At 40.9% G+C, this 576,716-nt stretch overlaps 4 protein-coding genes across 9 annotated transcripts; 2 read left to right on the top strand and 2 right to left on the bottom strand.

Moving 5' to 3' along the window:
• The first annotated feature begins 188,557 nt into the window (after positions 1-188,557).
• On the top strand, positions 188,558-223,041 carry LOC134351151 (NADPH oxidase 3-like). Its single transcript, XM_063057266.1, has 13 exons — positions 188,558-188,620; positions 191,298-191,393; positions 191,485-191,595; positions 194,281-194,365; positions 195,412-195,557; positions 199,437-199,618; positions 206,309-206,438; positions 212,754-212,846; positions 213,443-213,696; positions 215,133-215,295; positions 215,763-215,909; positions 217,156-217,280; positions 222,915-223,041. The coding sequence occupies exons 1-13, from the start codon at positions 188,558-188,560 to the stop codon at positions 223,039-223,041; spliced, it is 1,722 nt and encodes a 573-aa protein (XP_062913336.1).
• Positions 223,042-235,490: 12,449 nt separating this feature from the next.
• tfb1m (transcription factor B1, mitochondrial) lies at positions 235,491-291,719 on the top strand. 2 transcript variants are annotated; one of them, XM_063056014.1, is made up of 9 exons: positions 235,491-235,587; positions 243,414-243,564; positions 249,306-249,457; positions 249,976-250,084; positions 268,473-268,624; positions 269,478-269,597; positions 286,181-286,308; positions 289,963-290,242; positions 291,582-291,719. In XM_063056014.1, exons 2-8 carry the CDS (start codon positions 243,432-243,434, stop codon positions 290,198-290,200), a joined length of 1,032 nt encoding a protein of 343 aa, XP_062912084.1. In that variant the 5' UTR covers positions 235,491-235,587; positions 243,414-243,431; the 3' UTR covers positions 290,201-290,242; positions 291,582-291,719. The 2 variants fall into 2 exon arrangements, with proteins under 2 accessions (XP_062912084.1, XP_062912085.1); XM_063056015.1 differs by lacking the exon at positions 291,582-291,719 and adding an exon at positions 237,714-237,857 and having other exon boundaries at positions 235,519-235,587; positions 289,963-291,368.
• Positions 290,600-567,547, bottom strand: LOC134350589 (rho guanine nucleotide exchange factor TIAM2-like). Of its 5 annotated transcripts, XM_063056011.1 has the most exons (27): positions 567,375-567,547; positions 499,190-499,245; positions 458,816-458,874; positions 404,044-405,264; positions 403,355-403,790; positions 400,579-400,751; positions 398,975-399,199; positions 379,021-379,206; positions 378,425-378,571; positions 368,919-369,077; positions 360,130-360,234; positions 358,305-358,383; positions 350,375-350,467; positions 349,132-349,380; positions 345,866-345,966; positions 319,909-320,088; positions 310,307-310,375; positions 307,571-307,696; positions 304,908-305,016; positions 299,974-300,153; positions 298,394-298,512; positions 296,216-296,324; positions 295,111-295,169; positions 294,906-295,011; positions 293,183-293,270; positions 292,376-292,533; positions 290,600-292,001 (listed from the first exon to the last, which is right to left on the bottom strand). In XM_063056011.1, the coding sequence occupies exons 4-27, from the start codon at positions 405,256-405,258 to the stop codon at positions 291,394-291,396; spliced, it is 5,079 nt and encodes a 1,692-aa protein (XP_062912081.1). In that variant the 5' UTR covers positions 405,259-405,264; positions 458,816-458,874; positions 499,190-499,245; positions 567,375-567,547; the 3' UTR covers positions 290,600-291,393. The 5 variants fall into 5 exon arrangements, with proteins under 5 accessions (XP_062912081.1, XP_062912080.1, XP_062912082.1 ...); XM_063056010.1 differs by lacking the exon at positions 458,816-458,874; XM_063056012.1 differs by lacking the exons at positions 458,816-458,874; positions 499,190-499,245.
• LOC134351150 (histone H2A, sperm-like) lies at positions 426,162-432,512 on the bottom strand. The gene is made up of 2 exons (XM_063057265.1): positions 432,383-432,512; positions 426,162-426,400 (listed from the first exon to the last, which is right to left on the bottom strand). The coding sequence occupies exons 1-2, from the start codon at positions 432,510-432,512 to the stop codon at positions 426,162-426,164; spliced, it is 369 nt and encodes a 122-aa protein (XP_062913335.1).
• Positions 567,548-576,716: the final 9,169 nt, after the last annotated feature.

Below are 576,716 nucleotides of genomic sequence, written 5' to 3'. Positions count from 1 at the left end.
GCCAGGGCAATAAAATATTGATATAGCTCTCAAATGGTCATCCATTCTTTGGGGAGAGTTTTATCTTTAAAACCAATGGAAATAAATGTATGTGCAGAGGTGGCTACAACCAGTGGCTGACATTCAGAAACGCGTATAGTGCCAGCAATCAAAGACAGACTTCTGCCCCACAGGTCTTCCAAGGCGGAAGGACTCTGACCCACAGAAATAGTTTTTGCAGGATCAATTGATTGTGAGCTACCACCTGCAGAAAACGTCAATCAGTTTCTAAAAGGTTGTTGGTGAAATCTGTGAAGCTCATGAAAAGCACTCAGAGAATTGAGCCTATGCGCATGGTGTCAGTTTACTTCACTGTTACAAGGGATTTTATTTGGTCTTGTACCTTGTGCAAAAAGACAAGAACTTCGAACTCACAAATCATACACCAGATGCAACTAATTTACTGAATACCATAGTTCTGCAGAATGAATCATTGCTGATTGCTATCAGGACAGGGGCTCTTAAAGGGGAGCTGACCCCTCAGTCGCACCATTGCCTGAGTGATTGAATCTGTGGTTCAGCACTGAGTGATGCCTGCATAGGGATGGGAGCAGACTCCCAGGTTCACAGATGCTGACCTGGTCATTTTGGTCGACGAGGTCTATACCCATTGTCGGAGGATGTATGCAAGCAGCCATAAAAGTGAGACCCTTTCATTTTGAGAACAAATAAAGGAATTTACAGTGAGGACTGAAGCATCATGCACCTGGCTGCAGAGCGAAAAGTTTCATTGTCTCACTCTTCTGGTCAAAGTTTATGGAATTGGCCACAAATCCCATTTTATAATACAGGAATTATCACACACTATGCCCTTCCCATTGCTCAGCACTCTTACATCTCTCAGGTCTTAGATAAACATACTGCTGTTCAAATATGCCATCAATTTCACTCGCACAAACAGAACATGCTTATTAGTACTTTGGCTTCTCTTTTGCAGGCGAAGACTGCTCAGGGACAGACAGCTTCAGCTGTCCAGTGTGGAACCCCTGGAATCTGAAACACTTTTATCATTTAAAAAGTGTTCCGGCAAACAATGACCCTACAACCAGACAATAGTGCCCAGAGGAGGAGCAGAAACCATAGACTTTTATATCTTACTATCTGCAACCCAAAGCAAGTAACCCTGTTAGCAAAAATATTTCTACTCTATCTGCTTTCCATTATACGTACTTTGCCTCCATTTTCCAATTGCACCCAGTTCTTGACTTGCATTCATCATCCTCTAGCTAAACCTACCATTTCCCCTCTCCCTACTGCATCCAGTGGGTTAGAAAGGTTGAAGGCATTTCGCCAGTGTACTCCTACTCCTAATAACTTTTCACTGACTATGTAAACCAAAGGCAGAATCTCCCTTACAGAGAAACAAGGGACACTGCAGATGCTGGAGTCCGGAGTGAAAAACTAAACAACTGGAGGAATTTGGTGGGTCGATCAGCATCTGTGGAGAGCATGGAATTGTCAATGTTTTGGGTTGAAGCTCTGCATCAGGACTGAGAGTAGAGAGGGAAGATAAGCAGTGTAATGAGGAGGGGGAAGGGTGAGACAGGACCTAGTAAGTGATGGATGGACCAAGGAAGGGTGAAGGACAATGGGCAGAAGGAGTCAGGTAGGGGGAGGAGAGGTGGTGGGGAGCTGAGAGACGAAGGCTAGTGGATGATTGGTGGAAGCAGACAAGGAAACAGAAGGAGATAGAAATATGGGCGGGGGGTGGTGGAGACAGAGGCTGAAGGGTGATAAGCTTCCCATTTCTGTTCCTTTTCCCATTCTCTCCTACAGTCTCACACTACTCGTTTCATTTTCCTCTGTCTCTATCCAGCTATTACCCACATAACTCACCCATTGGATCCACTCTCTCATCTAGTTCAGTCTGCCCTTCAGCTGTTCCTTCATGGCTCCCATTGTCACCTCTCTTACTTATCAGACTCCAGCACTGTGTGCCCTCAGTTATCACCCTGTCTCCACCTTCACCCTTTTCCGCCCACCTTCTGACTCCATCTGCATATACCTATCACCCATCTGCCTCTGTTTTCAAGCTCCCCTCCTCCAACTGCTTCCATCTGACCATCATCCTTCACCACTCCTCAGTCCACCCACCAGAGAAATCCACCCCTTTCCTTTCCCCACTTTGTACTGGATACTTTCCCTTTTCACTCCCAGTCCTGATGCAAGGTCTTGACCTGAAGCATTGACAACTTTTCATGCCACCACCCCCCAACCCCAACCAAGATGCTGCTCAACTTGCTGAGTTCCTCGAGTGGTTTGTATCTTTCTCCTTTCTTACAGGGAGGTGGCAGACCTAGCTATTATTACTGGGAGTAAACTAAAACTTGATTGGGTCTTTTTTTACCTTCAGACCCATTAGGCAGAAGAAGATTTGGTCCGGTGGAATGGAAGGCCAACAGGAACAGAACAGTCACATCGATTCCAATCAACAAACACTGAACTGTGAAGTGCCGATGGTTTGAATCTGTGCCTAATGCTACAGTTACTGGCATGTTTTTCTCATGGCTTATTTCCAATTTCCCACAGTAAAACATGAACCAATATTATAGTCACTTACTGTAAAAGAAACCATCTTGTTCCCCCAGGGAATCATATAAATAACAAACATGGTAAAGATTTTATTCCAATCAAATGATTCATCAGTATTATGGAATGAATGTCAGCACTGGCCTTCAATGGGTGTCAATTATTGAATATATTTAAATATATGGACCAAAGAATGCTCCCAGATATATTAGGAGACCTAACATATGTTTAATTCTTTTAAGCTTTGCTCTGTTTTTCTTTCATAATTCATCATGAATTAATTGTACATATATTTCCCAAGATTCAAGAATATTAAAAAAGCAATATTTATTTTAGGCATACATACAAAAATAAATATGATTCAACATTATTATTGAGTAATATTTATACACTAGTTTTAAAAGTAACTCTCCCTATGGACATTATTTTGTATTCTGTGTGTTTCCTCACTCACAGTTTTTCTTCAGTATTTTTGTATAATTCATTCCAGTAAGTCACTTCCTAATATTGCCAAGCTACTTACAATTTGCCCTGTCCACTCTTGATGGATTTGTTCTAACATTTATGAGAATCTAGATTTCTGAAGAGTGTAATATATCCAGCAAGAGTGGATCTGTTGAACAGCTTCTATCATTTATCAGTTGCCATCCCTCCGGGCTCTGTCCTTGGCCTACTTTCTTTTGTACCGTACATAAATGATTTCCCTAACGTTTGATCCAGAGCTAGTGCCTTTAGACTTACAGATGACGCTGTGTGATTTTTCATCTCTATGTTACGCTGGGCACCTTCTCAAATGGAATGTCATATTTCTCAGTGAAAGCTTTCTTCTATTTGCCTTATCGAAAGAAATAACAATGCCCACAATAAATGATTTAAGTTGCCTGCCCGAGTCTTTGAAAATTTATATAAATCCTTTCACAAAATTTTCAGACTTTATATCATATAGTGAAATTCTGTAAAATCATTTTGCTCTAGATATTTTTGACTTGTGTTCCAGACTATTTTTGTAGGAATGTCCTTACTTCCAATGACCTTGGAAATATTTATACTTGGCACTATACAAGTGTAAAACGCTGTGGTGCCCGATATAATAAACACACAGTCCATTTCAGATTAGTTCAGCAATTGGTTCGATTTTGCATTTCCATGGTGCATTTGCCCATTGGTTAAGTTGCAAAGAAGCTGTAATAATTTTGAAATCCTTGTATTACTTCATGCTAATGGCAATGATTTATTTTTATCAAATTAAATATATCATTTTTATCAGCTTCTGAGACCTTGTAGCTTGCTCAAAGAGTTAAACTGCTGTCTCTTGGCTGCATGCTCTAAACTTCACCTTGCAATTATAATTTTCAAATGCTTTCATAAGCCTAGACCTGATTAATAAATTAATTACCTTATTAATAACTCACTCATAGTTCATCTGTTCATATTACAAAATTAGATCCAGTTCCAGCCTTAATTGCCTTCTTTCTAAAGTGTATAATAATAATTATAGAAAAATTAACCTTTACGTCTTTTACTGCTGGTCCCTGGGACTCGCTGCCCACTGGCATCAAGCCACTTCCATCTTTATCAATATTTAATGTTCCATGCTGGTCACTGTTCAAATCCATATGCAATGATGATTGTGCTTTTGGCGCTTTTCCCATGCCGTTCCGTCTGCTTTATCAGCCCGCTCCATTTGTACCTGGCCTGTAGTATTTTACTGGCTTCGAATTGTGCTTTGTTTATGTGCCAGTCATGTTCACTCTAATGTTGCCAACAAAGGCTTGGTGTAATTTATTTGTTTTCTGCTAAATGGAGCTATCCTTTGGAAACTTTCACATAAATCAACAGGATATTGTTGCCAAGGGAGAAGTGTTGACAGTGGAGCACACGAATACGTGTCAGACAACTTTATGATTGTCGGAACATGGCCCCCTATTGTGGGCTGCACTCAACTCAGATACCTCCAGATGATTATTTATGCCAGTTGCCAGCTGAGCTGCTAAATTTCCTCACTCACTATGAACTACATCAATATGAATTGTACTTTACATAGAGCTTATAGACAATGAAATCGCTTGGCATGAGAGGGGGCTGTAAATCATTGGCAGATTATACTTTGAATTGTTTGGGAAGCAGCCACCCAGTGGCAAAGTACCATTCCCTGAATTCCTGTGTGGATTCTGTCCTTCCAGAGACACAATGAGCATAGTCTTTAACACAAAACTCCAAAGTAAAATATTGGGAGCAGCACTAGCCATTATTCAGGAGCTTTTTCAACCTTATTAAAGCCCTTGACTCCATTATCTGGGAGGGACTGAAATTCTCCATTTCTCAATGGAATGCAAGCCATAATTCTATTGAATAGATCCACAAAAAGCCAGCCTCTCTAAAGAGCAATATCGACAAAGGCTATGCCATTGCTGTGATACTTTTTTCAGTGTTCCCTGCTGCATTGCTGCACCTCTACTTTACTCTGCATCTTATTGGGAGAGAAGTTAATCCTGAAAACAAGTGGAAGACCGTTCAGCCTCTGTGACTACACTCCAGAACCAAGGTCATCCCAACCCCAAAAGTGAAGTTGTAACATGCATAAAACATTTATGTTTGATGATGGTTAAAGGCCGTGTCCCAAGCCATCATCAACTCGTTCACTGAAATATCCGAGAGGATGGCCTTACAGCTGACATTGGTAGGTAAAGGTTCTCTAGTAACCTAACCCAACTGTACAACACTGACTTCCCGAGTCCATAGTCCATAGCTCCCAAGGTCTCAAGGTCCACAGTGAGAACTTGGAAAATGTGGGCTATTTCTCACATCTTGGTGGCTATCTCTAGTTAAGGCAGACATTCTTAATGAAATTCACAATAATCTTCTATGTGCTAGCACAGCCTTTGATTGATTGATTGTTTAATGATCAATATCTCAATCATAGTGAAAACTCAGCAGTTAGATCTGTCCGCTTACATGCTTCAAGACCCAGATTCCCCATAGCAGGCATCTTAATGTGCATTCTAATGAAGTAACACATAAAATGATGGAGGAACTCAGTAATTCAGGTGGCATGTATGGAGGGAAATTGGCAGTCAATATTTCAGGTTGAAATCCTTTATCTAGACTAGTCTATGGAACCAATGAACCCCCCCCCCCCCCCCCGCAGTCTGATACTAGGATGTGGCTACATTATGAGTATTTAAACACTAAGGGAACTGCATGTCAAGACTCCACTGGTCCCCAGTGTTGTGAAATTGCTGCTTCTTCTATCCCTTGTAGGTAAGTTTCTAGGGAAAAACAGCTTCAGAATATGTTAATCAGTCAGTGGTCTGGACAAAATGTCCTTGGGGTCCTCTGGGAAAAAGAAATATTGAAGCCTCTTGGATATTCCCCTGAGCAAACTGCCAAAGTAATTTGATAGAATACCTCATTGTCAGAACTTTCCAACAAGAAACAAGACTTTGTTGGCTGGAAGTGAGATGTTCTCTCTCCATCATATCCTTCACACACAGCAGAAGTCTCAAGGAAAACGCATACTGCTGCTGCAATGGGATGAGACCGTAATCCATCTCCTGAAGGGATGAGTATTTGCCAAGGTCATGAATAGGATACAGTGGTCTTTGTTTAGGTTTATTAACATCAAAGGCACCTCTCCAATGTGTACCAATCCATTTTACCTCCCACACCGACAACCTCCCTAAAGCTCTTTCCGTTGCAAAGCACGTAAAGGAAAGGCCTTTCAATGCACAATGGGCATTAGCTTCATTTATAACTTCAAATACCTTTGCCTTTGCAAGCTATGGATATGCAGTGGGGACAGACGAAGAAATATTCCCTATCCATGCTCACATCACCTCATTTACAAATATTTGCAGAGGGTGAAGAATTTTCAGGCAAGTGAAATTGATTGGCACTTATTCATAGTTATCTCATCACTAATAGGTTGCTTATGATGTTAATTACAAAGCTTAACTTTCTGGAGAAGTAATATTGTGCAATTACCAGAAATATTGCAGCATTATGAAACACAGAGAGGTAGGGACAAAATATTGCTTCCACATGATTGTAATGGCACAGGTCTGGAACTTTGGACCCCAGGATTTCCCAAACTTCTGAGAGCTTATGAATAAAGTTAACTTGAAAGCACAGCGCCATGTAACGGGGATTTAAGATTTGCCAGGAAAGTCAGGCAAGAGATACTGAAATTGCTGTCTTGAGTGCCTCGATGTACAACACTTGTGCCTTTATCTGACCTCAGGTTGTGCAGCGTCTGGAGTGTTCTGGCTGGGAGGTGCATATTTTAACATGGGTGGAGGAAGCCTGGCTAGCTGACTGCTCGCCAGCAATGATGGCACTATTGGACTGTGATAGTGAGATCAGGAATGCCGGGCAGAGCTCGTGGGGTCATTGTCACTACCTAGGAAGGTGTTGGGCACTGTGTTAATTCTAATAATCTTTTGACGACACGTTACGGGACTGCTGTGAAAATCCAGAACCTCCTTTGTAGATAGAAATCAGAGTTTTAATGACAGCAGTTTGAACTTTCACCGCAGTATTCAGGCCTCGTACTATAATAGAGGACACAATATTAGCCAGGCATTGATGCACTGTACTTGATCCACAAGTGTACGGAGTTAGCCACTACTTCCTCACAGGTGTGCTCTCAGATTTACACTTTCCTCTGTGCTACCATGATAACTGACTGCTCTACTCTTCTTGACCATGATTCCTGGATGGTCTGAGCACAAAACCACTTGTGCAAAATCAATAGCTTTCCATTGCAGTGACCATATCCAAGTCCTGGTCTGCTGTTTGGAGAGGAACTGAGGTAGAACTGAGTCTTGGTCCAAAGTTGGACCAAAGAGTTTAATTCCAAAGGAGAAATGAACTGACTGCCTTTGGCATCAAGGGAGCATTTGCCTGACTGTGACATCAAGGAATCCTGGTAAAACTCATCAATGGACATCATTGGGAAAATATCATATCGTAGTTATGTAGCACAGCCGCAGGCCTCTCAGAGCAGCCTAACCAAGGCCAAAACTTCAATTAGTTTCATCTACCTGCGTTTAGCCTGTATCCCTCTAAAGCTTCCTCTTCTATGTGCCTGTCTAAATGTCTAACAATCATTGGAGAAATACTTGAATAAAGGAAGATGTTGAGGTTGTTGAGATTGATCATCTCAGCCCGAGTGCATCATAGGAGTTCCTCAGGTCCAAGACTCAGTTATCTTCTGTTGTTTCAGCTGGTTAGAAGTGGGCATGTTTGCTGATGACTGAAGCAGGTTATTCCTGCATACTGCACAATTTAGGCAATATTTGGGTATAGCCTGAGAAGTTGCAAATAACATTCAGGCCACAAACATGTCACATGGTGACTACTTCCAAAAAAAGAGACCAGCTCTTGACATTTGATGGCATTACAGTGAATTCCACAGCATTGCCATCCTTGTCATTGTTGATGAGAAACTCAAGCAGACCACCCACATACAAAGCAACGCACACAAAATACTGGAGGAACTCAGCAAGTCAGCATCTATGGAGGGTTCTTCCGTATCTGTGCTGAGTTCCTCCAGCATTTTGTGTGTGTTTCTCAACATTTCCAGCAGCTACAGTATCTTTTGTGCTTATGCTCAGCCACATACCTAGTGCGGCTCCGAGAGAAGGTCAGAGTCTGTGTATCATGTGATAACTGACTCACTTACTGACATTCTGAAACTTTTCCACTATTTACAAGACACGAATCAGGCGTGTGATAGTGTGCTTTCCATTAGTCTGGATGAATTTAGCTCCAACTACAGTCAGGAACTCAACACTGATAAGGACAAACCAGCTCATTTGATTGGTTTTTCATCCAACACCGTAATTATCCATTTCTTTCAGTGGCTGCAATGTGTATAAACTACAAACTCCACTCCAGATACCTGTCCAATCCATCCCAATTTCATTTCCCAAATTGCAAACAGTTCCACCAAGGACAAGGGCAACAGACGCAAGGGAACACCATCATCTTGGGTTTCCCTTCCAAGTCACATGCTGTCTTGACTTGGTAATTCATTGTCACTGGGTGTTCTCCTTACCCAACAGCACCGTGGCAGTAGCTTCACCGGAAGGACTTCAGTTCGTTTAGATGGTTTAATGGAAATTAGATGCAGGTAAAAATTGTTGGCTTTACCAGATCCTAAAAATTTGTAACTTTTGTATACGTCGTTTATGCTATAACTTTGGGGGAAAAAGACTGGTCTTTTTCATTTCTAGGTTTTTGCTTTCTGTTTAAAAACACTGAAAACTTTGCATGAGTGTCATGGGGTGGGGTGGAGAGAAAAGGGTCACCATCACATTGCCTGAAATTATAAGTTCATATAACTTGCTTAATAAAACAAAAAATGTAGCTTAAACTAGTCAGTTTCATCTTACATGTATTTCAAGTCCATGCCTGCTAATAGCTAAATTCCACATAAATCAAATTTCTTTCAAGGATTCCTAACAAGATGAAGAGACCCTGATGAAGGGTCTGGGACCAAAACGTTGACTGTACTCTCTTCCTTAGATGCTGCCTGGCCTGCTGAATTACTCCGGCACTGTGTGCGTGTTGCTTGGATTTCCAGCATCTGCAGATTTTCTCTTGTTTGGGAAAAGAGGCATAAGTTTCAGCTACAGTTTAAAGTTTCGGCATTCTTGACATATCTGTGGCAGCTTTGGGCCATTTAGGATCAAAATAGAATGCTTCTAACAATGAGTCACAGAACTGAGAATCCAAGATTTCTGACATGAAAACATGAAAGGGTAAAATGGCTTTAAAGTCAAGGTTTTGATGTTGTAAAGAATTATGACCTAGAAATTCAGGAAAGAAGTGCTGATTTTCCAGCACAAATCTGAAAATTGTTTATTTTGATGGTGGAATGTACAGAATGTGCAGAATGTGCAGGAAACTTCATCCAAGTAGGCTGCTCTAACATATTACACTGTGGGTCTCCCTTTCACCCCATACCCTCCTTCCCAACTGTGCTAGCTCAAACCACTTGACGGAACTCCAGGCTACACCATCCAATCACACCCTGCTTCTTCAGCTTGTACCTTCAAATTCGCTACATCCCCTGCTTTGTCTCCCACAACAATGAGTTCTGAACTTTTGGTTGGCATACAGGGCAATGGCCCTTTTACATACATTCAATGACACTGAAGACCTTCTAAATCTATGCATAGCTACTGTTCCAATTCTACTAAAGCAGTGACCATATCACAGCTATGTTAACATGATAAAGTGCAAGAACTATTACAACAAATATTTTAATTATGACCTACTGTGTTTCAATTCTGTGCATCTGTCAAAACCCAATTTCAGAATTACTTCACATTCCTTTTTGCTGATATCAAGCTCCTATCCAGGTTCCTTAAATTATTTTTATGCCTTGTTCCACCTGAGGGACCATTACACCCTCATTATGGAGACCTTCAAGACTCTGGTTGTTCACTGTAAGAGGTAATAGCAAAAAACAGCAGACACCATATGTCTGAAATACAAGCAAAAAATGCTGAAATGAAACACCAGGCCAGGCAGCACCTTGTAGACAGTAAAGGAGCTCACATTTTGGATTCACGAGTTTTCATCAATTTTCCCTGTGCAGATACTGCTTGACCTGCTGACTATTTCTACCATGTACTGTTTTTAATCGGTGAACTGAAGATTTATATTAAAAAATAATGAATAAGAACTAAGTTAACTTATTTTAATTTTATACCTTAATAACAATTATTAGTTATTAGCATCATGTAACTGTACTAGGTTGATCCATATTTTTCACTTTATGTGAAGCACACATTTTTTTGTCAGATGCATGAACTGACAATGATCAAGTAATTGTTCAACAATGAACTGCCGATGGTCATTTTTGGATTGAGAACTTGTTCAAAACTTCAGTTGCATCTTTTCCTCAAGACCTCTACAGAACTTGAGCCTGGTGACTAATGGTTAAGTACTTAGCTTGTGTGGCTAAGTACAGCTCCAACCTATATGAAAGTTTGCTGATGACACCAGTGTTGTAGGCTGCATCAAAGGTGGTGATGGGTTAGCATACAGGAGCAAGACTGAAAATTTGGCTGAGTGGTGTAATAACAACAACCTTTCACTTAATGTCAATAAGACCAAGGAACTGATAATAGATTTCAGAAGAGGGAAACTGGAGGTCCATGAGACAGTAATCATCATCAGAGGATCAGAGGTGCAGAGAGGGTCAGTGACTTTAAATTCCTGGGTGCTACTATCTCAGAGGACCTGTCTTGCACCCATCATATAAATATAATTACGAAAAAAGCACAACAGTGCCTCTACTTCCTCAGGAGTCTGCAGAGATTTGGCATGTCATCAAAAACCTTGGAAAACTTCTAAAGATGTGTGGTGGAAAGTGTGCTGACTGGCTGCATTATGGCCTGGTATGGGATACCAATGCCATTGAGTGGAAAATCCTACAAAAGGTAGTGGATTCAGCCCAGTACATCATGGGTAAAATCTTCCCAACCATTGAGCACATCTACATGAAACATTGCTGTTTTTAAAGCAGCATCCATCATCAAAGATTCTCACCACCAGGTTCAAGAACAGTTACTGCCTCAACCATCAGGCTCTTGAACAAAAGGGGATAACTACGCTCATTTAAGGACTCTTCTACCTTGTTATGACATGCTCATTATTTATTGATATTTATTTATTATCTGCATTTGCTCAGCTTGTTTACAGTTTTACAGTTCCTGATACTTACAGTTTACAAATCATGTTTACAGTTATTGTTCTATAGATTAGCCAAGTACGCCTGCAGAAAAAGAATCTCAGGGTTGTATGTGGTGACATGCATGTACTCTGATAACAAATTTTACTTTGAACTTTGATGGTCGAGGACAGAGCTGTGGGTGGGGAGTAAGTGTTCAGAGTCCCACACTGAAAGACACCAGTAGACTAGTGATTGATTTTCACGGAGGGAACCACTGGAGCTATGTAAAAAGTGATCAGGGCTCAGGTGGAAGGAGGGGTTGGGTATTGGAGTCATATGATGAAAGGACAGTTGAGGTGGAAGCATTGGAGACTTGTGATGAAACGTTTGAGTAGGGGATGGAGACAAAGGATAAGCCAACATTACTGCACCTTGGGCAGCCCTGTGGCACAATAGTTGATGCTAGCGCTGCATTCCCCCAGTGCCCTAGGTTCAAACTTGACCTTTGATGCTGTCTTTGTGGAGTTTGTGCATTCTAAGAACCTTTGGGTTTTTCGCCTGGTGCTTGCATTTCCTTGCACAAGCTAATGATGTGCAAGATGGTAGGTTGTTGATTGGCCAAAAGGGAGAGAGGTGAGAAAGAATGGTTACAGGAAAATAACTGGGAGAACGAGACTGATGAAAATGCTCTCAGAATTGTCAGCAACTCAGAGGGCCAAACAACCTCCTTCACTGTTATAAAAAATATGAAAATATAATTATAAAAATGGATGCCCTTCTTACAACAGAAATATATCCACTATACAAGAGTAAATCACTTCAAAAATGTCCAGCTATATTTCTGCAGTGATATGAAACAATACTGGAAATCGTCATCACTTGTGAAAAATCAATTTTCAATCACCTATCACAGAAAAAAGTCGTGTTCCATGATCAAATTTATATCCAATGTCTCTTTTCCTTCCTGACCACTTGTTATGGCAGTTACATTGAGTGATTAGAAACATCCCAGAGGAGCTCCATTAATTTTCATGGACTAGACTGGGAATTGATTTGAAGCTGAGTGATTCCAGGAAATCATTTCACCAGTTTTGTTATCCGCCTCACTGATGAGAATTCACCCACATTATATGAAGATCATCTTCAGATCACTATAATCACATCATACCCTAGTACTGTCATAATTTACAAAAGTATTTAATTAAGCTATGTATGATAAAAACTTTATTAAGAAAACTACAATATTATACAAATGATATTCTAACCAAACGCTTCTTGATTTGCAGTGTCTAGTTGATTTCAATTCAAAAAGTTGACTTCAGGCACACATACAGGTGGAATTTCGGTTTGTTTTATATAACTAAACTCTGCATTGATCTGCAACATTTTCATTATATGAGATAGCATGTATCAAAACATATTTAAAAATAATGTATAACTTGAATTTTAATGCCACCTACTCTTGATACCACTGTGTTGTAATCTGTCAAGATACTGATGCCATCACATGTAATCATAGTAACTTTTAAAATTGATTTATGAATAGAGTAAGTGAAAGCATAAATATTTCCTGGCCTCTTTACTCCACTGCAAATGATCATCTAAGTTCTTCTATCTCAAGAACTTACAACTTACATATTAAATGTCAATCAAAGAATTGGTTATCAGTTATACGTGCAATTTTAGATCTGATGATAAAAGTCTTTGGCCAAAGAAGTAGGCTGTAAAGAACATCTCATGTTTGAAAATAAAAGAAGGGAAAGTTGGCCGCAGCAGAGAATTTAAGAACTTAAGGGCTTTTGCATCTGATGATATAGTTGTGAGAAGTTCTTGGCTTTAATGACATTGAAATTGAGAATGACCGGTCAGCCTGCTTGCTGCTTCTTGTCTTTCTCTGAGTTTATTTGGCTGAGTTTCCTGGGCTCCCTCCAGCCTTAGTCTTGAGCTTGTTTATTTCCCTGTCCCTCTCCAGTCTCTCTGCATGCCATCTTTGTTTACTGTGTCTATGAGACCCATCATTTGATCTAACTCTCACTAACCTGCTAACAATATTTTCAGACTTCCATGACAGCCAACAATGTTAATTGCTCACGACCGCCGATAGCCACCTCACTCCTCAATAATTCAACCCTTGACCCACCTGTGCCTGAACTGCTGATCACAATCCTCCCTTATCCGTCCAAAGTCTCTGAACATATCGCAGTTTCAGAAATCGCTGTCATCAGACTTTGGTCTTTGCTACAGTACTGAAATGGTTACAATTAAAACCACTAATTTTATCCTTTGTGATGGCTTCAAAGCATAACATTTGCAATCTCGGACACAGCTTATCTTCCGTTGATTTCACAAACTCAACATAGAGAAAATGCCAGTAATGTTAACAACAACATCAAACTAATAGAGCACTGCAAATAACTGTAAAGGTCCAATAAAATTTATAACTGTTGTCAACCAATATGGAAACAGTTCAGCATTTTATCAACTTTACTTTGTGGTGCTCGAGATCGTGTTTCTGGTTTGGACTTATTTATTACTCAATATCACGTTAGAGTCCTAGAGACACATGACATGGAAACAGGCCTTTCAGCCCAACTCATCCATGCTGACCAGGATGTTGACATAAGCTAATCCCATTTAACTGCATTTGGCCCATATCCCTCTAAACCTTTCCTGTTCATGTACCTGTCTAAATGTCTATTAAATGTTGTTATTGTGCATGTCCTCTGAAAGCTCTTTCCATATACACACTGCCCTCTGTGTGAAAAACTTGTCCCTCTGAACCCTTCCAATTCTTTCTCCTCTCAATTATGACCTATACCCTCTGCTTTAAACTCACCTATCCTGGGAAAAAGACTACCTATGTCCCGTGTAATTTTATAAACTTCTAAAATGTTACCCTTCAAATTCTGTCACTCCAGGAAAAAACAGTCCCAGTGTATCCAACCTCTTCTTTTAACACATGACCTGCCATCCAGGCAGCACCATTGTAAGACTTTACTGCACTCTTTTACTGATTTTATCACATTCTTCTATACTGGGACAATTAGAACTGCACAGAATACTCAGAGTGCATAATTATTTCATCAATATTCACAAATAAATCAATCTTGTGGTTGAAGAATTCAGTGAAGGGTAGGTGAAAATCCAGTGCAGGTCTCCATAAATAAAAAGGAGGTACTCAATGCAACGCACACCAAAATGCTGGAGGAACTCAGCAGGCCAGGCAGCATCTATGGAAAAGAGTGAACAGTTGATGCTTTGAGTTGAGACACTTCATCAGGACTGGCCTGAAATGTTGACTGTTTACTCTTTTCCATGGATGCTGGCTGACCTGCTGAGTTCCTCCAGCATTTTGCATGTGTTGCTTTGGATTTCCAGTATCAGCAGATTTTCTCATGTTTGGAAGTACAGTACTCAATGCCTGGGCAGGCTTAAACCCCCAGGGCTAGATGAGATTTTTTCTCTATCTGCCACATGGAAGGTACCAGGTGATTGGAGGGCAGCAAACAAGGTCTTCCTTTTCAAGAAAGCAGGAGAAAGCCTGGTAACTAGAATCCTGTGAGCCTAACATCAGTAGTAGGGAAGATACTGGAAACAATTCTAGGGTAGAGGATTAATCATTATTTGTAAGGGTAGGGACTTTAACAAGCCCAGTTCCTGTATGATCAATTTGATTGAGTTCTTTGAAGAGGCAATAAAGTGTGTCCATGAGGATACGAAAGTCGATGTAATTTGCAAGATTCTTGAAAGTGGCATGACAGGCTAACGGTATAGCTAGAAAGGCAACTGGGATACTGCCCTTAAGCAATACACACAAAATGCTTTAGGAACTCAACAAGTCAGGCAGGATCTAAGGACGGAAATAAACAGTTGTTTCAGGCCAAGACCCTTCAGGAAGACTGGAAATTTAGGAGGGACAATACAGAATAAGAAGGTGGAGGGAGGGGAAGGTGTACAAGTTGGCAGGTGATAGGTGATGGGGTGGGGGTGATAAAGTAAGAAACTGGGAGGTGATAGGTGGAAAAGATCAGGGACTGAAGAAGGAGGAATCTAATAGGAGAGGACGGTGGACCATGGGAGAAATGGATGGAGGAGGGGCACCAGAGGGAGGTAATGGGCAGGTGAAAAGAAGAGAAGGGGTGAGAGGGAAAAAAGAATGGGGAATGAAAAAGAGAGAATGGAGAGGGGGAGAAATTACCAGAAGTGAGAAAAATTAATGTTCATGCCATCAAACTGGAGGCTGCACAGAGAGAATATAAAGCGTGTTGGTTCTCCTGTGTGACCTCATCATCACAGTACGTGAGGTCATGGGCCAACCTGTTGAAATGCGAATGGGACATCAAATTGAAATGGGTGAACACTGGGAAATCTTGCCTTTAATGGTGGTAAGAGCAAAGGTGCTTGACGAAGCAGTCCCCTAATCTACAATGGGTCTCAGCAACGTCAAGGAGGCCACCCTGGGAGCACAGGATACAGTAGGTGACCCCAACAGACCAGCTGGTGAAGTGTGTCACCTCACCTGGGAACTGTTTGGGGCCCTGAATGGTGGTGAGGGAGATGGTGTAGGGGCAGGTGTAGCACGTCCCACTTGCAGACATTAGTACCAGGAGGGAGATCAGTGGAGAGATACAAGCTGACGGAGGAGTCACACCATCTCTGTGCTGCATTCCTAGCTCTCATGCAGATAGCCTTGTGGTCAGCGTAATTGAGATTGACAACGCAGAGTGACAATCAATTAAATTAAGGTAAAAAGTGGATGTAACCAGCCACAAAAATGCAGCTATTGTTAATTCCGGAGCTCTGTCCATTTAATGCACCACTTAATTATCTGCCCAGGTTTTCAAGTGACAGTGGAAGTGGATTCATTGTTACATAGTTTAAATCATACAATATGACATGACTTAGACGTACAATTTTCCAGACATTGTACAGCAATTGCCTGAAGTCATTAACATTTCTTATTGATTTTTGATCTCTTCTCAAAGACATACTCAGTTGCTTCCGAGGCTTTGTGGCAAATGCTCTGGTGTATTCACCTGTTTAGAGTGTCAACAATATTTGCACAAAGCATTGTGCAATGATATTCCTCCTTATGGGCTTTGAAAGAACTAAAGGATATGCACAAGGATACCCAGCAGGTCAAGCTGCACTAGAGGCATTCAGTGCGGTTGCCTAGCAACAAACCCACATATACAACCACAAGCACATGGATTTGTCAGTGGAGCTCTGCTTGCAGATAATCCAAATCATTGGCAATGAGTTTTGTCTGGGGCTGGGGCTCAACGATGATAGCACTGCAAGGACACCTGTAGGTAATGTATACTATAGCACTGATGCTGCCTGCAGCAATATGATCACTTCTGCAGGAGTGCCTGCAGCTACAGGTTGAGTTCATCTCTTTCTTATTCTTTCACAAACTCCATCTCATCAGGCATCAGGTACGGACTGGAGGACCACGTCGCATGATACACACCTGATTTCCAACCTCCAAGTATGTTCTGCCAGAAACGTCCTTGTCTAATCTTTCGGAAATATTGTGCCTTTGTTAAATCTACTTTAAACATTTTTTTTTTGTCAGCTCTAATTAGGCTTGACAGCTGTTCCACATTTCAGAAGTTAAACTCACATTGTCAATCCAAAATAGTCAATACAGCAATGGCCAGGTAATTAAGTTATTACAGCACCATCCAACTGACGTCTAATCAAAGGCTCCATTGGAAAAGTTGTCCCCGCTTGCCAAATGGTGAATAATTTTGTGTCATGTCTTCAGGTCTTAGAATAGTTAACTGTACACTACCAAGCATATAAAGGTATTGAACTCAAGAATTTTTATTATTTTATTTTTGATAGGAATAGGGGCAGGTCTTTTGGTCAAATTGCTTCCAGTCAAGGTGTCAGTGAGGCACCATTTTCGTCAAAAGTTAATGTTTTTTTTTTAAGTTTGTAGGGATAGCTTTGGGGACAGAGAGGGTAGTTAGGGGTCAGATTAGTGTTTAGGGGCACAAATGTGGATTAGTTAGAGGTCAGCAATGTTGATGGGTGATGAAGAACATCTGTGGATGTTGGGCTTTCCCAGGATCAAATATCCATGTGAGTAGGAGGCTTGAGAAGGCACGAGGGTCAGTCTGTCATAGAGACTGGAGTTCTGGGTCTTGTCATTCGCTAGTCTGGGGGTCGAGACCAAAGACCCCCTAAAGTTGATTGGAAGTTCAGAAGTTGAAGCCCAATGGCCGAAACCTAGAGAATGGAGCCCTGTCCTGGAGTTGGATGACCTTCTGTGGGTGGAAGGGAAACAAGGTGCTTGCTTTTCTGTTTGTGTTGTTCTGCCCACTCGCACAAACAACGAATTTCCCTGTATATTCCGATGCTACACTGGCAACACTTCTGAGCTGTCCCAGCACATCTTTAGGTGTTTTTGTTACTCACACAAACAAAGAATTTCCTTGTATATTTCAACGTACATGTGAGAAATTAATGAATCCGATTCCAAGATTATCCAAAATGTCTTCCACCATTTATGCAAAAAGTACTTCTTGATCATAGTCATGAGTCATCAAGCTTTATTCATGATATTTACCCTTGCTCTTCACTCCTCACCAGAATAAATTGTTTCCAGCTTTATTATTATTTCCATTATTAGCTCTGTTTACCATTTTAAATACCTTGATAAGACAACTGTCAATCTTCAGACTCAAAGGACTACAAAGCAAGTGTATGCAACTTACTTTCATTAATTACTCTAATTGGCCTAGCAACTTCATTCCTTGCTGTCGTATGATCATAGACATAGGAGCAGAATTAGGTCATTCTGCGCATCGAGTTTGCGCTGCCATTCAGTCATGGCTGATTTATTCTTCCTCTCAAACCTGCTTTCCTGCCTTCTTCCACAGATTACCTCCATGTTCACTCCAATATATAATCTTAGTCCATTGGCTGGCTCTTAAAAAGTGCAGGCAAGGGTTCGAGTATCGTTGAGGATTCACATCAGATGGTGAGTTGGGTTTGAAATGAATGAATTTTAGTATTGGTAGTTTCTTTAGTATTGTTTGGAAGACCAGAATGTGAGAATCAAGTGCCTCTTCAGCCTCTAACAGAAGTAATTGTTGAAGACAGGCAGAGAAGATTAGATGCTGCCTTTGCTCCTCCAGCCAGCTTTCAGATTAATTCTCCACATATGCCCAAACTAGCAAGGGTGCCCAGCATATATTTTTGAATGATTTGACTCCTCCAGATACTAACAAACAAACCTCAAAATTTATGCCAGTTGAGCATTTCCTTGTACAGTAATTTGAAAAAAGGTTAATAGGTTCAGATCTTATTTCTTCATGTAGCCAGATGTATTTTATCACCACACCTCAAACCCAAGGAAGGAATTGGCATTAATATTGCTAGTTAAAATAAGTTTGGAGATACTGTATAAGAAAAGTCATTTCTATATATCTTAGAAAATACTAATACAAGACATTAATCAGTCACTGTTTTCTTTTCTTTTTGATCAAGAAATAAACTTTAAAACACTTAAGGAAGCTATAAAAATATCAGTATGGAAAATATTTCATCAGCTGACCTGTAAGTGTATTTTTCAGCTCATTAATGTGTGTGTATTTGGTTTTTCAGACATGTAATGATTCCGCAGATGAAGAAGAAAAGTGTCTTTTTTTAATAGAACAGTTAAAACATCAGGCTTGTGATATGCTGTACAAGCAAAACACTAAATGGGAACTTTTTAAAAAAAAAGTGAGGTGAGAATTCCTCATTTGCAGCAATATCTTAAACAAATTTATTAATATTTGCTTTTTAGCAAAATCAGATAGATCCAGAGCAAAGTGTGCACCCATAATAATTAAACTGGGCATTGAATAGTTCAATTTATTTTGTAGCCAGATTATTTTTGTCTTTTTTTTGGGAATATGTTTATTGTAACATCTGTGTAGCACCAGTCTTATCACGTGTGGCTGGTCGCCTTTTTGAAAAAATCAAATTACATTAGGTGCTAATAGGCCATCAGAAGAATCCAGGTATCGAAAGGAGGCAGTGTATAGAAACCACACACTCCTGGAGATAAGTCTTGTTTATGAGAAAAAACAATATAAACAAAATATTTACATGAGCAAGAACAATTCAAAATTCAAACATTCTGTTTAGGTTCCAGATCTTAGATATCAAACCACAACAAATTCCTTTTTAAATAGAATCAGTGATATTCATTAGAATAACCTTTCTTACTCCAATTTCTCTAAATAATTAGATCTAGTGTTATCCCCTATTCAAAAGTTTACAGACTAAACTTACCTTTTTTCTTATCCCTAGTTAGTTAGAACAGTGGTCCCCAACCACCGGGCCGCAGAGTGTCTGCTACCAGGCTGTGAGGAAACGATATGAGTCAGCTGCACCTTTCCTCATTCCCTGTCACGCACCATTGAACTTGAACATAGGGTTGCCAACTGTCCCGTATTTGCCGGGACATCCCGTATATTGGGCTAAATTGGTTTGTCCCGTATTTCCCCCGCGAAGGTAGAGCGTTCCTATGAAACCTTTCATGCTGAAATAGCGTGAAGCGAAGAAGCAATTACTGTACCATTAATTTATATGACAAAAATTTTTGAGCATTCCCAGACCCAAAAAGTAACCTAACAAATCATATCAAATAACACATAAAATTGAAAATAACTAACACTAACATATAGTAAAAGCAGGAATGATATGATAAATACACAGCCCATATAAAGTAGAAATAATGTATGTACTGTATAGTTGGGAAGATGCAGGCAAAACGGATTTGTGGGGGAAAGAAATATCGGCACGTACGCGCATGCGCATGTGATGCATGCGCACACAGGTGCCCGTGCAAGGCTTCATGGTCATGGTAGTCTTTCCTGGGGTAAAGTGTCTCGAGATTTGACTGCTACTTTTGTCCCTTATTTGGGAGTGAGAAAGTTGGCAACCCTAACTGTAAAAGACATGTTGAGGTGAGTTTAACCCTACTTGAACACACGGCCCCCCCCCCCCCCGGGTTGGCCGGTCCGCATGAATATTGTCAATATTAAACCTGTCCGCAGTGCCAAAAAGGTTGGGGACCCCGAGTTAGAAAATCAAATATAATTCCTATTCTCAAGTATTATAGTTAACTTCAGTTTCAGTTCCAGGCAGTATATCTACAGGTTTAAATTCAAATTCAAAAATTATATATCCTGAGAAACGCTCCTCTGGAAGAAGTTGAGTCATTTGTTTATCTGGGAAGCATTGTCAACAAGAAAGGAGGTACAGATGAGGATGTAAAGTCCAGGATCCAAAAAGACAGAGGAGCTTTCATTATACTACGTCCACTTTGGACGGGAAAAGAACTAAAGTTAAGAACCAAATTGAGAATCTTCAACTCAAATGTCAAATCTGTCCTCCTATAATGGCTCTGAAACTTGGAGACTGGCATCAGAAGTAATCAGAAAAATCCAGACCTTCATCAACAAATGCTTGCGTCAGATTTTGGGGCTAACATAGACAGATTATGTGAACAATACAGAATTATGACAAAGGACCAACCAGACACCAATTGAGGCAGAGATCAAGAGAAGGAAGTGGTGCTGGATAGGACACATGCTGAGGAAGCCCCCAAATAGTATCACCAGACAAGCTCTCACATGAAATCGAGGTAGGCCCAAGTCCACATGGAGAAGGGAAGTGTTAACCGATGCCAGAGAGTGGGAATGACATGGCCACAGCTGGAGAGACATGCACAAGACAGGCTGAACTGGAAAGAGGTTGTTGATGGCCTATGCTCACTTGTGAGTTGAAAGGCTAAAGAAGAATTGAACTCTTCTCACAGCAATTCTCCAACATCACAACTCTTTAACAAAGTAAATCTCATTCAGTAACTTATCGAAGTCTTTGCAAAAATAATCACTTCTTGCAGAAAATCAAATTCAGATTCTTCAAATGAAAATAAATGTATACATCCAACCATATTAAGTCCTCTGTGTCATTACACGTTTCGTTCCCGCGCTGGTTCCTCATCTCGGATGGCTCGCCATCTGTTTCTTGGATTCGTTGGAATGAAATAGTTCAGGGCTCCCCAACCTTTTTTGCAATGCAGACCGGTTTAATATTGACAATATTCTTCCAGACAGGCCGACCGGGGGGGGGGGGGGTAGGGTTGCCAACGGACAAGAGTAGCAGTCAGATATGCTGTGTTTACCCAGAGAAAGACTACAATGACCATGAAGCCTTGTGCGGGCATCAGTGCTCATGTGTGTACATGCCGATTTTTTCTCCTGCAAGTTGCTTTTGGTGATTCTGTTCGAGGGCGGGGTGTTAATCACGACCGGATTATAGGTGATAAGTGGCTAATACACTTAATTTCATTTCTAAAAGGGTTTATCTAACAAATTTAATATTAAACATACAGTGTATATTTTCCTCGCATGAATACAGTGATAAGTCAATTATCAGGGGAGGACAGGGGAGCTTGAAGTAAGTATTGAACGAACTTCCAGTAGAAGTGGCAGAAGCAGGTTCGATATTATCACTTAAAGAAAAATTGGATAGGTATATGGACAGGAAAGGAATGGAGGGTTATGGGCTGAGTGCAGGTCGGTGGGACTAGGTGAGAGTAGCGTTCGGCACGGACTAGAAGGGTTGAGATGGCCTGTTTCCGTGCTCTGATTGTTATATGGTTATATAAGTAAGTCAATAGCATCATAACATTTTAAGTAACATTTGGATATTAAACACACAGCGTATATTTTCCCCGTATGAACATATAAAATCATTGCAACCCACCAATATCGCTGAATCAGTGGGACCACTGGGCTTGTTTCCCTGCAACGAGACGGTCCTATTGAGGGTGATTGGAGACAGCGATACTCGAAGGAGGTTCCTTATGTCCAGTCTATTCCGCAATTGAGTTTTCGTTGCATTCATTGCAGAAAACTCCGCTTCGCAGAAAAATGTTGGAAATGGAAGCAACGTTTTCAGTGCTTTCGTGGCTATCTCAGGATAGTTAGCCTTGACTTTGATCCAGAGTGCTGGGAGAGATGTTATGCCAAACATACTTTTCAGCCCACTGTCATTTGCAAGCTCGGGGAGTTGATCTCCTTCCCCCGCTGACATGGATGACACGCGGGTAATGACCTCCCGTGCGTATTGGCTCAACAGTGTGTGACAGGGACTGAGGAAAGGTGCAGCTGACTCATATCACCAAATCATATCGTTTCCTCGCGGCCCGGTAGCACATGTTTTGCGGCCCGGTGGTTGGGGACCGCTGAAATAGTTGACCATCCACAGAAAGTCAATTCACAAACTCGTACAAAACTTGACCAAATGCCTTGGTAGGATTTTGCAGAACTAATTCCTGACTACACAGTAGGGATTTTGGACACTGGTCTCTGCCAATATTGTCTCCTTATAGCTACTGCATGTTATAGCAGTAGCTTCAATAAATCTTTTATCGCTATTGTCTCTGCTCCAGGGGTTTCAGCCTGAGGGTTTCAAGTTAGTAGGGTAAAGGTATTCACTACTAATTCCACTCTTAACAGTCATGTCTTCAGCTTCTAATCATTGCTGCGTTTCTCTCCTTATCTGTACTGTGTCCAACCCACCCCTCCCTTGCATAGAGCTTTTTTTCCCAAATTCATTTTTTTTAAAATCGGTAAACCTTGTTTTCATCTCTCTGCAGGTAGAACTTTCTAACATTACAATTCTGGGTTTAAGTAACCTGGGTTACATTATCTTATTCCAAGATCAGCTATTTGAGAGTGATCTCCTCACTCATTCTGTGGGCTGTCTAATGACGAGTAACCTGACTTCAATGGTGCTAATATTACTTTATGTGCTGTATGTGATATATGCACAGTGTTTTACACCTTGATCAATGAGGAATGTTATTTTGTTTAGCTGTATATATGTGTACGGTTGAATGACAATAAACCTGAACCTGATTGAGGGATCAGCAGTTGAAAGGATGAGCAGCTTCAAGTTCCTGGGTGTCAAAATCAGTAAATTTTCTTCATTGGAGCCTGAGGTGATTCAGTATGTCCAAAGACTCCAGCATATTTTGACAATGCCTGATGGAGAGCCTTCTGACTGGTTGCATCATCGCCTGGTATGAAGCCTCAAATGCACAGGGGCACGAGAGACTGCAGACGGCTATGGGCTCAGCCAGCTCCACAAAGACACAACCACTCCAAACCATCCAGCCCATCCTCAAGGGGTGCTGTCTCAAGAAGGTGGAATCCATCATGAAGGATACTCATCAGCCATGGCATGGCCTCTTTTCATTACAAACACCAAGAAGGACATAGAGGAGCATGAAGACCAGAGCCCACTCAATGATTCAGAAACAGCTTCTTTCCCTCTGTAGCAGATTTTTGGAATGGCCCTTGAATACATGAACACGTCATTATTCCTTTTTTTTTGCATCACTTATGTTTTGTAATGTATAGATTTTATGGCTTGCATTGTACTACTACCTCAAAACAACAAATTTCATGTCATATTTCAGTGGTGATAAATCTGATTCTGATATTCAGAGCTTTAACACTTTCAACTGCTGATGTTAGCTGCTTCATCAATGCTCTCCCTTCAATCATAACATTAGAAGTCAGGACTGATGATTACTCAATGTTCAGCACCATTTAGGACCAGTTAGATAATTAGGCAGTCACGTGGAAATACAGCAAGACCTGGATGCAAAAGGTCTGGGCAACTAAAACTTGCACATGCACACATGCACACACGGCCACATGCCATGCAATGACAATATCCAACAAGAGAAAATCCAGCTACACCCCCTGACATTCAATGGCATTACCACCTCTGTATCTCCCACTATCAATATCCTAGAGACTACCATTGACCAGAAGCTGAACTCAATGCCGTATACACAGTGTGGCTACAAGAACAGGTCAAAGCTAGGAACCTTGTTGCAGGTAATTCATCTAACTCCACCAAAACCTGTCTACCATCAACAAGGCTGAAATCAAGGTGCGATGATTTAGATTTAGACTTGCCTGGTTGAGTGCTGCTTTAACAACACTCAAAAAACTTGATACCATAGAGGACGTAACAGCCGTCTGACAGACACCTCCTTCACAAATGATCACTGAGTTCACCACCAATGTATTAGAAATTTGTACAATCTACAGTATGCACTGATCAACGCACTGAGACACTTTGGACAGCACTTTCCAAACCCACAACCTCTGCCAGCTAGAAGGACAAGGGCAGCAAAAGCATGAGAATACCACCTCCTGGAAGTTCTCACACCACTCTGACTTGGAAAATATATCATCATTCCTTCATCGTTGCTGAGTCAAAATCCTTGAACTCTCTCCCCAACACCTCAAAGACTGCAGCAATCAAGCAGTTCCCTACCACCTTCACAAGAGAAATGAGGGCCAGGCAATTAAATGCTCTCATCTCTTCAAATCAAAATACTGCTTCAGATTTGAGGACATTGGGATCCAAATATTTCTAGAATTACAGTGAATATCCAGAACAGACCCCACAAGATCACAAGTTCAAGACTGCCTTCCCAATGCCACTCTCTCAGCTCTGACAAAGAAAATGGCTGTGGTTGTATCAATGGGAGCTGTGAGTGCAAGACACATTGGTTGTCTACTCACCGTAGAACCTATCCAACTTTCACTTGGTTTATTTCCACATGAGGCTGTTGATCTGAACTGTCAGGTTATCGTGCAGGTGGCAAAGGTAAAAATTATTTGCTGTGAAGTTAAATATTTGTCAAAAAAGTCTTAAAGAACATGTTTGAGATTGCTTAAAAGCTAGGTGAACAAATTATAGCTGATGTGGAAAAGCAGTAACTCAAATAGAGCAAGGGAACAAGCAATCCTTCCCCGGAAGATTGAAAGGGTACAAATTATACCTCAATGTCTATGTATTTTATTTTCAGAACTTTTTGTGTTTCTATATGAAAAACATAGTTATGCCATGGCTATTAGAATTTCAACAATGTTGCATTTAACAGGAAAATTCCTTCTGTTCTGTTCCAATACTGTCCTTCATTCTGTACCTCAGAAGGGTTATACCAGTGTGAATTCTTCCATTCTGTATAATAGCCATATTACTGTTTCTCTGGAAAGATTGCCAATTTAATGCTAATTAGTACCAAATTAAGGCTAGGCTCAGGGGTATGCTTATGCCCATTAGAAACTAGATTAAAGTGACCCAAATTAATTTTGTTCAAGATTGTAACAACCACCAGACAGAAGAAATTTTCATTCCATCGTTAAGAAACTTGAACCCAAATTTGAACTGGGAGTGAGAAAAAAACTAGATTTAAATTCCTCAAATGTCCTTTTATCTCCTGGCACAAGTAAAATCCAAGCAGATCATGAAAGTGTAAAAGTAACAGAGGTAAATAAACAGAAAACCACATTGTCATACAGAAATAGAAAATTAAGGGAAACATTTTAAAAGCTGGTCAAAAGAGTTCAGGAGAAATATATTCTGATGAAAATCTAAAAGAAATCCAGCAGTACTATTGGTGAACAAAGAAACAGAAAAAAAAATATACAGTAAATATCAGACAGACAAACACAACTGCAAAGGGATGAGGGAAGAGGTTGAAAACTTATGTGAAAGTATGAAATGAAATTAAAGAACAGCATTAGCAAAAGTAAAGTATTTCACAGTCACATAGCTAACAAAAGGACAATCAGGATAGATTTCCTAAATGTAGAAACATAATAGTAATGATGGGGACAAAAATAGTCTGTATATGACATTAGAAAGGAAACAAAAATTCAGGACATTTAACATAGGAAGATAAAAATAACTGGTAAACTAGTTCAAAAAGATGAAAAGTCCCTGCTGTGGAAGGATTATATTTGTGTTGACAAAGAGAAGTTTGGAAAGAGACAGAAGGCAGACCACTGTTTCAAATTCATTAGATAGTAACATAATATTTTATTGTTGACAATATAAGAAATAAGAAGCATAAAGCAAGCTAAAATACGAAACAAAGAAGGGGTATAAGAGTAGTTACTTAGATCGGTGACAGGCAAGAAGAGGTGCACACAGCGATTGATGTTGGGGCATTGTTACACATCATTGACATAAATAACTTGGATATAAGAGTTACAACTAAAATGATATGATGTGCAAATTTAGAAATTAAAACCATCAGGAAACACAAAAAGCTCAAAGATTCTTTCTTCTAGAAATGTCTGGACTGAAGGATGCCATTATGAAGGTCTTCTAAATTATAAATAAGGTTGGCCTACAGAAATACTTTATCATGTGAGAGAAAGTAAGATTAGAAGACAAAAATATCAGCTGATCATAAACACATTTGGAAAAGAATTCAGGAGAAATGCCTTTATTCAAACAATATTTAGAACCTGCAACTTCTTCCTGCAACAAAAACTTAACCGGATGGCAGCCTTTGGCAGCTTTAAGCTGTACTCACTGGAATTTAGAAGAATGTGTAGGGATCTTATTGAAACCTACCAATTGTTGAAAGGACTAGATAAAGTGGATGTGAAAAGGACGTTCCCTCTGATGGGGTTATCCAGAACTAGAGGGCACAGCCTCGAAATTGAGGTGCGACCTTTTAGAACAGAAGCAAGGAGGATTTTATTTAGCCAAAGAGCGGTGAACCTGCAGAATGCTCTGCCTCAGAATGTGGTAGAGGCCAAGTTCATGGGTATACTTAAAGCAGAAGTTGACAGATTCCTGATTGGTCGGAGCATCAAGGGATATGGTGAGAGGGCAGGTGTATGGGATTGAATGGGATCCAGGATCAGCCATAATGAAATAGTGGAGTGGACTTGATGGCCTGATTCTGCTCCTATGTCTTATGATGTCACGGTCTTATGGTTGTCCTAGTTCAAAGTAAATATATTATTAAAGTACATATATGTCACCATATACTACCCTGAGACTCATTTTCTTGCGGGCGTTGACAGTAAGTACAAAGAAACACAAGAATCAATGAAAAAGTGCACACAGTGGACAAACAACCAATGTGCAAAAGACTATAAATTGTACAAATACAAAAGGAAGAAAAAAACAAAATAATAATAACAACAAAGTGAGCTATATCTTAACACACCTTCTATATATGGATGTTTGAAATTATATGCTCCTTCATCAGTTAAGCTAAAGCAATTAATTCAAATAGTAGAACTATTTTGCAAAAGATATAAATATGAATTTTGGACTGGATGAATGCAGAAAGGTGCAATAGAGCTAATAGAATATAAAACAGATCAGCAGGATACAATAAAATCGATGGATGAATATGAGACATGTAAGTGTCTGGGATATCAACAAGCAAATAAAATAGATCCTATTGAGATAAGAGAAAATCCTTTGACAGAATTTACCTGAAGGCTTAAGAAAATCTGCCAAACAGAGCTCAACAGTAAAATATAACAAAGGCAATAAACATCTTTGCTGTACCTATATTTACGTTTTCTTTTGACATAATATCTTGGTCTGAAACTGATCTGGAAAAATTACAAAAAAAATAAGAAATGAAATGACAAATTTCAGAAAACATTATGTATATTCAAATGCACTTAGGTTAACACTACCTAGGACAGAAGGGGGAAGACGAATAACAGACATTAAAAATCTACACAACAGTCAGATAAAACTTCTGAAGATATATTTTCATCAACAAAAACAAACATCAGCACTCCACACGAGCATATGAAATTCTGATAAGAAGTACACACCACTAAACTTAAGTGAGAGCACAACCCAGAAAAATGAAGACCTGATTACTATTGAAGAAAAGGTTGACCAATAGAAGAGCATGACCCTCCATGGAAGTCATCCCCATGACCTGAGCACTAGATGTCAACAAGGAAGCATTGAATGCCTGGCTCAGATCTGGAGATTTTCCCCCTGAAACAGAAAGGTTCCTTGTGGCGATACAGCACCAGGTGGTTAACACATAAATATCAAAAATATGTAATGAAAAACCATCAAATTCATGATGATAAATGTAGAAAATGCAGAGAAAAATAGAAACAATCCAATATTACAGGATCCTGTAACAGTTTAACACAATCTGATTACTTACGCAGGCACAATCAAGTGGCAAACATCATTCAGCAAAATCTTACTTTAAAATACACTCATAAATGAAATTACTCCTTACTATAAATACAAGCCTGAGTCAGAATACCACAAATTATACTATGACCAATCAGCTATTACAGATAGGACAAGCCATAAAAACCATCCAGATATAATGATACAGGATAAACAAGCAAGAACAACTTATTTTATAGACATAGCCATTCCAAATACACATAACTTACAAAAATAAATATGTGAAAAACACCAGAAATATGCTGAATTAAAAGGGGAAATTGAAAGACTTTGGAACATGGACAAGGTACACATTGTCCTGATAGTAATATCTACAACTGATATCATCCCAAAGGCATTGTACTATAGCATTAAATAATTAGGGCTACAGGTAATATCTCTGTAAATCTTCAGAAAACCACAATACTAAACACCACTAGAATAGTCTGAAAGTTCCTAACAATTGACAAATGAGTGTCAAATGAGTGTGCTTGGCTATGCCTGTACCTCAGGTTTTACCAGCTTGAACTGAGAAAAAATAAATAAAAATAATCATAGTATTAATAATAATAATAAACAGTTAAATTAAAGAATCATAAATAATAAATACTGAGAGAATGAATTGTAGAGTACTTGAATGCAAGTCCAAAGTCCATAGATTGTGAAATCAGTTCAGTGTTGGAGTGAGTGAAGTTATCCATGCTGGTTCAGGAGCCTGATGGTTGAGGGGTAATAACTGTTTCTGAACCTGGTGGTGTTACACCTAAGACTCTTGTAGCTCCTTCCTGATGTCAGCAGTGAGAAGGGAGCATTGCCTGGATGGTAGGGGTCCTTGATGATCGTGCTGCTTTCCTGCGACAGCACGCCTTGTAGAGGTGCCCAATGGTAGGGAGGGCTTTGTCTGTGAAGGACTGGGATGTATCCACTACTTTTTGTAGGATTCTCCATTCAAAGGCGTTGATGTTTCCATGCCAGGCCATGATGCAACCAGCCAGTGTACTCTCCACTGTGCCTCTGCAGATGTTTGTCACAGTTTTAGACGTCATGCCGCATCTTCGCAAACTTCTATGAAGGTAAAGACATTGCTGTGCCTTCATTGTAATGGCACTTGCATGCTGGACTTAGGACAGATCCTTTGAAATGATAATGCTGATGAATTTCAAGTTACAGACAGACCCTCTCCACTTCTGATCTCTGGTTTCCTCTTCTGTAGGCAATAATCAACTCTGTGGTTTTGCTGATGTTGAGTGAAAGGTTGTTGTGGCACTGTTCAGCCAGATTTTCCATCTCCCTATTATATGTTGACTTAAATATGGAGCCATACTTAGCCTCACATTCATAAGTATGAAGCAAGTAGAGCAGGGGATTAAGCACACAGCCTCGAGGTGCATCTGTGCTGATGATAATTGGGGGTTGGTAGATGTTGTTGCCAATCCAAACTGGGAAACAATCTAATAAAAATTGACAGAATGCCACAGAATGAAATTTAGACAGTTTGAAACATTCTCTTAAACATGGAAAAGAAAATCGAGGGGTCGAGCTATAGAAACAGCAAGGTTTAGGGAGGGAAATTTAAAGTTTGTGACCTACTCTTCAAAGGTGCATCGATTAAATTCGGGCATGCACTGGAGCACTGAAATGGATCATCACTGAATTGGAGGAGACAGACAAATTGGGAGGCTAAGAGATATAAAGAGACAACACTATGGAGTATTCTTGAAGCTTGTTGAGAATTTTATAATTAGTATTTTCAGACCAGAAGCTAATGAAGGTCAGTGTGCGAACAGATTCAGTGAGAATTGGGATACAAGCAGCACAGGTTTGAATGTGCTCAGAAGAGTTGTAATAGAAGGTCAGTCAGATACTTGAAATGCAAAGTGACAAATTTGGGACAGTGGAGGGATCACAAGTAGCAGAGATATGGTAAAACTAAGTTGCATCAATATACAAAAGAAACTTTTGCCCTGTGAATTCTGCCCCTACATGACTGGGACAGGCATTCTGAATACTGAGAATGGAAGAATCATGGAAATCCAAAACTCGTAGTTAAAAAAAAACAAAATTACTTTTTTAAAAGAAATAATTCACCACTGACTAATTAAAATAATACTATTTGGTAAGATGAAGTACAGTTTTAAAATAAACAGGCAGTTAAAAATGCAAATAAAAACACAGATTCAAGTTCATTTGCAACACAAAAGTTGATAACATTTCAATAATTGAAAGATGAATTAAATCTTCTCGTAAAGTATATATAAATGAATGCCATAAACATGATTAAAAATCTTGTACCCAAGGTGCATGAATAACATGATACATTTGGAACACAGTCTTAAAATACCACTTTTGAAGTTCATTTCGGGTGTTCCAATTCCACAGGAAAAAAAATGCTTACAGTTCAGATTTGTCTGTTAAATTACCCATTAAATTATCCCAACTGATTTAACTGAACAAATGAAGGTATCATTTATTCAGCAGGAAAGCAAAACTGAACAGTTTGTCATCTCAGCTTGGTTTTCAAAACCACTATTCACTACTGAGAAAATAATGCAGAATAACTCAATTGCTCCAACAATTCTTTACAAGCTTTCACTTTCCATTCAAAAGAATGCATGTGGAAGTAATGGAACTTTTTCCAAAGTTCAAAGTGCCAAGCAAATTTATTATCAAAGTACATACATGTCACTATACACAACCTTGAGAAACATTTTCTTGCAGGCATTCACAGTAAATACCAAGAAACACAGTAGAATCAATGAAAAACTGCATACAACAAATGGACAAACAATGTACAGGAAACAACACACTGCAAATACAAAAACAAAATTATAATAATTAATAAGTACGCAATAAACATCGTGAAGATAAGATCGAGTGCCCATGAGTTGTGGGAACAGTTCAGTGTTGAGGTAAGTGAAGTTGAGTAACGTTATCCCCTCTGGTTCTGGAACCTGATGGTTGAGAAGTAATAATTATTCCTGAACCTGGTGATGTGGGTCGTGAGGATTCTGTACTTCAGCAGCAGCCACAAGAAAGCGTTTCTGGATAGTGGGGACCTTTGATGATGGATGCTGCTTTCTTGCAACAGCACTCCTTGTAGATGTGCTCAGTGATGGGAAGGGCTATATCCGTGATAGACTGTGCTGTATGCAGTACTTTTCGTAGGATTTTCCATTCAAAGGCATTGGAGTTTCCATTCCAGGCCATGATGCAACTAGTCAATATACTCCCCACCACACACCTATAGAACTTTGTTAAAGTTTTAGATGACACGCTGAATCTTTGCAAACTCGTACGGAAGTAGAGGCTCTGCTGTGCTTTCTTTGCAATGGCAGTTCCTTGCTGGGTCCAGGACAGATCCTCTGAAAAGATAATGCCAAGGAATTTAAAGTTCTGACCCTCTCCACCTCTGATCTCCTGATGAGGACCGGCTCATGGACCTCCAGTTTCCTCCTCCTGAAGTCAACAATCAGCTCCTTGGTTTTGCAGACGCTGAGTGAGAGATTGTTGTTGTGGCACTATTCAGCCACATTTTCAATCTCCTTCCTATATGCTAATTCATCACCACCTTCGATATGGCCAACAACAGTTCACATCATCAGCAAACCTAAATATGGCATTGGAGCTGTGCTTAGCCTCATAGTCATAAGTGTAAAGTGAGTGGAGCAGGGGGCTAAGCACTTGTGGTGCACCTGTGCTGATGGCGATCGTGGAGATACTTTGACAGATATCAACAATACTTAATAATCTGATTTACAACAAAGGCACATATGAGGGTTTCAGCAATAGACAAGGGCAACATAATGAAATGTTATAGAGGTAGGAAAAAAATCGCATGATGCTTTAGCTAGTCAGTCTGAGGTCATCTAGGTCAATGTGACGATAAAATTGCAAATGGTCTGATTCAAGCACACACAATTATTAGTGGGAAGAATGGAGCTAACAGGAAGAAATCATAGTTTAGAGGGGAGACTGAAATGAATCAAATGGATTTTCCCGGCACTGGCCAGTGAATCGTGTTGAAATACCCAGCATTCAGCCATTCCAATGGCAGACAACCATTGATTAATGTGTACCCACTCTAAGTCCAATCCTTACTGACTGATAGCTGCTGCTGTATCTAGCAGGATTCTCCATTGCTCAACTTGATATCAAATGCAGGAGTGAACTCCAGTCTGAATGAGATTTTGTTGGCATAATATAGGGGAATTGACACTCTGATCCCATACCCAGGGACCTTGAACATTTTCAACAGGAATTATAACCTTGGGAGCGGAAAAGAAAAGGTAAGAAAAGCAACTTTTAAAAGGTATTTTATTTTAATGTTTTTAATTGTTTCAAATGTTTTAATAGTATAATTAACTATATTCTCTTCTGTTTCATTTTCCTTCAGTTTAATTAACTCAATTTTGTTTAATGTCAAACACATTTAAAATGGAATTAAAGCATTACCATAGTTTTGCCTTAAGTTCAAACTGTAGGTTTCTCCAAATAAGACAAAGTGAGGTGTTTTATATTTAATGGAACCCCAACACATTTTATTGTACTCCCAAAACCTACGCAACAAAAAGCATGCTAAAAACCTCTTACAAGATACACGTCAGATCAGCCTCTTAAACCAAAACCTCATCTCAATGTCGGTGGCTATGAATTATATACATTTTTTCCAGTTACGTTACCCTACACAGGCACCCCCCAGGATTCACTAAAACTGGCATTGTGAGTCTGTGTGCAGCTTGGATGAGCCACCGGGCTCGGGTCCTGTGTTCCATGGGTGGTGGAACCGCAGGTGCCTCTGGCTCATCCAGAGGTGCATTGACATGCTCATCCTCATGTTGTGACGCCAGGGACATGGCTGCGGAATACTCCAAATCTTGGTGGGCTGGTTTAAGCCAATCTACCGAAATACATTCAGTTTTACAACTCTTATCTATGATAAAGGCCTTTTCTTTCCGTTCTAAAATGTGGAACGGGCCATCGTAAGAGGGCCTGAGGGGATGTTGGTTTGCAGCATGGCAGACGAAAACAACCGAGATGGAATGTAGATCAACAGGTACCTTGGAGTGCTATATGCCATGAACTGAATTTACTGAAGAGGGTGGAACGTTGTTGAGAGGCCGACCAGACGGTTCTGGTGTCAGGAGTGAAATCACCTGACACTCGTAACAGCTGCCGGTATACCAACTCAGCCACGATGACTGCCCGTCTTCCTTTAGAGCAGTTCTCAGCCCGATCGGGACCCATGGCAGTCGGTCATGCTATTGGTCAGGGAAGCCCTCAGGGTGGCCTTTAAAGTGCGGTGAAACCACTCGCATTGGCCATTGGACTGTGGTATGATGTATGCTAACACCAAGGTTCTGGGCCATCGCAGCCCAGAGGTCTGAAATGCATTGGGGACCGCGGTCAGAGGAACTATTAGATGGGGTTCCAAACCGAGCAACCCAGGTGCTGACGAACCCCTGAGCCATGTCTGTGACGGTCGTTGATGCTAAAGGGACGACCTCTGGACACCTGGTGGTATGGTCCACAGTGGTGAGAAGATGCATGAAACTGCATGAGGGGGAAAAGGCCATTAAGGACCACACTGACATGGTCAAACCATTGCTCAGGGACATCAACAGGTGCCAGTGGGGTGCCTGAACATGGCAGTTAATTTTTGCCTGCTGGCACTCCACACAAGCTGCAGACCAATCACACACGTCCTTTCTGAGGTTGTGCCACACAAACTTTAGTTCAACCCATTTCTGTGAGGCCTTCCTGCTTGGATGTCAGAATCGATAACAGTCCATCTCCAGTTTGCAGGCATGATGGGGCGAGGGGAACTGTGAGACATCGCACAGGAGAGAAACCCCAGCTTCTTTGAACTTACTGTCAGCTAACTGCAGGCTCACGATTGCTGTTCAGTAAGCCTGGATCTCTGGGTCAGTAATTTGGTCGGCTGCCACGCTGCATAATCAACCCCTATGTTTATGGCCTCAACGGCTGGCTGTGAGAGGCAATTGGCCATGGCACTATTTTTCCCCTTGATATGTTATACATCCGTTGAGAACTCGGATATGCAGGTCAGGTGGTGTTGCTGCCATGCAGACCAAAGGTCTGACATTTTGGCCATCATGTGCACAAGGGGTTTGTGGTCAATGAACACTGTGAAATGGCGACCCTCAAGAAGAAAAGGAAAATGGTGGCCACCAGGTAGAGACCAAGAAGCGCATGATCAAACACGTTGTAATTCCTTCCGGGGGGGACAGGGCTCCTGAATGAAAAAGGAAAGCAGCTGCCACATGCCTCTAACTAGCTGTCTGTGTCCAGCATCCACAGCATAGTCTGAGGCATCTGTTGTGATGGCCATGGGTACTTTGGGGAATAGGTGCACCAGTGGAGTTACATTTCATCAAATGCCCTGGTCACATCTGCTGACCAGTCAAGCACTTGATTAGGGGTATTAACTTTAGGTTCACCATATAGGGGGAGTAAAAGTTCAGCACTTCGTGGAATGAAGCGGTGATAGAAATTCACCATGCCTAAAAACTCCTGTAGTTTTCTTTGTAGAACAGGGCAGTAGGAAATCCATAGTAGCGGCTACCTTTGAAGGGAGGAGTTTTGCATCTTCTGTGGAGATACGATGGCCGATAAAGTCAATGATTGACAACCCAAACTAGTATTTAGCAGGGTTAATAATCAACCCGTGTTGGCTTAAGTGCTCAAAAAGTGTGCAGAGATGAGATACGTGTTTGGATTTGGACACAAAGGTGACAAGTATGTCATCCAGGTAAACAAAAAGAAAATCTAAGTCTCTAATACAGAATCCATCAGCCATTGGAAAGTCTGTGCTGCATTTTTCAGTCCAAACGGCTTGCACAAAAATTCAAAGGGGCCAAACAGGGTTATCATAACTGTTTTGGGAATGTCCTCTGAGCACACAGGCACCTGATGCTAGTCCCTAACTAGACCTGCTTTGAAAAAAGTTAACTTTCTGGTTGAACGTGCTAAAAAGTCTTGGATGTGTGGGACCAGGTAACGAACAGGGGTGGTGGCCTTGTTAAGGCATCAGTAATCACCACATTTCTATAGCTTCTCCTATAAGCACGTAATCACTTTGGTTTCTGGTGTTACCCCTGGGTTCTTCCATGTCCATAGTTTTCTCGGGTGTTGCTTGAAGACGGTACTACCAATTATATAATCTTTTTCTGTGATCCATGTAGCTAGCGTTCACCTTTCTCATTTCTCTCACCTATGCCATAATGCCCAATATTATCCTCGTCCCTGGTCTTGCCTACTTTGGCGTTGAAGTCGCCTTGAATAATGGTATTTTCTGAGCTTTTACATTGTCTTAGTGCTGTTTCTAATTTGTCATAAAATTGATCGATGCTTTCTTCGCTGCCGTCTGCTGTTGGGGCATTAACTTGAACGATGTTAATGTCAAAAGGTTTTGCATGTAGTTTCACAAATAACGTTCCATCTGATATTGTTCAATGGCCTTTTATTGATTTTGCATGTTCTTCATCAAACATAATTCCAACACCTTTTTCATGTATTTCTCCTCCTGAGTAAATGATGGTATATCCCTCTGAGCTTGTTTTACCAGCTCCCTTCCACCTCATCTCGCACATTCCCAAGATGTTAATTTTTAGTCTTTCCATTTCCTGTTTGATGTTGTCTAGTTTACCAGGTTGGTTAAGGGTTCTTACATTCCAGGTTGTTGGTCTGATCTTCTTTACTTTTAATCTACCGACAGTCGCTGGATAACGGTCGGGGTTCACCTGTGGCGCATGAGATCCTCTATCGGATGAGGGTCCTTCGGTGAAGGCTCCATTCACATCTTTGAGCTGAGACCATAGTTGATTTGAGTTCATGATTGTACAAGGGAGGAATACTGAAGTGGTTTCCCCTTGCTTTCTTCAGTTGCAGTGTCCATACTGGAAGGGTAACCCTGGCCATCGATCAGCAGATTCATCTGCCCAGCGTTTTTAGTTTTACAACTATAAATTCCAGTTGTAGAATCTGCTTGTAAAACCATCCACCACCTGCAAACCATGGCTTTGCATGACCCTGATTGGGAGGCTAAACAGGTACTACACCTTGCCCAAGGGTAACCTGTAGGCTATCGGATGGAAGGAGCGCCTTACACCTCCTTTTGCTGAGCAATTGCACAGAACCGACACCTCCGGGTGCAGATTGCTACAGTGATCACGTATCAATAATCACCGTACCTGAGACTCAGAAAGCTCAAAAGACCAAGAGTAGAGCCAAAGCTGAATTTGGGACTTTTGAGAAAAAACAGTGACGTCAAAAATGAATTCCAAATAACAGTGAAGAACAAATTCGAGGCTCTACAAAACATCACTATTATAGAACAGCAATGGGAAAACCTCAGAGACAGCATAACACAAGCAGCACAAGAGGTGATTCCCAAACAACAGAAAAGAGCTGAAAGGAAATGGATGACAGAAGAAATTCTGAATCTTGAAATGTAAGGAAAAAGAAAAAGCCTTTGTATCCTTGCATGCACAGTTAACAACCAAGTGCAAGGAAGCAAAAGAAAAGTGGCTTAAGGACAAATGTGAGTTAATAGAACAATTGCAGAAGACCAACAACAGCAAAAGTATGCAATACGAGATCAAAGAGGTCACAAATCAGAAGAAAAGCAGGGCAACAACAGGATGTATAAAACCAAAAGATAGCTCTACAATTATGGAAAAAGAAAAGATAATGCAAAGATGGTCAGAATACATCAAAGACCTATACGATGACAAAGACCGAGAGGAAAACTTTGATACTGGCAACATCAACGAGAGCCCAGCAATACTGAAAAAAGGAGTGGAACATGCTATGAAGAAAATGCGAAAGGGGAAATCATCAGGACCAGATAACATGCCGGTTGAACTGTATGGAATGCGAGAAGATTTTGGTATAGAGAAATTAACAATCTTATTGCATAGAATATACAACAGTGGCAAAGTACCAGAAGATCTTTTAAAGACAGTATTCATTGCACTGTCAAAGAAACCAGGTGCAACAGAGTGTGGACAGCACAGAACAATTAGATTAATGAGCCACCTCACAAAAATTCTACTTAGAATCATCATGCTCAGAATAAGAAACAAAATTAAACCAGAGATCAGTGAAGAACAGTGCGGCTTTGTGGAAGGCAAGGAAACATCAAACGTCACTTATATTCTCAGGAATATTATCAAAAGGTCAATAGAAGTACAAGAAGACCTATACTTCTGTTTCATTGACTACACAAAAGCCTTTGACACAGTGAAACACCAAGTCATCATGAAAATGCTTAAAGATAATAATATCAACAGAAAAGAATCTAATAATCTCCACTGGCAACAAAATGCAGCCATACGGATAGACAACGAGATTGGTGATTATCCACCAATAAAGCGAGGAGTCAGACAGGGTTGTGTTCTATCACCAGACCTGTTCTCCCTGTACAGTGAAAACATCATGAAAACCATACAAGACCTACCTGAAATAAGTATAGGAGGATAAAATATCAACAACCTCCGCAATGCGGATGATACAGTACTGATAGCAAACAGTGAAGTAAATTTACAGAAACTAGTATCTACCATCAACACAAAGAGCGAAAGTCTTGGCCTAACCTTAAACAAAAAGAAAACTGAAGTAATGGTAATATCAAAGAAACCTGATATCCCAAACTGTAGGATCGTATTGGGAAATGAAATCCTGAAACAAGTTCACAACTTCAGGTACCTTGGATCATGGGTAACATCTGACGGCAAATGCGAAACAGACATAAAAACAAGAATAGCCATGGCAAGAACAGCATGTACAGAAATGAGAAACATCCTAACGAACAAGAAAATAGCAATTGACATCTGCCTTAGAACTCTCAGCTGCTACATTCTTCCTACATTGATGTATGGCTGCGAGTCATGAACCACCACAAATGCAATGGAAAAAAGAATCAATGCAGCAGAGGTGTGGTTAAAAACATAAAACATAGAATAGTACAGCACATTACAGGCCTTTCGGCCCACAATGTTGTGCCGACCCTCAAACCCTGCCTCCCATATAACCCCCCACCTTAAATTCCTCCATATACCTGTCTAGTAGCCCTGTATCTGCCTCCACCACTGGTTCCTCAGAAGAATGCTATACATATCATATATGGACAGGATAACCAACGAAGAAGTTCTACAGAGACGAAAACAAAATGTACATTACTTAAAAAAAATCAGAAAACAGCAATCAAAATTCTTTGGATGCATCATGCGAAGAGAGACATTAGAACATTTAGTTACAACTGGAAGGCTGGAAGGAAAAAGAAGCAGAGGCAGACAGAGAATGAAAATGATAGAGGGAATAACATCATGGTTAGAAACAGGGGAGGCAACAACTACAATTCGGAGGGTCAGGGACAGTGATGGACAGAGAGAGACGTGATCGTCCACGTCGAATGGCAAGGCACCGAATGAATGAATGAATCACCACGTGGGCGGCAATTACCATTGCACTTAGGGACCATATGGAGGGGTGAAACCCAAGGGGCTATTCGATTGGCGTATAATTCCAAGTCTTTCTAATTTGGCAAACTCAGCCTTTTGCAGTTGCCAGCTTTTCTGGGTCCAGTCTATGCGTGTAGGCATGAACTGGCAGGCCAGTTGAGGGAATGTGGTGCTCGACCCCCTGTCTTGTGACTGTCGTAGAGAATGTGGGCTTGGTGAGGTCTGGGAATTCGCCCAGCAGTCGAGTAAACTCAAATGCAATGATGCATGCGCACAACAGAGTCGTTGTGGGGAACCTACTGGGGGAGTAGGGTAATGACCCAAAGTCCTTAAGATCCACAAGCCAGCAGTTCTTAAGATCGACTAACAGTCCTAGGGCACACAGAAAATCTGCACGAGCAGAGGTCTAGCCAGGATGAAGTCCCATGTGTAAAGCTGCCCACTGTGTAGGTTCTCACAAATAAAACAAAGTGAGCTGATTCATACTTAACGAAACCCGTAACACATTTATTGAACTCCAGAACCTGAACGCAAAAGCACACTAAAAACCTTTTTTGTAAAATACATCATCATGTCAGACCAGCCTCTTAAAGCAAAACCCCAAGTCAATGTCAGTGGTTGTGAATTATGTACAGTTCTCCCAATTATGTTAACCTACACAGCCACCCCCAGAATTCACTAAAATCAGCGTTATGAGCCTGTCTGGAGATTGGACGAACACCCCAGCTCAGGTCCTGTGATCCATGGGTGGAGGAACCACAGGCGCCTCTGGCTCATGCAGAGGTATGTTGATACGCTCATGGTCATGTTGTGATGCCAGGGACATCTCAGCAGAATACTCCAAATCTTGGTGGGCTGGTTTAAGGGAATCTACCGAAATACATTCAGGTAAACGCCTTTTCTCCCCATTCCAAAACACGGAACAGGCCAGTATAAGGGGGCCTTAGGGGATGTTAGCGTGCGTCATGGCGGGCAAAATCAAACAAGGAGGTCCTCGGGAACCCAGGAGTGCTGTATGCCATGATGGGAAGCAGGAATAGGTGAAAAGGAATTGAATTTACTGAGGGCTGTTGAGAGGCCGACCAAATGGTCGTAGCATCAGGAATGAAATCATCTGGCACTCGTAGCGGCTGCCCATATACCAATTCAGCCACGGATAACTGCAGGTCCTCTTTTGCAGCAGTTCTGAGCCCCCACAGGACCCATAGCAGCCCATCATCATGCCAATGCTCATTGGTCAGGGAAACTCTCAGAGCAGCTTTAGAGTGTGTTGAAACTGTTCAGATAGGCCATTGGACTGCAGGTGATACACCATGGTATAATGTACGCTAACGCTGAGGTTCTGGGCCATTACAGCACTGAGGTCTGAAATGAATTGGGGACCGTGGTCAGAGGAAGTATCAGATGGGGTGCCAAACTGATATCAGGTGCTGATGAATGCCCGAGCCACATCTGTGTCCGTTGTTGATGCTAGAGGGATGACCTCTGGCCACCTGGTTGTATAGTCCACCATGGTAAAAAAGTGTGTGAAACTGTAGGGGGCTGGGGGGTGGGGATGAGGACCAATGATGTCCTGCATGCAGACTATCAGCCATTTTATCAAGCTCCCTATAATCCATCAAGGTTGCATTAGCAAGGACTATGTGAAATGAATCAGGCATTTGCTGCATGAAGAGTTCTTTAAAAATAAAACAAGGATTGTAATTTCCCAAGGGAGACAGCATGTGGGTCCATTAGCTCTGAAGGCAAACCTTCGCTGAGACTAGGTAAGGAGAGGAACTATTTGGCGCGCACAGACTCCAATAGTCTGATAGTCTGTAAAAGATGAGTTTTCAGCGATCGGTATTTCTCGTGTTCAGACAGATTCACCACTCTCGCAGCCATGGAATTGCTGAGCAACACTACCATATAGAAATATTTGGAATTGTCGGCCGAGATTTCTTGCAGAGTGAACTGGGCCTCCACGTATATGAACCAAGCGACAGCATTTTGCTCCCAAATCTCTGGCAGTTTCAAAACGACTGCATTGTCTGGCATATTCAATAACTCTGGAATCATCTTACAGCAGCAGGGTCACCAAAGTAAGTTTCTGCAGATAAAATGAAGCAAGGTGTTTTATGTATAACGAAACTCGTAACACATCTTATTGGACTCCCAACACCTACACAACAAAAGCGCGAGAATAACCTTTTACACAATAATGTCATTACGCCAGACCAGCCTCAAGCAAAACCCCAACTCAATGTTGGTAGTTGTGAATTATGTACATTTCTCCCAACTACGTTACCCTACAAAGCCATCATTTCCTAGGGACAGGGCTACAATACATTGCCTTTCAAGACACTGTCGAACTTGCTGCCTTCAGCAACCTGACCAGGTGAGCGTAGGCAGACTGAAGTTGCAGGAGGTGAGTCGGGACAATGGACTGGATCTAAACAGAACTGGTTCAATGTTCATGCTTGGTTTTCCCTTTAATCTTTGGAGAAAATTGCTGCTCTACTGGTAAGGAATCTGGGACAAGGGAAAGGTTTCTCTGAACCAAAATTCTGCACACTCAGAAAATGAGTTTGATTTGTTATTCTGAACAAAATCAATTGGAAGATAAAGTAAATGAATAGATGAAGTAAATAAAGTGGATAATGAAATTGATTGCTGTGATTCTTTGGAGAGAAGGAGTAGCTTTGTTTAAACAAATTTATGTTTTAATTGAAAAATAACATTCTGGGATAGCAACACACACAAAATGCTGGAGGAACTCAGCAGGCCAGCCAACATCTATGGAAAAAAGTACAGTCGATGTTTTGGGCCGAAACCACTTGCTAATACAGAGTGTTGTTGGCTTTCTTTAAGATGCTATGATCGCTCTGAGCCCTATCTTGCTACCCACCAACGACCCAGATGTCCTGCTGCTCCCAATTCAGATTTCCAGCAATTCACAATGCAAACATTTCGAGTGAAGAAAAGAATCTGCCACAGGGCTCACAATGCAAATTTTCATTCTTTATGAATTCTGGACCACACAGATTCCAAATTCAACAAAAAGTAATGGGATTATAACTTGGTGGCAAGATATAGGAAATCAATCAATGAAGTGAGACATCCCAAGTGGCTGCACTGTGAGAAGATGAAATTTCAGTTAATTGTTTTCTGAGTGGGAAGAAAGGAAAATTGGGTACATTGAAACAGCTACCTGTTTATTTCAAGAAGGAGAAAATCAGCCAAAGAGATGAAGTATGGAATGTATACTACAGACCTGTATTCCTTCTTACATTGAAAGAACATCGATCAATGTCTTATTACCTGTTGCTGGAAACGGATGTTGGCAAAAATCTCATTGATACAGGGACAGGGAGCTGTATAATTTTGTTTTTTGCCATCTTGGAAATGATCTTGAAGGGAATATAAACAGTTTCAGTTCTGGCACTTGGTAAAAGATTCATGTCAAATGCAGTTTACTGCAGTGAGCTGACCATTAACTGCAAAGATAAAAAGCCTATACTGAAAAAAAACATTAATTGTTGGCTTCTAATGCTATGAGAAAACATGTAATATGTTTTTCATTGGTTTGGATTTTATCTGTTTGATAAAAGGTCTTTAAGTGGTACGTTGGTGATCCAAATCTTCAAAAATTACTATCTTCCAAGACAGGAGACTGTATTTCTATCTGTTGGTTGGTAACTATTCCAGTATATACTCTGTTACATTCCAGTGTTTCACTTCATTCGGCACTGGTGTCAGGACTCATTGTCAGTGACTAGTCCTTATTGCTGAGTATCCAAGGTAGTTCAACTGAAAATAGCACACAAGGATTGTTGACTGATGCGCTGATCTGCAGGATGTGCTGTTCAAGGTACACGTCAGCTGACAACGAGGAAGTGAATTTTTTTGTTATTGGCGTTGCCCTGCATCAAGGGGGAGATTGCAGTACTTGCGAAATCAGGTTCTATCTCTGATGTCTGCTATTATTATTATTCTCTTCTAATCCACATTATTTTATTTAACTTCACTGTCTCTACAATGTTAATCTAGACAGAAGTTATTTAACATTGGAAGAATACTTCAAGTAAAGTAAATATTTTCTTCTAGGCTGTGTGTGTGTGCTTATAAGAAAATTCTAAATGTGTTTACGCTGCACAGCAATATTTTTAGGGAAGATTGTGCTAGTTCTTACCATAATCAATCAAAAGACAAAATTAATCTGGTGTTTAGCTTACATCTAAATAATTGTCCAAGAATCTCAGTTAGACTTATTGGATCACTGGTGACTTTGGTTGACAAAAACTTCACTCAGTTCTGCCGTTTCTGCCAGTGGGAACCTCCCTAGCAACGAGGCCCTGAAAGAACTTCCATATTGAGTGAAAGCAGCTGAACAACCCTAGCTACAAAAGAGAATTCTGTTTGGCCACCAACCAAGTTCCACTATCTGACTGAGCCAGAACTGCCCACTACGACTTTCAAAGGACTTTAGAATATTTCAGCAAAACTTAAAAACCTTCAGAAAAATTCCAGGGCTTCTAAAAACAAATGCAGTAAATGTAAAAAAATTAAATACTTTAAACACTAAAAGACATAAACATCTGAATGGATGCTCAAATACTGTACTTTAATGCACATTTAAGAACTGTAAAGAAATCTAAATTACACATTAAGGACATTGGACATTTTTCAGGAAGATTTATAGTGGCTTTTTTTGAAACCAAAAGCCCATCTCTGGTCTGCTTAAAGTTAGAAACACTTGCCTGAGGCTTCTGCAGCTTTCCTTTCAACTTAAAGCAAGTTGAAGAGGAAATGTCCACTTCCTGCGACTGGGCACAGAATTCCTGGGCGAGTCCATAATTCCCCAAAGTTACTGTTCCAACATTGAACTCTAAAGACTCGCAGACAGCGATTTACAGATATTCACATTCACATGCAAAAATGCATAATTACTATCAATCACATAAAGTTGTTGAGTGCTGTGAGCATTGTCAACCATTACCTGCAAAACCTGAACATTCAATTATTTGTTGTCCTGATGGGAACTGGATGAACTGGATGAGTTGCTGTACGTGCTTCAATCATTTTCTAATTTTGTTTCTTGCAAATGCAGTTGTTGGTTTTCTGGAAAATGGTTGAGTCCGCATTGTTCTAGATCCCTGATGTGTGTAAATTTTTCATTGGGTCTTTGTTTGGATAAAAAGTTTATCCACCCCTTTTAAAGTCAATGGGAATATTCTGACTGAGGCCAGGATTTTCTAGACATACAACCGATTGCCGGCTGGTGGCGTAGTGGCATCAGCGCTGGACTTCGGGACGAGAGGTCCCAAGTTCGACCCTGTCTGGCTCCCTTGCGCCTGGGTTGAGTGTCGAGCTAACAACTCGACCTCGTAAAAAAAAACCTGGAGATGGATGGGTTCCGCCAGGTTTCAGATGCCCAAGACACACCGTACGATCGGTGCAAAAGCTTGTCATGATGGCACCCTGACGACTCCATCAGGAGTTAAGGGCGTGCACACACACACACACACACACACACACACACACACACACACACACACTCACACAAACTACTGATATGCAAATGCAGATTGAAAAATAATTCAAAATTTTTCTGAATTGCTTTAGAAGGCTAAACAGGAAAACTGATATGACTGTTAATTTAAAATTTGATGCATCTGTGCAACTTAGAATGCCAAGTGTTTCTATTTAAATATACTCAGGAAGAACTCAACATCCAAAAACCTCTATATCAGGGGTTTCCAACCCCTTTTATGCCATGGACTGTTACTAATGACTGAGGGGTCTGTGGACCCCAGGTTAGAATCTCTGCTCTAAATGAATAACTTAAGGCAGAGAATGGCTGCTCTAGATGGTTGAAATGGGAGGTGTTTGACAGAACAATTGTGCAGGAGGCAAGAAATTCGCAAAGGTGTTTCATCCTTAACAGAACATTTGCACTGACAGATCACGCTTTATCATTTCTGCAATCCCACCCAATGCATTGTTGTAAAGATTTGATCCGTATAAATGATATGTGAGCCACGATTTTCACTGTACTTCGGTATATGTGACAATAATAAACCAATTTAATTTACCCCTATCTCTTTCTAACATTCATCTGATCACTCCGAAGTCTTAGTGAAGAACAATATCCCCTCTCTCCTTCATCACCATCTTCCTGTGTTAGCACAGTCGATGAGATATATCACTGAAACTTTTACTTTAACCTACTGATTGTCCAGATACTTATTTATATTATTTCACAAACTGCATTCACTTCTCACATTTGTCTGCACATAACTGTAAAATCAAAAGCAACTGAATTCCCCCTGCTGAGAAACATTTCCATTTAGTTCCTACATGTGACTTGAATACCTATTTGCTTGTTTCATTAATTCTCTGCCTCATAATAGTTTTGCATTCCTCCACTGTTCTAATATAAATTTGATGAAAAGAGCATCTGCATTTCAGGTAGACTAAAATGTTCTAGACTCAGCAATGACTTCAACAAGTTGGTACATTGATTCTGCCATTCTTATTTATTTTCCCTCTAGACTTCTGATTCTTTCCTTAACCAATAGCCCACTGGTTTGCCATGCATCACCATCTCTCCCTTCTTTAACTCTTTCATGGACCTTTTGTATTTACACCTTGAAAAAAACTACTAAAAGAGAATGGATATTAGATCACCATCAGATCCCAGAGTTTTTGAAAAACATTCAAACATTAACAGCAAAGTGAATTCAGCACAAATACAAAGAATTGTTAAGCTCACGAATATCAATGAAAAGTAAACTAAAACAAGTTTGAAGGATTACTCAGCGGATTTCATATCCTCCGCTAGTGCTTTCTGCTTCTCCAAAACAATTTTTTTCAAAATGTGCCTTCATCTTTGGATATTGTTCAAGTGTTTCATTAAAGTCTGTCTTTGAAATTGTATAGAATTTACATGGTGTTATAGCTGTTACTGTGGCTTCCCTCTTCTCATGAGTTAGGATGCTCATTTCTGTAAAAGTAGAGATGTAAACAAAGAACAAAGAGGTTGGAATTGAAATCAAACAAAAAATTAAAATGACTGATCAGATGTCCAGATGAGGTGCCGTGCCTGGAGCTGACATGCTGGGCAAGTCTGGAGTAACATAGAAGGCTGAAGACAGAGACCAAAGTGAAATGGAGAATTAAAATATCAGACAACTGGAGCTTCGGGGTCACCCTTGCAGACTGAACAGAGGCGGCAAGCAAGGTATCACCCAATCTGTGTTTAGTTTATCCAATGCAATGGAGACAATATTGCAAGCATTGAATGCAATTCTATAAGTTGGAAGAAGAGTAATCGCATTGCTACTTCACCATGAAGAACTGTATGGGACCCTGGATGGTGGACATGGAAGAGGTAAGTGGACAAGAGTTGCATCTCTTGCAGTTGCACAGAAAATTTTGAGAAAAGGGGAGGTATCTGGTGGTTGAACCCAGAACCCTGTTGAAGGTGGCAAAAGAATGGGTCATCAAATGTGGAGGTTAACAGAGGAGAAGGTGAGGACAAAGGGAACCTTATCCTTATTATGTTTGGAAGGAGAGTAGTGAATTCAGAATTGAGGGAGATAGAAAAGTCATGGTTGGGAGTTTTCTCAGCATTAGAGGAAAGGGAAGAAATGATGAAGGTAAAAGGAAAACATTGATTTGGAAAATCTCATCAGGAGATATAATAGAACAGGAGAAATTGGGAGAATTGAATTAATCTTTCCAGGAAGCAAGGTAGGAAGAGGTTTTGTTTAGATAACTGAGGGAACCAGTGTCTTTATTATGGAAATTGATTACCAACTTATTCCAAGGCTGAGTTTGGAGATTGGCAAAATCATCAAACCTGCTTACAATGTCATTGTTGTTGTAGCTCAACAAAAGGCCCATCTCTCTCCCCAAATCAGAAAGTAGCAGAGAAGAGGCCTCAGCTTCATTCCCCTAACTAAAAGAATTTTGAGCTGAACATGAAGCTGATATCTTCTTACCTGTTTTAGCTTTCGTGTCAATTTTTTTGGCCAAGAGTCCCCACCCTAGACTATAGATGCTTTCACTCAGCTCCAGAATTCCCAATTTAAGTGGATTCCTCTCAATAAACATTAACCCTCTTAATATTATCTGTTACTGACTGCCAACATAACATTGCTCTCTGAGTTTTTTTCCACAATCTTACTCATCCATGATGCTCAGAACTTTAAATCATTTTGTTCACTAGGGACCAAATCTGATATCTTCATGAAACATTCTGGCAAAGGTGGTGCTGTTGTGATTTCTCAAAGTGATCTCCACCTTGCAGAAACTCTCAGATACTTCTTCATTTCTCAGACCTGACCATGATCTTTCCATTGAATATCAGATCATTTTCTCCCAAACAGTCACTGACCTTACTTCCTCAGGAAACCTCTTCATAGCTTTTAGCCTCATAGCCCACAATCCTGCACACCCCATTTCTCCTTCCTAGAATTCACAATCAGGAAGGCATGCTGTTGTCCCAGAAAAAATATTTCTTCCTACCTTGACTGTCCTTTTTCATTTTTCTTCCAGTCCCTTTCCACTTACATTCATGACACCTCTGAGGTTCCCCATCAGTTAAGTTTCCAGTTTCCTGATCCCAACAGGAATCACTATGGATGTCCTATCACTTTGCACCTTCACCCATTACCAGGATAATCTGAGGCTCCTTTACTTAATTCTTGAACAGGAACCCAACTAATCTCATAGAAATAGAACCTAGAGCAGGATTAGCCCATTCAGTCTCTACAGCTTGCTCTGCCATTCTATATGTTCTTGCATTGAACAACTCTACTCACTGTTCCTAGATCAATAGTGCATCTACAGGAACTTTCATGGGGCCAAGCCTTGCCTGACTTTTCACTGGGCAAGAAAAAAAATTGTTGCTTCAATTTTAATAGACAATGAAGACTGGTTCCTGTATTCATTCAAAACTTAAACATTTTCTCTATCTTTGCTGTTAATTTCTATTTTGCTTTCAAATCCACTGGTCCACTGATCCTTCCTTTCCTTATCTTGACAACTTTATTTGGATCTTAAGATTAGCAACTAATTTCATTAAAAGCCAACTGACTCATGATTATTTTGATCATTTCTCCATTCAGCTTGCTTTCTGTATGGACTCCATATCAATCTCCCAGTTTGTTCATCTTCATTATTTTCACTGAGATGAGATTTTCCATCTCAGTACCCTTAAGATGTCCTGATGTAGAGTCACAGCCCAAAAAGTCAACCATTCTATTCCCTCCATAGATGCTGCTTGGCCCAATGAACTTTTCCAACAGTTTGTTTTTGGTCCATGTTACATCTGCAGTTACATCAACAGACTTCTAACACCATAAGTCGGCGAGTTATTTTGTAATGTCTCCCTTCTCACTGTGAAACAGGGACACCTCTTTTTCCTTTATTAGGGAGAGGGAGAGAGCCTGTGGTATGCCAAATTACCGGGTGAACGAGTAGTCTTTGGGGTACTGCAAGTCTATGTATTTTTGATGCTTTGCAGCACGCTTGAGTACTTGATGGGGTGTGCCTTTGCTTTTTTACTGATGGGGAGGGGAGTTCATTGCTTTGTTGCTGCTTATGCATGGGAGGGGGAGCTGGGAGGTGGTTTGGGGTTCTAACATTTAACTGTCATTCATTCTTTGGGGCACTTTGTTGTTTTTATGGATGTTTGCAAAGAAAAAGAATTTCAGAACATATATTTCTCTGACATTAAATGTACCTATTATGGGTCCTTTCAGATGTTTTCCTTTTGCTGTTGTCATCACTTGACTGATAGCATGGATGACAGCACTCTCAACTGTTTTACCATGTCTTTGTTTTCACCAACTCTCCTCCCAGATGGAATAAGGAAAAGCTTCCACTTGCCCTCATCTTCCGTATCACCAGCTTCCACATTCCTTCTTGACAAAACAACAACTCACTTGCGCTCTTCCACTTTGAAGTATTACATACAGTACTCATAATATTATTTCTTCTGCACTGGAGAGACCAGGTACAGATTTGATGACCCTGAACTTCTCACCACCCTGAACTTCCCCATCACACTCCTATTCTGATCTTTCTGTCTTCACCCAATGCCCAGTGTAAGCACATCGTCTTCCATCTGGGGCAATTGACAGCCTTTAGGATTCAATATTCAAATTAACAATTATAACAGAAAATACTTGAAACACTCACCACATCAGAAATAGAGTAAATAGTTTAGATTTTACTTTCTACTAGTCTGACACACTAAGTGTTTCCAGTGTTTTCTGCTTTTACAGCATTAACAGTTTTTTAAAAAATTAATTGAATTTAACAGTTTTACATAACCATACTTTTTCTTTCTCAAGAGAGGCATCTGTACATCAGTGGAGATACCTTTTTCTTTCAGTCTTTCTATTTACATCATCCCTGCCTGCCTCTGCAACTCAGTATTTCTCCAGCTCAGCACTGTTCAGCTGCTGCTTGAGTTCAGCATTTTCAGCATTTTTGGTTTTTGCTCAGAAATTCAACCTCATACAGTAATAGAAACATAGAAACATAGAAAATAGGTGCAGGAGTAGGCCATTCGGCCCTTCGAGCCTGCACCGCCATTTATTATGATCATGGCTGATCATCCAACTCAGAACCCCGCCCCAGCCTTCCCTCCATACCCCCTGACCCCTCTAGCCACAAGGGCCATATCTAACTCCCTCTTAAACATAGCCAATGAACTGGCCTCAACAGTTCCCTGTGGCAGAGAATTCCACAGATTCACCACTCTCTGTGTGAAGAAGTTTTTCCTAATCTCGGTCCTAAAAGGCTTCCCCTCTATCCTCAAACTGTGACCCCTCGTTCTGGACTTCCCCAACATCGGGAACAATCTTCCTGCATCTAGCCTGTCCAATCCCTTTAGGATCTTATACGTTTCAATCAGATCCCCCCTCAATCTTCTAAATTCCAGCGAGTACAAGCCCAGTTCATCCAGTCTTTCTTCATATGAAAGTCCTGCCATCCCAGGAATCAATCTGGTGAACCTTCTTTGTACTCCCTCTATGGCAAAGATGTCTTTCCTCAGATTAGGGGACCAAAACTGCACATAATACTCCAGGTGTGGTCTCACCAAGGCCTTGTACAACTGCAGTAGTACCTCCCTGCTCCTGTACTCGAATCCTCTCGCTATAAATGCCAGCATACCATTCGCCTTTTTCACCGCCTGCTGTACCTGCATGCCCACTTTCAATGACTGGTGTATAATGACACCCAGGTCTCGTTGCACCTCCCCTTTTCCTACTCGGCCACCATTCAGATAATAATCTGTTTTCCTATTTTTGCCACCAAAGTGGATAACTTCACATTTATCCACATTAAATTGCATCTGCCATGAGTTTGCCCACTCACCCAACCTATCCAAGTCACCCTGCATCCTCTTAGCATCCTTCTCACTGCTAACACTGCCGCCCAGCTTCGTGTCATCCGCAAACTTGGAGATGCTGCATTTAATTCCCTCATCCAAGTCATTAATATATATTGTAAACAACTGGGGTCCCAGCACTGAGCCTTGCGGTACCCCACTAGTCACCGCCTGCCATTCTGAAAAGGTCCCGTTTATTCCCACTCTTTGCTTCCTGTCTGCTAACCAATTCTCCACCCACACCAATACCTCACCCCCAATACCGTGTGCTTTAAGTTTGCACACTAATCTCCTGTGTGGGACCTTGTCAAAAGCCTTTTGAAAATCCAAATATACCACATCCACTGGTTCTCCCCTATCCACTCTACTAGTTACATCCTCAAAAAATTCTATGAGATTCGTCAGACATGATTTTCCTTTCACAAATCCATGCTGACTTTGTCCGATCATTTCTCCGCTTTCCAAATGTGCTGTTATCACATCCTTGATAACTGACTCCAGCAGTTTCCCCACCACCGACGTTAGGCTAACCGGTCTATAATTCCCCGGTTTCTCTCTCCCTCCTTTTTTAAAAATTGGGGTTACATTAGCCACCCTCCAATCCTCAGGAACTAGTCCAGAATCTAACGAGTTTTGAAAAATTATCACTAATGCATCCACTATTTCTTGGGCTACTTCCTTAAGCACTCTAGGATGCAGACCATCTGGCCCTGGGGATTTATCTGCCTTCAATCCCTTCAATTTACCTAACACCACTTCCCTACTAACATGTATTTCACTCAGTTCCTCCATCTCACTGGACCCTCTGTCCCTTACTATTTCTGGAAGATTATTTATGTCCTCCTTAGTGAAGACAGAACCAAAGTAATTATTCAATTGGTCTGCCATGTCCTTGCTCCTCATAATCAATTCACCTGTTTCTGTCTGCAGGGGACCTACATTTGTCTTTACCAGTCTTTTCCTTTTTACATATCTATAAAAGCTTTTACAGCCCGTTTTTATGTTCTCTGCCAGTTTTCTCTCATAATCTTTTTTCCCCTTCCTAATTAAGCCCTTTGTCCTCCTCTGCTGAACTCTGAATTTCTCCCAGTCCTCAGGTGAGCCACTTTCTCTGGCTAATTTGTATGCTACTTCTTTGGAATTGATACTATCCCTAATTTCTCTTGTCAGCCACGGGTGCACTACCCGTGCAAAACGCATTTTATGGGATACACAACTAGTTGTCTTCTGTCTTTAAAGTTTATTTCTTTAACCTTGTGTTTTTCACTAGAAATAACATTTAAGCAATATTATGATGATTATGAAGACATGTAGTCCTCTTTTATTGTCATTTAGTAATGCATGAATTAAAAAATGTTACATTATTTCCTCCGGTGTGATATCACAAAACACAGGACAAACCAAGACTGAACAAACTGACTAAACCACACAATTATAACACATATTTACAAACAGTGTAACAATACCATAACTTGATGAAGAAGTCTGTGAGCACAGTAAAGTTCAAAGTTTCTCGAATGTCCCACATCTCACGCAGACAGGAGAAGGAAGAAAAACTCTCCCTGCCATGCCAACCACAATCCGACTCTGAGTCATCTGAAAACTTCGAGCTCTGATCAGCTCTCCGACATCGAGTACTGAGCGCCATCTCTGTCCGAGCGATTCGACCTCTTTCTCGGTCGCCAAAAGCAGGCAAGGCCGGGGATTTTGAGGCCTACCCTCCAAAAGATTCCCGACTGCACAGTAACGACAGCAGCGAACAAGCGTTTCAGAAATTTCTCCAGATGTTCCTCTGTGCTTTCATGTCCATTCTCCATCAAATAAGAATTGTCCATGGCCCCTATTTAACAGATACGATATCATTTTTCACTGGAGGGCTGCGCACGCTCAGCGCACCGCCATCTTCTCCTCCCGCCTTTGCCTCTCATTCTTAACTTCATTGCCAATCTTCAACAATCAGTTTCTCTGTTTTACATGTGATTAGATAGATACTTTATTGATCCTAAAGGAAATTACAGTGTCACAGTAGTATTACAAGTGCACAGAAATATAAATATACAAATATTAAAAAAGAAATAAGAAAAAATAAAAAATAAGTTACCTCAAACAGTCTAACGGGGGGGGGGGTCATCACTTTCTCAGCTATAGGTTGACTCATTATAGAGTCTAATGGTCGAGGGTAAGAATGACATCATATAGTGTTCTTTGGAGCTGCGCAATTGTCTTCATCTATAACTAAAAGTGCTCCTCTATTCAGCCAAGGTGGCATGCAGAGGACAAGAAACATAGTCGAGAATTGCCAGGATTTTCCGTAAGGTCCTTTGTTCTACCACAGTATCCAGTATGTCCAGTTTGATTCCTATAACAGAGCCAGCTTTTCTAATCAGTTTATTGAGCTTGTTGACATCACCCATGTTGATGCCATTGCCCAGCACACCACCGCATAGAAGATTGGACTGGCGTCAACAGACTGGTAGAACATGTGAAGGAGAGGCCTGCATCCTCCAAAGGAGCTCAGTCTCTGTTACATATTATTTGTTAACATGACAGATATTGTGCTGATGTATTTTCATGAGTTCAAAACATGTTTCCTTTATTTTCTCTCAATTTTTTTAATTGTGAAAAAAACTTCTGGGACTCTTCAGAATGCTTGTGGTAAAACATAATAGGGGAAATTTTCCACCTCCCACTCCCCAGTACACATGATCGCCTGGATGCTTTAACTTGAAGTGGGTGAACAGTTTTGTTGGTTCTTTTCTGGGCACTTGGCTGGTGTGCCACTGCGTCCCAATAATGTACCTCTCAGGAGACTGGAATAACTGTTCAAGAAAGGATTGAGACAATGTCAAAGCTTTTGTTCATTCAGCCCTGCACTATCACTGGGGTCCTTTATTAAGGAGGGTATTAATAGCAGTACACTGAGAAAACTACATGGCTATCAAACAGAATCAATGTGGTTTTACGAAAGGAAAATCATGTTTTTAAAAAAAGATCAAAAGTACATATACACATACAAAGTTCATATATCTCACTATATACAACCCTGAGATGCATTTTTAAAGTTCAAAGTACAAACCCAGATAAGTATGACGTGGTTCATTAACCCAGATGAGTGTGAAGTGGTTCATTTTGGTAGGTCAAATATGATGGTCGAATATAGTACTAATGGTAAGACTCTTGGCAGTGTGGAGGATCAGAGAGATCTTGGGGCCTGAGTCCAAAAGGATGCTCAAAGCAGCTGCGCAGGTTGACTCTGTGGTTAAAAAGGTGCACGATGTTTTGGCCTTCATCAATCGTGGAATTGAATTTTGGAGCCAAGAGGTAATGTTGCAGCTATATAGGACCCTGGTCAGACCCCAGTTGGAGTACTGTGCTCAGTTCTGGTCGCCTCACTACAAGAAGGATGTGGAAACCATAGAAAGGGTGCAGAGGAGGTTTACAAGGACGTTGCCTGGATTGGGGAGCATACCTTATGAAAACAGGTTGAGTGAACCCAGCCTTTTCTTCTTGGAGCGACAGAGGATGAGAGGTGACCTGATAGAGGTGTATAAGATGATGAGAGGCATTGATTGTGTGGATAGTCTGAGGCGTTTTCCCAGGGCTGAAATGGCTGCCACAAGAGGGCACAGATTTAAGGTGCTTGGGAGCAGGTACAGAGGAGATGTCTGGGTAAGTTTTTTTATGCAGAGAGTGGTGAGTGCGTGGAATGGGCTGCCGGCAACGGTGGTGGAGGCAGATATGATAGGTCTATTAAGAGACTTTTGGATAGGTACATGGAGCTTAGAAAAATAGAGGGCTATAGGTAAGCATAGTAATTTCTATGGTAGGGACATATTCAGCACAACTTTGTGCACTGAAAGGCCTGTATTGTGCTGTAGGTTTTCTATGTTTCTATATACATTTATTATCAAAGTAATCTTCTGCAGCACTCCACCTGTACTTTTTCCTTAATTACACTAAATACTGTAAATATTTTCAGAATTAAATTTATCTAATAAAGAAATTAATTTGCAGTTAAATCATCTGAGTCAACCTAAAGAAATATAATGTGTTATCTGAACACAAATTGTTTCAATCTTTATTTTCTGAACTTTAAACCCAGGCAGCAGCCTTGTGCAGGTAATACAAGTTGAATTTTATAAAAGAGGTTCTTATCTGGAAGTGACTATGCTGTCTAATATTTTCTAGCAGACATGTCAAATGAGTTTTATGAATATGATCATTGTTAACTAATAGCACTATTGTTTATGTTCAATAACCTGCTAGCAAGTTTGAGACTTTTGTGTTTGTAGAAAATACTGTTGCATCACCAATGTGCAAAACGTATTTTTTAGGTCTGCAACTTGGATTTGCAAGGTTTCTTATTTTGCTAATGTGTGACCACTATCAAATCAAATTTCACATCCAAAATGTTTAAGTAGGACATCTTTCTTTCTAATTTAGCATGAAGCATTTGGAGGCACACTTGATTAGTTGTTGTTCATGTTGGGTCTAGGTTGAGAAATTAGTCTATTAGTAACAATTATAGCAGTGCCCAGAAGACCACAATCTGTACGGATTAGAAATAACATCTCCACTTCACTGACAATCAGCACTGGCACACCTCAGGGATGTGTGCTTAGCCCACTGCTCTACTCTCTCTGCACACATGACTGTGTGGCAAGGCACAGCTCAAATCTATAAATTTGCTGACAATACAACTATTGTTGACAGAATTTCAGATGGTGATGAGAGGGCGTTCAGGAGCGAGATGTATCAGCTAGTTGAGCAGTGTCGCAGCAACAACCTTACACTCCATGTCAGTAAGACCAAAGAAATGGTTGTGGACTTCAGAAATGGTGAGACAAGGGAACACACATCAGTCCTCATAGACGGATCAGAAGTGAAAAGAGTGAACAAGTTCAAATTCCTGGGTGTCAAGATCTCTGAGGATCTAACCTGGACCCAACATATCTTTGCAGCTACAAAGAAAGCATGACAGTGGCTATATTTCATTTGGAATTTGAGGGGATTTGGTATGTCACCAAAAACATGTGTAAATTTCTACATACGTACCGTGGAGAACATGCTTAACTAGCTGCATCACCATTTGGTTTAGGGTGGGGTTACTGCACAGGATCAAAATAAGCTGCAGAGAGTTGTAAACTTAGTCAGCTCCATCATGGGCACTGGCCTCCATAGTACCCAGGACATCTTCATGGAGCAGTGCCTCAAAGAAGTGGTGTCCATCACTAAGGACCCCCATCACCCAGGGAATGCCTTGCTCTTATTGTTACCATTAGGAAGGAGGTACAGAAGCCTGTAGCACACACTCAGTGATTCAGGAACAACTTCCTCCCCCTGCCATCCGATTTCTGAAGGGGAATGGACATTGAACCCATGAACACTGCCTCACTACATTTTTATTTCTATTTTTGCACTACTTATTTAATTATATATATAGCTAAATATATATGTGTACTTACAGTAAGTATATACAATTGTCATGTGTGATGCCAAGCAGAGCTACTGGTCAGATGATGCTAATGAGAGAGATAACAGAAGACAATGGAGAAACATTCAAAATGCTAATAAGAGAGAAGAGAGAGATTAACGAGAAAAAAAAACACAATTCAGATATTGACAGACCATTTGCTTTGAACTTGAACTGTTTGAAGTTTGATGGACAGGTGATACCCCAGCAGGGGGATAAAAGGAGCAGGTTTGCTAAGGCACGTGATCCTGGAAATAGCAGTGTGCCCCCACAAGTTGGTGGGAGTTTTTTTGAGGTCCGGTTCGCAGGAACCGATCAGAAGGCTCACAGGGTGTAAAGGTACGATTGGTGGGAACCTGGGGTGTGTGTCCGCCCTTGCCTGGGTGCCAGGTTCACCGCGGAAGGACGATCGTATCCAGAACGGAGGAGTCACAGTCGGTGACCACAGCGGGATTAGAAGACATCAAAAGGTCTGCCCGAAACCAACTGCGAAGACATCAAAAGGTCTGCCTGAAACCGACTGTATCTCTCTCTCTCTCTCTCTCTCTCTCTCTCCCCCCCCCCCCCCACCGCCATGGTCCAACGACAGCGACTACTTCGAACTGCACTAAACCGAACTGAACTCTGCTTCACTTAAGACTGATCATTTTACCCCTAGACAGCGATAGAGTTTGGTTGATTCCTATTATCCTAGTTCTGTGTATATGTGTGTATTATCATTGCTAACCTGTTACATTTATATCCTTACGATTAGTATACTGTATTACTTATTTCTTTAATAAAACTTTATTAGTTCCTAGTAATCACAGACTCCAACGAGTGTTCCATTTCTGCTGGTTTGACAACCCAGTTACGGGGTACGTAACACAATATATACACATATATATGTACTTACTGTAATTCATAGTTTTTTCTGTTATCATGTATTGCATAGTACTGCTGCCGTAAAGACTACAATTTTCATGATATATTGCAATGATATCAAATCTGATTCAGATTCTGATAGGAAAAAGGCTTCTTCTCTCTATGCCCATACTTACAAATTAGAATTGGAAATCCCTGATCACAATTTCTGTAGGTCCTGCACAACAGTAAAAACAGAATACGAACCACAATTTGACAATCATAATCAAAAAGAATGAACTATCAGATAGTTTATTTTTTACAAACCTATGCAACTGGATTTAAGATTAGAAGCTTAGTCTTCCACTCTGGGAAAATGGATTCAAATACAGCCCAGGTTCTAGAGTGGAATCCTTCAGTGTGTGTCAGCCTTTACAAATCTATGGGAGATGTAACATTTTAAATTAATTTGTAGTAGATTTGGCCCAAGTATAAAGATACTTCAATTTAACTGTTTGTTTGACAATCATACAAGTTGTGACAGCATATAAATTAATCACAATATAACTTTGGAATTAAATTTTTAATTAATATTTTTGAGTTATTATTATACACTGGCTTATTCCAGTCTACTTGTATGTTGGTTCTTGGCATTTTGCTGAACTGTGCTCATAAATAAACTTGGATTGAATCACTTATGTGACAATCAAAAATAAGAACTATCAATAAACTGCAGTAAGGAGTTATTAATATGGGTAAATGTTACTGAGCACTTGTTTAGTGAACAGTTTCTGCAGACGAACCCCTGAAGACAGAAATGCCAGGTATTCTGATCAGGCACTGTAATCTTTGTGGGAAATATTCAGGGAGTGAGAGGTACAGATTATATTGGACTAATTGATATTCCTGCCTGAAGTGTTTGATGTGGCAGGCGTGTGAAGAGATTGTCAAAAAGAACTGCAGGGGCCAGCAAGATATTACAAAAAAGATGTCAGATCTGAAGAATCTGCTAAGGTAAGCTAATAACACCACACTGCATTATAAGCATTGCTACAAATAGATATGCAAGATTAACATTTTAATACTTTTATTTGGGAAGACTGGAAGAAGACAGGGTTGACCATTTGCAAAGCTATCAGAGAAGAACTAGGACATGGGATGATTTATTTGGAAGAGAACACTTCCCATTAGAATACCTGCTATTGTTACAATTAGAAAGTGTACGTGACAACCCAAGTGCAGACCAACAATTTTTAAATCAAAACCATATAAAATACGGTATACATTTTCAATTTGTAATATCTTGTATGTGTCTCAAACTGCAGTTGCAGCATCATGTCCTGATTACTTTCAGTATTTCTGTAATATCGTTTGAAATAGAACAATTCAAGGCTCCATGATGAAACCATTTCATAAACAACAGACCCAGAGTGTATTGATGGAATAATGTTTATGAAACTGGACACTTTCCATATAGTTTTCATGCCATGTAATTTCTATTTGGAGTTAATGGAATGTTTTTTGTTTTGTGTTGTGGGAACTCTGGGAGACCTCCAGTCTGCATGAAATGCATCGAGCTGCAGCTCCTTAGAGACTGTGTTAAGGAACTGGAGCTGCGGCTCGATGACCTTCAGCTCATACAGGTTAATGAGGAGGTGATAGATAGGAGTTACAGGGAGGTAGTCACCCCGAGGTTGCAGGAGGCAGGTACCTGGGTGACTGTCAGGATGGAGAAAGGGAACAGACTGCCAGTGCAGAGTATCCCTGTAGCTGTTCCCCTCAAGAATAGGTAGACTGCTTTGGATACTTTTGGGGGGCGTTCAGAAGGCAAGGGGAGAGAAGAAGAATGTAGTAGTGAAAGGCGATTCCATAGTCAGAGGAGCAGACAGAAGATTCTGTGGACATGAAAGAAAAACATGGATAGATAAAATTTGCCTCCCAGGTGCCAGGGTCAGCAATGTCTCAGGTAGTGTCCACAGCAATCTGAAGGTGGAGAGTAAGCAGCCAGAAGTCGTGGTACATCTTGGTACCAAAAACATAGGTAGGAAAAGGGAGGAGTTCTTTAAGAGAATATCGGGAGTTAGGTAGAAAGCTGAAAAGCAGGACCTCCAGAGCAGTAGTCTCTGAATTGCTGCCTGTACCATAGGCAAGTGGAGGTAAGAATAGTATGATTTGACAGATGAATGTGTGGCTGAGGAACTGGTGCAGGTCTCTGGATAAGTAGGATCTCTTCTGGGGAAGGTAAGGCCTGTTCAAAATGGATGGGTTACACCTGAACCTGAGGGGGACCAATATCCTTGCAGATAGATTTGCTAGAGCTTTTGGGGAGGATTTAAACTAATTTGGCAGGGGATGGGAACCAGGGTGATCAGGTTGAAGTTGGAGCAGTTGATATACAAGTTGACGCAGTGTGTAATGAGACCGTGAGGAAGGACAGACAGATGAAAGGGCAAAATTGCAGTCAGTAGGGTGAGCTGAAGCAGTCAGTAGGATGAGTTGACCACATGGGGGCCAAATTGAAAAAGTTGACGAATACAGAACTGAAGGTGTTATATTTGGATGCACACAGTATAGGGAATAAGGCACAGTAGATGATCCTTTTGCACAGATTGGCAGGTGCAGCATTGTGGGCATCACTGAGTGGTGGCTGAAAGAAGATCATAGTTGGGAGCTTAACATCCAAGGATACACTTTGTAACAAAGGGAGAGGCAGGTAGATGGAGGGGATGGGGTGGCTCTGTTGATAAAAAATGAAATCAAACCCTTAGAAAGAGATGACAGTTCACCATCATTGGAAGATGTAGAACACTTGTGGGTAGAGTTAAGACACTGCAAGGGTAAAAAGGGGCATGATGGGAGTTATATAAAGGCCTCCAACTAGTAGCCAGGATGTGGAATACAAATTACAATGGGAAATAGAAAAGGCATGTTAAAAGGGCAACATTATGATTGTCATGGGGGATTTCAATATGCAGGATGATTGGGAAAATCAGGTTGGTGCAGGATCTCAACAGAGGGAATTTGTAGAATGCCTACGAGATAGCTTTATGGAGCACCTCGTGGTTGAGCCCATTAGGAAAAAGACAATTCTAGATTGGGTGTTGTATAATAAATCAGATTTGATTATGGAGCTTAAGGTAAAAGAACCCTTGGGAGAGAGTCATCATAATATGATAGAATTCACTCTGCTCTCGTGGGGGGGGGGGGAGTTGGGAAGATAAAGTGAGATGTATCAATATTGCAATGGAGTAAAGGGAATTACAGAAGCATGAATGAGGAGGTGGCCAAAGTCAATTGGAAGGGGACACTAGCAGGGACGATGGCAAAAAAGCAATGGTTGCAATTTCCAGGGGCAATTTGGAAGGTGCAGGATAGATATATCACAAAGATGAAGAATTATTATAAAGGGAGTATGAGGCAACCCTGTGTGACAAGGGAAGTCAAAGCCAGTAAAAAAGGAAAAGAGAGGGCATATAATATAGCAAAAATTAGTGAAGAGTTAGAGAATTGGGAAGCTTTTAAAAACCAACAGAAGGCAGCTAAAAAGCCATCAGGAGAGAAAAGATGCAATATGAAGATAAGCCAGCCAATAATATAAAAGAGGATGCCAAAAGTTTTTTCAGATATATGCAGTAAAGAGTAAAAGAGAGGCAAGAGTGGATATTGGACCACTGGAAAATTAAGCTGGAGAGGTCGTAATGGGGTCAAAGAAATGGCAGACAAACTGAATCTGAATTTTGCACTATTCTTTACTGTAGAAGATACTAGCTGTATGACAGAAATTCAAGCATGTCAGGGGGCTTAAGTAAGTGTAGTAGCTATTACTAGGGAGAAGGAGCTTGGGAAGTTGAAAGGTCTGAAGGTAGATAAGTCACCTGGACCAGATGGACTACACCATCGGGTTCTGAAAGAGGTGGCTGAAGAGATTCTGAAGGCATTAGTAATAATCTTTCAAGAATCCCTAGAATCTGAAATGGTTCTGCAGGACTGGAAAACTGCAAAAGTCACTTGACTCTTTAAGAAGAGGGCAGAAGGAAGGAAATCATAGGCTAGCTCACCTGACACGTGTTTGGGAAGATGTTGGAGTCTATTATTACGGATGAAGTTTCAGGGTACTTGGAAGCACATGGCAAATCAGATCAAAGTCAGCATGGTTTCCTTAAGAGGATATCTTGCCTGACAAATCTGTTGGAGTTCTTTGAGAAAATCACAGGAAGGATAGACAGAGGAGAGTCAGTGAATGTTGCTTAATTGCATTTTCAGAAGACCTTTGATAAGGTGCCACACAAGGCTGCATAACAAAATAAGAGCCCATGGTATTACAGGAAAGATACCAACATGGATAGAAGATGGGCTGACTGGTAGGAGGCAAAGAGTGGGAATAAAGGGGGCCCGTTCTGGTTGGCTGCCAGAGATTAGTGGTGTTCCACAGGGGTCGGTGTTGACTACTTTTTTCATTTTATACTTCAATGATTTGTATGACAGAATTGATAGCTTTGTGGCCAAGTTTGCAGATGATATGGAGACAGGTGGAGAGGTAGGTAGTGTCGAGGAAGCAGAGAGTGCGCAGAAGGACTTAGATAGATTCGGAGAATGAACAAAGAAGTACCAGATGGCATAAAATGTATGCAAGTGTATGGTCATGCACTTTGACAGAAGTAATACAAGAGTAGTATCTTTTCGGAATGGGTAGAAAATTCAAAGCTCAGAGTTACAAAGGAACTTGTGTGTCCTCGTGCAGAATTTCCTAAAGGTTAACTTGATAGTAAGGAAGGCAAATGCAATGCATTCTTTTCAAGAAAACTAGAATAAAAGAGCAAGAATGTAATGCTGAGGCTTTATAAGGCATTGGTAAGACTGCATTATTTGGGCCTGTTATTTCAGAAAAGATATGCTGTCATTGGAAATGGTCCAGAGACGGTTCACAAGAATGATTCTGAGAATAAAAGGGTTAACAAATGAGGAGCGTTTGATGGCTCTGGGCTTGCACTCACTGGAGTTTAGAAGAATGAGCGGTATCTCATTGAAACCTATTGAATATTGAAAAGCTTCAATAGGGTGGATGTAGGGAGAATATTTCCTAAAGTGAGTGAGTCTAGGAACAGAGGGCACAGCCTCAGAATAGAGGGATGTCCATTTAGAAAAGAGATGAAGAGGAATTTCTTTAGCCAGAGAGTAGTGACAGCATGGAATTCATTGCTACAGATGGCTGTGGAAGTCACATCATTGAGTATGCATATTTAAAGCAGAGGTTGTTTGGCTCTTGATTACTGAGGGCATCAAAGGTTATGAGAGAAGGCAGGAGAATGGGATTGAGGGAGATAATAAATTAACTATGATGGAATGGTGGAGTAAACTTGATGAGACTGATTGTCGAATGTCCTAATTCTGCTCCCATGTCTTATGGTTTTATCACAGAAAGCATCATGAATAAAAACATAGCTTAATCCTGATCAAATGTCAGCTGTACCTCAGTCAGTAGCATTCTTGCCTGAATATGTTATTGCGTTCCAGTCCCATTCTAGACGTTTGAATAAAAATATGGTTAGCGCTCAAATGTAACAAACAGAGGCAATGTGTATTGAGGAGAGGCTGTTTATTTGGCAACCTTGTAGTCAACAGGATGAGTTGCAACATAAAAGGCAGACAAAATGAAAATTGGTGAATACAGGACTGAAGGTGGTTTCTTTGAATGTGTGCAGTATACGGAATAAGGTAGATGAACTTGCAGCACAGTTGCAGATTGGCAGGTATGATGTTGTAGGCATCACTGGATCATGGCTGATAGAACATTATAACTGGGAGCTTAATGTCCAAGGATACACATTGTATTGAAAGGACAGGCAAGATTGTCAGGTTTGCGGACAATATGAAGATAGGTGAAGAGGCATGTAGTTTTGGGGAATTAGAGCGGCTACAGATGACTTAGACAAATTAAGAGAGTGGGGAAAGAATTGGCAGATGGAATAGAGTGTCCGGAAGTGTATGGTCATGCACTTTGGTAGAAGAAATGAAAGAGTCAACTATTTTCTAAATGGAGAGAAAATACAAAAAACTGAGGCACAAAGGGCCTTGGAGATTCTTGTGCAGGATTTCCTAAAGGTTAATTTGCAGGTTCAATCTGTGGTGAGGAAGGCAGGCAAGTGCATGTAAGCATTCATTTCAGGAGGATTAGAATATGAAAGCAAGGATGTAATGTTGAGACTTTATAAAGCACTGGTGGTGAGGCCTCACTTGGAGTACTGTGAGCAGATTGGGGCTCCTGAGAAAGGATGTGCTGAAACTGGAGAGGGTTCAAAGGAGGTTCATGAAAATGTTTCGAGGATTGAATGGCTTGTCATACGAAGAGTGTTTGATGGCTCTGGGTCTGTATTCACCAGAATTCAGAAGAATGAGGGGTGACCTCATTGAAACCTATCGAATGGTGAAAGGCCTTGATAGACTGAATATGGAGCGAACTTTTCCTATGGTGGGAGAATCAGACCAGAGGACACAGCCTCAGAAGAGAAGGGCGTCCTTTTAGAACAAAGATGAGAAGGAGTTTCTTTAGCCAGAGCGTGACGAATCTGTGGAATTCTTTGCCACAGGCAGCTGTGGAGGCCAAGTCTTTATGTATATTTAAGGCAGAGGTTGGGGCTGAGAGGAAAATTGGATCATCCGTGATGAAATGGTAGAGCAGACTTGATGAGCCAAATGGCCTAATTCTGCTCCTATATTTTATGGTCAAATGGTAATACTGAGGAGATGTTATGCTATTGTAGGTATAATTTTTCAGATGAGATATTAAAAAAGGCTCTTGTAAGTGAATGGAATAGGTCCTTGGCTCAGTTCTAAACACACACACCTATGTCAGAATGCTGTTCATTGACTATAGCTCAACATTTAATACCATCATTCCCATATTGCAGAACCTGGGCCTCTGAACCTCCCTCTGCAACTGGATCCTCGATTTCCAAACCGGAAGCCCATAATCAGTGTAGATTGATGATAACATATCCTCCTTGCTGACGATCCACACTGGTGCACCTCAGGGGTGTGTGCTTAGCCCACTGCTCTACTCTCTACATACACATGACTGTGTGGCTAGGCATAGCTCAAATATATATATAGATATCTATAGATTTGCTGACGATACAACCATTGCTGTTAGAATCTCAGGTGGTGACGAGAGGGCGAACAGGAGTGAGATATGCCAACTAGTGGAATGGTGCCGCAGCAACAACCTGGCACTCAACGTCAGTAAGACAAAAGAGCTGATTGTGGACTTCAGGAAGGGTAAGACAAAGGTACATGTACCAATCCTCATAGAGGGATCGAAACTGGAGAGCGTGAGCAGTTTTAAGTTCCTGGATGTCAAGATCTCTGAGGACCTAGCCTGGTCCCAACATATCGATGCATTATAACAGGGGTCCCCAACAGACCGGTTTAATATTGACAATCTTCTTGCGGACCGGCCGACCAGGCGGTGGGGGGGTGGGGGAGGGGGGTGTTCAAGTAGGGTTAAACTCACCTCAACATGTCTTTTACAGTTAGGGTTGCCAACTTTCTCACTCCCAAATAAGGGACAAAAGTAGCAGTCAAATCCCGGGACACTTTACCCCAGGAAAGACTACCATGACCATGAAGCCTTGAGTGGGCACCTGTGTGGTAAACCATATATATAGGTTGTAACTGGGTTACCTGTCTTGACATGCCTGGACACGTCCCTCTGCTGACTGCTCCTGTGGCTCCTCCCACAGACCCCTGAATAAAGGTGATTGTGTCACTGCTCCTCCCACAGTCCAGGACAGACATACAGCATGGACATGGATCCATTTTACTGTTAATAAAAGCCTCTCAGTATTTACTCTACTTCCAGTCTTTTGGAGTATTTGATAGTGCATCAACCCGTGGGTGCATGTGATATGTGCATGCACGTACGTGCCAATTTTTTTCCCCCATAAATCGGTTATGCCTTCATCTTCCTGACTATACTATACATTCATTATCTTTACATTATATAGGCTGAGTATTTATCATATCATTCCTGCTTTTACTATATGTTAGTGTTATTTATTTTTGTATTTTTGTGTTATTTGGTATGATTTGTTAGGTTATTTTTTGGGTCTGGGAACGCTCAAAAATTTTTCCCGTATAAATTAATGGTAATTGCTTCTTCGCTTCACGCCATTTCGGTATGAACGGTTTCATAGGGACGCTCTACCTTAGCGGGGGAAATACGGGACAAACCAATTTAGCCCAGTATACGGGATGTCCCTGCAAATACGGGATAGTTGGCAACCCTATGTTCAAGTTCAACAGTGCGTGACAGGGAATGAGGAAAGGTGCAGCTGATTCATATCGTTTCCTCACAGCCCGGTGGCAGTCCGCGGCCCGGTGGTTGGAGACCGCTGCATTATAAGAAGGCAAGACAGTGGCTATACTCTATTAGGAGTTTGAAGAGATTTGGCTCGTCAACAAATACACTCAAAAGCTTCTATAGATGTACCATGGAGAGCATTCCGACAGGCTGCATCGCTGTCTCATATTGTGGGGGGAGGGGGTGGGAGCTGCTGCACAGGACTGAAAGAAGCTGCAGAGGGTCATAAATCTAGTCAGCTCCATCTTAGGTACTAGCCTACAAAGTACCCAGGACATCTTCAGGGTGCAGTGTCTAAGAAAAGCAGCGTCCATTATTAAGGATTCACAGCACCCAGGGCATGCCCTTTTCTCACTGTTACCATCAGGTAGGAGGTACAGAAGCCTGAAGGCACACACTCAGTGATTCAGGAACAGCTTCTTCCCCTCTGCCATCCGATTCCTAAATGAACATTGAACCCTTGGACACTACCTCACTTTTTAAATATACAGTACAGTATTTCTGTTCTTTGCATGTTTTAATCTATTCAATACATGTATACTGTAATTGATTTACTTACTTAATATTTTTTAACTTTATTTATTTTTTCTCTTCTATATTATGTATTGCATTGAACTGCTGCTGGTAAGTTAACTAATTTTACATCACATGCCAGTGATAATAAACCTGATTCTGGTAAAGAAGAGTAGAGAAGATATCCCTTTTTTTGCCAAAAAGCATCCCTCTTTCAGTTAATCTGATCATTATAAAATTTCTGTTTTTGGGAGCTGGTAGTGTTCAAATTAGCTACAGTGTTCCCGGCATGAAAACAGTATTGCACTTTAAAATAATCCCATAAATGACAAAGTAGAGGTTTTACTACATTCTTTCATTCATTACAAGGATTTCCCAGTGTGCTTTCCATACAATTATCTATGCTTAATGGTTTTTTTTCTGTTGTAGTGCGAGGAAAAGAAAGACAGTCTTCATGTAGAAACAGTACTCAAATGCAAGCCTACAGCTACAATTTCGAGTAATGGAGTCATAGACTAATACAGCATGGAAGTGGGCCCTTCAGGCCAACTGGTCCATGCTGACCAAAATTCCCATCTAGGCTAACTTATATACCTCTGTTTGACCCATATCCCCCAAAACATTTCCTATCCAAGTATCATTTAAATATTGTTAATGTACCAGCTTCTACCATTTCCTCGTGCAGCTCATTCCATACACTGGCCATATTCTAGGTGAACATTCTGTTTTTGGTTCCCAATAAATCTCTTCCCTCTCAACATAAACCCAATTCTTGATTCCCCAGCCTTGGAGAAAAGACTGTCTGCTCTGATCTTATATATGCTCCTCATGATTTTATACATCTCTATAAGCTGGTGCACCAGGTGCTGCTATTACAGCTCAGGGTGTTGGAGTTCAGAAGTTCAAAATCTGACAGCCTCTGTAAGGAGTCTCAACATCCTCCCCAAAGAACACATGGGTTTTCTCCAGGTCCTTTGGTTTCCTCCCATAGTCCAAAAATGTACAGGTTAACAGGTTAATTGGTCATTGTAAATGGTCCCATGATTAGACCAGGATATTATACTTGTATTTTGTCTTATTCTAGGATTGGCAGAAAGATACTTCAACCTGTTTATTCCTGAATGAAAAAATTGCATTTACATCACATTTTCACAACCTTAAGCCATCCCAAATTGCTTTACAACCAAAACAAATACAGAAGTAATGTTACAAAATAAGGCAGCCAATCCTCAGATGATAAGTTGGCACTCATCCATGTTGAACATCATCTGAAAGGTGCACTGAGAAAAACAAGCACACTGGAAGTGGACTTCAATATCAGTTGCCAAGAGCACAGAGACTACCCACAAATATAAAACTGAGAATGCCAATGATAACATAAGATTGAAAAATAAATTAGAACATAAAAATAATTCATAAAATAGTTATGCTTTTGTTAACTAGTATGGCATAAGTTAGAAGACTATTAAGGATCATATAAGACTAATAATTATCAAATTATGGTCAAGATATTTTAAAAATATAACTATTTTAAAAGTTACATACTAATCCAATTGAGTTCACCTGTTGAATGGAGCTTTCAACTGCCAGTTCTTTGCCTCCCTCACATCCAGGAAGGAACAGAATATTGCCAGTCTCCAGACCGTGGTACCTGCCGCCTCAGCTCAGACACCAACTTGATCAGATGATTCCAGACCCCAGATCCTGCCACCTACAACTCCAGTTCCAACAGCCCTGGATGCCTCGAGATCACAGATATCTCCATCTCCAACAACTCTGAACAGCTCCAGAGTGGATCCCACTGTTGCCAACTCCAGCTCTAATGACCCTTGTTGCTTTCAAACCGCAAATTATGTTTCTTCTAGCTGTGGTTCTAGCCCTCACCGGCCATCCCCAGACTTTTCCCACTGCCTCTGAGTCCCTGGGCTCCCCTGCCCCCACCACTATTCCCCAACCCTCAGTCTGTCAGGCTCTCCCGTCACCTCTTGGGTCCTTGGAGACTCCATCTTCCTCTCACTCTACTTTTTCTGAACAGAACAACCCTTCCCTCTCCTCTGCTGCCTCCAACTCTCTTCCCCCCTCTGATCCCAGTTTCATTCCTTGCCATGTCTTCACCATTTCCTCTGACCTTCCCCCTTCTCCCTCTTTGAGGTGGAATGTTTTGTCTTCAGCAAGAGCTTTATGTTTGTCCCCCTTTGCCCGCACCTCATTGAGTTCTGCGCCCACCTCAAAGCTGAACTGTTCTGTTGCCTCCGTCTCTGAGCCCACTTCTGTGGCAAGAATCCTCCACCCTCAACCAATGACCCTTTCTTCCATCTCCAACCCTCCTTCTCTCTTGCACACCCCACTCTGGTTTTTGGTCTGCTCTGAATCTTTTCATCTCTAAATTCCAACAAGACATCAACCAGCTGAACTTCAGCACTTCTCTCTCCTCTTCCAACCTTACCCCTTCTGAGTGCACTGCCCTCCACTCCACTCCCTCCACACTAATCCTAACCACCAAGTCTGCAGACAAAGGGGGTGCTATTATGGTGCATTGGACTGACCTCTACCTTGCCAAAGCCAAGTGGCAACTCTCAGACACCTCCTCTTACTTACCCTTTCAAAACAACCCTACTCAGGTCCATCAGAAAATTGTCTCCTACACATTTACCAACCTCATCCACTCTGGAGATCTCTCATCCACAGCCACCAACCTCATAGTTCCCTTACCCCACACTACTAGTTTCTACCTCCTACCAAGATCCACAAACCTAACTACCTGGGTAGGGCCATTGTTTCTCCCTGCTCCTGCCCCACTGAAATTGTGTCCTCATATGTAGGCTCCATTTTATCCCCCTTGGTTCAGTTCCTCCCCACCTAGTAAATGCATGACATGATCTTGATCTCCTAAACAACCCAGATGGTGCTGATGTTCTGCGCACTACATACAATACTCCTAAATATACCTCTTTTGAATTACGATCATTGCATCTGCAGCATGTAATTTCCCTTTAAGCAATGTACTTTCAAATCAGCTAAATGATCTACAGATTTCACCATCTTCTGAAAGACTCAGCAGACCAAGCTGGTAAGGCACCTTTAAGCACACAAAGGTTCATCACCATGGCTGGAAGTGAGACAGAAGGGATCCAAGACAGGCTGAAATGCAGAGGGATGTGGCTCCTTCTACCCAACATCTTGTTAGCAAATGTGCAGTCGCAGGAGAACAAAATTGAAGACCTGGGGGCAAGATCGCTGTTTCGGAAGGAAATGAGACTTTGTTGAGTTTGAAGGAGATGTGGTTTTCTCCCAGCATGCCATATACAGTAATCAGACCCAAAGGCTTCTCGATTCACAGAAGGGACCAAACTGCTGATTCGGAAAAGGCAAAATGTGGAAGTGTGTGTTTCATGATAAACTCTCTGTGGTGATCCAATGTGGCGATTTTGTCGAACTCATATTCCCCCGACCTGATCACCTAATGGTCAAATGCCATCCATTCTATTTACCTAGGGAATTCTCCTCCATAATCCTGACCGCAGTTTACATACCATCAGCGGCTGATTATAATCAAACGTTTGAGATACTGCATGATGCCGTCTCCAAAGGTGAAACAGTCCATCCTGACACATTTCAAATCATAGCTGGGGACTTCAACCAGGCTTGTTTGAAAAAACCCTACCCAATTACCATCAGCATATAACCTATAGCACCAGAGGTTCTCCCAATACACTAAACCACAGTTATACTAAGATAAGGAATACCTACTGTTCCATGCCCAGACTGTATTTCAGTAAATCTGATCACTTGAGTGTCCTTCCCCTACCTGCACACAGACAGAGGCTAAAGAGCAAAGGTCCAGAAATTAGGACAACAAAGAAGTGGTTGTGGAAAGCAAAGGAACAGCTATGGGATTGCTTTGAGTTGATGGACTGGACCATGTTCAAGGACCCTTCTGAGTATCTGAATGAAAACACTATGGTTGTCACAGACTTCATTACAACAGATGTAGATGAATATGTCCCCACAAAATCATTCAGTCTTCTCCAACCTGAAGCCCTGGATGAGCCATGAAATCCACAGTCTGCTGGAGGCAGATCAAAGGCATTCAAGTCTGACAACCAAGATAGTTATAAGAGTTCCAGGTACAATCTCTGGACAGCCATCTCACAGGTAAGGTTGAAATTTTGTCCTAAACCTGAATCAACAAAGGATGCTCGACAATTGTGGCAGGGCTTAAATATGCTCACTTCTTATAAAATTAAATTAAATGACATAGGTGACAGCAGGACTTCACTTCCAGATGAGCTCAATGCCTTTTAAGCTCACTCTGACCATTAAAATATGGAGGAACCATCATTAACTCCCAGAGCCACTGATAATCCTGTTATTTCAGTCTCTGAGGCTGACTTTCAGGAGTGTGAATCCATGAAAAGCATCCAACCCAGATGGAGTACCTGGCCATGCACTAAAGACCTGTGCTGATCAACTGGCTGGAGTGGTCACTTCAACCTTTAACCTCTCGCTTCAGCAGACTGAGGTACCCATCTGCTTCAATTATACTGGTGCCCAAGAAGAGGGCAGTGAGCTGTCTCAATGACTATCATCCGGTAGCACATCCACTGTGATGAAGTGTTTTGAGAAGTTGGTGATGCAATATGCCAACTCCAGCCTGAGAAGCAACTTGGATCCGCTCCAATTTGTTTACCAGAGCAACAGATCCACAGCAGATGCCCTCTCATTGGCTCTTCACTCTACCCTGGAACATCTGGACAGCAAAAGTGCATACATCAGGACGTTCTTTATTGACTATAGCACGGCATTCAATACCGTCATCCCCTCAAAACTAATCAATCAACTACAAGACCATGACCTCAATACCTCCTTGTGCAATTGGAGCCTCGATTTCCTCACTTAGAGATTTCGGTCAGTTCAGATTAGCAAGAACATCTCCTCCACAATCTCCAACAGCACAGGTGCACCATAAAATCTGTGTTTTGCCCCCTCATTTTAAATCTATGACTCTGAGGCAAGGCACAGCTTCAGTACTATATTCAAGTTTGCTGATGACACCACTGTCATAGGCCGACTCAAAGGTGGTTCATGAATCAGCAGATTTAGGCCATTCAGCCCATTGAGTCTGCCCCACCATTCCAACATGGCTGATCCCGGATCCCACTCAACCCCATACACCTTCCTTCTCGCCATATCCTTTGATGCCCTGACCGATCAGGAAACGATCAACTTCCACCTTAAATATACCCACAGACTTGGCCTCCACCGCATCCTCTGACAGACTATTCCAAATATTTACTACTCTCTGGCTAAAAAAAATTCCTCCTTACCTCTGTTCCCAAGGGCTGCCTGTTAATTTTGAGGCTGTGCCCTCTGGCTCCGGATACCCCCACCAGAGATAACATTCTCTCCACATCCACCCTATGTAGTCCTTTCAACATTGGGTAGGTTTCAATGAGATTCCTCTGCATTCTTCTAAAGTCTAGTGAGTACAAGCACAAAGCTGCCAAACACTCCTCGTATGTTAACCCCTTCATTCCCGGAATCATCCTTCTGAACATCCTCTGGCCTCTCTCCAAAAACAACACACCCTTTTTGAGATATTGGGACTAAAACTGTTGACAATACTCCAAGTGCGGCCTGACTAGTGTCTTAGAAATCCTCAGCATTATCTCCTTGTTTTTATATTCTATTCCCCTTGAAATAAATGCTAACATTGCATTTGCCTTCTTTACCGCAGACTCAACCTGTAAATTAACCTTCTGGGTGTCTTGCACGAGGACTCCTAAGTCCCTCTGCACCTCTGATGTTTGAACCTTCTCACCATTTAGATAATATTCCGCACCATTGTTCCCTTTACCAAAATGCATTATCATACATGTCCCAACACTACATTCCATCTGACACTTTTTTGCCATAGTTCCAATCAGTCAAAGTTCTGCTGCAATCACGTTGCCTCCTCAACACTATCTATCCCTCCATCTGTCTTCGTATCATCCACAAACTTTGTCACAATTCCAATTCCATTATCCAATTCATTGACAAACAATGTGAAAAGTAGTGGTCCCAATACTGACCCTTGAGGAACACCACTAGTCACCGGCAGTCAACTGGAAAAGAACCCTTTTATTCCCGGTCACTGCCTCCTGCCTGTCAGCCATTCCTCTATCCATGCCAGTATCTTTCCTGTAACACCATAGAATTTTACCTTGTTAAGCAGTCTCATGTTTGGCACCTTATCAAATGCCTTCTGAAAATCCAAGTAAATGACATCCACTGCCACTCCTTTGTCCACCATCCTCAAAGATTTGTCAGGCAAGATTTCCCTTTACAGAAACCATGCTGACTTTGACTTATTTTATCATTACTCTCCAAGCATCTCGAAACCTCATCCTTAATAATAGACTCCAACACTTTCCCAATCACTGAGGTTAGGCTAACTAGCCAATCATTTCCTTTCTTTTGCCTTCCTCCCTTCTGAAAGAGTGGAGTGACTTTTGCAATCTTGCAGTCCTTGGGACCATGCCAGAATCAAGTGATTCTTAAAAGATCATGACCAATGCATCCATTATCTCTTCAGCAACCTCTTGCAGGACCCTGGGATGTAGTCCATCTGGGACAGGGGGACTATCCACCTTAAGACCATTGAGCTTGTCTTGCACTTTTTCCTTTGTGATAGCAATGGCACTCACTCCTGCTCCCTGACAGTCATGGACCTCTGCCATACCGATAGTGTCTTCCATAGTGAAGATAGATGCAAAGTACCCATTAAGTTCATCTGCCATTTCTTTGTCCCCCATTACTACCTCACCAGGATCATTTTTCAGTGGTCCAATATCAACTCTCACCTCCCTCTGACTCTTTATATAACTGAAAATATATTTGGTATCCTGCTTTATATTACTGGTTGGTCTGCCCCCATAGTTCATCTTTTTCTTTCTTATAGCTTTTTAGTTGCCTCTTGTTGGATTTTTAAAAGCTTCCCATTCATCCAACTTCCCATTCACTTTTGCTACCTCATATGCCCTTCCCTTGGTTTTTAAACAGTCCTGAACTTCCTTTGTCAGCCATCGTTGCCTGCCTCTGTCATTTGAGAACTTCTTCCTCTGTAGGACATATCTACCCTGCAGCTTGTGAACTATTCCAGAAACTTCAGCAATCTCTGCTCTTCCATCATCCCCACCTGTATCCGTCCCCAGTCTGCCTGGACAAGCTCCTCTCTCATGCCTTTGTAATTTCCATTATTCCATTGTGATACTGACACATGTGACTTATGTTTCTCCCTATCAAAATGCAGTGTAAATTCAGTCATAGTATGATCATTACCTCCTAAGGTTCCTTTACATTAAGCTCCCAAAGATCTGGGTGATTACACAACACCCAGTCTGAGATAGCCTTCCCCTGCGTAGGCTCAAGCACAAGTTGCTCTAAAAAGCCATCTCGGCGGTATTCAACAAATTCTCTCTCTTGTGATCCAACACCAATCTAATTTTCCCAATCTCCTTGCATATTGAAGTCCCCTGTTACAATTGCGTCATTACTCTTATTACATGCCTTTTCCAGCTACCTTTGCCATCTCAACCCTACTATTTGGAGGCCTATATATGATTCCCATAATAGTTTTTTTTTACCCTTGCAGATTCAACATTCTCCAACCTTATGTTACCTCTTTATAGGGATGCAATTCCATCTCTTACCAACAGAGCCACACCACCCACTATGCCTTCCTGCCTGTCCTTTCAGTACAAAGTATATCCTTTGATCTTCAGCTCCCAACTATGGTCTTATTTCGGCCATGACTCTAATGCCCACAACCTCACACCGACCAATCTCTAATTGTGCCATGAGTTCATTCACTTTATTCCGAATGCTATGCTCATTTATATACAGTACCTTCAGTCTTGCATTCTTCGCCCTTTTGAATTTTGTCTCTGTGGTACAACTTAACTCTTTGCTTTGTCTGCATTTGTGCCCAATCATTGTCTTATCCCTCCTTACATTCATGTTACACCCATCACCTATTTGTAAACCTGTTGGCTGATCATCATCTCTTTCATATTGGTTCCCCTTCCCCTGCCATATCAGTTTAAACCACTCCCAACAGCTCTATTAAATCTGTCTGCAAGAATATTGGTCCCCCTCAGATTCAAGTGCAACCCATCCCTTTTGTACAGGTTCCACCTGCCCCAGAAGAGGTCCCAATTTTGCAGAAATCTGAATCCCTGCCCTCTGCTCCTTCTCTTCAGCCAAGCATTTATCCAGCACCTTATTCTATTCCTATCTTAACTGTTGCGTGGCAGAGGCAGCAATCCCAGTATTAATACCTTTGAGGTCCTGCTTCTCAGCTTCCTTCCTAACTTCCTGTATTCTTTTTTTCAGGACTTCCTCTCTTTTTCTTCCTCTGTCGTTGATACCAATATGTACTAAGACCTCTGGCTACTCACCCTCCCTTTTCAGGATATTGTGGACATATCCAGAAACATCTCAGACCTTGGCACCTGGGAAGCAAGCTACCATCCATGTTTCCTTTTTGTGTCCACAGAATCACCTATCTGTCCCCCTGACTATAGTGTCCCCTATTACTGCTACCATCCTCTTCAGTTCCCTACCCTTCTGAGCCACAGGGCCAGACTCAGTGCCGAGGCATAGCCACTGTTGCTTCTCCCAGGTAGGTCATCTCCCCCAACAGTACTCAAAATGGAGTACTTATTGTTGAGGGGGATGGCCATAGGGGGTGCTTTCCACTATCTGCCGTTCTCCCTTCTCTCTCCTGACAGTCACTCATTTACCTGTCTCCTGTAGCCTTGGGGTGACTACCTCCCTGTAACTCCTGTCTATCTCTGCTTCACTTTCCCTAACAAGCCGAAGGTCATCGAGCTGCAGCTCCAGTTCCCTAACACGATTTCTAAGGAGCTGCAGCTCAATGCCCCTGGTGCAGATGCGGCCACTGGGGAGGCTGGGAGTCTACTGGAAATCCCACATCTGACACCCAGACCAGAACACTGGCCCTGCAGACATACCCCCTATTCTCTCCAGAGTTGAATAAGAAATAAGGAATGAACTTACTGATCTGCTGTTCTAGCCGAACTCCTGTTGAGCCACAGCTTTACCACTCTGACTCTGACAATGAACACTCCAACGATGGCCGCTCTGCTTGGCAGCACCTCTCTTTTATATAGATTCGGTTTTTAAAAGCTCTGAGTCGGACCTGCGCAGGAACATTCCTGTTGCAACTGCGCAGTACTCCAACAAAGACCCCTGTTGAAAAGCTTGCTGCTTTTTCAAGCTCTTTGTCAGACCTGCACAGAAACACTCCTACTCCAGTCAATTTCCTTCCTTTTCATTGGCTACATGAAACAGCCCATATTCCAATCTTTCTCTCGTTATGCTCCCCAACTCTTTCTGCTCTATGTTGATGACTGCATTGGTGCTGCTTCATACATTCATGCTGGGCTCGTCAATTTCTTCAACTTTGCCTCCAACTTCCACCTTGCCCTTACATTCACTGGGTCCATTTCTGGCACCTCTCTCTCCTTTATCGATCCCTCATTGGAGACAAACTGTCTACTGATTCTTCCCACCCTGTCATCTGTAAAAATCCCATTCCATTTTCTCAGACAACAGCACAAAATGCTGGAGGGACTTGGCAGGTCAGGCAGCATGCATGGAAATGCATAAACAGTCGATGTTTCGGGCCGAGACCCTTCATTATGACTGAATCGGAAGGGGAAAGACACCAGAATAAAAAGATGGAGGGAGTGGAAGGAGGCTAGCTAGAAGGTGATAGGTGAAGCCAAGTGGGTAGGAATGGTAAAAGGCTGGAGAAGAAGGAATCTGATGATCTGATGGGAGAGGAGAGTGTGCCATAGAAGCAAGGGGAAGGAAGAGGAGATCCTGGAGGAAGTGATAAGCAGGTGAAAAGAGGTAAAGGGCCAGAGTGGAGAATAGAAGTGGGGGGGGGGGGTGGAGGGAATAACTTACCAGAAGGAGAACTTGATATTCATACCATCAGGCTGGAGGCTAACCAGGTGGAATATAAGTTGTTTTTCCTCCATCCTGAGGGTGGCTTCACCATGGCACCAGAGGAGGCCATGGCTGACATGTCGGAATGGGAACAGGAATCAGAATTAAAATGCTGGGCCAACAGTAAGTTCCACTTTTGGCGGATGAACTCTGTGTGCTCGATGAAGTGATCCCCCAATTTACGATGGACCTCACCAGTGTAGAGGAGGACACCATTGGGAGCACCGGATATAATAAATGACCCCAGCAGATTTGCAGGTGATATGTTGCCTCACTTGGAATGACTTTTTGGGGCCCTAAATGTAGGAAATAGATGAGATGTGGGTAAGGCAGCATGAATGGTGGAGGAAGGGAAGCCCCGTTCTTTGAAGAAGGAGGACACCTCTGATGTCCTGGAAAAGAAAGCCTTATCCTAGGAACAGATGCAGCGGAGGCAAAGGAATTGAGAAAAGAGAATACATTTTTACAGGAGATGTGGTGGGAAGAGGTATAGTCAAGAAAACTGTGGGAATCAGTGAGGTCATAAAAGATGTTGGTTGACAGTTTGTCTCCAAAGATGGAGACAGAGAGATCGAGAAAGGGGAGGGAGGTGTCAGAAATGGACCAAGTGGAAGTTGATAAAATTGACGAGGTCATCATGGGTGCATGAAGCAGCACCAATATAGAAGTCAATGTAGCAGGGGAAGAATTGGGGAGTATTACTGGGGAAGGCTTTGAACATGGACTGTTCTACACAACTAACAAAGAGGCAAGTGTAGCTGGGCTATGTGGGTGCCCATGGCTACTCCTCTTTTAAGTCTGGAGAAAGTGGGAGGAGCCGAAGGAAAAATTGTCGAGGTGAGGGCCAGTTCTGCCAGATGGAGGGAGGGGGTGTAGTGGTGGAGGGGAATTGGTTGGTTCTTTTGTTAAGAAAAAAATGAGAGCTTTGAGGCCTTCTTGCTGGGGGGAATAGAAGTGTTCCCAGGATTAGATTTGCCTTTCTAGGACATCAGAGATGTCCTCCGTCTTCAAAGAATGGGTATTCCCTTTCTCCACGACTGACACTGCCCTCACCTGCACCTCCTCCATTTTCCGAACATCCAGGTTCACCCAATCTTCCTGCCACCCTAACAGGGATAGATTTCCTCTTGTCCTCACCTACACCCCATGATCCTCCACATCCAACTGAGGAGATGTTATGCTCTTGCAGGTTTCATCTTTCAAATGAGATATTAAATAAAGGCTCTTGTGAGTGAATGGAATAGATCATTCTCTGCAACATCCACCATCTTCAATGGGACCGTACAATAAAGCACATCTTTACCTCCTGCTCACTCTGTGCCTTCTGCAGGGATCACTCCCTTGTCCATTCATTCCTCCCCGTTAACCCTGGTACTTACCACTGCAAGCAACGGAAGTGCTACACCCGACCACTCACTCAGCTCAGTAAAGGGCCCCAGACAGTCCTTCCAGGTGAGGCAACACTTCACATTCAAATTGGTGAAAAGGTGAAAAGTTTAAGGGGAATATGAGGGGAAACCTCTTCCCTCAGAGGGTCGTGAGAGTGTGAAATGAGCTGCCAGTGCAAGTGGTGGATGCGAGCTCAATTTCAATGTATAAGAAAAGTTTGGATAAGTGTGTGGAGGGCTATGGTGCTGATACAGGTTAATGGAAGTAGGCAATTTAAATAGCTTGGCATGGACTAGATAGACCGAAAGGCTGGTTTCTGAACTGTACTTTCCTATGATACTATGCTGGGGTCGGAAGCTATATCCAGGTGTGACCTCCTCTAGATTGCTGAGACATGATGTGGATTGGAGAACCACTTTGTCAAGCACCTAAGCTCCATTCAAAAACAGTGGAATTCCATGGTGGCCAACCCTTTCAATTCCTATCCCCATTCCCATTTCAACATGTTGGTCTATAGACTCCTCGTCTGCCATAATGAGGCCCTCTCAGGCTGGAGAAGCAACATCTCATATTCCATCTGGGTAGCGTCCAACCTGGTGGCATGAACATTGATTTCTCCAATTTCTGGTATTTTTCCCTCCCCCTACCCCCCTCTTAATTTCCCCACCGTGACTTCTTACCTCTTCTCCTCATCTGCCTATCACTTTCCCCTGATGCTCCTCCTCCTTCCTTTTCTCCCAAGTCCACTCTTCTCTCCGATCAGATTCCTTCTTCTCCAGCCTTTGCCTTTTCCACATCAACTCTCAGCTTCTTACTTCTTCCCCTCCCCCACCCACCTGGCTTCACCTTTCACCTTCTAGTTATCCTCCTCCTCCTCCCACCCCCCATTTTTAAAAATTCTGTCATCTTCCCTCTTCCTCTCCACTCTTGATGAAGGATCTTGACCCGAAACATCAACTGTTTATTCATTTCCATAGATGCTGCCTGACCTGCTGAGCTCTGCTAGGATCTTGTGTGTGTTGTTCTGGTAATTATCCAAAGATAATCAAAGCATTAGAAAGTACTCTATGGGCTTATTGTCTGTGTTTTCAATACCAATATAGAAACAGATTTAGGTTCTCAAACAGATCCACCAATAAGATCAAGGCAGACCTGTGCCTTCATCCACATTCTTTAGCCAAAATCAATCAATACCAGATTTTTAAAATTATAAACGGAGCCTAATAGAGATATCCACACATCTCATCTTCTGTATGAAGAACTATTTACCATCTAATAGGGAAATAGTTTGGATGAAATTTGTTTATAGTTGTACTGTCTGAAAAACTACAAATTACAAGTTTTCAGTAAAATCCCAAGTAACATACAATCCATAGATCAGGTGCAAATCAAAAACCTAAGCTGAAAATTATCAGAGAAATTGTAATGGCAATGATAACTTAAATTTGCTCCAATTCAGACAGCTATCTTGTCCATTCCACAAAGCTGGATATGGTTAAAAAGATTAAGTCAAGATTTTACCATAAAACCATAAGATATAGGAGCAGAATTAGGCTAAAGAAATTCCTTCTCATCTCTATTCTAAAAGGACATGCCTCCATTCTGAGGTTGTGACCTCTGAGCTTAGACTCCCCCAACATAGGAAGCATCCTCTCCACATCCACTCTATCAAAGCCTTCCAACATTTGATAGGTCTCAATGAGGTCACACTTCATTGTTCTGTATTCAGTGAGTAGAGGCCCACAGCTAGCAAATGCTCTTCATACGGCATTCCAATCCCAGAATCATTTTTGTAAACTTCCTGTGAATGCTGTCCAGTTTCAGCACACCCTTTCTAATGGGCCCAAAACTGTTCTCAATACACCAAAGTGAGTGCTTTATAAAGCCTCAAAATTACATCCTTGCTTTTATATTCTAGTCCTCTTGAAATGAATGTGAACATCGCATTTACCTTCCTCACCACCGACTCAACCTGCAAATTAACCTCTAGGGAATCTTGCATGAGGACTCCCAAGTTCCTTTGCATGTCAGATTTTTGAATTTTCTTTCCATTTAGAAAATAGTCAACGTTTTTATTTCTTCTACCAAAGTTCACGACCATATACTTCCCGACACGGTATTCCATCTGCCACTTCTCTGCCTATTCTCCAAATCTGTCTGAGTCTTTCTGTAGCCTGTCTGCTTCTACAACACTACCTGCCTTTGCACCTATCTTTGTATCATCTGCAGTCTTGGCCACAATTCCGTCATCCAAGTCGTTAATATATAATGTAAAAATAAGCGGTCCCAACACAGAACCCTGTGGACCACCACAAGTCACTAGCAGCCAACCAGAAAAGGCTCTCTCTATTGCCACGCTTTGCCTCCTGCCAATCAGCCACTGCTTTATCCATGCTAGTATTTTTCTGTAATACCAAGGGCTCTTAAGTTGTTAAGCAGACTCAGGTGTGGCACCTTGTCAAAGGCCTTATGAAAATCACAACATCAACCAATTCTTCTTTGTCTATCCCGCTTGTTATTTCTTCAAAGAATTTCAAACAGATTTGTCAGGCAAGATTTTCCCTTGAGGAATCCATGCTGACTATGGCCTATTTTATCGTGTGCCTTCAAGTACCCCAAAACCACATCCTGAAAAATTGACTCCAATATCTTCCCGATCACTGAGATCAGACTAACTGACCTATAATTTCCATTCTTCTGCCTCCGTCCCTCCCTGAAGAATGGAGTAACATTTAAATTTTCTACTCCCCCGGAACCATGCTCGAATTAATTGATTCTTGAAAGATTATTACTAATGCCTCCACAATCCCTTCAGCCACCTCTTTCAGATTCCTGGAGTATAGACCATCAGGTCCAGGTGACTTATCTATCCAGATCAGTTTCCAGCGGTCCAATATCTACTCTCACAATCTCTCTTTTATAGATTATGTTCTGAAGAAACTTTTGGTATCCTCTTTAATATTATAGGCTAGCTTACCTTCATATTCCATCTTTTCCTTCTAAATGACTTTTTTAGTTGCTTTGTTAGTTTTTAAAAGCTTCCAAATCCTCTAACCTCCCACTAATCTATGCTCTATTATAAGATTTCTCTTTGGCTTTTATGTTGGCTTTGACTTCTCTTGTTAGCCACAATTGTGTCATCCTGTCTTTAGAATACTTCTTCCTTTTTGGGATGTACATATCCTGCACCTTCAGAATTGCTTCCAGAAATTCCAGCCATTGCTGCTCTGCCATCATCCCTGCCAGTGTTCTTTCCCAGTCAATTTAGGCCAGCTCCTCTCTCATGCCTCTGTAATTTCCTTTACTCCACTGTGATACTGATAGATCCAACTTTAGCTTCTCCTTCTCAAATTGTAGGGTGAATTCTATTATATTATGATCACTTGCTCCAAAGGGTCCCTTTACTTTATACTCTCTACTCATTTCTGGTTTATTGCACAACACCCAGTCCAGAATAGCTGATCCCCTAGTGGGCTCAACCATGAGCTGCTCTAAAAAGCTGTCTCATAGGCATTCTGGAAATTTCCCCTCTTGGGATCCAGCGCCAACCAGATTTTCCCAATCTACCTGCATATTGAAATTCCCCATGACTATTGTAACATTGCTCTTTTGGCATGCATTTTCTATCTCCCGTTGTAATTTGTAGCCCACGTTCTTACTACTGTTTGGGCATCAGTGTATAACAGTATATATCTCAGGGTCTTTTTTGTGTTGCAATAATTCAATACCTTCTGACCTTATGTCACCTCTTTCTAATGATTCGATTTCATTTTTTTTTTACCTACAGAGCCATATCAAACCCTAGCCCACTCACAAAAATGGTTGCGCCATTTACGCCTACTTTTTAAAGATTTGCCCATTCGAATGAATCCCGCTCAGTGATTAGTCACAGTCCAACTCCAAGAAATTGTCGTGAAGTTCTGCCATTTAATCTTGAGTGCAGACATGATTGAAGAGGTAGTACATTTTCAATATGTACTATCAAAGCTAAAAATCTACAAAAAAGAAAATGTTATTGTTCTTTATTTTTGTATGCATCTGAATGACCAGTCAAAGTTGAGAGAGGTGTAAGCACAACGGTAGTTAAATTTCACAGCATTGGATGTATAAATGAATTGCTCATGCACACAATACCTAGAGGTTAAGAATGCCAGGATTTCATCCCAACTCCTATATCTTTGGAAGTAAGAAAGTGTATTAATAGGATTAACATTTATTTTATTGTTCTGGCTTTCTTTTGATGAATTATTATATCTTGCTATTTTAAGCAGACATTTTGTGTCACATTTGAGCAGTCTTACAATAGACTGCTCAAATTATGGAATAGAACAATCTTTATATTTAATTAAAATACATAAAAAGGTGGAATTACTTCCTTCACATTTAAAATTCTAATTCTCTTTACCTCCTATTTTATATAACACTATGTCATATAAAAATCTGCATGTAATATGCATTAAAAGTTTCATTGCAGATCTTGAGTTCTGATGACAATGGAATTGTTTGGAGTAATTATTCTGAAGCTGACAGAAGATTCAGGAATGTGGAAAACTAGAAGTTGTTGCCTGCTTCTGACAACATGTGCAATGGGATTCAAGGAACAACATGGTAAAGTCATGGCAACCATATATAGTCACGAAGATGAAAAAGTTGTTTTTATCCTCTTGTCTTTCCCGAGCAACTGTTTTCTATTCACAAACAAACTTAGCTTTCAAGCTTGATCAGCATATCTTTGCAATTAGAAATTTCCTCCTTGAGAATGTCCTGGCTGACCTTAAAGGACTGATATATTTTTTATTAATATTAATTATCCTATTTGCACAGGCATTGCCTTCCCTTCCATGTGCTTTTTAATGTTAATCTATGCAAGGATAGATTTCTGCACATGTATCTATAGCAAAGACAATAACCTTCATTTATTCTGTGACATAGACACCAAGTAAATGAAAGGTGATCAAAGTTTTAGGTGAATCTTAAGGAAGGTCAAAAGGGTGAGATAAAAGGTGAAAATACACAATTCTTGGGAATAAAATCACAGTGGACAAAAAGATCTGACAATTCCCTACTTATATTGCGACTTTCATAATATCAGGCCTCACTCGAGGAGGCCAAATGATCTCATCCCATATTTCAGAATGTCACCAGCACTCCTACTGCCAGGGCCTCATACCTGCCTTTCAGCTGCTTCTTGGTCTGTTTGTTCTCTCTTGGCCATTCTGTAATCTGTAGCCTTCCTCTTTGCTGCTGGTGGTGCTTGTATTCCTTCCACTAATCCCAGACCAATCTGTCCTTCTAACACACATTGCAAACAATCACATCTCCAGAAAATAGAACACTGAGCTGCTGTGTAATAAGGGATGCATTGAAAAAATGCTACTTCATGACTGGTAAAACATTTCTCAAATGTAACTTGAATGATCCAGTTGCGCTGTCAGCAGTTTTGTTCTGATTTTAGCATCACAATATCTCATGGTTTTTTCTACAGTTGTTATGTACAATACAGTTGCAGTGCACAAATGTAGTGAAATTGCAAAAACTGCTAAATATGTCAGTACTTTTGACCAAACAAAACATTACCCAAAGCAACACAGACTGACTCAAGAAAATTGTTTTATGCAATTTGCAATGTGACATTAGACCAAAGTTTTAAATGAAATATCTGCTTAACATACATTGGTCAAAAGTTACATTCAGAAGTTACCAACACCTGCACTGCAACATATCATTACTGTACAGTACTTCATTAGCATTCAGATGATACGGTGGTACTCTACAGTAGGTCCAGGGATTTGAATCCCTGTTATTGGTTATTGATTATGGGTTACTGGGATTTAACATTTCTACTGGACATCTACTGAGACTCAGAATTTTAGTTGAACCCACAGAAAAATGTCAGAAAGCCTGCTGTGCTGGGTCTCCAATATGTCTGGGTTTTCTAACCTGACCAGCAACAGGTTGTAGCTCTGATTAAAAGTTCCTGACAGGTACTGTAGCGGCATATAAAGTAAACCATGTACTGTCCCGCTACCCTTCAAGCTTTGGGGAGATCAGAACAGAGGAGTGCCAGAGGGCACCTTGTAGTGTTATTTCACTATCTGTGGTCCATGGTCACTGACTCTATCTGCTGAAGAATCGCAGAAGAACACTGGGAGAAATTTTCAGCCTTTACATACTGGCTTATGGAAACTAACGTCAGTAGCATCTGTGCATTCAGTAAGTCACAGCACTTAACATAATGGCTAACATGTTGTATCACTGATGAATGGCAATAAGGTTTCCTTCAACTGAAATGCCAGACATTGATCAAATTCATGTTATCAACAACAGATCAGTTTCCATCTCTTCTGCTGCAAGCTTTTGTGCTCCAAGGCTGCACATTTATAGTAAGTGTCAGGTCAGTGCCTTCTTTGTCATTGTCTGTTCACTCAGTCACGAACACATTATCAGTTATGAGTTCTTGACTATCTGAAAGAGGTAAGGTAGAAAAGTCAGATTATCCTTATACCATCTGAAGCCTTTGAATCTGAAGAATTCATAAGATGAAAGGGAAATGGTTTCTAAAGAAGATAAAATATGAAGATACTGTCCAGTATCCAATGATCTTAGTGATCTAATCAAATTCATTGACAACTGGGACTATAGTCGTCAGCATTTTACTTTCAGGCCACTGAGTCATGGATATTGGCATTGTTTGAGGTCACTTGTCACTGTTACTATTATTGATTTTGACCATTCCACCCGCCCCGCACCCCGCGGTGTAAAGCCCACTTTGTGTGGCTAGGCACAGCTCAAACAGTATTTATAAATTTGCTGATTGTTGGCAGAATTTCAGATTGTGACAAGAAGCCATACAGGAGTGAGGTAGGTCAGCTGGTTGAGCAGTGTCACAGCAGCAACCTTGCACTCTAGTTCTGTAAGACCAAGAAATTGATTGTGGACTTCAGGAAGGGGAAGTCAGGGCAGCACACACCAGTCCTCATCGAGGGATCAGAAGTGGAAAGGATGAGCAGCTTCAAGCTCCTGGGTGTCAACGTCCCCTGAGAATCTATCCTGAGCCCAACATATTGATACAAGTACCAAGAAGGCACGACAGCAGCTATATTTTAATAGGAGTTTGAGGAGAACTGGTCCTGTATATCACCAAAGACTCTCACAAATTTCTACAGATGTACCATGGAGAGCGTTCTAATTGTCTGGTGTGGAGGGGCCACTGCACAAGATTGGAAAAAGCTGCAGCAAGTTGTAAACACAGCCAGCTCCATCATGGACACTAGCCTCCCCAACATCCAGGACATCTTCAAAAGGTGGCACCCATCATTAAGATCCCCCATCACCCAAGACATGCCCTCTTCTCATTGTTACCATCAAAGAGGAGGCACAGGAGCCTGAAGACACTCACTTAATATTTCAGGAACAGCTTCTTGCCCTCCTGCATTAGATTTCTGAATGGACAATGAACCCATGAACACTATCTCAGTATTTTTATTCCTTCTCTTTTTGAACTATTTATTCCAGGTGAGGCAACACTTCACCTGCGAATCTGCTGAGACTGTCTATTATGTACAGTGCTCACGATGCAGCCTCCTCTACACTGGTGAGACCCATTGTAAATCAGGCGACCACGTTCTCGAACACCTCCATACCATCCACCACAAGGGGGACTTCCTGGTGGCCAAACATTTTAATTCAGATGCCCACTCTTGTTTGACGTGTCAGTCCATGCCACTCTTGTGCCCAGACCAGGCAGCCCTCAGGATGGAGGAGCAACTCCTTATATTCCATCTGAGTATCCTCCAACCAGTGGGCAAGAATATCAGTTTTGCCTTCTGGTGAACTAATTCCCCACTCTGACCTTTTACTTCTCACCTGCCTATTCCCAGGTCGCCTCTTCCTTCCCTTTCTCCTTTGGGCCACTTTCCTTTCCTATCAGATTCCTTCTTCTCCAGCTCTTTACCTTTCCCATCCACCTGGTTTCACCCATCACTGTCCAGTTCACTCCTTTCCCCTCCCTCCACATATTTATTCTGGTATCTTCCCCCTTCCTTCTCAGTCCTCAAGAACAGTCTTTGCCTGACACATCAATTATCTATTCATTTCCATAGATGCTGCCTGACCTGCTGAGTTCCTCCAGTATTTTTGTATGACCATCATTCCAAATAAACAGATTCCTAAGCTCCGGAACCTGGGCCTTAGCACTCAGATCTGCAGCTGGATCTTCAACGTCCTCACAGACAGGACCCAGGCTGTCAAAATAGGGGACAAGCTCTCCTCTACAATCACTCTGAGCACCGGTGCCCCACAAGGCTGTGTACTCAGCCCCCTGCTGTACACAAATGACCTGACTTGGTCCAACCAAGCAGAGTCCACTGTCAAGAAGTCCCATCAGCGCCTTTACTTCCTGAGGAAGCTAAGGAAATTTGGCCTGTCCCCTAAAACCCTCACTAATTTTTATAGGTGCACCGTAGAAAGCATTTTTCTGGGGTGCATCACAACCTGGTATGGAAGTTATCCTGTCCAAGACCGGAAGAAGCTGCAGAAGATTGTGAACACAGCCCAGCACATCACACAAACCAATCTTCCATCCTTGGCCTCACTTTAGACCGCATGCTGTCGGAGCAGTGCTGCCAGGATAATCAAGGACACGACCCACCCAGCCAACACACTTTTCGTCCCTCTTCCCTCTGGGAGAAGGCTCAGGAGCTTGAAGACTCGTACTGCCAGATTTGGGAACAGCTTCTTTCCAATTGTGATAAGACTGCTGAACGGATCCTGACCTGGATCTGGGCCGTACCCTCCAAATATCCGGACCTGCCTCTCGGTTTTTTTGCCCTACCTTACTTTCCGTTTTCTATTTTCTATTTATGATTTATAATTTAAATTTTAATATTTACTATTGATTTATACTCCAGGGAACACGAAGAGCAGAATCAAATATCGCTGTGAAGATTGTACGCTCTAGTATCAATTGTTTGGCGACAATAAAGTATAAAGTAAAAGTGTTACTTTTGATTTTCGGCATCTGCATATTTTCTGATTTTTACTTATGTTTTTACATATACTCACTGTAATTTATAGTTTTTAATATTAGGCACTGCTGCCACAAAACAGCAGATTTCATGACAATGCCAGTAATATTAAACCTGATTTTTTTCTCCCGCCACTCAAACGTTCACTCCATCATTCACAAACCCGTAGAGTGTCTTCCCGATACTTAATGAAGGAAATTAGCCCCTCCCATTCAAGAGGTGCTAGTATGTGTTAATCTGTAAAAACGAGCTTCCACTGCAAGTCATTCATGAGCACACTGTAGATCCTCAGGATACATGCTAGGGCAATAACTAGGTTTGTTAGTGCTGCTTGAATGGATGCTGATCATGATTCTAGACTTTTCCACAGCAATGGCAGCACACTAATCTGAAACATGGAGGTGTCTGCAAAACCTACAGGGAAACACGCTTTTTAAAATCTTTCTTATGAAATATTGAGAAGTGCCAGAAATGAATGTTCTAGTGGTAAAATGTTAGGTTCAGAAATGTTGTCTTTGGTGTAGGGTCAGAAATGAACTTCAATTAGAACAACCCAGTTCAAGTGAGCTTAGTCAATGTTTGTAAAAGTAGCCTGTGACTCAGTAAATGTAAAAGTGAGAATAGTTTTACTCAATTAAATAAGAATATCACACAAATTAAATTCTGGATTGCAAAGCATATTGTAAACGTTAAGATTACAAACTACAAGGCTTTTCCTTTTCAGATCAGTAAATTCTAGAGTGGGTGGACTATTCTACTGTAAATTAGTAGTTAAAACAATGTGTATTGCTTTAAATCAAGATTAAATACAGAAACAAAGTCCTGCCAGCATGTCTGTAGTCATCTGGAATGATTAATTCTTTTCGATATAGATTGAATTAATTTGAGTATGTCTGTGGAGCTGCTGTCAGGACACACTTTTCTCTGTTCATCTGTCCTCGGGTTCCTTTCTGGTAAATTTAAAATGAAGCTGAACTGTAATGCTGCATGGCAGATAGTGGATCATTGCTTTGATAAACATCTAAAATGCTAATGAACTGAAGCTGCAGCTTGAATTCATGAACAACTGACTTAACACAAAGCTTCAAAAATGCATACCAAATAAAAAAAATCCTACACTCTACTTTGTTTTCAATATGACATTTTCCCTTAAAAACATATTTGCACATCAAACAGAAGTGGCTTGAAACTGATGAGGTTTCAGATTGCCCTACTTGGCATGCAAATCATATCAGGAGCTCTCATTAGCATAAATGCATGAGCAACTCTAAATGCTTTTAATTTCCAATCTCAGCCTGCACAGAAGTAATTTGTCAATGTCAGAGTGAAATTCTGAAGCAAAAAAAAAGGAGCAAGATTCCACAGTAAATTGGAATCATACAAATTTCGGATTTGTTAATTGACTGATGCCTCAGTTCAATCAGTTGCCTTGAAGGTGTAAATAATTCAATGTAAGGTTGGAAATAAGTGTGATGTGGATTTGGAATGGTGCATTAGCATTCACTGTTGCAGTGACTATTACTGCAACATTCTGAAACTAAATTCCAATTGGCATTATCTTACCCATTTCTAATGCTGTAGGAAATAGCTGACTTGTTTTTTTTTAAATATGTAGCAACACATTTTTTAAGTAACAAGACTATTTACCACAATTTCACACATATACTTTCATGCATTTACTACTGTTTTATATATTTATATATCTGATATCCAAAGCATTTACCTTTTTGAAATAAAACATTCAAACAATGATAAATTATACACACAGGCAATAAATGCACGATTGAAATAATTGCCAATAATTATCTGCCATAAAGACTTTTGAAATCCTCGCTGGTTATTCTCATATATTTTGCCTGGTCCTGAAGGGGTGCACCCTAGGTTGCTAAAGGAGAGTGGATGGTGATTGCAGAAGGGTTATGAATGTCTTCCAAGATAAAAAGCTCTTGCCAGATGACTGAAGAATGGTGATTATGACATTCTTCAGCAAAAATGGGTGTTTGCACACAGGTTTCATAGTTTAACATTTGTGATCAGCATAATTTTGGAAACAGAAAAGATCAATGGGCACATGGGGCTTTGAGTCAATTAAGAGTCAACATGGATTTATTAAAGGCCGATCATGACTGATTAACCTGAATAAATTTTTGACTGAGGGAACAGTGAAGTTAGCTGTTGGAAATGCAATGGATGTCTTCTGTATAGATTTTCAGAGGACATGCAAAACAGTTAGCAAAGACTAAGGTGATGGAAATAAGGAAGTCAATAGAAAAGATTGGCTCAACAACAGACAGCAGGAAGTTGGGTTAAATGCATATTTTTCACACTGCATGATGACAGGAAATGGTGTTCTTCAGCAAGCCAATGCTAGGACCACAGCTATTTTCAATATGTACTAATGATTTGGCTATGAATGTAGAGGATAGCATTTCCATATTTGAAGAAAATCACTGAACTTGGCAGTACGGTATTGAACGAGGAGGATAAGAAAAAGTGGCAGATGAAATTCAGAGAAATATGAAATGATACACTTCAGCAGAAAGAATGTGTAAAACCTAGACTATTATGCACAGTTCTAAAGCATATGCAGGAACAGAGAGATCTGGGTGTGAAAATCTTTGAGAGGTGCAAGACATGTTGAGAGTCCAGCCAAGAACGCACATAGACAAAACCCAGCTTTATAAATTGAAGCAAAAATACAAAATGTGGAGAGATTGTGTTTAGTTTTTATAAAACCTCATTTCTGACACTACCAGAGTGTTATGTCTCATTTTGGTCACCCAACTTTGGAAAGAATGTGAAGGTTTAGAGGGAAGGTGCAAAAGACATTTCGGAATCAGGACTAAGTTTGTTGTCACTGACGTAAGCCGTGAAATTTGTTGTTTTGTGGCAGCAGCAGAGTGCAGGCATAACAAATTCCTGTAAGTTAAAATAAAAATAAATAGTCAACAAGAGGACCAGCATGGTAGCGTTCATGGACTGTTCAGAAATCTGATTGCAGAAGAAGCTGTTCTTAAAACATTGAGTGTGGGTCTTCAAGCTCCTGTACCTCCTCCATGATGAAAGTACTGAGAAGAGGGCATGGCCCAGAGGGTGAGGGTCCTTAATGATGGATGTCAACTTCTTGAGGCACCAACTTTACAGGATGTCTTGATGGTCAGGGGGTTTGAGCTCATGATGGAGATGGCTGAGTCTACAACTCTTTGAAGCCTCTTATGATGCTGTGCATTGGTGCTGGACAGTGATGCAACCAGTCAGAATGCTCTTCACAGTATACCCGTAGAAATTTGCAAGAGTCTTTGATAACATACTTAATCTCCTCAAATTCATATAGCCGCAGGTGTGCCCTTGTCATGATTGCATTCATATGGTGTGCCCAGGATCGATCCTCTGAGGTGTTGATACCCAAGAACTTGAAACTGCTCACCCTTTCCATTACTAACCCATTAGTGAGGATTGGTATGTGGACTTCCTAAAGTCTACAATTAGTTCCTTGGTCTTGCTCATGTTGAGTGCAAGGTTGTTGTTGTGGCATCACTTGATCAACTGATCTACTTTGCTCCGGAACACTTCCTTGTCATCACCTGAGGTTCTGTCACCAACAGTGGTGTCATCAGCAAATTTATAGATGGCGTTTGAGCTGTTCCTAGCCACACAGTCATGAGTGTCTCTCTAGAAGAGCAGTAGACTAAGCACATATCCATGAGGTGCATCATTGTTGATTATCAGCAAAACAGAGATGTTATCAGAAACCCATACTAGTCAAGAATCCAGTTGCAGAGGGAGGTCCTGGTTTTGAAGCTTGTAGATTGTAATGAGTGGATGATGGTGCTGAACACTGAGCTGTAATCAATAAACAGCAGCCTGATATAGGTACTGCTGTTATCCAGGTAGTCCAAAACCCAGTGGCAAGCAGACATTGTGTCTGCTATAGACCTGTTGTGGCAACACGCAAATCGCAGTGTGTCCAGCTACTTGCTCAAGCATGAGTTAATTCTAGCCATCATCAACCCAATAAATAGATTTGAAGTGGAGAGAGAGTGAACAATTTCAAGTTGCTGGGTGTCAATATCTCTGAGGATCTAACCTGGACCCAACATATCGATGCAGCCACTATATTTCATTGGGAGTTTGAGGAGTTTTGGTTTGTCACCTAAAGCACTAGAAAACATCTACAGATATACTGTGGAGAGCAATCTGACTGGCTGTATCATCATCTGGTTTGCGGGGGCGGGGGGAGGGTGGTGTTGAGGGGGGGCTACTGCACAGGACTGAAGTAAGCTGCAGAGAGTTATTAAATTAGTAAGCTCCATCATGGGTACTAGCCTCCATAGTATCCAACCCACCTTCAAGGAGTGGTGCCTTAGAAAAGCAGCTTCCAGCATCGAGGACCCCCACCGCCCATTCTCATTGTTACCATCAGGAAGGAGATATAGAAGCCTGAAGGCACACACTCAGAGATTCAGGAACAGCTTTCTCCCCCCGACATACAATTTCTAAATGGACATTGAACCCTTGAACACTACTGAAGCAAGGTTTGAGACACGGTATCAAACTGGATTGAGAACTGAGCACAAAACAAACGCTAGACGAAATCACTAGTAGGGCTTACGATTGAGCACCGAACCTCAGTTCAGGTGTTCTTTAACTATTCAATTGTTGGCACCCAAAACATGATTCCCAATTATCCCGACCATCCTGATTCCTTAAGGGGACTGCGCCAGCTATCCATACTCTGGACCTGATGTGGTTGGGAGTGTCTCATAACAATTCTTCCTTTCAAAGCCTGCATAATAGGCATTGAGCTCACTGGGGAGCAAAACATCACTGCCAAATATGCTTATAGGGGAAGTGAAGGCATACAAACACTGCCAGAGCTGATGTGCATCCATTGTCTCTAACTTCACAGGGAATTGCCATTTCAATCTCACGATGGCCTTCCATAGTTTGTACTTGGACTTCTTGTAGAATTTTGGATCACTGGCCTAAAGCATCACAGATTTAGCCCTCAGCAGGCTGCAAATCTCCTGAGTAATCCACAGCTCCTGGTACAGTATAGCTAAGTTTGAACATTGGAATTGGGGTAAGCCAGTCAGTACTTTATATCTGCTCCCTCATTCACTATGATCATAACGAATCATCTACTTCTCCATGTTGTTCCTAGTTTCTTCCCATATTGATTGATCTTATTCATATTAACAAAGAAAGCTGCATCCCTCTTGGATATATTTAATGATTTTTAATAGACAATAGACAACAGGTGCAGGAGTAGGCCATTTGGCCCTTCGAGCCAGCACCGCCATTCACTGTGATCATGGCTGATCATCCACTATCAGTATCCAGCTCCTGCCTTATCCCCATAACCCTTGATTCCTCTATCTTTAAGAGCTCTATCCATCTCTTTCTTGAAAGCATCCAGAGACTTGGCCTCCACAGCCTTCTGGGGCAGAGCATTCCATATATCAACCACTCTCTGGGTGAAAAAGTTTTTCCTGATCTCCGTTCTAAATGGCCTACCCCTAATTCTTAAACTGTGGCCTCTGGTTCTGGATTCATCCATCAGCGGGAACATGCTTCCTGCCTCCAGCGTGTCCAATCCCTTAATAATCTTATATGTTTCAATAAGATCCCCTATCAGCCTTCTAAATTCCAGAGTATACAAGCCCAGTCGCTCCAATCTTTCAACATATGACAGTCCCGCCATCCTGGGAATTAACCTCGTGAACCTACGCTGCACTCCCTCAATAGCAAGAATGTCCTTCCTCAAATTTGGAGACCAAAACTGCACACAGTACTCCAGGTGTGGTCTCACCAGGGCCCTGTACAGCTGCAGAAGGACCTCTTTGCTCTTATACTCAATTTCCCCTGTTATGAAGGCCAGCATGCCTTTAGCTTTCTTCACTGCCTGCTGTACTTGCATGCTTGCTTTCAGTGACTGATGTACAAGAACACCTAGATCTCATTGTACTTCCCCTTTTCTTAACTTGACTCCATTTAGATAATAATCTGCCTTCCTGTTCTTACCACCTCACATTTATCCACATTAAACTGCATCTGCCATGCATCTGCCCACTCACCCAGCCTGTCCAAGTCACCCTGCATTCTCATAACATCCTCCTCACATTTCACACTGCCACCCAGCTTTGTGTCATCGGCAAATTTGCTAATGTTACTTTTAATTCCCTCATCTAAATCATTAATATATATTGTAAACAGCTGCAGTCCCAGCACTGAACCCTGCGGTACCCTACTGGTCATCGCCTGCCATTCTGAAAGGGACCCATTAATCGCTACTCTTTGTTTTCTGTCAGCCAGCCAATTTTCAATCCATGTCAGTACTCTGCCCCCAATACCATGTGCCCTAATTTTGCCCACTAATCTCCTATGTGGGACTTTATCAAAGGCTTTCTGAAAGTCCAGGTACATTACATCCACTGGCTCTCCCTTGTCCATTTTCATAGTTACATCCTCAAAAAATTCCAGAAGATTAGTCAAGCACGATTTCCCCTTCATAAATCCATGCTGACTCGGACTGATCCTGTTACTGCTATCCAGATGTGTCGTAATTTCATCTTTTATAATTGACTCCAGCATCTTTCCGACCACCGACGTCAGGCTAACCGGTCCATAATTCCCTGTTTTCTCTCTTCCTCCTTGAAGAGAGGGACAACATTAGCCACCCTCCAATCCACAGGAACTGATCCTGAATCTATAGAACATTGGAAAATGATTACCAATGCGTCCATGATTTCTAAAGCCACCACCTTAAGTACCCTTGGATGCAGACCATCAGGTCCCGGGGACATAGCAGCCTTCAGACCCAACAGTCTATCCAACACCATTTCCTGCCGAATATAAATTTCCTTCAGTTCATCCATTACCCTAGGTCCTTTGGTCGCTATTATATCTGGGAGATTGTTTGTGTCTTCCCTATTTTCCTCTGCTGCCTTCTGTGTTAAAGAATTCCAAAGGTTCATTACCCCATGGGTGAATAAATTTCTTTTGACTCCCATTCTAAATTGTAGTGACTTCTGCTTCTCAGCTCCTCAGTCATCATGAACATTTTTCATACATTTAACCCTGTCTAAATTTTATCAGTTTCTATGACACCTCTTTCTTCTAAATCCAGTCCTTCCTTCCTTGCACATTTGTCTTGCAATCCAAGGAGTTACCCTAGTAAACTCTCTTTATAAGATCAAGACTGCTCCTAGTGGGGTTTCATCAAGAGCCTGTGCAGCTGCAGCTGCGATGCACTCTCCATCCAGTAATCAAATTTTCATTCATTGAAGGCAAAAATACTACCTGCTTTTCTAAATGCTCATTGCAGTTGAATGCTGGTTGTCAGTGACTGGTGAACAAAGACACCCAATAGATCTTATTAACTTTCTAAATCTATCATCATTCAGATTATAATTGGCTTTCTGTTTTTGGTACTGCAACTGCCCAATCTCTGATCTTGTCTGTATCACACGCCAACCTTGCATCCACCTCAAAGTTCACATTCCAATCCTCCTCCCTGCCAACTACTTTTGCACCATCTGCAAACTTGGAAATATTACATTCAGTTTCCCCATCCAAGTCACCAGTATGTATTATGAATAGTTAATAGACAAGCAACAATTCTTCTGCAATCTAGTCATTACTGCCTGCAACCCTGAAAAAGGCCCGCTTATTCCTATCTTATGTTTCCTGTCATGAAATTTCAATCCAAGCCAGTATATATTACCCCAAATCCACATGTACTAATTTTGCACACAAATTTTTAAACGTAGGAACTTATGGAAAGCATTCTGGTGGTCCAAATACACTACACGCACAGGTTCTCCCAGGCCTGTTAGAGCAAAGGTTGAAAAGAGATTTGGAAAATATGTAACCTGGGGTTATCAGGTGCTTCAGGTCTTTCAACATTAGACACCCTCGCCCAAAGACCTCGCCGTTGTTGATCAGCCCCAGCTTATGTTTTTTTTCATGGACCAAGATAATGAAAAGTGTATCACTTTGAATGTTAGGGTGCTGGTATGAGGGCAGTGGGAAAATTATCCCTGTTGTGCTTGTTGATCCCATTACTGCAGATTCAGCGTCACTCGACCCTGCCACATTGATCTGGCCCAAGCCTTCATTAACCTGGTTCAACACTACTTGCCTTTATAAACCTGGTATGCATTGGAACACATCATCAATAATGTAACCTGGGGTCATCAGGTGTTTTGGGTCTTTTGACATCAGACACCCTTGCGCAGGTAACAGCCAGGGATATATAAAAGTTAACATATAAAGAGCATTTAATAGCTCTGAGCCTCTACTCACTGGAGCTTCAAAGAAGCGGGGGGAATCTCTTTGAAACCTACTGAATGTTGAAAGGCCTAGATAATGTGAACATGGACAGGATATTTCCGTAATGGGAGAGTCCAGGACCAGATAGTACAACCTCAAAATACAAAGATGTTCCTTAAGGACATATTTGTGGAGGAATTTCTTTAGCCAGAAGGTGGAGAATCTGTGGAGCTCAATGCCACGGACTGCTGCAGGGGCCAAGTTGTTAGGTATATTTAAAGCAGAAGTTGATGGGTTCTTGATTGTAAGGGCATTACAGGATATGGGGAGAAAACAGGAAAATGGGGTTGAGAGGGAAAATAAATCAGCCATGATTGAATGGTGGAGCAGACCTGATTGGCTGAATGGCCTAATTCTGCTCCTATGTCGTATGCTATTATTGATATTGTACAGATATTACAGAGGTAATATTAAAAATGTACTAAATTTGTATGCACACACACGTACCTAGTCATGATAATCCAGTCTCCTTTGTAGCACTTGCTGCAGTCACCAATTGTGGTACTATGTTAACTGAGAACTATTACCAGACGGCTGTAGATGACAGAGGTAATCAAGATCTCAAAACAGACCATTAACCTGCCCTCCACTAAGTTACAAGGATTGCCAGTGGCAAAACGGATACAAACCTGTTTTCCTTTCTCAGGAAGAGAACGATCATCTTCCCATCTTTGCCACATTGTTAACACCCCAGTTGCATGTCAGCAGCTGTTCAGGTCAGGATAGAACACTATGAACCTGGACCCTCTTATATCCAAGTTGCTCCAGGTTTAACTTCTAAACAAGTCAGCAAACATCCACCAGTCACGCAATAGCAATGAACACATCTTCAGAATTATGCACACTGGACTGGCATCAGAATAATTAAAACAACAGGAATTCTGCAGATGCTGGAAATTCAAGCAACACACATCAAAGTTGCTGGTGAACACAGCAGGCCAGGCAGCATCTCTAGGAAGAGGTACAGTCGACGTTTCAGGCCGAGACCCTTCGTTAGTCCTGATGAAGGGTCTTGGCCTGAAACGTTAACTGTACCACTTCCTAGAGATGCTGCCTGGCCTGCTGCGTTCATCAGCAACTTTGATGTGTGTTATCAGAATAATTAGTTACCTTTGTATCGAATATGCCATTATATCATGATCTTGTTCACAATAAATTTGGACTGGAATATCGACTTTGTGGTACCTTTACTTTTGTTTTGTGTCAAAATGTGATAGTCATTGATAAAGGAAAGGTAATGTATGAAATGTTGCTGAAGAGAGCACTGGGATTATGGATCTTTGAAATATACTCAATAGGTCTTCATGAAGAGAAGTGTTACAATAGGCTGCTTTAGTTTGCTCCTCATTTACCTTTTGTACATTTGTTTTTACCTCACCTTCCTATTTTTGCAATTCAGCTGTTCATGACATTGCTGATGAGATTATGACACCACACACTTCTGATAGTTAGCAAATAACTATCCTGAAAAGACTTCTGTTAAGTACTACCTGGTTCCTCTTGAACTAAGGTACTCTTTTGTGACACCAATACTCTGCTGCAGTTCAAGTGGGAGCATAGTTTTCATTTTCTGCACGATGCCTGTTTGTGAGTGCTGTGTGCACCAGTCATCAATCATCTCCACAACAGGTGTCCAATTGCCACTGTTCGATTTGCTTTGGTCATTCAAATGCAGTTGGTACAGCAGACTACTATAGAATGAAGACATCATGACAATAGATAGGATAACAAGCACAAGCCTGTATGATTTGTTGTTTATAGTGACAGATCAGATAGAGGGAAATCAGAGTATCTTTTGGTATTGTTACACATTATTGACATGCAAAGCTTGCAAAGTGACGTGCATGCAGCAACTAACACTGGAATGCCTTCAATCCCAGCAAAGACATAAATTCCTACCCCCTAATGGTCTCTGAAAAGGAAAAATAGGCAAATTTGACTTAAAGCAATGGTGGCCTTCCTAACATAACAACTGGCCTAGGTAACCAAGTTCTTTGCCATGGTTATCCTTATACCACATGAAGTGCCACTATTTAAATTGCCTAATTTGGAATTTTAAGTATAGTGTGCAGTCTTGGTCATCTACCTACAGGAAAGATGCCAATAAGATTGAAAGAGTGCAGAAAAAAATTTACAGGGACATTGCCAGGATGTGAGGACCTGAGTTATAGGGAAAGATTGAACAGATTCGGACTTCATTCCTTAGAAAAATGAGGGAAGATTTGCGTATATAAAATTATGACGGGTGTAGATGGATAAATGTTAGCAGGATTTTTCCACTGAGCAACACACACACGATGCCAGAAGAACTAGCAGGTTAGGCTGCATCTATGGGAATGATGTTTCAGGCTGAGACCTTCTTCAGGACTAGAGAGGAAGGAGGAAGATGCCGGAATATAAAAGGTGGTGGGGTGGGGAGGAGAAGCAGGACCAGTGATGAAGCCAGGTGGGTAGGAAAGATAAAAGGCTGGAGAAGAAAGAATCTGACAGGAGATTAGCATGCACCGTAGGAGAAAGGGACGAGGAGCACCAACAGGAGTTGATAGGCAGGTGAGAAGCGGTAAGAATCCAGAGTGGGGAATACATGGACAGGGGAGGTATTTTTTATTGGAAGGGGAAATCAATGTTCATGCCATCAGATTGAAGGCTATCCAGACAGAATATAAGGTGTTCCTCCTCCATCCTGAGGATACTCTCATCTTGGCACAAGAGGAGGCCACGGATCAACGTGTTGGAATGGGAACGGGAATCAGAATTAAACTGTTTGGCCATTGCGAAGTTCTGCTCCTGGCAGATGGAGCAGAGGTGCTCAACGAAGCAGCCCCCGCAATTTATGACGGGTCTCACCAATGTAGAGGGGACTGCATCAGGAGCACCAAACACAATAGACGAACCAAGCAGATTCATAGGAGAAGTACTGCCTCACCTGGAAGGACTGTTTGGGACCCTGAATGGAGATGAGGGAAGAGGTGATCAGGCAGGTGTAGCACCTCAGCTATTTGCAGGGATAAGTGCCAGGAGGGAGGTAGTGGGGAGGGATGAATAGACAAGGAAATCTTGGAGGAAGCGTCCCATGCGGAAAGTGGGGGGAGGGGGTTGGAGGTAAAGATATGTTTGGTGGTAGGATCCCTTGATGTGATTCAGGCTCGGGCTTTGAGAGTAGGCAGTGGGGCTTTTAAAACATCACCCGTATCAGCCCTACAGGTAGAAGTGGGAGTAATGCCTTTGGAACTAAGGATGCAATTGATGGCAAACTACTGGGCTAATTTGCAGGGGCACAACGATTCTCACCCTGCAGAAGGAGTGTTACAGCAGTGCTGGGAAAATGGGAGGTTTCAGAGGGATAACTTTAGTCGGGTAGGGAATGATATTGCTAAAGAATGTGGACTGCTTGATCTAAGGATAAGTCCTTCAGTCGTTTATCCGGTTGTAGCTCCATGGAAGCTTGTATGGCCTGACATAGACTGGCATTTGTTAGAGGTCAAAAGGAAAGGAAAATATAAAACTGATTTGATAAGTGCATTTAACTGTCATGTGATGGAAAAGTATAGTGATTATACTCAGATTTACACGGATGGTGCTAAGGAACCTAAAACAGGAGTGACAGGGTTTGGGGTGGCTATGCCAGCAAAAAAAATTGGAATCAGCAGAAGAACATCTAATAAGTTAGGGGTGTATACAGTGGAGATGCTGGCAGTGTTGGTTGCGTTGCGATGGGTGGAGAAAGCTAGACAAGTCAAAGTGTTGATATGCTCAGATTCATCCTCGGTTCTAGCAAGTTTAAGGTCTTTTCACTCAAACAGTCGGCAAGATGTACTTTATGAAGTCCTTCAGTCAGTCACAAGAATTGCAAATCAGGGAGGTCAGGTAAAATTTCTATGGGTTCCAGCACGTGAAGGGAAATGAGAGGGTGGATGAGTTGGTAAAGAGGGTGTTAAAGAAAGAAAATATAGAAATGCGCATTAGTATCAGTAAAGCAGAGGTTAAGTGTGTAATCTGGGAAAAAAATCAACCAAATGTGGCAAGAAAGATGGGACAGGGAGGGGAAAGGGAGGCATTTATATCAAATACAAAAGAGTGTTGCAGGTACCAGGATAGGTAGTGGATACAGAAGAGAGGAAACTGTGTGGACAAGGTTAAGGCTGGGGCAATGTGCATTAAACAAAACATTGAAAATGATAGGGAAACACCAGAGAGGATTGTGTGAGGAATGTCAGGAAGAGGAGTCAGTAGAACATGTAGTTCTGAGTTGCAGGAAGAATGGGATACAGAGAGGGATGATGAGAATTAATCTAAGGGAATTGGGGGTGCAGGAATTCACATTAAAGGGTTGCTGGGCATGGGTGAGAGAGCACAGGTCAGGGTATTTTTAGCTTTCTTAAGGGGTACAGAGGCTTTTTATAGGATATGATGGATAAGCAGGAATAGGGTACTAGGATGGCCAAAGATGGGAGGATAAAGTGTAGGTTGGGGTGTGTGTGTGTATGTGTGTGTGTGAGAGAGAGTGAGAGTGAGTGAGAGAGAGAGAGAGGGATTGGGTGAAGGGATTTAGAGTGTAAGTCTATTGCACACTCCGGAGCAGAAGGTGGCAGTAATGTGCCATTAAGCTGGGTGCCAACCACCATAAAACAAGACGGAGAAGAAGAAGAAGATCCCTTGAAGAAGGAGGTTGTGACAAATGTTGTATTGGATACTGAGACTCAGGGGGTGGTAGGTAAGGAAAAGAAGAACTCTATCACTGATAAGGCTGTGGGAAGATGGGGTGAGCATGGATGTTCGGGAAATGGAGAAGATGCAGGTGAGGGCAGCATCAGGGTGGAGGAAGGGAAGCACCGCTCTTTGCAGAAGGACAATGTCTCTGATGTCCTGGAAAGGAAAGCCACATCTTGGGAACAAATGCAGTGGAGATGAAGGAACTGAGAAAAGGGAATAGCATTTTTACAGCAGACAGGGTGAAAAGACGTGTAGTCGAGAGAACTGTAGGGATCAGTAAGTCAATAAAAAATGTCAGTCAACAGTTTGTCTCCAGAGATGGAGTCAGCGAGATTGAGAAAGGGGAGGGAGGTGGCATAAATGGACCAGGTGAATTTAAGGGTAGGGTGGAAGTTAGAGGGAAAGTTGATGAAATTGATGAGCTCAGCATGGGTGCATGAAGCAGCACTATTGCAGTCATCAATGTAGTGGAGGAAGAGTTAGGGAGGATTACTGGGAAAGGCTTAGAACATGGACTGTTCTACATAGCCAACAAATAAGCAGGCATATCTGGGGCCCTTGTGGGTACCCATGGCTACTCCTTGGGACTGGAGAAGGTGGAAGGAGCTGAAGGAAAAATTGTTGAGGGTGAGGACCAGTTCTGCCATATGGAGGTGAGTGGTAGTGGAGGGAAGTGGTTGGTTCTTTTACTGAGAAAGAAGCAGAGAGCTTTAAGGCCTTCTTGATGGGGGATAGAAGTGTAAAGGGACCGGACATCCACGGTAAGAATGAGGCAGTCAAGGTTAGAGGATTGAAAGTTACTGTGGAGAACAAGAGCATGAGACATGTCATGGATGTAGGTGCGAAGGGACTGAATCAAGGGGGATAGAATGGTTTAGAGGTATGAGGACACAAGTTCAGTGGGGCAGGAGCAGGCAGAGGCAATGGGCCTACCTGAATAGTCAGGAGGTAGAAGTAACCAGTGTGGGGAAACATGAGGGAGAACTTCTTCAGAAGATGTGAAGGTTTAGAATAAGCTACCAGCGCAAGTGGAGAATGCAGGTTCATTTTCAACATCTAAGAGAAATTTGGGTAGGTACATGGAAGAGAAGGATATGGAGGACTATGGTCCTAGTGCAGGTCAATAGGGTTAGGCAGAATAACAGTATGGCACAGATTTTCTGTGCTGTAGTGTTCTATCAGAGATTGAGGCTGCTGAGATGGCTGATATTGGTGGCAATGTCCTTGTTGATACACAAAGATTCCAAGGTGCACTGAGATTCATATAAATGCATTGTTCACTGAAAACTGCACAGACTGTCACCCTGCCTCCTCACTCCTCCAGCAGATTTTCCTTCTGTATGTCCTCATTGCTCATTCTCCCAGCCACAACGTAACATTTCATCCCAGGCAATTGATTGCTCAGAAAGCTGGTTAATAAAGGTGGCTGCAGCAACTGCCTCACCAGCCTTTGTAGGTTTCTGCTACTTGAATTACCTCAATAAATCATCAAAAAGTTTGATTTTGAAAGTTATTATACAAAGGTATATTTTTAAGTTGGATATTTAAAACTTAACAAATAGGTTGGTGAGTAGAGCTCTTACGGGAAAAGTCTTTACCTTCAGCCAACATTCAATCCATGTGAATAGAAAATTTGCACATTACTTAACAGAACCTCTCTTTTCAACAATTTTGAATTTTTATGGTTATCATTACTGAGAGTTTTATTCTAAGTTTAATTAACTATCTGAATATAATTTCCACTGGCTGCTGTTCTTAGATTTGAATTTGTGTCTGCAGATCCAAATTAGACCTATGGATTACTCGTCCAATGACAAATCACATAGTTACTATACTCACTTTAATGAGTTCATGTACATTCATTTTAAATAGCAGAGAAATAATAGTGCTAGACAATGGAATAAGTTTAATATTCTCTTCTAACACCACATGACATCATTCAGCAGTTAATAAATTGGTCCCAGGCTATACACCATCTCTGTAGCTCGTGCTGGCTGAGCTGAGAGCTGTCCCTTCTGCATGGAAAGGTGTAGGATGTGGTGTGACACTGCAGATATCACAACCGTCGAATGAATATCACACGACTCCTTCAAAGCAGCCCAGCAAGTGAAGTTGTTGATTTAGCATACCTGGTGTATGTCAGAGGGGAAAAGCAAGGACTGAAGTTCCATTACATCCCCTTTCCTCACCAACCACCAGCAAAACACAAAGAGTTTATGAACACTGCTGTGCATGTTCTCAACGCCTCTCAAAAAGCTGGCTCACTTCAATCTCTGCCTGAGCCTGCAGTGGCCAGAATGTTTTCAGCAAATTCCCTCATCTGTAACAAGCATTTTATGGCATATAACCACCCAGCTTTTCTAGGTTAATATATGAGGCCCCTGCCTTAGAACTATGACTCTAGGTTCTGCTGAGTACTGTGCTGGACCCTACAGAAGTGTGCCTCACCAGTTTTAGATTTTTTTTCCTTTAGGTAATACTCTAAAATATATGGCATGTTAGTACCTGAACTAATGTGAGCAACGTGAAATGGCATGTCTTCCTCAACACTTGGTCTGAGTCTTTGTATAATATCCAGCTTGGTTGTACTTCCTGGTTATTGGAACATCCTAGATGCTGTATAATGTTGTGTTGAGAGTAGGAAACAAAATAGAGAATCAAAGTTCAAAGTAAAATTTATTATCAGAGTACATATATGTCACCACATACAACTCTGAGATTCTATTTCCTGTGGATATACTCAGCAAATCTATGGAATAGTAACTATAACAGGATCCATGAAAGCAAGCAGAGTGCAGAAGGCAACAGACTGTGCAAATGCAAATATAAATAAATATCAATAAATAACCAGAACATGAAATAACAAGATAAAGAGTGCTTAAAGTGAGATCGTTGGTTGTGGGATCATCTCAATGGATGGGCAAGTGAGTGTAGTTATCCCCTTTTGTTCAAGAGCTTGGTGGTTGAGGGCTAGTAACTGTTCTTGAACCTGGTGGTGCAAGTCCTGAGGCTCTTGTACCTTCTACCTGATGGCAGAAGCAAGAAAAGAGCATGGTCTGGGTGATGTGGATCTGTAATGATGCATGCTGCTTTCCTTGGAATGTTTACTCTCTGGGAAGGATGCATGTATTGATAGGGAAGTGAAATGTGAAAATAAGGATCATGTAAGGATCACGTAATCATGTAATCCTCACAGGATTGATTCAGCCTGCTGTTACCCAAGACCATCGCCCTCATGATAACGAGAGCACATCTCTCCATTCTGCTACCTTTGGCTACATTCTATGCTCGCCTGCAAGTGATTTATGCTGTGGTGATGGTACTGGCAATCAAACATTACAGATTCAGAGCATTCCCAAAGCAATATTGTTAAATTAATTACCTCAGCTGCTTTCTGTTATGAAGTCAAAAGTGGGTACATTTCCTCATAATTGTAGAATATTCATTCGTAACTCCTCAGGTAATCAAGCTACTAGATTTTATTTGGACTGGCAAGTAACATTTAAACCAACCATGCTCCACAGTCTAAACACTTTTCCTTGATGCCCCTACGAACAACACTGTGTTCATTTACAATTAGTCTTAAATTTAAGTGGTCTATATAGGTAGGGTATTAGAAATAGGGCATTTTGCAGCATGAATCTCATTCCCTACTTTACCAGCACGGCACAAGAAATACTCATCACTTGCCTGGAAAAATGTAGCTCTGACAACATTATAAACCAAGACAAAGCTACCCGCATGTAATCTGTCCTTAATTTCAGCCTGAGTGTCATAGAAAAATGCCTAGCAGCTACTTACCAAGGCTTTTTTACTGGTACCACCCAAACCTGGCCTTTAACATCCAGACTGACAGGAAAGCCACTGCCATGAAGTCCCATTCGAAGTCCTCATTTCCTAACTTGGATATTAATTGGTGCTTATTTATCATCACTGAAACTACTCATAGAAGAACAGAGGGAGTATATTCACCAAAAGAAAATGTTTTGATTTTTGATGTCACATTCACTGACATCCTGCCTTGATATCAAGGGTAGCTGCTTTCTGAAGAGTGTTATAAAATACTTCGGTAAATATAAAGTACTGTTAGAGTGAAGGAATTACCAGCCTTTAGATTACGGGTAATTTAATTTTGCTGCTACTGCTGATGTCTACATCAAATCATGGGTATCTCATTTGGAACCGGGAAGGAAAATTAACAATTTTAATGATTAAGAAAGATTGTATCCAATACCTAAGATTAGTAGACGAGTTGAAATGCATCAAACTTAAAAAAGAAAATGTTTTTTAAAATTTAGAGATACAGCACAGTAACAATGAGCCCAGGCCATCCAATTGCACCCAAGTGACCAATTAACATATTAACCCCTCTGTCTTCTGAGAGACAACAGGAGCACCCAAAGGAAATCATTGTGGTCATGTGGAGAATGTACAAACTCTTTTCAGTAGCAGAAGTAAACCCATGCCGCTGTCTCTGCCATGCTAACCGCCATGCTGCCCTGCTTTTTTTGTGTGTAAAAGAAGAATTATAATGATGTATGTAAAGCTACATTTTAAGGACAAAATGTTGACAAAGTCTGGCTTGGCCTCATGCAGCAAAGCAAATATTTTAATGATTCTTATGCTATTCTCCTCAATTCACCTGACATACCAGTGGAAATGACTGTAAAGTATCACAGCTAGTAGAGAAGGGATGAATCACTGACACCAGTTTCTGGATTTCCAGGTTAGATAGGAATTTACAGAAATCCCAAAAGTTGCTGTGACAGTCATAGCTTCAAGTTAGTTTTGCTGATACTACAACTCGCAATGTAGGTCACTATTCTGAGTACCAAGACAGCTTTAATTATAGTTGTTGTATCACTTTTAGCCTAAATTACAACTTTTTTGAATCAATTGATATATTTTGGCAGGTTTATAATGTAATCACATAAACTTACTTTAATAATTTTTCAAGCAAAAGCTAAATGTAACTGCAAGAAATGGTTTCATTTGATATTTTAAAATGATTCCCATGAACTTCAAAAAACAAGTATTTTGAATGTTTTAAAATACAACATAATAAATTCACAAAAAAGTGAATATTGTAATGCTGAAATCTAGGTATTTACTGCAGTCATCATCTGTAGAGCCCCTTTCATAGATATATGTCGTGAAAATTAACTTTTGATATCATCATGAATATTGGCAACAGTACCAATACATTTGTCACAAGTGTTGAAATGGTCATTAATGGTATGTGGGTCCTTTCAAACCTTTTCATGATAAATTTATAAATAGAAATATGCTTTTTTTTCTCATCATCCAAGTTTCTACTGGTATTATATGTAATTATTCTGCCATCAAACTCTGACCCACATTAATGTCCTTGCAATTTTCATTTCTGGCAGAAATATACAAAAATAAATGAAGTAGCAATGCTTCTGATGTCACCATATGCACCATTTTTCTATCATTATCCCATCACTTATGTTCAATGGTAATCACACCCATTTTTAGATTGCTAGGATATGGAAAAGAGCTGAAATTAAATTTTAAAAAACACGTATTTCAGTATTGTGCAGAAAACATAAATTGCCAATGGTTCATTTGATCCAATGAAGAATTAATATTTTCTTTTCCTTCATACTGTTTCAACTATTATGTATTCCACTTTCCTTTTAAATTTGATAGAACAAGGTGAGTTTGTTCTTGCTGCACACGTATCAATTGTTAAAATTTAACATTTTTCATAAGTACCAACTGAATGGAAATCACCAACAGATAATCCGGAAAAGTAGGGACTAGCAGAGAAGAGCTAGCACCTTTCAAAGAAAGGACTGACAATGTTTAAAGAACTTGAGTTTTGTCATGAGGTAACTGTGAAAGGTTGGTGGCCATGTAGCTGATATTGTAGATTTGGACTTTCAAGAGGTATTTTCCACAATTTCGATCTGCTCGTTAAACTGAATTGTACAGAGGAAAAGGCTTTTGAAGTCAATGAGCAATGAATACTGTTGCCTGGTAGACCATGAGCCTATGTCAAATCTAGATCTTGAAATAGCCTTTTATTCAATTGACTAAAGGATGTGCTGGCACATTGAATGAAAATGTTATTGATGCCTAGCTTCTCTGAGAGGTGACTCCTGGGATATTGGAAGTGGTCAGTATTTTCCTGTAAGTCTCTTCTTGCACTTAGGAAGCTTTACTTAAGTATCTCCAGAGCAATACCATCCTTCCAGAGAGGCCAATATCCTCCATGAATATGGTACTACAGATGTGGAAAATGGTGTTTTCAATTGTTCTGGCATCATTACAACATTCAATGCTTAATTAGTTGGATAGAGATTTAGATTCATATTTCGAACACTGAGTTTGAATCCCATCATCACATCTGGGGATTTAACTGAATTCAATTAATTAAATGAAAATCCGGAACTAAAAAACAATTACCATTAATGTTAACAGGAAAATCAGTGGATTATTGTAAAATCCCAGTAGGTTTTGTAAGATATTTTGATAATTATTCTCCCTTGTGTTGTTTTCCCTTGAGTGATGAAGGATGATGGGAGACCTGACAGAGGCTTTTCGTTATGTGAGGCATAGATCGGGCAGACAGTCAGGACAAATTCCCCAGCTCAGAACTGTCAAACAGGGTGCCCATGCTATTAAGGTTAAAGGGAGGAATTTTAAAGACAACATGAGGGGCAATTTTTTTTATGCTGAGAATGGTAGGTGCCGAGAATAAGTTACCAAGGGTAGTGGAAGCAGGCAGTTTAGTGGAGGTTAAGAGGGTTTTAGATAAACACATGGATATAAAGGGAATGGACAGGAATGGATAATACACAGGGGATATTTATTATAAATTGGTAACAAGACTGGCACAACATTGTGGACTGAATAACCTGTCCAATGCTGTACTATTCTACGTTCTGAGTTAATTGGTTCACCTTACTTGGTTGAACTTACGTGTGACTTCAGATCCAAGATGATGTTTGACCCTCAACTGGCATTTGAAATGGTGGCCTTGCAAGCCACTTATTTGGCTTGTATCTGGCAAAGAATTTTTTAAAAAAACTTTGACACTATTCTCACTCTGTGATGCTCTTTAAATACCCTTAATTTTAAAATAGTACTCTGATACCTAAGCTATTAAATCAAGCATAGTGAATCCTAAGGTATCAGCAACATTCACTCTTTTCCAATTTGATTCTTTCTGCTACATTCCCGCCCTCCCCCCACCCGGAGTGCTATTCTACAAGAGTATTGCCCCATTACCCAAAGGCAACAAGTTTCTTTTCTGGAACCAACTCCAGCAGCACTTTATCTCATCACAAAAATGGCACTCATTCTTTGCTGTAAACAGCTTAAGATCTTGGGACAAATTCCAAAGCAATTTTCCTTTAAATTATAAACTAAATATTTAAATTGCAACTGTTTCAATGCAGGTCATCCCATTACTAAAATAGGGAGTTTTCTGCACAAAGCTCAAATCAGGTTAAGAGTTTTTGGAAGATAGTTAGACAAGCTGTTAAATCAGCACTTTGTAGTAGTGGTAGTAAAAGGATCTTGGTATGTACTTCAGAATAATGTGTGCAGTGGTGTTGAAATCATATCAAGAAATACAAGCAGTAAAATGCCTGCATTTCATTTCATGATATGTACATCTGAAATCTCTCTTTGTTTTATATTACAGCTGCATAAATCCTTCTAATACAGGTGGTATTCCATAGGTGGGAATTCATGACTGAGACATAAAATTCAATATATTCTGGCCCTTGATACACAAAAAAAGCATTTTATTTCAGTTCTGTCAGTTCATCCTTTGGCCACAAGATGGAAACAATGTTCTAACAATAAAAACTGATTTGCTCACTTTTTTGTTAAGAATCTGTTTTGACAATATTAAAGAATCTGTTGGTGATCCTGTATAAATACAGTTCCCCCACTCAAAAAATATAGTTGCCTGATACATATCTTTCCTTAACAATCTGAACAAGTCACTGAAAGAAATCAATCAGTCTTCATGTGAAACATTACTGTAAAAATTTGTTCATTGATTAGTATGAACATAATAACAGGACAATTAGTAAATATATTAGACAGCTAGTGTGATTTGATGAAAAGGAATTCATGTTTAAAAATCTATTTGTTTTTCTGAGAATATAATGGTAAAGAGGAACTAGCAATGTTGACATGGATTTCAGTGTTTTAGATAAGATGCCAGTAAAGAGATTGTGATATGAAAAAAAGGCAAATAGTTTTGGCATTGTATAGCATGAAACAAGAATTTGTTAAAGAAAACATAATACATGGGTTACATTCATTTTGGTAGGTTACAAAGAAAATATATCATAGAAAGAGGACTTTAACCCAACCAATCAATAGCTGCATTTGTGCTTCATTTGAACTTTCAACCATCTTTCCCTGTTTTTCTTAATTAAAGCACTTTGTTTTTATCCTTTGGTCTTGAATGTTTATTTTATGTCTTTTATTTATACTTGATGTTCCACTTAACACTTGTTTTTAAGTGGAATGCAGTTCAAATTGCAAACACAAATTTTATACTTTGCTTAAAAAAAGTACATTGTGCCATTAAATCAGTACCTCAGTAACTTTTTAAATATGTTTTTTCTTAGTGTCCTGCCACTTATTGCTCCAACCCAGAATGTATTTGGCTTGATATACGGGTCTGCTGCTGAAACAAGCAGCTATATGGTCTGGGATTAAGTTTGCAGAAGGCAACACCTGTGCCAAGATGGAGGGCAGAGACACCAGAAGTAGGAAGTCAGATGATCCATCCCATTGCAGAAGAAGTCTCAATTTGCAGAATTATGTTTTAGGAAGGAGCTTCCCCCAAATGTCAGCCTTAATCACTCTAAATCGTAGCTTCTAACTCTCTGCATGAAAAAGAATCATTGGAACTTCCCATGTTATTTATTGTAAACTTCATTATATAGAAGGCCTAGAACGTTGTACTTCTTTACAAGTGAAAGTGGTCCTTCTGCGTTCATAGCTCCAAGTTAATTTGTTATCAAAGTATGCATATGTCCTTGAGAATGACTTCACAGGTTGGGAAATCAGTTTAGCGTTGAGGTGAGTGAAAGTTATCCATGCTGGTTCAGGAGGATTATGGTTGAAGGGTAATAACTGTCCCTGAAACTGGTGGTGTGGGACCTAAGGCTCCTTTGCCTCCTTTCAAATGGCAGTAGCAAGAAAAGAGCATGGCCTGGATGGTGGGGACCTTGATGGTGGATGATGTATTCTTGTGACAACACTCCTTCTAGATTTGGTAGGGAGAGATTTTCCTGCAATGGTCTCGGGTGTATCCACTACTTTTCGTAGGCTTTTCTGTTCGTGGGCATTGGTGTTTCCATAACAGGCTATCATGCAGCCTGTCAGGATACTCTGAACTGTACATCTGTAGAAGTTTGTCAAAGTTTTAGATGTCTTACTGAATCTGCGCAAACTTCTAAGAAAGCTGAGGTAACGCTGTGCCTTCTTTGTCATGGCACTGATGACCCTGTGATCTCTGTCTCAGAAGCCAATGTGAGAACATCTCTCAAGAGGGCGAACACTCACAAGGCACCAAACCTCATAGGGCTCTGAAAACCTGTACCAACCAACTGGCATTTGGTTCAGGGATATCTTCAATCTCTCGCTGCTCCAGTCGGAGGTTTCCACCTGCTTCAAAAGGGCAATAATCATACCTGTGCCAGAAAGAGCAGGGTGAGATACCTCAACAATGATCGCCCTGTTGCACTCATACCTACTGTGATAAAATGCTTTGACAGGTTGATCATGGCTAGAATCAATTAGTGCTGCAATTTGTCTGTTGCCGCATTAGCTCTCCAGCAGATGCAAGCTCATTGGTTCCCCACTTGGCCTTGATCACCTGGACAATAGTAATACATACGTCAGGCTGCTGTTCACTGATTGAAGCTCAGTATTCAACACAGTGACACGCTCAGTTCTAATCAATAAGCTCCAAAACCTGGACACCTGTACCTCCTCTGCAACTGGATCTCTGACTTCCCCATTGAGAGACCATAGTCTGTGTAGATCAGAAATAACATCTTCTCCTTGCTGACAATCAACACTGGTGCACCTCAAGTGGTTAGCCCACTGCCCTACTCTCTCAGCTGTACGGCAAGGCACAACTCAAATGCCATCTATAAATTTACTGATGACACAACTACAGTTGGCAGTATTTCAGATGGTGATGGTGATACAAATCACCTGGTTGAGTGGTGTCACAACAACAACCCTGCACTTGATATCAGTAAGACTTTAGGATGGGGAAGCTGAGGGAACACACACCATCCTCAGCAAGGGATCAGCAGTGGAAAGGGTGAACAGTTTCAAGATCCTGTGTGTCAATGCCAATTGAACATTTCTGCTAGGCCCAACATACTGATGCAATTACAAAGAAAGCATGACAGCAGCTATATTTAATTAGGAATTTGAGGAGACTTGGTATGTCACCAAAGACACGCACAAATTTCTGCAGTTGTACCGTGGAAAGCATTCTAATTGGTTGAATCTGCACAGGATCAGGAAAAGCTTCAGAATATTGTAAACTCAGCCAGCTCCATCATGGGATGAGAATCTGCAAGTAAGGAAATCGATGATCCAGTTGCACAAGTAGCTATTGAGGCCTATGTCTTAGATCATATTGATTAGTTTTGACAGTTGAAGTGAATTGACTTTATTTCTTACATCCTTCATATACGTAAGGAGTAAAAATCTTTATGTTACATCTCCACCTAAATGTGCAATGTGCAATCATAGTAATTTATAATAATTTATGATAAATAGAACAGTCAATGTAACATAGAAATGCACTGAAATCAACGGTGAAAGAAGCTGTCCCAGAGCCTGTTGGTTCTGGCTTTTATGCTGCGATACCATTTCCCGGATGGTAGCAGCTGGAATAGACTGTGATTGGGGTGGCTTGGGTCCTCAATGATCCTTCGGGCCCTTTTTTCACACCTGTCTTTGTAAATGTCCTAAATCATGGGAAGTTCACAACTGCAGATGCGCGCTGGGCTGTCCACACCACGCACTGCAGAATCCTGCGATTAAGGGAGGTACAGTTCCCATACCAGACAGGATCATAGTACTGAATGCAGAGCTGGAGTCAATGAGTAGCATCTTGTTGTATGCACCTTTACTGTCCAGATGTCCAGGGCTGACCGAAGAGCCAATGAAATGGCATCTGCTTTTGACCTGTTGTGACAATAGACAAAGTGGAGCAGATCCATATACTTCTCAAGTAGGATTTGATAATGTTTCATGACCAACCTCTCAAAGAACTTCAGAACAGTTGATGTAAGTGCTACAAGATGATAGTAATTGAGGCTAGTTACCATGTTCTTGTTGAGCACCGGTATGATTGAAGGATCAGGGTACCACAGACTGCCGAAGCGAGAAGTTAAAGATGCCAGTAAACAATCCAGCCAGTTAATTAGCTCAGGTCTTCAGTACTTGTTTACGGTACTCATTCTGTTTTTTTCTCTATCAAAACCTTCCATGCTTTAAAAAAAAACCCACTTGGCCTTTCTCCCAGCCTTCATTTTCCAAGAACCTAGTTTGTCCATCTTTTTATAATACATATGATCTCTTTCTGATTTCAACTTTGTAAATCTTTGCTCTTTACGTGATCTCCACTCCTTCAATATATTTTTACAAAGACATCCAGAATTCTATGAGACATGCTCAATATAATTTGTTCAATACAGTTTCTCAATTTTCAATCCCAACCATCTGGAATTAAAGTTTATTCATTGTTTTGTTTTTTCAGTTATGACTTTATTAATCTGTATTACTACTTGCTGTGATTTATGCATAACTTGATGAATTTGTTCCTTTTCTACATTCAAGCACCAAGCATTTATGAATTAAGGGATAAAACCTGATAAGAGCATATGAAATAGTAGTTTGACTAGGCCTCTCCATCATTCAAAAGATGTTTGGCTTCAGCTTCATTTTCCTGCCCAATTCCTCAAACTCTTCATTTACCTGTAATCCAAAATTCTATCTCTGCCTTGAATGTAATCAGCTTCAACAGCTTTCTAAAGCATTGCAACTTCCTGGAAGATCTTTTTTCATCATCTCAGCATTGAGCAGAGTTGGAGTCCAAGCCATTTACTTCTTAGGTACGGTACCAGAGGAAGCATCCTTACAACTAAGAGGTAAGGGCCCTAGTCTCCAGCTCTACTTAGAAACTTCCATCTGTTGATCAATTGTTTAATACTTTAATGTGTGTAATATATTATTCACAATCACACAAGACATATTTTTATGCAATATTTTCTCTCTTTTCTAAAATCATATTTTTTTAACTTGCTACTAAGCTTCTGAAGATCTGTAGAACATATCGCTGCTACTATATAGCATAGTTAGCACAGTCCTGTTGGGGATTAATTAATAATTTCTGGGCATAAGTAAATCATAAATGCTGTGGAATGTGAATGTAGCGTGGATCACAAGTGATAAAATAATGCACTGATCACAGGGGCAGATCTTCCACTGCCCTGAGATTGCTGGCTCCTCAGAGCAATATTTCCTTCAGTATGGTTGAGAGAGTGGATGAGTGGCTATCCAACTCCTAAAACATCAGCAAGGCCCAGGTCATCGCTGGGCATCTACTGGCATAAGAACAGCTGTGATAGCTCTGAGGTTCATCAGCTGCAAAGCAGCTGTTAAAATTGAATATATATGAATTCATATTCAAAATAGCTCAAAATCGATTTAAAAATACAAACGATGTTAATATTTGCTTATAATTTAAAAGTTAAAATACTAAAAACACATTGCTAAATACTAAAAAGACAAAGCATTTAAACCAATTTAATAGAATTCAATACTGTAAAAGCTTTACTTATTTTTCCCCCAGTTGTTAATTTCTCCCATTTATTTCAGAAACCCTGCTGAACTTTTACCAAGCAGGTGAATTTCTCAGCCTAATAGCTGGGAATTCTGTGGAAATTCACTTAATTCCATTGGATTCCATGATTGGTGTAGCACAGGTTCTCCATGGCTGGAGCTTTGCTGGGCAAAATGCTTCATTTCAGCCTTTACTCAAGAATAGCCCTGCTATGTGCAACTAGGCCCACATAGGTCTACCTCATTGTACCAGATAAAGCTGAGTATCCACCAGTTCCAAGCAATTATATTCACTTTGTTTATAACTCATTTTCAATTGCACAGGCATCTACTATACCAGAAGATATTTTCAAAGTTTCTGACCTACCTCCCAAAAATGCTCCATCTGTCAACTTCTTTGAAAACTTATGTCCTTCCATAAGCATTGTACCTTTCTCAATAAATAGCATATAGTTTCCAACTGCACCTTTGCGGAAAAAGACCTCACCACGTTGTGAAATATGGAATTTTAGTACGCTGAGCAAGGCTATCATAAAGTTCTGATCACAATCTTTGAAAAAAGGAGCATTTTCCACCAGGCTACTGCAGTTATGATGGATTACTTCCTGGAATATACAACAAGAACAATAATTTTATTGTCTGTAAAGTCATTCATTAATGGTTTGCTTTTGATATTTATGGAGTTCTGAGAATACTGGTGTTCTTGTCTATACCTGCTTTGCCCATGAAGAAATTGAATATTATCATACAATATAAAATATAATATTATCAAATATTATCATGGTATATTGCCCATGAAGAAATGATAAATGGTATATGGTAAATCATTCAATGAAGCATCAAATATCAACAATAGTGATAATAATTGCTTTTATAGAGTCCCCCTAATATGGTAAAACATACCATTGCACATCATAGGGATTGTCAGACAATATTTCATACTGAGACACCAATAAACAACAGGACAGCCATTAACATCTATAACTTTAGTGAATAACCAAAGTGGATATCTCCTTAAAGACTAGAAAATTAAGGAGTTCAAAGGTAAGGAAATTACCTAAAGAAAGGCAAAGTAGTCAAATCAAGCAAAAAGAAGGAAAAAATAGATTAAGATGAAAGGTAGAAAAATATCAGGAAGAAAAAGAAAAGGTATTAACAATCCTACAACAAATGACTACATGTAGAAATGTGCCAGTTAAGATTGGTCAACACTGCTTTAAGAGTGACCACCTAATAAAAGGGAATTTCTCTGATAATTAAGCTCTGAATTCCTTCTACCTCTGCAATGTAATTAGTGTGCAGTAATTGGTCTCCGGCATATTTTTTTTAAACTGAAGTTAGGAGGAAAACATTATTTGTGAAAATTGAATGCTGGAGTGTTAAGTTCCTAAAATTCATAAATTGTGTCACATTATATCTTCTGTTGAACTTGCTGGTTCAGATCCGTATTAACAAGAACATATTTCATGAACTTAAGTAGAATTATCCAATAAAGAACCAAGCTCTATCAAACATATTAAATGTTTTTACAGTTCATCAATTACCTGTCTAAGTGACTCTGAAAGCTCCCCTAGGATAGCTGCTTCATCAAACCACTTCCCTTTAAATTGCTGGGCTAGCTGATTTAAGACTTTCAATCGAAGCTCTGTAGGTATATGATGGTGACACAAGAATTCCTTATACTCGTGGATCTAAAACAAATGTTAAAAGATAAATGCCATGAAAGTCTGAACAGAGAACTTGCTATTTCTAATGAAAAACATTTAATAAAAGGTGGATTTTACAATGTTACTTCTCCATCATACGAGAAAACACAACTCCTTTGGATTTAATTATTAGAATACTCCAAAAGCAAACATGTTCCCTTTCGCTAAATACTGCATTCCAAATTTATTACTACCCTTTTTTCAAATCTGCATAAGTCTTTTGTGATCTGAAAAGTAACATGAAGAATTATGGAGAAAAAAATGAATGTTGCTGCAGTTTAAAAATCATGCTTTGACTATAAAGTGAGGAATTTCAAACGAGCACTCTTAAAGCAACATTGTTACCTCGTCATTAAAACCAGTTTAAAAGTATTCTTCTATTCAAACCCCAAATGCTAAAATTGGTTACTTGAAATACACAATACAATAAAATGAATGTTCCTTACTCAACTAAAAACTCTAAATCTTGTCAGTAATAATTACCAAATTATTGGCAAGAAATATATTTTTCAAGAACAAGATTAAATTACATCAATATACATAATTTGCTCACCAGCAGGTCCAGCATCACTTACGGCATATCACCACTGAAGTTGAATACTGTTAATCATTTGGGCACAAGTGAGATTCCCAAATTAAACACAAATCACTGTTCATTTATAGCTGCATTATCATGTTGTAAGAATCCTCTATCTAATAACAGTGTGAGAGCACCATCACCATAAAAACAGTCAAACACAAAGGTCATGGAATAAATTGCTGCAGGTTATTTTTCCATGCAAACAGTCCTGGTAAATATTTTCCTGGGTGGAGTGGGGATGGGGGTGTGGGCTTGGAGCAGGTAGAAGTGTGACTTATGATGGAACCATCAGGAGATAGTGACAGAGATAGCTTTCATGATTGGGCAGTGACCTGACAAAGGGAATATAATGTGGGAAATGTGGATGGAGAAATCAGGTGCATGTCTAGATAGATAGATATAATATCATATATACATAAATTTTATATAATATATATTAAGTGGCATAGATAGAGTGGATAACCAGGTACTTTTTTCCCAGGGCTGAAATGGCTAATCCAAGGGGGCATAATTTTAAGGTGACTGGAGGGAAGTATAGGGGGGATGTCAGAGGTAGATTTTTTACATATAGAGCAGTGGATGCATGGAACATAGTGGTGGTGGTAGTGGCAGATACATTAGGGGCATTTGAGATACTTAGATTGACACATGGATGTAAAATATGGAGGGATATGCAGGGGGGAAGCATTAGATTAAACTTGGAGCAGGTTAAAAGGTCAGCACAACAATGTGGACTGAACAGCTTCTATATTTATTTATGCCAACCTTGGACAATTGTGAACTTTGGGGTCTCAGGACTGGAAGTAACTAAACTAAACTGCACGTGGGCCAAGACTCAAAAGGCATCAAAGGTTACGGGGAAAAGGCAGGAGAATGGGGTTAAGAAGGACAATAAATCAGCCATTATGGAATGGTGAGCACTTGATGGGCCAACTGGCCTGATCTTTGTACTATGTCTTATGGTCTTACAGTCTCTGTTGCCCAGTTCCACCACAGTATGTTGACCTTCTGATCGTCAAAACAACAATGAATAGATAACTTACCGCACGTAGTAATTTCAATGCTGCCACACTTTCACAAACAACAAAAAAACAATTAGTTCAACAGCTACCATTTTGGGGCAACATTAGCAATCTTTGTATCTCACCCTCATAGTTATGTTACATTGTATATTGCTTTCCACTGGAGTAATCAATTTGCCTGGAAACATGACCAATGCAGTTCTCAAGGTCCTGGAGACTAAGACAGAGAGGCATCATGAGTTCCTCAACCTAAGGATCCAAGAAGTCCTCCTGGAAGGAAACAGCAGCCAAACTGATATTGTTCGGAGATGCTGTAAAGGCATGAATACAATGCCAGAAGACATGGTCAAGGTCAGTAACAACAGTGTCAAATCTGAACTCCTAACAATGCTTATCCAGCCTTGAATATTTCTCCAGAAAAATAAATTGCCTTGACACAGTCTCAAAAAAGGTAATCTTGGCTAGAACCTAATATTCAAACACTTCCAAATCCGTACACTACTTTCCAAGCATTATAACTGCACTTCATGGCTTGTACATTGTGCAAAGTTTTCAAATATGCAGGTAGTCATATCACCAAAGAGCACATTATACAACATGAACATACTTGCCTCTCTGCTGAAGAATAATCTGTCCTACAACACCTGCCAGCGTAGCCAATGGTGGAGCAAACTTATATCCAGTTGCACACCCACTGAAGAAGAAAACCAAGGACAGAAACATGGAGATATCTGAAGATGGTAGCAAACTCAAATGTGATCCACTTTCTCACACTTCACCTCATCTCAAAATCTCTGCTGACTGTCAAGCTTCAGAAAGATAATACATTCAACCCTTATTTAAGCATCACTCCCTCATTACAGCTCTATTCTTGTGCTTTCGATAGCTAACATACAAGGCAGGTGGTAGTGGATAAACATAGAAAGTAAAGGAGCATACATGCCATCGGTTGATCTGAGCGTCATCAGTTTAAGAAACTGGCACTTCATGTTTTGTTGAAGTTAACAGAGGCAGGATCTGCACATCTGGGGGAGAAGGTGCAAACCTCACAACAGGCCATACCCATATACACAGCAGATCTCCAAGATAAAAAAGCCTCTGGCATGTTGAAACAATATAGGTTAGGAAAGTCATCTCCATCAGAGTACTATTTATGGACTGCAGTTCCATCTTCCCTACCATAATTCCAAGCAAACTCCTCTCCAAACTTTATCCTTGGACTCTCCTCTCTTTGCATCTGCATCCTTCACTCCCTAACAAGTATACTGCAATAAGTAGAGAAAGGCATCAAAAACTATGCCATGATTAAGTTCAACACTCATGCCCCACAAAACTATGTCCTCGGCCCCCTACTTTACTCCTCATACACTCATGACGGCTAGATTCTGCTCTGTCTTCAAGTTTGCAGATGATATCACCATAGTAGGCTGACCTTCAAATAACATTGAGTCAGAGAGGAAGAAGGAACTAGAAAGTCTAATGGCATGGTTTATACTTATGACTGTGAGGCTAAGCACAGCTCCAATGCTATATACTGTATATGTTTGCTAATGACACCACAGTTGTTGACTGAATCAAAGGTGGTGACGAATCAGTATATGGGAGAGAGATTAAAACTCTAGCTGAGTGCTACCACCACAACAACCTTTCACTCAATGTCAGCAAGACCAAGGAGCTGATTATTCACTTTAGGAGGAGGAAACCGGAGGTACATGAGGCAGTCCTCATTAGGGGATCAGAGGTGTAGAAGGTTAGTAACTGTAAATTCCTTGGTGTCAGAGGATCTGTCCTGGCCCCAGCATTTAAGTACAATTATGAAGAAAGCCCTCTTCTTCCTTACATGTTTGTGAAGATTTGGCATGAGATCAAAAACTGTGATAAACTTCCATAGATGTGTGGTGGAGGGTGTGTTGACTGGTTGCATCATGAACTGGGATGGAAGCACCAACGCCCTTGAATGGAAAATCGTACAAAAAGTAGTCCATCACGGGTAAAGCCCTCCTTGTCATTGAGCACATCTACACAGAGCGCTCATCAAGCACCCCTACCACTCAGGCCATGCTCGCTTCTCGCTGCTGCTATCGGGAAGAAGGAGCAGGAGCCTTAGGACCCACACCACCAGGTTCAGGAACAGTTATTACCCCTCAACCATCAAACTTTTGAATCAAAGGAGATGACTTTATTCAGCTTTACTTGCCCCATCACTGAAATGTTTCAATGGACTCACTTTCAAGGACTCTTCATCTCATGTTCTTGATATTTATTGTTTATTTACTTACTTTTCTCTTTTGTATTTGCACATCTTGTCCTTTGCACATTGGTTGCTCGTCCATCTTGTTGGATGTGGTCTCTACTTGATTCTACTGTTTTTCTTGGACTTACTAATTATGCCTGCAAGGGAAAAAATCCTCAGGGTTGTAGATGGTGACATATATGTACTTTGATAATAAATTTACTTTGAACTTTGGTGTCATGACAACAACCTTTCCCTTAATGTCAACAAAGCAAAAGAGCTGGTTATTGATTTCAGGAAGGGGGGCAGTGCGCATGCCCATGTTTAGATCAATGGTGGTCTTGAGAGCTTCAAGTTCAAGTTCATAGGAATGAACATCATCAATAGCTCGTCTTGGTCTGACCATGTGGATACAATGGGCAAGGAATTACACCTGCGCCGCTACTTCCTCAGGAGACAACAGAAATTAGGCATGTTGCCATCGGCTCTCACCAAGTTTTATCAATGCTCCACAGAAAGCATCTGCATAGAATTGTGTATACAGCTCAGCGTATCACAGCAACTAATATCTCCCTCATGAACTCTGACTATACTTCTCGCTACCTTGGTAAAGAGGCCAGCATAATTAAGGACCCCATCCATCCCAGACATTCTCCCTTCTCATTGAACAGAAGATAAAAGATCATGAAAGCACGTGCTAAAAGATACAGAAGCCTGAAAGTGTGTACCAACAGGCTCAAGAACACCTTCTATATCTTTGTTATAGGACTATTGATGGTCCCCTTATACAACAAGATGGACTCTTGACCTCTTTATGGCCTTGTACCTTATTGTCTGCCTGCACTATATTTTCTCTGTAACTGTAATACATTATTCTGCATTTTGTTATTGCTCTCCCTCTGTAGTACCTCAATGTACTGATGTGATGAAGTGATCTGTATGGATAGTATGCAAAATAAAGTTCACCTAACATGTAACAATAACTAACAACTTTAGATCAATAACTTCAGCATAAGGATAGGGTCTAACCTATCCGCGCGTGGCCACTCCAAATTGATATCATTATTTGTTAAATAGGGGCCGTGCACAATCCTGATTTGATGGAGATGAACATGAGAAGCACGGAGGAACATCTAGAGAAACTTCTGAAATGCCTGCTTTGCTGCCGCTGCTACTGTGCGAATGAGAGTCTCCAGAGGGGAAGGCCCCAAATCTTCGGCTTTGCCTATTGCCTGTTGCTGGGACTGGGGTCAAAGCGCTCGGCAGAGATGGTGCTCTGTGCTCGGTGTCGGAGGGCTGGTCGGAGGCTCGCAGTTCGGATGGACTCAGAGTCGGACTGTGGTCAGGTGCTTCCAGGATGCTGCATCGGCAAGTTTCCGGCGCTGGAAGCTCATGGCAGGAAGAGTTTCTCCCTTCAACCGTCTGCGTGAGATGATGGGACTTTCGAGAGACTTTGAGACTTTTTTTTACCGTGCCCATGGTCTGTTCTTCATCAGATTACGGTGTTGCTTTGCACTGTTGTAACAGTATGTTGTAATTATGTGGGTTTTGTCAGTTTCTTTTTAGTCTTGGTTTGTCTTGTGTTTCTGTGATATCATTCTGGAGGAACAAGCATGCATTACTAAATGACAATAAAAGAGGACTGCGTGTCCTCATAATCTAATAATCTAAAGACTGGTTTGGTCAGGCTAGGTTGCATTAACCTGCAGTTTGGAAATGGGGAAAAGATAACCCAGGTTCTATTTCTCCAAAGGTCCAATCAAGACAGTTTTTGTTGCACAGGATTCAGGGACAACCAGAAGGCAGCTCAGAATATGTGCAACAGGTAATTCTTGTGATGCCATGTGTAAATGTTGCTGATTGCTAAGGCACAAAGATACTGTTACTCAGCCACTCCATAGAACAATCACCACCCCTCTGGACCTGAGTATCAGCAAAGTTCGTCAGCTGCCAGAAGACAGATTGCTGGATTATCAAGACATCCTTACATCCATTCAAAAATGGAATCCATTGTCATATGGTGGCAGTTTGAGTACTGACAGTAGAAATCAGACCTCCCACTGCAGCATAGTTTCTTTTACTTGGAAATGGAAGCTAAGACTTCAACCTTTAGTTACTGTACATTATTGAGAAAAAGCAGTTGTTGGCATGTTATTGGCCACCAACTTCTGAATATAAACAATAAGCTCCTGGCAAAGCCATACCAAAAATTGCAGTTTGACTTTCCAGGTCAGTTTCAATTCACTTAATTCATTTAAAAAGTACTTTTAACATGTTCTTGAAACAACAACAGTACCTTTTCTTTGTAAACACGTCTACTTGAATCAGAATTGGCAACCATTGTTGTGACTTGAGCTAATAGCACAGCATACATGATAGACCCAGTTAACAAGCTGAGGTTTAGAATCCAGATCTCAGAAGATCTTAAAACCAAAAGAAGTATTTTAAGAGGACTCAGTAATTATGACAGTAACAAACGCAGGCTAATTAATAAATAATAGTAGATATAATTAAATTTGATCCAAAAATTAGGACTTTTTAAATCATTCATGACTCAATACCAGATGATTCTGTGAACAATTATACATCTGTACAGATTGTCTGTGTAGTTGGTGTTTCCTCAAGGTACGTATCCCACCAACAAAGGCAGAACTGGAGAGTAGAGCAAAACCCCTCAGTTTACAAAAGAACAACTGGAGTTTAACTGGCTAAAATCACATTCCTTACAACTATGCAGTAATGAAATGCTTCATACCACTTGTTCAGCAGGGATTATGATTTCCTTTATAGCACAGAATCAAAACTATCTGAAACTGAAAAACATAAATTCCAATATATACTAGTCCCAATTGTAAGCCAAGGTTTATTATTCCATAAAATTGTTCCAAAGTACTATGTAACTGGGATGGCTATCTGATTACCAAATTGAATCCTGGACTAATTTGATTCTGTATCTTTATTGCATGCTGCACCATTCCGAAAAAAACCTCGGGTTCTCAAAGGAAGATATGAAGTTCAAGAATCTTAACTTTGCCTTGCCTTTTATGTAATTGGCTGTGTGCTCAACCCACCCATTGGAAATTGCTTTTTTTCCATCTAAAATTCCACAAACTTTGTACATCCTTTAATAAATCAGTGTTTTCTGCTCAAAGGAGAACAACCCTGTCTTCTAGTACTATTCCTAAATTGTACAAGAATGATGGTAAGCCAATTCCTTGAACCACTGCAATCTGTGTAGTAAAAGTAGTACCATTGTGCTCCCATGAGCTCAACGATTACCAAAAAGGAAAGGCAATGTATTGCCAGGGCATGATGTAACTTGAATTGATGGTGCTCTCATCAATTCAAGTGTGGAGTGACATTTGCAACTTTCCAGTCCTCTGGCACCATTACTAATATCTCCACAATTATTACTGTTACCTCTTTCAGAGTGCTAGGGTGCAGTTCATCTGGCCCAGGTGACTTATGTACCCTTAGGTCTTTCAGCTTTTTGAGCACCTTCTCCCTTGTAATAGTAACTGCACTCAGTTCTCTTCCCTCATACATTTCAACACCTGGCATACTGCTAGTATCTTCACAATGAAGACTGATGCAAAATACTCATTTAGTTCATCTGCCATCTCCTTGGCCCCTATTATTATTTCTCCGATCTCATTTTCTAGTGGTCCTATATCCACTCTCTTTTATTTTTTACATACTTGAAAAAGCTTTTACTATCCACTTTGATATTGTTTGCTAGCTTGCTTTCATATTTCATCTTTTCCTTCCTAATGGTTCTTTTAGTTGCTCTCTGTAGGGTTTTAAAAGTTTCCCAATCCTACGTCTTTCCCACTAATTTCTGCTTTATTGTATGCCTCATCTTTTGCTTTTACATTAGCTTTGACTTCCCTTGTCTGCCATAGTTGTACTATTTTTTTCATTTGATTATTTCTTTGTTTTTGGAATACACCTATCCTACACCTTTCTAATTTTTCCTAGAAATTCACACCATTGCTGCTCTGCTGTCATCCCTGCCAGCGTCTCCTTCCATTTTACTTTGGCCAACTCCTCTCTCATAGCCCTAATTTCCTTTACTCCACTGAAATACTGCTATGTCAAACTTTCTCCCTATCAAATTTCAAGTTGAACTCAATCATATTGTGATCACTGATTCTTAAGGGTCCCTTTACCTTAAGCTCTCTATTTACCTCCAGTTCATTACATAACACTCATTCCAGTATAGCTGATCCCTTAGTAGACTCAACAACAAACTGCTCTAAAAAGCCATCTCATAGGCATTCAACTAATTCGCTCTTCTGGGATTCATTTCCAACCCGATTTTCCCAATTTACCTGCATGTTGAAATTTCCCATGACTATCATGACTTTGCCCTTTCGACATGCCTTTTCTATTTCCTGTTGTAATCTGTAGTCCACATCCCAGGTACTGTTGGGAGACCTGTATATAGCTACCATCCGGGTCCTTTTACCCTTGCAGTTTCTTAACTCAACCCACAGGGTCCTTTTACAGTTGCAGTTTCTTAACTCAACCTACAAGGATTCAACACCTTCTGATCCTATGCCACATCTTTCTACCGATTTGATGCCATTCTTTACCAGCAGAGCCATGCCACCCCTTCTGCCAACCTTCCTTTCCCTCTGATATAACATGTAACTTTGGACATTCAGTTCCCAACTATAACCATCCTTCAGCTACGATTCAGTGATGGCCACAACATCATTCCCAACAATCTGTAAAAGTGCACCTTATTTCTTATATTCTGTTCAGTAACACTTTGTGTGCTGTATATGCCACACTTTTTGATTCTGCATCCCTAATGCACTGATACTCACCCTGCCGGCTGCAATTAAGACCCATCATCTGCCTGTCCTTCCTGACAGTTTGACTGCACTCTATCTTTGATTTTTTACCATCCATCCTATCCAGAGTCCCTTCAGTCCGTTCCCTCGCTTCTGCCAAATTAGTTTCAACCGTCCCCAACAGCTCCAGCAAACCTGCTCACAAAAATATTGGTCCTCTTTAGGTTCAGGTGCAACCTGTCACTTTTGAACAGGTCATACCTCCCAACAGGAGGTATTCTTGCACAACAATTCCACACAGAAGCCTTAGTTCCCACACCACCAGGTTCATGGAACAGTTATTACCCTTTCCTGAACCTGGTGGTGTGGGAACGAAGGCTTCTGTACCTCCTTTCTAATGGCAGCAACATGAAGAAAGCATGGCCTGTATGGTGGGTGGGGGTGGGGGGACCCTTGATGATGGGTGCAGCTTTCCTGTGGCAGCACTCCTTGTAAATGTGTTCAATGGTGAGAAGGACTTTTCCTGAGGTGGACTGAGCTGTATTCACCACTTTTTATAGGCTTTCCATTCTTGGGCATTGGTGTTTCCATACCAGCTTGCGATGCAACTAGTCAGAATACTGTCCACTGTACACCTACAGAAACTTGTCTAAAGTTTTAGATGACGTGCCAAATCTGTGCAAACTTCTAAGAAACCAGAGGCGCTACTGTGCCTTCTCTTTATGGCACTAAAGTGATAATCCTCTGAAATGATAATGCCAAGGAATTTTAAATTACTGACCCTCTGCAACTCCACTAAAGCTTTAAGGCAGGCTTTTGAAACCAATGCTGCTCCTTAAGTCATTTACCTTTGACACCATTTTCCAAAAGGATTAATACATGAAGATCCAAAAACTAACATATTTACAAAACTACATAATTACATTTACGAAAAAGCTCTGTTTCATATTTGAAGAAAAAGTTGATTCGCACAAGATTATATACCAAGCACTTGCCAAACATATATAAGTGTGAAACAAAATATAAACAGCTGAAGGAACTCATCTGTGTAGGAAAGGAATTGTCGATGTTTTGAACTCTGACAGTGAAAAGGGATGATAGCCAGTAAAAGGAGAGAAGGGGAGGTTTGAGACAGGGGCCAATAGGTAATAGGTGGTCCAAGGAGAGGTGAAAAATGTTGGCCAGATGGAGCCCCATCTGGAGGGGAAGGATGTAGCTGGCATTCAGAAGTAAGGGTGATTTGTGGAACAGACAAGGGAGTAGAAAAAGGAAGGTGGCATTAGGTGGTGAGGGGAAGGGTGAAGGTGGAGACGGCTGCTGGAGGGTTAGAAGCAAGAGCACTAAGGCTACCAGAGTTGCAATCTTCGGGAGATTGCACATGACTTTGATAGTTAGTAACATTTCACTAAATGACCTCTCTCAACATTTACCAGATAAATGAATGAGTAACAATGAAAGGATTGTTTAATAGTAAGCAATGGGGGGGGGGGAAGGGGGAGAATGTGCAGGTAGTTGGTGCATTGAACTAGAAGTGGGAGGGGAATGATAATAGGTAATGTCGAAGGGGAATGGGAAAAGGAACAAAAATGGGAGAAATGGGGGTGGATCAAAGGGCAAGAAATAGGAGAAGGCAGGAGAAAAGGGTTACCTAAAATTGTAAAATTCAATGTTTAACCTTTTGGGTTGTAGAATACTGAGTCAGAATATGAGGTGTTGTTTCTTCATTCAATAAACTTGCCCTGCCTTCAGCTTTATCTAAATACTGCATATAATTAGCACTACCTGCACAGGTCATGTATTTTCAGGTGACTAGCATTACCAAAAGGCATTATATACCTGTTAAGTTCACCTGATTACTTAATATCACAATATAATGTCCATTATGCATAATATAATATAATTGCTGCCTGACCCATTGAGTTTCTTCAGCACTTGTTTGTTGTTCCAAATTACAGCAGTGCAGTCTCTTCTGTTTGTTAAGACTGCAATTTATTCCCACCAGCTCAGACGGTGCAGCAAATTGCCAACCTAGATTTAATCTTGGGTGGTGTATGAAACTATAACCTTAGTTTGAATACAAGAGTTTTGCAAGCAAACATTTTAATGGCAAAATACAGTATTTTCTGTATCCAAGAAAATGCCCATTTTTTAACAAATAATGTAAAATCCAGCACTGTAATTTGATAACTATGTGTTGGAAAACTGAAAAGTGAGTAGGGAATACACCAGGAAAGCTGTACTCCACTTGCTCAGTACTATCAACTTCTGATCGAAGGAAGGTTGCATTGAAATCCTTACAGAAATGCAATGAGCTGATAATTCTTTGAATGATTACATGAAACTGTAGCTATATAGATGATTTACTTTGTCAAACCCCTGTTGTACTCAGCTCTTCATGCAATTATTTTGGAGATGTCCAGGATTATTTATAAAAGTATTTTATGTTAGGAGCAAAAGAAAATCAATTTCTTTTTCATCATCCCTTTTCAGTTTCTCTAAAATCGTTGTTTTCAGAGCCATAGATACTGTCACTGTAAACTTTTTCAGTTAGCATAAGCTCCTTGTTTTTCTTGATTACTGACATGAAAGGATTCAAAAATACAAGCCTTTTACCTTCAGGAATCTGGAGAGCTGCATAATCAAGACACATCATGTAACTCATAGCCCTGAAAATAGTAAATGTATATTGTACTCTTATGGATTCATTCTGTGCAGGGAATTAAAAATACATTTTCAAATGTTAAATATTGTTCACTTATAGGATAGGCTATATGAGGCTTTTCATTCTAGGACGAGGGAGATGTCTTCATTTTTTAAAGAAAAACGCCATCCCCTTCTCGCAATTCCTCCGTCTCCGCCGCATCTGCTCTCAGGATGAGGCTTTTCATTCTAGGACGAGGGAGATGTCTTCATTTTTTAAAGAAAGGGGCTTCCCTTCCTCCACTATCAACTCTGCTCTTAAACGCATCTCCCCCATTTCACGTACATCTGCTCTCACTCCATCCTCCCACCACCCCACTAGGCATAGGGTTCCCCTGGTCCTCACCTACCACCCCACCAGCCTCCGGGTCCAACATATTATTCTCCGTAACTTCCGCCACCTCCAATGGGATCCCACCACTAAGCACATCTTTCCCTCCCCCCCTCTCTCTGCATTCCGCAGGGATCGCTCCCTACACAACTCCCTTGTCCATTCGTCCCCCCCATCCCTCCCCACTGATCTCCCTCCTGGCACTTATCCGTGTAAGCGGAACAAGTGCTACACATGCCCTTACACTTCCTCCCTTACCACCATTCAGGGCCCCAAACAGTCCTTCCAGGTGAGGCATCACTTCACCTGTGAGTCGACTGGGGTGATATACTGCGTCCGGTGCTCCCGATGTGGCCTTTTATATATTGGCGAGACCCGACGCAGACTGGGAGACCGCTTTGCTGAACATCTACGCTCTGTCCGCCAGAGAAAGCAGGATCTCCCAGTGGCCACACATTTTAATTCCACATCCCATTCCCATTCTGACATGTCTATCCACGGCCTCCTCTACTGTAAAGATGAAGCCACGCTCAGGTTGGAGGAACAACACCTTATATTCTGTCTGGGTAGCCTCCAACCTGATGGCATGAACATCGACTTCTCTAACTTCCGCTAGGCCCCACCTCCCCCTCGTACCCCATCTGTTACTCATTTTTATGCACACATTCTTTCTCTCACTCTCCTTTTTCTCCCTCTGTCCCTCTGAATATACCTCTTGCCCATCCTCTGGGTCACCCCCCCCCCTTGTCTTTCTTCCCGGACCTCCTGTCCCATGATCCTCTCGTATCCCCTTTTGCCTATCACCTGTCCAGCTCTCGGCTCTATCCCTCCCCCTCCTGTCTTCTCCTATCATTTTGCATCTCTCCCTCCCCCTCCAGCTTTCAAATCCCTTACTCACTCTTCCTTCAGTTAGTCCTGACGAAGGGTCTCGGCCTGAAACATCGACTGCGCCTCTTCCTATAGATGCTGCTTGGCCTGCTGCGTTCACCAGCAACTTTGATGTATGTTGTTATTATAGAATCTCGATGTCTGCATCGAGATAGATATGGAAAATGCAAGATCACTGCAGTTATTTCTTCCTTAACTTTACAACATCACAAGAACCAGAGAAAAGATAGGAAGTTACACTGCAAGGAGCTCCAAAGGCTGTCCAGAGTAACTGTCTCATGTTTCTGAAATCTAAAGGTGCTTCATTGTTTAAAAACCGTGAGACAGTTCAGTTTTGAATTATATTTTGTAGAAGTAATTTAGATTAGATTATGAAGACATGCAGTCCTCTTTTATTGTCATTTAGTAATGCATGCATTAAGAAATGATACAATATTTCCTCCGGTGTGATATCACAAAACACAGGACAGACCAATTCCAACTGCCAAATGGAAGGCTAAATATTCCCATTCTGAAATTGCTTCCAACTTTGAACTGCTAGGATTGTAGCTGATAGGTTTAGTAAACTTGAAAAAGAGAAAAGTGGTCCTGAGAAACATTAATATAAACATCTAATATTCCTTTCCTTGGAAAAATATTGATGCCTCTCATAATTTTATACAGAGTTATCAGGTCTCAGTCTCAAGAAAACAATCTAACTTGTCCAATCTCTTCTTATACCTAATACACTCAAATCCAAGTTTAACCTCATCTGCACCCTCTCCAAAGCCTCCATATCCTTCCTATAAAGCATTAAGCGATTGGACACAATACTCTAAATGTGGCCTAACCAGAAGTTTTATATAGCGGCAATATTACTTGCCACTTCTCACACTCAACACTGGACTAATGAAAGCAAGCATGCATAAGGCTGCTTTACCTCCCCATCTACTTGTGATATACCACTTTCAGATAACAATGGACTTATATCCCAAGATCTGAATGTGCATTAATACCCCTTAAGAAATGAATTAAAGTCATGTGCAGTTTTCCCACCCTTATTCCTAAATGATTTGCATACCACTGCATCCTTTGACAACCTTCCCCACTACCCACAACTTCACCAGTTTTGTGCCATCTGCAAACCTACTAACCCACTCATCTACATTTTATTTCAAGTCATTTGTATATTTCATAAACAATCAGGAATTCAGCACGGATTGTTCAGGTAAACCACTTCATTATCACCCTTTATCTTCTATGACAAATCCAATTTTGAATTTAATCTACCAAAGCTCCATGAATTCCATCTGCCCTGATCACTGGGATCCACCTACCATGAGCAACATTGTCAAATGTTTTACTAAAGTCCATGTATAACACACCTACTGCCCTACCATGGTCATCTTTATCACTTCTTCAAAAACTCAGATCAAGTTTGTAAGACATGATCTGCCATGCACAAAGCCATACTGGTTATCCAGGCTCTAATTTCATATGCCTGGCCTGTAATATTCCTTGCATTGAAATGTATACTCTTCAGTTCATCAGTCCCACCACCTCTGACAGACTTTATACTTCTGATTTTTAAAGTGATTCAGAACAAAACAAACTGATCATAATTGTACATGACTTTTATGGTTGGAATGCAAAAGATAATTAAGAATCTAGTTAAAAACTGGCAATGGCCCATCACTTGGTTTATTGCACCAACGTATAAATGTGAATAGTGCTCCAGGACTGGCACTCAGTTATTGTTACTCTTAAATAAAAATTCAGGAAATAATAAGACAGGAAGGCTAAAATAGATAATGCCTAAACTTGGATACAAAGATTGTGAAGATTCAACCCAGCACACCAAAGCTGCATTGCCTGTTATGATTATGCTTTCAGTGTTCTGTCACATTTAATTCAACATTGTTTCCTTTATCACTGTAGGGGTTACAACTTTTTGAATAATGAGCACCTGATTAAACCTGCTTGCACTGTTTATGGTCAATCTCAAAGTCCAGATGCATTATGACAGCACCTGTTAGTCTAATCTTTCTAGTAATAATTGGAAGATAGTAGAAAGCTTTTGTCACATTTCGGGGTGAGCTTCATGATTTTTAGATGTTACACTGTGAGAACGATAGGTATGAGGAGAGGTATCTTCATCTGCATGGACCTTCTACTGTTTTTCAGGAATATCTAGGTAGGAAGTTCAGATCATTCCGGAGATTAACACCTGGTGTCAAAGTTCTGTAAGCAGATCTCAACAGGCATCCAATACCACATTACATATCTATTGCCGACCAGTAAGGATAAATTTTCCTCCAACTCCTTTGCACAATAAAGGCATTGGAATGTGAAAATGAAGAATATAAAACCTACCAGATAACTAAGGATGTGAAGCTTAACTAGTTTATAAGATTAATGCACATCTTACCACAAGACCTTGGATAGTCACCCAACTCTTTCCCAGAAATTCTTGAAGCATCTCTATTAGAAACTGTAAACAGGCATTCCACTGACAGAAGAGAAGAGCAACAATAAACCAGTATGCTAAGTGCAATACTCTTGTCATGCCCATATCCCAGTCATGTATCTGCAGAAAATTTAAAGTGATTAGAAATATACTTTCATGTAAATTGTACTTTGTTATTTCCAAAGCATTTCATATTTAATCAATTATAAAAGTAGCAGCCATTCTGCACAAATGAAATCATAAAATAAAAAATTTCAATGGGTATCTCAGCCATTCAAGCCTACTCTTGCAGATTACTGCTAATCTGTGTCTCAACACTGTTTACTTGGTTTTGGTTACTGTACTCAATTTCCTTACCTTATAAACTTAAAGCAAATATGGTATTGAAAATTCCAGTCGGCAATGCAACTTTATTATTTTTATCTCTCATTTTGCCTATCTATCTATTACCCTTCTATTGTTATATTTTGTCTTTGTCTTCTATATTCCAAGCAATTGTCACACATTATAAAACCGATTTAAATGTCCATGTTGCAAGATTAGCTCCAATTTCCTGTACTTGAATTTTTCCAATTAATATCTTCAGGTATTTATCAAATACTTTCCTGACACTTGCATAAGCACCTTTCTTCATATAACCCCATTCATCACCTCAAAACAATCAGATATCACTTGGATCTCAAAATTGAATGAAAGAACTGACCATACACTTTTTTGCTTGTTTTCCGAGATTATTTAACAGATTGTTGAGGTTACTCTTCTTCAAACATAGATATTTCAATGGTAGAAAAAAGCCTCATGTTTAGTAACACTCCCTCATTACTACATCATACTTTTAGTAGTGCCCTGAAACATTGGATTAAATTATGGGCTTCAGTAACAAAGTAGCTAAGTTAATGGACTGGAGTTAGATTTGTTGGACAATGGTCTGAATCCAGCTATATCAGCTGCAGATTTTAAGTGAAATGAAATAAGCTTTTTTTTTTGTAAAACGAGTCTCTGTAATGGTGACAATAAAAGAAAATCTATTTAGTTCACTAAAAACCTCAGAAAAGTAAAGGAAATCTGCCAAGCTTATTCAGACCACTTAGTGTTACTAACTCTTAACTCCTCAGTTTTAGAGCAGTGAGAGTGAACAACTTATGCAATCTTTGCAGCAATGTCCATTTCCCAGGGATAAATAAGAACAAAAAAAAATATTACCAAGTTCTGTTGTGATATTGATTTATGAAGGTACCCAACCAGTGCAAATGAGGACTGCTGGTCTTTAAATGATTCAGCAAATAAAAATAGGGATCAAACGTTAGAAAATTATCTAAGACTCTTTCCATCCCTTTGCACTTTTGATTTCACCCGTTTATCTCCATTTGGGGTGGGGGTGCGGTGGTGGTGAGTAGATTGATTTTCTTGTCCTAACTTTCCATTACATTAGCCTCCCTATTCAATGGATCACTTTTCACAATCACCAAATATATCTTTCTGTCTCCTCCCTTTTAGCTTTATGGAGATATCATTCTCTTAACAATACCTTGGATCACTCCTCAATCAAAGTCAATACTTTCTCCTCTTCAAAAGAATTCAAGCCTGGTCATCAGCATTGATAGAAGAAAAAAGCTATTTGACCTACTTAATTAAAAAAGACTCTTACCTCTTTCCAGTACTGCATATAGCGCAGAAGGTTTGAGAAGCGCAATAAACGTAGTAAACTCATTATTCTTGTTAGCTTAATGATACAAACTAATCAAGAAGTAGCATATCCTAATTCAGGCACATCAAGACCACCTGCATACTTTTAAAACAAACACATGTTAATACTCCAATAAGAATTAATCTTAATACCCATTGAATGCCCAATGGATACAATGGTGCATAAGTTGTTGGAGCAATAGCTGCCATTAGTTAAACTTGGCCTCTCGCCTGAAGATTTTAATTTGTTTGCAAATTGGTTAAGGTGCAAGCTGATAGCTTCACAATTCTGAAACTGTAGAGATTGAAGAAATGTGAAATTAGCAGTGCACAGACTGAAAAGAGAATAAGCACACAATAATCAAGAGCAGGAGCCAGTCAATCAGCCCCTCTAGTCTCCTCCACCATTTAGTAATGGCTGATCAGATTCAACATTCAAGATTGTTTAACACAGGCTGCAGAGGAGAACAAAATAATTGTTTCTCTGGATCTGATGCAGCACAAAAATATAAATAATGAAAACAATAATAAAAACACAATAAATATGTGAGATAGCTTATATACTGTACATAGATTGATTGTATGTCCATAGTGACGCCAGGCGCTAGGTCGGGGGTGTGGAAGGGTGGGTTAGTGGGTGCAGGTGTTGATCAGCCTTAGTGCTTAGGGAAGGTAACTGTTTTTGAACCTGGTAACCCTAGCATAAATGCTATGTAACCTCCTCCCTGATGGGAGTGAGACAAGTAGTCCATGAACAGGGTGGGTGGGATCCTTTATAGTGTTTCTGGCCCTTTTCTGGCACCTTTCTGTATATAAGATGGATAGACTGGTACTAGTGATGCATTCCGCAGTTTTGATTACCCGTCGTAGAGCTTTCCTGCTCGTTGCAGTGCAGTTTCTGTACCATGCCATGAGGCAACTTGTTAGGATGCTCTCTACTGCGCATCTGAAGAATGAAGTGAGCATAGATGTGCATAGTCCAGATCTCTTCAGCCTCCTCAGAAAACAGAGGCATTGATGAGCTTTCCTGATCATGTAGAATGTGTTTAGGGACCATATGAGGTTATGTGAGATGTTCAGTCCCAGTAGTTTGAAACTGCTTTGCCACTGATGTAAAGAGGGGCGTGAATGGTGTGAGTTTGCAAGTTCTCCTGAAGTTGATTACCATCTCCTTTGTCTTGTTGACATTGAGGAAGAGGTCATTTGTGTGATACCAGGACTCAAGCTCTTCCAGTCCCTCTCTGGAGGCCATCTCCATGCTCCTGCTGGCAGCCCAAATTGTTTCATTCTTTTAGAGGCAAAATAACTGTCCAAAAATGAGTAAACTCCATCTGTCAGGTTTATAGAATAACACAATATCCCTGTGTTATTCTACTAGGGGGAGACAGTCTATCTATGCCAGCCTGTCAATCCCTTTCTGAATCATACTTCTTTCAATAAAGTCACCTTTTACCCTTCTAAATTTTGTAAGTGTGTACCCACTCTCCTTAGCCTTTTTCCGTATGTCAGCCTTTAATCCTCTGAATGAACCTCGTTAAACTTCTTTGCACTGCAATCAATGTAAATCCTTCCTAAATTACTGCGTAAACTCTATGCAGTACAACAGGTACAGTGCTATGGAAAGTTGCATTTAAAACTTCTGTACTTGCATTTTTCAGGTCCATTGCAATAAAGACCAGCATTCACTCAGCATTTCTAATTACTTAAGGTATAAACAGGCCAACCATTCTCATACACAAGAAATCCAAAATCTCTTTGTACTGCAACATCTAATAATCTGACCCATTTAAATAATAATTGAGAGAGAGGAAAATGATACAAAAATTTAAAATGTTACACTTTCTAAATTTTCAAACATCAAATCAAAAGAAGTGAGATGTCACACATTGAAAGTCTATTTTCAGTGGAAGTTTGTTTTTAAGTGGTCATCAACACCAGTGTGATCATTTTAGTTATTTGAGGCTTTTGTGGACATGTAGTTGACTCATGTTCATATTAAACTGGAAAAACAGCATGCAGTAGAACTAACAAGAAAAAATCTGTAGATACACTGTACTGGAAATCCAAGCAACAGGCACAAACTGCTGGAGGAACTCAGCAAGCCAGGCAGCTTCTACGGAAATGAGTACAGTCTACGTTTCAGGCCGAAACCCTTCATCAGGACTGATGAAGGGTCTCAGCCTGAAACGTCAACTATACTCGTTTACATAGATGCAGCCTGGCTTGCTGAGTTCCTCCAGCATTTTGTGTCTGTTGCAATAGAACTAAGTAATGTTATACCATATGGATCAAAGCTCTGCAGTCCTCTCATATGTATTTTAGAATGATGGTGGATAATTCAAAAGTTAAGGCTCTGAGAACATCCCATGCTTGATAATGGCTGATCCAAGCTTGTATATGCCATGGAAATAGCTGACACATTAACAATCATGCTCAGCTTGGGGCACATTATAAATAGTTTCACTGGCTTACCCCATCTGATCTGACTTCCTCCTGACAGCCCCACCATCACTGACAGCAACTTATTTGATTCGCTCTGTGAGACAGCAAGAAATAGTTAAGTGCTGGATATAGAAAGTCTACGGAACAGAGAGCATCTTGGATGAGGTACTGAAGATCTGCATGTCTATGCTTTTGGGCAAGCACTGGCACTAACCCACCAATGTGAAAATTGCCGAGGTATCTTATGTTCATAAAACAAAAAAAAAGGACAAATCCTAACCAATTAATTATTGCTTAAACAGCCTACTCTCAGCAAAAGCAAAGTGATGGAAAAAGTCATCAACATTGCTATCATATGGTACTCAACAATGTTTAACTTGGGTTTTGGCAAGACCACTCAGCTCCAGATCTTATCATAACTGACAGTTAATCTCTGAAACTGAATGTGATTGCCCTTGACAGCAATGCAACAATTGATCGAATATGGGATAAAGAATACTGAGCAAAACAGATGTTGATGGGCATCAAACAGGAAAACATTCCAGTGGTTGGGGTTGTTGAGGACAATCATCAGAGCCCCAGGATGTTAGGGCAACAGCAGTGTCACAGCAGCATCCTGGGTTTAATCATCTTCAGCTGCATCTTCAATGACCTTCCTCCCAAGTCAGCTAATGGTCACATAGTGCTGAGTTCCATTCACAACTCCTCATGGAATAAAGCAACCCATGGCTATATGCAGCATGATGTAGGCAACATCAGGGATTTGAGTAAATAAGTAGGAGGTGACAATTACATCTGCAATATGAGAGAATCTAATCACCAATTCTTCACGTTCAATGGTAATACCATCTCTTACTTGCTTCTTATCAATATCTTGAATCACCAGTGAATAGCAATTGAAGTGAATCAGGATGAAGAGCAGATCAGGGACTGCATATCTTATGATGAAAATCTCACCCTTGACATCTTAAGGGCTCTTCACAATCAACAAGGTACTTTGATTGAATACTCTCCATTTGCCTGGATGAATACAAGGTTTAAAGTCATTATCAAAGCATGTATGCTATGTGCAACCTTGAGATTCACCTCCCCACAGGCAGCCACAAAACAGTGAAACCCAAAAGAAGAACACCGTCAAACACCCAATGTGCAAATAAAAGAACAAGTCGTGCAAACAATAAAGAGTAAGCAAATAACATTCAGAACTAAAGTCCAAGAAAGCTGCGAAGCTAAACACTGCAGCTGTCCAGGAGCCCAATAGTTGCAGGCCACAGCCTCAGTTCAGTGCAAACAGTAAACCTCGCTGAGCAGTGAGCTGAACACCAGCCTGTTCCTCGCCTATGGCCCTGACCCCCTGACCTTTTCAACTGGCCTGGTGCTTAATTCAGCCAAACATAAGCTCGCCTCAATTCTGTTGCTTTGAACTGGCTCTGTGTCTGCTCCTGCAATGGCTAAACACTGGCCCGTTCCTCACGCTCGGGCCTGGGCTTTGCCACTTGAATTCGGCCTGTACACGCCACATCGCAACCGTCCTGCATCTACGAGACTTCACCTCACACCACAAAAACGCCAGGTCGCACAGGCGGTTCTTAAGCTCAACTCCAAAAGAGAAGCTACAGGCTATTGATTGCAGTAATTTTTTTCCAGAAAAAATGTGATTAATAGGGGAATCAGACAATACCAACAAACCTCAAGAAGCATGACACCATACAGAACAATGCAACCTGCTTAGCTGATGCCTATCAACCACCCAAATTATTCATTCCTTCCACAGCTGGAAACCAAAAAGCATGACCTCAGGGGTAGTAATCTCTAGGTTGCTGCCTGTGCCATGTGCCAGTGAGAGTATCAATAGATGATATGGCAAATCAATGTGTGACAGAAGAGTCGGTGCAGAGGGCAGGGTTTCAGGTTTGTGGATCATTGAGATCTCTTCTGGGGTCAGATTACATCTGAACTAGAGACAGACCTATGTCTTTGCAGGCAGGTGTGCTTGAGTTGTTGGGGAGAGTTTAAACAAGGTTGGCAGGGGGATGGGAACCAGAGTGTTAGGTCAGATAATGGAGCAATTGGTGAAAAGGTGGATACAATGCATGGGGACTGAGAGCAAGGATCGGCAGTGGATAAATGCAGTCAGTTGGATGGATTAAAAGGTGTTTAATTCAAAAAGCATACAGAATAAGGGTATGAACAGCGCATAGATCAGTACATGGGATTACAATGTTGTGGCCATAACCAAGATTTCACTGTCATAAGGATAGGATTGGCTGCTTAATGTTCCGGGGTTTAGATGTTTCAAAAGGGATAGGGAGTGAGGTAAAAGAGAGTCAGGGAGGTGGCATTGCTAATCAAGGACAGTATCATAGCTGCAGAAAGGGAGGATGACATGGAGGGTCATCTACTGAGTCAGTATGGGTGGATGTCAAAAAGGGGGCATTCACTCTACTGGGATTATTCTAGAGACACCCCAATAGCAACAGAGACACTGAAGAGTGAATAAGTTGGCAGATTTTAGAAAGTGCAAAAATAACAGAGTTGTTATCATGGAAGACTTCAACTTCTCTAATATTGATTAGCACCTCCTTACTGTAAAAGGTTTAGATAGGACAGAATTTGTTAGTTGTGTCCAGGAAAGATTCCCGACACATTATGTGGACAGGCCAACTAGAGGAGAGGCCATACTAGATCTAGTACTAGGTAATGAACCTGGCTAGGTGACAGATCTCTTGGTGGGCGAGCACTCAGGAATAGTGATCATAATTCTCTGACCTTGAGCACAGCCATGGATAGGAGTAGAATGGTATGGGAAAGTATTTAATTGGGGGAGCATTAATTACGATGATATTAGGCAGGAACTTGGGAGCAGATGTTCTCAGTGAAATGCAAAGCAGAAATGTAGTAATTCGAAGAAGGAAGTCTGAGAATCAGAGCGGGAGTGTGGAAGAAGCCATTTTTGAATTTTTTGATTTTTTTTCCATTGGCGTTCAGAGAGGCGGTACTGCGCAGGTGTGTGATGTCGGGCAGTGAAACGCGGAAGATTTAAAAGGAACAGAGCCTTATACAGCGGGCAGCGTTGTTTGCGGGCTGCGGAGTGAGCCGGGAGCAGAGTGAAGGCTTAAGGGCTTCGGCTCACCGGGCTTAGGCGGAAACAGGCGAGGCGAGAAAGGTTTGGTATTCATTTTTTGTTGTTATTTGAGGAGAGGGGCAGTATGAGTGTGAGGGCAGTTTGTTGTTCTCGGTGCCGGATGTGGGAGGCCCTGGAGTCTCCAAGCCTCCCGGACGTCCACATCTGCGCCAGGTGCGCCAAGATGCAGCTCCTAAGGGACAGCGTTAGGGAACTGGAGCTGCAGCTCGATGACCTTCGTCTGGTCAGGGAGAGTGAGGAGTTGATAGAGAGGAGTTACAGGCAGGTGGTCATACTGGGGCCATGGGAGGCAGACAAGTGGGTCACAGTTAGGAGGGGGAAGGGGAAGAGTCAGGTAATAGAGAGTACCCCAGTGGCTGTGCCCCTTGACAATAGGTACTCCTGTTTGAGTACTGTTGGGGGGGGGAACAGCTTACCTGGGGGAAGCGACAGCGGCCGTGCCTCCGGCACAGAGTTTGGCCCTGTAGCTGAGAAGGGTAGGGAAAGGAAGAGGAGGGCAGTTGTAATAGGGGACTTGATAGTAAGGGAGTCAGATAGGCGATTCTGTGGATGCAGTCCAGAGACCCGGATGGTAGTTTGCCTCCCTGGTGCCAGGGTCCGGGATATTTCTGATCGTGTCCAAGATATCCTGAAGTGGGAGGGTGAGGAGCCAGAGGTTGTGGTACGTATAGGTACTAATGACATAGATAGGAAAAGAGAAGAGGTCCTAAAAGGAAAATATTGGGAGTTAGGAGGGGAGTTGAGAAAAAGGACCGCAAAGGTAGTAATCTCGGGATTACTGCCTGTGCCATGCGACAGTGACAGTAGGAATGCAATGAGGTGGAGGATAAATGCGTGGCTGAGGGATTGGAGCAGGGGGCAGGGATTCAAGTTTTTGGATCATTGGGACCTCTTTTGGCGCAGGCGTGACCTGTACAAAAAGGACGGGTTACACTTGAATCCTAGGGGGACCAATATCCTGGCGGGGAGATTTGCGAGGGCTACTGAGGTGACTTTAATCCAGAATGGTTTGGGGGTGGGAATCAAATTAAAGAGACTAGGAGAGAAGAGGTTAGTTCACAACAGGGGGATGGGAACCAGTGCAGAGAGACAGAGGGGTGTAAAATGAGGGTAGAAGCAAAAAGTAGTAAGGTGAAAAGTAAAAGTGGCAGGCCGGCAAATCCAGGGCAAAAATCAAAAAGGGCCACTTTTCAACATAATTGTATAAGGGCTAAGAGAGTTGTAAAAGCAAGCCTGAAGGCTTTGTGTGTCAATGCAAGGAGCATTCGTAACAAGGTGGATGAATTGAATGTGCAGATTGTTATTAATGAACATGATATAGTTGGGATCACAGAGACATGACTCCAGGGTGACCAAGGATGGGAGCTCAACATTCAGAGATATTCAATATTCAGGAGGGACAGACATGAAAGAAAAGGAGGTGGGGTAGCATTCATAGTCATAGTCATACTTTATTGATCCCAGGGGGAAATTGGTTTTCGTTATAGTTGCACCATAAATAATAAATAGTAATAGAACCATAAATAGTTAAATAGTAATATGTAATTTATGCCAGTAAATTGTGAAATAAGTCCAGGACCAGCCTATCGGCACAGGGTGTCTGATCCTCCAGGGAGGAGTTGTAAAGTTTGATGGCCACAGGCAGGAATGACTTCCTATGACGCTCTGTGCTGCATCTTGGAGGAATGAGTCTCTGGCTGAATGTACTCCTGTGCCCATCCAGTACATTATGTAGTGGATGGGAGACATTGTCCAAGATGGCATGCAACTTAGACAGCATTCTCTTTTCAGACACCACCATGAGAGAGTCCAGTTCCATCCCCACAACATCACTGGCGTTACGAATAAGTTTGTTGATTCTGTTAGTGTCTGCTACCCTCAGCCTGCTGCCCCAGCTCACAACAGCAAACATGATAGCACTGGCCACCACAGACTCGTAGAACATCCTCAGTATCGTCCGGCAGATGTTAGAGGACCTCAGTCTCCTCTGGAAATAGAGACGGCTCTGACCCTCCTTGTAGGCAGCCTTAGTGTTCTTTGATCAGTCCAGTTTATTGTCAATTCGTATCCCCAGGTATTTGTAATCCTCCACCATGTCCACTCTGACCGCCTGGATGGAAACAGAGGTTACCGGTACCTTAGCTCTCCTCAGGTCTACCACCAGCTCCTTAGTTTGCTGGTTAGAGAGGAGATTAACACAATAGAACGGAAGGACATTAGCCGGGAGGATGTGGAATCGATATGGGTAGAGCTGCATAACACTAAGGGGCAGAAAACGCTGGTGGGAGTTGTGTACAGGCCACCTAACAGTTGTAGTGAGGTTGGGGATGGTATTAAACAGGAAATTAGAAATGTGTGCAATAAAAAGGAACAGCAGTTATAATGGGTGACTTCAATCTACATATAGATTGGGTGAACCAAATTGGCAAGGGTGCTGAGGAAGAGGATTTCTTGGAATGTATGTGGGATGGTTTTTTTGAACCAACATGTCGAGGAACCAACTAGAGAGCAGGTTATTCTAGACTGGGTATTGAGCAATGAGGAAGGGTTAATTAGCAATCTTGTCGTGAGAGGCCCCTTGGGTAAGAGTGACCATAATATGGTGGAATTCTTCATTAAGATGGAGAGTGACATAGTTAATTCAGAAACAAAAGTTCTGAACTTAAAAAGGGGTAACTTTGAAGGTATGAGACGTGAATTAGCTAAGATAGACTGGCAAATGACACTTAAAGGGTTGACGGTGGATATGCAATGGCAAGCATTTAAAGATCACATGGATGAACTACAACAATTGTTCATCCCAGTTTGGCAAAAGAATAAAACAAGGAAGGTAGTGCACCCGTGGCTGACAAGAGAAATTAGGGATAGTATCAATTCCAAAGAAGAAGCATACGAATTAGCCAGAAAAAGTGGCTCACCTGAGGACTGGGAGAAATTCAGAGTCCAGCAGAGGAGGACAAAGGGCTTAATTAGGAAGGGGAAAAAAGATTATGAGAGAAAACCGGCAGGGAACATAAAAACTGACTAAAAGCTTTTATAGATATGTGAAAAGAAAAAGATTGGTTAAGACAAATGTAGGTCCCCTACAGACAGAAACAGGTGAATTGATTATGGGGAGCAAGGACATGGCAGACCAATTGAATAATTACTTTGGTTCTGTCTTCACTAAGGAGGACATAAATAATCTTCCGGAAATAGTAGGGTACAGAGGGTCCAGTGAGATGGAGGAACTGAGGGAAATACATGTTAGTAGGGAAGTGGTGTTAGGTAAATCGAAGGGATTAAAGGCAGATAAATCCCCAGGGCCAGATGGTCTGCATCCCAGAGTGCTTAAGGAAGTAGCCCAAGAAATAGTGGATGCATTAGTGATAATTTTTCAAAACTCTTTAGATTCTGGACTAGTTCCTGAGGATTGGAGGGTGGCTAATGTAACCCCACTTTTTAAAAAAGGAGGGAGAGAGAAACCGGGGAATTATAGACCGGTTATCCTAACATCGGTGGTGGGGAAACTGCTAGAGTCAGTTATCAAAGATGTGATAACAGCACATTTGGAAAGCGGTGAAATCATCGGACAAAGTCAGCATGGATTTGTGAAAGGAAAATCATGTCTGACGAATCTCATAGAATTTTTTGAGGATGTAACTAGTAGAGTGGATAGGGGAGAACCAGTAGATCTGGTATATTTGGATTTTCAAAAGGCTTTTGATAAGGTCCCACACAGGAGATTAGTGTGCAAACTTAAAAACTTAAAGCACACGGTATTAGGGGTAAGGTATTGATGTGGATAGAGAATTGGTTGGTAGACAGGAAGCAAAGAGTGGGAATAAACTGGACCATTTCAGAATGGCAGGCAGTGACAAGTGGGGTACGGCAAGGCTCAGTGCTGGGACCCCAGTTGTTTACAATATATATTAATGACTTGGATGAGGGAATTAAATGCAGCATCTCCAAGTTTGCAGATGACACGAAGCTGGGCGGCAGTGTTAGCTGTGAGGAGGATGCTAAGAGGATGCAGGGTGACTTGGATAGGTTAGGTGAGTGGGCAAATTCATGGCAGATGCAATTTAATATGGATAAATGTGAGGTTATCCACTTTGGTGGCAAAAACAGGAAAACAGATTATTATCTGAATGGTGGCCGATTAGGAAAAGGGGAGGTGCAACGAGACCTGGGTGTCATTATTCACCAGTCATTGAAAGTGGGCATGCAGGTACAGCAGGCGGTGAAAAAGGCGAATGGTATGCTGGCATTTATAGCAAGAGGATTCGAGTACAGGAGCAGGGAGGTACTACTGCAGTTGTACAAGGCCTTGGTGAGACCACACCTGGAGTATTGTGTGCAGTTTTGGTCCCCTAATCTGAGGAAAGACATCCTTGCCATAGGGGGAGTACAAGGAAGGTTCACCAGATTGATTCCTGGGATGGCAGGACTTTCATATGATGAAAGACTGGATGAACTAGGCTTATACTCGTTGGAATTTAGAAGATTGAGGGGGGATCTTATTGAAACGTATAAAATCCTAAAGGGATTGGACAGGCTAGATGCAGGAAGATTGTTCCCGATGTTGGGGAAGTCCAGAATGAGGGGTCACAGTTTGAGGATAAAGGGGAAGCCTTTTAGGACCGAGATTAGGAAAAACTTCTTCACATAGAGAGTGGTGAATCTGTGGAATTCTCTGCACAGGAAACAGTTGAGGCCAGTTCATTGGCTATATTTAAGAGGGAGTTAGATATGGCCCATGTGGCTACGGGGATCAGGGGGTATGGAGGGAAGGCTGGTACAGGGTTCTGAGTTGGATGATCAGCCATGATCATACTGAATGGCGGTGCAGGCTCGAAGGGCTGAATGGCCTACTCCTGCACCTATTTTCTATGTTTCTATGTAGAGGCTGTTTAGGAAATATTTGCATGGGGTTCTGGATTGGACTGTCCCATTGTGATAGGGAAAGGATTGTAGGGAAAAAGGATACATGGTTGACAAGAGATGTGAACTTTTATTCAAGAGGAAGAGTAAAGCATACTTATGGTATAGGAAGCAAAAATCGCACTGGATAGGAGGATGGCAAACGTTATACCTTTGTTCAAGAAAGATAATATGGATAATCCTGTGAATTATAAACCAGTGAGTCTTACATTAGTGGTAAGCGAACTATCAGAAGAAGATTCTTAGGGTGTCACAATAGGGTGCTGGGAACGGACCCAAATGCAAGACACAGACACTGAAGTACAAGGAACAGGACTTGACTAGAGTAGGGACGTGACAGGATTCAGGCAAGGAGCAGGGACAAGAACGCAGAGTTGGGCTAGGGAAGGCGGGACCAGAACTAGGAACCATGGTCTAGGAGACAAGGCTTGGACTCTGAGCCCGAGACTGGACAAGGACCCAGAACCTGGGTCTTGCCTCGGGCTCGGACCCTGGAATCAGGCAAGGATATGACATGGCTTCAGGACAGGACGTGGCTGGGGTCTAGAAGCCTGAGCTTGGAGACAGGCTGGGGTCTTAGCTCTTGAGCCTTGAGGCTTGGGGTCTTGGGTCTTGAGCTTGGCTTGGGATCCTCAAGGCTTGGGGTCTTGGGTCTTGAGCTTGGCTTGTTATCCTCGAGGCTTGTGGTCTTGGATCTTGAGCTTGGCTTGGGATCCTCAAGGCTTGGGGTCTTGGGTCTTGAGCTTGGCTGCAGGCTGGGGTCTTGGGTCTTGAGCTTGGCTAGGGATCCTCAAGGCTTGGGTTCTTGGAGCTTGGCTGCGGGATCCTCGAGGCTTGGGTTCTTGGAGCGGCTTGGGATCCTCAAGGCTTGGGTTCTTGGAGCTTGGCTTGGGATCCTCGAGGCTTGGGGTCTTCATCTTGAAATGCGGAGGCTGATAACTCAGAGACTGGAACTGAGAGACAGACTTGGAATTGAACATCGACATAGAGCTGGGACTTATCCTTCGACAAGCCAGGACTCATCTTTAACACAACACAAACATGAGACAGGACAGAACATAAACATAGAGCCGGGACTTATCCTACGACGTCGGGACTCAACTTCATCTCCACACCAAGGTGGGACAGGTCTCTCCGTCAGGTAACGGCAGAACGGCCGGACTTACCCAACAGAGGCAAGGACAAGACGAGACAGGTTCCCCCCCGCAGGGCAACGGCAAAATGGCCTGGCTTACCCCATGGAGGCGCGGACAAGACAAGACAGATCCCTCCGCAGGGCAACGGTAAAATGGCCTGGCTTACCCCATGGAGGCGAGGACAAGACAAGACAGATCCCTCTGCAGGGCAACGGCAAAACGGCCTGGCTTACCCCCACGGAGGCAAGGACAAGACAAGACAGATCCCCTTGCAGGGCAATGGAAAAATGGCCTGGCTTACCCCACAGAGGCAAGGACAAGAAGAGACAAACACCAAAGAATGACAGACAGTTCCATCTCTGCTCTGGGGAAGCTCCGAGTCTCAGTTCAGCCAGCAACCTCAGCTGGCTACGGAAACAGCCAGATCCCTACCTAGCTTGGAGTGGCTGGCAACCACTCAGCTGGCCTGGGAAACAGCTAAATCCATACTGCGAAGACCACTCCAACAAGTGGCAACAAGGCTCCATGAAGCAATGGTCCTCCAACCAGGCCTAGAGATCACAAATGGTTTCACTAGCCTTCCATCAGCAGGTTGCTCCAAGGGGGACTGAGAAGACAAACCAGCAGCCCACACTCAATCCCAAGGCTACTTACATTGCAAGCCCAAAGATGGGAATCAGCTGCCTATGAATAACTCAAACAAGGGTCAGCTGGAAGACCCCGAGTCCTGAGTCCACAGACCGGACCGTGAACCGGAATGGAGACTTCACGGACCGGACCATGACATAGGGACAGGATTTATGAGCATCTTGAAGAAGCACAGTCTTATTAGGAACAGTCAGCATGATTTTGTGAGAGGGCAGGCTATGCCTCTTGAACCTGGTTGACTTTTTTTGAAAGTGTCAAAGCAAATTGTTAAAGGTAAAGTGGTGGATGTGGTCTACGTGGATTTTAGTAAGGCATTTGACAAGGTTCTCCATAGAAGTCTCATCCAAAAAGTCATGAGGCATGGGATCCATGGAAACTTGGCAGCACGAATTCAGAATTAGTTAGCCAAAGACGGTAGAGGATGGAATTGGATGGAGTGTATTTTGCCTGGAGGTCATTGATAAGTGATGTTCTGCAGAGGTCTGTTCTGGGACTCCTGACCTTTGTAATTCTTTTAAACTACCAAGATGAGAAAGTGGAAGGAGGTGTTAGTAAGCTTTCAGATGACATGAAGGTTGGTGATGTTATGGATAGTGTAGAGGTTGTTGTACCTTACAACGGGACATAAACAGGATGCAGAGGTGGGCTGAATCTGGAAACATCTAAATTCATACACTTTGGAAGATCAGACTTGAAAGAAAAATACAAGGTTTATGGTAGGATTCTTAGCAGTGTGGAGGAGCTCAGCGATCTTGTGCTCCAAGTACACAGATCCCTCAAAATTGGTATGCAAACTAATAGGGTTGCTAAGACGGTGTTTGGTGTGTTATCCTTTATTAGTTTGGGGGTGGGGGGGGGGAGATTGAGCTCAAGAGCCACAAGGTAATGTTTCAGCTCTATAAAACTCTAGTTAGACCACACTTGGAAAAATTGCGTTCAGTTCCGGTCACCTCAGTATAGGAAAGATGCTGAAGTTTCAGAGATGGTGCTGGATAATTTACCAGGATGCCACCTGGATTACAAAACACGTATTATGTGGAAAGGCTGAATGAACAATGGCTTTTCTCTTTGGAGCATAGGCAGATGAGAGGCGACTTGATAGAAGTGTATAAAATGTTAAGGGGCATACATCGAGTGGATGGTGAGTGCCTTTTCTCCCGGGTGGGCAATGGTTAATACCAGAGATCATCCTTTTAAGGTGAGTAGAGGGAAACTTTGGGGAGATGTTAGAGGTAGGCTTGCTTTAACACATGAGTGGTTGGTGCCTGGAACATGCTGCTATGGGTGGTGATTGAGGCTGATACATCAGGCACATTTCATAGATTTTCAAATAGGCACATGGATAAAGGAAAAATAGAGAATTGTGGGCAATGTAAATGGGAGGGATTAAATTGATCATGGAGCTGGTTCATATACTGTAGGTCAGCACAACATCTTGGGCCGAAGTGCCCATACTGTGTTACACATGCTGAAGCATGTACCATCTATAAACTGCACTGCAATTACTTACACAATTAGTCAGATAACACCTCCCGAAGCCATAATCTTGACAACCAAGAAGAACAAGGGCAGCAAGTGCTTGAGAACTTGATAGTTCCTCACCAAGTCATATACTGCTCTGACTTGGAAGTACAATAAACACTTATTAGGGATGTTCAGCTTCTGATAGAACATTTTAAAAGATCGTTATAAATAGCAGTGGTCTGCAACAAATAGTTTAGAGTATGATTAGACTGTGCAGCTGTTCAAATGAATAGAATGTTTATTTTCCAAAGAACTTCCTTGAGACCCAGTCGAAGGAATTCAAGGAAGTCAATGGCTATTGAGCCACGTTATATGAGTAATCATAAGGTAATATAACATTTCAAAAACTAACTCCTGCAAACTTAAACTGAAATAGCATTTAATCTGTAAGTATTATTCTGACAGCGATACACTGAAATTTGCTACTTCAGCGCAGAAGACTGCATTGCTGCAAAATGTTACATAATTCAAAGTATTGTAAGTGCCATTATACAGACTTGTATTATCATTATTCATGAATTTTATAAGATATATTCCTGATTTCAATTCGTTCCAGGATTGAGAATCATTCAAGCAAAATTGCTCCTATGGGTCCCATATTAAGAATAAAATCAACTTTCTGCCTATTAACTTGGATCTTATGGTAAAATATCATTTGAAGATTTTAAATGAATTGTTATTAGACAGCAGGTATCAGCATTCAAACAATAATGCCATCTTTTGTTTGGCCACATAAAAAATATACCCAAACTTGGTAAGAGCAAAATAAGTAAATTACTTTGAGTTTAAAATCAATCTTAAAGTCATATCAAACTATCCTACTCCAAACTATAGGTTAAAACAAGGTCTCACAAATATTTATAACTTACTTTTACAGTGAGAAACACATAGTCAACAGGCATCAGAGCAATGAGATCCACAGTAAACCAAGTTTTCAGATAATGGTTTCTGATTTTCTTCCGATCCAATATAACGATCTATTTATGTAAAAAAAGAGGCACTGAATTTTAAAATTGTGACTTTTTCCAATCAACTAACAAAATCAAACAAAACAATGGCAGATGTTTCACAAAATTTCACGAGGTAAATGTACCAATGCACAGACTTTACACTCAAGTTGTTAATCTCTAAACAACACTCCTTCAAAAAATAAATGTTAGCAGAAAAAATTATCTACTATAGTCTATATCAAAATAAGGTTAATCTGTAATTCATCATCTTTGGAATATTTGCATGCAGAAATAGAAAATGTTCCGTAGGTCAGATAGCAGACTTAATGTCTTAGGCCAATAACTTTTCACAAGAACTCATTTAGGTTTTGCAGTATTGACTGAGGGCCCAGCTGGAGGGCTGAAATAGATAGACCCATCAATCTTCCAAATCAACAAACATGGAAGCAATGAAAACCAATAGACAAGGTGACCTAAGAGAAATAAATATGGCCAAATTTATCAGTTTTTTGCTAGTAATCTATTTGAATTTAGCTGGTTCACTTTCAGAAACTACCTTATATATAAAGGCCATGCCAGGGAATTAACAGTGTCTGTTATGAACAAATATCCATATCAATTTTATCCATGTCAGAAAATGCACAAAATTACTCTATAAGATAACCATACCTCTCTAGTACTGTAATAAGTGGCATCAAAACACAAAGATTTAAAAGAAAAAGCAATTACCTGAAGCAATGAAAGAGGAAACTGCAAACATATGCATGTACTTTTGATATTTGAATTCAATAATATTAAGGGAGCTTGTTCATCTCTACGGGTGTCTATAACTCAGGTGCTTGTAATAGAGGACAGCCTGTATTTGGTGCTTGGGACTATTCTGGAGTTATGTGAATATAGCAGGTATTAATTCAAACAAAACAAGGCTTCAATTCTGATTGTAAATATAAGGAGTTTCAGGAAGCTTGTGTTCCGTACCCCATAACTGGGTTGCCAAACCAGCAGAAATGGGCCACTTAGTTGGAGTTTGGTTTAACAGAAACTAATAAAGTTTTATTAAAGAAATAAGTAACACAGTACTCTAATCGTAAGGATGTAAATGCAACAGGTTAGCAATGATAATACACATGTGTACACAGAACTAGGGTAACAGGAATCAACCAAGCTCTATCGCAGTCTAGGGGTAAAATGATCAGTCTTAAGTGACGCAGAATTCAGTTCAGCTTAGTACAGTTCGCAGTAATCGCTGTTGTGCCGTTGGAGAGAGAGAGAGAATGCAAATTTTGATTCAGACAGACCTTTGATGTTCTTCGCAGTTGGCTTTCGGGCGGACCTTTTTTTATGTCTTCTGTGGTCACCGACTGTGACCCCTCCCTTCCGGATACGACCGTTCTTCCACGGTGAACCCGGCACCCAGGCAAGGGCGGACACACACACCAGGTTCCCGCCGATCGTCCCTTTTCACCCTGTGCGTCTATGATCGCGACCAGACCTCCAAACTCCTACCAACTTGTGGGGGCACACCGCTCTTCCAGGGTCTCATTATCTCGTGATCTCTTGGTGTGTTTTGTGCCTTAGCGAACCTGTTCTTTTTATCCCCCTGCCGGGGTATCGCCTGTCCATCAGACTTCCAACAGTTCAGGTTCAAAGCAACCGGTCTGTCAATACTCTTAATTTTGTTTCTTTTCTGTTATCTCTCTCCTCTCTCATTCACATTTTGAACGCTTCTCCATTGTCTCCCTTATCTCTCTCATCAGTATCAATCTTCTGATAACTTGGTTTGTCGTCACACTTGCAATAGGCCTTTTTTTTGTAAATTGTAATCAGTAAATTGAAGTTTAAAAAAATAGGCTGCTCCACAGACTAAGAGATTGCATATGACAATGGGTTTGTATTAATTGGCCTGTATCAAACCAGGCAACATTGCTAAGTTATTTGTACCATTGTGATTTGAGTGCAAACTGGCAGACCAGACTGACGTTGTCATTTAGCACATCAAACATGGTCACAAGTATAGGCACTCAACAGTTTTTGTGTATTTACCATACTTATGTACTCAGAGATAGCCCTGACAACAGTAATTTTGAGTGTCTGGCTCTCTGTCATCAAAAAGTTTTAGAATATTTGTGTTGATTTGTTTCTCCCAAAGGTGTTTGGATCTTCAGAGGTATCTTATCAATCACAATGTGTTTCCACTATGTATTTCAAAGGAACCATCTGTCAAACCAAAGTATTGAAGTAAACAATGTCATTGTAACTATTGAAATTGTATTGAACCATCTACTGTTACCTTTGATCATAAGGGTATAAAATGTGATGTACCTTTGGGTTTCGGAGCCTTTACCGAGAGTGTCTCCAGATTGATACCCGTTTGTTGTACCGAATAACGATTTCTATATCACCAGCTTCTGTGTCTCTCTGGTGACTTTGATGACAGCCCTAAATTCTCTCCAGTCCCATTTACCTGCTTTTGGTAAACTCACGTAGCTGCAGTAATCATGTGCATGTCCAAATGTCTTTTAAACATTATAATTGTACCTGCCTCTGCCACCTCCTCTGGAACAAGAAATACAAATATTATGGTGACCAAATATCAAAAGTATGAATCTAAATGCAATTATCCTAGCAGTTGGGAAAATTTCAAAATCAATTATCAGACCATAAGACAGAGGAGCAAAATTAGACTGTTTGGCCCATCAAGCCTGTTCTACTCGTCCATCATGGCTGATTTATTGTCCCTCTCAACTTTTACCTTCTCTCCATAACCTTTGACAAATCAAGAACCTATCAAGCTCCACCTTAAATATACCCAATGTCTTGACCTCCACAGTCATCTGTGGCAATAAGTTCCACAGATTCTCTACCCTGTGGCTAAACAAATCCCTCCTCATCTCTATCTTAAGTGGACGCCATTCTTTTCTGAGACTGTGCCCTCTGGTCCTAGACTCCTACATTATAGGAAATATCCATTCCACATCCACTCTATCTCAGCCTTACAATATTCAATAGGTTTCAATCAGATCTCCCCTCATTCTTCTAAACTCCAGTGAGAACTGGCCCAGAGCCATCAAACGCTCCTCATTCATTAACCCTTTCATTCTGGAATCATTCTTGTGAACCTCCTCTGGGCTCTCTCCAATGCCACCATGTCCTTTCTTAAATAAAAGTGACAATCTTCCAAGTGTGATCTGACCAGCGACCAATCTGGGCACTGGAACTTTTGAGAGGAGGGGATTTCTCTCAGGTCCACTGCCCAAGTAGAAATGTTAGCAGCGGGTTGCTACAGCAAAAAAAAAGAGCATTGACCAGCAACCAATCTGGACATCAGAAGTTTTAAGAGGAGGAGATTTCACTCAGGTCCTCTGCCCAAGTAGAAAAGGGAGCAGCCAGTCATTACAGTGAGAAAGAGTGTTGGCCAGCAACAAATCCGCATTTAGGATTGATTTGCAAGAGCAAATTAAAGGAAGGAAGGGGTAACCTCAGTGACCATCGTTGCAGTGGCTGCTGTCTTGAGTCAAAAGGGCAATGTTACAATATTCATGGGGGATTTCAATATACAGGTAGATTGGGGAAAAATCAGGTTGGTGCTGTATTCCAGGAGGGGGCACTTCTAGAGACTACAAGATGGCTTTTCAGAGCAGCTTGTGGTTGAGCCCACAGGGGGATCAGCTCTTTAGGATCAAGTGTTGTGCAATGAACCAGAGTTAGATAGAGAGCTAAAGATAAAAGAACCTTTATAATATGATCAAATTCTCCCTGAAATTTGAGGAGGAGGAGCTAAAATCAAATGTACCAATATTAGAGTGGAGTAAAGGGAATTACATAGGCTTAAGAGAGGAGTTGACCAGAGTTGATTGGAAAAGAACACTGGCAGGGATGATGGAAGAACAGCAATGCCTGGAAATTCTGAAAGCAATTCGGAAGGCACAGGATATATACATCCCAAAGAGGAAGAAGTATTCCAAAGGAAAGATGACACAACCATGGTTAACAAGAGAAGTCAACGCCAACATAAAAGCCAAAGAGAGGGCATATAATAGAGCAAAAGGTAGTGCAAAGTTACAAGATTGGGAAGATTCTAAAAATCAACAGAAGGCAAGTAAAAAGGGAAGACAGCCAGTAATTTTAAAGAGGATACCAAGAGTTTCTTCAGATACATAAAGCGTAAAAGAGAAGCAAAAGTGGATATCAAGCCTCTGGAAAATGATGCTGGAGAGGTAGCAATGGTGGACAATGAAATGGCGTATGAACTGAATAAGTATTTTGCATCAGTCTTCACTGTGCAAGACACTGGCAGTATGGTGGAAGTTCCAGGTATCAGGGGTCATTAAGTGTATGAAGTTACCAGAATTAGAGAGAAGGTTCTTGGGAAACTGAAAAGTCTGAAGGTAGATAAGTCACCTGGACCAGATAGTGTACTTCTCAGGGTTCTGAAAGATATGGCTGAAGAAATTGTGGAAGCATTAGTAAGATCTTTCAAGAAGCATTAGATTCTGGAGTGGTTCCAGCACACCAAAAAATTGCAAATTTCACTCCACTCTTCAAGAAGGCAGAGAGGCCAGTTAGTCTGACCTCAATGATTGGGAAGATGGGGGATTCAATTATTAAGGATGAGGTCTCAGGGTACATGGAGGCACATGATAAAAATAGGCCATAGTCAGCATGGTTTCCTCAAGGCAACCTGACAAATCCATTGGAATTCTTTGAAGAAATAACAAGCAAGAAAGACAAAGGAGAATTAGTTGATGTTGTGCACTTGGATTTTCAGAAAGCCTTTGAGAAGGTACTGCATATAAGGCTGGCGAGCCCATAGTATTACAGGAAAGATCCTGGCATGCATAAATCAGTGGATGATTGGCAGGAAGCAAAGAGTGGGAATAAAGGGAGCCTTTTCTGGTTGGTTGTCAGTGACGAGTGATGTTCCACATGGGTCTGTGCTGGGACTAATTCTTTTTACATTATATGGCAATGATTTGGATGACGGAATTGATGGCTTTGTTGCAAAGTTTGCGAACAATATGAAGATAGGTGGAGGGAGAGCTAGTTTTCAGAAAGTAGGGAAGCTACAGGACAGACAGATTAGGAGAATGGGCTAAAAAAATGACAGATAGAATACAGTGTCAGGAAGTGTATGGTCATACACTTTGGTAGAAGAAATGAAAGGGCTGACTGTTTTCTTAATAGAGAGAAAAAACTGAGGCGCAAAGGGATGTGGGAGTCCTTATGCAGGATTCCTTAAAGGTTAATTTGCAGGTTGAGGCTGTGATGAGGAAGGCAAATGGATGTTAGCATTCATTTCAAGAGGTCTAGAATATAAAAACAAGGGTGTAATGTTGAGACTTTATAAAGCACTGGTGAGGCCTCACTTGGAGTATTGTGAATATTTTTGGGCCCCTTATCTTTGAAAGGATGTTCACAAAAATGATTCCAAGATTGAATGGCTCCAGGATTCCAGGACTGAATGATTCCAAAATTGAAAGAGCATTTGATGGCTCTGGGACTGTATTCACCAGAATTCAGAAGAACAAGGGGTGACCTCATTGAAACATATCAAATGGTAAAAGGCCTTGATAGAGTGGATGTGGACAGAGTGTTTCCTATGGTGGGAGAATCTAAGACCAGAAGACACAGGCTCCGAATAGCGGGGTGTCTTTTTAGAATGGAGATGAGGAGTAATTCCTTGAGCCAGAGAGTGTTGAATCTGTGGAATTCTTTCCCACAGGCAGCTGTAGATGCCAGCTTTATGTATATTTAAGGCAGAGGTTGATAGATTCTTGATTGGTCAGGACATAAAGGGATATGGGGAAAAGGCAGGAGATTGGGGCCAAGAGGAAAAATTCGACCAGCCATGATGAAATAGCAGAGCAAACTTGATGGGCCAAATGGTCTCATTCTGCTCCTATATCTTATGGTCTTATGGTCTTTTAACTGTTAAGCTCCCAAATTACAGTAAATTTGGATATTAATAAGAATAGAAGATTGGCTGACTGGCAGGAAGCAAATAGTAAGAATAAAGGGGGCCTTTTCTGGTTTGCTGCAGGTGACTAGAGGTGTTCTGTAGGACTGATTCTTTTCATGCTACATGTCAATGATTTGAATGATGGAATTGATGGCTTTGTGGGCAGGTTTACAGATGATATGAAGACAGGTGGAGGACCAGGTAGTGTTAGAAACATAGAAACATAGAAAACCTACAGCACAATACAGGCTCTTCGGGCTACAAAGCTGTGCCGAACATGTCCTTACCTTAGAAGTTACCTTGGGTTACCCATAGCCCTCTATTTTTCTAAGCTCCAAGTACCTATCCAGGAGTCTCTTAAAAGACCGTATCGTACCCACCTCCACCACCATCGCCGGCAGCACATTCCATGCACTCACCACTCTCTGTGTAAAAAAAACTTGCCCCTGACATCTCCTCTGCACCTACTTCCAAGCACCTTAAAACTATGCCCTCTTGTGCTTGCCATTTCAGCCCTGGGAAAAAGCCTCTGACTATCCACACAATCGATACCTCTCATCATCTTGTACACCTCTATCAGGTCACCTCTCATCCTCCGTCGCCCTAAGGAGAAAAGGCCAAGTTCACTCAACCTATTCTCATAAGGCATGCTCCCCAATCCAGGCAACATCCTTGTAAATCTCCTCTGCACCCTTTCTACGGTTTCCACATCCTTGCTGTAGTGAGGCGACCAGAACTGAGCACAGTACTCCAAGTGAGGTCTGACCAGGGTCCTATAGAGCTGCAACGTTACCTCTCGGCTCTTAAACTCAATCCCACAATTGATGAAGGCCAATGCACTGTATGCCTTCTTAAACACAGAGTCAACCTGCGCAGCTGCTTTGAGTGTCCTATGGACTCGGACCCCAAGATCCCCCCTGATACTCCACACTGCCAAGAGTCTTACCATTAATACTATATTCTTCCATCATAATTGATCTACCAAAATGAACCACCTCACACTTATCTGGGATGAACTCCATCTGCCACTTCTCAGCCCAGTTTTGCATCCTATCAATGTCCCGCTGCAGCCTCTGACAGCCCTCCACACTATCCACGACACCCCCACCCTTTGTGTCATCAGCAAATTTACGAACCCATCCCTCCACTTCCTCATCCAGGTCATTTATAAAAATTACAAAGAGCAGGGGTCTCAGAACAGATCCCTGAGGTACACCACTGGTCACCGACCTCCATGCAGAATATAACCTGTCTACAACCACTCTTTGCCTTCTGTGAGCAAGCCAATTCTGGATCCACAAAGCAATGTCCCCTTGGATCCCATGCCTCCTTACTTTCTCAATAAGCTTTGCATGGGGTAACTTATCAAATGCCTTGCTGAAATCCATATACACTGCATCTACTGCTCTACCTTCATCAATGTGTTTAGTGACATCCTCAAAAAATTCAATCAGGCTCGTAAGGCTCTCCAAATATTCATAAATCCTGCCTCTCAGGATCTTCTCCATCAACTTACTAACCACTGACGTAAGACTCACTGGTCTATAATTTCCTGGGCTATCTCTACTCACTTTCTTGAATAAGGGAACATCTGCAACCCTCCAAACCTCTGGAACCTCTACCGTCCCCATTGATAATGCAAAGATCATCGCCAGAGGCTCAGCAATCTCCTCCCTCACCTTCCACAGTAGCCTGGGGAACATGTCGTCCGGTCCCAATGACTTATCCAACTTGATGCTTTCCAAAAGCTCCAGCACATCCTCTTCCTTAATATCTACATGCTCAAGCTTTTCAGTCCACCGTAAGTCATCCCTACAATCACCAAGATCCTTTTCTGTAGTGAATACTGAAGCAAAGTATTCATTAAGTACCTCTGCTATCTCCTCTGGTTCTTATTTTACGTACGCCGTAACTGGGTCACCAAACCAGCAGAAATGGACCACTTAGTTGGAGTCTGGTTTACTAGAAGCTAATAAAGTTTTATTAAAGAAATTAGTAACACAGTACTCTAATCGTAAAGATATAAATGCAACAGATTAGCAATGATAAAAACACACATGTACACAGAACTAGGGTAATAGATATCAACCAAGCTCTATTGCAGTCTAGGGGCAAAATGATCAGTCTCAAGTGACGCAGAGTTCAGTTCAACAGGAATTCTGCAGATGCTGGAAATTCAAGCAACACACATAAAAGTTGCTGGTGAACGCAGCAGGCCACCAGCAACTTTTATCAGAGTTCAGTTCAGCTTAGTACAGTTCGCAGTAATCGCTGTTGTGCCGTTGGAGAGAGAGAGAGAGAGAGAGAGAGACAGAATGCAAATTTTTATTCAAGCAGACCTTTGATGTTCTTCACAGTTAGCTTTCGAGCGGACCCTTTTATGTCTTCTATGGTCACCGACTGTGACCCCTCCGTTCCGGGTACGACCGTTCTTCCGCAGTGAACCCGGCACCCAGGCAAGGGCGGACACACACACCAGGTTCCCACCGATCGTACCCTTTTCACTCTGTGCGTCTATGGTCGGTTCACACGACCAGACCAAACTCCCACAAACTTGTGGGGGTACAGCTCTTCCAGGGTCTCGTTATCTCGTGATCTCATGGTGTGTGTCGTGCCTTTGCGAACCTGTTCTTTTTATCCCCCTGCTGGGGTATCGCCTGTCCATCAAACTTCAAACAGTTCAGGTTCAAAGCAAACGGTCTGTCAATATCTGAATTGTGTTTTCTTTCTCGTTAGTCTCTCTCTTCTCTCTTATTAGCATTTTGAATGTTTCTCCATTGTCTCCTTTATCTCTCTCTCATTAGCATCAATCTTCTGATAACTTGGTTTGTCGTCACACTATACACACTGTTCCACTGTCATGTTTGATTGGTCCTATTCTCTCATATCTTGTCCTCTTGCTCTTCACATACTTGTAGAATGCCTTGGGGTTTTCCTTAATCCTGCTCGCCAAGGCCTTCTCATGGCCCCTTCTGTCTCTCCTAATTTCATTCTTAAACTCCTTCCTGCTAGCCTTATAATCTTCTAGATCTCTATCATTACCTAGTTTTTTGAACCTTTTGTAAGTCCTTCTTTTATTCTTGACTAGATTTACAACAGCCTTTGTACAACACGGTTCCTGTACCCTACCATCCTTTCCCTGTCTCATTGGAATGTACCTATGCAGAACACCACGCAAATATCCCCTGAACGTTTGCCACATTTCTTCCGTACGTTTCCCTGGGAACATCTGTTTCCAATTTATGCTTCCAAGTTCCTGTCTGATATTTCCCCTTACTCCAGTTAAACACTTTCCTCACGTGTCTGTTCCTATCCCTCTCCAATGCTATGGTAAGGGAGATAGAATTGTGATCACTATCTCCAAAATGTTCTCCCACTGAGAGAGCTGACACCTGACCAGGTTCATTTCCCAATACCAGATCAAGTACAGCCTTTCCTCTTGAAGGCTTACCTACATATTGTGTCAGGAAACCTTCCTGAACACACCTAACAAACTCCACCCCATCTAAACCCCTTGCTCTAGGGAGATGCCAATCGATATTTAGGAAATTAAAATCTCCCACCACAACAACCCTGTTATTATTACTCCTTTCCAGAATCTGTCTCCCTATCTGTTCCTCGATGTCCCTGTTACTATTGGGTGGTCTATAAAAAACACCCAGTAGAGTTATTGACTCCTTCCTGTTCCTAACTTCCACCCACGGAGACTCTGCAGACAATCCCTCCATAACTTCCTCCTTTTCTGCAGCAGTGACACTATCTCTGATCAACAGTGCCTCGCCCTCACCTCTTTTGCCTCCCTCCCTGTCCTTTCTGAAACATCTAAAGCCTGACACTTGAAGTAACCATTCCTGTCCCTGGGCCATCCAAGTCTTTGTAATGGCCACAACATCATAACCCCAAGTACTGGTCCACACTCTAAGCTCATCCACTTTGTTCATAATGCTCCTTGCATTAAAATACACACATCTCAAACCATTGGTCTGAGTACGTCCCTTCTCCAACACCTGCCTATCCTCCCTCTCACACTGTTTCCAAGCTTTCTCTATTTGTGAGCCAACCGCCGCTTCCTCCATCACTTCAGTTCGGTTCCCACCCCCAACAGTTCCAGTTTAAACTCTCCCCAGTAGCCTTAGCAAACCTCCCCACCAGGAGGAAGGATGGAACCAACAGAAGGACTTGGTCGGATTGGGAGACTGAGCAAAGTACTGGCAGATGTAATATAGGATAGGAAAATATACGGTCATGCACTTTCGTAGAAGGACTAAAGGCATAGACTATTTTCTAAATGGGGAGAAAATTCAAAATTCGGAAGTGCAAAGGGCCTTAGGAGTCCTCATGCAGGATTCCCTAAAGGCTAATTTGTTGGTTGAGTCTGTGGTACGGAAAGCAAATGCAATGTTAGGACTCATTTTGAGAGGACTATAATATAAAAGCAAGGATGTAATGTTGAGTCTTTATAAGACCATAAGATATAGGAGCAGAATTAGGCCACTTGGCCCAACAAGTCTGCTCCACTATTTCATCGTGGCTGATCCAATTTTGCTCTCAGCCCAAATCTCTTGGTTTCTCCCTGTAACCCTTCAAACCTTGACCAATCAAGGATCTATTTGTCTTAAATATACATAAAGACTGGCCCTTCACAGCTGCCTATGGCAAAGAATTCCACAGATTCATCACTCTCTTGCAAAAGAAATTCCTCCTCATCTCCATTCTAAAAGCAAGCCAACTCTGTTCTGAGGCTGTGTACTCTGGTCTTAGACTCTCAAACCATAGGAAACATCCTCTCTACATTCACTCTATCAAGGCCTTTCACCATTCGATAAGTTTCAATGAGATCATCCCTCATTCTTCAGAATTCTAGTGAATACAGGCCCAGAGCCTTCAAGCACTCTTCTTACGATAAGCTCTTCAATCCTGGAATCATTTTTGTAAATCTCTTTTGAATCCTCTTCAGTCTCAGCACATCCTTTCTAAAGGGCCCAAAACTGCTCACAATATTCCAAGTGAGGCCTCACCAGTGCTTTATAAAGACTCAACGTTACAACATTATAAATGACCTGGATGAGGAAGTGGAGGGATGGGTTAGTAAGTTTGCTGATGACACCAAGGTTGGGGGTGTTGTGGATAGTGTGGAGGGCTGTTGGAGGGACATTGATAGGATGCAAAACTGGGCTGAGAAGTGGCAGATGGAGTTCAACCCAGATAAGTGTGAGGTGGTTCACTTTGGTAGGTCAAATATGATGGCAGAATATAGCATTAATGGTAAGACTCCCAGCAGTGTGGAGGATCAGAGGGATCTTGGGGTCTGAGTCCATAGGACACTCAAAACAGCTGCGCAGGTTGACTCTGTGGTTAAGAAGGCATACGGTGTATTGGCCTTCATCAATCGTGAGATTATATTTAGGAGCTGAGAGGTAATGTTCCAGCTATATAGGACCCTGGTCAGACCCCACTTGGAGTACTATGCTCAGTTCTGGTCGCCTCACTACAGGAAGGATGTGGAAGCCATAGAAAGTGTGCAGAGGAGATTTACAAGGATGTTGACTAGATTGGGGAGCATGCCTTATGAGAATAGGTTGAGTGAACTTGGCCTTTTCTCCTTGGGGTGACAGAGGATGAGAGGTGACCTGACAGAGGTGTATAAGATGATGAGAGGCATTGATCGTGTGGATAGTCAGAGGCTTTTTCCCAGGTCTGAAATGGTTGCCACAAGAGGACACAGGTTTAAGGTGCTGGGGAGTAGGTACAGAGGAGATGTCAGGGGTCTAAGGTTTTTACTCAGAAAGTGGGGAAAGCTTGGAATGGGCTGCCAGCAATGGTAGTGGAGGCGGATACGACAGGGTCTTTTAAGAGACTCTTGGATAGGTACATGGAACTTAGAAAAATAGAGGGCTATAGGTAAGCCTAGTAATTTCTAAGGTAAGGACACGCTCGGCACAACTTTGTGGGCTGAAGGGCCTGTATTGTGCTGTAGATTTTCTATGTTTTCTATCCTTGCTTTTATATTCTAGTCATCTTGAAATGAATGCTAACATTTTATTTGCCTTCCTCATCACAGACTCAAACTGAAACTAACCTTTAAGTAATCATGCACAAGGACTCCCAAACATGAGGAAATCTGCAGGTGCTGGAAATTCAAGCAACACACATCAAAGTTGCTGGTGAACGCAGCAGGCCAGGCAGCATCTCTAGGAAGAGGTACAGTCGACATTTCGGGCCAAGACCCTTCATCAGGACTAACTGAAAGAAGAGCTAGTAAGAGATTTGAAAGTGGGAGGGGGAGGAGGAGATCCAAAATGATAGGAGAAGACAGGTCCCTTTGTGCCTCAGTTTTTTGTACTTTCTCTCCATTTCAGAAATTAATTTTGTTGATAGGAGATATTACAAGACTCATTCTTGAAAAAAGTCTCTAGCTGAGGTTTCTGGCTGCGAGATGCTGACAATTAATTACTTAATGGATTGCCAGCAGACTTGGAATTTATTTTTTCATAAATTCCCCTAAACCAGCATGGCGACCTGTCATATATGGTGCTCCATCTGTTGCACAAGAAATCTAATCGGAATACTTTTATCCTCAAAGTACATTTTGACCTCTTTGAAGATTGATTATCCATTAATATTCATTTTTAACATTTTATGTAAGAGAATCTCCTCATAAACTTTTCCATTTTTGATAAACGGTACATATGCCATTAATAACTGTCTTGCACAGTTGACTCATCCAGTTGTATTGAAAATACTGTTTTTTGTTGCTCTGTGCATAGTTGATACTCAATATCTCCATTCATTTCATCAATACGATGAGCTACAGAGTTATTACTCAGAGGAAATTATTTTAAAATACTGTTATCCATTTTGAGAACAGTGGTGAGCACTATTGATACAGCAGGCATTATTAATCTTTCACCAATTGTATCACACTTTGCTATCATTTTGGAAATGTTATAAGAAGCAATGAGACCACTATCAAGGTGATTTTTAGTGTGCAATGTTTTCCAAATGCTTCTTTCATCTTCTGGAACTGAGTAATACCATAAGTAGCCTTTTCAGTGTGTCTGTTAAGGAAGTGTTCCTGCAATCTTGATGGTTTCATGGCTTTGTTAGACAGTAGAGTATTACAAATAAGACACATTGGGTGATGCTGATCTTACTGGAATGGAATAAAACCAAACTCCAGGTACGTAATATTGCATTGATGCACTTTCTGTCGTGTCTGATCCTTGGCAGGATTAGAATTCAAGGCTTCACCGCCTTCAGGCTTATAGAGATCGCGCCATATGTATTTATCCATCATTAACGGGGCTAAATTAAAATTAAAAAATTAACACAAACTGGGAATGCCTATCAGATGCTGATGATGGCTGCGAGTTGACACGGATAGGATGATGGTAGCAGCATGCAAAGGAACAGCGAGGCAAAGACGAAGACAATTGCAACAGCGAAAATTATATTGACAAGAATTCAGATTGGATTCTGAATGTTGGTGTGGATAATAAAGGTACTCAGCAAGCTACCCTTGTACTATTCCAGTTAGCCCAATTAACCAATCATGTAAGGTCTCATAATCCCCAAACATGGTTTTTGACTATCCATATGAAGCTGAGGTCACTTTGAACACCTCAAGAGAAATCCTTGGGGTGGGCAGGTTCACCAATTGGCTCTATTTCACTGTTTGGTTCCGGTCAGCACTGTATCGTTGTGTGTCCTGTTTCCCATAGATCTGTACAGAAAGTTGAGAGGGTGTACTGGACCTACCAATGTTAAGTAAAGGGGAATTGTTGGGCAATTTCTAATTTATGCATCCTCAATAATATCTGTTTGGTTGGTATCGGATGAGATTGCCAAGTTTCAGAGGCATTGTGACGACGAGTGCTCACCACCTGTGTTCTAGTACCTCATCCATTTTTTTGTAAGTGCCTGACCTACTAATGGTCGGCCAGGTCTCGTGCCTCAAGTTAGGGTACCACTTACTGCTCCCCCCAAGAATCTTGAACTTCCCCTGACGACTTCTATTTCCCCTAATAGCCCCCTAGGACGCTTAACTACCCCCGTTGGCAAACACTGGTCTATTTAATCATGCACCTTCAAGTCCTAGGAAACCTCGTCCTTACTAATGGACTCCATCATTTCCCAACCGCTGAAGTCAGGCTCAATGACCTATAAGTTCATTTCTTCTGCCTTCTTAAAGAGTAGAGTAACATTTGCAAGTTTCCAGTCTTCTGGAACCATTCCAGAATCTAGTGAATCTTGAAAGATCACTAACAATGCCTCCACAATCTTTTCAGTTGCCTCTTCAACTACTGCACAGAGTCTTGTCATCTTCAGAAGTTTTCTGATGACTCTGCCATAGTTGGATGCATCAGCAAGGGAGATGAGGCTGAGTACAGGGCTATGGTAGGAAACTTTGTCACATGGTGTGAGCAGAATTATCTGCAGCTTAATGTGAAAAAGACTAAGGATCTGGTGGTAGACCTAAGGAGAGCTAAGGTACCAATGACCCCTGTTTCCATCCAGAGGGTCAGTGTGGACATGGTGGAGGATTACAAATACCTGGGGATACGAATTGACAATAAACTGGACTGGTCAAAGAACACTGAGGCTGTCTACAAGGGTCAGAGCCGTCTCCATTTTCTGAGGAGACTGAGGTCCTTTAACATCTGCCGGACGATGCTGAGGATGTTCTACGAGTCTGTGGTGGCCAGTGCTATCATGTTTGCTATTGTGTGCTGGGGCAGCAGGCTGAGGGTAGCAGACACCAACAGAATCAACAAACTCATTCGTAAGGCCAGTGATGTTGTGGGGACAGAACTGGACTCTCTGACGGTGGTGTCGGAAAAGAGGATGCTGTCCAAGTTGCATGCCATCTTGGACAATGTCTCCCATCCACTACATAGTGTACTGGTTGGACACAGGAGTACATTCAGCCAGAGAATCATTCCACCGAGATGCAACACAGAGCGTCATAGGAAGTCATTCCCGCCTGTGGCCATCAAACTTTACAACTCCTCCCTTGGAGGGTCAGATACCCTGAGCCAAAAGGCTGGTCCTGGACTTATTTCCTGCATAAATGATTTACATATTACTATTTAACTATTTATGGTTTTATTACTATTTATTATTTATGGTGCAACTGTAACGAAAACCAATTTCCCCCGGGATCAATAAAGTATGACTATGTTTATGACTATGACTTTCAGAACCCTGGGCTGCAGTCCACCTGTTTCAGATTCCCAAGCACCTTCTCTTTAATAGCAACTACACTCACTTCGGGCCCCTGACAGTCTTGAAATTTAGGCGTCTTTCATAATGAAAACTGATGCAAAATACATATCAAGTTCGTCTGCTATGTTTTTGTCCCTCCCATTACGACTTTTCAAGCACCATTTTCCAGTTGTCTGATATCTAGTGTTACCTCTCTTTGATTCTTTATATATCTGAAAAACTTTTTGTATGCTCTTTTATATTATTGGTTAACTTACCTCTGTATTTCATGTTTTCTTTTTTAGTTGCCTTCTGTTGGTTTTTAAAAGCTGCCCAATCTTCTAACTTCCTCCAAATTTTTGCTATATTATATGCCCTCTCTTTTCCTTTTATACTGTCTTTGACTTCCATTTTCACCCATGGTTGCCTCATTCTCCCTTTAGAATACATCTTTGGGATATATCCACACTATGCCTTCTGATTTGCTCCCAGACGCTCCAGCCATTGCTATTTACTATAATTCTTGCTGGTGTCTCCTTTGGCCAGCTCCTCTCTCATGCCTCTGTAATTCTTTTTACTCCACTATAATACTGATACATTTGACTTTATCTTCTCCTTATCAACAAACTGCAGGGTGAATTCCATCCTATGATGATGTAACGTTCCGTTATGTTGGCTCGTATATGTCTCGGGGAAATCCCACCCAGCACCTGCCTCAACACTCCCCACAGGGTCGGTCGCCGCCCGAATCAATCCCAAACATCAATAATCATCAGCCAGCACACCCAGTAAATTTTAACAGGTACACTTTATAGATGTTACTAATTCTATGACATTAATATAAATTTGATACAGAGAGGAAAGTAATGAAAAAAAAGGCGCCAACACTTATCAAAGTCCAAGTTCTTCATGCGCTACCGTTGGAGCTCAATCGATTCCGGACGACCACCCGAATCCTGTCGACTCATGGCTCGGGACCACCCGGAGTGACCGACCGGAGCCTTTCCGCACATCCGCCGTCCTCCCCGTCTCTCCTCCAACTCCCCATCTCTCCCCCGACTCCCCGTCTCTCCTCCATCCTCCCCGTCAAAAACCCCCACACGTCCACCGTCCTCCCTGTCTCTCCTCCGACTCCCCGCCAAAAACCCCCGCACGTCCACTTTCCTCCTCGTCTCTCCTCCGACTCCCCGCCAAAAACCCCCGCATGTCCACCGTCCTCCTCGTCTCTCCTCCAACTCCCCACCAAAAACCCCGTCCACAGTCATATGATGCAGCATTATCATCTGAAAACAAAACGATACATGACCACCCATTGGTTAATAGCACCCTGCTATCTATAATAACCCAAACAACTGTCTAGTTAGAGGCTTTCTCAGCATTCCCCAGTATAATATAACAAAAGAAGCCATTTTAAATTTAACAAAAAGGAAGACCCCGTACAATGATAACTGCATTCTTAGAGTTCCTTTACCTTAAGATCCCCAATCAAATATGATTCATTATACATTGCCCAATCCAGAATTGCCTTTCCCCTAGTGGGCTCAACCACAAGCTGTTCTAAAAAGCCATGTAGTAGGATTTCTACAAATTCCCTCCTTTGGGGACACCAACATGATTTTCCCAATCTACCTGCTTATTGAAACCCCACATGACTATCACAATATTGCCCTTTTTGCATTCCTTTTCCATCTTCCGTTGTACACCACAATCTGGCTATTGTTTAGAGGCCTGTATATAACTCCCAAACAAGGTCTTTTTACCCTTGCAGTTTCTTAACTCTACCCACAAGGATTCTACATCTTCTGGTCCTATGTCACCTCCTTCTAAGGATTTGATTTCATTTTTTACCAACAGAGTCACCCCCACCCCGTCTGCCTACCTGGCTTTCCTTTCGATACAATGTTTACCCTTGGATGTTCAGCTCCTTACTATGATCTTCTTTCAGCCATGACTCGGTTATGACCACAACATCATGCCTACCAATCTCTAACTGCGCTACAAGATCATCTATCTTATTCTGTATGCTGCATACATTCATATATAATGCCCTCAGTCCTGTATTCGTCACCCTTTTTGATCTTGTCCCCATGTTACACTTCAAATTATCCCACTGACGGCAATTTTGCGCTATTATCTGCATATCCTTCCTTACATTCTCACTATATACTACATCTACTTGTACACCAACTACCCCATCCTCAGCCCTTTTACTCCAGTTCCTATTCCTGTCAAAGTAGTTGAAACCCTCCCCAAAAGTTCTGGCAAATCTACCTGCAAGGATATTGTTCCACCTTATGTTTAGGTGTATCCTGTCCTTCTTGTGCAGGTCAGACCTTCCCCAGAAGAGATCCATATGATCCAAAAATCTGAAAACCTTTATTCCTGCACCAATTCCTTAGCCATGTATCTGTCTGTCAAATCTTGCTATTCTTACCCTCACTTACACATGGCACAAGCAGTAATCCAAAGATTACTAACCTGGAAGTCCTGCTTTTCGGCTTTCTACCTAACTCCCAATATTATCTCTTCAGGACCTCCTTTCTTTTCCTACCTCTGTCATTGGTACAAATATATACCAAGATTTCCCCCTTTAGAATACTGTGGACCTGATCTGAGACATCCCTAACCCTGGCACCTAGGAGACAACATATCATCTGGGTGTCTCTTTTATATCCACAGAATCTTCTGTCTGCTCCTCCAACTATAGAATCCCATCACCACAGCATTCCTCTTCTCCTCCCTTCCCTTCTGAGCCACAGAGCTAGACTGTCGCTGTGGCTTTCCCCTGTGGATCTTCCTCCCAACAGTATTCAAGAGGTGAGAGGAAGGGATAGAGCAAGAGCTAGCAAGTGATAGATGGATCCAGGTAAGGAGATATAACGGACAGATGGAGAAGGAAAGAAGATTAGTAGCAACAGAGGCGGGAGGTGATTGGTGAAGGCACAAAGGACATAGAATGTAACCTGAATGAGGGACTTCAATGTCTTCTATTTAGATTTGGCTTGGCAGAATCACCATCAACCAAGCTGGCTTAGCCCTGAATGACCAAACTGTCAAACTGGATGCAAGCTAAATTATGAGTGAACTAATATGAAAGTTAAACAACTTTACTTCCTTTATCCTCACCAATCTATCTGGTACAGAGAAGTCTGCTCAGGATAGCAAGAGTCAAATGCAGATTTCCTGTGGAAACAACCTCCATTTTAACACCAAGAATATTGTGCTGAGTGGATTGATTAAAAACCAATGTCAATAATGGGCAAGAATGAATGAGCACATGGCCCATTAATAGCAGCAAAAATATTCAAAAAAACTCCCTAGTGCTTTATCATTCATTTTGTTAAGTCCTACACTGATTTGACTTTCCAAATGCCTCACTTTAACTGTATTAAAATCCATTTGCCACTTCTCAGCCCACTTCCCTAGTTAATCAAAATTCCCTTGTAATCTATGATAGCCTTTTTCACAATCAACAATGCATCCTAATTTTGTGCCAACCGCACCACACCTTCAAGTTTATTGTTAAGTCATATTTGTTATTATTCCTGTGGTTTGGAGTTATTGTACAGATGGTTCATGAATGGCCATAGGCTCTCTAAAGGAACATGTATTACTGAAAATAGGAGTTTTAATTTATGTGATTTTATCTATTTCTCTACATCTCAAATTGCATCACATTTGATGAATTCATCAATTAAAGTTCCATTGGGGAAATTTTGGATTGGATTTAAATTATACTTTGCAAGTACGTTACCATTATCTAACAAGAATTGACATTTTAAAAACTATGACACAAAGATAATAATAATTAAAAGTACACAATAAAAGAAAAATATGTTAGTTTAAATATTTTATTTCATTATTTCTCTAAGCAATTTTCTATAAATATTTTAAAATAATTTTATTCATACCTCCAGCTTTTCATCTACATATCAAATGTAGAAATTTAATATCAGACCAATCATAGCTATAACGTCAGATAATATAATGTATGAGATCCAAGCAACTCCTGTACAAATAGGCTCAGTGAAGAAACTGACTCCAAGTGGAATTATGATGAAATTTACAAACATCAAAACCATCATTGTAAGCAGCCAGTTCTGTCTGCAACAACAAAGGTTAAAAAAATTTACTGTAGTGCAAAGAAAGTCTCAAGTTATGTACAGTAGATGCTTTCAAAAATGTGGAACATATTTTTCTGACTTACTTTGACCATAACTCTTTAAATTTTAAGATGGCTGTGAACAAGGATAAGGGAGAGCTGGTGGGCCTTAAACTCCAGTAAGACAGGGATGTGGCTGACCTATCACATGAAGTCAGCTCTAGCAGACTGGGCAGATGTGATCAATAGTGATTGATTGAAGTGCCCAACGACCAGGATGCTGATTCTGTAAAGCTTCATGGAGAGTGAAGGGCATGACAAGTCATATACTGCAATCAAGGAAGACCCGTAGTTTGTGATGACTACTTGTACCACTGGACCCAGACTTCCAAGATCGAGAGAGTGAAGCAGCTGAGTGCAATAGCTTTTCCACTTTAAAAACTCTCCCACAAAGTTCTCCTGTCTTGATGGACATGACGGACAACCACAGTGGGAGAATATTAAATTGGGTAGAGCAAATTACAAGAGTATTAGGTAGGAACTAGGGAGAGTTAATTGGGAACAGCTTTTTCTGGGCAAATCCATGTTTGACATATAGAAGGTGTTTAAAGACCAAATACACAGAATACAGGACAGGTATATTCCAGTAAGAAGGAAGGCAAGACAAAGATGACAAGGTGAGCATACCTTGATTACCAGTAAATCTAGCTGAGAAGAATAAGGAAGCACATGTAAGTTTTAGGAAGCTAAGACTGATAAAGAAGCTAGAAAAGAACTCAAGAAAGAATTAAGAGAGCTAGGATGGCCCATGTAAAGTCCTTGGCAAGAAGGGTTAAAGAGGATCTCAAAGCATTACATCAAGAGCAAGTAGGTGACTAGTGAGAGGATAGGACCACTCAATGATAAAGAAAGAAACTTGCTCGAAGACAGTACCTTATGCCAGTATTTACTGAAGAGAAGGACATTGAGGACAGTGAGGTCAGTGAGGAGCATGCTAATATAAGCATTTTGAAATAAACAAAGAGGTGGCTTTGATCTCTTGAAGAACATTAAGATGAATAAGTTCCTAAACTCTGGTGGGGTATACCCCAAGTTATTATGAGAGGCAAAGATGACAATACTGGGTCTTTGACCATGACCTCTATGTCTTCTCTAACTACAGGCAAGGTCACAAAGGACTAGCTAGTAGCTAATTTTCCATCGTTCAAGAAGACACATAGGGGTAATCCTCGAATCAGTAGACTAGTGAGTCTCATACCAGTGGTTGGGAAGCTATTGGAGAAGATTCTTAGGGACAGGATTTATGAGAACTTGGAAAACCACAGCCTAATTATGAACAGTTTGCATGGCTTTGTGTAGGGCAAGTTGTGTCTTACTTCCTTGATTGAATATGTCAAGGAGTTGATAAAGGTGGAGATGTAGATGAGTTCTTTATGGATTTTAGTAAGATATTTGATAAAGTCCCTTGTAGTAGGCGCATTAAGGGGATTAAGATGCATGGGATCCATGGTGAACTGGCAGTTTGGATTAAGAATTGGCTGTTGGATAATGGTTGATGGGACTTATTCCTGCTGTAATTCAGTGATTACGGGTGTTCCACAGGGTTCTGTATGAGGCCCTTTGCTGACTTGAATAAAATATGGATGAGTAGATCAGTAGGTTCGCAGATGATACAAAGAATTGATAGTGCAGAAGATATAGACCAGTTGCAGAAACAGGCAGAGAAATGGCAGATATACTTTAACCTTGCTGAATGTGAAGAGCTGCACTTCAGAAAATCGCATATAAAGGGGCCCTGAACTGTTTTGATGTGTAGAGGAATCATGGGGCCCCAAGTCCATTGTTCCCTGAAGGTGGCTACTCAGGTTGATAGAGTGTATAGCATACCTGCCTTTGTTAGTCAAGGCACTGCGTTAAGAAGTTAAGTTTCTGCTTTTTAAAACCAACGGTTAGGCCACATCTGGAGTATTACATTCAGTTCTGGATGCGCCAGTGTAGAAAGGATAAGGAAAGGGCATGGAAAAAGTTTACTGGGATGCTGCCTGGAGTTGAGGGCATGTGCTATATGGAGAGATTGAACAAAGTTAGGTTGTTTATTCTGGAGGATCCGAGTTTGAGGGGAGAGCTGATAGATGTTTATAAGAATGAAAAGCATTAACAGAGTAGATAGCCAGTAATTTTCTCCCCTATGGTTGAAATGTCTAATACTTGTTGTCCTGCATTTAAGGTGAGAGGGGATTAAGTTCAAAGGAGATATGTGGAGCAAGTTTTGTTTTTACCAAGGGAGGTTTGGGTACCTAGAAGGTTCTGTAGGGGTGGTAGTGGAGACAAATATTATAGAAGCATTCAAGAGGCTCATAAATAAGTGTATGAATATGCAAAGAACTGAATATATGGGCTGTCAGTAGGCAGAAGGACTTAGTAGAGTTAGGCATTTAATTACTACTTTAATTAGTTTGGCCCAACATCCCTGGCCGAAGGACCCATTCCTGTGTCCTACAGTTCTATGTTCTACATTTAAAAAAACATAGTCCATTTTATTGTAGTTATGAAGCACCCTTTTTGTTTACAATTCTTCTAATTTTGAAAAATGTACTTTGTATTCTTATCTAGAAAAGATTGGGGCTGATTGTCAGCAATACACTTGGATGTTAAGGATATTCTATGTGGCAAAGTTAAGTCTTCAGTAGATCACAAAATGAGTAACAGGTAAAGGAATACTCCATTCAGGCTTTCAAGCTTACTCTGTTATCTAATAAGCTGATCTGACATTCCTTGTCCAATTTCCTGCCCTTTCTTAATAACTCTTGATTTCCTTACTGATTCAAAAGACTCTCAGCTACTTGAGAGAAGGAAGTCTTCCTATCTCAGCCTTAAAAGTGCACCCCTTTATTCTGAGGAAATGCATCTTGTATGAGAGGAACATCTTCTCAGGCTTTACCTTCAAACAAAAACATTCTTATTCTGCTAAGCTCCCTTAAATAGTCGTAAATCTTTATTCGTAGGACAACTCCTCAATACCAGCTTTATCCAGGTAAAACTTCTTTGAGCCACTTCTAATGAAATAAATCTTCCTTAAATAAAATTGTTCACAGTACTTTGGTAATATACATTTTGGACAAAACCACATAAGCCACCCATCAGAAACACACCCAGCATGGTAAAATTGATGTTCTTGCTGTGGCCTCGACGCCACACTGAGAGTAACCATCACTTCAAATTTATTTCCTGTTGGAGCTATAAAGGAACCTTGAAGCATAACTTGAGGCTTTCTAGGACACCTGGTCAAAGCTGAATAAACTCTTGAGCAAAGTTTATTCTGTAAATTCTCTACAAAATTTTCCTTAAGTATGAGTGCTGCTTTCCTCTTTACCATGTAATAATGTAATGTAATGGTGATAAGTATCTTGAAGTAGGGCCCTTTGAAATGAACGAAAAATGAGTAGAGGTCACAAGCCAGGTGAGAGTAGCACCAGGTATTCCAGAGGGTCAAGAGGATGACAACTAGAAGAAAACATGCATCTTGTGGGGAGTTCCAAACATTTCCCCTCCTCTTGAATTTCCCTCCAGGACCTTAAGTAGCAAATCCAAGAGACCTTACATTCTCACACTAGTTTACTGAAGCATCCTGCTATGAACAATTCCAAGCCAGATAGCACACTCCACATCTTCTGTGATACTAAGTACAAAGAGTCCATATACAGTACATCTCTGGTAAATAAAATACATAGTCTCTGGTAAATAACATAAGGATAAGAAGTGGAAAGAATGAGCAATTTCAAGTTCCAGGGTCTCAGGATCTTGGAGGATCTAACCTGGTCCCAATATATTGAAGCAGCTATGAAGAAGGCAAAACAGCGGCTATATTTTATTAGGAGTCTGAGGAGATTTGGTTTGTCACCTGAAACACTGGAAAACTTCTATAGATCTACCATGGAGAGCATTCTAACAGACTGCATTACTGTCTGGTATGGAGGGGCTACTGCACAGGATCGAAAGAGGCTACAGAAAGTTATAAAATTAGTCAGCTCCATCTTGGGTACTAGCCTCCGTAGTATCCAAATATCTTCATGGAGCAGTGCCTCAGAAAGGTGGCGTTCATTATTAAGGACCCACATCACCCAGGACATGCCCTCTTCATACTGTTACTGTCGGGAAGGAGTTACAGAAGCCTGAAGGCACAAACTCAATGATTCAGGAACAGCTTCTTCCCCTCTGCCATCCAATTCCTAAATGGTCATTGAACCCATGAACACTACCTTACTTTTTTAAAAATCATTTCTGTTCATGCACTATTTTCAATTTAACTATTTAATATATGTATATACTTACTGCAATTGATTTACTTATTTTTTCTATATAATCATGTATTGCATTGTACTGCTGCTGCTAAGTTAACAAATTTCACGAAGTGTGTCAGTGATATTGAACCTGATTCTGATTCTAATGTGCTTGCATTAAAACTATACCTTATCCACACTAACTGCTAGCTTGCATGTTTCCAGAATACATCACCAGATGTTTAAACTGTTATTTCCAAACTAGACTAACTCATGAGCAATACATCATTTAGTTCTACCAGAATGCTTTTGAAGTGTGAATTCCTGTTAAATATTAATTCCCTTCTCACTCCTGCTGTGATCCTGCTATCTTTGTCAAAAACAAATATTGGTTTTGTCAGCAACTCCCACATCATTTCAATAAATAATATACAAAATAAGGTACTCTTATTTTGGGTCAAATTGTTCTTGCAAAGAAACAAGTCTACCAGTGCACATGTTCCGGAAAATGTATGCCTCTGATCCAATGAGAAAGGACGTAACATTGGATGTGCTTGCAGAATAAGATCAGGCAGGTGAACCATATGTCAGAGGCAAAACAGGAGCCGAGATTAAATAAGGTCTTAATTACACTGGACAACAATTTTTTCAAAAGTGTTGCTTCCTCAGAATTTTTTTTGTTTATGATAGACTGCTTGAAGTTGAACACACATATAATTTCAGACTACTTGTATCACGTAGAAATTTGGAGAAACAACAAATTAACTTTTGTTGAATATAGTGTGTTTAATTGCATAATGGTGCTGATGCTTTGTAATAGTCCAACTAAGTTAAAAATATTTTGTTAATGATTTTCATTTGTACTCAGTGTCTGAGGAGTCTCGCTTAAGTGTCATTTTCATTTTTAAAATCTTTTTATTGATATATAATCTTCTACAGCTATAAAATACAAAAGTTCAACAAATTAGTATATATATATATAATTAATAAAGCTGAAGAAAAAATAACTTGCATATGCTAATGAAAAAAAATTTTATATAAGAAAAAGAAGGGAAAAAAGAGAACCCCAACTGACTAAAAAACCCCACTAACTACAAAAGAAAAAAAACATTAGGAACCAACTCCCAGAGCAATACATCTTAAAATCATCTATGTATATAAAAGAAGAAAAAACAACAACCGCCAAATCACATTTATATAACATAAAATTGGAAGGAAACTATATAAATAAATTCAAATTAAATGATAATATTTGGCAAAAGAGCCCCACCTTCTCCCAAAATCAAATCGGGGATCAAAAGTGTCCAACAATAATTCGCCAGCATTGATGGATTCCAGTTGCCCTGGTATCTCTTCTCCATGACCGCAATGTCCTGGTGAAACCTTTCACCATGTTCATCACTAACAGCACCAAGATTTGCAGGGAAGAAGTCTAAATGGGAATGCAGAAAATGAATCTTTAGATGTTGCATTTCACGGTTTTATATGCTTGAAGTATGCTTTCAACCAGCTTCATGTAGTTTGGTGTTCTGTAGATGCCGAGAAATTTTTCAACAACTTCCTTGAATGCCTTCCATGTGATTTTCTCCAGTCCCACTAGAAATTCTTCAAATTGCCTGTCATTGATGACCTGTTTGATTTGTGGACCAACAAAAATGCTTTCTTTAATCTTGGCATCAGTTATTCAGGGAAGCATCTGTCTCAAATATCAAAATCCTTCATAGAAATTTTTGTGCCTGGTGATAGCAAATTCCATCCTTACAGTCCTGAACCCAATAATTATTACTAAAACCTGTCCTGCCATGCAGCAGCCACACCGCCTAAGCATGCCTGGACAAGATAGGAAACTTTCCAGCTTACATTGTAGGCAACATTTAATTGACTTGAATTATGAATTGAAATAATAAACGTAAGTGATTTCAAAAAATGGTGTGCGATAGAGAAATTTCATGGTGATTTTCATGATCAGTAGCCAAAAATTCATAAGATACACCTAAAGGTATTCAGGAAGCAAAATCTTTGTTGTCCAGTGTTATTAATGGAGAGGTGCAAGGGGAAACCTAAAGCAGGACCTAAAATGCAAGAGGGCTAATTTCAAAGGGGTGAGAGGTAACCAAGTCAAGAAAAGTCTAAGCAAAGATTGGAAAATAAAACCATAGCATAATAAGTAAGTTTTAAAGAGAACAATCTAGTCACGTTGCTTCAAGAGGAAAGAAGTAAGATACCATTTAATCTCCAACATTTCCAAAATGCTTCCCCAGAATAATTAGGGAAACTGATGACAGGCATTCAGAGAAGTTCAAATTGAGGAAAAGCAAGATTAGGTCTGTTGAAGGCAAATAGCATTTGATTGAATCTGCATGGATTTATTTGACACATGAGATGTTATCAGTTTGGAATCTCACTAAGAGGTTGATAAAATCTGACACTAGGGGCTGGGTTGCAAAACTCATGAAAACGGAATTAAAGGATCAATAGTAGCATGAATGGAAAATTGAAGTAAAGGCAGAAAACTTGGAAATAATGTACTAGTAACCAGTTTGCTTCCAGAGCAGAGGAATGACAGTTTGTACAGTGCTTGGATGAATGAGTAGACATGGTTGATAAAATTGAATAGCAGGATGTGCCACATTACAGATTTGATTTAAAAAAAAATACAAATTACTTAGCACAGATCGAAAGAATGTACAAGGAGATGAACTCAAGAGCGCATGGCATAAAACCCTGAAAATGGCAAGTTATGTTGAGAGATTGTTTAGTAACACAAAACAGAATATAAATGGAGGAAACCTGATAAGACATTCCTTAGGCTAGAACTGGGGCACTGTGTCTAATTTGATGTACCGCTTCCAACATGTAGTATGGAACTAATTTAGCAGAATAGTTCCAAGGATTTCACCCATAAGGTCAGATCAGAGAAGTTGGGGTTGCTGCCTTGGATCAAAGGGCGATGTGAGGGGATTTGACAGAGGTGTGTAAGATCATGACTGGTTTACATATTGTAGATAAAAACAGCTGTTATGGGAAGTTTGATGCCCAGGGAAAAGAAAATTAAAATATGAGGCAAAACGTACATGTGGGAAAAGCATGTGCAAAACTCATGTTACACAGAAAGTAATCATGAAAGAAAATCACTGTTTGAAAGGATAGTGGAACCAGTATCACTCAGTACGTTCTAGAGGGAAATAGATGGACAATGAAAGAGAATAATCTGCAGGATATGGAGAATTCAGAAAAATTGTGCTGATATGATTATTCTCTGCAAACTGTCCTCCTCTATCGCCAAAATTATGGGTTTAGGATGCATGTGTTTGAGTAGCCTAGTTAAGTAACTGTAGTAAATGGCATACAATGAAGCCACGTGTACTGATAGTGGAGTACCAATCTGGTAGGCTACTTCTTACCAGGTAATGTTCAACCTTTTGAAGGTAAGCACCATAATCTGTAAAGCAGGCTGACTTTCTTCTGGTATCAAAACCATCAGGAGCGCTTGGTTTATCCCTCTTATTCTGCTAAAAGTGGCTATACATTTTTCATGATTGCCTTCACTAAATCCCAACTATTAGACGACACTATTTGAAATTTAAAAAAAACATAAGAACATAAGAAATAGGAGCAGGAGTAGTCTATCCGGCCCATCGAGCCTGCCCCACCATTCAATAAGATCATGGCTGATCTGTCCATAAACTCAGCTCCACCTACCTGCCTTTACCCCATAACCCTTAATTCCCTTAATATGTGAAAACCTATCTAACTGTATCTTAAATATATTTAGTGAAGAAGCCTCAACTGCTTCCCCAGGCAGAGAATTCCACAGATTCAACAGATAAACAGTTTCGCCTCATCTCTGTCTTAAATCTTCTTCCCTGAATCTTGAAGCAATGTACGCTAGTTCAGGTCCAGGACTTACAAAAAGATTAAACAAAGTAGCATAACATCAAGAAGAATTGTTCAGATATGGGCATCACTAGCAAAGCCAACATTATAGTATTACCTATCAGCTCTCTGTCAGTCAGCCACTATTGGAAGATACCTTTATCATGCTATTGCTTCAGGATTTAGACTCAGTGAAGTAATGGCAATAACTATCTAAGTTTGAATGGTAGAATCAGAATCAGGTTCATTATCAGATTTACTGTTATGAAATTTGTTGTTTTGCACAGCAGTACAGTGTAATACAAAGAAATTACTGAAGTTACAATAAGAAATATACAAGAATGGCAAAACATTGAGAGTATGCCCTCAGGCTCGAGACCTCTTCCCTGACGATAGTAATGAGGGGAAGTCCTGGATAGTGAAGGTCCTTAATGATAGACGTTGCCTTCTTGGAGGCATCGCCTTTTGAAAATATCCTTGTTGGTGGGTTGGAGCTGATTGAATCTACAACCTTCTGCAGCTATTTCCGATCCTACGCATTGGAGCCTCCATATCAGGCAGTGCTACAGCCGATCAGAATGCTCTCACAGCCTAGCGAACACTGGAGGGCAGCATAACGCAAGGACTTTGACTTTGACACCTCTCTCCTGGGCGGCTGCAAACAGGTGATAATGTGTCTTGAGGCCTAGCCCTCATTACAACCGAGGCCGCACAGCTCCCTCGCCATCTGCAGCCACTATTCCGCAATAAACTAGGAAACTGGACTTGCAGCATTCCACATTACCAATGTCCAACAGGGTCTTGGAATCACAAGGAAAGCGATTAAGACAGTCACTTGCTGTTAGACTACACACTGCCTTCACGCATTAACTCTGATGCCTTTCCAGAAACACAGTCCACAACAAATCCAATTTCTCCACCAATGAACAACTCGTTGATGGGGTAGATACGAAGTACAATACTTGAAGGTCTTAATGTCCAGCAGGGTCTTGTGATGGTAAAAAATGCATGTAAAAAAAAGACAATAACATCTTTGTTTGGCCTCTTAGAAGCCGCCGTGCCTGAGCACGCCACCATTTTACCTAATGCAAGTGCTTCTGTACAATACCACCAACATTTTTTATCATTTTGCTGTTGGTTAAGGTGATCAATGAGCTAATAATGAGTCAGAATCATGTTTAATATCACCAGCATATTTCGTGAAATTTGTTAACTTTGCAGCCGCAGTACAATGCTATAGAGGAGGTAGAATTTATTTATTGTGCTTTATGCTAGCAGGACATCAGTCAGGTGCAGAGGTCTAGGACAAAGCATCATGCTTAACTGTTAGCCTATCAACTATCCTAAACATTCACTCCCTCTATTACTGGCACATAATATGTAGCTCAGTTACTCTCCCAAATCACTAACAACACCTCTCAAACACTAATCATTATCATCAAGAAGCACAAGAACAGAATGTATTTTGAACATGACTACCTGCAGGTTCCCTCCAAGTTACACACTATGCTCTTCCATCTTCACTGCCACCTTCAGTTAAATCCAGGTACTATCTATCCAACACTGCAGTAGTTCAAGAAGGCAGTTTACACCTGTCTCCTCAGGAGTAATATATGCTAATCTTGCCAGCAATACACAGATTGCAAAAATAAATAAAGAATCTTGGATGCCACTGGTGTAATAATTGTATTGCAACAGCTTGGTTAGAGCAAAGCTGCTTCAGGATATTGTCTAATCCTAATGCCCTAGCTCTGTTCAGTGCCCTCCAAAATTTCCTGATATCACTTGGTATGAATTGAATGTTAAATCTGTTTTCTGAGGATAGGGACCTCAGATCATCTATACACAACTCATGGAAGCATATGCACGTATTTTAGCTTGGTCTGTAGCATTCATGCTTTTAAAACTGCTCCTTCTATTAGTTGTCAAGTTCTCCATCATCATTTATGACTGAACATAACAGAACTGCAGGGCTATGATCCAACCCATTGGTCATTTGATCACTTAGCTCTATCTGTTGCAGGTCATTTTTGTTCCTTAGCTTGGCTACTTGGCTAACTTTCACCACCCTTAGGTACACCTGCTCTTGCCCATCTGCACTCATTATCGAGCCAGAATTGATTAGCCCAGCTTGTCTATAACACTGGAGTGAGAGAAATGCCAGGCTGGTTTAGGTGTTGGGTGACTAAGGCTCAGGGTCATGACGGAAACTCAGTTCAACATTCACAACACTGGATTTAAAACTCCCCAGGCAGATTGTGAGTAGTTGATCTTCAAGTAGCCTTATCTAGCAATGGAGAAAGCTAAAGACAAACTTGTTAGTGTGGAAATCTATAACATTCAAATGGGAAGCAACAGGGAGCTCAAGATGGCCACTGCTGATAAGAGTGCAGGTGCTGTGAACTGGTTGCATAGTGTGCACCTGGTCTTACTGATATTTTTGAGGGCACATTGAAAGATGATGTTTTTGGAAATACATGCAAATCTTTGTTTAATTTGGAAGAGCTATTTTGGTTCTTGAATGGTGGCAAAATAGGAGGTGTAGAACCATTGCAACTCCTGCAGGAAAGCAGAGAGTGGTGAGTGATGAGCAGACCAGGGAATCATGAAGAGATTGAACCCTGCAGAAGGATGGAGGGAAGGGTGGGAAAGAAAACTGCTAGTGAAATTCCTCTGCTGCTTGAGGAAATGACAAACTATGATGCTATGCTATTCTATTTAGAGGAAGAGGTTTTAAGAGCTAAAATGTGGGAAATGGAGGCTTCATCAACCACAGAAGGTGGGAAGCCACATTTCCTGAAAAAGGAGAACATTTCACATCAAGAAGCCTGAGACCAGAATATGTTAGGTGCTGTTACTTCTGTTTTGGAGAAAAGGGGAACAAATTGTCCACTTTTTTTACATGGTGAGATACAGCGTATGAACAGAGTAGGGTTCATAGCATGTCAAGAAGATATCAAACCACATTAGATGCTGAGTAGATTTACTTTAATCCTTAGAGGGGAAAAAAACCTCTGATGTTGCAGTATCAGATCAGGATTGTTTCCTTTTGACCAGAAACACATCAAAAGGAAGAGTTAATGGGGATATTCTTTAATTTAAAAAAAAAATCTGTGCTCATTCAGAACTGGAAGTGAATCAAGCTAAAGGCAATGAGCACAGAACAACAGGCAAGATTATTTGTTTTAATAAAGCACAGTGGAGTAATGTGTTCTGGAACAAACAGGTTCTAAAGTATTTTAAGACAATCAGATTGATCAAGAAACAGCCTCTGATAGGTAGATGTCTTATGATTCAAATTCCAACAGCATTGGTAAAGTTATAAAATTTCATTTGCAGTTAGATTGTGGGGATTGTTTTTCAACTGTTGCATTTCACATGGTAAAGATTATCCTGTGAAACCAAATTTAGGTTCCCGATAAGAATAAAAATACAAGATGGTATGTTGGCTTGATGGCGCAGCTTTACTTGGTGCTGATGAGAAAACTTGGTCTCTAATTTTGCAAAGTGTGCAAACTGCAGCTGAGTTAGTCTCGTCCCTTTTCCATATCCTCAAAACAACTCAGGTGCTGAACCTGGACACACTTTCCACATTTGTAGCAGCCAGAGGCACCATCAATGTTCCTGACCTCCCACATCATGCAACCATCACACTGAATCAGTTGACTTGCCATTTCTTCACCATTTCTCACCCTCTCCAACTGTGGCGTAGTCTCCTCGCCGAAGATTCTCGAGACAAACTTCCTTCGACAAGACCGCTCCCCTAGAGCAACCCTTGATTATATTGGCTGATATGACTAATTCGTTTTACTTGTCGCACCTCGGCCGACCTTGAACGTTTGTGTTGCAGGCTGGCTCGACAGGTTTTTAAATCAACCGCTCCTTCCAAACGTGCTATTAGGGTGAATAACAAACTCATCGGTGTGAGCTGTCTTCGACGCCTCGGCGCCCTGGAAAGCAGCGGGGCCAGTGCTGAGTCCCGTTTTGAGCTGGGGCGTTAGCTTTTTCCCGCAGGGTTTAGCCCGGCTTTTTCTGGCGTCGCTTTACCTGACCGTGACCTCCACACGCGCATTCTCCAACTGCTCCTCCATAGTTCACAGGCTCCAAAATCACGGCAACCTTATTTATACTATTGCAAATGGGACGTCTTTATCAGAAGGAAGTCTGAGGGAAAGATAAAGGACAATCAAGCAGTCCTAGGTAACGTCGTTATATAACGATCCAGTCCTGTATTCACCACATTCAACCGCCTAGGCGTGTGACGTCACTGCCCATGGTAACAGCGGCCAGAGATGGGGAAATATTAGGGCGTGGGTAAATTTTCAGTACCTTTCCTTCAAGTTACTATTCGATTCTTTTCCCAAAATCTATTTCTAATCTTACCGGTAGTGCGTACCGAATCATTAATTCTCTCTGCTTGAAGTTTTCTCCCCCCTAATGTGAGATTTGGTGTCTGATATTAAGGTCCTCCGCCAGTGGGAGTATGCTTTATTTGTCTTGGTCCCTCGTGGTTTTGAATATTTCCAAGCATTTAAAAAAATATTCGCTGCTTTAAGAAGAACAGTTCTACGTCTCTACTTAGTTCGCACAGCTGAAACCCCTTTTACCTGAAGCTATTGTGGATTTCTACTCATTTGTGAAAATAGCATTGGTAAGAGTAGATGATTGTCTTTTATGTTACCTCTTTAGGCTGCTTTGTTTGCTTTGTTGGGTACGTAAAATAAACCCAAACAATTAGCAAATGTTACTTTGACACATTGATCCTGAAGTCACAAGGTGTTAAAATGCATTCTTGTAATCACACTTGAAGTATTAAGTGCCACTATTATGACCCTCCTCAAATTTCCAAACACCACACACACAATCAAATCAGCTTTGGGGTAATGCAGATGGTTTGGAATCAGTATGCAGAAAGCAGTAAATGCCTTCCTGATATTTGATTAAAAATGTGCTAATATAGTTGTTGGATGCACAATAACTCTCCATCTCATTCCCATTCTGACCTATCTGTGTGTGGTTTCCTAAACTGCTATAACAAAGCTCATTATAAATTTGAAATACAACACCACATCTTCCTGAGTCCTGATGAAGGGTCCCAACCTGAAACATTGACTATTTCTCTCCATAGATTTTGCTTGACTTGCTGAGTTCCTCTTGGATTTTGTGGGTATTGCTCAAGATTTCCAGTCTCTGTGGATTTGCTTGTATCACACAGATGTCCATGCACATTATAACCTTCTGAAGTTGTGTTCCAAATTAAAAACCAGCAGAAAATCCTCACATTTAATTTTTTTTTGTCCCACCTCTCTTTCATAAACATCCTTGGTTACTCCACTTTTACAAACTACCATTCTCATATAGTATGGGAAGAATCATGCATTCAAACTCCAGACTTTCAGTATAGAAACAAGCTGACACAAGTCATTTCTAGAGTAAAGTGGGAAGAACCAATCTAGTTGCAACATTTCCTGTCATATTAGGTCTTAAATTAACAGCTCTTAATAGGAGCTTCTGCTAGTAGTGAAGCTAAATTTCTTGACTTAAACAATTTTGGCAGAATGGATGAGGGAGCTCTTTGATAGTTTGGAAACCCACCAAAACTTATTTAAGCAAACAGAGATTAAAGATTATCCTGTCAGCACTTTTCAATTCTTTTTAAGGACAGCTACATTGGCAGTACTGTTTTAATTCATGCCAGGCATTGTAAAAGCAATTCCATTTGGCTGGTATCCAAACAGCAGCTACTACTTGTGTAGTAAGACTATAGATTGCAACGATATAGACTGGAAATTAAACCATGTTTTTATGCACATATCAAACAAGCAAGTGATTTTACCTAGGTGTCAATGATCATCAACCGGGTACTTGGTCCTGACACTTAACCCGGCAAATAAAACACAACATCAGTCACACATATACTGAGTACACAAGTTGTGCTCCACACATATTCTCTCAGAGCATAAATTTATAACACAATATTTGATAGTTCTTCATGGACAAATCACAGATATGACTCCAATGTATATGCAAAATTCTAATGCACAGTTGTTCACATATTGTAGTGTAATCTCAAAACGTTATTCAGAACCCAACTAGTTATTAGTATTATAGAAAACACCACAAAGGGAATGAAATACAAATTTCAGGCAGTGTTTTTAGATGTCACTAAAATATCAGTAATAAAAATTATCAACATGAGTGCAACAAAGTTAGAAGTATTTTGAGTTGCTTGGGGTGCAGAAAAAACCAAGATGTAAAGCTATTAAGGTTATCTGATTGTTTAAAAATCCTAATGGCTTGGATTTTTATGGTTCACTGGGATATGATTTTCATGCCCTCTTTAAAACACTGGGGTCCTGGTTTCTGCACTTGGGCTAATTTCCCACGCTCACATTAAAGTCTCTAGGACTAGAAAGAAAGAGGGAGACAGCCAGCAAATAAAAAGGTGGGGAGCGAGAGCTGGTGGGATAGTTGAATTTGAGTGAGGGGGGCAAATAGGTGAGGGACGGGAGTGGGAATGATGTAAGAAGCAGAGAGGTAATATGTAGAAGTACAAAAGGCTAAAGAAAATGGAATCTGATACGAGAGGACAATGCAGTGAAGGAGGTGAGATGAGATGTGGAACCAAAGGGAGGAATGTGTGGATGATGGGCAGATCAAGAGGGGAGGGGAAAGAGAAGGGGTATTGGGGCCGATGGGGTAAGTGAAAACAAAGGGGAGGAGAGGAGAGTGGTATCAGAAGTTGGAGAAATTACTTTTCATGTCTTCAAGGTGAAATATGAGCTGCTGTTCCTCTAATTGTGTTAGACTTCATTTGGCAGTAGAGGAGGTCATGTCAGTGTGGGAATGGGAAGTGGAATTAAAATGGCTGGCCACTTGGGTCTCACTGATATAGAGGAGGTCATACCCTGAACACTATGTGATAAATGACACTTGTGGATTCACAACTGCAGTACTGCCTCACCTGGAAGGTCTTTTTGGTGCCCTGAGTGGTGGGGAGGGAGACGTGTAGCAATAAGTATAACACTGAGCATATTTGCAGGGAGAAGAATTAGTGGGGAGGAATAAGCAGACAAGGGAGTCACTAAGAGAGCAATTCCTGTGAAGGGAAGGGAAGAGAAAGTTGTCTGCTGGTGGGATTGCATTGGAGATGCCAGAGTTGTGGAGAATGATATTTTGGATATGGGGGCTGTTGGGGTGGTAGGTGAGGACAAAGAAGACTTTATTCATGCAATTTCTGGGAGGAAGGAGTGAGGGCAGAATGAGAAAAGGAGTGGGTAGGGCCCCATCAATAGTGGGGATGGAGCCCTGTTTTCTGATAAAAGAAGAGATAAAAGAAGACTACTCAGATATCCTGAAATAGAAAGACATCATGAGAATGGTTGCAGCAGAGACGGGGGATCTGAGTGAAGGAATAGCATCCTTGCAAATGACAGGGTGGGAAGAGGTGCTGTCGAGGTAACTGTGAGAAATAAATTAATTTGTAGAAAATGTTGGTAGATAATCTGTCTCCTGAGATAGAGTTCAAGAAGGGGAGAGAGGTATTGGACCTGGACCAAGTACATTTGAAGGCTGGGTGGAAGTTGGTTGTGAAGTTGATGAGATTGACAAGTTCCACATGGGTGTATGAAATGGCACCAATGCAGTCATCAATGTGGCAGATCTGAGAGCATTGCCAGAGCAGGTTTGGAACATGGATTGCTCAACGAAAAGGCAAACATAACTGAGGCCCATGCAAGTGCCCCAGTTATATCTGCACCTTTGGTCTGGAGGGAGTACAAAAAGCCAAAAGAGAAGTTGCTGGGTGTGAGTACTAGTTATGTAAGAATTGTGTCTGTTATCCAGAGAGACGCGGAGTCCTTCCTGATGAGGGATAGAACTATACAGGGACTGGGCATCCATGATGAAAAGGAGGGAGTCAGGGCCAGAGAACTGAAAGTCGCCGAAGTGGTGAAAAGCATGTGAGGTGTCGTGGATGTAGCTAGGAAAGGACTGAACCAAGGAGGACAAGGTGGAGACAAGATATGAGGATATAAGCTCAGTGGGGCAGAAGCCAGCATAAACCGTGGGCCTACCAGGGCAGTTAGGTTTTTGGATCATGGATAGGAGGTAGAAAGAGGCAGTGCGGGCCTAAGGAACAGTGAGATTGGGGACTGCATATGGGAGATTTTTAGAGGTTTTGGTGTGGGAATACATTTCCCTGCTATAAATAGAAGTTTATAACTTGTCAATAAACATAAGTAACAAATACACAGCATTTCTTATTTATAATTGAAAACACCAATGTATAAATCACTCTTCTATATTGTAATGGAATTAGTTATTGAAAAGTCAGTCCAAGCAGGACTTTGGTACTGGCGAAACAATGAAGCTATGCTGCAAATGTTTTTTAAATGTTTTGGCTGGTTCTAAAAGCAGCAGGAAAGCCCTTTACAAATATGCTTAAGGTATTCTCTGACTTTGAGGCAAAATTAGACTATTTTTAATATATTCTTGAAGAAATGCACTCAAAATGATACATGGTCAATTATTATAAATCAAATCTAATTATTGATTTATATCACTCAATTAAAAATTCTTCTTTGCAAAATTTTGCTCAGTTCTAGTTATCCAGTTACCTGAAGGATTGATAGGACTAAACTTGGAAGGTCGGGTCATTAATTCAGAGATTTAGTGGTGTGGCGAAATTCTGAGAGTTGAGTTTGTTTCTTCTAGGCTTTGGATATAAATAGATGCAATTGAAGGAATCATTAAAATGCTGAAGCTGAGAAAGGGTATAATGAAATAATCGAAATCTGGACTAAAATTGCAAAACAGCTGTTAAGTACAAAATAGACAAAAGTGTTTCTTTTTTCTACAATTGTGAAATAATTAGCTATCAGAAGTACTGACTTGAGCACTGCGGGCTTCTGCGGCATGCCATAGAGTGTTGGGCTTCTCAGTTTCTCCAGCACCTGTGCTTAATAATTGTTGTCTTAAACACTCGTGCTTTCTGTTTTATCTTGTCAAGTTAATTGTGACTTGCTCAGGTTTTCTGCTTTCTATAATTATTTATTGTGGACACAAGCTGGGGTCTGATCAGCCCCAGCTGGGTCGCCTGGAGGAGGTTGTATGATGTTGAAAGACCCGAAACACCCAATGATTCCAGAAACATCACTGAAGATGTGTCCAGAAGCATCAATAGATGTATGTACACAGCTTTCACCCTGAGTTAATCAGTGACAACCAGGAAAGACTGGGTGACAACCGCGAAAAGAGTGGTGACGACTGGAGAGTCAGTGACAGCCTGGAGAAATGGCAACCAGGGCAGAACGGGCTGGCTACCCAATCTGTGTCCTCTGAGAGGAGGACCCTCACAAAAGCTACAAAGAATCTAAGGAAAACATACCCCCAGGGGTGCCCGAGAGGGGGGGAGGATGAGCACCCCAGTTGGATGGACACAACGACATCAGACCCAGGCAATGAACAAACGACGATGAGGAAGCAGTGTGCATGTGGCAAAATCTGCAAGAATGATCATGGTTTGAAGATCCACCAAGCGAGGATGAAGTGTTCGGCGGGAGCAGGAGCAGCACAGCGCGCAGGTGTCCAACCTGATGAGACGAAGGAGGGGCCAGGCCCGGAGTTACCCCATAGTGCCTGGAACCTCCAAGTGTTGCAAACTAATCCCTCTAACATGAAGTCTAACAGGAGGTGGATCAAATGGCCTGCAGCTAACATGATTTCACTATGGAAGCAGTTTGATGAAGATGTTAACCAAATTCTAGAGGCAACGGCGAAGGGAGGGGTTGATAGGAAGCTGCGAGCCATGACAACAATTATTGTCAGTATTGCAGCTGAATGGTTCGGAGAAGAGGAGAAGGAAGGCTCCAAAACATCTTACACGAAAAACCAAAGAGCATTGAGGATCCACAAAATCAGGCAGGAGATGAAAGCGCTGAAGTCCCAATACAAGGAGGCAGGAGAGGAGTAGCGCATTGGCTTGGCCCAGCTGATGTGCATACTACGAAAGAAGATCAGGGTCCTCCGCCGGGCAGAGTGGCATTGAAGGCGGCGTCGTGAAAGGGCCCGAAAACGTGCTGCCTTTATCGCCAATCCCTTCAAGTTCACCAAGGAGTTGCTGGGGGAGAAGCGCAGTGGGAAATTGGCCTGTTCACAGTGTTACGTACCCCGTAACTGGGTTGCCAAACCAGCAGAAATGGATCACTCAGTTAGAGTCTGGACTACTAGAACTAAGAAAGTTTTATTAAAGAAACAAACAACACAGTACTCTAATCAAAAAAAGGGATAATAAATGCAACAGTTCAGCAATGATAAACACATATGTACACAGAATTAAGATAACAAGATTAATCAAGCTCTATCGTTGTCTAGGGGTAAATGACCAGTTTCAAAGTGACACAAAGTCCAGTTCAATTTAGTTCAGTTCGCAGTAATCGTTGCCATGGCGATGGACTGTGGGGGTGAGGAGGAGAGAGAGCAAAACGAATGAATATTCAACACAGCTTCCACACAGACCTTCGCAGTCAGCTTTCGGGCGAGCCCTTTGTGATGTCATCCGAGGTCACCGACCGTGACCCCTCCGTTTCCAGATACGACCGTTTCTCTGCGCTGAACCTGGCACCCAGGTAAGGATGGACACATACCAGGTTCCCGCCGATCGTGCCTTTCCACCCTGAGCGTCTAAGGCTGATCCCGCGATCAGCCATCCAAGAGCTTCCCACCGACTTGTGAGAGGCGCACCGCTTCCAGGGTCTCGTTACCTCGGGTGTCGTGTGTGTCTTGCCTTAGCGAACCTGTCCCTTTTTATCCCCCTGCTGGGGTATCGCCTGCCCATCACTTCAAACAGTTCAGGGTTCAAAGGGGGAGCCGCTCTAGACCGCTCTCTCTCCCGTCCCTTCATTACACATCTCCCAAATGCTGCTCAATTGTCTTCCTTATCTCTCTCTCTCCCGAAGACAGGTGGCAGACCAACTGCTGATCACACAGGACAGCTAACATCTATGTGTATTCTTGTCACAGCAGGAAGACATAGACCAACGTCTGAAGAAGATATATAATGATCCTGAAAGAGAGCAGGAGTTGGGAGAGTGCGACATCCTAATAGACCCACCTGAACCAGATGTGCAGTTCGACATGTCAGAGCTGCAACTAAAGGAAGTCAGAGAGGTCATCCGCAAAGCAAGGGCAAGCTCGACTCCAGGACCAAGCAACACCTCGTACAAAGTGTACAAGAATTGCCCCAAGCTCCTGCTGTGTCTGTGGAAGATCCTGAGAACCTTTTGGAGAAGGGAGAAAATCCCAGAACAGTGGAGAGTGGCTGTAAGGAGTGTGGATCCCGAAGGAGGAAAATGCCACCCAGATAGATCAGTTTCGCATCATCTCCCTGCTGTGTGTTGAGGTGAAGATCTTCTTCAGTGCAGTTTCTAACCGGCTGTGCACCTACCTAGCAAAGAATGCCTATATTGATACATCAGTCCAGAAGGATGGCATTTCAGGGATGCCGGGCTGTCTGGAGCACATCGGTGTGGTGACACAGCTCATCAGGGAGGACAGAGAGAACAAGAGCAACCTGTCAGTGTTGTGGCTCGACCTGGCAAATGCACATGGCTCCATTCCGCACAAGCTGGTGCAGCTCACACTGACCAAATATCATGTCCCCAGCAGAATCAAAGACCTTATCGCTGATTATTACAGCAACTTCAGGATGAGGGTCTCTTCAGGAGCAATTACATCAACCTGGCACAAGGTGGAGATCGGCATCATCACAGGGTGCACTATCTCAGTGACACTGTTCTCCCTAGCCATGAACATTCTCACTAAGTCTGCTGAACCAGAGTGCAGAGGGCCCAGAATGAATTCCGCTCATCGGCAACCACCTATCAGGGTATTCATGGATGACCTCACAGTCACCACAGAATCAGTCCCAGGCTGCCGGAGGATTCTGCAAGGGCTCGAAAAGCTGGTGGAGTGGGCCCGGATGCGTTTCAAACCTGCCAAATCAAGATCGATGGTGCTGAGGAAAGAGAAGGTGGAGAACAAGTTCCGGTTCAGCATCGCAGGCACAGCCGTCCCAACCATCACAGAAAAGCCAGTCAAGAGCTATGGCAAAGTTTTTGACAGCTCTTTAAGGGACACAACATCCATTCAGGCAATCTGCACCAAGTTGGATGGCTGGCTGAAATCTGTGGACAAGTCTGGCCTACCTGGGAAGTTTAAAGCCTGGGTGTATCAGCATGGCATTCTTCCCGGAATCCTGTGGCCCCTCCTTGTCTATGCAGTCCCGATCTGGACAGTTGAAACCTTAGAGAGGAGGGTTAGCAGCCACCTCAGGAGATGGCTGGGGCTGCCAAAGAGCCTGAGCAGCATCGCACTCTATGGACACCACAACAAACTGCAACTGCCCTTCAAATCCTTGGAGGAAGAATTCAAGGTAACAAAAGCCAGAGAAGTGCTACAGTATAGGGACTCAAGTGACCCTAAGGTGGCTACAGCAGGGATCCAAGTAAGTACTGGCAGGAAGTGGAGGGCAGAGGAAGCTGTTCAGGAGGCAGAGGCGAGGCTGCGTCACAGGAGGCTGGTGGGAGTGGTCACACGAGGCCGAGTTGCGCTAGGATCCTTTCCAACTCCCCAAATGGACACCAGAGGGAAGGAAAGGCACCGTCTGGTTCAGGAGGAGGTGAGAGCAGTAGTGGAGGAGATGAGAGCCTGCAAGGCAGTGGGAATGAAGCAACAGGGAACTTGGACAAGATGGGAGAATGCGGTTGAGAGGAAAGTGACCTGGGCTGATCTTTGGAAAGCCGAACCACACCGCATCCAATTTCTCATCCAGGCAGTGTACGATGTGCTTCCAAGCCCATCAAACCTGCACACATGGGGCAAGGCAGAGTCATCTGCGTGCCCACTGTGTTCCAAGTGAGGAACCCTGGAGCACATCCTCAGCGGCTGTGCAAGGGCACTTGGTGAGGGACGGTACAGGTGGAGGCATGATCGGGTCCTGAAGACCATCGCTGAAGCCGTCAGCGCAGGAGTTGAGTGGGCGAAGCGGTCCCGACCCTCCAAGCAGACCATTGCCTTTGTCAGAGCTGGGGAGCAGCCAATACCTGTCAAAAGAACATCTGCAGGCATTCTGACCTCTGCAAGGGACTGGCAGCTGTTGGTGGACCTCGAAGGGCAGCTGAAGTTCCCCAACCATATTGCAGCCACCACCCTGTGACCAGACATTGTCCTTGTGTCTGAGTCTACTAAGCAAGTGGTGCTGCTGGAGCTGACAGTCCCATGGGAAGGTAGCTTGGAAGAGGCCTTTGAAAGGAAGCTCTCCAAGTACGCATGACTGGTCAGCAACTGTCAGCAGGCTGGATGGAGAGTGAGGTATCTCCCAGTGGAGGTTGGTTGTAGGGGATTCGTAGCCCATTCTTTAGTTAGAGCCTTCAGCATTTTGGGCATCGAGGGAGAGAGGAAGAGGAGAGCCATCTGCAGTACCACCGATGCGGCAGAGAGGGCCTCAAGATGGTTGTGGCTCAAAAGAGGGGAGCCATGGAGTCATAAGTAGCTAGCCATCTGGACACAAGTTGGGGTCTGATCAGCCCCGGCTGGGTCACCTGGAGGAGGTTGTATGATGTTGAAAGACCCAAAACACCCGATGATTCCAGGAACATCACTGAAGATGTGTCCAGAAGCATCAGTAGATGTATGTACACAGTGGACTCCTGTTTAGTGCTGTTCATGGAGTCCTTGTGTTTAGAACTATTTGTCAAGTAGTGTCACATGGTTGAGCCACCAATTTTCTGTTGAAATTCCTATGTATAACCTCTCATTTCCATCTCTACATGGGAGTCTGCCATTCATCCACAACTTGGTTCAATCGTTTTCAGCGCACACCCTGACGGAAGGACTCTGCGATCAATGGACCTAACAGAGGTATAACAGTGGCTTGAACATCAGTCTGCTGGAGGCGAGGGTGCCTCCTTTACTCGGTTCGAATTCCAAGTCTACATTCTGAATGCTGCAAGTCTATGGTCAGAGCTTCTCCAGTCTTGTTCAAGATTTTTTTTCAAGGTTCTCTGGGTTGACAAGGTTTGTTAGGTGTCTCTTGGTAGGCAATGTTTCCAAGTTATAAGCACCATTCTTTCTCGTTTTTTCTTTTATGTGTGGGGAAGGAGGATCTGGAGGCCAATTTTCATATTGTGTTTTTGTTAGTTTTTTTTAATATGGGGAGAGGGGTTTTTTGGAGGCTAATGTTGTGTTTTGTGTGGAGTTAGGAGGATGGTGGGGGGTTGATGATCATATTGCTGTTCTTCTTTGTACATGGAGGTGGGTTTGCTGTTTCTGAACTGACTTCCCTGGTTTTTCCTTGGTTTCTTGACTAGCTGGAGAAGAAAAATCTCAGAGTTGTATACTGCATACATACTTTGATGATAAATGAGTCTTCAAACCTTTATTTTGAATTTTACAGTCCTGTCTCAAGAGCTTCAGATCTGACGGGTTTTATCACATTCCACCGTGATACAACACTTGGCGGCACGGGAGGTCGTTCCTGCCTGTGGCCATCGAACATGCAGCTCCTCCCGTGGAGGGTCAGACACCCTGAGCCAATTGACTGGTCCTGGACTTACTTTCCATCTGGCATAGTTTGCATTTTGTTGTTTGATTGTTGGGGGTTTTTGTATTGCTATATTTACGCTCTATTCTTGATTGGTGCGGCTGTAACAAAACCAAATTTCCCTCGGGATTAATAAAGTATATCTACCTATCTATCAGCCTCATCCTGAGTTTACCAGGGCTCCCTGGGCCGTCAGGTGCCAGTCCTGGGAGTGGGGGTGGGGGTGGGAGGTACTCACATGAGCTCAGCAGCATGCTGTTGAGCATTGGCCTTCTAGGTTTCTCCAGCACCTGCATTTACTTATTATTGTCTTAAATGGAGTCATTAAGCCCTTGTGCTTTCTGTTTAATCTTGTCAAGTTAATTATAACTGGCATGAGTTTTCAACTCCTATGATTATTTAATACAGACTCCTGTTTAGAGCTGATTGTAGGGACTTAGAATGTATGTCTAGTGCATATTCTGGAGCAGAGGGTGGCGGTAATGCACCATTAAGCTGCATGCCAACCGCCGTAAAACAAGATACAGACAGAGCTGATTGTGGAGTCCTTGTGTTTAGAACTATTTGTCAAGTAGTGTCACTTGGATGTTCTGTTGGAATTTCTATGTAGAACCTTTTATTGCCATCTGTACATGGGAGTCTGCCATTCCTCGCACCTGGGTTCATTTGTTTCCAGTACATTCGTGATGAGTACATTGGTTAAACTGAATTTTCCCTTTCAAAACAGAATTAAAAGCAAGAAATATAAATTTCTAACTCCACCATCTGGCGTACTTGAGCAGGTCAAATAATTGGTTATTCCAGAACTTAGTCACATTTCATTCCCATAAATTAAAAAGCCCAGAAGGCAAAGATGGATATGTTTCACAAAACCTCTCTGGCATATACATATGAGAATAGGTAATATACAGAATATAACTTCTGGAGAGTCCACTTGCCCCACTGATAAATTGTACATGTATCACTTTATTGTGGAAATGAGCTACCCTGAATCCCTATTGACACGAAGCTTGAGCTTAAGCTAATATAAAAATTCTTGTTGAGATGCTGTGAGCAAAATGACCTTTGCAATCTTTGTCTTTGGTAGCGTGCTTAAGCAATGGCTTAATTTCTATGTTTATGTATCCTCCAAGTATGTACGGTTTCGACAACAATTTTGAATCATTCAGAAAACACATTTTGGAAAATGTTAAATGCAAAAGAAAAATGGAAGTAACTTTGGCACTTCCAGTAGTGATAAAAATCTTTTAAAAGGCAATGTGGTCTCCACAAAATATCATACCAGGAGGGGGCACAACTCCATTTCATAACTGCAAAGCATTCATTACAAATGTATGCTAATTCAGCCATATAAATTTTTCTAGATCTTTCTAAAGTATCCACAATCCATAAATACATTTTCCATAAATATGTATTTACATTTAAATTGCTCACTATGGCCTATGTAGTCACTCTATAAATGCCAATATTGTTTCAATATATTATTTTTAATTAGTAAGAGATGTGACAGGGTAATTCAAAGAGCCAGAATAACAATAAAAAAAACTCACAGAGAAAAGAAAATCAAGAGATATGGTAAAGGTTAAGATTTTAAGAAGGATCTTAAAGGAAGGGAAACAGATGGAAAGGCAGAAAAGTTTATAATTTCCCAGCATGAAGATGGCTGAAGGCATGGCAACTAATAGTACCACACAGCAAGGGCAGAATGCTCAGGAGGGCAAAGTAAAAAAGAAAGGAATTTTTAGTCTGGAGGCTTGGGTGTAGTGCAGTTTTAAAACTAAAAGAAATCAATAAAAAAGCTAGGGCAAGGTAATGGAAGAATTCAAACATTAAGTGCAATTAACTATAAAGTATAATTTAGAAAACTAGGTCTGAATAATGCACAGATTCATCAGCAAATTATTTTGATGTAATCTAAAATAATGTCCCCTATTGTTACCTAATGTTTTGATATTAGCCCTGTCACTCCCAGTTTCCTGGCCCTCTTACTTTCATTCCTCAATACACACAGACTCTCAAACAAAAGCAACGAACAAAGTCGGGACAAAACACCTTGAGAGGATCATTTATTGATGTTTTGTGGAAGCTTGTTGAAAGTGACTGTATAAAATACTCAAAGGTAAACAAATTTAGTCTTGTCTGTTGAGTGTTGTTTCAAGCAAAAGAAGTAAGGAATAAAGTGAGTCATTCTGAATAAACTCTTCTCGGGCTTCCAGCCGAGTAATCAATACCCGTATCTGGCTGTAAGACCAAGAAGAGTTTATTCGTTATATATGCCGGGAAAGCACCTGATCCTTTTTTTGAGTCATTCTGGATTTTGTTTTAACACAAAATGAACACTGAAGTAAGACTTTATCTGATTCTATTTTAAAGCACAGAACACAGAAGTTAGAGGACAGCAACTGATGAAAGCACATCGGAGGAACATTATTGTTTTCACTTAGAATTTCCTTGTTACAAATATATCATGCACTTGTAACTGGCATTCTAAGTGAAAAAATAAAATTTTGAATTTTACCACTTCCCATCTTCATTTTAAAATGTAATCAGCTTCCTAATATTTACTGGGGACTTAGAAAACTAAATTCTGCAACCATAATTCCTAAAGGTGCAAAGTCCTTGAACTAATATTGATCACCCATGACAAAAGTTTCATTGTATATCCTACTTTTAACATTATGAATATTAAGTTTGTGGATGGTCAAAAAGGTAGGATATTTAGGGTGGCATTTAAATAAGGAAGGCATAGAAGGACATGGGCCTAGTGTAGGTAAAAGGAATTAGTGTAGATGGACAAAAAAATTGACATGGATGAGGTGGGCTGAAGGATCTGTTTCTGTACTGTACCACTCCGTGACAATGACATTGTATTAAATGACAATTGAAAAACAACTATTATCATATCGACAATCAGAGCATATTTCATAACAAATGATATCACATGACTTCCACTTGCACAGATGGAACAACTAGAAAACATACGTATTTCTCTAAATTTGACAGCAATCTGTCGTCTGCTGAATGTCCGATATCAAATTTGTTTGTAGGCCTATTTGTAAAAGTATGTCGTCAAAACTGGATTATGAACAGCTTGTGTATTCATGTATGAAGCTCAAAACATTGGCTTTTTTGACCTAAAGATGAGAATGTAACCGAACAGTAGAACTTTACTCCCTACAGCATAATTTTAGTAATGTGAATGCCAAACTGCCCTATAGAACCTATCCCACTTACCACCCTTGATATTCTTGTGGTCTTCAGCCAGAGGCTGGTGAATTTGTGGAATGTATTATCACAGGCAGCTGTGGCGACCAGGTCGTTGGGTGTATTTAAGGCAGGGCTTGACAGGTTCTTGACTGGACATGGCATCAAAGGTTATGGGGAGAAGGCCAGGGAGTGGGGCTGAGGAGGGGAAAAAAGTCATGACTGAATGGCAGTGCAGACTCGACAGGGAAAATAACCTAATTCTGTTCCCATGTCTTATGGTTGTATGGTCTTATTTCAGAATAATATTTGAAAATTTTGTTTTAGCTGTTGCATGTATAAGGCACTAAATATAGAGTCTTCAATTCCACTTCAAATAAAAGTGAATCTTTCATAAGAATAAAATGATTAAAGCATTTTCCAAATGGCAGACACTGTCTGATGTGTCCTTGCTAAATGTACCTACTCTCTGAATTTCCTGGAAATTTCATTTGCTAGGGATGAATAAAGACAGGTTGGACAGGTAAGAATGAAACTACAATTCCCAGAATGCACCTTGAATGTTGCTACAGTTTAAGCCACAACCACTAGTTTTGGGTGGTGAGCAAACAAGACACCAATTGTAAGGGAGCAAAGAGCAGATTAGTACAACAGCTCAACAGCATCAATGGCAAACTGGCTTGTGAATGAAGCTCCAAAGCTCACCATATTAGTAAGTTTCGTATTCGTATTTTTAAATTGACAAATATATCTTTAGTATAAAATTGATGCCATAAAATTCTGTGTTTTAAACAATTTATTCAGAAAGTTACATTGCACTACGTTAGTATTATTTAGCTTGACAATATAACTGCTCCCATCTGTTTGGGAAAACTATTTCAGGTAGAATATAAAGGTACAAACCGAACTATTAAGAAATGTATGTAAATTACTGAAAAATAAAAGCTATGTGTTCACATCTTTTTAAACAGTATTCTATCCAGTTGTCCTTTATTTGCTTCAACATATATGATTTGAAGCTGATTGCTAACCTTTCATAATGAGAAATATTTGATAGATTAAGCATAATTGACTAAAATCTTTACTGTAATTTTCTTACCCCTCTCAATTAGCCAGTGAAAATAATTAAGATTAGGTCACATAATATTGTATGTCATTATTTTAAATCTGTGGAGTAAAACTATTTTTCTTGCAGTTGATGTGGTTGGGAATCAATACTTGTCTATTTGGCTACACTTTCTACTTGTATGAGTATGGGGAAGCCTATATTTATACGCGTGCACTTCTTGGAGTAAGTAAAACATTGCTGAAATTTAATTATCTTTAAAAATGCTTGCATTTTATGAGTAAGCTACAGGTATCTTTCTGATCTTTCCTATTAGTCCGCACTAGCTTGGTCGAGAGCATCTGCCACGTGTCTCAACTTAAACTGCTTCCTGATACTACTGCCAATCAGCCGCAATCTCATTTCATTCCTGAGAGGATCATGCAATGTATGTGCTATTTCGTTAAGGTATCCTGGGGTTAATACTACTTGAGATGTATTTTACCCTTTACCTATCAATTGTATCTAACTATGTTATTGTTAAAATTAATTATCACTTCATCTGTAATGATATCCATTTAAATGTTCGAGTGTGAAAAATTAAATATGATCTCTTATATCTTGTAAGTGTTTTATTGGTTGCAATGGTAAGAAATTATGAAAGCTGAACTATACAGTAATTAGACTACATGGTGAAAATTGTACGAGAGTCAGTTAACAACAGAGTAAGTTAACAAACAACAAAGAACTAGCATTTAAGTAATCTTACATATTCTGAGATGGTTGAAATACTTTCCTCTGTTCTAGAAAGAGATTTTGCTTTTTCTTTGTGCGAACTCCAATCATCCTTTTACATCCCAGTGTAAAGGTAACGTGCCGTAAATAATCTGCTGAAAGAACTCAGTGGGTTGAGCAGCAACTGACTGAGAAAGGTAAGTTGAAATCCTGCATCAGGATAATTCCTTTCCACCCGCAGGTGCTCCTCAACAGGCTGAGTTCTTCTGGCAGATTGTTTGTTGCTCCACATTCCAGCATCTGTAGTCTCTTATGCCTCCATAATAAGTAAGATATGGATTACACTACATTCAAAAGAAATTCCTTAAAAATGTATCCTTCATGTACTACCACATGAAAGTGTCAGCTTGGATTATCTACTTAAATCTGGTCTGGTGCTTGAATACATTGCCTTCAACTTTGAGAAACATGAAAATGTAAAGTTGATAGTGGTCATGTCAGATATTTTCATAAATTATTCAGTCCCAGTTTATAATGAACCCTTTCCAAAATGTAAGAACAATGCGATACCAGAAGACCAAATGCCTTCTATGTAAAGATGAGTTCTGTCGCTCAAAAAATACTCAGTATTTCACAAGTGATACATCCACCTTAAATTATCTACATACATTTGGATGCAATGTATAACTCAACTTAGCAAATTATAGAGAGTACCATTTCTGTTCCTAGATACAGTAGAAAAAGTTATAAATACCTGTGGGTAGGAATTCAATAGTTTTACTCTGTCCATTGTAGTACTTACATGAACTTTTAACAAGTGGCAAGACAAATGAAATCTAAAGTGCTCTCCAAAATTGGTAGCTGTTTTTGTCGGTATGCAACATTAGAAATGGCAATATGACTTTTTCTTGTCCAAATGAACAAGGTTGCCTGACCAAAAAATTATCGCAAATTAAGCTGCGGTACCTTTTGATGAGACAACCGTGTTCATCATGTTATTCTATGTAATATAAAATGGATGCCAAATTAATTTTTCTTTGAGTGTGAGGTAGATTAGAAAATTATAGATCTCTGATCTACTTCCTAATTTAGAGCAGTTACTAGAATAGTTTGTTAAAATGAGGGTGATTGAGCTCTTGGACAAACTTGAGCTGATTAGAGAGTACCAATAAAGTCTAGATATGAATAATTAATGTTTAATAAAACTAACTGAAGTTTGCCTGTGTAATTAATGGAGTGTTGGAATATTGCCTGATCTGCTGAATATTTTCTGGTAGAACATCTTTGTATATTATTTACGTGAACTCCCTTAAGACTTTGTAAGCTAGCTAGGTGAAGCAACTTGTCGACTCAAGCAGAGAACTGATTAGAAGTGCAACAAAAGATGAAGATAATACGTCCAAATTGTCAGCATGTGTGCAGTAGAGGATTCATGCTGGGTCTCAATTCATTTTCTTCACAAATAATTTAGATGAATGAACAAGGAGCAAAATAACTGGGCTTACTAATGACACCAAGTTTGATGGTACTGAAATTACAAAGGGATATCATCAGAATAATTCTGTATGTAAAACTGTTATAGACAGACTTCAATATGAAAAAGTGGGAGACTACCCACCATAGATCTGAAAAATATTGAAGCATTTTGTTGATAGAAGGTGTGAGGAACTCAGGAGCAACACAAAAACACTTAGTTTTAAATCTAGAAATCTTTGTGCAATAAGGCCATAGACTCTCCAGGGTCACCTTCAAATGGGAACTTTTAGTAAAGGGCTTGGTAACAATTAAAGTGCAAACTTTATATGTCTGCACCTTGGGGAAGTCAACATTGCAAGCAAAAAAAAATCTGCCCCCTGTCCCTGTGCTTTTCTCTCCTTGCAAAGGGACTTGAATGACCTTTGCCACTCAAACTGAGATGGAGCGAGATCAACTGAAGTAACTTAGAATAATCCAAAAGTTCGGAAGTGTGATTGTAACTTCATTCTCCAAAGGCAAAGCATTTCCGGTGTCATATATTCCTTGTTTGTTCATAGGTGTCAGTTAGGAAAAAGACAGCAGTTTGAATGCTTCAAATAGTGAAGTTTCCAGGGAATCAGAGTTAATAAAATATGGCTATTCTGTGAATAGATAAGAACTGTCATTTTTTTCAGGCCAATGAAGTGATAATCTCACTGCAGATATAGTATTCATGTTGCACTAGTTTTGGGGGAATTTTACATTGGAAACAAAAATCCTAGTCTGAAGTTGGATAAAAATTCAAATTTTCTGAAAGTCACTAATGCACCCAAAAGAGTCCATATGATTATAATACTCCCAAGTTAAGCCAGTATTTAATTTTCCAATAATTTTGAGCAATGTATTCCAATTGGCTAATTTCTGTTTGGGCTTCTTATCCCAGTCTTGTAGAAGTAATATTCGAAGGCAGCTGGATAAAAACATTGGATTTCATCAAGTTGTTGCCTACATGATAATCCTACAGACAGGTAAGGTGTTTGACAATTACCAGAAAATTCATTTGTAGATGTACTAAGTAGGTGCTGTAATAATGAAGTACCTGAGATAAAATTATTTGCTGGTGTTGGGTTGTTTGTTATCTTGAAACTTGGTCCTATTGCCCATGTGTTTCTCCACTCCCTACATTACATTCAATTGCTGTAAAAAAAAACACACTTGTGGTGTATTACCTGTCACATTTATGAACTTTGTCAATGATTTATTGCATTAGTAATAAAATGCAGTAGCATTTATTCAATATTTATGGCATTTATAGTGAGGTAGGCATGGAGCAGGGAAGATACTGCAACAAGAATTACAGATTCTCGATCGGAGTAAGAGCGATACAGCAGGGATTTGGGTGGATGTAGATAGGTTGAGTGAGCTAGGGCATTTTCTTTGGAGTGAACAGGATGAGAGAAGACTTGATAGAGGTGTACAAGATAAAAAGAGGCATAGATCGAGTGGATTGCTGGAAGTGTTTTCCAAGAGCTAATACAAGTGGCCATAATTTTAAGTTGATTGGTGGAAAGGTGGGTGGGGGGCGGATATCAGAGGTAAGTTCTTAACACAGAATGTGGTGGGTGTGTAGAAAGCCCTGCCATGAGTGGTGGTAAAACTAGATACATTAAGGGCATTTAAAGAAGCCTTCGATAGGCACATAATGATAGAAAAATGGAAAGTTATAGGAGGGAAGCTGTAACATTCTGAGTACTTAAAGTGTGCTGTGAAGTATGTTAGGCATATGGAGCCTTATCTTTTCAAGATAACAAAGTCTATTTGCTATAGTATAAAGCAAATCAGAGTACCCTAATTCTTTCTTTAAGGGAAATCTGCAAATTGAGCAATGCTAATAAATAAGTATCCAGGTGTCTTCTCCTCAGAGGTTACTCTGAATCTGCAGCAGAATGCTTGACTTTGCAACATGAAGTCTGGAATGGTTTGTTTTTAAACCATTAGACCATTGTATATATATATTTCAGTTATTCAACTACCAAAAAAGATGTAAATGAAATATTTGTTTTCCATCGTTTAGTTATTCATATAATTGCTCATCTGTTCAATATTGAACGATACCATGAAAGCTATTCACCTGCTGCCAGAAACTTACTGACCCGGCTCTCTAGTATCGGGACGAACTCCAGTGAAAGTTACCTCAACCCCATCAGAACATATGACACGGTACGTTGACTCTAATTTCAATGGAAAGTGAAGAAACAGGATACAAATTTTTACAACTTTATCACTCATTCAATTAATTGGTGTCTTAATTTCACTTACAGTTCTTGTTTCTAGAATTCGTAAATATAGATTATTTGTTTTAAGTTTATTGTGCAACATCTGTGCAGAGTAATATTAAAACTAGTTTTACAAACATTTGTAACTAATTATCAAATTAATCATAAGGTTAGCTGATAAAAACAGTATGTGTTCTCTGCTGGATTTTGCAACAGTGCTAGATCCTTGTTTCATGAAACTAATAATGAGTTGATTTACTTTAGCAAAGTTAAAAATGTCTTTTAAAAGTTTATAGTTGTGCAACTTTCATCTATATCTACCTTTTCTAAAGTGTCAGAATTTATCCAGAAGTAAAGTTTCTATCAGTAACATGGATAGATGCTTCAAATCACTTTGTCAGTAACAGATCCCTATAAATTTAATAGAAATTGTTATCAATATGTTACAGAGTTTAACATAATCCACAATCAAAGAAGGGCTAATTATGAAAGCACTATCATAGAATAAAATGGATTGCTCTTGCATCTTTGCATTTACTGGGAATAAACTAAGTTTAAAAATGGTTTATTTAAATTATATTCAACGATGCTTTAAACTGAATTGCATTTCTATATTCTCTTGAAAAGGTGAACAAATGAAGTAGAGATCAGTTGAAAAAGTCAATCATCTACACTAAAACCAGAAACACTAGGGGAAAAGCTCTGCATCTTTGCAAAGAAAGGCAGTTAAAGTTTCAGCTCTGTGTGACCTATCAATAGAACTTAAAAAGATAGATATGCCCAGTAGGCTAGTCAATGGAAAAAGGAAAAAGAAATGGCAGTCTTGATATAAGCAGAAAGAAAGAGCAATTTATCTGAAGTTGGAGAAATCACCATCAATTCCAGCAGCTGCAGTGTGCTAGTAGAAAGGTGAGGTGGTATCCCTCAGGCTTGCATTAGGCTCATTGTAGAAGTGTAGGAGGCCATAGGATGGTGAGAATCGGAGTGTAATCTTCGAGTCACTCCTGCTGACTGAGCACAGTGTTTTGCATTTGGTTTCTCCAATGTAGAGAAGGCCACATTGTGAACGCTGAATGTATTAGGTTAGACTGGAAGAAGTGCAAGTGAATCGCTGCTTCACCTAGAAAGACTGTTATTACTAGATAGTAATAAGAGAAAAGGTGAACAAATAGGTATTACATTTCCTCTGGTTGTATGGGAAAATGCCATGCGCTGGTTAGTGGAAAAAGAAGAGTAAATTATAAGTCAGTGGAAATAGAAAAGTAAAGGGAGTGATCCCTTCAATAAGCTGTAAGGGGAGGGAAGACAAGATGTGTGATGGTGGAATCATGTTGGGACTGGTGGAAATTGCAAAGGATGATCTGTTGAATGCATGAACTGGTGGAGTAGAAGGCATTATCCAGGGAAACTCCATTCTTGCTCTGTTCAGGAAGAGAAGGGATAAGAGTAGATATACTGTACAGGTAATAGATGAAATCTGGTCAAGGGCTCTGTCCACTATGGTACAGTGGAAGTCACAGATAAGGCAGAAGACTTTACAGAGGGACCTGTGGAGCATGTCTCTCTGTTGGACCAAACGTGCTGGAGATGAAGGAACTGAGAGATTTGAATGGCGACCTTATTGGACTCATGGAGGAAGAAGAATAACCAAGGCAGCTATGGACTAGGCAAATGGGTGTGCTAGTGGAGGGGAACACCTTGGGCATCTGTTCGAGGAAGAAACAAAAGGGTCTCTGATCTCTTGGTTATGGGATGGAGGGGTTTATAGGGGTTATACGTACATGGTGAGATGAACCATTTAAGATCAACGACTTGGAAACTGTCAAAGCAGATAATGGATCTGAAGTGTTACGGATGTAATTGGGAAAGGACTGGACCATGGGGAGAAAGAATGGAGTCAAGGTAGGGAAATGTATATTCAGTGGATGGTAGGTCAGAGTGAGGGAAGGGAATAGGAAAATCAAGATAATCATTGTCCTGGTGACAGTTAGCAATGAATAGATTAATGAATGTATAAAGCCAGGGAAAAGAATGCAGGTGAACTGAAAATGGTGGAGACAGCAGAAAGGGTCCATAGTCTGGAAACTAAAATGTTTATTGTAACTCTTTGTTGGACTGACTAACTTCTTACTTCTCAGTGCCATGAAGTCTCCCAGACTTGAAATGATAACTCTTTCTCTTCCCACAGACTCTACCCAATTTATTGAGTCTTTAGACAAACAGAAGAAAATCTGCAGAATCTGGAAATCCGAGCAACACACACAGAATGGTGGAGGAACTCAGCAGGCCAGGCAGCATCTCGGGAAAAGAGTGCAGTCAGTGTTTCAAGCTAAGACCCTTTGGCAGGACTGGATGAAAAAAATGCTGAGGAGTAGATTTAAAAGGTGGGGGAAGAGGAGAGAGAAACCCAAGGTGATAGGTGAAACCTGAAGGGGGAGGGATGAAGTAAAGATCTGAGAAATTGATTGGTGAGAAAGATACAAGGTTGGAGGAGGGGAAATTTGACAGGAGAAGACAGAAGAGCCTACCAGGGATAAGGTTCCTCTTGTACCCACCTACCACCTCACCAGCCTCTGCTTCCAGCACATAGCTCTTCGCAACTTCCACCATCTCTAACGGGATCCCACCACCAAGCACATCTTTCCCTCCCCCTCACTTTCTGCTTTCCGCAGGGATTGTTTCCTACACAACTCCCTTGTCCATTTGTCCCTCCCCACTGATATCCCTCCTGGCACTTATCCTTCCAAGCAGAACAAGTGCTTCACCTGCCCCTTAACCTCCTCCGTCACTACCATTCAGGTCCCCAAACAGTCCTTCCAGATGAGGTGACACTTCACCTGTGAGTCTGCTGGGGTCGTATCCTGAATCTGGTACACCCGGTGTGGCCTCCTGTATATTGGCAAGACCCAACAGAGATTGGGGGACGGCTTTGCCCGCCAGAAAAAGCAGGATCTCCCAGTGGCCACCCATTTTAATTCCACTTTGCATTCCCATTCTGATATGTCTATCTATGGGCTCCTCTCCTGTTGTGATGAGGCCACACTTAAGATGGAGGAACAACACCTTGTATTCTGTCTGGGTAGCCTCCCACCTGATGGCATCAACATCGATTTCTCAAGCTTCCGGTAATCTCCACCACCCCTCCCCCCACCATTCACCATTCCCCATCCCCTTTTCCCTCTCTCACCTTATCTCCTTGCCTGCTCATCTGCCCATCACCTCCCTCTGGTGCTCCTCCCCCCTTTTCTTTCTTCCATGGCCTTCTGTCCTCATATCCGACTCCCCTTTCTCTAGCCCTGTATCTCTTCCACCAATCAAATTACCAGCTTTTTACTTCATCCCTCCCCCTTCAGGTTTTACCGATCATCTTGTGTTTCTCTCTTCCCCTCTCCAACCTTTTAAATCTACTCCTCATCTTTTTTTTCCTCCAGTCCTGCTGAAGGGTCTCAACCAGAAACGTTGACTGTACTCTTTCCCATAGATGCTACCTGGCCTGCTGAGTTCCTCCAGCATTTTGTGTGTGTTACTGAGTCTTTACCCCATTTCCCACTTTTTTTTTAGATTTCCAGCTATCTGTAGTTCTTTTTTATCTTTAAGGTACTGGATTAACAGATTAAATAGCAGAATAGTATTGAGGGGCGATATATGATGGGCAAATGTGTGTTTCTATTTCTTGTGTTTTTATTATAGGTTTCATCAAATAAAATTGTGTAATTTCAAATGTATCTTATTGCATAAGGTATTTAGCTTGAAAAAAGATAGAAATTGTTATTTATAATGGGTGATTTTGCCCATGTTCATTGAATCCTCTATTAATTTCTAGAACCCTACAAAAGAACTCCTACGTAGCACAGCAGGAGTGACCGGCATCATCATTACTGTGACTCTTGTTCTGATGGCAACTTCGTCTGCACAGACTATTATGAGGTCATTTTATGAGGTGTTTTGGTTTGCACATCATCTCTTCATTATCTTCTTTATTGGTCTCATCGTTCATGGTTCAGGGTAAGTGCATTTTCTACTTATTAAAATATGCCAGCATCAGACATGAATTGTCTACTTATAGTTAATGAACAATGTAGGATGCAATTATAATTGTAAATAAATCTTTATTACAGTTAAATTCATGCACAAAAATATGTTCATAGTACAATTAGATAATGCAAATTATGTATCTGTACGTAAAAGCTTATTAGTTTATTTATAGTGCTGGGAAAGTTGTTTAGATAAATGCACCTTCAAGAAAAATGTGTACTGTGACGTAATTTTACAACTACTGGGGTGAACTGGCAGCAGTTGCAAGGAGAAATGTAAAGGCAAAACCCTGCTATAAATTCAGAGTGAGAGCTGTCACTGCATCAGTCCCTTCACTCTACGTAGAGTCTGATGAAGAAGCCTGGTTGTGATGAGATTCCAAACATGAAAGGAAGTGCACCTCTGTGACATGGATGTGGCGTGGATTGCAATCCCAATTAATTTTAAAGAGGATTTCCAACCAGGAGATTAGGAAGAAATTTTAGTTATTTATTGTTGACCTAATTGTTTTAATTTTACTGGTCTTTAAATATTTTTGCATTTACAAGTTACATTTTTTAAAATATAAAGTAATTGTTTTAACATAAGCACGTTCTGAGTGTAAATTGTGCTGCATTCTAAACACATTCTGTTATTAACATAATTACATAGAAGTAATCTTGTCCATAAGAACTATAACTTGTGGAAAAACTCATCATCTATAACATTGAGTACAATTTGGTAAAACATAAATAGCCTGAATCATAACTTGAAGGTCAGAATTAAAGATTTCTATCTGATGGGTCTCTTTACACCAGTTCTTTGACATTTCTCTCTGGAGCACACTGCTGCTTGAAGGAGATCACAGATATATTCTGCTCCAGGAAAAGACAACTCATTTTCTTTTACTTTGACCAACAGTAAGAGCAGTTGGATTCACAGGGTTTGTAGACTTTATAATTATGCAGGTGTTTTGAGGGCACTTTGTCAAAATCTGAAATTGCTCTTACCATTTTACTATTCCTTCCAATTTTAAATCACCATAGTAAACTAGAAGTTTTCTAATGGACAAGTTTTGCCTTGCTAATCCTGATTTGGAAAAATCCTATAAAGCAGTATGGGAGAGACCAGTACATGAAGGGGTTTCTGTTCAGAGTGATACTTAAGTTAACAAGCCATCAAAAGTAGTATTGTTCACTCTTAAGGGAGGGAAGTCTGTGGTTTAATGTGGATGATCAAAATACTACTTAATTCTTTTCAACAAGTACTGTTTTATTTTCAAGCGGGAAAATGCCCCAACTACGTTCTTTTGGTTTTCTCAGACGATATGTTTAAATTTGGAGAAAATCAGAAGTAATCTTTATGATACTTCAGTTAAATTTGAACAGACCTGGAGATCTTTTATTCAACATTTTCATTTAATGTAATTTTTTTTTCTCTTTGCCCATATTTACATTCCCTTCTTGCTTTTTAACTGTTTTTAATGGAGGTCGGGTTTGAGGACGTGATTGTTTTAAGTTGTTTAAGTCTACTTGATACCTAGTTAGCCATTGCTTTGCTTTTTAGATTAGTTGCACGGTGGGTTTTTTTTGGGTTTTTTTGGGGGTTTTTTCTTCTCTTTATTGATATGTATGGAAAATTAGTATACTATTATATTACCTTATTATTGTATATCTAAACTGCACTGTTTGTACTAACTTTTTTTGTGTATTAATATCTCTTGTAAATTTGTATTGCAACAGTGTATTAATGTCTACATGGTTTACCTTTTGTGTACTAATTCAATAAAAAGATTTAAAAAGAAAAAGGGGGAGAAAAGTTCTGAGGAAAATATTATTATACTTTTATTGTCGCCAAACAATTGGTACTAGAACGTACAATCATCACAGTGATATTTGATTCTGCACTTCACACTCCCTGGATTACAAATATTAAATATTAAAAATAGTTAAAATCGGTACATATTAAAAATTTAAATTATAAATCATAAATAGAAAATAGAAAAACGGGAAGTAAGGTAGTGTAGAAAAAAAACCAAGAGGCAGGTCTGGATATTTGGAGGGTACGGCCCAGATCCGGGTCAGGATCCGTTCAGCAGTCTTATCACAGTTGGAAAGAAACTGTTCCCAAATCTGGCCATACGAGTCTTTAAGCTCCTGAACCTTCTCCCGGAGGGAAGAGGGACGAAAAGTGTGTTGGCTGGGTGGGTCGTATCTTTGATTATCCTGGCAGCACTGCTCAGACAGCGTGTGGTGTAAAGTGAGTCCACGGACGGAAGATTGGTTTGTGTGATGTGCTGCGCCGTGTTCACGATCTTCTGCAGCTTCTTTCGGTCTTGGACAGGACAACTTCCATACCAGGTTGTGATGCACCCTAGAAGAATGCTTTCTACGGTGCATCTATAAAAATTAGTGTGGGTTTTAGGGGACAGGCCAAATTTCTTTAGTTTTCTCAGGAAGTAAAGGTGCTGGTGGGCCTTCTTGGCAGTGGACTCTGCTTGGTTGGACCAAGTCAGGTCATTTGTCTTACTGACCCCAAGGAACTTAAAGCTTTTGACCTGTTCCACTTGCGCATCATTGATGTAAATGGGGTTGTGCGGTCCGCTACTCCTTCTGAAGTCAACAACCAATTCCTTCGTCTTGCTGACGTTGAGGGATAGGTTATTGTCTTCGCACCATGCCACCAGGTTCTGAATTTCCTCTCTGTGCTCAACGAGATACGGCCTACAATTGTTGTGTCATCAGCAAACTTGTATATTGAGTTTGATGGAAACTTGGCTACACAATCATGGGTGTACAGTGAGTGCAGCAGGGGGCTGAGTACACAGCCTTGTGGGGCACTGGTGCTCAGAGTGATTGTAGAGGAGAGCTTGTCCCCTATTTTAACAGCCTGGGTCCTGTCTGTGAGGAAGTTGAAGATCCAGCTGCAGATCTGAGTGCTAAGGCCCAGGTTCCGGAGCTTAGGAATCAGTTTATTTGGAATGATGGTATTAACAGCAGAGCTGTAGTCAAGGAAAAGGAGCCTTACGTATGCGTCTTTATTCTCCAGGTGTTCTAAGGAGGAATGTAGGGCCAGAGAGATGGCATCTGCTGTTGACCTGTTGCTCCGGTAGGCGAATTACAAAGCATCGAGGTTGACCGGTAGGCTGTGGTTGATGTGTGTCATAACCAATCTCTCGAAGCACTTCATAGCAATTGATGTCAGAGCCACAGGTCGATAGTCATTCAGGCATGCCACCTTGCTCTCCTTCGGCACTGGGATTATCATTGCCTTCTTAAAACCTGAGGGGATCTTAGACTGAAGCAAGGAGCAGTTGAAGATGTCAGCAAACACTCCAGCTAGCTTGCTTGCACAGGCCCGGAGAACCCGTCCTGGGACGCCATCTGGGCCCGTCGCCTTCCTTGGATTTATCTTCAGGAAGGTCCTTCTAACATCCTCCTCGGTGACGATGAATCTCGATGCCACCAGGTCCAGTTCATCCAGAGGGAGCGGGACTCTCCTCTTCTGTTCGAATCTTGCGTAGAATATGTTAAGTTCATCAGGAAGAGAAGCACCACAGTTATTAATATTCCCAGCCTTTTCTTTGCGCCCAGTGATCTCATTTAGACCCTGCCATAGTCTACTGGCATCCCTCTGGTTAGCCTGGGCTTCCAACTTGGCTCGATATTGCCTCTTGGCGCCCTTAATGCATTCCGGAGTTCACGCCTGGATTCCGTGTAGCGACTGGTATCCCCGGGCGTAAAAGCCGCAGCTCTAGCCTTTAAAAGGGACTTGACCTCATAATTCGTCCAAAGTTTCCGGTTAGGGAATACCTGGATCGTCTTGCTAGACATGCAATCCTCCGTGCATTTCCAAAATAAAATCCGTGACAACTGAGGCATACTCGTCGAGGTTAGCTGCTGAGTCCTTGAATACTAACCAGTCCATCGATTCAAAGCAGTCACGGAGGACCTCATCCATTTCCTTTGTCCAACACGACACTACTTTTGACACCGTGACCTCCCGCTTTAGTTTCTGTTTGTAAGCCGGGAGGAGGAGTACTGCCTGATGGTCCGATTTTCCAAAGTGAGGTCGTGGGACGGAACGGTAGGCATCCTTGACTGCTGTGTAGCAGTGGTCAAGTATATTCGGGCCTCTAGTGGGGCAGGAGACATGTTGGTATAACTTTGGCAGTGCCTTTCTGAGGTTGGCTTGGTTAAAGTCCCCAGCTGTAATGAACAAAGCCTCCGGATACCTGGTCTCAAGTTCACTGATGTTGGCATACAGTATGTTCAGAGCACACTCGACGTCCGCCTAGGGGGCAATGTAGACCGCTGTCAGTAGGACCGAGGTGAATTCCTGTGGTAGATAGTAGGGACGACACTTCACCAACAGGTGTTCCAGGTCCGGGCTGCAGGAGCTTGTCAGTGCCACCGTGTCCGAGCACCACCCAGTGTTAATCAGTAGGCAGACACCACCTCCCCTCATCTTGCCCAAAGATGCCGTGTGGTCCATCCGATGGATCGAAAATCCCTCCGGTTGGATGGCACAGTCGGAGGTGGCAGGGGAGAGCCAGGTCTCGGTGAAACAGAATACACAGCAGTTCTGCATCTCCCTGCAGTAGGTGAGTCTCCCTTTAAGATCATCCACCTTGTTCTCTGTGGCTTGCACATACGAAGGAAGAATTAAACAATTATCCCGTGATTGTTTTCATGGATGAAGACATACAAAACCTGACTCATCTATTTCTGTCAAGAATTAGGAAATGAGGAAACTAAAACAAAAAATGGTACTGGAGTAGTTGTTGAGCTCGCAAGCTAATAATCACAAGAACCTGGTTGTTTACATTCCAGAGTTTTGAAAGAGATGGCTTTAGACATTTTGTTATCTAAGTTCTACGGATTCTTGAGTTGTCCTGGATGGCTTTAATTATGATCCTCCCATGTTAGAACTAATGGAGAATTACTGACTTATTAGCCTAATATCAATGATGTAGAAAATACTGAGCGCTCTGTTAAGAAGGTAAGGATTGTGCAGAGTCAACATGGATTTTCAAAGGAAAATCATCTTTAATGAATATGCTGGAGTTTTATTTTGAGAAGCTGACTAGTAGAATAGTTGAGGAATGTGGTGTATTTGGATTTTCCAAAAACTGGTTGATCTTTGAAATTTGGAAAGACAGATTTTGGGATAATGTATTGATGTGAATTGAGAATTGCTTATTGACAGAAAGCAAAATATGTGAATAGTTTGTATTCAGGTTGGCAGGAAGTGAATGCAAAGAGGCTTTAAAGGAATATGGGCAAGCTGAGTGAATGGCAGGTAGAATATGAATGAAAAAATAAGGTACACATAATAGAAAAGCTGAGTATTTATCCAATGGTAAAAGATGAGGTGGTGCTGATGTTTAGAAGGACCTTGATGTAGTTGTACATAAATCATTGAAAAGAAACTTGTGAGTAGCTATATTGTCCTTATTTACAAGAAGATGTTAATACAGGGCTATAAATTCTTGTTGTTTTGGGCTAAGAGAGGCATACTTGACATTTGGTCTCCCTGCCTAATAAAGGCGTGCTTGCCATTGAGAATATGCGGCGAAGAATCAGTAGGTTGGTTCGATGAATGGCTGCATGAGGAGAGATTGAGTACAGATGTAATGCAATCTCCAGAGCTTATATAAGAGGAGATCTCATTAAAACCTTAATTCTTAAGGGCATTAGAAGGCAAAATACAAGGAAGATGTTTTCCCTGGCCAAGGAGCAAGGAACACACCTTCAAAATAAAGGCATCTGTTAGTCTTGCGAGACCATGGATCTGCGCCTGGAAAGTCTTCACTCTCCAGGGCGCAGGCCTGGGCAAGGTTGTATGGAAGACTAGCAGTTGCCCATGCTGCAAGTCTCCCCTCTCTACAACACCAATGTTGTCCAAGGGAAGGGCATTAGGACCCATACAGCTTGGCACCAGTGTCATCGCAGAGCAATGTGTGATTAAGTGCCTTGCTCAAGGACACAACATGTTCCCTTGGCTGGGGCTCGAACTCACGACCTTCAGGTAGCTAGTCCAATGCCTTAACCACTTGGCTACGTGCTCACCCTTCAAAATGGTTAAGATATTTAGGAGTAAAGCAATATAAAATTTCCTCTCTCAGACAGCAGTGAACCTTTGAAATTCTCTACTCCATCGGGCTGAGGAAGCTCGGTTATTGTGTGCATTGAAAACACAGATCAACAGAGTTCTGCACATCAAGAAAATAAAGGGATGAGGGGGATAGGATCAAAAGATGTTGCTGAAATATAATATCAGTCATGACTTTAATAAATAATGGAGCTGGCTCAAAAAGCTGGATTGTCTACTTCTGTTCCTACTTCTTGTGTTCTGACGTGTACATTGCTTTACCACAGCAGCCAATAGAAATTATACTGTTATGTTATTAATATGTAAGTCACTTGGTAATTTATGAATTTTCTTCACAAAAATAATTAATTTACCTACATTAAAACTAGTTAACCTAATCTTCTGCTAAATATATTTGGTATCAATAACAACAAAATGTATTAAAGAAAATCCTAAATTTATCAGTGGTTGAAGTAATTTTAAAAATGTTGGGAGTTGTGCATCAATATTTTAAAACATAGTAATTAGTTTTGAATTCTACAATGCTTATAAACAGTAAAGAATTAAATTAGTCATCCTGTGATATAGGCGTATTGTTCGAGGACAAACTTCTCAGAGTCTTCAGAACCACAATGTTACATACTGCAGGGACCACCATGAAGAATGGGGAGACATTCCAGAATGTCCTTTACCACAATTTTCTGGAAATGAACCAGTGGTAAGTTTATATTTTTTAAATCAAGGATCAGTGTGACAGATAATTGTTCTGGATTTGTTAGAAAGCTCCTTTGGTCAAAACACCATGGATCTGTATGATACTAACACGGTGCAATTATTTGCCTCAAAAGTTTTGAGAACGTATTTCACTTCGGTGGGCAGGGCAGGAAAATCAGCCATAAAGTGCTGACTTGTCCAGTGCTCCCTTAACTAATACTCGTAAACCAAGCAGGGTTCGATAACGAAACATTGGATTTTCTTGATAATCTCCACACATTATCTTATTTATTCTTGTTTTTTATATACAATTTAACAGTATTTGAACTCACAACTTCTAGATTACTAGCTAACTACTGTAATTTATTTTACTGAGGTTAGAAATACAGCAAGTGCTTCGGAATGCAAATGTATATTTACCCTCATTACAAAACATTTGGAGTTTAACTATTTAGAGCAAGGGGTTTAGATGGGGTAGAGATTGTTAGGTGTGTTCAGGAAAGTTTCCTGACACAATATGTAGATAAACCAAAAAGAGTAGAGGCTGTACTTGATCTGGTATTGGGAAATGAACCTGGTCAGGTGTCAGGTCTCTGAGTAGGAGTGCATCTTGGAGATAGTGATCACAATTCTATCTCCTTTACCATAGCATTGGAGAAGGATAGGAAGAGAAAGTTAGGAAAGCGTTTAATTGGAGTAAGGGGAAATATGAAGCTATCAGTCACGAACTTGGAAGCATTAAATTGGGAACAGATGTTCTCAGGGAAATGTATGGCAGGAATGTGGCAAATGTTCAGGAGATATTTGTGTGGCGTTCTGCATAGGTATGTTCCAATGAGACATGGAAAGGATGGTAGGATACAAGAACCGTGGTGTACAAAGGCTGTTGTAAATCTAGTCAAGAAGAAAAGAAAAGCTTACGAAACATTCAAAAAGCCAGGTAATGATAGATTATAAGGCTAGCAGGAAGGAGCTTAAGAATGAATTTAGGAGAGCCAGAACAGGCCATGAGAAGACCTTGGCGAGCAGGATAAAAAAAAAACCCAAGGCATTCTACAAGCATATGAAGAGCAAAAGGATAAGACGTGAGAGAATAGGACCAATCAAGTGTGACAGTGGAAAAGTGTGTATGGAACCGGAGGAGATGGCAGAGGTACTTAATGAATACTCTGCTTCAGTATTCACTATGCAAAAGGATCGTGACGATTGTAGGGATGATTTACAGTGGATTGAAAAGCTCTGAGTCCATAGGACACTCAAAGCTGCTGTGCAGGTTGACTGTGTGGTTAAGAAGGCATATGGTGCATTGGCCTTCATCAACCGTGGGATTGAATTTAAGAGCCGAGAGGTAATGTTACAGCTTTATAGGACCCTGGTCAGACCCCACTTGGAGTACTGTGCTCAGTTCTGGTCACCTCACTGCAGGAAGGATGTGGAAACTACAGAAAGAGTACAGAGGATATTTACAAGGATGTTGCCTGTATTGGGGAGCATGCCCTATGAGAATAGGTTGAATGAACTTGGTCTTTTCTCCTTGGAGCGACGGAGGATGAGAGGTGACCTGATAGAGGTGTATAAATAATGAGAGGCATTGATCGTGTAGATAGTCGGAGGCTTTTTCCCAGGGCTGAAGTGTCTAACACGAGAGGGCACAGGTTTAAGGTGCTTGGAAGTAAGTACAGAGGAGGTGTCAGGGGTAAGTTTTTTATGCAGAGAGTGGTGAGTGTGTGGAATGGGCTGCCAGTGACGGTGGTGGAGGCAGATACAATAGAGTCTTTTAAGAGACTCCTGGATAGGTCCACAGAGCTTAGAAAAACAGAGTGCTATGGGTAACCGTAGGTAATTTCTAAAGTAAGCACATGTTCGGCACAGCATTGTGGGCCAAAGGGCTTGTATTGTGCTGTAGGTTTTCTATGTTTCTATTGCTACCTTATACATTACCTGCAGTATTGTGCATTATTTTGTCACCTTACTTAATAAAGCATATACTGGCATTTGAATCAGTCCAGGTATATTGCAATATATCCTGGGCTGAGATGGTTGTCCCATCAGAAATGGCTAAAGAAATTAGATCCACATTTCTTGCAGTTTGAAAGAGTAATCTTTATTACTGGATGAGGGTAACTTAAAACTGATTTGTCTTGGGACTTCTTGCAAAGAGTAGCGAGTCTCTGGAATTCTCTTCCCCAGAGAGTTGTGAAGGCTGCGTCATTGGGGATACGCAAAGAAGAAATACAGTATATTATCAGCAGTCTGGCATTCCAGGGAATGGAGGGTAGTCATGTGAAAATTGATCAAGCATAAACATTACAAGAATTCTATCGTAAGCCTTTATATGAAATGACTAATCTTCAAAGAGCAGGTTGTTACTGAAGCCTATAGCTGCAAGTAAATAATCTAAAATATCTTTTCACTTATTTTTCATGGTGCTTGAAATAAATCGTCATGTTTGACCCAATTTGCATAAAAATAAATTGCTTAATATTTTAGAAATTTTGACACTTGTATGAGAATTCCAGAAACATAAATATCAATTACATTTTTGAAAGATTTGGGAATTGATCATTGTGAGAAATTAGCATAGAAGAGCAGGTAAGGCCTGGGCCAGGTCATCAATGATAGTGGATGGTAAGAAAGGATGAAGGGATTGAGTAGCCTACTTCTACTCCAGTTTTTCGACATACTATGTTAATTGCACATTTCAGACCTTTGAGTCATTTTGGCAAAGTTTATAAGAAACGGTTGTATTTTTAAAACCGGTGTCAGAATGTAAATCTTCACTGTTTTGCCAAAGGCCCACCATCATACCACTTTGCACATCGACTCAACTTTCAGTAGCATAAAGCCTTCATTTTCTGTGCAATTAATTATATTCTATTAATTAGCACCTGTTCATATTCTTATTTTTGCATTCCATGCCAGCTTTTCATTTGCTTTTTGTTCAGTCAATAAAGTGTGAAAGAAAGGCAAGAGTAGATATTGGACCACTAGAAAATGATGCTGCAGAGGTAGTAATGGAGGACAACAAAGTAGCAGACAAACTGAATAAGTATTTTGTATCAGTCTTCACAGTGGACGGAACTAGCAGTATGGTGGAAGTCCAGGTGTCAGAGGGCATGAAGTGTGTGAAGTTACCATAACTAGAGAGAAGGTTGGTTATTGGGAAACTGAAAGGTCTGGAGGTAGATAAGCCACCTGGACCAGATGGTGTACACCCAAGAGTGTTGAAAGAGGTGGTTGAAGAGATGGTAGAGGCATGAGTAATGATCTTTCAAGAATCAGGTTCAAAACTAGGTCCTGGAGTGGTTCCAGAAGACTGGAAAATTGCAAATGTCACTCCATTCTTCAAGAAGGGTGAGAGGCAGAAGAAAGGAAATTATAGACCAGTTAGTTTGGCCTCAGTGCTTGGGAAGATGTTGGAGTCGATTATTAAGGATGAGATCTCGAGGTACTTGGAGGCACATGATAAAACAGGCTGTACTCAGCATGGTTTCCTCAAGGGAAATTCCTTTTGGGAAAGTCTTCTGGAATTCTTTGAAGAAATAACAACAGGATAGACAAAGGAGAATCAGCTAATGTTGTGTACTTGGATTTTCAAATGGCCTTTGACAAGATGCCACACATGAGGCTGCTTAACAAGCTATGAACCCATGGTATTACAGGAAACGCTCCAGCATGGATAAAGCAGAGGCTGATTGGCAGAAAGTAAAGAGTGGAAATAAAGGAAGCCTTTTCCGACTAGCTGTCAGTGACTTGTGGTGTTCCACAGGAGTCTGTGTTGGGGCAGTTTCTTTTTATGTTATATGTCAATGATTTGGATGATGGAGTTGATGGTTTTAATGCAAAGTTTGCAGATGATATGAAGACAGGTGGAGGGGCAGGGAGTTTTGAGGAAGTAAAATGGCTACAGAAGGACTTAGACAGATGAGTAGAAGAGCGAAAGAAATGGCAGATAGAATATAGTGTCGGGAAGTGTATGGTTTTGTATTTTGGTTGAAGAAATGAAAGGGCTGACTATTTTCTAAATGGAGAGAAAATACAAAAAACTGAGATGCAAAGGGATCTGGGAGTCTTTGTGCAGGATTCCTAAAGGTTAATTTGCAGGTTGAGTCTGTGGTGAAGAAGGCAATTGCAATGTTAGTATTCATTTCAAGGAGAAAGGATGTTGAGACTTTATAAAGCATTGTTGAGGCCTCACTTGGAGTATTGGGAGCAGTTATTTCAGAAAGGATGTGCTGAAACTGGAGTGGGTTCAAAGGAATTTCATGAAAATGATTCCAGGATTGAACAGTTTGTCATATGAAGAGTGTTTGATGGCTCTGGGCCTATATTCACTAGAGTTCAGAAGAATGAGGGATGACCTCATTGAAATCTATCAAATGGGGAAAAGTGTTGATAGAGTGGATATGGAGAGGATGTTTCCTGTGGTGGGAGAGTCTAAGACCAGAAGACACAGCTTTGGAATAGAGGGGCGCCCTTTTAGAATGAAGTTGAAGAGGAATTTCTTTAGCAAGAGAGTGGTGAATCTGTGGAATTCTTTGTCACAAGCAGCTATGGAGGCTAAGTCTTCATGTACGAGGGGTGATTGATAAGTTCGTGGCCTAAGGTACAAGGCGTCAATTTTAGAAAACCTAGCACATTTATTTTTCAACATAGACCCCTTCTACATTTACACACTTAGTCCAGCGGTTGTGGAGCAGATGGATCTTGGACCTCCAGAAAGTGCCCACAGCAGGGGTGATTGATAAGTTCATGGCCTAAGGTAGACGGAGATGAGTTATACAGCTCTTGTTTTATTCGCATGCGGTTCAACTGTTTTAGTGATTATGCAGAAAGTTTGAAGTTAATAATTCATCAGAGGTGATTGATAAGGCCTAAGGTAGAAGGAGATGAGTTACTAACTTCAAACTTTCTGCATAATCACTCAGAGTTGAACTGCATGTGCATGTAACGAGAACTGTATAACTCATCGCCTTCTACCTCAGGCCATGAACTTATCAATCACCCCTTGTATGTATAAGGCAGAGGTTGATAGATTCTTGATTGGTCAGGGCATGAAGGGATACAGGGAGAAGGCAGGAGATTGGGGCTGAGAGGAAAATTGGATCAGATGATGTAATGGAGCAGATTCGATGGGCCAAATGGCCTAATTTGTCTCCTATATCTTATGGCCTAAATAGGGATATGTTGAGTCTGTGTAAAGTGGATTGCATGGTTGAAGAACTGGCTTTTGCAAATGAGCATTAGGGCTGTCTTAGGAGCAGAGACAGTTGAGGAAGTGCCCATTTTCTTTTTAGTCCTTTACCTTTTTTCTATTTTATCATCTTCCTTCCATAGTTAAAGTAAAAATCCATTGGGCACAAATGCACAGGAGGACTTTGAAATAGTGAGTATCTGTGTTGTGGCCTACATTACTGTCAAGGAGAGTTGATTAGCTTCATCAATGTGCAATGTCAGGATACATATTGAGATAAGGAACTTGCTTGGGATTAAATACAGTGCACTTCATGTCTGGTTCTTCAGCGCCATATTAGACATAATTGCCACATCTGACATGGCTCCACTTATTTAAATAAGTAACCTGCAGAGAGGGAAAAAAAAACAAAGATCAGTGCTTTTGTTTGCATTCACTTAGTTTATATTAACTATTATTAACATTAATTAATCTTTTAATGAATTTTATCTGTTTATGATATTTAATTTTAGAAATAATTTCATGTTCTTCAATTGTTCCTCATAGTCTGTGATCTTCTGAGACACTTTGAGACAGTGGGGAAAAACCTTCAGGACAAGAAACCCCTCAGGGCAGTCCAAGGTCAGGCTCTGTTGCCTGAGTCCGGGTTGACCCTGAGTCTGCTCCATTCCATGCAGAGGAACACCTGCAGGACATTGGGTTTCTTCAACCTCAAAAGTGTGACCATAGGATGAGTGTGGGAGTATCATTTGAGCGACATGGGATGTCTGGAATGTGATGCCCCTGATTATTCCAGTGTTATTTGAGCAACACGAGATGTCTGGAATGTGATGCCCCTGATTATTCCAGTGTTATTTGAGCACTTTTCAGCTTAAATTGCCTCTTAACAATGAGTTTCGATAATGTATCATTACTAGCCTACCATGAAGGTGATTTCTGGCCCAGCCTTTACAATGTAGTTTGTAGAGTTTGGCTTCTACATATCCTATTTAATTAAAGGTACAACACCAAATGCATTTCAGGAAGGCCCCTGGACAATCGAGGAGAGAAATGAGGCATTCTCTCTCTGATGACCATTTTAAAGCCCGTTACTGCATTTGAATAATTTTATGTACTTTTTTTCAGAGCTGGAAGTGGGTTTTGGGTCCAATCTTTCTAAATATTTGTGAAAGACTGATTCGATTTTTCAGATCCCGTCAAAAAGTAGTGATTACAAAGGTAAAGTTTAATTTGCAACATCTTCATTTTATTCTGGCATACTTATTTATAAACTTGTAAAACTTTTGTCCTCAGAAATTGTCTTAATGCACTCATTGATTCTCAATACTTATTCTTCTCTTCAGTAGGCATCCTCTTAAATTTTATTTTTAGCAGGCAGACTAAGAAATGATAGGTCCATTGCTGCTGATGGCAAGTGGCTTACTGAGTAGTTCCATGATTGATGGGTGTTACTTCTGCACTCTGCAACGGCAGAATGTTACAAGGTGTAACTGACATTGACATATTACCTTTCTTGGTCATAGCGTAATCAGTACATTAAGTTGTGAGATAGTAAACATGCATTTGTAAACCAATAAGAGATCCACTAAAATTAGTGGATCTCATTATTCAGTTCACCATCAAAGCTGAGGCCAAAAATGAAGATGTGGTAAATCAGGAAGTAAATCAAAGGTGAACCTCTACAGTGATTCTTATAAAACTGAGAATTGTTACATCTCTAAGAGCAGATGAACTCACTGACTTTGCTGTGAGAACCCATAAACTCAACATATAAACATTAAACGTAATACTGTATTCATTCCTTTACTGGATAGGTGATTGTACATCCCTCCAAAGTTCTTGAACTCCAGATGAAAAAGCAAGGCTTTAAGATGAAGCCTGGTCAATACATCTTTCTGCATTGTCCTTCGATATCTCACTTTGAATGGCATCCATTCACATTAACCTCAGCATCTGACGAGGACCACTTTAGTATCCACGTTAAAGTACTGGGAGACTGGACAAATGCTCTGTATGATGCCTGTGGAGCTAATCTAAGAGGATTTCGGGAACCGTGGAAGATGCCAAGGTTTACATTTTGAGATTTTCTGAATGTATCTTGTTGCTATCATGATATTTAACATAATTGATGAAAATTTTGGCATGTTAAGTAAATATTAAGTTCTAAGCTCCTCTTCCCTTTTATTTGGTGAACATGTTGACTTAATCTGCAAACAGAATCAAATATCGCTGTGATGATTATACGTTCTAGTATCAATTGTTTGGCGACAATAAAGTATTAAGTATTTTCTTGTCAGTCATCTGCTGCTGAAACACTCATTTATTCTGACTTGATAGTATCAATGGATTTCTCAATGGCTTCCCACATTGTACTCCATAAAGGTCATTTAAAACTCCATTGAAACATCAACTCTGTCCTTGTTGATAACATCTAATAAAATTGAAATGTTTTTTTAACTTCTTTCTTGTTTTCAAATCCCTCCAAGATCTCACTTCTCAATTTTTCTATAATTCCTCCCCCCTTTCATCACAGAATACTCCTGTGCCGAAAATCTGGAATAAAATAGAAAATGTGGAGCACCTACTTTCGGTCTGTGGGAGTGACACTCAGGTTCAAGTGTCTAGAACTTTAATTTATCATCCCACTCACATTCTGGCTCATCCGTTACACCAAGTCTTGCATTAGCATGAGGAAGAGTACCTTGTCTTTCATCTGGGCACATTGCAGTTTTCTGCATTCAATACTGAATTTTCCAACTTACTAACTCATGTTTTCTTTGGCTGTATCAAAACTGTCTATTTCTGCTTGTCACAAACAAGAGAAAATCTGTTGATGCTGGAAATCCGAACAACAAACACAAAATGCTGGAGGAACTCCGAAGGCCAGGCAGCATCTATGGGGGAGAAAGGTCCTGCCGAAGGGTTTCAGCCCAAAATGTTGACTGTAGTTTTTTTGCATACATGCTGCCTTGCCTGCTGAGTCCTTCCAGCATTTTGTGTGTGTTCAGTGATATACATGTCAGGGAAGATGTCTTTTGTAGACAGTTCAATGCCTAACACTTTTTGTGCTGTACTTTACAGAGATGGTTTACTTCAAACTTTTATTAGCTGTTTTGACCTTGAGTTATTCTATGTTACATAATCAAGTTTGCCTTTATTTAATTTTTTTTAAGCTGGAAATAACAAATCAGACAGCATTTGTGTGAAGAGAAACAGTCTTCATCTTGAAACATTAACTGTTACTCTTTGCATGGATTCTTCCAAACAGGTGAAGATGTCCAGAGCTTTATGTTTTTATGTCAGGTTTCCAGAATTTGCAGCTTGTTGACTCTTATGTAAAAGAGTCCATTTAATATGGAATTGTATCAGAAGTTTGAAATGTTTTATGATAAATTCCTGTTAAAGTAACTGAAGATGAAGTGTTCCAGATAGCGGTGGTGAAAATGGCGTATTCATACACATCAGGCTCCAAGCTATTATATATATATTTGATATGCTTTACAGAGTCGCAGTCGATGGTCCTTTTGGAACTGCCAGTATTGATGTGTTCTGTTATGAAGTTAGTGTGCTGATTGCAGCAGGAATTGGAGTAACCCCCTTTGCTTCTATATTGAAATCAATTTGGTTTAAGTACAGTCACCAGACTGTGATGACTAAAGTAAGACGGGTGAGTTTTGTAAATGCCTTTTTTTCATTTGAAAAGCATACTGAAAATATTATACAAATCCTCATGATAAGGCAGTGACTGAATAGTGGTCATTCAAAGCAATTGGGGAGTAGTCAGTCATATTATGCAAAGAGCACATTCTAAATGGAAAATGTGTACTAAATAATGAATAATATAGTCATGTATTATGAGCTTGTACTACCATAGTCAATGATATTTTGAGGAAAATGAGTCAATTCTGATAGATATGAAAGAAATTATTTTTGAATAAACATAGAAAACTGGAAAGTAATGTCATGAAAGAAACATAATGGAAGTTTTTTTAATGTCTTGAATAATCTTAATGCATTTTTTCCTTTCCTACAATTGCTAAATGCATGAGGGAATGTTCTGTTCTCCTCCTGAATCAATTTTCCTTTTTGAAAATTTTGAGGCTTATAGTAATGCATTTCTTTTATAAAATAAAGGTCTACTTCTATTGGATTTGCCGGGATACTCATTCATTTGAATGGTTTGCTGATCTTTTGCATTCTCTGGAAATGCAAATGATGAAGATAGGAAAGAGTCAGTTCCTAAGTTATCATATCTTTCTCACAGGCTGGGATGATTATCAAGTGAGTGAGAATTTATTGTTTCAATTTCATAACTTTTCAACAAATGTTCTCTTTAAAGATTAGTTTCCTCATGTTTATAACTGAATTGAACAGCTTCTATATAAATAATTTCAACCATACCACTTCATGGAATTTTGGACCAATCTCTTATCACTTTTCTGCTTCTCTCTGATTACAAGAATATTCTTTTAAATCTCTTGTTTTACTTTGGTCCTAATTCTATTTTCATCATTCCTCTCTCCCATCTCCATGTGATGCATCCACTGAATTCCTTCTGTTTTCATTAACCCGATTCAAATGATTATATTTTGCTTCATGTTGACTTTCTAAAACTGGTTACATCAAAGTTAACCTAAGGTTTAATATTTTTGTTAATAATTGTGTATAGAAGGATATTGCACAAGAGAAGGATCAATCAATCAAAAGAGGGCAGCATGGTAGAGTAACAGTTAGTGAAACGCTTTAGAGTGCCAGTGATCTAGATTCAAGTTCCGCGGCTAAGTATAAGAAGTTAGTACATTCTCCCCATGACTGCGTGGGTTTCCTCAAGGTGCTCTGGTTTCCTCCCATGTTCGAAAAATGTTCGGGTTAGTAGAGAGTAAGCATGCTATGTTAGCACTGGAAGCATGGCGACACTTGCGTGCTGTCCCCAGTTTATCATTGGACTCTGTTGGTCATTGATGTAAGACAACACATTTCACTGTGTGTTTCATTATTTCAATGTACATGTGACAAATAAAGCTAATCTTTAATCTGTGTCTTTCCACCCCAAAACACATCATTACCACATGCATTCTCCTGATCTTTAAACGCATTGAAAGTCTCTTGGGAAGTAATAAGAACATGTCCAAATGTAAAACTAACCATAAATTGCTGTGGAACAAGTTTTGACCGGAAACACATGGATTAGAAATGAATGGAGATTAAAAATCCATGATTTTTCGATTTGGAGCTCAACTTTGAATCTGAGCAGCCAGGTTTGATTTAATTATCTTAACAAATTTAGTAGATGGATATTTAGATGCTGGTGATAAATCAAAATGGTGAATATGGGATTTAAGAACTGAAAGCTTGGGAACTACGTGAAGTGAACCTAAATCTGAATTATATTTAATGTTGTGCTAAGGCAGTATGGTTTAATATTTTTGTTTATAATTTGATAAAGAAAAAAATAAGCTGTAAAATGTAAAACTGAAGAGCTGCAGAAAATTTGTTTTATCGTGAACTGACTGTTGTTTCCTTATAGGCTGCCCATATTGCTTTGCATTATGGAGAGAATGAAGATGTAATCACTGGACTGAAACAGAAGACTTTCTATGGTAGACCAAACTGGAACAATGAGTTCAAATACATAGCTGACAATAACCCTGGGTAAGGCCTTTCATGTTCTGATGCTTCAATATTATAATAATTTGAATGTTCAATAATTATTATGATTTTATTATAGGTTTGATCACATTTTGTAATCTACATGACAATAAAAGTGCAGCATTATAAGAGTTTCTGTACAAACAATGTGGATTTGTAAATAGGAAAAGACACTACACTGTCATCTTGTAAAGTGACAATGAGTGGATACGTACTTCAACTAATTTCTGTCAGATTGATAAATGGAACCTATATTTCCATGAGGACCAGCATGAAACAGAAATCACTTTTCGTAAAATAGTGATCAACCTTAAACTCTGTTACCAAGAATCAGATTTGATAATAGAACAAAAGCAAAGAGATTCTAGTTGAACACACAAAAGGAGAAAATAAAACTGTCTGTTTTCAAAGATTCAACTCTGTTTTCTGTAATATTTTTAAAATATGTAACTGCTATTTTGATTTCTTGCTCTAGTTGTGTATTTTACTTGTATCCATTCTCACAAACACAAGAATACTGATACTTTAAAAAAATAATAATAAAATAACCAATAATTGATCTCTGAATTGCAAAAAGTACTCTGGCAGATCTCAGATGAAAACCCAATGGCCCTCAAGGTATTTAAAAATTGGGATTGTGAACAGGATGATCTTCTTACCATCATGTAATGAGTGCAACGTTCTGAATCTTGTTCCTAGTGCATACAATGTCATAGCTCAAAATCTCCTGTCGTTAGGAAAAAAACTAACCATAAGATGATGATCGCAGTAACAAAAGAAATAATGGATGCTTGTGCTTCTTTGCGCTTTAGGATTAAGAGATGGCTTTGGAACGGAATTCCTGCATCTTACTCAACCCCTATTTTGAGTGTTATTACTAGAATTCTTCATGCACACACACACACAATTCTCAGATTAAAATATATATATGTGGGAAGATGAGGTGAAGCCATATTAGCAACAAATGATGTCTGTGATAGTGGCAACCTGTTGTACTATTAATTTGTAGGAACAAGTCAGAAACTGTTTCGTGGAAAATGGGTAGCAATGCAACTTTGATAGTGAGGTACGCTGAGGATGAAATGTCTTAATGTACAGTCAGGTTCTGCTCTTTTTTTCCCCCTGTCTTGGGAGCGTCATGTCATGCAGGAGATATACAGAGCTACTTTTTCTTTTAAATTCTGGAGAACGGAATAAAAGATGTTGTTATATTGTGCATTCTATCCCATAGTCTGAATTATGTTTGCAGTTAAACAATACTTACTATTTGACAGCAAGTGGTATTAGTTTATTAAATATTTGGTTTAGAAAATGTCCTTTTATATGGAATATCCCTAGAATTTAAGAAAACGTTGCTTGTTATTAAAGGAAATTATGTTCTTATTTGCCAAATAATCATCAATCACGTGAGGAGAGATTATAGCAGACTTTGAACCATCCCTGGTAACAGCGTTTTCTGCCTAGAAGCAGCCATGTTTAATGGATCAGGTTACACATATGTTCAATTACATTAAGGTCACTGATCTGGATTATTACTTTTCCATGAAATTTATGTAGCAACAGGATGTAAATGAGTGTGAGGTGGTACAGTTTGATCAAAATAAGGAGAACTCTTGAATAGTAAGAGTATATGGAGAAAAGTGAGAGTACAGAGAATAAAAGCACTTGCTGGATATATGCATGAAACCACTGAAAGGAGAGACAAAATAATGATTTTAAAAAGCAGTATTATTCAGTCTCACAGGCATGGAACTGAAAGACAGGGAGGTTATGTGACAATAACAAACTTGTTAGGCATTATGCTTTTTATAATGTGTCTCTGGGATATCTTCCTTTTTCCTTGACTACAACATCCACTTTACCATAGTTGATAGATCTCTAAATAAAATAATATACTTCTAATACAAATAACACTGAGAACATGAGTTGCAGAGTCCTTGAAAGTGAGTTACAGTTTGTGGAATCATTTCAGTGTTGAAATGAGTGAGGTTATCCAAGCTACTTCGGGAGCCTGATGGTTGAATAGTAAGATATGGTCCTAAATCTGGTGTTGGTCCCAAGGCTCCTGTACTTCCTTCTCAATGGAAGCAGTGAGAAGAGAGTAGGGCCTGGATGGTAGTCCTTAATGAAGGATGCTGTTTTCTTCTGGCTGTGCCCTTTACAGATATACCCAATAGTGGAGAGGGCTTTACTGGAGATGAACTGGTCTGTGTCCACCACTTTTTAATAGGCTTTTCCATTCTTGGGCATTGGTGTTTCCATACCAGGCTATGATGAGATTTGTTCAAAGGTTCATTTATTATCAAAGTATACAACTTGAAGTTCTTCTCTGGATAGCCAGGAAATCAAGAAAGAAAAGAAAGGCAGTACATGCTGGAGGAAGTACAGGACAATTATTGAAAATCTGAAGCAAAAAACAAATATCCAAAAAAAAACCTAGCAGATGGGGCAGCATCTGTGGAGAAATGTTTTTTAAAAACTGCATTTACTGAGATAATCATACCTAAAACAACGATTTTTGACACAAACAGGAAAGGCACTGTTTTTATTTAGAGATACAGTGTGGAACAGGCCCTTCCAGCCCAATGAGCTACTCTGCCCAGAAACCCACCTATTTAACCTCGCCTAATCATGGGACAGTTTTCAATGACCAATTAACCTACTAGCCTGTATGCCTTTGGAATGTGGGAGGAAACTGGAGCATTCAGAGGAAACCTATAAAGTTCTTTCATATGGAGTCAAAATTGAATTCCAAACTCCGATACCTGATATTGAAGTGTACTAATGACAAGGAAAGATTGGACAAACTTGGACTGGTTTCTCTGGAATATCAACGGCTGAGGGGCAACCTGTTCGAGTATGAGATTATGCAAGACCTAGGTAGGGCAGATAGCCAGCCAGTCTTTGCGTGATGGCATGGTCAAAGACTAGAGAAGAATACATGAGAGGGGGTACGTTTAAAGGAGAAATGCAAAGCAATTTTTTTAACACCATGTGATAAGTACCTGGAATGCACTCCCAGAAGAGGTGAGAGAGGTAGATATGACAATAACATTTAAGAGACAAAAGAAGCTACAGAGAGTTGTGGACACAGATCAACTCAGCACATCATGAAAACCAGCCTGTCTTCTATGACTGTCTATACTACTCACAGCCTCAGTAAAACAGCCACGTGAAATTTGTTAAATTTACGGCTGCAGTATATTGAAATACATGATAAATAAATATAGAGAAAAAAGACGGAGTTACCGTAAATGTGTATCTGTCTATTAAATAGTTAAGTTAAAATAAGTAGTGCAAAATAACAAGTAAAAAAAAGGTTGAGGTAGTGTTCACGGGTTAAACGTCCATTTAGAAACTGGATGGCAGAGGGGAAGAAGCTGTTCCTGAATCGCTGAGTGTGTGTCTTCAGGCTTCTGTACCTCCTTCCCGACAGTAACAGTATGAAGAGGGCATGTCGTGGGTGGTGGGGATCCTTAATGATTGATCCTGCCTTCCTAAGGCTCTGCTCCTTGAAAATGTCTTGGTTATTACGGAGGTTGGTATCCATGATAGAGCTGACTAATTCTACAAGTTTTGACAACTTACTTCAATCTTGTGCAGTAACACCACCCCCCCCCCCCCTATACCAGACAGTGATGCAGCCAGTCAGAATGCTCTCCAGGATATGTTTGTAGAAGTTTTGAAGTGTTTTAGTTGACATATCAAATCTCCTCAAACTCCTAATGAAATATAGCCACTAACTTGCCTTCTTTATGGCTGCATCAATATGTCAAATTGCTTACTCTTTCCACTTCTGATCCCTCTCTGAGGATTAGCTTGTGTTCCCATGTCATACCCTTCCTGAAGTCCACAATCAGCTCTTTGGTCTTGCTGATGTTGAGTGTAAAATTGTTAATGCGACACCACTCAATTAACTGGTATATCTCATTCCTGTATCCCCTTTTGTCACCATCTGAAATTCTGCTAACAATGACTGTATCATCAGCAAATTTATACATGCTGTTTGAGCTATGCCTAGCCACACAGTTGTGGGTGTAGAGAGAGTAGAGCAAGGGCTAAGCACGCATCCCTGCAGAGCACCAGTGAGTGAGGTGGAGATGTTATTTCCAATCTGCACAGATTGTGGTCTTCTAGTTAGAAAGTCAAAGGTAACTACCTTCCCAACTCCCCACAACACAAACATTTTCTTCTCCTCTATCCCATGGGCAGAAGATACAAAAGTCTTGCATCTAATTGTCTGCATTGCACTTTTTCTTTCTATAACACTTTACTCTACACTGTTATTGTTGTCCCCAGTATTACCTCAATGCACTGTTGCAATGAAATGATTGATATACATGGAATGCAAAACAAAACATTCACTGTGCCTCAGAACATGTGACCATAATGAAGTCAACAATAATAATAATAATGACAAGCATGAAGTGCATGGAATAGAGAGATATGTGCAGCATAGTTTTGCTTGGATCATGCTCAGCACAGACAGGGTGGTCTGAACTTCCTGTTCCTGCACAGTATTGAATCAGAATCAGGTTATTTTCACTGACATACAGTATGTTATGAAATTTGTTATTTTGTTGCAGAACAGTGCAAAACTTAAAAATTACCACACAAGTTACAAAAATAAGTAAGCTCTTCTCTGAAATGTTGACACCCGGGAACTTGAACTGCTCACCATTTCTACTGCTGACCCGTCAATGAGGACTGGTGTGTGTTCTCCTAACTTCCTTTTCTGAAGTCCACAAGCAGTTCTCAGGTTTTGCTGATGGTGAGCGTTGAGTTGTTATTACACCATTTAACCATCTGATTTATCTTGCGCCATCTTGTTGCCATCTTAGATTGTCAACAACAATGTTGTCATTGGCAAATGTATAGATGGTGCCTAGCCACACCATTCCGAGTATAGAGTGAGTAGAGCATAATTAGTCAAACACGCATCCTTGAAATAAGTCTGTTGATTGTCAGCAAGGTGTTATTACTGATCTGCACTGACTGTATCTGTCTGTGACCACTATTCTATATTCTATGTTTGATATGGTAGTCAAGCAGGCATAAACAAGCTCTTGTGTAGCATTAAAATCTGTATTGGTCTGTTGAGAATGGCAGGGGTGAAATAGGAGCTGTATTATGTCTTGGTTATTGCAAACTACAATAGGTAGTTTATGCAATATGACACAGTTTGTTCTTCTCTTTAATATTAACAGCTCTGTGCATCACCTGCTGTGTGCTATATTTGATACATCTCAGAATAGTACCCTACTAGAAGCATGAATTGAATGTGGTGCATTCAGTCATATAATTAGTTCACAGGATGTTTCCTATGATACGGCTGAATCTCACTCAACAGAAACTATAGTCCAAGGTTTAATGTAGCAAAGAAATGACCAGACAGTGTGTATTTCATTGACTTTGTACTTGATAGATAACTGGTGCTATTCTGTATGAAACAAGTGATTGTATTCTGATGGCAGCTGGGTGCAATGATGTACTGGGCTGCTTTTGCAAGTCTTTTTTGTAATACTTCAGTAACTTGTCTTTAATAGTTTCTGATCTGAAAATACAACTTTGAATGCTAACCATAGAAGAATACAAGATGTCTTTGTTCTGAATTGTCTTTTATTGCCTCTTACACAGGTCCAGCATTGGTGTGTTCTTCTGTGGACCTAAAGACCTTTCTAATATCCTGCATAAAATGTGTAATTACTATTCGTCTCTTAATCCCCAAGGTGTTCAGTTCTACTACAATAAAGAGAACATCTAAAATAAACCCAGCTTTCAACAAGTGATTATACTCCAGGTTGGCTTAAATCCATACAGCTAAATTATATTATCCCTGCAGTTGGTTGATTGTCTTGCAACGAGATTAAAAATACAGAAATGTGATAATTGTATTATGTGCTATGTTACATAATTGCATTTAAGCTTTTTTAAGTTGAAACAATACTATGAATATACATAAATAAGTATACAATAAAAATCTCACAAATTATTTAAAAAATGGCCTTTTCCTTTCTCTGGTATAAATATGACTTGAACATAATTTGCTGGTATCACACTCCTCTAATCAAATATTGCTAAATGAAGTTGAGGGATTATTAAAAATGGCAGCTATTCTATGTGTCCAAAGTCTACCCGGACTCTTCGGTGATGTAGTTGATGCTGTCATCTACATTAATATACCAGGATATTATATACATACTAAATAAGTTTATACACTTTAATAAATATAAATATTAAATAACGATGAAATTACTGTATCATGAGTAGCATTTAGGGCTGAAGCACACAAAGGAAATTGATTGGGTTTTGGAGGCCATTGTCAGTGCCAGCATATTGAAACAAGTGTGCCTTAGGACAATTTCCTCATCAAAGGCTTTGGAGATAATTGCACAGCTACATACAGTCCCACAGAAAAATGGAGCTATCCAAAGTTGTGCTTGTTAGATGCACGAGTACACATACTGCGTATACGTGCATGGGAGTGCCTCTGCAATAATTCATGAAAACAAGTAAAAGGAGAGTTAGAGTTGAGCAATAAACACTGGTATTATTTACAACATTTGAATCTCACAAATGAATATTAAAAATATGAAAGCAAATATGTGGAAAAATAAGTAGAACATGGTGAAGGTAACATGGAAATGAGACAAGAAGGGCTTGAACAGGGTGATAGCATAACAACAAAATCCTGTATTTGCACATTGCCCTCGAAGTGGGAAAACATTCTTATCCAACTCACAGGAACTTTACCAGAGTTTTCCCCAATCCACATTAGGTATGAGCACAATTGATCAGAGGCCTGGCAGGTTTTGTGGACAATAGTATGTAAAATGGTTTAGGGAATCATTTGCAAAGCTTAGAATTTAGGTAGCTAAAGGCATTTAAACTTGGGGATATGCAAGAGACCATGACTGGATAGCACAAAAAGTTCTGGGTTAGCAAAGATGGGAAGGAATGATCAGTTGAAAGCAAGACAATGTCTTAGAAATGAATTACTACTAGACTGAGAGTCAATATAGGTCATGGAGCATGGTGTATGAATGAACAGGAATTACTGTAATTTAGGATATGGGTGACAGCACAATGGAAATTTACATGGGGTCAAGGATAGGGCGTTGACTAGGAAAGAATTCAAGTGGTGAAATTCAAAGGCAACAAGGCAGGAATGAAGGTTTCAATGGTAGATAAAATGAAGACAGAAGGCAAAACATCATTAAACACTGTACATCTTTGTCAGTTCATAGCTTATCAAATCCATGTAGAAAGAAGTGATCTCTACTTTTTTTTGTTAAAATATGAGTGGCTGATACCAGACTTATGGCTCTAGAATATGTTTTGTAAATGAAGAAGCTTCTCTGAACATATTTAGGCAGGCACATGTAAAAAATCTATTCTGTATCCATTTCTCCTACGTTTATGATCAAGATAGAGTGAATAGTGGACTGCCCTACACAACTTTTGCCAAAAAGGGACTTTGATGATTTTTTTATTTGAAGAACCAAATGAGTTGGTGATGACATACCAAGTTAAAATACAGCTTGCATCCTGAACTCTCAAAGCTGACTTTGATGACTGATTCTCTACTTACATTTTGGTAGCTGATAAAACATTGGAGTGGGACTGGAGCATTCTCCTGCTCAAACTCCATGAGATCTGGCTAATTGTATCTTAATTGTGTTTACCTACCTTTACTCTTGAATAGAGCTGCCTAAAAAAAGTTATAAAATTTAGTTCTGAAATTTTCTATTGACATAGCCTCTACAGTTTTGTGCAAATAAATACTTGCTGACATCATCCTGAATAATCTAACAGTAATTTTAAGATTATGTCTAATGGAGCCATTGTTCTGAACTCTCCTACTTGAGGAAATAGCTTATTTGTATCTACTTTATCAAAGCCTATTATTGTCAAAAGCACCTTGATCATCTCATTTCTACTCGTATACTGTACTTAAGCACGTGCAACTGGCCCTAAATTAATCCCCATTAGCTCTCTGTGTCATTTTGATGAATCTGCACTACCCTCAGCTTGAGTTTTTTCAGATGTGTTTAGTCCAGAACTGAACTGTGTTCCAGATGAAATGTGATTATAAAACTGTGGAATAATATTCATCTTTTTCTATTTTCACCCCCATGGAATGAAAGTTAATACCATATTAATCTAAATTAAGTCTTTTGCTTTTTAGCAATTTCTGTAACTGGGCAATTAAATTTTTTAAAAAACCTTTTCTATGGTTCTTGTACTTTGCCATTTTGAATTCCACCTGTCACACTTTTGCCCACTATCAATGTCTCTTTGCAATTTAAAACTTATTTGTCCAGTTAAAATTTCACATATGACAACAGTGACTAAAGTTCAAATGCAAGTAATTGGCCATTATAAACACAAGAAAATATACAGATGCTGGAAATCCAAAGCAACACACACAAAATACTGGAGGAACTCAGCAGGTCAGACAGCATCAACAGAAATGAATAGATAGTTGATATTTTGGGCTGAGACCCTTCTTCAGGTCTGAGAAGGAAGGGGGAAGCTGCCACAATAAAAAGGTGCGATGAGGGGAAGAAGGCTAGCAGGAAGGTGATAGATGGAGCCAGGTGGGTGGGAAAGGTCAAGGGCTGGAGTAGGAGGAATCTGATAGGTGAGAGTATCATAGGAGGAGGGGACCCGGGGGGGGGGAAGTAATAGGTGAGAAGTGGTAAAAGTTAGGGTGGGAAATAGAGGAAGTCATTGGGGGGGGGAAATCATTTACTGGAAGGAGAAATTGTTATTCATACCATCAAGTATCGCTCCTCCATCCTGAGGGTGGCCTCATCTCGATCCAGCATGTTGAAACGAGAATCAGAATTAAAATGTTTGGCCAGCAGGGAGTCCTGGTTGTGGCGGATTATGGTGGAGGTGCTCAACGAAGCAGTTCCCCAATTTACGATAGGTCTCATCAATGGGGAGGAGGTTGCATCAGGAGCGCTGGACATAATAGACAACTTCAGCAGATCTGCAGGTGAAGTGTTACCTCACCTGGAAGGACTGCCTGGAGCTCTGAATGGAGGTGAGGGAGGATGTGCATGGGCAGGTGAGGCACTTGGTTGCACGCAAGGATAAGTGCCAGGAGGGAGATTATTGGAAAGGACAAATGGACAAGAGAATAATGTGTTGGGTGCAGAGGCTGGTGGGGTGGTAGGTAAGAACAAGAGAAACTCTATCACTATTAAGGCGGCTGGAAGATGGGGTGAGCGTGGATGTATGGGAAATGGAGGAGGTGTGGGTGAGGGTAGCATCAATAGTGGAGGGAAGGAAACCCTACCCTTTAAAGAAGGAGGACATTTCTGATGTCCTGGCATGGAAAGCCACATCCTGGGAACAGATGCAGTAGAGGCGAAGAAACTGAGAAAAGGGAATAGCATTTTTGTAGAATCTAGGGGTGGGAAGAAGTATAGTTGAGATAACCGTGGGAATCAGTAGGTTTATAAAAGATGTCAGTTGACAGTTTGTCTCCAGAGATGGAGACAGAGAGGTCGAGAAAGGGGAGGGGGGTTTCAGCGATAGACCAAGAGAATTTAAGGACAGGATGGAAGGCCATTATGGGATGCCGTGAGTATTGTTGGATTTGTTCTGGGATATTCCTTAGAATATTTATTATAGTCTTTTCAAACTTATGTCAGTTGTAAGGCCTGGCTTGCTCTGAATACTAGACTTAGGAGCATTAAATATGGTCAAAAATCCTGCGTCCACTCAGGATTCACGCAAATTTACAGCAAAGAGGGAAGACTCGGGTCATTATATCAAAACTGGATTTTGATATAATCCCACGTCCCGGCTATTGAGACCCAGCCATCCAAGTGATGACTATACTCAATTAAATTCTACAAATCATTAGATTCCTGGTACTTTTACACATCCTGAACTGCACACTTGAAGCTTTAAGAAACTAACTCCAAAGGCTTTGGAACAGAAGCATTAAATCTAATTGGTCCTTACCATTTTATTTTTAAAATTTTGGTTGTTTGATTCTGTATGCTAATTGATTTTTGAGCAAATGCAATGTAGTTGATTAATGACTCTCAGTTGTTCATTTGCATTTCTCTCTTGATGTTTCTAATTGCATGATATATAGAATTACTTAGTAGATGTAGCACTACGATTCCAATCCAACTTAATCATTGATAAGGTCATAGAGGCTGGTATATGCAGAAGTTACAAAAGAGAAGTTAAAATGAGTAATGAAGCAGAGATCTAGAATAATACAGATCCATAATTCCTTGAAAGTGACATCACAGATAGGGTTTTAAAAGAGAGATTCAGCTCATTGGTGTTGTATATTTAATAGGTTTGAATAGGTACATTTAATGTCACAGAAATGTATACAATATACATCTTGAAATTCTTTCCGCCATTTGAGCAATATCATAAATACATTGTTTGATTAAGCATTCTTGTTCATTTAAGTAATTCATTACAGATTGTACGTAAAAGTATGTGAATGGCATACTTCATCACGCCACCCCATCATATGTGCAGTCCTCACTAAAAGGAAAGAAATGAAGTATACATGCATCTCACGGGTCCCATTGTTTTTCTTTCAAATAGTTTTATGTCTTGGAGTTACAAAACATAACAGTGGCAATAGGAAAGTCTTAAACCAGAGACAACTACCTACCTGCTGAAGCATAGCAAGACATTTGAGTTTTTTTTAAAAAGTGCAGCGAGATGTTTGAGTTAAAGAAATAGATGGCTGTCTACATTGCAAAGACAGACATGTAACATTGCACAAGAAGTAACTGGAATGTGTAACAAATGAAATAGCCAATGAAAAGCGAATGCCAGTTTTGTAGAGTGCTTGGAGTGGAAAAGCATACAGTTTTCTAAGAAGTTTGACTACTCCAACCAAACCAGCCGTAATGAGCTCTGCTGATATTGTGAAAATAATGCAGGAACACTTGGAACCAAAACCACTGTTGATTGCAGAATGCATTAGGTTTCATAAGTAACATCAAAAGGAAGTTGTCTGAGCATTGTCAGTTTGGTGATAGGCTTAATGATGCACTAAGAGATTGTTTATTTTGTGGAATCTTACAAGAAAATATTCAAAAATAGCTCCTAATTAAAACAAAACTCATGTTTAAAAGAGCAGTTAGAATCACTGTATCAATGGGAGTAGCAGAGACACAGTCGAGCTGTAGTCAGAAATTAAAGTGAGCGTGAACAAAATTGCAATGTCTGGATGAAGGCCTGCCTGGCCAAAAACTGTGTAACCTTTATGACAGGCACCTACATACACTAGACCACTGCGGGTTTAAAGGTGAAATTTGCAGAAAATGCAACAAAGTAGGACACGTACAAAGAGTAGGTCGGACAGACAAAAATAAATGGACTGTACAGGGAAAAGATAAAGATAAAAAGGCAAATTGCAGTTTCAAAAAGCACCAATCTACATCTGATAATGGCAAAAGTGACACAGGACTGGGTAGTCTTGAGATTTATATTGTGAAAACCAACAAGAGACAAGCAATATGGCTTACACCAGAAGTGAATGGCAAATTAATTGAAGCGGAATTCGACACTGTCTTGGTTGTTCCAGTCATTTCAGTTTGAATGGCATTTCATAGATACTGAACCGAAGCCTGCAGATACCCAACTAAGAAAATATACTGAAGAAGAGGTAACTCCTGTGAGAGTGGCATTCATAACCATGAAATACAACAACCAACAAGCCAACTGGGCTTGTATGTGGTTAAAAATAGACAGAGGATTGAGGGGTTGTGAGTGGCTGAGAAAACTACAGCTTGACTGGAGGTGAATTCACCAGTTCCAAGCCACATGCCCTGCAATAAAGTGAATTACAAAAGGTACTGGATTATGTCACAGAAGTGTTCATGGATGGCATTGGAAAACTCAAACATATCAAGGGGAAAATTGTGTTAAGTGAAAGGGTCACACCCAAGTTTTACAAAGCTCACCCGATTCCTTATACCATCCATAATAAAGTAGCCAGTGAGCTAGAACAGATGGAGGCTGAAGGAATTCATTCCAAGGTTGAGTGGAGCCCCTGGGCAACACTAGTTGTTCCAGAAGCCACAAAAAATTAGTCTGTCAGAAGCTGTGGTGATTTTAAGGTTGTCATCAACCCAGTACTGAAAATAGATCAATATCCTCTGCCCAGGATAGAGGATATCTTTGCAAACCTTTCTGGAAGAAAACACTTCAGCAAAGTGGCTTACCTACAGATGGAGATGGAAGAAGAGTCCAAAACATTTCTCACCATAAATAGTCACACAAGGCTTATTTTTGGAGTAGCATCTGTACTTGCACTCTGGCTGAAAGCAATGGACCAGGTACTGCAAGGCTGCCTAGGCACTCAGTGTTACCTGGATGGCACCATTGTTAGCAGTAAGGATGACAAGGAACAGCTCCAAAATCTTAAGACAGTGTTGAAAAGATTAGAAGATTATGGGTTCAGAGCTTGGTGCAACAAGTATGAATTCTTTAAGCCAAGCATCACTTACTGTGATCACACCATTGACGCACAAGTGTGGAACAAATGTGCTGAGAAAATCCAAGCAGTGGAGGATGCCCCAAGGCTAAAGGATGTGTCACAGTTGCGATCCTTTGTAGGATTTGCCAGTTACTGTAACAGGTTCCTGCCAAACCTGGCCACTCTGGTACAGCCCTTGAACTCTTTACTATAGACTGGGAAGAAGTGGCAATGGATGTAACAGTGTGAAGTTGCTTTCCAAAAGACAAAAGAAAGGCTGATGTCAGACAATGTTCTCACACATTATGATCCACACCATCTAGCAAAGCCTGCCTCTGATGCCTCGCCTTATGTTATAGGTGCAGTCATATCTGGGTGATGTTAGTGAATATCCCAGAGCCTTTGCATCACGTTCCCTTACCTATGCAGAGAAAAATTAAGCACAGATTGACAGAGAGGCCTTGAGTCTGGTCTGGGGTGTAAAAAGTTTCAACCAGTACTTGTATAGGAGAGAGTTTACACTCGGTACTAATCATCAACCACTAGTGTCCATTTTCAATCCACAAATGCAGAGGTGGGTTCTGTTTGCTGAAGTGTGCTGACTGGCTGGGCTGCATTATGCCAGTGCCGATGCCTATGAGTGGAAAATCCGACAAAAGATTTGGCCCAGTACATCATGGGTAAAACACTCTCAACCGTTGGGCACATCTACATGAAACATTGCCGTAGAAAGGCAGTATGCATCGTCAAAGATCTTCACAACCCAGACCATGTTCTTTTCTCGCTGCTGCCATCGGGTGGAAGGTGCCTCAGAACTCACACCACCAGGTTCAAGAACGGTTATTACCCCCTCAACCATCAGTCTCCTGAACAAAAGGGGATAACCATGCATTCTACTTATGGTGTTCCCATAACCAATGGTCTCACTTTAAGGACTCTGTCTCTTGTTACTTCATGCTGGTTATTTATTGCTATTTATTTATATCTGCATTTGCACAGCTTGTTGTCCACTGATTCTGCTTGGATTTCCAGCATCTGCAGATTTTCTCTTGTTACTGTTCTATATGCCTGCAGATAAAGAATACGCTGATAAATTTTACTTTGAACTTTGTTTCTTGGCGGATACAATTAAAAGATCAAATTCAAGAGGACAACTCATCATGCAAATGTTGATGGATTGTCCCATTTGTCATTGGAAAAGGAAATACCTGAAAAATTTACAAGAAGTACACTCCTCTGGACATATTCTCCCAAGTGCAAATCAAAAGTTTCCCTATTTTAGCAGAGATGATCCAAAGGGAAACCACAAAAGACCCTACACTGTGTCAGGTCTACATGGCAACCCAAGCATGCATATCTGGAATGTGCAGCAGAAATCGTAGTTCCCCCATTTTTACTAGCACCAGGACGAAGTTGCCCTTGACTTCCGGTAGGACGATGGTGCACACGAACTCAGCAGCCTCTGGGAGGCCTACCAAAGGTGCTTTTCTCTTTGTAAAATTTGTTTTATGTGATCCAAAGACAAACCTACTCAGGGCTATTGCATCAGTGAATTGCTCGTTGATCAGAGTAGCTGGACTGGTGGCGGAGAAGGAACCTGCCAAGGTCTTGAAGGGGCCGGCTGAAGCCAAGATAGTGGAGAAGGAGCTGGCTGAGGTGTTGAAGAGGCTGCCCTAGGCTGGGATGATGGAGAAGGAGCTGGCTGAGGTGTTGAAGAGGCTGCCCTAGGCTGGGATGATAGGGAAGGAGCTGGCTGAGGTGTTGAAGGGGCTGACCTAGGCTGGGATGATGGAGAAGGAGCCGGCCGAGACGTTGAAGGGACTGGCCTAGGCTGGGATGATGGAGAAGGAGCCGGCCGAGATGTTGAAGGGACTGGCCTAGGCTGGGATGATGGAGAAGGAGCCAGCCAAGGTGTTCAAGAGTCTGGCCTAGGCTGGCATGATGGAGAAGGAGCCGGCCGAGGTGTTCAAGAGTCTGGTCTAGGCTGGGATGATGGAGAAGGAGCTGGCTGAGGTGTTGAAGGGGCTGGCCAAGACTGGGATGATGGAGAAGGAGCCGGCCGAGGTGTTCAAGAGTCTGGCCTAGGCTGGGATGATGGAGAAGAAGCCGGCCGAGGTGTTCAAGAATCTGGCCAAGGCTGGGATGATGGAGAAGGAGCTGGCCGAGGTGTTCAAGAGTCTGGCCTAGGCTGGGATGATGGAGAAGGAGCCGGCCAAGATGTTGAAGGGGCTGGCCTAGGCTGGGATGATGGAGAAGGAGCCAGCCGAGGTGCTGAAGGGGCTGGCCTAGGCTGGGATGATGGAGAAGGAGCTGGCTGAGGTGTTGAAGGGGCTGGCCTAGGCTGGGATGATGGAGAAGGAGACAGCCGAGGTGTTGAAGAGGCTGGCCTAGGCTGGGATGATGGAGAAGGAGACAGCCGAGGTGTTGAAGGGGCTAGCCTAAGCTCGGATGGTAGGGAAGGAGCTATTCAGGATATCGGAGGAGCCCACCGATGTGTCGGAGGAGCTGGTTTGGGTTCAGAGGAACTGACCTGGCTGCAGGCTGTGTTGTGGCATGCTACGTGGAAGCATCAAAGTTGGTGCAGTACATCCAAGGGAGATTGCCTCGAGCATTTCACTTGCAATCATAAGACTCTGTTGGACAGTGATAATGTAAGTTGCCGCAGGCCTGTTACCCTTGTCTGGTGGAGGGACATTCCACATGGGAGCAGTGTAGTCTCTGTTGTAGCAAGAACTAGGCCACAAGCCTCGGGGTTGGCCTGCTGCTGCAGACCAGATGAGCGACGCAGAAGCACTAGTACAGCATGTTTGAGCTCAGTTGAGGTCTGGCCTCACCCATTAGTGTTGCCCTCCTCTGTTCAAGTAGTGAAATGTCAGTCTGGATTGCACGCACCTGTACACGTTGGAATTTATACCCTCGATTGCTGGATATTGTTGCTCAGGGTCTTGGATGATATATATATGGCTTTTTTTTGAATGAATGTGCTTCTTTGAATTTGTTACTTGCTTTTTTTGAATGTCCACTTGCTATTTTTGAACGTTTTGCACCTTGGCCGCGGAGGAACACTGTCTTGTTCAGCTATATCTATGTAAGGTTTGAATGATCATTAAACTTGATTTGATTTGATTTGATTTGATTTTTTCTGAAGTTGCTTTATGTGGGGATTGAGAGTTGGTGTACCATCCAAGCTGTGAGTTAAAGTGTTGGAGGAGCTACATGTCAGTCATCTAGGTATGGTCAAAATGGAAGCATGGGCTCGAAGCTTTATCAAGTGGCCTGGAATAGATCAGCAGATTGAGGTGCTTGCCATGCACTGGTCAGGATGCCAACACATCCAGAAAATGCCAACAACAGCGCCTCTCCTTCCCTGGGAATGTCCTGCATTGCTCTGGCAGAGGATTCATGTGGATTTTTCCAGACCATTCATGGACACAAATTTCTTCATAGGAGTGGGTGCAGCTACAAAATGGCCTCCAATCCACTGTAGACGTGTTGCGAAGCCTCTTCTCAAGAGCTGGTATTCCAGAACAGTTGGTCAGTGAAAGTGCACCACAGTTTGTTGCAGAACAGTTTCAGTCATTCCTGAAAGTGAATGGAATAAGACATATTATATTCACCCCAGACCACCCAGCTATAAAAGGCTTGGTGGAAAGGTTTGTCCAGAGCCTAGCCTTTTGGCAATGCCAGCAGAACACACTACACTGATACTGAATCAGTAGCTCGCTAATTTCATCATTGCATATCGCAATGCAGCACACTCCACAATGAACAACTCAACAGCTATGCTGTACCTGGGTCATCCTTTGCATTCACGCTTGGATCTCCTCAAACCCAATCTCAGAAGGAATATGCAGGACAAACAGCTGAGACAAATTGAAGGCTCCTTCCTTGGCAGTCCTGACAAGGGATCAAAAGTGGGTACTGGGAAAGATTAAGGACGGCACTGACCACTCTGCAACACAGTGGATATCGTGTCTGATGTCATCTGGAGATGACACATAGATGAGTTGAGGAGAACAGAGTCAATCGTTGGAGAAGAAAGTTGTCCAAGGCTGAGAGAACCACTTCATGCAATCCCAGAGTCAACTCCTACAAACACCACGGAGAATGCCCCAGAACCCGAGATTGTCTCACAGCCTCAAGTCTCACCTGCCAAACAGAGTGACACCGCCCCCAACAGGAAAAATGTTATCCCACAAGAGTAAGGAATCCTCCACAACGATGAAATCTTTAGGCCTGAATGGGAAATTTAAAATATGTTACGCTGTGGACGTCAACATAGTAGTTGTATTATATCGTATACTGATCATATATATAAATATATAAAGTTGAGATGTATTCTATACTGAGTTGTGGTGTATAGCTAAACAGGGAGTTGGGTTGTGTATTTAATATTTCAGCAATATTTGAATAATTTTGTAGAGATATTATTTAACCAAGTTTTCTTGTTTGTTTAAATAATTCATGATGGGCTATATGTAAAAGGACATGAATGGTATGTCATCTCGCCACCTCATCATATGTGTGTGCCTCGCTAAAAGTAAAAAGGAAATTTACATGCGTCTCTTGGACTCTTTTGTTTTTCTTTCAAGTAGTTTTAGTTAACTTTCAGTCCATGGGTGTGAAAATAGAAAGAGATGAATATTATTCCACAGTTTTATGATTAGATTTCACCTGAAGCACAATTCAATTCTGGGCTAAACTCATCTGAAAAAAACTCAAGCAGTTTAGGGCGGTGCAGATTCAGGATGGATGAAGGGTCTCAGCCTGAAACGTTGACTGTTTATTCTTTTCCATAGATGCTGCTGGCCTGCTGAATTCCTCCAGCATTGTGCGTGCGTTGCTTGCATTTCCGCGTCTGCAGATTTTCTTGTATTTGGCAATTACCTAGGATAGGATCTGTTCCACAATCTATTCCAGCTGCTACCATCTGGGAAGCAGTACCGTAGCATAAAAGCCAGGACCAACAGGATACGGGACAGCTTCTTCCGCCACCAGGCTATCAGACTGATGAACTCACGCTGATTTGAGTGTATTTCTATGTTACATTGACTGTTCTATTTATTATAAATTATTATAAGGTAAACTCAATATAATCCACCAAAGTTGCTGGTGAACGCAGCAGGCCAAGCAGCATCTATAGGAAGAGGCGCAGTCGACGTTTCAGGCCGAGACCCTTTGTTAGTCCTGACGAAGGGTCTCGGCCTGAAACGTTGACTGCGCCTCTTCCTATAGATGCTGCTTGGCCTGCTGCGTTCACCAGCAACTTTGATGTATGTTGCTTGAATTTCCAGCATCTGCAGAATTCTTGTTGTTTTCAATATAATCCACATTCAGCAGCGAGCAGGGTCTCCTCTTGCTTGTAATGATGAGCGTGGTACTTGGAGAGGAAAGGTGTAAAGAGATACTGGCCTAGTTTAGACAATCGGGAGTAGTATACCTGGGCATCATGGTTGGCATGACAAAGTGTCTGTTTCTGTGCCTCATGGGATCTGCCATACATTTTGTTAGAAATATAGTACTGTAAAATTCCAAAGAGAATGGGGTTATCCAATCCCATCACCAGGAAAAAAAATCGGCAGTTAAAAGGAAAACACCAAGCCATACACAACCCACAACAACCATGGCGAAAGTACAAAATCCGCCCTCCCCGCCACTGCACATGCGCCCTGGTACTCCCGCCCATCGACGCGGTCTGAGGCTGTGATTGGAGAGTGTTGTACCGCCCTCTGTTCTGAATGGCCAGCAACATTGACAGTCAGTAGCGTTCGCAACTGCGGATAAAATGGCTGATCAGTAATTATTGCACGCTTCTGCAATCAAAGTTTGTGCACGGTTTGTGGTGAATTTTAGTTTGGGGCTGAGTGCCGGTTAAAACCCGATTCATTCGCCCTTTTTGATGGGTTGTATTGCTCGGTGAGGAGGAACTGCGATCGGCTCTTATCCCCTCTGTGGCAGCGAGCGGTGCCGCTGCAGCATGGACTAGGTGGTGCGGAGTTCGGTTTTGCCAAAAATGTTCGAAGTGAGGGTCCTTGGGCAAAGAACAATTGAGGAGACCATGAATGATGGGGAGCAATGAGACCCGAGGAAGAGAGATACTGAGTGGTTGCAACTGTGAACATTGAGAGGGAGAGGACTGGGGTTGTGGGCATTGAATAAGGAGCATTGTTGGGGAAATAATTGGCGTTGGAATATGCATAGTGTGGAAAAGCATGGGAGTGGGAGCAATTATACTGGATGTGGAATGAAAATCTAGGAGATAAGGACACTCGAGGAGAGGAAATGATGGGTAGAATGGACACCAGAGGGCTAGAGGAGTCAGTGCTGGTAGGAACACGGTGGCTGGAGTTGAGGCATTGGGAGTGGGTTGAATGCATTGGAGAGGAAGTGCATTGAGTGCTTTCAAGACTTTTGGTTAAAGATTTTAAATCTTCAAAGGCAGCAAAAGTTAAGAATCTTTTGTCTTAAAGAGGCATGGAATTTGGAAAGGAAGCTGTTCATGATAAACAGTGGCTGAAGGCTTCTGTAGAAATTATGTCAAAGCTTTGAAGAGGTTTCACTTATAGTTAAATTTGACACTTAACTTGCCAGCATTCCATGCGATTTCACTCAAGCTGTATACAGACTTAAAGAAGAGACTTAATCTCTGACAACTTCTTGCTGAGTCGTACGGGCATTATGTTTGTGTGACGTGGACAGGTAATCAAATCTGCCAGCCTAAAATTGAGCATCAGTAAGCTGTTGAAAACTGAACATCAGCAACGTGTGCAGTATTTCTCCATCTTATAATTATGTCATGAAGTCAAACTTGCTACAGTGGATAGTTGAAGATATTTAAGATAAAGTATGATTTAGTTAAAAAAAAATGATGCTAGGGCTCTCCATAACTGATAAAACATAGTAAAGCTCTGCACTATTTTCACATTTGCTCCAGAATCTGGTGGCTATAGTAGATAAATTTCCAGGCTCTACTGGGATTTAGCCATACGTGTTAAGGGAAGATATTGCTAGGGTTCTGCCTGAGTTATTTGCATTTTTGTTTTGTCACAGCTAAGGTAAACAGCAGGGATAAGCCTTGAAGCTACAGCCCAGTGAACTGTACATTAATGGTAAGGAAATTGTTGGAGAAGATTCTGAGGGACAGGATTTATGTTCATTGGAAAAGCAGAGACTGATTAGGAGGAGTTATGGTTCTGTTCGGGGAAGATCGTGTCTCACAGATCTGATTAAATCTTTTGAGGAAACTGATGAAAGTGGTGCATTATGGACCACAGTAAGGCTTTTGACAAAGTTCTGCATGGTAGACTACTCCACAGAGTTAAGACACAAGGGATTGGGGTGTGTTTACAAACTGGATCCAAAATTGTCTTGGTGATGGGCAGAGTGTTGTGGTGGATGACTGTTTCTCTGACTGGAAGTCTGAAAAAAAAGTAGTGTACACAAGGATTGGTGCCAGTAGCTTTGATATTTGTAGCAGATATAGGTAATTTGTATAAGAACATAAGAAGTAGGAGCAGGAGTAGGCCATATCGAGCTTGACTGGAGAAGTAGTTTACAGTGTTGGGTGTTGATGTGGAAGGAATAACAAATCTGAAATCAGCAAGGCCAGTACTTAAGAAATGGGAGCAGAGTCGGCCATCTGGCCTATCAAGTCTGTTCCCTTGCCTTTTCCCCATAAACCCTAATTCTCCTATGCAAAAATCTATCCAACCTTATCTTAAATATATTCACTGAGGTAGCCTCCACTGCTTCATTGGACAGAGAATTCCACAGACTCACCATTCTCTGGGAAAAGCATTTCCTCCTCATCTCCGTCGTAAATCTATCCCCCTAATCTTGAGGCTATGTCTCCTAGATCTGGTCTCACCTACCAGTGGAAATAATTTTCCTGCCTGTACCTTATCTATCCCTTTCATAATTTTATATGTTTCTATAAGATCTCTCATTTTTCTGAATTCCAGTGTGTACAGTCCCAGGCGATTCAATCTCTCCTCATAGTCTAACCCCCTCATCGCTGGAATCAACCTGGTGAATTTCCTCTGCACCGCCTCCAAAGCCAGTATATCCTTCAAGTGAGGGAATCAGAACTGCACGCGGTTCTCCAGGTACGGCCTCATCAGTACCCTGTACCTTTGCAACATAACCTCCCTGCTCTTAAATTCAATCCTCCCAGCAATGAAGGCCAACATTCCATTTGCCTTGGGTATGAACTCAAGTGCTCCAATTGGTAAATTTGCAGGATACGTGAAACTTAGTGGAGTTATTTATAGTGAAGAAGGCTGTTGAGGGATACAGCTGGACATTAGATTAGCTGGAAGGTTGGGCAGCTGGTGGCAGATGGAATTTAATCCAGACAAGTGTGAGATGGTGCTCTTTGGAAGACAAATTATGGTAGGTTATTATAGAGTAAATGGCAGTGAAGTTGTTGTGCAAGTTCATAGCTCATTGAATTTGATGCAGGTGGATCAGATAATGAAGCTTGCTGTCACAGGTTGAGTCACTCAGTCATTTGGGACATTTTACAACTGTACAAAACATTTGTTAAAGCACAGAATATTGTGTACAGTTCTGGCCACACTAAAAGAAATGGTAACAATAGAGAGAGTGCAGAAGCAATTAATCAGGATGTTGCTGGGAATGAACGACTATAGTTATCCATAGAGGTTGGATAGATTAGATTTATTCTCACTGGAGTATAGAATTCTGAGGGATAATCTTCTAACATGAAAGGGATAGATAGAATCTTCCTCAGGGCAGGGAGTCTAGATCCAGAGGGCATAGGTTTTAAAGTGAGAGGGCAAAAAATAAGAGGGAATCTGAGAGAGAAATTTTTCACAGAAGGTGATCATAGTCTGAAAAGAACTGCCATAATTGGTAGAAGCAGACATAATTATAACTCAGAAAAACATTTGGACAGGTACTTGGGGAGGAAAGATGTAAGAGACATGGGTGTAAAACAGGCAAATGGGATTAATATTGCTGGGCATCATGGTAGGCATGGATGCGGTGGACAGTGCTTTGTAGTGTTCTTTGAACTAATCCGAAGATAAGTTTGTTGTATTATAGAACCTCCAATCTTTTAGAGTTCATTGTGTGAACATAGAGTTTCAGTCCAAAGTGGCAAGGTCACATCTTTCAGTTTTCAGCAAATATATTCACCCCACTTGATGTTCAGAAACAGGACAATGGGGTTAAGGAATAATAAATCGGTCATGATGGAATGGTGGAACAGACTCAATAATTCGAATGGCCTAACCCTACTCCTGTGTCTTCGGGAAACAGTATAAATAGAAAACAGTGGAGCCTAACAGAAACACAAATGTTGTGTTGCTGCTTTGTGTTTTCTGCGGAACTATTTTAGTACAGCTGTGATACTGGAATTTATCCAGTAATGTAGATTTTCAGGTGTGTTGAGACACAAAATGGTTCAAATCCAGCTATTGAATTACTCCCCAGTCTGTGTCTCAATCATCAACCTGATGATGAAAGGAATCAAGTGACACCAATCTTCCTGGCAGTGTTCAATGAAGTACTTTCTGCACAACCTAATCACAACCCGAATCCAGAAATGGTGGGCTGCATTTATTGTGAAAATTATGATGAGGTTAACAGCATATTCCATTGTAGGTGTGCGTATAAAATCTATTTACTTGTGGTTCATAAGGAATGTTTTAGTAAAGAAGTTAACTCCTTTCTACCTTTGTTATAGAGTTATATATAATTACAACACAGAAACAGGTCCTTCTGCTCATGTTCTTGCCGAACCATTTAAACTGTCTACTCCCATCGACCTGCATCGGGACTGTAGCCATTCATACCCCCATCATCCATGTACCTATCCAAACTTCTCTTAAACTTTGAAACTGAATTCACCTGCACCATTTGCAATGGCAGTTCATTCCACACTCTGACGACCCTCTGAGTGAAGAAGTTTTTCCTCGTGTTCCCCTTAAACTTTTCTTCTTTCACCCTTAACTCATGACCTCTAGTTGTAATCACACCCAACCTCAGTGGAAAAAGCCTGCTTGTTCTATATTCTATACCCCTCATAATTTTGCATACCTCGGTCAAATCTCCTTGTTCTAATGAGTAAGTCATAATGTATTCAGTCTTTCCTTATAACTCTGGTCCTCTAGTCTCAGCACTATCCTTGTAAATTTTCTCTGTACTCTCTCTACTTTGTTTACTTCTTTCCTGTCAGCAGGTGACCACAACTGCACACGATACCCCAAATTTGGCCTCACTAACATCTTGTACCACTTCAGCATAATGTCCCATATCCTGTACTCAATACTTGGATTTATAAAGCCCAGTTTGTCAAAAGCTATCTTTATAGCCGTGTTTACCTGTGATGCCACTTTTAATGAATTGTGGACCTGTATTCCCAGATCCCTTTGTTCTACCACAATCCCCAGTGCCCTACTGTTCACTGTGTAAGACCTACCTTGTTCTCACTTGACTGCATTTAATTCCACCTACCATTTTTCCAGCTGGTCCAAATCCTGCTGCAAGTTCTGATAGTCTTCCTTGTTGTCCACTGCTCCCCAATCTTAGTGTCACCTGTGGAGTTGCTGATCCAGTTTACCACATTAATATCCAGATCATTGATATAGACAACAAACAACAATGGACCCATCCCTGTGGCACTCCACTAGTCCCAGGCCTCCAGTCAGAGAAGGAACTACTTACTACCACTCTCTGGCTTCTCCCACAAAGCCAATGTCTAATTCAATTTTCCAACCTCATCTTGAATGCCGAACGACTGAACCTAATTGACCAACCTCCCAGGTTTGACCTTGTCAAATGCCTTGCTTAAGTCTATGTAGACCACATCCACTGCCTTGCCTTCATCAACTTTCCTGGTAACTTCCTACATGATTGGTTAGACATGACCTACCACGCATGAAGCCGTGCTAACTATCCTTAATTGGTTCATGTCTAACCAAATACTTGTATATCTAGTCTCCTGGAACACATACCAATAACTTTCCCACAACTGATGTCAGACTCACTGGCCTATGACTTCCTGGCTTTTGTTTCAAGCCTTTTTTAAATAGCGGAACAACATTGCATTTTTTCATCCAATCCTCTGGTACCTCCCTGTCTCTACAGATGATTTCAATATATCTGCTAGGGCCCTGGCAATTTCTGCACTTAACCTTCCACAGGGTATGAGAGAACATCTTGTCAGGCCCTGTGGATTTATCCACCCTAATTTGCCTCAAGAGGGCAAGCACCTCCTCCTCTGATATCTGTATAGGATTCATGACCTCACTGCTAGTTTGCCTCACTTCTATAGACTGTGTTCGTCTTCCAAACACGTCCATGCAAAAAATTCATTTAAGATCTCCCACATCTCTTTTGGCTCCACGCATGGATTACCAATCTAATCTTCCAGAGGATCAATTTTGTCCCTTGCAATCCTTTTGGTCTTGACATACCTGTAGAATCCCTTAGGATTCTTTTCACCTTGTCTACGAGAGCAACTTAATGCTTTCTTTTAGCCCTCCTGATTTACTTCTTAAGTGTTCTCTTGAATTTCTTATACTCCTTAAGCACCTCATTTGTTCCTACTTGCTATGCACCTCCTTTTTACTAACCAGGGCCTCAATATCTCTTCAAAACTAAACTTAGCTGTTCTTGATACGTTAATTTCCAAATATTGTTTCTTGTAGCTCAAGAAGAAGATTGCTCGTATGTGGCATTGTGTTACTTGAATACCCTTCAAGGAACAATTTGATATAGAAAATTTGGGTGGGGGAGGATGTTGCGGTTGGTGGTGGAGAGACAAGTTCCTGGCTGTTAACTGATGTCGTGGGCCCAGCACATAGATGCAATATTAACAAATGTTTACAGATGTACTGTTGAATGTATCCTGACTGGGTTAGACCATGGTCTGCTGTGGCATGCAGTCTTTTCATAGCTGCCTTTGGGGAGGATGTACAGAAGTCCCACACCACCAGGTTCAAGAACAACTACTTTCCTTCAGCCATTCAGTTATTGAATCACCCTGCAAAACTCTGAACACTTCGATTATTTTACACTAAAATAGACTTTTTGTTCTTGTTGACAAAGTTTATAATTTATGCTTAATTTGTTTTTCTTATGAATGCTGCTTATGATGCTCTGTGACTGTGAAGTTGCTGCAGGTTGATTTTTCATTGCACCTGTGCGCGTACTTTTGTACATGACAATGAAACTCGATTTTGATGTGTAAATTATAAAGAAAATAGTGATGTCATTTCCAACAAAGTTTATTTCCTTAATTTTCTAGGATACATTTTTACTGCCTATTTAGTTCAGTTATTTGGAATGTGTGCACAATAAGTAGTCATTGAATTCTTTTGAATGCATTTTGTTCTTTTCCCAGATGATTCCCGTCTCTCGCGAGGGGCTGTTATCAGTTGTGAAATTTCAATAGCTCTGAATGTAAGACCATAAGATACAGGAGCGGAATTAGGCCATTTGGCCCGTTGAGTCCTCTCCATCATCAAATCATGGCTGATTTTATTTCCCAACCCCATACTCCTGTCTTCCTCCGATAACCCTGAAGCAACTTAGCAATCAAGAATATATCAATCTCTATCACTAATAAACCGAATGACAGCATACAACACCCTCTAGCAACAGATTCCACATCTCAACCAACCATTGGCTGAAGATAGTCTCACCTCAGTTTTAAAGGGAAGCGTCTTTATTCTGAGACTCCTCTGATCCCAGATTCTCTTACTAATGGAAGCATCCACTCTGTCTAGGATTTTCAGCATTTGGTAGGTTTAAATATGAAGGCATCCCTGCTTCTCCCTCCGCACCCCCAACCATCCTCTGAACTCCCAAGGCAGGCCCAGAACCATCAAATGCCGCTCATATCTAAAGTCGCAAACAACAAACAACAGGAATTCTGCAGATGCTGGAAATTCAAGCAACACACATCAAAGTTGCTGGTGAACGCAGCAGGCCAGGCAGCATCTCTAGGAAGAGGTACAGTCGACGTTTCAGGCCCAGACCCTTCGTCAGGACTAACTGAAGGAAGAGATTCTTCCTTCAGTTAGTCCTGACGAAGGGTCTGGGCCTGAAACGTCGACTGTACCTCTTCCTAGAGATGCTGCCTGGCCTGCTGCGTTCATCAGCAACTTTGATGTGTGTTGCTCATATCTAAAGTCAGTCATTTCTGGGATCCTTCTCGTGAACCTTTAAAGCAACAACTGTAATGAGCACATCTCGAGGAATATTGGTACCAGGATAATTTACTGGGAAAAGCTGTGGTTTGTTTCTGCTCCATTAACTATCACAAAATGAGCACTAGTGTGCAGGTCCATTTCCCAGGAAATGTGACTATGGTCTGGAAAAGAATAAAAATGTTATGTTATTTTTAGTATGTGTGTTAAGCAGCTTCTATTGAAAGAGAAAAACTGGTAATATCCAAGGTTGGAAACAGTTTTAGAATTGGGAAGGAGTAGGTCCCTTCTACCTAACCTGCTGGTCAATTAGATTGTGGCTGATCTTTTACCTCAGCAGTACCTGGTGTTTAATTATATAATCTCCAGGTCTGTGATTTTGGCCCAAACTTAGATGCTAAACATTTGGCTTAGAGACTAACTGAAAACATTCTAGTGGAAATTTTGAATTTAGTAAGATTTCCTTGTTTTTCATTAATCTAGAGGTAAGAATATTGGACAATGGCTGCAGGAGGAAAAATCCTTTCTTTCCGTTTGCCTCCTCTTCCTACTATTGGAGAAATTATCAAATTGTATAATTTGAGAGCAGAAAAGCAGCTTTCTCAGAATTTCCTGTTGGATTTAAGATTGACAGGTAAGCATGGGTTTTAAATTTTAGTTTTAAGTTATCTCCCTTAACAGCCCAGGGATGTTCATCTTCCTGCTCTCTTATGTCTACAATGGAGACATTGTATTTTGATAAATTAATTTGTTCAGTGATATTGCACCTGAGATAATTTGTGGAGGTAATAATGAATATGTGTGTAAACATTCAAAAGTGAAATTGCAAAAGGACTTAATATGTACTGATTTATAGCAACTTGATTGGTTTTACGATTCTCCTTAAATGTCAATGGCACTGTATCTCAAAGCAATCTGTTGATAAGCAATTCAAATGGCTTGAGTGAAATTTTATGGAGTTGTTGCAACCTTCGTTAGTTGTCTGAGACAAATAACAAATTAGTTCTTTAAGGAAACCACCTGTTGAAGATATCTCATGAAGTTTCTGTCCTGAATAAAATTCATGCTTATTTTTCCATGGATTTGATTTTTCACATTAGTGGAATGAATAAGTCATTGAATTTGAGTGCTACATATGATTGGTTGCTGCTAGAATTGTTGACTGGCATAACACGGATATATATAAGTTCTCTTTGAATAATGTCAGCTGAATCTAAATTATTTAAAAATTCATATGTTTCATGTCAAGAGTATTTCTGTAGATATGATTTATCATTTTCTGTTTTAGAACAATGGCTTCATTACATTTTGTTTTGTCAGGTATTATCCATCATGAAATCAGACAAGCATGGTAAAAGTTTATATCAGCAAATGTTTAACTGAATTGGGAAAATATCTTAAAATTTCAGTATTTTTATTTATTAGGATTTTTTTTAAAATGAGAAATGAATTGTTTTCCTCAATTTATATTCTATGTCCACATGTAAAAAGTTCTATTGATTCAGATTACATTTTTATAACTGTAAAATTTGAAGATCTACTAAGTGGTATTAATGATGGAGGATAATTGAATGATTTATTTTGCTCCATTTTAAATTTGAATGTCTGAGTCAAAAGACAAGTGATAAATATGCATATTAAGAGTAGATTTCTGGTTTTCCTTGGATTTCACTTAAGTCTACTTTGTTCCACTATTGTCTTTTTTCCATTACAAATCTCGTGTGTCCAGTTTTACAACGTGAGCAGCAGAAAAATGTTTCCACCCATCTGTCCAGGTACTATGCTGCGTCAGATTTGTTTCCACTAATTAAATTCAGATTCTCAAATGTAGTTTGAGTATAAAGCAAACCACTGTGCTATTCATAAATATAAAGGCACAACTCCTGTCTTTACAACAGAGATAGAATTCTTTCTGCAGATCGTGGTCCATTATTTCTGCTGCATATTCCAGCTTCACCTGACATTACGAACCGAGCAGCAGCAGAATATGGAACGGAGTCGGGATATTATGAATAAACAACAAAATTTATTAACACTTAAGCAGAAACATAGAAAGTTAAACAAACGACTAACTTAAAACAATGTTAGCAGTGCTATGCGTCTATTGCTCCCAAATGGTTAAACTCAGAAACAATTCCTAACTGAAGCACAGTCTCAGAATGTCAGTTCAGAAAGTTTTAGGGATTCACGGGGTAATTGAGAGAAGACTTTTAGATTTGAAGTGTAGCGAAGAGACAACTTTGAAGATGGAGATTCAAAATAGAGCGAAGAAGCGAGTCTCGCAGAGATACGCCAAAAATCGGCCACCATACCTTCCCAAAGGTGGTCTGGCAGGAACACACCGTACCTTTCGAATGCTGATCTCACAAAGCGGCCACCGTACCTTTCCGAAGGTGATCTCGGAGAAAAATAGAACAGCGGAGTAGCGATCTTGAAGATGAACAATACAGCAAAGAAGCTATCTTGCAGAGGCAAATAAGAGTCACAGAAGTTTACAGTCAAACAGTACCTTTCCAAAACTCCCTGAAGTTTGGACGCTGGGTAAACGAATCAGTGGTTGCTGCAAATCCCAGCCAGCATGCGTACTGTTCTGAGGAGTCCACGAAGAGTCCAAAAAGTGCAACAAAGAGCGAGAGTTCACAACGTAACTGACAGGAGAAGAGTCTTTTGAAGGACTGGTCACCACACAACCAAAGACTTTGCAGGGGTTTACCACAGCGGGTGCCAAAAATCCACATTTGGATTGTGAAATGTCAGTCACCTTCGAAATGCACAGCGTTATCAACTACCCACTCCCTTTTGGGTTTGATCGAAGCTTGCACTTTTCACTCTCACAATGACTCTGCTCCAAACACAACGACTCTCCACCAAAGCGTCTCTTCCCCGGAGTTCAGACTCGTACATATGGCTATGAATTTCTGAACATGGTGCTATAGAATGCTAAGATATCATCCAGTACACTAATGCAAACTTTGGTTGTCTGTGGAAAAGAATGTTTGAAGATTCAGACTGAATGCCATCCCCGACCATATAACTTTCTGAAGTGCAGTGATCTCCCACCTTTCTGTATGTTTCAGGGTCAAGGACCTCTTACAGAAGTGCCTTGAAGAAGCAGCCTCAATGATTTCACAAAATCCTTCAAATCCACCAGTGGAATAGGTGAATTGGCATTGGTGCTCTTTCCCAGGTGATTGTCCTCAGATTTGAAGCTACGAGCATAAGCTCTGCCAGCTTCAATAGGTAGCCCATTCTGCCCACACGTCTGATACCTCTCTCCCAAAACAAGCACTGTTAGCTCTAATGTGGCAAGCATTCTAAAGAAGACTAAGAAACTGTTTTAATAACCTTCTCAAAGATGTCTTGGAAAAATATAAACAAAATATGAAAAATGGAATCCTTGAACTGATTCTGTTGAGATGGACAGAGAAGCATTTGGGCACTTCTTGAGTCTCTCTGGCAGGAGCACATGGAGTTTAAGTGCAGACTGTCGGATAATCCAATCAAATCTCTCTTTTGCCCTGTCCTTTTGATATTCAACATGATTCTCACTTCAGTTTATGCGCATTACTACATGGAAGTTAAAAATGTACTGCTGGTCACATTTTACAGTGGAGATCAGGAATTAAGTGATATGAATATTGATGCCTTGGAACATATTCATATTACAGAAGGGTAGGTGTTGCTGGTATTAAGGCATTATTACATGGACAAATCCTGGGGCTGGTCAGGTGTGTATCCTAAGACATTGTGGGAAGCTGGGTATGAAATTGCAGGACACTGGCCAGAGATATTTGTGTGAGGTTCCAGAATACTGCCTAATGCTATTAGTATTGGAAATTTTTTAATGCCATTTCAGTGGTTGGTAAGTTGATGGAGAAGATCCTGAGAGGCAGGATTTATGAACATTTGGAGAGGCATAATATGATTAGGAATAGTCAGCATGGCTTTGTCAAAGGCAGGTCATGCCTTATGAACCTGATTGAGTTTTTTGAGGATGTGACTAAACACATTGATGAAGGTAGATCAGTAGATGTAGTGTACATGGATTTCAGCAAGGCGTATTGATAAAAGTAAGGAGGCATGGGATCCAAGGGAACCTTGCTCTGTGAATCAGAATTGACTTGCTCACAGAAGACAGAGAGTGGTTATAGATGTGTCATATTCTGCATAGACTGGTGGTGTGCCTCAGGGATCTGTTCGTGATTTTTATAAATGATCTGGATAAGGAAATACAGAGATGGGTTAGTAAATTTGCTGATGATACAAAGGTTGAGGGTGTTGTGGATAGTGTGGAGGGCTATCAGAGGTTACAGCGGGACATCAGTAGGATGCAGAACTGGGCTGAGAAGTGGCAGATGGAGTTCAACCCAGATAAGTGTGAGGTGGTTCATTTTGGTAGGTCAAATATGATGGTAGAATATAGTATTAATGGTAAGACTCTTGGCAGTGTGGAAGATCAGAGGGATCTTGGGGTGCAAGTCCATAGGACATTCAAAGCCGCTGTGCATGTTGACTCTGTGGTTAAGAAGGCGTACGGTGCATTGGCCTTCATCATCCGCGGGATTGAGTTTAAGAGCCGAGAGGTAATGTTACAGCTATATAGGACCCTGGTCAGACCCCACTTGGAGTACTGTGCTCAGTTCTGGTCACCTCACTGCAGGAAGGATATGGAAACTACAGAAAGGGTGCAGAGGAGATTTACAAGGATGTTGCCTGTATTGGGGAGCATGCCAATGAGAATAGGTTGAGTGAACTTGGCCTTTTCTCGTTGGAGCGACGGAAGATGAGAGGTGACCTGATAGAGGTGTATAAGATGATGAGAGGCATTGATCGTGTGGATAGTCAGAGGCTTTTTCCCAGGGCTGAAATGGCTAACATGAGAGGGCACAGTTTTAAGGTGCTTGGAAGTAGGTATAGAGAAGATGTCAGGGGCAAGTTTTTTATGCAGAGGGTGGTGAGTGTGTGGAATGGGCTGCTGGCGATGGTGGTGGAGGCAGATACGATAGGGTCTTTTAAGAGACTCCTGGATAGGTACTTGGAGCTTAGAAAAATGGAGGGCTATAGCTAACTCTAGGTAATTTCTAAAATATGTACATGTTTGGCACAGCATTGTGGGCCGAGGGGCCTGTATTGTGCTGTAGGTTTTCTATGTTTCTATGTTCCTGTTTTCTTGGTCAGCAGGAATGAGCAACGCAGACTTGAAAGCTCAATTTTAATTACAAAACAGATGTTCATTATGAGGGGTATTAATTGTGTCTTGTGCTTGATCTTGTTTAGTAAGATGTTGTTTTCTGGGGGTGGAAAGTTGCTTCTTTGCTTTTTGGATCTAGATAGAAGTGAGCAAATTTTCTTCTGTGCTGTGTAATTTTTGTTTGGAGATGGGTAAATAAAGCTAACTTTCTCTAAATTGCATGTGTCACAAAGACCAAATCTTGAAGGAGTGGGTATTGTAGTTTACCTCATTAGTTAGATGTTTTCTCTCATCATGCAGTTGTGTTGTTTCTGGTAAGATGTTGGTTATGCAGCCTGATAATTGGGAATCTGGTGTTGCATGATACCAACTGTGTTTTATTATTTAAAGATTGACTTAGGAAAGGAATGGTACTGATAAAGGTGGAGGCTGAAGCAAAGTCTGATAAGGAAGAGAATTTTTAAAAATTGGATTAATGGTCAAAAAAATACAAAGTAAAAATTTAAATGTTTTACTCTTTGAGAGTTGAAATTTGGTCCATTAAAGATTGCAATTTTTGATTGGTATTTCTTTATTAATTATGTTTTGTTAGAATGTATTTGCAAAAGTAAGCATGAGCCTTAAGTGCTGAGTTTAATTTACGTATAGTATGTAGTTCTGTCAAATCTTTGAAAATAATGTGATGGAGGGGAAGAGTGAGAATAAACTGCTGCTTTCCTAAGTCTCATTGTGGAGCTTGCAACTTGCATAGAAGTTATTTTTCTTCTTTTCTACAAATTGATGTGTGTTGTATTAATAAGGTTAAGTAAATAGTGTTAAAGTTGCTGATATGTTGTGAGCAAATTCCGAAGCCAAAAAAAAACCTTCGGAGTATCAATAAATGAACCTCTGCATCTGCACAACTCTTTTCATTTAATGTCTTAGAATAGAAACATAACATCTAAAGTTGAGCTTGACCAGATAAAAAATAGTTTTCAAATTTGCTTATATGTATTTTCTTGTGTGATCTTGTGCTGATGTATTACACAGCTCAGCTATAAAAGATAATAAAAGATTGGACTGAATGACAATGTAAAAGTTACATCCATGCAAGTTTTACTTAATTAGTTGTTTAATAATATTCATATTATAACATGGGGATTAAATGAATATTATTTTGATCAACACCAAAATGTCCCTTTCAGATAAAATAGTTCGGCAAGCTGGCAATTTAAGGAACTCGTACGTCTGTGAAGTGGGCCCAGGACCAGGAGGCATCACTCGATCAATTCTCAATTCTGGTGTTGCAGAGCTGCTTGTGGTGGAGAAAGATACCAGATTTCTTCCTGGCTTAGAGGTAACATGCAACTTTTAAATGACTTGTAATAAAATGAATTAATATGAAAGAAGCAATGCTGTGTCGATGATATAGAAACTTCCAAATGAAACTTGATAAAACTATCAGCACAAATCCCTTCTAAGATTGAGTAGTTAACTCAGTGATAGCCAGTTTAAATAATAATGGAAATCCAAACTGGGAGGTGTTGCCTGAACCAGAAACAGATGGAATAAATAAGCAACTTAACAGTGCCCACCGGATATATTAGTATTTGCTAAAGTATTACTAACTTCGGATAAATATTAAGTCTTCTGACCAAGCTGATCCAACTATTAAATATATGGGCAATATTCTGATTCTTCCAGTATATTTACACAAAATTCTGTAGCTAACAACTAGGGAAAACAACGTGAATGTTAAATTGTGTTCAGGTGTGCAGTACTTTAGAAGGACTTCCTTCTCTTCCTGCTTACTTCAGGTTTTGCGATGTAAGTTATTTTGGAATAGATTGACAAAGGACCGTTTTGTTTCTGTAGTTGCTGGCTGAAGCAGCACCTGGGAAAATACGCATTGTGCATGGAGACATTCTGACCTATAAAATGGAAAGGGCTTTTCCAAAAGAATTACAAAATGAATGGGAAAATGGTAAGCTCTATATGGTAATGTGATGTTATATTGTTAACTTGACAATTATGTTATCAGTCCTGAGATTTGTACTTTAAATATTCTGAATGATGAAAGAATATTGGAGATGAATTCTGAATGCTAACTGGTGTCACTGGCTCAAAGCATGCCTTGCTGATTCTCAGCAATTGAGCTACAGTACTGTTTTTTCTGAGACTGGTTATTGACTTGTAGGTTAAGTAACTTCCTTTTCATATTCAGTTTCATCCTCAAATTTTTAAGTATGCTTTTAGTGCAATTTTTATTTTTTTAAATACAGCAATGATTTCAGATGTGTTTTCACAATATTTGTCAAGGAATCTTAAAGTATGAAAACAAAACACTTTAATTCCTGTGTTGTTATATTAGGTTACCCTATGCCAGATGTTGCAGATATGCACTCAGTTTTCTAATTACTATAAATCAATGAATCTGCTTCATTAAAAATATCTTGTCAAGATTAAAACAGATTTAAATGCATAAAATGACCTATTATGGAACACTTGTAAATCTAAAACTAATATAAATGGTGCCATTATAGGATCCAGTGATAAGAAAGTACAAAGGGCCTCAGTCCGAAACGTCAACTGTTTCCATAGATGCCTGGCCTGCTGAGTTCCTCCAGCATTTTGTATGTGTTGCTTGGGCTTACAGCATCTGCAGATTTTGTCTTGTATGTGAAATAGTGATCCTGGTTGCTTTTGGTTTTGCAAAACAGAAAGAGGACCCTGAGCAGTCTAACTCGCACTAAATCTAAACTTCTGATTTTCTTCCAATCACTCAAGATTGTTCATTGCTTAGGTTACCTTATGGAGCTATTATTCTATCGGATCACAAAATTGGAGGAGGTTGAAATGCATAATATTTCCATTTATGGCCCTTGTGGCTAAAGGGATCAGGGGGTATGGAGAGAAGGCAGGTACAGGGTTCTGAGTTGGATGATCAGCCATGATCATACTGAATGGCGGTGCAGGCTCGAAGGGCCGAATGGCCTACTCCTGCACCTATTTTCTATGTTTCTATTTATCATGTCAGTTTATAGGGAGTTGGGGCAGAATGAAGCTTAATTGTACATGCTGACAATCTGTTTGATTATAAGCAATCATTCTGGATGTAATAACTGTAACTTGTCAAAAGCCCAGTTTCATGACTGCATCACAGACTAGGGTCCCATTGTTTAATCTATTCTCCCAGGGGTGCACACATCTGAAACTCTGGTGGTAGTTAAACTGTTCCTTTTTTCGATTGTAATACTGTTGTTGATTTAATCTTCAAACATTGAAAGAAATCCTGTGTTTACATAAGTTGACTAATCAAGGATATCTTTGGTGAGGAATTTCTGAAGTACAATCATAGTTGTAATTCAGGGAAACTTCCGGCCAGAATGGAACCAAGTAGTCCTTACCAAATAACTGAAGTCCTAATATTCAGATATCATTTCAGCAACAGAGCGTTCCTTTGAAACGGTTCGTAAGCCGAAATGTCGTAAAGCGAAGAAGCAATTACCATTTATTTATATGGGAAAATTTTGTTGAGCGTTCGCAGACCCAAAAATAACCTACCAAATCATGCCAAATAACAGATAAAACCTAAAATAACAGTAACATATAGTAAAAGCAGGACTGATATGATAAATTCACAGCCTATATAAAGTAGAAATACTTTTCCACAATCATTACTGAACTGTTCTCGGTACGAAAATCTCACGCAAGCGCCGTCGGCAGAAAATCTCACGCAGGCGCTGTTGGCAAGAACGCTCTCTCCAGTAACCTTTAAGCTATGAAGCTGCCAAATCATACCAAATAACAGGTAAAAATACACAGCCCATATAAAGTAGAAATAATGTATGTACAGTGTAGTATCACTTACCAGAATTGGTTCAGCACTGAGCACACTGATGATGGTGTGTTAGGCTGAGTCGTTGCAGGTTGGGGTGGTGCAGTGGCCCCCACCCTCCAGGCTGCCGAGCGATACCTTGCCGCGAAGCTTGCAGGAATGCAGTGGTTGCCGGGAGGCACACAACACATCTTTAAGAAAAAAACCGAAACAAACATGCTAATTAATTAGGTGCCGCCCGACACGTAATTGTCGGCCCAGATTAGTGCTGATTTCCAATTGCGTCGTCTCTGATCTGGGCCAACGTGTCGGCGGCACCTAATTAATTAGCATGTTTATTTTGGCTTTTTCCTTAAAGATGTGCTGTGTGCCTCCCGGCTACTGTTGCATTCTCCGAGAATCAGTATCTGTCCGTGGCCTGGGGGTTGGGGTGCTGGGACACTGGGGTGTCATCTCATCGTCTGTTTCCATTAGAGCAGGCAGCTCATCTTCTTCTATCTCTGCCCACCTCGATGTCGAAGGTGGAGGTTCGTCGTCTGCTGTGGCTGATGTGGAAGGCTTGCTTGACTGCTGAGCCTCGCGCATTTTTCTATCACGCAGTTCTTTGTAAGGACTCAAACCGTCCTGCAAATATCTCCTAAACTGACGTACCCTTTCAAAATTAAAGTCGTACTTCATCATTACTCATTCGGTTTCGATTGTTATCCTTTTTTCTTCCAAACGCATCAGCTCTTCATCTGTCAGTTCTTGGTCATGGGATGCCAGAACCTCTTCAACATCAGCTTCCACAAGCCAAACTCACTTAGTCCTTACTTCGTTCACCACGATCGAAACGCTTAATTATGTCTAGTTTTATGCTAAGTGTAACGAGCTCTTTCAGGCTTTTCTGATACCTTAGAACTCATCTTGCAAATGGCTGCTCACAGGCTCGTGTTTAAGCAATGCCGGCGAGAATCCGGGGGAGAGCGGCTGCTCAGGGCGCATGCTGCCTTTTATCGAGCACTGATTTTTTCGCGCGCTGCTTTTTTTTCGTAACAGTGAAAACACCTGAAAGTGAAAACAGGGTACTAATGTAGGTCTTTCGTAACAGTGAGGTTTCATAAAGCGAACGTTCGAAAAGCGGGGGACATCTGTATTGCTAGAGAATCACCTACAGTGGATTCTTCCACATCTTTTATCCTAAATCTCTCCTTGGATTTCTCCCTAGTGCTCTACCATTTATGTTCAGTCTCTTTGTAGTTACAAATAATACCAAATTCCAAGAACATGCTCTCTGTACCAAGTTCTATCTCTCAGCCCTGTACTTGAACAAGCTTTGAAAATTAAATGAATAATGATAGATTCAGAATCAGATTTATTATCGGTGAAATGTGTTACTTTGCAGCAGCAGTACACTGCAATACATAAAGAATTACTATAAGTTATGATAAGAAATATATTTTAAAAAAATGTCAGGCAACAAGTAAGGTAGTGTTTCATGGTTTCATGGTCCATTCGGAAATCTAGTGGCAAAGGGAAGAAACTGATGAGCAGAGGGCATGTCGTGGATGGCAAGAGTCCTTAATGATGGATGCAGCTTTCTTGATGCTTTGCCTATTCAAGATGTTCTCCATGGGAAGGCTAGTGCCCGTGATGGAGCTGGCTAAGTTTACAACACCCTAGAGCTTTTCCCAATCCTGTGTGTTGGTGCTTCCATCCCAAACGGTGATGCAACCAAATAAAATGCTCTTCATTGTATATCTTTAGAAATTTTCTAGTCTTTGGTGACATATCAAATCTCCTCAAACTCCCAATGAAATATAGTTGCTGTTGTGCCTTCTTCATACTTGCATCAGTAAGTTACACCCAGGATAGATCTTCAGCAATGTTGACACACCAGAGCTTGAATCTGCTCACCCTTCCCACTGCTGACTCCTCCATGACGACTGATATGTGTTCTCTTGACTTCTCTTTCCTGCAGTGCACAGTTGGTTCCTTGCTCTTATTGACATTGAGTGCAAGATTGTTGTTGTGACACCACTCAAGCAGCTGATCTATCTCACTCCTGTGTGCCTCCTCGTCATCATCTGAGTTTCTGCAAACAACAGTTGTGTCATTGTTGAATTTATAGACGGTGTCTGAGTTGTCACTAGCCACACGGTCATAGGTGCAGAGAGAATAGAGTGGTGGGTTCAGCACACATCATTGAGTGCAGCAGCATTGATTGTCCGAAAGGAGGAGGTGACTGGTCCCTTGGTGCGGAAGTCAAGGATCCAGTTGGTATAGAGGCTCAAGTTTTGAAACTTGTTGATTAGTACTGAGGGGATCATCATCATTATCTGCTGTGTCATATGATGTGGGTGATCATGGTCTTCCATCTGTGTTTAATCTGAGGAGTTTTATTAAGCCCTCCAAAACTTTTGTCTGGCCATCCCTTGATGTAATGGATGATTGTCATGCACTGTTGACTGCAACTTCTTCCATCAATTTTTTCCCATCATTGCAAAATGTAAGAGCTTCTCTTTGCTCAGTACGTCCCAGAATTTCCAGCTGCCATTTCCGGATTGATGATATCAGCTCTCTTCTTATTCTGGCTTTTGGCTACACTTCTTCATTTGTTACTCTGTCTTTCTATGATATTTTCATCATTCTTCGCCAAAACCAGATTTCTACAGCTTCAAGTCTTCACTCATTTTGCTTTGATATTCTCCAACATTCGCTTCCATATGTTAGTGTGGAATAAATATAGTACTGCAACGCTCTTGAGTTTTGTACTCATAGAAATTATGTTATTCTTTAGTGCCTTGCTCAAACGTGCATCTAGCAGTTCCAGTCCTCCTCCTAATTTCAGCATTAACCCTGCTGTCAGGTGTTATTGTGCTCCCTAAGTATTTGAACTTCCATCTTTGTTTAATTATTTTGTTGCCCACTTTCAGTTTGCATTTCAGTATTTCTTTCTGCTTTGTGACAACCATAAATTCTAAGGAGATAATGGTGTTGACAGTCCAACCAAGTAAAATTAAGTAGATTAGAATGCGTGAGCTATTTAAAATTACAGTGCATTGTGTTATGTACCCCGTAACTGGGTTTCCAAACCAGCAGAAATGGAACACTCTTTGGAGTCTGGATTACTAGGAACTAATAACTAGGAACACAAAATTTTAAGATGGGAACCAGAGAATCGTATCAGAAACTGGGGGAATTGAGAGGAAGGGAGATGTCACGACCAGTAAGTCTGCAAGGAAGGACCGCCAGAAGCAAGATAATAGATACAATGGGATGGACAGGTGAAGTGTGTTTATTTTAATTCCTGAAGTATTAAGGTTAAGGGTGAAGATCAGTACGTGGAACTGTGATGTTATACCCATTACAGAGACTTTGTGGAAAGAGAAACAAGAGTGGATATTCAGTGTTTCAGTGTTGAGTGTAAGTGAGAGAGAGGCAGAAAAAAAGACACCAGTGCAACACTAATTTGTGATTTTAATCAGTTCCAATCAGAGCTTTACTCGGGACATAATGGAGGGCTCATCCTCTGGGTCCATATGTATAGAACTCAGAAATAAGAAAAATACATTCACTCTGATGGGATTATACTACACATCTCAATAGCCACCAGGACATAAGGAACAGGTATGCAGGCAGATTTGGGAAAGGTTTAAAACCAACAGGGTTATTGTAAGTGACTTCAGTTTCCTCAATATAGACTGGGACCTCCTTTGTGCAAGATGTTTAGACAGGGAAGAACTTTTGATACAAGAAACTCTCCTGGATTGTCCAATAACAGCAGGGGTCATACTGGAGCTGGTGTTGGATAATGAGTCTGGACTGCTGACTGGCTTTTAAGTGGGAGAAAATTTAGGGAATAGTGATCACAATTCCTTAAGTTTTAGGATGGATTTAGTGGGAGAATACTAAATGGGAGCAGGGCAGAACATGAACATATTAAGCATGAGAGATAATTGGGAACAGCAGTTTTTGGGCAAGACCACATCTAACTTAAGAGGCTGTTTAAGATTCAATATTCTTTATTGTCATTCTTCAGTACCCGAATGTAAAGGAGAACACATGGGTTATTGCTCTGGATCCGATGCAACATAAAAAACACAGTGTGGTCACATATACACAAGGTTAACTTATATACGTAGACTGATTACATGTACATGAAGAGACACTAGGTGCGGGAGTACCTGTACCTAAGGTGACTGGTAAAGCGACAAAGTGACTTTGCCAAGAGGAAATAGGTAGTAACAGGGCATATGTAAACTGTGTCAGTGTAGGTATGAGGTGTGGAGTGTAAATGTAAAGAGGCAGCATATGAGAGGATGAAGGGTGCTGAGGGGCTGTGGAGAAGAATGGCTGATATGTATGTAATGATGGTCGAGTTGGTTAGTAGGTGGAGAAGTTGATCAGCCTGATGGCTTTGGGCAGGGTTTCACAACCTGGGGTCCATGGCATGAAGAAGGTTGAGAACCCCTAGCTCAGGGAAAGTAACTGCTTTTGAGCCTCGTCGTCCTGGTGTGGATGAACAGAGCCACCTGCACAGACTACAGGACAGGTATGTTCCATTAAGAAGGAAGGGCAAAGATAGTAAGGCAAGGGAAGCTTGGAGTTTGAAAGGGGCAGTGAAATTAGTAAGAAGAGGGAAGATTATGTAAGGTTTAGAAAGTTAAGATCAAATGGAGCCTCGGAGGATTATAAAGAACCTAGAAAGGAATTCGGAGAGCCAGACGGGGCCATGAAAAGTCGTTGGGTAGGATGATGAGAGTACCAAGGCATTCTATACATACATCAAGAGCAAGAGGGTAACTAGGGAGAGGGAAGGGCCACTTGAGGTGGGGAAGGATATAGGTGAGATCCTAAATGAGTACCTTGCAGCGTTATTTACCGAGGACAATGATGTGGAGGATAGTGAGATCAGTGCAGACTGTGTAAAGAAGCTGTGTGGCATGCTTGCTTTAGTCAAGGCACTGAGTTCAAGAATTGGGAAGTAATGTTGCAGCTTTATAAAACTTTGGTTGAGCTTCATTTGATGTATTGCATTCAATTCTGGTCTCCCCATTATAGGAAGGATCTGGAGGCTTTAGAGAGGACTCAGAATAGTTATCAAACAGTTGCCTGGATTAGAGTGCATGTGCTATAAGGAGAAGTTAGCCCTGATTTAACTCTAGCCTAATCACAGAACAATTTATAATGACAATTAACCTACTAACCATATAACCATATAACAATTACAGCACGGAAACAGGCCATCTCGGCCCTTCTAGTCCGTGCCGAACTCTTACCCTGTCCTAGTCCCACCGACCTGCACTCAGCCCATAACCCTCCATTCCTTTCCTGTCCATATATCTATCCAATTTAACTTTGCATGACAACATAGAACCTGCCTCAACCACTTCTGCTGGAAGCTCATTCCACACAGCTACCACTCTCTGAGTAAAGAAGTTCCCCCTCATGTTACCCCTAAACTTTTGTCCTCTAATTCTCAACCCATGTCCTCTTGTTTGAATCTTCCCCACTCTCAATGGAAAAAATCTAACCACGTCAACGCTATCAATCCCCCTCATAATTTTAAACACCTCTATCAAGTCCCCCCTCAACCTTCTACGCTCCAAAGAATAAAGACCTAACTTGTTCAACCTTTCTCTGTAACTTAGGAGATGAAACCCAGGCAACATTTTAGTAAACCTCCTCTGTACTCTCTCAATTTTATTGACATCTTTCCTATAATTCGGTGACCAGAACTGTACACAATACTCCTTATTTGGTCTTACCAATGCCTTATACAAATTCAGCATTACATCCCAACTCCTATGCTCAATGCTCTGATTAATAAAGGCCAGCAAACCAAACGCTTTCTTCACCACCCTATCCACATGAGATTCCACCTTCAGGGAACTATGCACCATTATTCCTAGATCCCTCTGTTCTAAAGCATTCTTTAATGCCCTACCATTTACCATGTATGCCCTATTTTGATTAGTCCTACCAAAATGTAGCACCTCACATGTTTCAGCATTAAACTCCATTTGCCATCTTTAGCCCACTCTTCTAACTGTCCTAAATCTCTCTGCAAGCTTTGAAAACCTACCTCATCATCCAGAACACCACCTATCTTAATATCATCTGCATACTTACTAATCCAATTTACCACTCCATCATCCAGATCATTAATATATATTACAAACAACATTGGACCCAGTACACTATCCCTGACGCACACCGCTACACACCGTCCTCCAATCTGACACACAGTTATCCACCACTACTCTCTGGCGTCTCCCATCTAGCCACTGCTGAATCCATTTTATTACTTCCATATTAATGCCTAATGATTGAACCTTCCTAACTAACCTTCCGTGTGGAACCTTGTCAAAGGCCTTACTGAAGTCCATATAGACAACATCCACCGTTTTACCCTCATCAACTTTCTTAGTAACCTCATCAAAAAATTCAATAAGATTTGTCAAACATGACCATCCACGCACAAATCCATGATGACTGTTCCTAATCAGACCCTGTCTATCCAGAAAATTATATATACCATCTCGTAAGAATACTTTCCATCAATTTACCCACCACTGACGTCAAACTCACAGGCCGATAATTACCGGGTTTACTCTTAGAACCCTTTTTAAACAATGGAACATATTTAAATGTTTTATTAAAATTAAAACAATTTAAACATCATTCCATGGGAAAGATGTATAGATTCCTAACAGATGATGTCGGAATTGAACTTTGAGCTTCGATGCCCCAATCTGTAAGAGTGTCATGCTATCTGCTACACTACACTGCTGTAGGGCCCTGGCCTCTATCGTATTTACCGTGGAGGTAAATAAGATAGTGGCTTTTATAAGGCACTTAGAGATGTGAATGTACAGAGACTGCAAGAGGACCAGGGCTGGGAAATTCAGGCATTGGCAGCGTCGGTGCGAGAGCAAGGAGTGCTCGAGGTCGACGGATAACTGGAGATCGGAGGATCAGCCGTTGTAGGTCGGCCGAGGAAGATCGGGACTACCTGGGCATTACCTGAGGAGGAAAGTAAAACTGCGCAGGCACGGGTGACGTCAGTGGCGAGCGCAGAGTTTAAAAAGAAGTCCACTTTCAGGTGCAGGCAGCATCGGTGCGGGCAGCGGAGTGCGCGGGAGCAGAGTGCTGGGCTTTGGCTCAGTGGGCTTCGGCATAAGGGGGTCTTCAGTGAGAGGTAATCAGTGAGCCTGAGTACGTGCTTGCTGAGGAAAAAAGGTAAGGTCACTAAGTACTTTTTCATTTATTCTGATTAATCTGGGATCAGGTAATGGGGGAGATAGTTAGAGCAGTGGTGTGCTCCGTATGCAGTATGTGGGAGGTCATGGTCAACGCAGTTGTCCCTGATGACCACACCTGCAGAAGGTGCATCCAGCTGCAGCTCCTATCAGAGCGAGTTAGGGAATTGGAGCTGGAGCTGGATGAACTACGGATCATTCAGGAGGCAGAGACAGAGATAGATAAGAGTTATCGGAAATAGTCACACCGAAAAGATGGGAGGTAGGCAACTGGGTGACTGTCAGGAGATGGAGGGGGAGCAGGCAGAGAGAGCAGAGCACCCCTGTGGCCATTCCCATCAACAATAAGTATACCGTTTTGGATACTGTTGGTGGGGATGACCTACCAGGAACAAGTTGCAGTGGTCCTGTCTCTGGCACTGAGGTTGGATCCTCGACTCAGAAGGGGAGGAGGGAAGAGAGGACAGTGGTAGTGATAGGGGATTCTATAGTCAGGGAGGCAGATAGGAGATTTTGTGGGGAAGATTGGGAGTCTCGGATGGTATGTTGCCTCCCTGGTGTCGGGGTCCAGGACATGTCAGATTGGGTGCAGGTTATTCTCGAGAGGGAGGGCAAGAATCCAGATGTTGTGGTCCATGTAGGGACCAACGACGTGGGTAGGAAGAGTGAGGGGGTCCTGTGTAGTGAGTTCAGGGAGTTAGGTGCGAAGCTGAAGGGCAGGACCTCCAGGGTAACAATCTCAGGATTGCTATCTGCGCCACGTGCGAGTGAGGCGAGGAACAGAAGGATTATACAGATCAATACGTGGCTGAGAGGATGGTGCAGGAGGGAGGGCTTCAGGTTTTTAGATAATTGGGCTTTGATCCAGGGAAGGTGGGATCTGTTCCGACGGGACGGTTTACACCTGAACTGGAGGGGTACTAACATGCTTGCAGGAAAGTTTGCTAGTGCTGCTTGGTGGGGGGGGGGGTTTGATCTAAATTTGCAGGGGGCAGGGATCCAGAATGTGAGAGAGGATAGCGAGATGAAGTATAAAGGACAGGCGGGGAGTACACGGTTCTGGAATATTAAGTGTGAAGTAGAGAAAGGTGAGGCGGAACGAGTGATAAGGAGGATACATGAGCAGAGGGATGGTCTGATGGAGCATGGAGTTAAATGTGCAGAAAGAGTAAGTAAATTTAAGAAGGACAACAAAATTCAAGGGGCGTATAGCCCAGTGACAGTTCGGGGAGCTGGGTTATGCACAATAGGCAGCGATTTAAACTGAGAGAGGAGAAATGGGTTAAAAATTCTATATCTGAATGCACGAAGTGTCAGAAATAAGGCAGATGAGCTTGAAGCTCAGGTGCGAATGGGTAACTATGATGTTGTTGGGATAACGGAGACATGGCTGCAGGGGGATCAGACCTGGGAATTGAATGTACAAGGGTATACGTGCTATCGAAGGGACAGAAAGGTGGGCAGAGGTGGGTGGGGTGGCCCTGTTGGTGAGGAATGAGATTCAGTCCCTTGCAAGGGGGGACATAGAATCAGGAGAAGTAGAATCAGTGTGGATAGAACTGAGGAACAGTAAGGGCAAAAAGACCCTAATAGGTGTTATCTACAGGCCCCCAAACAGTAGCATGGATATCGGGTGCAAGTTGAATAGGGAGTTAACAATGGCATGTGGCAAAGGAAATGTCGCAGTAGTTATGGGGGATTTCAACATGCAACTGGGAAAATCAGGTTGGTACTGGACCCCAGGATAGGGAGTTTGTAGAGTGCCTACGGAATGCATTTTTGGAGCAGCTTGTACGAGAGCCGACAAGGGATAAGGCTATTCTGGATTTAGTATTGTGCAATGAACAGGATTTGATAAGTGATCTTGAAGTAAATGAGCCATTAGGAGGTAGTGACCATAATATGATAAGTTTTTATCTGCAAGTTGAGAGGGATTAGGGTAGATCAGAAGTGTCAGTATTGCAGTTGAACAAAGGAGACTATGGAGCCATGAGGGAGGAGCTGGCCAAAGTTGACTGGTCGGATATCCTAGCAGAAAAGACAGTGGAACAGCAATGGCAGGTATTCTTGGGAATAATGCACAAGGTGCAAAATCACTTCATCTCCCGGAGAAGGAAGGATTCAAAGGGGGGAAAGTGGCCACAGTGGTTGACAAAGGAAGTTAGAGATAGCATAGCATTAAAAAAGAAGTGTAACAGAGCTAAGGTGAGTGGGAAATTTTTAAGGAGCAACAGAACTTAACTAAAAAGGCAATACGGGGAGAAAAAATGAGGTATGACCGCAAGCTAGCTAGGAATATAAAGGAGGATAGCAAAAGTTTGTTTAGGTATGTGAAGAAAAGGAAGATAGTTAAGAACAATGTTGGGCCCTTGAAGAATGAATTGGGAGAAATTGTTAGGGGAAACAGAGAAATGGCAGACGAATTTAATAAGTACTTTGGATCTGTCTTCATTAGGGAAGACACAAGCAATCTCCCAGATTTATGGATGGGCCAAGGACATAGGGTAACAGAGGAACTGAAACAGATTGACATTAGGAAGGAAACAGTGATGAGTAGACTGATGGGACTGAAGGCTAACAAATCCCTAGGTCCAGATGGTCTGCATCCTAGGGTACTAAAGGAGGTGGCTCTGGAAATTGCGGATCCGTTGGTGATCATTTTCCAATGTTCCTTAGATTCAGGATCAGTTCCTGAGGATTGGCGAATGGCTAATGTTATCCCACTTTTTAAGAAAGGAGAGAGGGAGAAAACAGAGAACTATCGCCCTGTTAGCCTAACATCAGCAGTGGGGAAGATGCTAGAGTCCATTATTAAAGATGAAATAGCGGCATATCTTGATAGCAGTGATAGGATTGGGCCGAGCCAGCATGGATTTACCAAGGGCAAATCATGCTTGACTAATCCATTGGAGTTTTTCGAGGATGTAACCAGGAAGATAGACGCGGGAGATCCAGTGGATGTGGTGTACCTTGACTTTCAGAAGGCATTCGATAAGGTACCATATAGGAGATTGGTGGGTAAAATCAGAGCTCATGGCATTGGGGGGAGGATATTGACATGGATAGAAAACTGGTTGGCAGATAGAAAGCAAAGGGTAGCAGTGAATGGGTGTTTCTCGGAATGGCAGGTGGTGACTAGTGGGGTGCCACAGGACTCGGTATTGGGACCACAGCTGTTTACGATTTACGTCAGTGATTTAGAGGAAGGCATTGTGAATAACATCAGCAAGTTTGCTGACAATACTAAGCTGGGTGGCAGTGTGACGTGATGAGGAGGTTAGGAGAATTCAAGGTGACTTGGATAGGCTGGGTGAGTGGGCAGAAACTTGGCAGATGGCGTTTAATGTGAATAAGTGTGAGGTTATTCACTTTGGGAGCAAGACCAGGAAGGCAGATTATTATCTGAACGGTGTGGAGTTAGGTAAGGGAGAAATACAAAGAGATCTAGGAGTATTTGTTCATCAGTCTCTGAAGGTGAATGAGCAAGTGCAGCAGGCAGTGGAGAAGGGTAATGGAATGTTGGCCTTTATTACAAAGGGAATGGAGTACAAGAGCAAGGAAATGCTTTTGCATTTGTACAGGGCCCTAGTGAGACCGCACCTGGAGTATTGTGTGCAGTTTTGGTCTCCAGGGTTAAGGAAGGACATCCTGGCTGTGGAGGAGGTGCAGCGTAGATTCACTAGGTTAATTTCTGGGATGTCCGGACTGTCTTACGCAGAGAGGTTAGAGAGACTGGGCTTGTACATGCTGGAATTAAGGAGATTGAGGGGGGATCTGATTGAGACATATAAGATTATTAAGGGATTGGACAAGATAGAGGCAGGAAATATGTTCCAGATGCTGGGAGAGTCCAGTACCAGAGGGCATGTTTTAAGAATAAGGGGTAGGTCATTTAGGACAGAGTTGAGGAGGAACTTCTTCTCCCAGAGAGTTGTGGAGGTGTGGAACGCGCTGCCTCAGAAGGCAGTGGAGGCCAATTCTCTGGATGCTTTCAAGAAGGAGCTAGATAGGTTATCTTATGGATAGGGGAATCAAAGGTTATGGGGACAAGGCAGGAACCGAGTATTGATGGTAGATGATCAGCCATGATCTCAGAATGGCGGTGCAGGCTCGAAGGGCCGAATGGTCTACTTCTGCACCTATTGTCTATTGTCTGTTGAAATGAATACGTCCTATCGAAAGGACAGACAGGTGGGCAGAGGGGGTGGTGTGGCTCTATTGGTGAGGAATGAAATTCAGTCCCTTGCGAGGGGCAACATAGAATCAGGAGATGTAGAGTCAGTATGGATAGAACTGAGAAATTGTAAGGGCAAAAAGACCCTAATGGGAGTTATCTACAGGCCCCCAAACAGTAGCCTGGTTATAGGGTGCAAGTTGAATCAAGAGTTAAAATTGGCATGTGGCAAAAGTAATGCTACGGTTGTTATGGGGAATTTCAACATACAGGTAGACTGGGAAAGTCAGGATGGTACTGGACCCTAAGAAAGGGAGTTTGTGGAGTGCCTCCAAGATGGATTCTTAGAGCAGCTTGTACTGGAGCCTACCAGGGAGAAGGCAATTCTGGATTTAGTGTTGGGTAATGAACTGGATTTGATAAGGGAACTCAAGGTAAAGGAGCCATTAGGAGGTAGTGACCATGATATGGTAAGTTTTAAACTACAGTTTGAGAGGGAGAAGGGTAAATCAGAAGTGTCAGTATTGCAGTTGAACAAAAGGGACTGTGGAGCCATGAGGGAGGAGCTGGCCAAAGTTGACTGGAAAGATGCCCTAGCAGGGATGACAGTGGAACAACAATGGCAGGTATTTCTGGGAGTAATACAGAAGGTGCAGGATCAGTTCATTCCAAAGAGGAGAAAGATTCTAAGGGGAGTAAGGAGTGACCATGGCTGACAAGGGAAGTCAAGGACAGTATAAAAATAAAAGAGAAGTATAACATAGCAAAGATGAGCAGGAAGCCAGAGGATTGGGAAACTTTTAAAGAGCAACAGAGGATAACTAAAAAAGCAATACGGAGAGAAAAGATGAGATACGAAGGTAAGCTAGCCAAGAATATAAAGGAGGATAGTAAAAGCTTCTTTAGGTATGTGAAGAGGAAAAAATTAGTTAAGACCAAAGTTGGGCCCTTGAAGACATAAAAGGGTGAATTTATTATGGGGAACAAGGAAATGGCAGACGAGTTGAACAGGTACTTTGGATCTGTCTTCATTAGGGAAGACACAAACAATCTCCCAGTTGTAATAGTAGCTGGAGGACCTAGGGTAACAGAGGAACTGAAGGAGATTCACATTAGGCAGAAAATGGTGTTGGATAGACTGATGGAACTGAAGGCTGATAAATCCCCAGGGCCTGATGGTCTGCACCCCAGTGTACTTACGGAGGTGGCTCTAGAAATCGTGGATGCATTTGGTAATCATTTTCCAATGTTCTATAGATTGAGGATCAGTTCCTGAGGACTGGAGGGTAGCTAATGTTATTCCACTTTTTAAGAAAGGAGGGAGAGAGAAAACAGAATTATAGACCAGTTAGCCTGACATTAGTGGTGGGGAAGATGCTGGAGTCAATTATAAAAGATGAATTAGCGGCACATTTGGATAGCAGTAACAGGATCGGTCCGAGTCAGCGTGGATCTGCAAAGGGGAAGTCATGCTTGACTAATCTTCTGGAATTTTTTGAGGATGTAACTATGAAAATGGACGAGGGAGAGCCAGTGGATGTAGTGTACCTGGACTTTCAGAAAGCCTTTGATAACTTCACACATAGGAGATTAGTGGGCAAAATTAGAGCACATGGTATTGGGGGTAGGTACTGACATGGATAGAAAATTGGTTGGCAGACAGGAAACAAAGAGTAGGGATTAATGGGTCCCTTTCAGAATGGCAGACAATGACTAGTGGGGTACCACAAGGCTCGGTGCTGGGACCACAGCTATTTACAATACAGGTGTCCCCCGCTTTTCGAACGTTCGCTTTATGAAACCTCACTGTTACGAAAGACCTACATTAGTACCCTGTTTTCGCTTTCAGAAGGTGTTTTCACTGTTACGAAGAAAGGCAGCGTGCGATAAAAAATCAGTGCGCGATAAAAGGCAGCGCGCGTCCCGAGCAGCCACTCTCCCCTGGATTCGGAACGGCATTGCTTAAGCACGTGCCTGTGAGCAGCTGTTAGCAAGATGAGTTCTGAGGTATTGGAAAAGCCTAAAAGAGCTCGTAAGGGTGTTACACTTAGCATAAAACTAGCCATAATTACACGTTTTGATCGTGGTGAACAAAGCAAGGACAAAGTGAGTTTGGCTTGTGGAAGCTGACGAAGATGATGTTGAAGAGGTTTTGGCATCCCATGACCAAGAACTGATAGATGAAGAGTTGATGCAATTGGAAGAGGAAAGGATAACAATCGAAACCGAATGCAGTAGCGAACTGAATGTGAAGGTACTGCGTGAGATTTTCACTGCAATGATAAAGTACGACTTTAATTTTGAAAGGGTACGTAGGCTTAGGGGATATTTGCAGGATGGTTTGAGTCCTTACAAACAACTGTATGATAGAAAAATGCACGAGGCTCAGCAGTCAAGCAAGCCTTCCACATCAGCCACAGCAGACGACGAACCTCGATCTTCGACATCGAGGTGGGCAGTCATAGGAGAAGATGAGCTGCCTGCCCTGATCGATGATGAGATGACACCCCTGTGTCCCACCACCCAAACACCCGGGCCCTGGACAGATACTGTACCGATTCGTGGAGAATGCAGCAGTAACCGGGAGGCACACAGCACATCTTTAAGAAAAAAGCCGAAATAAACAAGCTAATTAATTAGGTGCCGCTGACATGTAATTGTCGGCCCAGATCAGTGCCGATTTCCGATTGCATCGCCTCTGATCTGGGCCGACAATTATGTGTCGGCGGCACCTAATTAATTAGCATGTTTATTTCAGCTTTTTTCTTAAAGATGTGCTGTGTGCCTCCCGGCTACTGCTGCGCTCTTCGCGGCAATGTATCGGGTCGACGGCCCAGAGGGTGGAGGCCACTGCACCACCCAACCTGCAACGACTCAACCTAACACACCATCATCAGTTTGCTCGGCAAGCTGTCTTCCCAATTCCGGTAAGTGATACTACACTGTACATACATTATTTCTAATTTATATAGGCTGTGTATTTTTACGTGTTATTTAGTAGATTTGGCAGCCTCATAGCTTAAAGGTTACTAGAGAGCGCGTTTATGCCAACAGCGCTTGCGTGAGATTTTCTGCCGAGAGCGCTTGCCTGAGATTTTCGCTATGGAGATCTGTGCAGGCAATCATTGTAGAGAAGTATTTCTACTTTATATAGGCTGTGTATTTATCATATCATTCCTGCTTTTACTATATGTTACTGTTATTTTAGGTTTTATGTGTTATTTGTCATGATTTGGTACGTTATTTTTGGGTCTGCGAACGCTCACAAAATTTTCCCATATAAGTAAATGGTAATTGCTTCTTCGCTTTACGACATTTCGGCTTACGAACCGTTTCATAGGAACGCTCTACCTTCGGATGGCAGGGGAAACCTGTATACATTAATGATTTAGATGAAGGGATTGAAAGTAACATTAGCAAATTTGCAGATGACACAAAGCTGGGTGACAGTGTGAAATGTGTGGAGGATGTTATGATAATGCAGGATAACTTGGACAGGTTGGGTGAGTGGGCAGATGCAGTTTAATGTGGATAAATGTGAGGTTATCCACTTTGGTGGCAAGAACAGGAAGGCAGATTACTATCTGAACGGTGTCAAGTTAGGAAAAGGGGAAGTACAATGAGATCTAGCTGTCCTTGTTCATCAGTCACTGAAAGTAAGCATGCAGGTACAGCAGGTGGTGAAGAAAGCTAATGGCATGTTGGCCTTCATAACAAGGGGAGTTGAGTATAGGAGCAAAGAGGTCCTTCTGTAGTTGTGCAGGGCCCTGGTGAGACCACACCTGGAGTATTGTGTACAGTTTTGGTCTCCAAATTTGAGGAAGGACATTCTTGCTATTGACAGAGTGCAGCGTAGGTTCTCGAGGTTAATTCCCAGGATGGCGGGACTGTCATATATTGAAAGATTGGAGCAACTGGGCTTGTATACACTGGAATTTAGAAGAATGAGAGGGGATCTGATTGAAACATAAGATTATTAAGGGATTGGACACGCTAGAGGCAGGAAACATGTTCCTGATGTTAGGGGAGTCCAGAACCAGAGGCCACAGTTTAAGAATAAGAGGTAGACCATTTAGAATGGAGTTGAGGAAAAACTTTTTCACCCAGAGAGAGGTGGATATGTGGAATGCTCTACCTCAGAAGGCAGTGGAGGCCAATTCTCTGGATGCTTTCAAGAAAGAGGTAGATAGAGCTCTTAAAGATAGTGGAGTCAAGGGATATGGGGTGAAGGCAGGAATAGGGTACTGATTGTGGATGATCAGCCATGATCACAGTGAATGGCCGTGCTGGCTTGAAGGGCCGAATAGCCTACTCCTGCACCTAATGTCTATTGTCTATTGAAAGTGGGGGGATATGGACCTTATATAGGCAGGAAAGATTAATTTAGTTAGTTTAATTAGTTCAGGAAATGTTGAGAGGTTTTCTAAAAGGGTTAATGTCTCATTTCCATTCCTGTACTTACTTGGAGAATTTTAGATCATCCAATATATATTAATTTGAGGTGGAAACGAAAAGGCTTTTAGATGGAAGGCTCAGCAGGTGAGACAGCGTGTGATGAACATTTTCATCATTCTGCATTTAATTTGAGGTTCTCAGTGTTAGTGATATTTAGTTCCATTAATATTTTTATGTATTGGTTTATTTTTCAAGAAATACTCTTGACCATTCCAGAAAAAAAAGTATTGTGATTCTATCTCGACAGCTTTCCTTTTTGTATAGAGACTTCAGCAAGGAGCAGTTTTATCACTAATGAAGCAGGTGCCAATTAGTATAGACTTTTCTTTGATTTTCCAAGTGCGTAGTCAAATATTTATGTGAAATTTGTGGTATTTTTGGATGTGATGCTGTATGTTGGCAGAGAAAATTCAGAGTGTGAAGTTAGATAGTTAAGAAACTCTGCATTTAGGGTTTGGTTATGTTCCAATTCAGAATCAATTGGTTCCATCAGGAAGGAGGTCTTTTTGTGGGAATGAGTACTTGCCAGCTGTACTGCTATTGATGTGTTTCCCGTTCTAAGAAATCACTATAGGATTCTGCTTTCAGACAATATGTGAGCAATATCTGGATCTTGGCTCTATTCACTGATTCACCCTTCATTTTCTTTTTGCGTTGATAGGATTACCAAATGTGCACATCATTGGTAACCTTCCTTTCAGTGTTTCAACACCTCTCGTTATTAAGTGGTTGGAGAATATTGCAAATCGCAATGGACCCTTTGTCTTTGGGAGAACACAGATGACCTTAACTTTTCAAAAGGAGGTTGCAGAGGTAAGGGGCAATTCTGATTCTTGCTTTGCAATTTTTTTTATTAATGTTCATACCAAGTAAGTCCTATATATATCCTTTTTACTCTATTATGTTACCTTCAGATTACTCTAGCTTTCATCCTCTTTACTTTCAGTTAAGATGTGTTCTGTTAATCTGTGTGCCATTTTTGGCTACTGTCTATCACTTCTCTCTCGCATTTTAGCCTTCTTTATTTAATTCCATACCTTCATTCCCCCCTCACCTCAATCACTCTTCTGTCCACGTGCTTCCTTTATTTTTATTCCTCTTGGTTAGTTAGTTTGTTCTTCAAGTATCTGCCAACATTTTCAAATCTCTCCTAAACACACTGCAGTTGCACGTCCATGTTACTCCAGAAACACTTTGCCAAACCTTTGGCCAACAAGGACAAATGCAGCATGTGCAAAGTGACACACACAAAATACTAGATGAGCTCTGCAGGTCAGGCAGCATCTGTGGATGGGAATAAACAGTCGACATTTTAAGCCAAAGCCCTTCATCAGGACTCAATCCAGATGACGTGCAGATCTCACTCCATTCAGATTTGGAAACTTATCATCTGGGTTTAAGTCTCAGAACTCCCTACCCAATATGTGCTATGTTCTCAAAGAAGAGGAAGACATTCCTGTGTCATAAACTTTCTCTGATTTGAATTTAGTAGTTTGAGCAGTTGGGGCAAAGGAATAACTGCTGCCAGCATCTGATTTTACTTAAGTGAGGCACAAATGTAGGAGACATATTTCAGCGGATTTTTTTAGTTATAAAATCACTATTTCTGTTCACATAAGCAAGAAGCTATGCCTTTAGATATTAGATTTTGAAACTTCTTTTACAGCGTCTCACAGCAAGTACCAGCAGTAGACAAAGAAGCAGATTGTCCATAATGGCTCAGTATTTATGTAATGTGAAAAGCTGTTTTACAATTCCAGGAAGAGCATTTGTTCCAAAGCCCAAGGTAAAATACTTTTTGCTATTGTTTTAATAAAGAATCTCTGATGTATGATTGCTTTTTGTGCACTACTTGTCTTGATATGATCAATATAAATAGTATTCATTAAAGCTAGCTCCAAGACAGCATTATGGGTAGCTGAATGTAGAAGTATGTTTATAGTTTCTTTTCATTAGCACCGGCGGCTCAGAAAGAGCCCGTTTAGCCTTTTGTACCAGTTCTATGAAAGAGCTGTCCATTAAGGACTGTACCCTAGTTTTTTGTCCATAACATGACAAATTATTTCCTTCAAATACATGTTGAATTGGTTTTTGAAAATGTGCATGAGATTTAATGAATAAACTTTTTTTTAGTAGTGCATCCTAAGGTTGTCCTAAGGTAATTGTTCTATGCCTGTTTTTGCCAGTGTTTATTTTGTTAATTAGTGTAAATTTATGACATCTTGATAACAGACCCATTTGACAAAATAAAGAGTCTCTCCCTACTTGTTCTATCTAAAGTTCTGACAACATTAAACAGATGTGTTCGGTTTCCTTTTGATCCTTCCAGCTTTGAGGACAATTCCATCTTCTTTCCACTATTGAAGTCCCTAATTCTGGGAGTAATTCTGGTAAATTTTTGCAAATTTTTCCAAAAAAAAGTTGTGCCCGAAATGTCCAGGGTGTTTTTAATACTTCAGGTTTTCTAGTTCTTTGTCCCCATTTATAAATCTAAGTCTCCCATATGTTTTCTGAACTACTTCCTCAACTTCACTGTTACTTTCAAGCACTTGCAAATACAATGGATTCCTGTTAATTGGGAAAGCTGTTTATTTGGGACAACTCTTATAGAACAAAAACTAAATTGAGAAAACAGCCGGGATTCCCTTTGTTTTTTTTTTGGGACACTATGCTGCTTAATTGGGGTAGGAAAATACCTAGTTTCTATATACCTTTTATTCTTACTACATTCTGAGGATATAGCTTTTTTTGCCTTGATTGAAGTGTTTTCCAGTTTCGCCTCTGGATCATCTTAAGGTTTTTTAAGCTTTTAGAGAAATTGATCAGTGATCTTGATTTCCTACTTTATGGATTGCTATATGCATTGCTTCAGAATGTTTACAGAATTGACTCTTAGTTCTCGTATTTGTCACTGATGAAGCGGATGTGCTTTTCCCTCATCTCCGATCTGGATACAGCTCATTTTGGTTTTTTCCTTGTAATTTTCCCATGAGAATGTTGTTAGTCTTGGAGTTGACAGTCCATTCTACTATCATCTGGTACTGTTACTTTAACATAGCTTATTAGTAAATTACATAATACTGTCTTGTTGCTTATTTCATGGAAATGAGAACAACACTAGAGATAAATAGATAAACTCTCTTCAGTCTGTGCAAGAAGAATCTTGCAAAATAAATCTGTAACCATGGTAGTTAAAAACAAGGGCTAAAAAGGAAGAGCACTTACATTACGAAAGAATGTGAAACAGTAGGCTGTCTAGAGGCAGGCTTTATTATTGAACATTGAGGGAAGAAAGTAGAATAAGTCTGAATTGGTAGGAAGGCCAGGATGAGATGTTGCGCTAGTGTCTTGCTGCTTATTTTCCAATCTTTTTATTCCTACCATTTGCCCCATTTTTATGAACTTCGTGGTATTAAAATACTGTGGTGGAATTACAGTGGATTCAGTTTAATTGGGACACATTGGGACCACAACATAAAAAAAAATACTGAATAACAAATTGTGTATTTAAATGAAATACAAAACAAATTCGAACATAATCATACCGCCACGGTAGTATAAAACGGTGTTTTAGTTTCTAATAATTATCATGTTCTTTTGAGTGACTGTAAATGATCAAAATTAGCGCAGACACGTAGTGCAGATAATAGACTGCCTTCATGCAACACACATACAAGTTGCTGGTGAACGCAGCAGGCCAGGCAGCATCTCTAGGAAGACGTGCAGTCGACGTTTCAGGCCGAGACCCTTCGTCAGGACTGCTGCCTGGCCTGCTGCGTTCACCAGCAACTTGTATGTGTGTCGCTTGAATTTCCAACATCTGCAGAATTCCTGTTGTCTGCCTTCATGCAATGCTTTTGATAATTGCATCCATAAAATCTTCATTTTTATGATAACGTTCAAGATGATTGTTGATACCTTCAAATTCTTCATAGTTCCTAACTTGTTGAAGTGGTAAAATTGCTTCATTTTCACCGCTGACCATTTCTGGCATCTCCAGGCCTGAATGTTTAAAACCACAGTGAGCAAAACAGTTCTGAATTGTCTTACTGCTCATTTCTCACCAACTATTAGTGACAAAGATCACTGTTTTTTAAATACAAACATACATAACTGATGATATTTCAAAACTGTTCACTCGAAGCACGGTACAGTGTCTAATGGCCACATACAAGTGCATATGACTAACGCTATTTAGAAACCACTTGAATACAGTCTCCTATCACAATTAAGCAGTATAGTATCCCAGTAAATGAGGGGAATCCAGGCTATTTCTCTGATTTGTTTTTGTTCTTTAAGATTTATCTCAAATAGGTGGCTGTCCCAATTAACTGGAATCCATTGTATTTGGTAATTTTCTAGCTCCAGGCTGTCAGCAAATTATGAAAGAATGCTTAAATCTGTTTTATAGCTGGTTTCCAAGTTTATTCCAGTAAAATGGAAGGTTTTGCTGTCTGACTGTGACACAATGTAAACATGGAATATACTTCTGAGAAAGTACTTACCAAACCTTACGAGGTCCAATCTCCTTTCCCCCATCCCCTGTGGAATACAGTATCACACCATGCCTCTTGCTCAGAGAAAAACTTGACAACTCAAAGATGCACCCCACTCTGCATGAAATCCTTTTTATACTTCTGATTTCTGGATATCACTGCTTGACCTGAACAATGTTGCAAATTTGAAACTGCTGCCTGAGAAGCAGGCGCCAAACCCAAGCAGAGTATGCCATTTACTTCTGTGCTGGGTATCGCACCCTAGTGCCTACATTTGGGGGGGGAGGTGTGGTTATCTTGATACAGTGCTTGAAGATAAGCTTTGTAAGAGTGTTAACATTCCCCATTCACTCCCCTTGCTGAGTTAAATTTGAAATCAATACCTCCCATCCTGGATTAATCATCTCATTTACTCCCTCAGCTCCACCTACTAATATCAAATTAAACTGACCTAGATAAATTACTGAGCCAAATAGGTACAATTTTGTTCAATCCAATACGAACTTGAATGTTCCAGCAGAACAGTTGTCTGACCTGAACCTGGTACATGCAGTCAGGTCTTTTCTAGTCTGTTTTGATAGTCAAGCCCTAAAAGACACTCCTCAGCATGCCAGGCAGTTTTAGAGGAGAAAGAGAAAGAACAGGTGTTTCAAGTTGATTAATGTTCATTGCCATCAGACTGTGCTTAAACATTGCTTTGGTCTTGTGAAGTATGGGCACCAATTGCTTTGTTTATTGAGGAACTGCACATGGAATTGGACATTATACAATCAACAGCAAAGATCCCCAGTTTTGATATAATGATGGAAGGTCATTGATGAAGCAAATAATAGAATTGATATCCCGGGGCTGGGATAATTGACCTCCAACAACAGCAGTTAATCTTCCTTAGTGCATGGTGTGACTGCTAGCAAAGTGTTTTCTATTTTGATGCTTAATGACTTAAGTTTTTATATAGCTCATGGATTTCACATTTGATCAAATGGTGCCTTCATCTCTGTAGCAGGCATTCAACATGTAAACAGGCCCTGCTGTCCAACTCATAGATGCCATTTAAGTTGTCCATTGAGTTAGTCCTACTGCCCACATTCAACCCATGCCCTCTAAACCTATCCAAGTACTTCTCCAGATGTCTTTAAATGTTGTTAATCTCTTTCTTGTTGCTCATAGCAAATGCTTTTAGAATGAAGAAGCTGCTCCCGATGTTCCTTTTAAATCTGTCACCTCTTAAAGCTATACCCTCTTAGTTTTGGACCCTCTCCCTGGGAAACAGACAATGTATATTCACCATGTCCTTCCTGGATTTTGTATATCTCTGTCGGATCACCTCTCAAGCTCCTGCGTTCTATGGAATAAAGTCCTACTTTATACACAACCTCTATTTAGAATTCAGTTGTCTAATTCCAAGCAACATCTTGGTAAATCTTTTGTGCCCTCTTTCTAATTTAATAACATCTTTCCTATAGCTGAGTGACCAAAACTGTACACAGAACTCACCAACATCTGATTTAACTACAAAGTAAACTTCCCAACTCCTCTACTCAGTGCCCTAACCGATGAAGATCAGAATGGCAAACACCTTCTTCACCACCGTATCTACCTGTGACACTGTAACTCTTTAAAATTTATCTCTGGCTCATGTTTGGATTAAGCGTGTGATGAGATCTGAAGTGAAAGAGTCCTGGCAAAAGCTTTACTGGTCATTAATCAGTAGGTTATTGATGAGTTCCTTGATTGCATTATCAGTGAGAGTTAAGCCATGGTTAGCTAGTTCATTATTGTATTGCTTCTTGTGAACAGAGCTTGGCTGGCCAATGTTCCACATTGTTGAATGGATGCCAGAGTTATTAATGAACTGGAACAAGATGCTATTTTTCACATCACTGATCATTTTAAACACTTGCAGCAAGCAGACACAGACACCCTGCTGCTGTCTGTTGATACAGAAAGGAATTCCTTCGTCCTTGAATAGAGGACCCATGGTATTTCATGTTTGCAGCCATGAACTACAGGGTCCAAGATCTGGTTGATACCTTGGTTGTTTTGGAAGCTCGAAGGAATACACCAAAACCAGCCATATTTGACCAGTCTTCAACCCACAATATGGCGCCTTAAAGAACAGTCAAAGGTTGCACAAAATACTCTACTTGGGGGTGTCGTTTTGAAAAAAGCCCTGGGGATGAAATTTTGGTTAAGAGATGTGTGAATATATCACAGACTGTTGCTGTCACCCATATAGTTGCATTGGGTTGGTTGCAAAAAGAAACTATGTTAGTTGTAATGCTAGGCTATTACCAAATGCCACCCGTGGAGCAGAGCAAACTGGATCCTCATTTAAACAATAACATCCCTTTAAATTGTAGATGTGCGGTGTTTCTTTCTTGGGTTCAGACTGACTTCCTGTGTTTGGTTTCATAAATGTTGCATAATATTGATGTCTGCTCTGCATGTAATCATTTGCACAGAAATATATGTTTAAATTTGTTTGCTTGGGCAAGAATCAACGGGTGATTGTTATTATACTAATGAATTTCTCTTTCCAAAATTTCCTGGTTACCATTTTATATTGTGAACCTCTTGCTTTTCTTTTCCCAACAAGGGTAAACATTTTGTCATTTTGATAAAACAGTTATTAATTTTAATAACCTGTATTGTGTCACATTTTATTTTCGGGATAAATCAGGCCAACCTGTTCATCCCTTACTGATGCTATGTTTGGGTAATTTTTGCAACTAGCCCAATGCCTCAGTATGGGTTTCACTAGTTATAATCCTTGCCCCCACACTGCATGATCGAAACAAAGTTCCATAGAAAGTCTTCATTTTTTTGCAAGGTGCCATCTACTTCAAATCATATAAAGTATGGCATATATATATTTCTTTAAGGGAATAATTTGGTTTTCATTTAATGTGTAATGAAATATTGTTTTGCAGGATCCTTTATTTAAGTAGCATTGTACTTATTTTACTGGTATTGTACTTATGTTACAACACCCTCAGATTAATATTTTAAATGTCACAAAGGACAAATATTTGTTATCTGTACTTATCCAATCTATGGCTTTTGACCTATTTCTGTTTGAACTGCTCTTTTTTGCTTTAGAAACTCAGTTTTTGGAACTTTTATGTGTAACGTGAAATATTGTGCATTTAAATCAGGTCTCCAATTTCTGAAACTTACTGAAAAACTTTTATTAGAGTTTAGCCTGTTACACACTTATTACAAGAGTTGATACTAAATGACTTCTACATGCAAGTGTTCAATGTATACAACGGGTAAACTCCCAGGTAAACTGAGATGAACAATATTTTTGTTCGTTTTCCAAACAGCTAATTTTGTGAACTAATTATCCTTGACATACCTACTCATGTTCTTTTCACACGTAATCTTGCAGAGAATACTCCGTTTTGTGCCCTAAAGACAAAGGTTCAGGGAAATGCTCTCTTTTTGAGAGTGTGATGTTTTCTCTTTCTGGCTCCTTACTGCAGGATGTACAGAAAATTACCCCAGCAATTAAAGAGCATCCTGAAGAAATGCAGCCAACATATATTGCTCCTCCGGTTTCATATCTGTTTTCTTCTGAGATACTTGGTTTGAAGTAGCGGCTTATTAGCTCAGCTGTGAAGCAGGACAGTGGAACTAAACATAACACACTAGCGGTAATGAAACAGACACCTCCTGTAACAGCAGCACAATGTTTTGTGTGATTATTTCCTCCCCATCTTATGCACTTCATACCAGGCAAGGCAATGCTGATCCCCAGCAAGACCGTTACACATGACAGAATCATCATAACTTTGAAAACTTGAATATATACAGGCTGGGAAAAGATGGAGAAGTTAAATGTGCAGCTGAAGAGCCCTGTACTGTACCATGTGCAGTCCATCCAGAGACCTTGCATGTGTGTAGTTGCAGAGATGATATTTGAATTTGCTGAGGTATTTATTTTCCAGTTTGGCATCCCTGTGGTTGCAAGTATTCCTAGGAAAGCAACTAAAGACAAAGAGAGAGCAAAAGTCTGCAGTGCTGCTGAAGCCATTGTATTGTTCTTGTATCTGGACTCCAGTTCTCAATAGAAAGGAACAGAATTAATCGGGCTTTTCCTCTGCTCTGCTGAAGGGAATAATAGTTGTCACAAAAGGTGGATTAAAGCTTCAGTTACATGAAAAAATATGATTGTATTTAATAGAAATCAAAATCCTTACCTGTAGAAATTGTATCCAGCTTTGCAGTGATTGATTGTGAATAGGTTCAGTAATACTGCACTGGCAGAGGTTCTAAGCTCAGCTGCCTGCATGACAATGAATTTACAAATTAGGGCGAATAGATCAATTCATGTGACATCATTTTTTTCCTTGGCAACAAGGCTGCCTGCTTTGAAAATACAAATTTGGCCAGTGTAACAAACTGTCTAGTTTATGATCTGAACTCTTTTCAAGTCAGACAATCTGATTGCGACTGTCCATTTATAATGTACTGTTGAGATATTTTGTCTTGTCTATTAAATGTATGGAAACTGCATTATTTTTGTTTGTATTTTTCAGTTATGAATGCAAGAAAATGGAGCAGGACTAGGCCACCAGTCTGTTTGCTATGTAGTACAATCATGGCTAATCTGTGTTGCCTCAAGTCATCACTCTTGCAAATATTTGCCCCTCACCGCCTTAAGTCTATGTAATATGGCCAGTAGAAACCACAAGTTTGCTTATTGTAGGAGCCATATATCTATTTTTGGTCTGTTGGAGCCATGCATCAATTTTCTGTCCGTATTGTTTCTGTGGTGCATTTATGATGTAATCGGTCATGTGGGTTGGGGTGTGGTAGAAGCAAATGAGTATAGTTTTGTATGCATGCTTTGTCTTAGTTGCTTAGTTTAATCTAGTTGAGAGAGGTAGCCACAATGGTGTTTTTGTTGACCGCTGATAAGTTATGCTGATTTAGTTTGACTGCTTACTAGGCTAATTGGAATGCTGTTCAATCACTATTAGTACACTATTTGAACACTGATTTAGTTCAACCACTTACTACTCTAATTGGAACACTGTTTGATCACTATTAGTACACTATTAGAACGCTGATTAGTTTGGCCGCTTAGTTACACTAATCGGGATGTTATTGGAATGCTAACTAGAGAGCTAACTTTGCTTAAATATGTTAGTTCAAACACTACCTTTGCTACTTCACTAATTGGAATGTTATATCGTTAATATAGTTTCGTAACTTTTTCATCGCTACAAGATCTTTGTCTTTGTAATAAAATATCGAAAGTACCCTTTTTGACTTTGGAACGTCGTTATTTTGAAGTGCGTCGTGCAGTGTCAATTTCCTGGCTAAGTCTCTCAGTGGTTTTGGTTTGTTTTGAAGTAACCCACTACACCCACTTTTTACTTCGGTATCTGCGTGGAGTGAATATTGAGAATGAAGTTGGTTTCATCTATCACCACCTTGCATAATCTTCAGAATGAGTGCAGAATCTAGGTGATTGGAGAAGAACCATTTATTTTAACTACTTTAGTTGAGAATACTAACACTTGATTATTTGGGTAGGTGAGACTTTTCTTCAGCTAGCTGTCATACATTAGAAAGAATGTGAAGACTTGCAGAAGGTGCAGCTGAGTTTTATTGGAATGCTGTTATGATCTTTTTATATATTCAAGGGATGTGGGCTTCACAAGCTGGTTCAGCATTTAATTCCTCTGGAGAAGGTGGTGAAGAGCTTTTTGAACTTCTGCAGTCCTTAAAATATTGGTATACTTACAGTGTTGTTAGGGAGAAAGCTCCAGGATTTTGACCCAACTGCGGTGAAGAAATGGTGACATGTTTCCAAGTCAGGGTGGTATGTGGTTTGGAAGGCACCTTTCAGGTGATGGTGTTTGCATGTTACTGCTGCCCTTGTTTTGGCTGGTAGAGACGGTGGGTTTGGAAGGTGCTGTCTAAGGAGTCTTGGTGAGTTGTTGCAGTGCATCCTGTAAATAGTACAAACCGCTGCTTCTGTGCATTGGTGGTGGAGTGAGTTGATGATTATGAATGGAATGGTTGTCAAATGAATGACTATCTCCTGTGTGATGTTGAGTTTCTTAATTGTTATTGATGCTGCATTCGTTCAGCCAAGTAGAAAATATTCCATCACACTTCTGACTTGACCCTTGTAATTGATAGTGGGCTTTCAAGAGTTACTAGCTAAGTATCTCACCACAGGATTCCCAGCCTCTGACATTGTGGCTACTTTAGTTCAGTTTCTGGTCAGTGGTAACCCACAGCATATTGATTGCAGTGGTAATGCCAGGGGGTGATAGCTGGAATTTCTCTTGTTGATTATTGCCATTGCATAGCACTTGTGTAGCTAGACAATGACAAATATTCCACCTATCAGTCCAGACCTTGATATTGTCTGGATTTTGTTGTATTTGGTTCTGGACTGCTTCATTCTATGAAGACTTTCAAATGGCGCTGTATTTTGTGGAATCATCAGTGAGCATCCCAACTTCTGACCTTTTGATTGAAGGAATGTTATTGATGAAGCAGATGAAGATGGTTGGGCCTTGACATTACCCTGAGGAATTTCTGCAGAGATGTCCTGTGGCTGAGGTAACTGACCACCAGTCACCACAGCTAACTCCCTTTGTGCTAGGTATGGTTCCAACCAGCAGAGAGTTCCTCCAATTCCCATTGATTCTAGTTTAGCCAGGGTTCTGTGATGTTCAATCGAATGCCACCTTGAAATTGGGGGCACTCACTTACGTATCATCTCTGGAGTTTAGATCTTTTGTCCGTAATGCAGTCTCCACAGCCCTGCAAAAATCAAATGTAGATTGGGTAACTGATTTGCAGAACAACTCTCTTCAGTGTTCTGGGACCTTCCTGAATTTCTAGTCACATCATTTTAATGATCTGTTGCACACCGCTCTTCCTGTTTTCTCCCTCTATTCCTTTTTTCTCCTCAAATCTGCAATTTAAAACATTATTGCTTTTTCACTCTTTCAGTTTTAATAAAGTTCCTTGACCTCGAACATCTTCTCTCTTTACTTCTCCTTGTCTAACTTGCTGGGTGCTACTAACGTTTTCTGCTTTGATTTGGAATTCTGATGCCTCTCCTCTTTCCTTGTTTTGTGGAGAACAAATCCATCTTCTTTCGGATTTAATAACTGAAATACTGCATCCTTTGTGCATTCCAAGAATTTCTTCTTGTCACAATAGAACAGCAAGTGCCACAGTTCCCAAGGAAATGTTGGATTGTGAGTATCGGGAAAAATAATTCAAAAGAAGAGATCAGGGGCAGTCAGGACATTCTGAGCACCACAGTTCCTGAGGAGCTGTTGGATTGTCAGTAGCAGGAGGGAGACTTCCAAAGAAGAGAGTTAGGGCAGTTGGGACATTATGTACACCACAGTTCCCAAGGAGACATTGGATTGTGTGTAATTAGGCACTTGGCAAGGGCTTAATAAAAATAAGCTAGGTTTCAGCAGAGTGGTGATTGTATGAGCGGGCCATTGTTAGAGTGGAGAGTTCAGGCTTTGGCTCAAGAGACTTAGGCAGGAAAGAGTGAAGGCTGTAGGTGTTTTTTTATTGTTCAGTTTTCTTTTTTTCTTATTGCAGTTAGAGCAGTGGGGATGCCAGGCAGAATGGCGGAAATCTCTTCTTGTGAGGTGTGGGAAGTCAGAGAGGCCTCAAATGTCCCTGATGACTACACCTCCAAGAAATGCATCCAGCTGCAACTTTTCTATAGACCGTATTAAGGAATTTGTGCTGGAGCTGGATGAACTCCAGATCATTCAGGAGGCTGAGGGTTTGATGGACAGTCAGGAGGGGGAAAGGGGATAGGCAGCCAGTGCAGTACCCCTGCAGCCATTCCCCTCAATAACAGGCATACTACTTTGTATACTGTTGATAGGAGGAGGAGTGGGGGATGACCTAGCAGAGGAAAGTCATAACGGTCAGTCTCTGGCACTGAGTCTGCCTCTGTGGCTCAAGCGAAGGGGTGATGGGGGATTCATTGGTTCGGGGAACAAACAGGAGATTCTGTAAATGAGAACGAGATTCCTCGATGGTATGCTGCTTCCTGGGTGCCAGAGTCAGGGACATCTTTAATTGAGTCCATAGCATTCTTAGTGGGAGGGTGAGCAGCCGGAGGTTATGGTCCACGTCAGTACCAATGACATAGTAAGGAATGGGGACAAGATCCTGCAAATTAAGTTTAGGGAGTTAGATACTAAGTTAAAGGACAGAACCTCTAGGGTTGTGATCTTAGGATTGCTACCTGTGTCACTTGCTAGTGAGGCTAGAAATAGGAAGATCATACAGTTTAACGCATGGTTAAGGAAGTAGTGTAGGAGGGAGGGCTTCATATTTTTGGATCATTGGGCTCTTACAGGGAAAATGGGACCTGTACAGATGGGATAATTTACACCTGAACTGGAGGGGGACTAATATCCTTGCAGGAAGGTTTGCTCATGCTGCAGAGTTACAGGGGCATGGGAACCAGAGTGCCAGATCAGGAGTGGTTGTGGGGAAAGATGTTGTTAAGCATACATAACAAGTCAGGAATTGAAAGGTTGAGTATGGTGGGCTGATGTTCTGGGATGTATATACAAGTCAAGTGAAGTCAAGTAAAGTATATTGTCATTTCGACCATAAGCTGCTGGTACAGTACACAGTAAAAAACAAAACAGCGTTCCTCCAGGACCCTGGTGCTACATGAAACAACACAAAACTACACTGGACTATGTGAGACAGCACAAGGCTACTCTAGACTACATACTTGCACAGAACTACATAAAGTGCACAAAATAGTGCAGGGCAGTACAATAATTTATAAACAAGACAATAGGCACAGTAGAGGACAAATTAGAATATAATAATAAATGATGTAGATGTCAGTCTACACTCTGAGTATTGAGGAGTCTGATGGCTTGGGGGAAGAAACTGTTGCACAGTCTGGTCGTGAGAGCCCGAATGCTTTAGTACCTTTTGCCAGATGGCAGGAGGGAGAAGAGTTTGTGTGAGGGGTGTGTGGGGTCCTTCACAATACCATTAGCTTTGCTGGTGCAGCATGTGGTGTAAATATCTGTAATAGCAGGAAGAGAGACCCTGATGATCTTCTCAGCTGACCTCACTATCCGCTGCAGGGTCTTGCGATCTGAGACGGTGCAATTCCCGAACCAGGCAGTGATGCAGCTGCTCAGGATGCTCTTGATACATGCTCTGTAGAATGTGGTGAAGATGGGGGGTGGGAGATGGAATATTGTAGGAAATGCAAGGAATATTGTAGGAAAAGCAAGCAAGCTTTGTCATGGATCAGCACATGGAATTATTACATTGTAGCCATCAGTGAAACTTGGTTGTAAGAGGGGCAAGACAAGCAGCTCAGTGTTCCAGGGTACCATTGTTTTACATGTGATAGAGAGGGAGGGATTAAAAGGGGAGGGATGGCATCACTGGTCAGGGAAAATATCACGCCAGTGCTCAGACAAGACAGGTTAGAGAGCTCGTCTCTCAGGCTATATGTGTGGAACTGAGGAATAAGGAAGGGGTGACCACATTAATGAGATTATATAGACCATCCAGCAGTCAGTGGGATTTAGAGGAGTAAATTCACAGAAAGATCATGCACTGTTGCAAGAAACATAAGGTCGTGATAGTAGGTGATTTTAAATTTCTATAAATTTAAAATTTTATACTCCCAAACTGTAAAAGGATTGAATGGGATAAAAAAAAATTTCCATATATCGCTTGGGAGTCCCAAGCAATAAGAGAGCTAGGTGGGATAGAGTTTGTCAAATGAATTCAGGAAAGTTTTCTTAATCAATACATTGATTAAGGTCCTAACTAGAGAGGGTGCAATACTAGATCTCCTACTTGGCAATGAGACAGGGTAAGTGACAAAAGTTTGTGTAGGGGAATACTTCGAATCTAGTGATGATATTGCCATGAGTTTCAAGATAATTATGCTGAAGGATAGGTCTGGTCCTTGGGTTGAGATTCTAAATTGGAAAAAGGCCAGTTTTGGCATCAGAATGGATCTGGCAGGTGTGGATTGGGACAGGTTTTCTGGCAAAGGTGTACTTGGTAAGTGAGAGGCTTTCAATTGCTAATGTTGTTCCATTGTTCAAGACAGGAGCCATATAATGCTGGAAATTATAGACCGTGAGCCTCACAATGGTGGTAGAAAGTTACTGGAGAGAATTCTTAGGGATGGGATTTATGAACATTTGGAACAATGGTCTAATTGGGGAGAGCCAGTTTGGCTTTGTTCGGTGCAAATCGTGCCTTACTAACTTGATTGAGTGTTTTGGAGGTGATAAGAGGTAGAGCTATGGATCAGAGTCAGATGTCATAAAATTTGTTGTTTTGCACCAGCAGTATATTGCAATACATAATAATAAAAACTATAAGTTACAATAAGTATATATAAAAAGAAAATTAATTAAATAGTGCAAAAAAGAGGGAAAAATACTTGAGGTAGTGTTCATGGGTTCATTGTCCATTCTGAAATCAGATGGTGGAAGGAAAGAAGTTGTTTCTGATGCGTTGAGTGTGTGTCTTTATTTCCTTGATGGTAGCAATGAGGAGAGGGCATGTCCTGGGGGGATGGGGGTCATTAATGATCAGCGCTGCCTTTTTGAGGCATCGCTTCTTGAAGGTGTCCTGGATGCTGGGGAGGCTGGTGCCCATGATGGATCTGGCTGAACTTAACACTTCCCTGAGCTCTTAAGGAGTGGCTTCTCCTTACCAGATGGTGATGCAACTGCAAGTGTTTTTGGTGACATACTAATTCTCCTCAAGCTACTAATGAAATATAGCCACTGCTGTGCCTTCTTTGCAATTGCATCGATATATTCGGCAATATATTAGATCTTCAGAGATGTTGATGCCCAGGAACCTGCAACTGTTCACTACATGTTGTTCTTGTTGCCTATATGGATTTTAGTAAGGCATTTGACAAAGTCTCTCTTGGGAGGCTCATACAGAAGATTAATTTGCATAAGATCAATAGTGAATTGGCCATTGGGATTCTGAACTGACTTGGCCATAGAAGACAAAGGGTGGTGGTCAAAGGGACATATTCTTGTTAGAGGTCTGTGATTAGTAGTGTTCCACAAGGATTTGTACTGGGACCTCTGCTGTTTGGGATGTCTATAAATTACCTGGATGAACATATAAATAGGTGGGTTAGTAAGTTTGCAAATGATGCAAAGATTGGTGGTGCTATGGATAGATAGAAGACTGGCAAAAAATACAGCGGAATTTAAGAGAAATGTTGATAGGTACATGGATAGGAGGGCTATGGTCTGGGAAGAGGGTCAATGGGCTGGGTAGATTAGTAGTTCAGCATGGACTAGATGAGCTGAATGGCCTGTTTCTGTGCTGTAGGGTTCTGGGTAGTGGAGCTGTTGTCTCACAGCTCCACCCAAGACTATTCCTGACCTCCAGCGGGCCTAAGTGGAGATTGTCTGATTTCCTCACACATCCAAATGACTTGCAAATTAGTAGGTCACTGTAAATTGCCCTAATGTGTTGGTAAGCAGTAAAATTTTGTGGTACTGTAGTTGATAGGAATGTGAAATGAATAGAGGGATTAGTGCAAATGGGTGCAGACTCAGGTCAAAGGGGATATTATATGCGCTGTGGTTTATGTTGCCACGAAATATGGGAAGCAGATATGATTCAGTATCCCAGATGTAGTGTAACTTGGGTTCAACACAACCTGTATGCTCTATACACAATGTAAGTGTCTTTTACGAACCCTCCGATTCACAGTTATCTTGATTGTCACCCTGTCATTTGTAAAAATACTATTCCCTTCTCTCAGTTCCTCTGCCTCCACTGCATCTCTTCTTAGGAAGAGACTTTCCATTCCAGAACATCCGAAATGTTCTCTTTTTTTTCAGAAAATGACGTTTCCCCCCCACCATAAATGATGCTACCCTCACCCACATTCCCTCTATTTCTCACACGTCTGCCCTCAGACCATCACTCCCACACCCCCGCTCTGTTCCCGTTGTCCCCAGGTACCATGCCACAAACCTCCGTATCTAGCACATTATTCTCACAACTTCCACCATCTCCAACAGGTTCCTACCCACCCGCTCCCAGCTTTCCACAGGGATCACTCTGCACATCACTCCCTTATCCATTCACCCCACTCCACAGATCTCCTCCTGGCACACATCTCTGCAAGCGTGACAAGTGCTACACCCGCCCCTACTGTTCCTCCCTCACCGGCATTCGGTGCCCCAAACAGTCCTCCAGGTTTTGGCGAGACTGTTGAGATCATTTATTGCATCTATGCTCCCAGCATGACCTCCTTTGTCAGTGAGAGTCGATGCATATTGGGGTACTGCTTCATGAGCACCTTCCCTCTGTCTGCCACAACAGCCAGGATCTCATGGTAGCCACCCATTTCAACTCGGCTTCCCATTCCTACAGCAATATGTCTGTCCTTGGCTGTCTCTACTGCCACAATGAAGCTGAACACAGGTTGGAGGAGCAACAGCTCCTATTCCACATGGGTAGTCTCCAACCTACTGGCATGAACATTGATTTCTCTAACTTCCTGTAACCACTCCCCTCTATTTCCCTGCCTGCCTTTTTATTTTTCTCCCATTCTGATTACCTTTCCTCCCCCTTCTGCTCAACTGGTCATCACATCCTTCTGGTTCCCCTCCTCCTTCCCTTTCTTTCATGGTCCACTGTCCTGCTCCAATCAGATTCCTTTACCTTTTCCATCTATCACCTCCCGTTTTCCACATCGTTTCACCCACCCACCCACCTTCCCCCTCATCTGTTCTTACCATCACCTGCCAGCTTGTACTCCCATCTTATTCTGGCTTCTGCTCCCTTCCTTTCCAGTCCTGATGAAAGGTCTCGGTCCAAAATGTTAATTTTTATTCCCCTCCATTGACGCTCCACAGCCTGCTGAGTTCATCCAGCACTTTGTGTGTCCTCCATCTGTTCTAATATTCCGGTAATAGTTGTGCATGAGTGATAGGGTGGAGAAATGAAGCAAAATTACCTGGTTAAGTTGGGCCAAAATAATTGATTTAATAATTCCATGTCTTCATGATTTTTGCTTTTTAAAAAAATTGTTTTCTTCATTTGCAAAGATTTAAAATATGCAGCTGCCTGTTAAAGAACTGAGGACATTTTGAATTGTTTTCTGCTGGGCAGAAAGGTTGAATCTGTTCTCGGTCAGGTCTATTTCTGGAAACATTAAATACATGTCACTTGATTGGGAAGTAGTAATTTACTAAGTGGTTGTCAGTGCCCTACACTGGATACTGAAAACAAACATACTGGTACAGCAAGCAATGGTACTTGGCCTCCACAGCAAGAGGATCTGAGTGCAAGAACAAAGATGCAGTGCTAGGAATATACATGACCATCATGAGAACACACTAGCAGTACTGTGTGATTTTTGCCTCCTTTAAAAAAAGGATAAACCTTCCTTGTGGGACTGCATATGAGGGAAAATTAAGTTTGTATTCACCTATGCTAAGAATGAGGGGGGATCTAATTAAAATTTATAGAATTTTAACAGGGCTAAAACATACTAATGTTCCTTAGGGTGTCTGGCATGAAGCGTCACAGGTTGAGAAATTTCCTTATTTGGAGAATGATATATTTATGGAATTCTTTATCACAAGTTCTGTAGAGACCAATATAGCTGAATATTCTTGAGGAGATACTAAATTTATAGACATGAAAGACATCAAATGAGAGCAGGTCAATGATATTAAGAGAGACGATCCTATTGAATATTAGAGCGGGTTCAGTGGTCATTTGGTGTACGTTTTGATGCTTTTGTAGATGATCTGATTTTATTATTTTCCTTTTGCACCAGTAACTGCATGTTAAATCTAAACGTTGTTTCCAGGTTGATGTAGGAGTTGTACATCTGACTCCGCTTGAGACACCACAGATTAAGCAGCCGTTCAAACTCGTGGAAAAGGTCGTGAGATGTGCCTTCAGCTTTCGGAGAAAGCACTGCCACCGAGGAATTGAGTAAGTTAGAGACAGTCTATCGCTGGTATGTTTTTGTGAATTGAGAAATTTTTATCACATTTAGATGCAATTGATACTTTTGCACATTTGTTTGATCAAAACAGAATCAGTGAAATATGTTTTTAATGCTGCAATTGACAGTAGAAATTATGCTTGTTTGAGAACTGTACTACCTCCTTCTTGCATTCCAGTGAAGGTCTTAGCCCAAAACATTGGTTGTTTATTCCCCCAGCATAGATGCTGCCTAACCTATTGTGTTCCTCTAGCAGTCTTTGTGGGTGTTACTTTAGAATTCCAGCATCTGCAGAATCTCCTATGTTACCCATATTCAGAAACATAGAAAATAGGTGCAGGAGTAGGCCATTCGGCCCTTCGAGCCTGCACCGCCATTCAGTACGATCATGGTTGATCATCCAACTCAGAACCCTGTACCAGCCTTCCCCCCATACCCCCTGATCCCTTTAGCCACAAGGGCCTTATCTAACTCCCTCTTAAATATAGCCAATGAACTGGCCTGAACTGTTTCCTGCGGCAGAGAATTCCACAGATTCACCACTCTCTGTGTGAAGAAGTTTTTCCTCATCTCGGTCCTAAAAGGCTCCCCCTTTATCCACAAACTGTGACCCCTCGTTCTGGACTTCCCCAACAGCAGGAACAATCTTCCTGCATCTAGCCTGTCCAATCCCTTTAGAATTTTATACGTTTCAATCAGATCCCCCCTCAATCTTCTAAATTCCAGAGAGTATAAGCCTAGTCGGTCCAGTCTTCTTTGTATTCCCTCTATGGCAAGAATGTCTTTCCTCAGATGAGGGAACCAAAACTGCACACAATACTCTAGGTGTGGTCTCACCAAGGCCTTGTACAACTGCAGTAGTACCTCCCTGCTCCTGTACTCGAATCCTCTTGCTATGAATGCCAGCATACCATTCGCCTTTTTCACCGCCTGCTGTACCTGCATGCCTACTTTCAATGACTGGTGTACAATGACACCCAGGTCTTGTTACACCTTCCCTTTTCCTAATCGGTCACCATTCAGATAATAATCTGTTTTCCTGTTCTTGCCACCAAAGTGGATAACCTCACATTTATCCACATTAAATTGCATCTCCCATGAATTTGCCCACTCACCTAACCTGTCCAAGTCACCCTGCATCCTCTTAGCATCTTCCTCACAGCTAACACTGCCGCCCGGCTTCCTGTCATCCACAGACTTGGAGATGCTGCATTTAATTCCCTTGTCCAAGTCATTAATATATATTGTAAACAATTGGGGTCCCAGCACTGAGCCTTGCAGTACCCCGTTGGTCACTGCCTGCTATTCTGAAAAGGTCCCATTTATTCCTACTCTTTGCTTCCTGTCTGCCAACCAATTCTCTATCCACATCAATACCATACCCCCAATACCGTGTGCTTTAAGTTTGCACACTAATCTCCTGTGTGGGACCTTATCAAAAGCCTTTTGAAAATCCAGATATACCACATCCACTGGTTCTCCCCTATCCACTCTACTAGTTACATCCTCAAAAAATTCTGAGATTCATCAGACATGATTTTCCTTTCACAAATCCATGCTGACTTTGTCCGATGATTTCACCGCTTTCCAAATGTGCTGTTATCACATCTTCGATAACTGACTCTAGCATTTTCCCCACCACCGATGTCAGGCTTACCGGTCTATAATTCCCCGGTTTCTCTCTCCCTCCTTTTTTAAAAAGCGGGGTTACATTAGCAACCCTCCAATCCTCAGGAACTAATCCAGAATCTAAAGAGTTTTGAAAAATTATCACTAATGCGTCCACTATTTCTTGGGCTACTTCCTTAAGCACTCCGGGATGCAGACCATCTGCCCCTGGGGATATATCTGCCTTTAATCCCTTCAATTTACCTAACACCACTTCCCTACTAACATGTATTTCCCTCAGTTCCTCCATCTCACTAGACCCTCGGTCCCCTACTATTTCCAGAAGATTATTTAAGTCCTCCTTAGTGAAGACAGAACCAAAGTAGTTATTCAATTGGTCTGCCATGTCCTTGCTCCCCATAATCAATTCACCTGTTTCTGACTGTAAGGGACCTACATTTGTCTTAGCCAATCTTTTTCTTTTCACATATCTATAAAAGCTTTTACAGTCAGTTTTTATGTTCCCTGCCAGCTTTCTGTCATAATCTTTTTTCCCTTTCCTAATTAAGCCGTTTGTCCTCCTCTGCTGGACTCTGAATTTCTCCCAGTCCTCAGGTGTCCTGCTTTTTCTGGCTAATTTGTATGCTTCTTCTTTGGAATTGATACTATCCGTAATTTCCATTGTCAACCACGGATGCACTACCTTCCCTAGTTTATTCTTTTGCCAAACTGGGATGAACAATTGTTGTAGTTCATCCATGTGATCTTTAAATGCTTGCCATTGCTTATCCACCGGCAACCCTTTAAGTGTCATTTGCCAGTCTATCTTAGCTAATTCACGTCTCCTACCTTCAAAGTTACCCTTCTTTCAGTTCAGAACCTTTGTTTCTGAATTAACTATATCACTCTCCATCTTAATGAAGAATTCCACCATATTATGGTCACTCTTACCCAAAGGGCCTCGCACGACAAGATTGCTAACTAACCCTTCCTCATTGCTCAATACCCAGTCCAGAATGGCCTGCTCCCTAGTTGGTTCCTCAACATTTAGCTTGCTTTGCGGGTCAATGACCCATTTGCAAGCTACTTTGCACACATGGAAATGCACTGTAGAAAGGACTTGAGTAATCAGGACCAATGTTAAAATGCTTGAACATGGTTCTCAAAGATTAGGGACTTTGTTCACGTATTTATCAAATGCTCACCTGGTCTGACTGGAAAATTATTGTTTCAAGTTGATTATTTTTCATTAGATTCTGAGGTACGGTAATTGGCAGTAGTATTAACTTCTTGCTCTTTCATGGGTCTAGCCGTTTTCAGCATCAGCAGCTTCATAAATCCATGTGTTGAGTACAGGAGATGGGATGTTATGTTGAAATTGTATAAGACGCTGGTGAGGCCAAATTTGGAGTACAGTATTGTGTGCAGTTTTGGTCACCTACCTACAGGAAAGATGTAAATGAATTTGAAAGAGTACAGAGAATTTACAAGGATGTTACCAGGTCTGAAGGAACTGAGTTATAAGGAAAGACTGGGAGGAGATTTAATAGACATATGGGATGGGGTAAATGCCAGCAGGCTTTTTCCACAGAGGTTGGGTGGGACTACAACCAGATGTCATGGGTTAAAAGTTTAAGGGGAACATGAGAGGAAACTTCTTCACTCAAGAGGGTTGTGAGACTGTGGAACGAGCTGCCATCACAAGTGGTGCATGGAAGCTCTGTTTGGATAGGTACATGGATGGTCGGGGTATGGAGGGCTCAGGTGCCGATGCAGGTTGATGGGAGTAAGCAGTTTAAATGCTTCGGCATGGGGTGAAGGACTTGTTTCACTGCTGTACTTCTCTATGACTCTAAACAGTGTTTGCATGTCTTTTAAACAGGTTTTAATAGTTTAAATTACAAAATACCATAACTTGGTAAGTATAGTTGGTATTAAGATCTGTTTGAGTAACTGTCCTTTTAGTATGTTCTGAATGTTTAGCAGCAACAAAATTATAGATAATGACAGTTTGAAATCCTTGCTTTTTCTAGAACTTTATTTCCTGAAGCTCAACGAGCACAGCTAACAGAACGGATGTTTTATACTGCTGATGTCGACCCCACACTCTGCCCAACTCAGCTTTCTATACCTCAGTTTAGAAACCTTTGCAATGTATATAGCCAGCTTTGCAACGAGAATGTGGATCTTTTTTCTTATAACTACAGAGAAGAATTAAAACAAAAGTGGCTTCTTCGTAAAAACAAATCTCAAGGGAGTGAAGATTGCTAACGTTGGACATCAGGCCTTTGTAATGTCAATCTGAAAGTGCAGGTACTGAAAATTAACAATAGCTTTGGTCCTTGGTTTTTATGACATGAAAGTTCTGGGAAAGAATCTGGTAAAAGTGATTGGCAGTTAATGCACTTGTGTGTGTTTTTTTAATTTAAATAATGCACCTTTTTAATCTTATGTGCATTCCATGAGTTTTTCCCTCATGGTAAAGCACTAAAATGATAAGCTGGTTTGCAAGCTGAGGTTTTAAAAAAGACCCTTGATCCAAATGACTGAGCATGGCAGGTAATCAAGTTATCTTTTTAATTGGATCTAAACATGTGGGTATAATGTGTTTTGACAATAATATTTTGTTTTAAAGACATCTAAAGGAAATGAATTAGAGAGCTTCTTGAATACAATATGTATATATTTATTTAACATTGAAGTACTTCCTGCATGTTTAATGTCAAGTAGTCATTCACCAGAATATAAAATATAACCCATTAAAACCAATATTACAATGCAGTGTGTAAAATTACAATATACACAACCTCCAGTTTTTATAGACAAAAAAAAAATCAAGATGCCTAAATAGAAGAATGCTAGCATTAAGAGGCATATACTTTACTGAAGCCTGGAGTGCTGAACATAATGTTAAATAAGTGGAGCCCTGTGTTAGGCTACCAAAGGATAACTTTGCCAAAATAGATTAAACAAAAGACACACACACCATATTTAGAAACTTAAAACAAGACACAATGTAACAAATTCCTTTGATAATTCTGGTGCTAATGTAAACCATTATTTTCCAACTATAAATAAAATTAAGATTTACAGCCTATTATTAAAATAAGCAATTTTATTGAAAATATTACTTTTGGTGTTCAATACCTGCGTTATTTGCAAATCTACATATAAAACTAGTGTCTTATAGAAACCAAACAACTTTATTATCCATAATGGATAATAAATAATTGACTTCTGTACTTAATATTTTCTTGAACGAAAATGTTTTAAACATCTACATTTGAGGCTGACTGTGGTCTTAGTGCAGATGGCATTAAGACAAACTAAACATTGCTTTCCTTTATTATGTTTCTAAAGTCTTTAATCTTAAAATCAACTGGACAAAACAGCACAACTTAAGTCTGAAGAAAAGACAAAATAAACTAACTCCAAAGCCTGAACTGGGCACTGTTTCCTACAAACTAAGGCTTCCCATTACTTTCAATGTTTTCATAAAAGCAATCTTCATTAACTACAGAAGTCAGGCTCTGTATGCTAAATTCCCTCTCCAGCACAGAATTCAAATCAATATTTGGCCCATCAGATTGACTATCCAGAGATCGGTTATGCTTATGCATCACTAACAGATTCCCTTTGTTCTTCTTTGTAGTTGCACTCTTTCTTTTGATGGGACAGAAGTGACCTCGCATTAGCCTAAGATGATCTGTTTGTTCTACCTCTTCTGCTTCTGTTTGTTGACTTGATAGCTGCTCCAAGGCAGCTTTGGTATCAATCTGCATTTTTTCAAATTGTGCCTCAATTTCATTTGTTGAAGACTCATTCTTGGATTCACACAAGTCATCTTCATCACTTAAAATGTCTGATTCCTTTACTTCACCTTCTTGGGCACTGTGTTCCCTCTTTGTGCATGATAGACTACTGTGTTCCAGGCCACTCTCTGAGGTATGGCAGCCACTGCTTAAAGTCCCACTGCTCAGGCTACATTCATCTGAATCAGTGTTGCGTCTCTCAGAATCCTGACACCAAATAGTTGGGGAACGTTTGGTTAACCTTGATGCTCGAGTTGAAGCTGAAGTAAAGAAATAATAAAATTTAATTATTGATTACCCATGAATGTAAAGCAGGATATGAGCTAAGTTGAATTTTAAAACAACCTGCATCATAATTTGAGAGACTTCTTGTATCTATTGCATTAAATAAACCTTGGAGGCCTGACTCACCATTGATTTGAATATTTAACCTTATTATGCTGAGGATAAAAATAGTAGAGTGCAGAAAAATCTAAAACCATTGGTGGAACACTCTTTCAACACACAGAACATTCCTCAAGCAATATCTTTACAGCAGATGTAAAGGTAACTTCAATTCAAGGAAGTGTGATTAGAAGACAATTACTTTTTATACAGAACGGCCAAGAATTTGGCAGTTCATATAGGGTCTTACCAATTTTGGCAGATGATGGCACTCTGTTTCTTAGGGGAATCAAATGATCTTTGTTAAGTTTTTCAAATGGTCCTTCTGACTTGGTCATATGCCGACGAACATTCTCCCTCAGAATTGAACGTATCACTTTAATGATATTTGTTTTACTCTCAGGATCACTGCAAATAGAAAGAACTTAAAAGAAATAACTATTGTTGCAGAAATATATTTAAGACTACATTTTCAAAGTATTTTGGATTTAAATGATCACAGATCTTGTCAGTTTGCATGCTAACAAAGTGTTCTGTTGCAGGACTTGTGTAGAAATCTTTACCAACAGTGAAGATAAAACTTTGTGGCAGTAATGAAAAATTTAGGGGTTGACATTTGGCAACTTTTATAAAACATATAATTAAACTGTCTGTGTTAGACTAACTTAAGACCTAGAATTGAATCCATTTTCTTGACGCGATTAAAGCTAGGATATTTTGGAACAGGAGGAAGCTGAAGAAAGAATTGTTTAGGTGTATTTGTCTTAACAAAGAAGTCAGTAATCTAGGAGAAAACACTTAAAAATAATTTGCCCTTGCAGCATTAAAGAGGACAATGATTCTTTCATTTGGAGAGAAGAATCGGTCTAGTTAATGTGTTAATTGCACTTGCTCTGAAGAAAATGCAGCTTTGTACAGTTTTGCATTGGTTTCTGAAAACAAGGGGGCATGGATAATCTTTGGTCTGAGGTAGACTCAAAAGGAAGGGAGTCTGTATACAAGAACTTTATCCATTCTGATCTCCCTCTTCCCAAATAATTTCAGTGATTGAAGTTACCTGCTACATAGTTGAAATATTGTTTCAGGTCGTCCTTCTATTTCAGATTTGGTGTGGATTAATTCCCAGATGCAGTTAGTATCTGTCCCTGAACCAAAAGACAATAATCATTCTAGAGGCATATAGCTGATTTTTAAAAAACCTTAACAGTCCCATGCTTAGAACTGTGTAATAAACTGTTCACTAGGTAGTTCAATTTATATAGTATTAGCTGGTTATCAAAATAGAAACCTATTGGTAGCATTTCCATTCACCACTGAATGTTCTAAAATTAGTCTCTGGGGTGTTAGAGTAAGGTATCTTGAACAGCAATGAGATTAAATGAACTTACTTATATTGGTACCAAGTGGTAGCAATCAAAGGAAATTGAGTATGTATGCCATTAGATACCCACGAACAGGTTATGAGAAGCTTGTAAATTACCTTGTAATCTTTATTTATGGTTCTTATTGCTGGACAGTGAACATATGTGAGTGCGGAAGGGGGCCCGAATGTGTCGCAGGTTTGCAAACTAGATAGTGCCTGACTGGCAACCCATTTCACAATGAGCTCAATTCTCTTCTCTTGACTTTTACTGTCCCTGAAGACCAGTTTCTCCCCATACTTTATGCATCCATCATTCCCGACATAGAAATAAGTATTTTAGAACCACTGCTTTGGAGGTTAACACCACACACAACTCTTGACTACTGTGCCTGTGTAACAACGATGACAATACAGGTGAATATTCTCCACTACAAACAGCTAATGCAGCACTGTTTGTTTAACAGAAATAGAAATCTGAGAGGGCCCAGGTACCGGACTGGGTTTGAGGCAGATGATGAGAAAATCAACTTATCCTGCCCAGTAAGAATGAACAAATCACTGAGAGGCATTGTTGGTCACCTCGAGCAACAGATCTGTACTCTACCACATTGTGCACATAACCCAGGATATCCTTCAGACTTCAGCAGCCTAGGCTGAATGATACTGTTGCAAGAACATCCCAGGAGTAGCAGCATACATTATCTAAAAATAGGCTGCTAACCTTATGGATCTACAATACGGGACCACAGAGAAATTTAACATGCTAAGGAATCCAGAAATCCTGTTTTCATTGATGAGTGGTAATTGGAAGAAGGCTGCTTCATCACCAGCTTTTTTGATTTGTAGAACTTACTGTATCAGTGTAAAAACCACAATCAGAGTGTTTGCATCAATCTTGAGACAAAAGTGCAGAGTGGATGATTCTTAACAATCTGCTTGAAGCCAGTTTGAATAAACAGTCATTTCAGGCTGAGATCGCTCTTCAGGACTGTAGAAAGGTCTCAGCCCAAAACATCAACTGTTTATTCGTTTCCATAGATGTTGCCTGACCTGCTGAGTTCCTCCAGCATTTTGTGTATGTTGCTCTGGATTTCCAACATCTGCAGAGTCTCTTGTGTTTGAGCCAATTTGATTGTATCCGTAGGATATCAAGTAATGAGAAAGCCAACAACTGGCTGGTTGTAGTGTTTTAGAAGTCACCCACTCCATCTTGTCATTGTGGTATTATCTGAGAAATAACTAATGAAAGATCATGGTTGGTTTAGAGTACCTTGCAATAAAATTTAAGTGGTAGATATTAAAATCTGAAAAGGATCTGTAAAAGAGCTCAAAAATGTTGAGTATTTGGATGGCACTGTCTTAATCCAATTGGTGATCAGCACACAAATTCATTCTATTTATATTAAAATGGAATTACCTGCAGCATTTCCCATCCGAACCTGAAGAGCTGATAGTGGAATCAGCCATTTGAATTTAAACTGATCAGTATCACCATAGATGCAAGTGGAACGTGGTACTGTTCCCTAGAATTAGAACAGGTTTCAGGAATCAAATGTTTGAAACACAAAAAGAATACCTTTCTGCAATCAAACCAGGCCAATTTCTTCACTCAGGTCACTTACTGTTTTTTTCTTAAGCTTGTAAATTTCCTTGTAGACCAATATGACGGCTCGTCTAAAAACTAAAGAAAAAAATACATGTCAGTTGGAAAGCTATGGGCAATGTGAACGAGGAATTTCTAGTAAGTGAATCATAAGCTTGCATTGATCAAGCCTCTGTCCTTTGTACACACCATCCATCGCTACAACTGATCTTTGGATCGGCCCTGACTGACTGAAAGAATTAATTGGAGAAAAAGTCAAATCAGGTGCAAGCAAAGTTACAGTTCTCACTACTAATCCAAGAAAACCAGCAGGCAAACTTTAAACTGGATAATTATTGTTTCTTGCAGATATTTAAATGTCATTTGGTCTCTTTTATACTCAGCATAGACATGCATCTTGTTATGTCCATCTCTCCTTTTTATCAGCAACTTGAATCTCTTAGCTCTTCATTTTGAAGAAATGTCATCCACCCAAATACAGTACGATTCCAGCATTTGCTGTTTAACTCTCAAATGAATGTTGGATCAGGGAATGTTCTGAACTCTTTCTGAAGTGTCTTTTTTTTTAAAAAAGTGTATTATTCCTCAGATCACTCAGTGATTCAATAGGAAATAGAATGCTGCACACAGATGAGGAAAATTCAATGTAAAAGACTTCATTTATAACAAATATGGTATCCTGATTGGAAAAGTAGTTTGCAGTGTTGGGAGTTGTGGTGGATGTCCATGTGGAAGGAATAACAAATCTAAAACCAGAAAGGGCAAGTCATTTCTCATCACTTTTCCCCAAAACGTACACATTGTGTTAGGATAGAATTGGATTTTTCATCAAAAAGTTTATCGGTATTCTGTGTTCAGGTTTATAAATAAAGTATGCTGTTGTGTGATAGCAAACAGCTGCCAAAATAAGTCAGGAGTCTAAGAGGATGAAGAAGAAACATTCAGCAAAAATCATTGTTAAATCTTCAGTTCTTGGAGCCAGCTGCCGGTATGAGAATCTTTGATTCATACCTCATTGGAAATGTGAAGTTCTTGCTTACCAAATTTAGAATAGCAAAGTCAACTACCATCCATTTCCACTTCTCTGTCGTCGTCCCCCCCCCCCCCCCCACTGTGGCACTCACCAAATACAGTCAGTTCAGGATCTTTTCTCATTCGATTCAGAGATGGGAAAGGGTTTAACCAAATTACAGAAGAGTACAACAAAAGCTCTCCCATTGAAAGTTCTGTGACCTAAAAGAAAATATGGGAATTTAAGTTGCAGTACAGAAATCGTTGTTAAAAAGAGCAAAAAACATTATCTTGGTGAGCTACATTCATTGTTCCGATTGCATTTTATAATATCAGATTTAAAAGAAAGCTAAATTTTTCCAAGTGTTAATAAGTTTCAAGTCACCCATTTGCATTGTCAGCCTTTAATATAATTCTCTGCCACAGAAGGTTGTGAATAATTATCTGTTTATATTCAGGCTTGGCATCAAAACACAAAGTGCTGGGCTGAAATGCACAGTCAGTGTTTTGGGTCAAGGCCCTTCATCTGGACTGGATTTTTACTGAGGGCCAAAGATCATGAAAGTCAAGGTGGGAAAGTGAATTTAATGCTTAGACTTTGCCTTGCCCTTGTTATATCACTCAAGTGGTGAAAGGGTGTAATAGGGAATTGCGTTGATTGTTATTTTTGTAACCATTGCACTAAAACAAAGAATATAGGTAAATTAACTATTATTGTAGCTATGTTATCCATTGAAAAATGGTACCACAGTTGTTTCAAGCTCAGCCTCCTAGGCAAAGCATAACCAAGGAAACTAAACTTAATTCATGTATCAACCAGATAATTAATGCAGAACTATAAATTTAACCACTAAGCTAGAGTTTGACAGCACAGAAAGAGGCTTTTTCACCCACGCTGAGCATCAAATCCCACTTACCAGCACTTGGTCCCCAGCCTTCTTTACTTAGGCAATTCAGGTGCTTATTCAAACAGTTGCTCAGTACCCGTTTCCATCATCATTGTCTCAGGCAAAGCATTGCAGCCACTCTGGGTGGGAAGATTGCTCAACCACCCATGCCCAACCTCCCTAAAGTTACACCCTTTAATTTTAGGTACTTTTATGGGAAAAATTTCTGACTCAGTGCTCTGTGCCCTTTTAAACATCTCTCTCCATCTCCTCCACTTCAATGAAAAAACAACAGACCATCCAGTCTATTCTCATAACTAAGGTGGCTCATGCCAGGCACCACTGTTTTGAATGGAGATATAAAAGACTGCAGATGCTGGAATCTTGAGAACTACGCAATCTGCTGGACAAAATCAGCATCAGTGGGAGGAACTCCGCAATGACATTTTTTTTCCCTCCCACTGATGGTGCTCAGCCTGTTGAGTTTTTTCAGCAAATTGCATGTAGCATCATGTTGAATCTCCTCTTCACCCTCTCCAGCGTAAAACACTGTGTGTGAGACCTAACCTATGTTTTATAAAATTCTACCATAACCTTATATTTCTATGCCACTGAATGTATCTTACCTGTTGCCACCCATAGGGAACCTTGAACTTGTTCCCTACCATTTGTTATCTATTCTTACGCCCATTGTCTAAAAGCCTTTCCATTGTACTCAACAAGATTAAATTCCATCTGTCATTGCTCTGCTCCTCTTGCCCACTGATGAATGTAAATGACACTGAGAGGCTTGCAAGTCATTCTAACTGCTGATCTTTGCTTTCTGCCACTAAACTTTTCAGGTAAAAGTTTCATTTAATTAAAGTTCCTAATGATTGAATTCAAAAGACAGGCTCAGTTTATAATGTTACCACCAGTACAAACCTTGCAGATCAGGAAGATCTCAGGTTTGATATCGTGTTCATGATGTATTTTGATCTGACCAGGCCACTGATAAAGGTGTGAGAATTAGGCTCAGGTTAATAAAAGTAAGGATTCATAATTGTGATATACTAATCTACTTGTGGGTACAATTACAACTTTAAAGGACACTTAAACAAGTATATGGATAGGAAAGGTTTAAAGGAACATGGGCTAAACAGAGGCAAATGGGACTAGCTGAGGCAAGACAACTTGGTTGGCTTAGTCTGAAGGACCTTTTTTCTGTGCGTATGATTCTGGGAAAAAAATTGCATACTCCAAAGTGTGTGATTGACATAATACTTCACTGCATTGACTTCTACAAAATACAAACACTTAGTTCCAGCTTATATAGTAGTTAATTTTGTGACAATAGAGGGAAGAATTCTTGAAGCACGAATAGAAAGCCTAGAAAAGAATAAACATCCATGCAAAGAGTTTTACCTCTTTCTTCGTTCCAGGCTGTTCTGCAATCAGCTGATCAAAGACAGTTCCATAATCCTCATAGATTTTCTGCATCTCATTGATGTGACTAGCAACTTTCTCCATTTCCTTCAATGTTTCTATGATTAAAAATAAAATAGCAAAGTCACAATTATATCGTTTTTAAAATATTTTGTGTTTGTCATGCCTTTTAAATGACTGATGGTTTTTCATCATTTGAGACTGCAATGAATAAGGGATGTCAGGTGCATATCTCAGGAATCGGAGAAGGGAGTGGTACAGGATTGCAGCATGATTTACTTTTTCCATCGACTTCCATGGAACAGAAACATCAGGAGCTGTAGGTGTGCCTACATTAGATCTGGCAAAGCTCCTGCAATGCACAGTAACTTAAAACTTGATGTTTTTTGAAAGATCCATTAACAATATTGCTTGTTTCCCAGTTTGGGTCTGCACCAGTTTCTACAAGAATGTATTGGTTAGATAAAAATTAGCTTAAATGATGGATGATTGGAGGGTGATATAAAGTTCATGCTCGGAGTTCAACATTTAAAGTGTAGAGCTAAAGATGGCGATTCATCTCCCATCATATTCTTGGGCTGTCCAGAGGGGAGATCCAATACTTCTTGTAACTGAGGTACTTCGACAATATTCATGGTGCTTAAAAGAAAGGACACTCAACATCTTCAAATGGACTTTTGTGCTCGGCCTGTAAATGTTCCACCTCTTCCTAGTATCAAATCATTGTGTTCCTTTGATGCCATACTTGTTCAAACTCTGCTTATTCTGGAATTCAGCTCTCTTATCCATTCTTACCTACATACAGTGGCCACTTTATTAGGTACACTTGCTTGTAATGCAAATATCTGATCAGCCAATTGTGGCAGCAACCCAAAGCATAAAACCATGCAGATGTGGTCAAGATATTCAGTTGTTGTTGAGACCAAATATCAAAACGGGGAACAAATGTGATCTAATTGACTTTGACTGTGGAATAATTACTGGTAGCAAACAGGGTGGTTTGAGTATCTCAGAAAGTGCCAATCTCCTGGGATTTTCACATGTAATAGTCTCTAGCATTTTACTTCATATAAATACTGAGGTATATTCACCTAATCAAGCCAGTCACATCCCTACAATAAGTTTCCTCAGATTAAAATAATTAAAGTTCGGAATTTTTAAAAATCTCTTTAATAATTAATTAAATTAACCAGTTTAAGCTTTTAATAGACACTTTGAGATTCAAACCATCGTAAAACAAGAAAGCATTGGAACTTCACCCCTTTTAATTGAATGCTTTAAAAATTTAATATCCAGTTTAATGAGGGCTCTGGAAGCACCACTACTATGCCTCAAAACACTGCAGGTAACTTCCACTCTTTCATTACTTTGACAAATCTATCCACCACCAAGAAAATTATGATTTGGTCACACACCAAATGTGTACCTACCATTGCTGGGAATATTAAAAAATGCTTCTGAAATGAAACCAAACTACTCCTTTGTGAAAGATAATTGTGTTGTGCTGTAGGCTTTCTGTGTTTCTATGTCTTCGTCTTTGGCATGCTTTCAGTACTGACCTGTTAGATGATAGTGCTCTTCACTCTCTGCATCAGTTAGAGATACTAGCTCTTTCAGTAGTAACGGATATTTCAAAACTCTCTGCACAGGCTTAATTAGATAAGATTCCAAGGTAAAAGAATGTTGCTTTGTTGGATTTCGTGCATCCAAAAATTCTTTAAAGGCTTTGTCAGTTTTAGCTGGAATTCAACAGAAGAAAATAAACTTTTTGACAATACACAGAGGAAAAAAAAAGTGAGACACGGCACAGGTTTGTTAAAAAAAAAATTAAGTACTGATGAATGATATCAAGTACACAAACAGTAACTTTATAGAAAAGATCTATTGCTTTATGAATACATTGGCTGATTATTTTGATACTGTTTACAAAATGTTTTATAACAATATTATGAATACTTGTTTATCATTTAAATTTCAGTGCAATAGAAACATGAATCATTTACATAAATATAGGTATCAGTCACTACTGTTATAGTATTCAAACTTTGTTGCATCTTCCCACAACACTGACAGTAGTTTAAAAATAGGCGCTATGTGCTGAAATAATAAAAGACACTACAAATGCATGTTTATTTTCCTCAGTTTCTTTACAGGGATGAGAAACATTCATGAACACTGGATTAATCTGTCATGACAAAAAAATATTACTAATGAAAGTCTGTTTATAAAGACGAAGACATCTTTTATAATGTTATGGTTTGCACAATGCCAAGTTATTGCTGGGATCACAATGAACTTCCTACTGTAAGTGACTAAGCTGGACCAGTACATTCTTTTCCAGCTGAATTTCCATGTCATTTCTCCCACTGGTACTGAAAACTGAGCTCAGCAGTTGCTGTTAGCTCCATTAACACTCATTATGAGCAAAATTCAGTCACACATTTTGCATATTTATCAAACTAGAGCAATGTAAATTAGGTTTCTCTTGGCTGGTGCCAGTACAGAACCTTTAAGCACAATTTCTGCCATGACACTACCTGTCAGCACCCATGATGTAGCACAAAATTTGTATCATAAATGTGGTGGCAAAGGCAAAGCCAGGGAGATCTATCTGAAATTTAAGACACTAACTCAATTAACATTGAATTAACACAGGTAAACTCTTCTCGGGCCTCTAGCAGGGTACATCTTGATTTTAATGGACTCTATATAATGATAAACTACCATCTTCATCAGGGATGATGCCGAGGCATGTCTTGTTTGTCTCTCCAGAATGGTTAGTCCTCATCCAATCAAGTTTTCACTATCCTACCTTGTTTACAAGCGAATCTCAGTTCTTCCTTGTTGTGAGACCTTTGTCTTTGTTAAGATTCTTTTTCTCTGGTTTTATTTCAATAGCTTCCTTCACCAGGCAGTCCCAAAAGCCACAGTAGTTTTGTGTTGTTGAAATCAATCTTTTGGCCATTGTAAATGCTATGTTCTGCTACCCCTGATTTCTCCAGGTAATCCAGATACACCTTTTGTGCTCCTTGATGGAGGGTTTCCACCGTGTATACTGACCCGGCTGATATACACTGCTCCACAGTCACAGGGAATCTTGTAACTGCCAGCTGTCCTGAGTACCAGGTCATCTTTGACCCTCACGAGCAGTGATTTGAGCCTCCTTACGGGTTTGTGGATGGTATTAATCTAGTATCTCTTCAGGATCCTAGTGATCCTTCCAGAAACCTTGGAAATATAGTGAAGGCAAGTGGTAGCGACGGGTTACTCGTCGTTGTTAGATTTCCTGGTTTTTCCGTTGGCCCAATTAATTTCCTTGACCTTGTAGCCATTCTGTAATGAGGTTGTGCGTAATCATCTTACTTTCTTGTGGAAACTCCCTGGGTCCGAAATAGCTTTTGCAAGGTTACTGTGCCACGCAAATGGCTTTTGGGACTACCTGGTGAAGGAAGCCATTAAAATAAAACTAGAGAATTTTTTTAAAACAAAGACAAAGGTCTTGCTCCAAGTAAGAACTGGAATTCAATTGTAAACAAGATGGTTCAGCAGAAACCTGATTGATTGAGGACTAACCAATCAGGAGGGACGGATGACAAGGGTATAAATACCACCGGACTAGACATGCCTAGCTAGGCATCATCCCTGATGAAGATGACTGCGTTTGTCATCAAAACATCAGTTCAAATCGATACTTGTACCCAATTGGAAGCCCGAGAAGAGTTTATTCATTATATATGTGGGAAAGCATTAGTTCCCTTTTCATTGAATTACAACTTTTATTTAAAAGAAAAATACTCCCATCTAATTTTCCCAATTATAGGATACCCACAAATGGCACTGAAAATAACATTCTTAATGTATTTGGTGTGGGGTGGAGGATCAGAAATGGTGAAATCTGAAAATTACATTGTTGAAATGTAGCTTGTGTTTAATTCTGCAGATGTTAGTCATCAGAAGTAGTAAGCTATTGAAAAGGAATAATTCTAACTCAATAAAACAGGTGTTCAGTGCATGCTATTAACAAAAAATTACTTAATGAGGCACATGATTAATAGATATCAAGTAATAGGCTGCTACTGCTCCACAGGCCATTAAATTTAATTTTCCTTGAGTAAAACTTTTTTTTCTGAACCAATGGTGGAATAGTTTTTGTTTTAATTTGCATATCAGCTCCAATTTCAATTTTATCTTCATCAGTTGGCATCTTTAGCAAACAGAGCCTGGGTTCAGCACCTACACTGAGAAACATCTAATCTGCGAGAAACATCTAATCTACAAGAACCATAAGCATTTCTCAGTGTAAGTGCTGTTAAGTAACTGACTGAAGTAAGATGGTGATTTCTCCATTCACTCCTGGACTGTTCAAAGAATCAATCAGCCAAACAGGAGCTGAGCCATTTACACTGGTTATCCTTTCAGATGTACAAGCAGTATTCCCTGATTCCATTCAATTGCTGTAGGACTACAGCACAGGAACAGAGCAAGTTATATAGTGGCATGCAAAAGTTTGGGCACCTCTGGTCAAAATTTCTGTTACTGTGAATAGTTAAGTGAGTAGAAGGTGAACTGATCTCCAAAAGTCAAAGTCAAAGATGAAACATTCTTTTCAAAATTTTAAGCAAGATTAGTGTATTATTTTTGTTTTGTACAATTTTAGAGTGGGGGAAAAAAGGAAGGGAGCACCATGCAAAAGTCTGGGCACCCCAAGAGATTTGAGCTCTCACAATTACTTTTACCAAAGTCAGACCTTAATTAGCTTGTTAGGGCTATGGCTTGTGCACAGTCATCATTAGGAAAGGCCAGGTGATGCCAATTTCAAAGATTTGTAAATACCCTGACTCCTCAAACCTTGTCCCAACGATCATCAGCTATAGGCACCTCTAAGCAGCTGCGTAGCACTCTGAAAATTAAAATAAATGATGCCCACAAAGCAGGAGAAGGCTATAAGAAGACAGCAAAGTGTTCTCAGGTAGCTGTTTCCTCAGTTTGTAATGTAATTAAGAAATGGCAGTTAACAGGAACAGTGGAGGTCAGGTTGGAAGACCAAGAAAACCTTCCAAGAGAACTGCTTGTAGGATTGCTAGAAAGGCAAATCAAAACCCCCGTTTGACTGCAAAATACCTTCAGGAAGATTTAGCAGACTCTGGAGCGGTGGTGCACTGTTCTACTGTGCAGTGACACCTGCACAAATATGACCTTCATGGAAGAGTCATCAGAAGAAAACCTTTCCTGTGTCCTCACCACAAAATTCAGCATCAGAAGTTTGCAAAGGAACATCTAAACAAGCCTGATGCATTTTGGAAACAAGTCCTGTGGACTGCTGAATTTAAAATAGAACTTTTTGGCCACAATGAGCTACATATCTTTGGAGAAAAAAGGGTGCAGAATTTCATGAAAAGAACACCACTCCAACTGTTAAGCACAGGGGTGGATCGATCGTGCTTTGGGCTTGTGTTGCAGCCAGTGGCATGGGGAAGAATGAATTCAATTAAATACCAGAAAATTTTGTAAGCAAACATCACACCATCTGTATAAAAGCTGAAATTGAAAAGAGGATGGCTTCTGCAACAGGATAATGATCCTAAACACACCTCAAAATCCACAATGGACTACCAAGAGGTGCAAGCTGAAGGTTTTGCCATGGCCCTCACAGTCCCCTGACCTAAACATCATCGAGAATCTGTGGATAGACCTCAAAAGAGCAGCGCATGCAAGACAGCCCAAGAATCTCACAGAACTAGAAGCCTTTTGCAAGGAAGAATGGGTGAAAATCCCCCAAACAAGAATTGAAAGACTCTTAGCTGGCTACAGAAAGTGTTTACAAGCTGTGATACTTGCCAAAGGGATGTTACTAAGTACTGACCATGCAGGGTGCCCAAACTTTTGCTTTGGGCCCTTTTCCTTTTTTGTTATTTTGAAACTGTAAAAGATGGAAATAAAAAAGTAATCTTGCTTAAAATATTAAAGAAATGTGTCTTTAACTTTATGCCTTTTGGAAATCAGGTCATCTTTTACTCGCTTAGCTATTCACAGTAACAGAAATTTTGACCAGGGGTGCCCAAACTTTTGCATGCCACTCTATTTGTTTTAAACTTGCATTGTTTAATGATTTTTGTTGTTTAAAATTATAAATGCAATCAAACTAATGCTTCTGAGTGTCAGGGACATTTGAAAATATTATTATTAAAATAACTCATTGGCAACAAATCCAGAGCTAAGCCTCAACACCTAACAAGCAGCACCTACTTTGCTTGGTTCTGGGACCAGTAAGAAATGCCTTCCAGCCTTTATAAAACAATAGGGTATGCACACAATCTTTTGCATGGGACCTGACTCAGGCAAAAAAGATCAGTGCTTATTCATCACCATAAATTCAACTAAATTCAGTCATACTATAACAATGAATAATATGCAGCATAAGCCAGTATTGCAGTTAAACCCCACATGAACTTAATTGTTTAATTAAAATCTACTGATAACATTTATATCTTACCTCTTTCCAAAACTTTCTGGGCCTTTCTGTGGTTTGCACAAAAACCACTGTAAAGTTTGAAGTGATCAGCATAATACAAGAATGAACCACCCAGGGAAAACAAGAGTTTCTGAAACAGAAACAAATCAATTTAATATTATGTGAAAACTGCCCAATTATCCTTCCAACAGAAGGTATGAAACAAAGATTCTGTCCACACAATGTCACGCACAAAAATGGGTCAAAGAAACAGGTTTAGAAAAATTGCTCCTTTAAATTAAACTTTTGGCAGCCTTAAAATCCACCAGTCAATCCAGTCCTAATTCCAGCATAAAGTTATTCCATAAATCAGCACTAAAAACCAGGAGGCTACTTGCATGCAAGAAATGAAAATGACTTGACTTTTCCTCTCCCATTCTGAAGCTATGAGCTGCTGTTGTGACATATTTGAGGATTACAGAACTAGCTCTCTGGAATCCTGACATCTAGATGCAAGAATTGAAAATATATATTGCCAGACTACTTACAGTCTAAACATGGGCAAAACTTCTAATAATCATTATGTGAGGCAAGAATGATGAACTCCTTAAAAGCTAGGGTTCAAGGGGAAACTCCACTGAGTAACAAAACAAAGGAAGATGGTTGTGCATTTTGGAAGGTGATCAAAGTCGTCACAGAAGACCACAGCACAGAAGCAGGTCCCTCACCCCAGATAGTCCATCCTGAATGATTAACAAGCTGAGTTCCATTGACCCGCACCTGGATTGTCATCCTCCATACCCCTCCCATCTATGTACCTACCCAAATTTCTCTTAATGGCATTATGATCACTAGAGCAGAGTGTTCCCCTACACAAACTTCTGTCACCTGCCCTGTCTCATTCCCTAATAGGAGATCTAGTATCACACTCTCTCGTTGGAATGTCTACTGATTAAGGAAACTTTTCTGAATACATTTGACAAACTCGATCCCACCCAGCCCTTTTACAGTATGGGAGTCCTGGTCACAATGTGGAAAGTTAAAATCACAGCCTTGTGTTTCTTGCAACAGTCTGCAAATTTCTTTTACTTGATCCCACGGACTGTTGGGTGGTCTACACTATAATCCCATTAATATGTTCACCCCTTCTTATTCCTCAGTTCCACCCATATTGCCTCAGTAGATGAGCTCTCCAGCCTGTCCTGTTTGAGCACTGCCGTGACCTTTTCCCTAATTCGTAATGCCAACCCTCTCCCCTTTAATCCCACCCTCTCTATTATTGTCTAAAACAATGGCACCCTAGAACATTTGAGCCGCCAGTCCTGCTTCTCCTGCAACCAAGCCTCACCAATTATCTCCAGAACTACAGGAACTCCTGTGGACAATTCCTGCATCTGAAGCAACTTCAACTTTGATCACTTTCTGCATATTATCTCCTTTGAAAATGGGAATATTCATCAATGATTGCAGAATTTCAGGTCCACTCATAACTCCTCAGGTAATGGAGGCGTCTATGCCCAGATATACCAAGATCTGGGGAATATTCATATTTGATAGTAACAAATGTACCATTTTCACAATGCAAGTGAATTGGCTACCTTCAACATGCCCTTTTCATAGCAAATCCAAACCAACAGCAAGCTGGAGATTCAGTTGCAAACGTCACAGAAAAATTATGGCTACAAGAGCAGATGAGAACTTGATAATTGTGCAGCAAGCATACTTTCTCCTTAAAAACCCTTCCATCCACAAGGTGCATTTGTCCAGACGGGTGTAGCTCCAAAAAACTCAGGCCATCTCGGGAAATGCAGCCCATTTGACCGGTACCTCTACATCAACCCACCCCCAGACACCAAAAATGATCCTTTTAATACTGGTATAAGCTTCTTTGATTGCATATCCTAAACTTGCAATTTAGCACAAGGTATGTTTTTAGTTCTTCCACTAGTCACACATCATTCTACCTTGGAAATATATCCCTATTTCTTTTTTCCTTGCTTGATCAAAATCCAGGAATCATCAACCATCACACACTGGCATTGTCACAACACGGATTCAAGAAGGGGGCTCCCAACAAACTCTTTAGAGCATTTTGTGTTAGTTGATAAATAGTCACCTTTACTATGATGCCAAACCCATTGAATACCCAATAGAAATCACACCTCCTTCCATACATCAACATATCTACAAAATCAGTGATTGGTTGCACTCTTGCATGTATACTTGTGAACAGGAACTACGGACAAAATTAAGTGAGGGCATGGATTCCTGTCAACAAATAAAAAGTAAGTTCTAGTGTTCTTAATAACTTCAGAGTTTTCTCCAGATCCAAAGTACTACATCTGATCTGGATATAAATGCAGACTACTTTATTATCAGAATGAAGAGTGAAATCAGAGTGTACCATAGCCACTTTATACAACAATTTGCACAGTAGAGTACAGATGATGCAGTATTTTAGTAGATGATAAGGACTATAATGGTAATTCACACACTCACAAACTAGATATTTCAATGTTTCTTTAGTTCTTAAATTACCCAAATAGAGGTCTTGAATTACTCCGTTTAGTATTAGTTAAAGGGCCTAATGTTAACCATTCATACTTCGTCAGCAAGAATCAGCATAGGTTATTATCAAATGATATATAACTATTTTAAACTTAATTTTTTTCTTATTATGTGTGCAATATAATTCCCTCACATACTTTAAATTGGGATGGAGTTTCTAGCTTGTTGAAGTCAGGTGATAAGGCAATACCATCCTCAAGCGTCTGCAGAAACATCTTCTGAAACTGGAGCATTTCTGGCAGGCTCCCAAAGAGCGACTCCATCTGCAAGAACAAGGAACTAGCAGAAGTCTTGTACCCGGTTCCATGCAAGTACTCATTACTGTCATTTGTCTGAGCATCAGAGCTACAGGAAATACAAATCGAACTACAGGATGTATAAATGCTTCATCAAGATTACACACAGGGTTCACATTAACCTTAATTAGGAGCAGATTTTTACTTGCGGCTGTCATGACCACTGACAGCAACAAAAGGAAAACAAAGTTAACTAGCAACCAGCATAATGAACTGTAAACTAAATAATGGAATTAAGGCATCGAATATCACTGAATTAAAATGTTCACTGGAAAAAACAATCTAGATGCATTTCAACAAGGTGGCTGACATGAAAAAAACCACACTAGCAAACAATTTCTAAGATATTAAGGAACCCAAGATAACCCCTGCCGAATTCATGGGGTAGTGTAGTCTATATTTCTATCTACAATGCTTCATATTAATACCCCGAAATTTGGTCCGGTGAATTTACATTTGTCACCCTGGCGCTTAATTGTTAAAAATGTACTTACTTGTGCCTAACTGGTTATGCCCATAGTGTTAAATTATTTGTTCCTCACACCCTCATCCATTTGCTAAAGATCACCTTAAAAGCATCAGGTGGCCATACCAAAGGAAATGATTCATTTGAACACCTTGTGGTCATGAGTCACACAAAGGTTAAATTACAGCCACAGTAAAATAGTTAGGGAAGCAAACCTTTAGCAGTTACGGGGTGAATGGTTAGTCAGATTCACTTAAGAATATTGCCCCAGGGTCAGATTGGTGTGTGAGAAGTGGGTTTGAATTCATGGGATATCAGCAGCAGTACTGGGGAAGCAGGGAGCTGTGGGATGGGATGAGCTCTACTTGAACCATGCTGGCACCCGGGGGTGTGCGCAACAGATTGGAAAAGAATGGATACAGTAAATGAGAACGAGAGTGCAGGAGAGGCTGCTGAAGTCTCCAGAATAAAACAAGACAGAACATTTAGAACGTGATTAGATTCTAACTTCAGGCAACATCAAGTCAAATTTGACAGGAGGGGTGGTGAATACAGAACTGAAGGTGTTATATCCAAGTTCATGCAGAATACAAAGCAAAGTAGGTTGGTTATCCTGACTTCAGTGTTTGGTAAGATTTTAGAGTCCATTATTAAGGATGAGGGTTTGGGATATTTGAAGGGACCCAATAAAATAGGCTGAAGTCAGCATGGTTTCCTTAAGGAAAAATGTTGTCTGACAAACCTGTTGGAATTCTTTGAGGAAGTAACAGACAGGATTAACAAAGGAGAGCCAGTGGATATTGCTTATTTGGATTTTCAGAAGGGTTTTGACAAGATGTTGCATGTGTGACTGGTAAACAAGACAGGTGCCCATAATATTACAAGAAAGGTACCAGCATGGATACAAGATTGATTGACTGACTGACTGACAGGAAGCAAAAAGTCAGAATAAAATTAGTATTTTCAAGTTGGCTGCCAGTAACAAGTGATGTTCCTTAAAGATTGATATTGCATCTGCTATTTTTCAATTGATGCTAATACTCTAGAGGTTTACAAGAATTATCCCAGAGAAGAAAGGATTAATGTATAAGGGGTGTTTGAGGCTCTGGTCTTGTATTCACTGGAGTTTAGAAAAATGGGGGAGGGGGAGTGAATCTCATTGAAACCTCCTATCAAATATTGAAAGGCCTGGCTGGAGTGGGAATGGAGAGGACGTTTCCAATTCTGGGAGCATCAAGAGCCAAGGGCTCAGCCTCAGAATAAAAGGACATCCCCTTAAAACTGAGATGAGGAGGGATTTCTTTAGGTAGACTGCTGTGGAGACCAAGTCATTGGGATTATTAAAACTGGAAATTAATAGATTCTTGATTAATAAGGACATCAAAATTTATAGGGAAATAATTCTGATAATAAAGGCAGGAGAATGAGGTGAGAGGGAAAATAAATCAGCTATGATCAAATGGCAGTGTGCACATGATGAGCCAAATGGCATAATTCTGCTCCTGTGTCTTATGGTCTTACACATAGTAAGGTACAGAGAATGCTGTGTCAGAGGATGCAATCATTCAACTGCCAAGAATTTATTTTGCATCCTTGTTATTTGTTGTCCACAACAGGCTTCAATGAAGTTATATTTATATTAAAGATTTTGTCAAATTCATTTACTACATCACTCTAAAAATACACTCATGAAAATCACCATATAGTTTCACAATAAGTTTTGAAGACAATCAGATTCACGGTTGACCACAGAAGCACCTGAAACAGTCAGCTAAGGCCTCCTTTAGGCTTGTATTGTTCTGAGTTCTAAATGTAGCCAGGTGCGGGCTAAAATAAGATATTCCCAATAAACAAGAAAACAATGACTAAAACCTGCACAATCTTGAAAGATGCGATGCGATCAGCCTTTGCCCCACTATTTAAATGCAACCATCACCCAAGATCTATAGTCACGCATTGAAAACCTATGTGTAAATTTAGACTACTGTGAAATTCTGTAGTAGGATTTGGGCCTACAGGCCTTGTATTTTTCTCTGCACAGTCTGAGCAATTGTGAAATATATTGGCCTAAAATTACCAGATGTCTGAAAATAAATGCTCAAACTTCATACCTCATCTTGTGTAAGGAAGGTCTCATTTTGCAAGGGATCCAGATAAACTTCAAAGAGACGGCTCAGATCCTTCAAAAGACAAATGTTTCATTACCTTTTACTCAGCTTTAGGGTGATAAGTTATTTGACAGAAAGTTCATACATTCTATTATTACTGAAGTAGATTTATTAAAAAAATAAGGTGGCTTCAAACAAACCTGTAGCATTCAGTCATAATGTGCAATTGATTGCAACTCTAAATACAAAAAAATGAATACTGATTCTACTTTCAATGGAGAAATACTCCTAACGCTTTCAGAATTGCTGACTTTGATGACCACAGAGAGAAAAGTATAACATGGAAAGCACCTATGCAGCAATATTACAGTAATTTGGATATCATTCCAGCTGTAAACTGAAAGTAAAAATATTACATTGGATTTCATATTTTTCCAGTAACTATTAATGTATACTTATTATTTACAACATAGAATTCGGAAAGGATTGAGTTCCAAAGATTTCCTAAAAACTGATTTGAAAATGGACTCCATTAATCCTTGACCTGTGTTTTACAAATGGGTAGTGAGCTCAAATACAACCAAATAAACTGGATGATGGATTACCTTTTCTGCTGCAGTTTGGACAAAAACTTGAAAACACAAAATAAATTTTGTAATTTTACTCAAGCCATGAAAAGAATGATTCAATTAATGCTCCAAGATTGGCAAAATGGTACAGCAAGACCAAATCTAATTTGGGACTTAGCCTTGCTATTGAGCGGAAGACATTTAATTTTGCATGACTTAAGATGCTCAACACAACCAGCATAGGATGTTTAAATATGGTGCAACTGTAACGAAACCCAATTTCCCTCGGGATCAATAAAGTATGACTATGACTAAATAGTCAAAGTTCTATTTCAAACTTCAGTCACTTTGAATACCCAAAATGAAAACCTTTAAAATGGGATTTAAAATAACATTTCTTAAAATTAATGTTTGTTCTTAGCTTGAATTTATACTCAGAAGAACAGCCCTTAACCATCAGGCTCTTGAACAAAACTGAGATCTACTGAGATGAGCAATCTCACTTTAAGGATTCTTTATATTGTTATTTCATGCTCTCGTTACTTATTGCTATTTATTTATATTTACATTTGCACAGTTTGTTCTCTTCTATGCTTTACCTGCTCTTTCATTGATCCTGTTTATTAGTTACTATTCTACAGATTTACTGAGTAAGCCTGCAGGAAAAATAATCTTAGGGTTGTATGTGGTGACATGTAGGTATTCTGATAATAAATTTTACTTTGACTTCAATGACTGTATGAGGCCTTTTCTGTCTATTAGCATATCATCCATTAGAGTCATTAGCAGTTTCCCAATTAAACTGCACACTTTGCAAGCAGCAAGATCATGATTTCATTTTGCTCACTGTAGGAAATTAATGAATACTTCAGAGGTAATGGATGAAAATTTGAGAACAAATTAAACCATACCAACATTGAAACAATAATCTTCTTTGCAGCTATCAAAATCAAAAAATGAGGAGCTAAGTCTCATCCTGGCTGGAAGATAAAAGTTTAAATGCATGATGTGAGAAATGCTGAACAAAATGCAACAGATCGGGCAATTCCAGAGTTTTCTCCCCTTCTCTACTGAGAAACAGGAAACTTGTGGGCAGTCAGATTTAAGGAGTAAAACATTCCACTAGTTTTCAGGATGCTAGTTGAAAAATTTCAGGCAATGATTTCAGCCTCCAAGACATGGAGAACAGGAGGTAGTTATGGTGACGAATCACAGGGGAAGGGGTATCCTGTAGTGAGGAATTGAATGGAAAAACAAATTAGACACAGACTACTGAACTTTAGTGAAGTATTAATATGGATATCTTTGAAGTACAAGGAATGAGCAGAAACAGAAAATACAGATTAAAATTAAGAAGCAAAATGAAGAAAACCAAAGAAATAGAAATTTTAACTGAAAGAATCAAAATATAGAGAAGGCATAAGAACAATGCAACAGGGGTGATGCAGTACACAAGGAAGAGGGAAAAATAAAATACTAGTTTAAAAGATAAAGAAAAACAGTCAAGTAAATCACATGCATTTTATTTGAGTATTGTGACAAAACAATGAATAGCCATGCATGATTACAAATCACAGATTTCATTATGGGATGCAGATGTAAAAACCACAAAAGTAAAACTCAAGTAGTTTATAACTACTGCCTGAATCCCAAAATGAAAATACTATCATATAATGATTCACAGGTGTTTAAAAACATCTATTACATTGCACAGGCACTTCTTTGGTATCAGCATAAACAGCCCTGTGCAGCTGATGAGTGATGCTAACTGCAATAAACTATAGTCAGTCAATCTGCAAGTACATTTCATTAATTTGCACATAGCTCATGACACATTTTTACGATAAGTTATTTGATGTCAGATAGTAATTTTAAAATATTTAAATGCTTTTTGATTGCTAGCTATCTTTAATCAAAGTATCAGGTCGAACATGCGAGGTTGAATTGGAAAACAGACACTTGGCTACCCAATGAACTAGAGAAAAGCAGATGAAGACGACCACCTCCAATTGTTCTGCTGAAGGGTCTCTGCCCAAAACGTCGGCTGTACATTTTCCATAGATGCTGCCTGGCCTGCTGAGTTCCTCCAGCATTTTGTGTGTGTTGCTCGGATGTCTAGCATCTGCAGACTTTCTCTTGTTTGTCACTCCAATTGTGGAGACTCTGCATTTGTCCCAGAAAGCTCAGTTTCCTTGTTTCATGATGAATCAGTGTACATGTAGTACTTTTCACCAACATTAACATTTTGCCTATCATATTTCATCCAGGTGGAGAAATGGTTAGCCAATTTGCTTGAGAGGCATTCTGGAGTAACTATCATTAGCTTCATGGTATCTGTAAAATTATCCTTTAATTGTCCTTCAGAAGAATGGCTGACTGGCAAGAAGCAAAGAGTTGGAATAAAAGAGGCCTTTTTGTGTTGGCTGCCGGTGACTAGTGGTGTTGGTCAGGGGTTGGTGTTGGGACCACTCCTTTCCACGTTATATGTCAATGATTTGGATGACAGAATTGATGGGTTTGCAGATGATACAACAATAGGTGAAGGACCAGATAATGTTGAGGAAGCAGGGAGACTGCAGAAGGACTTAGATAGATTGGGAGAATGAGCAAAGAAGTGGCAGATGGAATACAGTGTAGTATACAGTGGTGGCTAGAAAGTTTGTGAATCCTGTAGAATTTTCTCTATTTCTGCATAACTATGACCTAAAATAGGATCAGATCTTCATGCAAGTCCTAAAACTAGATAAAGAGAACCCAATTAAATAACACAAAAAACACTATACTTGTTTATGTATTTATTGAGAAAATTGATCCAATATTACTTTTTTTGTTGGAAAAGTACGTGAACCTTTGCTTTCAGTAACTGATGTGACCCCCTTGTACAGCAATAACTTTAACCATACGTTTCCAGTAACTGTTGATCAATCCCGCACATTGGCTTGGAGGAATTTTAGACCATTTCTCCATACGAAGTTTCAGTTCATCAATATTTCTGGGATACCTTGCATGAACATCCCTCCTCAGGTCATGCCACAGCATCTCAATTGGGTTAAGATCTAGGTTCTGACTTGGCCATTTCAAAACACGAAGTTTCTTTTTTAAACCATTCTGTTGTTGATTTACTCTTGTGTTTCAGATCATTGTCTTGTTGCATCATCCAACTTCAATTAAGCTTCAGGTGACATACCGCTACCCTAATATTCTCCCGTAAAATGTCTTGATACAATTTGGAATTCATTGTTCCATCAACGATTGCAAGCTGCCCAGGCCCTGAGGCAGCAAAGCAGCCCAACCCATGATGCTCCTTCCACCATGCTTCATAGGCATTATGAGGTTAGTGCACAGTGCACTTTTTCCTCCAAACATAGCGGTGTGCATTTCTGCCAAAAAGTTCAACTTTTATCCCATCTGTCCACAGAACATTGTCCCAGAAATGTTGTAGAACATCCAGGTGGTCTTTTACAAACTTGAGATGTGCAGCAATTTTTTTTTTGGAAAGCAATGGTTTTCTCTATGGTGTCCTTCCAAGAGCACCATTCTTTTTCAGTGTTTTTATTATAGTGGACACATGAACAAAGACTTTAGCATGTTCTTAGAGATTTCTGCAGGTCTTTTGCTGTTATACTTGGGTTCTCTTTCACCTCCTTCAGCATGTACTTTTGATGTGAACTTTACAGGGTGCCCACTCCCAGGAAGGGTAGCAACAGTACTGAGTTCCTTCCATTTGTAGATATTTTCACTTACTGTGTACTGATGAACACTCAGGTCTTCAGAAATGCTTTTGTAGCCTTTTCCAGCTTGATGCATCTCTTCAATTCTTCTAAGGTCTTCTGAAAGTTGTTTTAATCAAGGCAAGGTACACATAAACAGATTTTTCATAAGAAGAGCAGGATCTGTCAGTAATCTGACTTGGTATGTCTTTTTTATAGGACAGGACACCTCCACAACCCACACCTCCAATCTCATCTCATTGATTGGAACACCTGACTCCAAATAATGTTTGTAAAAGGCATTACCCCAGAGGTTCACATACTTTTTCCAACAAATACGTGTAATATTGGATCATTTTCTCACGAAATACATTTGTAAATGAACAAGTATAATGTTATTTTGTTTTATTTATTTAATTGTGTTCTCTTCATCTAATTTTAGGACTTACAGGAAGATCTGATCACATTTTAGGTCATATTTATGCAGAAATAGAGAAGATTCTACAGGATTCACAAACCTTCTAGCACCACTATATGATCGTGCACTTTTAGGTGGACTATTTTCTAAACAGGGAGAAATTTCAAAAATCTGAGGCGCAAAGAGACTTGGGAGCCCTTGTGCAGGATTTCTTTAAAGGTTAACTTGCAGGTTGAGTCAGTGGTGAGGAAGGCAAATGCAATGTTAACATTGTAGAGGACTAGAATATAAAAGTAAACATGTAATGCTGAGGCTTTCTAGGGCATTGGTCAGACCATGCTTGGAGTATTGTAAGCAGACTTGGGGCCCTCAAGATGTGCTGGCATTGGAAAGGGTCCAGGGGAGGGTCCTGAGAATGATTTGGGAAATAAAGGGCTAACCCATGAGGAGTGTTCGATGGCTCTGGGCCTGTACACACTGGAGTTTAAAAGAATGAGAGGGGATTTCATTGATACGTATTGAATTTTAAAAGACCTAGATAGATTGGATGTGGAAAGAATGTTTCCTATAAAAAAGTTCGAAAATTCAAAAGTAAATTTTATTATCAAAGTATATATACAGTATGTCACTATATATAACCCTGAAATTCATCATTTTGTGGCCACACTCAATAAATCTATAGAAGAATAACCATAATAGAATCAATGAAAGACCACCCAACTAGGCAGAAGGCAACAAACTGTACAAATATAAAAGGAAGAAATAATAATAATAAATATCGAGAACAGGAGATGAACAGTCATGAAAGTGAATCTGTCAGTTGTGCAAGCATTTCAATGATGGGGCAGGCCTTGTGCTGGTGGTGACCGTGGGGGAGAAGATGTTTTTGCCAATCCCAACTTACTGGGATCTGCAAGTGAGGAGATCCAGGATATAATTGCACAAGGAGGTACTGAGGCCAAGGCTTTGAAGCTTATTGATTAGTTTTGAGGGAACGATGGAATTGAATGCTGAGCTGTAGTCGATAAAGAGTATCCCGAGGTATGCATCTTTGCTGTCCAGATGTTTCACGGTTGAGTGAAAAGCCAATGAGATGGCACCTGCTGTGGAAATGTTGCTCCAGTAGGCAAATTAGAGTGGATACAAGTCATCCCTCAGGCAGGAACCGATATGGTTCAACATCAACCTCTCAAACTACTTGGTTACTGTGGATGTAAGTGCTACCGCACGATAGTCATCGAGGCAGATCAGTACTCTTCTTGGGCACCGGTATAATGGAAGCCTGCTTGAAGCAGGTGGCTACCTCAGACTGCCGAAGCAAAAGGTTAAAGGCTCAGTAAACAAACCAGCTGGATGCTCAGCACAGGTCTTTAGTACTTGGCTAGGTACCCCATCAGGGCTGAATGCTTTTCGTGGCTTCAGTATCCTGAAGGCTGTTCGCACAACTGGCTTCAGACAGTGAAATCATAGGATCATCAGGGAAAGTGGGAGTTTCTGATGGCTCTTACATGTTTTGATGTTCAAAGTTTGCTTAGGCGCATTGAGCTCATCTGGAAACAAAGCCCTGCTATCTCCTATGCCGCTTGATTTAACTTTATAAGAGGGGGATCTTATTCAAGCCCTGCCACAACTGCCGAGCATCCTTTATTGATTCAAGTTTGGTCCAGAATTGCCACTTCATACAGAGATTGTACCTGGACCTCATGTAACTTTCTTAGTCAGTAAATTTTGGATCTCATGGTCCATCCAGGGCTTCTAGTTGGGGAAGACTCTGAATGATTTAGCGAAGACACACACATCTACAAATGTTTTAATAAAGTCTGTTACAACCATGGTGTATTATATTCAGATCCCCAGATGAATGCTTGAACACAGCTGAGTCCACCAACTCAAAGCAATCCTGTAGTTGTCCCTCTGTCTCCTACAATCATCTCTTTGTTGCCCTAATCTCTGGCACTTTGATGGTAACTGAGCAGGGTTTTCTAAAACAAACCTGGCTGAAGTCTCTGAGTATGATTTGATAAGCATCAGGACGGACACTGCATCATGCAAAATCGCGAGCACTTGATTATAGTTGGCTGGTGGTGGTACATAAGCTGCGGTCAGGATCGTGGATGAGAACTCCCTAGGTAAATACAGCAGGTGGTATTTGCCTGTTAGGTGTTCCAGGTTGGACGAGTTCACAAAACGACCACGTCGGAGTACCACCAAGAGTTTATCATGAACAAAAACCTCCTTCTGCCTTTTCCGAATCAGCAGTTCAGCCCATTCTGTAAATCAAGCAGCTTTCAGGTCTGATCACTGTGTCTGGTGTGCTGGAGAAAGCCACATTTCAGTCAAGCATAGAATATAACAGGGTCTCATTTCTTTCCTAAACAGCAATCTTGCCCTCAGGTCCTCTATTTGTTCTTCAGCAACTGCACGTTTGCCAACAAGATACTGGGAAGAGGAGGCCTGATCCCTCTCGCTAGTAGTCCCCCATCCCCTCCTGCCTCACTTCTGGCCATAGCGATGTACCTTCATCCTCTTAAAGGTGCCATACCTGTCCAGTCCGCTGAGTCTTTCAGATGACCGTGAGATCTGTAGTTCATTAGGTTGATTTGAAAGGACATTGCTTAGAGGGAAGTTACATGCTGCAGATTGTGGTGAGAGTAATTTGAAAGAGGTAGATTTAAAAATATTTAGAACTATTGTCTGCAGTCCATGGAACATTGCCAGTTATCGCTGGCGCCATCTTGCTGATCTTCCCCACTGCAGTGTGGGAGTCTAGGTCCATAGAACAGAGATGAGAAGGAACTTCTTTAGCCAGAAGGTAGTGAATCTGTGGAATTCAATGCACAATTGACTCTGAAGGCCAAGACATTGGGTATAAATAAAGTCACTGGGTACATTTAAAGTGGCGGTTGATAGGTTTTTGATTAGTCAGGGCACCAAAGGTTACAGGGAGAAGGCAGGAGAATGGGGTTGAGAGGGAAAGGATCAGCAATGATGGAGTGGTGAGGCAGACTCAGAGTCATAGAAAAATACAGCACAGAAACATCTAGTCTGTGCTGAACCTTTTTAACTGCCTACTCCTATCGACCATAGCCCTCATACCCCTGCCATCCACGCACCTCTCCACACTTCCCTTAAACATTGAAATCAAACTTCAATGCACCACTTGTTCTGGCAGCTCAAATGGCCTAATTCTGCTTCTATATATTATCGTCTACTATCTTCTCTTTCTTTTGTATTTCACATCTGTCTTGATATTCAAATGTTTGGTCAGTAGGTTAACAGCACAAAATAATGTTTGTCCAGTTCTGACTCCCTCATGCCAGTGTGAATCTAATGATATGCATGACATTCAATATAAAATCCACTGTAACATGTTTTGTCTTGGGTTATTCACTAGCTTCCTAATTCTTTTGTTTCTTTCTACTTTCAACTTGCTGATCAAAGGCAGTCTATCAAAAGCTTGCTTCTTTCTGTTTTTGTCAGTCGTTCATTATTTTTATTCTTATTACATTTACAATTATACTTTATGCCAGATAATCAATTTTGGGATTACAGAAAAAAATTTAAAAAAAAATCTTCTCCCATAATCTGTATTCTATTTCTGCATACTGAGGGATAAGTGTGTTCCTGACACTCAAAATAAAGAATACTGTGATTATCATTGACTGATACATACAGTATCTTCACTCTACCCAATAAAACTAATGAGAGACTTCCTCTCTCAGCTCAAGTAGCAAAAGAATTTCTCTCACCAATCTTCAAATCAAATACTGATTTTTTAAAAATCCCCTTAACAAGAATAATTGTATGGTTTAACCTTCAATTTTACAATAATTTTAATTATTGATAATATTACAAGTGACAGAAGATTTCAAGTCTTCTTCATAGCTCACTCCCCAGAGATCAATGTATCCCATCTGGAGTAAGTAAACGCATTCCCCTCAAGATGGCTGCCCAATTCAGAATTAAATTACTTGCTCAGCTATACTGCTCTTTAAATGATAAAATCTCAAGGGCTTTGTGTCAGGATTTATATTATACAGTTTCACAGCTGGATTAGTTTCAAACATCGACAGGTGAATGCTTCAATCATGAACTTTAACCACATGTTGCACCCCAGTTACAAATGTTCATTGGAACAGAAACAACTATAGTTTCAGATAGTGCAAATATTAATCAAGCAGACCAAAATATCAGATGCCCTCAATAAATATTACCCTGTTCAACCTATGTAATGAAATTACAAATCTGAAAGGTCAAAAAATAGGCACATCTAAAGAAATAATGTAATACCAAATAAACAAGACTCGGTAAAATCAATCTAGGTAGATTGTGGTGCAATAGACATGCACTTGATCTTTGCTGCTCCCAATATATTGAGGCCCTTCACAGCTGGATCACAGTTAGTCATGCCACTCGAGCCCCTCAATATTTATCTGGGAAAAATGAACAAATCAACTCTGGTGTTTGGATGTTTGGAAGGTATATACCCATAATTACATCGTCTGGTAGGATTTGTGTAACAACCAATCTAATCAGAAATTAGGTATTCTTGCCAAGGCATTGGTTGGAACACCACAATCTGATTCAGTATATTTGGACAAGGGAGTGGCAAGAGCCGCTTTTCTATTCCTATCACAATTCAGGACTTCCTACAGTACAATACATTATGGAAAATAAAATTGAGATCAAATGTAATTACCTTCAATATTAAATAGTTTTCTAACTGTCTGTGCAAAAATGGGGAAAGCAATGAAATACTCCAATGAAGAACTGGATCTCAGCAGGTATCAGAGCAGGGTGATAGTTTCAAGAAAAATTGTAAAGAGCAAACTATTTTACAAAGTTTAGTAAAATTTAATTTCATTAACAGCAATATATGCATTGCATATATTTAACCTCCCCACATACCTTCACATAGGACTTCTCTGTGTCTATCAGTTCATGGATCACTTTCCGAAGTCTCTCTGCATCAGACAGATGCCGTGCTAGTGGCCGAAGAGGCTGATCAAGGCTCTCCTTCTGCCCAGCCATATCAGTAGGATGCAGTTCATGTAAACTTCGACAGAATGTGCTAACCTGCTCTGCACTCTGGAGGAAGGAATAAAAATAAAGGTGAACAAACCCAAGTTACAGGCTAGCTACCCGAGTTTTCTGAACTAGACATTCCAGTTAAATTAAAGTGATATAGAACTGGATTACCAAGGAGATATTTATTCTATGAAACCCTTCACAAATCAGGAAAAGCTTGATTAATGAAAATGGAGTAACAACGTAGAGGAAATCGTATGAATGATGCTGATTTAGGTGAGCCCTGAGCAAGGTGTATCTGAGACATACGGGCCAAAAGATTTCCTGCTTTACTGTCATTCAAACACCCCAGCTGAAAATGAAGGTGCAGGACTTGACTCCTGATCTACTTTATTGCTGCCCTTTCTGCTGTGGAATAGCCTCACAAAACAATTACACATTGAATTACACATGATTAGCACATGGGGTACAAATACAGAGAAATCAACATCTTCCAAATAAGGTAGGAGAGGAAAGAAAAATAGTGCTCGTCTTTGAAAAGCTGTGTTTAATTTCAATGAAAATCTATGCCCTACTAATCAGCTTTTCAGTGGAACAAATGTCTCATATTCCTTAATCCTTCAATTCCAGTTGTAGTTTTAATTCAGAAATAATAACCAAAGTACAGTCTATCAAAACTTCTTAGATTAAAATAGGGAGGAATAAACAGTGATTCTCATTAATTACTTGGTACCTTTCATTTCTTACACAAATCAACAATGATTATTTTGGCTTTTTAATACCTTTTGCATTTGCTGCACCAAATATTCAATATAAAGTACCTGGGTGAGAATTGGACCCCAGCTTCTAAATATCCACATTGGTTCCTCACTGTTTTGCTCCACTTCAAAGACAAAGACAATCAACTGCTTACACAGCAGTGTGGGGAAGCACACTGGAGCACACCACGCCCTGTCTAACAGTGCCCATGGGACCAAAGTCTTTTGCATAACAAAAAGGTACATCCCCTGAATACAGAATAAAATGTAAAATAGAACCAAATTCATATCATAGAGAGTTAAAAGACTTCTCCTTTATATTCCTGTTTCAAACCTCATGCATATTTTAATTATGCCGCTAAGACTATTACCGATTATTAATGAAATAGCAATATCTAAACATATCCCTCAATTTAGCTGAACTTTTGTATTAATCAAATACAGAACTAGAAATTTTTCAAAAACTTTACAGATGGAAACTAAGTGACCCTGAAACTACACAGTTCAGGACATGATTTTTCATTTCTGTCTACAAACAGCTCCTACTCTCAAGAGATTTGCACAGAACCTCCAGATCATTTTGATACTAGCAATATCAGTAAGACCAATGTCACCAAAGTTGTATGCTTTGGAGTCTTTAGCCTTGTGGGATTTCATGTGGATAATACAGGCAAAAAATATTGAAGTAGTGTCGGAAAATGCCAAGGTAGGCAGATAATGTTGGAGGATGAGTTTCATGTTAATGTTGGCTCATTCACTAATACATAAAAAAGGACCCTACCAACCAGTTATACAAAACTGTTCTCAGTGAAGGTCCACAGTAGAACACCGGATAAGATGGACAAATTTCTCATATCTCTGCTCTAAGTGATGGTATACATGAGGAAATTCATCGTTACCTTTGGTATGCCAACACATCTAGCCACCTGAAAAAAAACGATGTTGATGACCAAAACACCAAATGCAGGAAAAAAACTCACTGTCCACCAGTCGGCTGTGGTCTTGGCCCTCAAACATTTCTAAGGCAATGGAAATCCCACTAGAGACATCACAAAGGACTGGATATTACCAGTTTTCTCTGCCAACGTCTTTGTATCCAATGATAGGATAGGCTTATCCTCCTCTTCCAGGCCAAATCCTGGCATCAAAGCTCTGAATAGTTTTGCTCTTAATAAACATCTCTTCTGCATGCCCAACATCAGATGCCCAAAACAAGTACATTTTTTTGAGCCTTTTTACCGAAAGACATTATGAGGGTGACAGAATAAAGATACAAGGACTTTGCAAAACATGAAAAAAAAGTGCAGCATAGGATTTTTGTGACCATATGATTTGGAAAGGTTCATACAGGGCATTGCTTAGAACACCAGGTACACGCATTGGAAGCACACAGCCTCACAAACTCCCTACTTGGCCAGAATCATACAGAATACATCTGGCTATTTGACCCAATTCAACCACACCCAAAATTAGTAGGCAGTCTTGCATATTATCGCCATTGCTCAGCATTTGATCCATAGTCCTTTATGCCTGACAGGGTTGGGGGGGGGGGGGTACATGACAGAAGAAAGGTTGGGAACCCCTGATCTAGACTCTTCATAAACATTGTCCACAACCCAGCTACAATGACAGTATATTCCAGACTTACACTCTCTGGATGAAGAAAGCTCCAATCATTACTTCTCTGACAACACACATCAAAGTTGCTGGTGAACACAGCAGGCCGGGCAGCATCTCTAGGAAGAGGTACAGTTGACGTTTCAGGCCGAGACCCTTCGTCAGGACTGGCCTGAAATGTCGACTGTACCTCTTCTTAGAGATGCTGCCTGGCCTGCTGCTTTCACCAGCAACTTTGATGTGTGTTGCTTGAATTTCCAGCATCTGCAGAATTCCTCTTGTTTGCATTTTTAAAATTACTTCTCTGAATCTGTTTTCTTAACCTAAACATTTCCAAGTAATCATGAATCATCTATCAGAATTGTTCCCAGTACTTTCCCCACCACTGACATCAGGCTTTACATGACATCATACTTTACATGTGGTCTAACCAATCCCTTATAAAGCCTCAGCATTACACCTTTGCCTTGATATTCTCATCTATGAATGTTAACATTGTATTTGCTTTCCTTACTATTGACTCCCAAGTCCTTTTGCACATCCGATTTCTGAATTTTCTCCCCTTTTAGAAAATAGTTGACACCTTTATTCCTTCTTCCAAAGTGAATCAGAATCAGAAATTAATATCACTGGCATATATTGTGAAATGTGTTCACTTTATGGCAGTACAATGAAATACATGATAAATAAATATATAGAGAAAAAACTGAGTTACATTAAGTATACATTAAATAGTTAAGTTAAAATAGGTAGCAGAAAATAACAGAAATAAAAAAGTAGTGAGGTAGTGTTCATGGTTTGAACGTCCATTTAGAAATTGGATGGCAGAGGGGAAGAAGCTGTTTCTGAATCGCTGAGTATGTGTCTTCAGGCTTCTGTACCTCCCTCCCAACAGTAAGAGTGAAGAAGGGATGCCCTGGGTGCTGGAGACCCTTATCGATGGAAGCCACCTGTCTGAGGCACCACTCTTTGAAGATGTCTTGGACATAACGGAGGCTGGTACCCATGATGGAGCTGACCAGTTTTACAAGTTTCTGCAACTTGTTTCGATCTTGTGCAGTAGCCTCCCCGCGCCCCCATACCAGATGGTGATGCAGCCAGTCAGAATGCTCTCCACGATACATTTGTAGAAGTTTGAGCGTTTTAGTTGATGAACCACATCTCCTCAAACTCCTAATGAAATACAGCATACACTTGCCCAAAGAGCATAATGACCATACATTTCCCTATGCTGTATTCCATCTATCCCTCCCCACAATTTTCATACACTAGGTGGGCCTCCCCTGTTATTAGTTCCTTATAACGATCACATTTCCATTTTTCTCTTTATTTAACCGTGAACATCCAGGATTTCTTTTATTTGTTTTCTCTGGCCTTTACCCTTACAGGAATAGGTTAGCATTGAGCGCCTGCTATTTCTCCTTCACGTGCTTCCCACTGAGCAGATGTAGACCTAACTGCAAGTAGATAATCCCAGTCTGCCTCTGCAAGGTCCTCTCTTATGTTAGTGAATTTGGCCTTTCTTCAGTTAAGACCTTTATTGCTGGTCCATCCATAGCCTTTTCCATAAACATATCAAAATATACAGTTATGGTCACTACATCCAAAATTATCTCCCACTGATGCTCCTTCCACCTGGTCAGCCACACTCCCCAAAATAAAGCCCAGTGGTGCTCCTCCCTTCCTTGGTCTATTTACATACTGTTTCAAGAAGCTCAGCCTAACACCTCAGAAAATCCATGCCTTCTGAACCTTTAGTGCTAAGGCATCACAGTTAATATTTAGGGAAATTGAAATCCCCCAGTATAAACCTTATTTCTAATTATATAAACATTATTATTTTTGCGTTCATATCTGTTCCTGTGCTGACTTGTTGGGTGGTTTGCAACGAAGTGACAACATCTTTTTGCTTTTAATGTCTATCCATATGGCCTTATTTGAGGAGTTTTCAATTATATCCTCCCTCAAAGGAGTTTTGACCAACAGTGTAATACTTCCCTGCCATCCTTTAACCATGCCTCCATGACAATGTTGTAGATTACCATGCTAATTAGAGTTCATCTACTTTGTACTGAAAGAGGTGTAATTTAGCTTTGAATCCCATTGACTTGTTCTGCCTACTGGGTTTACTGGTGGTTGTCCATCTCCATGTGAATAGCTACTCTAAATCTTTCCCCTGCCAACTAAGTTTAAACATTGCCCAACAGCATGAGCAAACATGTAGGGGTTTTGATCCCACTCTGGTTAAGAAGCAACCCTCCCTGCTTGTAAAGGTCTCACCTTCCCCAGAAACAGTCCTGTTGATCCAGGAACCTCCTGCACCATTCCCTGAGCCAGGCGTTCACCTGACCAGTCCTGCTGATCCAATATTCATTAGCTTGTGGCACTGGAATCAATCCACAATTGAGGCCCTACTCGTGGCTACCTGGCCTCCTAAACGCATGTTGCAGGACCTCATCCCTTCTCCCATGCATTTCATTGGTAACTACATGTTCTCTGACCTCTGGCTATAACATCCTCCACTTTGAGAATGTCCCGTAGCCTCTCCAAGATACCCTTGGTCGTAGCACCTGGGAGGCAACTGATTTGGAGTCACTTTCCTAGCCCAGAAATGCCAGTCTGCAGTATTCACAATTAAATTCCCAACTACTTTGTTCAAGGACATGTGCAAGGATGCCCATTGGACTACAACTGCAGTCTCCTCTCGGAGGCCAATAACCACCGCCCCACCTCCCATGTTATCTGGAACAATGCATCTATTACAGTGGTCCCCAACCACCGGGCCGCAAAGCATGTGCTACCGGGCCGCGAGGAAACGATGTGATTTGGCGATATGAGTCAGCTGCACCTTTCCTCATTCCCTGTCACACCCACTGTTGAGCTTGAACGCACGCGAGGTCATGACCCACGCGTCATCCATGTCACGTGGGAAGAAGATCAACTCCTCGAGCTTGCAAGTGACGACGGGCTGAAAAGTATGTTTGACAAAACATCTCTGCCGGCATTCCAGATCAAAGTCAAGGCTGAATATCCAGAGATAGCCACGAAAGCACTGAAAACGTTGCTTCCATTTCCAACATATCTCTGCAATGAATGCAACAAAATCTAAATTGCCAAATAGACTGGACATAAGGAACCCCCTTCGAGTATTGCTGTCTCCCATGGGACTGTCTTGTTGCAGGGAACAAGTATTCAGCCCAGGGCTCCCACTGATTCAGCGATATTAGTGTGTTGCAATGATTTCATATGTTCATACGAGGAAAATATGCGCTGTGTGTTTAATATCCAAACATTACTTAAAATGTGATGATGCTATTGACTTACATAACCATATAACAATTACAGTACGGAAACAGGCAATCTCTGCCCTTCTAGTCTGTGCCGAACGCTACTCTCACTTAGTCCCACCGACCTGCACTCAGCCCATAACCCTCCATTCCTTTCCTGTCCATATACCTATCTAATTTTTCTTTAAATGATAATATCGAACCTGCCTCTACCACTTCTACTGGAAGTTCGTTCAACACTTACTTCAAGCTCCCCTGTCCTGCCCGATAATTGACTTATCACTATATTCATGCGAGGAAAATATGCGCAGTGTGTTTAATATTAAATTCATTAGATAAACCCTTTTAGAAACGAAATTGAGTGTATTAGCCACTTCTCACCTATATTCCGGTCGTGATTAACACCCCCGCCCCCCGAACAGAATCGCCAAAAACGATTTGTAGAAAAAAATCGGGACATACACGCATGCGCACTGGTGCCCGTGGAGGGCTTCATGGCTATTGTAGTCTTTCTCGGAGTAAGCACAACGTATTTGACTGCTACTCTTGTCCATTGGCAACCATACCCCCCACCCTCCGCCCCCGGTCCGGAGTGCAAAAAATGTTGGGGACCCCTGATCTATCATGTCAGGCATTTCCATCGATTGTAAAGTCTATGGTTCCACATTGGCTTCATCAGTCACCTCAGAACACATAAACTGGAATAGACATCAGCCTCTATCTAGGAACTAGCTAAGATAAGAGTGCAAGCATATTTCATAGCGATTTCCATCAGCTGCCCTATGCAAAAAAAACCCAAAATATTGATCAACCAGCTGTAATCAATAGTTGGAGGATGATTATGAACAAGTTAACCGCCATACATCCTAAAGAACATAGAGTAGAAATGTCTTATATGCAGGACATGAAAGATAATGCATCACATGTATTTGACTTTGTTTATAAAATTTAGCTCCTTTAAGCAATAGGTGATTTTTTAAAAAATCGGCAATATTCCAGTAATTCCGGCTGAGAAGTGCACTAATTCAGTATTACGATATTAGTTCCGATATTCACTCCCCAGGTAGCAGGCCTAATACTGACCCTTGTGGAACAACACTAGTCACCCGCGGCCAACCAGAAAAGGCCCCCTTTATTCCCAAACCCAAATCACTCACATATGTTAGAAACAGCAAGGGTCCCAGCACAGATCCCTGTGGAACACCACCAGACACAGGCATCCAATTACAAAAACAGCCCTCTGGCTCCAGTTGCCAAGCCAATTTTGGATTCAACTTGTCCTGGATCCTGGGTTCTAACCTTTTGCACTAGCATCCCATTTGAGATCTAATTGAAAATCATTGTTAACCACATGTACTGCACTGTCCTTATCAATACATTTTTGTTACTTCCTCAAAAAAATTCAGTGGATTGGTTGGAAAAGATCTGCCCTGGAGTGAAAGAGGTGGGGAATGGCATTGCTAATCACAGCTGCAGAAGGAGAGATCATCTACTGAATCAGTATGGGTGGAAGTCAGAAACAGGAAGGAAGCAATCACACAATTGGGAGTATTAACTAATCTTCCTGTAGGGGAATGTAAACCATATCAGTTTTACTTATTTGTGAATATTCTTGATACTATAGAATTTTGATCGAAGTACATAGTAGTTTGGGCTGTATGTTTCTATTTTATTGATAAATGGCTTTCACCGACCATGAAGATAAACTTCTGTGATTTCTGAGAAACAGCGCCGCCTCATTTATCTCATTAATTGGTAGTAGACGAATCCTTGTACAGATATGATTTAGTCAGTGCAGCTGAGGTTAAAGTAAGGTTTACCAGTACTGATCATTACCAGGTGCCCTAAGATATTGGCAAATGGTTCTTCCATCTGTGATTTTGAAGATATATGGCAAAATAATTATTTCATTTCCTATTACTGTAACTACAATTACTTCAACTTTATTGACCCAGTGACATTGATTCTCAATGTTTTTATGTCAGTTAAGATGCAGTGTGCATGTCTAGAACCTAAAATTAAAGTGAAAGAAGAAATATGTTAACCTTTCCTCTAAATTAAATTCAGGACTGGTAGCAATTACTTTGTACAGCTTGATGTGCTGTTATGGCATTGCTGTGTACGTCAATCTTTTGTAATTACCACTCATGAACTACTACAAAATCTCACTACTGACTTCAAAACAAATGGAGGATCTTGCTCTGGCTCACACTTTGTTTTATTTTGTTATACAAGGCATAGCTAATATTGGCATTACATTGATATTTAGTAAATTGTAGCATATTACATTTATTAGAACTGTTACACCCTGCGTCCTTTTGAAATCATTCAAGATTATAGTTTTTGTTTTCCTATACTGTACTGATGCTTTTCATCATTTTCTGGTTTGCCTCCCTTTTGATTTTTAAGCCTTAAATGAGTACTGATCTCCCGCACAGTTTATCTTGTTACATTACTGTGAATGGTGTGCACTTCTTGGATACAGACTCCCACCTTAGAATTTCTTAGAATTTCTGTAAACAACAGGAATTGCAACTCCAGCATTGAACTCCAGGCCGGGTCTTTATGTGCTTCTGTTGTGACTCCCGTCTCCCCTTCCCCCACCACCACTCCGCAGCCCCGTCTTCCTCAGATCCCACCGTCAGCTCCTGGGCCCTCAGAGGCTCCATCTTCCTCTCACCCCAACCCTCCCCCCTCCACTGACACCCCCAGCCTCCCCCCTCCCCCCCTGATCCCAGCTCTCATCCGTGCCGGGTCTTTACCATCCCCTCCGACCTTCAACTGTCGGAGGCAGAACGCTCTGTTCTCAGTAAGGGCCTCACCTTTGTCCCCCTTCGCCCACACCTCAGCGAGTTCCGTGTTCGCCATGACGCGGAACTTTTCTTCCGCCGTCTCCGTCTCCGAGCCTACTTCTTCGGCAAGGACTCTTCCACCCCCACCAATGACCCCTTCTCCCGTCTTCAACCCTCCTCTTCTTCATGGACACCCCGCTCTGGTCTTCTGCCTGCTCTGGATCTCTTTATCGCTAATTGCCGACGGGACATCAACCGTCTCGACTTCACCACACCTTGTCCCCATTCCAACCACACTCCTTCGGAACGCTCTGCTCTCCACTCCCTCCGCACTAATCCTAACCTTATTATTAAACCCGCCGATAAGGGGGGTGCTGTTGTAGTCTGGCGTACTGACCTCTACCTTGCCGAGGCACACCGAGAACTCGCGGATAGCTCCTCTTATTTACCCCTCGATCGTGACCCCACTAAGGAGCACCAGGCCATTGTCTCCCACACCATCACTGACTTTATCCGCTCAGGGGATCTCCCATCCACTGCTACCAACCTTATAGTTCCCACACCCGGCACTTCCCGTTTCTACCTCCTACCCAAGATCCACAAACCTGCCTGTCCTGGCTGACCTATTGTCTCAGCTTGCTCCTGCCCCACCGAACTCATTTCTGCATACCTCGACACGGTTTTATCACCCCTTGTTCAATCGCTTCCGACCTATGTTCGTGACACTTCTCACGCTCTTAAACTTTTCGATGATTTTAAGTTCCCTGGCCCCCACCGCTTTATTTTCACCATGGATGTCCAGTCCTTATATACTTCCATCCCCCATCAGGATGGTCTCAAAGCTCTACACTTCTTTTTGGATTCCAGACCTAATCAGTTCCCCTCTACCACCACTCTGCTCCGTCTAGCGGAATTAGTCCTTACTCTTAATAATTTCTCCTTTGGCTCCTCCCACTTCCTCCAAACTAAAGGTGTAGCTATGGGCACCCGTATGGGTCCTAGCTATGCCTGCCTTTTTGATGGGTTTGTGGAACAATCTATGTTCCGTGCCTATTCTGGTATCTGTCCCCAACTTTTCCTTCGCTACATCGACGACTGCATTGGCGCTGCTTCCTGCACGCATGCAGAACTCGTTGACTTTATTAACTTTGCCTCTAACTTTCACCCTGCCCTCAAGTTTACCTGGGCCATTTCCGACACCTCCCTCCCCTTTCTAGATCTTTCTGTCTCTGTCTCTGGAGACAGCTTATCCACTAATGTCTACTATAAGCCTACTGACTCTCACAGCTATCTGGACTATTCCTCTTCTCACCCTGTCTCTTGCAAAAACGCCATCCTCTTCTCGCAATTCCTCCGTCTCTGCCGCATCTGCTCTCAGGATGAGGCTTTTCATTCTAGGACGAGGGAGATGTCTTCCTTTTTTAAAGAAAGGGGCTTCCCTTCCTCCACTATCAACTCTGCTCTTAAACACATCTCCCCCATTTCACGTACATCTGCTCTCACTCCATCCTCCCGCCACCCCACTAGGAATAGGGTTCCCCGGTCCTCACCTACCACTCCACCAGCCTCCGGGTCCAACATATTATTCTCCGTAACTTCCGCCACCTCCAACGGGATCCCACCACTAAGCATATCTTTCCCTCCCCCCACCTCTGCATTCCGCAGGGATCGCTCCCTACGCAACTCCCTTGTCCATTCGTCCCCACCATCCCTCCCCACTGATCTACCTCCTGGCATTTATCCGTGTAAGCGGAACAAGTGCCACACATGTCCTTACACTTCCTCCCTTACCACCATTCAGGGCCCCAAACAGTCCTTCCAGGTGAGGCAACACTTCACCTGTGAGTCGACTGGGGTGATATACTGCGTCCGGTGCTCCCGATGTGGCCTTTTATATATCGGCGAGACCCGACGCAGACTGGGAGACCGCTTTGCTGAACATCTACGCTCTGTCCGCCAGAGAAAGCAGGATCTCCCAGTGGCCACACATTTTAATTCCACATCCCATTCCCATTCTGACATGTCTATCCACGGCCTCCTCTACTGTAAAGATGAAGCCACACTCAGGTTGGAGGAACAACACCTTATATTCCGTCTGGGTAGCCTCCAACCTGATGGCACGAACATCGACTTCTCTAACTTCCGCTAAGGCCCCACCTCCCCCTCGTACCCCATCTGTTACTTATTTTTATGCACACATTCTTTCTCTCACTCTCCTTTTTCTCCCTCTGTCCCTCTGAATATACCTCTTGCCCATCCTCTGGGTCCCCCCTTGTCTTTCTTCCCGGACCTCCTGTCCCATGATCCTCTCGTATCCCCTTTTGCCTATCACCTGTCCAGCTCTTGGCTCCATCCCTCCCCCTCCTGTCTTCTCCTATCATTTTGGATCTCCCCCTCCCCCTCCCCCTCCAACTTTCAAATCTCTTACTAACTCTTCCTTCAGTTAGTCCTGACGAAGGGTCTCGACCTGAAACGTCGACTGTACCTCTTCCTAGAGATGCTGCCTGGCCTGCTGCGTTCACCAGCAACTTTGATGTGTGTTGCTTAGAATTTCTGTTGTCATTTCGTCCCCTCCTCCAAAATAAACCCATGTATGATCCCCTGTCCTTACAAATAATTGGGCCAAGTCAAAACAACAACTTCTTGCTTTTATATGGTGCTCTCAAGTGTGTGAAATATCCTAAGGCAGTTTTCAAATCAAACAAAATTTATCGCGGAGCCAGAAAAATATGTAGTTTAAGGGATATCTTCACAGAGGATAGGGAGGTGGAATATTTTTGCCAGAGTTCGGAGACTCTATAATGCTGTAGGCACCTCTACAACAGAGGAGTGAAGGTGTACAGGGACTGACACCGGAGAGGTGAAGCTATTATAGCTGCTTTTGGCTGAGGTGGGGGGAGGATGAACCCATGGAGTGACAGAGAATTTTAAAAACTCTTATATTGCTTAGAACTGAGTTGAAAGGGTCAGTGAATACAGTTACGTAATGAAGTACCACTGAAACTATGTAGGATTGGGAATCCAGCTTTGGGGTCAGTTACTGGACTGCATGGATCCAGCTGACAGTGGGCTTTGTTTGGAAATACGCACAATAGTGACCTGGAGGTGAGGTGTTGATGCATGGAGTTCCCAGTCTATACAGGCTGATCTTCCACAAGGTTGTCCTTACTTATGCCCATGACCTTGGGTGCTCAGATAAGTACCGGCACTGCTTTCAAAGTCACAATTATCCTGGCTCTCAAATCCCTGCAGACCATTTTGGTTTATCTACTGCACTGCAGGTCAATAAAAGCTCTTTAAAAGTAAACTCAGAATCTTTTGTTCATGCAACGTTTGCACTCACATTACAGCATTTTTTTTTGCAGAAAGTTCCACTCTACCACAGCGCTGTCTACATAGGCAACTGGGGCTTGATTCAAAGCTGTAGTGCAAAGTGAGAGCTCGGAAGTATGAATTTTCTGCTGTGGAACTTAACACTGAAGTACTGCAAATGATGCACAAAAAAGCTCTCACTTCTCTACTAGGCTAGTGCATTATACTGAATGGACATAGATCAGGGGTTTTTTATGCGATGGACCGATACCATTAAGCAAGGGTCCATGGACCCCAGGCTGGGAACCTCTGATTTAGATAAATGGATTCTGCAGCTTCGTCCTTGTATCTGATCATTGACATGCAATCATATACTGCTGTATATCTTTATGTAATGTTTCCTTTGAACTATGCACACAGTATCTGTGGTTTTAAGGAACTAACTTTTCATTTATCTCATTAGATTACATTTGATTGTAGCAATATAGCAGAACAAAAGCGATAGGAAAGTGATAATGAATTATACTGTTAAGGATGCACTGCCTGACGATTTGGTGGAAAACAGGATCAGAAACAACGTAAGGAAGGGTATGAAATTTGTGCCGGGTGTTGGCACAGAGATAGGGGATGGCGGTAGGGGGAGAAATGTGTGGGAATTCAACAACAGAGAGAATTAACTAATGTAATAAGATGCATAGAAGTGAGGGAATGAATGGACTATGCAGTAAAATTCAGTCTTGGGAAAAATTCTGTGCCTTTCTATTTTACTGCTTTAAGTCACCATCTCTGTGAAAGGTGATTCCATTTGAGCTACTGTAGGTTGTGGTCACAGGCCCACAATGTATAGCATGACTTTTATGGTACACTACTACTTTTAGGCCAGAGATACAGCTGCTCTTTGCAAATTCCAGCTACTTACATGATTTTGGGTGGAAAGCCAGGTTTTTATTTTGTTTACAGAATATAACTTTTCTCCATGGAACACTCATAAAGGCAGATTCAGTTATAGTAAACAAGCTCAGTGAGTAAGCATTAAGCTGAAGATCTTATCCATACAAAATCTTGAGTAAAGCAGTACTAGGCAGAGAGACTGCAATACCCAACTAAGCAATCTTGCTGTTCTTGTGTTACCTAACAAAACAATCTTGATAATATCAAGATTTAGCAATGACTAATGCTATTTGATTCCGTGAACAGAACATTTTCAGTTTATGTTTCATCAACAATATTGCAATTACCATTCTCCAAAACCAACTCAGCACACTAGCAATTTGGATAAGGCTTTTTTTTTACAAGACAGATGAAAAAAACACCAAGCAAATCATATATTAAACAAGAGTTGAAACTTTTTAATCCCTTTCCTTTAGATGCCTTAAAATTCCATTAACCATTCCTGTATTCCTTAGGTAAACACAAACTCTTTGAAATTCAAGTTAACTTTCAGCTAGTTCCAAACCGTGTACTGTGCATTTTGAAACATCTATAAGACTGCAGCTAAAATTACAGCAAACCAGTTTTGAAAGAATGTTAGCCAAATAAAAGCATGCTTTTAAAATCTAACTAAAAGATTATGTCCAAAGTGTTGCAGTAATTGTGAGCATTAGTCTCGGAAGGACATGCATTCTTTCACTGTGATATGTTAAAGAAGTCCCATTTATTGACAGGGACTAGATGATTCCTTCAGTTATTTCAAGTGTAACTTTGTTGGAGACACCAGGCATTAAAGAAATAAAATAAATGGTTTTATGGCATAGAATTAAGTTTTCAAAGGAAAAAATTTGCACACTTGAGCATAAGGCGGCAGGAGAAGATGGCGGCGTGACGCAGCTTGCAGCGGCCACTCTGGTGGTGATGTCTGTTATTTGTCAAGTAGGGTGCCATGCACAATCCTAACTTGATGGAGACGGACGTGACAGCACAGAGGAACATCTGGTGAAACATCTGAAATGCCTGCTTCGCAGCTGCTGCTACTGCTACTGTGTGGTCCAGAATCTCCGGAGGAGAAGGCCCCGAGTCCTCAGCTTTGCTTGTTGCTCAGCGGCCAGGGCGGGGTCGAAGTGCTCAGCAGAGGATGGAGCTCAGAGAGGCTGTGTCGGAGGGGCTAGACGGAGGCTCAAAGTTTTCAGACTGACTCAGAGTCCGCTGCGGTCGGGTGCTCCCAATGGTGCTGCATCGGCAAGTTGGCGGCGCTTGGAGGTTCATGGCAGGGAGAGTTCCTCACTTCTGCCGCCCGCATGAGATGATGGGTCTATCGGGACTTTGAGACATCTTTTTACCGTGCCTATGGTCTGCTCTTTATTAAATTATGGTATTGCTTTGTACTGTTGTAACTATATGTTATAATTACGTGGTTTTGTCAGTTTTAGTCTTGGTTTGCCCTGTGTTTTCTTGTGATATCATTCTGGAGGAACATTGTATCATTTTTTAATGCATGCATTTCTAAATGACAATAAACGAGGACTGAGTGTCCTCATAATCTTAAAAAAACAATCCAATTGCAAGTTTTAAAGTCAATTAAAAGTGAATACTGATTGAAATTAATATCACCTTTTCTATAACAAATGTTCTATTTTTCTTTGTAACATGAACTGCTTTAACATTAAGATCTTTAGTGCATTTTTGGCCCAGAAATTATATGCCACTTCTTGCGAAAGGCAATCTAGATGCTGAAAAAATCTGACTGTATTTAGAAAACACAGCTGTAAGTACTACAGTTTTTATTTATTTTATTTTTATGCCTACATTTATCATTAAAATAAATAAAGACATGACATTTTGAATAGTGAAAACATCAGGTCAAGCAGGCACTAAAGGAAATAACCCATCAGCCAATGGAAAATCTGTAGACATTGCCTGAATAAAAACTCTGATTTTGGGAGAAATGCATGACGTGGCTGGTTAATCACGGAAAAGAATAATTGTCTTCTCCTGGAGAACAGAAAACCAGCAGAGGACTTGAAGTCAAAATTAGGGAATTTTGCATGTGTATACTTGAAGACTTGTGGTATTTGCATCCACTGCTGGGAAACCTAGAAAGACCAAGAACAGAGACATAGAAACATAGAAAACCCACAGCACAATACAGGCCCTTCGGCCCACAAAGCCATGCCAAACATGTCCTTACCTTAGAACTACCCAGGCTTACCCATAGCCCTCCATTTTTCTAAGCTCCATGTATCCACCCAGAGAGTCTCTAAAAAGACCCTATAGTTTCTGCCTCTGCCGCTGCCGGCAGCCCATTCCACGCATTCACCACTCTCTGCGTAAAAAACTTAACCCTGACATCTCCTCTGTACCTATTTCCAAGCACCTTAAAACTGTGCCCTCTCGTCTTAGCCATTTCAGCCCTGGGAAAAAGACTCTGACTATCCAGACGATCAATGCCTCTCATTATCTTGTTCTATCAGGTCACCTCTCATCCTCTATCACTCCAAGGAGAAAAGGCCGAATTCACTCAACCTATTCTCATAAGGTATGCTCTCCAATCCAAGCAACATCCTTGTAAATCTCCTCTGCACCCTTTCCACATCCTTCCTGTAGTGAGATGACCAGAATTGTGCACAGTATTCCAAGTGGGGTCTGATCAGGGTCCTATATAGCTGCAACATTACCTCTCAGCTCTTAAACTCAATCCCATGATTGATGAAGGCCAATGCACTGTATGCCTTCTTAACCACAGAGTCAACCTGCATAGCAGTTTTGAGTGTCCTATGGACTTGGACCCCAAGATCCCTCTGATCCTCCACACTGCCAAGAGTCTTGCCATTAATGCTATATTCTGCCATCATATTTGACCTACCAAAATGAACCACTTCACACTTACCTGGGTTGAACGCCATCTGCCACTTCTCAGCCCAGTTTTGCATCCTATCAATGTCCCGCTGTAACCTGACAGCCCTCCACACTGTCCACAACACCTCCAACCTTTGTGTCATCAGCAAATTTACTAACCTATCCCTCCACTTCCTCATCCAGGTCATTTATAAAAATCACAAAGAGTAGGAGTCCCAGAACAGATCCCCAAAGCATACCACTGGTCACTGGCCTCCATGCAGAATATGACCTATTTACAACCACCCTTTGCCTTCTGTGGGCAGGCCAGTTCTGGATCCAGAAAGCAATGTCCCCTTGGATCCCATGCCTCCTTACTTTCTGAATAAGCATTGCATGGGGTACCTTATCAAATGCCTTGCTGAAATCCATATATACTACATCTACGTCTCTACACTCATCAATGTGTTTAGTCACATCCTCAAAAAATTCAATCAGGCTCATAAGGCACAATCTGTCTTTGACAAAGCCATGCTGACTATTCTTAATCATATTATGCCTCTCCAAATGTTTATAAATCCTGCCTCTCAAGATCTTTTCCATAAACTTACGAACCACTGAAGTAAGACTCACTGGTCTATAATTTCCTGGGCTACCCCTACTCCCTTTCTTGAATAATGGAACAACATCTGCAACTTTCCAATCCTCCAGAACCTCTCCTGTCCTCATTGATGATGCAAAGATCATCACCAGAGGCTCAGCAATCTCTTCCCTCACTTCCCACCGTAGCCTGGGGTACATCCCATCCAGTCCCAGTCCCGGTGACATCCAACTTGATGCTTTCCAAAAGCTCCAGCACATCCTCTTCCCTAATATCTACATGCTCAAGCTTTTCAGTCCACTGCAAGTCATTCCTACAATCACCAAAATCCATTTCCGTAGTGACTACTGAAGCAAAGTATTCAGTAAGTACCTCTGCTATCTCCTCCGGTTTCATACACACTTTTCTACTGTCACACTTGATTGGTCCTATTCTCTTAAGTCTTAACCTCTTGCTCTTCACGTAATTGTAGAATGCCTTGGGGTTTTCCTTAATCCGGTCTGCCAAGGCCTTCTCTTGGCCCCTTTTGGCTCTCCTAATTTTGTTCTTAAGCTCCTTCCTGCTAGCCTTATAATCTTCTAGATCTCTATCATTACCTAGTTTTTTGAACCTTTCATAGGCTCTTCTTTTTTTTTCTTGACTAGATTTACAACAGCCTTTGTACACCATGATTCCTGTACCCTACCATCCTTTCCGTCTCATTGGAACTTAGCTACGCAGAACCCCACGCAAATATCGCCTGAACATTTGCCACATTTCTCCCGTACGTTTCCCTGGGAATATCTGTTTCCAATTTATGCTTCCAAGTTCCTGTCTGATTTACTATGTTTAATTGAAGTAAGGGGAAATATGAGTCTTAGTCGTAGTCATACTTTATTAATCCCGGGGGAAACATTTCCCTAACTTGTCTGTTCCTACCCCTCTCCAATGCTATGGTAAAGGAGAGAGAATTGTGATCTCTATCTCCAAAATGCTCTCCCACTGAGAGACCTGACACTTCACCAGGTTGACTTCTCAATACCAGATCAAGTACAGCATCTCCTCTCGTAGGATTATCTACACATTGTGTCAGGAAACCTTCCTGAACACACCTAACAAACTCCACCCCATCTAAACCCCTCACTCTAGGGAGATGTCAATCAATATTTGGGAAATTGAAGTCTCCCACCACAACAACCCTGTTACTATTACTCCTTTCCAGAATCTGTCTCCCTATCTGCTCCTCGATATTCCTGTTACTACTGGGTGGTCGATAAAAAACACCCAGTAGAGTTATTGACCCCTTCCTATTCCAAACTTCCACCCACAGAGACTCTATAGTCAACCCCTCCATAACTCCTTTTCTGCAGCCGTGACACTATCTCTGATCAACAGTGAAATGCCCCCACCTCTTTTGTCTCCCTCCCTGTCCTTTCTGAAACACCTGAAGCCTGGCACTTGAAGTAGCCATTCCTGCCCCTGCACTCTGTAATGGGACAACATCATAGCTCTAAGTGCTGATCCACACTCTAAGCTCATCCACTTTATTCAAAAGTTCTTGATTAGCCAGGGCATCAAAGGGTATGGGGTGAAAGCAGGGGAGTGGGGATGACTGGATGAAGTGGATCAGCCCATGATTGAATGGCGGAGCAGACTCAATGGGCCAAATGGCTTACTTCTGCTCCTAAATCTTATGGTCTTATGGTCTAAAATACTCCTCGCATTAAAACACACACATCTCAAACCATCGGTCTGAGTGCATCCCTTCTCTATCACCTGCCTATCCTCCCTTTCACACTGGCTAAAATTCAAAGTCTGAAGTAGACAAGAGCTTGAATTGGTTCCTAGCTATTTAGATTATTAGACAGGATTTCTAAGCACTTACGAAGAGCAAAGGTTAGTGGAATTCAGGGAACGGCAGACAAGAAGAGGCGATCGGCTGGAAAGGAGAGAGAAGCAGCATGCAGCTAGCATGCCTGATGCTCTTTTATGAAAGGATGGGGAAGAGCAAGATTCTTGCTCCTCATGGGCACTAACAGCGCTGGAAAAGCTTATGCTTGTTAGATCTTGTGCCTATTTTCTTCAGCTCCCAGGCTTCCCAAGTCCGGTGAAATCAATATTAAAGCTACCAAATCCATATTGGTGACTGAGCCTGAAGTTTCATTTACACATTACCAATAGCTCAACTATCACTAAGGGGCCAAAGTCACTCCCTGCCCTAATAAATGCAGCATTTAAAGTTGCCACAGTTATAGGATCATAAAAAATTATGACACAGCTGGTGGCTTTTTGACCCATTGCACCTATATCGGGCTATTTAGAGGGACCTTGCTAATCCTTCTTTCCAGTAAAACCTTCAGGTCAGGGCTTTTCAAAATACACAAATGAATATCTTATAAACGTGGTAATCATTTTTATCTCCATCACCAGCCCACTGTGAATTTCATACCGTACCAATCTCTAGTGGAAAAAGGCTTTCCCTTTCCCCTCTTAACTTTCTATCAATTACTTTCAACCTGTGCCCATGATTTGAGACCCCTGATAAGCAAAATGAATCCTTCCTGTTTACTTCATGTCAGCCCTCAATTTATTTTTGTTTGTTTTAAACTTCAAAGTTCCACTCAGCCTCTGTTCCAAAGAAAACCACCCAGGCATATCTAATCTTTCCTCATTACTATGAGTTTCTAATCCTGGTAACATCCTCTTTAATCTCCTCTACAGCCTTTCCAGTGTAATAATATCGTTCCTGTAATGTGGAGATCAGAGTTATGTGCAATGCTTAAGTGATGACCCAACCAGTGTTGCATTCAGTTTTAGCATCATTTTCCCGATTGAATAATCAATATGTTGTATATTTTATATATCTATAGCATAACCATTATTATATTCTATTCCTTTGCTAGTAAAGGAAAGCATCCCATTTAGATGTTTTTTTAAAACCATTTTATTAACTGGTTCTATCATTCAGGATCTGAAGAGACACACACACACACACACACACACACACACACACAAACACTTGATTCCTCCATGTTTTTTGATATCTTTTTCCTTTGCTTTGTTGTGTAATATTTCTCCGGATTAAACAAAATTTGCCATTTTCTGCCCAACTGACAAGATCATCTACATCTTCCGTAAGTCTAAAGTTATCTTCCTCGCGATCAACCACACAGCAATTATTTCAAGCAACACACATCAAAGTTGCTGGTGAACGCAGCAGGCCAGGCAGTATCTCTAGGAAGAGGTACAGTCGACGTTTCAGGCCGAGACCCTTCGTCAGGACTAACTGAAGGAAGAGTTAGTAAGAGATTCAACATTTGTCTTGCCTTTTATAACCATTTAACTTCATAGGGACAATTGAGAACAGTGGTGAACAGTGTAACTAGAGAGAGGGAGCAAAGTTTGTTGCTTCTGTCACACAGATACAGAGAACAAATGTGAAATGATTGTTTCACACATCAACCCCACATCAACATATATTTTCCCCCTTTTATGTGTGTGGAAGAAAGGATTTACTCATAAAAATTATTGAAGGTTAGTATCTTTCGCATAGTGCTAAGCTAAATTAAGAACCAAGAAACAGGATTAGATTGGGTCAGATGTAATATTAGCAATGAAGAGACTTTTGGGTGTGTCATCAGGAAAAGCAATTTTAAAAATTGCTCATTTTACAAAATATGACCATTACTGATGCGATCAGCATTACTGCACTGCCTGAATTACTTTTGACAAAGTGGTGCGCAACATCTAGAGTGGGGAACACACAAATGGTGGTGTTCATGCACCTTCTGCCATTGACCTTGGTGACAGAATCAGAAATTCAGGAAGTGCAATCAGAGAAGAGAAGGTAAGCACGGGCAGTGCACGTGGTAGTCATAGTGTAACAGTGATGGAAGGAGGCAAAGTTCAGCGTGGTGAAGGTGTGCCCATCCATATGTTGCTTTGTCCTGGTTGATGTTGAGCTCCATGAGTTGTTGGTGCTGCACCCATTCAGTTGAGCTCTATTACACTCCAGGTTTGTGCCTTGGAAGATAAAGCACAGGCTTTGGAGTGTCTGGAAGTGAGTCACTTGGCACAGCGAATCAAGTGAGTAATGGATCTCAATCTTGCCAGATCACTCACGCTCCTACTGTCGTCTTGCCAGCATCTTTTAAGACCGTCATTCGGACACATTCGCTTTCTAGTTGTCTTTTTGGTAACAAAGGTTGCCTATGTACTGCCTGAACTTGCAGACAATAGGGGAAGTTATGTTGAATAAAGGCCAGCACAGCATCGTGGGCCAAAAGGCCTTTACTGTGTTGTAAACACAAAATACTCTGCAGATGCTGGGGTCAAAGCGACACTCACAACACGCTGGAGGAACTCAGCTGGTCGGGCAGCATGCGTGGAAACGATGAGTTGACATTTTGGGCCGGAACCCTTCGTCAGGACTGAAGAGGGAAAGGGCAGAGGCCCTATAAAGAAGGTGGGGGAGGGTGGGAAAGACCCTCTTCACTGTGTTGTAATGTTTCATGTCCTATGCTGAGTAACCATGCCACTGACTGGGTTGACAAAACAAATGCAGCTCTTAGACATAATCAAGAAACACTTCACTCTATAACAAAGCACATCTCTTCCTCAAACACAAACATAGGGGACTTGGCTTAGTGCAATGTTATGTCCAAGTTTAGGTGCTCTCATATGGTGGGTGAAATTGAGGCAAAGACCAAGGTGAAGAGAGACTGAAAATTATATTCTAATTTGAAACACCTTTGTTTCCCAAAGAGGTTGAATGTGTTTGCCTGAGTTGATCAAAATGTATACAATAATAAAGGTGTCCCCCGCTTAAGGAAGTTACTATAATTGAGCTCATCATAAGGAAGCAGACACAGCCGGGGTTGTGCCTTTCTTGAACTAAGCCCATGAATCCTGCTATAAACTTCCAGAATCTGGAGTTTGGCCCAAGTTCTAACTACGTTACGAAAACTGAGACTGCAGATTCTGCAACACCAGGCACCAGACCACCTTCTGTGTCTCTGCCCATCCAATCCACCCTCTGCAAAACAAACCAATCATATCCCTGAACTGCAATGCACAACTGGATGTGAATTTCAAAAGCACTCCACAGACACGATTCAACAGCCAGTTTAAACGTTCATTTACAAGGTATACTAACTGTTTATGCAGGTCAAGTTGTGGTCCACTGCAAATCCTCCTTATCAGAGAAAGGATATTTCAATTAATGCAGTTCTGACCACTTTATCCATAGGTCAGCTATATCGTTTTCTCAGCCACAAACAAAAAAGCTACCCACTCAAAATTTTAAAATACTGCCAATACTTAATAACTATGATTATGAACAAGGTAGCAGGGTTGGAACTGGCATTCAGGGTTCCAATCCCAAGAACTATTCAAATCTGAACTACTTGTAAATTGCCAATAAGCAGAAAGAGCATGTGGGAGACGACCCCAGCAAGACCAGTGAGAGGAGAGCAGCTGCCAGCCAGCCTCAGTGAGTGAATGAGGCAGCCTGTTCAGCACGATCCAGCCCTCTGGTCTCCCACCTCCCAAATACCCATTGTACAGTATGGGGCACCCATATGAAACCAGAGAGAACCTGTGTGTTAATGTCTTCAAGAGGTGGGAATGAAAAAAAAACCAACAATTCTAAGTAAAATTCTATATTACATATCAAAATTTCAACAAATGCAGATAAATTTTCCAAAAATATTGAAATAAAATTCCAATGTAAATCATGATTGGGGTACATTATAATTGACTGCATTCTCTTCTGCTCTATCAAAATTACAGTTACTCAGAATCAGATATACTATCACTGATGTTGTAAAATTTGTTGGTTGTGGCAACAGTAGTGTGAAGACATAAAAATTACAAAATAAGATAGTACAAAATGGTTACATGGTTCTCAATCATCCAGATTACCATCGAATTAAATACTAGCAAGATTTACCAACACACAGACATCAACTCTTTAAATGGCTTTAAAAATGTCTGTCTTAGTGTTATTGAGACAGACTTCCTTGCAGGATGCATTCACATATATTCACCTTATTTAACATTATTTTTTTCCTGCTTTGATGCAGTACAGACCCTTGTCCGTCCTGCTGCAAAACTACCTTTGCTCATAAGTATAAATTTTACTTCTGTACAAATTAACACTGCCTCAACCTGTTCTACTGTAATATCATACGCCACAAAAACAACATAGGAAGCACAGGAAATAAATGAAAGCACATTGTAGAGAGGTGTTTAAAGTAACAACTTGGTCATGGTAATAGGCTCATGTTTGAAAAGAGACATATGAACACATTTAGAAACCTACTTCTATGCAAAGCAGGGTTAGTGGCTAAATACCTTTCAGAAAAACAATCAGGAAATCTGCATATCAACAGCTGCTAATTTGTGAGTAAAATTAAACCTGAAGGCAATTTAATTGCTTTTTTAGTTAATTAATATTTTGTTAAACATTATTTCAACAGTGCTGAGACATGTTCTCACCTGTATTACTATTCAAAGGTCCATTATCAAACAGAGAAAGAAAATCTCATCTGCATAGTCTGGCTGAATCCAAAAAGTCATCTAACATCCACTGTGTTTTCTTATGGATTGATTGCAAAGACAGTCACTGAACATAAACAAAATTAAAAATTGCAGCAATACAAGAACTTCCTCCTTACACACTCCACTGCCCATAATAGGAAATGGTTTGCTGACAGATTGCCTCAAACACAAATAAGCTTCCCTTTTGTCATGTCTAATATGTGTGAGGATGCTATAGTGTGCAACTTTGTTATAGAAGCACTAAGACTGCAGTCATTGAAATAATTTTGGATTACATTTACTGATCTAGAGCTTTGGTGAACGTTCAACTGAGCTGCTGCATTCAGGACACCCAAAGCAACTCTATTTTTATTATTTGCCCTATGTGCAATTAAACAAGTGCAATTCTCCTCCTACAGCAAATTCTAATTGTACTCATTGCTCGAAGGCAGTACCAATGGAGCTGACAAGGCCCCAAGTTTGGCTTTGACAGTAATAGGTGCTTTCAAATGATAATGATACACGAAATTACACAGCACTCAGTGGCAGCGTTACAGTCAAAAACTACCACACAGCTGCAACTCATGAAAATAGGTTTTATTTGGATTGCATGGGAGAATCCAAATTAGCAGCTCTCTTCCGCCTTTTCCGCCCTTTCAAGCTCCCTTCTCTCTTTGTGACACTCCCCTTTTTGGTTCTTTGGCTCTATTCTTCAACAGGCCTCCCACAACACCCTCTCCCCACCACTCCCTCAGCTGCTGACTGCTGACTGCAAATTCCTGACCTGCAAAATTGTCTGGGAGAAATTCTGTGGTAAAATCACCCATGTTCCACAGGATCAATCTCAGACACTGAATTTACATCCTCAGGGCTCTGGTCCGAAATCCCCAGGGGATCATTTCCCAAGAAGTCTCTCACCCACAGCCTCCTGCACGGTCAAGAGGACAAATGAGAACGTTGTCATCCTACATGGTGCAAGGTCACCCAGCTGTAGAGCAAGGGTGAATTCTGGAGGCAAAACTCCGAGTATTCTTTGCTTCAGAAAATAAATAGTGAAGGAACATTCATACTGATACTAGGAACCTTTAGCCTGTTCATTGGAAGGCTGTTGGTGCCCACTGTAAATTTCTGCAGTTCCTAGAATGGTCTCACCAGTGACCTCAAAACCACAGGACTGAAACAGAAGTGGGTCATCCTCATTTCTGTCAGACTGCCTAAGAGCAGGGATAAACCAAACCAAAAGATACAAAGCTTCAAATTGCATTAGCTGAAGGAATCTCAGTAAGGGCAGGACAGTGGCGTAACAGTTCGTGTAACGCTTCACAGCACCAGCGATTGGGCTTGAATTCCTGCCGCTATCTGTGAGAATTTGTACATTCTCCCCATGACCCTGTGGATTTCCTCCTGCTGTTTCAGTTTCCTCCCACATTCCAAAAAGACTTAGGTTAGTAAGCTGTGGGCTGAACCACACTGGCGCCAGAAGCATAGATCATTTGCAGACTGCACCCAGCACATCATTGGACTGTGTTGGTCAGTGATGCAAACAATACAGTCCACTGTATGTTTTGATGCTTGTGTGATAAATAAATCTAATCTTCTCTAACCTGAGTTTATAATACCCTTGCTCAACTGTCAGTACAGAAAAATCATCTTTGATAAACAATTTCACCAATCTCAATAATTACTACCACCCAAAGTTGCACACAAAACTAACACTACTATGTTGTTATTCCTTCAGTGTCGCTGCATCTAATCCTGGAGCTCTCTCCCTAATAGCACTGTGGAGTTATGTTCACTAGAGGACTGTAGCCTTTCAATCAGCACCCCACCATCACATTTCTAAAGGCAATTACAAATGGACAATAAATACTGGACTTGCGGAAGAAAAACATCCTAGATTTGGACATCTAATGACTCAAAAGTAGCAAAATCCGGATATAAAGTCAACTTCAATAATTGCAAGGCACCAAAATAAAATCTGGAAATATTCACTTTAGGTGGCACCTGTGTCAACATTGTTATATCAAATATCTTTCATCAGAACAGTGAAAAGTTGGGGTTAAGGCAAACATTAAGCTGCAGAAACAGATGAAAGGGAGTAAATACCAAAAAGTGAGACAAGGAGTGACTGAACAACAAACACGATGGTCGTGTTAGCTGAACAAGAACACTAAAGATCGGAGAACAATAAAAGATGTGTATGGGAGAAAGGCAAGATGGAGAGGGTGAAGGAATCTTCAAATTACCATTAGTAGGAGAGAGAAAAAAATCGAACATTGGAAACACAATTAACAAGTTTGGGATGGCTAATAATGGCTATTGAATTCAATGTTTTGTTTCATAGGATGTTCGTTAGAGCAGGTGCACTCCACACCTGCATCTTTATTGATTGGATACATGATTTAATATTAAATTGACAAGATTAGATTGCTCCAAGTTTGCTCATAGTATATGATACAGAAATACAATTAAGCCAGAGTAGCCTAGAGACCTGCGTTCAGTAAAGCAAACAGCCATAATTTCTGCTCCTGACTGCTTACGGCAGCTGCAGTTTGCTTTAAAAGTTTGATATTGTCTAAGATTGAAACATTCATCAATTGGTTTGAGGGCACAGATCATGTTACATCTGGTCTCTAGTAATCAAAATCTTTTTGGAGGGATTGTGGTTGGAGAGAGTTAACAAACAGAAACATCACATTCAATGTTGGAGCTATTTGGATTCAGGAAACCTTACAGAAGAAAACAAAGACTGTGCTCGGTCTATGAAAGGTAGCAATGAGAATATTGTTAGTTAGCATAATTTCTTTCCTAAGGTGCTTCTAAGTACGGTTGTATGAACATCAGCATTTAAAGATACTCACGTCAACAGGTGAATGGGAAAACTAGACAAGTACAAACCACAGCAAAAAGCAAGGAATTGAAACTAGGAATATTTCAGTGACTTCTGGAAGTATTTAACTTCCCCATACTCACATCAATATTTACCCCTGCAAATGCTAAGTATAAATTAGAGCAGTAATTTTAATAATCAATCCGATTCAAATATGCTACCAGGAAAATGAAATAAACAATGAACCCTTACATATTAATCACAGTCCACCATGGTATCAGTTCAAAGTTTCCTCTTAAATTTGGCTTTGTCAATGGTATTTGAAGCCCTCTACAAATTTTATCACTTACCTTTAGAAACGCGTCTGTATTTTCAGCTTGATACTGTGACTCCATATAGTCTGCTGCGGCACTATTTTTTAGAGCTGGTACTGGCGGTACACTAGTGAAATCTGCAATGTACACAAGAGTCAAACATTTCCCATGTAAAATCTCTCACAGTTCTATATTTAGCTTAACTGTTCACTGAATACAATGCTGATACCCCTCACAATTCAGACTCAATGATAATTATTTAGAATGTTATTAAAATAACGATTGAAAATAAATGATAATCTAAGAGTCAGCAATAAAATATATCAAGTGGAGCAGCAAGCTTTTATCAAAGAAAATTAGTGCATATTGCATGAATTTTTCAATAAGTCACTGTATTTGAAATAAGAGAAAAATTAAAAAGGGCAATCATTGCATGACTATACCAACCAGTTGAGCATGTATAAAAGATAAAATTCAGTCCATATGCTATTGACATAACCATAATGAAGCATTGTGTCTTTGTGATAGCCTTCACTTCAGTTTGCATAAATAGTATTTTGTTTAAATGGCTCCAGTCAGCATTAGGCCAGTACTTAGCTATATACAAATGGCAAGCAATCTTATTCTGTTACCTCTGTGCAAAAGTACACAGAGAACACTGCTTGGCTGCACCTTCTGATATAAACTCACATTCACTTTAACTCCTTCAAACACAACAGTTGTTAGATGGATTTAAGTAGGCTGGAAGTTGTACTTTATTTGAGATAATGACAAAAGTGGCAGATTCATTGCCACTTTTAAAATGTTCCACATTGTTTAAGCACATCAGAACAAGAGGCATATGCATGACATATCTGCTTTACCTACTGTGTGTGGGCAATGAACACTTTGATTAGCTACTTTTTTGTTCAACATCTATTTCCACTTAGTTGCATGCAGATACTAGACAGATAACAGAATGGTAGGCTCATCACTTGGTGAGCTAGCCAATTGGATAGAAAATTGACTTAGTAGAAAGAGTCAGAAAGTGGAGGTTCTTTTTTTAAGATTGGAGGCCCGTGAACAATGGTGTCCCATGAAGATTTATCCTGAGTCCACTGTTATTTGTCATCTATATTGATAATTTGGATGAAAATGTAGGTGGCATGATTAGTAAATTGGATGACATCAGGTATGGTGGCAGAGCGGACAGTAAATAAAGTTACAACATGATCTGGATTAACCTGGAAAGTGAACCAAGGAATGGCAGATAGAATTTAACTTGTACAAGTGCAAAGTACTGCATCTTGGCAAGTTAAATCATAGCAGAACTTGCACAGATAATTGTCCCCTGAGGGGACAATGTTTTGCAAGCTTGCCTTCCTTGGTCAGGGCACCTATAAGAGTTGGAATATTGCACTTCAGTACGATCACATTTGAAATCCTGTGCGCAATTCTGGTCATCTGGCTGCAGGAAGACTATCATTAAGTTCTAAAATGTGCAGAACAAGGATGATATCAAAGCTGGAAGGCTTCAGACATGACGAGTCTGGATAGGCTGGAACTTTTTTCCCTGAAGCATAGGAGGTTGGCCTTATAAGGAGATATTAAACATTGAGGAGCAAAGACATAGTGACTGGTCACAGTCTTTATCCCCAGGGTAGATACATCTAGAGGAAAGAATTTTACAGTGAGAGGGGATCCTGAGAGCAAATGTGGTGGAGACAGAGGAATTGAGAGAAGAGGACAGCTTTTTTGCTCTCAGGATGACACTCTTCATTCCAGAACTAAGGAGATGTCCTCCTTCTTCAAAGAAAGGGGCTTCCCTTCCTCCACCATCAATGCTGCCCTCATCTGCATCTCTTCTATTTTGTACATGACTGTCCTCATTCCATCCTCCCGCTATTGTCCTCACCTATCACCCCACCAGCCTCCGCATCCAGCACATAATTCTCCCTAACTTCTGCCATCTCCAGCAGGATCCCACCACCAAACACATCTTTCCCTCCCCCCCACTTTCTGCTTTCCACAGGGTTGCTCCCTATACAACTCCCTTGTCCACTCGTCCCTCCCCCACTGATCACCCCCCAGCCACTTATCCTTGCAAGTGGAACAAGTGCTACACCTGTCCTATTCAGGGTCCCAAATAGTCTTTCCAGGAGAAGCAACATTTCACCTGAGTCTGTTGGCGTTGTATACTGTGTCTGGTGCTCCTGGTGAGGCCTCCTGTTATATTCCTGTGATGGAATATAAGGTGTTGCTTCTCCAACTTGAGTGCGGCAGTAGAAGCGGCCATGGACTGACATATCGGAATGGGAATGAGAAGTGGAATTACAATGGCTGGCCACTGGGAAATCCCGGTTTTTCTGGCAGATGGAGTGTAGGTACACAGTGAAGCAATCTCTCAATCTACATCGGGATTGCTTCACTGTGTACCTACACTCCATCTGCCAGAAAAACCGGGATTTCCCAGTGGCCAGCCATTGTAATTCCACTTCTCATTCCCATTCCGATATGTCAGTCCATGGCCGCTTCTACTGCCGCACTCAAGTTGGAGAAGCAACACCTTATATTCCATCTGGGTAGCCTCCAACCTGATGGCATGAAATTCAATATCTCGAACTTCCAGTAATGCCCCCCCCCCACCTTCTCCTTTACTATTCCTCATTCCTTTTTCCCTTCTCATCTCATCTCCTTACCTGTCCATCACCTCCCTATGGTGCTCCTACCACTTCCCTTTTTCCATGGCCTTTGGTCTTCTCTTATCAGGTTCCCCCTTCTCCAGCCCTTTATCTCTTTCACCAATCAACTTCCCAGCTCTTTACTTCACCCCTTCCCCCCTCAGGTTTCACCTATCACCTACCATCTTGTACTTCTTCCTTCCCTCCCCCCACCTTCTTACGCTGACTTCTCAACTTCCTTTCTAGGCCTGATGAAGGGTCTCAGCCTGAAACGTCGACTGTTTACTCTTTTCCATAGATGCTGTCTGGCCTGCTGAGTTCCTCCAGTAATTTGTGTGTGTTGCTTGGATTTCCAGCATCTGCATATTTTCTCTTGTTTGTGACCAGATATAATTAGTAATTGTGAAATTCTTGTACATATAAAGATAACATTGTCTGCTACTGCTTGTTCCTGAAATGTAGAATGCGCCTGAACTACTTATTATACCAATAATTCAAGGGAAAGCACAAAATGGTGGTTTAAAACATTGAACCCTGAATCACTCTGTGTATGAGGTAAACGTAAGCCTTTAAATGTACATCATTGCTCTTTTGTAGCATGACTCGGCTTACAATTTTCTAGTTAAAAATTGAGAAACTCACCAGAAGGGACAGGAAGGAGATGGTTGTCAACAAACTCCTCCAGCAGTTTTGATTGGTCAGGAGGAAGCGGAGCTGTTATCTGAATTAATGAGTCGTTAGGTTCTGTTGTTCTTTGGTTCCAGTCTGAAGAAAATCTCCTGACAGTAAGTATTAAGTGATTTTCTGCAAACAAGGATTCAATACATCTATGGTGTAGATTCGTAACCACTTCTCCATTTATTATTAAAATTTCATCTCCGACTCTTGCACCTAACAGAAAGAAGAACACATAAATCAGGGTGTTACCCAAATCATCACATTGATCACATCAGGCTGCCAATGAGGCCACCACAAATAATATTTTTACTTCATATTTTTCCACCCATTTCTAAGTAACCTTTATTCAAATGATTAATATTATTAATAATAGCATAATCATTATGCCAGAGAAACTGAGGTATACATTCTGTTTATTCAAGTCATTCATGTAGAAATTTTGCTCAAGTGTTTCCCATGAACACACACAGGATTTTTATTTCCTTCTAGCCTCAGTTTCTTGCAGACCTCCAACATGCCATAGGAACAGCTAGTATTGAAGATGTGGCACTTGATAACACTGTCTCAGGAACTGTTTGTTAAAAGAATGAAAAAAAATGCCACAAACTACAGTAAACCTCTGATCATCTGCAATCAAAGGACTCAAGAGTGCCATTGAGGCCTATGTATGCGGCTGGAGCTGGGAACTGGATTTAGGAACATAGCTAGGATTGTGCAGGACCCAGCTGTGGCTAGAACTGGGGTCTGCAGTGGTTGTGCTGACCAGCTGTCTATTTCCAACCCCTTTAAACACAATGATTCAATGAAAGAATTATTATACAGAAAAAATGAAATAAGATTGTGTTGGTAAATTAATAGCAGTAACATCTAGTAGTCCAGAAATCCAACTCCATCAAAGTCTTGAGGCTGCAGCATTATTTTAATTTTTACTGTATAATTAGCATGCAGTGTCTCTCTTTTGGAACCTTCTTCCAGACACTAAGCTTCAGCAAACAGTTCCACTATGAAAGCATTGCAGCCAGTGGTAACTTCATTCACAAATTGCAGTACATCTGGCACTCTCTTTAAGATATTGCAGGACAGATATCACTAGTGGAATCTCTGATGGAGGCACTGAACTATAAAAGCAAAGTGTGTCATATTACAGTACTGAATATACCACTTCCCCAACACAATACTTCTCATGGATAAAGGCAGTCAATAATACCTTGTTTATCAGCCAGTCCACCAGGAAGCACGTCACTTACAAACAGAGAATTGTGCTGCTGCTTTCCATCCACCTGACCAGCCACAGCAAAACCTTTTAAACAGGAGAATAAGTAAAATTTTCACATTAGAAATAATTGTTCCCCTATGATTTTGCACTTTAGGTATAAGCAGTACATGCCAGGACGCTGTCATTCTGACAATATAAACAGATCATTCCCAAGCTAGCAAGTTTGTAGGAATATGTATTATTTACATTTTATAGGATTTCTTGGTCATAAACTATATCCCACAATATATAAAATAAGCTTCTTTGGAATGATGTAGATGTAGATGACCAGGATTTCAACGACTCCAAATCCTCCAATACAGTAACCACAGTTTACCTCAAACTGGAAACATAAAGAAAAGTAAACGGCTTTCCTAAACCAAAAGAAAGTGTACCTGATGAGAATAATTTGGCAATGAAAGGAAGTTACAGTGAGAATATGAAGCATTTCAACAACCATTTCCATCTTTGGACTCACTCCTTATAGATTGTAATACAAAGCATTCTAAAGATTTACAACTAAGTAAAGACCACATAGAGTGATAATACTCTTCCAAGGCAAAACAGGGATGATGGGGTTAAGTTCTGTCAGCCATACCTGCTGGCCACATTTGCTGAAAATGAACAAAATTAATCAGCAAGGACTCAGCTCCCCCTGCTGTCTTTCCATCCTCAGGTTCCAGATCAAAAACAAGCTTAATCTGGGACACATCAAATGCGAGAACCAGACCAAGCCTGTACTCCCATCCAACTCAAGAAGGGACCAGGTGCTAGGGAACACTATTTTAAAGCTGTTACCATTTCTGCCACAACCTCCCTCCTAGATTTATTCTCATTAAATATGGCTCACAGGGCTATGGTTCGATTACTTGACCAATAGCCAGGGGTCTGAGACACAGCAGCAGAAATCTGTGCTTAAATCTCACTATGACAGCTGGGGAATTTGGAAAAATGAAACAAATGTTAGTGATGGTAACCATGACACTCCTGGATTTCTGTAAAAAAAATTCTGGTTTACCAGTCCCCTTCAGGGAAGAAACTCCACCCAGCCTATTCAAGTGGTGACTCCAGACCCACCAACATGGTTGACTGCATTCTCTATTCAAGGCTCATCAGGAGGGGCAACAAATGATCTTCACCTTCTGAGATTGAGAACTTGGAACTCCCAGATCAAACAAATAAATGTTTTTTTTTGTATAAAAAGGTGAATAGTGAGGAAGTATGTACAGATTCCTGACTTAGGGAGATATGTGCCCTGCAATCAAATTGCAAATAGGCAGCTTTTTGAGGATGAACACCAGCTTTTACTGCCCTTTCCCTAAATGACGTTCAGCATTACAGTCGGTGTTCAGCAGTAGGATATCAGGAACACGTAACAGGGAAAGAATATATTATATTCTCTTCCTTGGCTGTCCCGCTTGGTGGCGCAATAATATCAGTGCTGGACTCCGGAGCGAAGGTTCCCGAGTTCGAATCCAAGTCGGATTGAGCATCGAGCTAGCAACTCGGCCTCGTAAAAACAAGAACAGCTTGCCACAGAAACACCATCAAAAGACAGTGCCCTGATAACTTCACTGCCGAGTTAAGGGCTATTCTTCTTCTTCTTCCTCCTCCTCGGCTCACTTATAAGTAACAAATTTAGTTTAAAGGGATTCACACAAAAAGGCTTTTGAACATATGCAGATATATAGTCTATTCTGAATCACATGCAAGAGCTTTCCTCTCCTATCATTCATTTATAAAAATTCAGGTTACATATATTGTCATTTCCGTATAATTGCAGTTCTGGCCAAATTTGGGAAAAAAAAGCATTTTCTGTTATTTTGGATATCCATTACATGTCCAATTAATCATAAAAACATCAGTCACGTCACTATTCAATTATTTACATTAGAACATCTGCTCTTCTAATTAAAGAGAAAAATGAACATGATCAAAGCTCAAGAAAGCATATGATCTGATGATTCCGACATGAATCAGTCCAGAACACCTGCCAAGAAACTGTTTCTATCTCAGCATCCTTTTGTTCTCTAACCAAAAGTACTTTTGATCACCTCTCAAATACAGACAATGATAATCAAAGACACTTTACCCTAAAGCAATCAACAGTAAATATTAAGTGCTCCAATAAAGACTCTTTTTTTCCCTTGCCTAAGCAGGTCACTCCTTCTGGGAATGAATAGAGTATTAGGGCAACAACAGCATTGCAAGTTACCCCTCTGAACAAAATGCCAGGAACATCAAATCGCAAGCAATTGCTCATCACTATGATAGACTCAGAACTGCAATCTCAGTGAGGAAGATTATAGAAGCTTTATCAAATTAATCACAACACAATGTATAATCATCCGCATTTTGCTGACTGCAATTTAAATTTGTTTCCACTTTACCAAAGTGTGTAAAAATTTTGAGTAACTAAAAAGTGAATATGTGGGGGAAATGGTTTAGTTGGTTCACCATATGTTTTGGAATTGTGGCATTCTGAACTTCCCAGATTTTGGAAGAGCCAACAGAAGATTTTTGCCTGTTTCAATTATTTAGAGCTAATTGTGGTTCTATTATGAAATACAAGCTTCCAAGTAAGTTTGCATTGTGATACGAACAGTGTGGTGGTGAATAATGATTCCCTTGTCAATTAAACTCACTGAAGTGACTGAGAGCAATTATATTCACATAATTTTCTCTCTCTCTATATATATATTTTTTTCCTGGAGATGTTGGAGTGATTTTGTTACATTTATTCTTTAACAGTTCATTTCTCAATGACCTGCCTCAGCTTGCAAAAAAACCGCTTCACATAAATCATACATTGATACTGCCAATAAATATTTGGAAATTCCCTGATAAAGCACGATGAAATGATAAATGGAAACAAAGCCTACCATCCATAAGTTGGGATATGAGCTCACATAATAACAGCAATTAAACTTAAAAAGATTTCTTCATGTCCAGAGGAAATAAAAGGATCAGATTTCTTGTGGTCTCTTTCTGAGAGAGCCATGTTAGTTATAAACCAAAACAGCAGTAATTTGGTTTCTGTGTTTGCCAATGATAAGTAAAACAGTAGCTTCAGTCTAGTGTCTCAAATGGGAACTGACAATGGTGGAAAGAGAGAGACAGTGTGTCAGACAGTTTCTCCTCAACTGCAGCTGACCTTATTTCTGTCTTTTATTCGCTCCCCATCCTTAAAGGCACATTTCAAAACATCTCTCTGACTTTTCTCAGCTCTGATGTAAGGTTACCTGCAATATCAACTATGTTTCTCTCCCAAGAGATGTTGCCTGGCCTGCTAAGCATTACTCACAGCTAACAACAGGAATTCTGCAGATGCTGGAAATTCAAGCAACACACATCAAAGTTGCTGGTGAACGCAGCAGGCCAAGCAGCATCTGTAGGAAGAGGTGCAGTCGACGTTTCAGGCCGAGACCCTTCGTCAGGACTAACTGAAGGAAGAGTGAGTAAGGGATTTGAAAGTTGGAGGGGGGGGGGAGATCCAAAATGATAGGAGAAGACAGGAGGGGGAGGGATAGAGCCAAGAACTGGACAGGTGATAGGCAAAAGGGGATACGAGAGGATCATGGGACAGGAGGTCCGGGAAGAAAGACAAGGGGGGGGGACCCAGAGGACGGGCAAGAGGTATATTCAGAGGGACAGAGGGAGAAAAAGGAGAGTGAGAGAAAGAATGTGTGCATAAAAATAAGTAACAGATGGGGTACGAGGGGGAGGTGGGGCCTTAGCGGAAGTTAGAGAAGTCGATGTTCATGCCATCAGGTTGGAGGCTACCCAGACGGAATATAAGGTGTTGTTCCTCCAACCTGAGTGTGGCTTCATCTTTAGAGTAGAGGAGGCCGTGGATAGACATGTCAGAATGGGAATGGGATGTGGAATTAAAATGTGTGGCCACTGGGAGATCCTGCTTTCTCTGGCGGACGGAGCGTAGATGTTCAGTAAAGCGGTCTCCCAGTCTGCGTCGGGTCTCGCCAATATATTAAGGCCACATCGGGAGCACCGGACGCAGTATATCACCCCAGTCGACTCACAGGTGAAGTGTTGCCTCACCTGGAAGGACTGTTTGGGGCCCTGAATGGTGGTAAGGGAGGAAGTGTAAGGGCATGTGTAGCACTTGTTCTGCTTACACGGATAAGTGCCAGGAGGGAGATCCGTGGGGAGGTTCTCACAGCTTCTGGTGTTATTTCGGATGTCCAACATCTTCACAATGCTATTTCTGCATTGTCTCAGTAGTGACTAGGCAATAAAAAATTTGTATGGAGCAAGGAATGACAGTAATTCTTGAGAGCTTTGTTAATGTACAGTGCCTATAAAAAGAATTCACCCCATTGGAAGTTTTCATGTTTTATTGTTTTACAACATTGAATCACAGTGGGTTTGATTTGGCTTTTTTTTGACTCTGAAATACTCTTCAGAATCAGAATCAGGTTTATTATCACCGGCATATGACTTGGAAGTTGTTAACTTAGCAGCAACAGTTCAATGCAATACATAATATAGCAGAGAGAAAAATAAATAAAATAAAAATAATAATAAACAAACAAGTAAATCAATTACGTATATCGAATAGATTAAAAAAACATGCAAAAACAGAAGTACTGTAATATTTTTTTAAAAAGTGAGATAGTGTCCAAAGCTTCAATGTCCATTTAGGAATCAGAATGCAAAGGGGAAGAAGCTGTTTCTGAATCGCTGAGTGTGTGCCTTCAGGCTTCTGTACCTCCTGCCTGATGGTAACAGTGAGAAAAGGGCATGCCCTGGGTGCTGGAGGTCCTTAATAATGGACGCTGCCTTTCTAAGACACCGCTCCCTAAAGACGTCCTGGGTACTTTGCTCTTCACGATACAACCAGAGAAGTTTTTGAGTGTATTTGTTGACATGCCAAATCTCTTCAAACTCCTAATAAAGTATAGCCTCTGTTTTGCCCTCTTTATGACTACATCAATATGTTGGGACCAGTTAGATCCTCAGAGATCTTGACAGCCAGGAACTTGAAACTGCTCACTCTCTCCACTTCTGATCCCTCTACAAGGATTGGTATGTAATCCTTCATCTTTTCCTTCCTGAAGTCCACAATCAGCTCTTTCATCTTACTGATGTCAAGTGCCAGGTTGTTGCTGTGGCACCACTCCACTAGTTGGTATATCTCACTCCTGTACACCCTCTCATCACCACCTGAGATTCTACCAACAATGGTTGTATCATCAGCAAATTTACAGATGGTATTTGAGCTAGGCCTAGCCACACAGTCATGTGCATATAGAGAGTAGAGCATGTGGGCTAAGCACACACCCCTGATTGTACCAGTGTTGATTGTCAGTGAGGAGGATATGTTATCACCAATTTGCACAGATTGTGGTCTTCCAGTTAGGAAATCGAGGATCCAATTGCATAGGGAGGTACAGAGGCCTAGGTTCTGCAACTTCTCAATCAGGATTGTGGGAATGATGGGATTAAATGATGAGCTATAGTCGATGAACAGCATCCTGACATAGGTGTTTGTGTTGTCCAGGTGGTCTAAAGCCATGTGGAGAGCTATTGAGATTGTATCTGCCATTGACCTATTGTGGCAATGGGCAAATTGCAATGGGTCCAGGTCCTTGCTGAGGCAGGAGTTCAGTCTAGTCATGATCAACCTAACAACACATTTCATCACTGTAGATGTGAGTGCTACCGGGTGATAGTCATTAAGGCAGCCCACATTATTCTTCTTAGGCACCGGTAAAATTGTTGCCTTTTTGAAGCAAGTGGGAAATTCTGCCCGTAGCAGTGAGAGGTTGAAAATGCCCTTGAATACTCCTGCTAGTTGGTTGGCACAGATTTTCAGAGCCTTAATAGGTACTCAATCGGGACCTTCAGCCTTGTGGGGGTTCACTCTCTTTAAAGTCAGTCTAACGTCAGCCTCTGAGACAGAGATCACAGGGTCATCAGGTGCAGCAGGGATCTTCACAGCTCTAGTTGTGTTCTCCCTTTCAAAGTGGGCATAGAAGGCGTTGAGTTCATCTGGTAGTGAAGCATCGCTGCCATTCATGCTATTGGTTTTGCTTTGAAGGAAGTAATGTCTTGCAGACCCTGCCAGAGTTGCCGTGCATTTGATGTTACCTGTGACATTTACAGCTGTGCCATATTCTTTCCATTTCTCGATTGACTTAACAGTAGTCTAAGGGTTATTCAGTGACTTGGAAATGTTCTTGTATCCATCTCCTGACTTGTGCTTTCCAATAACCTTTTTGCAGAGTTGATTAGAGTGTTCTATTCTCTTCATGGTGTAGTTTTTGCCAGGATACTGACGCACCAGCTGTTGGACCTTCCAGTAACAGGTATATTTTTACTACAATCAATTAAAACACCTTGACTGCACACAGGTCTCCAAAACCAGATCTCTATTTAACTAATTATGTAACTTCTAAAACCAACTGGCTGCCCCAGTGATAATTTGGTGTGTCATATTAAAGGGAAGTGAATACTTATGCAATCAATTATTTTGTGTTTTATATTTGTAATTAAGTTATATCGCTTTGTAGAGATCCATTTTCACTTTGACACAAAACTCTTTTTCTGTTGATCAGTGTCAAAAAGCCAAATTAAATCCACTGTGATCCAATGTTGTAAAACAATAAAACATGAAAACTTCCAAGGGGGTGAATACTTTTTATAGCCACTGCCTATCCCATACATAGAGTACAAAAGAAATGCAATACCTGAATGTAGGGAGTGCAGTAGGTACAGCACCCTCTACCAGGACGGGAAATAATTAGATGTGCTATATTTTGTAACTTCAAAACATTAAACTAATTCAAAAGAAAACACGACAGTCCAAAATGCCAGTCTCATTTCATGTTTTACTGTAAGCGAGGCACACCTGTATCACGTGGTAGCGTCATGATGTATGCAATTCATGTATTTTTATATATAACAATGAATTATATAAACAACAAAGAATGTTTAATCAATATATGTACAAGATTACTGAAATATTAAATACACAACAGGTTGCACAAGTTTCTACTCAAGAAGAGGTAAGTAAAAAGGGGGTAGGCTTGTTTCAAGGTGAAAAACAATGAGTAATGACATTCTAAAAGTGGTGACTGTGCAAAGGCAAAAAAGGTTCTAATAGGACCAGTGAAGAAATTAAAAATGGAGCTTGAATAAACTGTTAATAGGTGTAACTGAACTATTAATTGGGCAAAACAAAAATAAGAACAGTGAGAGTGATTTGAAACTGCTGTACTAAATGTTAAATCTAAAATGTTCCACGGTGACAAAGTGAAAGATGAGGTGCAGTTGCTCAGGGAAAACAAGAGACTGCAAATGATGGAATGGGATTTAAAGCAAAAACAAACTGCTGGTAGTCAGTTGCTCAAGCTTCTGCTGAGCTGCACAAGAACAGATACAAGAAAGTTTAGCAAATGAGTGCCTTAATTTCAACTCCATTATTAAAAGCGACATTACAAGTATGACATTTGATGAATTCCAGAACCCACAGAACAACCACCAATATGGAAATTGTAATATCAATAGCACTTAGGCTGATAAACACCAATATCGCCAGAGATAAATTTCAAGGTTTCCATTACACTCTGGATTTTCCTATGATTTGTATTTCTAAACCTACTTTGAACATAATTAGTAAAATTATCTTTTTTTGTTCTCCACAATGCCAAATTATTTAAGAATTAGCATATTACTGGTCATAAATTAACAAGTTAAAATTTTGCAATGAAATTTGCATTACCAGTAATTCATTATTGATATAACTAAATTTAGGAAGTTCAGCTTTCTATTAACTTTCTATATATTAATCTCAAAACAGTGCAAAACAAAAGCAAGAGAAAGAAACATGAAAGGAAGAAAATGCAAAGTCATGACTTACCAAAAGCAGTTTCAGATCCTTGTCTTTTAAGATGCATATGGTAAATATTCATGGTGACAATTTCTATTTCATCAAACAACTGCAATAATAAAGAAGATAAAATTATCATTCCACATTACTCCTAAAAGCTATGGAACAAGTCACTGTACACAAATGTTTTTGAAAAGTTGTGTTTTTTTTAAACAAACAAGACATTCCAATTTTTCAAAATCATTTTCTACAGTTGAGAAGAGTTGTCTAGATTTTATAAGTAGTAAACAGGGGTTATCATGCTTTTCATAATGTTATAAATCAGTAATCTTTAAAGGCACTGTAGAAAGGAAAAGCCTTAGGCTTAGAGGTGATTATAAAAAACTGAAGCGAAAAGAGGAGTCTAGATGAAAGAAGATAAAGAGGAGGGGGAATAAAAGGATAGATTTTTGTAGTAGATGATCGGGAAGAAACAGGATAATTTCCTGCTAGAGATGACCTGACTAAATGTAGCAAATGTAAGATTTAATCTGACAAAAATAATCCCACAGGAAAACCAGTGAAGGAGGAGGAATTAAAAATAAGTCCTGAAATAAAATTAATTCATCACAGACAAAGATATAATGAATGATTATAATAACCATATTTTCATGGTGGTAAAGAAAAGGCAAAAACCAGACTGAAGGAAAGTGCATGCATGTCTGATTAATCAAAAAGGTTACATTCTATAAATCCATATTAACAATTCATTTAATTCCTTAATAAAATTTAGCCAATTACAGCCAACCAACTATTTCACTTTTAGCTTCAATGCCACAATGAACCACAAGTTTTATTTCCCTCAGTTTTTGGTTTTCTTAGCTATGAGTCAAAAGACTATGATTCAATTTGCATTCAAGTTCTTTAGCACGTAATCAAGCCTTACAGTTCAATACTGTGTTGTTTTGTTGAACATGCCATCTCTTTTTGATAAGATACTTAACAAAAAGTACCTTCTTGAAAGCCGGGGAGGAACAAATAAATCATTTCTCACTTAACCAATACTACCATAAAATTATCAGCTGGCCATTCTACCCAATTTGTGATTCAAGAATGTGGAGGTCCAGAATTAGCAGCCACATTTGCCCGTATAACCCTGACACACCTCTATGATGCGATATGGTGAGTTGTAAGTTTTTCTTTTCTTTTGATTACTTTTTATTATATTTATACCATAAAGTGCTGTGGTTGCATGAAAATACTCAAAAAAAAGACTATCTTGACAAATGATTTTTAAAATATTAACAGAGAATGGCTAGAGAGCCATTGACATTCATAAAATGATACCATAGCATGCTATGACGGGTGATTGATAATTTCGTGGCCTAAGGTAGAAGGAGACGAGTTATTAACTACAAACTTCCTGCATTTTCACTCAAAGAGTTGAACTGCACGTGCATGTAACAAGAGCTGTATAACTCATCTCCTTCTAACCTAGGCCACAAACTTATCAATCACCCCTGCTGCGGACCACCTGGAGGTCCAAGACGCTCTCGTTACATGCATGCGCAGTTCAACTCTTTGAGTGATAATGCAGAAAGTTTGAAGTTAATAACTCAACTCCTTCTATCTTAGGCCACGAACTTGTCAATCACCCCTGCCGTGGACCACTTCTACAAAGAAGGGATCCGTATGCTCCACGACCGTTGGAGTAAGTGTGTACATGTAGGAGGGGACTATGTTGAAAAATAAATGTGCTAGGTTTTCTAAAATTGACTCCTTCTACTTTAAGCCAGGAAATTATCAATCACCCCTCGTAAGTGTCCACAAGAGGGGGACAAAATATTTTTCCATGAAATATTATGCCAAGTATTACCTGGTCCTGTATGTAGTCCAATTGATTAGGAATGTAATATTCCATATTTTTGTGTACCATTCTTCTGAGACGAACATTGTAATGAACTGGATTCAATTGTTTCATCTGCATGAGAAATGGGGCATTTATTAATATGTCTTCACTGGCAAAAATTCACAATAAAAATTTAAAATAATCAGACCCAAGAAATTTCAGTTTTTCGCACTGCCCAAATTGCAAAGGGAAGTGACAGTGAATCAGGAAATCTTGCTTTACGTTACCAAGGCATGGAATACCCCATAAAATAAATCAGATCTTTACCATATGATATGAGTTTGCCGTGCACAAGGTGATTGTTCTAGTCAATAAGATTCAGAGTGTGAACAGATTGAATTTTGGAGCTTGTGTGGTCTTCTGCTGCTCCATGTATTTAAAAAAGGAAAAATACATGCTCCAAAATAGCAAGTATGAAATTTGACACAGTGAGAGTGAAAAAGGAACAACCCCCCCCCACCCCCCGATTTTGTAGTCAATGCCCCACCAGTGGAACTTCCATTAATCTCATGGAAAATTCCTTCAAAGATCCATCATGTTTTAACACACCCTCTTCCTTTCCCAAAAGCATTTACTTTCAGAAGAGTTTATTAGGGTTTCAGGACTTCTAGCAGCAATATTATGAACTGGCAGAGCAGCTAATCACATTAAAGAACTCAAAAAAACCGAGACACAAAAAAAAAGCAGCACCCTATGGTCAGATCTTCTAGCTATTTTGTGGAACTAACTCATGAGATTAAGGTGGCATAATGTCCACAAAACATGAAGTTAGTACCTTTTTTAATGGGTCATAGTCTTACTAAGAATTATGACATGGCATGCCACTTACACAATGAAATTAAACATGTAATCTGAGCACCTCATGGCAAGATTACTTTGGGAATCCTTAAACTTTCATCACTCCTCTCAGAAATCACATGGTCCTGCTGCAAAACAGTCCGTGGAGAGGATCAAAATTATCAATCCATTGATATTTCCGAATTACACTGTGCTTAAAAAACATGGTTGCTGTTACTTTACAAGATCATGACAGTGACCGCTGATAGTTTCTCTGTCACTTTAATTGCCAAGTCTGGGCTGGCTAATCATTCCAACAGGAACACACCCTATGTCTTTTTGAGGACTGAAATTCACATTTGACAGGTTGTACTAATGGATGCTTTGCTTAACTTCTGTGACCAAAGTGGAATTTCTTCCACATTTAGTCTACAAAATTCAGTGGTCAATGTGAACTAGCACTTGCACTTGCTTTTCAAGGTGCCTTCAGAATTCTTCACTCAACCATTCATCATTTAATCAGATTATTGCTACATAATAAAAGGTAAAACTGAAGAAAAAAATTGATCAATTGTCTCCAAAATAAAATAAAAGGGAGCAAGTCGAAAATTAATTTCTTCCTTCGGGTTTGATCCATATGCATTATGGAGATTGTCAATAGAGCGGTGAGAGTTTCACTCTTTTGTTGAGTAATGCAAGCATCCACATAACAATTAATAACTTTCTTAGGACACAAAATGTAGCATACAAACTCTTCATGGGATGACTGTCGTATTGGCAATGGCAATTGCCCAAACAATCTCACTCATGCAGTCAGAATAGCATCGGCAACACACAAAATGACATGCTCTCCAAACACTCACCAGAGTTGAATGGCAAGAATGAGATAGTCAGCTCGGAAGTAGTAGATAGCAGAGATCACTGAGAAAACTATGGAGGTGTCCTTGTAACACTGGTTGGTAATTGGTCAGAAGGTAGGAAGAGATAGATTAAGAATAACAGGAAAATAGGATTTGACTGGTAGGATTTGACAAGTGCTGTTACCTGGTATTTGTATTAGAATTCTGTACTCGAATTTATACAATAAATAAGACCAGGTCAAAGGGGCAGAAAATTGTACAAGTTTCCAGACTGATTTAAAGTTTGCGGCCACAGTATATGGGAACAAGATATATTAAGGAATTCAGGGATAAAATCAGGAAATAATGGAAATACAGAGCAGGCTGGTCAGCATCTGAAATGAGAGAAGCCTGGTTAATGTTACCAATGTAGATTCCAACTAGAACATTGTACACAAAAAAATTAACCACTTCCAATTAATTTGATGTTGTATCTTACATATGTTAAAACATTGTGGTAGATTGTGCCAAAATCTTAGTATTCTTTGGATCAATAATCTTCTAGATTCATTTATATGGATAATTTTTATATTGATGAGATCTGATTTTCGATATATTCTCTATTTCTATCTTGATAATCTCTAACAAAAGCTTAAAGACTTCAAAGTTAACTACCAAACCTCTTTTTTAAAATCAATTGGAGTCCTAAAACACTTACTTGTTCTTATTACTAAACCACATTTAAATTATCATCTTAAATTAGAACTACGCAGTTGTACTCCAAAAGGTCTAATCAAGGTTCCTTACAAGTTTGTCATGAACTCTTTTCCAATTATAACCCATCAGAATTCCCTGGTTTCCTTTTATTAGTGTGGGGAAAAATGTCATGTTGATTGCTGTAGTTAGACAAACAAAGAGTTTTGTCAATACCTCAATGAAACTTATTGGAACTATCTGTGGCTTCCTTATTCTTCCCAACAAGCGCAAATCTTTACACAAAACAACAGTAAAACTTATCTGAAAACAGTAAGTTTGCTGAAGCCCTCTAATTTTGTTGAATTCTTTCTCAGTATTAACCTTCAATTTGATTCAGTCCAATTCTTACAAGCTATTTGTTTGTTCTATTTATATTGCTACTACTATTACTATTTCATGATTTTTGGTTGATTTTCCCCTGCTTTCCTCTTGGGTATTTTTTTTACTTCTTGCCTAACGTCAGCATGGTTATGTTTGTCATCTCACCTCACTACCAAAAACACTTTTCACTTCCTCCCTTTTTGAAATATGCTTTCATTTTTAATTAATTTGTGTACTTTGACAGACTGCATTTTTCTGATCTGCATTGATCCTTTTTCTAAATAATCTGCTCAACTATTGAATCCAACAAAATTAATCTCAAATGATCTATCCCAATCCCTTTCACAGCTTCTGGAGGTTCACGATTTCCGTCTTAGTGTATTAGTTGTCTTGTTTGGTATTTTACACTTATTTTTTGCACCTATTTTGAACATTATGATTTCCATTGTCAAGATGACCTGCTCTGCCAATTTAGTTCATTCCCCATTAGTCATATAACCATATAACAATTACAGCACGGAAACAGGCCATCTCAGCCCTTCTAGTCTGTGCCGAACTCCTACTCTCACCTAGTCCCACCGACCTGCACTCGGTCCATAACCCTCCATTCCCTTCCTGTCCATATATCCATCCAATTTAACTTTAAATGACAACTTCGAACCTGCCTCAACCACTTCTGCTGGAAGCTCACTCCACACAGCTACCACTCTCTGAGTAAAGAAGTTCCCCCTCATGTTACCCCTAAACTTTTGGCCTTTAACTCTCAACTCATGTCCTCTTGTTTGAATCTCCCCCACTCTCAGTGGAAAAAGCCTATCCACGTCAACTCTATCAATCCCCCTCATAATTTTAAACACCTCTATCAAGTCCCCTCTGAATCTTCTATGCTCCAAAGAGTAAAGACCTAACTTGTTCACCCTTTCTCTGTAACTTAGGAGATGAAACCCAGGCAACGTTTTAGTAAACCTCCTCTGTACTCTCTCAATTTTATTGACATCTTTCCTATAATTCGGTGACCAGAACAGTACACAATACTCCAAATTTGACCTTATCAATGCCTTGTACAATTTCAACATTACATCCCAACTCCTATACTCAATGCTCTGATTAATAAAGGCCAGCATACCAAAAGCTTTCTTCACCACCCTATCCACATGAGATTCCACCTTCAGGGAACTATGCACCATTATTCCTAGATCCCTCTGTTCTAAAGCAGTCTTCAATGCCCTACAATTTACCAAGTGCAGGATCGTACCATCCGTGTTGTCACTGGCTGATGGGGAAAAATTGCTGATAAGATACTCTTTCTGATCATAAGATATGAATGATGGCAAAGCAGAGGCTTTTTTAAAAAGAAACCATTAATTCAAGTGATACCTTAGGTGATCAGTTACAATTATCCTTTTCCATAGTTACAGTTTGGTAGCCTTAACTGTAATTTAGAGGACCGAGTCCAGAATTTGAAGTTTAGTGAATTCAATTTAACGAACTATCCCATGATCTAAATGATGAAAGTAGACAGCTATAATGGTTTTGGTGTGATATACTTTATCAGGCACGTGACCGAAGTCATGGAGTCATAGAAAAATAAAGCACAGAAAAGGCCCTTTGGCCCATCTAGTCCATGTGAAACCATTTAAACTGTCTACTTCCATTGACCTGCACCAGGACCATAGCACTCCATAGCCCTACCATCCATGTGCCTATCCAAACTTCCCTTGAACGTTGAAATTGAGCTTCGTGCACCACTTGTGCTGGCAGCTCATTCCACACTCTCAGGACCCTCAGAGTGAGGAACCTTCCCCTCATGTTCCCTTTAAACTTTTCACCTTTCACTCACGACATCCAGTTGTAGTCCCAGACAACCTCAATGGAAAAAGCCTGCTTGCATTTACCTCTCTATAATTTTGTATACCTCTATCAAATCTCTAAAGAATAAAATCCTAACCTATTGTCTTTTCTTTTAACTCGGGTCCTCCAGGCCTGGCAGCACCCTTATAAACTTCCTCTGTGCTCTTTCAACATTATTTGCATCTTTCCTGTAGGTAGGTGACCAAAATTGCACACAATATTCCAAATTAGGCCTTACCAATGAATTATACTACTTCAGTATAACATCCTATCTTCTGTACTCAATGCTTCACTAATCCCCCAGTCTTGGTGTCATCCCCAAAGTTGATGATCCAGTTAACCACATTTTCATCCAGATCATTGATATCGATGACAAACAACAACACAGCCAGTCCCGATCCCTGCAGTGCTCCACGAGACACAGGACTCCAGTCAGTGAGACAGCCATCTACTATCACTCTCTGGCTTCTCCCACAAAGACAATGTCTAATCCATTTTACTATCTCAACTCGAATACCAAGCAACTGAACTTTCTTGACCAACCTCGCATGTGGAACCTTGTCAAATGCCTTCTGAAAATCCATGCAGACAACATCCATTGCCTTGCTTTCATCAAATTGCCTGGTAACTTCCTCGAAAATCTCTGTAAGATTGGTTAGACATGACCTATCACGCATGAAGCCATGTTGACCATCCTTTATCAGTCCGTGTCGATCTAAACACTCATATCCAGTCCCTTCGAATACTTTCCAATAATTTTCCCACTATTGACGTCTGGCTTACCATTCTATAATTTCCTGGATAATTTTTAGAGCCTTTGGTAAACAGCAGAACAACACTGGCTATCCTCTGATCTTTAGGTACCTCTCCTGTCACTAAGGATGATTTAAGTATCTCTGCTAGGGCCCCGGCAATTTCTGCACTTGCCTCTCACAGGTTCTGAGGGAACACCTTGTCAGACCCTGGGAAATTATCCAGCCTAATTTGTCTCAAGACAGCAAAGACCTCCTCCTCTGTAATCTGGTAGGGTCCATGAAGTTGATGCCACTTTTCCTCACTTCTATAGACTCCGTGTCCTTCTCCTCTGTCTGGACAAATTCTTGATTTCAGTTTTTCTGTGAGCATTCACAATACTAGCATTAGTTTTTTTTTACTACTCTAAGACTGTAGGTCTTTGTGCACATCTTGGGCACAACCCTTAAAGTGAAGTACAGCCCATATCAAAAATTAGTGTCATAATCTACCATAATATAAGCCTTGTAATTTAAGAGATTGGAGCTCTTTTGCTAAGACCCCGTGGTGTGGGCATGTGGCCAAGTGGTTAAGGCATTCGTCTAGTGATCTCAAGGTCGCTAGTTCGAGCCTCAGCTGTGGCAGCGTGTTTGTGTCCTTGAGCAAGGCACTTAATCACACATTGCTCTAGTCTGTGTGAGGAGTGGCGCCCCACACAGACTTCCAATCTGCGCCTTGTAAGGCATAAAAATGCCCGATGCAGGCCTCTCATGGTCTGAGTCGACGTTCCCTCCCCTCCCTCGCTAAGACTACAAAAATATCGCAATTCATTTTAATACAGGAAATAACTAAGTTGAGAAGTTGAATTTCCTGCTCTATTCCATTTGGTTCAGCATCAAAAACTATTTTTTGGCACATTTTAACAGATCAATACTGTATGCCAATTCACTTTAGCCAAAAGAGAACAATAATTGAAAGGGAAGAGACAATCAGTAATGAAGGGCCCATTAAATTAAAAAAAATTAATGATCAGATATAGCATTTATAATCATATGCAGTGTCACACTGAGAACTATCATAGCGTGGTTAATTGATTTGAATTGCTCACTGCATAAAAGGTCATTCCAATTCTTTCACGTTAAGTTATAATGCAAATGATTGCTCTAAATAGTTCATGACATTTTTTGCAATGCCACCCCACTACTGGACATACTCAGTCATCAACAGATTTTGTCAAAGCAGAACTTGTGGCAATTCATGAATGACAGGTTACAGAGAACTGAACAGCAGCAGATATATCACTATCCATCACAACAGGAATGATTGCTGGCTGTGCAAATTATAGATGCTAGAAAAAGCTGAACGTTAAACAAATTATACAAAAGTTTCAGCTCCTGAAATTGATTGACAGAAACAGATTTCCTGGAAAAACAAAAAGTGGTTTTGGTTTTTAACTATCTTTCTCTTTACAATTCCAGGTTCATTCCTTTCTCATCTCTTCCCCTCTCTCTTGCAGAGACTAATGTTTGACGTGTCTAATGCCCATTCCTCAATACAAGATGAAATTAGGCAGGTACATAGACAGGCAAGGAGGGAGAAGTGGAAAAAATCAGTCGAATGAAGAGTAAAGATTTGGATAATTCTGTTGCAAATCGTATAGTAAATCTAAATCTCCAAACAGTGCAATCTCAAAACCATTTTATATACATACATGAGAAAATCTGCAGATGCTGGAAATCCAAAGCTGAGTTCCTCCAGCATTATGTGTGTGTTGCATATTATATACATGGTAGCTGAAGTCAAACTACTCAAACAGCTTTGCTGTTAAGCTATCTGAGAATCCAAATATCATCAGGACGATAATTACAAAATAAGTTAGCATCCACTTATCCTAATGCAAAACAGTGCAATTCAACGAAAATCTGGTGTAACAAACACCTATTTTTATGATCAGTCATGTCCACAGTGCCTGATAATATGAATCAAAAAACTGTACTACTGAATGCCCCTGAATAATTTCGTATGAGGACAACAGAATAAACTTACTCCTGCTCAAGTCCAGTATATTCTAATAAGTGCTATCCGAAGCAGGAATCACAGGTGGTTGCAGCATAGGAGGCCACTTAACCAGTGGTCCGGATCTCTTCTATACAAGGGCGATCCAACTAGTTCCACTTTACCACACTCTCACAAATGACAAAGGAACTCTGGTGTATTTTAACCTGTCTCAGGCCACTAATCCCCTGCTTAACAAATGAACCCTGCAAAGATCACTCAATTCAGTAAGAGAACACTGGGATTTTAATGACTAGTGTGTTTCACAGGTCTTCAGGCATGATTGCTTTCCCACAATATGCCTCTAGTTCAATACACAGATATTACAAACATGACACAGGCACAAAACGCAAATGATGAAAGTAGCAAGATTCCGAGCATTGATGAACTTTAATAAAGATAGATCAGAGAATAAACATAATTATACCACACTCGTAAGTAAATGATGGACTATCAAGATTGTGCCACTGTCAGGATGCTAATGGCAACCAGCAGCCACCTTAACTCCTTTCTCTTCTGACGTCCATTCTTCCCCAGCACCTAACTTCCCCCATCAATCCTGCCAAGCAAATGGATTTAATTAGTACTAATGGTGTCAAGTTTGTAGAAGACTGAAAGACAACTTAAGCACAATTACTTAAACTAGGGCGAGCATTCAGAATGTCCAGCATAAATGACACCTAGCACAAATCAACTAATTATGCCACCTTACAGACATAACAAGTCAATGACACCACTGCTTTGATGAAGTTGTTTTAAGTTGCTTCACTCAGAGTTGGCTCCCTGTGTATTGTGGTGTAAAATCAAACAAGTGGCTATCATTCCTGAATACTTCTAAAGGAAATGCATTTTAAAAATCTGATCAGATTTGCTGCTGGATTGAACTGGCTCACTTTACTTTTTTGGCTGATGGAATGAATGCAAATTCCTGCCAGTGGCAACTTCAAAAGGAAAGAGGATTCTTAAAATAGGCATAAATATGGGTACAATTTGTCCTTAAATATTGAATTCCATGCAAAGCAAAAACCTTAGTCCCTTCTTTGTCAAAGTACTGAATGTGGTAACACAGTTCATTTGCCAAAATTGATCTTACTATTAGCCATCAAGGACAACTGACCAGAAATTGCAGCCAACATTTGGTTGTCACTATGGGGAGACCAAGTCCCCCTTGATCAATGAGAAGAGTTACCTGACTGAACAGCAGGATTTTATTCCAACTTAGAGGAATGTCATATAAGTGACAATAAGGTAATATCTCATAAGCAAATCATGCAAGCAGCAATGCGCAGACCACAACATTATGTCTGAAGAGCCAGGAATATAAGAGGAAAGTGAAAACTCAGTATCACTCTGGCACATTCAGACACATTTTTGTAAACTTGGCAAGCTCATTTAAAATTAGTTTTTCTCTTAAAAGTAAAATACCTTGCAAGCTGTAATAAGTACATCCTCCACGGTCTGATCTGCTTTAATGGCTATGATTGCTGTTTGCTTGTCAGGGAAGCAGACGCGGGCAGTACTCTCTGAAGAACAGTCCCGGGCTGAGGCTGGAAAGTGGACGCCCAAAGATCCATCAGGCTCAGCCTGAAATAAAAGTAATATCAATTAACCATAAGCTAATTGTTAAAATGTGGTGAACTTCCTAAAATGTCTCCATGTTTGCTTTAAACTTAGTTATTCTGGGTTTTATAGTTAAAAATACATTTTGAAAAATTAGATTCCTTTTGGTGAATCTTACAATTGATATGATATAAAGATAACTTTTTTGTATATGTTCTGCAAGACTAAAATTGTAAAGGTTTGAATATGCAGCTCAGCAATTTATTCCCAGAACCTACCAAGAACCCAATTTGGCATGAAATGGAATGCAATTCTGATTTGGAAGTCACATATTACTTCAGAATTACTCTTTTTATCACACTTACATTTGCTTCCAACTGAAGTTTCATTCAAAGTCAGTTGCTAAGTATTATTGATAAAGTTACAAAAGTTATTATAAAATTAGAAATTAGAAAACATTAGCAACACACACAAAATGCTGGAGGAACTCAGCAGGCGAGGCAGCATCTCATATCGGCATACCTTGACTCTGTTTTATCCCCCTAGTTCAGTCTCTTCCTACTTACATCTGTTACACCTCACACGCTCTTGATCTTTTCAAGGATTTCAAGCTCCCTGGCCCCCATTTTCTTATTTTTACTATGAATGGTCAGTCCCTCTACACCTCCATTCTCCACCAGGAAGGCCTTAAGTCTCTCTGATTTTTTTTTTTCTGGACCCCAGACCCGACCAGTTCCCCTCCACCACCACTCTCCTCTGCCTAGCAGAACTTGTCCTCACTCTCAATAATTTCTCCTTTGGCTCCTTCCACTTCCTTCAAACAAAAGGGGTAGCCACGGACACTCACATGGGTCCCAGCTATGCCTGCCTGTTTATCATTCCAAGCCTACACTGGTGACCATCCCACACTTTTCCTACGCTATATTGATGACTGCATTGGTGCTGCTTCCTACACCCGTGCTGAACTCGTCAACTTCGTCCACTTTGCCTCCAACTTCCACTGTGCCCTCAAGTTTACCGTGTCCATTTCTGACACCTCCCTTCCCTTTCTCGATCTCACCGCCTCTATCTCTGGAGACAGCTTATCCACGGATGTCTATTACAAACCCACGAACTCTCACAGCTAGCTGGACTACACCTTGTCCCATCCTACCACTTGTGAAAATGCCATCCCCTTTTCTCAATTCCTCCGTCTCTGCCACATCTGCTCTCAGGATGCGGTTTTTCATTCTCAAACGAAGGAAATGTCCTCCTTTTTCAACGACGTAACTGCCCCTTCTCCACCATGAACACTGCCCTCAACTGAATCTCTTCCATTTCACACACATCTACTCTTACCCCATCCTCCCACCAGGGATAAGGTTCCTTGTGTTCACACCTACAACCCCACCAACCTACACGTCCAGCACATTATTCTCTGAAACTTCTGCCACCTCCAATGGGATCCCACCACCAAGTACATCTCCCCCCTCCCACTTTCTGCTTTCCACAGGGATTGCTCCCTATGCAACTCCCTTGTCCATTCGTCCTTCCCCACTGATCTCCCTCCTGGCTCTTTCCCTTGCAAGTGGAACAAGTGCTACACCTGCCCTTACACCTCCCCCTTCACTACCATTCAGGGCCTCAAGCAGTCTTTCCAGGTGAGGCAGCACTTCACCTGTGAGTCTGTTGGGGTCATTTATTGTGTTCGGTGCTCTCGGTATGGCCTCCTGTATATCAGCGTGACCTGACGTGGATTGGGAGACCGTTTCGCTGAGCATCTATGCTCTGTCTGCCAGAACAAGCAGGATCTCCCAGTGACCACCCAATTTAATTTCACTTCCTATTCACATTCAGATATGTCCATCCCTTGCTTCCTCCACTGTTGTGATGAGGCCACACTTAGCTTAGAGGAACAACACCTTATATTCTGTTTGGTTAGCCTCCAATCGATGGCATGAACATTGATTTCTCAAACTTCCGGTAATGCCCCCCCAAAGACCCCCGCTTCTCCATTTCCCATCCCCTTTTCCCTCTCTCAGCTCATCTCTTTGCCAACACATTGCCTCCCTCTGGTGCTCCTTCCCCCTTTTCTTTCTTCCATGGCCTTCTGTCTCTTTCACCAATCAACTTCCCATCTCTCTACTTCATCCCTCCCCCCTCCAGGTTTCACCTCTCACCTTGTGTTTCTCTCTCCCCTCCCCCCACCTTTTAAATCTACTCCCTAGTTTTTTTTCTCCAGACCTACTGAAGGGTTTCGGCCCAAATTGCTGACTGTACCTTTTTCCCCATGGATGCTGCCTGGCCTGCCGAGTTCCTCCAGCATTTTTGTGTGTGTTGCAGAACTTCACAAATACATTGTCAACACTCAAATATACCTCAGCACTGTCTCTCTTGATCTGTTGTCACCTTCAAATAGTCAATGTGGCTTTGGGTGTGGAAACATAGTCAGCAATACTGAGCACAGAAAATCATGGCTCACAAATTTAACTGAGTTTTGTTCTGAGGATTGATGAGGGCAGGGGGGTAGACATTGTTTGCACTGACTTCAGTAAGGCCCTTGTTAACATTCTACACGGTAGGCTGGTCCCGAAGATTGGAACACATGGGATCCAACACAATCTACTAAACTAGCTTGATGGTAGGAGGCAGAGGGTGATGGTGGAAGCTTCTTTTTCAGACTGGAGGCCTGAAAACCAGTGATGTACTGCAGGGGTTTAGCAGGGTCCTTTATTGTTTCTCAAAAAAATTCATGATTTGGATGAGAATGTAAGCAGCATGATTAAAAGTTTGCAAACTACAGAAAATTGGTGGCATAGTAGAGAGTAAAGTTTATCCAAAGTTGCAATCAGATATATAGATCAATTGGGAAAGTAGGCAAAGTGATGGTGAATGCAATTTAACTCAGGTAAGTGCAAAGTAATGGATTTTGGGAAGTTAAACCACAATGGGATACACAATAAATAGCAGGGTTGTTGAACTGAGACCTTGGTTTACAAGTGTATCCACAAGCAGACAGGATGGTGAGGGTGGCATAATGCATGCTTGTCCTCATCAACTGGGGCACTGAGTCTTATTGGGACATCACGTTTCAGCTGTTGATTAGGGTAACTTTGTCTTTCCACACAAAGGTTTGCTGGTATCTGGAATGAACTGCTGTGGTGGTGGGGGGATGGGGTGGGGGGGGGTGGAGGGAGGAAGGAAGGGAATGCAGCCAGGATCAGTAACTGTATTTAATAAGCATCTGACAGGTGCTTGGATTTATGCATCAACGTAACTGTTGTGATTTAACTCACAAGTAACTTATTCTACTACTTGTCAAAAGTATATCCCCTCTTGGAATCTGTGTTGCAGCTTAAAAACTTCTTTTGATGTACAAGATAAAAGGAGCTCTGGTTTTCTTATTAAACATGCATTTATCTTTACAGGACCTGACATCTGGTTATAAGAACCAAGACAAATTCAGTTAAGGGAAATAGTTTGGCACACACAGAAACAAATGCATTAAGGTTTGAAATTCAGACTTTCATAAACTGAAAAGGTGTCTGATCAAATGCAAAAAAACCTCATTGTATAGAGTTCAAAGACTTGCATTTTGATGGTTCTACAATTAAAGGCAGAAGTGTGCCAGGGTTTATACACAGGTCACCTTTTATTCTCCCACTTCCAAAATATTATAGAAAGAAATCTTACTGTGCGTTAGTCCCTACTAAAAGAGTGCACAGAGGAGGGATCTTTTTCGAGGCCAGGTGTGCAGTTTTTGTGTGTGTAGGAGTTCAATGCTTGTGACGTGTGATGGAAAGCTGGTGAGAGACCACGCATCGCATGACTGCAGTCCAAGCTGAAAGTCACCCTGTATAGATGCCACAACTTACTAAAATCAGAAATTACAAATAACCAGGCATTTTGTTGTGCGTAACTGAAATCTAAAAACCCTGAAGAAATTCATGAAGTGCAGTTATTGAGAATCCCACTTCCTCAAAAAAGTACAGTTGTATGGCAGACTCGGGTCACGAGTTGTTCCCCTTTCAGAAAAGGGAAGAGAGAACACTACACCAGTCTACAGGTACAATGGAAATGCAAGAGTCCTTAGACTTCCCCGCCTGACTATCTTGCTGGTGAATGTACAGCCTCTGGAAAATAAAATTAAAGACCTAGAGCAAGATTGCAGTATAAGAGGGACATCAGGGACTGCTGAATATTTTGCTTCATGGAAACATGGCTATTCCCCCCCCCACTTTGGACACAGTGCTGCAGCTCGAGGGCTTCACCATTCTCCACAGAGACAGGATAGCTCAGTCTTTTAAGGCAGAGGAGGTGGACTCTGCTTCATGATTAACTCATCATGTTGCATAAACTTAGTTCTGTTCGGCCTTGCTCAACCAACCTGAAACATCTAACAGTCAAATGTCCATTTTATCTGCCAAGAGAGTTTTCTGTAATCACCCAGTTAGCGGTGTACATTCCATCTCAGGCAGGCACTGGAGGAGCTAAGCAATGTTATCAGCAGGGTCAAAACTGTGCACCCTAATGCCTTCCCTATCATTGCAGGAGATGTCAACCAGGCCAGCTTGAAGAAGTCTCTGAACAGCAACCCTCAACATATCACCTGTGGAACCAGTGGACCCAACACACTTGACCACTGTTATACCACCATCAAGAACGCTTACCATGCCATCCCATGCCCACTCTTTGGAAAGTCCAATCACCTGGCTGTACTTCTACTCCGAGCATATAGACAGGGATTAAAGAGCAGTGGTGAGCATACTGGACACACCCAAACCAAAAGCCATGGATGAACCAGGAGATTCATAGCATTGATGGCTATATCTGTGGCATTCAAAAATGGTGTTCCATAACTATACAAGAAGTCCAGGCACGACCTACGGAAGGCTATTTTAAGGGCAAAAAACAATTCCAATCGATATTAGAGAGGGAATCAGATGTACGTCTGCTCTGGTAGGGTTTGCAGGCAATTAACTTCCTACAAAGCGAAATTTAACATCATGAATGGCTGTAACACTTCACTCACAGGTGAGTTCAATGCCTTTTATGCATGCTTTGAAATGGAGAATACAATTAAACCTGTGCAAATCCTTGTAGCATCTGGTGACCCTGTGACCTCTGTCTTGCAGGCTGATGGCAGAACGTCTTTCAAGAAGGTGAACCCTCGTAGGGCATCAGGCCCTGACGGTGTACCTGGTAGAACTCTGAAAACCTGTGCCAACCAACTGTCTGCAGTGTTCAAAGACATCTTCAATTTCTCACTGCTGCAGCTGGAGATTGCCACCTACTTCATAAGGGCAACTGCCATACCAGTGCCCAACAAGAGAAGAGTGAGCTCCCTCAATGTCTATCATCTAGTTGCACATCTACTGTGATGATGTTGACCATGGCCAGAAACAACTCCTGCCTAAGGACCTGGACCCACTGCAATTTGCCTATCGCCACAGCGGATGCAATCTCACTGGCTCTCCACTTGGCCTTGGATGACCTGGACAATAGCAATACCTACGTCAGGTAGCTGCTCACTGATTGCAGCTCAGTATTCAACACAATGACACTTCAGTTCTAATCAATAAGCTCTGATTCTCTGGATTCTTTCAAGAAAGAGTTAGATAGAGCTCTTAAAGATAGCGGAGTGAAGGGATATGGGGAGAAGGCAGGAACAGGGTACTGATTGTGGATGACCAGCCATGATCACAGTGAATGGTGGTGCTGGCTCGAAGGGCCGAATGGCCTACTCCTGCACCTATTGTCCATTGTCTTACCCGGGCCTCTGTACCTCCCTCTGCAACTGGATCCTTGCCTTCTCATCAGGAGAGATCGGAAAAAAAATCTCCACCTCCCTGACAATCAACACCACCGAACCTGAAGGAGTGCAGTGCGTTGCGTTTTGGAACGTCGAATCAAGACAGGCTTTCACAGTAAACAGCAGGGCCCTTGGGAGTGTTGTAGAGCAGACAGATCCACGAGTTCAGGTACACAGTTCTGCAAAAGTGGAGCCACAGGAAGATGGAGCGCTGGCTTTTGCATGCTGACCTTCATCAGTCAGGGCAATGAATATAAAAGTCCGGAGTTCATGATACAGCTGTACAAGATGCTGGTGAGGTATTCTTGGGAGTATTGTGTTTAGTTTTCAGTCATCCTGTTATCGGAAAGGTGCCGTTAAGCTGGTAAGAGTGCAAGAAAGATTTAAAACGATGTTACCAGAATCTGAGTGATTGTGTTATATGGAGGCGGTGGACCTTATTCCTTGAAGCACAGGTGACTGAGAGGTGATCTGAAAGAGGTGTATAAAATCATGACAGGATAAAAAGGATGAATGCACTCAGTCTTTTTCCCTGGGTTAGGAAATCAAGAACAACACAGCACACATTTATGGTGAGATTTATGGTGAGATGGGAAGAATTTAATAGGAATTTACATGGCAACTCTTTTCTTTACATGAAGAATGGAATGACCTGCCAGAGGAAGTGGCTGAGTCAGGTATAGTAACAACTTTAAAATTGAATTGAATTGACTTCATTACTTAAATCCTTCATGTACATGAGGAGTAAAAATCTTTATGTTATATCTCAGTCTAAATGTGCAATTTGTAGTAATTTATAAACAGTATATACAACAGGATAGTCAATATAACATAGAAATACAGTTGCATCAGCATGAGTTCATCAGTCTGATGGCCTGGTGGAAGAAGCCGTCCCGGAGTCTGTTGGTCCTGGCTTTTAGGTTACGGTACCATTTCCCAGATGGTAGCAGTTGGAACAGTTTGTGGTTGGGGTGACTCGGGTCCCCAATGATCCTTTGGGCCCTTTTTACACACCTGTCTTTATAACTGTCCTGAATAGTGGGAAGTTGGAGAGGTACAAGAGTAGGAAAGATTTAGAAAGTCGTGGTTAAACGTTGGCAGATGGGACTGAACTAGATGGACATTCTGGGTGCATGGAGCAGATGAGCCAGGGTGCCTGTTTCCATGCTGTATGACTCCATGACTCACCTACAGCTTGGGAGGTTTGATAGGTGGGGTCGCTGCGAAGGGCCCAGCTGTTCACAATCTATCTCAATCATTACAATCTTGAGTTAATTTAAGGGGTTGAAATGTAATTTTTCCAGCTGCCGATGATGCAAACCAGTTTGGCAGTGTGGGTCTCCTTTGCCACTCACCATGGTTGAGGCTGATCCCACACCTCAGCACCACATTCCTGCACCAACACCTTTAATCCTTAGATTCTACTAACAGCAAATCTTCTTGTATTTAATGTACAATTTTTGGTCTCCCTAACTGCTTGTTATATTTGCATCTTAACTTTCAGTGACATATTTACAAGGACACCATGACCTTCATTCCCTCACCATTTCAAATATACGTTGCCTTCTCCTTTTATCAAAGTGAATGACCAAGTTGCCCATTTCATTTGACCCATCTCTATCCCACAAAGCCTCCTCACAGCACATATTGCCGTCCAGCCTTATATAATCAACAGTTCTAGTTATATTACACTTGGCCTGCTTGTCCATATCATTGATAGGGATTGAAAGCAGCTCGGTAGGGTCATGGCACAGTACTAAAATAATCAGACCAGTAATCGAGAGAAAATCCCATTGAAATTAAGATTGAGTTAACAGACTAGAATATGGAATTTACAAAAAATCATTATTACTATCTACTGGATTGTTGTAAAATCCCATCTAGTTCAGTCATAGAACATAGAAATTTACAGCACATTACAGGCTGTTCAGCCCACAATGTTGTGCTGACCACGTAACCTACTCTAGAAACTGTCTAGAATTTCCCTAGTGCATAGCCTTCTAATTTTCTAAGCTTTATGTACCTAACTAAGAGGCTCTTAAAAGACGCTAATTTATCTGCTTCCACCACCACTACCAGCAGTGCATTCCACGCACCCACCACGCTTCGCGTAAAAAAACTTACCCCTGACATCCCCTTGGTACCTATTTCCAAGCACCTTAAAACTATGCCCCCTCTTGTTAGCCATTTCAGCCCTGGGAAAAAGCCTCTGGCTATCCACACAATCGATGCCCCTGTTCCTCATTTTCCTCAGTGAAGGAAATCAGCAATCCTTATTGATCTGACCCACATATGACTCCAGCAAACTGCATCCTCAAAGGCAATCAGGAATGGTTAGCAATGCCAACATCATGTTAACAAGCCACAGTAATGTAACAGTGCAACTGTGTATGGGTTTTCCCCCGATACTCCAGTTTCCCTCCACAAGCCAAAGACACAGTGGGTCGGTTATATGGTCATTGTAAATTGTCCTGTGGTTAGGTTAGGGTTAAATCGGGGTTGTCAGGGCTTGCTAGGCATCACTGCTCGAAGGGCAGGAAGGGGCCGACTCCACACTGTATCACTAAATGAATAAGTAAACCACAACCAATACAATGATGGTCATGGAATTCACCCAGAAACTGACCGTCTGCTTGTGAGATTTACTCTATGTGAGGCATTACAATTTCAACTTTCGATGAGATGCAGTACACTTTAACTCAAACGGCAAAATTTCACAGTTTATTTATTGTAATTTCTGTGCTTGGATGAGTAGATATATAACTGCTAGCTTCTATGCCTTACGAAATAAAAATGTTTTCATCAGTTTAGACACTGTATGCCTGCTTATCCAGCAATGAAATGATAAACAGTCCGACAGTTCAGAGACAGATGAAGGATTTAAATCAGTGGTGTAGGCGACTGGGTTAAAGAAAAAGACTGTTGCATCTCTGTGGAGGGCATTACCAAGAGGCAGCATGCAGGAGTGAAACAACCAGGGACCAAATATCCTGTAGAAACAACAGACCAAACCAAGTCAGAGAATGGAGAGACAGATGAGGAGATACATTGAAAGCCATTGCCAATGGTTCTCTGTTGTACCAGAGCAGTTAGAAATGTAATCAGGTCAATACATTTGCTCCAATATGAACAATGAGGAAGAGGGACACAAGGTTAACGTTGTCAACTACTTCAAAAGGCTACAAGGTTGCATCAGATTTGTGATAGTCATTATTTCTTCAAAGCAGGTAACTGGAATACAATGAACAAGCTTCAGATGAAAGTTCATCACCTGAAATGTTGATTGTTTCTTTATCCACAGGTACTGTCCAATCTGCTGAACATTTCCAGCATCTGCTGTTTTATATAAACAACCATAATCTCACTGTTTTAGCTCAAAACAGACATTTTGCTCCAGAAATAGGGTTACTCATAATGATCACAGCAGGTGATAAATACTTCTCTCCAATATACAGTGCAGCCATTATAAAAGTTTAAAAAGTCTACTAAACAAATCACTTGCTAAATTCTTGGTATATACAAGGAAACACAACTCTTTAGGAATTACTCAATTATTTATGTTCCAAATCGTAAGACATACCTGCATAATTGATGGTCGTTTTTCCTTCCCTTTTCTTCCCAGATCATCCAATCCCTTTAACGAAGAAAATATACCCTTTTTACTTCTTATTCGCTGAGACAGGGACAGTGTTCTTTTCCTGAGTGTTGCTTCATCTCTGGAACAATTCTTCAAAAGAAAAGAGACAATGAGAAAATCTGCAGATGCTGGAAATTCCATAGATGCTGCTTGGCCGGCTGAGTTCCTCCAGTGTGAGACAATATGATATTTCACTTTCAATACCCCTACAGAATAACTTGCTTCTTTTTTACTGTGATGAAACCAGTCAGAATGCTTGCCAAGGTATATCAGCAAAATTTGCTGAAGTCTTTGGTGATACACAAAATAAACTTCTTCAAACTCCTCATAAAATCTAGCTGCTGGCATGCCTTTTTCCTAAGAGCTGAGTGAGCAGATTATTGGTGAAAAGCACAGTTTACTGGCAGATTTGTTCTACATAAAACATTATACATTCAATTTTACAATGTTATTCCATGATTACGGCAAGGACAGTACTAAACAAGCAAACAGCTGGCTGTGGAAATGATCAACTACACAAGATTTTAAACTACGCTTACCAGAGCATGAAAGGAAGAGACAGAGAAGATGCCCAGCCTGCTTAATACCAGCTTGGAAGGCCGGCTGGCTGCTGCAAGGAGACTCTTGGGATTAGGCAGCTCACCTCCCTGCAGGCTGGCCAGATAACAGCGCATCCGAAATAGATCCACATTAAACTTCTCCAGGTTATGCTCCCATTGCTGGATCTGATTTTAAAGCATTCAAAGGATTAGTTACCACATGTTCCAATTCACATGACATTTATTTACTTGCATTTACAGTGGATTCCGGTTAATCGGGACACATCAGGACCAGTACATTTTGACCCAATTAAGCGTCTGCCCAATTAGCTGAAGTTTCATGGAAATAGTTAAGGTATAAAAAAGACAAACTACCATTTAACTGAGTAATACATTATATATTTAAATGAAATACAGAACAACTACGAATGCTATTAATGCTACGACAGTACCATAAAACTGTGGAGGAATTCATTCAGTAGAACTGTACGCTGCCACATTCTTTTGATTGACTGTAAATGGGAACAATATCAGCACAGTCACATACTGTAGGACAATTGATTTGCTTTCATACAATGCTATTGATGATTATTTCCTCCAAATCTTCATTTTCATTGTAACATTCAAGAACATTGTTAATACCTTCAAGGTTCTTTGTCGTTCCTAGTGAAATTGTTTCATTTTCACTCCAGGCCGTTCCTAGCATCTCTAAGTCTGAATGCTTGAAACCACAATGTGGAAAAAGTTCCGAATTGTCTTACTGCTTATTTCTTGCAAACTATCAGTGACAGACACTGCTTTTTGAACAAAAGCACATGCAGCTGATGCTAATTAAAAACTGTTTGCTCTAAACACGATGCAGTGTCTAACAGCACACATTTGGCGATTGATATAAACTGTTCAGCAACAGTCTCCTGCCCCAATTAAGCAGCACAGTGCCCCAAAAAACTAAAGGAATCCTGGCTATTATTTTTTTTATTAGTTTTTGTTAAAAGTTGTCACTAATAAGTAACTGCAGTCCTGAACAAGTGTCTCAGCCCAAAATGTTGACTATTTATTCATTTGCATGGAGGAAAATAAACCTGACTTGCTGAGTTTCTCCAGAATTTTGTGTGCACTGCTCAGATTTACAGATGGCCCAATTAACTGGAATCCACTCTGCTTGTCAAAGTAATTCCTTCACTGAAATGAATTTGCAGAACTTGGTCAAACTCGGATTCCGAAATATTTTCAGCAACTCCCAAAAACCTTTCTTTGTAGTAATCACACTATCAGATGTCAACACAACTTTAATGGCTAATAAACATGTCTTGGATCTACTAAGTAACCCTGATCATCAGTTGCTTACCAAAATACATGTTTGACAAATAGTAACAATGTAACTATTAATGCAAGCCCACTTTATACTGGTAAATATGGTCACCCACTCCAAACATTCAGTCCCTCTGCCACTGGTGCACCAAACTACAAAATGCTATTGACTAAATACATAGCAGCATCTTGCCATGGCTTCTGCAACAGTACTTCCGATGAAGTAGACAACTAGGAAATTATGAGCAACACATACAAAATACAGGAGGAACTCAGTGGTCCAGGCGTTACCCAGATACTGCCTGGCCTGCTGGGTTCCTCCAGCATTTTGTGTGTGTTGCCCGGGTTTCCAGCATCTGCCAATTTTCTCCTGATTGTAGCTAGGAAATTATGTCCGATATCGTTGCTGGTGTAGTGATGTACTTGAATTCATTATTCCTGCCACAATAAAAGGAGCAGAGCTTTAATGAAACATTTTCTTTGTCCTAAATTGCTCCTAGGTCATGCAGTTCTGTTGCCATTAAGAACAGTAAGATATGACAAACTTCTATCAATTCCCAGGAAGTCACAAACTGCCTTTTGCCCAACAACTACACTTGCAGTACAGTCCCGTGAAGTAGGTAAAATGACACAATAAGTGATGCACAAGTGATCGAACTGAGAGGTATTTTTGGATGCTGCTGTTGTCATGGAGATTGCTGGCTAGAAGACTGGAAGAGCTTTCTGCTCTTGAACTATTAATGTGATGAGTTATAGAATTATTGTTCAACACTACCTGCAGCCTAGGCCCTTACCAATCTCTTCACCCTAAATACAGGAACAATTCTTTCTTCAGCATCACCTTTTAAAGAACTCCCAAAATAAAATCACTCATTTGGTTGGTAGACTCAAGCAAACGAGCAATGATGAGCTCAGAGTTGTAAAAAGAATAGAGGAAGAAGTCATTTGTAGAATTGTTTTCACACAATTATTGTGACATCGAGCACCTGATTACAATGATAATTGAAACAGGAACCATGTGATTCCCCCAAACAACATCCCTGATAAGACAGACCGATGGGAAATCATTACCAGCTTTATGCTGAAATTCACTCACTTCTATCGTAACATCCCACCTGCAAAGTTTGCACTCAATATCAAGCCTCTTGTAATCAAAATGCCAACTATGTTTGTACAAAATATTTCAATTTCTATCTACAATGGATAATATATTTTTAAAAAGGAATAAGGAGCCAGGTGATCCCATATGTTGAAAGAAAGTCTAAATAGAAAATTTATCCTGAAAAAGCAAAAGAGAAGCCTGTAGCTACATAAGCTAATTCACCTCTAAACAATATGCTTCTTTATTTTTTGTCTGTACACAACAGATCTAGACAATTCAGTCAGATTCTCGCGTCCTAATATGCAATGAAGCAAGATTATAAAAATAAAGCAAAACATATTTACATATAAAAAACAGAAAAAAAAGTTGTAACTTTGAAATTATTTCAATGTCTGCCTTATAATTAAGCAATAACCAAAATTACAAATATACAACTGCCAAGAAAATGAAAATCTGTTGCCATCTGGTAAAAAATCCTTTTAAAATGACCATGTCTTGCATTTCATTGAACAATTAATTTAGGGAATATGTGGATTACTGGAAAGACGAGCATTAGTTGCTCAACTGCTTATAAACAAAGTAGTTGATTGATCATTTCTGTGTGCAGTTAGGAGCCAGTCGTATTGCTACAGTTACTTACAAAGTAAGCTGTGTGCAGCCGAATCAGGCATGAATTAACCAAGTAAAGCTTTTAAGCAAATAGTAGTTTCATAATATTTATTTTGATATTTAAAATTTAAATTAAATTCCTCGGATGCAATGCTGGGGTTTCAACTCATATCTCTGGCTCGTTAATCCATGGATAAGGCACAAAATCATCAAGGATAACCCAGTCAATGGTTTACTGAATGTCAGAGTTCAAGGCTTAAAGTGCGAAGGTTTTGTATACAAGATCAATTTACAAAAAGCATGAGCTTTTATTTCACATTGGAGATATCAATGGAATTTATATTCTACTTTGTGCATCACTGGCTTAAAAACCACGAGACAAATGTGTTCCCAAAAATGCATTCACTTCCAACTGCTGCAGATTAATTGTTCTCAACTGAACCAGTAGATGGAGCTGCCCAATGATCAATATTTAATCTCTATTTCTAAATAATCTCTAAAGACCACCCGCACACTAAATTTTCAGGAGCATCTGTCCAATAATGATACCTGGCACACGTGGCGGGGCATCAAGGGCATTATTGACTACACAAAGAAAAACTGTCAACTGTACCAGTGTTGCCCCTCTCCCTGACATTCTGAACAACACTGAGCAGCCACTTACAGCAGCAGACTCTATGGAGAGTCACACCTGTAAGGCAGCTGAACCAAACAACACCCCAGGCCGAATACTCAGAGTGTGTGCATACCAGCTCACTGACATCTTCAACACTTCACTTGTCCAGGCTGTTGTCCCCGCATGTCAAATCAGCCACCATTATCCCTGTACCAATGAACTCTACACCTTCAAAACTAAATTATACCAGCCGGTGGCACAGACACGTATCAAAATTCCGTTCCTGCCACACTGGGACACTCACTAATGTGCTTACTGACAGAACCACTCTACAACAGATATCATTGCATCTGCCATTCACCCAGTCCAGACGTACCAACAAAACAAGGGCACTAATGTCAGAATTCTGTTTCCAGATTTCAGTGCGGCTTTCTATACCTTTGTCCCACAGACGTTGCAGAACAAACTGCTACTCTTCAGTCTAAATACACCTCTGTGCAACTGGTTGTTGGACTTTGTAACCAACAGACCTCAGATACTCGGGCTGCACCCCCGCTCCTCCCTCCCTATCATCCTCAACGTGGGTGCCCCCCCCCCCAGGGCTGTGTGCTGACCCCATTGCTGTACACTCAGCTCACACATAACTGCATGGCCAAACAGCCAAGTAATCACATTGTCAAGTTCGCTGATGACATGACACTGGTGGGGCTCATCACCAACAACAATGAGACCACTTACAGAGAGGAAGTAGAAAAGCTCAGAGCCTACTGCCAGGCAAATAACCCCTTCCTCAATGTCAACATGACAAAGGAGATGGTTACCAACTTTAGGAGTAATTGCACCACTCACATCCCTTTTACATCGGCGGTACATCAGTGGACACTGTGAGCAGTTTCAATCTCCTGGGAGTACACAACTCGCACAACCACTCATGGTCCCAGAGCATACGCTACATAATTGGGAAAGCTCACCAAAGCCTCGACTTTCTGAGGAGGCCAAAGAGAGATGGATTATGTACATATGTGCTCAAGTCCTTCTACAGATGTTCAGTAGAGAGCATCTTAACAGGAAGGATTTATAATGAGTCAAAACTGTCCAACACGTCACCAGCACCAGCCTATCCACCATAAACGACATATGATACTGTGCAAAAGTCTGAGACACAAGTATATGGCTAGGGTTTCGCACAGTACTGGAGTTGATAATGTGGAGCAGAGAGCAAGTTTGTAAATCTGGTGGGAGCAAAGGATGTTGGGAGTCGCAAGGATGAAGCATTGAGGGAGGGGTGTGGGACAGGTGGCAGAGAAGGAGTACTGGGGGAAGGGGGGGCATGGGTGGGGGCAAGGTACGGACACACCCAACCTGAGAGACCAGGTAAAGTCATTTGATTCCAACCAGTTGGTTTATTATCATTACAGAATGTCTCTCTGGTGCTTCCCACTCCCTTCCTTCTCACTTCCTCTCTTCCCAACGATGATTCCCCTCTCCCTTCCTCCTTCCCACTCTCAGTCCACAATAGAGACCCATATTTAAATCAGGTTTAGCACTCACATGTCATAAAATTTGTTTTTCTCTGTGACAGCAATACAGTGCAATACATAAAATTACCAGAGTACCGTGCAAAAGTCTTTGGCATATGTGGCTACACATTTGCGCAAGACGGTAAAGTGCTTATAAAAAGTATTCATCCAGCCTCCTCATAAGTTGTCATGTTTTATTGTTTTACAACATTGAATCACAGTGGATTTAATTTGGCTTTTTTGACACTGATTACAGACATCCCACCCTGCAAAAACTCATTTCAGGGAGGTCGCACCATCAATTTGCGGGAGACTTCCGGGAGAGGTGGGATGTCTACAACAGAGTAGCTCCTTAGCAGCTGGCCAGCTAGTTTAAATAACGCAAACAACAGGAATTCTGCAGATGCTGGAAATTCAAGCAACACACATCAAAGTTGCTGGTGAACGCAGCAGGCCAGGCAGCATCTCTAGGAAGAGGTACAGTCGACGTTTTGGCTTGGGACCCTTCGTCAGGACTAACTGAAGGAAGAGCTAGTAAGAGGTTGAAAGTGGGAGGGGGAGGGGGAGATCCAAAATGATAGGAGAAGACAGGAGGGGGAGGGATGGAGCCAAGGTACAGTTTTATCCCCCCTTGCTCAATCCCTTCCTACCTATGTTCGTGACACTTCTTACGCTCTTAAAACTTTTCGATGATTTTAAGTTCCCTGGACCCCACCGCTATTTATTTTCACCATGGATGTCCAGTCCCTATATACTTCCATCCCCTATCAGGAATGTCTCAAAGCTCTCCGCTTCTTTTTGGATTTCAGACCTAATCAGTTCCTCTCTACCACCACTCTGCTCTGTCTAGCGGAATTAGTCCTTACTCTTAATAATTTCTCCTTTGGCTCCTCCCACTTCCTCCAAACTAAAGGTGTAGCTATGGGCACCCGTATGAGTCCTAGCTATGCCTGCCTTTTTGTTAGCTTTGTGGAACAATCTATGTTCCGTGCCTGTTCTGGTATCTGTCCCCCACTTTTCCTTCGCTACATCGACGACTGCATTGGCGCTGCTTCCTGCATGCATGCTGAGCTCGTTGACTTCATTAGCTTTGCCTCCAACTTTCACCCTGCCCTCAAGTTTACCTGGTCCATTTCCGACACCTCCCTCCCCTTTCTAGATCTTTCTGTCTCTGTCTCTGGAGACAGCTTATCCATTTATGTCTACTATAAGCCTACTGACTCTCACAGCTATCTGGACTATTCCTCTTCTCACCCTGTCTCTTGCAAAAATGCCATCCCCTTCTCGCAATTCCTCCGTCTCCGCCACATCTGCTCTAAGGATGAGGCTTTTCATTCCAGGACGAGGGAGATGTCCTCCTTTTTTAAAGAAAGGGGCTTCCCTTCCTCCACTATCAACTCTGCTCTCAAACACATCTCCCCCATTTCACGTACATCTGCTCTCACTCCATCCTCCCGCCACCCCACTAGGAATAGGGTTCCCCTGGTCCTCACCTACCACCCCACCAGCCTCCGGGTCCAACATATTATTCTCCGTAACTTCCGCCACCTCCAACGGGATCCCACCACTAAACACATCTTTCCCTCCCCCCCCCCACTTTCCACAGGGATCATTCCCTACGCGACTCCCTTGTCCATTCGTCCTCCCCATCCCTCCCCACTGATCTCCCTCCTGGCACTTATCCTTGTAAGCGGAACAAGTGCTACACATGCCCTTACACTTCTTCCCTCACCATCATTCAGGGCCCCAGACAGTCCTTCCAGGTGAGGCAACACTTCACCTGTGAGTCGGCTGGGGTGATATACTGCGTCTGGTGCTCCCGATGTGGCCTTCTATATATTGGCGAGACCTGACGCAGACTGGGAGACCACTTTACTGAACACCTACGCTCTGTCCGCCAGAGAAAGCAGGATCTCCCAGTGGCCACACATTTTAATTCCACATCCCATTCCCATTCTGACATGTCTATCCACGGCCTCCTCTACTGTAAAGATGAAGCCACACTCAGGTTGGAGGAACAATACCTTATATTCCGTCTGGGTAGCCTCCAACCTGATGGCATGAACATCGACTTCTCTAACTTCCGCTAATGCCCCACCTCCCCCTCATACCCCATCCGTTATTTATTTTTATACACACATTCTTTCTCTCACTCTCCTTTTTCTCCCTCTGTCCCTCTGACTATACCCCTTGCCCATCCTCTGTTCCCCGCCCCCTTGTCTTTCTCCCTGGGCCTCATGTCCCATGATCCTCTCGTATCCCCTTTGCCAATCACCTGTCCAGCTCTTGGCTCCATCCCTCCCCCTCCTGTCTTCTCCTATCATCTTGTATCTCCCCCTCCCCCTCCCACTTTCAAATCTCTTACTAATTCTTCCTTCAGTTAGTCCTGATGAAGGGTCTTGGCCTGAAATGTCGACTGTACCTCTTCCTAGAGATGCTGCCTGGCCTGCTGCGTTCACCAGCAACTTTGATATGTGTTGTTAGTTTAAATAATGTTAGCTATGCTAATGAACGAATGACACCTGTTAAACTCACCTCAACATGGCTTTTACAGTCTTAACCCACCATGGACAATAGAAAAGTCACTGTTGCAAACAGTGCAGTGAGCAACACTGTCATTATTTTGACCCCTATTAGCCAGGGGTACACGTTAGTGTAGTCTGGGGTGACATACGTTTTATTTTTTTTGGAACACTCTGCAATGTCTCTGTCTGTCTCTCTCTCTCTCTGTCAGTCACTCGCGCGCTCTCCCTCTCTCTGTCGGTCGCTCGCGCGCTCTCCCTCTCTCGCTTGCTTGCTCGCGCGCTCTCCCTCTCTCGCTTGCTTGCTCGCGCGCTCTCCCTCTCTCACTTGCTTTCTCTCTCGCTCGCGCGCTCTCCCTCTCTTGCTTGCTTGCTTTCTCTCGCTTGCTTGCTTTCTCTCGCTCGCGCACTCTCCCTCTCTCGCTTGCTTGCTTTCTCTCGCTTGCTTTCTCTCTCGCTCGTGCTTCCTCTCTCGCTTGCTTTCTCTCTCTCTCTCGCTCTCCCTCTCTCACTTGCTTTCTCTCGCACACTCTCGCTCGTGCGCTCTCCCTCTCTCGCTTTCTCTCGCTCGCGCGCACTTCCTCACTCGCTCTCCCTCTCTCGCTTGCTTTCTCTCTCGCGCGCACTCTCCCTCGCTTGCTTTCTCTCTCTCGCGCACTCTCCCTTGCTTGCTTCCTCTCTCTCGCGCACTCTCCCTCGCTTGCTTCCTCTCTCGCTCGCGCAGTCTCCCTCTCACTTGCTTTCTCTCTCTCGCACGCTCTCCCTCTCTCGCTTGCTTGCTTTCTCTCTCGCTCGCGCGCTCTCCCTCTCTCACTTGCTTTCTCTCTTGCTCGCGCTCTCTTGCTTGCTTTCTCTCTCACTCGCACTCTCTCGCTTGCTTTCTCTCTCGCTTGCTTTCTCACTCACTCTCTCACTTTCTCGCTCTCTCGTTCGCACGCTCGCTGCCTTTGCTCTCGCTCTCTCTCTTGCTTTTCTCTCTCTTGCTCTCAAAAAAATTGATTTCCGTGATATTGTATATAATTTGCAGGCATCAGGGAGCCACTATTAAGTTCCAGGAGAGGTGGAATGTCTGTGATTAACAGAAAAAGACTTTCGTGTCAAAGTGAAAACGGATCTCTACAAAGTGATCTAAATATATTACAAAGATAAAGCACAAAATAATTGATTGCATAAGTACTCATCCCCTTTAATATGACATGCCAAATCATCATTGTTACAGCCAATTGGTTTTAGAAGTCACATAATTAGTTAAATGGGGATCACCTGTATGCAGTCAAGGTGTTTCAATTGATTGTCGCAAAAATGCACCAGTATCTGGAAGGTCCAACTGCTGGTGAGTCAGTATCTTGGCAAAAACTACACCATGAAGACAAAAGAACTCTCCAAGCCACTCTGTGAAAAGGTTACTGAAAAGCACAAGTCAGGGGGTCAATCCAGGGAAATTTCCAAGTCACTGAATATCCCCTGGAGTACAATTAAGTCAATCATCAAGAAATGGAAAGAATATGGCACAACTGTAAATCACCTAGAGTAGGGCATCCTCAAAAACTGAGTGACTGTGCAAAGAGGGGATGAGTGAGAAGCTTCAGTGGCTGAGATGGGAGAGACTGCGCATACAAAAACTGGGTGCTTCACCAGCTGCAGCTTTATGGGAGTGTGGCAAAGGGAAAGCCACTGCTGAAAAACGCTCACATGAAATCTCAGTTAGAGTTTGCCAGAAGGCAGATGGGAGACTCTGAAGTCAGCTGGAAGAAGGTTCTATGGTCTGATGAAACCAAAATTGAGTTTTTGGCTATCAGACTAAACACTATGTAAGCCAAACACCGCCTCTGACAGTGAAGTATGGTGGTGGCTGCATCAAGCTGCGGCGTGCTTCACTGCAGAAGGCCCTGGAAGGCTTGTGAAGGTAGAGGGTAAAAGGAATGGAGCAAAATACAGGGAACCCCTAGAGGATAACCTGATGCAGTCTGCAAGAGAAACGCCACTTGGGAGAAGATTTGTCTTCCAGCAAGAAACTGACCCCAAGTATAAAGCCAAAGCTCCACAGAAATGGCTTAAAAACAACGAAGTGAGTGTCCTGGAGTGGCCAAGTCAGAGTCCAGACTTCAATCCAATTGAGAATTTGCGGCTGGACTTGAAAAGGGGGGCTCACTCATGAGCCCATGCAATTGACAGAGCTTGAACAGTTCTGTAAAGAAGAATGGGGAAAATTGCAGTGTCCAGATGTGCACAGCTGATAGAGACCTATCCACACAGATAAGGCTGTAATTGCTGCCTCTTACTAAATACTGACTTAAAATGGGTGAATACCTGTGCAATCAATTATTGTGTTTTATATTTGTAATTATTTAGATCACTTTGCAGAGATCTGTTTTCAATTTGACACGAGTCTTTTTCAGTTGATCAGTGTCAAAAATGCCAAATTCAATCCACTGTGATTCAATGTTGTAGAACAATAAAACATGAAAACTTTCAAGCGAGGTGAACACTTTTTATAGGCACTGTATATACAGAAACGTGCCAGAAAATAGCTGGGAACATCATGAAGGATCTCACTCACCCTGCTCATAGACTGTTTATGCCATTCCTGTCGGGGAGGAAGCAATGTGGGGTCCATGCCAGGATTCCAAGGGGAAGAGAATATAAAAGCAAGGAGATAATGCTCGGCCTTTATAAGACACTAGTCAGATTGCACTTGGAGTATGCCAACAGTTTTGGGGCCCATAGGTCAGAAAGGATGTGTTGTTTCTGGACAGAGTCCAGAGCAGGTTCATGAGGATGATTCCAGAAATGAAGGGGTTAACATACGAACAGCATTAGGCATCTTTGGACCCGTACTCGCTGGAAGTTAAAAGAATGTAGGGGGATCACATTGAACCGTACCGAATGTTGAAAGGACTAGATAGGGCGGATGTAGAGAGGATGTTTCCCATGGTTGGGGTATCCAGAATTAGAGGGCACAACCTCAAAATTGAGGGGTGACCTTTTAGAACAGAGATAAAAATAAATTATTTTTAGCCAGAGAGTGGGGAATCTGTGGAATGCTCTGTCACAGACTGCAGTGGAGGCCGTGTCCGTGGGTATATTTAAGGCAGAAGTTGATAGTTTCCTGATTGGTCAGGGCATCAAAGGATATGGTGAAAAGGGGGCTGAGTGGGATCCAGGATCAGCCATGGTGGAATAGCGCAACAGACCTGATGGGCTGAATGGCCTAATTCTGCCCGTGTCTCATGGATGTTAAACAATCTTAAATCATAAACTCCAATAATAACCAAATGATATAGTGACTTCAATTTGAAATGTATTTATTCCATTTCCAGAACTTAATATTTCTTCATCTGGTGATGTAATTTGCTCTTTCCAGATTCAGATGCTAATTACTGCTTATTACAACAGATAAAGAAACATTGCTCAAGAAAAATGCCATGAGTAACTCCCAGGAAATATTTTGAAAGGTAGAATATATAATCTGATGTTAAGTTCTTTCTTAAAATAAAAATTTGTACGGTTTTGCTTTAAACTTTATTTCCCAACATTTCTGAAATTAGCATGTTTTGTCTGCATGTATTTAGCCATGTTGCCATAGTTTTGGAATTCTTTAAATGACATATCATTTACATGCCTCCTTCACTCCTCAAAACATAGAATGAAAACAGCCCTGATTGTGTTCATACATGCAAAATTCATATTTTATAAATAAACTAGTCACTTTGGAGTTCAAATCAATCTGCACAAAGTTTTGAAATACCTTCTGCCACAGAAGTAACTTATAAGCATTTAAATAGATTTCATTGCATCCCGCATCCCTCTGGTCTCTGCCATGGGGGAGATCTAATCTGAATGCAGGTCTTTTTAGCAGCACATTGGAAGATTTGCTAATCAGATCTAAAGCAATTACGTTTCTTTTTTTTTTAAATGTCAAGACGCTAGAAGTTTTAATTCAAACTGATCATCATATGGAGGGTTGCAAAAATGCAAATGCACCTATACAGGTGTCCCCGGCTTTTTGAACGTTCGCTTTATGAAACCTCACTGTTACGAAACACCTACATTAGTTCCCTGTTTTTGCTAACAGAAGGTGTTTTCACTGTTACGAAAAAAAGCAGCGCGCGCCCCGAGCAGCCACTCTCCCCGGATTCGGAACTGCATTCTCGTCCATGTTGTTTAAACACATGCCTGTGAGCAGCCGTTTGCAAGATGAGTCCTAAGGTATCGGAAAAGCCTAAAAGAGCTCATGAGGGTGTTACAGTTAGTGTAAAACAAGGCATAATTAAGTGTTTTGATCATGGTGAATGAAGTGAGGACAAAGTGAGTTTGACTTGTGGAGGTTGACGAAGATGATGTTGAAGAGGTTTCGCATCCCATGACCAAGAACTGATAGATGAAGAGCTGATGCAATTGGAAGGAAAGGATAACAACTGAAACTGAATGCAGTAGCGAACGGACCAAAAGTGAAGTTGTCCAGGAACTGAACGTGAAGCAACAGCGTGAGATTTTCGCTGCAATGATAAAGTACGACTTTAGTTTTGAAAGGGTACGTCGGTTTACGGCATATTTGCAGGATGGTTTGAGTGCTTTCAAAGAACTGTATGGTAGAAAAATGCGCGAGGCTAGCAGTTAAGCAAACTGTCGTTTTTCAAGGATTCCACATCAGCCACAGCAGACGACGAACCTCGACCTTCGACATCGAGGCAGGCAGACATAGAAGAAGATGACCTGCCTGCCCTGATCGACGATGAGATGACACCCCAGTGTCCCACCACCCCAACCCCCGGGCCGCGGACAGATACCGATTCGTGGAGAATGCAGTGGTAGCCGGGTCGCGAGGAATGCAGCGGTAGCTGGGAGGCACCCAAGACATCTTTAAGAAAAAAGCTGAAATAAACAAGCTAATTAATTAGGTGCCGCCCGGCACGTAAATGTCGGTCCAGATCAGAGGTGACGCAATCGGCAATAGTCTCTGATCTGGGCCGACATTTACGTACTGGACGGCACCTAATTAATTAGCTTGTTTATTTCGGCTTTTTTCTTAAAGATATGCTGGGTGCGTCCCAGCTACTGCTGGACTGCTGCATTCTTTGCGAATTGGTATCGGTTCACTGCCCGGAGGGTGGGGGCCACTGCACCACCCCAACCTCCGATGACTCAGCCTAACACACCATCATCAGTGTGCTCCATGTCTTCCCGATTCCCGTAAGTGATACCACACTGTACATACATTATTTCTACTTTATATAGGCTGTGTATTTTTAATGTGTTATTTGGTATGATTTGGCAGCTTCATAGCTTGAAGGTTACTGGAGAGCGCTTGCGCAGTGTTTTTGCCGAGAGCACTTGCGTGAGATTTTCGTTACGGAGAACAGTGCAGGCAATGATTGTGGAAAAGTATTTTTACTTTATATAGGCTGTGTATTTATCATATCATTCCTGCTTTTACTATATGTTACTATTATTTTAGGTTTTATGTGTTATTTGGCATGATTTGGTAGGTTATTTTTGGGTCTGTGAATGCTCACAAATTTTTCCCATATAAATAAATGGTAATTGCATCTTCACTTTACGACCTTCTGGCTTACGAACCGTTTCATAGGAATGCTCTACCTTCGGATGGTGGGGGAAACCTGCACCAGCTCCACAGTAGCTTGCTGTTGGGAGGCATGCACAACAAGAAACATCAAGTGGGATACCTCAGAAGTTCCTGTAACATCTGAAAACTCTCTGGTACCAATTTCAGATGTTAGAATAAGACTGGCTCTTTTCAGGGCAGTTCTAGTCTACAGGCTCCGTTAACGAGCTCTATATTCCTTTATACTTTGGACTAAATGAGAAGTTGAAAGATTTTAGAGAGATCTTCCACCACCTCTCCACACGCCCTCCCCAAACTACTAACAATCTTTTCAGGGAAACAAGAGCGTCACCATGCAACAGTTTGTTCTAACAAGGCACATAAAGGCATCATTCATAACGCTGCAGGATATTATGTCTCAATCCATGGCAAAGAAGGTAAATGGAAAAATAGCTGACTCAATGAATGCAAATAATACATCTACTTTTTTCCTTCAGCAGAAAAAGCCACTGTTTATTTTTGTTATGTTTAGTTCCAACCTGAGTTGTTAACTTGCTCAAAATAACATTTAAATTTGAATGTGAAATGCATTTTCTTTTTAACCAATCCAGATGTACTGAATGAGTCACAGGATACAGCAGCATACTCTCCCATAATACAAAACAGATTGCTGAGAATGCAATGAAATTGTACATTTGATAAATTAGCCTCAAACACAGTGTGCAAGGAAAAAGGAAAACAGTACAAGCTATTCTATCTCGTGTTTGTACCCCAATCCAGTTAGGTTATGGCTAATCTGTTACAGTAAATGCAAAATTAACTTTTCAATCTGGTATTTCTCACATTACAGAGGATTCCATCAAGTTGACTGTGGTTTCATGTGAGATCTACAGAAATTTGGGAACTCTGAATAATAAAGCTATTAAGTTTTTTTTCTAGTTTGCAGAATTCAGTGCTGGATCTTACAGATGCTAGAACAATTTCTTATAAATATTTTGAATTTAGCCATTTATTAAAGACCCATTCTAACCATATTTTATTTAGACTTAACCACAGAAAGAGCTGCTAGGATCCAAAAGAAATGCATATGAGATCCAAAAGAGGGAATGCAGAGGACCTGCTCTAGTTCATTCACCAGAACTGCTCTATTCTGGTGTAATTAATGGATGGCTCCACATTATTATAAAAGCCTAGATATTATCTGTACTCATTTGATCATTTCTCTATCATTATATTTCAAAAAGTAGTTCAGAAATGAAAACCTACTCAATATTCATTTTCATTGTTTGAATTGGCACATGACATTAATAGAAGAATCTTGCAGAACACATACTGTGGCAAAGATTCTTTCCAGCTGGAAAAATAGGCTGAAAAATGGCAGATGGAACTTAATTCAGACAAGCATGAGCTGTTGCACTTTGGGAGGACCAATCAGTGTAGGACTTGCATGGTGAGCAGCAGGGCACTGAGGAGTGTGGTAGAACAGAGGGATCCGGGAATACAGGTCCATAATTCCTTCAAAGTGGCATCACAGGTAGATAGGGTCGTGAAGAAAGTTTTTGGCATAATGGCCTTCATAAATCAAAGTACTGAGTACAGGAGTTGAGATTTACGTTGCAGTTGTACAAAACATTTGTGGGCCTAGTTTGGAGTATTTTGTGCAGTACTGGTCACTTACCTACAGTAAAGATGTCAATAAGATTGAAAGAGTGCAGGGAAAATTTACAAGGATGTTCTCAGGAGTTGAGGACCTGAGTTATTGGGAAAGGTTGAATACATTAGGACTCTTTTCCCTAGAGTATAGGAGAATGATGGAAGATTTGATAGAGGCATATAAAATTATGAGAGGTATAGATGGGTAAATGAAAGCAAACTTTTTTAACAGAGGTTGGGCAAGACTAGAACTAGAGGTCATCAGCTAAGGGTGAAAGGTGAAATGTTAAAGTGGAACATGAGGGGAATTTCTTCACTCAGAGGGTGACGAAAGTATGGAACGAACTGCCAGTGGAAGTCGTGGGTTCAGGTTCAATTTCAACACTTAAGAGAAATTTGGATAGGTATATAGATGTGAGGGTTATGGAGGGCTATGATCCAGGTGCAGGTTGAGGGGACTAGACAGACTAATAGTTTGGCATGGACTAGATGAGACGAAGGGTTTGTTTCTGTGCTGTTGTGTTCAATGACTCTCTAGTTGGAATGGAAGATAATTTATTCCTTGGTAATGATAGGTTTACTGGTACCCACCAGATCATTTATCTGAACTGAATTCTGGAAGACAGAACTTTTAAAAGACCATATTGAAGTGACATAAGTGGAATTGAGAAGAGGAAGAGAGTGTACAGAAAAGAGATATGAATAAACTAAGTGGGTAAGAATATGGCACGTGCAATCATTATAGAAAATGTAAATGATAAAAAAATGTACTTGAGCATTTACTGCAATTATAAAGGACCTTGGTACGATTGCATCAGGTGTCCTGGGTACAGTTTTGGTCCCCTTACTAATAAAAATATTTGCTAGACTGTTTCAAGGTTTTGTAGAAATTGTAGACTGGAACTGCAATGTCTGGCATTTAGAAGAACGACAGGAAATCTAATGGAAATTTGCAACTTTCTTCCAGGGCTCAATATAGTGAATGTTGAAGGGATGTTTTCCCCAGCTGAGGCATCCAGACCAGTGCACACAGCCTCTAAGAAAGCAATGGTTGCAGTTAGGATTGAGAAGTAGACACATTTCTTCACTTAGATGCACTGAATTTTTAAAATACTCTTTCTCCCACAGGATTGTGAAGGGCCAGACATTGAATTCATTTATTACACACATTGAGATATATAGGGATAGTGCAGTAAAGTAGCATTGAGCTGAAGGTCGGCTGTAATTCTGATGAATGGCAATTCAGTCTCAAAGGCAAAGTGGCATGTTTCTGTTTTGCTTTTAAATCAGCTTTCTGCATTTTGCAATGGAAGGTAACAGGACAATCAAGAACAACCAGGCATTTACTAAAATAGATCAGTCTGTTTGTTTCTGTATCCTTTGGAGTTTAGAAGAATTCGGGGAGATCTTAGTCAAACAAATAAAATTTTACTGAGTTTGTCAGGGTAGATGTTAAAATGGTTTCACTTGAGGGAGAACAAAGGCACAAAGCTACAAAGTAAGAGGCCAGTCATTTCTGGATGGAAAATATCCAGAATCCTCTGCCCAAGGGTGGTGGTTGCCAAATTATTAAATGCATCTGAGGTAGAGATGGTTCAATATTTGAAAGATCAGAAAATTAATGGTATGGACAACTGGCACAGAATTAATTGAGGTCAGCATAGATCAGCCATGACAGGGAAGACTTGATGGACTCCTATTTTCTTGTTATTTGAAGTCTATGAGAAAAGTAGTCACGTAGTGCAGTTTCAAAATTCAAATGCTTTACAAATCAAGCATTCTATTTCTAAAATAACTTTTACTTTTGTAAAATAACTTACTTTTGCCAAATAAACCACAAATTTCTTATTTTAATGAGAAATAACCCAAATATTGGATTAAAATTGAGCTACTTTCCCCCTTTCAGGCATAGTTTGTTATTTGTAAATTATTTCAGGTGATTCAGAGGCATCCCTGCATTATTCAGGAGGACCCATTTTATCAACATCCAGTGAAGGTCATTTCACAAAGGGAAGTGAAATTTGAATGTTTGATGATAATTGAATAGTTTCCTGTTCCAAAATTTGATTGTTCATCTTGCAGCTGTTATGTCTGTTACTCCAAAACATAAAAACTAATTAAAAGGAAAACATGGAGCTGGGAATAACTCATGTACATTCTTCATTTTACTTGAAGCGAGGCACACACTTAGGACATGGTGGTATCATGGCATATGTAATGTATTTTTGGTAGGTGAAGCTTGTGGTTGTGAAACAATCTCAGGTTCTGGAGCTTCCTCCTTGGTGGGTTTAGGAGTTGACCCTTGGACTACAGGAAGTGGTTCTGACAGCTCTGGATACCTTTCTTCTGGATGTGTTGGCATCCTGAACAGTGCATGGCAAGCTCCACTGGACGATGTGGATCATAATGTGTGAGTACAGTGGCTGATGTCACCATTTCATTTCCTTTTTATAAACCCACCTCACACTGCTTTGCCCATTGCCATTTCTTACTGATCTGTAGTAATGAGTTCAAAGGTTAGAGCACAGTGGCCAGGTTTGACATGAGCCTGTTACAGTAATTGACAAATCCTAAAAAGGACCACAACTGTAACACGTCCTTTGGTCTTGGGGCATCCACCACTGGTTGAATTTTCTCAGCAGACTTATGTAATCCTTGTGTATCAATAATGTGACAACAGTAAGTGATGCTTGGTTTAAGGAATTCACACAGCACGTCATGCTCTGAGCCCACAATCTAATCCTTTTAATAGTCTTAGAATTTTGGAGCTGTTCCTTGTCATCCTTGTACAAGCCCATTATAGTGATGAAGCATTTGTTGAGTGCTTATGATGAGAAACACCTTGGACTCTTCTTCCATCACCATCTACAGGTAGGCCTTTGCTAAGGCCATTTTGCTGAAATGCTTCCCTCCAGAAAGATATGTAAAGGTATCCTCTATCCTGGGCAGAAGATATTGATCTACTTTAGCTACTGGATTGATGGTGATCTTGAAATCGCCACAGATCCTAACAGACCCATTCTTCTTGGCGACTGGGACCATTGGAGTTGCTCATGGTCTCTGCTCATCTTGGGACAGAATTCCTTCAGCCTTCATGCAATCTAACTCACCTGACTGCTTTGCAAAAATTCTTGAAGACTGGTGTAGGCGTCATCCAGTACCTTTCGTAATTTACTTTCAGTTGATTATTTCAGGGGATGTGGCATGCAAATAGCAGTTGGCTCTCCAATCAAGATGTAGTTGGTTCAGCCAATCTCAGTCCCACAACGCTGGCCCTCCTGGTTTTACTACATACAAGTCCAATGTGGCTTGCTGGTTGTTGCATTTCACTGTTATGGATGTATTCCCACAGGATATATCCAATCTCCAGTACAAGTTGGATATCTGCAGGGTTTCAGTACAGTATCTTTGAACTGCCAAACTCATTTTGTGGAATGACTGAAACAGCTGAGCTAGGGTCCAATTCCGTTTTAATTAATTTCCTGTTCACTTCTGGTGTAAGCCATTTTGCACGTCTATTGTTAAGAATTCAAACTGTAAATCTCAAGACTATCCAGTGCTTTATCACTTTCATCACTATCAGACTTTTCATCAACAGCATGCAGCGAAGTGTTCTTTTTGAAACTGGAATTTGACTTTTTCTCTTCTCTGTGCAGTCTGTTTATTTTCAGTCTGCTGTATATGTGTCCTACTTAGTTGCATTTTCGGCATTTCATCTTTAAGACTGTATTGGCCTGGTGTGTGTTATCCCCAGCCACAATGGCAATGCAACTTGTTCAGCCAAGCAGGCCTCCATTTAGATGCGATAATTTTGTTCACGCTCACTTTCATTCTTGACTGCAACTCAATTGTATCTCTGTCTGCTGTTTCCATTGATACAATAATTTCAACGACTCTTTTAAATGTAGGTTATGCTTCAGTTAGGAGCCATTTTTGAATGCTTTCTTGCACGATTCCACAAACTAAACAATCTGACAATGCTCAGACAACTTCTTCAATTCAGCCACGTAGGTTGAGAAGGACTCCACTTTCTTTTGATTATACTTATGAAACCTAAGGTGTTCTGCAATTGACAATAGTTTTGGATCTAAATGTTTCTGCATCAGAAATATTGTCTTATTTTTCATTGGTTATTTAATTTGCTTCAAATTACTGCTCAAATTACACTTAGTATGCAACATCCAGTTAATTGTTGTGCAATCAAATGCATCTATCTTTCCAATGTAGCCAACCATTTTAAGAGTCAAGATTCAATTTATACATTCAAAGAATGTATAAATTATACATCTTGAGATTTGCTTCCCTACAGGTAACCACAAAGAAAGAAACATAAAAGAATGCAATTTAAAAAAATAAAAATAAAGAATTCTCTGACCACAGCTTTGCACTTTGCTCATCTCAGTGAGCTTCAAAATGTATTCACAACTTTTGTCTTCGCAATCTTTCAGCCAATGTTTCAGATCCCATTTAGGACAAAATCTAATCTCCTCAACTCCATTTGAATTCTTTTTGCCAACAGTGTGCACTGTTTTTGACTTCTCCATTATGAGAAACAAGCCTTTCTTGTTCATCTAATCCAGGTTTTTCAATTTTACACCATCATTCCAAACAACTCCAGCCAGCTAGTTTCTAATTTATTGCAAGACTTCATCAACTCAGTAATTCCTCGATGCTGTCATATTTTTGCTGTCATCTGGTGACAAACAAATTCTGATACAAGTTCCCTGTTCTGATATTATTTAAATCAGCCATAAAGGCAAGCATCTCTTAATTTTAACAGCTTTACTACTTTGGAGATCTGCTTGTCTAGATGTTCAGTACCTTATTATTTATTATGCATTTTCCTAGGGTTGTGTACCCACCACTTACTCCACTATTTTGAATGGCATTTACTATTTTTCTTAAGCTGCCTCAACATTACATTCGATAGCTTCCTGCTTCTTATAACCAACAACTTGCTTCTTTACTATTAATTGCAACACCAATACACATCTATAACAGCACACAGTACATATAAAGTTTCTGTTCCCAGAGAACAGTAAGATTTAAGTATACCTGATTTTCAATTGCCTTCCTGTTTTTAGGATCATTTACAATGGACAGCTGCAACTCTGCCATTTTCTTCATTTTTCCATCCATATCAATTTTCTGCATTAAGCTTTTAGTTTCATTTTTTAATAGCTTGACAGTATCTTCCTTGCCATGCTGCTTTGCAAACACTGATGCACATGCAGAGTGTATTGCTGTTATCCAATTTTCAAGATCAGTTTGGCTTGTAGCCTGAAAACCGAACCAGAGAACAATTAAAACATAGCACGAGTGTCCTGTAAACTTCTGAAAATGATACTTCAAAAATGCTGATGTTAAAATTAAAATGAAATTTAGATGTGCTGCTGAAAGCACTGAGGGCAATGACTATTTTATTGTAAAATGTTATAAAACAGTGCACTGAGGTTATGGATATCACCGAACAACAAAGATTTTGCTTCCTGAATACTTTTGGGTGTACATTATGGAGTTTGGGTTGCTGATCATGAAAATCACCATGACACTTTCCTATCATGCACCATCTTTTTGAAATTAACTGTATTTGTTATTTTGATTCATAATTCAAGACAATTAAAATGTTGCCCACGATGTAAGCTAAAAAGTTCTGTATCTTTTCCAGGCATGACTGAGCATGCTTAGGCAGGGAGGATGCTGCATGACAGAATAGAAAGCCTATAAATTTCCATAAAGGATTTCAATATTTGAGACAGGTGTTTTCCCCAGAATCGCCAATGCCAAGGTTAAGGAAGGCATTTTTGTAGGTCCACAAATCAAACAGGTCAATGACAGGCAGTTCAAAGACCTTCTAGTGAAACCGGAAAAAATCACATGGAAGGCATTCATAGATGTTGTTAAAAATTTGTACTCAGACACTGAGTACAAATGAAAATCATCAATAAAACATTTTGGCTTAGTTGAACTTTTCCAAAGTGTCAGCACTATTATTCAATTAAACATATTATATTCAATAAGAGTTAATTTCTTGTTTCTCAAAATTCCTACGTGATACAAGTAGTCTGAAATTATACTTGTGTTCAACTTCAAGTAGTCTACCATAAACAAAAAAAATTGAGGAAAAAGTTTGTTGTCCAATGTATTCACATAATTCCAGACAACTAATATTTCATTGCACTTCATTCATTGGGAGATGGTAGACAGAAGATTGAATGAAACCATGAGAAATGGTCATCCTAATTTTTTGTTCTGCTTTACAGTTTAACAATCATTTGTTACTTTGTCAGATCTTTCTCAAGTTCAATAAAACCAGAATGTTATTGCTCATAACAAAGAGTTTATTCAATTCATTTATCCTATCATTTGGAAAATGCAGTTTAACATAAAACCCTGTTAATTTTTTTTTGATATAAAAGACCAGATTTTGATTTAGCCTCGCTAGGTTTTGTTTGCAACACACCTATTAATTATGAACGCCAGCCTTTCTCACTTCTCATGATTTATGAATCATGATGCCTATGGAACACCTTGGGCCAATGAAAGGGTTGTGTAAAAATAGTTGTTATATCCAGGAATTTTGAATTATTTGGCTTTGCATTTGCCAGTCTCATTTATATGCTAATTAAGATTAATCTTTAGTAAATAACAATAAAAACCTGAAATAGGACAACATCCCCGAAGGCATTACTAAGACAGAACACATTCTCTTTCTTGGGATGTTCAGGTACCGGCTGAACAATGCTATCCTCAGCGAACAAGGCGTATCTAGGCACACTGCTCTGCTCCATGAAGTTTTTCCCATTGGCCTCATAAAATAAGAGGGTACAACCTTTAAAAGGGAAAGCAAAAAAAAAGCATCAATTAAACTGCTATTCAAACGTTTCTGATGAAGAGAACAACAGTATGGAGTTCTGATTTATTCATCTTTCTATAGGTTAGATCCTCCTCTTCCGTGACAGTAAAGTTTTAAACAGGTTCCCTTCAAAATTCTTGTAGACTTGCATCCAGAACTCGATAACCACAACATTTACATCAATACTAATTATTTCTTCTTATCAAAAATGAATTGACTGAAGTAGCTAAAGTGTTTTCTGGTGCCCATTAGTGGTGAATGATATAACATAGACATATCTCTGTTCTAAATGTTGTGTTACATGTACTACTTTACTGAGATGCCATGCATGACTTATGTAGGTAGGTGTGCCACGAGTTAACAGCACTTTTAACATTTAATCTGATCCCATAATCGGAAGGTTGGATCCCTCCTATATCATATAACAATGACAAAATATCCACATGGAGATTTAGATCAAACACTTGACTAAAACATAGGGTATATTTTAAAAAGCAATTATATGCCAGATTTATAGGTCAAGGTTGCTCCAGTGGAAAATCTTGCTGGTTCAATGAATTGATGGGCTGATCCGGCAAAGCCAAATGGGTTTTAAGGCGGCAAACTAATTTTCAGCTAACTGCTGATTTTTGAAGAGATTATTTAATAGGTAGATAAGGCAGTGTCAGTGAATATTATGAAGACGTACTTCCAGAAGGGATAAAGTCTGATGTAACAAACTATTGGCAAAAATAACACAGCATAGTACTTAAAATAGCCTTTCAACTAATACGGAAACAGGAGATAGTGTGAGGATATAAAGACAACAATCTAATTGGTAGGACACAATAAATGAAGTGCTCACAACTCTTTTCAGACCCTCAGATTTATCCTGTATTTATGAATGATTTGAATGCAGTACAAGTTCAGACAAGTTATATAAAAACAGAAATATACGATTCAATCTACTGGTAATTTAAATCAAGTACCAGTCTTTTACTTTTCCAATTGTGTAACAAAATTCAGATTCATGATCCAGGAGACCTACATAAGGTATATTTTGCATAAGGTACATACCCAGAGTTCATAACTATTTCTCAAACTTCCGGTAATGCCCCTTACCCCTTCACCATTTCCTATCCCCTTTTCCCCCTCTCACCTTAGCTTCTTGCCCGCCCATCGCCTCCCTCTAGTGCTCCTCCCCCCTTTTCTTTCTTCCATGGCCTTCTGTCTCTTTCACCAATCAATCTCCCAGCTCTTTACTTCATCCCCTCTCCCTTCAGGTTTCACCTATCACCTTGCGTTTCTCTCTCCCCTCTCCCACCTTTCAAATCTGCTCCTCAGCAATTTTTCTCCAGTCCTAACGAAGGGTTTCATCCCAAAATGGCAACTGTACTTTTTTCAAGATGCTGCCTGGCCTGCTGAGTTTCTCGAGCATTTTGTGTGTGTTGCTCGGATTTGTGTTCAAAACCAAAATATGACTTATTCCAAGAGGTATGCTATTTTATCAATAAAACAATGAAGCAGATTTGTCACTTCATTGATTGCCTGTCCCTGGATCACACCTGCAATGTGATAGTGGGCACAATCTACCTTTGGAGAACTGGATTCAAGCTGATTGTCAATACCCAGTATAGTCCAAGGCCTCTGAGACAAAATAACTTTATACCTGTTGAGATCCTATACCCAGGGTCACCACCTATTTTAGCTGTCTCTGAGACTGAATGTTTCCAAATGACTTTTGACAAATAGTGTCAAAAAAACAAAATTAATTTAAAATAATTAAAAGTTAAAAACACACATTCTTAAAAATAATAATCTTAACGTAACTGAATTAAATAAAAAGGGTCCATTCAGTCACTCTACCAACATTTCCCAAACATGCAGGTAGACTAGGGACCAGCAGTTGTCTGGACTGCGAGTGGAAAGCCTGCAGGATGGGCTGCAGCTTTATCCAAAAGATTTGCCCCATTTGTAATGTATGCTCTCTACCAAAGATGAAGCAGGCAGCCTAAATGGGGATCCATTATTAAACATATTAGAGTATTAAAATCTTCTGGTAACTAGCATTTAAATATGACAATATCTCCGTTTAAATTCCTATAATCTTCAGATCTCCAAGGGTGCCATCCTGTCCAGTTCAGCAAGGATGACAGTGTTGCTTGCAGCAAGAGCCTTGACATTTGTTAATTTGCTGAAGCTTAGTGATCACAAAGGATTCATTGTTTAGCTTTCCATATCACCACCATCCAAGAAAAACAGTATTAACAACTATTATCATGTAATATTCCAAATCTAGTGCTGGGATTATAAACCGTTACTTACACAAACGCTGGAGCAATATGCTTATTGCTGCCAATCAAATACACATATTTAAATTACATTAATTCTCTTAGTGTAATGTGATAGATTTAAGGTGCTCTTATCATTCAGCAATTTACATGACTACAATCACAATTAATTAGATATAAACTATAGTTCAGTTAAATTAATAATTATTCAGCCATTTTCCATTCATGTGTAAGTATGACACTTCATTCAGAAATTAATGTTCAGAGAGTCTCAACTGCAATGTGCCAAATCTGGATTTTAATGGTTACCTTTAAGAGAAACCCAATACTGTCGCCATTTTCTGCGAGGTGCAAGTTCCAACTTCCTTTCCTTCTGATGTGTAACAAGAGGTTTGAAAGACAACCAACCAGCCTTTCGCACACACCCTTGTTCTTTTTCAAACAACAAATCCAGCTGCTCTAAAGAGCTGAAGGAATCACTGCTGGTTTCCTCACTTCCTGTGGAGGGGTCTCTGATATCCACTGATACATGACCCATTTCCAGCTCACGCATGAAGTTTTCATAAATGCTCTGTCTCAGGGCATCATTGCCCACTGCATTGGCAGAGTTACTTCTGGGAGGTAAAGTATAGCTGAAGCCTGGGGACCACAATGAACATGAAATCTGTGAAGGAGAGCTGTTGTCTGCAGTCACTCCATCGATTCCACTGTCACAATACTCATTTACATCCTTGGATCTCGAGTCCTGAAAAATTGAAAAGATATTTGAAAATTATTTCTGAAGCTTATTTTAGAAAGTTAAACAAGTCTTATTCATCACAGTACAGGAGTCCATCTCAGACTTGCAATAGTTGTAGTTATAAATTAATTTGAAGCATATTTGAAGTGATCTATCGTAAAACTCTGACATCAAAACACTGCTCTTGCAATAACATGTACATTACTTGTTAACTTACGAATACATCTTCAGGCTGTCATTAAACAGAACAGTTCCTCACCTGTAACTTCCTTTTCTTTCTTGTGAGGCTGCCAGTCCACGCACTTAAGCGTCGCATTCGACTTTTTAAGGCAGCTCGTGAGGCTCCATCCTCAGAAAAGTGTCTGGGTTTTCGACACGGGAGTGTATAGGAGGAATACTGCATGGGACCTTGGTCTTCCTCATCAGATGGCACATTCATGCATTTGGAGAAGTCACTCTCAAACAACTTGCTGGTGTTTAAGCCTGCTGTGTTTCTGGTATGAAGTGAAAAATCATTTCCTGAGGGCATGCAATGTCCTACCCCTGTGTCACTGTACATTGCCTGAAGAGAATAGAGGGACGACTTTTGGAAGTGTTGTTCATCATTTGGTAAAATGCTTTCTTGATTACGTGCCTCAGCAGTTCTCATAGTAGTGTACACGTGATCAAAATCATTGGTATACGCACGGTGACCCCACTGCAATTCAGACCAGGAATATTCAGAGCTTAATGAGCTACCCTTGCTCGATTTTAATCTCTCCTCATCAAGTGGAAGACCCTGGTCCATTACACATTCTTTACTGGTGTCAACCTGCACCTCATTTTGCTTGCCAGTATCCGATTCCATAGCACAGGAGTACCTGAGCAGCTGAACGGGCCCTGGGGGTTCCTGGCAGGTTGGGCTGTTGCTACTATTGCCAGCACCACTGTGAAACTCCACCCTTAGGCTGTTGTCAAATCTTCCCAGTGTTCTGATGAGAACCTTTGGACTGTATTCTCCTTCTGGTTTCTTTGACTGGATTATGTTTTCCGGAAACCCATGCCCATTTAAGACAGAGCCATTGCATTCCAGACTTTTACTCAGATCATCTGTTTTGTCAAGAATGCAAGGAAAATTGTTCCCAGATAACAAAACAGATTCATTGCTACAGTCACGTTTATGCACGTGACTGAGGTGACATCTGCTATGAGCGTTGCTATTGCTCATCACTAAAGATTCACATTGACGTGAAACTGGGAAACGCTGGTTATTTTTATGCTGGGAAAGGCAGTTCCTGCCCAGTGACCTTGCTTTATAACTTATGCTGTTGCCACCATGACCCCAACCAAAGGAAGATCGAGACTTTTCCTCCTTAACATGGACACTCCGAATTTTGAGGGCACATGTCTTCTGCCTGCTGACAGGCATCGACTTTCCCTCAGTGCTGTTGCCTTTAGTTCCCTGCAGGTTATACTGGCTGTCCGAATTCCCCATCTTGCACTGAAAAAGGAAAAAAAGGGGCAATTAACAGCTCATTAGTAAAATAAGACATCAATTACAATCAATGCAATTTGATTTGTTTTCACTATTTCACAGAAAGTTTGAAACCACCTTCCATTAAATTCTAAATTCAGGGATAGCATTTCATTATTAATGGTTAAATCAAATTTGTACAGTAAAATTGTTTTTCAATATCAATGAAACAAACTTTTCATCAAAAACACGCATGGAGAAAATACTGTAAATGTTACCAGAGGTTTAGTCATGCTTTGTGGTATGCAAAGGAACATTCTTAGGAGAGTCTATTTACAGGACACACAATTACATATAATTTTATAGATCAGCTTTCTTCACATTTCGCAACTTCAGTTTCCAACTCAAAAGCCAGGTGTTCATCACTGCCCCATAACTACTGAAAACCATATAAACACATCCATCTGGTATACATCTTGAGAACGGATGTTTTCCTATCCGCACTGTGATTTCCTGTTGTCACTATTTTTTTATTGAAAGGTTTTATGCCTTTTATAATAGAACTATTAAAATTTATAAGCATATCCAGTGAACACCTTTACATATCGTCATTAAAGCTGCTGCCTGAAGAAATCAACCAAACACAGATTCCGATTTAGTCATGGCCCTAAACGGACAACTGAACACGCAATGTTGATGTTACGCTGGAGGTCTATAAGACATTCGTGAGGCCAGATTTGGAATTTGAAATCCACAAATTACAGGAAAGATATCAATACGCTTGAAAGATTGCAGAGAAAATTTACAAGGACTTGAGGACCCAGGTTATAGGGCAAGTTTGAATAGGTTAGGACTTTATTCCTTGGAGCACAGGGGAATGAGGGGAGGTCTGATAGAATATGAGGGGTATCGACTGGGCAAATGCTTGCAGGTTGGGTGAGACTAGAACAATTGGTCACAATTTCAGGGTGAAATATTTAAGGGGAAATCAGAGGGTGGTGCGAGTGTGGGACAAGCTGCCAGCAGAAGTGGTAGATTCGAGTAACATTTTAATATTTAAGAGAAGTTTAGATAGGTACATGGATGATATTCAGAATCGGATTCACTTATTTATCACCTGTACATCAAAACATAACAGTGAAATTCGCCATCACAACGTAACACATTCCAAAACCAACACAGCATGCCCGCAATGTTCAGCAGAACAACACAGAACACAACGAAACAGACCACAGAGCAAGAAAATAACAACAAAACATGACCTTCTCTCTCTCTCTCTCTCACACACACACACACACACAGTCCTCCAGCTTCAGCAGACTTGTGGATTTGCAGATGTTGGGTTTTGACTTGCCCAGTGGACTTGCAGACTCAGGGCTTTGGCCATCAGATATCGACTTTCGGACACTGATCTTCAGTATCGCCCCAGGACTCGGTGATGACAAAGAATGAAGACACCTGATAAGGGCCCCCAGTCTCCAGACTCACCAATGACCAGAACCCTGAATGCTCGGCCTCGAACTCCAGGCTCGCCAACTCATGTACTGAGGGAGTCAGTGGCCCTCGTGGCTCGGGCCTGCACAGAACTCCAATCCCAGATCCTTCATCCCCGCAGGGCTGCTGGCCCAACATCTGACACGAATGTCCTTCGGCACATCTCCATGTTGCTGTCCATCGAATGCAGAGCGGAGGCCTAGACTCTGGCCTGACCTCTAAACCCTAATCTGATCTTTAGCTGTTCCTTATTCCTATCCCTTAACCCTAACCTGACCCCTATCTTCCCTCTTTGTCCCCCAAACCATCCCAACAAACCTAAAAAAAACCCTAAGTCATCCAAACCATGACTTCGCTGAAGACCGCAGCTCAGTGCCACCTTGACTGGAAGCTATCCTGAGAGATGAGATGTGAGGCCTAGAGGGCTATGGTCCAGGTGTAGATAGATAGGACTGGACAGAAGACTAGGCCAGCATGGACTGGATGGGCCAAAGAGCCTGTTTCTATGTGTAGTACTCTATACTTTTATCCTCAATAAGCATTATATCAGATTACTCAAAATTCTATGACTCTAGTATACTCAGGTCTTTAGTTGCACTGACTAAGCTGATTTTTCAGATAATCAGATGTTATACTATTGGTATTCCAACATATATTTATTTCATCTTTTAAAAAATATTGGACAATAACACCCCAGTGAATTTGGTAAGTTTCAAAGGACATGGCCATGCAAAACAGATGAGTTCAGGTTATTGGTGAGTGGAAATTGCAAACTTCACCTGATAAGCCAGATGCTAAACCATATGGAGTTTCCAAATGGTTGGATAGTGTGTGATGTCTGTGGAGTTTATTAGTTTTTTTTTGTCACATTATGGATTTCCTCCTGGTGCTTCAACTTCTTTCCACATCCCAGAGATATGCAAAGTTGAAAGGTTAATAAGCTGCTATAAATTCTATCTGCATTGCAAGGGAGTGGCAGAATAGGTTATAGAGAAATTAGTATGGTGAAAACTTTCTTCTAATTTGCTCTGAATGGACAAACACCTCACTTTGAGGCTGTGACCCCTAGTTCAAGACACGCTAGCCAAGACAAACATCAGCTATGTATCCACGTCGTCAATTCCTTTATGAATTTGCACATTTCTATTGCCTTAAATTCAACATATACTGGGTCAGTCTGCCTAATGTCTCCTCAAGCAACAAAACTGTCATCTAAAGAACTAATCTGGTGAAATTCACCACACTCCCTCTTGACACCAGTGCATCTTTCTATGGGGAGGGTGAATTGAACACAAGTGTACATAATGTTCCAAAGGTAGTCTCACTAAGGCCTTGATGAATGGACCAGGATGTTTCTCATCCAATGCTCTTTAGAGGCCAACGTACCACTTGCCTTTCTAATTTCTTGCTGTAGCTGCATCATAACCTTCAATGATCTGTGTCCAAGGACAACCCAACTCCTTCTGAATACCAACACTATTCAATCCCACACCATTTTTAAAAAGTTTCCCTTTCTAGTTTTTTTTCCCCAACATGGATGACATCATAATTACCTGATGTCTGCAGTATTCCTAATTTCCATTCATTTTCATCTCCTGGCCGAGGTCAACTCTAAGAGTGGTTTGGTTGCTCACCTCATTGCCCTGCTCCAGATGTAAACTGCTTCAAGACAAGATGAATATAACGCAAACAACAGGAATTCTGCAGATGCTGGAAATTCAAGCAACATACATCAAAGTTGCTGGTGAACGCAGCAGGCCAAGCAGCATCTATAGGAAGAGGTGCAGTCGACATTTCAGGCCAAGACCCTTCGCCGGTCCTGACGAAGGGTCTCAGCCTGAAACGTCGACTGCACCTCTTCCTATAGATGCTGCTTGGCCTGCTGCGTTCACCAGCAACTTTGATGTATGTGTCAAGACAAGATGAGTTGGTCTGAAATGTTTTCTTTCCCAAATATCCTTTTCTTTAAGATCCAAAACAAAAATTACTGCAACTATTTAGTATATCAGTCAACATTGGCAGAATAAAAGAAAATAGTGATGTTTCAAGAATATCCCTTCATCAGAACTATGGCTTACACACAATCTGGCCTACAGAAACTCCAACCTGCCTAATTTTGCACTCTCTGAAATTTGTACCTGCCAGCACACCACTGTGCAATGCATCGAAAAGACACTGGTGATTTTATTTCAAATTGGTTTTAAGCCATGTCATTGTTCAGATTTGCATTTATAGTACACCAAATGGAATTTGCTGATCTCAAGTGCTGTGTAGACAGATGAAGCTTTGCCTTTTGCAAGTGATGGAAAAGGGAATGTGGGATGCCACTCAGGCTTCCATAATTAATTAATTAATTAATTAAGGTTACTGCTTCCATTGAAACTAACTGAAGAGAGCATACGCTGAAATGTTGGGTCATGTATCTTTCCCCCTTTTAGTGCTCTGAACCTTATAGCAGAAAAACAGGAACAGGATGAAAGCAAGACAGCCAACCATGCAAAATGAAAAACTGTAAAATTAAGGAAAATTCATTCACCCAAAAAAAATTAGACCTGTTCTTCTGTGCATAGATCTTGCCTGTCGTGCCAAATATTTCCTCTGTTTTTCTATTAGCATAATGGAATGGGCATAATAACTTCAGCATCGATAACTAAATCCAATTCATTTGACCCAGAATTCTACACAGAAGTAAAACAATTGGTACAGTTTTCGCCAATCCTCTCGCAGGAATTTCAATTTCCTCTTGTTCCAAAAACAATGGAATTATTTATAACACTGGGTTCTCTTTCAGGTTTCATGCTGTTTGCATTTGTATTTCTATCATTTTCCTATTAATAGTACTCAGCAATAACATTTCCAAACAAGTATGGCAAATAGTCTGTTGCAAAGTTTTTCTGATGCAACATATAGCTTGTTGATGATACTCAAGTACAACTATATTAACCTTTTCACTCTCCAATATCTCCCATCCATTCTGCCACATCAAATATCAGCACACAGCATTCCAATACTTTGGCTGTGATTACTTGTGCCCAAGGCATTCGAGCCAGCTCCTGTTACATGGGAACACATGTGCATTCAACAATTATTAGACAAGAAATTTACTAGAGACAATGGTCACATTTTCTGTTCCTGATAAAGGGTAAAATAAAAATGTCCCTTCCGGTGAAAGCAGTGAACTCAGGGAAAATAACCGGGTTTGAATTAGCATCCTTTCCAGACCACACAACTTTGCTGACCAGCTGTAAAACATGCAGTTCTCCAGCCCTCCTCTCAGTATTTGTTTGTAACTAATTTTGAAATCAAAATATTACCTTTTAGATTGGAAAAGAGCATGCAAATATTTATGCTTTAAAATAATCTTGCAATACAATGCATATAGAAAGTCCAAGAGACAGCAGATGGAGCAATCAAGAACAGCAATCTGCTGAAGCAAGTCAGCTGGTCAAGTAGAGTCTGTAAACTTCAACGCCAAAACTGCTGCTGTTTTGGGTTGAAACCCTACATCACGGTTGATGCTGGGTCTGACCCTAATCGTCTACAATTCCTTTGTCCCCACAGATGCTGCTCGACCTACTGATTTTCTTTGCACATTATTTGTTGCTACATATACAGCTGTTGATCAAAAATTGATAAAAGACCATTCATACCAATACAATTATTTCACATGCTTTTTAAGATTTGGGAATAAAACAATTCCTCAATCCTGATACTCTAGGATTGATTATTTTGGACTTGGACATGATATTCTGGAATTTATTGATTTCAAAGCTGAACGTATCCCTGAGATCCAAAGAGACCCAGCTCCAACATTCAAACCCATTCCATTAATGATTCAAGGCACCACTGAGGATTTTTTAAAAGTCACAACCAGCCTGCTTGTAATTTGATTTGTCGGTTAAAGAAAAAAAATAACCCAAATAGCAAAGTTGTGAATCATTATAATTTACTGAAAATGAAAGCAATGTATCAATGGTCAAAGGTGACCTCATGCCTAATCATCGATTGTGATCTGCTGTATTCAACAAAGATTTACTCCAAATAAATTTGTTGAATACGTGTCAGTTCAAATCAAATGTTGTCTGAAAGAAATTTATATTTTCCTTACACAATTAAAACACAAGGCTGTGACAGGTCTATAGTTTATAGTAGCCACCAAGGCAAGTGGGATTACAATATGTTACAAAAGTCTGCTCTACAGTCGTCTAACTCACTGGTTCTTGACTTTTTTTCAGCTCCTGGCCCACTTGTGACTTTCATTTACCTCTGCGGCCCCCCCACTCTCCATTAGTTGCTAAAGTTTTTTTTTGTTCAACTGTACTAATTATTCTAATATACAGTCATCATTTAAGTTTAACAGGTTATAAGTATTATTATACATTAAGTATAATGTTACTGGTTGGTGTATATGGAAAATAAAACAATTTCAAAGCTCTGAATAGAATATATATCATATTCTTCCAACCAGCAATGAAAAAGTGCTTAACATTGTTACTTTGGGTATTTAGTGAGATCTCTGTGACTAGGGCAAACTAGCGAGTTTTTGAATATCTGGTTGCAACTTGATTAAAGATAATCGAAGATCACCTCTTTTCACAGCCTCAAGATAGTTACAAGCTTATGATAGCAGGTGAAGAGCTTGACAAGAACCACATTCAACTAGATAAGAGGTGGAAAATCTAATTATACAAAAAACAACTTTGATTTCTCTCAGAGTTGTTGAATAGGATCTAGTGCTTTCCTGGTGTAGATGATGATTAAACTCTTCTCAGGCTTCCATCCGGGTACAGTTATCGATTTTAACTGACATTTCAATAACAAACTTTTCCACCTTCATCAGGGATGGTGCCTCAGCATGTCTAGTCCAGTGGTATTTACACCCCTGTTGTCTGTCCCTGCTGAATTCAAGTTCTTACCTTCATCTTAGTTAAAATTCTTTTTCTCTAGTTTTATTTCAATGGCTTCCTTCACCAGGCCATCCCAAAAGCCATCTGCACGGCACAGTAAGAACTGGAATTTGATTGTAAACAAGGTGGGACAGCCGAAACCTGATTGGATTAGTACTAACCAATCAGGAGGAACGGATGACGGGGGTCTATATACCATCAGACTGGACATGCCCAGGCATCATCCCTAACAAAGATGGCAGAGTTTCCCATCCAAACATCCATTAAAATACAAACCTGTACGCTGCTGGAAGCCAGAGGAGAATTTATTTGTTATTTTGAATAACACTAACTATCCAGACATTTTGCTGCCTGTGTTTGAATTTCACTTGAGCTGTTATATCACTCTGCAGCTCAAGAAGACATTCTTGTGATGTGGTGTCAACATTACTGACATTCACCCCAAATGAATCCACCAGTCAATCTGGAATATTCATCTCCAGCAGGTGTCTGAACTGAAATTCCATATCAGTGTGCACTTGCTTCAAATGATCAAGATAGACAAGCAGATCATCATCTTCCAATTCTGTTTTAAGAGTGGCCTCTGGGGTGTGAACAGTGATTCGTGTTTGGTCAAGTAGGAGCAGGGGTAACGACTGACATACTGCACCACAATCACACACACATATGCTAAGCGGTATTGCTGCCTAATTGGCATCATCTAGCATAACTCCCTATTTATTTCATTCAGAATTGATATCAATTTACATATATTATTTTTTTATTTATATATTTTAGTAATATTACATTTACATAGTGAACTTATCATGCACATTCAGAAGCTCCTGTGGCTCCCAGTTTCTTGTATCTGTGGCCCCTACGAAATCCAGCATGGCCCCCTGGGGGCACATGTCCCACGTTGAGAACCATGGCTAACTGGTAAGCTTCCTGCACCCTCCCCCAAGATTGTTAACCTTTTAACTCAAACAAAAGGTCAGTGTAGTGTACAGCTGGCAGACTTTACCAAAATCTTTGGATGTGTCTGTAAATTGATAGATATGGGTAGCAGAAAGCTGCATTGCATCTGGTGAGTTTTCGATGTCTCACATGGGCTTCCTGGAGTGTGGGGGGGGGGGAGTTTCTGCACATACCATTGCTTTAATTAGTTTGTACAAATTAAACTGCACAGTTCAGATGTGTGTCATGTCAAAAGAACAGCTTTATACCACTTTTAAATTCAATGTTATATGAGTCACATGGCTGTTTACCACATTAATTTTCCACTGCTATGTTTAGTCTCAACACAACCTAATCACTGGGGCCTTGCAGTACACTTGATATATTTAATAGGCACATTAAAACTTACACCATGTATTCTGATTCAAATCTAATACTTGCTATTCCACAATCCTAAGCAAGGGTGGAGCAATCATCAGTTATTTTTGATGAAGAGAATAAAGATACATATTTCCAACAAGCTTCTTCAAAATAATGCAGCTGATATTTATCTATAGTTTTTTTTTAATTAAGCGCAATCGTGAACAATAGCCAGAACAGAAACGCTGATCAAGTCAACTAGTTCCCACAGAGAACTCAGATAGGCCAATCAGATGGTTCACTGCTGCTCAGCGATAGAACACTAAACAGGCACAAGGGTCGCTAGCCCCTATATCACAGAAACACACCTGAGCGGTGCAGCGGAGGTATGTGCTAGGCATGACCTGGATCTGAAAGCATCATGTTGACTCATAACAGATTGTGTTCACGGTGGAACAGCTTATTCAAGGATGGGGTGATCAGCACAGATGGACAAATTATACCTCCACTACCACTTTTTAAAAAAATGATTTCTATACCAAGAACAACTTTTCAACTTCTTGTATGTTAATTAATATTACTAACATCCAGTTGGTTCACGCTTGAGTTGCTTAGAAATACTAAACATTTCAGGCAAAAACTTAATGATGCTGATATTTCTTTGTAGTTCAGCAACAGGAATTTTGCTTTGCTTTGGATCCCAAGATCCTATCACAGGTCAACGAATGTTACATTCCCAGAAGTGGGTTGAGGCTCCGCCGTTTCAAATTAAACAAGGCAAACGCATGAGAATGACTGTTGCATCCATGCAAATGAGGTGTACAGAAACCACTGTCTCTGCAGATTCACAACCCTTTTCAGAGCGATCTACGAGCAATGCTGAGAAATACATGACCCACTTTCTAGCCATTTGATTTTCCAATTCTGAAATGTTGGTACAGACAGGAGATCCCTGAATGATAACAACATAGGTAAGGTAGATCTGGAAAGCTACATTAAATTCAACACTTCAAAAAACTGACCTTCTTAACAGTAATCAAGATAAGCAACATATCAAGGTGCAGAAATCTGTACATTTCACTGAATTTTCTCCCATTTCTGGAATAGTATAAGATACCTGAAATAAGCCACTTTACAGGTTTAACCCAGAAATCCAGCCATGAATTGTTACACAGAGAATGACATGCTTCCTATGCAGTACGACATAGGAGAGTGTTGTCCACCAGCACTATGGCATTGCTTTGAAGTGTGCCTGTCACCAGGCACTTATAACCACTGTATACTTAAGAGTATCAGAGCAAACCCCAAACATGATTATAAACCTTGCATTCTCTTACATACCTTCATCCTTGTGGTGTTGACTCCTGACCCACTGAACTCAACTGGCTTCCTGACCAATAATTTCACCCTCCAATCAGTTTGTGACTCTAGCTCCAACATCCGACCAAGGGCACAATCCAACTCTTTAGATCATCTTTTTTTCTCTCTCTCTCTCTCTCTTTCCCCCCCCCCCCATCCCCACCCCCAATCCTAGATCAAATTGATTCTCTCCTTTGTGGGAGAACCTCCAAGAGGGCCATAACCTTGTGGTGGTTTGGAGGCATGCATGCCTCAGTGACGTAGAGAACCATGTTAGCTGGAATCAGGGCTTTATGCTTTAGCTCTTGGTAGGATCATCCATGCCAAACGGGTCAAAAGGTAGAGGCCAGACTAAGAGTGGTCCACTGGTCCGTTGGTCCTCCAGGTTTGGGGGGTTTAGCTCAGAGCTAACACCCCTGACTGGTAAAAAAAAAATTGTTATGGAAACAGCAATGAAGAATCATCTACATCTGAGTGTGATATTATTTCTGAGTCTCTAACTGGAACTCGCATGGTTGACAACTGTGAAAACCAAGAGGAAGTTGCTGACACGATGAAGCAGTCTGCAAACATTGCCAGAAGAGGAGGACACCTTCATTGCTGCCCTACATGCCAGCAGTATAACAGGCAGTAAGTAAATACATTTGTGGGAGAAAGAATCCAACCATCATTCAGGAGCACCCAATGTCTCTTGGACATGTGCTCAGACATGAAATGCATCTCCAGTGTGCCACCCTGGGACTTGAAAATTGTTTAATCTGCCGTTATCTCCAACATTAGATAATTTTTATGTTGATTAATGAAAATGGACTGTCCTTTCTTTAAAACAGCCTCAATACCATAAAAAGTGAGGAAAAAAAGATGTTTTAAAGTGTGATATGTAAAAGCAGAGCCTGATTATATGTGAGCTGTAAAAGCAAATCCACACTTCCAACTGACCAAATAAGATGGAGGAGTGATTTTGAATTTAGTATGTCACCTACTTCAGAATTAATTTCACATCAGGGACATAATGGCATAGCCTTGCTATGTCTCATACATTCAGCTCAAATATTATACTTTAGAGAGACAATATAATCAATGTCTTCCTGCTGAGGTAACTTCAGATTTGAAATATTAATTCCCATGTAGTGTACAAATCCCACTGTTCAATAGTCCATGTGGTCACACTTCTTGTACTACGAGTTTTAATAATTTCATTAAATTCTTTCCTAAGTCATCGTTCTGGTTCTTCTCGTCTAACAGCTGACAAACTCCATCAAGTTCTGGCATTGTTACCTATTTTAAGCATAGTGTAATATCTCTGGAATATATCAATATAACCAACACCACAAGCAAATACCAGAGGCAATTCCCCATGAGTCATTAGCATTTTCCAATCAATTTTCCCAAAATGAGTTGAAACATAGATCATATTTTCCTTTTGTTATTTATACCCAACTCATTCCCAGGATTTTGATACAAAGAAGACATCATCCACCATAACTAGCCAGCTTTGATTCTTCTGGCTTGTGAACTGAAGATGACCATGTACGGCAGATGCTTAACACTGGGGCACACAGAACAGTCAGGGATTTCAAGCCACGTAGTATGATGATCCACGCCACATGTTGGTTCATACATGGATGACTAATAACCACATTGTAAGAATTCACAGTACTCTCAAGACGAGGCAGTCAGTTATGTGGAATGACATTCACAATGTTTTAAGAAACTGATTGAGATGGGGGTAAGGATTAGGGGGTAGAAAGCTGGGGGCTGAAGGATGAGGAAATTGACTGCCTCAACAGAACAAGCAGGCAGCATACAAGACTGAATGAGAAAGATACAATAAAGTCACTTATTTGTATAATTATGCTGATTGATTGCCAAGTAACACAATAAACCTCCACAAGGATTGTAATATTCAACGTACATGCAAATGAATGGGTATGAATTATTTTTAAACCTAATTACAGCTCTGGAAGAATGAATCAATTCTCAGCTATTGATGCACTTTACTGTAGACAGCCTCCTGATGATGTACATTCATCCAGCTAGAAGGATTACCAAGTTCTATTTCCATATGTTACTTCATACTTCACAGATTTTCAATGCCCGTTTTGAAGCTATGACTGTTCAACATCTATTAGTGATATAAACTTTATCACCTTCTTAAATGAATATCCTGGAATTAGTCCAACAGCTGCCCCCTCCCAAACATCTTCTGGTCATGTACAGCATTCTGATAAGCACAGAACAGTCAGCACAGGAACAGGACCTTCTGCCTATGATGTTTTGCAAAACTAATTGAACTACTGATTTATGTTTAACAAAACTAATCCTTTGCGCTTACACAACATCCATATCCCTCCATGCTCTGCACATCCACGTCTTTCTTGCGAACCTTTTGAACACTTCTATCATATTTGCCTGCACCACCACCCCGGCAGTGCATTCCAGGCATCCACCATGGTGTAAAAATCCTACCCCACACATCTCCTTTGAACTTTAACCCTCTCATCTTAAATAAATGCCCTCTAGTATTAGATATTTCAACGATGGGGGAAAAAGATACTGACAGTTTACTCTTTCTATGCCTCACAATCTTATAAATGCTAGCACAAGAGCGTAGGACTTCAGGATTGAAGGACGTCCTTTCAGAACTGAGAGGTGGAGAAAATACTTTAGTCAGAGGGTGATAAATCTGTGGAATTTGTTGCCATGAGCAACTGTGGAGGCCAAGTCATTGGGTGTATTTAAGGCAGAGATAGATAGGTTCTTGATTAGCCAGGGCATCAAAGGGTATGGGGTGAAAGCAGGGGAGTGGGGATGACTGGAAGAATTGGATCAGTCCATGATTGAATGGCAGAGCAGACTCAATGGGCCAAATGGTCTACTTCTGCTCCTATATCTTATGGTCTAATGGTCTAAATCTCAACTAGATCTCCCTTCATGGTCCACTGCTCCAGAGATAGCAACCCAAGATTATCCAAACTCTCCTTACAACCCATTCCCTCTAATCTAGGCAGCATTCTGGTAAACCTCTTATGCACATCTCGAAAGCCTCCACATCCTTCCTATAATGGAGCAACCAGAATTGGATATAACACTCAAAATGTGGCCTGATGAGCATTTCACAAAGCTGCAACATAACTTCCCAGCTCTTGATCTCAATGTCCCAAACAATCAAACCTGCCAAATGCCTTCTTTACCCTCTCATGGGAAAGGCTTCGGGAGTAAACCCTGAGGAGAAATCCGGAGCTGGAGTCCCTAAGGCAGTCCAACGTTGTCTTCAACCTCGTCCTGGCAACTCCTGCAACAACACTGGTGCCAAGCTGTATTGGCCCCTGCCCTTCCCTTGGACAACATCGGTGTTGTGGAGAGGGGAGACTTGCTGCATGGGCAACTGTCATCTTCCACACAACCTTGCCCAGGCTTGCGCCCTGGAAAGGATAAGCAAGACTTTCCAGGCACTGATTCATGGTCTCGTGAGACTAACGGATGCCACCATATGCATAGATATAGGTAGACATGGCATTTTTTTTACATAGCAAGACATCCTTTGGTTTATTGTGCTTTCTGCAGTTGCACCCATTACTAATTGTATTTTAATGTGCTTTTTCTGCTCAAGTATCTAACCTTTTCTTTACTGCTGTGAGAGGCTTGGATTCAACATTCACTTGTCATAACATAATCTATCCCCCCCCCCTTTATTTTCTGCACACTAATCAAAATGCATGCTTTTTTAAAATCCAATTCAGCGTAAATCCTTTTCCACTTTCTCCAAAACACTTGTCAAAGTTTTGAATACTTCTTTTGAATACCTCCACTTTCTCCAAATATCAACCCATATTGTACAGTTGGTGTTGTTGGCCAACAGTGCTTTCTGTAAATAGCTGAATCTTCTTCGCACAATTCAATTCATATTCAATTCAAAAGTACATTTATTATCAAAGAATGTATAAATCGTACAACCTTGAGATTTGTTTGCTTATAGCTAGACACAAAGCAAGAAACCTGAAAGAACCCAATTAAAGAAGAAAAATAAAATACCAACACCCGATGCGCAAGAGAGAGGAAAAAGCACTAGTCATGTAAACAATAGCAGCGAACAACGTTCCAAATTAAACTGATACGCATTTCATAACATTCTGTGCTAACTGACCTTTGCATAAATAACTCTTTCTATTCACCTGAATGCAGTGAAAAATCATGTTTATAGACATTACTCAATGAAACACCAAGTCAGCCAGTGGGGCTACACAGCAAAATTAACATGTACGGAAAATAAAGAACTACTTGAGGTGCAAAAAAATCCTGTCCCAAAATATTTTAATAGTTATTTAACTATGCATTGTGTATATAATCAGTATCGATCATTTAGAACAATTTGGTCACCAATTCAGTCATCACTCTTTGAAGCCAGAAACTAAATGAGGTTGCCAAGGCAACATCCAAACTACAGTTTATATATCAGGCAACTCATAGATCCGTTTGCCATTTTTTGTTTACATGGCAGGATATTTTTTGGTTCATTGTGGTTGCAAAGTTTGATGTCACTGTACATACCGAGTAATCTCAGAGCACAGTATACCATATGCATGGAAATGGGAGCAATAATTTCATCCTTGGACCTTTGCTCAAACCACAAATGGCCCACGCCCGAAAGTATAAAAAACCCCTTATTGATTGTTTTTTTGGATAGTTTACAGCATCATGGGCAGACACTCTAGTGAGTAGGCAAATGAAAATTTACAGCTCAATCTTTTTAGGAAAGAAAACACATACAAAATGCTGGAGGAACTCAGCAGCTCAGGCAGCATCTATGGAGAGAAGTAAATAGTCAAAGTTTTGGGCTGGAAAAGAAGGTGGGGGGAGGAGGAGTAGTACAAGCTGGCAGTTGATAGCAGAAACTAAGTGAGGCGGGAAAGAAAATATGCAGAGAAGAGGGAAGTGACAAGGATTGGGGGAATGAATTTGAGAGAGGACCATAGAAGGTGAAGGAATGGCAACAATGATGGGGAACTCAGTTCAGGGGGGAAAATCACAAATCAGCCATCTTGCACAGTCAAAAAAATACACCAATTTGGGAGACAACAGTCTAATTTGGAGAGAAAAATGAGGTTAGAGATTGGCCAGGTGGATGGGCAAGGATTTAGCTTTGAGAAGCAGCAGTGATAGCAGTTTCCAAATATTACTAGTATAACAAATTGACATCTAACCCAACTCAAGAGAATAGGTTTACATGCACCAAGTGAGTAAAACTGGACTAATGGGAATGTTCTGAGAGCCAGCAGAGACTGGGCTGTGTGGCCTCTGTGTTTTAAGTAAAAGTTAGAACTTGAGGAACAACTGGCATCTTTTAAACCAGCTAGGGGTAATGCACATAAATGCTTGTGTCCAAGGCAGAGAGACAGCACCCGGCCTCTTTCTTGGTATACAAAGTCCTGAAAAAATTCTTAACTGTGTACAAGTGTAATCTCTCAGTCCCCAGAATGATCTTTTTGCTTTACCTTGTAGACCACTCAACCTAAATAATCAATCAAGACAGCAAACAACAGGAATTCCTTCAGTTAGTCCTGACGAAGGGTCTCGGCCTGAAACGTCGACTGTACCTCTTCCTAGAGATGCTGCCTGGCCTGCTGCGTTCACCAGCAACTTTGATGTGTGAATCAAGACAGCAATCTTGGGATAGACTACAGCAAGGGTGGCCAACCTTTTACATTCCATGCGTCAATTTTTTCACTCACGAGTTCAGATGCGCCATACAACTCTTGTACCCCTATTCAATTCTTGTAAAAATGTTAATACAGAACTTGTGCGTGAAACATTTGACACATGGAATGTAAAAGGTTGGCCACCCCTGGGCTACAGAATATTGGAAACATCCAGCCTAGCTAAGGACATGAATGTTTCACTAATGGTCAAGGATACAAGAGAATGCCATAATGTTTTCCAGAATATATATCTCACTCACACACACACACAAGCACTTGCTGAACTGCCGGTTCAATATATAATATTGTTGCTAGCCACAGAAAACATTCTCACTAATTACCGTATCAAGTCGACAATTTGATCTTACCTTGTACCTTCGAAGGTGAAGGTGTCCCTTTCTCTTAGGAACACATCTGCTATGAGCATCAAAGTGTATGCAGCTGCAATTCATCATTTCTCCTGTAAACACAATGCGAGGCCAAAATCTAAAATGATTCTTTCTAGTTGATGAAGGATAGCTCTACTGAATGTTAATGAGAAAAGCTTCTACTGGGGTTCTGACTAATCCCACAGAAGTACCTCCCACCCAGCCTGTGCAGAGAACGTCCATGAATCCCAGGAATTTGATTGCATTAAAAAATTGTGAGACTGCAGACCAACGGGTCAGAGACAAGTTGGATGTCCAAAGAAATATATACAGCCAGAGATAGCCTGCAGCTGACAGGCGCTCAGGAGGAAGGTGAGGCAGGCTCAGTCAAAGTAGACTAAAGACCACACCCTGATAATGAACTCAGGAAACTTTCAGTTCCAGTCATGTACAACAGCACAGAAGTTTACCTTGTTTACCTTGAAATGCCGCCTAAATATTAAGTGGCAAAGTGAACATATTCAAATTATAACATTTTAGAAATTGGTTAGATAAGAGCAGAATCTCCCTCCCTTTCTCTACTACCTTTCATATTTGTGATCTAGAAGAGACTACAATCCTCGTATAATGGGAGAAAATCTGCCCGACTGGCTTCAAATAAGAAATTGGCAATAGCAAAGGGCATTTCCAGTTGGGTGTAATTTAAACAACATACAAATTGAAACTCACATTGGGATATTTCCTTAGGGAGCAGTCCCTGTTTCGCATGTGTACTCAGCACACAGTCTCTGCAGGAACTGTCAAGCTGAATTATATATTAAAAATATGCAGGATACAAAATTCTCTACGATGACACATTACTCAAAACCAAATATATGACCTGAAGTATCTCACATAGAATAATAAGAATTCGTCAGACTTACTGATCTGTTCATGGACTGTGTACTACTTTTAAAAGATGTAGTACACACTTGACATGATTCAAATTGACACAGCTGAACAAAGAACAAAATAATCCTGTCGAGATGCTTTCAGATATTCATTCTTACCCCTAATGTGAATGCTTGGTTTTCTGCAAGAAGAGATCCAAATCTCCAGCTCAGAAAGAAGTGATTCCAACTGCTTTGCTGCTGGACTTGTGAGTAATGCACACAGCTCAACTGTTAAACGCTGGAAAAAACTTTCTGCACTGAATGTATTTTCATTAGTTACACCCTGTGTTCAAATTTTTCCATTGGTAGAGTAAGAGAGAGAGAGTGAGCGCAAAAAATACAGGCCAACCAAAGTGGTTTTCCATCACTCGCTTCAAATGATTCCCCCAGACAGCTTGCCATAATGTCTCACAGTCCTCAGGGAATACTCCTATGACTAGGCTGTTGTATGACCCTGCATTCCTGAATTACCACCAGAGCTCAACCAGGAAAGCTTTCAGAGTCCTAACTGAACAGCAGTTCAGTGACTTTTGCTGTTCTGTATTTTTGTGTTCAAAAGTCATTTGTATCCCTGTAGGTTGAACTCATTTCCACACACACAAATCTTCAACAGACACGTTTTTTAAAAATAGAAGCAAAGTTGCTGTCTCAGTCACAAACAAAGGTGTGGTTTATGTCCAAAAAGTTGTTCATTTACATATTGAAGTGCAATCTCAATTAGATTCTAAGTTTTATAATCTATTTCTATGATTTTTTTTCTATCATGCTGATTTTTTTAAACATGGAATTACTGAGTATTTTAAGAATTTACGAGTACTTTTCAAAACAAAATTAGACTATTTCTAAAAATAGAAACATCCATTTTCCTTCTGCTGACAAAGCACCAAGGTTCACCGTCAAAGCAGTGCTCAACATTCAAGAAAAACTGTAAGGGACGATGGCAGAGCTGCTGGAGCTGTTGCCTTCAAGTGCCAGAGAGACTTGGGTTCAATTCTGACCTTGGGGGATGCCTGGGTAGAATTGGTTATTTCCCCATGATCCTAGAGATTTTTTCTGGGTGCTGTAACTCCCTTCAACATCCCAAATTCAAACGGGATGGGAGGTAAATTTCCCTCAATTGTATTTGAGTTGTAGAATCTAGCCAGGCAGCCCCCAAGGTCAGAACTGCACCCTGGTAGTATCTGGAGAGATTTGATGAGTACGTGATGAGGGGGAAAAACTGGATTAATGTGAAATTTCTATAAATAGGTGATTGATGGTCAATGTGGACTCAGCCCGAAGGTCGATTGGAAGTCCAGAAATTGAGGCCTGATGGTCAGAGGCCGAGTCCACTTGGAAATCAAAAGCCCTGCATCTGCAAATCCACCAGTCCACTGGAGGCTGGAGGCTGGAGAAGATGGCCTGTCTTGGGGTTAGAGCAGGGGTTCCAACATTTTTTATGCCACGGACTCCTATCATTTACCGAGGAAACCCCTTAGAGGGAAGTGTATGTGCGTGGGTATGGCACTTGTTTCAGTGTTACTGCTTCGTTATGTTCTGTGTTGTTCTGCTGAGCATTGCGGACACCAAATGTGTCGTCCCAGCACATCGTTGGGTATGTTAGTTGTTGACACAAACGATGCAGATGTTATAAATACAGTAAATTGGGATCTGAATCTGAAACAGGCCTTTTGACTCATTGTGTTGGATATAGAGAATGGTTTTGAGGGAAGGGGGGGAACAGAACTAGCAAGCTGGTCTGGTAGAAAGCAGGCACGGACATAATGGGGCTCCTTATTTGCTGTAACCATTCTCGGATTCCTATCCATGTCCTGCTATCTTGCTCTGTGTGCCCAAACCTTCATTTTGTTTTATGCAGATCCCCTATGCTTGATCATCCCAGGTACAAGTTGGCGATCCTGAAAAAATATAGCAATTTTGGCAAAGCAATTTACTCTGATTCACATGAGATCCAATGGCATTGCATAGGGGTAATCAAGGCTGCTTGCAATGTGTTATTCTGCACCTGAGGCTCAGTGGTGCAAACTGAATACAGAATGAAGAACATTGTCAGATACGAGAATGCAACACCTCGCTGTCTGGTGTGGGCAAATGTGGAAAAAAAAATGTAAAAGCTTCCCAATAATTGTGAAGATAAAACACATTTACAAATAGACAAATGAAAACAAACATGTACCAAAATATACAAATATACAAAAGATTTCCCCAAGACACACTTCATCTTTAACTTCCTGACATAACTATTCACCCAGCCGTCAAATCCAACCTCCACACTTCTCAAGCAAAGCAAGACTGAGGGTTTAGAACACAGAACAGTACATACAGCACAGTGCAGGCCCTTCAGTCCTCAATGTTCTGCCGACCCTTAAACCCTGCCTCCCCTATATAACCCCCCACCATAAATTCCTCCATATACCTGTATGGCAGTCTCTTAAACTTCACTAGTGTATCTGCCTCCACCACTGACTCAGGCAGTGCGTTCCACGCACCAACCACTCTCTGAGTAAAAAACCTTGCTCTAATATCCCCCTTGAACTTCCCACCCCTTACCTTAAAGCCATGTCCCCTTGTATAAAGCAGTGGTGCCCTGGGGAAGAGGCACTGGCTGTCCACTCTACCTATTCCTCTTAGTATCTTGTACAACTCTGTTATGTCTCCTTTCATTCTCCTTCTCTCCAGAGAGTAAAGCCCTAGCTCCCTTAATCTCTGATCATAATCCATACTCTCTAAACCAGGCAGCATCCTGGTAAATCTCCTCTGTACCCTTTCCAATGCTTCCACATCCTTCCTATCGTGAGGCGACCAGAACTGGACACAGTACTTCAAGTGTGGCCTAACCAGAGTCTTATAGAGCTGCATCCTTACCCCGTGACTCTTAAACTCTATCCCTCGACTTATGAAAGCTAACACTTCTTAACTACCCTATCTACCTGTAAGGCAACTTTCAGGGATCTGTGGACGTGTACCCCAGATCCCTCTGCTCCTCCACACTTCCAAGTATCCTGCCATTTACTTTGTACTCTGCCTTGGAGTTTGTCCTTCCAAAGTGTACCACCTCCTCCCACTTCCTCCAAACTAAAGGAGTAGCCATAGGCACCCGTATGGGTCCCAGCTATGCCTGCCTTTTTGTTGGCTTTGTGGAAAAATCCATGTTCCAATCCTATACTGGTATCTGTCCCCCACTTTTCCTTTGCTACATCGACGACTGCATTGGCGCTGCTTCCTGCATGCATGCTGAGCTCGTTGACTTTATTAACTTTGCCTCCAACTTCCACCCTGCCCTCAAGTTTACCTGGTCCATTTCTGACACCTCCCTCCCCTTTCTAGACCTCTCTGTCTCTATCTCTGGAGACAGCTTATCTACCGATGTCTACTATAAGCCTACGGACTCTCACAGCTATCTGGACTATTCCTCTTCTCACCGTCTCTTGCAAAAATGCCATCCCCTTCTCGCAATTCCTCCGTCTCCGCCGCATCTGCTCTCAGGATGAAGCTTTTCATTCCAGAACGAGAGAGATGTCCTCCTTTTTTTTAAAGAAAGGGGCTTCCCTTCCTCTACCATCAACTCTGCTCTCAAACACATCTCTCCCATTTCACGCACATCTGCTCTCACCCCATCCTCCTGCCACCCCACCAGGAATAGGGTTCCCCTTGTCTTCACCTACCACCCCGCCAACATATAATTCTCCATAACTTCCACCACCTCCAACGGGATCCCACCACCACGCACATCTTTCCCTCCCAACACCCCCCCCCCCAGCTTTCCACAGGGATCACTCCTTACGTGACTCCCCTGTCCATTCGTCCCCCCCATCCCTCCCCACTGATCTCCCTCCTGCCACTTATCCTTGTAAGCAGAACAAGTGCTACACATGCCCTTACACTTCCTCCCTTACCACCATTCAGGGCCCCAGACAGTCTTTCCAGGTGAGGCTACACTTCACCTGTGAGTCGGCTGGGGTGATATACTGTGTCCATAGTCATAGTCATACTTAATTGATCCCGGGGGAAATTGGTTTACGTTACAGTTGCACCATAATTAATAAATAGTAATAGAATAGCAGTAGAAAATAGTAATAAATAGTTAAATAGTAATATGTAAATTATGCCAGTAAGTTATGAAATAAGTCTAGGACCAGCCTATCGGCTCAGGGTGTCTGACTCTCCAACGGAGGAGTTGTAAAGTTTGGTGGCCACAGGCAGGAATGACTTCCTATGACGCTCTGTGCTGCATCTCGGTGGAATGAGTCTCTGGCTGAATGTACTCCTGTGCCCACCCAGTACATTATGTAGTGGATGGGAGACATTGTCCAAGATGGCATGCAACTTGGACAGCATCCTCTTTTCAGACACCACCGTCAGAGAGTCCAGTTCCACCCCCACAACATCACTGGCCTTACGAATGAGTTTGTTGATTCTGTTGGTGTCTGCTACCCTCAGCCTGCTGCCCCAACACACAATAGCAAACATGATAGCACTGGCCACCACAGACTCGTAGAACATCCTCAGCATCGTCCGGCAGATGTTAAAGGACCTCAGCCTCCTCAGGAAATAGAGATGGCTCTGACCCTTCTTGTAGACAGCCTCAGTGTTCTTAGACCAGTCCAGTTTATTGTCAATTCGTATCCCCAGGTATTTGTAATCTTCCACCATGTCCACACTGACCCCCTGGATGGAAACAGGGGTCACCGGTACCTTAGCTCTCCTCAAGTCTACCACCAGCAACTTAGTCTTTTTCACATTAAGCTGCAGATAATTCTGCTCACACCATGTGACAAAGTTTCCTACCGTAGCCCTGTACTCAGCCTCATCACCCTTGCTGATGCATCCAACTATGGCAGAGGGTCACTGGGTTCAGATTCTGTCACTTCACTTGCTGGCACTGCCGGTTTTCTTGGGCAACAACACGGCCTGGATATTGGGCAGCACCCCGCCCTGAGTGATGGTCACTCCTCCCAGCAGCTTGTTGAGCCCCTCGTCATTGCGGACGGCCAGCTGAAGGTGTCTGGGGATGATGCGGGTTTTCTTGTTGTCCCGGGCTGCGTTACTGGCCAACTCGAGGATTTCAGCTGTCAGATACTCGAGCACAGCGGCCAGATAGACCGAGGCTTCGGCACCCACACGCTCAGCACAGTTACCCTTTCTCAGGAGCCTGTGAACACGGCCCACCAGGAATTGCAGTCGGGCCCGGGACGAGTGAGATGTCCGGTGCTCCCGATGCGGCCTTCTATATATTAGCGAGACCCAACGCAGACTGGGAGACTGTTTCGCTGAACATCTATGCTCTGTCCGACAGAGAAAGCAGGATCTCTCAGTGGCCACACATTTTAATTCCACATCCCATTCCCATTCTGACATGTCTATCCACGGCCTCCTCTACTGTAAAGATGAAGCCACACTCAGGTTGGAGGAACAACACCTTATATTCCGTCTGGGTAGCCTCCAACCTGATGGCATGAACATCGACTTCTCTAACTTCCGCTAAGGCCCCACCTCCCCCTCATACCCCATCTGTTATTTATTTATTACTACTATATTATAATTTTTTATTTATATATACACACACACACACACACACTTTCTCTCTCTCTCCTTTCTCTTCCCCTGTCCCTCTCACTGTACTCCTTGCCCATTCTCTGGGCTTCCCCTCCTCCCACTTTCTTTCTCCATAGGCCTCCCATCCCATGATCCTCTCATATCCCTTTTCCAATCAACTTTCCAACTCTTAGCTTCATCCCTCCCCTCCTGTCTTCTCATATAAATTCGGATCTCCCCCTCCCACTTTCAAATCTCTTACCAGCTCTTCTTTCAGCGAGTCCTGACGAAGGGTCTCGGTCCGAAATGTCGACTGTACCTCTTCCTAGAGATGCTGCCTGGCCTGCTGCGTTCACCAGCAACTTTTATGTGTGTTGCTTGAATTTCCAGCACCTGCAGATTTCCTCGTGTTTGCACCTCACACTTCTCTGGGTTGAACTCCATCTGCCACTTCTCAGCCCACTTCTGCATCCTATCAATGTCTCTCTGCAATCTGCGACATATCCTCTACACTATCCACAACACCACCAACCTTTGTGTCGTCTGCAAACTTGCCAACCCACCCTTCTACCCCGACATCCAGGTCATTAATAAAAATCACGAAAAGTAGAGGTCTCAGAATGAATCCTTGTGGGTCACCACTAGTCACAACCCTCCAATCCGAATGTACTCCCTCCATCACGACCCTCTTCTTTCTGCAGGCAAGCCAATTCTGAATCCACCTGGCCAAACTTCCCTGGATCCCATGCCTTCTGACTTTCTGAATAAGCCTACCATGTGGAATCTTGTCAAATGCCTTACTAAAATCCATGTAGATCACATTCACTACACTACCCTCATCTATATGCCTGGTCACCTCCTCAAAGAACTCTATCAGGCTTATTAGACACGATCTGCCCTTCACAAAGCCATGCTGACTGTCCCTGGTCAGACCATGATTCTTTAAATGCCCAGAGATCCTATCTCTAAGAATCTTTTCCAACAGCATTCTCACCACAGACGCAAGGCTCACTGGTCTATAATTACCCGGAATATCCCTACTAACATTTTTGAACAAGGGGACAACATTCACCTCCCTCCAATCCTCTGGTACCATTCCCGTGGACGAGGACATAAAGATCCTAGCCAGAGGCTCAAAAATCTCTTCCCTCGCCTCATGGAGCAACCTGGGGAATATTCTGTCAGGCCCCGGGGACTTATCTGTCCTAATGTATTTTAACAACTCCAACACCTCCTCTCCTTTAATATTAACATGCTCCGGAACATCAACCTCACTCATATTGTCCTCCCCATCATCAAGTTCCCTCTCATTGGTGAATACCGAAGAGAAGTACTTCCTCGCTCACTTCCACTGCCTCCAGGAACATCTTCCCACCTTTATCTCTAATTGGTCCTATCTTCACTCCTGTCATCCTTTTGTTCTTCACATAATTGAAGAATGCCTTGGGGTTTTCCTTTACCCTTCTCGCCAAGGACTTCTCATGCCCCCTTCTTGCTCTTCTCAGCCCCTTCTTAAGCTCCTTTCTTGCTTCCCTATATCCCTCAATAGACCCATCTGATCCTTGCTTCCTAAACCTCATGTATGCTGCTTTCTTCCACCTGACCAGATTCTCCACCTCACTTGTCACCCATGGTTCCTTCACCCTGCCATTCTTTATCTTCCTCACCGGGACAAATTTATCCCTAACATCCTGCAAGAGATCCCAAACATCGCCCACATGTCCATAGTACATTTCCCTGCAAAAACATCATCCCAATTCACACCCGCAAGTTCTAGCCTTTTAGCCTCATAATTTGCCCTTCCCCAATTAAAGATTTTCCTGTCCTTCTATCCTTTTCCATGATAATGTTAAAGGCCAGGGAGTGGTGGTCACTGTCCCCCAGATGTTCACCCACTGAGAGGTCTGCGACCTGACCTGGTTCGTTACCTAATACTAGATCTAGTATGGCATTCTCCCTAGTGGGCCTGTCAACATACTGTGACAGGAATCCGTCCTGGACATACTTAACAAACTTGGACCTGTCTAAACCATTGGAATTAATTAAGTGCCAATCAGTATGAAGGATGTTAAAGTCACCCATGATAACAACCCTGTTGTTTTTGCATCTTTCCAAAATCTGCCTCCCAATCTGCTCCTCGGTATCTCTGCTGCTAACAGGGCGACCTATAGAATACTCCCAATAGAGTAACTGCTCCCTTCCTGTTCCTGACTTCTACTCATACTGACTCAAAAGAGGATCCTGCTACATTACCCATCCTTTCTGTAGCTGTAATAGTATCTCTGACCAGTGATGCCACCCATACTCCCCTTTCCCCACCTCTATCTCTTTTAAAGCACTGAAATCCAGAAATATTGAGAATCCATTCCTGCCCTGGTGCCAGCCATGTCTCTGTAGTGGCCACTACATCATAATTCCATGCATGTATCCAAGCTCTCAGTTCATCACCTTTGTTCCTGATGCTTCTTGCATTGAAGTACACGCACTTTAGCCCTTCTACCTTACTACCTTTACACCCTTTATTCTGTTTCTCTTTCATCAAAGCCTCTTTATATGCTACATCTGGCTTTACTCCATGCACTATACTTACAGTTCTCACATGACCTTCATCCTCCTCCATCTCACTATCTGCTCTAACACTGTGGTTCCCCTCCCCCTGCAAATCTAGTTTAACCCCCCCCCCCCCCGGAGCAGCGCTAGTAAACCTTCCCACAAGGATGTTAGACCCCCCTCTGGTTTGGGTGCAACCTGTCCTGCCAGAACAGGTCCGACCTTCCCTGGAACAAGGCCCAATTGTCCAGAAACATGAAGCCCTCCCTCCTGCACCAATTCCTTAGCCATGTATTTAGCTACATTATCTTCCTATTTCTAGCCTTGCTAGCTGGGGCGGGGGAGGAGATAGCACGTGACCAGACCATAATAATTATTTCAAATGCAGAATTGGAATATTTTCATCAGGGATTCTAACATCATACAGTTTTATTCTGCAACAAATGCCTTAGTTAAACCCAGTGTCCACATGCTCAGATGAATATAAGTGAATAATGCCTCCCCCTCCCGTGATGTTGCCTGTGTAAGGTATAGTACATCTGCTCCCATTAACCCATGTATTAATTTTAGAACACCCCAAACTGTCCCTTGGGTCTTTTGGGGCCATTCTGCTGTCTACAACCGATGAAACGGTGTCTGAGTGAAAATAAATGAGACTGTTTGGAATGCCTGTGTCCTGAATTCTTGTTTTTTTGAGTTATAAACCAGTAGAGCACATTAACTGAAGGGATTGTTTTGATAAGCCAAGCTAGCGATTGTTGGGGTGTTTAAATGGTGAACTCCCAAGACCTGTAGAACAGGAGTGCAAAGTATGCAAACTACCAGGAAAGCTAGACCAAGGACAGAATGAGGAGGAGCGACTAATGAGACAAAGAGGCAAGGTTATAGGGAGAATTTGCATTGCCAACCTGTTCTGTCACAACACCTCCTTCCCACCTCCCACCCCCCACCCCCCATCTCTTCTGGATTGCACAAGGTAGACAATCAGGACAGACAGCCTGCCTTGTGACAGATATTGAAATGGAATGGTTGTAGAGCCAGGTACCATCGCATGATGCGTGCACTGTGGATCCAGCTGAGAGCTTTGTAGTCGGTCTTCGGAACGAATTCTCTGACTAGCAGGTAATATTGGAAGCTCTCCAAGTCCATTTTAAGGCAGGAGCTTCCTTCTCAACAGTGAAATACCTTGTCTCCCACAGTAGCAGCTTCCAACTGTTGAGAAGGAAGTTCTCAAACTGTAATAGCACCGTCAGATTTTGCTGGGTTGAGTGGGTGCTTCAAAAACAAATAGTTGCCCTGGGATTGGACTTCACGAGTTAGCCCACAGTCTTGGAGGTTTGGCCCAAACTATTCTAGAACTGGTGGTAACCTTGCTTAATGCAGAAGGAAAACCCATAATGGACTTTACAATGATGTCACTTACTTTGATCATCATCACAACCTTAACTTTGCTTCCGCACCCTTGTATTAATATCAGTGTAACTATTGAATAAATCAATCTACCCTTCATCCATATCGACGTACAGAGTTGTGCGGCACAGGAACAGGCCCTTTGGCCCATTATGTCTGTGCTGACCACGATGTTAATATGTCTGCATATGGTCTATATCCGTCCATTCCTGCCTATTCTCCTTCCTGTCCAAATGCCCTTATTGTATGTGCACTAATCACTTCCACGTTCCAGCCACTTACAACTCAGGGAAAAAATTGTCTTGCAAATCTCCTTTAAATTTCCCACACATTTTAGACCAAGGCTCTTCTGGAATTTGAAATTTCTACCCTGGGAAAAAAATACTCTGCCTATCAAACCTATCTATGCCTCAAGAGGAAAAAGATGCACATTTGCTCACACCCCTGTGAACCTCCTCTTCATCCTTTCCAAAGCCTTTGCATCCTTCCTGTAATGCAGTGACCAGAACTTCACACAATACTTCAAGTATGGCCCGACTAAAGTTTTAGGTTACTGTACCATGACTTCCCAGTTTTTAATACTCAACACCCTAACTGATGAGGGCAAGTATGAATGTGCCTTCTCTAGCATCTGTTTCTGTTGTCACTTTCTGGGAGCATTGAACTTGGATCCCACTGTGCATCAAATCTCCTAAGGGTCCTACCATTTACTGTATACTTATTTTCTTATATTTGATCTCCAAAATGCAGCACTCACTTGTTTGGATCGAACTCCATCTGCCATTTCTCTGCCCAAATTTCCAACTGATCTACATCCTGATGATCCTTTAGCGAATTTGCTACAAATGTCCACAACTCTGAAAAGTTTTGTCTCTTCTGAAAACTTACTCATCAGTCTCCTTAAATTTTCATCCAAATTATTTGTAACCACAAACAACAGAGGTGACAGCACCAATCCTCATGGAACACCACGGGTCACAAACCTCCAGACAGAATAATGCCCTTCCACCACAACCCACCATCTTCTATGGCCAAACTAATTTTACCAAAACTTTATATACCTCCATCTTTGATCAGTCCTGTGGGATCTTATCAAAAATTTCACTAAAACCCATTTATCACCCACACCAATCATCCTTGTTATCTCTTCAAAAAACTCAAATCAATTTTGAAAGCGATCACCTTCCCTGCATAAAACCATGCCTATTCCCAATAAATCAATGACTTTTGAGATTGAGTAATATTCACATGTACTAATTAAATCTTAAAGCTCTTAAAAATGTGACTTCAATTAATAAATATCTTTCACAAATCTGCATCCTCCACATATTTAATACGTAACACAGTTTGACAGGTCCTGAGGAGATTACATGCTCAGAACACCATGGTGAGGACTGCAACACAGTGTTGTTCAAACACCTTCTAAACTGGAGACTATCCAAGTTTGCATCCAGTATTCTTATTCTCACAAAATACTGTTCACCCAGCACATTGGTCTACATTGTGCCCTGTTTAAATAATGTCTCAAATTTTAAACATTTCTTCTTTTCTTTCAAATCCTTCATGCAATTCCCCCTGTGATGTCTCTGGCCTACAGTCTTCTAATATCTGTGTCTTTCTCCATTTCTCATTTACTTTGCAGTACAGATCTGTCACTCCATCACTAGCAATCACATCTTCGATCACCAAGGCTTCAGGCACTCGAATTTCCCTCTTAATATCCATCTCCTCCCTTCCCTTTCAGTCCACCTTCACGAAATGTAAACCTAGTTCCTGCATTTAGATAATGAGACCTTGTTCTAACAATTACAGTAAGTCTGTATTTGCTGAATTTACAAGAATGAAAAAGATCTGATGGAATTTTACAGTTTTTATGAGGTTCAAGAAGGCTTAAAGCAGAGAGGATGCTTCTTTAGGGAACAGACTAAGATGCAGGGGCATTACCTCGCAACCATTTTGAACAGAAATTAAGTTTCTTCACACAGGAAGCAGTGAATCATTGACATTCTCTATCCCAGAGGACGCCACTCACTGAGTACATACAGAGATTGATAGAGGAACAAAAAGACATGAAAGGGAAGGGTGCAGGAAATTGGTGTTGGTAGAGAGGAACTTCCCTAATCCTGATGTTCAATGGCCTATTCTTGCCCCAATTTGTTATTAATACATTATTAATGCAGGCATTGGGAAGCAAAGTGAAGACTGAATGGTGTCTTGCTTTTCTGGAATAGATGGTCGAACTGGGGAGCTTTCATGCAATTAAAGACTTGGTACAGTGTTGCTATTAGTGGTATGCAGAGAAGAGCCTCGATGAGAAAGACTGTCAGGTAAGTCAGGCTGAAATATAATGAAAACACGGGGGGGAGGGGGGGAGAAACAAATAATGTGGTAAACAAAAAGCAGAGGGCTAGTTCAAGGGCAAAGAGACAATTTCGAATGAGGTTAGTCATAGTCATACTTTATTGATCCTGAGGGAAATTGGGTTTCGTTACAGTTGCACCAACCAAGAATAGATTATAAGGGTTGGAGGCAACATTGGATGTACGACAACTCTGGCAGGGTTTGCAAGACATTACTTCCTACAAAGCAAAACCCAATAGCATGAATGGCAGTGATGCTACACTACCAGATAAACTCAGCATCTCGAAAGGGAGAATACAACTACAGCTGTGAAGATCCCTGCTGCACCTGATGACCCTGTGATCTCTGTCTCAGAGGCCAATGTTAGGCTGCCTTTAAAGAGGATGAACCTTCGCAAGGCTGAAGATCCTGATGGAATACCTGGCATGGCTCTGAAAACCTGTGCTAACCAACTGGCGGGAGTATTCAAGGCCATTTTCAACCTTTCACTGCTATGGGCAGAAGTTCCCACTTGCTTCAAAAAGGCAACAATTACACCAGCACCTCAGAATAATGTGAGCTGCCTTAATGACTATCGCCCGGTAGCACTCATATCGACAGTGATGAAATGCTTTGAGAGGTTGGTTATGGCTAGACTGAACTCCTGCCTCAGTAAGGACCTAGACCCATCGCAATTTGCCTATCGCCACAATAGGTCAATGGCAGACACAATCTCAATAGCTCTCCACATGGCTTTAGACACAAACACCTACATCAGGATGCTGTTCATCGATTATAGATCAACATTTAATACCATCATTCCCACAATCCTGATTGAGAAGTTGCAGAACCTGGGCCTCTGTACCTCCCTCTGCAATTGGATCCTTGACTTCCTAACCGGAAGACCACAATCTGTGCAGATTGGTGATAACGTATCCTCCTCGCTGACGATCAACAGTAGCGCACCTCAGGGGTCTGTGCTTAGTCCACTGCTCTACTCTCTCGATACCCATACGTGGCTAGGCATAGCTCAAATACCATCTTTAATTTTGCTGACGATACAACCATTGTTGGTAGAATCTCAGGTGGTGATGAGAGGGCGTACAGGAGTGAGATATGTCAACTAGTGGAGTAGTATCGCAGCAACAACCTGGCACTCAATGTCAGTAAGACGAAAGAGCTGATTGTGGACTTCAGGAAGGGTAAGATGAAGTAACACATACCAATCCTCATAGAGGGATCAGAAGTGGAGAGAGTGAGCAGTTTCAAGTTCCTGGGTGTCAAGATCTCTGAGGATCTAACCTGGTCTCAACATATTGATGCAGTTATGAAGAAGGCAAGACTGTGACTGTACTTAATTAGGAGTCTGAAGAGATTTGGTATGTCAACCAATACACTGAAAAACTTCCGCAGATGTACCATAGACAGCATTCAGACAGGCTGCATTACTGCCTGGTATGGTGGGGCTACTGCACAGGACCGAAAGAAGCTGCAGAGAGTTATAAATTTAGTCAGCTCCATCTTGGGCACTAGCCTACAAAGTACCCAGGACATCTTCAGGGAGCGGTGTCTCAGAAAGGCAGCGTCCATTATTAAGGACCTCCAGCACCCAGGGCATGTCCTTTTCTCACTGTTGCCATCAGGTAGGAGGTACAGAAGCCTGAAGGCACACACTAAGTGATTCAGGAACCCATGAACACTACTTCACTTTTTTAATAAATATTATTTGTTTTTTACATGATGTTTAATCTATTCAATATACATATATTGTAATTGATTTAGTTGTTTATTATTATATATTTTTCTTCTTCTTCCATATTATGTATTGCATTGAACTGCTGCTGATAAGTTAACAAATTTCACGATATACGCCGGTGATAATAAAACTAGTTCTGATTCTGTAAAAGCAAAATTTCATTTTGAACAGAGCAGGGGGCAAGGCAGGTTATCTAGGGGATTGTCAGAAGTCTGTTGGAAATTCAGCCTGCACTTTTGTTGCCGGACACCTGAATCTATTTTCTTCCACTGCTTACAATATGGGACCAACGACCACAGAACCTCACCCGTTGCATGAAACTCATAGCAGACTGCCAGACTTTAGACACTTTTCATTCTCTGGGTTACAAACAATTGCTGTCATAGCCCCACAAATCCTAGCCCCTCTGCATACTTCACTTCTGCAGCTCTTACCCAGGATCCTAAAATCTATAGAAGCAGATGGCAAGGATTATTCTTCTCCATTTGGATCAATGGTTGAATTGTTGTGCATGTCGCAGAGAATAAAGACAGAACAGCCTGGACAGTTAATAAAGTACACCCATTGTACATGTGCAGACTGTAATCAACAAAAACTACTTCCCCCCCCAAAAAAGGCATAGCTTCAAGGTTTTAAAAGTATATTGATTTAAAACTCAGAACCACATGGAGACACATTTACTATGGCAATTAATACAGAATCTGTGCATGAAAAATTGGCTCAACTTCAAAACAAACACTTTAAAACCAAATGTGGTACATTAAAAGTTCACATTATTTTGTGCTGGCTTACTTTATTTTTAAAAAATATTCTGAGTTGTTCCAATCCTAATGATTCATGCATACTTTGAACAGATAAACAATCAAATTAGACTGATGTGGTGCAATTCTTTTTCACAGCTACAATGTTATCAACACTCTACACTTCATATCATATGGACAACAAATACTTTTTGTACTTGCAGTTCCTACAATGCAATACCTTCAGCTGATCTGTGAAACTGCAGTATGAAAAGATCACCAGTAGAGGGTGCACTATCATAACAAGCTTGCACAAAATTATAATCATGCAGTTATACAAGATCCTAAGAAAAGTTGATCACAAAAATAAAATCTTTCTCCATCATGATGAACATTCTGATTCAAAGCGTTGTGCTTGAGTTTCACCCAGATATATTCTTCAATTTAGCATTAAGTATTAACTTCTATAGTGGTAGGTTGGTTATTGGAGAGGATTTGAGCGCATTTGGAAAGGCATTGCTTGCTTAGCGACAGTCAGCATGACTTTGTGCAGGGTGGGTCATGCCTTACAAACAGAGTTTGATTAAGGAGGTGATAGGGGTGTTTGATGATGGCATGGCAGTAGACATTATCTGCTTGTACCTTTGTAAGGCATCAAGGTCCCTCACAGTGGGTTGATTAAGAAGATAAAGATGTATGAGATCCAGAGTGAATTGTAACTTTGGGTTGGGAATTGGTTGCTCATACAAGACAGGGAGGAGGGTGAACAGTTGTTATTCAGGCTAGAGGCCCTTGGCCAGTGTTGTTCTGCAAGGATTAATACTGGGAATTGCATTGTTTGCAATATACAGTATATCAATAGATAACTTGAATGAAACATCAGCAAGACAAAGGAGTTGACTGTAGGTTTCAGGAATCTATCTGTCTTGTATTGTGCCCAGCACACTGTGGCTCTACTTCATTAGGAGATTGAGAGGAATTGGAATGTCAGCAGAGACTTGCAAATTTCTGTCAGGTATGGTGCAGTATATTCTGACTGGACACACTGCATCCTAGTATGAAGGCTCCAATGCACAGGATCACAAAAGGCTGCAACTTGTAGACTCATCACAGCAAAACACTTCCCACCAGAGGACATCTTCGAGGGGCAGTGCCTCAAAAATGTACCATCCATCATTAAAAGACCCTCACCATCCAGGAAATATCTTTTCCTCATTACTACCATCAAGGAGTATATCAGAGACCCACACTCAATGATTCAGGGACAGCTTCCTCCCCCTCCATCATCATTGGATTTCTGAATGGTCCATGAAACCATGAACACCGGTGCACCTCTTCTTCTCTTCATCCCATGGTCCATTCTCCTCCATTATCAGATTCCTTCTTCTCCAGCCCTTTATCTTTCCCAATCACCTACCTGGTCCTTCTTCCCTTCCCCTCAACTTTATATTCTGGCAGCTTCCCCCTTCTCTTCCAGTCTGGAAGAAGGGTCTTGGACTGAGACTTGGACTGTTTATTCATTTTCATAGATGCTGCCTGACCTGCTGAGTTCCTCCAGCATTTTTGTGTGTTGCTTTGAATTTCCAGCATCTGCAGAATCTCGTGTTTATCCCTATTTTTGCCTGTTTTGCAACTTTACACCTTTCCACTGAACTCCTAAAACACGATTCTGAGAATGCACTGTGGATGGGTGGTAAGCAACATTGTACATGACACCAGGTTTGGTGGAGTTGTGCACACCGTAAAGGACTATTAAAGGATACAGTGGGATATAGATGAGTTACAGATGTGGATAGAAAAATGGCCAGTGGAGTTAAATCCAGGCAAGCATGGCACTTTGGGAGGTCAAATGAAAGGAGCAAGTAGCTCCCTTAATAGCATTGCTCCAGTGTTGAATAGATCTGCCTATGCAAGTGGCTAAGGTGGTAAAGGGGGCAAACAGCACGCTCGCCTTTGTTGGTAGAGCAGCAAGGAAGTTGTATGCAGCTATTTAAAACTTTAGACATTTTAAGTGGTGTGTGCAATTCTGATCACCCCTTTGGAGGAAGGATATGGAGGGAGATGGAAGGATGCTGACGAGATTTCCCAGGATGCTGTCTGGATTAGAGGGAATGAGCTATAACACTGGACAAACTTTAATCGTTCTCCCCAGAGCATCGGAGGCTCAGGAGAGACCAGTCAGAGAACTTGAGAGGTCAGAACCTTTTCTCCAGGGTAGACGTGCTGAACAGCAGAGGACATGCTTTTAAGGTGATGAGGGACGAGAGGAGGAGGGGAAGAGGTTTTATTATATATAGGGATGATAGGTGTCTGGAATGGATTACCAGTAGTAGTGGATGCAGGCAATTTGGTGGAGTTCCTGAGGCTTTTAGCTAGACACATGAATATGAAGGGAAAGGTGGATACACCAGAAGAGGACATTTAGTATAAACTGACATCAAGATCAGTACAACACAATGGGTGTTCGGGCCTGTCCAGTGCTATGTTAAACTTCGTCTGCATGCTCACCAGGCCTCTATATCCTTCCAATCATGGGCTGACCAGAATTAAACTGTTAGACTGGGTTTGTTTCCCTGGAGAGAAGATGGCAGAGGAGTGACCTGATAGAGGTGCACAAATTTAAAACAAGTTAGTGTAGACGATCAAAGCATTTAAGAAGCTTTGAGATTAATTTATTTGAGTCACCAAAGCATAAAAGGCTAAGGACCTTCAGTGTGGGTAAATAGGATTAGTGTAGATGGTCAGCATGGGCATGATGGGCTGAAGGGCCTGCTTTGGTGACTCCATGGCTATAACACAACCAGACAAATTTACGTTCTATGTAACTCTGACACGACAAACCAGATTGCACTTGTTATGTGCTTGTTAGGACCAGGTTGGGTGACTTTTTGAATGCAGAATACAACAGATGTCAATAGGTACATTTAATGTCATCTTTATTACTAATAGACCCATCACAATAATTTTGAATTAAATTCTTATGTTCCCACAGGCTCTCTTTACCTTTCTCCACAGGATTACATGAACTGCTCAACTGCAAAATTGCAAGATATTCAACTGCAAGATATACAGACATAAGATAATTAAATCTTTTTTTGTCCTTGGTTCTGATCAATTTTAAAGCACATCAAAAACGCAGTATTACAAATGTCTAAAAAAGCTCCATAACGTAATCAAAGCAACGGGCAATACCAGCTGATACTGATTGCAGTCCTTAGGAATGCAATGATTATTTAACAGTGAGCAACACAAAATGCCGGGGGAAATCAGTAGGCCAAGCAACGTTACAGAGATGAATAATTATTTTGACATTTTGGGCTGAGAACCCTTTAGCAGCAAGGGACAGAAACCAGAATAAGGTGATGGTGGGAGGGGTTGAAGAAAGAAACTGGGAGGTGATAGGTGGAAGAGGTAAAATGCCACAGGAGGAGGAACCCAATAGGAGAGGACAGTGGACCATGGAGAAAAGCAAAGGAGGAAGGGAGCAAGATGGAGGTGATGAGCTGGTGAGGAGAAAAGAAGGGGTGAGTGGGGAATAGAAAAAGAGGGGAAGGAAGGAAAAGAAATTACTGGAAGTTAGAGAAAGCCATTAGGCTGGAGGTCATTATTCCTCCAATCTGAGTCTGGCCTCATCATGGCAGTAAAGGAGACCATGGACAAACATTTCAGGGACCATGGACAGACATCTCGGAATGGGAAATCAAATTGAAATGGATAGCCACTGGGAGATCCTGCCTCTTGTGGTGGATAGAGCAAAGGTACTTGACAACGTGGTCCCTCAATCTGCATCGGGTCTGATTGATATAGAGGAAGCGGCACCAGGAGTGCCAGATATAGTAGACAACCCCAACAGATTTGCAGGTGAAGTGTTGTCTCACTTGGATGGACTGTTTGGGGCCCTGAATGGTGGTGAGGGAGGTGAAGTGTATCACTTGTCATGGTTGCAGGGGCAAGTGCCAGGAGGGAGATCAGTGGGAAGAAATGAGTAAACAAAATAGTTACACCGAGGTTGTTCCCTACGGAAAGCGGAGGGCGGGGAGGAATAAAGATGTTTAGTGGTAAAATCTGTTGGAGGTGGCAGAAGTTATGGAGGAACAATGTGCTGTATATGGAGGCTGGTGGACTGGTAGGTAAGGACAAGGGGAACCCTACCCATGTTATGATGGCAGGAGGATGGAGTGAGGGTAGGTGTGCAGGAAATGGAGGAAATGCAGATGAGGGCAGCATCAATTGTTGGGGAAGGGAAACACTTTCTTTTAAAAACAAAGTGGCTATCTCAGATGTTCAAGAATGGAAAACTTACCCTTATAACAAATGTGGTGGAGACAGAAGGAAATAGCACGTGTACAAGTGACAGTGTGGATGGATATAGCCAAAATAACTGCAAGAGTAAGTGGGTTTGTGAAAGAGGTCAAGTCATCTTCCTGTCTCTCGCAATGGAGAAAAGGTAGAGAAAAATGTCTGAGATGGACCAAGTAAACTTGAACCATTTTATTGTTACTGGATTCAAATTCATCTGCCACCAGATTAACACTCGTCACTTTACTGAACCATTTGTAAAACAAAGATCTAACATTGATTGACGCTCAGTTGCAAACTTTACTCAGTTGTGGTACCACTGCCTCCATGATTGACTGTTCTGGCTTCAAAGTGCATCCAAAAGATTTGAGCACATAATTTTTTTTCCCGGCACTTGGTGTAGTTCAGAAGAAGCCGTTTGCAGCACCAATTTTTTTTAAATGAATCGTTAAATCAAGATCTCATTTGTCCTCTCAGAAGATGCAAAACAGGACACTGTTGAGAAGCATGGAAATTCTCTTGCTTTCTAGGCAAATATTAATTACTGTAAAATTGCAGATTATAACATCAGTCTTTAACATCATGGCTTTGTGGGACCTCACAGTCTGCAAATTAGCTGCCTCATTTTCCCACAATACAACATAATTGAAACATGTTGGTCATCCTGGCACCTAAAAGCGACTCAGTATAAATGAAGGTACTTTCTTCTGGCACCTACTTGCATCAGACTTTTTTGTGAACAGTCTTCTCCCAGAGATATTGCGCATTTAAACAAGTGACAAACCAAACTGCTTCTAAACTTTGTCATTTTCTAATGAATAAAATGCAACATATACACAGATCTGATGAGAATATTTTTGTTACAAAGCCACACACTTGAACTAATTTCTTGAGACATACAAAGGTTTAAGGGATTAAACAATACTTTGGAGACTGAGAATTCAGAGTTGTCATTTCAGGGCAAGGGATCAGCTTACATGAGGAAATATTCTTTTACAAAGAGCTGAGAATTCTCTGTCTCAAAGGCTCAGTTGTTAAGTGCATTCATGGATACATCCCACTGAAGGTAAATAATCTAATTTCTCCAGAGGTCCTTTCTTACCTTAACTTCACAAGGGATGTCTATCCTGAAATCAGAAAAGTAAACCAGGAAACCACCTCTCATACCCCATCTTTCCAACAGCATATGACGCACTGTAGCATTTAACATCATTCTATTTTCAGCCTTTGCTCCCTGCATGTTGAGACCCACCTTTTCTCAAAGCCGCCCTCCAGTTCAGCAGCTGAGACCAGAGTCAGTGGGGGTGAGGCAATTTTACTGGAAGTCTATCACCTGTCTGTAAATTTTTCCCATGAATAGACTTTGTAATGCAGCAATGTCAATTTAAGATCTAAATCAATTACTATCAGAGCATTATAAACTTTTTTTTTCAAAAAAAAACTTGGTTATTCGCCTAAAATTGATATGGTGGTAATTCAGGAATGAATGAATTCCTTGATTTGCTTTGTTGCTCCATTACTAAGTTTGAAATCAAAAGAAAATCTGAAAATGGATGGGTTCTTTCATGTAACCAATATTCCCATAGGAGTTAAAGCACTAGCATATTAATAAGGACACAGGTGCTGTGTTATTAATGCACAGCAGGCAGCTTTTAGCCACTCATTAACTAATTCAGTGTTCTTAAAAGCAATAACTAAGTGTAATATATTTATATAATCAAAAGTTAATCAGATGATGGAGACAGACAGTCTGTCCTAACGATTTCATGTTAAGTCTTTTTGCACACCATTATCATTCACTTACTTATTCCATATCTGGAAGATCGACCAGAGGTTTTATTTCAAGGTTAAGCAAAATATAATGATTTTTCCCAGAAGATCTTTGTAAAAAGTATTTGAGTATTATCCAAAGAAGATCTGGTTAAAATACAGGAAGCGGTATGCAGGTAGGTGTGGGTTGGATTCAGAGGAGAAAATACAAGGTGCACAGTTAAAAATATACTTTAAAACATCCTTATAAATTCACAAAAATGCACTAACACAGATTCAATAATTCTGTATTCATAACTAAAAAGGCATTTCTTCAAATAATAGCAAACCAGACTCTCAGTCGGAATGTCATCCATCTACAAGCTGTCCACTTTTAAGTTAATCAAACTTCAGAACTAAGTAGTTTAATTACTCACTTTAGTGTTACAAAATCTACCACAGCCCTCTTCGTGGCCTAACTCAACTACACTTACACTTCAATCACTAAAGCAAATAACACAATTCCCCTACACAGCAAAAAGGTTTTATTAATTCCAATGTTACAATGGAGGCAACCCAACCCTTAAGAACTGTTCACAACTTTTTATTTTACACTCAGTTTACATAGCATACATGTAATTGTCATGATAAGTTACAATGATTGGATTTAATCTTGGAAACATGAGCACTGGAAAAACTTTGAAGGAGCTACTTCTGTAACAGCAAAATATTTTTGTTATAATGCTGCCGAGGACATATTTTCTTTTGAACAACCAGAGGAGATACGTCTGTCTGAGGACAAGTAAGCTATGCCTTCCACAGGCAAAATTTTACAAATCCAGTACCCAAGCATAGGCACAAGGTTACAGGGAGATTGGATTTTGATCCATTTGTTCAATTGCAAGAATCCTATTGGCAATTTAACATTAGAAAACTTTTGTCTTTTCTCCACAACAGAACTAATACTGTTGTTCCCTGAAGGTAGATAATGCGTATTGTCAGGGAAAATTCTACATGCAGTAAACGATTCAGAAACCAACAGTTCTCTTCTGGTGCTGAAGTCATCAGAAACTGAAAGCATTCCTCAAAGTGTGCATCAAATGCCCTTCCTTCAAGTGCGGACTGATGTTAGTGTTCACAACTTGTGCCAAGCACCTGCAACCTGAGAAATTTAACCCTCTGCCAGGTGGTTTTGCAGAAGTAGTACAACAGGAAAGGTAGTACTTAACAATGCCTGAGTAGGTGCAGGCGATGAAATCCAAGCTGGATTAGTTTAAGAAGAAGCTTTTACCAAATGTGGTTAGCAAACAGAAGTACATCAACTAGGTGTTACATGCAAACCATTATCCAAAGAGAATGTTGTTTAAGTACACCATATGAAGCTAGCATTAAAAATTACCTTCAATTAACTGATTGATTAAAGCTACAGATCAAACCAATTACTCCACAAATTGTCAATTAGATTAAACAGCCAGAGCACATTTCTGTAACATACTCCCTAACATTTTGTATAATAATGAATTGCTTTGATTTATGCCAAATTTATGCATAGAAACTTTAGCACAATCTCAACTTGGAAAATTTCTGCAACTTCTGTCACACTTTGCCATTGCACCCAACGAAAACTAAAGTGCCTGTGAAAAGTGTTCCCCCCCTTGGAAGTTTTCATGTTTAATTGTTTTACAACATTGAATCACAGTGGATTTAATTTGGCTTTTTTTTAATTCTGAAAAACTCCTTCTTATTCAAATGAAAACAGATCTCTACAAAATTATCTAAATTAATTACAAACATAAAACACATAATACTTGATTGCATAGGTATTCACCTGCTTCAAGTCAGTATTTAGTAATTAGATTATGAGAACACTCAGTCCTCTTTTATTGTCATTTAGAAATGCATACATGCATTAAGAAATGATACAATGTTTCTCCAGAGTGATATCACAGAAAACAGGACAAACCAAAGACTAACACTGACAGAACCACATAATTATAACATACAGTTACAGCAGTGCAAAGTAATACCATAAATTGATGAAGAACAAACCATGGGCACTGTAAAACAAAGTCTCAAAGTCCCCGAGTCGATCGACTCCCGAGTCCCCAACAGCAGGTGGCAAAAGGGAGAAACTCACTGCCATAAACCTCCAGGCACCGTCAACTTACCGATGCCTTGGAAGCAGCCGACCACAGCCGACACTGAGTCAGTCCGTCCGTCCGAAAACTTCGAGCCTCCAACCAGCCTCTCCGATACAGCCTCCCAAGCGCCATCCTCTGCCGAGCGCCTTCAACCTCGCCCCGGCTGCTGAAACCCGCAAAGCTGAGGATTTCGGGGCCTTCTGCTCTGGAGATTCCGGTTACCACACAGTAGCAGCGGCAGCGAAGTGGGCATTTCAGAAGTTTTCCAGATGTTCCTCCGTACTCTCACGTCCGTCTCCATCAAATCAGAATTGTGCATGGTCCCCTACTTGACAGATTACAGATATCATTCACCGGAGAGGCCGCGCAGGCTGCCATCGCACCGCCATCTTCTCCTCCTTTGGCAGCAATTACAGCCTTGAGTCTCTGTGGATAGGTCTCTATCAGCTTTGCACATCTGGACACTGCAATTTTCCCCATTTTTCTTTAAAAAACTGCTCAAGCTCTGTCAGATTGCATGGGATCATGAGTGAACAGCCCTCTTCAAGTCCAGCCATAAATTCTCAATTGGACTGAGGTCTGGAGTCTGACTTGGCCACTCCAGCGCATTAACTTTGCTGTTTTTAAAGCCATTACTGTGTAGCTTTGGCTTTATGCTTGGGGCCACTGCCTTGCTGAAAGACAAATCTCCCAAGTCACAGCCTCTTGCAGACTGCACCAGGTTTTCCTCCAGGATTTCCCTGTATTTTGCTGAATTCATTTTACCCTCTATCTTCACAAGCTTTCCAGGGCCTGCTGCAGTAAAACATCCCCACAGCATGATGCAGCCACCAGCATGGTAGGGATGGTGTGTTTTTGATGATGTGCGATGTTCGGCTGACATGAAACACAACATTTAGTTTGATGGCCAAAAAGCTCCATTTTGGTTTCATCGGACCATAGAACCTTCTTCCAGCTGACTTCAGAGTCGCCCACATGCCTTCTGGTGAACTCTAGCCGAGATTTCATGTGAGCTTTTCTCTTTGCCACTCTCCCATAAAGCTGTGACTGGTAGAGCACCCGGGCAACAGTTGTTGTATGTGCAGTCTCTCCCATCTCAGCCACTGAAGCTTGTAACTCCTCCAGAGTTGTCATAGGTCTCTTGGTGGCCTCCCTCACTTGTCCTCTTCTCGCATGGTCAATCAGTTTTTGAGGACGGCCTGCTCTTAGTAGTTTGCAGTGGTGCCATATTCCAAAAGGATATTCCAAGGGATATTCATTGACTAGGAAATATCCTTGTATCCATCTCCTGACGTGCTTTTCAATAACCTTTACGTGGAGTTGCTTGGAGTGTTCTTTTGTCTTCATGGTGTAGTTTTTGCCAGGATACTGACTCACCTGCAGTTGGACTTCCAGATGCAGGTGCATTTTTACTATAATAATTGAACCACCTTGACTGCACACAGGTCTCCAAAAACAGACCTCCAGTTAACTAATAATATGACTTCTAAAACCAGTTGGCTGCACCAGTGATGTTTCAGTGTGTCATAGTAAGGGCGGGGGGAATGAATAATTAAGCAATCAATTATTTTGTGTTTTATATTTGTAATTAACTTAGATCACTTTGTAGAGATCTGTTTTCACTTTGACACAAAAGAGTCTTTTTCTGTTTATCTGTGCCAAAAAAAGCCAAATTAAATCCACTGTGATTCAATGTCATAAAATGATAAAACATGACAACTTCCCGGGCGGGGATGAATACTTTTTATAGGCACTGTAATTAGTACACAAGAGAAAAATCACGAATTTATAATGGTAAAAACTTTGCTCTGAACAAAGTCTTAAATAATCTCCTAATTCATATATTATGAATGCACTGGACTATCTGATTTATACACCTCAGAAAATTCCTTGTTAGTATCTTTGCCCATCGATGGAAAATTAAGAGGCCCAAGGATCATTCGGTGGTGAACAGACATCACACAGTCTCATTCCTTTATAATTGGTGGGAGTGTGGAAAACGGTAGATACGTTTAGCATTGACAGTGAACATTGACAGTATTTTCATAGAAGTTGAATTCTGTTGTGTGCTAAACTGGGGGGGGGGGTTATAAATGAATACAGAAACTGGGATACAATGACAGAGGTTTATAGAAACATTTGTAAACACAGGAAAGCAGGAGCAGAAGCAGGTCACTCAGCTGCTCAGGTTTGCCATACCCTTCACCATGAGCATGGTTGATCTATGCTGGATACATCTCCTCGTAGATGCCAGTCTTCCATAACCCTCACTCAATTCCTTTATTTATCTATTCCAGTATTCAATATATCTGATCACCAGGTTTTCATCACCCTCCATAGCAGAAAATTCTGGAGGTTCACTGCCCATCAGAGAAGTTTCTATGCACCATAGTTTGAATTGACGAGCCCTTAACCTTGCACCCACATCCCTTTATTTGTAATTCTCCCACAAGTAGGGAAAAAAATCGCTTCAGCTTCTTTATGAATTTATTTGTGTGAATATGGTTACTCCTGATCATTCTAAACTCCAATAAATACAGGCCCAAATTGTCTTTCCCCTTTTGACCACTGTTCTGTTATTTGATTCATAAATCAACAGTTATCTATGCATTTAACAGTCTAAACATAACTAGCAGAAACCTGCCTTCCTGACCTTGGAACATTTTGGGTTTTGCAGATGGAGGAGAGTTTCAGAAAAGCCTTGAAAACAGCAGAGACAAGAGATTGTTTCCACTTGTGGGAGAATCTAAAACTAGGAATTTCTGTTTGAAGATAATTGTCTGTCCACAATACAGAAATAGTTTGTCCGATTTCTATTCCACAGAGGGGAGAAGTATAATTTTATGGATGTTTAAGTCAAAGTTAGAAAGAGTTAGAAAAAGATACTCGACGAAAGATTTTGCTTTGGTATAGAAAGCTTGCACAACCCGAATAACTTACAGTGCAAGTATTTTGAAACAAAAAGGAGGAGCAAACTTCCAGTCTGGTGTTAATGGTTAGATGGTCAGTTTTAAGTGAATTCCTGAATAACCAATTGCAAAGATGTCGTTTATGACAAGTGAAAATCACAGTCAAAGGACAGAAACTACAGGCAGTTGGACCAGGTTACTTACCTTGGCAGCACCCTCTCCCGAGCAGTGACTATTGATACAGAAGTTAATTGCAGAATAGCAAAGGCAAGTTCTGCTTTCGGTAGACTGCGCTCAACTGTATGGGAATGCTGAGGAATCAGTCTAGCAACAAAACTGAAGGTCTACAGAGCCGTGGAACTCACTACCTTCCTGTATGCCTGTGAAATGTGGACTGTGTATCAAAGGCATGCAAGACAGTGCAACCATTTCCACATGACTTGTCTTCGCAGAATATTAGGCATCAGATGGCAAGACAAAGTACCAGACACTGAAGTTCTCTCTAGAGCAAGTCTACTATCAGTCCACACACTGCTGATGAGAGCACAGACCCGGTGGCAGGTCATGTCATCCGCATGCCGGACAAGCAAATACCCAAGCAGCCCCTTTTTGGGGAACTCTCTGCTGGAAGACGCTCACATGGAAGGCAGAAGAAATGTTACAAAGACACACTAAAGGCCTCCCTGAAGTCGCTTGACATAGATGCGACCACCTGGGAAACGCTGTCACAAAACTGCCCGACCTGGCGCAGCCTTATCCACAAGGCCTGTCAAGCTTTTGAAGCAAGGCGCTTTGCTGAAGCACAACATAAGCACGAGCTGCGCAAGTCCAGAGCCACCAGCACAACAACTGCAGTGCCTACACGTGTCTGCCCAACATGTGCCAGGACATGCTGTGCCCGAATTGGGCTGACCAGTCATCTTCAGACACACCGCATCCAGTCTCAAAGTGACTAATGGTGTTGAGGTCTTCATCGACGACAACGGTGGATGAACAACAACAATGGGATTTTTGCATCACCTGAGGATAGAACTTTGGTTTAATGGTCTATCCAGAAGTACAGAAAATTATTAACATAATGCAAAATTCATCCACATCATATACATCTGCAGATCAAATAAACATGGCTAGCACCATCCTGTATAAGAAACCGAACATACTTGGTACATGATCAAAAAAGCTTGTTTTTGCATCTGTGTTAACAGCCATTTACATTTGAGAAAAATTCTTCAACTGCAAATGATTTGGACATCCTGTGATAATGAAAAGCACTACATAAACACAAGCTACACATACTTACAATGCAAGACACAAGGGTGTATAGTTCTGTAATTTCCTTCCTATCACCATGCCCCACCTCACCAAACCTCCAGCAATCAGTTGTTCACATAGCTTTGGGAAAGAGCCCTGCTCTATAACACAAGGACCCATGGGTAAACAGGTATTATTGCAAGTTACTGGAAAGGATTTCCTTTTGTTGATGCAAGATTTAGTTTCAGAACTTGGCATGTAATCAATATTTTCAATAAATTGAGACTGACCTCTGAATTTAAAAAATGATATTTGTTTATCCAGTTTGGCAGTACTCACAAAGAAAAAACATTAAAACCTGATTCACAAAGTCTGCCAGCCACTATCGCAGCCCTGAAAGCAACTGGATGTTCCAGCATTGCATAAATAATATGGAAGGTGATACAATGAAAAATTAAAATGTCAAAAAAGTAATTCCCGTTCCAGTCAATGGGTCCCTCATTTCACGCCTAATGTGGAAAGACAATGAACAGATGAAGCATGATCCATGTTTGTGATATAAATGATAAACTGCACAATGACACACTTTCTAATATTTTACTCTCCTGGCAATTGGTCAGGTAGAGGTGTTGAGCCACACAAAGCACAGACTCCTGCTCAGTTCTTTCACTGTTGTTACTGGACCACAGCCAACATTGTAACAGGAAGTTAACAATGGAGCAGCCATGCTTGTCCACTCCTGATAACTAGTTACTGGTTATGTTTTACAGTGAGGGTCAATGGATAAGGCTCAGAGTCTATCACCTACAGTTGAAGAATTGGTAATGATTAGCAAATACAGAAGAATTGCATGAAGATAGTCAATGCCTAATTTTCTTAACAGAAAAGCTATTTTATTTTGAACAAAAATAGAACTGCTCCCTCATCGTACTAATATTCCAAAATTCTTAAAGATAAAATTAATAGCAGCATGAACTAAACAAAGCAAGTTCTAACAACACACACAAAATGCTGGAGGAACTCAGCAGGTCAGGCAGCTTCTAGGAAAAGAGTACAGTCAATGTCTTGGGCTGAAACCCTTCGACAGGACTGGAGAAAAAACTAGGGACTAGATTTTAAAGGTGGGGGGGGAGTGGAGAGTGAAACACGAAGTGATAGGTGAAACCTGGAGGGGGAAGGATGAAGTAAAGAGCAGGGAAGTTGATTGGTGAAAGAGACAGAAGACTATGGAAGAAAGAAAAGGAGGGAAGAGCACCAGAGATGAGGTGAGAGGGGGAAAAGGGGGATGGGAAATGGTGAAGAGGGGTGCGTTACTGGAAGTTTGAGAAATCGGTAATCATGTCATCAGGTTGGAGGCTACCCAAACAGAATATAAGGTGTTGCTCCTCAAACCTAAGTGTGGCCTTATCACAACAGTGAAAGAGCCATAGATGGACATATCGGAATGGGAAGTGGAATTAAAATGGGTGGCCACTGGTAGATCTGGCTTGTTCTGGTGGATGCAGCGCAGGCGCTCAATGAAGAAGTCTCCCAATCTACGTTGGGTTTCACCGATCCGATGGAGGAACAACACCTTATATACTGTTTGGGTAGCCTCCAACCTGATGGCATGAATATTGATTTCTCAAACTAGCTTGGCAGGAGGATGGGAATCAGAGCAGCAGGTCAGAAATTGGAGCAATTGAGGGGAAGGTAGATGTCATGACCAGTAAGAACAGGCTAGAGCAACGTAAATGGGTGCAATGGAACAAACTGGTGGAAGTATGTTTATTTTAATGTTAGAAGTACTAAGGTCATGAACTGAGAGTATGGATCATTACATGGAACATATTAAGTTGTGGCCATGACAGAGATTAGGCAAAGAGGGGACTGGAATGGATGCTTAATGTTCAAAGGTTTCAATGTTTTAGAGAAGATAGAGAACAAGATAAAAGAGTTGGGAGGGGGGAGGAGTTGTGCTATTAGTCTGGGTTAATATCGCAGATATACTCATCCACTGAGTCTGTGTGTGTAGATTCAAAGAAAAGTACATTACTACAGTAGAATTACAGTGCTCCTCAACCCTTTGTTCACACAAATGACTACAACCAAGGATTTATCAATTTAACTGAGAATTTTTAATTGTTTTAATTTTTCACAGTAGAACACAAAAAAAACAGGGAAAACTGTAAAGCATGAAAAGCTAAAAATTCAAAAACTGAAATGGCAGCAGCTCAAAAATATTCTTCCCCTTTTGCTCAGTATGGAGGCCAAATCATTGGGTGTATTTAAGGCAGCAATATAGGTTCTTGATTAGCCAGGGCATCAAAAGGTATGGGGCGAAAGCAGGGGAATGGGGATGACTGAAAGAATTGGATCAGCCCATGATTGAATGGCGGAGACGACTCAATGGGCTGAATGGCCTACTTCTGCTCCTATATCTTATGGTCTTATAATATTTAGTTGAACCACTTCTCAGTTATTATAGCCAGTTGTCTTTTTTGGCTTTGCACAATGTGATGGAGCAAGATTTGCCCATTCCTCCTTGCAAAACTGCTCAAGCTGTGCCAGGTTAGTTGGCGAGCAGCAGTGATCAGCAATTCTGAGGTCTTGCCAGAGATGTTCAATTGAGTTAAGGTCAGGACTCTGACTGGGCCACTTAAGGACATCAATTTTCTTTATTTGAAACCACTCTATGGTTGCTCTGGCAGTGTGCTTTGAAACGTTACCCTGCTGAAAAACTTCCTCCGCAGATTAAGCTTTCTGGCAGAGGCTAACTGGTTTTTATCCACAATCTCTCTGTATTTAGCAGCTCTTACCTTCTCATCAATCCTGACCAGATTTCATCCCTGCTGCTGAAAAGCATCCCTGGAGCATGATGCGACCTCCACCTTACTTTACAGTAAGGATGGTGTTACCAGGCTGATGCACAATATTAAGATTTATGCCACATGTACTGCTTAGTGTTGAGGCCAAGAAGTTCCACTTTAGTCTCATCCGACCACAAGACCTTCTTCCACATCTTAACAATATCTTCTAAGTGACACTTTGCAAAGTCTTGACAGGCAAGCATATGCATTTTTTTAAAGCAGTATGTGTGGCATAAATCTAATACTGTGCATCAGCCAGGTCCTGAAGGACTAGCAAGTAACTAGCACTGTTCCATTGTTCAAGAACAGAAACAGGGATAAACCTGAAAGTTATAGACTAATGGTTCTCATATCTCAAGTTATTAGATTCTTGAGAATGGGATTTATGAGCATTTTGGAAAACAATGGCCAAATTAGGGACAGGCAGCATGGATTTGCATGGGGCAAGTCATGTTTTACTAACAAATGAATCTTGAGGAAGTGATGAAGGTAGAGATCTAGATAAGTTCACATGGATATTACCAAGGCATATAATCGATGTCTGTAAAGAGTTTGTACATTTTCCTTGTGAGCTCCTCTGAATGTCCAGTTTCCTCCCACAGTTCAAAGTCATACTGGTGGGTAGTTTGTGAGAAATGCTGTACTGTGGCAGCAGTACATTGCAAGGCATAATAAGAAAAAGTCTATTAATTACAACAATACATTTAAAGTATTAAGTTAAATAAGGTAGTGCAACGAAAAAAGAGGAAAAAATGTTTTTTTAAAAAGTGAGGTAATGTACATGGGTTCATTGTTCATTCAAAAATCTGATGGCAGAGGGGAAGAAGCTGTTCCTGAAACATTGGGTTTGTTTCTTCGGGCTTCGGTACCTCTTCTTAGATGGTAGCAATGAGACGAGATATGTCCTGCACGATGGGCATCCTGAATGATGGATGCCGCCTTTTTGAGGCATCACCTTTTGAAGATGTCCTTGATGCTGCAGAAACTAGTGCCCACGATGGAGCTGGCTGAGTTAACAACTTTCTGCAGCTTTTTCCCAGCTCCATGCCATGGTTCCCTGATACCAAACAGTGATGAAACCAGTTAGGATGCTCTCTATGGTATATCTGTAGAAATTGGCAAGTCTTTTGGTGACATACAAAGTCTCCTCAAATTCCACCTGAAATATAGCTGCTGCTGTGCCTTCTTTGCAATTGCATCAACTTGTTGGATAGATTTTCATGGATGTTGACAGCCACGGATTTGAAGCTGCTCACCCTCAGTAAGGACTGGTTGTGTTCCCTCGACTTCCCCTTCCTGTCCACAATCAATTCCTTGATCTTACTGACAATGAGTGCAAGGTTGTTGTTGTGACATTACTCAACCAGTTGATTGATCTCACTCCTGTATGCCTCCTCATTGCCATCTGAAATTCTGGCCACAACAGTTGTGACATTGGCAGATTTATAGATGGTGTCTGAGCTGTGTCTAGTCATACAGTCATGAGTGCAGAGAAAGTACAGCAGTGGGATAAGCCCGCATTTTAGAGGGGCATCAGTGTTCACCATCTGCGAAGAGGAGATGTTATTTCAATCCACACTGATTGTGGTCTCCCAGTGAGGAAGTCAAAGATCCAGTTGAAGAGGGAAATATAGAGACACAGATTTGGATTTGGAACTGAGGGTAGGATTATACTGAATGCTGAGCTGTAATTGATGTAGGTATTGCTATTGTCTGGCTGTGCAAGGCTGAGTCAAAAGCCAGTGAGACTGCATCCACGGTTGACCTATTGTGGTGATACACAAATTGCAGCAGGTCCTGATCCTTGCTTTGGCAAAAGTTGATTCCAGCTATGACCAACTCCTCAAAGCATTTCATCACAGTAGATTGAGCGCAACTGGGTGATAGTCTCTGTCCTTCTTATGATTGTCGCCCTTTTGAAGCAGGTGGGAACCTATGACTACCACGGTGAGAGATTGACGATGTCCTTGAACGGTCCCATCAGTTATCTAGCAGAGACTTATAGTGCTGTACCAGATACACCATCGCGGCCTGATGTCTTGCGAGGGTTTTCCCTCCAAGACAGAAATCACAGGGTCACCAGATGCTACAGGGATTTGCACAGGCATAGTTTTATCCTCCCTTTCAAAGTGTGCATAAAAGGCTTGCGCTCATCTGAGAGTGAAGCATCATAGCCATCCATGACGTTAGGGTTCACCTTGTCAGAAGTAACGTCCTGCAAGCCCTGCCAGTGCTGATGTATATCCAATTCTGTCTAACTTTCATTGGAAATGTTTTTCACTGTTAAAATAGCTTTCCATGGTTTGTACCCGGACTGCTTGTATAGTTATGGATCACTGGTCTTGAATACCACAGATCTAACCCTCAGCAGACTACAAATTTCCTGGTTCATTATGGCTTTTGATTTGGGCTTGTCTGGTACATTCTCGAAGGCACAAACTCATCCAGCACAGGTCTTGATGAAGTTGGTGACAACTATGGCGTATTCATTCAGACTCAAAGATGAATCCCTGAATATTGTCAAATCCACCAACTCAAAGCAGTCCTGTAAGCACTCCTCTCTGCCTCCCTTGACCATACTTTCTGGTGCTGCGGTCTCTGCATTTTAATCATACCTGCATTCTGGTTCATCTTCCACGCTCGTTTTTCTTAAAGGGGAAATACACTCGTGGCCTGAGCCTGTAGTCCAGGATCCGACAGTTTTGAGTATCAGTAGACTTCTTAAACATCTGAAAATGATTTTGCTTACTGAAGGACCCATGGCTGTGAGAGTGGATTTCAGCTGCAGTAATCCTGAATGGGAATATTTGACCATTCCCATCAGAGCTGAATGCAGAGTCACCACCTATCGGCACCATCTTGTGTGGCTAATTTTATAAGTTTTTATTTTTACACACAGAGTGTTGGGTGCCTTAAATGCTCTGCCAGGGTTGGTGGTAGAGGCAAATACACAGAGGACACGGTGTAGGCAGAAGGGATTAGTGTAGTTGGGCATTTGATAACAAACTTAATTAGTTATTTTGAGCCAAAGGGCCTGATCCTATGATATACTGCTCCATGTTCTCCAAAATTTTAAATTCCTGTGTATACTCAAATCTGAAGGAATAGTTAACTGACTGCTCCTTAATAGACTTGCTTTAGGAAACATCTCATAGCTCTTAGTGTACAGAACAGAATATGTTCAGTTTTTTAATCATCATTTGGTGCTCACAACTCCCCAGATTTTGCCATGTGGAAACTATCAGAATGGACATCAATTTCATCAATTGGAGACTGCATCATTAGCCAAAGTGAAGCCCAAAGCACTCCTTCAATCTCACGCTGACAATGTAATACTGTTAAACAAACAGCCTGAAGGTGTCCACATTAAATTACACCATATGCCTTTGAACAGACAGTATGTGGTTGAAAACATCTGGCACCTGCTCACATTTCTCAAACAGAAATCACCACTGATCACCATGCTGCAAGAGCATCCGTATTTTCAGAACTCAGACAGCAATGCTGCAATGGTTTGCAAGGGGAAAATGAAAAGATTTTGCAGAGACTGTGATTTCCCATTCTGAAAGAACCAGAGAACTACTTGCTCATTTAAAGACTACTTATGAGGTACCTAATGATCTTTAAAATAAATGGGGAAGCTGGATGATTTTCTCTGTCAATATTGTTCATCATTTCCGCATCTAAAAGCTTAGCCATAATTTCTCTTTACATTGGTGGGGGAGGGGTGTGACAAACAAGGGAGTGACTGATGGTCAATAGAATTAACAAGTGACAAGAAATGGCAGTTCCCAGTGGATTTTCCACACCCTCCACCTAGAATAAAATTATACACAGAGATGCAATTTGCCTTTCTTTGTATTATAAATATCCATATTTCATATACAAGTTTAGATTACAGTTCAGTACAAAATGACAACATTTTAGTGACTTCCAAATATACGTTAAATTATGGGTGTCTTTAGAAAGTGTCTTTGCATCCGCCCTGATGAGATATCCAGACTTAGTTCAACCATAGCAAAGAATTCCACCATTCTCATTCTGGGTTAGAGAACGTGGAGTTGTAATCCTCGCAAAGGCCAACCGATGACTGTGCATCCCAGGCAAGTATGGTGCATACTTCCCTCCTAAAATGAACTTACTAAATACTCTCCTTTCATCGAAAGGAAATAAAAACCTCTGACGATGTAGCAACATTCTATATTACCATGGGCAATACTTTGCTTCACTTCCATCCTCCAACCAGCATCATTATCTGAAGCAAATAAAATTTATTTTAACAGCATACTAATACTACGGTAGTTTAATGTCTGTGAAATCAATGTCTTGCCACAGTAAATTTGCCCTGATTGACAAAACCAATTTCCAAAGTTTTCAATTTCATGTCATTTCAATATCGATCACGCTTGTGGAATCAGTCTGAATTTACAGGATGATGCAAATTAAAATGAATACCTATGTGCTTTTGGGTAGTCTTCCTTCAACCGAAACTAAGGTAACATCAGCAAGCATAAAACAAATACTTCAAGTTAAGAACCAGATTTCTATTCAATCAATTAACATCATGAAAACAAAATACAATTATTCCATTTGTCTAATATGAAGCATTTAGCAACATCAGCATTCCACCACAAACAAACAGAGGGACTGCTCCACCTCAGAAAGAGAATGCAATTGAATATTCATGCTGTGACATGAATTCAGGGATTCATTATAAACTGAGTAGAATTAATCCTCTCAGTCCCAAAATCAAATGCCTCTCCAGTTAAGAACTCAAATGAGCAGTAAGCAAATTTTATGCTACCATTACATTGGGAAAAGGTTTTCACAGGTGTCTTCAATTGAAATTTGCACAATCATGTTCTAACTCAAACTCACTGTATGAATTTTCCAAAATGTGGGATCTGCACAAAATATCCAAGCCTCAAATGCACTGTAACACAAGGCTCAACTCATCTTCTTTGACCTGAACTGAGGAATTCTCTCACCTTAAACTTGCAGAAAAGTAAGCTAGGGACATGGTAAACTTGTATATTTATTTTACCACAATTTATTCTAAATCATTTTGGAATCAAAGAGTACAAGAAATCAGACTTTAATTAAACTGTTGCTTGGTAACTGGAAGATTCTATTGTTGGGGAGCATCTGGGTTGGGTTAATGCTCACACTAGCTTGCACATTTTGTTTAAAAATCCCAAGTCTCTGAACTGCTTACATGGATCACTGAAGAACAGGTATCTCCATATTACTATTTTTCTGGATTATTATTATTATAACTGCAATCCTGGTCTTTGATTCCTTTTTTTAAATTTACCTCATTGCAAGTGTATTGAACAACACTATAGCTCCATTGTAAAGTCCGGCAGGCACAAGCTCTGGATCCACACTAAAAGCCACCGCTGGTGCCTCCAGCAACACGTACAGGCGCAAGGGGAAGTTGATTTATGTTGTCAAATGAACAGGTGTAGCTCATGCAATTTATTCAAGTTGTGGTCCAAGACCACTAGTGACACCATAGGTGCATCAACAATCCTGGCCCCCAAAATGTTGTTCCTAATGGTATTTTTAATGCTTAACTTTCATTGGTGCTGCATGCAAGCACCTTAGTGTCGTATCCTGCACAATGTAATAGTTCCAACAAACAATGACATAATTTTACAGAAATCCCACTTCTCCCAGAAGTTCCGGGAGTCTCCTGCATATTAATAGCGGCTCCCTGATGCCCGTAAATTATATACAATATCAGAGAGCGAGCGAGAGAGAGAGAGAGAGAGAGAGAGAGAGAGAGAGAGAGAGAGAGAGAGAGAGATAGCGAGAGAGTGCGCAAGCGACCAGGAGAGAGAGAGCACGACATGGCAGAGTGTTCCAAAAAAAGAAAATATAAAACCTATGTCACCCCAGACTACACTAAAGTGTACCCCTGCCTAATAGGGGTGAAAATAATGACAGTGTTGCTCGCTGTGTTGTTTGCAACAGTGACTTTTCTATTTCCCGTGGTGGGTTAAGACTGTAAAAGACATGTTGAGGTGAGTTTAACAGGTGTCATTCGTTCATTAGCATAGCTAACGTTATTTAAACTAGCTGGCTAACTGCTAAGGAGCTACTCTATTGCAGGCATCCCACCTCTCCCGGAAGTTCTGGGAGTCTCCCGCAAATTGATGGTGCTACCTCCCTGAAATGAGTTTTTGTAGGGTGGGATATCTGATTTTAGTGTTTTAAATTTGCTAATTGATTTCATTTCCAATTTATGAATCTGAATATGAATTTGAATACATTAACCAGGGCCACTAGCATTGTTGATGTTTGAACTGTGCTACAAGTTCAGGAAATCAGAAATCACAGTAAATTTGATTTGGGTTGGAGCTATGGTCCACATTTCTGTTCCCCACATACTTAGTAAATGAATTGGTTCTAATGCACAAATCCCAGTAAATTATAACCCACTTATATCTCAATTTTGTGGTGCAAAACAAACCTTATGTATTCAAAGCTCTTGGGCAATGCAATACGTAGGCAACCATTGCACTTCTTTCCTGTGTTCATCAAGTCACTGGTGTAAGCAGAAACAGAAAATGAGCTGTAGACCAATGCATTCTTCTGAAAGATGACTGAATGAATAGATTCCATCAGATTATTACACAATTATTCAATTATTTACGGTTTATACTTAATCACTTGAATGGTACAAGTGGAAAAAGTTTTCAATATAGTTTAATAGAAATATATGTCATTTACTTGCTGAAGAATGAACCCAGTGAAACTCAGATGCACCTGCTTGCACAGTGCTCATTGAACAAGGTGCTTTCGAAACAAAAGGCAGAAGCAAGTACCATTGACCAGCGTTAAAACATGCTGTAAGTTGCCAGGCAAACTGCACAATTCATGAGCATATCCACCTTTAAACCATAGCTAAATATCATATCAATAACAAAATAAAAATCAAGAAATCATCAGAAATAAAGAATTAAAAGCAATAAAAAATGATTCCTTTACATATTTCCCTAATGGGTTATCACAATGCACACAAACTGAAGGGCGTATAATACTACCTTGGTGAGTTTAACTTTTTCTTTTGCTTAGGGCATGCATTTACTTACCTGTGGCATAAATAGTCCTGTTGACACCACCCCACTGGTGGCTTGCAGTGAGTGTGTGTGTGTGTGTGTGTGTGTGTGTGTGTGTGTGTGTGTGTGCGCGCACGCATGTACACACAGGTTGGAACTGAGATCAGGATGAAAGGAGGTTTCAAGTGGGATCTCTCCTTAACAGATATAGAAACTGAGAAGCTGCTATTTACCTGGATTCAGAAGGGATAGCTTTGAAACCCAAATTTTGTTGCTGACTGCTACAAAATTTATAGTCATTAGCTTTCATATAAAAATCTGGAATGTACAGAGTTGAAGACAAGATGTGGCTTGACAATTATGGTGACACCCTGTTTAGGTTTCCAAAGGCGGCACTGGGAGAGGAACCAATGAATGGATAATTCCTGCAGAACTGTAATCCAGCATAAGCAAGGGTATGGAATAAGTCTAGAGGGCAGAAGAGGTAGAAATGATTTGAATACTTCAGCGCCTGGCTATACTAAGTAATTGGTAAGCCATGTTTCAGCTGATGACATTGATGCAACCTGACAGCCTGCTATTTTGCTGCATTTCTATTAAATGCAACTCTTCCAAAATGTGCCAGAATTTCCTTCAAAAGTAACTGTTAATCATTCTCTGCATCCAGAATCCAACTTCTGTGTTTAGATTAATTATGCGTATGTCTAATACAGAACTGTCACGTGCATCAAGCAGAGATGGTTCAGAATTTTTCATTGCTGAATAATGAATTACACAACCAGGGAATTAGGTGTACTTGGGGAGTAGCATTGAATTTAAGCTGCAGATAATGACTGAATTAATAAACAGATTTAACTATGAGTTTTCAGTCATGGGGTGAATGGACAGCAAACACCACATAGACCTTTTATCCACAAAGAGCTTGGTTACCTTTTATTTTAGAAGTCGCTTCCCACTGTGATACCCAGCTAGGAAAGCAGACGAAGATCCTGAAAGCAGATTCAATGTTACTCATTAGCATTTTCTGTTTAGGGGGACCATAACATATTGTTTTAAGGTTAATAAAATTTGCTCTTTCTTCTTGGAAATAATATTAAATACAGCAACTGGAGTTAGGGAGCACCATTTAATGTTTATTTTGAAATAATTCAAAACCAATTTTTATCACTTCTTTCTTTCAGAATAGGAAATTTGATGTAGTCAAGGAAGATTTCAAAACTGTTGATTATATTTAAAACCAAACAACTGAATTCATGGCTTGATATTTCCAAACATTAAAACATGAGGGTGGGGAGGGAACTGGATGAAAATTTGTAACTAACAAATGCTAATAACTGAAAATCAGCAATGCTTCCCTCAGGCCATTAATTCCATATCATAGTTACCAATAAAAACAGCATTGCTTACACAATCCTTATTATAAAATGGACGCTGTAAAATATTATTCAAATCAAATTTACAAAAGGGCAGATTCTTCTTTCCTACAAACCAGCACTGGTGACTCTGCCCTTCGGCATCTCGCTGTCAAACCCTTTCCACACCTCTCCTCCTTTTGTACATTTCTCCTACGGCATTGCACAAACTGCTGGTTAGATCCTTCCTGTTTAGGCTACTCAATACCTAGTGTGCTCGTTTCATATTTAAATATTTCATAGAACATAGAATAGTACAGCACAGTACAGGCCCTTCGGCTCACAACGTTGTGCCGACCCTCAAACCCTGCCTCCCATATAACCCCCACCTTAAATTCCTCCATATACCTGTCTAGTAGTCTCTTAAATTTCACTAGTGTATCTGCCTCCACCACTGACTCAGGCAGTGCATTCCATGCACCAACCACTCTGAGTAAAAAACCTTCCTCCAATATCTCCTTGAACTTCCCACCCCTTAGCTTAAAGCCAAGTCCTCTTGCATTGAGCAGTGGTGCCCTGGGAAAGAGACGCTGGCGATCCAATCTATCTATTCCTCTTAATATCTTGTATACCTCTATCATGTCTCCTCTCATCCTCCTTCTCTCCAAAGAGTAAAGCCCCGGCTCGTTTAATTTCTGATCATTATACATAGTCTCTAAACCAGGCAGCATCCTGGTACATATCCTCTGTACTCTTTCCAATGCTTCCACATCCTTCCTATAGTAAGGCGACCAGAACTGGACACAGTACTCCAAGTGTGGCCTAACCAGATTATTATAGAGCTGCATCATTACCCCGCGACTCTTAAACTCTATCCCTCGACTTATGAAAGCTAACACCACATAAGCTTTCTTAACTACCCTGTCTACCTGTGAGGTAACTTTCAGGGATCTGTGGACATGTACCCCCAGATCCTTCTGCTCCTCCACACTACCAAGTATCCTGCCATTTACTTTGTACTCTGCCTTGGAGTTTGTCCTTCCAAAGTGTACCACCTCACACTTCTCTGGGTTGAACTCCATCTGCCACTTCTCAGCCCACTTCTGCATCCTATCAATGTCTCTCTGCAATCTGCGACATATCCTCTACACTATCCACAACACCACCAACCTTTGTGTCGTCTGCAAACTTGCCAACCCACCCTTCTACCCCCACGTCCAGGTCATTAATAAAAATCACGAAAAGTAGAGGTCCCAGAATAGATCCTTGTGCGACAACGCTAGTCACAACTCTCCCATCCAAATGTGCTCCCTCCACCATGACCCTCTGCTTTCTGCAGGCAAGCCAATTCTGAATCCACCTGGCCAAACTTCCCTGGATCCCATGCCTTCTGATTTTCTGAATAAGCCTACCATGTGGAACCTTATCAAATGCTTACTAAAATCCATGTAGATCACATCCACTGCACTACCCCCATCTATATGCCTGGTCACCTCCTCAAAGAACTCTATCAGGCTTGTTAGACATGATCTGCCCTTCACAAAGCCATGCTGACTGTCCCTGATTAGACCATGATTCTCTAAACGCCCATAGATCCTACCTCTAAGAATCTTTTCCAACAGCCTTCCCACCATAGATGTAAGGCTCACTGGTCTATAATTACCTGGACTATCTCTACTACCTTTTTTGAACAAGGGGACAACATTCACCTCCCTCCAATCCTCTGGTACCATTCCCATGGACAACAAGGACATAAAGGTCCTAGCCAGAGGCTCAGCAATCTCTCCCCTCGCCTCGTGGAGCAGCCTGGGGAATATTCCGTCAGGCCCCGGGGTCTTATCCGTCTTAATGTATTTTAACAACTCCAACACCTCCTCTCCCTTAATATCAACACGCTCCGGAACATCAACCTCACTCATATTGTCCTTACTGTCATCAAGTTCCCTCTCATTGGTGAATACTGAAGAGAAGTATTCATTGAGGACCTCGCTCACTTCCACTGCCTCCAGGCACATCTTCCCACCTTTATCTTTAATTGGTCCTATCTTCACTCCTGTCATCCTTTTGTTCTTCACATAATTGAGGAATGCTTGGGGTTTTCCTTTACCCTACTCGCCAAGGCCTTCTCATGCCCCCTTCTTGCTCTCCTCAGCCCCTTCTTAAGCTCCTTTCTTGCTATCCTATATTCCTCAATAGACCCATCTGATCCTTGCTTCCTAAACCTCATGTATGCTGCTTTCTTCCACCTGACTAGATTCTCCACCTCACTTGTCACCCATGGTTCCTTCACCCTACCATTCTTTGTCTTCCTCACCGGGACAAATTTATCCCTAACATCCTGCAAGAGATCCCTGAATATTGACCATATGTCCATAGTACATTTCCCTGCAAAAACATCATCCCAATTCACACCCACAAGTTCTAGCCTTATAGCCTCATAAATTGCCCTTCCCCAATTAAAAATTATCCTGTCCCCTCTGATTCTATCCTTTTCCATGATAATGTTAAAGGCCAGGGAGCAGTGGTCACTGTCCCCCAGACGCTCACCCACTGAGAGATCTGTGACCTGACCCGGTTCATTACCTACTACTAGATTTAGTATGGCATTCCCCCTGGTCGACCTGTCCACATACTGTGACAGGAATCCATCCTGGACACACTTAACAAACTCTGCCTCATCTAAACCCTTGGAACTAATCAGGTGCCAATCAATATTAGGGAAGTTAAAGTCACCCATGATAACAACCCTGTTATTTTTACACCTTTCCAAAATCTGCCTCCCAATCTGCTCCTCGGTATCTCTGCTGCTACCAGGGGGCCTATAGAATACTCCCAATAGAGTAACTGCTCCCTTCCTGTTCCTGACTTCTACCTGTACTGACCCAGAAGAGTATCCTGCTACATTACCCACCCTCTTTGTAGCTTTAATAGTATCCCTGACCAGTAATGCCACCCATACTCCCCTTTTTCACCCCTCTCTATCCCTTTTAAAGGACAAAAATCCAGGAATATTGAGAATCCATTCCTGCCCTGGTGCCAGCCAAGTCTCTGTAATGGCCACTACATCATAATTCCATGTATGTATCCAAGCTCTCAGTTCATCACCTTTGTTCCTGATGCTTCTTGCATTGAAGTACACGCACTTTAGCCCTTCTACCTTACTACCTTTACACCCTTTATTCTGTTTCTCTTTCATCAAAGCCTCTTTATATGCTACATCTGGCTTTACTCCATGCACTATACTTACAGTTCTCGCATGACCTTTATCCTCCTCCACCTTCACTATCTGCTCTAACACTCTGGTTCCCCTCCTAATGACAGAGGGCGTGGCACCCATTGACACACATCGATTCTGTTCTCTTATTTATTTCCTTTCTCATACCCAATTCTCCTACCACCCATCAGCACTCAGGGCAATTTACACTAGTCAATTAACGACCAGCATGTTCTCATGAGGTGGGAGGAAACTGGAGTCACGTGGTAAACATGCAAACTCCACAGAGACAGCATGAGAGATCTGCATGAAACCCAGGGATGCTGTATCACTGTGTCATCTTGCTAACAACTCTCACCATCTCCTTCTAATTTTTTCATCACCGCTTATCTGAAGGCAAATCTGCATTTTTCTGTTTGTAAATCATCACCACGTCGCCCATCTAATTTTTTCTTCTCCAAAATATTTGTATGTCTTTTATTTACCATGTCCATAATTTTATTTACTGGAATTCAGCATTTCAGTCTGTTCAAGCAAAAATCCACAGCAAGAATATGAAAACAAATTTGCAACTGATATTCTATACAGTCAGCCCTCCGTATCCACGGGGGATTGGTTCCGGGAACCCCCGCGGATACCAAAATTCGCGGATGCTCAAGTCCCTTATATAAAAGCCTAAGACAGCTCGTATGGGTGTTATGAAAAGCGAAAATAGTGTTCAGCGTTTGTTTTGCGGCGAGCCGTTATAGAGGCAGTCTGCACCCCGAGCAGCAAGAGTTATTTCTTGATTTGTTTTGTGCATCCGTTAGCAAGATATGTCCTAAGGTATCAGAAAAGCCCAAGAGAGCTAGTAAGGGTGGTTATGCTTAGCGTAAAACTGGACATAATTAAGTGTTTCGATCGTGGTGAATGAAATAAAGACATTGTGCATACGTTGAACTTGCCTGCATCCACCATTCATACTACTTACACGCAGAGAAAAAGAATCTTGAAAGCTGCCGATGTTACTATTGGTTCTGCTAGTAGCATATCATTCCTTTTACTATATGTTAGTGTTATTTTTGGTTTTATGTGTTATTTGGTATGATTTGGTAGGTTATTTTTTGGGTTCAGCTTACAAAGGTTTCATGGAAACACTCTACTTTCGGATAGCAGGGGATACTTGTACAGTATTTTCGATCCGCGGTTGGTTGAATCTGCGGATGTGGAACCCACGGATACGAAGGGCCGACTGTACTCTCAACCTGTCTGTTGCATTTAGCACAGTTGATCTCAATATTCAACCAATTCCCATTCTCACTTCATTAGCATTAGCCTACAGTAACAACCTCTGCTTTGCCCCCCTTTAGAAGAAAGCACAGCATCTATTTCCTCAAGTGGACAGTATCCAATTCTGCCACATCATTTACATCTGAGCCTCTTTATTCTTTCTAAACCATATACTTTATTCAAAGGAGAAAGATAAAGTTGCACCATTGTAACACAAGGAAAATCAAACTCATTGTTCTGATTCTCCTTAAAAAAATACATTCCAAGCCGCCAGAATGACCCTATGCTCTGATATTAGTCTTTGAAGTGAGCTTTTAACCACATGTTCACACCGAAGTTACTTCCAGCTCTATAACATTGCCCAATTTACATTACTCCATAAACCCACTTCTGAAACTTAGGATAACAAGCGTAAATATGGCACTTTTCCCATTCATTCTTTGTCGCTTCTAGTATCTGCACTTCTGAAGCACGCCTGGAGGACTTCCCTGTTCTATTTTCCCATCTAACATTCTGCCTTCCATGTCCTAAAAGGCACTGACCATTTACCATCTATTCATTCTTGCAGTTCTACACCGACTCCCATTTAAGACCATTTTAAAAACCTCATCCTAGTTTCCAAACGCCTCCTTTTACCCAATTCCTGTCTATATAAAATCCTACCACTATCTTTCTTCCTTGCTTCCGTCTATCCATGTACTCCTTTCTTATAACTCCCAAAGTTTTGCACATTCTCATCTCCATTTGGCTTCCTAGTGGAGATAATCTGCAGGTCAAGTGGGAAACTATTCAACGTCTCTAATTTTTACTCCAGAACTATGGTCAGCCCAACCTTGATTGGGAACCTGCATGGTGTAGGGAGCAAATCTGCATGTGAATATTTGGAGTCAAGCTCCAACTCACCGTCAATTCATTCGCTAAAGATCAGCCCTTATATTTAGACAAAACGCTGCAGTACATGCTTTTACAGGAAGGATTCACATCTGACCTGCTCAGCATTTACTATTCTTACTTTATATTTCAGCATCTGCAATAGTTTCACTTTTTGTACGATAACACATGTAATGAGTAATAGTTCAAAGTTGAAAGTTCACAGTAAATTTATTATCAAAGTACATACACTTAGTATACACTACCCTGACATTCATTTCATTGCAGGCATTTACAGGGAAAAACAAATACAAAAGAATTTTACAAAGAACCACACATAAATGAAGTCTGACACACCGAACGTGGAAATGGAGAGAAACTGCAAATAAATATAATACTGAGAACATGATTTATAAATGAGTCCTTGAAAGTGAGTCTGCAAATTGTAAAATCAGTTCAGAGTGAAGTTAAAGATTCAAAGTGCATCTGTTGTCTAATTAGGATGTATACAACTCTGAATTAACCTTCCTCCAGGCGGCCACGGAACAAGGAACCACCGTGGAACCCATTCAAAAAAATATCTAACACCCAACGCACCAAAAAAGAACAAATCACACAAAAGACAAAAAGCAAGCAGACAGCACATGGAATATCAAACATCAAACCAGAAGTCCAATAGTATTCAGTTTAGTTCAGTTTACTGTCACACTATTAACCCATTGCAGGCCTTAGAGCAAAACATTCTTTGCTAAAGCACTTCAGACTGCATCAATCGCCCAAATCAAACCACTCAAAAACATTTTTAAAAAATGTAAACAGAGTACAGGAACACATGCAACATGAACTCCAAGGTCCCCAAAAACAAATCCTCAGCCTCTCCAATCAATCCTTGCAACATGGATCCCAAGACTCCTGCACTTTCGTCCGACAGCAGCTAACAATAGGGAGAGGAAGACCGATCAAACGTTGGCAGATGGTGTCAAACACTTGCCCGTCCTCCACTCTCATCTTCGTAAGCGGCGACCTTGCATGACACCTCAATCGGAGAAAAGCAATAGAGCTGATCATGGGCTTGCGCCCTCAATGCTTCAAATGGAGGGAAGCAATGTCTCCAGGCTGCACACTCCAGATTCCCTCAGAGACAGCAAAGCACCACATCACTCAATCAGTCCATAAACACATCATCTCAACATGTTCATTACGGGCTCCAGTCGTCGCACGCAGCTTGAGAACCATACCCGAAAGCACGAGCAGTGAAAGTAGTAGGTTCCTGAACTGTCTGCAAGACATCACTGTTGGTTGGCTTGTTCACTGGCATCATCTTGAAAATCCATGTCCGTTCAAGAGCCTGATGGGCAGAGGGTACAACTGTTCCTTACCTTCTGGTGTGGGACCTAAGGTTTCTGTATCTTCTACCTGGTGGCAGGAATGAGAAGAGGACATAGTCTGGATCCATCCAATTTCTGGAGCATCAAATTCCTGTGTCCAATAGAGAGACTCATTTCTGCAATATAAACTCACGCTTTGATATCAACATGAGAGTGGTTTTAATATTAACTAACATCTGAATGAATAACAAATGTTTAATCTATTTTTCTCACATAAGAGTATAAATTGGTATTAAAATCTTATCTTGAGAAATGATTAAATACCCCATACCAGTGTCTACCAGTGATTCTCATAATCAGGCTCGGGAAGAATTTGCAGATCTTATTCTCACATTGTGCAAGGATGAAGTACCACACTCACTCTAGATCTCCAGGGCTATCACAGGTGTGGTCTTCCTTCAGATGAGTTGAATAAAGATTAGATGCATTAATCTCCCTTTCCCTAAGCAATGGCAATAAGTATTTAATTGTATTCTACTCCCATCATGCAAATGAAGGAGATTATGATCAGGTTTCAATGTTTCAGCAACCTTACTCTAAACATGGAGTCCCTACTTTTATTTTAAAACAGCAATGCATACAAACGTAAGCCATTAACCTTCTCTACTGCTGAACTGCAGAAACTCTTCACATTTTAAGCAAATGAAATAAAACACACTCCTAAGTTCGCAGTTATTACTTCAAGAATCAACCTGTTCTTAGCTGAGGAGAGATGAAAGTACAGAAATAGATTGCAGCCACCAAAAAAAGGTAATAAGTTCACCATATTTGCTTAGCATGAAGCTTTGTATATTTATCTTAATTTCATTTTATGAAATTTGGATGTGCCCAATGCCAAGGATAGTCAAATCGAGTCAGAGTAATACAGCACAGAAAATGCTCCATGCCAACCAAAATTGTCTTCTAAATTAGTCCCACTTGCCTGTATTTGACCCACATGCATTTCAATCTCTCCTATCCACGTATCTGACCGAGTGTCTTTTAACTGGTGTTAACGTACCTGCTTGATTCATTCCCTCTGGCAACTTGTTCCATATCTCGATTACCACCTTCATGAACAATTTGCCTCACTTGTTACAACTAAATCTCTCCCCTCTCACTTAATCTATGCCTCCTAGCACTTGATTTTCCAACCCTGAGAGAAGGACCCTATCTATGTCCCTCTGTATGAGTGAAATTAATTTGAGTGCTCTGCCAGATGGCAAACAATATTTTGTTAAGCCACCTGTCAAAGGACTCCTGAGGAGATTCATGACTTCACTTAGCAAATGCAAGCCAATGAAAATCAAGGTACAAATTGTCAACCAGATAACTTTCACAACTTCCTCAAAAATGTTAATTGAATTTTGAGTCACATAGATTTCAGGATCAGTGTTGGAAAGGTCACAAAAGTCATGCATATCTTTCAGTGACATCTTTATAACTAGTCAAATTGGCCCACATTAAAACACAAATTCATCACTGTTTACGAATATCATGCAAAAATTAAACTGGATCTTGAGGGCTTCTCATTGGTCTTCAGAGTTGGCTACTATTCCAAACAATTGTGAGGGTTTATTCTGCCTTCTAGCTCTTGCCATTTACAAAAGACATTAAAATGATTGCATTCAATGCTGCAATGTAATATTTACAAAGAATTCTTGCAAGCCCCTCTAGCTTACATGGATGATGACCAACAGAGCAAATCTGAACGATTTGCAATTCAATATTCAACTCAAACGTTTTGGTGTAAAGTTAAATGAACCACTTAAGGTCACCTCCTTGTAGTGAAAGTAACAAATGTTTTTTTTAAAAAATCAGATGCCTGAAACAATGGCTTCAAGTGCCTGCATATAATTTTGCAGTGCAATAAAATATGGATATGAAATCATTGCTTTTAAACCTGGATACGAGAGAATGGACAAGACAAAAGAAAAGCTTTTAATCTTGCCAGTGAATCAGGCAGCTAAGATTCTATGATCTACTGGGCAGTGGAGAATGGAGGGGAGAATATTCATGAAATTTGAGAGAGTTGGGATTGACAACAGGCTAAGCTATGTACCACAGATACACTCAGTGACCACTTTATTAGGTACACCTGCTCTAATCAGCCAATCATGTGGCAGGCAACTCAATGTATCAAAGCATGCAGACACGGTCAAGGGATCAGGTATTCAGAACAAATATCAGGATGCAGAAGAAGTGTGATTTAAGTGACTTTGACCACAGAATAATTGTTGGTGCCAGTCAGGATGATTTGAGAATCTCAGAAACTGCTGATCACCTGGGATTTTCATGCACAACAGTCTTTAGAGTTTACAGAGAATGGTGTAGAAAAACAAAAAAGACCCAGTGAGCAGCAGTTGAGTGGGTGAAAACATCTTGTTGATGAGAGAGGACAGATGAGAATTGGCATCAATCTGACAGAAAGACAACAGTAACTCAAATAACCACACGTCACAACAGAAGAGCACCTCTGAATGTACAACACATTGAACCTTGAACTGGATGGGTTACAGCAGCAAAAGGCCACAAACATACAGAAATACACTCAGTGGCTGCTGTATCAGGTACAGGAAGTACCCAATAAAGTGGCCACAGATGGTCTCAAAACACCACATATTTCTGGCAGTGTGAAGTCGACTGAATACTATGACTGTTCCTGAACCAGCTCTAACCTGATGGAAGTTTTTTTTTGGGGGGGTGGGGGAGGTTATTTACCCAGCAATGTTATTGCATTCCAAGCAGGACACCAGAAATGGGCAGCACTGAAGTGGAGAAAGGTCAGATACATTTGCAAGAGTCAGAGCTTCCCTGCAAAATCTGGGCAATTCGCTTGACCACAAACTACAACCTCAACAGAAGAGTGAGTGAGTGAGTGAGTGAGTGTGTGGGGGGGGGGGAGGGGGAGGGGAGAAGAACAGGTCATCAATGCATCAAATTACTTATTTTCCTTGATCCTCCAGATTGATGACTTCATATTATGTTACACCAACTGGGCCTAAGACTACCATTTGCCCAAATGTCACAACCTAAAGTAATCATCAGAAATCATATTTGTTCTCAGACAGAGAAGGACTCGTTCTTTAAAGATTTCTCAAGTTCAAAATATTTGCAAGGTCTCAAGAAATTTTATAAGAAATGATTCCACCCCTTACTTTTCTATGACAACATAATTACTACATGGCAAGATATTTATAAATTATACATATTCTACACTTAGTTCAAATAAAGCACTGAAGGAATCAACATCAATTGATACTCAGAAAAGCATTTTGAATGAAAGCCCTTGAGAAATTGGAGTTAAAGACAGGAAAGCTGTGGGTAATGCCTGAAATTACCCAGATGTCAAGGTTTTTATCTGCTCCACCGAGGGATTTAAACAGTAGGACAATTCATAGTGGGCAGGCAGAGAATGGGCACCTTTCATCTCAGTTAGGGAGGTGGATGTGTGGACTCTCAGGAATCAGCAGGGCAGGATAGTGTTTGTGCGGAGAATGGGATGGAGTGGTGGAAGACAAGGGCATGCCTTCAGTATTTTATTGCTATGGACCTCACAGTAATTTGCCTCTTCACAATAGATTAATCTCCCTCTTCGTATATAATGATTTATCCATGATGGAAAGCAAACACATCTGAGTCTTATTTGGCTCTGTCACGATTCTCCTGTTGTACGGCACTGACATTATTTAACCAACCACATGAGTCTTCTCCCATTATGGCTAAATGTCGAATTGTGCCTCGAAATGCAACATAATCCCAATATTCCTAACTATAGCAGTACACTTGAGACACAAAATCTCAATTACCAGTTTGACAGCTACAATAAACATAAATGTTCTTCCTTTTCACATTTACTCTTTCAAAGCTGGTGAAAAATAGCAAGTCTATCTGAATTGCATAATGAATAATTGTATTAATGTCTCTGCATAAAGTTTCCAAACAAACTGTTCCAGTATCATATTTAACTTCTTACATTTCAATGAGTTAGTGAATAAAATTCCCTCATGACGGAACAACTTTGCTTACAGGCATGCTCTTCAATCTTATACTTTTACAGTCTTACACTGCTCAAAGATTCTAATAAAAAGATAAAATTTGAAACATCAGTTACTTTTGTCTCCACAGACACTTCCCTGCTTGCTGAGACTCTTCCAGTCAAGATGTTGCCTAGCTACAGATCTGGTTGAGATCGTGGCTCAGGCTGAGTTACGTTTTTAAGTTTGTAGGGATGGTTTTGGGGACAGAGAGGGGAGCTGGGGGTCAGGTACTGGTTTAGGGATATGGATGTGGGGGTATTATTGGTTAGATTAGAGGGATGTGGAGCAGTTAGAGTTTAGGCCTCTGCTCCACACTCGAAATACAGTGATCTGAACATGCAGATGGTAAACATCCAGAGTCTAGGCATCCACTCTGCGATCAAAGGCCAAGACAAAGGACATCTGTGGGTGTCGGGCTCTCTCAGGCCAGAGGATCCCGGGATTAGATGCCCACGTGAGGAGTCACTCAGTGTTCCTGGAGTTCGAGTTCCCATCATTGGCTATTCCGGGGTCAATACTGAAGATTGATCATAAATCTGGAATTTGAATCCCGATTTGCTCTTGTTGTGTCTGTTTTGTTGTGTTCTATGTTGTTCTGCTGAGTATTGAGAGCATGCTATGTTGGTGCCAGCATGTGTGATAACACTGGTGGGCTGCCCCAGCACATCCTTGGGTACATTGGTTGTGACAATTCACTGTATGTGTCACATATCCATGTAAATCTGAATCGAAGCAGAATCTGAACCCAGTTTTATTAAAATGGTTTAATTATACTCCAATATTTGGGTCTTACTTAGTATTACTTAGTTTACTGTCAATTTATTACCTGTAAAAATGCAGATACACAAAAATACCAGGCTGAGAACAAAAGATTAACATAAAAATCAAGAAACTTTAATTTGTGTTATAAAGTTTGGTAAAAAGCAGCAATTGTCATCTACAATTGTCATTCCAGCATCTGCAGAACCTCATGTTTATAATTGTCATCTGCATATGAAATTGTGTTTTCAGATTGCCAGCCCACATTGACTTGAGTACTGAGGATTCACATTTCATAGGGTATCAGGTAAAAGTGTTATATTTACAACCGTGATCAATATTTCTCATCCAAATCAAGACAATGTGGGTCTGTTAGAAATTGTTGCTGCATTTACTGACTGCCAAATGGAAACTAGAGTGAATTGTTAGGATTTCCTACCTAAAGCTTTGCTGCAGCTTTGCCTTATACAAAGTGAGCTCAAAAGGAGAAAATAACACTGAGAAGTAAAGAATATTCACATAGCTGGAGACAAATGAGGCAGCAAATGTTGAAATCTGGAGCAACACAAAAAGTGCTGGAGGAACACAGCAAGTCAGGCAGCATCTAAGGAGAGAAATGGACAGTCAACGTTTTGGGTCAAAATCCTTCATCTGGGCTGGTAAATGTTTACATATCTCATGCATTCTGAGGGTGATAATACCATGCTTCTAACATCAAGGAAAAAGGCTGGGGGAAAAAACTCAAATGAATCTTTCAGGATTTGAGGAAATAATTGCTTCAAATACATTGGCCTAAAATTCAAAATTGTGCACTGCTAACATGTATTTATTCCCAACACACACCAGAAAAGCCCAAGCACATGGCATTACACAGAAAGCTCTTTTTAAATGCAGAGTGGCATCACCAATTTTCACATTGCAAGTTCCCACAGCTATAATAGCCATCACTCCTTGAAGGTTATTCAAAGATTTCCCAAAAACAAAAGAGCAAGTTTCTTTCTACCAACAATACTCATGCTATTCAACATGATTTATGTTCTCCATATCTAAAGGTAAACATATTTATGAATATTTATTGCTACCCATATAAAACATGCTCATTTATGATCAAAGTTGATGCACCAGAAAGCCACTTTTAAGTTGGAGGTGTCAATAATTGAACCTCCAAGAGCTATTCACTTGATATTTCAACTAACAAAGTGGGAAGCATTACATGGAATAGTATGAGCATAATCTTCAAACCTACCTTCACTAGGTAATACATTGAATACTTACAGTGGATTGTAGTTAATTGGGCCATCGGTTAATTGTGCTAGCGACTTATTTGGGACAATACTTAAAGAACAAAAACAAATTGAGAAAATTGTCAGGATTCCTTTTGCTTACTTGGGGCACTATGACACTTAATTGGGGCAGGACACTGTTGCTGAACAGTTTCTAACTAGCGTCAGTCGCACGAGCTTGTGTGGCTTTTATGAGCTACACAAGAGCGTCAATGATCAAACAGTTTTTAAAATAGTGTCAGTTGCGCGTGTTTGTGTTTAAAAAAAGTGATTTTTTTTGTCACTGATAGCTGCCAAGAAATAGGCAGTAAGATAACCCCCAACAGTTTCACACACTAAAACTTTGGCTAATTGGGGCAGCCGCTTAATTGGGCCAAAATGTACTAGTCCTGATGAATCCCAGTTAACCAGAATCCACTGTATTTTCTTTGTGAAGTGAAAGAAGAATTGCATAAAAAGATGGAAATTTCTAAGCTGTCACAAGCTGGGACATTATGAGAGTGTAACCATACTGTTATGTTGAGAGCACAGTGTTTCTTGACGCCAAAATCATCCATCTGTGTAGCAATTCAAAAAAAAAACTAGTGGTGCACATTTGGAAAAGACATCTGCAATAACAACCCTCACAAACTGCTGCCAAATAAAAGAAAATGATATTCAAATATTTGAAGAGCATTTTAAACATACCTCATTCCCAACACTAACTGCTGAAGCTGAAATTCTAGTTGTTCACACCACAGAAACACCTTCATCTTCCCCTAGTGCTCTGATGAACAAAATATCCAAATACTTGGTGAACTCGTTATTCAAACTCACAATTTACTTTCCTTGCAAAACCTATATCCTCCCATTGTTGTAATTAAATAGCCATTTCTAATATAGTAGACTTCCTGTAGGGGCTCTGTGGTTGGAGGTTAAATTTCCAAAATCTTAAATCTCTTAACTATTCAAGAGAGTACCGATATTACAGGAAAATTCTTACTGCAAATAAAAACATTCACCACTCAGAGTTTTTCACATCCAAAAGAGGGACCATTTAGCCTCAAACTGTATTAGATATTTTTTAACTATCATGTTGAAAATGTTGGGAGGAAATCTGTCTGTTGCCCTAGCCTGTTTTCACTTTGCCAAGTATCTGTCCAGCCTGTACACACTGATCAGGTGTCTGAACAATAGTATAGCACATTAATTAATATTCTCCTGTATTAATGACAAACAGGAAATTTCTTCCCAGATCAGCTCAAGGCAATGAGCTAACTAGTTAAAAATGGTACCGGTGTTGCTTTCCTTGCAATACAACTACAGTGAGACCTACCTATTGATAAAACAATGTACGCACATCATTGCCCACAGCTGCTTGGCATTTGGCACTAAGCAGCATCCAGCTATTTCAATTAAGGCAAGAGATGCAAATAGTCGGCTATGCTGCCACTTACAAAAGAGCCCTTCAAAAGGGAGAAATTGGTAAGAAAACTAAAGAAGGGTGCGTCACAAATACAAATTTCATGCATCTGCCCAGCATTCTAATGACCAATTATTCAATGGCCAATTAAAAAGTCATTAGAAGAAAATAGCAGGTGCTTCTCAGTAAGTGAGCGAACAGCTTTGTCTTAATGAACAAAAATGCAAAAGCCACACATTCTGCTGGGGTTCCACCAAACAAAAAGTTAATGGTCTGTATTCACAAATGTTAGTGCTAATTTAAACACATTTCAACTTGTCACCAGGAGTGTGCATTACACTGGCTGAATCAATTTAAGCACAAGAAATACTCATGTCATTTACACTGTGATGAGAATTTACATAAATTAAAAGGTTTCTCAAAAGAAACAATTAAATTCAATGATACAAGGGACAAGTATTTTTTTAGAAATTTCAAAATTTGTGAAAGGTCAGCAATAAAATGTTACTTGTCATTGATAAGAGTAGGTTTTGCTATTTCAGTTATTACAAAGCTAGTTGTTCTCTTTAAAGCATTGTCCTCCTGAAAACACTGGTTTTGGTAGGAAGAAATATGTAAGTGGTTTCTCATAAACAAATGATAATTAGCAAACACAATTAAAAGGTGCTTGCTAACAGACTATTTTTGTTAATGGATACCACTGTGCATACAGCCATATTCTTCACTACTAAGTCATAAATGCAAATCTATCAATATACTTAATGCTACCTATTCCATTATCTATACATTCTAGCAATTCTATTCAAAACAGAAAGGGTCTAAACCCAAATACAGAAATTATTTCCTTGGAATTTAACAATAAAACTGCTTGCTACATTAGATCAAACAGTCCAGAAAAAGTCTATGCAGTAGATTCCAGTTAACTGGTCCAGCCGCTGAATGGGGAGTGGCTTATTTGGGACAACTCTTAAACAATAAAAACTAATTGAGAAAGTAGCCAGGATTCCCTTTGATTATTTGGGGCACTATGTTGTTTAATGGGGGCAGGAGACTGTTGGTGAAGTCTCGATTTAGCATCAGACGAATGCACTTGTGTGGCCGTTAGACACTACACCGTTTTTAGAGTGTACAGTTAAGCAACAGTTGTATGAGCTTGTGTTCAAAAAGCAGTGATTTTGTCGACTTCAGCAAGTTAGAAACTATGATGAATTTGAAGGTACCCTGAATGTTACAATGAAAATGAAGATTGGGGAATGCAATTGTCAAAAGCGTTGTATGAAAACAAATGTCTGCACTCGATGTCTCTGCTGTTTTGTTCCTTTTACAGTCAACCAAAAGAACGCAGCAGATGAATTCATCCATCAATAACTATTAGGAATTAATAGTTTTATAGTAATGCAGAGGTATGGATAATGTTCTAATTTGTTCAGTATTTCATTTAAATACATAATTTATTACTCGGTTGGATGGTTTATATCTCTTTAATTATTTCCATGAAACTTCAGCTAATTGGGCCAGAATGTACTGGACCCAACACGTCCCAATTAACTTAAATCCACTGTATTCACACCAGCAATATTTTATTTTAAAATAAAAATTCCACCATCTCTCCATTCTCTGCTCTCATGATGAGGAGTGCATGTTAAGTGTGGAAATCTGCAGCTCCCACATTAGGCCCCTAAAGTCAGAGCAACTGCTTCAACTGAAGGAAATTACCTCATGAAGGAATTCCACAGCAATTTTAAGTGAATACATTTCCTGAAATAATATTTGCCTGACGGTTATGCAAAGATCAACTCATGCAAATTGTATACTGATGGAAGAAACCCAAAGGGAATTGAAACAAAAAGTTCAAGGGCTGTTGGAATGAATGTGGGGCTCTAGTGTTACTGTGTTGCCTTTGCCTGAAACAAAGCACTCAAATATTGACCTGCGCCTAGACATTACTTATTGATTGGATCCTTCCATCTTTGTAACAACAAAAGATGACTTGAAGATATTGTGAATTGCACACAGTGAATGTTTCCGGAGGCTGTTTATTCCACTTGGATGAAAGCCACAGACATCTAAACCGTATTCTGCCAATGACTGGCTCCTGATGGTTGTGTATTTAATATTTCAGTAATATTGTAAACATATTGTTTGATTAAGCATTCTTTGTATAAATAATTTACATGGGTTATAAGCAAGAAATACATGATGGCATACATCATTACACCACCATGCCATAAGTACGTGCCTTAGTAAAAGTAAAACAAAGAGTAGACACATTATTCCGGGCTCAGTGTTTTTCTTTCAATTAGTTTGATTTTTCAGTTACAAAACTTAACAGTGGCAACGAAGAAGTTTTAAATCAACTTAAGACCTGCTGAAACACAGCACATTATTTTTCTTTGGAAGAGGCAGTCAAGTTTTAAAAAAGGCAAAAAACAGACAAAATTCATACTTTAGCACATACCGGTGATAATAATAAATTTTTAAAAAGCAGAAATGGCTACCTGATTCAGAAAGATTGCACAGGAGATAACTAGATATTGTACACTGAGCAACTTGAACAATATCTTGAAGCAAATGAAGAAGCCAATAAGAAATGAGTAACTGCTTTGCTGAGTGTACAGGTGGAGGAGCATACAGTTTGAATAGAAATTTAACTACTCCAACAAAACCAGCATTCCACCATCCAAAATAAACATTGTAGGAACACTTGGAACCAAAACCATTGTTGACTGCAGAACACTTTAGGTTTCATAAGTGGAATCAAAAGGAAAGGGAGTCCATTTCAGCATACGTGGCTGAACTGAACAGATTGCTCAAACATTGCCAGTTCAATAATGGGCTTAATGAGATCATTTAGTTTGTGGAATCTTTCAAGAATGCATTATAAAACAGTACACAACTGAGGCACAACTCACATTTAAAAGTGCAGTTGAAATCACTGTATCAATGGAAACCGCATCCAGAGACACAACTAAATTACAGACAGGAATGAAAGTGAGCATGTACAAAACTGCAACCTCTAAACAAGATCCTGCCCAGCCAAACAAATTGTGTTACTATTGTAGCTGAGGCTCACATATGCTAGACCAATGCAGGTTTAAAGGTAATACTTGCAGAAAATACAATAAAGTAGGACACATACATAGAGCATATTGGGCAGACAAAAATAAATGGACTACACAGGGAAGAGAAAAAGCTAAAATATCATGTAGCAATTTCAAAAGATGGACTAATCTGCAGGCTGTTAATATCTGATAATGATGAGAGTGACACAGGACTGAGTAGCCTTGAGATTTACAATGAGAAAACTAACAATAAGTAATATAGCGTACACCTCCACTACAGCTTCAAATGTTGTTGATGTGTTGAGAAGCTTTTTCTCAAGGACTGATGCTCCAGAACACTTAGTCAAGGACAATGGACCACAACTTGTGCAGAAAAATTCAGTCATTCCCAAAAATGAATGGAATAAGACATATTACATCTGCACTGTATCACCCAGCTACAAATGGCTTGGTGGAAAGGTTTATTCAGAGTCTAAAGAATGCATTGCAAGTAACATCAGCAGAACACACTACAATGACACCGAATCAGAAGCTCACCAATTTCCTCCTTGCATATCACAATGCAATACATTCCACAACCAACAGATCACCAGCTATGCTGTTCCTGGGCCGTTCCTTGTGCTCATACTTGGATCTCCAATCTGAGGAATATATACTACGAACACCTGAGACAAATGCGGAGATCCCCAAACAAGGAGATTTGATGTTTCACTCTTGGACAAGCAGTCACGCTGAGAGACTACAGAGGTGATCAAAAGTGGCTACTTAGAATGCTTAAGGACCGAATTGGACCACTCTGCTACACAGTGGAAATTGTGTCTGATGTATCTGGAGACGACACATTGATCAGTTGAGGAGAGCAGAGTCAATTGTTCTCTTTGACATAAAATAATTCAATTGTTTACAATCGTTCATGTTTTGCCAGCATCACTGTTTTTGAAATAAAAACATCTGTACTACTAACATATGCATTAAATGACATTTTACAAATGCGGCACAAGTAATGATAGGGATTATATCCTAGGAAGCAGATAGCACTGGGTCATTTTGTATTGTGTGACTTTGTTCTCAATCAGCTCTTGCAGAATTTATAAAGAAACTACAGAACAAAGAGTGAAGACTCACTATTAAACCTATCATGCTTATAGACCGGGGGCGGCAACCTTTTTGCCTCTGTGGGCTGGATCGCGTATTAATGAGCGGACGGTGGGCCAGATAAATGCCATAAAAAAAACTTGAAATATGGGAATTATCCATTTAAATACATCTAGTTATGTTTTGCCTCAAATGAATGAATAACACATGCTAGAAAATCATTTGTGCTTAACCAAGGATGCCAATTAGTAATCAAAGAACTCAGTTTAGTTGCAATTTATTTCAATCAAGGCATCTTTTGAATCCATTAAAAGGACACAAAGAATCTTTAAACATAAAACGTATGAACATGATGCATTGAATGGTGGCAAATTAAGTATAATAAAAAAGAAAATTCTAATGCAAACAGTCGATAAATCAATGCGAAACTTGATGCTGTTTGTTGTAATCTAGTGTCCAAGTATCTTGGAAATTTCAGCACTCAGTATCTACCTTCCTCCATTTTGCATTCATTGTCATTGGAATTTTTTTCTTTGATTTTACTTCGAAACGCGAGTTATTCAACAAGTATCGTAGCACATGTAAATATCTGGATGTTTAGCATGGATTTCTTGTTAAAACACAGTGATGCTGTTCCTGTTTACAAATTTGAACGATCCCATCTGAAAACTTGTGTGTGCACAGAGAGTATCTAATACATATTAATAAGGTAGTCTGCCTTCCCGTCATTCGTGTATACCAGTGCTTGGTTTGGAACAAAGCGGAACCTGGGGCCAGTGTAACAAGACGCAATGCATGTCCATCAGCGTGGTTGCGTGAAACATTCAGAATAAGGAAAAAAAAATCGCTCACGGGCCATAGGTTGCCTACCCCTGTTACAGACATTAGGTTGGTATACTACTTCACGTGACATGCATCTGATCTCTCAAAACGAAGGGTTGTCAGAAGGCAAAAAATAACAGCTGAACTATATTGATCTTTCTTCCAGTTGCAAAGTTATAACAATTTCAATTAACACTGATGCAAATCTATCTTTCAGGTGCTGACTGGACTGCTGTACATTGCCAATATTTTCTAATTTAACTTTAATTTCAGGCATCAAAGCCATTTTTAAAAATTCAAAACTGACACTTGCTATATCCAGTACAAACCCCTCCCCCTTCCCGCACCCCACCCCCAACTAAAACACAATGAAAGGCTGCGAAAGGCAGGGCTGAATAACAGGAGCAGGATGCAGTTAGCATTTTGCCATTTCTGGTATCACGTTATAGATGGAAAATTATAACTGCAAAACTCAAGACTAAAAACCCCAGGGTAAAACACTAGTGTAATCTACAACAGCTGTCAAGGAAAAGGGTCTACAGTCTGCAGTCTTTGATTTCTAACCCATAAATGTGAACAGCAGTGTTTGAAGCTATTGCTTCATATCACTAATTCAGGGGCATTTAAACATGATTGAAATGAACAAAAAGGCTGGAACAGATGCCTGGTTGTTAAGAAACCCTCAACCCATGGAAAAACTTGTAAGTAAATCTCCACCTACCAACTGAAAGTGACTGGTGGACAATTAAGACTGTTCATTTAATTAGAAAGCTGATGGATTTCATATCCCTGGAGAACATGATGTTCTTATAATTATTTCCTAACTGGTCTACATCAGGTAGAATGAAAGCCCCATCTGAACTCCAATCCCCTTTCTCCCCTTAGGACTTTTACTTGGCAATACTTTGAAGTATGGCAATTATCCAATAATACCTTGCACATGCAGATATTTATAGAAAACCAAGAATACATCTGGCAGAGTAGAAGCACCTCAACACTAAATAGTCAGGGGAGGGTTGCATACAACAGCTTGGAAAATTATGGATAAAGTAAAAGGGAAGGAGAGTGCAGGAGAGGTTACAGAAGTCTCCAGAATAAAGAAAAAGACAAAATTTTAGAAAGGAATAAGAATTTAACTTCCAGTAACATGAAGACAGAATTGATAAGGGTGATGAATACAGGACTGAAGGTGTTGTATTTGAATGCACACAGTATATGGAACAAAGTAGATGATCTTGCAGAGCAGTTAGAAATTGGCAGGTGTGCCATTGTGGGCATCACAGAGTCATGGCTGAAAGAGGATCATAGCTGGGAGCTAAGATCCAAGGATACACATCGCATCGAAAGGTCAGGCAGGCGGGTAGAGGCGGTGAGGTGGTTTTGTTGATTGAAAAAAATGAAATCAAACCATTGGAAAAAATGACATAGGATCAGAAGACGTAGAACTCTTGTGGGTAAAGTCAAGAAACTGCAAGGATAAAAATGCGCTGATGGGAGTTACATAGAGGCTTCTGAACAGTAGCCACAATGTGGGGTACAAATTACAACAGGAGATAGGAAAGGCTTGTAAAAAGGGCAATGTTCCAACAGTCATAGGGGATTTCAGTATGCAGATACATTGGGAAAATTTAAGTTGATTCTGGATCCAGAGAGGAGTTTGTAGAATGCCTATGAGGTGGCTATTTAGGGCATCATAGTTGAGCCCACCAGGGAAAAGGCAATTCTGGATTGGTTGTCAGAAGGAATTAGATTTGATTAGGGAGATTAATGTAATGGAACCCTTAGGAGACTGGGAGAGAATTCACTCTGCAGCTTGACAAGGAGAAACTAAAATCAGATGTACCACTATTACAATTGAGTAAAGGTATGAGGGAGGAGCTGGCAAAATTGATTGGATGGGGACAGGAACAGGGATAACAGTAGAGCCGCAGTGGACATTCAACCACTGGAAAATGACACTACAGAGGTAGAAACAAGAAAAAAAGTATGAACTCAATAAGTATTTTGTGTTAATCTTCAATTTGTGTGAATCTTCACTGTGGATGACGCCAGCCATATACCAGAAATTCAAGAGCGTCAGGGGTCCGAAGTTGCTATTACTAAGGAGAAGGTGCTTGGTAAGCTGAAATGTCTGAAGGCAGACAGGCACCTAGACTTCTTAAGACTACACCCCAGGTTTTGAAAGAGGTAGCTGAATAGTTTACAGAGACATCTCAAACACACTAGATTCTGGAATGTTTCCAGAACTGGAAAATTCCGAAGTCCCTTATTAAGGATGAGGTTTTGGGGTACTTGGAGGGACCTGATTCAATAGGCTGAAATCAGCATGGTTTCCTTCAGGGGAAAACTTGTCTGACAAACCTGTTGGAACTCTTTGAGGGAATAACAAGCAGTGTAGAGAACGCAGAGTCGGTGTTGTTTACTTGGATTTTCAGATGGCGTTTGACAAGATGCTGCCCTTGAGGCTGCTAAACAAGAGTCCATGGTATTAAAGGAAGTATCCAAGCACAAACAGAAGATTGGCTGACTGACACAAGGCAAAGTGAGAGAATAAAGGAGCCCTTTACTGGTTGGTCAGCAGTAACTACTGGTTTTCCTCAGGGTCAGTGGTGTGTGCACTACTTTTCATCTTGTATATTAATGAAGTGGATGATATAATTGTGGCCATGTCTGTGGATAGGTGGAGGGTCAGGTAGTGTTGATGAAGCAGGGTGTCTGCAGAAAGACTTGGACAGATTAGGAGAACGGGCAACGAAAAAGCAGATGAAATGCAGTGTAAAGAATTGTACAATCATGCACTTTGGTAAGAGGGACAAAGGTGTAAACTATTTTCCAAATGGGGAGCAAATTCAGAAATCAAAGATGCAAAGGGACTTGGAAGCTGTAGTGTAGGATTACCTAAGAGTTAAACTTGCAGGTTGAGTTGGTAGTAAGGAAAGCAAATGCACTGTTAGCATTCATTTCAAGAGGACAAAAATATGAAAGCAAGGATGTAAAGCTGATCTTTTATAAGGCATTGGTCAGACCGCACTTGGAGCACTGAGAGCACTTGTGGATCCCTTACCTAAGGAGAGATGTGCTGGCATTGGATATGGTCCAGAGGTGGTATATGGGAACTATCCCAGGAATGCAAGAGTCAATGTATGAGAAGCTTTGGTCCTGTACTCGCTAGAGTATAGAAGAATGATGGCGGATGAACAGGAATTTCTTTAGCCAGAGTGTGAGGAATCTGTGGAATTCAGTGCCACAGATGGCTGTGCAGGCCAAGTCATTGAGTATATTTAAAGTGGAAGTTGATAGGTATTATGTTTTGTAACTCCAAAACATAAAAAACTAATTGAAAGGAAAACACGGAGCCAAAAGATGACTGGTGTACGTTCTCAGTTTTCACTTTCAGTGAAGTATATACATATAATGGTGTGGCATGATGACACATGCCATTCATGTACTTCATATATATATATATATATAGCCATAATGAATACTTAAACAAAGAATGTCTAATCAAATATATTTACAATATTACTCAAATATTACAGATATATTAAAAACACAACAATAGGTCCTTGATTAATAAGGACAAAGGTTATGGGGAGAAAGGAGGAGAACGTGGTTGAGAGGGATAATAAATCAGCCATAAATGACTGGCAGTGCTTGATGGGCCAAATGGCCTAATCATGCTCCCATGTCTTACAGTCCATCCTTTTGCAATGACAGCCATGCCATGCTGACAAGAATCATATTGAAGAAACTGACTTTAATCCTCCTGGCTCTTGCTCATGATTTTAAAAAATACTCAGGCTAAGAATAGTTGACCAGAAAACAGACTGATAATTGAAACTTTTAGTTCATATCGTTTAATAATCTGAGTTCAATTTCTCTGCATTACCACAGAGTAAGACACTTAAGGACTCTGAGAAAGCACCAAATGAGATGACAAACCTAAAACAAAAAATAAAAGATTAGAAGAAACTAAAATAAATCAATCTTAGCTGAATTATATGCCATGTACGGGTCTGATCACTCGACCCTAGGACATACATACTTGCCGTTTAGGGAATACCAGTGAGATTGGTTGGATGACATTTGGGTTTGGAGGATGAGGTAGGGGAGGGCAGTGTTATTTATCCTACAAGAAGAGATTAAGCCAAGAAAGAGTGCTAATTTCACATCCGTCTCATAGTGATGGTGTAGGTTGGGATCAGAACAGGGTCCTGATGAAGGGTCTCAGCCCAAAACGTCACCTATTTACTCTTTTCCATAGATGCTGCTGGCCCAAGCTCAAATTCCAGCTTGTAGAAAAGACACTGGTGTATATATTTAATCACACAAAGAACACATTCTAAATATCAAAGGTATTAAGCACCATCTTTCAAGTTCCAAGCTTGGAGAATTGTCCACTTTACAAAGTGTTACCGAGCACTTGCTTTCTTGCTGTACGAGTAAATGTGTTGCAACTGAAGTCATAGTAAACACAATGACACCTTAAATCAGTAACCCCCAAGGGGGCGGTTACATGTCCTAAGGGGGCACTAGGGGAAATAAAAGTCGTCGGGGGGGTGGGGTCATTCAAGATTCTTGGAGGGAGGCAGTAAGTGGCACATTAACTCGAGACACAAGACCTGATCAACCAGTAGTAGTGCAGGCACTTCCGGAAAAAAAGGACGAGGCACTGGAACACGGGAAGAACCACAGCTCTGCAGGTGGTGAGCACTTGTCACAACGCGTCTGAAACGCAGCAAATCTCATCCACCTTACCAACCAAACAGACATTATCAGGGATGCCTAAATTCGCAACCAGGGTGCCCAACAGTTCCCCTCAACTCACAGTATGAAACAAGTTCATGCAATTTAACTGTTGGTAAATCAAGTACACCCTCCTAACTTTCTCTACACATCTACAGAAAACAGCTTGCACAATGATACAGTGCTGGCTAGAATCAAAAGGTGAAATAGAGCCAGCAAACCTGCTGACTCCTCGAGGTGTTCAAAGCACCCTCAGCTTCACATGTGCGTTCAAGAACCATCTTTGGAGAATGAGCCTTTACACGATTGCTTAATTGTGCTAACTGGAATAGTATAAAAGTAGCTTGCCAAACACCAGCTCTATTCACACTAACACTCAGATACCAATCTGAATCCTTGTCAATGTAATTTTTGCTGTTGTGATTGTTTTTGTCTCCACCTCGCTGTTTCTTTGCGTGAAACTACCATCATTCCATCAATTCGCTACCATCATCAACATCCGATAGACTTTCCCAGTTTGTGTTAATTTTTTAATTTTAATTTAGCTCCGCTAATGATGGATAAATACATACAGTGTGATCTCTATGTGTCTGAAGGCGGTGAAGCCTTGAATTCTAATCCTGCTAAGAAACAGAAACTATAGAAAGTGTGTCAATACAGTGTTACATACCTGGAGTATGGTTTTATTTCATTCCCCATGTGTCTTATTTGTAATACTGTACTGTCTAATAAAGCCATGAAACCATCAAGATTGCAGGAACACTTCCATAAAAGACACCCTGAAAAGGCTACCTATGGTATTACTCAGCTCCAGAAGATGAAAGAAGCATTTGAAAAGCATTGCACATTCAAAATCATTCTAGCTTTCTTGGCAAATGACTTGATAGTGGTCTCATTGCTTCTTATAACATTACCAAAATGATAGCAAAGTGTGGAAAATAACATACAATTGGTGAAAGATTAATAATGCCTGCTGTATCAGAAGTGATCACCACTGTTCCCAAAATGGATACCAATATTTTAAAATCAATTCCTGAGTAATAACTCTATAGCTCGACATATTGACAAGATGAGTGAAGACAATGACTATCAAATATGCAGAGCTGCAAAAAACAGAATTTGGGATACAAGTGGATGTCAACTGTGTGAGACAATGAAGCATTGCTAGTGGCATATGTACGGTTTATCAAAAGTTTGTGAAGAGGTTCTCTTTTGTAAAAAGAGGAAAACAAATATCAACGGAGTCAACGGAGAAACAATCTATGATGAACTCAAAATGTACATTGAGGATAAAAGTATTCTGATTAGGAACATGATTTCTTGTGCAAGAGATGGATCACCATAAATGATAGGTTGCCATGGTGGTTTAGTGACATTTATGAAGAAATTACAAGCCTGTTGGTAATCTATTGCAGAATTCATTGTCAACATCTCACAGCCAAAAAGCTCAGCCAATGTCTTTTTTTGAAGCATGACTCTTTATAATACCTACTATCAACAAGATTAAAGCTCATCTATTGAATAGCAGAATATCTTGCCGGTTATGCCAAGATAACGATGAAGAGTTTGAATGCTTGCTTCTTCACACTGAAGTGTGTAGGCTGCTGCTTAAAGCATTTCTTTGACCTTTTTGATATTGTGGTTGAATTTTTGCTCAATGTCAACAAGAGCTTGGGAAACAAGATTCAACTTCTAAGTGGAGATGTGGCATACCTAATTGATCTGAATGACAAAGTGAACATTCTAAATAAGAAACTGAAGGTGAGAATTTCAATTTAAACCAGGCAAAAATGCAGTGTCCATTTTTACCAAAAAATTGGAAATATCTCAGTAAAACATTTGGAGAACGTTCTCACAATTTCCCTACATGGAAAGTATGGCGCTCTCTTTCATAGATGGTGATTTGCAAGAGTACTGTTTATGCCTGCAGTCACTGAGAAAGGATTTTCAGAATTGATTCAAGGCTTTGAACAATCTGGAAATTCTGGACTGGGTAATTAACCCATTTCTTTGCAAAGTGGAAGAACAGAAAGAGCGCTTACAAGAAGAAATTATCGAAATTTTGAATGAAGAAGAAGCAAAAACGCTTTTCAAAAATGTTGGCCTTTGTGGTACGTGGCTACACTGTCATATGAAGTTTCCTGGTCTTTGGAGATGAGCCAAGCTGCTCTTCAATGCATTTCCATCCTCCTACCTTATTGAAAGAGGCGTCAGTGCAGTGAACCACATACTCACAAAAAACAGAAGCTGCTTAAACATTGTTATGCATGGGGACTTAAGGCTTTTGCTGTCACAACTTGAACCAGATATTTCAACACTTGCTAAAAACCATCAAGCTCAAGGATCACACTGATATCAAAGCTGTTGTACAGCACTCATGGACTGTGTAAGCTAGGTTTAAAGACAATTAAAAATTTAAAACAGAATCATTTTTCTCATGTTAGCATATGGTAGACATGTTTTTACCATGGGGGGCGCCGGAAAGTATATTGTGCCTAAGACGGACATTGGTATGTATGAAGGTGCTTTAGGGAGGTGTTGGGCTAGAGGAGGTTGGGAAACACTGCGCTAAGTGATGTGTAGGACTGTAACAGACTGCAGTAACACTCATCTTCTATTTCACCTGCACATCTGGCAGAGTGCCGCCAATCACCAAGAGGAAATTAATTGGTGAAAATAAATACCTGAATTTAGATTAATGCCAGCCATTATTTGCATATTAAGCAACACACAACCATGTGTTAATAACAGCTCTTTGTCGTCTTTTACTTCTTTCCAGGCAGTGCCTCAGGATAAAGACCGACTTGCTTCTATTCTGCTTCTGTGGCTCGAGATGCCTGGTGAGACCAATGTGTGAACCATGGACACTTCCCTAGATGGGGCAGGAAGTGGATGGCAAGGTAGGTAGATAGACAATTTGAGGGTGAACCCTCCTTCCAGCCCTTAAAAAAGCTACTGTGTGATCTCAAATCTGGTCCTGAATGCTCTGCTTCAAGCAGTGATTGTTGAGATCAGTGGCATTGCTGTATTTCAACATGGCACTGAACTGCAACCTCCACTGAATTGTGGCTCAGATTTAGTAGTCGTTTTCTTTAGTTTAGGGAACAGAGAGGGGAGTTAGGGGTCAAGTTAGGGATGTGGGGTAATTAGATGTCAAGCTGGAGTCCAATTCTCCTCTCCACGCTTGAAGGTCAGTGACAACGGTGGACCAAGCCAGATTGTCCAGCTGGATATTAAGATGGCAGGTGCCACAACCTGTCATCCCCACCCCACAGATCAGCAAGTTGTTGGCAGGTTCTATAGTCAGAGCTCTGTAGGACAGGAGGAAAATGTTCTGCTGACCCGTTGTCATCCGTGAGAGCAGAGTTCAAGGCCTGATGATCAGGGTCTCAACATTGGTGAGTCCAGAGTTCAAGGTCTAGTGTTTGGTGATCAGTGGGTTCTTACGGCTGATGCTGTGGGTTGAACTGCAAGTCAGAGCCTGTTGGGTGAAGCCCACATCTGCAAATCTCTGTTAGTCCAATGGGAAAGTTGAAGCACAATGTCTGTGAGCCTGAATTGAATTCCGAGTCCGCTGAAGGCTGAAGAAGATGGCCTGTTCTGGGGTTGGAGTACTGCGTACATACATGGAATGGGAAGGAGGAACGGGGCTTGTTTTGCTGTTGTTCTTTTGTTGCTTGTTGTGTTCTGTGTTGTTCTGCCGAAAAATGGTGAGCATGTTACGTTGGTGCCGGAATAAGCGGCGACACTTATGGGCTGTCCTCAGCACACCCTCGGTCATGTTGATTGTTAACACGAAGCATGCCTTTCACTATATGCGATGTACATTTGACAAAGAAACATGAATCATGATTTGTCAAAGAGCTTTGATACATCTTTAAATGTTTTCTCAACCCACCTGAGAATCTTTTCCTGTGACAGGGTTCAGGAAAGAGGGTCAGTTTTGTGAGCCTGGTGTAAGACACATGATAACATCGCCTGTCCAGCATAAGCAACTCTGTGTAACTGGGCTTCACTTGTGGGGATTTTGCTCATGGAGAGGCTGCCAAAGTCAATTTGCTTAGCAATCCAGTGAATTTGGAGGATTTTGTGGAGACAGTGTTGGTGGTATCTGAGGTGCCTGCTCTTGTCTTGGGATCAGGCAGACAGTGATCACTGAGCAGTCAGTACAACATGAATTCTGGGTTGTCTGAGGTCTTCTGAGAAAAAAAACCACAATCAACCAATAGGTTGTGCTGGCACATTGAATGTGATGACAAAAAATTCACAGACATTATTTGCCTTCGCCTTTAAGATGGGTCCAAATGTTTTAATCTCAGATGACCCATGTTACATGGTATTTCTCAACTACCTCCTCTCAACAGTTGTATGAACTTCTTCAAGAAGCACCATGAATATTATCTTCACTGTGACAAAAGTTTGTAATCGATAGCGCTATTGACCACATCATTAGGTTCAGCTACAATCCCCTCTGGCTACAAAGTCAGGAAAAATCTGGCCAACTGCCCCAAAGTTCACAGTACAATACATTATAAATATGACAGACCCTAGGCAGACTGTCGTGGATCAACTTTCTGATGTACTATGGGGCATTTACACAACAGACAATTGTATCCATTAGGAGAAACAAGCCATGAATTATCTCCTAAACTCCTTCAGCACTAAAATAAGCTTTGGCAACCCCACACCATAAAATAATGGGACAGACGACATTGGTGAGCCGCAGACAAGTCACAAGGTGAATTCTGCTCTGAAGTCCCCAAAGTGGTTTCACTCATTTTTTTTTACACTGATCTACGTCTGCAGATTTCCAAAGCCATTTCTAGAGCTCACTGTCAGTGATCAACAACTCAGTGTTTCCACGTTCACCTGAATGGCTTTCAGAAATGTTTTGGATTATTAGACTGGGCTTTCTCCGCCCAAAAGGTGTAACCACTGAAAAAGGTGGAACAAGATTATTCAAATTCAAAGTAAATTTGTTTTCAAAGTTCAACTATATAACCATGTACAACCCTGAGGTTTGTTTTCATGCAGGCATACTCAATAGCCCAAAAACCATAATAGAATCAATGAAAGACTGTACCCGAAAGGACAGACAAACAACGAATGTGCAAATACAAAAAAGGTTAAAAAAAATTATAAAACATAAGCAATGAATAGAGAACATGAAATGAAGTGTCCTTGAAAGTGAGACCATTGGTTGTGTGAATAGTTCAGTGAAGGGGCAAATGAAGTTGAGTGAAGTTGAGTGAAGTTTCCCCACTGTTTCCAGAAGGGTAATAATTGTTCCTGAACCAAGAGGTATAGATCCTGAGACCCCTGTACCTTCTTTGTGATGGCAGCAGCAAGAAGAGAGCATGAGGGTAGTGGGGATTCCTGATGATGGATGCTGCTTTTTCTGCAATGGCACACTGTGTAGATGTGCTCATGATGGATTGGGTCATATCCACTACTTTTTGTAGACTTTCCATTCAAAGGTATTGACATTCCCATACCAGGCTGTGATACAACCAGTCAATATACTCTGCAACACACATGTACGGATATTTGTCAAAGTTTTACATGTCATGCTGAATCTTCACAAACTTCCAAGGAAGTAGAGGTGTTGCCGTGCTTTCTTTGTAATTGCACTTGCATGCTGAGCCCAGAACAGGTCCTCTGAAATAATAACACCTAGGAACTTAAAGTTGCTAAACCTCTCTGCCTCTGATCCTCTGACGAGGACTGGTTCATGGACCTCTGGTTTCCTCCTCCTGGTCAATAATCAGCTCCTTGATCATGCTAACATTGAGTGAGAGGTGGCTGTTGTGGCACCACTCAGCCAGATTTTCAGTCTCCTTCCTCTATGCCAAGCTGCATTAACAGCTGCATACCACCTTGGTCTGGCAGAGGATATAGACTGTCTTGTGCAACAGGGATGATTTCCAAAAGACTCTTTATTTATATATAGACACTTGAAAAAAAAATCTGCTTATTTTCCTGGATTTTAAGCTGTTTATAAATGATAGACATCTCTACTTTTGACAGATTAAAGAAATAATAGTTTTATTTGTCAATGCACATTGAGATATACAGTGACATACAGTCAACAACCAGCAGAGTCCAGGATGTGCCGGGGGCAACCGACAAGTCTCACCATCCATCTGGCACAAACATAATATGCCCACAACTTACCAACTCATACACCTTTTGGAATGTGGGAGGGGACCCATGCAAAGCCGGGGATTTATTAGTTATTGAATTACAGGACCCTTTTATCAGGAATGGTGCTGCCTTTCCTACATTGTTTTATCATTTCAAATCTTTCAGAACCTAAACATATGCAGAAGGAACAGAATTCTGCGGTACAAACCTTCTGCCAACAGATGCAGCAAGATCACAGTGGGTCTATTTGACCACAGTACAGCAACACAAGGATCCTTTCTCTGCTTGAATTCCTAAATCCCAGAGAGAAAATTGTAGAATCCTTATGTTTAGCCACTGAAGAATGAAAAGCACTATAGCAAGGGATTCCTTTTTAAAGAAGAGTTTCAGTAAAGCTCAAGTGATATCAAAATACCAAATAAAGTTCAGATCACAAATGACTAACACATGCAACATTTAAAAACAGTCTGCTGGCTATAAATAGAAATTCTTTTACGTGTTTCTGAACACTATCGGAATACATCAGTTCAATAGTTCAAAATTCATTTTAGCATAATTATTGCATTGGCACAATGATGGCGATATGTAACCATGAGGCAGCACAGTGATTACTTGTTGCTTGTTGAAAACATCTCTGTCAGTATGAATGAAGCAACTATTAAACTGATAACACAATCAGACAACTCTGTGGATGCAGCACGATGAAAGAAAAAAAACTTAAGAAAACCTCAACTTCATGTAATTAAGGGGGCACTTAAGGGGAGCAGTTCTAGAACTGGCAAGGTTGACTTACTCTCCGGCCTTAGCGATTTACTTGCAGACGTTTCGTCACCATGTGAGGAGACATTGTCAGTGTACTGTTAATTGTGGTGTTTCCTCCCAATGCTTGGCCTTTATGTATTTTTCAATCAGTAGATTGGACATCATTTCGGAAACTCAATTATGTTGTGGGGAAGAAACTTCATTGTTGATTGGTTGTGTGGCAAACTTTGGGCACTGTATCCTGGAATTTTGCCTGCATTGGCTCATAAATAGGATCGAGGTCTATATGTTAAGCAGTATATAAAGGCCAAGCATTTGGAGGACACAATAATGACCAGTGCACTGACATGTCTCTTTGCAAGGTGACCAAATGTTTGCAAGTAAATTACCAAGATCCAAGGACAACTCAGCTCAATCACCAACCATCCAAGCTACGCATCTTCTGAGTTATGGAACCACTAAAACTTGCATGCTTTCATAAACCAGCTGCTAGAACGAGGAATGTAAAGGCATCAAGATTATACTAAATTTAAAGAATTACATTTGTAGACTTCAGAAATTTACTAGTATCAACGGATTCAATTTGCATCATTACAAAGTATTTTAGTAGTTATTAGCAGTTTGTACTCTCTGGCACAAAAATACTAAAAATGTTACCGAAAGCACAACGTGGTTTATTGCACTTCTCAATAAATCCTTTTATGCATTTGGTTACATTTACAATCAAGCAAAGGAGACACATCAATAAAGCTTCATACTTATAATGATATGCAATTATAAGAAATATATCAAATATACCAAAATAAATCCATTTAAAATAACTTTTAAGGACTTCTGTTGACTATTTTTTTTTGCAGTCTGTTACAGGACTTTAATTAAACTCCCGAAATGCGCAAAAACTTGAATCTAAACAAAAACACATTGCCTGTTTTGGAAGATGTGTTTAGCTAGCATTAATCTGATTGGCTAGAATCTCAAGTACAACCATAAAGTGTGAACCCATTATTTTAATTTCATTGGTCATACACATTCCAGTGAAGGTAAATAAATAGGCAAAAATCAACTTAATTGAAGCTGTTGGCTAAAAGAAATTTAAATTTCTGGAACTTTCCTTTCAAAGTTAGTTTTCCCTTCTATATTGAAGAGTCAAATTTCAGATCAACAAAATATTTCCATAATCTACACCTGCCACATGCACGTTCGTTGACATTGAAGTATTTCACACAGTAGAGGGTCCTCAATTACACACCAAAAAGACAGGTATAAACAAATAACAAGGGATCACTTTCAAAGTTGGGAAAATACTTACTTAATTGTTAGAAATTACAAGTTAAATTACAATCTTTTACAATTAAAAACAAATGAGAATATTGAAACGAAGTGAAATACATCGCTTGCCTCAACGACCAACACTGTGTGGTGAAGGCAGCCCACAAGTGTTGCCATGCAAACACTGGACGTCTTTTGTATGTGGGAGGAATCCAGAGCACATGGACAACACCCACACGGTCAGAGATAACATATTAAATCCTGAGAGACAGCAGCAGGAATTGAACCCCAATCTTCCAAATGTTATAAAGTGCAATGTTAAATACGTTTGATTTGGCAAAGGAATCAAAAGTAAGGTGGTAGTTTCAAGATGGCATGCAGAGTGTAATTTGCTTTGCAGTTTTATGGAAATACAGTTTTTCTGAGAAACTATATATTGCAATCATCATACTGGAAACTGCTAGAATGGGAAGCGCGTAAAGCACAAGAAGCCAAATGCACTGACTGAAAGTTTTAAAAAAACTGCTTGAACATATTTTTTTACTGGAGGCAATCACCACAGTTATTTTCCTACATTCAGACTGTCAGCAATGCAACTGGATGCTGAGAAATTCCTGAGTATTCATAACCAAGCCTGAATGTTCTCAAAAAGGAATAAATAAACAGGTTCTTCTCCAAGGGAATAGACAAGAAAATGTCAATGTAACTCTAGAAGGTACCAAACAAAAATGACAATAGATGGGTGATATACAGCACAGTTGATAGGATTAAGTGACAAAGAAACATAAAACAGATTGAGTAAACAGACAAAACTCTTGTCATACAGATTTCAATGCAAGCAAATGTGAGGTCGGTAACTTTTGAAGAACAGACATAGGTGTCAATTAAATGGTTAAAGCTAGGGGTCCTGTACATATGAACATATAGCAGTAAAGTACGAAATATAAAGGAAGCTCTAATGAAATATTAGTCATTGCATTTAAGTGCTAGAAGGAAGCTCTGTTCATGTGTAGTTTTGGACAATAGTATTATAATAGATATGAATCTTGAACATGTGTAATACAATAATATAATGGATCAATATTTACAAAAGCTAGTGGACACATGGAAGATTAATTGATAGTGACACAGAGGCTCCTGAAAGGAAATAACACAGCAGAATAATGAGGGTGACCATACAACATCTTGAAAGGAGACAGATCATTTAAGTTACTCTACAGCTGCTCTTTTGATTCCTTTCAAAATCTAAAAATACCATAAACTGATTCATGCACCACCCCCATTTCCCCCTTTCACTGGCAGGAAGATTTGGAATTTAGGTACATTAAAATCAATGTTTGCTCATTCAGCAGTGAGTCTGGAAAGCAAAAGTCTAAATCCATGATTCAATAGGATACGGAGCCAAGGGTCTATAAAAAATGGGTGTCATGATCTCACTGGCTGAGGGAACATGCCCAAGAAACTAAATGGATCTCGACCTGATCTTAAAACAAAATGCTGGAGGAACTCAGCAACGCAGGCAACAGCTATAGACAAAAATGAACAGTTGATATTGCCGAATGAGGCCCTTCATCAGGATCTCAGCCTGAATATCGACTGTTCGTTCTCCTTCATAGATGCTGCTCGCATTGCTAAATTCCTCCAGGTCTCTCTCTCTCCCCCCTCTCTCCCTCATGTCTGAGTGTGTGTCAATCCATACACCAACATCAATGATCTACTCCTAAACACGATCACTTTAGATTAGCCAATTCACCAGAAATCAATTGTTGCCTTAATCTACAGAACCTTCGGATTAAACCTGACCTGACCAGGGAAATTTGTGAACACCCAACTCTATGTCAGATGTCAAAAAAATTACAAGTCCTTGTGCTTGGCTTAGCTTGTGTGTCCTTCTGGCTCAGCACTAATTCTCAGTACCGTGAGGTGTAGTGAGGCTGAATGAAGTTTGCAGGAAAGCCCTAAACAAAAAGGAGTTGCCTATGCTGCCGCACCCTCCTGGCAATCATCCAGCCAAGCCGGGAAGGAACAGACTACAGATCAGGTTCAAGTTACAACTCCAAGAATTTAGGCTCAGGAGAGCCATCTTAGAGTTGAGTCTTGATCTTATGTCTGAGCAAACATCCATTTCAGTGGACCTCAAATGCATAATCTCGGAAGTAATCTAAAAGAGGCTGGCATCTGCCAGAAATTGGGACCGCATACAGTAACAAATATTCCAGAAGATATCAAAGGATGTGACGATTATCTGATGTGAAGAGATCTGATCTTTAGGCAGACAAAGGGGAAATTAGTTTAAAGTAAAAGCAAAGAATAACGAATAAAATAAATTATATGCAAAGTGAGTAACATTAAGTCAATTAATTTACACTTCAAATTTCAATACATCATTAAGGTGTATATTTTGATTTTGATTCTGCAGCATTTAAGTATTATTTGGCAAGAACGGCTTTGTGAATCTGTGGTAAACCATGTATATATGTTGTAACTCGCCCCTCTGCTGACTGCCCCTGTGGCTCCTCCCACAGAGTCCTGTATAAAGGTGTTCGCCTTGCCCCTCCCCCTCAGTCCGGGGGCAGACACTCACTGTGGAGGTCGTATTGTACAGCGAATAAAAGCCTTTCAGTATTTTACCAAACCTCAGTCTTTTGGAGTAATTGAAGGTGCTTCAATTTTATTCGCTGTACATTTTAAAACATGGAACAGGCCCTGAGACCAGAAAAATTGGACCTCAATCCGCAAACACCTGAAGCTGGAAACGCTTTCGAACTCTGGCTGGCCTGCTTCGAAGCGTATCTAGAGGAGATTAAAGCGACCGACCCCGTAGCGAAGCGCAGAGTTCTACTCTCCAGGGTCAGTCCACGGGTTTATTCGCTGATTAGAGACCAGCCGAACTACGACGGCACAATGAACACACTCAAAAGACAATACCTGCGGCCGATAAACAGCGTCTATGCTCGGCACTGTTTAGCGACACAGCAACAACGCCCCGGGGAATCGAGTGCTGAGTTCGTCCAGGCCCTACGGACGCTCGTGCGAGCCTGCAATTGCCAGGAGCTGACGGCGGCGCAGCATGCAGAACTCCTAGTGAGAGACGCCTTCGTCACGGGGACCAGGTCAGTGTACGTGCGCCAGCGGCTGCTGAAAAAAGCCGATCTTACCCTAAATTCGGCGATGGAGCTGACTGATACGTTGGAGGCCGCTCTGCATAACTCCGAGGCTCTCCAGGCACGCGATCCCCCGATGGCCTCGTGGGTGCCGCAGACCCCGCAACCTGCTGGCGAATCGACCTCGGCTGCCGCCAGTCGTGAGTCCGCGAAGTGCTACTTCTGCGAACTGGAGAAGCACCCCCGGAAATGCTGCGCAGCCCGACAAGCTACCTGTTCCAGCTGCGGAAAGAAGGGCCACTTCGCCAAGGTCTGTAAGTCAAAACCGCGAGTGGGATCGAGCAGCGCCGCGTGCGAGACGTGGGGGTCGCCATCTTGCCTGCCGCCATCTTCCCTGCACGCCACCACCACGTGCGAGACATGGGGGTGGCCATCTTGGTCGGGGCCACCTCCCACCGCCTACGACCAATGGGTGCTCACGGGGCACCCCACCACGCCGGACCAAGACAGCGACCCCACCCTGGCTTCCGTGACCCTCGACCAAAGCGCTCCCCACCAGCTCGCAAGGTCAATGATGGACATCCTGGTGGAGGGGCACAGGACAAGCTGCCTGTTTGACACAGGCAGCACGGAGAGTTTTATCCACCCGGCCACGGTGCAGCATTGTGGATTCATGATACGGCCGGTAAGTCAGAGGGTCACCATGGCCTCCGGGTCGCATACAACAGACATCCGGGGGGGTTGTGTAGCGACGCTAGTGGTGCAGGGCACAGAATATCGGGACTTTAAGTTACTGGTCTTGCCTCAACTGTGTGCCACTGTGCTGTTGGGGTTGGACTTTCAGAGCCACCTAAAAAGCGTGACAATGAAGTATGATGGGCCCCTCCCGCCAATTACTGTCATAAATCCCGTTTTGTAGAGATATGTCACGTACCCCGCTACTGACCACACACACACACCGACCTGCGCATCCCACCCAACATCATGCCAACTGCCACACTACCGACACCACTTGCGGCCTCTCCACCCTCAGGATTCCTCCCCCACCGCTGTTCGCCAACCTGACCCCCGACTGTAAACCTGTGGCAACTAAAAGCAGGAGGTACAGCGCGGGGGACAGAGCTTTCATTAAGTCGGAGGTACAGCGCGGGGGACAGAGCTTTCATTAAGTCGGAGGTGCAGCGGCTGCTCAGGGAGGGGGTCATTGAGCCAAGCACAAGTCCTTGGAGGGCACAGGTGGTGGTTGTTCGGAACGGGGAGAAGAATAGGATGGTCGTGGACTATAGCCAGACCATCAATAGGTTCACACAGCTTAACGCGTACCCTCTACCCCGCATCGTGGATATGGTCAATCAGATAGCACAGTACAAGGTGTACTCGACCATAGACCTAAAATCCACTTACCATCAGCTCCCCATCCGCCGGGAGGACTGCCCTTACCTGCCTTCGAGGCAAACAGCAGGCTTTATCAATTCCTGCGCGTCCCCTTTGGTGTCACGAATGGTGTATCTGTCTTCCAGAGGGCAATGGACCGGATGGTGGACCAGTGCCAACTGAAGGCCACATTCCCATACCTGGATAACATCACCATCTGCGGTCACGACCAGCAGGATCATGACAACAACCTCCAAAAATTTCTCCAAGCAGCCAAATCTTTCAACCTCACCTATAACAAGGACAAGTGTGCATTTGGGACCACCCGACTTGCTATCCTTGCGTGTGTCGTGGAGAATGGAGTCATTGGCCCTGACCCCGACCGTATGTGCCCCTTGTTGGAACTCCCTCTTCCCAACACCCTCAGAGCCCTCAAAAGGTGCCTGGGCTTCTTTTCATATTACGCCCAATGGGTTTCTAACTACGCAGACAAGGCCCGCCCCCGGTCAAGTCCACCACATTCCCCCTCTCTGCCAAGGCCCACACGGCCTTCAACCGCATAAAAGGGGACATTGCCAAAGCAGCAATGCATGCGGTGGATGAGGCCATTCCCTTCCAAGTAGCGAGTGACGCCTCCGACTTCGCGCTGGCTGCTACCCTTAACCAGGCAGGAAGACCAGTGGCGTTCTTCTCCCGTACCCTTCAAGGCCCTGAAATTCGGCACTCTGCGGTAGAGAAAGAGGCCCAGGCCATAGCGGAAGCTATAAGGCACTGGAGGCACTATCTTGCTGGCAAAAGGTTCACCCTGCTAACTGACCAGCGCTCAGTCGCATTCATGTTTAATAATCAGCAGCGGAGCAAAATCAAAAACGATAAAATTCTGAGGTGGAGAATCGAACTCTCCACCTACAACTATGACATCATGTACAGGCCTGGGAAGCTCAACAAGCCCTCCAATGCCCTATCCCGGGGAACATGCGTCAGCGCGCAGATCGACTGGCTATACGCCCTACATGTAGACCTTTGCCACCCAGGAGTCACCCGGCTTTTCCACTTCGTGAAAGCCCGGAACCTGCCTTACTCCCTTGAGGAGATCAGGATGATGACCAGGGACTGCCAAGTCTGCGCAGAGTGCAAACCGCACTTCTACCGACCCGAAAAGGCACCACTCATCAAGGGCACCCGCCCCTTTGAGCGACTGAGTGTTGACTTTAAGGGCCCCCTTCCCTCCACCGACCGCAATGTGTACTTTCTTAACGTAATTGACGAGTACTCGCGGTTCCCCTTCGCCATCCCCTGCCCCAACATCACTACCACGTCAGTTATAAAAGCCCTGCGCAAGCTCTTCACTCTGTTCGGATACCCATGCTATATCCACAGTGACAGAGGGTCCTCGTTTATGAGTGACGAGCTGTGCCAATATCTACTGGCTAGGGGAATTGCAACTAGTAGGACCACGAGCTATAATCCCCGGGGGAATGGACAGGTAGAGAAGGAGAATGGCACAGTGTGGAAAGCCACACTCTTAGCCCTCAGGTCAAAGGGACTGCCGGTCTCCCGCTGGCAGGAGGTCCTTCCCGAGGCACTCCACTCCATCCGCTCCCTGTTATGCACGGCCACCAATGCCACCCCTCATGAGCGGCTCTTTTCTTTTCCCAGAAAATCGACCACTGGAACCACCCTACCATCTTGGCTGACGTCCCCGGGGCCAGTGCTGCTCCGGAAACATGCGAGGAGCCATAAATACTCCCCGATAGTCGAGAGGGTTCACTTACTTGATGCGAACCCCCAGTATGCCTACGTGGTTTTACCTGACGGGCGGGAGGACACGGTCTCCATCCGCGACCTGGCGCCCACAGGCGCTCCGGGCCCCTACCCTGAACATCCGTGGTGACTATTGACCCCGTACCCACCAATGTATGTACCTACAAGACACCGTGCACCCCAAACCCTATACAGACACCACATGACACTCCCACACCGGGCGCGACGCACACACACGAGGGATTACCGACGCCTAACGTGCTGGCACCTGAAGTCAGGCCGGAGCCAGCACAACCGCCATCGCCGGTGCAATCACCGCCGGTGCTACGTAGATCACAGCGACGGACTCGACCGCCTGATAGACTTAACCTGTAAATATACTTCTTGTAAATATTGTCAGTCACTTCACCCCACGGGACTCTTTAAAAAAGGAGGGGTGAATGTGGTAAACCATGTATATATGTTGTAACTCGGTTGCCTGTCTGGACACGCCCCTCTGCTGACTGCCCCTGTGGCTCCTCCACAGAGTCCTGTATAAAGGTGTTCGCCTTGCCCCTCCCCCTCAGTCCGGGGGCAGACACTCACTGTGGAGGTCGTATTGTACAGCGAATAAAAGCCTTTCAGTATTTTACCAAACCTCAGTCTTTTGGAGTAATTGAAGGTGCTTCAGAATCCACCCAATATCCAGCACAATCACCATCCTTCCAGTTTTAGACAAGCAGTTTGCAGTATGCCTTCAATTGTCCAGCTAATTACAACAGGAAAGTGGGTTGCCCCAGGTTTTCCATATCTGATCAGTTTGTTTTTAACCCATTCTTCCTTCAGTAATACATAACGGTTTAAAAATAAAACCATGTGGCTAATACACAAGTCTATACTGTTCTTAATTATAGAAATAGATTTCAACTTTAGGTTTGAATTACATGAGAAAAAAATGTGGATGTAGCTCCTGACAGATTAATTCCATAGCAAAGATTATATACTCTGTTTAAAATAATTGTCCAGATAAAATGTAATTACTATTTGTTACAAAGATGTATCAATTATTTTTCTCTCTCTTTTCAAGCCATCAAATTATCCTAGAAACTGTGGGCTTAATTTTGGTTCAACTTTGGTACAGAATGACCTAAATAGCTCATTGTAACATTTTAAAGTTAAACTTCAGCAAGAAGATATTGGCCCTAATAAAAAAGACTGACACCTTAAAACATTTCGAAACGAATACTGAGTCTTTGTATTCAGCAGGGAACATTCAGCTGACGGTTATTTCTAACTGCAAATATTTAATTCTGCAAACAGGACAACTTGGGGAGGGTGGAGGGCTGATAACATACTTCAACAAACTTTTCAGCAGAAAACCATTTGATATCAGATGCAAATTTGTTATCTTAGAAACCACACCAACCAACCATTGATTAAAATATAAAAGGATATTGGAACATTTAAGTCTGCTAGGCACATGGAGACTAAAATTTTATAATGCATGTCAAATTACTAAACTTAAGAAGTTCATGGCTTTGATGAAACAATATGTCTACTTCATCAAAGCATTCCCTCACACTGAGAGCAAGGGCAAAATTTTCAACACCACTGACAAGATGATTACCTTAATGGAAGTGGAGCCAGACTTCTTTCTCACACCCACATGATTCACTGATGACTCTAAAAGGTAAACACACAAATCAGATTACAGCTCATACTTTAGTGGATCTGAAACCAAAACATTTACCCCCAAAATGTAGTACAGCTTTATTCCTGACTTGAATCTCCCTCCAAAAGATAAGTTTGTACTATAACGGGAATCTTGCAGATTATTTTTAAATTAAGTTAGGCAATCTCAGCTTTGTTAATAGAAAAGGAAAGATCAGGAGCCACCAGATAAAAGCCGAATTTAGCACAACTATGAAACCCTATTCCCTCCATCACAATACAGGCCAATATTTTTCCAATTCTCAATGAAGAACAACCAAATGGGAGAAAATTATTTAAGATTGCTGGCACCACTAGACCACCAAATTATTTCTAAAATGTTATGAAAACAGTCACCATCTTTTGAAATACATGCTCATTTCCCTTTTAGAACTAAAATGGATTTTATTTTTACTCTGGCTTCAGACAGAACATATCCACTAGGAACCATTTTACCAGAATTCTCCGTTTGGCCCATAATTCATTAATCAATAATTTTGTCTTATTTATCCATTTTGAGCTCTCCAAATTTTTTCTCCACCCTAATTGGCTCAAAAACACTTCACTAATTACCTGTACACTGAAGTTAAAACTATCTAATAAAAATACTTTTAAAATTAAATGTGAAGAATATTATGCATGCTGTTGATGGTAGTATCCTAAGGAATATATGTGGAAAAGCATCACAGCCTCTTAACTCTTGGTGCATTAGAGACTACATTCTAATTACCCTGTGATATTTTTCAGTTACATCTAAACAGCCGGTGCTAATTTGATGTTGCAGATCATGATCTCCACACAAAAGGCTGAAGCAAGTCTGCAAGGTTCCCTAAGTCTAAGGCAAATGTCCCTAACTCCACCCCTTCAACTCAGCTCATACTCCTACCAGTTCTTTTCACAGACATCCATCTGGTCAATATAGACAGAGGCTCATGAATCAGTATAGCTCAGCAGTAGTTGCAGGTGACCAACTGTTTGGGCCAACAGGGGTGATGTAAATCAGCCCTCAGACCAGCTCAAGCTCACAAAAATCAATAGGTTTTGTGAGGTGACAATAAAATGAGGTACTGAATTAACAAGAAAAAAAAGCATAAAGCTTCCAGCAAGTTGTTTTCCAATTCAGAAGAAATACTATGGTGCTTAAAATAAGCATTGTTTGAGGAGTCATATTTTCATTCAAAGCCAACAGTTTAAGATTACACTTTTCTGTGAAATAAGAGCAACAGGAATTGGACTGAACTTTTGAATTAGCTTGGCAGGTATAATCTGGCACCTATAAAACCCAAGCAGTTTCAACTCAATTCAATTTGATATCGTCCCATGATAAAAGTTGTAGTCATCAATGACAATTCTATTTTGTTACTGTCTGGTATGTTACTTGCCATGTGCAATAGGATATTCAGCACACCGTAAAGGGTTAAGATAAAAAGGTTCAGCAAGCACGTCGTTAATTGATCCTACTATGAAACTTTTGACTCAAGCTTCAATCATTCCTGTTGGGAAGCAGTAATTGTAACCAATTCAGTCATGTTTAATATGATCAGAACACTGATATTTGACAGAAAGTGTCTGAAGCACAGACTTTCAGGACAGTGCTCATTTGTTCTGTGTACCAAGGCAAGACCCAGTCCAGACTATTTTGAAACTTTAGCATTTCCTGTAAAGTTGAGCTATCAAAAAAAAAGTAATCTTGACTACAAAAATAAAAGTACTGCACAGTGAAATATAAAACTACATAGTATTCTGAAAATTCAAAGTGCCCTACAGTAAACTCAGATCTGGTTGAACTGATACTTAAAAAACTCCTATAATATAAATATATCCAACAACAAGCATCTGTAAGAAATACAACTTTTTAAGATACCATTCATTCAACAGTTGTAGTTTAGTGAAAAATATGTCAAAGCCTAAATTACGCTGGTTTCCCGTGAAATCCAACCAGGATGCCAACAGCTGAAAAACCTCCAACATTTTTTCTCCAGGGGTGATATTTATTTAGCTTTAAACGGGAAGTTCCACCACAGCTGATGAGTTGCACCCATCCCCTCTCTGCTGCAAACAGCAATCAGTATATAAAAGTCAAAAGATTCCATTAAGAGCAAGAATTGAAAACCATTGTTGGACAAAATGAATTGCAGAAACAGAGCAAGGTTAATGCAAGCTGAGTTTCTATGGATCAGAATGTTTTTCATCAGTAGTACAAATCTGTACTAACTAATTTTAGCGAAAATTTAAACTTAAAAACTAATCTGTAGTTAAATAACCTATCAGTGCAACTTATGTAACGTCAGCCAACAGCATTTACAATTTATGAAAACTTTGGTTTACAGTTTCAACCTGTCAGATGTTAAGTTACAGATAACTTTGCTCAGATTTTAGATGCTGCTTTGATCTGATTTTCCTTTCCTCATAATTTTCAAAGTTCAAAATATGTATATGTTACCATATACAACCTTGAGGTTCAATTCCTTACGTACACTCAGAGGGAAAAAAGTAGAATTTTATGAAGAACTATACATAAACGAACACTGACAAAGTTGTTTGCAATATATATTAATGACTTCGATGAGGGAATTAAATGTAGCATCTCCAAGTTTGCAGATGACACGAAGCTGGGTGGCAGTGTTAGCTGTGAGGAGGATGCTAAGAGGGTGCAGGGTGACTTGGATAGGTTAGGTGAGTGGGCAAATTCATGGGAGATGCAATTTAATGTGGATAAATGTGACGTTATCCACTTTGGTGGCAAAAACAGGAAAACAGATTATTATCTGAATGGTGGCCGATTAGGAAAAGGGGAGGTGCAACGAGACCTGGGTGTCATTATACACCAGTCATTGAAAGTGGGCATGCAGGTACAGCAGGCGGTGAAAAAGGCGAATGGTATGCCGGCATTTATAGCAAGAGGATTCGAGTACAGGAGCAGGGAGGTACTACTGCAGTTGTACAAGGCGTTGGTGAGACCACACCTGGAGTATTGTGTGCAGTTTTGGTCCCCTAATCTGAGGAAAGATATCCTTGCCATAGGGGGAGTACAAAGAAGGTTCACCAGATTGATTCCTGGGATGGCAGGACTTTCATATGATGAAAGACTGGATGAACTAGGCTTATACTCGTTGGAATTTAGAAGATTGAGGGGGGATCTGATTGAAACGTATAAAATTCTAAAGGGATTGGACAGGCTAGATGCAGGAAGATTGTTCCCGATGTTGGGGAAGTCCAGAATGAGGGGTCACAGTTTGAGGATAAAGGGGAAGCCTTTTAGGACTGAGATTAGGAAAAACTTCTTCACACAGAGAGTGGTAAATCTGTGGAATTCTCTGCCACAGGAAACAATTGAGGCCAGTTCATTGGCTATATTTAAGAGGGAGTTAGATATGGCCCTTGTGGCTAAAGGGATCAGGGGGTACGGAGGGAAGGCTGGTACAGGGTTCTGAGTTGGATGATCAGCCATGATCATACTGAATGGCGGTGCAGGCTCGACGGGCCGAATGGCCTACTCCTGCACCTATTTTCTATATTTCTATGTCTATGTAAACACCAATATGCAAAAGACAAGCTGCACAAATGAAAATAATACTGAGGCCATGAGATGCAATGAGTCCCTGAAAGCCAGTCTGTAGATTGTAGAATTAGTTCAGAATAACAGTGATCCTGATCAACAAGGTTGCCTGATTGTTGTAAAGTAACAACTGTTCCTGAACCTGATGTCGGACCAAAGCATTCTGTACTTCCTGCTTGATGGTAACAGTGAGAAGAGGTCATGACTTGGATGGCGGGGTCTTTGATGATGGACACTGTTTTCTCGAGGCAGCGCTCCTTGTAAAGGTGCTTACTGGTGGTGAGGGCTTTTCCTGTGATGGACTGAGCTGTATCCACTACTTTTTGTAGCCATTTCCATTCATGGGTATTGGTGTTTTCATATCTGGCCATTATGCAGCCAGATAGGATACTCTCCACTGAGTCTCTATCGAAGTTTGTCTAAGTTTTTGTTTTCTTTTCATGTAAAAAAACCTTGCTCTTTTAATGCAAAAACCTAGCTCTTCGCTACCATTATTCATTATGCCCTGACTGTGTATTCTCAGGAAGTCTCTTGATTATCTTGAATAAAAGGTATTTCACTGAAGAAAGATCATCTCAAATTCTCTAATTTCAATGACGTTCCTCTACTTCCTCTCCTATAAGTTCTGCTGCTTGCCAAATTTGAAATAATCAACACTGTTTTCAAATTACTTCATGGTCTCATACACTGCTATTGCAATAAATTCAAGGCTTACAAAAAACCCTGCATTTATACAGCACCTTTAAATTGTAAGAATGTTTCTGCAGGGGAACTTTGAATGATGACACAATTTGACCTTGCTACATGAGATCATGGGGGAGGTGACCAAATAATTGGCAACTTGAATTGTGAGATACATTTTAGACAAGTCAAATTGTTAAATTTTTAAAAATTTATTGAACAATTGAAAGATTGTTTCTTTGGGCCTCCCACAATGTATTTGATATGGAACTTAAACCTGTATATTACCCACTAGAGTGAGTTAAACCAGTAATATATAATGTAATGTATAAATGCATACCCAAGAACACAATTCTAAAACTGCGAATGCAACACACTGATCACTGTACTGTACCAATGAATGACTGATTTCAAATGACATCCATTCATACTGAAGTCACACATTATAGGACAAAAATTAATACTTGCACAGTTCAACTCCAACTTTGTCTCCATTCTCAAAACTACACACACACGGTCAGGTGAGTCCTATGTATACATTCAAACACACACATAAAGTACCAACAGTGACAATGCTTCCACTGATACCTGAATCAGATATATACCCTTGCCAGATTCAAGAATTAAATTACTTCATAGCAAAGTAATTACTTCACAGAATGTCTATCTGCTTCTTGTTTTTTTTTAAAAAAGTAGATTCTTCAATCCACACCTCAAAAGCGCCTTTAATGCATTGCTGATGTACACTCTCGAGGGTTTATAGCAATGAATGGATGAGATTTTGCAAGATACTTGCAAAACATCTGCAGCAAATGATATCAAAGTAATATCAGATATTACTCCTGCACTGAATTAAAACAAAGAAAATGACAGAAATAAGTAACATCTTGGGGTTATTAATCTGTAAGTAATGGCAATTTCCACTGCAAATATCATCTTAATGCTAAGGTGTCCTTCAGAACTAAATTTTCATTAGTTTTTGGTACGATTGTCCTATTTTTGCGGTGGGCTAAGAGATTTCAAAAAAAAACTCCAGACACCAACTCGGAGTATGCAAAAACCTAGAAATGATCAACACAGTAACACTACTTGAATGGCCTCAGCAGCTTTGTAGTATTTTAGTGCCATTACAAGTATCACAGTCTCTAATTTACCTTCAGTTATGTCACTAATCTGTGACTTGTTCCTGCTGCTACATATAAACATCGCCAACATGAACAGGAGGTTTGGCAGGGAGAGCACCGAGAAAGTATTGCCTAACAATTTGGACAGTAGAATTTGACAAATCCTAACTTTGCCTGAAAAGTGTGGATATTGTTAGTAAGATAATATAAATCAATGGTAATTAAATCACAAATTTAAATTTGCTTTAAATTGTGAGCTCCATGTTAAAATACCAGAAGTAAACGCTACAACAACCAGAAGCTGTTTTTAGAAAAGGATTTACACTTACAAATGTTACATTGCCCTTTCAGTGTCAATTTTGTTATATTCTGTGGCTTCCATATGCTTCTTTGACAATTACAATTTTATGAGTACTGGACAATATTTACCCACATTTCACGCACAGTGTATAATGACTTGTACAAATATGGTTCATGCAAAGTGAATGGTTATTTTAACTGTGTTACCATTCAAGCTGCTTCTAAAAAGTGTGTCAGTGGAATGAGTGTATCTACAGTGTGCATGGGAAACTTTAGTTGCTGACTAAGCAGTGATAAGTCCTTTCATCTTTTTCTCATATCCCAACCACCCAGTTATCCCCAAAGATAACAATACCATCCTGGAAGTAACTGCAGGTAGCTTTGCATAGATGGCAGTTATTTATTCAGATGGTAAGTCAGTACCCTATGAGAAGTTTCAGTGTGTTTAGAGCATGGCTCCCATCCTTGCTAAGCTTTCACATTCTCCCATTATCAATAGAGAAAAGCAAGTATCACCATTTATAGCTGATATTGCATTCTTCAGAAGAAAGCGGGAGATTAATTATATGATGTACCACAGGTCAACCAGTATTCCACATTGGGTGCTAAATATAAGCCTTTGCTTGCTTGTAAAGCTCGTCTCTGCTGCCTGCTGTTGATACACCAGATATTACTTCAGGTGGCTCCGGGTCATAACTAAACTAGCAGTGCAAATTTGTCAACAATTAGGTGCACTCCAGCTTCCTAGAAAATATTTGCATCCAAATGTCCATCTAACACTGGTACAAGATGCTGGAAATGCCATCGAGCCACAACCCAATGATGGTTAAAATTCTTGTATAATAAGGAAAAGTAGTACACATTTTTTCATCATTTTCAGAGTAAGCCCTGCACAGCTTAGAACATGTGGTTCAAGTAGATAAAGTTTTTTAAAACATGGACAATAAACTGTGGCAATTTTAAAGTCATGGCACAAAACAATTTATAAGCATGAACATTAAAATAAAGAGAATTTCTTACACAATATTTCTACAAAGGCATGAATTGCTTATTTCTACTGCTTCTAAAACATTAATTTTACTGATGAGTTAAAAAAGCAAACATTCACTTTCATTGCTTTTAACAATAGTCCAAAATGGCCATGCAGTTCCATGACAGAAGTTAACACATGGAACTTACAGTTTCTCATTAAAGTATCTGTGACTTTTGTGCACACGTCCATCAATAAGCTTTTAGAATACATGAAATGCACATCTGTCATTTTCGTGTGTCGGCTTTCATGACAAAATGCAAGTTAATTTACCCTCTCCAAGTGCTCTAATACCACATCTAGTATGGCATTTCCCCCTAGTCAGCCTGTCAACATACTGTGACAGGAATCCATCCTGGACACACTTAACAAACTCTGCCCTGTCTGAACTGCTGGAACTAATCAGGTGCCAATCAATATTAGGGAAGTTAAAGTCACCCATGATAACAACCCTGTTATTTTTGCACCTTTCCAAAATCTGCCTCCCAATCTGCTCCTCTGCATCTCTGCTGCTACCAGGGGGCCTATAGAATACCCCCAGTAGAGTAACTGCTCCCTTCCTGTTCCTGACTTCTACCTGTACCAACTCAAAAGAGGATCCTGCTACATTACCCACACTTTCTGTATCTGTAATAGTAACCCTGACCAGTAATGCCACCCCTCCTCCCCTTTTCCCCTCTCTATCCCTTTTAAAACACTGAAATCCAGGAATATTGAGAATCCATTCCTGCCCTGGTGCCAGCCGAGTCTCTGTAATGGCCACTACATCATAATTCCATGTATGTATCCAAGATCTCAGTTCATCACCTTTGTTCCTGAAAAATGATCCCAGGAATGAAAGGGTTAACACACAAGGAGCGTTTGATGACTCTGGGCCTGTACTCACTGCAGTTTAGAAGAATTGGAGGACTCTCACTGAGACCTAACAAGTATTGAAATGCCTTGATAGAGTGGACATGGAGAGAATATTTCCTGTAGTGGAAGAGACTAAGACCTGAAGGCAGAGCCTCAGAAGAGAAGGATGTCCCTTTACATCAGAGATCAGGAAAATTTCTTTAGCCAATGGATGGTGAATCAATGGAATTCATTGCCATAGATAGCTCTAGAGATCGTCAATGGTTATATTTAAATCAAATATGGATAGGTTCTTGATTAGTAAGGGTATCGAAGGTTTAGAGAGAATGGTGTTGAGGATGGAAATAAGCCAGTCAAGATCAAATGGCTGATTGAATTCAATGGGCCAATTCTGCTGTGATAGCTTATGGTCTTGCATATTTTAAAGCATTTCTCAACATAGCAGTAATTACAAAACAACATTTTATTGTATTCACTAATAACTGGGTACATATTGATTTAATTATGCTTGTGTAGCAGTTTGATATTGTAACAAAGAAAATGGACAGATAGTTCTTGGGAATGGAAGCCTTACATAACCAACTGACTGCCTGTAATGTCAGGTCCCTCAAGGCACCAACATTCAGAAACAAAAATAAACTTGCATTAATCTATGCTTTGTATAAAGAGATATCTAATTTTCCTCCTTAGAGGATTTGGTGGACATGTTAAGCAATAAATTGTATTTCTGAATAACATGCTTACATATGCAGCTGCTGATTACTCATAAAGTACATTGTTGTCCATCTCAACTGGATCTCCCAATAGGCTTTCAGACAAAGCCATCCATTAATATCAATGACGTTTCAATGTTCACATGCACTTTGCTTCTTTGTTGTGGTCCACTTCCAATTATGTATAGTATAATAATTACATTGTGTGCCTCTGCTTCCCTACAGTATTGCACACAGCAGTATTAAGAGACATAGATGTCAATCAAACAGATGCAGTCTGGATAACTTTGATAAAGTTTCGCTGCAGGCAAACAAAATATACATTGTGCAAACACTAACCTCCTTAGCTGTCAATTATAACTAAGGCAATTGATAACACTCCTGCAGAGATAGTCATAAATATATTTTCCACAGGTCAGATGGGATCAACACATGGGGAAAATTCACCGCCACCAGCCTACAAAACCCAACAAAAGGAAAATATATAATCTCCATGTAATCACAGCAATTGAGTTCATGAGTACAACTACCCAATAATTTTCAACATGTGAAGCAGGATGGCAGAAAAAGACTCAGTTAAAATGTGTCTATTGGGGATGTGTTGGAATAAGATAATAACACTTTCTAAAGGAGTACTTCCTTCAGAAGCTCCAGCCTGCCAGATTTTGCTCTTAATAATTCAGCTGTGCATAAACCACTACGTGCAAGATAGAATGAAATTCTGTTTATGAAATCCTGAAAAGCCATTGTTTTCCACTACAGAATTCATCATCCTCAGACACTTCCTTCCTGCTGTTTCTGTTCTCTTCTATATTTGTGTACATCTCAACCAGGGTTAAGGATTTGTGAGCTAATCCATTGATTTGGGTGTAAATCTCATAGCTGACACTCTGGTGGTGAAATGAACAACACTGCACCATCCAGTGTTCCATTTTTTGGAAGAAATGCTAAAATGAGGCCATTTATACTCACCTAACAGAGCAGGCAAGATTCTAGTTTTGAGGAACATCAGAGAGAATTATCCCCTGCCCAAATGTTATCGTTCAACGTGTTATCTGTTTCTTATCACATGCCTGTTTGTGTAAAGTTGCACATTTCCCACATGGTAATTGTGACTGCACGTCAGAACCAGAGACAAAGTCCCAAGGAAACTTTTCTCAATGGTCTGCATTACTCAATGATGCTGAAACAACTTTTGGACGAGGCTATGGTAACTGAAGTGATTCCAGTATCTGTGGAGCTGTCAGTTTAATAGATTTATGAGGCTCCAATTACTTCTGAAATGACTCTATTTCCACAAGAGATTTATTGAAAGTGAGGTGCAACATTGCAGCAAATAATATTCAGACTGTTGGGGCAATGATGCAAACTTGCTTGAAGCTGGTCTTCACTGAGAATAGTTAGCATCTCAGAGTCATACAACAAACGCAGGATGGAGATAAATTTTGAAGTTGGTGTTTCATGGTCCCTCTCAAATGACAGAAAGAAAGACCAGTATAATTAAAGGAATTTATATAGTAGCTAGTATTGCTTGCTACATTTTTCTTGGAGTTGTCATATGATGAAGATCTTGCACATTGTCCCTCTAGATGGGTAGAATGCAGTCTAACGTATGCAATAGCTCTTTGGCTGAAAGGAGGACATGATTGATGAGTATAGATGGCAACTTTTATTTTGGCAGACAACAGGGAGATCACAGCCAGACTCACCTCCTTGACACATTATGGTCATGATTATGGAGTCTCCAAGGTCCCTTCCATCTCTCAAAATGTGAAGGACTTGTGATTACGGATTTGTGTCTGAAGTTCCTTCCTGTCAAATTTTAGGATTACATGGGGAAATCACCTATGCTCCATACTTTGTTATTTTTGGTAAGAAATGGCCTCGTTAACTTCTGTCAAAGTCTGGCCCACACAGATTTTCTCAAATATATATTTCTGTCAAGTTCCTTATTGCTAAATTTTTAAGATTTCACAATTTTCCTCCTCTCACCTTAAGACTATCCTCTAGGAAAATTACTTTTTCCTATCCACTCTATCTACTGTATGCCCTCTTAATTTTCTACAATATCAGGTTGCCCTCAGTCTCCCACGCTCCTGAGAATAACACAAGTCTGTCAAACCTCTCTTTATAGATAATGCTCTCTGAACTAGGCAACATTCTAGTTAAGAGTATTAGCATTAAGATAAACCTCTTTTGTATCCTATCCAAAGTTTCTACATCCTCCCTGTAATTTGTCAACTAGAACTACATGCCATACTCCAAATCTAAGTTCGAAGTTGAAAGTAAGCGTATTACGTTGCCATATAATACGCTGAGATTTTCTTGTGGGCATTTACTGTGCTCATGGTCTGCTCTTATCAAATTACGATATTGCTTTGCACTGTTGTAACTATATGTCACAATTATGTGGTTTTTGTCATTTTAGTCTTGGTCGGTCTTGTGTTTCTGTGATATCATACTGGAGGAACATTGTATCATTTTTTAACACATGTATTTCTAAATGACAATAAATGAGGACTGAGTGTCCTTATAATCTAATCTAAAGCAAAGAAATACAATGGAATCACTGAAAAACTGCACACGAAGCCTGACAAACAACTAATGTGCAAAAGACAAAAACGCTCAAACAAAAATGAATAAATAAAGCCAAGAACACACTTTGTCGAGTCCTTAAAAGTGAGTCCATAGGTTGTGAAATCAGCTCAGAGTTGAGGTGAATGAAGTTCAAGAGCCTGATGATCGAAGGGTAATTACCATCCTGAACCTGGTGGTATGGAACTCAAGTCTCCTTCACTGCCCTCCTGATGGCAGAAGCAAGATGTGAGCATGGCCTAAATGGTGGGGGTCCTTGATACTGAGTGCTGATTTTTGTGGCAGTGCTCATTGTAAATGTGCTCAGGTGAAAAGGGCTTTTCCTGTGATGGACTGGGCTGTATCTATTACTTTTGTAGGCCTTTCCGTTCTTGGGCACTGGTGTTTCCGTACCAGGCCATGATGCAACCAGTCAGAATGCTCTCCAGCGTGCATCTATAGAAGTTTGTCAAAATTATAGATGTGGCCTAATCGCATGTTTGTAGAATTGCAACATGATGTCCCAAACTTTTACATTTAAGGCTCCAACGGACCATGCATTCTCTTTTCAGGAGTCCTGATGAAGGGTCTTGGCCAAAACATCGACTGTTTACTCTGTTCTATGGATGCTGCTTGGCTTCCTGAGCTCCCTCTGCATTTTGTGTGCGTGGCTTGGATTTCCAGCATCTGCAGGTCTCCTCGTTTATGGATTTTCTTTTACTGCCTATTGGCTTATGGGAGTTAAGGACTTGTACCATGAGATCCCTTGGTGCATCAGCGCTCCACGGATCAGCCTGCCAAAGGGAAGCCTGTTGAATGCTTTACTGACATTCATGTACACAACAGCCACTGTCCATCTTCGTCAATCCTTTTAATCAACTCCTCAAAAAACTCTATCAAGATTGTAGAACACGACTTCCCTCACACAAGCCTTGATGATCATCTCTAACAAGTCCATGCTTTCCCAAACACATGTAATTGGCATTTAATTAGCTCTTCAAACTTTTTGTCATACTCTTCAAAGTAGATGCCAATGACAATGACAATGAATTTCAGGACTGTTCATAAAATGTGAATACCTTAGCACTTCACAGATGGCTCCCGGCCTGTGCCAGAAGAGTAAACTATGGTTTGTTGTTGGGGGGGGGGGGTGGTGACACATACAGAGAAGTACCACCAGTCCGGTTCCTGTCCCCCTGCCAAATTAGTTTAAACCTACCCAAACAACTCTAGCCAACCTCCCCGCAAGGATATGGGGTTCAGGTGTAACCTGAGCCTGTGTACAGGTCATCCCTTCCCCAGAAGAGATCCCAATGATGCATAAATCTGAACCCCTGCCCCCTGCACCAGTTCCTCAGCCACACATTCACCTGCCAAATCATCCTATTCTTATCCTCAATGGCCGTTGAGGTCCTGGAGGTCCTGTTTCTCAGCTTCCTACCTAGTTCCATAAAATCTTTCTTCAGGACCTCCTCACCTATGTCATTGGTCCCAATATGTACCAAGACTTCTGGCTGCTCACCCTTGCCCTTGCAAATGCTATGGACACGACCCGAGACATCCCTGATCTTGGCACCAGGGAGGCAACATACCACCCAGGTGTCTCTAGCATGCCCACAGAACCTCACCTCTGTTCCTGACTAAAGAATCCCCTATCACACTGCAGTCCTCTTCACCTCACTGCTCTTCTGAGCCACAGCACCAGACTCAGTGCAAGAGACCTGGCCACTGTGGCTCCCCTTAGTAGGTCATCCCCCTCAATAGGGTTTAAAGTTGTATATTGAGGGGAGTGGCCACAGGTGTTCTCTGCACTGGCTGTGCATTTCCCCTCCTGCTCCTGACAGTCACCCAGTTACCCGTCTCCTGCAAACTAGGGTAAATACATTCCTTTAGGTCCTGTCTATCACCTCCTCATTTTCCCACACGAGGCGAAGGTCATTGAGCAGCAGCTCCAGTTCCTTCATACATCCTCTCAGGATCTACAACTCAGTACCCCTGGTGCAGATGTGTATATCCAGGGGTCAGCCAGACTTCCCACGTCCCACTCAGAGTACAGAACACTGCCTCTGGAGCCAATCACACTATAATACTGTACTATTTACATAATCATGTAAAACTACAGGTGCAGTATTTGGACTGCAGGAGTTTTCTTGATGACTTGAGCTTGTCAATACAAAGCCATGCTCAAGTATTTCATCAAGGACCTACTGAAGCTAATAATCTTCCTGCTTCCATGCAAAAATCACACCCTACTGGAAGATTACATCCCTTCTCACCCTGGGAAAAACAGCCCAGGAGAATCAATTTAATTCCCTTTGGGATGTAGATCAAGACTTCTTCAATGTTAAGTGTAAGTCCTCCTTGGCTCTGAAGCTCCCATGGAGCATGCATTGCTGTCTGTAGCATGTTGACTCCATGTTAGAGTGAACTGAAGAGTAATGAGACAGTCACCGATTTGACAGGGGGAGATGCTGAGGGATCCCACTGGTACATACTTGATGACAAAGCTCACTAGGAATAAGGGATTCCTCCTCTGATTTATCCCTCCAGATAATAGGGCACCCAACACCCTGTTGTTTAATCTGTTCATTTCCTGCCCGACCTGTCTCTCTCAGTGCAGTGATGTCGATGCCAATGCCACTGGATTAGTGGACGCCAGGGTAGCATAACGCTATTACAGCACATGATGTCAGAGTTCGCATCTCACTTCCAATGTCGTCTGTAAAGAGTTTGCACTTTCCTGACTGTGAACGTATGGTTTTCCTCCGATGTTGCAAATATGGCTCGTAGGTTAATCGGTCATTGTAAATTGTTCTGTGATTAGGTTAGGGTTAAGTAGCTGGGTTTCTGTCCGTAGAGATTCATTGGGGCAGAAGGGTCTGTTCCACACTTTATCACTAACTAAACAGCATAAAAATAAATATAATTTAGAAAAATAAGCCATGATAACAGGGCAAGTTTCATGTCTGTCATATCACTGTTGGGATTGTCCATGAAGATCCCTAGGGTCCTGCATTCCACTCCAGTTTCAAGTTCAGACAACTCCAGTAGTCATTATGCATATGACACTTGCAATCTCATGAATTTGCAAGATCAAGCTGCAGGGAATAGTCTATCCATTAACCGAAAGATGGCGTTGAGAATCTTGAGTCCACAGAGTAAAGGTTCCCAAACTGAGGTCCACGGACTCCTCCGTTAATGGTAAGTCTCCATGGTATAAGAAGAGTTGGGAACCCCTGCAATAGAGTCAAAGTTGTTTTAGTCTGTATTCTTGCTCACACCAGGGGGTGTTGATTGCTCAAACCTTCAGTAATCAGTGTTTTATGTTTGAATTAAACCACGTACTTTTCTTCCCACATCTCAAATGCTTCTTCGAATCCCAATTCTTGAACCAGTTCAATAACCACTGTTCCTTCTACACTGCCCAGTGGCGTGGCCACACAGCGTCTGAAATGTTCCCATCCATATAGCCATTGTTGGAGTGAAGCTGGAATTTTATTTTATATAATGTTAATATAATTTTAAAATCACGCTAATGTAATTTTGAAATCTATGTTAATTAATTGCAGGTTATTTCAGTTCTATTATGTGTTAATATAATCCATAAATTTTCTAAATAATAAACATACCACAACCTTTGAAACATTTTAGAGCTTCAACATACTTACATTGTAACAATAATCTAACTTGAAATACTGGCAAATTGCAACAACAAATAAACAATCTTACTAATCGAAGTAAGATGGCTATCAAGACATTTTGCTGTTACTGCTTTAATGAGGAATTATGAAGTTTTGATCAAGTATTGGAAAGAGCAAACGAGAAAATCTGCAGATGCTGGAAATCCAAGTAACATATACAAAATGTTAGAGGAACTCAGCAGGCCAGGCAGCATCTAGGGGAAAAAAGTACAGGCGACGTTTTGGGAGGGCAAGTTCATGACTATAACTATCCAATCGACAACTCCAGCCAGAAGACCAATTCACAATATCAAGTGGCAATAACTGTCCTTAATGTAGAAAATCAGGCATTTCTTCGTAAATTCCTTCAGAAAGCTGTTTGAATGCAATTGAAGCACAGCAGTATGCAAAAGCAAAAATTAACAAGTTATGGTCACAGTATCTTCGCAATACTGTTTATCAGAGTGAAAAAGTGACAATCTGCTTGCATCTATACGTTCTGACATTGATACAGCGTCTATTATTCAATTGGAATAATTGCATCAATCGGATAATACATTTCCTGATGATAAGTTGAGAGAATGGCAAGCTTTTCACTCTGTTACTATTGCAAACACAACCAAATGTTGAATATGGAAAAGAGAACATTGTACAACTGACAAAAAAAAACACAGCGCTGCGAATATGAACTACGACAAAAGCGCTGCCTCAAAAAAAATGCAGCAGTACTGTGAATACAAATTTGCTTAAGACTGGTTTAATTAAGACATTCACTGATATATTAAACTATGTTGAAGAGTTGACAATTTTTGTTGACATCATTGGAACATCTGATTTCTAGTGCTGACTGTGAATGCAGATTCACGCTTATCAATTCAACCAAATGTAAACCCAGAAACACATTAGAAGTGGAACAGTTGGATGATCTAGTGAGGATTCAGATGGACCTTTCATCTGGACGTGAAATTAATCTGGACAGTGTTTAAGAACAATGGATTTCTAATAAAGACAAGCAAGAAAAAGTTTACGAAACTTGAAAAGCTTTCGTTGTTGTATTTTCATTATACCCTTCCATTAATAAAAAGTATGTCATATTTCAATTTTCATTCTAAATATTCATAGTATACATATCACAAACAAAACACTTAAAGTACTGTTCAGTTTTCAGGCTGTGTCAAAATTTCCTGCTCAGAGCAATGGTTGGTCCGTGCAGCTGTTGAAAAAAAGCTAGAGGGAACATTGTCAATAACCCCCTCTAAACTTTTTCCCAATTCTCATTGTGTTTAGTTTCCTCCTTTAGCACCATAAAGTGCTTTAATAACTCATTTAACAATGTTTGTGAAGAATCACTGGAAAGTATTTGTACACAGGACACAACTTTGACAGACAATAATAAAAGAAAATTCAAACTATCGTCTAGCCTGAATTTCCATTTGGCTATAGCAGGACTCAAAATTCTGAAGACAGATTACCATTGTACTTCTGGCGAATAGAGTTACTTTTCAATAGTTTCCTGAGAGTTCCTAGCATGACTTCAAAAATATCCTATATCCTGTAAATCGATCCATGCAGTTTTTTTTTCCCCAAAGACCAGAATCTGACTATTTTGGTGACTGCAGTCCTGTATTGTCACAAGGCAGGTGCTCAAAATGCTCCATACAAATGTAGCATATTCCACTGAGTTCTTAGGAGATTGGCCAAACCATATACATAAATTTGACAAGATTACATTTTTTTTAAAGTCAAACATTGATAAGCTTCAATTGAACTTTCTAGAGTTTGAATTGTGCAAAATATTTCCATAGTTAAGAAATGCAAGTTTTTTTTTTACACAGGCACTTCAGTAACTGCAACAAAGGACTTGAAATTTCTTTTTGCATGTGTCGTTTTTTTCTTTTGTTAGTGTATCTTTACTGACAAATAATGAATCAAAGCTGATCTGACTGTTTTTGCATACTTTTTTTTATATATGAATACAAGTGTGAATACAAAGTGCATTGTCCCAAAACCCATGAATTCCACACCGACCATCAACCATCCACTTACACTATCCTAAATTAATCTCATTTTCTAAAAAATCCAGCTACTCCCAGATTCAACCATTTATTTACATACCGTGGGTAACTTAAATGGCCAGTTAACTTATCAACCCGCACATCTTTGGGATGTGGTAGGAAATCAGAAAACGAGAGGAAATTCACACAGTCATCGGGAAAGTGAGTAAGACTCTGACACCAGCTAAAGTCAGATCTACCATCACATCTCCTCAATGGTATAGCCCACCATCACACATCAAACTGTGCAACTACATTTAAACTTGACAGCAAAATAAATACCAAGTTGATTTTTCACACGGTAGTTAAGTAAATAAAAATATCATCAAACCTGCACAGAGAAAAACAGGGAATAACCTTTATTTTCAGTTTAATTGATTTTATTTAGACCAGCACTGAAAGGATTCAAATTAACTTCAGGTCATGACTATGAACAGGAGCTTGAATCTCCTCCACTCGTTGATATTTGCCACCACCACATGACTGAAAGGTGAATAGAACAGGACTGGATTTCATTTGTGGTAACTCTCCACCCCTCCCCCAAAATCATAAAGGATGGCTGGTTCAAATAGGTGACTGCCATCTGTTGATAGTTTCCTCGGCTAGAAGTTAACACCCTCTGGAGACAAAGTCGGAAGAAAGCTGTTCAAGAGAGAAAGGGATTAACTTTTTTTACAAACCAATACAACCTGACATATAGTGCTGAGGTCACTTTATTTCTCTTTGGAGATTTTAATACCTTAATCGTGCAATTGTGTTTGATAAAATGTAGAGAAATGCCAATACCAGCACACAACAGGGAAATGTACACTCCCTCTTTGATTACAAATGCTTTATACCCAATTCAGAACCACCCTCAACATATGCTACGACAGTGTGCTTTTCAATCTCCAAGCCAACTACATTGTTCTTAAGTGTGCATTCTTAAATATTCACCATAGCCAAGTTTCAGATAGCCATAGATTTTCTTTCAGTTATTCAAATCCAGGAAGGATATAATTGCTCCAATTTTTTTTACACCCAAAATACAATAGACTTTATTCAGAGTGAAATACATCAGCATAATTGAGTGTTCCACCATAGCAGAAAGGGCTCTCTCTCACTCAGGACCATTCTTTTTCCCCCACACTTCCACTCTCCCACAGAGCAAAGGGAGGGTTCCTCTTCCCCTCACCAGCCTCCACATTCAATGGAGTTTCCTCCACAAATGCTACTGCCAACAAGATGACATGCTACCAAGTATTTTGACAAATTTTGAAGAAAATGGGGCATGAAGAAAAAAATTTCCACTCATTGAAGACATCCTTATCAAAAAGGTTTATGGTTGCAGAGCAATTATTCAGCCCTGCAAGAATTCCTCTGGGTGGTATCATAGGTCCAACCATATTCAATTGATTCAATGACTTTCCTTTTATTATAGCATTAAAAGTGGTGATGTTTACAATCTCTCAAATAAGACCACAAGACATAGGAGCAGAATCAGGCCATTCAACCCATCAAGTTTGCTCCACCACTCCATCATGGCTGAATTATTTTCTCTCTCAGCCTTACTCTCCTGCCTTCTTCCCATAACCTTTGGCAGCCTTACTAATTAAGAATCTATCAATGTCCACTTTAAATATACCCATGACATGGCCTCCACAGCTGCCTGTGGCAGTTAAGGTCTCAGTATAGACACATATGCAGAAATACCTATACAACACCCAGGCTTCAGCAAGGTGGCAAGTAGCATTGACACTGCACAAGTGTCACACACCCGTCCCTCACCCCCTCAAGGACAGCCAAAACACTTCCATTACATTCACTGATCAGAAATGCAACTGGACCATCTGGACTATAGAGCATGTAATATTCTGGCAATCTTGCAGTGATCAACCAGCTGCCTACCAATTTGAGGTCACCTCAAAGTTGGAACTTCAATGAAATACTGATCACTTGCTAAGATGAGCACAGCTAATAAGACAACATTAACTCCACACTTTCTACGACAAAGCAACTTTATTAACTGATTTTTTTACCCAATGCAAAGCTATAGCGGCAGTCTCACTAACACTCATGCATATGTCCAGGATATGCAGAAGTTGGGGAGGACTTGTACTGGCTGCAGTGTGGTACATCTACAAGATATACTGAGGAATATGATAGTTTCTTCAACAGCAAATCAGCAGTTTCCATTACAAGGAGCAAGACCACTTTGAAGCTCTTCTCCCAAGTCACGGGTCATTTAACCTTAGATATACCTGTTATTTCTACATCATTCCTGCATTGCTGTACACAAAACACTGTGCTAAAGAAACCTCATCGCACAGAGTGCAGTATTTTCAGCGACTCAGCTTCTCCTGTCAATGACTACTGATATCTCCAGTAACACCTATATCCTCCAGAAGAAATCAACTTTTCAAAATTCATTCAAGATGTTCTCTGTCAAGGCAAGAATAATGACACTCAAATGGAAATCTATCATGTTCACTTACATAGTAACTTCTATCCCATTCACTGAAACAAAAATAGAAAATTCCAGAAAAAACACCCATGACCAGGGAACACCCAAAGCACAAAATCCAATGCAAAGGACAATTTAATCTGTTATTGGGATTACTATGCCAGAAAATAAGATTCCCATTGACTCAATTTGCTTTTCCTTCAAATTCATGATACTTTGCAGTATGAAGGATACAACTCTATTCTGAAATTGTTTTAAAATTAATGCCAAGAAAACCAAGGATTTTTTTTTGAAAACAGTACACAGTGACCTGCCAGACTACCCAAAGCCCTGGAGATCTAGTAGGCCTGGCTACAGGCCCAGAAAAGATATTCCAGCAACATTTGTAAATTTAGAGGTGAATGGGACAATTCAAATATTTTATTTTGTAAAATTAATAACTCTGATGAGTTTTGAGAATATTAGTTGGCCTAGAGACCAGAACATTTCCTAGTAAAGAAAAACCGTACTACCCAGACTTGCTATACACAATTAGGAGACAACAGAGAAACAAACAGCTAGAAAGATTTAGGTTTTAAAACCAGAACAGATCTTAAAGTGCCAAACTTTGAATTATTTAGTTGGGAATAACATTTTGATTTGGTACTTCTTTAAGACTTACAACACTGTATTTGTTTGATCTGCAGAAGATACAGGAAGTTATGATGCACGTATGCTACAAATTATTTTACCTAACAAGTTTCTTGAGAGTTTTGAACCTCTGAGATTCTTACTGACGTTAAATGAACATTCCTGTTTGCCTTGGGTGGTGGGGTGAAGACACGTCTCTACTAAAGGAGGTAGAGAGCACTCCTTCCCTCTGTTAGTCTGTAGGTCACCCTTGGGCAAGGTGAAGCAACTGCTTAGCTCCCGATCAGGGTCACACAAGGCTAAGGGAGCAGGTGGGGGATGATCGTATGAGGCAGATAATCTCTGAAGTGTATTGATAATGGATGGGATCACCCAACTTGTAAAGACACTGCCCAGAAGGCGGTGGAAAAACACTTCTGTCGAAGAATTTGCCAAGGACAATCATGGTCATGAATAGACCTTGATCGACCATATCATATGACACTGCACATAATGATGAAGATGCCAACGATATAGTTACCTATTTAATTAGCAACAATTTAAAACTTCTTGGCCTTTTGCCCATTTTCTCAATATTCTTGAATAACAGCAATGATGGCTTCAATAAATAAATCAATCAATCAATCAATCAATCAGGAGCTCAATACAGTAAGCAGTAGAGTTGAAAACAATAAAGCTTCAGTAACTGGAACAAGGAAGTTGCTGGGCTGGATGGAGGATCAGTGCCGAATGAGCTGTCAGTAATATGATCCCAACAGATCTTCAATGTTAGGTTTAAAATTTTCAATTATCCCAACTTGAACTGTAAGAGAAATTCCATTTGAATATCTACCACTTTTTTCTTGACATTACTGCCAAATGCCTCACCTGTTCTTTGGCAGAGAGCAGTGGTAACAGTTTTCCCCCCCATGCACTACCTTAAATCACTGAATAGCTCAAACAGATGGCCCCCAAGATTCTGCATTTAATAGTGTACAATTTTGGTCTGAAAAAGCACCAAAATATTTTGCTTATATCTACCTAAAAGATAACAGAATTTATTTGGGAAAAAATGGCTGCATTCATCGAAGTTTTGAGGACTGCATCTAGCAAACCAATTATGAAGTAAAACACAGAAAATGGATGATATTCCATTGTTAGATTTTAGCGTAACATAAATAATTCCAACGGTATGATACAACAATTGCCTGGAGCTTAGGGAACCTCACAATAATGGTGCACTTAAAATGTTTATAGCCACCACATGTACAGAACAAAAGTTTAGAACTGGGAGTGACCTAAATAGCTCAGATCATGATCAGTATGGCAAAGCATTCCCTATGGGGAACTCCTATGGTTCTAAGACAAGGACAACTTCACTGTTGTACTAAAATTAAAAGAAGAATTCACCTTCAGACTTACGAATTTTCTTTTAGGCAGAGGGTTGTGAATCTGTGGAATTCATTGTCACAGACGGCTTTGAAATCAGGTTATTGGGTATATTTGAAGTGGCGGTTGCTAGGTTCTTGATTCACCGGGGCATGAAAGATTACAGGGAGAAGGCAAGTACATATATATTAAGATTCAATTGCACTTAATATTCTCTCATGGAAAAGTGGAAATTCAGAAGTCTCAGATTTAAAAGCCCAACCATTAATCAGGAGCCGTCTCTTAAAAACACAGAACTTCTCCGGTTAACTGCCTATAATCCTATTTCATAGAAAAATGATCCCAGCTGCAACCTTTTAAAAGTTCATTCCTCTCTCAGTCATCAGGAAAGATTCATCAATGGCAGCTAGCTTGCTCAAGTTTCTCTCTTCCAACGCCATCACCACACCCTTAAGCAGTGACACTCTACTCTATGATTAGAATCATTTCACAACCTGTTTCAATGCAGCTACTCACTGCTATCAAGAGAAGTTTAATAACAATGCGGTGGAATCAGAAGACACAGACTTTATGAACTGTACAAAATCGCATGCCATAAATAGCAAAAATACCTGGATGCTAATAAAATCAAATGATACCAAAAAGTTATTCAATTTTCTACCCCACCCTCATATTCAACGATAAAGTTGTGTCATGATTCACAAATGATTATTATGGCCTTTTCCAGTAAAAATGGTAGCTTTGTCAAGCCATTTTCCACTTCAAAAACTTCAACAGATGCATTCCCATTGGTGGAACCAGAAACAACTCTCTAAATTGCAAATTAGCATCCATAAAACCATACAGTAATAAAACTAATTGTCAACAAAATATTATCTACAAATGTAAGTTGCGATGCACCATTAGGATAATATGCCATGAATTTTCTCTTATTTTACCTATTTTGTTCCAAAAACTACTTCTCAAAACCATATGTCAAAATTTCCAGATATGAGATAATGGTTTTCAAGAAGGAAGTGAAAGAATACATCCATGTGTGTACCTATTATATCAAATGACTGAAAAAGGACAGGAATGAATTAAACCACCATTTAATTTCTCTCAAACAATATTAATTAACTTGCATCATAAGTGCAGTGATGGCTAAACAATGGGAACATTAATGTGTTTCTCGCACTGAAAGTAAAGGTTCAGACCAGGTCTACCATGGTTTAAAGCTTCACTACTTGGTCAGATTGGCCGAGATCAATTTTTACTACTTATAGGATTCACATATATGTACATTGATAATAAATCTACTTTGAACAGTCATTGACACCCAATTAATTCACGGTCTCTACCATACCACAGACAATCCTCATCTTTCCCTCTCTCCAACTTTAAAGACATTGTTTTCTCAACCTTTCCAGTTCTGATGAAGGTTCATTAACCTAAACATTAACCGTGTTCCTCTTTCCATGATGATGCCCATCCTGCTGAGCACTTCCTGCCCTTATGATAGATTTTTGTCAACTGCAGCAATTTGCTTCTCAATTAAAGCCTCATTCTTACCATGCAACAGAACAAGAAACACAAAATTACGCATTCCATAAAAGCAAAAATCAGCAACTAAAAACTTTGATTCACAAGTACTTCACACTTTGAAAACTACCCATTAAGTGACACTTTTGTTGGGGAACAAATGTTACATTGAAACATAATAATTCAATTATCAGGATTACTCTTCCATTTGCTTTACACATTTGATTGAAAAGATCTCTTCTCCAATCACCCTCCAGGGTACAAACCAGTTACAATAAACCTGACATGGCTCTCAGCGCCAACCACAGGAGAATCCTTTCACACAGAGCCAATTCTGGTGTGCCTGAAGTCTTAGTCGGTGTTTAAAACCAGCACAGTTAAATAACTTCGCTGACATTTTAGTTTGTTAAATAACATTGTGTGATCTTACAATGTAGTCAAAAGCTCAGACAGAAATTTGATCACTAAAAACATTGAAAACTTAAATAATACAAACATCATCTTTTATTCATCACACTTAACCTCAAAACTTCACAGAAACCTGGAATTCCTAAAGCTAAGTGATTGCAAGATCTTCAGGACGTAATACCATTCATTAAAGCTTCACCACATGAATATTATTCATTAAAGACAACAAATATTTAATAGTAAGCAGAAACAATCAGGAATTTTAAAAATCTGTTGCAACACCTTCCTGAAACATTTTTTTAAAAAAGCAACACATTTAAGAATAGCTACGACAAAAAAAACTGTTGACGCGTATGTCCATTTTCCACCGACATTCCCACCACCTGCCCTCCTTCAACCCATTCTACTACAACCAGCTCTGTTCTGCCTGCCCAGGCCTTCTGCCTCCAAGATACGTCTTACACCAAGACCTCATGATTATAGATTTCACCTGGGCATTTAATTTAAAATTCATGCTCTGCACAATTCTACTTCTGCGTTCCTCTTAAGGGAATCAACTCATTCATGGCAATGATTCAGTCCTTCTGGAGTGCTTTGGTAAATCAACACTTTACATCTGTTTCTAATACTCCCATTTGCTCACATTTTGATTACTTTAACTGATGTATTTTTAAAGAGTTCTGGCTAGGGAATAATCACAATGAACATTTTTCTAAACAACTATGAATCTATCCTCTCGGATAATTGGCTCGAATCAAGTATATTTATCACCATCCTACTAAACATGAAAGAATGAAACCTGAGTGCCGACAGCCAAGTTAGCTAATAATATGGAAAGAAAGTGCATTAAATAAAACTTGAAATTTAAAATGTTGTACCATTTACCAGGAAAGAAGAGACATGAAGAATGGGAGACAAAGATTTGAAGTTAACAAAAACACAGGGTTTCAGAGAACTTTGAAAAGCAAAGGAAAGGTTAAGCAAGAACAAGATTAAGCATTTCAGAATGCTCAGATTGGACACGACCAAGAGGGAGTTGTAGGCCTAAGTCTGTAAAGTGATTATTAGACAACATGACTTTTAATTGATTAAAGTGGAACTTGGATATCAACTGACATTCAACCATGCCAGATTAGAGGGGCACAATACAGAATTAGTATGTGGGTGAACTGAATATATTTGGCTATATTGGAATTTGTGAACAACTTGATGTGTGCTTGAACCATGTCAGTGTCAGGCAGGATACAAAGATTCTATGGCCAGTTCAGGTGGGGCAATAGAAACAGCAACAGGATGTGAAGTTTCTGCAGAAAACAAAATTATTCATCTTTAACTTTGCCAGTGCTCAGCATAGTAGGGTGGTGCTTTATCCAGAAAAGAATTGTAGAATGTAGTGTGTGCAAAGAAGCTGGCAAATACAGTACTTTACTGATAATGCAGCTGAAGACATCACAGTCAAAGGAGTAAAGAATAGGAATGAAATCAAGGAGCAGACACAAATAAGTTGAATTCAGGACCGGAACCATGAGAAGGCCTGGCATCACAAGAAAAAGTAATGAATACCTGGCCAGTTCACCACAGAGTACAATACTATGTTAAAAAAACACGATACAGTTTACTAATACTTGCTACTTTTACTGAATACTCTCAGAATGGTTACTTTTTAATTATTGAACTAAATTTAGAAAGCTGACAATATATGCAGTGACATTTCAAAGGATTAATAAAAAGCAGTACTGTCAGTAGCTGTGTCATCAAACCCAGACAAAATAAATTGATAAGTCCACAAGACACAAGAGCAGAATTGGGCCATTCAGCCCATCAGGTCTGCTTCTGTTCAATCATGGCTTATTTAATTTCTCTCTCAATCCAATTCTCCTGCCTGCTCCTTGTAACCTTTGATGCCCTAACTAATCAAAACCCTATGAACATCCGCTTTAAAAATACCCAATAACTTGGCCCCCATAGCCATCAGTGGCACTGAATTCCATCCTCTGGCTCTGGCTCAAGTAGTTCTTTTTCCCATATAGTATTCCAAATGGATGTCGTTGTACTCTGCGAATATGCCCTCCAGCACCCAGGGCATGCCCTTTTCTCACTGTTATCATCAGGTAGGAGGTACAGAAGCCTGAAGGCACACACTCAGTGACTCAGGAACAGATTCTTCCCCTCTGCCATCCAATTCCTAAATGGATTTTGAAGCTTTGGACACGACCTCACTTTTTTTAATATACAGTATTTCTGTTTTTGCACCTCTCTTAATAATCTATTCAATAAACAAGTAAATCAATTATGTATATTTATTATTATATTTTATAACAGAAAGCTGCGACTGAACGGCTGATTTTTTGGAGTGAAGGGAGTTTTTTTACTACTTGGGATAAAAGTGAGGCGAGACTGTGCAGGCACATGACATCAGCCAGTAGAGCGCGAGAAGTTTAAAAAGACTACCATATACAGCGGGCAGCGGATGAGAGGCAGCAGAGTAATAGGGCTTTGGTTCAACGGGCTTGGGTGGTAACAAGACGAGGCGACGTAGGTTTACCTGTGTTATTTGCGGAAAGGTGGAAGTACGTGTATGAGGCCAGTTTTCCGTGCTCGGTGTCAGACGTGGGAGGTCCTGGAGTCTCCCAGCCTCCCGGACAGCTATATCTGCACCAGGCGTGTCGAGCTGCAGCACCTGAGGGACTGAGTCAGGGAACTGGAGATGCAGCTCCATGACCTTCACCTGGTCAGGGAGAGCGAGGAGGTGATAGAAAGGAGTTATAGGTAAGTGGTTACACCGGGGCCACGGGAGACAGACAAGTGGGTCACAGTCAGGAGAAGGAAAGGGAAGAGTCAGGTACTAGAGAGTACCCCTGTGGCTATACACCTTGACAATAAGTACTCCTGTTTGAGTACTGTTGGGGGGGGGCAGCCTACCTGGGGGAAGCAACAGTGGTCGCGCCTCTGGCACAGAGTCTGGCCCTGTGTCTCAGAAGGGTAGGGAAAGGAAGAGGATGGCAGCAGTGATAGGGGGCTCTACAGTCAGAGGGTTAGACAGGCAATTCTGTGGACGCATTAAAGAAACTCAGATGGTAGTTCGCCTCCCAGGTGCCAGGGTCGGGGATGTTTCAGATCGCGTCCAAGATATCCTGCAGTGGGAGGGAGAACAGCCAGAGGTCATAGTGCATATTGGTACCAATGACATAGGTAGGAAAAAGGAAGAGGTCCTGAAAAAAAGACAACAGGCAGCTAGGAAAGAAGTTGAGAAGCAGGACCGCAAAGGTAGTAATCTCGGGATTACTGCCTGTGCCACGCGACAGTGAGAATAGGAATAGAATGAGGTGGAGGATAAATAGGTGGCTGAGGGATTGGAGCAGGGGCAGAGATTCAGATTTCTGGATCATTGGGACCTCTTTTGGGGCAGGTGTGACCTGTACAAAAGGGACAGGTTGCACTTGAATCCCAGGGGGACGAATATCCTGGCGGGGAGGTTTGCTAAGGCTACTGGGGAAAGTTTAAACTAGAATTGTTGGGGGGTGGGAACCAAACTGGGGAAGAGGAGGCTGGCTCACAAATAGAGAAAGCTTGTAGACAGTGCGAGAGGGAGGATAGGCAGATGTTAGAGAAGGGACGTGCTCAGACCGAAGGTTTGAGATGTGTCTATTTTAACACAAGGGGTGCTGTGAACAAAGCAGATGAGCTTAGAGTGTGGATCAGTACTTGGAGCTATGATGTGGTGGCCATTACAGAGACTTGGATAGCTCATGGACAGGAATGGTTACTTCAAGTGCCGGGCTTTAGATGTTTCAGGAAGGACAAGGAGGGAGGCAAAAGAGGTGGAGGTGTGGCACTGCTGATCAGAGATAGTGTCACGGCTGCAGAAAAGGAGGAAGTCATGGAAGGGTTGTCTGCGGAGTCTCTGTGGGTGGAAGTCCAGAATAGGAAGAGGTTAATAACTCTACTGGATATTTTTTTTTTTTTTTTTTAAGAGGCCACCCAATAGTAACAGGGATATTGAGGAGCAGATAGGGAAACAGATCCTGGAAAGGAGTAATAGTAACAGGGTTGTTGTGGTGGGAGATATTAATTTCCCAAATATCGATTGGCACCTCCCGAGAGCAAGGGGTTTAGGTGGGGTGGAATTTGTTAGGTGTGTTCAGGAAGGTTTCTTGTCATAATATGTAGATAAGCCTACAAGAGGAGAGGCCGTACTTGATCCGGCATTGGGAAATGAACCTGGTCAGGTGTCAGATCTCTCAATGGGAGAGCATTTTGGTGATAGTGATCATAATTCTATCTCCTTTACAATAGCATTGGAGAGAGATAGGAACAGACAAGTTAGAAACGCGTTTAATTGGAGTAAGGGGAATTATGAGGCTATCAGGCAGGAAATTGGAAACAGATGTTCTCAGGGAAAAGTACCGAAGAAATTTGGCAAATATTCAAGGGATATTTGTGTGGAGTTCTGCATAGGTATGCTCCAATGAGACAGGGAAGTTATGGTAGGGTACAAAGCCGTGGTGTACAAAGGCTGTAATAAATCTAGTCAAGAAGAAAAGAAAAGCTTACAGAAGGTTCAGAGAACTAGGTAATGTTAGAGATCTAGAAGATTATAAGGCTAATGGGAAAGAGCTTAAGAATGAAATTAGGAGAGCCAGAAGGGGCCATGAGAAGGCCTTGGTGGGCAGGATTAAGGAAAACCCCAAGGCATTCTACAAGTATGTGAAGAGCAAGAGGATAAGACATGAAAGAATAGGACCTATCAAGTATGACAGTGCGAACGTGTGTGTGGAACTGGAGGAAATAGCAGAGGTACTTAATGAACTTCCGTATTCACTATGGAAAAGGATCCTGGTGATTGTAGTGATGACGCAGCCGACTGAAAAGCTTGAGAATGTAGATATTAAGAAAGAGGATGTGCTAGAGCTTTTGGAAAGCATCAAGTTGGATAAGTCGCCGGGACCGGATGAGATGTACCCCAGGCTACTGTGGGAGGCGAGGGAGGAGATTGCTGAGCCTCTGGCGATGATCTTTGCATCATCAATAGGGACAGGAGAGGTTCTGGAGGATTGGAGGGTTGAAGATGTTGTTTCCTTTATTCAAAAGGGAGTAGAGATAGCCCAGGAAATTATAGACCAGTGAGTCTTAACTCAGTGGTTGGTAAGTTAATAGAGAAGAGCCTGAGAGGCAGCATTTATGAACATTTGGAGAGGTATAATATGATTAGGAATAGTCAGCATGGCTTTGTCAAGGGCAGGTCGTGCCTTACGAGCCTGATGGAATTTTTCGAGGATGTGAATAAACACATTGATAAAGGCAGAGCAGTAGATGTAGTGTATATGGATTTCAGCAAGGCATTTGATAAGGTACCCCATGCAAGGCTTATTGAGAAAGTAAGGAGGCATGGGATCCAGGGGGACATTGCTTTGTGGATCCAGAAATGGCTTGCCCACAGAAGGCAAAGAGTGGTTGTAGATGGGTCATATTCTGCATGGAGGCCGGTGGCCAGTGGTGTGTCTGTTCCGGGACCCCTACTCTTTGTGATTTTTATAAATGACCTGGATGAGGAAGTGGAGGGATGGGTTAGTAAGTTTGCTGATGACACAAAGGTTTGGAGGTGTTGTGGATAGTGTGGAGGGCTGTCAGAGGTTGCAGCAGGACATTGATAGGATGCAAAACTGGGCTGAGAAGTGGCAGATGGAGTTCAACCCAGATAACTATGAATTGGTTCATTTTGGTAGGTCAAATAGGATGGCAGAATATAGTATTAATGGTAAGACTCTTGGTAGTGTGGAGGATCAGAGGGATCTTGGGGTCTGAGTCCATAGGACACTCAAAGCTGCTGCGCAGGTTGACTCTGTGGTTGGGAAGGTGTACAGTGGATTGGTCTTCATCAATCGTGGAATTGAATTTAGTTACCAAGAGGTAATGTTGCAGCTATACAGGACCCTGGTCAGACCCCACTTGGAGTACTGTGCTCAGTTCTGGTTGCCCCACTACAGGAAGGATGTGAAAACCATAGAAAGGGTGCAGAGGAAATTTACAAGGATGTTGCCTGAATTGGGGAGCGTGCCTTATGAGAATAGGTTGAGTGAACTAGGCCTTTTCTCCTTGGAGCGACGGAGGATGAGAGGTGACCTGATAGAGGTGTATAAGATGATGAGAGACATTGATCGTGTGGACAGTCAGAGGCTTTTTCCCAGGGCTGAAATGGTTGCCACAAGAGGTCACAGGTTTAAGTTGCTGGGGAGTAGGTACAGAGGAGATGTCACGGATAAGTTTTTTTCACTCAGAGTGGTGAGTGTGTGGAATGGGCTGCCGGCAACGGTGGTGGAGGCGGATACAATAGGGTCTTTTAAGGGAATTTTAGATAGGTACATGGAGCTTAGTAAAATAGAGGGCTATAGGTAAGCCTAGTAATTTCTAATGTTCAGCACAACTTTGTGGGCCAAAGGGCCAGTATTGTGCTGTACATTTTCTATGTTTCTATTTTTTTTTTCTGTCTCTCTTCTAGATTATGTATCGCATTGAACTGCTGCTGCTGCTAAGTTAACAAATTTCACGTCACATGCCGGTGATAATATACCTGATTTTGGTCTTCGACTCAGCCATATTGGAAATATCCTTTCAACACCCACTCTAAATCAGGCTTTTAATATTTAGTAAGTTTCATTGTGCTCTTCCCTTATTCTTGTGAAGTCCAGCAAGTACAGACCTAGATCCACCAAATTCTCTTCATGTGTTAACATCGTACACCTCCTCTAGACCCTCTTCAATGACAACACATCCCTCCTTAGATATGGAACTACAAACTACTCATAACACTCCAAATGTGGCCTGACTAACGTAAAAAGCTTCATAAGCAGATTCAGAGCTGCAGATAAATGGGACATTATAGGATAGAGGAGAAGAATGTACATACATCTGATAAAACTTTTCTTGGGCTGAATGTTCATGTGCATGGCCTAAATGATATTTGCCAGCACAACAAATTCTATTTGCCACATACTGCACATCTGGGAACTGTAATTTATTTATCGAGATGCAGTGTTGAATAGGAGCTTTTGTCCCTTTCAGTTGCACTGCCCAGCAGCCTCTGATTTAACCCCCCCCCAGTCTAATCACAGCACAATTTACAATGACCAATTACCCGCTAACCAGCACATCTTTGGACGATGGGAAGAAACCAGAGCACTCAGGGAAAACTCGCGCGTTCCACAGGGAGAACACACAGTCTCTTTACAGATGACATCAAAATTGAACTCTGAACTCCAACACCCTGAACTGTAAGAGCGACACACCATCCGCTACGCTACGAAATGCAGGTTGTGCAAAATTCAAAGCTGAAGGGTCAGAAACAATCTTAAACACCAGATTTTACTTTGAAAACTACACAATGCAAAATTTTATCCATGAAATTTTAATTGTAAAAAGAAAAATTGCTTTACTTTAACAGATCTGACTGCTAAAGCTGGATGCGCACTACAGCAAAATAAAATCATCCGTAGCTGGTAATAAGAATATCAGTGCACTGAACCTCATGGCTTACAATTAAGCAATAGACCATATTTGCAATTCAAACTATTTTGCTTCTTTTCTTTGAATTATCTGTCCTTCTGTGTCAGCTCCCAAATGCTGAACTTCTACCTGAGCCCACACATGATCTCAGCAACTGGCCACTCTCTCACAGCACTGCATCTCCAGAGTTATGGCAGATTCTGCTTAGTTTTCCCAAATTCCCAGTTCCAGGAAGTTGTTCAGGAAGCACTGTCAGTGAAAGCTGGTCAGCCGGGAACAGTGCTCTTGAAAAGCATGCAAACGGTGCTACATATTTCCTGTAGAAAGACGGACAGCAGAGTTACTTAAACATTTGAAAGAAAGATCAAATTCTTTTCGCACAAACTCAGTGGGTTGTACGGGTAACTGGATGCAATGATAGTAAGAAATTAAACTGCACAGATGAGGTTAGGTGAAAAAAGATAGGAATATGGCTGTATTGAACATACAAATTAGATGGTTCTAAAGCCTGCCTATTGCTGTAAACACTTTGTGATAACGTGGAAGGGCCTTTCAGCCTAAATATACAAGATGCATGGTGGTAATTACAATAACAGATAAGAGGGGAATGTAAGTTGGAATTAGAACACTACTTTAAAAGACATCTTAAAAAAGGTGACATAAAAACTTCTCAAATAATTGAAGGACCAATTGTGAGTTGCAAACAGTTATAGGATAGATCAACCACAATCCTACTGAGCAGCACCTATTCAGGAAAATCCTACACATTAATAGCTGTTTGCTGTGTGGGTGTGTCTAGGACACATCATATTTCTTTCTGGAACTCAACTGACAGATGTTCAAAGTTCAAATTTCAAAGTAAATTTATTATCAAAGTACATATATGTCACCATATACAATCCCGAGATTCATTTCCTTGTGGGCATACTCAATAAATCCAGAATAGAATATGAACCACAATAGAATCAATGAAAGACCACATCAACTTTGGTGTTCGACCAGTGTGCAAAGAACAAAGAATACAAATACAAAAGAAAGAGATAATAATAAATAAATAAATAAACAATAAATATTGAGAACATAAGATAAAGAGCCCTTGAACGCGAGTCCATTGGTTGTGGAAACATTTCAATGATGGGGCAAGTGAGGCTAACTGAAGTTATCCCCTTTGGTTCAAGAGCCTAATAGTTGAAGGATAATAACAGTTCCTGAACCTGGTGCTGTGCACCCAGAGGCTCCTGTACCTTCTTCCTGATGGAAGCAGAGAAGAGACCATGATGGATGCTGTTTTCCTGCAACTGTGTAGATGTGTTCAATGGAGGGGAGGCTTTACCTGTGATGGACTAGACTGTATCCACTACTTTTTGTAGGATTTTCTGTTCAAGGATATTGGTGTATCCAGACCGGGATGTGACGAAACCAAACAATATACACTCCATCACACATCTATAGAAGTTTGTCAAAGTCTTAGATGCCATGCTGAATCTTCGCAAACTCTTAAGGTAGTAGAGGTCTTGCTGTGCTTTCTTCATAATTGCACTTATGTATTGGGCCCAGGGCAGGTCCTCCGAAATGATAACATAGAGGAATTTAACATTACTAACCCTCTCCACCTTTCATCCTTTGATGAGGATTGGTTCATGGACCTCTGGTTTACTCCTCCTTAAGTCAATAATCAGCCCTTTGAACTTATTGATATTGAGCAAGAGGTTATTAGGGTTGCGGGACAAGACGGCATCCCAGGGCGGGTACTCAGAGTGTCAGTGACACAACTGGCAACTGTTTGCAAACATTTTTAATCTCTCCCTCTCCCAGTGTAGAATGCCCTCCTGCTTCAAACATCCACCGTTATCCCTGTACCTAAAAAACTCAAGGTAACATGTCTGAACGACTAGTGTCCCTGTTGCACCTACCTCAATGATAACCAAATGCTTTGAGAGGCTGGTCAAAGACTACATCTGCAGCATGTTGCCACCCACACCGGACCCCCTACAATTCGCCAACCAACACAACCAAAGTCATCACCCTGACACAGTGGTGTCAAGAAAACAACCTCTCCCTCAATGTCGCAAAAAGAAAGGAGCTGGTTGTGGACTACAGGAGGAATGGAGACAGCCTAACCCCTATTGACATCAATGGATCTGGGATTGAGAGGGTGAACAGCTTCAAGCTCCTCAGTATAAACATCACCGAGGATCTCACGTGGTCTGTACGTGCTGACTGCATGGTGAAGAAAGCATAACAGCACCTCTTTCACCTCAGACAGTTGAAGAAGTTCGGCATGAGTCCCCAAATCCTAAGGATTTTCAATGGAGAGTGTCCTGACTGGGTGTATCACTGCCTGGTATGGGAGCTGTATTTCCCTCAATCGCAGGACTCTGCAGAGAGTGGTGTGGACAGCCCGCGTATCTGTCGGCGTGAACTTCCCACTATTTAGGCCATTTGCAAAGACAGGTGTGTAAAAAGAGCCCAAAGGATCATTGGGGACCCGAGTCACCCCAACCATGAACTGTTCTAGCTGCTACCATCTAGGAAATAGTATTGCAGCATAAAAGCCAGGACCAATAGGCTCTGGGGCAGCTTCTTCCACCAGGCCATCAGACTGATTAATTTACACTGATACAATTGTATTTCTAAGCTATAATGACTGTTCTGTTGTATATCTCACTGTACATATTATTTATTACAAAGATTTTTATCCCTCAGGCATGTGAAAGATACAAAAAATAAAGTCAATTCAATATTGAGTGAGTGAGTGGCACCACTCAGCCAGATTTTCAATCTCCCTCCTGCATGCTGATTCGTCACCACCTTTGATTTGATCTATAGCAGGAGTGTTGTCAGCAAACTTGAATATGGCATTGGAGCTGTGCCTAGCCACACAGTTACTAGTGTAAAGCGAGTAGAGCAGGGGGCTAAACACACAGCCTTCTGATGCACCTGTGCTGATGAAGATTGTGGAGGAGATGTTGCCAATCCAAGCTGACCGGGGTCTACAAGTGAGGAAATCACGAATCCAGTTGCACAAGGAAGTATTGAGCCCAATGTCTTGAAGCTTATTGATTGTTTTGAGAGGATAATGGTATTGAATGTTGAGCTGGAGTTGATAAAGAGCATCCTTATGTATGCACCTTCCAGGGTTGAGTGAAGAGCCGATCAAATGACATCTGCTGTGGACCTGTCGCTCTGATAGGCAAATTGGAGTGGATCCTTCTCAGGCAGGAGTTGATACGGTTCATCAACAACCTCCCAAAACACTTCTTCACTGTGGATCTAAGTGCTACTGGGCAATAGTCATTGAGATAAGTTTCCATGTTCGCTTAGGCACCAATATAATTGAAGCCTGCTTGAAGCAGGTGGGTATTTCAGACTACCGAAGTGAGAGGTTAAAGATATCAGTGAACACTCCAGGCAGTTGATCAAAGGTCTTCAGTATTTGGCCACGTACCCAGTCAGAGCCAGGTGCTTTTCGTGGGATCACCCTCCAGAGGGCTGCTCACGTGTCAGCCTCAGAGACCGAAATCACAGGATCAGTGGTTTCTGTCTTTTCACAGCAAGGAAGCCCATAAATGCAGGTGCATATATACTCAGCACCTCCTGTACCTAATAAAGTGGCCACTGAATACACATTCATGGTCTTCTGCTGCTGTGTAGCGCATCCACTTAGCGGTTTGACCTCTTGTACATTCAGAGGTGCTCTTGTGCATACTAATCTTGTAACGTGTGGTTATTTGAGTTGCTGTTGCTTTCCTGTCAGCTTGACAGGACTGACCATTCTCTTCTGACCTCTTTCATTTGCAAGGCATTTTCGCCCACAGAACAGCTGTTCACTGGATGTTTTTTTTGTTTCTCACACATTTCTCTGTAAACTCCAGAGATCGTTGTGCATGACAATCCAGACAGATCAGCAGTTTCTGAGACTGTCAAACCATCCTATCTAGCACCAACAATCATTCCATGGTCAGTCTCTCAGATCGACTTGCAAAATAACTGACCCTCTTGACCATTTTTGTATGCTTTCATGCATTGTGTTGCTGCCACATGATTGGCTGACTCGATATTTGCTTTAGCAAGGTGTACAGGTATACCTAACAAAGTGGTCACAGTGTATTTTTGTTGTTTCACAAGGAAAGCTAAAAGAAAATGACACACAAATGGTTAGCTTACTTCAGATTCAGAATCATTTGTCATGTACGCCAAAGGTACAGAGGAGACGTCAGGGGCAAGTTTTTTTTAAAAACGTAGAGAGTGGTGAGTGCTAAGAACGGGCCGCCAGCGGCGGTGGTGGAGGCAGAAACGACAGGGTCTTTTAAGAGACTCCTGGTTGGATACATGGAGCTTAGAAAAATAGAGGGCTATGGGTAAGCCTAGGTAGTTCTAAGAGAAGTACATGTTCGGCACCGCTTTCTGGGCCAAAGGGCCTGTATTGTGCTGTAGGTTTTCTATATTTCTAAAGTGCAATTAAATTCCATGTTCACTTGAGTCTCTTACAGCATACAGTAAACATGATAATCAATTCAACAATAAATAAAGCAACCAGCACAAAATAGTGCAAAGATTGGTGCAGTCTAAAGTAGTACTAAAAGACTGTTTTAAAGATCGTGAACACTCACAAGCAAGAAGGTCCCGATGGATTACCTGGTAAGGTTCTGAAAACCTGTGCCAACCAACTAGCGGGAGTATTCAAGGACATTTTCAACCTCTCACTGCTATGGGCAGAAGTTCCCACTTGCTTCAAAAAGGCAACAATTATACCAGTGCCTAAGAAGAATAATGTGGGCTGCCTTAATGACTGTCACCCAGTAGCACTCACATCGACAGTGATGAAATGCTTTCAGAGGTTGATCATGACTAGACTGAACTCCTGCCTCAGCAAGGACCTGAACCTATTGCAATTTGCCCATTGCCACAATAGGTCAATGGCAGACGCAATCTCAGTGGCTCTCCACACGGCTTTAGACCACCTGGACAACACAAACACCTACGTCAGGATGCTGTTCATTGACTACAGCTCAGCATTTAACACCATCATTCCCACAATCCTGATTGAGAAGTTGCAGAACCTGGGCCTCTGTACCTCCCTCTGCAACTGAATCCTTGACTTCCTAACTGGAAGACTATAATCGGTGTGGATTGGCGATAACATATCCTCCTCGCCGATGATCAACACTGGTGCACCTCAGGGGTGTGTGCTTAGCCCACTGCTCTACTCTCTGTATACATATGACTGTGTAGCTAGGCATAGCTCAAATACCATCTATAAATTTGATGACGATACAACCGTTATTAGTAGAATCTCAGGTGGTGATGAGAGGGTGTACAGGAGTGAGATATGCCAACTAGTGGAGTGGTGCCACAGCAACAACCTGGTACTCACCGTCAGTAAGACAAAAGAGCCAATTGTGGACTTCAGGAAGGGTAAGACGAAGGAACACATATCATTCTTCATAGAGGGATCAGAAGTGGAGAGAGTGAGCAGCTTCATTTTCCTTGGTGTCAAGACCTCTGAGGATCTAACCTGGTCCCAACATATTGATGTAGTCATAAAGAAGGTAAGACAGCAGCTATACTTCATTAGGAGTTTGAAGAGATTTGGCATGTCAACAAATACACTCAAAAACTTCTACAGTTGTACCGTGGAGAGCATTCTGACAGACTGCATCACTGTCTGGTATGGGGGGGCTACTGCACAGGGCCGAAAGAAGCTGCAAAAGGTTGTAAATCTAATCAGCTCCAGCTTGGGCACTAGCCTACAAAGTTCCCAGGACATCTTTAGGATGCGGTGTCTCAGAAAGGCAGCATCCATTATTAAGGACCTCCAGCACCCAAGGCATGCCTTTTTCTCACTGTTACCATCAGGTAGGAGATACAGAAGCTTGAAGACACACACTCAGCGATTCAGGAACAGCTTCTTCTCTTCTGCCATCCAATTCCTAAATGGACCTTGAAGTTTTGGATACTACCTCACTTTTTTAATATACAGAATTTCTGTTTTTGCACATTCTTTTGAATCTATTCAATATACGTAATTAATTTACTTGTTTATTTATTATGTTTTAATTTACTTACTATTTTTTTCCTCTCTCTGCTAGATCATGTATTGCATTGAACTGCTGCTACTAAGTTAACAAATTTCACGTCACATGCCGGTGATAATAAACCTGATTCTGATTCTGAAAAGACAATAATGGAATAGGCAAGGGGTAGAATTAAAGATTCCCAGAACCTGGCATTACCATTGGAAAGGGCTTTCTGAAAGAGTAGTTGGTTCAGATGTCGTATAAAAAAAATTAGGAAACGACTGTTCTCAAGTCTGGACATTTGGATTTCCAAGCTTCTTTATCTCCCAAAGCGTAGAAGAATTAAAAGGAAATGACCAGGCCACCCTTGGTAATACTGTGAGCCTTGCTGAAACAAAGCACCATGAAGATGGTCTTGATGAAAAGTAACAAGCCCACTGTGAACTCACCATCTTTCCTACAGTGGAATGTAAATCTGGACATTTCAGTTTATCCTCTTTGAGAAGCCAAATCTACTCAGTTGCCTCAGAAAATAAATACATGGATGTGTCTTTTTGAATCACTACATCATTGTGAAACAACCAGGTGAGGGATGGTGATATGAATTCCTGGGCTGTGCCACAAGCCGCAGCCACGTGCTATAGTAATGAACTAGTGAGTTTGGTTGTGCAGAGCTCACGCTCATCCATGTAACACAGGGCTTGGTTTCCCAGCCCTGGGTCCATTGACCCCTCAGTTAATGGCAAGGCTCCATTGCATAAAAAGGTAGGGACCCCTGAGAGACTGCTGCTAGTGAAACAGATTTTAAAAATCTTATTTTCCAATTCAAGCTTATATTAGGTAAATATGCAACATCACCCCAGTATTATGACATTTTTAAAAAGCAATTGGGATTTAAAATGCTATACTATTTTCAGATACACTTTAACATTTAGCTTTTAGAAATGGGCCAGTTTTGGAAGCCCTCAAGCTATTTTCATAATGTGTTTCAGATGTATTGTCCTGATTGCAATGATGAACACCTCTGCTTTGAGGATCTTGACCTGAGCTGACAACACCGACTGCTGTTCGAGTCTCCCCCTCTCCCACAGTTCCTACCAAGGACTCTTCAGGCTCTTCACTTGGTAACCAACCTGAGGAAATCTTCATCACCAAGTTATAAAAGGAAACCCCTGTAGTTTTATAAAAGCGATATTATTAAATTATCAAATGTAGTAAACCGATATTTATAGAGAAAAACATCTCTCTCTCTCTCTATATATATATATATATATATATATATAAACTCCTGTGGAATTTATATGAAGCCATGTTTGTAATTCCAGTCAGAGCTCCTGAGTGATGGTATTAGCTCAGTAAGTGAATATCTACAATGCCCAATACTGGAACTCGAGAATCAGGGATTTTCCAGATGGCTCCATGATCAGGACAGAGTTAGTTCTTGGCAGGGGAGCTTTCCTGGACTAGTTATGTTCAGCTCCCAGTGGAGAGGTGGGGACAAGATACGAGTCAACATGTCTACAGCTGATTGCTCTGCACTGGGTAGTATTTGTGGGCCATCATCACGCAAACAGGAAACTGAACTTTACCATCTACTTAGAAAAGCAAAGTAGAATAGGAGGAGTGAAAGTATGTTAAAGTTACTTGGGGTAGAGGAAATGATAAAATGAATGATACTGGCAGTGTGCCACTATTCTCATCTATGGAAGGAAGGATTCAAATACCTGACAGGCAGCTTTTCAAACCAACCAACATTACTTAACTTGGCACCAGGTTTAAATCATAAGTCTTCACAGAAAGCACTACACGATGTTTCAATGAAAATTTGTAACATGTAACCTAAAACTTACATTAATTTCTAAACCAAATATGACACATCTTCCCATTCAGAAATCAAATGTTGTTTGGCAGCAGTACAAAAGAGTGGATTTTATAACTAGTACTGCATATCATAACTGCTTTTTAAAAAAGAAATAGGGCTGGAATCTATTACATAAAATAGCAACCGCCTGAAATGAATAAAAGGACTTTGTCAAACAATTCATAAACAGTGACATAACATAGATTAAATGTTTTTGTTGGTGATGATCAATTTATTTGCTAGTGTTTGTGTCAAATGGGAGCAAACAACTTATTTAAACCGCTATCCAGCTACATGATCTATTGATATACTACTGCACAGAAGATGCCCTAGTTTCCTCCCACAATTCCTTCATGTTTACAAAGAAAACCATTCAGCCTAATGTACCTGTGCCTGCCCTTCAAAATTTCAAAATCTTTAAACTTTAATTTCCTTTATCAAATTCTTTAGGATTTTGAACTCCACTTTTAAAACACATCCTTTAAGCCCTGAACAATAGGAGAAGGAGGTCACGCTCCTTGTGCCTCCTCCGTCATTCAATATCACAGCTGCTCTTCTCCACCAGTTCCCTATATCCCTCAATCTTTCAACTATTTATCTACCTCCATCTTAAATTTACCGACTGATCTGACCTCCACCACTTACGGGCAGTGAATTCTAAGGTTCATAGCCTTCTCTGATGTTTGTTTCCTCCCTTTCTTTAAAAACACACCTCAGTTTTACATGACTGGCCTCTTCAACTCTGTTCAGAGTGAAGCCTTCTTGGTCTGTCCTCAACTGTCTTACGCTCCTCGTTTCTTTCTAGAGTTTTTTCTTTTCCACCATCTCTCAAAGACATTCTTCCAGCAATGTGGCACACAAACTCAGAAGCAATGCTTATTTAGTGATTCAGTTTCACCATCACTTCCATTTGGAATGTGGCACCTTGATAAGGGACACACAATTTGTCCTACCACTTCAATGAACTTGTAGCTGAGAACCTGGGTTCGGACAAATATATCAACCAAACACTTTAACGAGCAATCTTTTCATTCCTGGGCTTGCCACAGCACCTGCTACAACCCAATGCCCTCACCCTTGATGAGCTCACAAGTGTCTCTAATCCTGAATCTCCTTTAAAATTGCACTATATAGATCTGATATTTCCTTCTTATTAATTCAGATAAAATGCACCACTTTGCATAAAATTACATTCAAAATTTGTCCATTGAGGACTAATACAAGCTGCTAATTTATCTCCATGTGGTATTTTAAGTCATCAGACCCACCCTTCCTTAAACAAGGCAATTCCTACTAAGCTTTTCAAATGCATAATCCTCTTCTTTCCCTTCCTTTTCTTCCCTAAAGCCGCACTTAATCATCTCGTGTACAAGGTTGGCTGACTTCTGCTCCAATTCTATGGGTTTTGAGGTGATGGCAAGGCCAATGTGGAACCAAAAGGCATTGCTGCTGGTCAGGTAGTGAGTACTTTAAGGGACAGACACATGTATGTTTGAGCTGCAAATACTCTTGATAGTCCTGAAAGATCCACGTATGCCATGATCATGTGAGAATCCCGAGACCTCTTGCACTCTCCCTACCCATCACCCTACATCTCCCCTCCACAACAAAAAGTGGAAACCCAGAAGGCTGACAAAACTTCTACCTATACCAAAGCACAAAACCTTTCAAGTGAAACACTTGCTGCAATCAACATTCTAAAATTATATTGCCAAGGATATATAATTTCTAAATATTTCAAATTGTTTTGGTAATATTAACAATGGTTTCGACGTTGTTACTTCAGTTCTGAACCACTCTTTAAATAACATTTTACATTTTGTGATGAGGTTAAATTCAAAGCATTAGTTTGTAAAACCTTAACTTCGCAAAAGTTTTGTTATCTAGGACCATCTCGACCACAGTAAGACCTATGTTAGGCTGCTGTTCATTGATCACACCTCAGCATTCAAGGCCATCATCCCCCTCCGTAGTAATCACTAAACTTCAACCTTGGGTCTCTTTAGGCCCCTCTGCAACTAGCTTCTAGCTTTCTTATCGGGAGACCACAGTCAGTAAAGATTGGTAACAACATCTACTCCTTGCTGACAGTCAACACAAGTGTACCTCGAAGATGCATGTCTCTCTACACCCACAAATGTGTGGCTAAGCACAGTTCAAACATCATCTGTAAATTTGCATATAACACCACCGTTGTTGACAGAATTTCAGATGTACTGGAGTGAGACAGATCTGCTGGTTGAGTGGGGTCGCAATTACAACATTACACTTAACATCAGCAAGACCAAGGAACTGATTGTGGACTTCAGGAAAGGGAAGTCAGGACACACACCAGTCCTCAGTGAGGAGCCAGTCGCGAAAAGGCTGAGCAGCTTCAAGATCCTGGGTGTTAAGAGAGGATCTATCCTCCGCACGACACACTGAAGCAATCATGAAGGCGGCACGCCAACTCTTCTATTTAGTTTAAAGTTTGAGATTTACTAGGTCACCAAAGACTCCTGTAAATTTCTACAGCTGTACAAGGAGAGCATTCTGACTAGTGGCAGCACTGCCCAGCGCGCAGGATTCAATGCACAAGATCAACAGTGCTGTGGACTCAGACAGTTTCACTGCAGCCACAACTCTTCCTGCCATCCAGGGCATCTTCGGAAGCAGTGCCTCAACAAGGTACCACACATCACTCAGGACTCTCACCATCCTGGACATAACCTCTTCTTGTTATTACCATCCGGAAAGAGGTACAAGAGTCAATAAAGCTCAATGATTTGTGAGCTGCTCTGCTCCTCCATCAGAGTGCTTGATGGTCTGCAGACCCATGAACCTCATCCCATTACTCCATTTTGTACTATTTATTTTGCAATTCATAGCAATTTCATGTCTCTTTATTGAACTGTTGCCGCAATGAATGAATTTCATGCCACATTAGACAGTGATAATAAACCCGATTCAGATTAAGTTCATAGTAATATCTCACATTGTGAAATGGATATACAGATATAGTGCTTTTGTAACTTCAATTTTATTTGGTGCTACCAATGTCAGCATTGCAGAGATACTTGACAACTAATCCATGATGGCAACAGAATTACTTCGGAGTACGTGAAACACAGTCTCAGAATATCATTGCTGCTCACACAAAAGCTCCAATAATAAACATCTCTGAACTTACATGGGTGGATTCATATTACTACAACTTATCCATGGCAACCATTTCATCCAAAAAAAAACACCAAGGTTTCAATAACAAACCTAATATGCACAGTAATTGCTGTACATCAAAGGTGCTAAGCAACCATAAACATTGGCAGCAATATTAAGTAGGTTTATGCAAGCATTGCATCCAATCATAGTTCTCACCTTTACTACTCAGCAAGTGTTTAATTTTTGTGAATGACTCCACTAGATTATAAACATGTGCAAGTGTACTTCGTATATGAAAGTTCAGTCATTATCCAGTACATTCCATAAAATGCTTAACCGCTGATTAAAGTAGCTGCTTCTCACTTCACAAACAACAGGACTGATTTTCACCTGCTAACGTATATTCTGCATATTACAAACTGGATTCTCCTCAACAGGGCAAGACTTCACTTGGAAGCATTTCATGCTTGTGCACAGCTCCACTTAATTAGGAAGGCAGTAAGGCTCACACTCCCATTTTTAAATCATCTCTGTCTCAAAGTCACCACTCAGCCCATGGATAAAAGCTCATCACAAAACAAGCCACAAGTTCTCTGCACAATCTTCCAGAGTTGATGCACAATATTTTTCTCTGCCATCCAATTTCTACAATTCTCGTGTGAGAACGTTTCCTGAGGCAGTCCCTCAGGATTGAGGATCACCTGTTTTCACCGAAAGAGAACAATGTGACTGTGTGTAAATTTCCACTAACGTTTGCTGGTCATTGCACACCAACTACAAGGGCTTGGCACAGCTGGGCCTAGGTCCAATAGTAGGGAGAACCAAGACTAGATTATTCTACACAGACTCTCTCTAGGTATGTACAAACATACTCTTGACCACAATGCCCCCTAAACACAAAGACTTCATCTTCCATGCATTCTCTTCTTTTCCCTCCCTCCCTCAGACTGCTTCCACCAGTGCTCACACTCTACTCCCTTTCCCTTCACTCACCTCCTCCTCCTCCTCCTCATTCAACCCTTTCGCCCTTCCTTCTCCTCTTAAATCCCAGGCAATCATAGTGCCTCTCTGCTCCCCCATCCCCAGCAGCTCACTTACTTCAAGAGAAAAGTCACCAATGAATCTTTTCAGAAGATCACCTCCAACAGATTTCATCAACCATGCCACACAAAACCTGAAGCCATGCCCAGAACCAAGACACCTTCAAGAAAGAGCAAGGAGAACCTGCCCCTCTGATGTTGCCCAACGGTAAATAGCTGGGTCCTAATATGCAGTTTCTCACTGGACAGGAACAGACTCATCCTGCAAGAGTGGGCCACCATCTTCAAGAGTCACAAATAATGAACCTTGGGTCAGGGTCTGGCAGCAGGCACTTTCCAATCTTCTGGAAATCTCTCTCACTCCCATATTCCTTCCCTAAAACCATTTTTTTCTTATTTTTTTTTATGTCTAGCACACAGTTCAACTAATTTATAGTAATCAGCCAACCACCTACCTTCTGCACAACTGTCCCACTCTAATTTCCCTGGTGCTCTTTCTCCTGCTCTTGTTTTACACTCCCATGGCGACCCCTGCCCCCCTCCATAATCCTGATAATATCACTGCACCCCAATACTTATCATCTTGGCCCTAGAGTTAACTGAACAAGGCATGTTGCAATATGCCTTGTTTTGAACTTTATTATTATATTTATTGGAAGTGATAAATTCTTAGAGCCATCTACAGCCTTGTCAGTGACAGAACAAGTTTGCTTTAAGGATTGAATAATAGATATTCATCTTAAATATTATGAGCCAAAAGGTACAGAGAGAAAAAAAAAATTGGAAAAAGGAAAAACAATGTTTTCTTCACCCATTTTATCTCAAAACAACTTAAATTGCTTTCTGAAAATTCTGATCGTTTGCCATCTGTTCACCAAGTAATATTTGCCAATCTTTCATCGACTCAGTGGGCCCTAATTCACACTCTGCCTTTACTGAAAAGTTTATTAGAACACCATATATCACTTCCAAGAATCTGTAAAGTCAGCCTCAGTACCTAATAAATACCTCAACTCTGCTAATTTAATTGGCAATTAATGCTTGAATACAAGTTTTTTGAAGTTACCAGAAGTGATGCACTGGCTGCAGAATGGAGCAGACATCCCGCAAATCAAGGCACTTTGCATTTCACAACTTTGCTTCACCACAAGCAGCTGAAAGATTATTCATAAAAATTTAGCATGTACATTCAATTCAATGATTTTGGCAGTAATATTTGAGCTGTAGTATAGTAATGCAGAAAATGAAAATGGAATTCATATGAAATTGTTAAAAACTAATAGCAAAAGGTTTGCGAATTGTAAACACAATTTGTTTGGTTCCTAAATGAATGATTTTTTTTAAAAACACAAATTTGACTTTAATTCACTAATGTGTTTGATTAGCCACAGAATACTGGGTAATTCCAATTACTCATCGTAAATGTGAAGCTGGCAAAATGAAAAATGTTTCAACTTTAAATCTTCTGCAACGTCCTTTTTCCGACAATACAAGCATTCAAACTTATTTTTTTGCCAGGTGTTTGATTGTTTCTATACTTTGAAGTAATTGAACATAAAAACCATGGCAAGATTATTTTACTAATCCTGGAGTGACACTGTGAAATGGCAGAGTCTAAAAAATTCTTGAAAGTTTGCTCACATTACAAATTAAATGCTACAAAAAAACAGCTTGTAGTTGTGTATCTTCTGGGTTTTTTTTCAACAATTGCTTTTTTGTAGCATTTAATTTGTAATGTGAGTAAACTTTCAAAGCAAATTTTTTCTGTGTTGTCGTGAAAAGGACGTTGCAGAAGAGTTAAAGTTGAAACATACTTCATTTTGCCAGCTTCAGATTTACAGTGAGTAATTGGGATCACCCAGTATTCTGTGGCTAATCAATCATAGAATATATCTATGTTGATTCCTGCAAGTTAATTGAGAGTCTATTATTAATTAGCTGCTAAACATCCATCGTAAATAACCCAAAATGAAATCTGGGCAATAATCTCATTTGTCAATTGTGCAACATCAGAGTAGGTCTTCTAATCTACATATCCAGTTACTTTTTGCTTTCAAATACACAAAGTCTCATTCCAGACAGAACCGGGATAATCCCCATGAACTGGATTGAATCATAGTTTAATTAGTTTGATTGGACAAAATTAGTCAAGATTAATCACACCAATTTCCCACACAATCATTTTTGGTAACTGATAAGAACCTGAATTTTCAACACAGGCTTTAAAAGGAAAGTGAACCAATGGTTTATCATCAGTTTTAGAATCACACAAATCAGAAGACTGGTTAATGCAAGTCAATTCTCATTTCCTGGAGAAATATCAGAGAGTTCAACAAGATACAGAGATAAAATGGAACTGTTGTTAAACTATGCACTAAAAAGATTGGTCTCTGCTGAATAGGCAATACTTGAACTGAATTTTTTTTCCCCTTTCCAAGATTTCTTAAAGAAAGGTTGAGGAAAAAAAATCAATAACTGAAGGCACAGAACTGAGGGTGTCAAGATGAAGAGAGTAAAAATGGATTGCCAAAGCATAAATAATGAAAGATTAAAAAGGAGAGTGAGCATGGAATTCTAGCATAAATTAAGAGTACAAGTGGTAGGAACCAGACTCATAATTTGCTATTGATATAGTGATGACAACACCAGAGGAATGCATAATGTCAATCTGCAATAGTTATGACAAGCAGGAAAATGACAAATGAAATGGGCAACATTAGAACTACGTTTAGGAGATGGAACAGTGCTATCTTAGAGCAGGGGTCCCCAAACGTTTTTGCACTGCGGACCGGTTTAATATCGACAATATTCTTGCGGACCGGCTGACCCAGGTGGGTTGGGGGGGGGGGGTAGGGTTGCCAACGGACAAGAGCAGCAGTCAAATACGTTGTGTTTACACCGAAAAAGACTACAATGACCGTGAAGCCTTGCGCGAGCACCAGTATGCATGCGCGTCGTCACCTGCCGATTTTCTTTCCCCTGCAAATCCTTTTTGGCAATTCTGTTCGGGGGGAGGGGGTATTAATCACGACCGGATTATAGGTGATAAGTAGCTAATAAACCCTTTTAGAAACGAAATTGAGTGTATCTAACAAATTTAATATTAAATACACGGCGCATATTTTCCTCGCATGAATATAGTGATAAGTCAATTATCAGGGGAGCTTGAAGTAAGTGTTGAACGAACTTCCAGTAGAAGTGGCAGAAGCAGGTTCGATATTATCATTTGAAGAAAAATTGAACAGGTATATGGACAGGAAAGGAATGGAGGGTTATGGGCTGAGTGCAGGTCGGCGGGACTAGGTGAGAGTAGCGTTCAGCACGGACTAGAAGGGCAGAGATCGCTTGTTTCCGTGCTGTAATTGTATATAAGTCAATATCATCATAACATTTAAAGTAACGTTTGGATATTAAACACACAGCGCATATTTTCCCCGTATGAACATATAAAATCAGTGCAACACACCAATATCGCTGAATCAGTGGGAGCCCTGGGCTTGTTTTCCTGCAACAAGACGGTCCTATCGAGGGGTGATGGGAGACAGCGATACTCGAAGGGGGTTCCTTATGTCCAGTCTATTCCGCAATTTAGTTTTCATTGCATTCATTGCAGAAAACTCCGCTTCTCAGAAAAATGTTCGAAATGGAAGCAACTTTTTCAGTGCTTTCGTGGCTATCTCAGGATATTTAGCCTTGACTTTGATCCAGAATGCCGACAGAGATGTTATGTCAAACATACTTCTCAGCCTGCTGTCATTTGCAAGCTCGAGGAGTTGATCTCTTTCCCGCGCAGACATGGATGACGCGCGGGTAATGACCGCGCATGCGTTATAGCTCAACAGTGGCCGTGACTGGGAATGAGGAAAGGTCCAGCTGACTCCTATCGGCAAATCATATCGTTTCCTCACAGCCCGGTAGCACATGCTTTGCGGCCCGGTACCGGTCCGTGGCCCGGTGGTCAGAGACCGCTGTCTTAGAGCATATCAATGTTACAAGGATGATCTGGAAATCTAGAAACCCATGAAGGTGGATAAATCTGCAGCACCTGACCCAGTGCACCCTTGGATGTTACAGAAGCACTTAAGAGAAAACTTATGAGTGCATTAAACATGGAGAAGATAATCACCATGATTTCACCAGGAATGGAGGTCTTTAGTTACAAGCAGAGAGTGAAATGCTGGGATAATTGTCACTGCAGCACAGGAGACTGAAGTTTTTAAAAATGTTGGGCATACTGATAAGCTAGTTAGATAGAGCCTTTTTCCAAGGACAGGGCATCAAAAAAGTAGAGAGCATAGGTGAAAGAGTGAGAGAGTGAGAGAGAGACACACACATAGTGTCTCTCTCTCTCCTGAAAGAGTGCTTCCATAGAAAGTAGTAGGTATGAGGAATAAACTGCCTAAAAAGGGCAGCAAAGGAACATACAATCAAGAAATTTTATAAAGCATTTGGCCAAGAACATGCACAGAATGGAAATAGAGGGATGTGGGTCAATTGCTGTAAAATTGGATTTGTGCAGTTTAGGTCAATGGATGGATTAGTCTGAAAGGCCTGTTTCATTGGTGTATTACTTCAAGTGATGGAGGAGATTGCTTTGGCCCTGCCAGGGATTTTTGCAGAGATTAGACATGGATTGGATGATAGCTAACACAGTGTCTTTCTTTAAGAAAGTTAACAGCAATAAGTCAGGCTATTGCAAGCCCGTGAGCCCCTTGTCTGTTAAAAAGGTTCCTGAGAGACAAGATTTATTTGTATTCCGAAAGGCAAGGAGTGATTAGGGAATAGTCAGCATAGCTTTGTTCGTGGGAGATCAAGTCTCTCAAATTTGATTCAGTTTCTATTGAAAAGGGTGACCAAAAGATTGATGCGGGCAAAGTGGACATTGGCAAAGTGAATACTGTCAACGTGAACTTTAGAAAGGCTTTTTCACAAAGCCCCATAAGGGGTGCAATACACAGGATTCAGGTTGGATACGACATTGTCTTGGTGGTATAAGGCAGAAGGTGTGAAAAACAAGAGAAAATCTGCAGATGCTGGAAATCTAAGCAACGCACACAAAATGCTGGAGGAGCTCAGCAGGCCAGGCAGCATCTATGGAAAACAGTACAGATGACATTTGGGCCCAGACCCTTCAGCAGTGTTAGTGGAGGGTTGGATTTCACATTGAGGCCCTATGACGAGCAACGTGTCAGAATCCATGCTCAATCCTCTGTTGTTTGCCATGTACACTAATGATTTGGATGAGAGTGTAGGTGGCATGATTATAAATCGACTAGAAAAGTGGGCAAGTGAATGGAAGAAAGAATGTAACTCAGACAAATGTGAAGTGATACATGTTGACAAGTTAAACTAGGGCAAAAATACACAATGGCAGGGTCCTGGGGAGTGCTGTTGAACAGACTGACCTTGGTGTTCCAGTATATTGTTCCCTGAAAGCAGAAACACAGATAGACAGTGTGTTGTATACTTGTCTTCGTTGCATACAAGTTTGAGACATCATATTATAGTTGTACAAAACGTTGGCTGGGCCACACTAGGAGAATGGTGTGCAGTTCTGGTTGTCACACTGGAAAGCACATAATTAAGCTAGAGGGTGCAGAAAGAATTCATAGAATTGCTGCCCTCATTAAAGGGGAGCCAAGTAATAATTTTTCCATTGAGAGTAGTTGCTATCTGGAATGAGCTGCCAGAAGAAGTCGTGGCAGAGGCATATGGAATTATTACACGCAAGTGGGTTACGCATGATGGTCGGTATAGACACAATAGATTGGATGGCCTGTTTTTTTATGCTATGTAACTCTATGACTTGAAAATTAATCAAAAATGAAAGTATGGGCTCCAGCATGGCTCAAGTATTATGTTTGGAATACATTCATAGACTATTCTATGAAGTCTCTGAAGTTGAAGTCGACTTATTATAGACTAATTATTGTACTGAATAAAAACAACTTCAAATACAGATCACAAAGCTCAACAATTGCAGTGGTATATACACAAGAGTCTTTAACAAACACAGATATAGGAAATTTTCAATGTAATGCAAAATTACTTCTCTCGTCTTCCAGAGACACGTTGAATTTGCATAAATCTAAGACAGACTACAATGGCAAAATATAGCTTTTGATCTGTTCGATTTCAAAACATTGAGAATAGAAAGTCCATAAGACCATAAGACAAAGAGCAGAAGTAGGCCATTCGGCCCATTAAGTCTGCTCCACCATTTTATCATGAGCTGATCCATTTTATCCTATTTAGTCCCACTGCCTCGCCTTCTCACCATAACCTTTGATGCCCTGGCTACTCAGATACCTATCAATCTCTGCCTTAAATACACCCAATGACTTGGCCTCCACTGCTGCCCGACTTAATTTAAGTCCCAAATTAATCATGCCATACTTTTAAATTACATTCTGTCAATATTACCACAGGAAGTTTTCTAACTGTAAACATCAGGTAACTTATAAAATATATAATTATATATCACCAAAGTTTATCACCTTAACCTACAACTCCGTATTGTATTTAGAGGACTGGAAATCAACATGAAAAACATCTCCATATTGTTTTTATACTGAAGGCACATAGGAATTTAAAGGAATTCAAGGAAAGAAGTTTACATTTTGGAAAGCAGCACAAAATGTTTGCCGACTATATTGTTCTGCCTCTTCTATGTATTATATGGACCAAAATAGCTTATTACAAACTAAATTTCAAGGAATGTGAAAATAAACACAAAAACTACATGTGCTTGGGAAGGCACAGGCAGCATTCCATACAAGGCAAAAAAATCTGCTCATGCAGCTCATAAAATATGTAGAATCTTGCAGTGATGGCAATTATCTCTAAATTTAAACCACTTTGAAAAATCTATATTGTTGTGAAGTTTTAAAAAAATTCAAATCAATGAGGTCACCTGCCAAATCTAATCTACACAATCTCTCCTCGTATGTCAGAAATTTCATCCTAGAGCCAGTCAGATGAATCTTTGCCACACACCTGCTATACTGGTCTTTAGATAAGAAAAACAAAATTATAGAACATAGAACATGGAATAGTACAGCACAGTACAGGCCCTTCGGCCCATAATGGTGTGCCGACCCTTAAACCCTGACTCCTATATAACTCCCCACCTTAAATTACTCCATATACCTGTCTAGTAGTCTCTTAAATTTCACTAGTGTATCTGCCTCCACCACTGACTCAGGCAGTGCATTCCACGCACCAACCACTCTCTGAGTAAAAAACCTTCCTCTAATATCCCCCTTGAACTTCCCACCCCTTACCTTAAATCCATGTCCTCTTGTATTGAGCAGTGGTGCCCTGGGGAAGAGGCACTGGCTGTCCACTCTATCTATTCCTCTTAATATTTTGTACACCTCTATCATGTCTCCTCTCATCCTCCTCCTCTCCATAGAGTAAAGCCCTAGCTCCCTTAATCTCTGATCATAATGCATACTCTCTAAACCAGGCAGCATACTGGTAAATCTCCTCTGTACCTTTTCCACTGCTTCCACATCTTTCCTATAGTGAGGTGACCAGATCTGGACACAGTACACCATGTGTGGCCTAACCAGAGTTTTATAGACCTGCATCATTACCTCGCGACTCTTAAACTCTATCCCTCGGCTTATGAAAGCTAACATCCCATAAGCTTTCTTAACTACCCTATCTACATGTGAGGAATCTTTCAGGGATCTATGGACATGTACCCCCAGATACCTCTGCTCCTCCACACTTCCAAGTATCCTGCCATTTACTTTGTACTCTGCCTTAGAGTTTGTCCTTCCAAAGTGTACCACCTCACACTTCTCCGGGTTGAACTCCATCTGCCACTTCTCAGCCCACTTCTGCATCCTATCAATGTCTCTCTGCAATCTCCGACAATCCTCTACACTATCCACAACACCACCAATCTTTATATCGTCTGCAAATTACCAACTCACCCTTCTACCCCAACAGCCAGGTCATTAATAAAAAAAATCACGGGAAGTAGAGGTCCCAGAACCAATCCTTGTGGGACACCACTAGTCACAACCCTCCAATCTGAATGTACTCCCTCCACCATGACCCTCTACTTTCTGCAGACAAGCCAATTCTGAATCCACTTGGCCAAACTTCCCTGGATCCCATGCCTTCTGACTTTCTGAATAAGCCTACCGTGTGGAACCTTGTCAAATGCCTTACTAAAATCCATATAGATCACATCCACTGCACTACCCTCATCTATATGCCTGGTCACCTCCTCATTGTTAGACACAATCTGCCCTTCACAAAACCATGCTGACTGTCCCCGATCAGACCATGATTCTCTAAATGCCCAGAGATCCTATCTCGAAGAATCTTTTCCAACAGTTTTCCCACCACAGACTTGAGGCTCACTGGTCGATAATTACCCAGACTATCCCTACTACCTTTTTTGAACAAGGGGACAACATTCGCCTCCCTCCAATCCTCCGGTACCATTCCCGTGGACAACGAGGACATAAAGATCCTAGCCAGAGGCTCAGCAATCTCTTTCCTCGCCTCGTGGAGCAGCCTGGGGAATATTCCTTCAGGCCCCGGGGACTTACCTGTCCTAATGTATTTTAACAATTGTGCACAATACTCCAGGTGTTGTCATATAAAGCCCCTTAATGCAAATTGCCTTAACAGCCCAGTACAACTTAACAGCCTATTAGCTTTCACCCAGAAACTCAGCTATCGGTGGGGTAGGAATGCCTGATAGACTTGTGAACTGGGCGATTTGGAAGGCAGCATGTTTCTTCCACTCAAATTTTGTGTGGACTCTTGACAAAATAGATAAAGTTTTATTCTTGGTTCCATTCAGAAACCACCTTCTCCATTTTGAATAGCCATAGCCAAGGGCTCGTTCTCACAAGCTGGTGGCACCTTACCCTCCTTCTCTCAATGAGGCTTTCAGAGAATACTCCTTCTGATCACCGGACATAACCAAGTTCAGAGTGTGTTTTGGCAGCCTCATTAGTCATGAAAGCAATGAAGCTTGTCCAAAGCAGGATCTCAATCAAAGGTTGCAGTCTCAGCAAGAGTAATTAGCTATTCAGCACTAAGGGAAGAAGAAACGTCGATTCCCCAAGTGGTAGAATGGAGGGCAAATTAATTCAGAACTGAGTTCATCATGTCAGACCTGACAAAGAGTGTCAATTTGCTCATTCCATGAGTGGATTTGAAGTATTTTCAGAAGCTGCCATTGGTAATACCACTCCTGCTCCTTGGGATGCCCACCGTAGTCAGTCCACATCTCAAAAACATGTTGAAGAATATGGAAACAACAGGAATTCTGCAGATGCTGGAAATTCAAGCAACATACATCAAAGTTGCTGGTGAACGCAGCAGGCCAAGCAGCATCTATAGGAAGAGGCGCAGTCGACGCTTCAGGCCGAGACCCTTCGTCAGGACTAACTTGAAGAATATGGAACACTTTTGCATAGTACACTATCAACTTTGTACTCAGTTTAATGCCTTCATCTTCAAATAATTTTATATCCTGTGCGTGTTTTTTTTTTAAATCTCCTGGCCCCTTTCCATTTTGTTGTGCGAGGGGAGGGGTTGCATCTGGGGATGGGTCAATATCCTGTTAATTATGTGTGGGGGAGGGGTTGTTTGGGGGCAATGTTCTTGTTCCATTTAGTGCGGGGAGGGGGTTTGCTTCTCTCACATCTTTCATGTTCTTCCTTTGTTTCATGGCTACCTGGAGAAGACAAATTTCAAAGTTATATATAGATATATGTTTTTATAATAAATGGACCTTTGAAATAATTTACTGAGACTGCTAAAGACTATACTGAAACACTGATCATGTTGGTGAACTTCATCATCTGTCTATGCTCAGAGGTGGCTCCAAAGACAAGGTGTTGTCAGGCACTTTGTTTAGCTGATGTACAGAACTATCCTCTTGTATGCTTCAGGGCCTGAATTGATGACTGAAGTTCAGCCTCCAAACGCTCACATTTGTAACTGCACACTGCTGCTTGATGACTAAAGTTGGAGTGACTTTGACTCTGGAATTGAAGCAGAAATAGAATGTTCCCCCATTTGCCCTGTCAATTATCTCTATTCCAGTACAACATTACACTGCACAAATAAAAATTGGGAGAAGTCTTGGAGTGACAATGCAACCATGCCCGACACCAGCTTGCGCAAACAATGGGTCTGAAATGGACCCTCTGGTTAAGGCTGTGGTTCGCACACATTGTACAAGAGGTGTGGCATGTAACAGATCAAGACAAATTTCAACAGGCAGTCTACTTTGAGAAGAATGTGTAACAATCCTTCTCATTTGATGAGTCAAAGACCCTGTTCTGTATTGTGGTTGATATTGCTGCGTTATCTCTGAATTGGGCCGCCTTGCCTCCTCATCCATGGGCAGCAACAATTAGGAAGTCAAACTGTACACTGGTGCTTTATCATACAAGGATGAAAACAAAAGTCAAGACATTCTGTTCGAATTATGTAGAGGCCTGGTGAGACCACCTCTGGAATAGCACATTCAGGACCCCTTCCCTAGCAACTGAAGCTTCACCAGATTGATTATAGGGATGGCAGGTCTGTCACAGACAAAAAGATTAAGGACACTGGACCTGTACTTTCGACAGCTTAGAAGCAGTGATCACCTGGAAGTTTACAAAATTCATCTGGAGCTTGAATTCTAAAAGTGTGTGCAGTTGTAACTAGGGTGCTCAGACCCAGGCAGTCACAGCCAAAGATGATAGGTTGGCTATTCAGGACAGACAAGAGAAGAAATTTCTTCACCCCCTAGGATGGCAATTCTCTAGACAAGAGGGTTATTCACTGAATATACATGAGCCAGTGAACAATAGATTTTCAGATATTGGGGTATATGAGGTTTATAGTGGAATGTTGTGCAATGGTGGCAGATCAGCCATGATCTCACTATATAGTGAGGAGGCACAAAGAGCGAGTGGCCTGATTGACTTCATGCATTCAGCAAAGACAACTAACTTGACCAGGTGAAACAAGCATCAAGAGTAAAACAAAAATTGCAGTTGAAAGTTCTCGAACTAAATTAAGACATTGGAAAAATGGAATAAAATTTCTTCACCTCTATTACAATGCAAGTAATCAAAGCAGTGTACATTTGAAAATAGAGATCTTGTAAAAGGGGTGAGTAAGCATCTTGCTACACCAATTTGTTTAGCGGGATATCGTTCGCATTGTTGCCACGTATGAGGCAGAACTTCAAAAGTATTTGAACTGATATGGTTAATCAGCAATTGCAGAAGATAGTCATTATTCTTCAATAGCTAGATACGCACTCCAGAATTAATTACAGTTTAAATTAGCACATGAAACTCCTGACCCATATTGGCAGACATCCAGGTCTGATCAACCCTGATGTTAACTCTAATGACTAAGTTGTATACAACATTTAAAAAAAAATCTGAACAGCAAATATGCAGCTGCAAAAAGAGATGAGAACTCTGTGTTTCTAACAGTTAATAAAACAGCAGCTTTGGTTTTCAGGTGTTTCATTTGGTTTGTATTTCTCTGGTAATTACAAGGGTACCTCTTGTATGATTAACTAATTGATAGCTTTGGCGACTATGTATTCATTGAGAGATTACTCTTTCACCCAGCCACATGTAAGGTTTCACACTCTGAAACCAAGCTTAAACAATGTTACAGCTTTCTTCAGGTTTTTTTTATATAAATCAAAATCAGGTCCAACAGGAAAGAATAAAATAATGTGACACGAAGGAGTGCGCGAACTGTGAGGTAAATAAATACTGATTTTTATCAACAATCCAAACTACTTTTCCATACCAACAGTTACTGGAAGCTACTAAGTTATTGCCATTCAACTTTCTTCAGGTTTAGTTTCCTAGAGATTTAAAGATAAATTCATACTTAGTTAATTTTGTTCATTTAAAACAATAAGAAAGAGAATTGAACATCTATATGCTTCAGATGTAAACTGTGTTGTCACTGAATGCCACAATGAGCAGCAAACAAAAAGTGCAGGACAGACGCAAGTCGATTTAGTCTACATTAATCTAATTATGCTGACATGCACAAGAATGTTAATTGAGTATCTTTTGTTGAAAAAGAAGCATGTCAGGTTCAATCAAAAATATAATGATGTTTTAAAAGTACAAACACACACCATCATTAGTGTTTGGAGCACTGCTGGCTAATGCAAGGCTCAGGCAAGAACTGTCTTCAGGGACTATCAGAATGAACAGAATATAGTTCTGACTTGACTGAGGAATTCTGTTGTTCTGCTGTGTTAATGTAATTGCTGGACAAAATGAACAGCATCAAACGAGGATAATGGTTACTAAAAATCTTCCAAGGATTATTCTGGTACTACTTTTCCAAAACAATTAATTTCTAATATTTGAATTGCACAATTAATAAGAATGCTTTTTGCTAACACATCTTCCTCAATTGCTAAAGTAAATTGAGTACTAATATGTACTGAATTGAGGGAGAGGCAGAGATAGCTGTGATGCCAAGTTGGAGTTCTGCTGGTCACTTCAGGCAAATGCAGGAACCTGTTCAACCATAACATCAGACAGAAAATCTACATGTACTTGCACCAGAGTTACTGCAAAGAACAGGAAATCCAAGTTTAATATAGAGATCTACTGCTGCCTTTGAGCAGCCCCAAGAGTAAACATATTACAGGAAAGAAATCCGCATAGATGTAAACAATTTATTGTAAGATGATTTTCTGGAAGAGATCAAGTGCAGTAATTAGACATGGTCCACAGCTCTTTGCCAATCAGAAACAAACTATAATCACACTCCAAGGAATAAATATTGTTGCAAAATATCTATACACCAATAATTTATTTTGCTTCCTGTTTGACAGTGAAGCAAGCATTAGAAAAACATTGGACTCTACAATACAAAACAATTAAAGCAACACAAACTCTCTTTAGTGGTCCAAGTGAAATGCATTCTTACTAATAATTCAGGGCAATTTACATTTGATAAAAATTGTTTTTAGCATGACTATTAATGTATTATGGAAAAAGACAGTAAATCCAATACTATTTTTGAAGTCTGTTCACATTTCCCATTTTAGCTAAGAAAACCCTGGACCTAACTTTAAAACAAAATGAGAAACCATGAAACATCTGCAATAACCTTCCAATAACACAGAATTAATAGTTTATGAAACATCACCTTAATGAACCAAGATTACAATCTGCTCCCTACCTGAAGCTGTGAGATGAGCCATGAGCAGCTTTAACCCGCCCATCAGGCAATCATTGTAAACGTAATGCCTTAGCACCAGCAAGTTATTCACTACAGAATCCTGAAGCACCAAAACAGGACAATTCCAAACATGGTACCTTTGCTGGTGCTATCTAATCTCCTTGTCTTTTCCCATTTCAGAACTTAGTAATTTTACTCTCCAATGCCACTTTTTTTTTTAAAAAAGTGTTACTATTGAAACTGACTTAAACAGCATTTTTGTGTTCCTAAAAGCTCATGTATGTTTTCTAAATAAAGGTCAAGGAAAACAATTGCACAAAAGCTTTATTAATATCTTCAGCAAGATCAGACAATTTTGGAAATAATAATTAGATATCTCAGATTTTGGCTGAGTGTCAATGCCTATACTTGGAAAGGCACTACATTACAATTTGAAGCCTCAACAGGAGACATCCAAGAAAAGCTTGTGCACATTATCTTTCAAATTTAGCTTTGCATCTAGATTGGTATAGAAGATACTCTGGTATTTTTCACGGTAGATTGGCACAGATTTTTCAGTACCCTCAGCATCAGTTATCCTGTCATCAGTATCACCAACAGATAAGGTACTGTTTGTGGCATTTCCTTTGTGCTACTAAACAACCACATTCCAGACAATAGAAAATTCTTTCGTTAGTTACAATTAAATTTAACTTAGTGATGGAGCTAACAGTCAGTAAGATCAAACCAAATCAGAATTACCATGAGGCCTGAGCAGGGGTGAGGAAGCTGAGAGGGGAAGGGATCAGAAGCCTATTCTCCTCTGAATTGAGGATGATTCAATTCCACTCCATGCTGATGTTTCTGATGAGGGGATTGCAGATTCATTCAGCTGGATGACAAGGTAGTCAGGTCAGTTGTTAAGTAGTGCCCTCCTACTGCTGTTTTATGCTCAGATTTTTGCTGCTTCTGGTACTTGAACCTGGAGTTCTCAATTGCACCTCAAATGCTCTTCCTCCAATTTAAATGGTCAAGGACCAGCTATTCTCAGGAGTCTGTGGGTACTTACACACAGCATGACATTTTAGAGTAGAAAAGCAGCAAGTTTTTTTAATGACTCTTTGGCAGTGGCAGCAACAGTCTGGTCAATCCAGATCTCCCACCTCCCCCCCAACCCCTCACATCCCAGTGCAAGAGCTTAACATGTCACATGTAATGAAGTTTGTACAATTTGAAAACAAATTCTGGTGTGCTGGACTTATAATACAGGCCAACCTTCTATAATCCTGCACCATTGGGACCTGAGGAGTGCCGGATTAGTGAAAATGCCAAATCACAGAAGGATCACATGAAGCAATAGCTAACCGCTTCATCATACCTTTAAAATATCAAAGGATTCAAAAGTTCATTTAATGTCAGAGAAATGTATACAATATACATCCTGAAATGCTTTTGCTTCGCAACCATCTACGAAAACAGAGTGCCCCAAAGAATGAACGACAGTTAAATGTTAGAACCCCTAAATCCCCACCCCCCCCAAGCTCGTGAGCGGCAGCAAGCAACAATCCCCCCTCCCCACTGGCAAAAAATAAAGCGCACCCACTACCAGCACTCAGGCGTGAGCTAAATTGCGCGGAAAATTTGAAATCAGTGCGGATTATTGAAGCAACAGGTAGTCAGATTACAGATAGTTGGATTACAGAAGGCCAACCTGTACCACCAAATACCTAACTTGAAATTTCAATTTGTAGATTAAAAATGCATTCAGAACTCAATGGTATTTTGGAAATTTTCTCAGATAATGCATATACTCATAAGTAAAATACAGCAAATTTCAACTTTATAATACCTGTACATTGATTTTTTGGGGAAAAGAGGAAAAAATTGTTAGAAAAAATGTTACCCCTGAAAATTTCAGAATATTAATCCAAGTGCAATTCAAATTGTTTTGAGTGTAGTGCTTTACTTCAAGTCACATCAATATCAGAGAATTTTGATTTCCTCCAGGTCTCACTTATTTATCAAGTGTTTGAATGAAATATTCATCTACAGTCACTGTGTATATGGTGGGTTTCAAGGAATTTGGGCTGAACACAGGAAATAGGGGCTATCTGGGTGGGTACGGAGTGGGTACAGGCCTCAAAGCCCTCCGCTACTTCCTGGATAGTAGACCTCACCAGTTCCCCACCACCACTACTCTCCTCCGGTTGGCGGAACTGGTTCTCGCACTTAATAACTTCTCTTTTGGCTCTTCCCACTTTCTTCAGACTAAGGGTCTAGCTATGAGAACTCGCATGGGACCCAGCTACGCCTGCCTCTTCATTGGTTCTGTGGAACAGTCTGTGCTCCAAACCTATTCTGGTAATGTTCCCCAACTTTTCCTTCAGTACATTGACGACTACATTGGTGCTGCTTCCTGCACCCATGCTGAGCTTGTCAATTTCATTGACTTTACTCCAAACTTCCACCCAGCCCTCAAATTTTACTTGCTCTATCTCGGACACTTCTCTCCCCTCTCGATGTCTCGGTCTCCATCTCCGGAGACAGACTGTCCACTGACATCTTCTACAAGCCCACTGACTCTCATAACTACCTCGACTATACCTCTTCCCACCCCACCACATGCAAAAATGCTATTCCCTATTCCCAGTTCCTCCGTCTCTGCCGTATCTGCTCCCAGGATGAGGCTTTCCGTTCCAGGATGTCTCAAATGTCCTCTTTCTTTAAGGATCGTGGTTTCCCTTCTGCCATCATCAATGATGCCCCCACCTGCAACTCCTCTATTTCCCGCACTTTGGCCCTCACCCCATCCTCCCGCCACCACAACAGGGACAGAGTTCCCCTTGTTCTTACCTACCACCCCACCAGCCTCCGGACCAGCACATTATCCTCTGCAACTTCCGCCACCTTCAACAGAACCCCACCACTAAGCACATCTTCCCCTCTCTACTCCTCTCTGCTTTCCACAGCGATCGGTCCCTCCACGACTCCCTTATCCGCACATCCATCCCCACTGATCTCCCACCTGGCACTTATCCCTGTAAGCATAAGTGCTACACCTGTCCCTATACCTCATCTCTTGCAACCATTCAGGGCCCCAAACAGCCCTTCCAGGTGAGACAACAGTTCACTTCTGAGTCTGTTGGGGTCATCTGTTGCATCCGGTGCTCCCGGTGAGGCCTCCTCTACATCAGTGAAACCCGACGCAGATTGGGGGACTGCTTCGTCGAGCACCTCCACTCCGTCCGCCACAACAGTCAGGATCTCCCGGTAGCCACCCACTTCAACTCTGCTTCTCATTCCCATTCAGATATGTCCATACATGGTCTCCTCTACTGCCATGATGAGGCTAAACTCAAGCTGGAGGAGCAACACCTCATATACCGTTTAGGTAGTCTCCAGCCCCTTGGTATGAACATAGAATTCTCCAACTTCCAGTAATTCCCTCCCCCTCCCTTTCCCTATCCCTATGTCACTCTGCCCCCTCCCCCAGCTCCCTCATGGCTCCGCCTCCTTCTTCCACTACCCATTGTTTTCAGGGCTATCCTTCCCCATCTTTCCTTCTTCAGTCCTGACGAAGGGTTCCGGCCTGAAACGTCGACTCATCGTTTCTAACTGATGCTGCCCGACCTGCTGAGTTCATCCAGTGTACTGAAAGAGTTGGCATGGAGTTGTTGGGCCAAAGGGTGTGCATCCATGCTTTATTCCTCTATAATGCCAATTGTCCCTTTTGCGTTTAGCAAACCACTTAGGAAATAATAAGCTAAACAAATTATGTTTTCTAACTTCAAAGCTTTAAACTAACTCAAAGGGAGACACGCATGTCCGAAATGTGAGTCTAACGTTGTGCTTACTTTAAGCCAGGTGCACACATACCATGTGGTAGCGCGATGACATATGCAATTATATATATAACCTGTAATAAATTTAAACAAAGAATGCTAAATTAAACAATATTTATTTTTACACACACACACAAGATTACTTAAATATTAAATACACAACACTTCTCCCTGCTTAGCTATAAATGCCAACTCAATATAGAAGGCACCTCAACTCTATATGCAGTATATTACCATACCGACATCCACAGCATAGTAAATTCTAAATTGTCCCATTCAGGCCTAAAGATTTAATTACTGTGAAGGCTTTCTTACTCTTGTTGGATAACACCTTTCCTGAAAAGGGGGATCACTTTGCTTAGCAAGTGAGTCTTCTTGTTGTGAAATAATCTCAAATTCTGGGCCCTCCTTCGTGCTCACTCACTGCAGAAGGTGACTCAGACTACAGGAAGTTGGTGCAATAGTTCTGGACAGCTTTCTTCTCCTTCCCTCAGCTTCGCTTAATTTGTGCATCTTGATATTGAGAAGGTGCATTTAGTTCACTGGAGTATTTGCTTATTAATCCTATCTCTCCCTTTACATTTTGATCTCGCCTCTTGGTTTCTGCATCTAAAACATCATCTGATGAATCCTCTATTTTCATAACTCCACTGACTCCTTTCTTCTTCACCTTCCATTCACCCAGCTTGGTTTGGTCTTTCCATCTACCTTTACAATCAACTTTTAGTCTCTTCCTTGAAGTTCATGCAATAACCTTTAAGTAAGCAGAGTAGATTCTGATTCTTTGTACTCACAAAAGTTGAATGCTTGCAACTTTTCTGGAGCTCCTTGAAATCTCTTCCAGCTTAAAACCAAAGCACATTTCACACATAAATCCCTGTTGAAGTTGAATGTTGAACACATGTAAAACTGTTGTAGTTGGACCTCTGCTTTCGTTACTTTCTTCCGAGCAGTGTGGTCCTTCCTTGGTCCAATACGCTTTCCATCCAGAGGCAAAGAGGCACCAACACCTGTTTGCCCTCTATTGGGCAATGCAATTGGCTTTCCTTTGACTCTATTACAGGGAATGTGACATGCCAACAGCAGATGGATTTCCAATCAAGCTATAGTTGTCTCAAACAATGCTGGTCCTGCTGTTTTTAACCAAATTCAAGCTCAGTCTGGCTCGTTGGTTGCTTCATTCCCACAGGAGTCATCTTTTCTCCAGTATAAGTTCTTATCTGGATATCTGCAGGTTTCAGTTTAGTATCTTTGAAATGCCATTCAAATTATTTTGTGGAATGACAAACAGATGAGCCAGTGTCCAGTTCCATCTTAATTAGTTTACCATTCACTTCTGGAGTAAGTCATGTTGCTTTTCTAATGTTAATTTTCACACTTTAAATCTCCAGGCTACGCAGTCCTGTTTCACTCTCATCGTTATCAGATTTTTCATCAACAGCATGCAGATTACAGCTGTTTTTCAAATTCCAAATTGACTTTTTAGCTTTTTATCTTCCCTGTGCAGTCCATTTATTTTTGTCTGCCTGACATGCTCTTTGTATTTGTCCTACTTTGGACTTTCAGCAAATTTTGCCCTTAAAATCTGTGTATGTGAGCTCCTGTCACAATGGTTCAGCTGGGCTGATTTCTGTTTAGATGTTGCAGCTTTGTTCACATTCACTTTCATTCCTGACTGCAACTCAATTGCAAATCTGTCTGCTCTTTCCATAGATACAATTTTAACTGCTCTTTTGAATCCAAATTGCGGATCAGTTGGGATCCGCTTTTGAATGCTTTCTTTTAAGATTCCACAAACTAAACAATTTTTCAGTGCATCATCAAGCCTATCATTGACCTGACAATGCTCAGACAATCTCTTCAATTAAGCCATTTAATGGCTGAAATGGACACCCCTTCTTTTTGACTCTAAAGCATTCTGCAGTCAACAATGGTTTCAGCTCTAAATGTTCCTGTATACTTTCACAACACTCACTTCTGCTGGTTTGGTTGGAGCAGTCAAACTTCGAAACAAACTGTATACCTTTAAATGCAATACACTCAGCAAAATTGGTACTCATTTCTTATTGGCTATTTCATTTGCTTCAAAATACTGTTCAATTAGCTCAGTATACATGAACCTGTTAGCTCTTGTGGAATCAAACATGCCAATATTTCCAATGTAGCCAGCCATTTCTGCTCTTGTATTTAACGATCATCACTTGGTACTCACTCTTTATGAACCAGTGAATTCTTCCATTTTCTGACTTTTTTTTTTAACCTCAATCACATCTTCCCTTCTGAAGAGCACATGTTGCTCTGCTTGTTTTTAAAAATTTGACCATCTCTGCTCGTGTTGGGCTGCATTTTTACTCACCATTTCTCGCCGTGCTTTTTGTTTGAATGTCTCGCTATGCTTCAACAGGTAGGTGACCATCTCGGGTTTGTGTAAAAAATACCTCGTTGTCACTGTTATATTTTGTAACTTCAAAATATTACACTAATTCAAAGGAAAATATGGGGGTCTGAAATGAGAGTCGAACCTTGTGGTTACTTTAAGCGAGGTGCACGCATCACGTGGTAGCGTGACAATGAATGCAATTCACTTCTTTATATGTATAACCCAAAATGAATTATTTAACCAAACAAGAATGAAAACTATAAGATTATACAAATATTAAATATACAGTGAACTACATAACCAATGGTACACAGTTTCCACTCTTTACTCCTGCAGTAGGGTGACTATTCTCAAACAGTGTAAGACTTCAAGCAGCTCTCAGAAAGCTGCATTTTGTATTGACGAGCAAGCTCTCCTCCTGCTGCCTCACCCAGCTAAATCATTTTGCATGAAATGAAGAAACTTAGCGAAGCATTTCTGCCAGCTATTTGCACCCAAAAGATGACATGGACGTAGACCAGGACCACTGGGTAAAAATTACCACCCAAGCCTTTATCAAAGAAAGGAACAGATTTGTATCATTCTATACACAAGAGCATTTCTTTCAGTGGCTAACTGAGGAACAAATGAATACAATGCAGGAATATTAGAACTAATTTTGCAGTTTCCTCCCAGTATTATAAATTGGTACTATCAAAAAAGCATTTTAAGATAGTCCAGGTTAATATAATGTGTCCCTGCTAGCAAGTATTGTGCTTAAAGAAGATGTACTTAAAAAGTCAGTGTGATGGATGTATTACAACTTCCTTTAGACCAGTTAAAATTAACTGCATTTTCCCTTGCGTAAATGGGCTTGATGGCTCAGCCAATGTCAACTTATTTATGTAATCGAATATTAGTCCAGATGCCTGAGGGAAGGAGTTAAATGAATGCAGGATGCTTCCCCTGAGAGAGAAGAATTTAATATAGAAGTCAAAAGTGAACTGGCAGCAATGAACTGGGAATCAAGCACTCCACTGGAGTGCTAGGATAAGCATTCATCACTGATGTGTAAACGGGTAGCAGTCATTCCATTTGTCTGGGTGCACAGAAACAAAGAGCACAGCACAGGTGATTAGAAGGCAGAAATATTTACAGGTCAATGATCAACACAACTTGACGTGTACAGAAATAATGAAAGATGTGCAGTTGATAGCACTTGACACATCTACTTTGCTGAGAATAGTGTGTATGGAAACCACAAAACAGTTGCAGGGGAACTCCATCCCAAACCAGACTGGACAGATGTACTGATGTAGTAAAATGCAAACACAAAATGTGAAACTTTGTTCAATAAATAAAGGATTGCCTATTATGTGCTGACTGAAATGCTGTAAAACATCTTATGCTATCGATTCTGAATATTCTACCAAAACAACAGATTTAGTGCAAATCTTTGTTGTGCCTCTTTGACCAAGATTCCAATGAAACATTTGGAATATTCAAATTTTTGCACTGTAACACATTCAATTCTACCTTCATTAATATTCAAGCATTTTTAGATTTTCTACACAAACCTGACACTCACTGAAGAATGCTTATTCAGTCACTTTTCCATTCTTCACCCTGTTCCATTATTCTAGCTTCACCACAATTAAACAGATTTCCAAACAAAACACAAATGAACATCAAAGATCTGTCCTTGTCCTGCAACAATTAAAATTATGTGCAAGAATACCTTTGCTTGCCTTGGTCATTTACCTCCTCCACCCCGCCCCGGAATAGATGTAGCACCATATCCACAGGTATCTCCTGGGTAGCATGCAAAGCTTAAACTCTAAAAAGTATTTTGGCCCAATCTGCATTTCAGTTTTAACACATGTAGAATCTCAGTTCAAATACAATTTTGTTATGTTGGGCGTGTAAGAAAATGTATACTTTCTTTAAGAATTTTTGGATTCTAATGTCAAATGAAACAAGAAATGTGTGATCCAAGACTGCTTTAAAAATACAGGATCACAACAGCAGAAGTTCAGCTAAAAGAACAGGCCAAAACAAAAACAATGTAACAGTGAGCTGTACTGAACACAAAAATAACTTCTCAAATTAATTCTATTTGTTCCCAAGTTTTGTTCAATGCTGAATTACGTAAGAGAAAGAAATGAAACTGTAGTGGACCAAGAGGATAGTAAAACACTTTGAAAGGGTAAAGGAAGGGGTAAACAAAAGCAGATAAAATTAGTGTTAAGAAATATTAACTGCCAAATGTCAGGGAAAAAGAGTGAAGAGAGGCAATATAAACTCAAGACATAAATATGAAAAGGATACAGATATAGAGGAAATCCAAGGAGTAAACATGCATAAATCATTGTGACAAGCAATACTAATTGAAAGTTAAAATAATAGGCAGAGCTGAAGTAATAAAAGGAAGTTAATGGTAAACATTTATAACACACTAGGTGCCATGTAGAAAACAGCGTGTACAGTAGTTCTAGGCAGTGAGGTTGGAGAAGCTGAGGTTGTTCTTCATGGAGCACAGCAGAATGAAAGAGATCATTAAAATCATGAAAGGAATAGGCTGTCTCCATTGGCAGAAGTGTCCAGAATCAAAATAGCAAGTGAACCAAATGCTATGGAAGGACTTCTTTCTAATTTTAATTGAAACAAGTGGTTGGGTCCAGAATGCATAGCCAGGGCTATTAATGGAAGTAGATTCATTCAATCAGTAGACAAAAAATGCTGGAGGGACTCAGTGGGTCAAGCATCATCTTTGGAGGGAAATGGGCAGTTGATGTTTCAGGGCAAGACCTTTAATCAGGCCTGAAAAGAAGAGGGCAGAGTTCAGAATGAAAGGGTGGAGGGAGAGAGAGGAGCACAAGTAGGCAGGTGAAAGGGTGGGAGTGGAAATGATGTCAGAAGCTGGGAGATGATTAAGTGGAAGTGTCAAGGGCTGATAGGGCAAGTCAGTAAAAAAGCTGGGGAACCAGAGGAAGGAAGGTGTGGGTGACGAGGAGGGAGGGTAAAAGAGGAGGGAGGGTAAAAGAGGTAAAGGGGCCAAAGGGATACTATAAAATAAAGAGGAGGGAAGGGGAAAACAGAGCGAGCAGTTACTGGAAGTTACAAGAACTCAGTGATGAGTCTGGCCTCATTGGGGCAGTAGAAGAGGCTGTGGAGAACATGTCAGTGTGGGAATGAGAAGTGGAATTCAAATAGGTGGCCACCAGGCGGACATGGCTGTTACAGCAGGTGGAGCAACGATGTCTGACAATTCAGACATGGCAATCAAAGGAAACTGTGTAAGTAATTGACAGCAAGCAAAAAACATCTCTGGATTTATGACAAATAACACAGGAGATTGCCGTCATACAGCACTTGCACAGATTTGAGGAGCTGAATGATGGTCCCGAGCTGAATGATGCTCTCAAGCTGAAAACTTTACATTTGAATAGAAGTTTTTTTTCCCCAATTCCAGATAAAGTTCCAACCTCACTTGCCAACTTGGGTTATATCCTTTGAATATTTCCTGATGGATAGAGTTCTGCAGGAATAGTAAAGGTTTCTCACACCACTACCTCTCCATTTAAACAGATAAAGATTAAACATAAAATGTCTTCATGAGACCTTTATGTAAATCTGGAGTGTATGGGGTGTCAGGGAGGGGTAGCACCTCTGGTAAGGGGACATGTCGCATTCTTTTCAAGGCGGTTAGTCCACCTTTGGTCCCTACCTGGCACCAGCTCTCACCTGTGGCTCCCTGTAGCTGTCTGCATGCAACAGCGGCCACACCCCGGGCAACGGCCTCGACAAGCCGGCTAAACCAGGTGAGGGTAGCTGATGGGTCTCAAACCCTCAATGAGATAGGGAGATGTCTATCCCAGCATGTGAAGACAGACTCCGGCAGATTGAGCAGACGAGGCCTATGGAAGGTCCAACAGTCAAGAAGGCGGTCTCTGCAAGCGTCGTGGAACATGTAGAGCAGGACAAGACACAGAAGACGTCCTGGTCATCCACTGTGCCTAGTCCCGTCTCCAGCCGTCTTGACTCTGTCTTGCCACTGGATCCAGATGGGAATTGGGAAGAGAGAGTGAGGCTGACGCTGCGCGACTCTCCCTCACTTAAATCCAAATCACGTGCTAGTCTCGACACCATCATAATGGTGTCAAAGTCCTCATAAACGTCGACGATGGACGAACACAAATGTAAATCTGAACACTTTCCAGCAGATCTATAATTAGAAATACTGACCATCTTATCCTTTTCACAAGGCCACAGGCCCTGGTCAGACCACATCTGGAGTGCAAACCATCACATCTTGGAAAGATATTACTGGTCTTGGGAGGAGAGCAACATCAGTTCAAAGTTTCAAGAACTGGTGTCTCTGGCATTGTGAGGCACCGGTCTAGTAACTGCACTAATATGCCACCCTATAATTATTAGGTCATTTGCCATAACTTTAAAATTAGAACCAGATACAAAAGAAATAAAAATGTATATTAAATCTAAAATCCATTTTTTAAAAATCGATGTGTAAGAATATAAAGAGCATTAAGTAAAGTCAAGGAAAATTACAGTGTACTGAATTAAGTGGAACACGCTGAAGGGGGTCTAAATGGCCCGCTTCTGTTCTAAACACTGAAATTATATCTTCAGATTCCAAGTGCTGAGATTAGTTAACTCACCACAAATTTGGCGTCAAACCCAAAACTTTTCTTCTCCATATGCTTCAATATTGCACCATATGGGCTATTTAGAGAGAGCCCCAACACCTATTCATTCTCTCCATTGGTGAGGTGATGGGGATGCTAACGAGGTATTCAAATGCACAAAATCCATCTGAGTCACTGACTCAAATCGCAGATCCACACAACTGCGAGTATTAATGCTCACCGACTCTCTGCTCATTAATTAGGCAAGACTCATTAGTCTAGCATTCTGTCAACAGTATTAAGCCTTATTCGTCCGAAGTTGAGCGTTGAATCGTAACAACGTTCACGCAGCAAACATATTGAAAGGAATTATCTTAACAACTTTGATATAATTCTTTGAAGAGTTGTACTGAATTTCCCGACAACTGATTTTATATATACACACTTTTTCAAATAATAAAAAAATACGCAGGCCCGATAGTCTGAAGAGTTACAGCTTAAAACGTACTTTACAAGAAATGATTTTATTTCAAAATTAGAACATGGGAAGGATGTACCCGAAACAAAGAATGTCACGGTCCTTCTGATCTTTTCCGAAAGTTTCAAACTGCACTTTTAAAAAAACTCAGTTTAAAAAAACAATTTAAAAAATAAACAGCATGTCGGCGAGATCATTCCTACACCACCCAAGACTGTAATATAGATCTAATTGGAATAATGTGTCCTGATGTAGTGCCACGTTCTTCAGAGTAGGAATTTCCTCTCGGCACGCACCATGCAGACCGCTGTCACTACATTGCTGTCCCTGGCTCCGATCCGTCCAATCCACCGCTTTCAAACACGCTTCAGACTTTCTCTTTAACGGGCTTATCGCCGTCTCTTTTTTTCTCCATCCCGCACATTCACAATCATTCAAAACAAAATGCTGGTAAAACTTGAGAGGGCATTCCAAGCAGCGCAGAGAGAGAGAGAAAAAAACAGCTCTTTTGAAAATTAAACGGCACGAACCAATCGGAACTGTTTTCCACTCCTAAAAACACCGCTCTCTGTCCTTGTAGTAAGGAATAAACGCCGATATGATTTCAGTCCAACGGTTCCGTGAAAACGCATCATAAAATACCGAAGGAGCAGGGCAGAGCTCCCATCCCCCACAGCCGGTGACTTCGCCAGGTAACGGCTCGGCTTTCCGCCGCTCCCTCCCTGGGCACACATTTCGTGTCACTTTCAGAGTTACTTTAGTCCTTACTGAAGGTAAACAACGTGCTGCAGTCCGGGGAGGGGGGACGAGAGCATAGCAACCTTCCCGGAGACACCCCTCCCCAAACAAAGCGGCTCCGCCTGAAACTCGCGAAGATCGTGTTTGTCGGAATTGGGCACTGATGACCAGGCTGGCTGACAAACGACGGAATCTCCGAAAGTTTGAAGGATTGAAAAAAACAATGCACAACTTCCTCAGGAGCATGGAGACTGGCAGCCGCCTGAAAAGGAACAGTGGAGTGGCAACAAAGGGAGCTTTTGAAAGCAACAAAGTCAGGGCTCTGCGGTAACAAATCTGGTGTCAAACTTACCAGCTGCCGAAAGAAACTTGCAGACTTTCACCAAGGGACAAATATGAGAGGCACCCTTTCCCTTTCTTTCCTTTCATGTAAGGATGGAATACATGCCTCACTCAGTCGTACAGTAGGTGTCCCAATGTGTACACCCAGCCATTCGCTACCGGCCTGATTTTTTACCCCATACTCGCCAAAACTTCCCCCGACAATGAGTCCACGGTAGCCCCGGCACGCGAGCGCATGTCCACATGTTCATTGGTAGCTCTGAACTGTCCATCATCCGAACTTGCTCTCCCATTTGTTTGAATTGCCCTCATTCCCGCCCTCCATGCGTATAACGTCACGCACTGAGAACTGCAGCTGAGTTTTCTCGAATATGAGTGTTGCAAATACTTGGGTGTTACTTTATTTCAAATCAATGGCGATTCATTGTACCGTGGGAAGATAGGCTGAACCCAAGTAATTAGGTGCCATTACCAGTATTTTCTCACCTTTCTTGTTGTTTGAATCTCCACCCCACCCTTTATCAGCATATTCTTTTGTCTTCTAGAATTTGTTTCTACAGGTTCTGTCTGACTGTCAGTTATACAAATTGACACCTTTATCTGGCAGTTTGCATATCTTAAACTACTTAACTGCACTTCTGTGACAAATGCGCCTTTTTATTGTACCCCGCACGTTTTAATTCCACAACGACACACACCAAGTGCTGGAGGAACTCAGCAGGTCAGGCAGCCTCTGTGGAAATGATAAACAGTCGATGCTTCGGCCAAGTCCCTTGTCCGGGACTGGAAAGGAAGTGGGTAGACGCCAGAGTAAAAGGGTGGGGAGAGGGAAAGGAGGACCAGCTAGAAGGTGATAGGTGAAACTAGGTGGGTGGGAAAAGTAAAGAGCTAGAAAATAAGCTGAAAGGCGAGGAGTGTAGACGATGGGAGAAAGGGAAGCGTCCATTATTAAGGACCTCCAGTACCCAGGGCATACCCTTTTCTCACTGTTACCATCAGGAAGGAGGTACAGAAGCCTGAAGGCACACACTCAGCGATTCAGGAACAGCTTCTTCCTCTCTGCCATCCGATTCCTAAATGGACATTGAACCATCGTACACTGCCTCATTTTTAAAATATATATTTTTTGCACAATTTTGAATCTATTAAATATACGTATACTGTAATTAATTTACTTATTATTACTTTATTTTGTTTTTTTCTTCTATATTATGTATTGCATTGAACTGCTGCTGCTAAGTTAACAAATTTCACGACACATGCTGGTTATAATAAACCTAATTCTGATTCTAATTCTGAAGAGGCACTGGGGTGAGGTGACAGGCAGGTGAGAAGAAGAGGTAAGAGGCCAGAGTGGGGAAAAAAGACTAGAGAAGGGGCAGGGAAAAGAAAGTTATAGGAAGGAGAAGTCGATGTTCATGCCATCAAGTTGGAGGCTACCGAGATGGAATATGAGGAGATGCTCCCCCACCTTGAGCGTGGTCTCATCATGGCAAAGGAGAAGGTCATGGACTGACAATATTGGAACAGGAATGGGGATAAGAATTAAAATGGTTGTTCACCAGATATTTCCACTTTTGGCAGATGGAGCAAAGGTGCTCGACATTTGCCAAAAGCAGAATTTCCCAGCACCAATCAAACTTGTTTGAACAGCCCTCATCTAGTTCGAACATTTGATGAAAATTCCCAGTTCTGAGGAAGGATCGCAGACCGGAAACACTGCTTTTGAGCAGATGGTGCCATGCCTGCTGAGTTTTTCCAGCATTTTCTGTTTTTAATTCCAACATGTGTTGGTTTTATTTCACATATACACCCAATGTTCTCCAGCAGTCCCACAAGTATTGGGTTACATTGCACTATGGTGGCTTGTGAGGTGACTGGGGAGGCCAATGTGGGGACTGCAGAACTTTCCACAGATGGTCCAGGAGCTGCATGACCGGATGCCTGGTTGCATTCCATGTTCTCCATGTGAATAATGAAGCACTTCTATCTCTGATGCATCATCTGCCTCTAGAACTTATGATACAATAGCTTGAAGAAATGTTATTTCAATTTATTAAGTTGAGAAAGGAGTGCTGTGGATATGACATTCACTGAGTGACAAGAAATAACCACCAGTGATAGGTGAAAGTTTTTCACATTGTTGCTGGTAATCAAGAGTCACAATTTTTTATCAGCAAAAAGGACTGTAGCAGAATCAAACTCAGCTGTATAATAGAAAGTAATGGACATAAGAAGTGAAAGAAAGAATAAGCCATCTTGATCTTGTGCCTGCTCTAACATTCATTGCCAGGGAGTTCTATGGTTGGATGCAGGCCCTTTGTCTCCACTGGTTCATGCAGTCCAAGATACCCCATTCACACTAATTCCATTTGCCAGTGCTTGACCCATAACATTCAAGACCTTTCTGATCCATGTACTTCTCCAACTACCTTTTAAAAGTTGTCATTGTGCCTGCCTCAACTACTTCTGGCAGCTGATTCCACATAGATATCCCTCATGTTTAAAAAAAAGTTACCCCTCAATTTCCTCTTAAATCTTTCCCCCTCACCTTATACCTCTGTGTCTAGTTCTTAATTCCCAGCTCTGAGAAAAAGATTGCGCATTTACTCTATCTCTGCCCCTCGTGATTTCCTACATCTCAAGAAGATTACTGCTCAGTCTCCTCTGCTCAATGCAATAATGTCCCAGCCTGTCCAGCTTAGTCCCTCAAGTCCTGGCAGCATCCTCGTTAAGTCTTTCCAGTTTAATAAAATCCTTCTATAGCAGGGCAACCAAAACTGAACACAATACTCCAAATGCAGCCTCATCTGTGTCCTGTACAACTACATAATGACATCCCTACTTTTATACTCAGTGTCCTCACTTATGAAGGCCAGCATACCATAAGCCTGCTTCTCCAATTTGTCTACTACTGAATCTACACTTGGTGAACCATGTACTTATACTCCAAGGACCCTCTGTTGTACAACAATACAATAGACAATAGGTGCAGGAGTAGACCATTTGGCCCTTCAAGCCAGCACCACCATTCACTGTGATCATGGCTGATCATCCACAATCAGTAGCCCGTCCCTGCCTTCTCCCCATATCCCTTGACTCCACTATCTTTAAGAGCTCTATCTAACTCTTGAAAGCATCCAGAGAATTTGCCTCCACTGCCTTCTGGGGCAGAGCATTCCACAGATCCACAACTCTCTGGGTGAAAAAGTTTTTCCTCAACTCCATCCTAAATGGCCTACCCCTTATTCTTAAACTGTGGCCTCTGGTTCTGGACTCACCCAATATCGGGAACATGTTTCCTGCCTCTAGCGTGTCCAATCCCTTAATAATCTTTTATGTTTAAATCAGATCCCCTCTCATCGTTCTAAGTTCCAGTGTATACAAGCCCAGTCTCTCCAATCTTTTAACATATGACAGTCCCGCCATCACTACGCTACACTCCCTCAATAGGAAGAATGTCCTTCCTCAAATTTGGAGACCAAAACTGCACACAATAGGTGTGGTCTCACCAGGGCCCTGTACAACTACAGAAGGACCTCTTTGCTCCTATACTCAACTGCCCTTGATATGAAGGCCAACATGCCATTACCTTTCTTCACTGCCTGCTATACCTGTATGCTTACTTTCAGTGACTGATGAACAAGGACACCTAGATCTCATTGTACCTCCCCTTTTCCTAGCTTGACACCATTCAGATCATAATCTGCCTCCCTGTTCTTGCCACCAAAGTGGATAACCTCACATTTATCTACATTAAACTGCATCTGCCCACTCACCCAACCTGTCCAAGACACCCTGCATTCTCATAACATCCACCTCACATTTCACATTGCCACCCAGCTTTGTGTCATCTGCAAATTTGCTAATGTCACTTTTAATCCCTTCATCTAAATCATTAATGTATATTGTAAATAGCTGCAGTCCCAGCACCAAGCCTTGCAGTATCCCACTAGTCACTGCCTGCCATTCTGAAAGGGACCTGTTAATCCCTACTCTTTGTTTCCTGTCTGCCAACCAATTTTCTATCCATGTCAGTACCCTACCCCAATACCACATGCTCCAATTTTGCCCACTAATCTCCTATGTGGGACCTTATCAAAGGCTTTCTAAAAGTCCAGTTGCACTACATCCACTGTCTCTCCCTGGTCCATTTTCATAGTTACATCCTCAAAAAATTCCAGAAAATTAGTCAAGCATGATTTCCCCTTCGGAAATCCATGCTGACTCGGACCGATCCTGTTACTGCTATTCAAATGTGCTGCTATTTCATCTCTTATAATCGACTCTAGCATCTTCCCCATCACTGATGTCAGGCTAACTGGTTTTCTCTCTCCCTCCTTTCTTAAAAAGTGGGATAACATTAGCTACCCTCCTATCCACAGGAACTGATCCTGAATCTATAGAACATTGGAAAAGGATTACCAATGCATCCATGATTTCTAGAGCCACCTCATTAAGTACCCTGGGATGCAGACCATCAGGCCCTGGGGATTTATCAGCCTTCAGTCCCATCAGTCTGTCCAACACCATTTTCTGCCTAATATAAATTTCCTTCAGTTCCTCCGTTACCTTAGGTCCTCTGGCCACTATTACATCTGGGAGATCGTTTGTGTCTTCCCTAGTGAAGACAAATCCAAAGTACCTGTTCAACTCGTCTGCCATTTCTTTGTGCTCCACAATAAATTCACCCGTTTCTGTCTTCAAGGGCCCAACTCTGGTCTTAAATAATTTTTTCCTCTTCACATACCTAAAGAAGCTTTTACTATCCTCTTTCATATTCTTGGCTAGCTTACCTTCGTACCTCATCTTTCCTCCGCATATTGCCTTTTTAGTTCTCTTCTGTTGCTCATCAAAAGTTTCCCAATCCTCTGGCTTCCTGCTCATCTTTGCTATGTTATACTTTTTCTCTTTTATTTTTATACTGTCCTTGACTTCCCTTGTCAGCCACAGCCACACCTTACTCCCCTTAGAATCTTTCTTCCTCTTTGGAATGAACTGATCCTGCACATTCTGTATTATTCCCAGAAATACCTGCCATTGTTGTTCCACTGTCATCCCTGCTAGGGCGTCTTTCCAGTCAACTTTGGCTAGCTCCTCCCTCATGGCTCCATAGTCCCCTTTGTTCAACTGTAATACTGACACTTCCGATTTTCCCTTCTACCTCTCAAGTTGTAGATTAAAACTTATCATATTATGGTCACTACCTCCTAATAGCTCCTTTACCTCGAGTTCCCTTATCAAATCCGGTTCATTACACAACACTAGATCCAGAATTGCCTTCTCCCTGGTAGGCTCTAATACAAGCTGCTCTAAGAATCCATCTCAGAGGCACTCCACAAACTCCCTTTCTTGGGGCCTAGTACCAACCTAATTTTCCCAGTCTACCTGCATGTTGAAATCCCCCATAACAACCGTTGCATTACCTTTGCAACATGCCAATTCTAACTCTTGATTCAACTTGCACCCTATGTCCAGGCTACTTTTTGGGGGCCTGTAGATAACTCCCATTAGGGTCTTTTTGCCCTTACAGTTTCCCAGTTCTATCCATACTGACTCTACATCTCCTCATTCTATGTCACCCCTTGCAAGGGACTGAATTTCATTCCTCACCAACAGAGCCACTCCACCCCCTCTGCTCACCTGTCTGTCCTTTCGATAGGACGTATACTCTTGAATATTCATTTCCCAGCCCTGGTCCTCTTGCAGGAGCCTACCATTCACTGCAAAAGTCCTACCTGGGTTTGACCTTCCAAAGTACAATACCCCACACTTATCCAAATTAAATTCCATTTATCACTCCTCAGCCCACTTACTCAATTAATGAACATACCCCTGTAAATTTTGCAAACCTTCATTCTCCACTATACTACCTATTTTAATGTCATCTGCAAACTTACTAACCGTGCCTTGTATGTTTTTATCCACATCATTGATATAAATAACAAACAAAAAACAACAAGCCCTGAGGCCCACTGGTCACAGGCCTCCAGTCCAAGAAACTCCTACCTTCACCAGCAAGTCAATTGTGTATCCAATTAGCCAGCTCTCCTTGGATTCCATGCCAACTTCCCTCCCAGTGCAAGCTACAACATGGACCCCTGTAAAGGGCCTTGTAAAACATGTCTGCTACCCTCATCTACATTTTTGATCACATCATCAAAAAAATCTGTCAAGTTCATAAGACATGATCACCCATGCACAATACCATGCTGACTATTCCTAATCCACACCAGTCTTTCCAGATGAATGTATATCTTATCCCTCAGAAGCCTCTCCAGCAACTTACCTATCACTGTTGTTAGACATATTGGCCTCTAGTTCCTAGGTTTTTCTTTGTATCCATTTGGAAATAAAGGCTATATTTGCTACCTTACAGAATATTGGCACCTCACCCATGGCTAACGATGATGCCAATGACTCAGTCAGGGTCCCACAATTTCTTCTCTTGCCTCCCAGAGTTTTTGAAAATATCTGGTTAGCCTCTGGAGATTTGTCTACCTTCACTCCTTTTAAGACATCCAGCACCTCCTCTATTGTAATGTAGATTATCCCCAAGACCTTCCCATTTACATTTCCTTGTTCTAAAGTCTTCACGTCTTTCTCCACAGTGAAAATAGGAGAGAAATCTTCCTTGAGGACCTCACCCATCTCCTGCCGCTCCATACAAAGACATCCTCTTTGATCTTTGAGGGGCCCTATTTTCTCTCCCTAGTTACCCTTTTTCTCTTAGCATGTGTATAAAAGTACAAAGGATTTTCCTTAATCTTCTTTGCTAAAGCTATCTCATGCTTCCTTTTTGCCCCTTTATTTTCTTCTTGAGTACACTCTTGCATCCATTCTTCCCCTCCAAATATTCACTCGATCGCTATTACCCATACCTCAACTGTGTTTCTTTTGCTTTCCTGACTAGGGTCACAATACCTCCTGTCTTTCACTAGCAGAACATGCAGACCTTGAGATCTCCCTATCTCTCCTTTAAAAGACTCCCTCTTGCATGTGGTCCGCAAACAACTCACTGCAGTCAACCTTTGCAAACTTTTGTCTCGTACCATCAAAATTCGCCTTGCCACAGTTTAAAACTTGAACCTGTGCACCAGTTCTGTCCCTTAACATAACTACTGCATTAAAAAACTAATAGAACTATGGTCACTGATCCCAAAGTACACCCCTACTGTCACCTCAGTCTCTTGCTCAGCTCTATTACCCAAGATGATGTTGAACTTTCCCCTCTCTCTAGTAAGACCCTCTATATATTGCTGAAAATAGCAGACTTAGCAAATTCTACCCTATTTAAGCCCTGATGAGTATGACAGTCACATCCTATGTCAGGAAATTAAAAATCCCCTACTATGACAGTCCTGCTATTCTTACAACTCTGCACAACCTCCCTTGTATATTTGTTCTTCTAATTCCCATTCAGTATTTGGCAGTCTATGGTACAATCCCAGCAATGTGATCATCCCCTTCTTATTTTGCAGCTCTATCCATAGGTAAACCAATTAATACGATTATAATTGATCTTTTACATCAGTGCCAATTTCCTATACTATCACCATATTTCTTGATCCCTTTATATTCAAAAGACAGGTTAATTCTTCAAAATACCAACCATACAATGGTGAAGTAGGTAGAAGCGTGGCAGACAACTTCTATTTAGACACATTTTAATTGAGGACTAATATAGAAACATGGATTGGTGCAAATGACACAGATTTGAAATTGGTGGAAGAACAAACAGGCATTGGTGTCTATTAAAAGTCACAATGTCTCTCTGTTCATCTATCAATAACAATGGTGGATAAAAAACCATATGTATTACACGTTTTAATAAAACATAAAAGCCAAGGGATCTTGGTTATCTTACCCATCATAAGTTAGGACTTATCTGAACTTCTGCTGTTAACTCAAGGCACTGTATTTTTGGAAAAATGCAAAGGGTTTAAGAAAGGGTGCAGATGCAATTTAGCAGGATGTTACGAAGGATTAGTTATGAGGAGAACTTGGTTAAAGGATTGTTTTCTCTGAAACAGTGCAAGACAACGGCTAACAGAAGTTTTCCAGATGATCTGACATTTATATGCAATAAATGGAGAAAAAAGTTTCCCTCTCAAGTCATTTCCAGAGTATCTAGAGCAGAGATGAGAGCATCTTTTACTCAGAGATCTAGATGGTTACTTAACAGAAGATTAACTTGTCATATTCGATGCCCACGGATCAAAATAGGTTCATTCCCTTTCAGTAATGCAAAAGCCGGTCTCCACAGTGTTTCTATGGGATTCGCCCTCTTACATATGTTCCATGTCTTTTAATGTCCCTGTATTTTTCAGCAACCTCTGTACATACTTAAGCCATACATCTGCAAGAAACAAAACTAATTAGCAGACTGTATGAGCCAAACAGAGAGTATTTGAACCTGCTCGGCAAATGGGTTTCAGATTCAGTTCCTAAAGGTGGTACATCAGAAACACTGTGTTATGTAAAATAATATCTAGGTCAGAGAGACAATTAATAGCCCACAGCTAACTTCTCAAAACATCACTATAAGTTAAAAGGGACATTTACTATATTTATCTGTATTTTCCTTGATTTCAAAAGTCATCATAAACACAATAAATAGCAGAGTTAAACTGAATAATATAATTTACTTAACATTAGTCCAAATTCTGATAATTCAATTAAGAAAGGAGTTTTATGTACTTCTCTGCATCTTTGAAAAGTCATATTCTTGAAAACCTGGGATGATAAGATGGCCTCTGGATCTCCCAATCGGTCTTGTTATGATCTTGCATTTCATTGTTTACTTGTACTGCACTTTCTCTGTAGCTGTTACACTTTATTTTGCAATCTATTATTGTTTACCTTGTACTACTTCAATGCATCGTGCAATGATTCGATTTGTATGAATCGTGCTCAAGGCAAGCTCTTCACAGTATATTGTATGGGTAACTCATACATGTGGAGCAGAGTCAATGGGTCAAATAGCCTAATTTAGTCCATGTATTATGGTCTTTAGAGACAATAATAAACCATTTCCAATTCAAATATCTCAAAACACATTCAGAAAAGTAAGCCAAGCTCATCATCATCATTGTCCATTCGTCCCCCCAATCCCTCCCCACTGATCTCCCTCCTGGCACTTATTCTTGTAAGCGGAACAAGTGTGACACATGCCCTTACATTTCCTCCCTTACCACCATTCAGGGCCCCAGACAGTCCTTCCAGGTGAGGCGACACTTCACCTGTGAGTCGGCTGGAGTGATATACTGCGTCCGGTGCTCCCAATGTGGCCTTCTATATATTGGCGAGACCTGACGCAGACTGGGAGACCGCTTTGCTGAACACCTACACT

This window comes from Mobula hypostoma, chromosome 8, assembly GCF_963921235.1.
Source record: "Mobula hypostoma chromosome 8, sMobHyp1.1, whole genome shotgun sequence".
NCBI lineage: Eukaryota > Metazoa > Chordata > Chondrichthyes > Myliobatiformes > Myliobatidae > Mobula > Mobula hypostoma.
Note: the sequence above shows the minus strand (reverse complement) of the source record. Positions and strands in the feature narration are given on the sequence as shown.

Excerpts from the sequence above, each read along its gene's own strand:
- LOC134351151 (XM_063057266.1), top strand. The coding sequence starts at position 188,558 with ATGGCTGAAGGCATGGCAACTAATAGTACCACACAGCAAGGGCAGAAT. Across the intron at positions 188,621-191,297 it reads AGAATGCTCAGGAGGGCAAA|TTGATGTGGTTGGGAATCAA; the intron begins GTAAAAAAGAAA and ends TTTTTCTTGCAG. Across the intron at positions 199,619-206,308 it reads CTCATCGTTCATGGTTCAGG|GCGTATTGTTCGAGGACAAA; the intron begins GTAAGTGCATTT and ends CCTGTGATATAG.
- tfb1m (XM_063056014.1), top strand. The coding sequence starts at position 243,432 with ATGGCTGCAGGAGGAAAAATCCTTTCTTTCCGTTTGCCTCCTCTTCCT. Across the intron at positions 250,085-268,472 it reads ACAAAATGAATGGGAAAATG|GATTACCAAATGTGCACATC; the intron begins GTAAGCTCTATA and ends TTGCGTTGATAG. Across the intron at positions 268,625-269,477 it reads TTCAAAAGGAGGTTGCAGAG|CGTCTCACAGCAAGTACCAG; the intron begins GTAAGGGGCAAT and ends CTTCTTTTACAG.
- LOC134350589 (XM_063056009.1), bottom strand. The coding sequence starts at position 420,447 with ATGATGAATTGCAGCTGCATACACTTTGATGCTCATAGCAGATGTGTT. Across the intron at positions 400,752-403,354 it reads GTATTGGGTTTCTCTTAAAG|GTTGTACCCTCTTATTTTAT; the intron begins GTAACCATTAAA and ends TCCCTTTTAAAG. Across the intron at positions 292,534-293,182 it reads ATATTTCAACTATGTAGCAG|TGATCCTGAGAGTAAAACAA; the intron begins GTAACTTCAATC and ends TTCTATTTGCAG.
- LOC134351150 (XM_063057265.1), bottom strand. The coding sequence starts at position 432,512 with ATGGATATTAAGAGGGAAATTCGAGTGCCTGAAGCCTTGGTGATCGAA. Across the intron at positions 426,401-432,382 it reads GACACAGATATTAGAAGACT|CCTCGGTCTATCTGGCCGCT; the intron begins GTAGGCCAGAGA and ends TGGGTGCCGAAG.